The 566,571-nt window shown below is 42.6% G+C and overlaps 30 protein-coding genes across 89 annotated transcripts in view; 15 read left to right on the top strand and 15 right to left on the bottom strand.

The window, feature by feature from the left end:
- Positions 1 to 3,771, bottom strand: part of LOC110976810 (uncharacterized) — a 4,388-nt gene extending 617 nt beyond the window's left edge. The window contains exons 1-6 of one of the 2 annotated variants that reach the window (XM_022230422.2): positions 3,552 to 3,771; positions 2,341 to 2,656; positions 1,735 to 1,937; positions 1,191 to 1,287; positions 861 to 997; positions 1 to 737 (exon numbers count right to left, since the gene is read on the bottom strand). The exon at positions 1 to 737 is cut by the window's left edge and continues 617 nt beyond it. In XM_022230422.2, the coding sequence (XP_022086114.2) occupies positions 297 to 737; positions 861 to 997; positions 1,191 to 1,287; positions 1,735 to 1,937; positions 2,341 to 2,644 (1,182 nt within the window). In that variant the 5' untranslated portion in view covers positions 2,645 to 2,656; positions 3,552 to 3,771 and the 3' untranslated portion in view covers positions 1 to 296. The remainder of the gene's footprint in view (positions 738 to 860; positions 998 to 1,190; positions 1,288 to 1,734; positions 1,938 to 2,340; positions 2,657 to 3,551) is intronic. The other variant, XM_087147851.1, reaches the window with a different exon arrangement.
- Positions 3,772 to 4,626: 855 nt separating this feature from the next.
- Positions 4,627 to 32,880, top strand: LOC110975177 (ATP-dependent translocase ABCB1-like). Of its 4 annotated transcripts, none has more exons than XM_022227407.2 (29): positions 4,627 to 5,068; positions 12,310 to 12,464; positions 12,920 to 13,107; positions 13,534 to 13,703; positions 14,273 to 14,497; positions 14,974 to 15,148; positions 15,634 to 15,758; positions 16,436 to 16,552; positions 16,714 to 16,768; positions 16,891 to 17,004; positions 17,420 to 17,530; positions 17,792 to 17,917; positions 18,279 to 18,482; positions 18,679 to 18,849; positions 19,262 to 19,511; positions 20,905 to 20,940; positions 22,073 to 22,215; positions 23,650 to 23,805; positions 24,302 to 24,403; positions 25,307 to 25,384; positions 25,921 to 26,004; positions 26,422 to 26,625; positions 27,142 to 27,242; positions 27,535 to 27,675; positions 27,978 to 28,134; positions 28,477 to 28,674; positions 29,088 to 29,294; positions 29,924 to 30,070; positions 30,550 to 32,880. In XM_022227407.2, the coding sequence occupies exons 2-29, from the start codon at positions 12,374 to 12,376 to the stop codon at positions 30,748 to 30,750; spliced, it is 4,077 nt and encodes a 1,358-aa protein (XP_022083099.2). In that variant the 5' UTR covers positions 4,627 to 5,068; positions 12,310 to 12,373; the 3' UTR covers positions 30,751 to 32,880. The 4 variants fall into 4 exon arrangements, with proteins under 4 accessions (XP_022083099.2, XP_022083108.2, XP_087003975.1 ...); XM_087147849.1 differs by lacking the exon at positions 4,627 to 5,068 and adding an exon at positions 7,921 to 7,939; XM_087147848.1 differs by lacking the exon at positions 4,627 to 5,068 and adding an exon at positions 8,471 to 8,489.
- A 1,289-nt stretch (positions 32,881 to 34,169) lies between these two features.
- Positions 34,170 to 42,635, bottom strand: LOC110975191 (mitogen-activated protein kinase kinase kinase 14-like). The gene is made up of 8 exons (XM_022227428.2): positions 41,937 to 42,635; positions 37,767 to 38,220; positions 37,156 to 37,290; positions 36,572 to 36,845; positions 35,953 to 36,033; positions 35,528 to 35,637; positions 35,308 to 35,428; positions 34,170 to 34,616 (listed from the first exon to the last, which is right to left on the bottom strand). Exons 1-8 carry the CDS (start codon positions 41,987 to 41,989, stop codon positions 34,537 to 34,539), a joined length of 1,308 nt encoding a protein of 435 aa, XP_022083120.1. The 5' UTR covers positions 41,990 to 42,635; the 3' UTR covers positions 34,170 to 34,536.
- Positions 42,636 to 42,719: 84 nt separating this feature from the next.
- LOC110975065 (uncharacterized) lies at positions 42,720 to 56,989 on the top strand. Of its 5 annotated transcripts, XM_022227203.2 has the most exons (13): positions 42,720 to 42,875; positions 43,626 to 43,671; positions 47,680 to 47,740; positions 48,566 to 48,708; positions 49,031 to 49,158; positions 49,577 to 49,822; positions 50,317 to 50,625; positions 51,413 to 51,547; positions 51,931 to 52,189; positions 52,613 to 52,711; positions 52,963 to 53,033; positions 53,875 to 53,988; positions 54,514 to 56,989. In XM_022227203.2, exons 3-12 carry the CDS (start codon positions 47,724 to 47,726, stop codon positions 53,917 to 53,919), a joined length of 1,452 nt encoding a protein of 483 aa, XP_022082895.2. In that variant the 5' UTR covers positions 42,720 to 42,875; positions 43,626 to 43,671; positions 47,680 to 47,723; the 3' UTR covers positions 53,920 to 53,988; positions 54,514 to 56,989. The 5 variants fall into 5 exon arrangements, with proteins under 5 accessions (XP_022082895.2, XP_022082928.2, XP_022082876.2 ...); XM_022227184.2 differs by lacking the exon at positions 42,720 to 42,875 and having other exon boundaries at positions 43,444 to 43,671; XM_022227193.2 differs by lacking the exons at positions 42,720 to 42,875; positions 43,626 to 43,671 and adding an exon at positions 43,697 to 43,966.
- A 3,439-nt stretch (positions 56,990 to 60,428) lies between these two features.
- On the bottom strand, positions 60,429 to 67,486 carry LOC110990842 (calcium-dependent protein kinase 1-like). 2 transcript variants are annotated; one of them, XM_087148284.1, is made up of 10 exons: positions 67,207 to 67,486; positions 66,960 to 67,002; positions 66,194 to 66,314; positions 65,564 to 66,047; positions 64,697 to 64,828; positions 64,120 to 64,390; positions 63,863 to 63,949; positions 63,504 to 63,607; positions 62,757 to 62,874; positions 60,429 to 61,767 (listed from the first exon to the last, which is right to left on the bottom strand). In XM_087148284.1, exons 3-10 carry the CDS (start codon positions 66,274 to 66,276, stop codon positions 61,688 to 61,690), a joined length of 1,359 nt encoding a protein of 452 aa, XP_087004410.1. In that variant the 5' UTR covers positions 66,277 to 66,314; positions 66,960 to 67,002; positions 67,207 to 67,486; the 3' UTR covers positions 60,429 to 61,687. The 2 variants fall into 2 exon arrangements, with proteins under 2 accessions (XP_087004410.1, XP_022111623.2); XM_022255931.2 differs by lacking the exon at positions 67,207 to 67,486 and having other exon boundaries at positions 66,960 to 67,068.
- Positions 67,487 to 72,617: 5,131 nt separating this feature from the next.
- Positions 72,618 to 117,211, bottom strand: LOC110975433 (integrin alpha-8-like). The gene is made up of 29 exons (XM_022227933.2): positions 116,598 to 117,211; positions 106,928 to 107,058; positions 105,154 to 105,251; positions 104,464 to 104,599; positions 93,722 to 93,786; positions 91,463 to 91,505; positions 88,758 to 88,844; positions 86,049 to 86,137; positions 85,157 to 85,263; positions 83,513 to 83,615; positions 82,741 to 82,843; positions 82,462 to 82,559; positions 81,904 to 81,997; positions 81,226 to 81,271; positions 80,802 to 80,906; positions 80,629 to 80,684; positions 80,075 to 80,229; positions 79,719 to 79,853; positions 79,139 to 79,203; positions 78,826 to 78,973; positions 78,525 to 78,608; positions 78,183 to 78,262; positions 77,871 to 77,963; positions 77,403 to 77,505; positions 77,121 to 77,282; positions 76,401 to 76,628; positions 75,887 to 75,988; positions 75,318 to 75,437; positions 72,618 to 75,138 (listed from the first exon to the last, which is right to left on the bottom strand). The coding sequence occupies exons 1-29, from the start codon at positions 116,765 to 116,767 to the stop codon at positions 75,073 to 75,075; spliced, it is 3,072 nt and encodes a 1,023-aa protein (XP_022083625.2). The 5' UTR covers positions 116,768 to 117,211; the 3' UTR covers positions 72,618 to 75,072.
- Positions 117,212 to 118,615: 1,404 nt separating this feature from the next.
- On the top strand, positions 118,616 to 124,923 carry LOC110976521 (tRNA endonuclease ANKZF1-like). Of its 3 annotated transcripts, XM_022229857.2 has the most exons (15): positions 118,616 to 118,774; positions 119,205 to 119,440; positions 119,596 to 119,672; positions 119,816 to 119,912; positions 120,061 to 120,269; positions 120,375 to 120,490; positions 120,608 to 120,712; positions 120,891 to 121,162; positions 121,298 to 121,432; positions 121,643 to 121,804; positions 122,516 to 123,107; positions 123,385 to 123,496; positions 123,695 to 123,793; positions 123,930 to 124,120; positions 124,352 to 124,923. In XM_022229857.2, the coding sequence occupies exons 2-15, from the start codon at positions 119,209 to 119,211 to the stop codon at positions 124,473 to 124,475; spliced, it is 2,523 nt and encodes an 840-aa protein (XP_022085549.2). In that variant the 5' UTR covers positions 118,616 to 118,774; positions 119,205 to 119,208; the 3' UTR covers positions 124,476 to 124,923. The 3 variants fall into 3 exon arrangements, with proteins under 3 accessions (XP_022085549.2, XP_087004106.1, XP_022085556.2); XM_087147980.1 differs by lacking the exons at positions 118,616 to 118,774; positions 119,596 to 119,672 and having other exon boundaries at positions 119,299 to 119,440; XM_022229864.2 differs by lacking the exons at positions 118,616 to 118,774; positions 119,205 to 119,440; positions 119,596 to 119,672 and having other exon boundaries at positions 119,816 to 119,926.
- Positions 124,523 to 129,799, bottom strand: LOC110976532 (isopentenyl-diphosphate Delta-isomerase 1-like). The gene is made up of 6 exons (XM_022229879.2): positions 129,456 to 129,799; positions 129,027 to 129,166; positions 128,797 to 128,889; positions 128,101 to 128,231; positions 125,590 to 125,724; positions 124,523 to 125,421 (listed from the first exon to the last, which is right to left on the bottom strand). The coding sequence occupies exons 1-6, from the start codon at positions 129,671 to 129,673 to the stop codon at positions 125,239 to 125,241; spliced, it is 900 nt and encodes a 299-aa protein (XP_022085571.2). The 5' UTR covers positions 129,674 to 129,799; the 3' UTR covers positions 124,523 to 125,238.
- A 269-nt stretch (positions 129,800 to 130,068) lies between these two features.
- LOC110975477 (vesicle-trafficking protein SEC22a-like) lies at positions 130,069 to 133,656 on the bottom strand. 2 transcript variants are annotated; one of them, XM_022228021.2, is made up of 6 exons: positions 133,519 to 133,656; positions 132,584 to 132,876; positions 132,281 to 132,444; positions 131,763 to 131,963; positions 131,526 to 131,653; positions 130,069 to 131,436 (listed from the first exon to the last, which is right to left on the bottom strand). In XM_022228021.2, the coding sequence occupies exons 2-6, from the start codon at positions 132,757 to 132,759 to the stop codon at positions 131,161 to 131,163; spliced, it is 945 nt and encodes a 314-aa protein (XP_022083713.2). In that variant the 5' UTR covers positions 132,760 to 132,876; positions 133,519 to 133,656; the 3' UTR covers positions 130,069 to 131,160. The 2 variants fall into 2 exon arrangements, with proteins under 2 accessions (XP_022083713.2, XP_022083706.2); XM_022228014.2 differs by having other exon boundaries at positions 133,391 to 133,612.
- Positions 133,657 to 133,712: 56 nt separating this feature from the next.
- Positions 133,713 to 142,295, top strand: LOC110975438 (uncharacterized). Of its 4 annotated transcripts, none has more exons than XM_022227972.2 (7): positions 133,713 to 133,878; positions 135,836 to 135,995; positions 136,177 to 136,557; positions 136,881 to 136,998; positions 138,333 to 138,447; positions 138,661 to 138,756; positions 139,144 to 142,295. In XM_022227972.2, exons 2-7 carry the CDS (start codon positions 135,851 to 135,853, stop codon positions 140,467 to 140,469), a joined length of 2,181 nt encoding a protein of 726 aa, XP_022083664.2. In that variant the 5' UTR covers positions 133,713 to 133,878; positions 135,836 to 135,850; the 3' UTR covers positions 140,470 to 142,295. The 4 variants fall into 4 exon arrangements, with proteins under 4 accessions (XP_022083664.2, XP_022083656.2, XP_022083648.2 ...); XM_022227964.2 differs by having other exon boundaries at positions 135,816 to 135,995; XM_022227956.2 differs by having other exon boundaries at positions 135,770 to 135,995.
- A 1-nt stretch (position 142,296) lies between these two features.
- Positions 142,297 to 146,769, bottom strand: LOC110975460 (tRNA N(3)-cytidine methyltransferase METTL2-like). Of its 2 annotated transcripts, XM_022227993.2 has the most exons (9): positions 146,631 to 146,753; positions 145,899 to 146,060; positions 145,474 to 145,565; positions 144,645 to 145,236; positions 144,445 to 144,505; positions 144,010 to 144,149; positions 143,700 to 143,806; positions 143,427 to 143,492; positions 142,297 to 142,895 (listed from the first exon to the last, which is right to left on the bottom strand). In XM_022227993.2, exons 2-9 carry the CDS (start codon positions 146,024 to 146,026, stop codon positions 142,714 to 142,716), a joined length of 1,368 nt encoding a protein of 455 aa, XP_022083685.2. In that variant the 5' UTR covers positions 146,027 to 146,060; positions 146,631 to 146,753; the 3' UTR covers positions 142,297 to 142,713. The 2 variants fall into 2 exon arrangements, with proteins under 2 accessions (XP_022083685.2, XP_022083694.2); XM_022228002.2 differs by lacking the exon at positions 145,899 to 146,060 and having other exon boundaries at positions 146,631 to 146,769.
- A 145-nt stretch (positions 146,770 to 146,914) lies between these two features.
- rbm45 (RNA binding motif protein 45) lies at positions 146,915 to 153,397 on the top strand. Its single transcript, XM_022231661.2, has 11 exons — positions 146,915 to 147,218; positions 147,695 to 147,911; positions 148,469 to 148,595; positions 148,925 to 149,050; positions 149,175 to 149,372; positions 149,493 to 149,636; positions 149,747 to 149,882; positions 150,012 to 150,113; positions 150,335 to 150,477; positions 150,768 to 150,913; positions 151,382 to 153,397. Exons 1-10 carry the CDS (start codon positions 147,040 to 147,042, stop codon positions 150,890 to 150,892), a joined length of 1,497 nt encoding a protein of 498 aa, XP_022087353.1. The 5' UTR covers positions 146,915 to 147,039; the 3' UTR covers positions 150,893 to 150,913; positions 151,382 to 153,397.
- On the bottom strand, positions 153,398 to 221,144 carry LOC110977423 (histone deacetylase 4-like). 18 transcript variants are annotated; one of them, XM_087147972.1, is made up of 28 exons: positions 221,016 to 221,144; positions 198,159 to 198,362; positions 184,732 to 184,824; positions 183,975 to 184,010; positions 181,579 to 181,647; positions 180,477 to 180,682; positions 179,092 to 179,245; positions 176,337 to 176,588; positions 174,360 to 174,485; positions 173,859 to 173,959; positions 169,860 to 170,000; positions 168,156 to 168,258; positions 167,462 to 167,573; positions 165,666 to 165,807; positions 164,948 to 165,100; positions 164,017 to 164,074; positions 162,429 to 162,620; positions 161,672 to 161,805; positions 161,445 to 161,494; positions 161,234 to 161,301; positions 160,906 to 161,009; positions 160,341 to 160,538; positions 159,827 to 159,946; positions 159,610 to 159,707; positions 159,141 to 159,259; positions 158,615 to 158,833; positions 157,872 to 158,013; positions 153,398 to 157,585 (listed from the first exon to the last, which is right to left on the bottom strand). In XM_087147972.1, exons 2-28 carry the CDS (start codon positions 198,172 to 198,174, stop codon positions 157,546 to 157,548), a joined length of 3,246 nt encoding a protein of 1,081 aa, XP_087004098.1. In that variant the 5' UTR covers positions 198,175 to 198,362; positions 221,016 to 221,144; the 3' UTR covers positions 153,398 to 157,545. The 18 variants fall into 18 exon arrangements, with proteins under 18 accessions (XP_087004098.1, XP_022087255.2, XP_022087264.2 ...); XM_022231563.2 differs by lacking the exon at positions 221,016 to 221,144 and adding an exon at positions 219,272 to 219,567 and having other exon boundaries at positions 165,666 to 165,795; XM_022231572.2 differs by lacking the exon at positions 221,016 to 221,144 and adding an exon at positions 219,272 to 219,566 and having other exon boundaries at positions 179,092 to 179,218.
- A 29,829-nt stretch (positions 221,145 to 250,973) lies between these two features.
- On the top strand, positions 250,974 to 257,015 carry LOC110977311 (pancreas transcription factor 1 subunit alpha-like). Its single transcript, XM_022231302.2, has 2 exons — positions 250,974 to 251,686; positions 254,875 to 257,015. Exons 1-2 carry the CDS (start codon positions 251,224 to 251,226, stop codon positions 255,084 to 255,086), a joined length of 675 nt encoding a protein of 224 aa, XP_022086994.1. The 5' UTR covers positions 250,974 to 251,223; the 3' UTR covers positions 255,087 to 257,015.
- Positions 257,016 to 268,539: 11,524 nt separating this feature from the next.
- Positions 268,540 to 274,351, top strand: LOC110977021 (lanC-like protein 2). 2 transcript variants are annotated; one of them, XM_022230782.2, is made up of 8 exons: positions 268,540 to 268,752; positions 269,638 to 269,755; positions 270,074 to 270,281; positions 270,987 to 271,269; positions 271,519 to 271,701; positions 272,565 to 272,741; positions 272,870 to 272,942; positions 273,294 to 274,351. In XM_022230782.2, the coding sequence occupies exons 1-8, from the start codon at positions 268,654 to 268,656 to the stop codon at positions 273,368 to 273,370; spliced, it is 1,218 nt and encodes a 405-aa protein (XP_022086474.2). In that variant the 5' UTR covers positions 268,540 to 268,653; the 3' UTR covers positions 273,371 to 274,351. The 2 variants fall into 2 exon arrangements, with proteins under 2 accessions (XP_022086474.2, XP_022086481.2); XM_022230789.2 differs by having other exon boundaries at positions 268,559 to 268,742.
- LOC110977036 (EGF-like repeat and discoidin I-like domain-containing protein 3) lies at positions 274,081 to 278,343 on the bottom strand. Its single transcript, XM_022230802.2, has 6 exons — positions 278,206 to 278,343; positions 277,205 to 277,357; positions 276,676 to 276,857; positions 275,696 to 275,842; positions 275,240 to 275,375; positions 274,081 to 274,866 (listed from the first exon to the last, which is right to left on the bottom strand). Exons 2-6 carry the CDS (start codon positions 277,293 to 277,295, stop codon positions 274,841 to 274,843), a joined length of 582 nt encoding a protein of 193 aa, XP_022086494.1. The 5' UTR covers positions 277,296 to 277,357; positions 278,206 to 278,343; the 3' UTR covers positions 274,081 to 274,840.
- Positions 278,344 to 279,271: 928 nt separating this feature from the next.
- Positions 279,272 to 339,708, top strand: LOC110974625 (formin-like protein 2). 4 transcript variants are annotated; one of them, XM_087148095.1, is made up of 27 exons: positions 279,272 to 279,490; positions 281,049 to 281,572; positions 322,682 to 322,765; positions 323,321 to 323,401; positions 323,550 to 323,629; positions 323,969 to 324,052; positions 325,969 to 326,131; positions 326,263 to 326,339; positions 326,787 to 326,880; positions 327,331 to 327,408; positions 327,871 to 327,981; positions 328,833 to 328,982; positions 329,205 to 329,306; positions 329,665 to 329,917; positions 330,273 to 330,428; positions 330,907 to 331,031; positions 331,151 to 331,353; positions 331,842 to 331,989; positions 332,173 to 332,259; positions 332,569 to 332,718; positions 332,977 to 333,106; positions 333,768 to 333,931; positions 334,171 to 334,272; positions 334,867 to 334,905; positions 335,105 to 335,185; positions 335,634 to 335,727; positions 336,167 to 339,708. In XM_087148095.1, the coding sequence occupies exons 2-27, from the start codon at positions 281,453 to 281,455 to the stop codon at positions 336,274 to 336,276; spliced, it is 3,066 nt and encodes a 1,021-aa protein (XP_087004221.1). In that variant the 5' UTR covers positions 279,272 to 279,490; positions 281,049 to 281,452; the 3' UTR covers positions 336,277 to 339,708. The 4 variants fall into 4 exon arrangements, with proteins under 4 accessions (XP_087004221.1, XP_087004219.1, XP_087004218.1 ...); XM_087148093.1 differs by lacking the exons at positions 279,272 to 279,490; positions 281,049 to 281,572 and adding exons at positions 306,217 to 306,350; positions 311,357 to 312,274; XM_087148092.1 differs by lacking the exons at positions 279,272 to 279,490; positions 281,049 to 281,572 and adding exons at positions 308,419 to 310,441; positions 311,357 to 312,274.
- An 850-nt stretch (positions 339,709 to 340,558) lies between these two features.
- LOC110977514 (polypeptide N-acetylgalactosaminyltransferase 1-like) lies at positions 340,559 to 360,744 on the top strand. 2 transcript variants are annotated; one of them, XM_087147684.1, is made up of 12 exons: positions 340,559 to 340,716; positions 342,145 to 342,594; positions 345,461 to 345,632; positions 350,109 to 350,275; positions 351,361 to 351,568; positions 352,260 to 352,430; positions 352,874 to 352,991; positions 353,526 to 353,843; positions 354,585 to 354,683; positions 355,782 to 355,808; positions 356,389 to 356,520; positions 357,285 to 360,744. In XM_087147684.1, exons 2-12 carry the CDS (start codon positions 342,381 to 342,383, stop codon positions 357,417 to 357,419), a joined length of 1,761 nt encoding a protein of 586 aa, XP_087003810.1. In that variant the 5' UTR covers positions 340,559 to 340,716; positions 342,145 to 342,380; the 3' UTR covers positions 357,420 to 360,744. The 2 variants fall into 2 exon arrangements, with proteins under 2 accessions (XP_087003810.1, XP_022087434.2); XM_022231742.2 differs by lacking the exon at positions 355,782 to 355,808.
- Positions 360,745 to 360,969: 225 nt separating this feature from the next.
- On the top strand, positions 360,970 to 390,777 carry nek10 (NIMA related kinase 10). 7 transcript variants are annotated; one of them, XM_022231720.2, is made up of 34 exons: positions 360,970 to 361,214; positions 364,058 to 364,180; positions 372,680 to 372,842; positions 374,338 to 374,398; positions 374,563 to 374,702; positions 375,224 to 375,284; positions 376,685 to 376,722; positions 377,550 to 377,634; positions 378,642 to 378,683; positions 378,995 to 379,073; positions 379,195 to 379,262; positions 379,560 to 379,639; positions 379,835 to 379,921; positions 380,060 to 380,189; positions 380,499 to 380,590; positions 380,726 to 380,822; positions 381,033 to 381,072; positions 381,206 to 381,267; positions 381,403 to 381,489; positions 381,647 to 381,814; positions 382,218 to 382,346; positions 382,457 to 382,640; positions 382,836 to 383,060; positions 383,261 to 383,339; positions 383,627 to 383,827; positions 384,124 to 384,273; positions 384,458 to 384,592; positions 384,734 to 384,843; positions 385,171 to 385,245; positions 385,631 to 385,747; positions 386,264 to 386,416; positions 386,710 to 386,927; positions 387,313 to 387,551; positions 388,088 to 390,777. In XM_022231720.2, exons 3-34 carry the CDS (start codon positions 372,799 to 372,801, stop codon positions 388,170 to 388,172), a joined length of 3,561 nt encoding a protein of 1,186 aa, XP_022087412.2. In that variant the 5' UTR covers positions 360,970 to 361,214; positions 364,058 to 364,180; positions 372,680 to 372,798; the 3' UTR covers positions 388,173 to 390,777. The 7 variants fall into 7 exon arrangements, with proteins under 7 accessions (XP_022087412.2, XP_022087385.2, XP_022087403.2 ...); XM_022231693.2 differs by having other exon boundaries at positions 372,668 to 372,842; XM_022231711.2 differs by lacking the exon at positions 364,058 to 364,180.
- Positions 390,778 to 391,197: 420 nt separating this feature from the next.
- Positions 391,198 to 407,613, top strand: LOC110975501 (hydroxylysine kinase-like). 4 transcript variants are annotated; one of them, XM_087147686.1, is made up of 5 exons: positions 391,198 to 391,216; positions 402,095 to 402,476; positions 402,898 to 403,049; positions 403,302 to 403,488; positions 404,470 to 407,613. In XM_087147686.1, exons 2-5 carry the CDS (start codon positions 402,104 to 402,106, stop codon positions 404,949 to 404,951), a joined length of 1,194 nt encoding a protein of 397 aa, XP_087003812.1. In that variant the 5' UTR covers positions 391,198 to 391,216; positions 402,095 to 402,103; the 3' UTR covers positions 404,952 to 407,613. The 4 variants fall into 4 exon arrangements, with proteins under 4 accessions (XP_087003812.1, XP_022083737.2, XP_022083745.2 ...); XM_022228045.2 differs by lacking the exon at positions 391,198 to 391,216 and adding an exon at positions 401,004 to 401,197; XM_022228053.2 differs by lacking the exon at positions 391,198 to 391,216 and adding an exon at positions 401,004 to 401,197 and having other exon boundaries at positions 402,092 to 402,476.
- LOC110975493 (uncharacterized) lies at positions 391,461 to 400,654 on the bottom strand. Its single transcript, XM_022228031.2, has 16 exons — positions 400,477 to 400,654; positions 399,860 to 399,930; positions 399,423 to 399,583; positions 399,180 to 399,291; positions 398,722 to 398,872; positions 398,421 to 398,616; positions 398,056 to 398,201; positions 397,528 to 397,748; positions 397,206 to 397,353; positions 396,934 to 397,018; positions 396,683 to 396,715; positions 396,239 to 396,526; positions 395,760 to 395,963; positions 395,305 to 395,384; positions 394,895 to 395,069; positions 391,461 to 394,468 (listed from the first exon to the last, which is right to left on the bottom strand). Exons 1-16 carry the CDS (start codon positions 400,572 to 400,574, stop codon positions 394,406 to 394,408), a joined length of 2,232 nt encoding a protein of 743 aa, XP_022083723.2. The 5' UTR covers positions 400,575 to 400,654; the 3' UTR covers positions 391,461 to 394,405.
- Positions 407,614 to 408,741: 1,128 nt separating the features above from the next.
- Positions 408,742 to 413,709, top strand: LOC110974803 (hydroxylysine kinase-like). Its single transcript, XM_022226687.2, has 5 exons — positions 408,742 to 409,015; positions 409,758 to 410,125; positions 410,689 to 410,840; positions 411,454 to 411,640; positions 411,972 to 413,709. Exons 2-5 carry the CDS (start codon positions 409,765 to 409,767, stop codon positions 412,436 to 412,438), a joined length of 1,167 nt encoding a protein of 388 aa, XP_022082379.2. The 5' UTR covers positions 408,742 to 409,015; positions 409,758 to 409,764; the 3' UTR covers positions 412,439 to 413,709.
- A 148-nt stretch (positions 413,710 to 413,857) lies between these two features.
- LOC110974775 (uncharacterized) lies at positions 413,858 to 496,076 on the top strand. Of its 4 annotated transcripts, none has more exons than XM_087147953.1 (46): positions 413,858 to 414,327; positions 415,540 to 415,773; positions 430,192 to 430,230; positions 437,010 to 437,222; positions 441,694 to 441,756; positions 446,159 to 446,326; positions 447,349 to 451,431; positions 456,462 to 456,734; positions 457,444 to 457,678; positions 465,314 to 465,393; positions 465,954 to 466,161; positions 466,478 to 469,090; positions 469,765 to 469,844; positions 471,955 to 472,094; positions 473,237 to 473,460; positions 473,910 to 474,080; positions 474,372 to 474,602; positions 475,217 to 475,429; positions 478,243 to 478,496; positions 478,823 to 478,945; positions 479,177 to 479,470; positions 479,938 to 480,096; positions 480,341 to 480,514; positions 480,930 to 481,160; positions 481,284 to 481,445; positions 481,604 to 481,771; positions 481,986 to 482,372; positions 482,883 to 483,192; positions 483,965 to 484,140; positions 484,415 to 484,627; positions 484,948 to 485,118; positions 485,212 to 485,407; positions 485,714 to 485,936; positions 486,738 to 486,758; positions 488,547 to 488,697; positions 489,084 to 489,305; positions 489,645 to 489,929; positions 490,107 to 490,316; positions 490,441 to 490,620; positions 491,227 to 491,484; positions 491,859 to 492,044; positions 492,234 to 492,449; positions 492,814 to 493,052; positions 493,165 to 493,458; positions 493,763 to 493,956; positions 494,131 to 496,076. In XM_087147953.1, the coding sequence occupies exons 1-46, from the start codon at positions 414,280 to 414,282 to the stop codon at positions 494,172 to 494,174; spliced, it is 15,057 nt and encodes a 5,018-aa protein (XP_087004079.1). In that variant the 5' UTR covers positions 413,858 to 414,279; the 3' UTR covers positions 494,175 to 496,076. The 4 variants fall into 4 exon arrangements, with proteins under 4 accessions (XP_087004079.1, XP_022082354.2, XP_022082369.2 ...); XM_022226662.2 differs by having other exon boundaries at positions 491,224 to 491,484; XM_022226677.2 differs by lacking the exon at positions 486,738 to 486,758.
- A 5,530-nt stretch (positions 496,077 to 501,606) lies between these two features.
- Positions 501,607 to 513,642, bottom strand: lss (lanosterol synthase). Of its 2 annotated transcripts, none has more exons than XM_022227483.2 (19): positions 513,478 to 513,642; positions 512,285 to 512,474; positions 510,140 to 510,278; positions 509,738 to 509,846; positions 509,034 to 509,155; positions 508,486 to 508,582; positions 508,026 to 508,161; positions 507,422 to 507,530; positions 507,197 to 507,315; positions 506,554 to 506,651; positions 506,268 to 506,295; positions 505,655 to 505,834; positions 505,148 to 505,297; positions 504,896 to 504,992; positions 504,398 to 504,569; positions 504,126 to 504,206; positions 503,864 to 504,034; positions 503,514 to 503,592; positions 501,607 to 503,363 (listed from the first exon to the last, which is right to left on the bottom strand). In XM_022227483.2, exons 2-19 carry the CDS (start codon positions 512,456 to 512,458, stop codon positions 503,247 to 503,249), a joined length of 2,178 nt encoding a protein of 725 aa, XP_022083175.2. In that variant the 5' UTR covers positions 512,459 to 512,474; positions 513,478 to 513,642; the 3' UTR covers positions 501,607 to 503,246. The 2 variants fall into 2 exon arrangements, with proteins under 2 accessions (XP_022083175.2, XP_022083185.2); XM_022227493.2 differs by having other exon boundaries at positions 512,285 to 512,470; positions 513,478 to 513,640.
- A 368-nt stretch (positions 513,643 to 514,010) lies between these two features.
- On the top strand, positions 514,011 to 520,599 carry cyp51a1 (cytochrome P450 family 51 subfamily A member 1). Its single transcript, XM_022227506.2, has 12 exons — positions 514,011 to 514,326; positions 515,091 to 515,192; positions 515,454 to 515,630; positions 516,345 to 516,474; positions 516,697 to 516,753; positions 517,134 to 517,297; positions 517,592 to 517,665; positions 517,996 to 518,125; positions 518,285 to 518,353; positions 518,587 to 518,682; positions 518,985 to 519,097; positions 519,406 to 520,599. Exons 1-12 carry the CDS (start codon positions 514,171 to 514,173, stop codon positions 519,638 to 519,640), a joined length of 1,503 nt encoding a protein of 500 aa, XP_022083198.1. The 5' UTR covers positions 514,011 to 514,170; the 3' UTR covers positions 519,641 to 520,599.
- Positions 520,496 to 527,498, bottom strand: LOC110975233 (SAP domain-containing ribonucleoprotein-like). 3 transcript variants are annotated; one of them, XM_087147956.1, is made up of 11 exons: positions 527,370 to 527,498; positions 526,268 to 526,367; positions 525,640 to 525,702; positions 524,571 to 524,627; positions 524,407 to 524,432; positions 523,699 to 523,893; positions 523,272 to 523,345; positions 522,894 to 522,969; positions 522,583 to 522,654; positions 522,293 to 522,424; positions 520,496 to 522,065 (listed from the first exon to the last, which is right to left on the bottom strand). In XM_087147956.1, exons 1-11 carry the CDS (start codon positions 527,451 to 527,453, stop codon positions 522,024 to 522,026), a joined length of 921 nt encoding a protein of 306 aa, XP_087004082.1. In that variant the 5' UTR covers positions 527,454 to 527,498; the 3' UTR covers positions 520,496 to 522,023. The 3 variants fall into 3 exon arrangements, with proteins under 3 accessions (XP_087004082.1, XP_022083225.2, XP_022083236.2); XM_022227533.2 differs by lacking the exon at positions 525,640 to 525,702; XM_022227544.2 differs by lacking the exons at positions 524,571 to 524,627; positions 525,640 to 525,702.
- A 205-nt stretch (positions 527,499 to 527,703) lies between these two features.
- On the bottom strand, positions 527,704 to 531,644 carry LOC110975226 (uncharacterized). The gene is made up of 6 exons (XM_022227520.2): positions 531,323 to 531,644; positions 530,923 to 531,078; positions 530,618 to 530,760; positions 530,002 to 530,202; positions 529,612 to 529,764; positions 527,704 to 528,534 (listed from the first exon to the last, which is right to left on the bottom strand). Exons 1-6 carry the CDS (start codon positions 531,480 to 531,482, stop codon positions 528,295 to 528,297), a joined length of 1,053 nt encoding a protein of 350 aa, XP_022083212.2. The 5' UTR covers positions 531,483 to 531,644; the 3' UTR covers positions 527,704 to 528,294.
- Positions 531,645 to 532,102: 458 nt separating this feature from the next.
- Positions 532,103 to 538,445, top strand: LOC110975289 (nuclease EXOG, mitochondrial-like). 2 transcript variants are annotated; one of them, XM_022227664.2, is made up of 5 exons: positions 532,103 to 532,547; positions 533,851 to 533,991; positions 535,490 to 535,629; positions 536,528 to 536,719; positions 536,885 to 538,445. In XM_022227664.2, the coding sequence occupies exons 1-5, from the start codon at positions 532,418 to 532,420 to the stop codon at positions 537,371 to 537,373; spliced, it is 1,092 nt and encodes a 363-aa protein (XP_022083356.2). In that variant the 5' UTR covers positions 532,103 to 532,417; the 3' UTR covers positions 537,374 to 538,445. The 2 variants fall into 2 exon arrangements, with proteins under 2 accessions (XP_022083356.2, XP_022083337.2); XM_022227645.2 differs by having other exon boundaries at positions 532,116 to 532,547; positions 533,833 to 533,991.
- Positions 538,444 to 541,308, bottom strand: LOC110975299 (uncharacterized). The gene is made up of 3 exons (XM_022227677.2): positions 540,928 to 541,308; positions 539,909 to 539,977; positions 538,444 to 539,581 (listed from the first exon to the last, which is right to left on the bottom strand). The coding sequence occupies exons 1-3, from the start codon at positions 541,138 to 541,140 to the stop codon at positions 539,540 to 539,542; spliced, it is 324 nt and encodes a 107-aa protein (XP_022083369.2). The 5' UTR covers positions 541,141 to 541,308; the 3' UTR covers positions 538,444 to 539,539.
- A 2,480-nt stretch (positions 541,309 to 543,788) lies between these two features.
- LOC110975264 (integrin beta-1-like) lies at positions 543,789 to 565,790 on the bottom strand. Of its 6 annotated transcripts, none has more exons than XM_022227597.2 (24): positions 565,106 to 565,790; positions 554,637 to 554,754; positions 553,878 to 553,984; positions 553,328 to 553,438; positions 552,898 to 552,985; positions 551,909 to 552,040; positions 551,196 to 551,292; positions 550,936 to 551,020; positions 550,606 to 550,692; positions 550,367 to 550,450; positions 549,936 to 550,016; positions 549,672 to 549,767; positions 549,395 to 549,484; positions 549,020 to 549,207; positions 548,734 to 548,818; positions 548,445 to 548,605; positions 548,241 to 548,322; positions 547,976 to 548,057; positions 547,699 to 547,826; positions 547,122 to 547,208; positions 546,706 to 546,832; positions 546,483 to 546,608; positions 546,051 to 546,277; positions 543,789 to 545,910 (listed from the first exon to the last, which is right to left on the bottom strand). In XM_022227597.2, the coding sequence occupies exons 2-24, from the start codon at positions 554,716 to 554,718 to the stop codon at positions 545,848 to 545,850; spliced, it is 2,496 nt and encodes an 831-aa protein (XP_022083289.2). In that variant the 5' UTR covers positions 554,719 to 554,754; positions 565,106 to 565,790; the 3' UTR covers positions 543,789 to 545,847. The 6 variants fall into 6 exon arrangements, with proteins under 6 accessions (XP_022083289.2, XP_022083308.2, XP_022083314.2 ...); XM_022227616.2 differs by lacking the exon at positions 565,106 to 565,790 and adding an exon at positions 562,895 to 563,417; XM_022227622.2 differs by lacking the exon at positions 565,106 to 565,790 and adding an exon at positions 560,380 to 560,833.
- Between the last annotated feature and the right edge of the window lie 781 nt (positions 565,791 to 566,571).

Below are 566,571 nucleotides of genomic sequence, written 5' to 3'. Positions count from 1 at the left end.
ACACAATCAATGTCACTCCCAATTTCGTTAAGCAAGGCAACAGAAATTACAAGCCAGAACCTTCACAAATACAGCTGACTCATGCACAACTCATTCAGAGCTATATTATAAGCTGTGGAGCTGATCATTGTGAAGTTCTAAAAATAGTCTTGGGCATGCTCCTTGAAGCAGAACTGAAGACCTGTTTGTTTGCTCAAGTTTCACTGAAGCCTCTATTGTTTTAAACCCTGTTTTGCTCACACACATTTCAAGCCAGGAGATTTTGCAAGTGAATCCAGCAGTTCTGTGCATCTCTATCAAGAGACATCCATGCTGTGTTCATTGGCTGAGCTTGGGATACTCTGACTGTGAGCACCCTCATCTCGGTATCTGTCGGCGTCGCTTCCTCCGTCGCCAAGACTACCCATCCTAGCTGCGCTGCCTCGATGACTTCCCCCGCTGCTGGCCAGTTGGCTGTGCCTCTGTCCACTCATCTCTCTGTCCATCCAGCCTCCGGTCTGTCCACCAGCGTCGCCTCCCTCCCAGGGGGAGTGCACTGTGGAGGCTGAGTCCACCTGCAGCCTGGCAGCCAGTTGCCTAGCAACCTCGTCCCTGAATTGCTTCTCCCTCTTATCTCTCTCCATCTCTGTCTGGATGCGTTCCCGTTCCTCCTCCTCCTGCTTCCACCTTGCATCCAAAGTGCCTTCAATCTGGTCCAGGAGGACAGTGTGAGGGGACCTGTTCTTCCTCCGGAAACGCTGTCAGTAAGAAAAAATATTTGTTTTCATCTCCATAGCAACCGAACCAAAGTAGAAGTGAGCATGTACAAAAAAAAAAGACAGCTTTTTTCTCTCTTCGTGAGAATTTTCTTTGGGACTCACCGAGAATTCACCAGATGTTGTCGGCCATTTCAGAGGAGGCATGATGAGCTCGGGTTGGTAGCGGGGTTGAGGGGTCATCGCTTGACCCATCTGGCGACCTTGTGACCTCTCCGATCTTGGCTCAGGAAGCCCAAAAACTGAGACAAAGAGACGTTTACGTGGGTTACAACAGTGATCTTTTGAAGAATGTTTTTTTACTGATGTGACGTTAAAAGAATGTCACTCTCATTGCGTTTGGGAATTTTCTCAGAAACAAATAACGTCCCCCTTGCTGTAGAAAAAAAAAACTTTCATCGTTTGGTCATTTGTAAATCTCCTCATGTGACTTACTCATGTCTCTGTTTCTTGACTTGAAGTGGATGTTGTATGGATCATGCTCTGAGGCTGTGACAAACTCAGGCAAGCCAAGAGGACCCAATGGTGGATACTGGAAGAAAATGCAGAAACAATTATGGAGAATCCTGGAATTATTGAGGGAACGTCAGAGGACTTACATCAGAGATTTTGTCACTATATTAATTTGATGTCTCTTTTCCAGATAAAATGGGACAAGCATATTTATTTGCACAATTTTGGAGGTTGTTGAATGTACAAGTAACATGGGTCACTTTGTCTTGCAATTTCTGAATTTTGTTATACAAATAATTTGAATCTCTCGGATAAAAAAATTGGTAAGAGGTCCAGGGTCCAAGAACTTTCCCCTCAAATACAGCAGATATTTCTGACAGCCATAGACGGTACTTAGGGTGAGTTATAGCCCAATTTGTCCACTAAAATCGGCCAAAGAAAGAAAACATCCCCTCCCAATAAACGAAGAGGGCGAGAAGTATTGTTTTTAAAAACAGCTCTTGCCACCCAGACTCCACCATCTTACCCCCCTGAAGTCGTGCAGTTTCGGCGTCTGATATTTCTCCTTGGGGTACATGCCCTCTTTCACAAATTTGACTCTGGCCTCATGGGGGTCATCAATCCTGAATCGGGTCACCAGCTGGCTGCTGCGCGGCTGGACAGGTTGAAGGATCTTGGGCAACTCTACTGCCTTCTTTCCTTTGGCTTTCCCCACTGCTTTCTTCTGGCCTGTGTGAGAAACGGGGGAACAGAAAAACCAGTGTGTTAGACAGCAATTGGTAAACCCATCCAAAACTGTGATTGCAAGTTGAATAACCTTAAACAAATGTGCCAATTGTACCGAACAATTAAAAAACCTTAAAATGATTATATCTTTCCAGCCATGAGAGTTTGATACAAAATCAGTGGGGTCCAAAAAGTAACAAAAACAATTGGATAATATTTGTAAAGAGTTTTTCTCTGAATTTAACAGTTGCTGGGAAGTGCTGTCAATGAAAAGGAAAAAAGATTATATTGAGTAACAAGGCTTCCATATAAACAGACAACTTGAAATCTCTGTCATAATCGTGTCATCCTGTCTGTTGAGATAAAAATGGTTTGACTGAAGTGATGGTGCGGAACTGAAAACTACCTGGAAAAGTCCCATATTTCCAGGGCTGCATGCTCTCTCGGGAGTTCCGCTTGGGTGGCTTGGGAAGATACTGCTGGGGGCGGAAGTCTGGAGGAGGCCGGTCCCAGATGCTGTACTCCTTGGGCGGCTTGTGAATGACGTAGCTGTCGCTCCGCGTCAGCACCAGGTCCCGGCCTGCGTTGAAGCGGCTCTGGGTGGCAAAGGAGAACTCGCGGATGTTCAGGCTCTGGGCGGCCGAGGGCTGGCGGGTGGGATGAGAGGCGTGATGACCTCTGGCATCATGCGAGGCCACCATGGTTGCCATTGACTTCAAAGTCTAGCAATAAAAAAAAAATTACGAAAACAGCTGCATGAAACACTGCACTTGATAAGCCACCAACATTGTGGATACAAATACATTAGGTGTAACTGCTTCAATCAACAGCAAACAACTATTTTGGGTCAGTCAGAACAAGAACAGCGTCAATACTCAACGTTGGTTGGTATATTCATACTCTGATGGGCACTGAAATTATTCCCTCACCACAGGTAAAAAAAATTGTCCAAAAGCAATAAAGAAAAAATAATCACAAGCAGAGTCTGTGAACGATCCCAGCTCCTTTCCCGCAGCAAGGGATTGGATGGCGTCTGGTATGTGCGACGCTGTGACAAATTACTCCTAAAGCTATTTATGCACCTTTACCCAGTCTGATATCGATTACATGGGCCCCCGGGATTAAGTAACACAGCTGCATGGCTACTGTTTGTGTAGAACTGTGAAAAAAAAGACCCAGGCAGGTGTTTCTGGCATCATAGGTAATCCCAAATCTTCATAAATGCAGAAAAATTATGTTAATGTGACACCCTGGTTTGCCAACTTGGCCTGAGTCCAATAATTCTTTGAAAGTGAGGCCATAGTGGATTGTGATTTATTTCTAAATCCGTTTTCCTACTTTTTTTCATACTGTTTTGTACTTGTACATGCATTATCACTTTATTGCTTGTTTTTTTTATGTGTGTGTGTTCTTTTTTTTAAGAATAGAAAGTTTCAGAGCCCGTAGAAGTTCAATAATATGCATAAGAAACTCAAACAACTGTGATGCAACAAAAACTCTGCAATTACAAGAAAACAGACACATAGAGAAAAAGTTGACCTTTCGAGCTTGTGAATAACCCTTAACTCAGAACTGAGACTAAAATGGAATCACAACAAACACCTGTACCCAACTTACTTCTTTTAACAGGCCTAGCTTCGTCCAGAAATGACGATCAAAAGAAATCTTTCATCGTTTTTGTCTTCCACACGTCCAGACAGAGTGTACTTCATGAGCAGATTCAACTCCTTCGAATCTAACCCAGAATATTTCGACAATATATTTATTTTTATTGATCGCTGCATTAAGACTTCGTAACCTCCATACCGGCCCACATGCACCTGTTGCAGAATGCCGATACCCGTGCACCCGCTTGAGGTGTACACATTTCGGTTGATATAGCAACTGGGACTGATCCAACTGTTAGTAGGGGTGGTTCAATCAATTGATCGGCTTTCCCCTTGTAAAAATAGCTTTTTTACATTTGAATAGAAACTAACCATTCGCCTCATACATATTTTTATCATCACAATAGTAAGTGCACAGAGTCAGCCAAATCTGAACGTCTGTATAAGTTGAAAATAATGAGAAATTTGGAATGAAAACAATATTCCGCCCACGTTAATATATGGACAATCCTATCACGTCTCTTCTAAAAAGTTGGAACTGGGACCCTGTTGTTGGGACAAAAACGACGCCCTCTTGTGGAGTAAATGGACATTGAGAAAAGAACGGGGGGGCTTGAGGGGTATATTATGTAATAAGCACAAAATTCAAGCTGTGCAGTTCATCAAATTTGAGGGAAGGGCAGGCACTCTTTCATGAGAAAGAATTTTGGTTCCGAATTTTTCATGCTTTCAAGAAGACATGAAAAGTTTTGATCCGCTCATGTTTCAAGTATGGGGAAACCTTGTAACCTTGTTTTTCCAACTACCGTCAATGCAGCGTTACGGTACATGTATTTTAATTAAGAAATATTAAAAGTAAATCATTCCAATCCTGGCCTACTCTTATTCAAAGCTGATTTACTAATATCCTTTATTAACATTAATTAAAAAACAGTTTCTCCACAGAGAAATTAAATCTAACAAAAACCTGCATGTATACAGGTACATGTACAGTACATGTTAATGAAAAGTTGCACCTTACAAGGTGCAGCAGACGACAGTGCCTAGCTGTCCATCACGCGCTACACTGCCGTCGAGGTCGCGCGGTATATTATGCATGTAAGCGAAAGTTACGCATGTAACGCGCAGAGTGGTTGCGCTATACAATTAATCTTATGACACATAGTGATCGAGTACCGGTAAGAATGCACGCACGTTTGGGGAATACCTTGAAATAAAGGACATATTTCATCATTTCGGAGGGCTGTTGTGTAACCAGATCTCATCCGTTAGTTTACGACTGGCCACAGGCATTTGGAAAAGCAATGCTGTCCGGGGAAGCTGCCTTAATTCTCATGCCGACAGCGTGCAAGTACCCGCTGAATGACTAAGCTCTTTATACGGCGACCGGCCAGGGATAGCGTGATTTTAATTCCAGCTCATGCAAATGGTCGGTGCACTGGCCGCCTGAACATCAAAGCGAGATCGACTTTGTAGCTAGCGCTGAGGAAGGCAGCAGTTATCCTCTGTTGATCAAAATATTAAATTGTAAGTTGCTGTTTCTTCTATTCTGTTTCCCCAAAAATTGTTGGCGAATTTATTATTCCACATTTCCCACAAAAAAATGGAAAAGATTGTTGTGTTCTGCCACCACATTTTTTCATTGGTTACAATCTCGATGAAGCCGGGTTGGTCATTGCTAAAAAGTGATGGAAGGACACGAATCTACGACTAGAAATGTTCAAGTTTTCGAATCTTAGAAAATACAAATACACATGTACTTTGAAAATGCAGTGAGCTCTCCACCATATGAGTCAGGATGTTGCACATGTAGGCTAATTAACTGACCACCTTGCGGACTTTCCAATTTCCACCATGTCCGTCGTGTCCGTAGGGCTGATACATCTAGGTATAGGGCCTTCCTCGTTTTCCACCTGCAGCTTATCATAGGCCTAATTGGTCTTAAATTATTTCTGATAACACTTGAACAATGTCCAACGATTCCTTAAATTTTAAGTCAAAAGTATCCCAGGCACTAGCTTGCAAGCCTTAAGAGACCTGTCTGTGGAGAAGAGACAATAGATCATGTATGCAGTTTGTGAGAATGTAACTGTTACTCCCTGACTATAGCATCAGTCCCAACTATAGTTGGGCCCATTCCAACTATACTGTAGTTTGATGGCTGTTTTAACATTTTAAGGGAGTATCAGTGTGGTATGGAACTCTTGCCCTATATTTTTCAAGTTCTAGTTCAGATGAGACTGCAACAGATAGAATTCCATCATGGACCCCATTTGACACCCTTTGCAGAAGCCCTTTCAGACTGGCCTGAAAAAGAATTTTTTTAAGCGAATACTTTAATATTTACACCGCTAGATAAGACTTCTTGAGGACGTGTTCTTGCTTTTAGATGCCTAGTAGGTCACCTCAGGGAAAAATGAGTGATGTTCGTGAGTGGAATTCTTTCCCAGTCAAATCTGCATCACTACCAGAAAAATACAGCAAAGCTAACAGAGGAAACTGCATAACAAGTTATTTCCCAATACACTTAACTTAAGAGACTTTTCTAGAAAGTTTCAACATATGCAACCTATGTTTTTTGTCGTTTCGAAACTGTTTGGTTGATTGATAAATGGGGGGGGTACCTTGAATGGTTATGTGATCATTCTGTGTGGAAAATAAAAATGCCTGTTCATGTATCCAGATGTAAAGTAAGATTGGCACATGTCAAAAGGCTTCCCAGAATACACTGCAAGATTGTATAGTAGTTGCATCATATTTGGTCCACAGCAGCCTCATGAAAGAAATTTCTGGAATAGTTCCATACAGGTGTCTGTGCAAGTTGTGTACATTACAAATGAGGTCCTGAAAGCCAGATAATTGAAATGCGCTTGGAAGGACTGAGAATGAAAACGAATATGTAATATCATTCTTCCTTTTACCCAAATACCTGTACATGTATACAATGTGTAGCAGGTCGGATGCCCCTCATGCATGCAACGTGGAGCCCAAGGCTGAAGGCCGAATGCAGAAGTGCTATATTTAGGACAAACGTACATGTACATTGTATATATATGTAAAAGGTGAGGCTTTGTCTCGCTTGTAGGATGTGAGACAAGGAAATTCACCGAGTTTAATGGAGTGTGTTGGGTAATAGGCAGTTCCTGTGGCCTATTATACGTTTATGAAGAATTAATATTGATGAAATATCGACACCCCCCCCTTCACCAACATGTTTAAGCAGGGGAGGTTCATTCAACCCTTCTGAACCCCGCTGCTTTGTCTAAAAGTTCACAGTACAACCCCCTGCTCAATGCAACTTGATTTCATGACGTCCTTATGCAAGGCAGGATTTTTCAATAGCAACATCTGTTTTGCGTGCGAAAATGACAGATATAGGCAAAAGTTCACTGGGGCAAGGTTTTTCACCATTTGTCATCCTGCAAACAAACTGCATTTTAAACTTGCTTCCAAAAGTGTTCTGCTCCAGTGCACGGGTATAGACCTGGCTGTCTTTATATAAAATTTGGGTCATAGAACGAGTGTCCTTGGGCCAACTTGCTGGCTAATCTCTCCGTGTACCAACTCTAGACGAGCCTACAATTCCTCTGGGCAAGTTTGCATTTGACGGCTTTTGGGGGGCAAGGATTGTATTGAATGACATAATGGCAGTAAATGCAATGAAGGGGACCGGTCATTTTCAGAAGTGTTTTCCCTGCATGTATCACTTTCTTCAAGTAGTTCATTTATAATGCTTATGATTGAGTTAGCATGTACATGCAGGCTGTTGTTTGCATGAAATGGTCAAGGCGTTCCTTTTGCAGTCAAAAATATGTACACTGTGGTTGAAACAAAATATTGACATTAAAATGGACATGGCTTTTGAGGTCAATTCAGTTATCACTGTGAACATCTAACAAAAGAAACGCGGTGTAACAACAACGGAAGCTCATTTTGACATTAGAATGGACACGGCTTTTGAGGTCAATCCAGTTATCACTGTGAACATCTGACAAAAGAAACGCGGTGTAACAACAACGGAAGCTCATTTTGACATTAGCATGGACATGGCTTTTGAGGTCAATCCAGTTATCACTGTGAACATCTAACAAAAGAAACGCGGTGTAACAACAACGGAAGCTCATTTTGACATTAGCATGGACATGGCTTTTGAGGTCAATCCAGTTATCACTGTGAACATCTGACAAAAGAAACACGGTGTAATAACAATGGATGCTCATGGTCAGTGCACATGTTTCTTTTGTTAGATGTTCATAGTGTCCCTGCTGGTTCAGACTGCAAGAAAAAAAAAAGCTCAACAGATCCATAGCAAAAATGTACCCGGCGTCAGGGACGGAACCACTGTGAATGAGACGGACAGATGGTATTTTCTGACCGCTGTTATTGCTCAATCTACCGGTAGTTATGACACTCAGCACAGTCTTTTTTTACAGTTGTATTTTTTCATACAGTACTGACTGGAGAGACTTTATTTATGTACTTGATTTAGTTCTTGAAATGATATTTAATGGTAGGGCCTACTCAAATGACTCTCAGTACCAGTGTTCTGTTCATGTGTGTCAGTGAATGCACAGGCATTGAGTGGAATTATGTACATAAATGTGTGACGTATTTTTGAGTTTTGACTGAATGTGCACAACTTCAATTTTTGTCCCCAAGTAGAGATGTGTGCTGTACGCCAGTATGCATGTACACATGTGCATGTGTTTGTATAGGTTCCATCTTTGTTGTTGCCTGTCCACGCAGCCCTATATCTGTTTGACCTTGTCAATACAAAACTGCCTCCTCTCAGCTAGTCTGAATCCTGATCCGTTATTGCATGGAGCTTTAGAGTAGAGACTGTAAATTCTGGCTGGAGGTCTTTTGTTGACACTGAGCAGTCTTTTGTTGATATAGTGGATATCTGCATGAAAGCTGCCAATGAAGGCACTTGTAACGAGTCAAACAGGTATTTTTGTCCTCTTTTATTTCTATTCTGTCTCACCTTTTGTCCAGAAGACAGGCTAAAACAAATTTGTACACTGCAGTTTATGGTCAGCCGAAATTTACAACCCCCCCATGGTGTACAACCTTTTTTTTAGTTGGTGAACACACATGTACTAGTAAGTCTCCACATTTCCTTCCTAAATGCTGCTTGAGGGTGGAAATATGATCCCATAGGGCACCAAGGGGTGTCAGTTTCAAAAACTTTCCTGGGTCAGACAGTTTTTAAGGTTGGCCAGGAAGGGACAGCCAGGCACTACAATCCTAGATGAAACCCTGCTGTCCCTCAATAAGTAAATTTTTGGTCGGGTTTAAACCCTTAGATAAACATGTAGGTTTTATCGCTGTGATCTTATGGCACCACTCCCTTCAGGTGTTACTTAAAAGTCTGCACTGTTTTGACTGCATATTCATAAATTCCTCAGAAAGTCTCCCTGTTCAAAAACCTGCAACTTGACCATGTATTAACATTTAATAATACTCAGTACGTAAATCATGCACGGGCGCCTTGATAAGAAACAGTTTAATCTATTCGGGTTGGTCAAAGAGTTTGTGTGCACGCTGCTTGCCATGCCCATGAAAAGTCCAATAAGGAGATTCTTTTGGACAACCATAAAATAAAATGGACAGGGGTGTTCCGGAAATTGAAAGTAAAATTTTAGAACCACGTCATTGGAAATCCGTCACATATTGACTTCCTTGGCCTCTGTGACTAAGAAGGTATTTATGAGTGGGAATAAATACTAGTACGTGATTGGCCAGTCTTAGGCCGTGTCCGAAACGGGCTTCCAGAGCTACGGCTAGGTCTATTGTCTGCACGTCTCCACGTACTTTCAATGGGATGAAGACCTAGACCTAGCTCTAGACAACAGATTCGGATGCAGTCTTAAACTAACGTTTACGACCGGCTAAGGAGGCTGAACACTGACAATGCCCTCGGCTGCGGCTCGGGCATTAGTCGCGTCCATTCCCCTCAGCCAGTCTTAAACGCACATCTAAGACCGACCAAGCACATATGTATTCCCTCATTTGATGGCAGTGAAGTAAATAAATTGTATTTACAACCCCGTCAGTATCTTATGTCATAGTATGCCCTGCTGCAGCTGCTATAACAGTAATCCCCTTGCACTTTCAGCTGATTCAGAGAAAGATTGTAAATTACTGATACAAGTGATTTACATGTAGGTTTGCAGAAGCCTTGTAATATTGAACCCTCCATGATTCCACGGGCTTGTGAACGGAACGATACGTGATAAGGAAGGGGTCTCTTTCAACACGTGCCTCAGCCTCTCTCATCCGGGGATTTTATTTCTCATCTCTTTGTTCACTCCCGTGATTAATATTCTCATGGATGGTGCGGTGCACAGTTTGAGCCTGGAATCAAGGAAGATCACTGGCATAGACTGGCTCACTGCAAAGCTTGAGTTGACACAACTTTCAGCCTAGGCTTAAATTGCCAAAATATACAGCCTCATAAGCTACAGTAACCCTGAGCTACAGTGTTCATGTACATATCTGGGCACTGTTATTAAACTGCAAAGCCTTTGACATATACTGTACACATGTGTGCACACTTTGCATGCAGCAACGTCCTCCATCCTTTACAACGCGGGTTGGATTATGGCATTGTGGTACTGTGTTTGCACAGTACATGGGCTACTCTGTTGGTAAATTCCTTGAGAGGAGAGAGAATGGTGCAAGAATGAACAATATGGAGACAATCATGAGGTTGATCTGTTTGCACTTTACTGCCATTAACTTAGTCTTGGCCCAAGACACCAGTAATCCATAGCTGAGTTGACATTTGTTTGCCCAGTTTTTTTTTTAATTACATTAGCTTCATGTGGTTTGAGATTTTTAACCGTCTCTATGTATCCTATTTTTGAGTTGTGTACATGTGCATTTTATGAATATTGGAAAATGTTTTCACCCGGTGGCTTAAGTTGAAAATGCTTTCCGCTGTGTCCCTTTTTTCTTGAATATAAAAATGGTACAGCATTTTTGTTATAAATGCTGGGCTTGTTGTGGATGATTTATATTTAAAAAAAAAAAGAACTTGTCATTTTGGAGAGATCTTTTACCGCAGTGATTTCACCTCATCAGAAGAAATTGTCCCCTGCAAATGTTTCCTGTCTCCTGTAAATCTGCATGAGCAGGATTGTGGTCATGCTATACTGCCCATCCTGTCAGTAATCAGTCACTTGTAGAGTACATGTACATGTATAAGTGGTGTGCATACAACTTACAAGGACGAGTGCATGCATCGGTTAATTATTGACCCCAATCAATGGAACCTTCCCGTTGTTTTCCATTGTTAATGGATCGACTGGGACGAAGAGGTTTTTTTCTTTTTTTGCTGTGTCGGTTCTGTTATCATTGCACTGTCCGTGGAGGCTCTTGCAAGAATAGAACAGAGGCAAGTTGGTGAAGAAATCTTGATGTTATTTCACACTTGACTGATTTAAAAAAAAAAAAAAGAAATCATCTGTGTATAGCAGCGTGCAAGTCAGTGCCAGGTTGTGCCAATAACAGGTAGAATCTGACTGTTGTTTTTATTTCATTTATTGATAATTTTGAGGGGGAGACTTTTTGTTCATTGCTGAAGAGAATCATAACTGATTATAAAGATGAACAAAGAAATTGACTGGAGAAACAAGAAAAGTAAGATTTGAAGCTTTGCGTGGTGGAAGAGACATGAGAAATAGGTTTGCGGTTACACCATGGAATCATTCTTAAAAGAACCGGTGAGTGTTAACTCGACGTTTTGGCCAGTGTGCTCTGGCCTTCCTCGGGAAAGTGTGCCGGACTGGAGTGGGCTGTAGTGCTAGTAGTGGACGCCAGATGTCGCTGAGCTTGAAACCGATGTCTTGGGGTATGGTGGTGTGCCGGAAAATCTCTATGGCCTCTCGAATTGTTCTTGGGAGCCAGTTCTGGATGGTGGCGATGAGTTCTGCTTTGTCCCATTCGATGCAGTGGAGTGGACATGTTTGATGATGGCCGACTTGTCGTATTCTCCTCGTCGGCCGTGCGAGCGGTGCTCTTTGAGTCTGGTGGGGAAATTGACTGGAGCGGGATTAGAACCTGCGACCTTCAGAACACCGTACTGGTTGCCCTACCAACTGAGCTATCCAACCCTATATTGGTGTCGCTCTGCTCCAGTCAATTTCTTTATTCATCTTTAGAAGCATTTATAAGCATCTAGTCAGTTTCCTATATGCATTTAATTTGTTTCATGACAATCATAACTCTTAATAATAGTAAATACACGTATACATCAATACTCAACTTGTTGGAGTCACCCAAGGCTTCAAATGGCAAAAATATATCGGGTTCAGGTTTTGGTTTATTTTTCTGGTTACTATAAATTAATTGAATAAACGTAGGGCAGAAAAACATAGTGGAACTTAGTGATGACATTACGGGGAGGTCAGACAGGAAGCCATGCAGGCTTGTGCTGGGTCTGTCCCGTCACAAGGACAAGGACATATGTGACCCGGTACGTCGCAATCAGAAATAAATTGCTGAGGCCGTTTTACGTAATGGCCGAGTAAAGTGGGGAAGTGGGTAAATGTTGAAATAATTGATGTGGCGGTTTCTGTGTATTTTGAAAGTGTATGTATGAAAGGTTACCATCAACACACTTGTAATGTGTACCATTTGAAGGCTTATGTAATTCTTTTTCTGACCATGTACCCATCTCAAAAAGTACATTTGTGACTTATTCCTGATTTTAATGTACCATGTCACATATAGTTTACACAATCACTTAACATGTATTTCCACAGAAATCTGAAAGAGCTTCCCTAGAACTACATAATCATTGGACGTCATCTGCCTTGAGATTTGACGATGGCTATCGATGATGAAGACCCCACCCCAAATGGTGCCATCAATGGCCACGGTGAAGATGAAAAGGGCTTTATAGAAATGCAGGATAAAGGTATTTTTTTAAGGTACTTTGTTAAGGTTACAATAATTTTATTTTTTCGAGGTGTAAATTGCAATGGACGTGTTTTTGCAATGTTTTTATTATGTGTGTATTATAATGGTCATTGGTTAGGTTTTGACGGTTATCTTTTTATGTGTAAACTGTAATGGTTATTGTTGCCAAATATTTTTATGATTTGGTATTAATTTATAATTATCATTAAATCCTGTAAGACTGTTTTTAACTGCAAAAATGGATAAAAATTAACCAATATAATAATAATAATAAATTTTGTTTAGAAATCTCCATTTGACATCAGATAGCTATGTATATATATTCTTGGCCATATTCTGTCTTTTTTGGGCAGTAACTTACCTAGCTGTGATATCCATTACTGATTGTATAGTTGAACCCCCCCCCTTCGTGATTGTGGAATAACCTTATCTGTTGTTACGTTTGGTGGACAGGCCTTCCTCAGCCAGAATATGGCGGAGTGCCCACAGCCGGCGACCAGAATGAAAATGAGGTCGATGATGCCGATGTTGCTAAGGAGATAGAAATTAAGATGAAGGATGCGGAAGACGGAGACGGAGAGACTGAGGGAAAGGAGGAGGAGGTTGAAGTGAAGACCAGACAAGTCAGTACGCTTCAGCTGGTGAGTGGCAAAGCTCGGTCCATGCCCCCTGTAGCATTTCATGTGACCGGCTGCAGACGGCGCCGCAGTTAAACAGAACCATATAGACGGAGTTGTGACACAAAGTCATGTATGGCATGGTGTGTGATGCCATTTCGTGGCCAAAATGATTGGGTCTTGTGCATTGTATTGTTGTAAAAACTAATTGAATGGAAAAATGGCCGGGGTGTATTTATATTGCTGATTGCTCTGCTGATAATTAATGTACACATACCGTTGAAACTAAAATGGCTTCTAATCTGAAGTTGTCACAACTGTCTTTGTGTACAACTCTATTACCTCCCTTAAAAACATAGGGAAAATTGCAAATTCCCCAGCTTTTCTTGATATTCTTTGTTGTTTCTTTATCTTACTTGAGTAATCCGCCCCCCCTCCTTTTTTTTGTAGTTCCGATTTGCTGGTCCCTTTGAGGTCTTTCTCATCATCCTCGCCACCATCTTGGCTTTTAGCCAAGGCATATCGCTCCCCATGGTGCTATTCTTCTTTGGTCGGGTGACGGACGCGTTCATTGATTTTGGCCGAGAGTACATGAACTTGAACGAAACTGAACAAATGGAGTGAGTTATGTCGTGTTTTCTTTTCTTAGGCAGTATTCCTCATTTGAAATTACTCTGTTTGGTTTAAATACATCTAGTTTCACTCCCTCAGACAGGAAAGGGGGGGGGTTTAATGAGTGGAAAGGGGTGATTGTGCCGTTACATCATTTGAGCTGTTTTTGCACTATTAACCCCAAACTCCAAATGGCACTATGTATATATAGCTGTAGCACTAGACTGGATTATATACACACCTCCCAATATTTGGCACTGGACTGGATTCCATACACCTGTCAGTTGTTTGATTGTTTGGACAGGTTGCTGTTACTGCCCAAAAAAGGTTGATACCATATACTGCAGTTGCCGGGTGGTCATTTCCCTGACATGCATTTTCCTACTTTTATCTGTTGAATATCCGAGTACCGAGGAGCAGCACGAGCCAGGTCGGCAAAGTCCCATCGTAAAGTCAACTGTCCCTCCCGTGCAACTTTTGCAAGCACTGCTTGTAGCACAGGGGTCGACAAAAGACAAAACCCCAATATGTTAAATCATTCTTCCCTCCTCTTGCTCCCCTCCCCCCGCCATGGTAGCTGCCCGCCTATCAGCGTCGACATCATCATCGACTTCTCTGGCTACTATGCCATCTTAGGCGGCATCATCATGGTCGTAGCCTACCTGAACAACATGCTGTGGAACATGGCGGCAGAGCGTCAGATCCACCAGATCCGTCTCCGGTTCTACCGGGCCATCGTCCGTCAGGAGATCGCCTGGTTTGACACCCACAAAGCGGGCGAGCTCACCAACCGGTTGGCAGAGTACGTCTTACTGCAACAATTAAACAGTTTTCAAAAAATGTGCTGTTCCTCCTTCGTTGAATTTTTTTACAATGACAATTTTGAGAGAGATTTCACATTTCTCGAAGCTTTCCTCAGGAGACATTCAACACTGCCCAATATTGGAAACTGCAAATTCAATTTTGTCTTAAATGGCACAAACTGAACTGGTTTTCTTATTAACGCTGAATGTGAAGGGAGTTTTGACAGAAATGTTGAGACCAACAGCTTCTAAAGAAATCGACTGCTGAAGAACAGGGAGTTGGAGGTGCTCTTTTAAAAACTCAGTCTTTGGCTCTCCAACTCACTGGAGCCAGTCAAACTATTAAAACATGTTGGGTACCTTAGTATTTACATCAAAAATCAGAAGTCCACATCTCGTTTTGGATCTAAAACCTTTTGTCAGGTGAGCTGTCATGTGAGCAAATATTTTTTGGATGCTCGTCTCGTTTCCCCAGAGACATAGACAAAATCCGGAAGGGGTTTGGAGACAACCTGGGCCTTCTCCTGCAGTACTTGGGTACCTGCATCGGAGGCATCGCCCTAGGGTTCACCAAATCCTGGAAGCTGACCCTCGTTATTCTGGCCGTCGCCATGATCATCATGGTGCCTTCCATCACTCTGGGTGTCAGAGTATGTAGATGGTCTTTTTTCTTGTTTTCCTCTGTTGCTCTGAATCCGTCAATTTCAGTATAAGTTTTCACATCTTCACTGTTTTAGTTTTTGCCTGAGAATGTCTCTCGGGGTACGCTTTCTCTAAAACATCCCTAAAAACTCCCAACCTGTCTCATGCAGTTTGCAGTAAAAAAAGGAGGGTAGTTACATCAAAAACTTTAAGCTTGCCAGATTTAACATTAGAAACCAGTTTAAAGCCAGGAGAAAATAGCCCTTTCATTGGCCCTGCTTTGGTTTGCCGTGTCAGTATACTTTTTCATGTAAGCACAAGAAACGGGTATGCACTTTCTTTTTTCAAAAGAGTTAAGTTCTTTGTTTTTCTTAAGTAGATAGTTGTTTGTAGATTGGAATCTCCAGTCGTTTTGTTCTCCAGTTTATGTCTGGACATGGAATATTTCTAACAGTTCAGTGTTTACGATTTTTTTAAAATAAATTTTTTGCAGCTGATTCGAAAGATGGCCCAGAATGCTTTAAATGCGTACGCCAAGGCGGGGGCCATCGCTGAAGAGATACTTTCCTCCATCAGGACGGTGGCTGCATTTGGAGGAGAAAAAAAGAGTCTGGAAAGGTAAAAAGAAAAAAGTTGAACTACACGTTGAAAAGTAACAGAATAGCCTGGACAAGAATGGAAAACTGAGACAAATTGAAAAGTTGCAAGCTTCTGAAAGGGTTGAAGAACTTTGTCAAGAAATAAAAATCTGTTAAAAATGTTTATTATTTTTTAAGAGAACCCACAGTCTCCAATCAGAACAAAAAAGTTTTGGAAATACTGGAAGAACCGTAAAGAAAAAGCAAATTTTAAAGAATTCAGTCTCTGAAAGGACAAGAAATATCTTCCTGAGATCGGGAGGCTGTGACCTTATGAATTTAAAACAATTCAAAAAATGGTTCTTTCAGCAGTAATCGGAAACAGTTTGAAAAAGTAAACAAAGCTTAAGGTTTTGGAAAAACCAAATGATAGCAGTGAGTAAGCACCCATAATCTGAACTTGAAGAAATACCTGAGTGCCCTGAAATTAATGGAGAAGGTAATCCATGATAGAATTGACATGGAACCAAGTGGGAAAAACAAAGAGAAAAAAAAAGAAACAAGAGCATAAAAGTCACTGGATTAACAAGAGACAAAAAATTTGTCAGCCTCTGCTCCACTCTGTGCACTCAGTGAAAAATGACCGCTAAGTTCCTGGGGTATCAATCGGAGACCGTTTGACTTAACGAAATCGTGTCTGGACAAAATCATTTGCAGATACACAGAAAAACTCAACGGAGCCAAGAAGCAGTCTATTAAGAAGGACACATTGCAGGCGGGCTTGGTCGGCGTCTTCTTCTTCAATTTCTATGCGACATACGCTCTAGCTTTCTGGTATGTCACCTCTACATGATATAATGTGTCCCTAACCGTGTTTGATATCCACATGGAACCACTCTTGAAACCTTTTTCTGCAGAGTTCCAATAGAATGTCTTTACTTGTGAAGATTTCCTTTCTGTAAATGATCAATTATATTGAACTGTTTTCTGGACAGGTATGGATCAACACTTTTCATCAACGAAGGACTTCCTGCCGGGGACATCATTGTGGTATGTGTGAAATAGACCTGTCAGCCTGAGAGATATCATTGCAGCGTGTGTGGAATAGACCCGTTTGCACGTGTCATTGAATATTGCCACTGACGCTTGGCGTTTGTTTCTCTTGTCTGTAGTGCTTCTTAGGGATTCTGTTTGGGGCCTTCTCACTGGGTCAGGGGACCCCCTACATCACCGACTTCATCACTGCCAGGGGTGCGGCGAGCACCATCTGGGAAATTATCGATCAGGTATGCCAAAAACCTTGAACCATTTTCCACTGGAGAAGAGAACAGAATGTTACCCAACCCTTAAATCCAACATGATGAACACAATACAAACATGCTAAAGCCCCCCGCATGACAAAACTGTCAGATGTAGGAGAAAAACCACCAAAATCAAATAATTCTAAAAACATATCTCAAATTGTTCAAAGTTTCTTAAGGAAAAGTATATTCTCTCAATGCATTATACTTTCCATTATATATCAGCTATATATACAATCCTCCAGAGTATATTCCCCTTGACTATATCACCCAGTTGGAGATATTACCATGTTAGGATGCCTGTTGATGCTCCTTCTTAAGGCTGTGTCGCCACACTATCGCCCTACTCTCATATGTTGCCCTGTATTACTTCCCCTTTTGAATATTTTCCCTCTTGAAGGTACCGGATATTGACAATGCCTCTGATCTGGGTCTGAAACCAGACACACTGACTGGGGACATCACATTTAAGAATGTGCACTTCTGCTACCCCTCGAGACCGGACACTCGGGTAGGACTGCATTTCAAGTCGTTTTACTAAAGCTCTGTAATTGTTGTAACGCAGTATTTTAATTTTGTGAAACTCTCTTGAATTCACAAAAACTCCAGTGAACTAAGGGCACATTTTTGAGACTAGTCTGTAAACGGCTGTAAACCTGTCCAAATCCTTTAATTACTTAGCGTGGGTTTCCATGGAGTCGAGGAGCATTGAGCATCGAAGTGAAAAGATGTCCGAGTGGTTAATTTTGTGTTGTTTTTCCGCCGGGGGCAGGTGCTGAATGGCTTGAACCTGGAGGTCAAACGGGGCCAAACAGTGGCCTTGGTAGGCAGCAGCGGGTGCGGCAAGAGCACCACTGTGCAACTCATCCAACGATTCTATGACCCGTTGTCTGGATGTGTAAGTCTTGTCTAAAAATCCATCATGCGCCCTCTCCCTCCCCCCAAAATTCCACGGTACCCTTCCTTGAACCACAGAGAACCTCAGAAATGAGAATTGTCCAACTCAGTTTGGTTCTAAACCGTTAATATTACCTGAAATCAGCTAAATCACAAAGTTAAAAAATCAGTAAAATTCGAGACTGCAAAAAAACACAAGGCTTGATATGCAAGTTGGTAGAGAACGGGTAGAAAATTGCAAAGTTTGGAAACTGGCATCCGAAGTCCATCTATTCATGTTGTTTGAGTAATCAGTGGCATGTAGCTCATCTTCACAGTTAGGCGTTAGGTATTTTATGCTTCCATGACAACTGTCTACTCAGGTCGAACTTGACGGCAACGATCTCCGCGACCTCAACGTCCGGTGGTTACGGGAACACATTGGTGTGGTCAGCCAGGAGCCGGTACTCTTTGCCACGACCATCGCTGAAAACATCCGCTATGGTCGGACGGATGCCACCGACGAGGACATCAAAGCGGCTGCGATTGAGGCTAATGCTCACAACTTCATCTCTGCACTCCCTGACGTAAGATTTTTGACAATAAAAATTGAAGTAAAGCACCTTGCTCAGGAACACGAGTACAAATCCAAGGCTGGATTTTGAATCGTGTTTGAAATATTGTGCCATTTGACCATTAGTCTGACATAGAACCCTTGTGACAATATTGATTACTTTATTCATTTTTTGCGTTGTCATTTTTCTTGTTTCCTTTTTTTTTCAGGGATATCAGACGTTGGTTGGCGATCGGGGAGCCCAGCTGTCCGGGGGCCAGAAGCAGCGCGTAGCCATCGCGAGGGCGCTGGTCCGCAATCCTAAGATCCTCCTGCTGGACGAGGCCACCTCAGCCCTGGACACGGAGAGCGAGGCTACAGTTCAAGCAGCGCTGGACAAGGTAAACCTTGCACTAGCTCCCCAACACCCTGAGCACAATTAAGGTAGGGACTCACATGGCTATGCTTGCAATAATGTGCACGTCTGTGAGAAATGGCAGCAGCCACTAGACCAGTGGTCTCTGTTAAAGTGTGTGGTGTTGACAGCCGTAGTCAATTCAATTCAGTCACGGCTCACTGCCAGGTCCATGAAGTTATTGGCTCTTGCGGAAACCATTAAGAGTTCCTTGTCCTGCAAACTATAACACCGGGAATCTTATTGGATGCTACAAATAGTTACTTTTGACAAGAACAGGGGTTGTTCACTTTAACAACCACGCTTTCTGAAATGGTTGTCATTGATTCTGTGATGAAACGGGGGAGGAGGTTGGGAACAGACAAAGAAAGACTAAAGAATAAACGATTTCTCCCAAGGTCCAAGCCGGCCGCACCACCATCGTCATAGCCCACCGCCTCTCCACCATCCAGAACGCCGACGTCATCTGCGCCTTCAAGGGGGGCGTTATCGTGGAGCAGGGCTCCCACGAGGCCCTGATGCAAGACAAGGAGGGGCTATACGCCCAGCTGGTGCAGCTGCAGTCCCGCAGGGAGCAGAAGGCGGAGGAAGAAGGAGACAAGAAACAGGAGGAAGCGGATGAGGAGGAGGATGATGAGGATGAGAAAGGTGAGAGAGGGGGAATCGAACCGCCCACCACCGGTTTTCTTGAGCAGTGTTCTCATGAACCATCAGAACTTCATTTAAAGGGAAGGGATTCGAACCAGTGCACTAACACTTGAGCTAAGCTGCCCTGTGTTGTCCACAGTCTGCCAAGCTGTCACAGACAGGAAAACGCCATGGGGAATCGAACCTGTGACCCTCAGAATGCAGCTCCAGTGCTCCACCCACTGTGGCATAAAAAAACAGTAGGGGTACCAAACTCATGACCTTTGGCATAAAGCTTAAGCCTTGCTGCCTTTTGGGCCCTTGCTGATGTTTTAGTTTTGGGGCTCAACGTTCAAACTTAGCATCTTTTCAGCATTTAGTGGAGAGGCAAGAATAAATCATTACGAAAAGACAGCTCAAGGCAGTAATTACAAACACAACGACTGCAGTTTTCAGGTTTAGCCTTTATTTGATTTAGTTTAATTTTATTCAGAAATTAATCAACTTAGTAACAATTGTACATATACATAGAGAAGCCAAGAGACGGTTGATTCATTCTGGGATAACACAAGAGAGCCAATTACTCAGGCTTATTTCCATTCGGGTCCCTTAAGTTTGGCAAATTTACACTTGTACAAAACAAACAAAACATGAAAACAAGTAAATTACCAACCGTTTACCCATCACTCATTAATTAATTACTAATTAAAATCACCTTCCAATCTCCATGCATTTAAAATTATTTAACTTTTTATTTATTAATTGGCTTTTTGTGATAGATATGACTTTACTTGTTTTTTTTTTTTTAATACGGGAGGACTGGAGTTGATTTTTTTTTTTAAGATTCGATCTATTACCCTGGATATCTGCCTGACACCAATAATAATCCATCTTGCCTGCTGTTTTCCGCATATTTCGGGAAATATTTCTGCCCGGGAAAATGCTAGTTTTGTCAAAGCAAGAGCTCCAGAATCCATCCACAGATCTTCAGGTTGAAACAGCATCTCTTCATGGTATGGTGTTTGTGTACCACTTTTGGGGTGAACTTGATGCTTTCCATGCCGTGACTCAAAGAGAACTTTCAAATCTTGTCACACTCTTGTTGCAGTGGAGTTTGGAAAATTGCTGTATCCTAAGACCCTGTCGTCTAAACCAAGTCTCTCACTGTGGACGTGACTGTGATTGTAGCCTTAAAATGTGGACACAAAATGGTTGTTGCGTGTATTACCACATGGCACTCTTAAACATTCATATTCAAATTCCCGACCACCATATTGTGCCCAAATGAAAGACACCAGTTGTCATGGACTCTCTCGTAGGTCTGTGGTCTGTGCATTTACACCGACTGTTTGCATTCTTTTGACTAACCTTTCTCTTAATATTTCTGACAATTCTAACCCTTTTCTCTAACAAGACCGCCTAAGTGAGGAGGAATTTGACCCAATACCAGGTAGGGTGTGGCGCAGCCCTCCTTTGCAGTCATGCAGCGCACCGAATGTCGCATGCCAGCTGATTTTATTTCCGTCCTGCTTTTTGTTGTCAGTTTATGTAGTCGTTAAATTGTGCGTTTTGTTTTTGTCACGGTTTGTTCGGTGAGCATTTCAAAACTAGGAATGCTGGAAAGTTCCTTGGGAGTTGATGATTCTAATTGGCCCATGTACTGATGACATCACACTTTGTTTATGCGTGCACCTTCCTATGGAACCAGTGGGTGTCCATGAACCATCAAGCACCATAGGAAAGCACACGCGTAAACAGACTGTGGCTTCATTAGTACAGAGGTCAGTTGGGAATGCATGTTGCTTCCATTTGGAACAGCGTGAAGGAACACCAGATACTCCCATTTTGGAACGCTTGCCCAAGTGATTACTCTCCTCTCGAGAACAACCATTTCACCTTGGGGCATACTGGGACCACTCTTCACACGTAGTTTGGGACATTGCCATGGTTTCTTGTAGTTTTCTTTTCAATTTTTGTTGTGGAGTGACTTTCTGTTTTTGTAGTTTGTTTATTGAATGAGTTAATGAGTTACTTAGCAACAGCTCTGTGGTTTGAAATGGCCGTGGCTTAAAAATTACACACAACTCTATGGAAAGAGGCTGCAGCCGCTACCATAGACCTACAATTGCAAGCCACAGCCAAGTAATTCAAACAAGTCCCAAGTAGGAGACTAGGCTTAGAACATTTTATTTGCTAAGCAAAAAGTACCAGAGTACCAGTTTGAAGAAGCATTCACTGCAAGATGTTCTTGCTGGTCATCAGTTACGCTTAGAACATTTTATTTGCTAAGCACAAAGTTCCAGAGTACCAGTTTGAAGAAGCATTTACTGCAAGATGTTCTTGCTGGTCATCAGTTTTTTTTACACAGTGAATATTTTCCATGCTTGCCATGAAATCGGTTCCAAGGCTGTAGGTGAGGAATTTTCTGCATACTTTTTCTGTAATATATTTAGCAAAATTGCTCCCAATTGGCTGTATAGTAGTACCATACCACTTGCCTTCAGTATTCAGATGACATTGGTATATCAACAGAAGTGAGCCCGTTACATTTTTTTGCGATATATTGTCATTTGTTCGGTCAGGTACTAAGGAAGCCCGTAGTGCTGAGAAAGAGCCACTGTCCAGTGCCCGCCAACGGAAACTCTCCAGCTCAAGCGAAAAAGGCCCTGAGTTGAACCGCATGGTGTCGGCCATGTCCACATCTTCAGATACACCCGAGTCAAAGGTCGGTGATGGTGATCAGCAGAATACGCCAGCGGTGGCATTTTTACCGATTTACCATTTGTGCTTTTTTGACGTGCTAAGGTGCAGTGTCGACAATTTTGTTTTGTCAAGCTCATGAGAAAAGGTTGCTAGGCAGTTTTCAACTTTAAAGGAACCATGTAATAGAAATATTTTATGAAATTTCAATAACTACCCTTGTAATTGCCCCTTTGTGTTTCAGTGAACCTTGTTGTAAATTGTTGTTTTACTATTTTAACCCAGATTTTGGAGCTTTTCTGTTTGTATGCTAATGCACATTTGCATATTCATGAGCAAAACTGTGATATCATCCCAGGCACTGAACCTCAATGTTACACTGATTTGTACATAATGAATGTCTAGATTTTTGACCACACTGCTATCGTAGATTTCATTTTCTTTGGCAATTTATTGTTGCGTACGTTGAAGGCAATGAAGCCAGTGAGCAAGCTTTTCCAAAAGTGTTTTCGCATAGCAAATTTCAAGTTCACAATTTGAACATGAAAACATGCAAACTGAGCAGTGTCTTCCTGGATTTACCTCAAGGCAAAAGTGCCCTCACTTGTCCGCATATGCTTGATCAATTTTGGATGCTTTGATAATCCACTTTTCAGTTCTCGTAACTCAAAAAAGATTCCATGCAGTCTTCATACGTTGAGGAAGAGTGAAGACATACACTAAAAAGATTTCACGAAAAAATTATTGCCTGGTTCCTTTAAACTTGCGCAGTGGCAAGCTCACATTATAGTCAGGAGTGCATACTTAGCGCATGGGTTTCTTGGTTTAAGGAGTACCCCATCTAGCAGACGAAGATCTTGATGATTTCTGCCGTTCACACAGTAACCAATAGGTTTCTTTCAATCAGGTTCAGTAATTAACACAAATTGTCCGTGCCACTTTTGAACACTAGTTAACTAATTAACCCCTTGACGATGGGAACTTTTTTCTGAAAGCCGAGAATTCCAGCCTCGCTTGGCCACAAAGGCCACCTGCCAAACTGCAAATTCTCTGTTTGTGGCCCTGCGTGCTCTACAAGCTTTGAATTACACAGTGAAAAGGCTCATTATTCGTTGGCATGCGGCTCTACTCACGCTTGCACATTCCCGTTTCCTCTTTTCAAAGTGGGGACTATTGTGAAGCTGGTGATTATGATGCAAATTCGGTCTTTTCATTTCTGGGCTACACACAAAGGCCAATCACCATATATACAAGAGCCAGGGTGTGCCTTCTTTCACCGTGTTCGCTCGAGTGTCGGCCGAGAATAATAGCTGAAAAGCGGGCTGAGGATCTCAACTTTTACGGCGGCTTTTACCGTCATCCGTCGCGAAGGGGTTAACAGACGTACGTGTATGCTGCATTGTGCATATTATGAACATTCAAAGTGCAATTCAGATAAGTTATGCTTTTTTCTTTACAGGAAGAAGACGAGGACGTTCTGAAGAGTTTCAGTTTCTTCCGAGTAATGAAGCTGAACTCTCCAGAGTTGGCCTTCATCATCGTGGGCGTGATATGCTCCGCCTTCAATGGGGGAGTGCAGCCGGCATTTGCTGTCATTTTCAGTCGTATTCTCCAGGTATTCAGAGAAAGAAAGAAGATCTTAGATGTTGTGTTTACTGCGTTGCATTGTGGGATCTTATGAGTCGTATGGTCCAGGGTTGTCCAGTCCAGCTTGCACTTTTTTTTCCCTCTGTCACATGACTCTGTATGGATGTCCATTTTTTCAGTTCATGAATATTTCTAACTGAGCAAAAGCAATGATGCCACTTTGTTGAGAAATGAACAGAAACGTCCTGGAGCTCAGTTTTGTGACTTAGCTGAAAAGAGAAGCAGTTACATCGAGCAAGGAACGACAGGTCACCGGCCAAGAATGCCATGCGATATATGGGATTTGTGACTGGTCCCCGCCTCATTGGCGCTCAGCAGGGACAGTTACATGTAACTGAGCAGTTGTTTTCCTACATAAGAAGCAGCATGCGACATTGGGGTTTGCACTGGTTGTATGAACGACTCACACCTTGGCATGCATATTAACTTTCATGGAATGGTTTTCATGTCTTGCTTTTTTGTAGACCTTTGCTCTCCCAGTTGACCAAGTCCGTGCTTCGGTCGTAATCTACTGTATTCTTCTCTTTAGCATTGCCGTCCTGGCTCTGATCACCAATTTTATAGGGGTGAGCTCATCTTTCAATTGACCCTCCTATGAGTGACCCTCCCCCATCCATTTTGTTGATGCCTGTCACAGTGTTGCATTCGAGTCCAGTCACAAGTCCCTTCACAAGGCCAGTCATAAGTAACAGGGTGAACACTGAGAGAAAAATTCTTTTGTTGCAGCTTATTTAAATTGGCGTAAGACTGAAGGACTTGTGATGGACTTATAGAGACTTGCAAGGACTTGTGATGGACTTATAGAGACTTGCAAGGGCTTGGATGGATTTATAGGGACTTGCAAGGACTTGGATGGATTTATAGGGACTTGCAAGGACTTGTGATGGACTTGAATACAATACTGAGCTGTCAGTATCCCAGAGATCATCCAGGCTGCCTACAGTGTGACAGTGTCTACATCACAAAAACACACTGCTCCATGGTCATGCTCGCCCACATGAGTCGTTCGCTGCGCAGTTGTGATTGTGCCCTCTTGTGTTGGCCACCCCTGACCCCGTTCTCATTTTCGTTTTGCTCAATTTCCCTGTTTTGCCCATGTGCATTAAACCTCCTCTATATCCGACAAGGCAGTTTCACATTTGCAGTTCTTGTGTGTCCAAGGAACCTCTTTCCTATAACTGGCTCTGTGTCTTTGAATAAAGAACCTGAAAAAAAAACCTTCAAAATACACAACAGAGAGCATTAACCCACAGTCGGTCGACACTGTGGGTTCGTGACTCTCCACATACATCTGTCATGACTAGAATACTCGACTGTCACAGTTTTCTAACAGTCAAAGCCAAACAGTCGGAAAGCCTCTCCAAGATTCCTGGTTCCAGCTGTAAAGGTTCCAGAGCCTCAATATCTACCCAGATGATATCACCAACTAGTCATGGGCTGATTGGTCTGTTCACATCTTCTGTTTACAGGGCGCGGTGTTGGGCAAGTCAGGTGGGGAGCTGACAATGAGACTGAGAGGGATGATGTTCAAGGCTATGCTGCGACAGGTAGGATCGGCATCCCAGAAAACTGATTAAACTTGTTTTTCATTTTGGCTCAAATGATCTAAAAATGCACAGAAGTTTTTGTGTGTTTACGCATGGGCGAGGAGGCCAAACCAGGGCGTGACTGGAGATAGTTTAATCCGGAACCATTGTTGCCATAACATTGCTGAAACCCTCATCAAAAGAACTTGGGTTGCTTGACAATCGGACTAGTCTTGGCAACCATTCAGGTCGGTCGGAGACTGAAAGCCTGACCAATTGTCCGTTGTTGCCCACGATGCACAGTGCAGGGAAAAGCGGAGATCACAGATTTCTCTTGATAGTGTTGCACTGCCAAAATGGATCAAATTATCCAACATCTCGATTGTTTCTGTCTCATTGTTGGATGTGGGTTTTAGACGAGACTTCAGGGCTGCTGCCTGTCCACTGTGAATCGGCACACAGGTCCCTTAAACACCCAGTGAAACTTTCGTGAAATAAAGTCACGTAAGATGCGTCTAGTTTCCCCATTTCTTCATCTGCCTGTATGTCTCTCACAGGATATCGGCTGGTTTGACGATCATAAGAACAGTAGTGGGGCACTGACCACCAGGCTCTCCTCTCAGGTCTCGCTGATTCAGGGGGTGAGTCAAGTACCTTTCCACTCTTCCTCCAGTAAAGATGCAAAATGGTCCAAGATTTTTGACGCAATCACCCCAAAAATTATGCCAGAATTTTTCGCTTTTGATGACTTTGTGTGCAACAACATTGCACATTGACTTTCAATTTAGGGATCAAAGCTCCAAGCAAACTAATCGTGGGTAGACTCTAACTTCCTCAATCCTTCTAAATCCCTTGAAATGTGGATAGATTTTGAAGGATAAGGGAGGATTAAGCGTGGCAAATTCCATTAAGTCTCTTCTCTAGCCGCTTCCCACCTAACAGTGTCACAGTGTCCTGGCTGCATTTACCTTGTGCAATGCAGTGAACTGGTACAGATCATGAAGCCACTCGAGTGATGGCATTAAAGGTGACTGTTGGTACCTTCTTACCCTTTAAAGGTGACTGGTGACCGATTTGGCTTCATAACCCAAGCTTTCTTCAATATTGGCGTGGCCATCATCATCGCGTTCATCTTCGGCTGGCAGTTGACGTTACTCGTGCTGGCCTTCCTCCCCCTGATTATGTTCGCAGGCCTCATCCAGACCAAGTTCCAGAGGGGCATGGCCGCCACCAAGAAATCCAGCAACGAGAACATTGGCAAGGTTAGGGCTGTCCAAAATTGCCCTTGTGCGTGGCATGCATGTGAGGACAGTGAGTGTCCTCAGAGCTTACCTGTGATCCACTTGTGAGGACCTTCAATGTACTAAAAACTCACACATTACCCCTACATGAGGATATAGGCAATGTCCTCAGATCTTTGCATGGAAACTGCATATGAGGACAGGCAGTGTCCTCATATGCAGTGTGCAGTGTGATATGCAGTGTGATCTGAGGTCACAGTATCTGTGCTGATGCATTATAGTCAGTTGACCCCATGTCAGAGGTCATCAACACAACAATGCATTGGCTGGTCCCCATGTTTGAGATATTTGAGCAGTGCGTGGTCCGGGTCAGAATGATTTTGAAGGGCCAACCACAGTGTTTCCTTGTTGATAATATTTCATTGAACTAGGTGAATTAGGTGGTCACGTAGTCACGTAGTCCTATTTTCTCACAGCCAGCAGCAGTCTCTGTAAATAATGTTCCATTGCTCCCTCTTTTTTTTTTCGTTTGTTCAGATCGTAACAGAAACCATCGAGAACGTTCGCACGGTTGCCAGTCTGACCATTGAACCGGCTTTCATACAGAAATATATACGGCTAATGGCCAAGCCTTACAGGTAGTTTACCCCACCCACTGCCCCAAAAAATGTTTATGAGTTCCAAAACAGAATTAGTTAAAAATGAATGCCTTTGAGGACAGAGTTTGGTTCCACTGAATACATGGAAACACCCACTCATCCCCTCACAGTTTTTTGGACTTTTGCACTGGCCAGAATTTGACGGGTTATTCCATTGCCTCATGCCATTTTATAAGGATATGAACTTCCAACAAGGGGTAAGAGAGAAATTACTTCGTTTTAACCCTTCACTTTTAACTTCCATGACTTTTGTCTCTTCAAACAACTTCAGGGATAGCAAACGGGATGCTCATCTGTCTGGCATCGCGTACTCCATTTCGCAGTGTGTGATTTTCTTTGCCTATGCTGCGGCGTTTCGTTTTGGGGGCTGGCTGGTGCAGAATTGCTACATGGAATTCCAAAACGTCTTCTTGTGAGTACTTTGGTCCCTGATGGGCAAGCCTTTGTTTCTCATCGGCTGAAAAATCTTCCTGAAGTCAAGCACTGAGTGTTGTTCGACGTTACCCGTTTTCCGGCATTCTGCAACCTTCAAATCATCCGAAACATGGTGTTTGATTTCATAGGACATCGGATTTCTGTAACATAGAAATCCAGTCACCACAAGTCAGTCATGAGGCAGTCTAAAGTCAAGTGTCAAACTGTATAGATGAAATTTGATGACATGTTTTTGTCATCGTTCTTCATCCACTGACCTTAACTTGTGTTCATTGGTAGGGTGTTCTCGGCCATTATTTTTGGCGGGTTTGGTCTGGGTCGGGCCATGGCCTCAGCACCAGACTACAACAAAGCTAAGTTTGCAGCGGCGTACATGTTCCACCTACTGGACAGAGTCCCACCTGTCGACAGCTACAGTGACAAAGGCCTGAAACCGGTGAGATGTTTAAAAAATTTACTTCGTAGTGTTTTAGAAAAATTTTTTTGAAGTGTTTTGTATGCAGTTTAGATTCTATAAAAATGAATAATTTTCCTCCAAAGTTATTTTTCCACCATCTTTTAAGATTATTTATTAAATTTATTTTTAGCTCAAGATGAATTCGCACAGTAATAAAAGTATACAATTTCTGTGAAGTCGCAAGCTTGAAAAATCTCATGTGTAAGTCAGTCTGTGTTCCATTCAGAGTAGAAAACTTTTATGATTTCCTCTCGACTACAATTCCTGCGATGGCATTTTCACGACTTGTCCATAATCCGTTTTGGTGGCATGGTTTGACAGGAGGAGTTTCAGCCGGAGATATCCTTTGACAAGGTGCGCTTCCGATACCCGACCCGCCCAGACGTGCCCGTCCTGCGCGGCCTGACCGTCTCGGTCAAGCCGGGAGAGACCCTGGCCCTGGTGGGCAGCAGCGGCTGCGGGAAGAGCACCACAGTGTCTCTATTCGAGCGCTTCTACTCTCCGACTGCTGGACTAGTGGTGAGCCCCATGATTTTGATCGCATTTCTCAGTGTCTTCTCAAGAGGAGAGGAGGAACGTAAGCAGGGTCAGCAGCCATTTGTAAACCGCTGGTTGGTTTTGCCCGGTAACCCATTCATAACATATTAAAAAAGTGGAGGGCTTGTGTCATAAAAATAACAGGGTAAATGTTGTAATGAAAACTTGAGAGAGTGGCGTAAGTCGAAAGTCGTGTAGCAGAAAAATTAAGCTGGACGGCAGAGCATCAAAGCACGATGGCGCTCCACCAGAAACCTCTCTAGGGGCATGCTAACTTCTGTTTCTTGTTTCATCTTGAGAAGTCTTGTCAAAACCTTGTGAATGTTGAAGGGTCTAGGAATGTTACAGGTTTAAGAACCCTTTGTTTGGATTTTGCTCCTTGCCGTCTTTGACAGAGCTTGGATAGTAACGACATCAAGGTCCTGAACACAGGCTGGCTGCGTTCTCAGATTGGCCTGGTGTCCCAGGAGCCTGTGCTCTTTGACCTTAGCGTGGCTGAAAACATCGCCTACGGGGACAACTCCCGGGTGGTTCCCATGTTGGAGGTCATTGAAGCGGCCAGGAAGGCCAACATCCATGACTTTATCGCCTCCTTGCCTGAGGTGAGTTGAATCATGGCCGATTTTATCGCCTACTAGTGCTCAGTGACATAATGTGTTTGCCATTGACGTCTTTGGTCTGCCATCTTGATGCTAAGCCCTGGTCAAAATGAGGTTTGTTGTCTGCGACTTCAATCTGCATCCTGCGTAAACAGGGGAAAAAAGCCCTCGGTGGAAGGTGTAGATATGGGCACTGTCTCAAGGCAGAGAGTGAAAGCTTGAAAATGGATCTATTGGTCTTGCGCATAAATGCTAGAGGGCGCTGTGGAGTTTAATAATGGAAGTCGAGAGCATGTCTGAATCAACTGGCTAAGGCTGCCAGTAACACATACCCCTATGGGCAGTGACCGCAGCCAGTAGCTAGAGGCTTCCATAAAGTGCATGTTGTATTGAGGCGCAGCCATAACATGTTGATGCAGACTTGGGCTGTGGCTGTATCAGGTGCATCTGTGGGAGGTAGCTGCAGCCACTGTCTAAAGATTGGAACACAGCCCTTGAGAGGCTGGTGCCATGACTTTTCTTTCTATTCCCTCCTGGCTTTAAAAGGAAGGGAGGTGAGAACCAGTCTCTCTGAGAGCCTTTTCTGCGTCCAAGCTCAACAACCATTTTTAAGTGTCTATTTTTTCTTCCAGGGGTATGAGACGCGAGTCGGGGACAAGGGCACCCAACTCTCTGGAGGCCAGAAGCAGCGTGTGGCCATCGCGAGGGCGCTGGTCCGTAATCCCAAGATCCTTCTGCTGGACGAGGCCACGTCAGCCCTGGACATGGAAAGCGAACGGGTGGGTTGGGATCCTTCGGTTCTTTTCCGTTTTCTTTACAGTTTTATATTCAAGAGCTTAAAAGTTTTGTTATCTTTGGAAAAAGAAATGTAGCGCAAAAAAATGGAGGAATTGAGCTGGTGCCTTTTACACGCGTTATTTGCATGTTCCATAACCCGTACCAGCTGCCTGGATCCAGGCTGGGACATTTTTAAATCTTGACACTTTTCCCCTCAACCTGAAAAGAGGTTTGTTGTTTAGATGTATTTCGGAGGATTTTACACGTCCTCCGAGTTGGCTCAGTGCTAATTCACATTACAGAGGTTTTGACTGCATTCGGGTTGCACCCTTTTTTTATGGAAGTCACCCAACACAAGGCCCCAAGAGGCCGCTCAAGGTGAAAGAAGAGAAGTAAAAGCCTAAGACATTTAGAACCGCAACTGTTAGTTGCAAAGGTTGGAATACAGTGGTCACTCGGGGGTGGATTTGTTTGGCCGCAGGTGGTGCAAGCGGCCTTGGACGAGGCCAAGAAGGGGCGGACCTGCATCACCATCGCCCACCGGCTCTCCACCATCCACGACGCCGAGAAGATCGTTGTCATCCGTCACGGCAAAGTGGCCGAGATGGGTCGCCACGAGGATCTGATGCAGCTGCAGGGCCAGTACTACAGCCTCTACACAGCCCAGGACATGCAGAGTTGAGCTTTATATGTCTTACAGGGCTCCGGTTTCACTTAGCAGAAATATATCACTTAGCAGATTTGTGCACTGAACATAAGCTGGCAACCAGTCACGTGCAGTGCATATTGGTTGATACTTACATGAGCTGCTTTCGAAGCAAATAAGGCCATGCCTGAATTTATTGTCTGCAGCTTAGACTCAAACGGAATTTCAAGCCGCAGCTGAGTAATGCAGATATGCCCTCTCTTCTGTGCAAAGCAAATTTTTGCGCTTACCAGGTCGGTGACATTGGCCTTTGGAGGTCAGATTTCTCAGGTTTCCCAACCAGCAGTGCGTGTATTAGGAGTCTAGAAACTAGACCATAGAGTGTGTGTACTGTAAAACTAGAACTTAGGCTGTGTCCAGTTTATCTGGCTGCGACTTGGAATAATACACGACTCTATGAGAATTCGCTGCCGCCTCATACCATAGGTTCCTGTGTAATTTTAAGCCACAACCAATTAAGTTGGACATGGCCTTACATACTCTTGTTGTAGAGAAATTTTCAGACGAGTGGTGATGTGAATGTGCAAACTCTTTAAATGGGTAAGAAAGGTGAAAAGAAACTATCATTGATCAAGCAGAAATTTTTACAAAATACTACTGAAAATGTGGACATTTTAGTACATATGCAGTGATTTGTTGAACGTGAGAAATATTGTAATCTTTGTCCTCAGCAGCAGAATGGTTTTAAAAGCGGGGGGGAGGGAGCCCTGCCCATGAGACTGAAAAGAATACATTATGAAGTTGCAATGTACCTCCAATGGCTGGTAGGCCTATAAAGTGGGGGGAAAATAACTACCTCTGGCAATGGCCCCGTGGTTCTGCCACCGTTGTTTTGTATATGTATGCTTGTGGTAATGGAATATTTTTCAGTCAATTAAAAATTGTAAGCGCAAGAGTATGTCGCAGAAAGCGTGTACTCATGTTATTCTAATTCTGTCAATGCATTCACTTGGGTAATGTTTATATTTCTACCTCTAAAACTGTAAGAATCTGTACTTTTGGTACTTTTTTGCAGTTTGCTCAAGTGTGTATTTTCATTTTAACCTCTTGCTGCATATGTGGTTACATTTCATGTTGGAATTGAGTCCTTTGCCGGGTACACTGCTCCTGGTGTCTGCTCCTTGTGCATGTTCAGATGAAAGCCAGTTTTGTAACTATTTGTGCACATTCAGATGAAAAACAGTGACTGGTATGCATTAAGTCATATTAGTGCAAATAAGGCATCACTGCATTTTGAGTATGTAAACCATGCCATTGACTGTATACAGAATTGCACAAGTGTAAACTTTCAATGCACTGTATACCAATTTTAGGGCTTTACTTTCTTTGTTCCAGGTGCATAAATGTCAGGATGTTATATTTAGTTAAAAGTGTAGAAAATATTCCTTGTATGACGATCTTGTAGTGCAAAATCTGCATATATTGTTGGCAAAAGAGAGTGTATATAAAACATGACTGTATCTTTTCAGTTACAGGTACTGTAAGATCGAGGGGAAGTGAGTATAATTTTGGGTATTGGATCTTAAACTTTCTTCTGAAGCCAGTGCTTCTCGTTCTACGCACTTAAAATTGCTCATTCACAAAGGTTTCATGACTGACAAGTCTGATTTTTTTCCATGGACTGATTTATATGAAGATGAATGAGAACATCATTGTCATTTGCAGTATTCCTTTGTAAAGTGAGCACTGATTGATCCACATTCCACAATTTTACCCAGCAAAGTTTTTAAACAGGTGTGTAGAAGCTCAAACTGTACGTAACTTTTATTGTAACTTGCTGCTCTTTGGGGTATTTGCAGTTTTGTGGTCACCTATCATTTGCCTCTATTCTTGGTTCATACTTTGCAGCTTATTTGAGAAGGAAATATAAATGTGATTTTCTGAAAGGAGACCTCCGTTTAGTTTAGGGTCATTCCTCCGTTTGTTAACTACTGAAACACTGCACCCCCAGCAAAGTAAATTTGTAAAAAAAAAACATTTCCCATTTGATCAATTTTTACGAGTCTGTATTTTGGTTCCATAAGTTTTACCCTGAAAAGAAATTTTTTCATGAAAATCATGACGTTGAAGTAAAAAGACAACTTCCAACTGTCTTTGTCACATGTATGTTCACATTGTATGTACACATGGTTTTGTTTGTATTTGTCTGCCAGCGTATGCTATCATGCAGCAGCCTCTTTTTCTTGGAGAGGGGCGATCTGTCAAACAGCAATGAAAAGTGACACTGAAACCGGCCTGATGTACAATATGTTACAAAGAGGTCTTTATGTACCGTCAAAAAGAGATACTGTGACTTGGTCAAATGCCGACATGGCTTAAAAATTAGAGATGGAATCAAGTCGGACCACAAATCAGTTCATAAGTCGGACCATAAATCAGTTCAGAACTAACGAGGGAAACAATGAGTAGGGAATGAGTTGACTAAAGGGCTGAATGACTCGTACCTGACTTGTGATGACTGGATTCCATCTATTCAAAATTATGGAAGATCATCAGAAAGACTGAGGGCTGTGTGGCCCGGTCTCCAGTAACTTCGAGTTAGGTCAACATTGCATGACTGTCAACACTCTCAAATTGGCCATGTGAAGTAAGTCCTGATCTTTACTACTGACCATTTTACAGGAGAGGACATGTAAAAATGGTCTAGCTACAAGACACGTGAGCATGACTGACAGGGTAAGCACCTCCATTTTCACTGATTATTAGAAATGCATTTCCAAAGTTCAAATTTTTAAGGATCACATTTTTAAGTCATCATTTCAGAATATGGCGCTGCGTTAAAACTGTATTTACAAGCTTAACCACTTCGGACCGGGGCATTTTTCAACGTTGAGGATGCTGGGCCGGCATGACTATCATTTTTTCTGTTTTCAAAATCCTTCAACAATTCATCATTCCATTTAACAGTCGTTTATAGCCGAACGGAGTAATCTTCAGGCACTACTCTAAGTTGACAGGTGACCTTCATTGACACCCGAATATTTCAGCCAGGCCTGCAGCCTTGTAAACAGAGCCCAGATTGTGCGGTGTCACACAGCTGTCTTTTGTTCACGAACCTGGCTCAGTGCACTGCTGACCTCTTTTCAATAGGGGCCAGATTAGCATGCAGCGGTGCTGTGTGGCTCATCGCTGCGGTGGTGGAGAGCTTTTGTCCCCGGTGGTAATCCGCTTGCTCTAAATACCCCAAACCCTGGTATACGGTTTCAAAATAATGCTGGATTATCACCACTTTTGAGAGCGAAAAATTCCGGTCATGCCCAGCAGCCTGGTCTTTTGTTCGGAGTACGGTCTTTTGTTACAGGGCCCTGTTTCCTTTGTCCGAGTTCGGAGACCCCGGCCACACATATAAACCATACGGCTCCGATCCCGGAGTCCCCGGCTGGTAGTGGTTAATAGTTTTCGAATACAAATGAATTATTTACAAATCAGATTTTGCTCAAAATATATCAACCCCAACTCCTTGGGGTGTGTGTGTCAAATTGTAGAGGACTGAAAACATAATTCTAACTTCTACGTAAGTCAATCTACAAAAACTAGTTAGTTTTATCTTCCCTTTATGTGTCAACAGGCTTCAAGCCCACACACTAACTGGTGGCCGTCTGACATCTGCTTAATATTTACTGATGGTATCACGTGTGTTGGGGGCAGACGTCAATCAACTGACTTTTTATGGCCGCAGCATTTTCGGGGGAACTTGCAAACCCAGGTCGTGTTCTAAATGGGAAAGGCATTTGAAACGAGAGTGCAGGGGTCGGATATCCTTCACAGACCATCCCCCATATCTGGAGGCACGTAGTCATCTGTTGGTGGGCCTGTCACGTAAACAGAGTACAGCTCCCTCCCTACATCAAAGCAGAAATGAACCCAAAAAAATAATGTCAGTGGCATGCAGTAATAGGCCACACCACGGTGTAGCCAAAGGCAAAATCGGCCAGTGATCTTGGGTAACCATTCCGGATTTCGTGAGCAAAAGCAGGAAACAGAAGTTGCAGGAACAAAACATGTCGCCATGACAACCCAAAGGCGAAAACAGTTCACCCAACAAACGAGGAGTAGCTTTTTGTCAAGAGAGCTAATTGACCGCTAAAGACACTGTTCTTGTGAGTTCCATTCCAAGATGGACATTTGTTGAAAATCACGGTGGGCGATGTGACGGCATTGCCATGTGTCGTTAACTGACACTTGTGAAAAAATCGTAGTGCAAAGCTGACAACCTGTATGACTACACAGTTTGATTAGGGACCGTGACCCATTATTTTCTGATCTGTAAGACTGCAGTTTGATTAGGGACCGTGACCCATCATTTTCTGATCTGAAAGCCTGTATGACTGCAGTTTGATTAGGGACCGTGACCCATTATTTTCTGATCTGTAAGACTGCAGTTTGATTAGGGACCGTGACCCATCATTTTCTGATCTGAAAGCCTGTATGACTGCAGTTTGATTAGGGACCGTGACCCATCATTTTCAAATCTGCGTATTCAGGGACTTTATCCAGCAGACTCAAATATGAGTAAGTGTAATGGTCACTCACCAATCTTTCCTATAAGGTCCACAACTTCAAATGCTTTGAGTCGCCTGTTGATGACATGCTGGATGAAGTGACGCAGCCTTTCGTCAATGTTGGAAGGCAACTTCACTTGCTGAGAATTTGTCTAAAAGGGAAAAAAGATGTACATGTAAGAGCCGAATTCGTAAATACGTTTTTCTCCTCATAACGATGACATAAATGAGAAAAAAGCAGTTGTGTTTACCCTGCTTTCATAGTCCAGTGAGGAAGTGCATCCCCCAAGAAGGCGAATGTATACAAATATAGCGCACCACACATCGTAATACTCGTCATCACGAACATCTTGTTCTCTGCCTGATGAACAACACAAAAGCAAAAATATGGTACTAAGTGTGCGACAATCAAAACGCATATGTCAGAACCAACAAGATTGTCATAAATGAAGTGGTATTTCCAAGGATTCCGCTATAAAGAGCCAAAGTCAGAAAAAAAAGAAGAGTGGACAACAAAAGAAAAAGACAACTGTGAATGCAGATGGGACACAGCCTCGGTAACGTTAGATGTGACAGGCGAAGAATTCCTCCACCCTCAAAAAAAAAAAAAAAAAAGAACTTTGATATCACTTTGTGCCATCAGGAAAAAATTCACCAAAAGTGTATCTTATCTTACCCGTGATCCTCTTGGATTCGCCAAAATCGATCAACCTGAGGCGTACCCTGTCCAGGCTCGGGCTAACCAAGATGTTGTTGCCTGCAAGAAGTTAAACATTGCACCACTTCAAGTAAAATACGGTCAAATATGCTACCGTTTCCAATAGATCTGGGTCTGCAGGTGACCAAGTGCTTAGGGCTTGTGACTCCTGCTCAGTAGGTCGGCGGTTCGAATCTAGCTGCTGGCCAGAAGTTGTGACCGTCAGTGAGCCACTTAAATAAGCCCTACTTGTACTTGCCCATCTTTACCCAGGAATATAAATGAGTATCAGCATTAGCTTAGGAGCAACCTGCAATGGACAGACATCCCATCAAGGGGGACAGGGGGTTGGGGAATGCGAGGGAGGCTGGAATACAAATATTCTGTCGTATCAAGCCAAGGAAGCCAGGGATAAACATTGGCGTGATGAGCCTCACGGCTTGAAACAGACTTGCTAATAGGGGAAGCATGAACACTACATGTTAATTGTGTTGAATTCTAAGAACTTGTTGAAGCCTGTTCCGTATCGCCATGTTAGAAGAGATTGAAGTCCAATTATAAAAACTGAAAGAATGAACTGACAAGATGAGAGGTTTACCGTGAATGTCTTTGTGTATAATCTTCAGGCCATGCATGTAAGCCAATGCTTGAAAAAGCTGGTCCATCAAACCCAGCGCCTGCATCTGGTCAATGCGGAAGTTGCGTCCTTCCCTGAAACTCTCCAGCGTCCGGAAGCCAGGATTGTACTCCGAGAGGAACATGATAGTGACGTCCGTCCGGATGAGGCCCAGGAAGCGCACGATAAAAGGAGAGCGGTCGGTCAAATGGCACCAATTCACTGCCTCGTTGACTTGAAAATCTTTAAGTTTGATCTGTAAACGAACAGTTGCAAAAGTGAGGGCTTTTCGTGCTCTCCGTCTTGGCGTACATCAGCATGCATGCTCGGCTTTGTACAATGCACCCAGAGTATGCGCCATCTTCAATTAGTTATAAGTGGGATGTAACAAGGAGAAACGACATGTAAAAGGGGAAGTCTATGGTTCGAGAGTAGAAATGATGATCTCTAGTTGATACTTTGAGTTTTGATGATTATGTTAGAGCTACTGGTGGAAACTATTCGCAAATGACAGGCCTGTGATTTGAATGCTTTGCCATGAATAACAACTTGTTGCATGTACTTACGTATTTGGCCACGGCGTCCTGTTTGGTCCTCTTGTCTCTGATGATGCTAACCTCACCATATGACCCTTCCCCTAGTGGTGGGACCAATTTGTCGAACTCTGCGTTTTCCCGATAGTTGTTGTTGTTGATATGCAACTGTTAAACGTACAGAGTTAAAGGAAATACCTGAGAAGTGTATTTTTTTAACAGCAGCAAATAACATCTCACAAAGAATTCGTCCCAATGATATCCCAATTTGTAAAATGAGGCTGCTAAGCAGGCAGTCTCAATAAAGTACATGTACATGTATATGGCAAAGTGCACCATAAACACACACTCAATTATGAAAGGAGGGCCCCCAGAATGCTACACAAAAGGCAGGCTGATGACTTGGTAAAGAAATTTGACCAAGAGAAACAGCTGAAATCAAATGTACATGTAACTGCTAGCTTCGCATTCCAGCCACTGCGAAAAATAATCTAAAAATGAAGGGGCACTAATTCAGAAATGAAAAATGTTGAAGTTTTTCATCAAAATTCTTTGCCTTTTTTCAGACACTGACCATAGACTTTGTGCGCAAGGTGAGATGGTTGTCGCATATGAACTCTTTCTAAAAAGGTGCAAGTACCAACCTTTTCGCCTTTCAACAATATTCCATCCTGTCCTGGAAGTGTCAATCCCTGCTTTCTTATCTCATCTTGCTTTTCAGCAAAATTTTTCAAATCGGCCAGACTGCCATAGTTCACCCCTCCACGCAGCGGATCTCTGGCAAGGTCAGGCTGGACTGCTATGTTGTCCAAGGTTTGCTGAATATTAGGCTGGTCCCGGAGATAAGTAGCGGCCGGTGTGTTAGATATGGAATCCCCTGCTGCATCCAAGTGAACCTGGGCCCCACTTGGGCTGCCATGCTCGGGCAAAACAGGCAGCTCGACTCCGGAATCAATGGAAGCGACGCCTCCTTGGGGCTCGTCCTGATTGGCCTGGCTGTTACCGGCTGCATCTATGCAACTTGGGTCCTGTCGTCTCTGAATTAGCTGTCCAATGCCTTGGTGGTCTCCAGCTTGGACTTCTGATGGGTTACCAACCCTGTCAAACAGGTTTAACAGACTCAACACTTTCTGATTTGCATAAACAGTCACAATAATCATTCAAATCAATATTCTGTGATTCTTAACTGGTGCCCAAAACTGCAGGAAAGAGTTCCGTATGAGGATTACACTAATTTTCCCTTAGAACGTTTTAACAGCTTTCAGAAAGTGATAACGTGTCCTAAAAAGTGAAACTTAGCAAAAAAAATTCTGAAGCATTTACTTGAAAAACATATAGCTTTTTCAGACAAGTACGTTTTTGCACAGCGGCATCAAATGTTTTCTGTTTATGAAACTCTTTCCAAACTGTATCTCCAGCCACGACAGACTTTTGTTTGACCGGAACTGATCCAAATATGCTTTTGTTGTTGCCATATTCTCGTGGTCAGAGGCTGTTCCATTTATTGCACTCACGTCTGGGCAAAGGGGCAACTCTCCGTTCACTTTGTACAGGGATTGCATGTTTTCCTCCTTTTTTGCTGCAACATGATACAAGTAACTGAAACCTTTTTGGCACGGTGTGGGAGATACAGTGCATATATAATAAATTTCAGGCATATTTGATGAAAAGGTTAGGAGTTTAGTCATGTCCATGAATGGAACTCTCTCCCTCATGGATTTCCCCCTGCAATGGTTCACCTGCCATTAGAAAGCGACACGCCTTCAACAACATAAAAAGCCAAAGACGGCAGGGAAACTACGGAAGGGGAAGAATTCCACATACAGACGCCAATTATTATTCCCTGCAGTGACCTATTAACCTTCAGAAAGCAAAACATGTCCAGAAAAGTTAAATTTAGGAGCGAAAAAGCCAGGTCGTTTACTTAGAAAAACAGAATATTTCAGACCAGTCCCATGGGGTGTCAAGTGGCATCTGTTTAGATGGAACTGTGACTGATGTGAAGTTAGGTCCTTGTTCCTCGTTCAACATTCAATATTGAACAAGTAACTGATATTCCAGCGAAACTGTTGGACATTCAGGGTGCATACCCCTAAAATTGATGGAGTGCAAAATGAGAAAAGTTAAAACACACTCCCCCACCATGCACATCCTTCCAATGTACTCAGTTTACATTGTACGTGCCAGATCACAGTGATGCATACACAAACAACTTTCTTCCACAGAGGGAATCAAGGGCAACAGGTTTTCGGGGTCAAACAAGTCCTGAACTGTTGGCGACGTTTTTTTACTGCAGTTTCATTATTAAAGGGAAAAATGGTTGTTTAAATACATGTACTTTTTAAATACCATTTCATTGAAACTATTCCAATCCATCGAAATAATATGCATCAATCCCATGCCCGTTGAATCCATTTCAACCTGGGCAAGGCACTATTTTCCACTTTCGAAACCGCTTTGACTAAAGTCTCATCCACGGGGCACGTATGTTTCAGAGGGAAATTATTAACTGTGCATGTCCCATTTTTAGGGTCATTTGCATGCGTAATAAGGCCATGGGAATTCATGTCAGGTAAACAGCTGCTTCGTTTCATGAAATTTACATCTTATTTTCACTTTTTGGAAATAAAAATTCCTGCCCCAAATATTTTCACGGTAAGCTAAGGCCTTTTCCTAACGTGTTATGTGAAAGTAAAATTGAGAAATAGTACCAGAGTAGTCAAAACTAGTGATTGTTGTGAAAAGCTCTTTTCGTAAGCGGTAGCGTGTTTACGTTTTGATGCGATTTTTGAAGGCTCTAAACAAAGAATTGGAAGTCTTCCTAAAGTTTTCAAAAGTGGACTGTGGTGGAGGTGTGAAGGTTTTAGATTTGCTGATGGTTTTCCGTTTCCGTTCGTCCCACATAATCTTACAGCCTTGTGAGCGTAAGAATTTAGTGACTCGGGGACGAAAGATGAACACAAAAGTATAATAAGTTTACTATTGAAGCCGAGGTCAATCTGTCATTATGAAATTGCCAGGAAAATGTTGAAATTTAACGTATATATTGCCAGTTTTACATGTACTATCCATGCATGAACCACATGAACATGTACACCGGCTCCGTCGAAAATTTCCATGTACATGTACGCCGCAGTACGCATGTACAACGTAACAGGCCGCAGTATACCGTGCATGATACGTGGCTGGATTGGTTTTGTGCATGTAAAACACGTATAGATCGCGCTGCGCAGAAGTATAAAATATAACTCATGAAAGTTAACCAAAACAAATCTACATGTAGCTACATAGAACTGATTGTACCATGTCGTATGCAGTGTCTCACTGTTCTGGGAAACTTCTAAAATTGAGAAATTTAGTGGAAAAAAGACCAAGTGATCGATTGAAAATGGAAATAATTTATCATCTTAGCAACCACTTTGAGGCTAAATTTCATATTTATGTAGCATTTCTTTTCCTGATTCAGTCGTATTTTTTCTCCGATTTAAGCCTTCTGGAGCACATACAAAGAGTTTCAATGTGATCGTTCGTTAACTTTGTGCAAACCATAGACCTGGAGGAGAAAAATACAATGGACTGCCAACTCCTGCGCTGCGACCGTCACGTGTCACTGCGCACGTAATTTTGCCTTGGAATTCTTTATTTTTCATGTTTTTCGGGGATAAAATAAAAACTCAACCCCCTATTTGTATCTTTAAGCGCTGCTTCCAACAACTGCACAATTATTACCTGGAAAATTATGCCATTTCGAGTATTTCTGTGTTACGCATTGTGCTGCATGCACAATTTAACATACAGAGACCAGCAAAATGGAAGCTGTCGGTAACTTTGACACTTCCAATTGACACAAGATCGATGTGCACCCGCTGGAATTGGCAGTCCATTGTATTTTCTCCTCCAGGTCTATGTGCAAACAAAGTCTTCAAAAATGAGAAGGCTCAACAGAGGATTGGCAAGTTGCTAAGGACATTTTCATATGGTTCAGAGGGTCCAGTCAAGTAACCGCCGCGCAGTCGAAGTAATAAGTTCCACATGCCGAATGGGAGTGAAACCGGGGAAAGTGAATATGTCACACCACACTTTTCAGAAAAAACGTTGCATCCTGTCTCCACTTTTTCTCATCATATATCATCTCAATAAAAGTCGGACATTACAGAAATGCTGGAAAGACACGAATTCTGGACCGACAAACATTTACGGATGTTGTTGGGAAATACTTCGAAAAGTTTCTTCACTCCCCATAGACTTTGTACACAACTGCGGAAGTGGAGTCATGAGGTCAGCATGCAACATTTTTCCCCACTTCTCTCAAATCGAAATAAAATATCCATACCCTATGCCCTGCCTAGAGATCAGGCTAACTTGAATCTGATCTCATTGTTCATGCAGTGACGACTTGTAAGTTGTAGCAACCCGGGGCCTGCGGTGTTTTTCGGGGTCACACAAGCCCTATTATAATGTATTTGGCGCAGTTTGTTTCTTGTCCCCTTTGCACTTTACCGCTTTTAGGTTTTTTTTTCATGAATTCTTATTCAACGTTGAACGTCCAACGTCAAACCAAACTTGGGAATAAGTAGGGCCTAGGTCCTAGGCCTAACTAACTTCACACCATCATGGATTCTGAGTTTCCATTTTACAAGTTTTAAGACATAGCTACGCTAGTAACAGTTATCCCCTGACACCTGTAGCTACGTACAGCAGCAAAAGTTCACAAATTTGAAAAGTTTTGATCGACCAAACTTCATAATCATATAGTGATAGGCATGGACATGAATTCAGATGTTTTGTGTGGGTCTAGGCTCAACGTTACTTACTGAACCGATGAGGCAAAATCGGCAGCCATTCTTTCTTCCCCGATTTGATCCATGGTTCCTTAAATAAGGCGGCTTATTACGCGGCCGTTAAATCCCGGCAGAGATCCAGGTTGTGCGCACACAAACCACGGCAAACAAGCTGCCACCCTTGTTGTATGTAGTAGATGTAGGCTACTTGGTAGCACAGTACAACGCCGAACCTCAGATCCCTGTGCACAGACCTATGAAAGCTATCCGGCCGGGGTTGTCAAAATCAACGCTATGGCTCCTTGAGATGTGTAGGCCGAAAAGCCTATGTCCTAACTGGCACTTACGATCGCCGGCTTTTAATCTTTAAAAAGCAATAACTTGATTAAGTTCTAGCCTAGCTCTTGTGCCATCACGAATTAACTGGTTAAAGGCAGGCCTTTCTTACGCAGCATATACATGTACATGTAGTGCATGTAATGATGTAGGCCTACGTGGGGTTGAGGTCGACGGTCATGGCAGTGTTCGTGTTGTTGTAGATTAATTGCACCATATGGCAGACTAGCGCCACAAGCAGTATAGTCAGCGTCACTCGTAGGTTGTTTGGGTATTCATCGCACATTATGTAAAAATGCACAAAGGAGAGAGAAAAAAATATGGCCCGGTGTTGATCGTGCGACAAGCCTCCCTCTTTCATTTTTTCCCGCGTCTTGGAATTCCCCGACATACTGTTTGCGGTGTTCTGATTGGCTTGCTGCATTGGGCTATATATGTAAGCCAATCCTAAAGCACCACCTTGGCCTTCCTGACCCTGGAAATGGTAGTCACGTGAGTCATGCGACTCCGTCACAATTCGCGCTTTTTGGCGGGAAAATCGGCGCCTTAATCAGTTTTGTTTTGTTAGGGTAAATCTTCTACCTGGTTTCTGAAGTCAACCACAAATAAACGCACGGAAAAGGCGATTGTGGAAAGGTAGACCTTTGTTAAACTTTTTTTAATTGCTTAACTTCTTTAAAGTGTTACGCCAGCAACTCCTTCTGTTGAGCTGCATTTTGCCCTTCCAAGTGTTCTGCATAGTGTGGGCGCGCGCTGGATGACGAGAGAACGTCTTTTACGCCTCAAGCACCCACATTCCGGCTGTATGTATGATTGGGGCTGCGCCGCTGCGGCTTGAGTGCGGCCGTGTGACTTATACTTCGCTGTGGCCTGAAATTACGCACGAGCTACTCAGGCATCTTAATGGGCGGCCGTAGACATTTCCCACAGCGTTGTGTGTAATTTCAAGCCATAGCCAAGTTATTCGGATGCAGCCTACAAGCAGCCATTTTATAAGCTGGTGGCATGGCTTCCCAGTACAGGCACACATCACGCGCACACAGCCATTCGTTTCCACCGTACCACAGACGCAGCAGTGTACATGTACATTGCGTACCCAGGTACGGTATGCCCGGCGATGACTCATGGTGGGAAGTCGCTCCTGAGGCTTCGGCTTATTTCCGAGCCGGCTCTGGCCATGGCACGTGTTCAACTGGTAGCTTGCGCTTTTTGGCGGGAAAAGTCAGTGTATCTTTTTGTGTCATTGGAATTGCATCATCGCATCAGTTTTATTTTCTGCCAGTGAATTTTCTGGTTTCTGAAGTCAACCACGAATAAACACAAGCTTACTGGCAGGACTGTCAGGACTTTTTACTGAAAGAAATTTCACTATATTTTGAAATTCAGACAGAAGAACACCCAGAAGTTGAATTAGGACGACAATGACGACAAGGTAGGCCGCTAGTATCAGGCAGCCATCTTGGTCATATTGGTAGGGTGTTGATCAGCCAATTTGGCATTAGGCTGTACAGAGTCATTTATGCTGTCCGTAACACGGTTTTCCGCAGAAACGTTACAGGCAGTCTTCTCTTTTGTTGACTCGACGTTTTCGACCTTGCTACAATGCAAGTATACGTGTTATTTGAAACAGTTCAGTATCAAGGCTACGCCCTTCGGCTGCTGTAACCTAGCAGATCCAACTTCGTCGTTGCAAAGTCTCGAAGCCAGGCAAAAAGGTGGACAAATCTGTGAGTACTGTGGGATTATAAGCCAAGACCTTTGTACGGATGGGCCCATCAGATACCAGGGCTAGTTCAAATATACCATATTGTCAACATTAATCGAGGATGGTGCAAAATGGATATTTTATATTGGAAATGAATGGCTGCCCATTTTTCATTTATAGACCTATGGATGATCTCTTTCCCAATACACTACTGTAGGGTGTGTGTAGAATCTTATTAAAATTGGAGGATGAAGGAAGTTTGGTGCCAGGGAGTGAAAGCAGTGGGCCCTATGCTGTGTGATTTACAATTATTTTTACCTCTGTTGATCGAAGTTATTGTGTCACTTGTGGATGTGTACATGATTGTGCATGCATGTGTAATGCATATCAAGTGGTATAACCTCTTGGGCAGGTACAGGTGCCTTCATCATCTTGCAAATTGTGCCTTGTATTTGCGGCCAAATTGGCTATAGTACACGCACAGTAAGCACCCATTACAAGTACATCAGGTGGACTTGGTAACTTAACCTAGGCATAACAAAGGAATGCCTACTGTAGCACCAACAGTTATCAGCCAGTCCTTGGTGTCGTTATATCATCAGGACAGCTCATTTGTGAAACACACAGTCTTAGTGCAATACCGGAATGAAATGCCTTGCTCTTTTTCAAAAGGTAGTGGTACCTTTGTCCAGTACAGCATGACTTTGTCTATTTCAAGTTTATAAGAAGTCCCGTAGGGTGATATGGTAGTTTAGGATTCAGTGTCCTATGGTCCTCGGACACTAGTGTTTTGGTGGCCCTGTAGGCCTACTTAGTCAAACGCAGAGCTGGTGAGTGCTGGAGGCTCACCTTTCATGTTAATGCTAACATGAAGCAGCGCCAGGCACTTGCCAGGTTTGAAGTTGTTCAAAAGCATGAAGCATGCTCTGAAATCTGAGTCATTGACCAATTTTTGTACTTGCTCATTTACTGTGCCTGTCCAATTAGCCATTTACATGTTACATTTGAATAAAGTCTGGTACACTGTGTTATCTGATTGCTCATAAATGTAACAATTTGAATTCCTCAGACTAAAGGCACTGTTACTATACCTCATGATTTGGGGCGAGCTTTTGTATAGCGACCACCATCTCTGAAATGACTAGTTCCTCTGTGCCCTTCTTATCCATTAACCCTAACCCTCCTCAATCCTCCAACAGGTGAAGGATTGAGGAGGGTTAGGGTTAAGAACAGTGTATTGGTTCAAGGCATGTCTTGTGTAACTGAGCAAACGAATCACGAGATATAGTGTGGCGAATTCAAATTGTTATGTTCACGTGAATTTAAAGAACTATAAAAAGTGTACCAGAGTTTATTAAAATTTAACTTGCAAATGGCTTATTGGAAACTATCGCATTTAATATCTTTCACTGTACAGAATTCTGATACCTTTCATTTGTGCCAAAGGGCCCTTAATCTGTTTTCTTGCAGATTTGCCCAGCAAAGAAAAACTTTCTCATGGCCTCTTTTGATCAAAGTACAGTCATGGCTGTTTAAATTTAAAGTAATCTTCACCCTATTTATGGCACGGTGTCATGGTGCCCAGCTAAAAACCCAAATAATTGCTGTCATCCAAACCTTAAAATCCCTTTTTAAGAGAGAGCAAAAATAGAGCCAGTTATCAGCTCATGAAAAGTTGGATTTTCATATTTCCTTTTGGTTTCCTTTCAAACAACAAGGGACTGATATGCTAGATATTGTGATGTAGTATACAGTGTCTCAGGTTGTCAGACCCATACTATACTGCCAAGTTTCATGTATCTAGCCATTAAATCATGAGATAAAACTGTATATGTCTATACTAGGTTGAGGGGAAACAGTAATTTGCTAACTCTTGTAGTAGCAGTGATAAGAAGATGAACAGAACTTATACAGCACCAATTCCTTAGGTTTCAAGGCACTAAAAAAAAAGACAATACCACAAATGACAATGAAAATTCCCCCCCAACTCTGCCAAGCCCAGACTGTGGCAGTCATCAGACAGAGGTAAATTATTTTGGATGTTATGCTGGAGACATGCAGGTCGCTCTGAATTAGACAGTCCTTACATACTTGGAAAAGCACATGGCAGGGCTGATGGAATACCATTCATATGCAAATTATGTAGTGTATGTTATGTTTGAAGCATACAGGTGGCTTTTTGCAAGAAGAAAAAAATTGTTCTGCTTCCTGTGACAAGTAGAACCTGAAAACTGGGTAGGTAGCTGTACATCATCTGAGCAAAATAATTAAAAACAGCCAGAATTGTGTGACACTTGCTTCAAGTGAAACAAACAGATTACACTTCAGTTGAAGCTTTTTCCACCACATTCAAATTATAATAATAGACAATCTTTCCCTTTCTTTATTTCCAATCACACATTTTCCCAAATTTTGCTCTGAAAAAAATCTAGGGCCGCACCATAAATTGAGGCCAAGTTAGGAACCCGGAAGCAGAACTATTTTTTATTTTAGCTTGTGTTCGTCTAAAAATAGAAATGGAATTTCCCAGTTCGCCATTTTGTGATATCTCACAGACGGCGATGGCAGATCCATGATACAGGAATACAAAGGAAAAGTTGGCTGTGTCTCCACTTTTACATTATATTCCCACAGTTTAACAAATCTGCTTTGGTCCGTGGTCAAAATGTATGCTTAGTGCCTCGTATGTTCACTGCAGTGAATATGTTCCGATTCATGTGCAACGTTCGTGTTTATTCAGTGAAGTGCATCTAAACTAGATAGCTTCCTACAATAAACACAAATCCCATGGAGTTCAACCCTTAACCCCTTGTGCTGTTGATAGTGAACAACATGAGATTTGCAAATGAAACGGCCAGGGAATTTTAAGACAGAAATAAATACTGATAGAAGGGAAATCAGAAGGGTGAATGGATTAAAAATTGAAATTGGGAATGGCAAAGATTAATTATAGAGACAAAACACAAAGATGGTGCAAAGAGTTTGATAAACAGTCACCAACAAGTTAAAGTAGACTTTAATTTTACAGATTCAGAAGTGTGCTGGCGGGGCGTAGCCAAGTGGGGATGTACCCCCCACCCACCAATTCCCGGTGCGCGCCCCTCAGGTGCCCCTTCCCCACTAAAAAACAGGTAAATGGATATTGAACAAGCCTCACAAAAGATTGCCCCAAAAAACCACACCACGGAAAGCTGATGTCTCCCACAAGATGCTGGTGCCCCCCCCCACAAGGAAATCCTAACTATGCCACTGGAGGTGTTGGCAAAAAACTGACAGGTGCAGCCATATTGAACATCATGCCAGATTTACGAGACATTTTTCTCCTTTAGAGAAGAAAATTAACACCCAGTTAAATATGGCTTTGAGATCTTTGTTTACTTTTTTTTGAAAAAGCTGCTGACTTCTTTTGGAATCAAAAATGAGGTTCGCACAGTTTCAATTGCAATCTTAATGTATTTCCAGTGTCCTTTTTTGTTCAGCACTACCACGTCCATATTACATGATACATTTAGTGCCATTCACTAACATGTCTACTTTTTTCCACAAAGTAGTACATGTAATTTAGTTGAACCCTTGACCCCTGACAGTAACCCCAGTCCCAGATACAGCATCTGGTTTTTGTCATTTGGTAGCCATGGTATCCATGGTATACTAATATCACTTTCCCCATTAATAAAAATCCTTGAAGCACTAAATAAACCAGTCTCTTTCCTTTGGTTGTGTGTGGATGTGCAGGATGATTGTAGAAGAAATCCTGGCCACACTGGATATATCATAGAATGAGTACTTCTGTGAGGTAAAAATTCCTTTTTCCCAACTTTAATGCAGAATTAATGCTATCATTAACCCTCTCCCCTTAAATGTGCGTGACAATTTTTATTTAAAAATGGAGTGTTTGTGACTGCTTGGGCGATATATGGTCACCGTTTTCACGATGAGCCATACATGTCAAATTGGCATTTTTTTCTTGATTTGATTGCACTTGTGATGTAAGGGGAAAATTTTTGAATACTGCATTTTGCATTTTCGCAAAGAGACACAAATCTGACTACCCCTCGTTCATGTATGGAAAGTATTGACTGGAAAGGCCAAAAAGTAGGTCAACTAAGATTATCATATTCACAAAGAGGCACACATCTTAGTTACATTCCCACTGGCCCCTCTATGGAAAAAATACATTGGACATGCAGAAGGGCCAGAAAGTAGAAAAAAAGTGTATTTTTATTTCACGAACAGACACGCATCTTTTGATTTATTTCAGCTAATTAGCCACTATGGTCATTTTAATGACTTGATTTGGATGAACATTTTTCTCTCAAAGAATCATTTCAGGCTTTTCACTGGATAAACTTGTTAAAGGCCTCCCAAAAATGTCATCTTTATCTCATTATTAACCCTAACCCCTTAGGTGTATGTAAAATCGTATTGATATTGGAGGATTTGGGACTGTTAATAAAAACATTGGTTCCATTTTTTTTTTTGAGGGAGAGGGGTTGGGAACATGGCCTCTATTGGCAACCCCCCCCCCATCTGCATACCCTCGTTCTCGGCTCCACTTTCCTATCCCTAGAGAGGAACAGTTTTATGCATACCACAACACAATTGTGTTGTTTATCTGCAGATACAAGGAGCCCAGTCAGCCTGCAGACACTGGCACGGACAGCAATGGAGCTAGTTGCTTGGTGACTGCGTCCAGTGAAAAGCAATTTAGGGAGCTGTTGAAGCGTGTGCTACTTGTGATGGATGGAGCATTGTCTGACCTATGTATAAACTTTTATAAGTATCACAATTGAAACATTTTGTAATCTGACAGTGTAATTCGGACATTCTGTAATTGGCACAGTTGTCAAATACAGTTAACTGGCCAGTTAGCAAGTATCAAAGACATCCTAAAACAGATACATAGGAGACTAAGTTTTGGAATTCTAGTAGTTGGAGCAAGTACTTGACTCCCCCTTTTTTCAAACTTCACTTTCAAATTCTATATCCAATTACTGAATTCTCCATTTTCAAGATTTCAATGTACAAGCAAAAATAGAAAAATACTAATGAGATCAGGGCTCTTCCCTATCCTGTACTGTTTCAGTGCCGGCATGTCGTCTTTGGGATCACAATTTGGAAGTTTTCAGTGCAAAAGATAATGAAAGTGGAAGTCATGGTAGCGGCAAGGAGTTCAGTTCAGCCAACAAAGGCAGCAGGGGACAGGACTGCCAGGTGATTTTTCATAATCAAGTTTTTTCAATATTGTTCTTGCTAATGGGGGGATGGCAACTGCTTGCCAAGGGGCACGGTTCCTCCAGCATCCCTGCCTCCTTAGCAATGAGCCCATTCCACAGTCAAAAATATTCACTCAAGACGGTGCATGCCAGTAGGCTTAATGCTGTCATATTGTCTGCATATTCAAAGCCACTGTTACATTTGTACGTGATGAGTGTACCGATCCTGTCTCATCTTATGAAAGGTCGTGTGCTTGTGATCGCTGAACAATGGGATAGTGGACTTCTTTGTCCTGCAGTAGCTTCAAATGTTGCATTTTACAACTTGCAAAAGTTACAGGGGCAGACAGTGTCTCCCTCAGAACTACTTTTTATTTCATACGGATTTTTCTGGTTTTTTTTCTGTCCTTTTGGAGACTCCGAGATCAGGTCAGACCAGTCCTCCAACGCAAGTGCCCAAATCCTCCGGTGGAGGCGGTGACGATGGAGATGGAAGTCGGTGCCCTCCGTCTGGTGCGGACAAGAAGAAGCTGGACTGTGATAGGCCTTCTGAAAATAAGACGAAAAAGAAGACTGCAGAAGAGGGAGAAAGTGACTCTGCAGAAGCCGAGCTTGGGTCAGGGGATGAAGCAGCTGGCCAACCGACTGAAAACGGCATGCAGGTGATGATGCTCTTTTTATTATTTTCTGCCATGAATTGTGCTATTTTTTTCAACACCAATCTAGATTTTGATCTGCCGTGCATGTAGTGGGTGATCAGTTTGCTTTTCCATTCAAGTAGGGGGAAGAGATGACAATTTTTTAAAACGATGGATTTCATGTGTGTAATATTGATTCAGATTTTCGGCCATAGTTTCAATTTTAATTACCTCATGTTTCCCAATTGCTAAAAGATTTGAGTGATGTTGGGTGAACACTGTTAACAGCTATAACTTTGAGTCTCCTGGGTGTTAGATTGTGCTCCGCGGTTTGAAGGGAGGGGAGGTCTGTGATTATGTGGAGAATTACTGTTAAATTAATCAACTTAACTTAAAGTCTCAAAGGTATTTAATATCATCTCATTCTTAAACAGATCAGATTATTGCAGCTCAACTGTTATAATTGTCAGTGCTATCATGTAAACCAATTTGTGAAAATAAACTCATTTTCTTGGCAGGCTCCAAACATGGTCGGAGCAGCGCTTGAAGAAGAATTTGAGCCCTCTCCAGAATTGGACCAGGGTCGAAATTTTCAGGGGGCACGGAACCCCCCATTTCAGAGCTTCCTGGAAGATCAGAACCCCCCTTTGCCATTGGAGTCATGGTTGCCCGAAGGTGGAGTGGTCAGACCTGACCGGTCAGCAGCTGTAGGTGTGATGCAGGGAGATTGTGGGCAGCTGAATGAAGCTGCCAGGCGGATTGATCACGAGAGAGACCTAGATCCTGCAATTCTGGCAGAGGTGCAGGACGGAGTGTTGATGGATGAGGTAAGTTTTTATCCTTAGCTTTGTAGCGCCCCTTTGTGGCATAGCCCCGTCAGAGGAAGATTTTTATAAAAGCACCCCCATAAAAATTGGACTTGGCCAAAGACAGGAAGGTGGTCACATGTGATTGTGCCTGATCACTTTCACATATTTTGGTAGTCTGAGAAAGTTGGACTCTACAAATCGCCCTTTTTAATATTTGGACATGGTAAGGCAATAGTAGACTCCAAGTGGGCTATCCATCCCATTGATTCATGCAACTCAAAATAGATTTGAACTGTATGGCAAAATGATCACAGAGTACCCATTCAATGTGATCTTCTCCATTCTTTGCCCTTTAGGTTCCTTTATTTCTGTTTTTTGGAAAGTCCTGTAAAAGTTTAAGTACATAGGGTGAAAATTCATACTGTAAGTCTCATAACTCAGAATTTATTCATTTCTTGAATTCAGATCAGTTATGTTTTATTAATAGACCATATTTGCAGGGGACCCAATGGGGGTGGGGGGGGTAGAAGTATGTGTGAATTTTTCATGGCTTTTCTGAGGGATGAGGTTCAGTTTTGGGGCTTTTCCACTCATCTGGCAGGGAAAGAGATGAAAGACCCCCCACCCCCCAAAATTATCTTTGTGTCATGATATCTAAAAAAAAAAATTGCCCCTTTTGGGGGACCATGTAGCCACCTTTACTACCCTACCCCCTTTGATCTGCCAAGGGCTCTATCAATTAAAGTGAATTGATTGACTTGTATTGTAATTGACAGTCTTCATTTACCCTTAAATTTGGCTGTAGGGCTTGATTGCCGAGAATGGGCATTACATAGAGGATGACCAGTTCCTGAAGTTGGAACAGATTGGCGAAGGAGCATTTTCAAAAGTCTTCCTCATTGAAGACAATCAGTCAAAGAAACATTACGCTGTGAAGTGTGTAAGTGAAAAATACAATTACTGATAATGTTTTCAAGGCAATTCAAGCATGCGAATGGGCCATGTGTACCATTTTTGAGAAAAATCCAACTATATATTTGCATGCTTCTAGTATGGGAGACTTGGGCATACACGGGGCAAGTTGAGCCATATCTTGGAATAAGTTGATGGGACTGCTTAAGCAACTGATATTAAATAACTGTCAATATGCAACACAATATCATTTTTACAACTCCAACACAGTTATGTGAGGCTTGAATTTTAGGCTTTAAAGGATGGCAAAAGAGGAGAGTCACGTGTAGCACTTTATCTCTAGATGCAGCTATGACATTCAGATGTGGCCCAACTCAGGAGTGAATGCGAATTGTTGGCCCATTTCTCCAGGTTCCCTTGGAGCATTTTTTCCTATACGAGGTTCTGCTGTGGTCTGATTTGGAGCACAACAACATTGGGCACCTTCGTGGCGTGGTTCGGACAGGCAGTGAGGTCCTGTTAATCTCCAAATACATCCCTGGCCAGACTCTGGAGCAAATGGTAACTCATAGGGTCCTAAGCCAGGGAGAGGCCTTGAAGATGGTGCGGCCCCTGAGCTGTGGTGTCTGTTACCTGCATGCCAAAGACGTCGTCCACAACGATATCAAGTGTAAATATGTGGTGGCGTTTTTTTTTTATTTAAGCATCATCCGATAAGGTACATTTCTGTATGTGAGGTAGGGGGCCTGTACGGGCACTGTAGGCACATTTCTACACTCTTGAAAACAACCTGCAGGAGGGGTGTGTGTGGTGTATTGTTTGTAGCTGCAACTTGTACACGCATTGATAATGTACTTGTAATTATACGAAGATGACGTCATGCCATATGACCATAATAAATCACTCTCTACAATATGGCAGCTCCCAGTGGCACAGTGACCATCATTTTCCCAAATAATAACCCCGCAAATACATCACATGGGTGGTTTGTGATTTTCACCTGATCTGAAATTGAATTCACTTGAAGGCCGGTGGCGACATACCGTCACCAACACACTTGATGGATTGTTTGTTTTTTGCTTTGTTTCAACAGTGGACAATATCATTGGGGAGCCCTGCAGAAATAGCCTGGTAAACCCAGTTCTTGTTGATTTTGGATGTGCCATGAGGAGAGTGCGTGTGGACTTGGAGGGTAAGATTCACCAGCATTCCAGTATGCCATCGTAATATTTAGTGTGGGCATTTGACAATGCTAGTATTTCTTCAAGGTACACTGTTGGTATCATCTTTAAGAACTCAACAAAAACATGATACCATTAAAGCCATTTATGTATTCCATTCAGAATCTTCAGCCTGGCCAACTTGCCCAAGAGGTGATTTTCCTGAAAGTATGTATTAAAATGTATTTTTAGTAAAGCTGTTGTTCTGCTTTTCATTCAACAGGAGTGAATCAACTTGCTCCGGATGTGGACGGCGTTATGCATGCATTGATTTCTATCCTGCAGGGGCCTAAGGTAAAGATCTGTTGTTGTCACAATGGTGGAATAACTATGCCCCTCTCCCACCTTTGAAATCTTGAAATGCACATGGCCTGTGTATAAACGACAGTTCCCTTGAACCAAAGTTGTGCACCCTCACAGTACCCCTTCAGAAACTTCACCCCAGTTATGCCACTGTTGCAACAACTTGTGGGTGCTCTTTTGGACAGAACACTGAGGAGGATGGAAGAGGCAAAAGAAGTTGAGAAATTCTCATTATGGTATTTTTTATGCATGTCTCGATGCAAGTGACAGGTCAATTTTGATATGAAATAAGCTGAAGAAAAGGCCACACTGCTTTCATGGATGGTCTTTCTGTGATGCACAAACTTTAAAATGAGAAACCTGTGCTCTCCCTCTCATTGGAAAATTCCCGTTCTTTTATGGACCATTCTATTTTTTACAGCCTTGGAACTGTACAAACTCAGGGGAACCCCCCCTTTTTCCCTAACGAACTTCAGTTGTTTTCCTTGTACATGTACAGTCTTACGTTCTGTATTTTCCACAAATCGTCTGTGTCTCTGATGTGTTTGATAAACTCAGGGGAAACCCCTTTTTCCTCCGCTGAAAAGTTCACCACCCTTCATTGCCCATTTGGATTTGTGTGAAATCCAACTGAAGGATTTTCTGTATGGATTATAGCTTCCAACAAGCCTGTTGCTGCTCATGACTGTGGACATCTGCATTGAAAAAACAGACAGGCCAAGGACACCCTGAAAAATAGCAAGACAAAGACTGAAGTGGTATTGCCTGTATTTTCAGCTGGTGCACTGCAATTCCTTTTTTTTAACACTGCTGCATGGGTTCCTTTTTTCAGCGTACACCCAGGGCGAGGATACCGCCAAAACACATGAAAGACTAAAACAATTCATTGAGGGTGTTTTGGAGGATCCTGAGAGGTCGGCAGCTAAGACCTTGGAGAATTACCTCGGTAAGTGACCAACAACGTGGCCGGGGCTGGGGGATGCATGTACCCCCATAAACAAACTTTGGCCCCACTGCCCAACTGAAATATGGTTCTTTTAGGGAACATAACTTATTGGATATCTTAAAAGATTCTTATCGTGCCGGTTGCTATAAAAACAGGTGTTTTGATATCAGAAATTTGGCTGTCCAAACTGTAAAGTCCAGTGGCCACGTTGTGCTCTCTGGTCTCAGCAAATGACCAATTACCGATCATTCAACACTTTATAGCAGGTATCAGTTATTTGAAAATTAGGCATCTTTTTTTGTGTTATATCTAACTCATAATACAACAAATTAGTGAAATGAAGTGAAAATTTCCTCCGAAGTGAAGTGAAATTTGGAAGTAAGTCCCTCACTTCAGAATGTCAGCTCAGTTGTCAGTTAGCCATGTGGGGACTTCTTGTTTGTCAAAAGTTCTCATGAGTGAATTCAAACGAGTCATACCCGTTGAGAATGACGGCCTTTTTTTGGTTTTGTTTTCTTCGCACAGAGAAGGAACTGGACAGTGTCCCAGCCGTCATGGACGACGAGGGTCTGGATGAGGCCTCTATTGGAGTGCAGACACTGCCAGATGAGAACCCCAGGCCCTGCGAACCACCCAGGGCAGAGTGGGACGACACTGATATGTCTGGGTTTTTCGATTCAGAGTGACTGGTTGGTGAATAGGCCCCCATCCTATCACAGCCGTGAAAACAAATTTTATGAAACATGCTGATAACTGAATCCATACTTCCACATTACCAGAAATTTGTAAAGTCTGCATTTGCACATGCGCAAACTCATGACAGCAGGGTTCTGTATAGTTTGTTCAGAGCTTAACAATTATAAGGTCATATTCTTGTATGCATCAATAGGAAGTAAATTGCAAAAGAAAGAACAACTCATGAATTTTTATTTGCCAAAGTTTGGTGAGAAATGTTGACAAACACCAATGGTACATACTGCCTCCGAAAATGTTGCTACCGGAGCCATGATATGCTCATCTCAAGACACTGAAGCTGAACAACCCACTGAGTTTCAGGGCCAGTTTTCGTTGCGAGCTGTAATTTGCAAATAGTGTCGATTGAGGGCGGTGTTTCAAAGTCTACATAGAGCTGAAAGATTTGCAGATTGCAACAGAGTATACAGTGTACATCCATGGGTCAAACTTGTTGCATCGGGATTTGGCAATGTACGCAACGTTGACTGTGTTGGCAGACTCTGCGTATAGGCCTTGTGTACATGTGTGTGAGAGTCACACATTGTTTACGACATTGTTCAGAGGGCTGGGGTTTTGTATATGGTTTGTGTAGCTTTGAACCTTCTAAATTCACTTGACCTGCTTGACTTTAATGTTATGTTGCTACTACACAGTCGGGTAAGCAGGGGCATGTTTGTAATGTACTATGCATGGGCGTTAATCGGGGGGGGGGGGATATGTCTCCCCGGATACAAATCTAAATGAAAATATATAGATTACGAAAGCATTTGTTAAAAAAATGGCCAAAGTAGCCAAAAATGTTGTCACATCATTTTATATTTCAAAATATATTTTGAAAGATCTAGGAGGAAGTACTGTCACACATGCTCACCGATGCTCCAACACTTTATAGACTGAGTGCCATCTTTGATCCTGCAAACACACATGGCGGATCCATTGAAGCATAATCCAGAAAAGCCTGGTTGGTCTAGGTTTGGGATCACTGATCCCATCCCTGCATCTGTGTGAAATAAATGTCACAGGCCTCTTGTTTGTGATTCATGGATCCAGTTTGCAAGTTGTTGGGTGGGGGAGGTTGCTATTACCTTTGCCTCAAATTCAGAGGTGAGTGAGGGAGTGGATAGGTATGGGTTGGTTTGAACACTAGAAAATGCTGTTTATTGGTGTTGGAGTTGCAACCTCTGCAGACAATCACAAGACCCCACAAGACCATTACAAAACCAATGTATATGCTACTTCTATATGGGGGGTGTAGCCATGCCCCTGTCAACTCAGAGGGAAATTTTGTGGGTATTTTTAAGACACAAAAAGTTGGCAAAGTTTGTGAGCCATTTCATTTTCTGCTGTCCCGTAAGTAAAACCATGAAAAGTATTTGATGAAAGTGTCATGTTTTTGGCCCCACCTCAGTAACATTGCGACTCCTCAGAAAATTTGATTCTCGATGTTTCCGTGAATAGCAAAAATTGTTTGCAGTGCTCAAGACATTCCTTGAATAGAAATGTACACTCTGCATTGGCTGTCAGCATCTTGATTATTGCACCTTCTCTTTAAACAAAATTGGGGGTGGGAGTTATGCATGGTCCCTGTCTTTTCAAAACATAGGGTGCTTCACTGATCTCCTCCTTTGCTCTTGAGATGATTAACTGTTAATAGTCTTGGCCTAGGATAAGAAGCCAACAGTGCCACAGCTATGGGTGGAGAAAGTGCAAGTTTATTTATGAAGTATCTAATTCCTAATTCGTAGTGGCAGTTGGATTCCGTGGCTTGGCAGGGCAATGTGTAATCTTCCAAGGTAAAAAGTAAATCTTAAAGAAATTCTTATTAACTTTGTTATATGTATATTTGTTATAGTTTAAATTGAAATGTAATTTTAAAACAAAGCTACACTTTGTTGAAAAATAGATTTTACTACATTTGTATTAACTCTCAAATCATCTCAATACAATTATAGTACGTATAGTACATATCAGGAAAGTTGAAATTATGTATATCTAGTTGTCAAAATAAACAGAATTATAAATCAGTCATGTCTTCAACAGCAAGGCTTGATTGACATCAAAGCTAAAACTTCTATGTAACATCTTAACATGTGAATTTACATTTAAATGATTATAATGAAATCATGATCTGAAGAAATCTGAATGACTGCATTTGGATTACATGTATTTTGTGTCTAGTCTTGGGTGATAGCCTTTATTTTAAGGGATATGTTGGCCTGAATCGATAAAACGATAAAAAATGAAATATTATATTAAATGACTGGTGTATTACTCTGCTATTATGGTGAATCTTTGCCCTTTTTGTTGAAGGGGTGGCTTTCTGACAGCCGCCTCCCGCCAATGGGGTCATTCCAGCGGCTGCTCCCTTCCTCTGGGAGCCATGTTATAGGTTTTGTGTCTATGCGTTTTCGACATTCAAAGCTTGAGTAAGTGTTGATTAGCAAACCGTCGTCATGTACTTCGTAAATTTTTGAAACGTTTTTAGACACCTGTCAGTCAGTGTATATACTGCTCGTGGGCACCTGCCGCGCAAGAGGGTGCACCCCTAAAAATAAAATCTCATAGACAGCAGTGATATAATCCCCATACGTGACAAATATTTTAAAAATACTCACAACTCTCACAGGTGTTCAGGCTGCACAGAAAAATGATGTTCCACATGTCCTCTTTCATTTTCCTTTAAATTCTAAATGGGTTGACCAATGAATTTTTGAGAAATTCTCACCCAAAGCAAACCACCCCTAAAATGAAGGAAATTTCACTGCCCGGGAAAGTAGCCAATTTGAAAATGCATCCCCCGTCTGCAAAATGGCTCAAATAGTGCCATTCTGAGTCGCACCCGATTGCATCTAAATTGCTCAGAATTGGAAGCCCTGAGTCCCGGACCAGGGGTTCAGTGTCAAATTTCTTCAATTCCCTCAGTTCCATGCCCTCAGGGCCCTCTAATATAAAATATTTTGAGTCTATAACTTTTATTAATGAGCTAGGCGGACATAATACTGGCCTTAATACGAGGGTGCACCCAGACGTCCGGGTCTGTGGCTTTCCTGTGACTCAATAGCGATGAGGGGCCTACTGTCTCAGGGAATGTGGTGACAGTCACACAGTGGATGGACCAAATGTCTTTCAAAGTTAAGGTTCCCCCTTCCCTTTCTGTTTTCTGCGACGTTAGTAGGTTTCTTCAAGACGCGAAGAAAATATTGTTCTGTGAGAACCCGTCCCAATCGAATCATCAGCGACCCTCGTCCGGCAGTCGACGGACTCCTCTGGAACGCGTTAAAACGAATGAGGCCTGAAGACTATACACCGTACATAGGAGTCGGGAACCATGTGGCGCACCTTGCGCAAGTATGAATCGTCATTTTTTTCGCGGGCATGGAGACCTGGCAGGATAGCCGGCTTGTTCCTGCAATCGAAGGTGAGTTTGCTACGGTAGGCTATAACCGAGTCATTTTGGTCTTGGCGAGGCACTTTAATATCACTCGTTGCTTTTCTACAAATTAAGTAAGTCCAACATTATACGAGTTCCTATTTTTCCTATACGATCATTGGCTGAATAAATCAAGATTGTGGTTGATTTTAGGTGCTTTGCGCCGAAATGGTTGCATCAAACAGCAGTATGATTCTAGGCTGATTACCCAGAGTAATGAGGTGGTATTTGGAATGTTTCAGAGTCATTTTAGCGGGTAATAATAATGGGAAATCGTAGTGAATAGCACTATGATAACTGTTACCAAATGATTAAGGTCAGGGTCACTTAGGCTAAAGAGAAACTTTGTCATGGCAGGAAATACTTTCTTTGCATAAGAACTTCAAATGTACATATTTTTGGCAATCCAAACAAGCCGTACTGTATTTGAGCCTGACAGGTGAAGGGTAAAGGTCGGTGGCTAAAACAAGACAAATCTTGATTATGGTCCAAATTAAAGGTGTGGATTTGGGCATGGGTTTGGCAGAGCATTACTGTTTGTTAATTACAAATCATTCTTGTTCCTTCAACAGGTAATTTGACACCAAGACTGAAGCAAGCAAGAAATCAGGGACAATTAGCATGTCATGTTCACTCAAGGTAAACTAACCCTCTCTTTCAGCCGTGAGCTATGCTAAAATTGTGCCAGTGAATGCAAGACTCAAGAACCCAAGTCACGGGAACAGTATTTGCAAGCGGAACCACTCGATGAATTGGTCAGAGTAAGTCAAACCAGTGGCTTATCAATCTCATTTTTGTATGGTAACTGTCCTGGACCTTTCCCTCATCAAAAGCAGCTTTAGAGGCATTTTGGGATCAGGGTTATGCAGAGGAATAGTCCAGGAAATCATCATTACAACTCCAGCTCCAAGGAGTTATCTTGGGGGAGAGAAAGGAGCATTTTGTGTAAGTTTTCTTAACCACAGGAGAACTCAGGGATGTCCACACTACGCATGTGAAACTAATGTGTGTGTGTGCCGAGGCCAGATCCCTCTGTGGAGTGGGGGGCACAACAAGCACGCAGCGTCCCCGGTACAATTTGCGTTAACTGGTAACACCAGTTGCAATTAGGAAGCTGCTCATCAGAAACAGTTTCGGGAACAAAACAGCTCTGCCCACACAAAACAACTTCCATTTAAATCACTTAATATCTCCACTCGGATTGATTTTTAAAAAAACCTCATCTTTTTTGGGAGGGGGGGCATTGCCCCATTGCCCCCACCGGATCCACCATTGGGTATGTTTTCAACATATTTTTCCACTATTATGACACAAATGAATATTTCAAGGCAAAAATTTGACTCGACCCAAATTTAAGTTTTCAAAATTTAATACAAATCAAGTTGTTGAAATTTGTTTCTGCTTGTTCAAAAATAAAGTTATTACTATGTTCAGATGTTTTCCCATACTGCTGTAAGTGAAGAAATAAAAAAAGACTGAATTGCTTCGAAACGTATGTGCCAAGAACTTTTGCAGAAAAGTTACAATACTTCTTCTTATCATTAAGTCTTGATTGCAAGTAATGATTTTTTTTTTTCAATCATTGGTCAAACTTCTGTCGTGTTGTGTGGGCGGGTGGCACAGTCAGTCCAGAGGCCATTAGCTGGAATCGAGCATGCCATTGGCTCGAATTGGGCATGTCCTTTACAGGGGTTTGGGGATCACCTATACTCGATGTCCACAAGATCAAGATTGATGATGATATCCCTTATATTCCTTGATCCCTGGCCAAATACCAGCAAGACGATGGGATATGGTGGTGGAACAGGGCAAGGGGGCCAGTTGACAGTTTCCCCCCTCAAATTTTTCAACTGGGGGGTATGGCCCCTCACTTTTTTGCAGGTCCTACAAGGGGGTGGAGCTTGGTGGATCAGCCTCACAACTCAGATCTCACAACTGCCCCTCCCTCCCCCCACTTTAAAAATTGTTCTGCCAACACTGGCTGTATCCCTACCTCTATCCAGAGCAACTAGTTTATCAAGTGTACCGGGCACAGATGTGTTCTTCCGGGAGGACTTTTTGTTTTTGTGGAATGGTTTTTCTCCTTTAATTATTTAAAACAGTGTAAAACAAATACTCCCACATTTTACAAAATGGGCATTTAAGAACACCCAGTCTCTTCTTTTCATGGACAGTACAGAGAACAAACAGTTATAAGGGGGGAGGGTTAGATGATTAACTTTTCATGTTAATACTTCAGGTTCTGTGTAATAAATCTTTAAAACACAAATGAACATTCAGTTACACTTGGAGAAAATATTTATTTTCGCATGTGCCAGTTGCTTATACTGAAGTTAAAAAATAGAAGTTAAAAACTTTAAGGCTAAGTACTTCGGCCAGCATGCACTGAACCACATGGGACATGAAGCATGCTGACCAGCACATCATTTTATTCGCATCTTTAAAGCAGTCGTAGACTTGGCAAAATAGATGGGATGTAGGAAACTGTCCTTGATGTAATGCATCCCGTGTACATTAAAAGGCATTCAAAATCACTTGACATGAGTTCATAAAACCTGTAACACTAAAACTCATTTTAAAATCTTTGCATACATAATGGAATGCTCATCCATATAAAATTAAGGCACAGAATATGGCGACCTTTGTGACCTATCCAACAAAATGATGGGTCCCGTATTGAAAACAAACTTGAAAGTTCATGATAGAATTATAGTTAGGTTTGGCAGCGCCAAGGATTGAATTTTTGTGATAGTTAGTTTGGCAGCGCCAAGGATTGAATTTTTGTGATGGTACAACCTTTCAAGGACATTTATCCCATGCAGGCACACTTAAAGGCAGTGGAAATAAAATTTTCTCAGATACAGTTTTTCTACAACTTCATACTTTTCTTGACTGACATTCATTTGACATCCCTTTAATAGTTTAAATGTATTGAAAACTACACTTTTTTAAAAACATCAAATATTGCCCTGTACTCCTGAACAACTGAAGGCACTGTTGCTGTGAAGTCATCCAGGGAAGACAAGATTCCATGCATAGGATTTTTGTTCAAATTGTGAACCCACAGTTTGTGCACCGAAAACATTTCTAGAAAGATATGCTTGCTTGGTTTTCGTTATATATTTACTCAACAATAATCACCACAGAAAAGATAAGGTACTGTAGGCTTGCATAAATCTTAAACAATTAGGCAGTCTTTGTCAGTGGCAGAGCTATACTCTTCTGGGAAGGGGGTACCACAGAGTTTTCATGATGGATGGCTCTTTCAAGAGCTCTTTGTTCACACTAAATTAATGCCTATCAATACACTACAGTTTTTTGGGGGGAGGGGGGGAAGAGTTCCCATGGGGGGGAATCTTCCCCTGATATGCCATCGGTTCTTTTGTGCAAACCGATGTAGTACATGTACTGGAAGCCACACGGATGATGTCATAAATATTGAGTTTAGGCTTTCATACAAACCAACAGTCGGTTTTCTTGACAGAGGACTGAAGATGCAGGTGCCATATCATGGTATAACCTCCTGTAAATCTTTCACACACCATTTACGTTTACGGATGGTTCATAGTTTCCCCCTGGCGGCCCCGTCACAGGAACAGAGTAGAGCTCACTCTCTGAATGACCAAAAAACAAAAGGGGAAAGAAATCTGTCGCAAGTGTTAGGCAACAGCGGAGCAGCATCAAACTTTGCAAGGAACTCTTTGCTAATTATTTCCAGAGAAAGGCATGAGAACATCCCTAAAAGAAGCTTTTCCCTAAAAGAATTTCTCAGGAGGGGGTCCTCTCAGAATAAATCTTTATGAAACTTGGTACGCATGTGGAGATGTCCATAACACATGCATCTGTGAAGATTCGTCGGGTATTCAGAATTATCGGGTCTGGTATCCAGACTTTATAGAACGAACTATAACCAATGCGCGTGTGTGTGGAAGAGTGTATGTTTTCTGTATTGTAACTGTATCACGTTGTACTATGTACGTACTGCACTCTTGGGTCACGATGTGATATGCAACTTTGCAAGTGGCTTGCCGTCCTTGCTTCGTCCTTAGGGGCACATGACCAATCATTGAGTTGGCAGGATAATAATTGAGAATGAATTTGCTGAGATCGACCATGGAGGTAGAAATAAACCAGGGTAAATCAACGCCATTGAATTAGTGCAAGGAATCATAATGTGCATAGGCAATACATTACATGTGTACATGTAAGTCAGCAAAATGACGACTTACAGCACAAGTCAGCATTTGTGTAAGTCGTCATAATTTCTTGAGTCCTGAGAGTGCCGACTTAGCCGGAGTTTGCTTTATTTGTCTATTATGCGCATGTTCAGGTCAGAGACAGCAGAGACAGAAAATCTGTTGGAACTCGTTTTCGATATCATGGATTATTGAGCTGCATGCACAAACCTTTTCAAAGATGCCACGTGTTCTTCACTGGAATGCATGAACTGATCCTAGCTCACAGCTTAAAAACTTCATGATTTTTTAACTGTCAACTGAAAATCCTCATTACATAATCTAAGCTGCCACACTAAAACATCTTTTTTGGTATGGACTTGCGAAAAAAAATTGAAAAATGATTTAAAGATTGACCGGTCACTCACCAAGCTCTTCCATACTGCTCAGAACTTCCTCTGCTTTGGGTCGACTGTTGATGACCCAGTGACTGAACTTAAGTATTCTCTCATCAGTTTTGGGTGGTAGCCTCACTTCTTGAGAAATCTTTAAAAAATAAGAGAAATGACTTCCACGTGTGCATTTTCAGTTTGTCCTGAGTTTGTGTAAGATAAGGGGAGTGCTTATGGAAATTGTACAGATGTGAATTACAATAAATGGTTGTAAATATGGAACAGAAAAAAATGGTTTTAAAGAGGTGGGCTTACTCAGAAATGTCTTTCCCCCCACTTTGATTAGTGAAACACAGAGAAGTGGGTTGAAGGCAGTTATGAGTAAGACAGGCCATCGGTGAAAGGGGGAGGGTTAAGATTTGAAGGTTTGCACGGTGGAGAAGCTACTAAGTTTGGGCAGCTGCACTGGAACCAATGATCTGGGGAGCCATGAAGGATGGAACCATGCAATAGAGGATTTTCATTCACATGATTTTTACGGTCAGCATTCAATCCTCACAGATATGCACATGTCTTTGATGTCTCTCAATATTCTGACGTACATGAAACTGCCAAATGAAATACACGGGTTTGAAAATGTACGGGCCTCCACAGACATGGTACATCTCCTGAAATGCCTTTGCCCGTCATTTTACGTCACATGTAAAACCTCTCTCTGAGCATAGATTTTTTTTTGGGGGGGGATAAAAACCTCATGTATAAATGTAATTATGTTGACTTTACCCTTCTTTCATAATCCAGTGATGATGGATGCCCCCCAAGCATGCGAATGAAGATGTGAATGGCACACCACACATCGTAATGTTCGTCAACATCATCTTGAATGTCTGATTAAAAAAAAAAGAGAAAATAAGTTGCGACGACCTGCATTCTCAACTTTGGGGAAAGCAAAAATTCATCGGGGATCAAAAGCAAGATCTTGCTTCATAAAGGAACTGGAATTCTTGATATAGATTCTGCCTGTGAAATAAAGTGGGCAAAATCATGAAGATACAAGGGTAAACCGTGCTGAGTGGAGGCATAATCGGTGACTTTGCCATAGGACTCATTTCACCGAAGGCCTGACTCACTGCACATTTTACCTTCAAATTTCTTGGATTCACCAAAATCGATCACCTTCATCTTGAGGAATATGTGGTCAAGGCTTTGGCTAACCAGGATGTTGTTTTCTGAAAAATACATGACAAAAAAGAAAAGAAACTGAACTCTGTGTCCAATAATCCAGGGATATCACAATAGCTGTTGTAAATGGTTGTTACACTGTGTAAATGGTTTGGCATTCTGAGAACAAGGTCGACCCACATCACTAAAAGCTGAACAGACAAAAACACCAACTTACCATGTATATCCTTGTGCACAATCTTATTCTCATGTAAACACACTAAAGCTCGAAATAGCTCCATGGTCAGAACCATCACTTGTCTTGGCTCTTTACGGAAGTATTCAATTATTGCCTCCAGATCCCTCAAGCCAGGAGTGTATTCTGAAAATAACATCACCGTCATCTCATTCCGGACCAGACCGAGCAGTGGCACTATGAAAGGTGAGTTGACTGTAGTGAGGTTGCACCAATTCTCTGCCTCGCTAGGTGCAAAATTTTCGAGTTTGACCTGAAAATGGATGGTCGTACGGTTAATGCATTTTGCAAAGTACATGTACTTAACAGTAGCAGACTGAGAACCATCAATTTTGGAGGGGAATTTCAATTTTCCTCAGGGATATCATACAGCTGTTTACTGAGATTGATTAAAATGGTCTTAAAAGGGAAACACATGTACTCTAGTTTACGCAATGCCTACTTGTAGTTCCTTATTGGAATTCAGTAAGGTTATGGAAGGCCGATACTCCTACTGAGCCAATTCCAACAACTCAATGATTTTGGATATTTTGCTGGTAAAAAAACCCTCAATACTGACACATTTGGCCACAGCATCCTTCTTGGTCATTTTGTCTCTGATGATGTTGACGTTGCCATACGTCCCTTCCCCTAGTGGGTCCAGTTTATCATACTCCTTGTCTTCTCTATAACTATCCTTATTGATGTGAAACTATGACACAAGAGAGAAAAGCATGATGTTTTTACAATCAACGGATATTAATGAGCTCACGCTCCGATTGTCATGCAGGGCTCCATTTACCCGGTGCAGGCACGCACCAGTGCATGTAGATTTTTGCTAGTGCACGTAGCTTTTTTACTCACTTTTAACCAGCAAAATACTCATTTTCTGCATATATTTACCAATATGTGAAAATAAGCATAAAGTTTGTTGAATTCTTGTTATTTCTTTCTTCCATTCCTCACAGCAGATTTATAATCCTTAAATTGCTGTATACAGGATTATGCGTTACTGATATTTGCAAAATTAGGGTGCATGTAGGTTTTCCTGGTGCATGTAGGTTTTTTGGTCAACATGCACTAGTGCATGCCACTTTTTTTTTTAGTAAATCGAGCCATTTTGTCATGACAAGGTCACTTTAATTTAAGTAAGACTGCCTATAGGCATGCAAGTAGCAGTGCGTGAGTGGAACAAATGAAATAAGTTTGTATGTATACATCATCATGATTAAAGTATTCATTAAATACTAAAACAGCAAACACAACATAATTATAAATGCCCCTCTTTGGAATGTATCAACATACATATTCATGAACATGAACCAAAGAATCCATGAGTGTGCTGCTTGTTAATTGTGAGCTGATTACCAGTTTGGACTTTATACAAATGAAATACAAATGAACTTCATACAAATGAAATACAAACCACAATCAGGGGGTTAGATACCTTATTCTGGTCCAGTAGGACACCATCCTGCCCAGAAGTATTTCTTTTATTCAGACTTTTGGCACAAGCAATCAGATCACTTGGTCCGCCATACCTCACCCCTTGTGGTGAAGGTAGCTGATCTCTTTCAAGGTCAGGTTGAATCACCTCAGGCGAGTTGGTGAGCTCAGTGCTGGGCTCGTCTTGTAGGAAGTTGGCTAACTGGGTGTCTTCTTGGGACTTGTCACCTGAGCTGGTCTGGTCAGGAAAAGACCCCCGCATGTCAACCAAGGAGGAATCCCTGGCTGGCTGGCTGGCTCTGTGGAGCTCACTATCATGGACCACTCCAGAGCCCCCTACTTGGTTGTCTCTTGAGTTGGTGTCAAGTTGGTCAGCACTTTGGATGGAATCAAAAGTTGGTAGGGAGTCTGCACTGGTGTCCACTGTGGTGTCAAATCCAGAGTCAAAATGGCTTCCTCCATGGTCACCTGATGAACTGTCAACTCTGCCAAACAAAACATAGACTCTTCAACTGTTAAAGTGTTCTCAGCTAAAGCAACAGTTTGAAAGTGACCAATATATTTGAGGCTGTACAAACCCCGGAAAGACTATCACTAAATATTTTCATGGGTCTAAATAACAACATCTTACTGGACTAAAGACTCAAATTGAGCGGCCATTTGTCTCATCTCTGATGACATGTTGGGTTGGTTGTGATTTTCTTGCCCTTCCATTTCAGCTGAGATTGCCTCTCTGATCTGTTAAAAACAAACTAACAAACAAATATTTATAATCATTGAGCCCAACCCAGTAAAGAAAGACCAGATGCCTAACAAGGGAAGTCCTCAACTTTGACTGTACACAAACATGGAGGCCATGTTCCCATGACCTGCAATTAGCCTGTAGAGGCCTTCCTAAACATTCTGACATTAAAACCACTGTAGTCTACAGTGTTTAAACCGAAGCCGAAACACGTAGCTATTAAATAATACCCAGCAGCATATGTCACGTATATGTTTACAGTCCAAACAATTTGGATCCTATTTTATTACTTTTTCAAAATATCAATTTGGACATGTCCTGGCGATTGTAGGGTCCACGAAAATTCACAGTAGCAACTTTTAATTAACAGACCAACAACGATGTCAGATTTTACCCTCAAACCAGTCTCTGAAATACTAAATACGCGAAAAGATATTGCCGTTTTGAGGGTGACATCTAACGTTTTTGTTGGGCCGTTAAATATCCACATACTAACTATTGCCAAATGAGTCTGTAACTTGTAAGTGCCAAAGACTCCATGAATGTCATGAGAATTTTTACTCCTTTTATTTGGGCTTCAGCTACTCAATCTAGTGTTTATTAGATATATACCTGGATATATATCTGGAATGAAATCCGAGAAAATGAGACTTACCTCGTTGATAGACTGCTGGTGATCACTAGCCCTCTTCCTTGCTCTGTGGATAAGAAGCGCAAACACCGACCTGCTGATGAGTGAGTTTCAGCAGGTATGGAAGAAACTATTCCCCAGCAGGGGGAAGTTTAAATGTGTAGTTTTTTCAGCTGTTTCGAAAAAATACAAGTAAGCCTGATTTACATTTTTTAAATATGAGACACACCGGTAAATAAAATTTTAGATATAAGGAACAGATAACGCTTACGTATTGCTTGGTAGATGAAACTAATTATACCGACAACCCCCATCCGTTCAGCCGTTGTTTTCTGGGTTCACGGTACTGCGCTGCAGCTTCTGTCGGTTTGCGCTGGAAAACGGAACACTTTCGGATGATTCCACGAGGCTAATGACTGTATTTCTCTAAGTGGTCAATATTCATATTGTATCAAATGATCTTCATTAGTTTTTCTCTTTCAACCGTGATTTGAAATGCGGGAAAAGTGAAAAAAAAAGGCTGTTTACTGGAGCTTGGTTGAAAAAGAAACCGTAGGGAATTCCCCACTGTGTTCTCGTGGGCGGAGCTGAAGGGCGGTTTGATTGACTGTGCGTACACCCAGTCATGTACATGTACGTTATGCATGGGGCTGCTCCGATCCGTACCGTGCCAAGTGCTTTTAGTATCAAAGATCGCGTTTTGGTTGTGTTCTTAATCTTATGCCTCCATAATGGCGGACGAAAGGTGGCCATCTGCTTTTCTGCTCTCAGAGTAGTAGAAAAACAGATTTTATGTTCTGGTAACATGCAGTTTCGACTTTTCTGCCAGAACGAACATTGTTTATTTATGCATTTTTCTGCTTCCAAAAAGGCAGATTTTACTTTTTCTTTGTTCGCTGACGGCCCAAAAGCGGCCATCTGCTTTTCTTTTTTCGAACAGGCAGAAATGATGATCGAACGTTTGACAACAACCGTGAATTCTACTTTTTGCTTGTTTTGATGCTGGAGGAGCAATTTTACATAGGCGGCCGAAAAGTGGCCATCTGCTTTTCTGCCTTCCAAGGGTCGTGAACGGGGTCGTGAACCTCAGGTTCAAGTTATGACCATTTCTTTTCTTGGGGATTGAAGACGTATAAACCAATAATTACAGTCCACCCTATCTTTTATAATGAAAGATTCACATTTTTTCCTTGGACCAAGTAAGCTTGTGTATCTATTGGATGATACTGCCGTGTGGGATTGGTCCCCAGAAAACATGATTAAGCATTGGTTTCTATACGTCTTCACTCCCCCCCCCGAACGGAAATGGTGGTAACCTACAGGTCCGTGACCCCATTCACGGCCCATTGAGGACAGAAAGCAGATGGCCACTTTTCGGCCACCTGTGTAAAATCTGCTTCTCCGGTATCACAAAAGCAGAAAAATTGAATTCACGGTTGTTGTCAAAACGTTCAATCCACTTTCCTGCTCACGTTAAAATACAGATGGCCACTTTTCGGCCACCAACAAAAAGAGGAAAGTTAAGTGGAAAAATGCATTACAATAAAATGATCATTCTGCTCTTGAGGTAGCAGAAAAGTCAACAATTGCTTGTTACAAAAACGTAAAACCAGCTTTTCTATTATTCTGATAGCAGAGAAGCAGATGGCCGCTTTTCGCTCTCCATACTCCATGCATGGAGTAAGTCTTCCGTACACACATGGTGAGCGGCCATGGTGTCAAAAAAGGAGTCTGTGAGGTTGGTGTCGAGTCAGATTTATCTTCAGAGTGCAGATTTGTCCCACCGCTTTTGAGAAGGTCCATAAATGCTGTACCGGGTAGGTTTTTGAAAGGTTGTTTTTTGTGGTATGGATACATCATACCGTTGATGACAGACGGGAACCAGTTTGAAGTTAAGATTTAACCCTCACGTGGCAGGTTCAGAACTTTATTTGTGACATTGCGGGTTTGGTACTTGCGTGTAGAGAGGCCCAACGTCGAATGCAGAGGTGAAAAGGTAAGTATTTTTTTTTAGTTTTACTCATCTCCAGAGAAAAATTGTCTTAAAACCTTAGAGATGGGTAATCGTACTTTTACCATGCCAGGCTTTTAGTCAGAGGACACATTCTTTATATAACTCATTTATAAAGAACCCTCAGATTGGAATGCATTCATTGCCGCGATATTTGCCTGAAGCTAATTCTGAAGCCACAGAGACAGGGGTAAAGGCTAAATTTAAGCTTATAACGGGAAGGCCTACAATCTCATCCTAAATCTTAGTTATGTACACTCATAATGCTTGAATGAATACAGAGGGAAACTGCCCAGAAGATGGGTCTAACATAGACCGGTAAACAGGGCCCAACGAAAACTCCGTCGATCGTTTACTAAAGAGGAGTATTCGTCTGGCTCTGTTTATGGGTCTAGGTCTAACGTTGATTTGTTTAGTTCTCCGCAGCTTTCCTGAAAAAAAGTGGGAGAAACAACCTGCGTAAGGCCTCTAGATCTTAGGAGATTTATGCATCAATGATGGTTGCTCAGTCTAAGCCAGTGACGCACCTGGAATTTTTTTGTTGGGGGGGGGCTGAGACCAGCATTTACCCTCTGAAAATAGCACATGATGGGGAGGGGAGGCAAGTGGCGAATTAAAAAAAAAATTACGGCAAACATTTTCAATTCCGAAATATTGTTATCAAATTTTTGGCAGGGGCATGAAAAAAACGTACAGGTGAAAAACATGTTAACTGTAGTGTGAAAGTACTTTCGGACCCGAACCTGGATACGTCATTGTCAAAACTTGTAGATCAGAGGAGTTTCTAGAAGTGACTGGAGTACATGTTACAAAACTATCGTAGTACAGCTCAAAGGTTGGTGGGAGAAGATAATATTGCAAAATATAGTCAAAATGCAAGGCTTACCCCTTGTAAATTTATTCAATTTGGGGAAAAAATGACAAAACTGAGATTTGTGGGAAATTTGAAGTTTGGGCCATTTTTAGTCAAAATGCAAGGCTTACCCCTTGCAGATTTATTGAATTTGGGGAAAAAATGAAAAAAATGAGATTTGGGGGAAATTTGAATTTTGGGCTATTTTTAGTCAAAATGCAAGGCTAACCCCTTGTAGATTTATTCAATTTGGGGAAAAAATGAAAAAAAACTGGGATTTGGGGTAAATTTGAATTTTGGGCCATTTTTAGTCAAAATGCAAGGCTTACCCCTTGTAGATTTATTCAATTTGGGGAAAAAATGACAAAACTGGGATTTGGGGGAAATTTGAATTTTGGGCCATTTTCAGTCAAAATGCAAGGCTTACCCCTTGCAGATTTATTCAATTTTGGGAAAAAATGACAAAACTGAGATTTGGGATAAATTTGAATTTTGGGCCATTTTCAGTCAAAATGCAAAGCTAACCCCTTGCAGATTTATTGAATTTTGGGAAAAAATGACAAAACTGGGATTTGGGGTAAATTTGAATTTTGGGCTATTTTCAGTCAAAATGCAAGGCTAACCCCTTGCAGATTTATTCAATTTTGGGAAAAAATGAAAAAACTGGGATTTGTGGGAAATTTGAATTTTGGGCCATTTTCAGTCAAAATGCAAGGCTTACCCCTTGTAGATTTATTCAATTTTGGGAAAAAATGAAAAAACTGGGATTTAGGGGAAATTTGAATTTTGGGCCATTTTTAGTCAAAATGCAAGGCTTACCCCTTGTAGATTTATTCAATTTGGGGAAAAAATGACAAAACTGAGATCTGTGGGAAATTTGAAGTTTGGGCCATTTTCAGTCAAAATGCAAGGCTTACCCCTTGCAGATTTATTCATATTTGGGAAAAAAATGACAAAACTGAGGTTTGGGGGAAATTTGAATTTTGGGCCATTTTTAGTCAAAATGCAAGGCTTACCCCTTGTAGATTTATTCAATTTTGGGAAAAAATGACAAAACTGGGATTTGGGGGAAATTTGAATTTTGGGCCATTTTTAGTCAAAATGCAAGGCTTACCCCGTGCAGATTTATTGAATTTTGGGAAAAAATGACAAAACTGGGATTTGGGGTAAATTTGAATTTTGGGCCATTTTTAGTCAAAATGCAAGGCTTACCCCTTGTAGATTTATTCAATTTTGGGGAAAAAAATGAAAAAACTGGGATTTAAGGGGAAATATGAATTTTGGGCCATTTTCAGTCAAAATGCAAGGCTTACCCCTTGTAGATTTATTCAATTTTGGGAAAAAATGACAAAACTGGGATTTGGGGGAAATATGAATTTTGGTCCATTTTCAGTCAAAATGCAAGGCTAACCCCTTGCAGATTTACTCAATTTGGGGAAAAAATGAGAAAACTGAGATTTGGGGGAAATTTGAATTTTGGGCCATTTTTAGTCAAAATGCAAGGTTAACCCCTTGCAGATTTATTCAATTTGGGGAAAAAATGACAAAACTGAGATTTGGGGTAAATTTGAATTTTGTTCCATTTTCAGTCAAAATGCAAGGCTTACCCCTTGCAGATTTATTCAATTTTGGGAAAAAATGACAAAACTGAGATTTGGGGGAAATTTGAATTTTGGGCCATTTTTAGTCAAAATGCAAGGCTTACCCCTTGCAGATTTATTCAGTTTTGGGAAAAAATGAAAAAACTGGGATTTGGGGGAAATTTGAATTTTGGGCCATTTTTAGTCAAAATGCAAGGCTTACCCCTTGCAGATTTATTCAATTTTGGGAAAAAATGAAAAAACTGGGATTTAAGGGGAAATATGAAGTTTGGGCCATTTTCAGTCAAAATGCAAGGCTTACCCCTTGCAGATTTATTCAATTTTGGGAAAAAATGACAAAACTGGGATTTAAGGGGAAATATGAAGTTTGGGCCATTTTCAGTCAAAATGCAAGGCTTACCCCTTGCAGATTTATTCAATTTTGGGAAAAAATGACAAAACTGGGATTTAAGGGGAAATATGAAATTTGGGCCATTTTCAGTCAAAATGCAAGGCTTACCCCTTGCAGATTTATTGAATTTTGGGAAAAAAATGACAAAACTGGGATTTGGGGGAAATTTGATTTTTGGGCCATTTTCAGTCAAAATGCAAGGCTACCCCTTGCAGATTTATTCAATTTTGGGAAAAAAATGACAAAACTGAGATCTGTGGCAAATTTGAATTTTGGGCCATTTTTAGTCAAAATGCAAGGCTTACCCCTTGCAGATTTATTCAATTTTGGGAAAAAATGAAAAAACTGGGATTTGGGGGAAATATGAATTTTGGGCCATTTTCAGTCAAAATGCAAGGCTTACCCCTTGCAGATTTATTCAATTTTGGGAAAAAATGACAAAACTGGGATTTGGGGGAAATTTGAATTTTGGGCCATTTTTAGTCAAAATGCAAGGCTTACCCCTTGTAGATTTATTCAATTTTGGGAAAAAATCGAAAAAACTGGGATTTAAGGGGAAATATGAATTTTGGGCCATTTTAGTCAAAATTAAAGCTTACCCCTTGAAATTTATGCAAGTTTGGTATTACTAAGTCCTATTTTCAGTAAAAATTTGAAGTTCTTAAGGACCAAATGTAAGTAGTTTTTTAAAAGCTGTGGTTTTGCTGTTTAAAAATTAACTAGAATGTAGCTTTACTTTGAAGTTATATTTAAAGATGTACAGAAGGGAGATACATGTACATGGATAAAATGTTAACTTTTAGGACAAACACTGGCAAAAACGATCTCGTCTAAATGAAAGAATAGTCTTTATTTTCCTGTTATTTCGCTTTTCTTTTTAATCTATAATAAACCTGATCATTTGCAATAACTTTAGTATAAAAAGTTTCTTGGAAAGACATTTACAATGGATTGCATTTATTTATTTTTACGCTTACAAAAATGTAACATTTCTCTACCAAAATACTCAGTTGTAAGATTAGCATTTTTCCTAATTCACAATTCTGAATTACAGCTAATAAATGTACAATGCACTTGGTTCTTGAGGTTCTTTGCTATTCAGGTATTTCAAACCAATGAGCGATAACAATTCCAGCAATTATTTAACCAGACAAGTTTTTTTTCAGAGAAAGGAGGGACGTTCCTTATGACTCCCAGCTTCATCACCTGCCATATACCGGGGCTACCCACTAAAAAAAAAAAAAAAAGCCTGCAACTTTGAACAGTGAATGCTGGGGGGAAACACTTGTACAGCTCCCCTCGTTTCTTGGATGTGACAGTCTGCAGGAGAATTCAGTATGAACAGAGACTGGATACCAGACAGTCACAGTCTCCTGGAAGAAGATTTCTTGTCTCTCTCAGCTTCCAAGTATCCATCAGCCTGGCATTTTCTTCTTTTATGTTTTCACAACCCCGTTTTTCGACATGTCATGACTCACATGTGTCGTGCAGCTTAATAACTACAAATGGTACAAACTTCAACCTTTGAATAGAAGCCCTGATAAATGAAATGACCTGATTAGAGCTTGAAATATACATTGCCACGAAACAAAAAAAATGAGCTAAGTGAAAACAGTATATGCGACTACTCGGGAATATAACAATTGTTTTGAATATTAATAGAAATCACAACTTATTAATAACTACCCACAAATGCACACCATGAAATGCGAGTTACAATTAGAAGTACTTACAAAAACAAAACACACTCCAAAATGTTGAGTACAAACATATGAGCACATTTCTGGTCTATCAGCACGTCTCCTAAAGCAATTTATACTCTGTCATTTTGAGTCAAAGCCCCCAAAAAATAGGACTGCTAGATCTGCAAATAAGCATTGACACTCCTCTGGCCAGACATGCCTGCGTGTGCACGCTGCAGATGGTTTTGGCCATTGTGCTTGTAGGCAATGTTTATGATTGCAGAGGTAAGGGCAATTTTCACGATTTGACAAATGGAATGTTCCATTCCATGCTTAAAGTCCGGTGGAATGGAACTGTCTACACTGAAAGAGGAACACCATGAAATAAAGCAAAAAATCTGCGTTGGGAAAGCTTCCTAATTTGCATGGGGAGTAAGGGAGTTAGCCTTCTAGTTACCACAGCTCTACGGATCATACCCAGCTATTTTGTCAGAATACGGCATAACCCCCCCCCCCCCAAAAAAAACCTGTAAATGCAGTTCTATACAGAAATGAAGCAATTTTTTACATCCAATACAAACAATAAAACACCTGGCTAAAAATGAACCTTTGAAAGTGAAATAACAGTGAGCACTTAAGAGAAATTGAGAACAAATATCTAATGTGTGCTAACTTCACACATACAAAACTGATGGTATACAAAATATAACAAACGTTTCTCCCGTCATTTTCACTCATCTCTCACCCCATTTGTCACGCAGTTCGTCACACGGTATCTCTCTCTCTCTCTCTCACCCACACTCACACTAACATAAGTTTTCCCCTCCTAAAGCTAGCTCGCACACTTTTGGAACTGAATACAATGGGCAAAATCTTTACAGCACTTTTTGAGGCCAAGAGTTAGGCAAAGTGCTCAAAGCTAACCAAAAACCGCTCTCTTAGAAACCTCAACACCATGTTCCCAAAGGAATTCTGCAGTACTGACAAGGAAGTAAAACCGTGCAAGTGGAAGACCCTTTTTTTTTCCGTAAAGGCAAATTACATTAAAAGACGGATTTTGAAAACTTCTGACAAACACGAACGGCAAATGTGACACAGACTAGAACAGCGAAAAGTACAAAATTCACAAGGATGCCGTAAAACTCAGAGGTCACCCAAAGTTATCACTGTTTGCACGGAAGTGAAGCTGCGAGCCTGAAAAGTAGGCACTGCCAGTGTTGTCTGATGGCTTATGGCTCTTTGCCACATCATACCAATATCATACAAGTTAAAGCCACAGACACAAAAGACCCTGTTGGACACGGCTCAACTTTAGACGGTATATCAAAGAACCGTCAAGATGTTTTGCACTTCAAAAACTGTCCTCTACAAACACAAACAGTATTTCCTTCAGGCTAAAGGAAGTGTTCACTCACAGGGTCACAAAAGAAAGAAAGAAAGAAAAACAAGCTAACTGCACCCAATGTCAGAATTTGGAAAAAGCTTGTTGAGACAACTTACATAAGGCATGCGTGAAAATGTGTACTTTTTTGGTTTTATAAATGCATCAAAATTCAGAAAATAGAGTTGTCTAAGCCCTTCCTAGTCCACTCAGCCTCATCATAAATCAGCTCTCTTCTCGTCACTGTCCACTGGGCTGTACTTTTTCCTTTTGAAGAAGCCGCACTAGAGAAGAAATTGAAAGGAACGTCACAGCGTGCTGTTTGTATTAAACTGAACATCATGGTACATCGTTTGTTTTAAAATGTCCATTGAGCTTTGCGTTGTTGCAGAGGAAATGCTGGAGTCCACACGTCCAACTGTTGACAGCATTTCCTGACCTACCCATAATGCAGCCAACTTACCTTCCAGAGAATCAGGATGACCAGCAATAGGAGCAGGAGGCCCCCTAGCACCGCGAGAATGATTATCCAGCTGGGAACCCTCTTCACGACCGGCTCATCTGGGCTCGCTACGGTGGAGACCTGAATGCAACAGAAAACCCCAGAAATTTGCTGAAGCTCAGAGCGGCATCGCTTGTGATGCAGGGCACCAGTCAAAACGTGCACGGATGCCCAATGCCTGTGGCTGGCATACGAGTACTTTTTACAGAGTGCGTTATGTTCTGATTTGATGCCAAACTGTTGCTGTATGGGCTTGCTTTCAGTAACTGACGGGTTGTGTCCAAATTATGGCTATGGCTGGAAATAACACTGCCACCTACAGGAGAGCCACCGGCTGGTGGCTGACTCCATTTCCCATAGACTTGTACATTATCACGAGCCGTAGCCGGCTAAGGATTCTTCTGACTGACAACACCATTACTACTTCAAATGTCAAGGCAAGATCCCTCTATCAAATGCCCCTCCCCTTCTCATGTCGTCCCCGAGAGTCTCTCTGATGACAAGCGGAGCTAACAGACCAACAGTCCTACCTCCATCATGACTTGGGGGAGCTCTGGTGGGGGTATGGCGTAGGGAAGGTCCAGCACTCTGGCAACACCACGGGAGGAAATCTCAAACCGGTCATAGTCCGTCTGAGAAGGTTACAAGGTGGGAACGGCAAGTCAACAAAATGGCGGTGAAGAAGTTTGGAGCAAGACCGAGAAAAACTCACAACTGCAATATCTGGAAACATCCCGACTGCAACGTGTGTTCTTGGTCACCGTGACATTTATTGGCAGAGGTTTACTAGACCCTGCATTTGTCTCAGACTGTGGCTTTACGGATCTAGAAATCAACCAATGCAAGCCTTGGTTCCAACCAAACTGGCGGGAGAATTCAAGCAAATGTTGCCAAGACCGAGACCTGGATATGTGTCAAGTCGATGGCCCCCCTTCATTGGAGAGGGGGGGGCTTGAAAGCTACATCCAGCCGTGGCCGGCAGAGGCAGCTGGAGCCCAGGCTCAGTGCAACCGACAACGCATGACCGAGACCTCCAAGACTCACCTCGATCAGGGTGTTGTTCCACAGCCGGGCCACAAACTTGATGACCTCGCTCTCCCCGCTCTTCAGCTCCTGGATGGAGCAGCTGATGGACAGGCAGTTGCCCGTGGAGCAGTCCGCCTTACCTATTTGCTGCTCCGGCTGCTCTGCCTGGCGTCGCTTCCGGTCTGCCTCCACGTCACGGGTGCTGCTTACACTCTCGTTACCACCAGCTTGGGTGTCTTCTTCGATCTGAATTCATTTGGGGGGAAAAGGAGGACTACATGCTTTTTTTCAGGGAAGCCTGGGTCCAATTTTTCAATTACCTTCAAGCACAACTGCTGAGAGTGGAACAAGCCCCAAATACCAACCCCAGTTTTTAAAAATGCTTTCAAAGATGCACACTGCTTTACCTTCCTGGTTCTTGCTATTAAAACACATCAATGTGGTAAGCGATATTCTGCATGGTGGTTCTATGAACTAGGGTCCAACTAGCACTCATTCTTAAAGCTCAGTTTTGCTTCAGGTTTCAGTTCCATACAACACAACAGGCTATGGATCTTTGCGGGCTTAAACACTTTCTGTAGCACATTTTACATAACGCCCTATCTGTTAACAGAGCAATATTTAACGCCTCTTTTTTCCAGCCAAACTGATGACGACACGTTTTGGGAGTCCCGGGTGAAGCTGAAAGAGGAAATGACAGCCAGGTTTAGGAAACAAACAACCGAAGCTGAGGCTTACCGTGAGGTTCAGCGGGTTGACGGCCCCCTGGACATTGCAGCGACTGCCTAAGCTGGGCTCCACCCGGATCAGATACAGCAAGAAGTCGCCGTCCTCGTCCCGCATCGGCCAGGAGACATCGAAGGAAGTCCGGCCGGCATTGCTGGGTCCTGTGTTGCTTACCTGAGGATGAGTACAAGCCGTAAATCCTGTAGATTTGTGGGCATCAGGAAAACTTAGGGACTGTGTCTAAATGGTAGAACGGCCAAAACAAAATGCTTGAAAAACATTACTGCCGCGCACCTCATAGACGTGAACGACGAGAGGACCTGCTTCGCTATCCTTGATGATCTCGGGATTGTCGATGCCGTCGGGCGTGAAGGCCACCTGCGCTGGTATGGAGCGCCTGAAATCATTGATGGAATCAATAAATGAGCTGGTAATCCAGAACGGATGAAAAAAAAAAAGAGCAAACTGTACTTAAGTCATGACAAAATGTCAGAATTTCATTTCCTCATCGTTAAAAAAATGCAGGAACCCCCGATGTAGGATCTCCTCGGCCAGCAGCCCTCCCTCCCCGGATATTAAATCCTGTGACTGTAGTAGAGTACCTTGCTGAGGGACATGGCTTGACTAGTCCCAAACACCCAACAAACTTTTGTCAGTAAAATCTGTTTTTCTTTGAGTCCACGCGTTCCAACCTCCGCCACAAAACCTTCCGTCAGACACTGTTACAATTCTATTTGATTCGAAATGACCAGACTAACTTACCCCAGTAGCACCACATCTACTTTTGCTTTGACTCCCACCGTGATGTTCAGGTAGTTGTTGATCAACTTATCTGGGGATGCCTCCAAGTTTTCACTGAACACAAAACATGCAGAAACGTTGTGAAATGGACGGCAGCCACAAAGGAAGGCCTAACGTTAGTTTTTTTCACGTTACGTTTCCACAAGCAATCGAAGCGAACATGACCAGTGGACAAAAACGGGCTCCTTTCAATCTGCACCTCGTACCTAAGTTGAGATTTTTTTTTTTTGGCACAACACTTGGGTTCAAATGTGAGACGATGGTCCCCCTTACCTCATGGCCGACAGAGCAAACGTGACGGATGACGTGTCCCCGATCAGTTGGAAGCTGGAGAACTTGAGACCAAAATCGGCCTGCAAGATGCAACAAAATGGAGATATTTGAGGTAAAGAACTTGGATTCAGTCATATCTTGGCATTCGGACGAAGTAAATTAAGGGTGAATTGTGGGTTCATGACGGAACTAGGAAACCTTCCCACTGAACCACGTCCCCCCGGGATGACATCACAGCTACGCTGCCCTCGGCGGTCCAGGAAAAGCACGGCTAATTTTAAACGTTTAAAATGTGCATTTTTTTCGATGCATCTACCCTATGCATCCAGGATTCCTACTCACCTTGGTCCCGCCGATGAGTGGGTTACCAACATCGCAGATGATGGTATCCACTTCTGTATCATCGCTGCAAGTGATCGAAAAATCCTGCGCCACAAAAAAAAGGGTTTTTCCCATGGGAAGATATGATTAATTATATCTAAGATGTATGTTGGAACAATGTTTAGATGTAATCACCAAGCCAAGCGGTTACGAAGGCAACATTTCGCTACTCTTCTAAAAAAACATACGAATGAGAATGAAAAGCAAAAACCATATACTTAAATTGAAAAACAATTCAGATTTGATTGGTTGGCCGACTCACGCTTTCCTTTCGTTCGACGCGCACAAACTGCAACCCTGTCGGCACGACGACCCTCAAGGTTGCTAGGAAGGCATCCTCTCCCCGGTTCAGTATTTCGATGTCCAGGATGATGGAGTCGCTACTGCCAATCACCAAATCACTGGTAGACCTGCATGTACCATTATTGGGGGAAATAAAAATGGTAACCACCCAACTGTTAGGGAGAAACAAAAAAAAATCGTGAAAAACCCGGCTGGCTGGCTTGCCCCGAGCTGAAAAGTCTCATTTCGTAACGCTGAGAAATTGTGGTTGGTCTGGTTCACATTTTACTCACGTGGATGCTTTCACGTCCAAGTCGGGGACACAAATGTTGTCCTCGCAGTTGTTGTTGATGTACACCTGAAAAGACGCCCAAGAAAGTTAGGACGCGAGTATTCAATTCACTTGGAGAGCGGGAAAAGAAGGACCTTTGGAAATTATCAACCTTGCTATTATACACGTCGACAAACAGAAAAATGCCCTCCTGACACACAAACCAAACATGTACTTCAAAAGTCTGGGAATGCATTTCAAAAAATCTAATTGGATCAGGGGCGCGAGTGGCCACTGAAATGCAAAAAGTTCCCATACTTTTGTACAGACCAGGTGTACAAAAAAGCTGAAATTCAGGGTCAACATCTAAACCCCAAAAAAGCTAAAATCGGCTAAAAAGCTGAACTCTCACACCCCTGTTGGATGGAAACTAGAATGAGAAATTATTTTGACAGTACAGACACGGGCGTGGATGAGAAACTAAATATGACAGTTTACTGGGCGTCAGCCCTGGGCGATTTCAGGACCCAGTCAGTGTTCAACTCTTGGAACAGTTCCCATCCAAGAACCGGGATCCAATCGGGACAGTTTCCTCTCTGTACCTGCTCCATGGTGACAGAGGAGGATTCCGCACTCAGGAAAGGCTGCAGCTCATAGGGAGCGAAGACGGCATCCTCGTCGTTCAAGCTGTACTCCAGGTTGATAGAGATTGGACGAAGTTTATCCCTGATGCCCGCCTAGGTCAGAAAAAGAATATCAAACACATTTGAAAAAAAAAAAAAAAAATTTCACACAGAAACTTTTTGACGTCAACCCTCCCCAAAATAGGTTTACTGAAGTTGTGGTACAATCGAACTTGGAGTGAAAAAAATGTGTAGCTTTCATTATCACAGTTGTTTTCTCATTACTTGTGGTAACATATCTTGCTTATGGACACACATGCAAGCAGGAACTGTACCTTGACATATGCTAGGTTTTCTCTACACCATTCGGTGTTCTTGGTCAGCTCCATTTTGGTGATGTCCTGGTTGGTTCCCGGGGCTGAGCCATCAGCAAAGAGCGCCCTCGGGTTGACCATCTTCAAGGAGTCCAGGGACAGCTTGTACTGTATTTCTGCGACAGGCCGACAACACAGCAAACAAAATCAAAACAAACAAAATCTCACAGCCAGGGCCAAAGTGGGAAGCAGTTGAGGAGAAAGACGGCTGAGGACAAACCCTGACCACAATCGAAATCTCGGTTCATCTTTTGGAGTAACCCAGCACACCCTGGTTGCCGTTACCGGGCCAGCCTGGCAGCGCTGCGGTTTCAGGGAGGAGCCAAACTTCGTCAGCAAATTCTCTGCAGCTTTGGCTCCCTACAGGCAATCAAGCCTTGTGCGCCGGGAAAAAAAATGGCCACACTAGGAATTCCTCAATCTTGACAAAAATCTCAAAAAAAAAAAAACCTGGTGAATTCTGAAGAGTCTCGGAGGATTTGAGGCATGATGTCGAATGGAATGGAACTACTCACGTGCAGTGTCTGGAATGTGTTTGCCTTTGTACGTTAAACAGGATGTAATCTCAAAACTGCAAAGAAGGTAACAACGAAAAGAGAAAAGATTTAATGTGATGAAACTGAATACTAGTGATTTGATTTATGTATTATTTTTCTAGATTGTCATCAGAGTTTTTTCTAATAATGACCTTGTTGCTAGACTCCCATCAGGCAGTAAGTGAGTCTTGTTCTCCAAGTTGATTCCCTCCGGTGAAACAGAGAGAAAAGCTTTTAACAAAATAACTGGACGAGATCTGAAAAAAAAGAAGAAAACCAGTTAATCCAAATAATTGAGAATATACAACAAATGATTGAATACTAACCTAACAAAGGTTTGGCTTTTTAATTTTTTTCCACACAATAACAAACTTTCACACAATAACGAACACTTTTAAAATATTTACGTGAAATTAAAAATATCCCATGTTCCAGTCAATTTCTAGCAAGGGAATTTTCCCTCGAGACTTATTAAAAAACTAGTTCCTTTCTCAAGCTCAAAGAATAAAGTAAAAGTGATTCCCTTGTTTAATCAAAATGGATGATGGAAGTCTTGATTGCATCATCTGTCCTTACCGTACGAGTACTGCTAAATCTGAGTTCTGGGCTCCAATTAACAGATCTGCGAGACAGAGGAGAATATGGTAAGACGGTTGATGAATCGGGAAAGAAATGAATAGAACCTGACAGAGTCCACACAATGAATACTAGAAACGATTGGAACCTTTGAGTATTAAAGTGCTCACATGCTTTAAGAATGAAATTGTGTGGATGAAGGGTAACGCAGCACCTCAACCGCAGTGACACTTTGCCAGCACTCCAAAGCCTAAGACTACAGCTTGTAGGTAAAGGCCGGTTCATACTTGGGAGTGAAAGCGAACACAAATGCGAATTTGTGACGTCAAATCAAATATTCACGTTGCAAATTTGTAAAAGGTCGAGCACAGTTCAACTCGAGTGAAATTTCCCTGCAAAGGTGTGACATCAAGTTTGCTTCGCTTTTGTATTCGCCTGAAGTATGAACTGGCCTTTAGGCAGTCTTCATACATCCTGACTGTGGCTAGAGAAAGCACGCCCGTCCACAGAAGACACTGGCTAGAGGCTACGGCCTCTTCCCATAAACATGTGCATTATTTGAAGCCACAACCACAACGTTTGGGACACGGCCCAAGAATGGTGGCACGTTTTTCAACAGAATTCTTCACCTTTTTGTTGCATTCAGTTCTCGGGCGAGGCATAACTGGCACTGCCTACCTGGGTACTTATTTTTGTCCATGTCCAGCCCTCCAGACAAAGCGTAGCCAAATGTTGTCACATTCTGAAGGTTGAAATCAGCTGCTCTCAAAACCTGACGTAAAATACAAAAGAACACCTATTCTTCCAATCCAAACAAGTGGCGACCAGGCAAACAGAAACAATCAGGCACGTACATGGCGACTGAAATATTTTTGTCTCACTAGGAACTACAATAAGAAAGAAAGTGGTCAACAGTATTACAACTCAGTTTACTTGAAAACTGGACGCTGAACTCAAAATCAGTTCCTGGCAACACGAGATGCACGTTTTAGCATCAGACTGGTTTGCTTTCAGTACACATGATTACTAGAGACACACTGGCTGTCGTAGTCAGACAGGGCCCGATGTTTAAATCCTGTCCAACCGACTGGGCTGACCAACAACCCAGGGCTATGTACAAGGTTTAGTTGATTAGTACTGCAGTGGCAAGCTGTTCCCGTGGTCTAAAGTCCGACGCCCCCTATCGTCAGTCTTCTTTGTTCAGCCCACAACCAACTGGACAGTGCGTTCACCTACCTGCGTGCTCCTGAGCCGCAGTCCGTCTGGTGTCCCAAGGTGGATGAATACCACACCTTCCTGGTTGTCACCCTGGTACGGTGCCCCGATGGCCACGTCTGTCATAAACGATGATTTGAACACGGTCTTAGTCTGTTTCTGTTCAAAAGCCATGGCTGTGGCTAAAAATAGCACATCTACCACCGGGGAGCCACTGGCTTGCTGTGTCTGACCACAGACCAATGAAATGGGAGGAATGCTCATAAATATGTATGAAGTGTAATCAAAGCCAATTCTTACCATTGTAACTGTCCTGGTTGACATCTCCTAACGACGTGATGGATGACCCCAGCCGTGACCTTATCATCTCACCGGTGATAGTACTTGGTTCAGAAAAACTATGCTGTAATCCCCCAAAAAACCAAAATCCAAAAGTCAAACCATTTTTGTGAGGGTTTATGCAATGTATTTTTTTAAACACAAACCTCTTGTAAAATACACCTTTGTTTCTCCATTAACCTTGCTGTCAATTTTTTTTCACAATTTCAAAGAGTCTTTTGGTTCCCTTATTGCTTGTATGCTAATGAGTATTTCCATATTCATGAGCAAAACTGTGATGCCACTTTGGGAAGCAATCCTCAATGTTCCATTGGTTTCTCCACAAACAACTGCTGATTGTTTTTTTTTTACAAATGTTAGTTTTTCTAATTGTGTCCAAAAAAGTCTCCGCCACTACACTTCAAGTCATGGCTAAGATTGTTTTTGAAACAAGACACATTGCTTGCATCAGCATTTCTCTGATCCCTAATGATATTTTACAAAGCTCCAAAAATCTTGACGCAAACCCTCACCGTGTTAAAGCTAACACACCGAAAGCTCCTTAAAAAGAGGATTTTGCACAACTAAGGACAGTACACCCTTCCAACGTTACCTAACATGGGGTACAATCCTAGAAAGAGCCACTGGTCTAGTGTAAGAGGTTTTGTCAGGATTCAGGAAGATTCAAGACGGCCTCGGATTAAAGGGAAACTTTTCAATTAACGTTTACGAAAAATGGAACTGAAGGACTCACATCTGCATTTTGGTAGTAAATGTACACCCTCCCTGCCTCCCATTTCTCAACCGTTGTCCGCCTGTCAGAGAACATGGGTGCTCCAACGATGACATCATCCAACCTGCAATGAGTATAAACCCAGGCAACAGCTTAAACAGAATTCATGTCACTAAATTCAGACTTTTTTTTAAGGTGACTCTCTGAGTCACTGTCTCAGCTTCCTTGTCAAGCAAAGCTCTTCAGATGACTCCCCGTTGCCAAGGTAACAAATGATATCTCATCCTGAGGGAACAGGTCAATAAGATGGAGTGGTCGTCATGCCAACATGGTTACGTTACAGCACAGCCTTTTCAACTTTACAAACTCCAACTTGACAAAAACATCTAAATATGCTTGTCGCCCCGAAGAAGAATTTTTGCGCCAGTTGCCATGACAACTGTAAAATTCACTTTGGGGCAAACTCAATTGATGCCCACCTCCTCGCCAGTGCTAGGATTATATTTACTCCTGGACCAGGTTTGACTGGGGGTTGGCCGAAAGTCTAATGCAGCTGACTCCAGAGGGGATGTACACTAATGCACAGATGATGGCATTTCTGGATACGGCCACTGTTCGCAAATTCCCTTTTTGCCCTTCCCAAAGTAATCATTATTTACACGGCAAACTGAGTTCTCTCGCGAGAGCTTACAGCGGGGTAAAAAAAAAGGAGCTCTACACCCACGCTTTGTTGCTTTCCAACTAGTGAAGCCAATCCAGTGAAAATCCTGCCGTCTCACCTCTGACCATCTGACAGAGCTCTTGTCCCCGAAGGTTCTAATGGAGGTGTACGGGGCGAGAGCGGCAGTGAGCCAACTCAAATAGCCAAAAGAACACCAAAAATAACAAACATCACTACAACTATCAGGGAGGTGAAACCGGCGAGCGTCAATCCTAGCAACACAGGCAATGTAAACGTTGACAAATGGCCACAAGGACAACAAACGCTCCCAACCGAGAGCCTCGCGTCGACGAGGCATGTTGACAGCAAAGTGCTGGACTAACACATCTGGGACTGCTCCGGTTGGCCACTCTAAGAAGTCTGAACCCATCCAGCACTCCACAAATGCATATCACTTGTTCAGTCAATTTCCCCCGTGAAACTAGCTTCCTCCCATCAAAGTCATCGGGATGAATCGATGACCAAACAAAATATTGACCGACGCAACGTGCTGTCAGCTCCATGCAGAGAGAAGAACACACGTTGAATACTGAATACGATCCCACATGCTTTTTTTTTTTTCTAGAAACACAGCTCTTCTGGTCCAGCACAAAATGCAGAGTTGTGGCTTCACGTTAAACTATGAAAAGAAAATACTTGTATAATGGAGGTTGTTCCTCCTGTAAAAACAAACAAAACAACTGTATGGGAAATTTATAAATTTGAAGAGAAGTTTAGGACCCCTATTTTTCCACATTTTGTAAAATGAACATGGGAAACTAAATTCACAACATTTTACAGTAACCAAGCAAAGGTCTGGGAAAGTACCTTAACCACCAAACTACAATTCAGGCACAAATCCTCCGTGAGGGAGCACAAAGGGAAGGTCAGTTTCAATGAATCAACGCCCCCTTTGCTGTCATGCGTAAGGGAATTTTCGTTCTCTGCTATCGTAGCATGCCTACCCGTCATTATTGACGTCTTCGGCGACCACTGCATAGCCAAAGTATGAGGCAATCTGCTCCCCTTGCAATTCTGCAAGGGGTTGCAAGTCCTTGTCAAAGATGGTGACCTGAATGGCAAAGGAAACATCGATAGTGAGTTAGCTTAACTTTGCAATATTTGGGTTCATTCAAAGTAGGGCCCTAGCAATTTTCTAGGAGGGAGCAGCTGGCCTTCCCAAAACTTGTTCTCAGTACCTTGGGATAGTGATGTGAGAGGTTCCAACAAAATGTCTGTGCTTTTTATGGGGAGCAGCGGGGTTAGAATATGTATCTACAGGAGGGCATATTTTTTGAAGACTGAACTTGGGGGGCATTTTAGGAGATGAAAACATTTTTTGGAACATGTTTCTCAAATATATCATTTCCTTGAAAGGTCCTGAACTTTATGGAAGGCTTTGAAGGAGGGGGGGTCAAAAACGAAGGCTTGCTTGACTTGTACGTGACTCCAAACGGGAACAGCACTAAATGCTGGTTGTTATGGAATGATTGACAATATTGCTCTTATTTCAGAAACAAAAGCTGAGTATAAACTGAACAAGTGTTCCTTAACAATTGACAAACTCTTCTTCTTGTAATCAAACTATCCCTATGTTGATTTGTGAAAAGCCAATCTTCACCGTGTGAAGTGATTACAGAATAAACCCCCCTTACAAGGAAGAAAATCCACAATTGTGCTACAACAACAACAATGAACGGAATTGACGGGATAAGGCTTCAGGGGGGGGGGAATTTCCACCTTCAAAACAAAGACCACCAAACAAACACTCCTCAATCTAAAAAAAGGAAAACAAACAAGCTGGGTCACTTTCCCTTTCCACTGAAGGCCCGATCGTTTCCCTGCTGTGTTACTCACTTTGCCTGTCAGATAATTTCCCCTCGGTGCTCCCACGACATACTCGGGTTGGCCGTCACCGGTGAAATCACCCAGTGCCACAGCAAAGCCTGAAACCAAAACACAAAACCCCAATGAAAAATAAGTCATGACTTGCTCCATCTGGTCCATGACTTTTATCCGTGATCCACGTGGCTACAGAGAAGAATACGTCTGTATTTCTGCTTCAGAAAGGGGTTGAGAGAGACATCAGTATCAATAACATGCTGTGGGATCTTTTTTTTTTTAAAGGTGGAATCTCTTTTTAAAATTAAAGGCACCGGACAGTTTGAAGTATTTTGTAGTTCAGCTCCCCCCAAAGAGACATTGATCTTGAAAGTTTCCCTCAAGCTTGAGAAATGTTACAAACTGATCATCCCTTCAGCCTTGCTTGCCGATTTCTCTGAAACATGGCGAGATTTTCAGAGAAGGTCGACACCCAGAGATTTCTGGCAACCCTCTGGGTGTTTAGCACAGAGTCAATTAGGTCGTGATTACACGCACGCGTCGGGAGCGTGAAAATAAAACCAGAGGTGGTGAAAGTGAAAGGTGATCTTCAGACAAATAAACCAACTTCCTCATGAGAGACAGGTGGCCAAGGAAAGTCTCAACTCACACAGCCAAGTGACTCGCGATGCTACTTCTGAGGACACAATTCCCAACACAGAATGAATAAAAATCTTACCCCCTTCTGCTCATCATGCTCCCGCGAGTTTGGGAGCGTAAGAAATAACTCTAACATCGTACCAGAGATTGTGACCTTACAGGAAACAAATAGACCTTGTCATGTTTTCAAATTCCTTAATTTTCAGGAAAATAAAAGCTAGACACGGGCCCCTCTTTGCATGTTCCTAGATGTACGGTTCTCCATCGGCATTATGGGCTTGTACATTGTTAGTGAGCACATTCGATGCGAACAATGAATTATTCAGTTGACAATAGAGCTGCAGCACCCTCGCTAGCATCTGTGGACTAATGATCCACCTGCGTCCTCTTTTGTAAGCGCAATGCTGGCGATAAATCACCCAGAGCTTCCGTAGCATGGCAACTAATGCCGCTTTGCCCGACGACAGCGCTTTTTAATCGGCGTCTCGGTAATGGCCCGCACAGATACAGTTTTACAGAGTTCCATTCCGAGTGATTCAAAACTTGCATTGAGTTGGTCCTAAACGGCCTTTGATGATGTCGAGTTCAGGGGGGGGGGAGGAACGGTAGGGGCAGTTAAAATTTTTAACAAAATTTTTCTTAATAAGTTCTCACATTATTTAAAATATTATTTCCATTTTTGAAAAGATATTAGAGCTCACTGACCAGACACCTTGAGGGAATCAACCCTTGCATAATAGCATTACTTGTGAGGTAGATCACTACTGAAATTCAAGACAACTAAATTGACAACGACAACAATCCACAGAGTTTAAATGACTAAACATCAGTGACATCAAATAACTGATTTCTATAGTTTAGCCCAGGTTTGCCGTTGCATAAACTGCAGGGCCCAGGCACCTAGCACATTGAATCTCGGTCTTGAAACGAGACTATACCATCCTCAATGATGACCGTCTGGAGAGAAGCCTACAATGTGGCCTTGTCCAAGGTGAGAGCCATAGTAATTGATTGCCTCTCCACAGTTAAGGCAGCGGGCCAAGGCTTTTTCTCCTCCCCATATTTGCTGGTACATTTTTAGGAGTGGCCGAAGACCACGGGGTCAGCAAGGCAGACAGGTGGTCATTTCAACAGAGACTACCACAGGCTCAGTAAAAGGATCATGTTTTATTGCTCCAAATATTTGAGAAGCAGGGCAATAAAGTTATACTGCACATGTGTCTGAGTAATCCCAGTCATACGCAAACAAAGCACTCAACATTCTCTCCAATAAGTGCTGTGGTAATGTTTCGTTATTCAGGGGTCGGTTTCAGGGGTCGGTTTACACCAGCTCCGATCATCTCCTGTTTACCGTGAAATCAATACACTTTTAATTTCTGATTAAATGTCTGGCCTTGACCGCACATATATCCTGGAACGGTTTCTCTGTGAACTGACGAGAGGAAATTCTGCAGAAATATTGGCCAGAAAGCACTGCTTTGTGGAAAAAAACCCCCCAGATTTTCAAAGAACATTTTTTACTGGGAAAGGGGCCGGGAATTGGCAGTTTGAGCTGTGAATGTTAGTCTAATCCCATGCATCAACCCAACGTACCGATAAACTCGTCAGCAAATTTTTTTTTTTCTGGCACTGTTACGAAACAAATGGTTTCTGTTACCACCTTGTCAACCTTTCTTTTCTGTGATACTACTTCCTCTGCCTCTGCTATATTTATTCTCAAATATAAACATCGAACGGATCTCACTGGGATTTTTTCCCAGGGGGTTAAATCTCCCCTTTTTTCCGAGGGAGGGGGCAAAGCGCTCATCAGTTACAAACTGGTAAAAATGACCAGTGTGAAGGGGGCATTTTCGAGCTGTCTCCCACGGGAGACAGGTTCCTCCCTTTCCTCTTCAGTTACCATGACACCCATGCATGCCAATATCAATTTCAATCCAATTTCCATTACAATCAATCAACATCTGAATGCCCGTAGGTTTTTTTTTGTTTTGTCTTCCTCTGTTCTTTTTCTTTTAGCTTATTCTTATTCACTTCACAATCGAGAGAGTGAACCGATTACATTTTCCATGGACAAAAACGCCTCACCGCTGTAGCTGTCATCAAACTTCGGGTCCAACTCCGGTGTGGCCAACGGCGCAGCATTCGACGTGAGGTTCTGGACGTAAATTTGACCTGCAATAAGGAAAAAAAGTAGAAAAACAAAAGGAGAAGAGGCAAAAATAAAAGTAGGTCAGCTGCCTCATGTTGACCCAGGATAAATATTCCCGTCAAACCCCGTGACAACAGCACAAACCACTGGAGGGGATATTGACATTTTTGCTGTTATTAAATTTCCTAACATTTGCGAGTGATTACCCGTAGGGAGCCCCCACACGAGATGATGACGAATGAGCATCATGATGAAGTTTGTACAAGTACGGGTTTGGCTGCCGACTTGTCCTGGTTGGACCGACAAGGTCAGGGAAGGGTCACAGTTGGATGAAGTCTATTCTTTTTTAACAAAGACAAGTTCTATTGTTTCGGCCTTGCCGTGAGAATGACCTGCAAAGGACATCTCCTCAACAGTCTGGATGAAAGCTGTCTGTACTGGAGGACTACCTTTGTACTGAAGAGCCCTTTGCACACTGGTAAACACACGCACACTCACCTTACATACCTACTGTGGACATTCCTGTCTTTTCGCGCAGTTAAGGAAACTCAGTGAAAATACTCATTTTTCTTGAACTGGGAACACAATTTTCAGCTGGCTTTTTGTACAAGGTTTCCTTGCCTATTCCTCTTTCTTTTACGACAGATGACCCCTACCCCAAAATGCCTCTAAACTTCTTTTTCAGAGAAGGGGAAACGTCCTGTGGACGTGTGTAAGTCCACAGAACGTCTTCCTTTCCTGCATAGTGTGGACATCTTTTGTTCACAAGTCCACACTAGGTATGTAAGGTTAGTGCTAATTGTGTAAACTGTGGACAGTGTGTGCTTGCAAACAAACTGTCCTTTCAATAGATAACAAGGTGTGCTCCAAAGATCATATGGTGCCGCAAAGTGGCGCAAGATGGTGAACTTCACCATGAATACACGTAAAACATTGTAATCGCATCCGCGCCAATTGAGCAAGCGATACGCCTGCCCAATGCACATTAATGCACAGGTGCAGGTGCCGTAGCAGGCGCCTGCACCTGGTGAGCCTGCGCTCAAGCATTACCGTGAACTGCGCAGGCCTATCGTTTGCTAGAATGGCACCCATGGTAATTACACCCTTTGGGCAGAGTTATCCATCTTGCGCCATAGGTGCTATACCATCTCTGGTGCTCTCTACTGTCATTGTGCAGAACCTGTTGAGCCTGCGAGTTCTGTGATTGTGACGCAGGTACAAAGCACTAGCATTTGCTAAACAGCATTTTTGAGTCTCCTCACAGTAAGTTTTAAGACACATTATCTTAACATGTGCTGAAGTGGTCACAAATATCAATCACTGAAATATTTTTTTTGAAAGAGGCAGCAGAGCAGTAGTCACGGGTGTGTGACCTAATGATCCTCAATCCTCCTATGGGCCCCCCCCCAGCAGGACAAAAGAGAGGGCGTGATTTTCTTGGCAAGGGATGCTCCTTTGGCAGGAATTTCATTTCGCTGACTATGAAATGCACACCTTATGGGCGTGTTGCCGCCAACAAAACAGACACTCCTGACCAGCCCGGGTTAGACTGGATGAGGCGGGTGCTTCTGCTCAAGGCAGATCATTGAAAGATTGACAACTGTGAGGGTTAAGCTTCATGGAAGCCCTCCGTAAGTGTGAATACGAGGCCCAGTTCCCGCAAGGACAAGGGTCAAGATTTAAGAGAGACTCTCAGTTTAAACCCTGTACATTTGGATATCAGTCCTTTCCCTTTAACAGCAAATCTCCGTCAACTCGGTGTCACGCCCTATAGATCCGACCCTGAATGACACATGACCTTTCATATCGCTACTTATTATGGATGGCCATAACTACCTTCAAAAAAAAAAGATTCTGTTTTTTTTTTTATCTCTCCTTCCCACACACCTGCGGATATCTGTCACTCCACAAAAGGTCACCCGGCTGATCGATATCACAACATCGGGGTGAGGGCGTTATGCCTTGGCACTGCCGTGCAGAAGGGGGAGGGGCAGTGGTGTGGCAAGGGAAGGGGGAAAGGGGAATGGCAAGGGGCCAAGGGGAGGGGACAAAGCAAGGAGGGGAGGGGTGCAGATGAAGAACACTGTCTGGAAATCTCTCCTTCCATGACCGGAAAAATAAAGTTAAGAAAATTGTTTTCTTTGTTTGATAAATTTGCAATAATTTTTACAAGTTGGATTTCGATAACAGTGCTTCCAGGATTTCTCCCCAAGCGGTTTTGGTAACCTGGGGAAAGGAAAGGTGTACATGTACAAAGGTGGGCGGGGCCCGCGGACCCCACCCATGACAGAGCTGTGATACACTCCAACTGCGCTAACACCAGGCACATCAAGCAAACCAGAGGAAGCATTTTCAATTTAGCAAATAATACGTAGGTGTGGATTTCCCGTCATCTGTTCTTTGAGGAAGTGATTTAGGGGAAGCACCATGCTGTACCATTGCTGAACTATGTATAAATGTTTACCGGGAAATTGTGGGTTGGGCGTGACAGGCACTGGAAGGCTTCAAACCACAAAAAAAGTGCCTCCACCTTTGTTTTGTGGAATGAACAGCAGACAAAGATCTCAAATGCAGAAAGAAAAATCAGACAGTCCCGTCTTCTCTCTCTCTCTCTCTTTAAAGCCTTTTAACTCACTCTTACCTTGTAAATAGAAACTTCCAGCAGCTCCCATAACGAGAGTATCCTGAAAAAAACCCAAATGTTACCAATTTATTAACTGTTAGAAATTTTCCTGGAAACAGAGATTTTGATAATAGGTGAAATGAGAACCTGTATCTTTGCACGCCATTTCCAAGTAAATATGCAAAGAGATGAGCAAAAGTCAAATCACCAAATGTCATTGACGTCAGAAATACTCAGCACGATCGGCACCAGTATATTTTAGTGAGTAACATCAAGGATGGACTGATATTCCAATCACAGCCCAAGATTCCCTGTCTGCTTCCGGTCAAAGATTCTACCGAGTTCAGGTCTTTCCCAACTTCTCCTCCATGTCATTCCAGTTGGAAGCAGTTTAAATCAGTCCCTTCTTCCTAGCATCAAACCAACCATCAAGAGTTCTGTCCTTTGCTACTTTTAACACAGAGCTTGATAAGGCCAGTATTTTCTCTCTCTTTTTTTGGTCCCTTATTGTGAGCATCATCTTTAATGAATGCGGGCGTACATGCGCGTATGCAAATGGAGCTCGCTGTAACCGACTCCAGACTTGATGGCTTTGAAGAAGCGCGACTAACGACCCATGTGCCTCGGCTCAAGTTTTTCATATGGCATCAGATGATAGACATCTAATCGTTATTTTGCACACAAAAAAAACACAGAAAAACATACGAGGTGAAAATGTCAGAGGTGGTGCGGTGAGGCCTCCAACACTGCCATTTAAGAGTTTTCCTGATGCCCAAGCTAATCCGATGTTAAGTCATAAATTTTGAAGAATGTCAGCTGAAAGAAATTATAAGGGGGGAGGGAGGGTAGGTACATGCGCTCCGAAGGGAAAAAAAAAATTGTAAGCAGATGGTGAGAGATATACTTTGTTGTAGCATTTCTGTGGTGTCTTTACATGCATCCAAATTCAATTTAGCACCCTCTTTGATAAGCACCGGACTTGGTGAAGTCATTTTGGCTCCCTCATCCCGAATTGACCAATATGTTCCAAACAAAGCAAAGACAAACTGCGAGCAGCAACTGCTGAAATTCAGTGAAGCATTTTAGGAAATGCAACTACATGCACTTCAAAATCTGAATCTAATCTCTGAAAATAAAACGGCATTAACGTAATTCATTCGCGGCATTTACATGATTCAACAAACAATTTTTTTTTCTCCCAAGGAAGAATCCTTCACTCGCAAATGTCAGATGTGAATTGATTTCCATCTCAGATGAGACAAGGCTAAAAACGGTTTAAGAAGCCGGAGCTAATTCTGACATTTCCGGGCATTGCCATGGTAACGCACAGGGGTTTCTTTGCAACGCTTTTCATTAGAAAGAAAGCACCCACTCTCTCTCTCTCACTCTCTCTCTCTCACACACACACGCAGACACAAAGGGTGAAGCGAGGCCAGGGACTAACAAGGACTAGTCCCAACACACAGTTCACAGTGGCCATCGTGGGTGGTGATGATGTTACGCATCATCACCGCCGGGTCCCCATCTGCTGCGGGCTTGCCGACGTTGCAGTGCGCCCGACGCATGAAACCCGATTGTCACTGGGAAAGCGTTGCCGAGGTGCGAATACCCGTTTGCGGTGGGAGGTGAAGCATAAAAAACTGATGCATTTACGCGTGTACAATCGGCATGTTTAATTCAAGTGACCAGAGTGATGTTTTTTGGCCGCCTAGACGCAGGTGTCGTAATAAAGGCAAACCTCGAGGGAACACAAGGTGTGAAACGCCAGTGCAACCAATGTTGTTTGAGGGACAGAATCGGTATTTTTAAACATATGAATCAAAGCGAAATGATTTTAAAAGCGAGTCATAACAAAGACAAACATTACAAAATCTTGCTAAAATGGTCTTCATTCACTTCCTGTGGAAACACACGTCTTCGAGGGGCCAAATGTAAAAGTGTAAATCGCTCTGCATTTCAACATTTAATTTCAAAGTAAGGAAAATCATTTTCAGAGGCAAACTCTACAGGATTTGAAAGACCTCTCCCCATCCAAATGATCTGCCATATTCTGTTTTGATGCATACTCATATCTTGATTTGTTTTCATCACGTGTGTGCATGTAATGATCAACCATTGGCACAGGCAACTTACTGATATGGCAAGTAATTGAGCATAGATATTGTGCACAAACACCCATCTGTTGTGTTCAATCGAGCTTTCAGATCTGAACAAGAAATCAAACCAGCACTAAATGCTATTTCTCTAATTTGAGAGAAGGCGGTCATGGTTACTTACTTTGGTAATTTCAGCACTGAAGCCTGCTTGACAATGCGTCACACCTTTGAATCCCCAGAGTTTAACTGAAATGAACAACAGAATAACACACTGCAAAGTGAACCAAGAAGTTGGGCATTTACATTTCCTCTGGGTGGTTCAGATGCCTTGTGGCATGATTACCTTCGGATTCTCCCCCTCTAGAAACTTAAAACGGGCAGAAAGCAGTTCCAATTGCCCAGCCACACCGCTGACGTGTTTGCCTGAAAACAGTCAGGGATGTTTGGAGAAGTCGACTGCACTACTGCAGGATGTTGTTGTATTTGAATAACCCGATCAGATCTTGGCTCAGAGCGCCGAAGTAACAAGAAGCATGTACTCTATTCTGGTCTTCCCATCACCCCATCCCACCCCTCCCCCAGCCCTCCCAGGCATACGGAAGAGCCACTTCATCTGTGACTGCTGTTACGCTTTTGTCCGCATGAGAACAGAAATACCGAGATGGACTTCCACCAACACTCTGGCAGAAGATTTCAGCACTGAACCTTCCCTGCTGATACCGGATTCCCCCCCCCCACACACACACACAACTCCCCCTCAAGCCACCCCTCTCCCTGCTAAAAACCTCATTTCGGTCCATTAGGCGTTCCGTGCGTCGCGTGCACCGGGCAGCAGAGGGTGACCCCCTCCCAACCCCCCTTTTTTCTCTCTGCTGAGCCCGGCTGAGTGGCTTCGCCTAGGGGGCAAATCAAGACCCGCACTTCCGTCCCACTGCGCTGTGTATTGATTGAAACGGGGGGATCCATAAACTCAAACCGACCGACTTGGAGCAGGGACGAAGCTCGACTCGACCAGGGGAAGTTATCGCTGATTGATTGGAGTCCCCACTCTTCCACACATGTCCCCTTCTCTTCTCCTCGTTGTTTGTTGGTTGAAAGGTGACTGATTTTGTTGTCTTTTCTTGGCCCCTTGCAAATTGTTCCATCCACTTGTTATTGTTAGGCCCCCGGACATGCAAAGTGTATGAAAAAATACACCGCTGGAGAGATGAACAGCATGAACGAGGATACATCAGGTGAAACGGCAGTGCAATGGCTCAGTTCATGAATAAGTGGAGAACGGAGCAGACAATCAAATGAATAAATCCACGCATTATTATGAAAATGCCTTCCGCTAGTGAACATCTGTGAGATATCAGTTTATCTGTCACATAATCACTGTGTAACCCCCCCCCCAAAAAAAGAAATACACAGACACGCACAAAAAGGAGAGACAAACCTAGGCTAAACAACGACGACTTCTGTAAACCAGAATTTTTACATTGACTACAGCATAGTAAAATACCAGAGACACAATGCTTCTATGTGGCTAATGACTCTGTATTCCTCCGTCAAATCCCCAAATGAGATTCATTTTTCGACAGAATTGAAACATTTGTTTTTCATTCGATAGCGCTTCAAATTTCTGAGATTTTTCTCTCTCAAAGCAGCACTACCATGAAACATCACTACGACGTAAATCCTGTTTCCTGAAACAGTCAAGTGGACGCTTTGAAGGTGTGTAGTATCCAAACGACGACATTTACTTTCAGCGACAAGTTCCAGAACCTTAATTCCCCTTAATAAGCAAACTGAGACAAAAACCAGCAGCCAGTCATACAGACTTGAGGACTGTGATATCATTCATCTGCAGTCTGGTATGCAAGTCATGGCATGTTACCAGAATCAGCTTTATGGAAATGTCACAGCGTTTCACACTTCCATGCCCAGATTGCACATGACAGGGCAGAACACTACTCCAAGCGTGTACAGGTAGGAATTCTAAACTGATGTCGAGTTGGGCATGGTCAACAATTCCATAACATCAAGTCAACGTAAACTGCTTTTTTTTTCTGTTAAGAAAAAATACAGCATTGCCAAAATACTTCCTGATGCACAACAAGGATGTTGCAATGTCCACAAATAACGTGTGGGGATTCTTAAATTCAGAATGGAATATATTTTGGTGACGTGCATTCTGCATTCGTGTCTTGAATAAACGCTGAAGCTGAATTTGTCCTTAATCCAAACCACGCAAATTCCATTTACACATGTCCCACGCCGTCCGGGAAAGCTGTAACTGGTCCTGAAATTGAATTGCGAGTCTACGACTCTACGACTCTCCCCTCTCTACTGAGAGTTGCCCCTTGACGTCATGGAGCAATAGAGGATCTCTCCGGGGTCGATGACAGCATGCATAAAAAACCCCGAGCTGGAGACCGGGTGTGCAAGATCACACGTTTTGTTTACAAGGGGGTACTGACTGCTGGCTTAATGCGTTGATGCACCGGACGGATGTGGATGGGCACTCGAGGGAAAGGACAGGAGGGGCTAGGGGGGGGCCCTTCGAGGGGAGGAGAAGGGGGGAAGGGAGGGAACGGGGGAGGGGAGTAGGTCAGGATGGGGAAGGTTTTATCATGACGGCAAAAAAATGTACCAGAAAATGAGCCCCAGAGGATGACACAGCCATTCTTCTATTTTTAACGACACGATTTTTGACCTGGATGGAAAGAAGAAAAAGCTCTCTGCAGACCCCTGGAAATGTCATGACCACAGTACAAAATGTTGAAAACGGATCAAATAACGGAAATGACAGAAGATTCTTAAAAATCTGAAATACTACTAGAACAAGAAAAATATCACGCCTGATTTAATTCAGACAAGGGCATGACACCAACATTACAAAAATGTCCTTGATGACTGAATTTAGGAGCTCTGTAACCATCAATACTATAGTTTATCTCTGTAGTTCTCAGTTTTGTCCTCGGTGATGGCTTCATGTTTTTATTTCCTAGACCTGTGTCTTGAAGAATCTGGCTGAAGGAAGGTCCCTTTTTTCTTCAGAAATATCAAATTCTTCAGCTGACATTTCTGTAGATTTTTAATGTCTTTCGTACCCCTCTATGATCCTTAAACATCCACCAGGTGGTTCGGGGAGAAATTATTTTGAGATTTAATAGGGAATTACATCTAGATCCCTGTCAGAAGTACTTCATAGGGGGCTTGATGCCATACCAAACGTACAATGAGTGTCCTGGGTAGCAGATTATTTCAGGAAGGATTCGGGAGGGTTTGAAACGGAATACCAAGGGTAAAAGATCCCTCGACTGGCTGTGGACACAAAGATGAAACCAAAGCCTGAGAGGGCATCATAGTTTGGAGACAGACTTCATCTGGCCTTCTTCCACCTGCACAATCTCCTTCATCTCCTCTCCTATAACCTTTCATTCCCTGAGCCATAAAACAGGGAAGAAGAAACAGCAATGTCATTAAAGTAGCTTTGCAATGCAGGCCGTTACAGACCTTGCGCAGCAAAAAAAAAATCTGTTCTCCAAATACTTGTTAAATCTGATTTCTTAATCTCTGCCTTCGTCGGTGCATTTAGGAAACACTCAGGGTGAACTATGGCAGACCTGTGTGGCTCTGTGATTGCCGTAGAATGGTACGTCAGGTCCGAGATACTAGTCGCCGTGTGTGGGGGGAGAAACAAGGCCATTCTGGAGGAATACATTGCTAATGCGTAGAGCAAACATGTACTACAAGGGTGTCAAACACTCCATCAAGATGGCCCTCTCAGGCAGAGGACAGGCTCTCCCTCTCTCGACAGTCGATGCAACCAGCTGCAGATCCTCAAGTTTGACAACTTCCGATGTGCCGCTCCTGGCTTTTCACTCACCCAAAATACGGCGATCTCGACGATCTTTTAGCAAAAGCTACGCATTGGAGAAGAAACTCATCCAGGGGCTGCTATGCAAGACGTACTGAGAAACAGCCCCCCCTCCCCCCCTCCCCAACAGCCACACTCTCCACCCCCGGCGGCAATTTTTCAATCTTAGACGAGATTGGCAAGTCGACATAAGGAGACAGCTCCCTCGGGCACCGATGGAGGTGTCCAATTACACATCATCTCTATCACTCTGCCAATGACTGCTACATGCTTCGATTGCCAAGCGATATTGCTCATATTTCTCAACTTACCTTCACTGTGACTTTTTAAAGGCAAACTGTCAGATATCTCTTTCCAGGGACCTTAAAATTTTCACCCTTTTTCCTTTGTCCACTTTCAAAGAGCTGAATTTTAACAACTGCAGTTTGCTATCTTCCTGCTCGATGTTTTTTTCTACTTTTATGTTTTATACGACAAATGGAGGATTCTCCCTGAAGCAACTGACAGGAATACTTATTGAAATTCTATTTTTGCACCGGTGAAAAGCCAGTGAGGGAGTAAGAAATTCCTCAGGCTTTTGATGGGGCATGAACCTGTGACCTCGCTGGCTTTTGTGGAAATCTGGCGCAAGCAAAAAATTGCCCCCGTCTGCCTAAGTGATTCTGCTCCTGACTGCCCGTCTCTCAACAACTTACATGTTAGTGCTGGGTCTGTGATGTACATACATGTACATGTAATTACATATTCACATGTCTCTCTGATCAACGCACCAAAAGGGAGATGACAGTGGTTTTCCTACACAGAAACAAAAACGTTATGCATTTGCGAATCCTAAAAGAGCAGCTTCCCGTGCAAACCAAGATCCACATGTTCTGCATCAGTTTTAATCTCTTCTACAGCTACTACAAGGTAGGTGTGCATGTGACATGTACAAAAAAATTTGCTTACGCTGATTTATAATTAACATTCATAAATCAGCGTAAGCAAATTTTTACAAAATTATTTACAATATTTACAAAAGATTAACATTATACCCCATATCATGTTAATCTTTTTCACTGCATAGCAGATTTTGACAGGCAATTTCAATCACAGATTTTTTTTGGGGGGGGGTTTCAAATCAAGAGAACCTGTGTATAGAAGACACCATGCTTATGTCCAAGTTTTGGACAGCTGTTAACCATTGATGGTTAGAGCTGTGGTGTATTCTAGCTGCATCTTTGTTGCCAACAGGGTCCAAACAACATGACATTTCACGCAAGACCTTTCCCGGCATTTCTGACGTTATCGGCCTTTGAGACGAAGAGGAAAGTAAAAAAACAAAAAGAAGTACACGGATGAACCCTTCCACCCCCCCCCCCAGCCTCGGGGAATTTTTTTTGAGGAGGCCATGGCTTGGCGAGCATCTTCGCACTTGATCACTCAAGCGGTCAAGGATATGCCTCAATGGGGGGGGGGAGTAGACAGTGAGAGAAATACCCTTCTCATAAGCCTCGGCCGATCTCCCCTGACACAAAACACATGGTTTGGTGATTGCAAAGACTAATAATGTCCCCCTCCCCTGCTCCAGGAAACGGAGGGAAAAAAGAAGTCGCCGATGCGGAGCGTTATTGCTCAGGAAAACACATCTGGGGCGATGCATTGCAAAAAAGGGGAAGCCGTTATTAAGTCGCTGTCCGAAGGGCCCCCTCAGTCCAGCGCGACTTGTGAGCACTCTCTGCATATCATGCTCTGAATGTATAATGACAAACACGCTTCCTTAACCCCCCCCAAAAAAAAACCAAAAAAAATGAAGTCTCTCAGTAGAAGAAAAAACAGAGCATAGTTTCTAATCATTCCTGATTCAGTTCACAGCACTCTCTTGACAACCCAGCTACACTTGCAGAGTGCATTTACAGAATAACAGGCTTCAAGGTTGGCAAGAAAAGCTTTAAGCAGATTATATAAAGAAGCGAATATTGCACAGTGAAGGTACTACAATTGCCTTTGTAAACTGCTCCTGGTTTTTAAATACAAAACAAGCATGACATCAATTGAATATACACTGTGTGTGCATATAAAATGAACGAGCCAAGACCATCTGTAAGAAAAAGGACTCTGACAAATGTCCAGAAATAAACAAACAATTGAAGACAATTTATAAATACTCCACTATTGTAAAATAGCTCCGCAGTGTAATGGCGCCTAATACACCACACATTATACACCTGCTGTTTGGGTGCTGATGGTTCAAGTATGAGAACTACTTGCGACATCTGTAGAATTCAGGTGAATTTCTCTTAGGGTTTGCAGTCGGAATTGGTGTCATTTTTTTCATTGAAAGTGTGAGTGCATCCACATCACTGTCCGGCGGCCCCGCGGTGAAACTTAGTACACAGAATGCCAAGCCAGCATGCAATGCACACGCATGCACGGCCCGGCTGCTGTCAACCGCAAACTGGACACTATATCCCATCTGACAGGCTTCTGAAGTGTCTTGTTTTCCCATTTTAATCATTCATGAAGAGGGCCAAATTCAGCCCCCCCCCCACTAAAAAAAGAAAAACCACAGAGAGAAGAGAGAAAAACAGAATTCAGGAATCTGTTCGGTGCAGCTTTCCGCCCACCCACCTTTCTTCAAAAACAGCCACTGTACATGCAAAGGCCGCTTTCTTTTTTTTCTTCCTTCGGAGCAAAGCATGATCGTTGACCCACCCTTGTGGATCACTTGTTTTTAGAGCGTACTAGAATTGCGGTGTCGTTTAGAAGTGGTTCTCAACTGTGTTTCATACATCACGTCAGAATTTAGCCGTCCCCCATTTGCATGTGCACAGCATGCAAATCATTTGGTTTTTTAGTACTACTGCACGGGGGAACTTCAAAATATTTTCAAACGCTAATCACTCAGAGGCAGGAATAAATACCAAACCTAGTCTGATTTGTGGCTCCTTCCACACACATGAAGAGACTTGTTCTCAACGCTGATTCATCTCAGTGTGTTTGTTGCAATTAAGCACCGTTGCAATTTGTTATCGTAGTTTTGGGGAAAGAAAACATTTCATATCCAATCATATCTGCTTCTGATCTTGGAGACTTTGACAGGACAGTGGGAAAGACCATCCTCTTAATTTTGGGGACCTTTTGTGACACGTTTGAGAGCCCCACAAATGTAAACTGATACTTGATCTCTTTGAAATCAGCATTTTGGGATCGATATAGGGGCAAACGAAACAACGGAAACAAATGTTCAAACTCAGAGGACTGATGACAGCGAACGCAGTCCAACTTCCCACAGGAGAGTCCAATAAGCTGTCTCATCACTTCCTAATATAGGCAGGCAAAGAAAAGCTCCTCAAAAATTCCAGCTAAAAAGTCGCTGGGCTGTGGTGGTGGTGGTGTGTTTTTGCAATTATCTGCCGGGTGATGCATACATGTAGAACATGTCTTGGTGACAAGTGAAGACACTGAAGATGGACGACGTTAAGCAGTTTAAGCCCATGGGGATTTCGTTTTTTGGAGATCACGGTGTTCTGCTGGTTGGAACCATCTGTGTTAGTACTAGGGATCCTCTTTATAGTATGCTCAAAATTAATTTCCATACAGAACTCCATACTTTGGATTTCCCTGCGTAGTGCCACATCTCCATTATCCAAAGTGCAATCTATGACTTCATCAATTTGGAATTCTGTATGAAGGTTCCGTACTTGAGAACATACGGAACCTTTAAATTTATAGACCATGCATTATGAATATTTAAATATTTTCACTGGGCAAATTCGTCATGTCTAACAAAAGGACTATGTACACAATAAGAGTGATCTACCATTTGTGCAGGCAACACACAACCTACAGGGTACATGTACCATCAGAAAAATCTCACTTTCTCGTTCAAATAGCGTCAGAGGTGTACCTTGCTGTTTAATGTTACAGGCGGAGTATAGCCTATGCAGAAATTTAGCAAAACTCTCAACCCTGGAGGAAAACATAAACATCATAAATTTGCGGCACGCATCAGCGGATTGTATGAAGCGGTTCTGGAGTGATAAATGGATGGGTCTGCAAAACCCATTAGGATGCATGACACTCTATGTTAATCAGCATACGTGCAGTCTGGCAAATAGCTCTCATTTCAGAAATGTGAGGTCTTCTTTTTCTTTGGTAGGATGCGGGTATGCCTGTCCACTCAGATTACCAAAAACTGCAGAACATATGCACCCACCCCCCCCATCGAGAGTGTTTTGACAAAATTGATTGCTAATTTGGAATTTCTTTGTGGATTTTCAAAGCCAACGGTGAGATTGCTTGTATTGAATGTACACTGAAGCTCAACACACTTGATGGCTTTCCCAGCCCTTTTCCCCTCCCCCAACTTTCCTAACTTAGAAAGAACAAAGCAATCTAGTGGAGGAGTTTGCTGGGTGAGTCACACTGAAAATAATCACAAATTTTAATCAAGCCGCGCCAGCCTTGCGTTGCGCCGTGCGTGACGCCGTGTGACGAAAACCGTTGATTTGAAACTCTGTCCGGTGATTCAGGAGTCTTAAATCATGAAACAATCCCCCGCGTCCCCCCTTTTTTTTTTCCGGCCGGGTCTGAAGAAGTCTCCCTGAAAAACAGGGAGACAAACTGCTGAAAGAAGCGAGAGTCTGTAAGGCGCCGCAGGCTCATTGGTTCCAGGGAGTCAGATTTCAAGGAAAAAAAAAATCCTCGCTTTCTGAGTCAGCGGGACTGTGACCAACACACTTCGGGCCAGCAAGCTCCATCCTTCATGAGTACATATCAGTGCTCCGAGAGAATTGATTCAATAAGTTTCCTCTCCATCTTGTCCACAACTCTTTGTGCTTCAATTTATCAATCAATAAATAAGGGACCTTTTTCTTCCCCAAGGAGGTTAAGGACGCAGGATGTACAAGAACTTGTGTCAGTATCAAACAAAAATATTTTTGGGGGGATGCGGAAGAAATTGTCATTCTGGCCTACAGTGGCCTGTTCACATGCACGCTTGTGCGCAGTTACACCGGCTTTGAAGTTGGTACAATGTCAGCTGCTACATGCTACTTCTCGCTGCTCGCACTGTAAATTGAAAAAAATCAATTAACGGAGGCCTCTGTGCACAGCCAGTGTGTGCACCAGACGGGCCAGCCCTGTCAGATGCCCGGCAATGTCACTTTCATCAAGTAATTACCGGCTTTAGATGCGGGGACGTTTTGGTAATCAGACGAGATGCCAGCGACGGGCTATAAACAAAGGCACTCTTAGTCAATCTCTGGGGCGAGCTGCGGTTTGTTCGGCGGGGATCAGTGGATGAAAGATGCACGGAGACTGGTGGACAAGGAAAAAGTAAATAACTGGGAGGGATTCATAAAGAAGTCCCCCCCCCAAAAAAAATAACACAAGATGTAAGAATCCTTCTGGTAAAAATTAGCTCATTTATCATGGCGTTTATGAAAAAAAAATGATGCATGACAATGCACTTTCTGCCGGCCTGTTGGAAATGAACAGAATGTAATACACATTTTACGTTCCTCTTTTGTCAGTGCTTAGGTTTTGCATCTGTTTACCATCAATAACGAAACCTGACCAGGAACTTTGGCAGCTGCTTTTGGAGGCTTTTTCTTCTTTCAGTTTTGATTTCATTGCTTGCATCTGACAGCGTGCAGAGTTTTGTATATTTAAGATGTACATCATGTTTGTTTGTTTGTTTTTTCGCCACTGTCATCCGAGCGATTGTTTGTCGAGGTAACACAGCATATTCTATTGCTGATCTGTTCTTCAAGTCTGACATTGATTCCTGAGGCGTTGTTTGTAAAGCACCTTCTGGAATCCTTTGAACTCAGGAATCTCATGTCAAAGTCCTTGTACTTCAACATCCAATGCACCATCCTACCAATCCTCCAAAACCTCTCGGTAGATTTGGAAATGTGGAAGGGTTTCAGGAGAAAAAAAACCAACACACAAAAAAAAAGTGGATCACAGAACTTTGTTGGTTCGCTGCTTGGGCTACCAGATTCCATTACAAATCCACACACTGCTGTTGTGGGATTTTGTTGGACTCTGCGAATTGCTACAATCAAATCAGAATGGGGTTGGGGTCAACACCTTTCTAGCAGAGAAGTTGCGGGCAAGGTTTGACAAGCGCTCACTATAAATTTCCCCCCGTCCTCTTATTTGTATCGCACGCTCTGAAAGGAGCCACCAACTGCACTTTTCAACTTCCCTTTCAGGCGTACGCCAGCACCATCAGGTTACCCAAAGGCATCATGACACAATCTCAAAAGGGGAGAACCTACGCAGGAGGATTTTCCTGATTAGGAGTGAGTTGTGAAATCACTGGCCTTCAGAACGTAACGGCTACCGCACGAAATCCCCCTGTGTCTTACGGCATGCACGCACCTTGGGCATTGGTGTCTGAGTAATGGGGAATTTCCAACTACAATTCCCCGAGTGTGATCGCGAAAAGGTAAACAGATGGGGGTCAACACATAACAAACGGAACAGAAACTGTCCTGGCAAAAATAACTTCTCTAAAGCTGACTGACAAGGTCAAAGAAGTGCACTCTTCTGTACAAACTTTTTAAAAATGGAGCATTTCCAAATGCTGAAGGTTTCTTAATATCACAGAAACCTTCAAAAAACAGGCAGTAAAACTATACTGCCCACTATATCAGCTTCCTAAACCAATAAATCTTTCAGCAAACTGACACACAGTGTTCTGTCAGCATTTTTTTTATGTGACAGCTTGACTTTTGGTAATTCCGAAAGTAGTGGCCTTATCCCACTGGAATCTGGACAGAGTTTGACATGCGGAGTCAGTTTTGACAAACTGTACTGCATGGGGACAATTTCACCGACAAGCACCCTAAGGATCAAGCTTTTTCCAAGCTTTCTGAGGACGATACTGTCTGATCTCTACTGACCTTTCCCCCGTTGCTTACATGTATGAGAAGATTGCACTGTCAAACTCTTAACCACAGGATTTTCTTGAAGCATAAAGCTTTCGTACTCCGGCTAGAATTGCATTGATCACATACTTAAACAGATCCAAAAATCGGAAATGGCCACGGGGGATTTACACTTACTGTCATTTGTCTCACACGGCGAGAAATCAACGATGTTGGAGAAATGGCCGTCGCTGACGTAGCAGTGGCCGACCGGTTCCCGCTCGTCATCCTTCATATCTGCAGTGTAGAACCACGTGTACCGGGGAGCACAAGCCTGAAGTTTACATGCGCCGAGTCAACCAATGGGAGGGGAGGGATTGGAAATTAAATAAAAACTGGTTAATTATCACAGCCGACGGTGGGGATTTGGGCGGGAAAAGCGGGGAAATTGGAACAAATGGCATGAGGTAATTGGAAATTGACTGAAACACCGAACAGGAGGAACAAATCACGGATGGCGATAATTCTCACAGCAGCTAATGGTACATCTAGAAAAATGGAGGTTGGCAGTTATTTCACTCAGTGGTCAGATCTGGAACCAATTTCCTCCCCTCCCCCCCCAAAAAACCCCCAGATTAATCACCTTCACATGGACGCAAGTGCCTAAAATTCAAAGCAACTTGCCGGGGAGACAACGTTACCTTTTTGTCAGATTTGCACGTTAGGCAAAACATCAGCTGCATAAATCCTAGTGCCCAAACCCAATCACGGAAGAAATGGGTACGGTCCAATTAATAGTCAGCTAAAAGTGGAAGGTGTTGGCAAATTTGTGTGTACCGGTAATCAGGCTTGGGAAACTGATCCAGAAAAGAAAATAAACTAACTCACCACTACCCGGCCATCCGGGCCGGCGCTTTTCAGCGATGCGCCAAACCACTGGTGCGATTTGTCAGCAATCTGTCCTCCTCTGTCATCGACAGTGTGACCTGCATACAAAGTGAAAATGCTTTCACCTTGAAAGTTTGCTCACATTTGGAATCTGTGTATTTTTTTGGGTTTTTTTTTTGCGTTTTGAGGAAATCTAACATCTAAATGTACTATACAGGACATCCAGTCATGCCACCCTTTGTAAGTGAACAAGTAAAGCAGAGTGCACAGCCTATTCAAATAATAAGGGAATAAATATGTGCTTAGCCGGTCTTGAACGTGCATTTGAGACCGGCTCAGGAGAATGGATGCGACTAATGCCTAAGCTGCACGTATTTATGCCCCCATTCATAAATACCTTTTTATTCAGAGAGTCAAAAGAAGTCAACATGTGATGGATTTCCAATGATTTTGTTCAAAAATTTACTTTCATTTTCTCCTACACCCCAGTCCATTTTATGGTACATTCCTTTTGAAAGTTGCCCAATAGAATCCCCTTCAAATGAACTTGGCACGTGTGTTGCACGTCGATCATGCATCACGTGTACACAGACTCCTGACCAATCAGACCCGATTAAACTGTCTCGTATCCATGTTCTAGCTCATGATTTACCCAACGGACATTATCACTTTTAAGAGGGCATAATCAAATGTTAAATAATACACGGTCACGTGACATGTTTCGACCAATAGGAATAAAAAAAAATGTCCAAGGTATTTATAAATACACATTAAATGTGCCTTATAAGCTCATGAACAGGTGTCCACAAAAGCAAAATTACTTGAGTTTATAGATGGTCCTACCGTGAATTTCAGTATAGTTTTATTCCCAGAACATTTTCTTTCAAGTATTTAAATGCAAATCAACGGCATTAAAAAATTAAGGTCAAATCTTGAAACTGTGTCTTCACGTGCCCGCCTCACACCCAAACACAATCAAACCCTGGCAGCACAGGACGGGTTGTGCAAATTCTAGCGCCGCCTGATTTGGTTTGGCTGCGACCCGGCAATGCCAAATGTTTTTTCAGGGATCAAACCTTGCCGGAAGCACCTCTGTCTGACCCACTTTTGACTGAAGAATTGGACGGCTCTCTCAATTTCCCCCAAAAAGCCTGCCTGGCACGCATGGCACGAGGCCTTGCAAATATTCTCTATTGTGAAGTCAACAAGAGCGACAACAGAAAACCCAAAAGCCCAAGGTCTCACTGCTGAGGTCACAGAAATTGCTTGTTCGCTGATGCTCGGAAATCAGATGATCTGATTTGTACTCATCAATGGGAGTTCATCTTTAACTGATTTACCAGTGCAAAAAACCAGAAATGAGCCACACGGTTTACTTACAAATATCACAATAATGAATGTTACCTGAGAATATAAAATTTACACGTAGTTTCAAAATATCATGATTCCTGTATTCTTAAGTCCATTTCTCCGAGCCCATCACTTTTATAGGAGGAAGATTTTTAAAAACAACACAGGGGCAATGGGAATTTGAGAAGAAAAAACCCCACATTTCCTGACCTAGTTATCAGAAACTTAAAAACTTTACAACTTAAAAAAAAACTCTCTAAAGCCTTGCTGAAATGGGTAAAATAAGCTATGTACCATTTTGGGGAGGATACCACATCTTTTGTTTTTTTTTAGTAGGGGTGTATTAACTTTTTTGAGTGAGGGGAAGCCAACTTCCTCTTGAATCACATTTCAAATATAAAACAACATCTTTGAAATCCCTTACCTGTTAAGTCAAAGGGTATTTGTTCACAATTCCCAGGACTACTTGGTGGATGGACGGGGCATTTATAGACGGCACCCCCTTCGACGACATCAGGTTGTGGAGTCTGTGCTTTGGGTGCGCCCACGAGCAGCCTACGGAAAGATCAATAAGCGAGAATAACTATATTTTGGGGAAAAAAAAACACCAACTGCACAGGTTACAGGCCGCGTTGAATCAGGAAGTACTACCCCAAATCAGTTTTGGTGGAAGCCACAAATGAAATTTAGCGACCTTATCCCAACACAAAGTGTCTGTCGCTTTCCTATTTGGAGTTTGTTCAAGCAGCTAGAAAGAGCCTGCCAGTTTGTGGGAGTTTGTATTAACAAAATTTACGGAGTGAGTTGGGGATAAATTTGAAAAATTCTTTGACAAACTTCAAAAAATAGTCCTTACTACAGCTACGCGTACGTGGGCCCATACTTGAAAACAAATTCAAATATAAAAACATTATAAACAAATTAACAAACAAATAAATAGGGGGGGGACAAAATTTTAAGTTGAAAGGAAAGAACTGCTGAATAGGATTTATCTTCTCAAATCCTTTATTTACCACACACCTTGGCCATGAAAAAAAAAACACCCACATATCTTATTTTAGAATTCACTCCCTCCCAAAATTAGTCAGCAAGCTTTCATAAACACTAAGTCAACACTCCAAAATATCACCACCACAATCTCAGAACTTTGCCAACGGAAGTGACCCGGTATTTTGTCATGGCATTCGGTTACCGGTTAAAATATTTGCACTGTAGGTGCTCTCATCCTGTTTCCCGGTATCACAAAGCTCCACTTCTTTTACGGGTGACAACCCCCATGTACCTGATGTGTACAAACATAACAACTATGAGAATGTTCACCGACAGGACAACGATTTAAGTGGGAACCAGGTGCCCGGTAACCGCTATACAACCACCATGTCACACAACGATAAAACAAAGTTTACGTGTACACACCTAGTACTGCACTGTTGTTTTGGGAAGATTCCAATTTTGGGGTTACTACGCGAAGTTTGCTTATCGATAAATGTGGATGGTAGTTGATAGAAGAGGTCGGTGTGCTTGCCTGTACAACACTGACAATGTACAGTATGTGTCATCAGTAATCAGGGGTGTGAGGGGACCACTTAAAATTGAAGCTGAAAACAGCTAGCAAAAATCTGAAATGTAAAAAAGGTTCCCATACTTCTGTATGGACCAGGTGTACAAAAAAGCTGAAATTCAGGGTCAACATCTAATCAAAAGAAGCTGAAATCCGCTATCAAGCTGAATTCCCACATCCGAGTGGTGGCCAAATTGGGTCATGTCTCCCCATGACAGGTGCATGAAGGAATAAAGGAATACTCTTTGTTTCTGGTTGTTGGATCTCACTGGTTCTCATGGCGGTCAGGTATCACTTGGTTGCATGATTTTCTTTCCAAAACAAACCAACCTGGAAGAATAGCACGCTACCCAAGTGAGTTTGTTTTTACCAACTGCCCTCTTCCACACTACCGCGGAAGGCTCTCTATCCAAGTTGCTGTATTACCCGCTACTAACCGTCTACAAAAAAATTCCAAACTGAAAATTACGAGTCCCTCTCTACAAAGTGGGTCTTGGACAATGTGTCAATTGTAGGACTATGAGCTTTCCAATAAACACAGAACCACATCCCTGCCAATTTGTGACAGGAATGGGATATACCTGTGTGCCCTGCACGGTATCTCCCATGCCTAGCCTAAGGGTACAGTACACCCCCCCAAATGAGACTTTTTTCTTTCCGGGCACATATGCCATACACACCCTGAAGTGCCCCCCTGAGGTACTGCACACCACCCGCCTGCACACAGCTCAGGATTGGTTAAGCCCCATTGATCTGAGCACATTGATCTTCGTACAGGTGTAACCACCATGTGAATACATGTACAGTACATGGCACATGCCCAGCGCAGAATAATACATTACGGACCTGTTAATAACACTGTGCAGTCCATGTATAAAACGGTACAACTGCAAATTTATTAGATTTAGGCAGAGCAATCAGCGGAATAAATCAATGTATCTTTTCTTTTTCTTTAGTCAATGCAGTCAGGGGATCGGCACAGGTAAAATTTTAAGCAGTTAAGGAGGCATTCTGTACCTTTGAATCAAGTCTTTTGTGATCATAAAATGTCAAGGTCGGGTCTTGAAAAGCATACTGGGGGCCTGCGTTCCTGTACTAGCTTGTGGGTTTGTACATGTACATTACAGTCCATGCCACTCCTGTGTATCTACACTACTTAGGCACATACATGTAATCTTATACATCCTAGATTTGATGCACTGAAAAATGTCCGTGCGAGGAATAATTCAGTAAATTTCTGACTGTAAGACTAATCACCCATTGCACATTTTGTTCAGTGCTCAAGTCAGCCACCAAGAAACAAAAAAAAAATCAGGAACCACAAAATATTCCCCCTAATAGTTTGTTAATTACTCATATTTTGAGGTTAGGGCTAGACAACAAAAAGCCCCACTGTAGGGTGGAGGCCAAAATGGTTAGGAATTGACAGGGGCAGGAAGTCGCAGACAATACAAGGATTCATTTCATGTGCGCCCGCCTCTCCCTTCGGACTCTACAAAATAACTCACCCCTCATTCACTGGTGAGAAAAATGTGAAGTACCAGCTGCTTGGCACAGTGCTGGTGTTGCTATCGATCCCTGTCAATTTGCTGGAGGGAGATTTAATATGAATAGCTTATGGGGGGCTCTTTGTGCTGTTTATAAGAAGTATGAGTGTGCCGACCGCAGAGGTCTCTTGTTGCACTTGTGGCCTCTTGGACAGTTCAATCACGCACCTCGTGCAATAAAGAAGGGTTTACATGTAATGTACATGTACATAGCACATGCCCTGTCCGCAAGTATGGAACATATTTTCATGGACACCTTGTGGACACTTTGTAGGCCTATGGGTGGCTGTCTGACGGAAAGCAGAGAGAAACATTAACATGCGCATGTGGTTCGGCTTGGGCTAAATTTCGACAGAATGTGCACAAAGTGGTGTCAAGTTTGCAAACAGGAGAATTACACCGGAGCGCATTATACATCCACTTCCTTCAGTGTTACAGGAACGTGTTTGCATTTTTATGGCGCACACGCTGCATGTAGAAGGCCATTCCCCAAATCTTTATTGGGCAACTCGATGGAAGCCTATGTCAGCATGCACGTCCGCATCACTCATGTCCAAGAGTGCAATGCTGGATTACACCTGTCACATGCTGGGCTATCGTACTTTCCTTTCATAATCAATGCTAATTGTATATAACATCCTCTCCCTTTCCACACCCATCTCCCCCCCCCAGGGATAGGCAGGTCAAGCAGGGATGTCAGACAGGCCCTTGCAGTGAACCAGGTGTCTGTACATTTAATCAAATGCTTCAACACTCTCTCGTATGTATATTCTTCGACAATGAAAACATGTTGGAACACACAGGCTCAGACTCTCTGGCAGTGAAGTCAGTAACATTTGCATTTCTCAATGCCAGGACCGAGCTCCACAAGTGCATTAGCGTATGTAGAGTTTGCCGTGGATACATTTCAAGATCTCAGGACTACATGTGCTCTGCAAAGGTATCTCCATCCCTGATTATCTTATCTGCAGTCAAGCCGCATAATCATAATGCACGCTTTGAAATCGTGCAGATTCAACTGCTTTGAAAAGAAAAAAATGCATTTTTGGAGACACAACTTCTTGAACATTTTTTTCTGAAATCATCGATGCGTGTGGTACACCATAAAATATAACATTTTGAGGTCTCCAAATGAGAATTTTTAATTCAAAAAAAGTACCCCAGATTAGATTGCTCCTTCAAAGGAAAATGTGTTTAAGAATGAGTTCTTTATTCGTATTTCTTCTTTTAAAGTAAAGCGAGCAGAGTGTCCAAAGTATTACCAAGGCCCAAAGCAGCTAGGCTGTATGCTCTGAGGCAACACTGAAGTTCGAAGTTGACTGCAGAAAAAAAAAATCCCAGTCACGAGAAGAGACAAAGCTTGCATTCCCATCACGTTTGTCCTTCGCCCCTGCTGTTGACTCTTTCATCACAAGTCAACTTTTCCAGCGCAGGTCAGGCTGCCTGTGTAGCACTTTTGGCATGCATGTGTATCTTTAATATCCAACCGTACTGCGGTATTTGACATTCCTCTTTCTCTTTTATGTGCGATACTTTTGCGGTGGCAGACTGTCATGTTTGTTTCGTGGCACCTCTGCGCGAAGCACAATTACAAAGAGTTTTAATCGGATTTTTCAATTTTTCGCCTCGCCTGACCAAACATTGATGAAAAGAGAACCTTCGCTTGGTGATGAGATTCTTTTGACTCTTTGTGACTGAAAAAAATTATATCATTCCAAGAAACATTTTTCTCTTATAGCTCTTTTGAGTTTTATGTGACAGCTGTTTCACAGGTTTGCTAAAGCATGCAACATCAACGGCATCCCGATTTAGGGTTGTAAATTCCTCGCGAAGTCTGGGGTCGAGATTAGAAAAAAATGAAATCATCGTCAGAAGTTTTGAGAGGCCATACAGCAACACAGAGTCTACAGAATACATTGGTGTTTGCCTGAAGGTACCCCTTGAAATACCCATTATTGATTTTTCTGAATCAAGTCTTATACCGAGAAACACCTTCATGATAATCTCAGGATTTTCCAGGTGTTAAACTCAGGATGAAAAATCCGGGAATCAGGAAAATTCCAAAGAAATTGAAACAAATCCTGAAATCGGGACAATTCCTGACACATCTCTCCCTTCAGCTACAAAGCATGCAAAGACCTCCTCAGTTTGTCACAAGCATACCTAGACATGTCAGAACACTGACAAAATACATGTACCAAATGATAAGAAACCAATCAACATACAATAAAACTGAGCAACCTGCTGTCTCTTGATCCAGGGGTTACGGGGGTCAAACTCTGTTCAGTCACTTTTCCCCTGGTCTAATACACACTTGTAATTCAGCAAACGCTGATCCAATTAATTTGAACTTCTCTCCCTGGCACCTTCAGTCAACATGCACCAATGAATAGAGGTGGGGCTGTCAACACGCACCAATGAAGAGAGGTGGGGCTGTGGGGAGCCTGGTAATGCAGAGACACTGACTATTAACAAAAGCCTACACATTAATTAACCCTACCCCCTAAGGGTTGCTGGCCCTAACCTTCCCCATTCACACAACGTTAAACACCCATATGGGACTTTGTGCACAGAGGCTGTTGGACTTTGTTTCTCTGAGGTATGCCAAACCCAATGCGAAAGCCAGCTGTTATGGGCCTACCAGACCTATCCCCATGGAATTAAACACTTTACTACTGTTTAATTCTGTGCGGTCTGGGAAGGTTAGGGTTAACACTATTCTATTTGCAAATTCAAACAGCGCTAATCGGCACCTCACAGGTGTTGCTGTGTTCACAGCAAGCAGCTGAACGACAGAATACTTTCGCCTTAGCAGGATTCCTCTGGGCTCCACTAATACACAAATTGGCAATTTTCTCGCCATTTATAATCAACCGTGAAATGGGCAAGCACCAATTTGCTCAGTGTTACACGCGAACTGTCCGTCCGAATTACTCTGCAATTCACGATCTTTGTGGCATTTGTACGGTCTTCAGAATTTACTCACTACTGGCCCCACACTTGGGGGAAAAGGAAAGTAGGACTCAGATACACAGAAGGAAACTGGACAGAATTGTGTGCACGTATCAGTAAATCACTTGCTATTTGCAGTAAAAACCAAACCAATCCCCCCCAAACCCCCCCCCCCCAATACCAGAGTACACAAATAGTCCGACTAAAACAGGTCTACAGCAGTGACACAGCAAAGAAACAACCACGGGATAACGTAGTTTGAGAGCCTTTTTTTTTTTTTGGGACAAGTCATCCTGCAAAAGGCTGATTCCTTCCTCAGTGGATGAATGGAGGAAGGAAAACCGACCAAAACAAAAACCACAGAGTTACGATCGGGCGACCATGACATTGGCACTTGCGTAATACTCCATAAAAAAACGTCAATGATGCAAGGTTTTTTTTTATTAATGACCCAGAACTAAAACCGAAAGCCTTAATTTCTACGGAAGTCACATGCAGTACCCTGAAATGATCAAAGGACAGTCACTCAGACGCTGTGCCAACGTACGTGCATACATATCATATACATCCACAGCGCATGATTATTTACGACCGAGTAGGAAATCTAAATTGACCATTTTTTTAGAGGTCCACTCACAGAGAAGAAAGATCAAATCGAACACGACACGTGATGTGCATGTACATACACAAGTATACATGTACAACATCGTGCTCTTTCCCTCTCTTGAAAAATGTAATTTCCAATGCAAAGTAATCCCAGTGGCTTTGTGTTCATGACTGACACTTAGGCAGAAATGCTATATTTCACTTAATAACTGAGTAAGGTTTCTGAGAAGAGCGTTTTTTTTCCCCTCCTGCCTGTGCAAGTCCAATTAGCGACAGCACTGCAGGAGAGCTGGCATGGCTCACAAAGCCGGAGGCACACAGCAGAGCATGTCCAGAGAATGCATGCCAGGGGTCTCATCACACCGCCAGGCTGGCTAAATTGGAAAATATGTTGGCTATTTGCCGGGATTGGATTTTCGGAGACAATCATCCTATTGACTTAATTGCAGGAAGCAATTCTGACTACTTCAGATTTCTCAAGGGCAATTTGTTTCATGGTCAATAGAGCCATCCACTTTACACTCATTGGGATTAGTGCACTTTTCTTTCTCTGAACTGCCATTTGAACAGATTCAACATTTCAATGCAAGCAGATAAATAAAAAAAAAAGGAGGAAACTTTAATCACATAAACAATACCTACAACCAAAACCCTCCCAGATTTTTCAAAATTCATCAGGGCAGTTTTGGAAGACTCTTCAAGATGCAGACGAAAAAAAGGTGGCATGCTTGGAGGGTTGGTACCCTGTAATTGTGCCACTGGTCCCCTTCCCCTCGAATGCGTTCACACACACAATGTGGTGCACACATAGTCGGAAGAAAGGGGAACAAGACAAAATGGCTATAAAATAACGACGTATGTCGTCCTCCTCACTAAAAGAAGAAATTTTCTTCAGCTCTTCTCCCTCATTTGTGCAACCCGCAATCGAGGGCCTTCCCCAAGTCGACAGATTTAGAGCACTTTTTAAACTATCAGTAAAGTCTTTCTCTCTGGAGAGACAGACAAGCCAATAAGAACACTTCCTTGTTTACTCGGTAAAACTTTAATACATTCAACGACACCCTTGGAAGGCACTGATACTTAATTCAACTCTCTCTGCCGCTCGCTCATTGCAGCTGACACTTTCCCTCTCCCCCCCCCTCTTCAATGTTCTACACTTTCACTAAAAATGTCAATAACTTCGGCCGGCCCTAAGTGATACCCAAGGTGTTGTACGTGCAGAGATTAATCATTCCAACTGGAGATCTTCTCCCTACTGATTCAGTGTCCTGATGGCGTAACGCGAGCTTTACTTTTGGAGGATTTCTCTCTGGTGAAAATTCTAGAAAAAAATAATAAACTGAAAGGGTACGCACTTTACAAATATGGCCTAACTGATTTCCTTCCAAGAAAAGTGATGACTGAAATTATGCCACACTAAAAATATGATTTTCTTTTAGCAAGTTCAAAATACACTTGTACTTCACCTTGAATGAACAACCAACAACAGTCCCCAACGCAAGTTACGTAAATAGGGCCTACTGGATCTCATTTATTGAGAAATTAACAACATAATAAAACACTGTACTTGTGTAATTCTGTATCAATCAATCAATTCGTACGTCAGACTTATTTTTCCAGGCAAAAGACAGAGATCAAAAGGCAGTCTTTCAACAGAAATCTCTGAGGCAAATGCCCAGTTAATCCTGTGTTCATTTCACTTGGATATTTACACTGACCTCAAGCAGGAGGAAATAATCCAGCGATACTTGACAAACAATCTGTGCCTACGAGCCACTTCCTTTCACAGGGAATCTCTCCTGCTCTCCCCTGTCTTTTGCATTTTGATATAGTCCGCTACTGTGGCCAAAATAATGTCCTGCATGCCCGAGGGGGCGAAAGGGGGGGGGGAGACGGATGTACATGTACGCGTTTGAACTAAATCCACAAATCGATGCGTCGGTATGAGACCGGCGTTTGGACGTTGAGTGTGCGTCAGCGCTAAGGATGTTTGTGCGGGGTATTATTGACGTTTTTCTTCTTCACTTCAAGTTTATTATGTTTCAGAGGTTACTTATGGCCAATGCCTTTTTCTCCTTTTTGACTTTTTTTTCCCAAGCGGTATTTTGTTACATTCAATCCTTTAACTTAATGGTCATTCTTTTCCTCTGTTCTGAACTTGAGTCATATGTGGTTTTTTGGTTGTTTTGGGGGCAAAAACTGAGCTCTGTGGGCTCCTGAGTAATACAATGTCTTTGTGCTGGATGAATAGGTTTTGAGTCACTTTTAATTTCTAGAGGGACCAAATGCACCTGTAGATGAGGTGACAAGCAGGAGACAGTTGGATAAATTCATCCATCGCCCAAACCCAGAAAAACAGCCAAAAGCAAACTGACGAAACACACACCAAAAATGAAAACAAAAGCCCTTGAAACTGAACCTACATGTACATGTACAGCACTTAAAATATTCAGAAAGAGTTCTATATCCTGCCTCTGCCTCAGGCCCCAAGCACAAAGCCTATAGCCAATGCTTTTAAAGTCTGCTTTAAGTAAGGTTTACTTTCAGAGGGAACTTAGAACCTTTTCTCTCTCTTAAATTTGTGTTTCTCCATCAAGTTCACGATTTTTGGTAATTTCCAAGTCATAGTAAGAAAAATATTATCTTTTCAATATGGCTTGAAAGTTGTTGGCCAGATACAAAACTTCATTAGATGACTTTGGCAGCATCATTAACTATTTGACAGTCATAAAAATCAACATTATAACTACTGGACATGATATCTGAATGATGTCACCAACTTGCTCAATAACCCGTTTAAATATTCAATTTTTTTTTCAGCTTTAAACATAAAAAACACACGGAAACAGACACTGAAACATCCTTCCCCTGACACAATCATGTCATACATGCTATCCTCATGATGAAGAGGGCAAACTGGCTTTTCCACTCTTGAATCAAAATTGGGACAGAGTTCCGTATCGAGACATCACTTGATACCCTGTGCACAAGCCCCATACGAGTACGAGACCGGTCTGAAGAATCGCGTTTCTAAGGCCTCAAGGCTCGACATATTCCGGGCTAGATTTGACTTGTCATGACAATGCTTTCTAATGGTTGACATCTGCACTTCAGAGAAGAAGGTGCAGGGAAAAATCTGTGACGTATGGAATACTTACCCCGAAGTTCTCTCCAATAAACATTATAAAACTTCAGAAAAGAGTTCCATTAACAGATGTAACTAATTTTGCCCTAAGTTTAAGGAAGTTAGCCATGAGAGAGCAGTAAAATGTCCTAAAAGTCAAATTTAGTAGGAAAAATGTACTTAGTAAATACACCATGGGTTAGTGCACAAAGTGTCAAGTGACGTCTGTCATGTCTGTGCATCAAACTCGTCCTGAACTTTAAAATAGTTTCAAATCTGAATTTTCAGAAAAACTCCAACCTACCAGTCGGTGTCACCGTCCCTGTGCAACTCCACAGTGTAGCCGAACATGCTCCTTTCTGGCCCCGTGTGAATGACCGGCCACTGGGTGTCCAGGTTCTGTCCCCACGCCAACGCCAGCACAGCGGCCAACACTGGCACCTGCCGCAAGAGATTTCTCACCGAGCGCCCCATGACCAACTCGTCAACGCACGCTGAGTTACGCTCAACCGCCGTACGTGTTAATGTTACCAACGTGGGGAACACTTTAAGACAGCTCCCGAAGTTCGCACGGAAATTAGGCCAAACAAGATGCTTCCTCCACAGGTATGGCAGTCAGAAAAGGATGAAAGTCAGCGATTAGAGGGACGAGCACACGAACTACACATCCAAGAAGCTCTCCACTCGACGAAACGCTGGTGAAAAACCCCAAAAGTTTAACTAAAAACCTTGAAAACTGAACACAAAGTGAAACACTTCAGAAAGGCTGGGTCCAGTCCACTCAACTTTGCCATGCACTTTACCTGAACGTCTGTTAATATATTACCACACGTATTGCGCGCACGCGTAGGTGGCATACACCTGCCTTCGTGTATGGCACTGGCGGTTCACCTGTGCACAATTTTCTATTTATATTCAAATTACCCAGCGCGCGAGGAATGTCAAGCGTACGCCCGTGCTCTACCGACGCCAGTTATTATCATAGCGCAGAGTCAGTCAAGCGTTTAGTTGTAAACAGTACTTGATGATGCGTGGAAGGGTACCGTTGGTGGCGCACATTCTACTTCTCCGATGGCTGGTTTATTATCAGTGTTTTCCACCGTTTCAGATTTCAATTTTTGTAGCTGGCATCAAGGAGAAAAGGGGGCGCTGTACACGAAAAACTATCAAACCTTTTGCTCCACTTGAGTATCTTCGAACTCATTTTCTGTATGTGGACATTATCCCCCAAAGATTGTATGATTTGACTAAAATGTACTTTTTAAAAATTTTTATCAGTGGGAGTTAAAATTGTTTTCAGCTAAATTAAACTCCTGTTTAATTTAAACAAAAAGTTAAATTTAAAACATGGAGACACATGATAAAAAGGCTTGCATACTGAAAGAATTACTAATTCCAACAAACCAACCATAGACCTGGAGCAGAATAAAACCAGACCTCTAATGGGCTCCATCATGGGGATATGTGATGTGTTTGGGACACCGTCAATTAACTCTTTTCGTAGGCAGGTCTGTGCTCTGACACAAATCAGTTCTTAATTTACCGGTTTAGTTTGCAATTTGTTGAATTTAATATTACCGTAATTTGAATGTTCTTGTTTTTGTTTGTTTCTTGTTTGTGTGTCCTCAGTCCCCCTAGTACATGTACGTTTGTTTACCCAGATGTTCAGGTGTCTGTCTATTTTGTGTTGTATTTGATGTTTGTTTATATTTTTGTCTGCGGTTTATTGTTTGTCTTTGATTCAATAGTTACTTCATCTGTACTCCCCTGGGTTGTGATCTCCCTCCGATCCACTTTTACATCATCTTATTTCCTGGATTACTGTCATTCTCCATTATAGTTTTGTTTTGTCTTGTTTTCTCGTTAAATGATTTATTTATGTGTAATTTCTATTTATTTATATATGCACATACATATCCGTTATTTTTATCTAGTGTTTGTTTAGCAATTCTATATGTCACAATTTAAATTACATTTTTTTTAATTTGAGTTTATTTGTTTCCATTCCTGTAATTGGCGGTATTTCTGCTGTTGGGTGTGGCTAATAAATAACTAAATAATAAATAAAACGACAAACCAACAAATTAAAGGGGGGAGCTGAGGGGCTGAGGTGTTGCGCTTCCTCGCTCTCAGAGTTGTACGCACCCTTTAACGGGTATTCAAGGGAAAAGGGAATTTTGAGCGTACGGGATCGTCCCCGAGCCGGCAGAGGAGTTTGCTTACCCTGGCATTTACTTGTCTAGCACCTGAACTTTTTACGTGTTATTGTTATAAGTAATATCATGATCATAGTTAGGGCTACATACGATATGTACCTATCTTGCACAATCATACGGATTTCCTTCTCGTTGCATGCGATGTGCCGAAGAGGGTTGGTAGTGCTGCCAGAAATTAATCAGATCAGATCAAGCCACACAGTCGGATACAATCGCAGCGAGTCTCTTGATCACATCATAGAGTAAGGACACATCACACGGAGTGGTGAGCAATTTTTCATTTGAACGGCTTTTTTAAAAAACCAATTGCCATGATCAGCTCAGACATATGTCACATTGTCAGATGATCACCACCATCATGACCGTGTCATTGTTGTCTTCACGGTCATGTCTCATAATCGTGATAATATGCACAGCTAACACAGTGTATGTACTTGTTATTCAGCAAGATAGATGTAGATTATTCTGTTTGGCGCGATCGGTCGGTCAGTATTTGCTACCTCCATGGTATTTGGGATCTGCACGATTGGTTGATCAGTCAATCTTGTAAGTTGTAGGAAATCTCACACTTAATTCCGGGTAAATTCCTCCTTTCAAACAACAATGCCCAGAAATCGATTGATTGCGTAGTGATCACCCATGTCAACCAGTCATGACGATCATCATAATGATCGAAGTTTTTCTTTTTATTACAGCAAAATGGCTGATGCAATTGTTGAACTGTCAGAGGGTGTGATTTCAGCCAATCCAGATGAAACAAACATGAGCTTCAATGACGATACAAAGAAAGGGCAGGTCACGACCTTTCACCTCTATGACCCCATCATATCAGCATCTGTTCTGAAAGGGCTCATGCTATCGCCATGCCAGCTGAACTCAGAAGTTGATGACATGGTGGAGCTGTCCAGTGACAGTCCAGTGAGAAGACCAGGTTGGTTTGTCCGTGATCTGAGTTTGCTGATGGAATATGGCATTGCTCTGGTCTTATAGCAGGAGTAAAATGAAGACGCTTAAAAACTGTAAACATGCTGTTTATGGAAAATGGTTTGTGCATATTTTCTCTCTTTTTTGGGATATTTTTACTAGAGACTGAGGTTTATACCATCTCTACCAAAAAGACTTGTTTGCTGTGTAGCTGTCATTTCACTTCAAGACAACAACAGGTAAACACCGCAATTTGATGTTTTATTGGGAAGTCACTCTCTTCCCCAATCAAAAAAAACTATTTATTTTTCTGTTAATAGTTTACAAACATGTTATTTAGTTCTGTGATGTATCTGTATGTGGGTTTCCTTTGGATAAACAGATAGATCACTACAAACTGGATTGGCACCGATTCAACTTGAAGCAAAGGATGATGGGAGCTTCACCTGTGACTGAAGAACACTTTGAGAGTATTTCAGGTTGGTTTCAATAGGTAAATACATTAGCCAATCTGAACCCTGAATTGTTGTTTTTGCAAAACCTTCAGCAATTTGTGTAAAGTTTGTCTTAAATTTGACAAAAAGTGATGTCTTTTTCTTCTGATCTTTTATGAAAAAAATGTTTCAGGTGATGTGTCTAGTATATCTGGGAGTGATTCTTCTACCGATGACAACGACAGCGCTAATGACAGTGATCGCATGAAGTCTGGTTCCTGCACTTCTGACTCACCAGAACCACACCATCATGTCTTGGGTCGTAGGCATCCCAAAGTGTTCTTTAGGAGTGGTGAGGGGCGGCTCGTGTCAGTGCAGCGATGTGTTTTGCATGGTAAAAAGGTGAATTTTACTTTTTAAATTTCACAAGATGTTCTTTTGCTTGTGTACCGACAAATAGCTTCAAACAGATTCCGTTGCCAATCTTCATTTTTATTTTTACCTCAGGATATTCCGACCACACAGCAAGAACTTATTGCCATGGCAACTCGGCTTCCGGTGAGAATGAAATGGCTGATTCTCATGATTGGTGGCGGCCACTTTGCAGGTGCCATCTTTGATGGGTAAGAATATTGGTCAGATTACCTCCTGGCAGTGGGTCCAGATTTCAGAAAGTCCCAACTTTGTGTCAAGATTGGTCAAGCTTCAACGCTGATTGACATGATTTTTAAAAATTTCAGCAAGGAGGTTGTTGTTCACAAGACGTTCCACCGCTACACTGTCCGAGCAAAGCGCGGCACCGCCCAGGGTATGAGAGATTCACAACAAGGCGGGAACCAACCAAAGTGAGTACCAACAAAAACAACACATCAAAACATCCTCTGAACACATGTAAAATATTCTGGCTTTGTGTCACTGTATAATTTTGCATCTGTTCTGTTAACAAATAAAGTATTTCTGACAAGGCTATTGAACTTTATGGAGTTTTTGTAATTCTCTTCTTTCATTTTTGAAAAATGCCAGATCTGCAGGAGCCTCGTTGAGACGCTACAACGAAGCGGCCCTTGTCGATGATATCCATGCACTCCTCGCAAGCTGGGACGACCAGATCAAGGTCTGCCATCGCATCTTCATGAGGGCGCCCAGCTACAACAAGAACGTATTTTTCGGAGGGAAGAGCCCACCGCTGGATCGGCATGACCAGAGAATCGTCACTATCCCTTTTGCCACGCGGCGGCCGACCTATAAGGAGATCCAGCGGGTTCATGATTTGCTGTCAACCATAGAGTGTTATGGTAAATGAAACCCATCCCTCCAATACCTCATATGATCTGCATGGCTGTTATTCTACGGGCCAGCTTAAGTTCATCTTCGACATTCTTCACAATCATTCTCGATTTTTTGATCATTGCACCTGGTTTGGCTTTCAGGAGATGCAATCGAAGCAGAGAGGCGAATCGTTGATGCACACTCGCCCAAGGCAAAACAGCCAAAGAACAGTGCAAAGACAAAACGGACTGGTGAAAATACCGAGAATTCTACAGCAGACATGGAGAGCAACAAAGGTATCATACCGTCAGGTGGACACTCCAACCCCAATTGGTCTTTTCTCCTGCAGAAAGACTGAAACATTGCACGGAATGTTACAGGTCGTCCTGCCAGTGGAATTCCTTACCTCTTGATAAACTACCACACAGAAAAGATCAACAAATATGGATAGGATTTAGACTTTGTGTAGAACATTCAACCTTTGTTTTGTGTTTTTCTTTTTGTAGAGAAACCGTCAGCTGATCCTGGTGAGAGCGAAGCTGAGATTGACTTGGTGTTAGTGGAAGAAGAGATATCGACTCTGGAACTTCAGGAGTTTGAGACTAATGTCAAGAAATCTCAACGGCCAAAGAAGAAGAAAAAGCCAAAAAAGAAACTGGAAAACAGTGGTATGAGTAAATTTTGGATCACGTATGTTTGGGTCGGGCTTAACCATATACTGCCGGGGAGCCCGGTTTTGGGCACATAGGCTTCATTCACGAAATCGGGGAGCCCGAAACCGGACAAAAGACCGTACTCGGAACAAAAGACTGAGCTGCTGGGAATTGCTAACATTTTTTCAGTTGTCAATAGAGGAGGAAATCCGTCATTGTTTTGAAAGGTTATACCACTGTTTGCGGCATTCAGTGCGAGCAGATTACCTCTGGGGACAAAAGTGCTCCAGTGATGGGCGATACAATACCGCTGCACGCTAATCTGGCCCGTATTGAAAAGACACCAGTGGGCACTGTGCCAGTATCCAGAACCAAACAAAGTTACAGAACACTGCACAATCTGGGCTCTTTTTACAAGGTGGCAGGCCTGGCTGAAGTACTCTGGCATCAATAGATGTTGTTTTTTAGATTAGAGTAGCACCAGACAGTCAATCGTGTGGGTGTAAACGTCCAGTAAATGAACTTATGATTTTTTGAAGAATTTTGAAAACGGAAAATCTTGAAAATCTCGTCACATCGTGCAACTTCAAATTCCACCCAGCGGCAAGTGGTTAATAATCTTGGTCAGATTTGAGAACCCAAATCCAGCCAAAAATTTCAGCAGAAATACTTTGCATATTTCAATAGTCATGATGTAAACTTCGTTATTGGGTCTGTGTTTCATAGAGCAAGATGAATCCAACAAGCAGATGGATGCCCTATGTGAAGCATGCAGGACAGGCGATTGGGACCAGCTAAAGTCTTTGATGATAGCACACACAAATGGAGAGGGTACCAATACAGGAGTATCAACAACAGAGGAGAAAAGTAAATCTGGTGATGAGGGCGCTGATCAAAGTGAACACACGATAAAGCAAGATATTCATCCTCACGACCTTGGAAATAAGACTTCAGATGGTGAACCTGAAAAGAAAACTGTACTGAGAGAGGACGGGAACAAGGTTGCCGCCACTGGGAAGGATGTTGTTTCTGGAGTACCTCACTTAAGCCTGGGATCTGAGGACAATGTGGGAGTCAAAAGAGACCAAAGGAAACATGGCCAGGGTGCAGTGATGGTGGACAGTGCAGGGTTGGCAGGGGCGGAGCAGGGCATGCTGGGTAATGGACAAAGCATGATGGGTAGCAGAGAGGATATGGCAGACATAGTGAACCGTCCTGTCGATGAGCTGGGCAACACCTTGTTGCATGTGGCGGTTCAGGCAGAAAGGGCGGTGATGGTGTGGAAGTTGATGGAAATTGGAGCCGATCCTGCCATTAAGTAAGTGAAGTGTAGATGAGCTAAAATCCTACAAAATCCAGCATTAGGGTAGTCCTGTCAGATCTTGTTCCAAGCAGTGAACGAGATTGTTTGCACCAGTAGCTTGATTCCTTGGGAAATTTTATGTGGTTTTGTGGGATTTCATTAGATTCTGTTTAGTGTCAAGAAACACTTGTCAGATTTTCTTCAATTTTTGAAGTTTTTAAAACTTCATTGAAACCGTTCAGTCAGCGTTGTGGGCTTGACTTGCTCATGTTACTCGGATTTGTATTTTCAGAAATAGCAAACGTCAACTCCCTTATGTCCTGTGCAATGGCAAAGGTCTCAGGAAAGAATTCCGCAGGTTTATGGCAGCACATCCAGGGAAGTACGACTACGAGAGAGCTCAGGTATTGACTGAATCAGAACATTTCATAGATAATACCATTGGTTGGAGATAAAAACGGTGGGAAGTTATGAGTGTCGGTGAAACAGAGACCATCCGAGGAGTGACTACAGGAATTGAACTAGAGTCTCTAGCTATAGATGATGAATGTCGTGACTTTCCTAACTTTTTAGCCAGTTGCTTCCTGCTGTTTTGTGCGCAGGTCCCAAGCCCGTTGACTTCCGACAGGGAGGAGATGAGAGCCGCAAAAGCAGCCGAGAAGAAGAAATTGCAGAAAAAGAACAAGAGGATCCGAGAAAAGGTGATTATCTTTGAAAATCTATCAGCTTTTTGGAAGATTTTGTGAGATTAAGGAAGGTCGAGCCTGGCCTCTAGATCTTTTCGTGTCTTACAGTGTTCTATTATTCTACACACCCACTTTACATTTTATTTCTTAGGAGCAAAAAGAGGAGCTGAAGAGACAAGAGGAGGAAAGGAAGATGCGAGAAGCGGAGGAAGAAGAGAAGCGGAGGTTTGCGGCGCTGAGTGACCGGGAGAAGAGAGCTCTGGCGGCGGAGAGGCGATTTCAGGCTCAGCTCACGGCTCAGGGGGCTATGACAACGGACACGGTCATCCTCAATAACACTAAGTAAGATTTCTGTTTGCCTCTTGAGTAATATTTATTCCAAGGGGCGTAGGTTTTTGGTCAAAGGAAAACTTGGGAGGACAAGAAAACAAAAATAAAAAGGCTGGAGGCACAGATGGTGGTCTGGACGTAGAGCCAAAAACAAACCCAATTCTTCCACACCCACACTATCACATAAAGATTGGAGTGACACAAGGTGATCACTGGTTCCCATCCCATTTCCCCATTTTGCAGGCGTTGCTGGATGTGTGGAACCAGCCTTGTGGGCAAGGTTCCCTTTGAGTACCTGGACTACAAGTTTTGTACTATTCAGTGCGTCAAGCAGCACAAACAGCAACAAAAGACACCAACTACGTGATGAGAGACAACATCAGCTACACGACATGACTCTTGTCAAACTCCAAATTGAAATTAAGAGTAATGATCAGCATTACCCAAAGTCATTTATTTTCAGTCAGTGAACTGATTAAAACTTATGGACTCTGGTAAATCCTTAGTCAGATTACAATGTGAGGATTTTGGAATAAAAAAATTTATCAATACATGTATCAGAAGGAGGTCAGTGAAAATCTTGCACTTAGGTTTTGAACAACTGATAACTATTAGCACAGAGATAACGTGTTTTATCTCAACGAAACTAACCCAATCTGATCAACTATCAAGAAATGGTTAGTGTCCAACTCTCAGTTACAGCATGTAATAATGAAAGCCAACCGCTTGGAAATTTAAATTTTCCACCTGCCAAATCCTCTTTAAAATAATTGATTTATGTCATACAATAAAGAATCTTCAAAACAAAATTGTAACTGCCTTGATGTACCTGTAAGATGTTTTTGGTTGGTGAATTTATCACCAAGGACTATCTGTACTAGTGTGGTTTTATGTTGAATTTGGTGGATTTCAAAAGACGTAACATACACTTGCCTTGCAGTGAACTGAATTGGACTTTCTTGACTTCCCAAAATCCACTGCAAAAAATGACCTGTGCCCAATCCCATAATTCTCACAACGTCCTCTCCAGACTGTAACTTGATACTTTGTGTCACGTGATTCAGTAAATTAATATTCCAGTCGGCTGCTTCAGTGTCTCTGAATGCACACATGCTGACCCATCATGCCCTTCACATCCTGTGGATCGTCCCATGATCCTCTAGGCTCTTTACATTGTCCAAGTGTTTCCACCAATCAGGGAGGAGTGTCTGTGCGATCAGTTTGAACCATGGGCTGATCTTAGTTCCTTTGGTCTCGGAACTTTTGAGGAATCCTTCCAATTCGTTCGGACTAATGTAACGCACATTTTGTACCTACAAGAGCAAACATCAAACTTGATTAAATCTGTTTATATTTACTTCCCTTTTGGGGGTGGGGCCATTTCCTTCACTGAAATTTCATTTCAAGAATACTTGAAACTGTCAAGTCAAAAACAGGGTTTTTTTTTTTTTTTGTTGAAAGAGTCATTGAAACATTCTTACCTCATTTGGTTCTGGTTTAGCGTCTACTTCCTTCTGAATAAAGAGGATATAATCAATTTCATGTTCTCCCCACTTGCCGTCTGACTTGGCTTGGTATTGGATGCGCGTCAGATAGTTGAAATCATTCAACGGCACCTAAAAGTATTCGCAGAATATATTTCAGTGTCAACAACAGAACAAAAAGTGCTCTTTTCACACCTTAAGAAAAAACTGCCCTCTGTTGGACAAAACAGGCACTGTGTTGCCCTCTACAGGATGTCATGAAACAGTTTAATGATAGACTGGTTCCCGTCCCGCATGAAGTCACGGACGTATATAAAAAAAACCTGGACTTGCAACGCCTTTGTATGAAAAAGAAGCCAACCAGCGGCCATTTTACCGAGCCGAATACAAAGGCGTGGGTTGGCTCCCTACTATTGACGTCAGGAAGAACAAAGGCGGGCATTACCAGGAAAGCTTTGTATTCGGCTCGGTAAAATGGCTGCGAGTGGATTCAATGACTCTATAAGCTGATTAAGGGCATTGCGAGTCCAGATTTTATTATACACGTCCATGCATGAAGTCTCCAAATGTCTTACAGACGTCCTCCAAATGTAGGGACCGGTAGCAAGTAATGAATCCAGCAGAAAATCCTGCCAAGTGTATGTAAATGAGGAAACGATGCCCGCTCAATGCACAAGACAAGCAGGAGCTGAGAGCATGTTTTGCGTTTTCTTCTTCATGAATGAAAAAAACTCCACCATAAATTGTTCGTTTAGCTAAAATTTAACACAATAACCACTGATTTAGAGTAAATAGCCGTAAAATGATTTGTAGATGAAAATCATTGAAAAAAAATATTACCTTACTGAGATCGACAGCAATGTAACAAAGATAGGCCTTACTTGTGTTTTGTTCGCTTCTTGCTTCAATTTATGCTAATTGGTCCGACAAAAATTTAAATATTCAGCATCCGAATTGACAGGGCTAATAATAGCACACGTTAAACAGGAGCTAGCTACCAGTCCCTATATAATAGGGACAGGGACCAGTCTAAGTTTAATAAATGACTGGCCAACGCTGCCCCCAGGGCAAAACAAAAAATTCATGGCACATGTACCAAGAAACACTGCCCTCGATTGGAAAATATGTACTGCCCTCTATTGAGCAAATTACACAATTCTGGAAATGATCTATGTAAACACTGCCCTCCATTGGGCAATATAATTGTTTGAAATAATGCAATGCTGCCCTCTTTGGGGAAAAATTGCCAGTCATGTTGTGATTTGAATAACTACTGCCCTCTACTGGGCAAAAAGGTACCACTGTATATACAACATAATACATCACCCTCAAGTGGCTGAAGCATGTCAGTGTGCTCAAATGAAGTTAACGCTGCCCTCTATAGTTTAAAATGTTTGAGGGTGACAAACCAGCAGCATGGCTGAGTTTGGGAGGCTTGTTCTCGTATTTTCACGAAAAGCTTGATTTCCTCTTCGTGGGTTGGCCGCTGGAATGTTGGGAACATACAACCAGTTATTGCTGGTAGTTAGTGGCAAGCAACATTCAACATGGTAGCGTCCATGTACGCTCTTTGAGGTTTGACCAATTGCCTCTGGGGTTTCCAGAACCGGGCACCTTAGATTTGTATGCATAGCCGGGGTAACCGAAATTGGACAAAAGAGCTTGGCCTCGTAACAAAAGACTGTACTTGGAACAAAAGACCCAGCTGCTGGGATTTGCCATCATTTTTCAGTTGTCAATAGAGGAGGTAATCCGTCGTCATTTTGAGATATTGTATACCACCTTTTGTGGCATTCAGCAGGGACAAAAGTGCTCCAGTGTCCAGCAATGAGGGGTACATTATCGCTGCACGCTAATCCGGCCGCATTTGAAAAGACGCCACTGGCATTTTTGAAAATGGAAAATCTTGAAGATCCTCCGAGAACTCATCCCGCACATGCAAATTCCACCTGGCAGGAAGTGGTTAATGTTCGGATAACTGAACTGAATTCTTTTCTATTAAAGGACGATTCGTTTCTGTTTGGAAAAATTATTAATGTTAATTGTGCAAAACTTCCCCCGTCTCCAGCTTTGTAAGCCATCTCACTATTTTATTTGTGGTTGTTCAAAAATAAAAATCTCAAGAGTTTTTCCGTGTACTCCTCTTAAACCCTGACAAGGACATGGTTTGTGATTCTGTTCCAAAGACAGTGTTCTTGAGTCATGTTCCTTCCGTTCGAGCGCGAGAACAAGAAACCTGCGTCAAGAACACGCCGCCCAAACTCGACCTATGTTAACACTGATCTTATGTGATGGATTTCAACGGAATGCTCGTTTGGAAAGGGTCGACAAATTTCGTGCATTATGATTGGCCAACGCATTGCAAACTCTTGGTGGCGCACTACAGTGAATCGCCCATATTGGGCGGTGGGGTGACGATTTGGAGTAATCTCAGGGGACTTCATAGGACAAGAAGGGCACCAAAGGTTCCCCATTACAGGGGGATCTTCCAGGGGAATTCTTCCCAACCTGTTCCGGCTCGATGCCCAGCTCGTGTTTGAGTTTCCTTTGCGCTGCTCGCCGCACACCGAGATTCTCCGCTTCCTCCAACTCTTCGGGAAAACTCAGCGGATGACTGCAGCACGTATTGGCCCAATATCCTGGATGCAAACAACGATAAAGGAAAAAATCACACAAATATTGTTTCATTCCTTATAAAAAGTTATTTTTTGATGTATGTCTAAAGGTAAGGAACACTTTTGAGAATTTCGACTTAAACAGTTGGGAGGTCAAACGTCCAATTTGAAATTCCTAAGCCATAATCTGACCTATACGACGCACAATTCAAATGGAAAAAAAGGATGACTATTGTTTCCATGGCAACCATACCATCACTGGACTTTGCCCAATTAAGTTTGGTTATGGTTGACCTTTGAAATCTGATATTCATGTTCATGCTTAAAATGGATCAGTAGCTGACCCAAATCTAAATATAGTTAACAAATGTTGACCCTGCTATCTGCTTGTGTCGGTAAATAACTTCAACGTTCTTTGACGTACACAAATTTCCAGCAAGAAATTTCCATAAATAAAAGCGATACATCCATGCAATCTAAGACTTGTTATATGACATGCACACATGTACGACTCCATTTTCAGGATACTTGGCAGAGTCGCTGAAGGAAGAAAATGACATTTGACCAAATTTTTTAATTACAGTTTTACCTGGGAATGTGATTTTGGCGTCAGATCTTTGTTGAAGCAATAACTGTCCTTTCTGATTGAACAGAAACACACTGAACGCTCGATGCAGTAAACCTGCAAAACCCAAACATTAAAAACAAAAAATCACCCAAAATTAAAACGTGAAGTGCAGTGTGAAATCAAGTTATAGGCCTATCTTTATTTTGGACCTTTCTGTCAACCCTAAATCCAAAGACCCGATGTCCAGCTACCTTTTTCTATATTCTCATTTAGATGACAGTCTTTCTTGGAAGCTGAACCGATGACCTTGTCGTCTTGGTCCACCACGATGCACTCCTCAGCCAATAGTTTGACTTGCGTCTCGTCAAGGCTATCGATGCTTGCCATGCCTCTGAAATTAAGAAACCGTTTAAAAACCTGTCGAAGTCTTCTCCATACAGGAAGATCCTTTTTCATAGCTTGGTAAAAATTGGTGTTAAATTCGTCCATTTTCTTTACAAATTACCTTACCGTCTAAACATTGACAAATAATTCTTTTAGTGCACCGCCTGGCATGCAAGGCAGTCCGGCCCAACGACACGCCCCCCCCCCAGGCCGGGGCAAGGCATGAACCAGTATCACTAACGAAATCAAAAGCAACGTTTTCAAAATGTACTTGATTTGCCCAAATAAGTGCCCACCTTATCTGTACTTCCTGCGTTTGTTTCTGACTGCAATTATGGCGAATGGGCAAGCTTATCCCTCGAGATGGTGGCGAAAGTCGAGTAAGGAACGGACAAGGCCTTACGTCAGTTGTCGAAAACAAGGCGCGAGTCTGAAAAAAACTCTTCAAAATGACGATATTTTTGAGAGATCTGCCCGCTTGGCCAGTCACGGTGGAGAAGAACAGTACCAGCATTATTCACACGAAACAGTGTGTGATAAAAAAGCACCATTTATGCATCACAGATCAGGCTTAAAATAGACAATCTGTGCGGGTAGTGTCGGGGCCGGGGTACAACTTCCAAGCTCGTACGTACGAACGAAGTTGGATCACGTTTTTCGTTTGCCGCCCTCTATAGAGGCAAGACGTCCAGCTCAGCTACAATACAAGTTCAGAAGTTGGTGTGATACTCCATTTTGTCACTGCATAAAAAATTGAACAGAACTCATCATTTTGGGACAAATTTCCTCGAAAATTAAAACTTGGGGGGGGGCACTGCTGTTTAAGATAAACACCGACATGAGTCGACACTTTTCAATGGATGTGACTAACCACAAACAGCTAACAAGATGGACAAACACACAGCAAACTGTCAGTTGATATTAAGACAAAAATATATCTTCACTTTATTGATGATTTAATAAATACAAACATGGTTAACATGTTAGTAAGATAAAAGACAACCTTAGTAATCTTAATCAAAGTTGTCAAAATCTGACATGAAACATGTACCTAGCATTTCAATGTTCTTTACTAAAACGACAACTTGGACAAATACATATATTCCGATAGTTAATTGTGTTGATAACGAGAGACCTTAATTAAAATACAATGCTATTAGACTCAACTGTTTAATTCAACAATACCCCTTACTTTAAAAAGGCTTAGCACCATTAACACTTGTACAAAATTTAGACGATTAGTTGGATTTTAATGTCCTCTTGTCAACTGTTTTTGTTCAAGCACACCAACTAGTTCACACGAAGTGAAGCCTACTACATCAACAGAAAGTTAAGTCTGGTACGTCAGAATATGAAACATCACTTTTTAGTACAAATAATAAATGAATGTAACACTAAAAAAATTAATCTTTACCAATCTGCTCTCCGAATAAATTCTGTTTTTAAGTTCATTTTTCTTTTGGGAGCAAATGACAAAGATGATCTGATTGTTAATTAGCATATTTACAATTTGTGCAAAATGGTCGAGGCATCTACGTACAAATACATGTATGAGCATCTTGGACCAGTGACTGGCAAAAACGGGGCGGAGCAAAGATAAATGCCCCACCCCTCCCCAATGAAAGTCAAAGGAAATGCTAGTAACAATCTGAATGTCACTGGATGTTGTGTAAGACAGCATCATTATTTTGCATGGTTGCTAGGTAATGTTGCCAGGCAACAGATCCAGGCCAGTCAAAGTCTGGACAATACTGACCAACAGCAGTGTGGTATCACTCAAACTTAAAAAACCCAAAAAAACAACCAAACCAGTTCAAAACGTATGTTGCTACATCACTCACAAAAGGAGTTAAGAGCCAACTCCTAATTGTGCAGTACAACATATCCACTCTGTTCGTTGATGGCACAAACAGATTGAAGTAACTCCGAAAGTTGTCACCCAGTTTGATGGTGCTTTATCTCATCCTTGGAGGTTTTTCTGATGCTTGTTTGAAGATTTCATCATACGGTGTAGTCTGGTAACTTGGGCGGAATGCTCCTTGTTTGGATCCTCCAAGCTGCCAGCAGAGCAGCCAAGATGGTGAATGCCGATGTCAGACCGTAGCGGTAGGCGTGCAAGTAGAGGTGTCCCTCCACCGAGGCGAGGCAGAGAAGGGCCGTGATATTCTTAGAGGTCCTCCAAGACGTGCGATAGACCAGGAGGTAACATTGGAAGAGGCCCAGAAGGCTGGATACCAGGAAGAAACCAACTGATGTGGACGTAAAATGGATATCATCCTACGAGGGAAAATAAACAATTTCGAATTAAAGTCAATTTGTGGTTTTCTCTTGTGGGGAAGCCAATAAGATTTGGTTTTGTAACTTACATCTATTATCATGGGTCCTGCGCGGAGAATTCTTCCAATTCGTATGAGGTTCAGCAAACAGCAGAGAAGACACAGAGACAAGGCCAGTTTGTCCACCCAGTTCAAGGGGACAAACTGCTCGCGATTGGCTGCAAAACAACAAGAATAACCAAGATGAGTTTTATTCCTGTTTGCTGTTTTGGTTCACGAGTGATCAATGCGATGACCCCAAAGTGGTTCAAGTGGCATGGGATGTACCAGCAGGAGGTCGATACGCGCGGGCCGCGACGCCGTTCCTCTCCTGCGCTGAGCTATCGCCAGGTATCGGGCCCAACTCTTCGATGGTGATGCGGTGAGGAGGCCGGAGTTTCACCTCCTGTGACATGTTGGTCAGGTTGATCTTGGTTTGCAAGGTCCTGGTGTTGTTGAAACGTTGCTTCGTCTTTTTAATCACAGTGTCTGGATTTGCGACAAAAAAAGTACGAAAATAATGGAACAATGATTGTTCAAATATTACTCTGTCTCTTCATAATGGAGGTTGCAAAAAAGGTGCTTCAAGTCCTGGAGTTTGAACATGATGCCCTTTCAAAACCAAGGCAAGGCATTCTAATCAATAATTGTCTGGAATTATAATCTGACTTGAAACTTTAATAAAGGAGGTGTGAATCTCTTCAAACATGTAACCAGGGTGCAGGATGGCTCTTTGTATAGCAATTTCTTTTGTCAAAAAGATTTATTGATGTGTTGTTCACGAGGCATATTGGGTCTGCATTTACCAAATTCAATGAGAGCGTATGGCCGCCTGCAGTTTTCAACTCGCTTGCCGTCGTACGTCGAGATGAAGGCTCGCTGGATCTCGTCCAGGAAACAGAACGCCAAGACGGTTGGGTAGTTCTCCTCACACATCATGATGAAGCAGACGCCAAGGGATGAAATAAGGCTAAACAAGGATAGATGAGTGTTTCTTGAAGTAAGTACAGTTACTTGGGAAAAGATGAAGAAAAGAGAACGTGAAAATTTCAAAGGATGGGAAAGTTGGAAACCGTGAGGATGCTTGACAAAACTTTAGACGTACTTACTGTAACCAGTGGCTGCCCGTGAATAAGGAGCATCTGTCAGGGAAACGAGATGCTTTCTTTGAAATAAGCTTGGCATACTTTTTGCTGGTTAGGATGGCCTCGCTTGGCTCATGGTCTGTGGTTGCTGAAAGTGGGAGACCGTCCCTCAGACGCGTTATCATGGCAAACTGAACCATGGCTGAGCTGATCAGTTGGCAGTCAGGGGGGAGGGGTTAAGAGCAGCAAGGTGTGGCTTGTTGCTTCACCCCTTGTCAGCTGGAATTAAGTTGGCTTTCTTGGCATGGTGATCGCGCCTTTAAAGGAAAAAAAAGATTAATGTAAACTGACATGAAAGGACAAATCCTTGTGGAAAAGAAATTATCACTCTAGTATGCCAGTGGCCCATCAGCCTCTTAAGTTATAGTAGTAGGCCTACAGTACATCATGACGAATATGACCAAGCACTGAACCAGCATACGGTACCCCCAGAACTTTGGGGTTCGACGTCTGCCGTGTGGGAGCAGGGCGGACGTCGGACCCCCAGTTCTGGGGTAAGCGGGGCGGAAACAGCACTACAGTGTCTAATTTAATCATGTAACTGGGAGTGGGAATGTTAAAAAAAAACAAGAAAAAAAAAGGCCCAAACCAATTCAAAATAAAACAAGAGCGCCCTCTCATGCCTCTTGTGATAAGCATGGAAGTTTGACATGCAAATCCAGTACTCAGTACCGACAGTAGTGCTAAGCCCATGGCTATAATATAAAAAGGAACCACAGCCTAAGGCTATTGATGAAAAAGAAAAAAAAAACTAAACCAAGCTTCAGTCACCTTAAAATTATCATTCACAGTGCAGTGGCAGTGGTGAGCATATGTTTAATTACCAAACAAACTTCATCGTGTGATAAGACTGTAATTGTACACGTAAACTCCGTGAAAATAGGCCTGCTAAACCGTACCGCTAAACCGTATGGATCTTTTGCGTTGAATGGACACGTCACGAAGCAAGCTCAAAGATCACACGTTGGAACGGTCGTGCTGTGCTATTTGACGTGCGAAAATAGCAGTCTGGTCCCCTCTCTCCCCATGTCATGATAAACAAACCTGGCGCTGACTGAGAGAGAACCAGCCGAAAAGGCCCAACTGAGAATTCCGTCCCATATTAGAGTACGGAAATCGCGCGCAGGCGGCTGGTGCGATGGTAGGCCCAGTGGGAGAATTCTGAATTCTGCATTTTATAAACTTCATGGTGGTGGTGTACATTTCATTGCGGTAACAAGAAGCATGATATTGAAAAAAACGAATTTCCAGTGATACAGGTGAAAACTGACTCATGTTTATGTGCTGTATTATTTTCAATATTCTATCTTTGTAGTTATTTCGTTTCCCTGCCGCGCCTTGTCATGGTCATCGTCGTATTTGGGGAATCCCCGCTTTTGTTGCGATTTAAGTTGGCAAAACACCCCCTCCCTATTGTTTCTAGAGAGGATAGGGTTACGATTACCTGGCAACGATTCCTTGCCACTCATCACCGCCAACTTACGTCTGGGCAATGACCCACAAATGATGAAAAGAATTCCACATTTTGATGCCGCGTGCCTATATCCCTGTTTACTCGTGAAGCTTTTCAGTGTGGGATGACTGAGAGGCCCAGATTAACTTGGTCGAGAATAGCATGACCCTCTGTAATGTTTCCTTTTTTATGAGTGATGTAAACTTTGTTAATAAGTATACATATTTGAATAACAAAGGCAGGTAAAGGTTGAAACACAGTGAACTGATCAATGCATTCAACGATGAGTGTTTTCACTGTAAATTTATATCATAGTTTTATCCTTCCTTCTCTTTTCCCCTTAAAACCCCAGAATAAGTGATTACCTTTTTTCCAGGTGAAGTTTCACACCCGGGTAATTCCAGAAATTAGGGGTCCAGAAATTGAGTGTGACATTTTTGGGTCCCCGTTACATCTGGCCTTTGTTAAATATCACCGGAGTTGATTTCAAACTATTACTATTTGTTTGGCAGGTAATTTGCATTAATTCGTCACTCTTGGAAATTAGAAAATGTGTTCTGAACTTACAAAATCATATGTCAGATGTGACAGGGACATAAAAAAAATGGCCCCCTAATTTCTGGAATTACCCACCTACCAGTAGTTGAAATTTGCCGTTCTGTGAAGGAATAATTCATACCGGAGGCAATGTTGGGTGATATTTAGTGGCTTCTAAAATTGTTGACTGACACTAAGTCAAAGTTAACCCCCAAAAAAACTGCACACATCAGAAATAGCTTGATGTATTCAAAATTGTCAGAGGAAAAATCTTAAGCATAATTATCTACTTAAGCTTACATCTGTGTGCATGTTTTGTTTCGTAACAAAATTAACAATAATAATGGAAATAAGCTATTTCTAGTTTTTTTTATGTAGTTCTTTTTATTTTGTTTGAGTTAATTCAGTTGTTTGTGTGTGATCATTTGTAATCTGTATGGGTGTTGTCAAATAAAAACAAACAAACAAACAAACAAATAGAGTTTGAAAGCCCAAATTGCTACGCTTAGTGTTGATAAAGTTGCATTTTCTTCTGGCTTTCATTCATAACCATGTGCCCTGGGGGGTTGGTAGCATAAGCTCCACCCATCAAAAGGATGGGATGAATCAAGAAGCTGGTCACGTCATGAAGCTTGGCTAAGCGTTGAAAAAGAAATATAACTTTGATATCAGAATATACGTGTACAAGAGATGCTGGTATGATGTTTGATTCTCACAGAGATAATGATTTTCTGCCACAAAGTTGGTAAATAATTGAAAGGTCCGTCATTTTTTCCGAAATCCAATTTCAGGTCACATGTACGAACATGAAACTGGGTGTAAATTGCCAGTAAACATTTGTTTTGATGCAGATTATCGATGCAATAGAATCAGAAACAAAATTGGTAAGTGTTGAGGGAAAATAGAGGCTTTGCGCGGTAGCCATTTTGCAGGGCAGTTCTTTTGTTCCACAGGGAAGCCTCCTTTGTGCATACCCTGTGGAACAAACGCAGTTCCTAACAGAACTGAGGCATTGTCCCTTTGAACTTACAAACTTTAGGCTTTGGTATAAAAAAAAAATGATGTTGTTTGTGGTATTGCTATTTAACTGTAGGTATGAGCCGTTTCATTCATGGTTTGTACAAAATGAATGAAATTGTAGTTTTTTCATGTGTCTGCAGATCACATGTAGTTTAAGGAGACTTGACCAGGATTTTGTATCAACAGACACAATGGATTTGTATCAGGCAGCTGATGATGAAATGGAGACAGACGGGTCAACCGATCCGGATCAGACTGGTTTAGTCCAGCATGATGGGAATGGATCCAGTTTGGACCAGCTGAAGAGCGAGCAGGCCCGACTGTTGCAACATCTTCACAGCTCCGACAGTTTCACATCTCTTGGAGGTAGGGATTAGGTGTTGCCCAAAACACCAAATCTTTTTCAAGTTTGTTTGCTCGTAATCCATGCATCCATCGTCAGTCGTGATATTAAGATGTAAACGTGTAGTTCAAAGTTGTTTGTGTGTTGCAACACAGGAGGGTGTTCCGTCTGATGATGTAATTTTTCATGTTTATCCTGATTAAGGAGGGACTGGCCACGTGGCAAATCCAGAACCGAATGGTGCTGTGGGAGGTGGTGCATCACCTGAAGAGCAGCAGGCCACAAGTCAGGCGGCTGCTCTCAGTGAGACCACCGTGGTCTCCCCGACAGGGCTATCGATGCCTGGGCTGCAGCCGTTCCCTCCGGCCAAGAACCAGCTGCCCAGCAGCTGGAGTGACTGCACGCTGTCGCCCGACGTGCCCTTCTGCCTGGTCATGCTCAACAAGCAGAGCTGGGAGTTCCAGAGCATCCTGGCCGAGTTCACCGCCGCCGACCTGACGGTGAAGAAGATCGAGCGGGTGGAGAACCGCGACCTCTGGGACAAGTTCCAGTTTGAGCGGTCGCGGATGCTGAAGAACCGAGCAGGTGGGCGTGGCTGTGAGGACGGGGGAAGTGGATAGGAGGAAGAGAAACGATGACGGAAATGGGAGAACAGAGAAGAAAGATGGGGTGGGAAAAGGGACCGCAAACAGGTGGATAGAAGACTCACAAAGATCTAAACAAGTGGGTGTGGCTGCATGGTTAGGGAAAGAACAGTGATTAAGATAGAAAGAGAGAAATACGAAAAAAAGATATGGTGTTAAAGAGGACCTGGGAAACTCAAAGGCAGAGGGACAAAGTAAAAAACCGAAAGCAGAGAACCAGGTTGCCACCTCACATTAAATCACAGTTCCATCTTGTATTGATAGAGGTAAATGAGGTGTACCTATTCCATGGAACGACGGCCGACAAGGAGCAGATCTGTCATGAGGGGCTGGACCAGCGACTGAGCAGGATCGGGTACTTTGGACGAGGCATCTACTTCAGGTGAGCACATTGCCGAGGTGTTGGGAAGCCGTCGTTCCCATTCATGCCATTCAATCAGCACAAAAAATTGCTCCCCAAAACAGAAAAATTTTCTGACCTACTGACCGAACCGATTGTGTCATCGGAAGCACAACTATTTTTGTGGCCAAATAAAAGACTGCATGCATGCAGAAGGCTTAAGTTAAATAACCATAATAATTGGGGATTCCGAGAAATCTTGGGCAAGTGTTGATCCGATTCGGGAAAACAAATTTATGGCATGGCCTGCCCGATCGGGCAAGCTAAAAAAAATTCAGCGTGGCCCAAGTCCGGTTGAGTGTAGGCCGGCGAACACGTACGGTAGCCTTGAACATGAATAGTACGCTTAGTCTCAGCATAATTGCTTGCATAATGCTTGCGTTATATAAAATGGTGCAACCTCAAACCTGACACACTGGATGCCTTGATGAGGGTTGCTGCGGAAGGTCCTCCAAGAAGTGTGTTTGATTTCCATCGGGCATTCAAACTGTGGTCTGGTGAAAAACCCAGAATTCTTCTTGGTACATGTATCTGAATCATTCATACATGTATGTGTATGTATTCTTCACATGTGCTTACCTTGGAAATAATTTCCAGCAAAATGTATGAAATATGAGATGTATTCCAACAAATGTTTGAAATCTGAGATGTACAGGATGTGGTTTTTACTAAATGTTAGTCGTTTACAATAATCGATCCATTTGAAAAGGAGTTCACAAAAACTGGAAGGAATCAGAGTGAATGACATGTTTTTTTGGGTTTGTCTTTATTTCCAAACAACTTTGGCCCCCAAAATACATAATGTTGGCTCATAAATTTGTAGGATGGCTATAAAAATCAAACATTTGGCGACAACTTTGGCTATTAATTGAAGTTTTCCAGCTGAAACCCTAGACAGGGAGAGAGACTGCCAGACAACCCAGGTGGTGTCCTCCACTTCCGGTGACCGTGTCACCCTGGTTGGAATCCTGCTTAGTGAAAGATACGCGCGGCATTGTTTAGTTCAGTCTTGGTCGTGATGGGGTTATCGTCAGAACGACATGTTTCAAATTTCTCCTGCCATGCTTAGACTGACGATATCATAAGTATATGTGCTTGTCCAATGGAACACTGCTCTCCCTCCCGAGACAGTGTCCAAATCGACTGGTTGTGGCTAGCAGCAGCACAGGCATCTATGGGATGTGGCTTCAGTTGCAGCCACTAGCCAAAACACCCACACAGTGGCTGCATCATGCTCCCACAGCGCCCGGGCAGAACATTTCAGCCCCTGTGACAAAGTTTATGTATTTTCTCTCTTTTCTTTTCTTTTCTTTCAGCAATGACCCCAGGAAGTGTGTGTCGTACACCCAGGGTGACAAGGGCAGTGGACAGCCCTTACTGCAGATGACCTGCACCATCTACAAATGCCGAGCCTTGATGGGAAACATGAAGGTTGGTTGCACTGGTGATTTTGTCCAGCTCAGAACAAACCAAAACAGTGTCCAACATTGTTCGAAATTGTTTCGAATTTCTCACCCCAAAAATGCACCTTTTCAAAAACAGAAAAGTAGAAAAGCCTTTTAGTGTTGATCTTCCCTGTCTGTGGAGAGATTGTGTTCTCTTGATGCCCCTTGACTTTTGGGGCTTTTTTCTCTGTTTTGCAAGGTCTATCCTAATGGACAGCACGCCAAGGATCTCAAGAGAGAACCAGAAGTGGAAAATCCTGAGCCAGGGGGCCCAAAGTACTATGATTCAGTCAAGGTAACGTGCAACTTTTTTTCTTTATGCCTTGGGGGAAATGTGTCAGACCGCCATCCAGGTTAAGTTTCAAATTGAATTTTTTTGTTGAGAGGAGTAAAGTTAGCTAGAGAATTAGTTTTCTTCGGAAAACTTCAGTGTTCAGGTGGCTTTAAAATTTTTTTAGAAAGGTTTTGCTAATTGTCAATGAAATTCTCAGAAAGTACTGCTCAGTTTAAAAGACTTTGTTTCAAGACTGCTGGGGTTGACAAATTTTTGTATTCATTCTGTAATGATGATTGAGAATCAAAACCTACAACAGTAGAGAAATAAGACTTTTAGTTTTAGGAAAGATATAAAAACCCAACGTATTTGGAACACGCCATTATATAAACATTGATTTTCTTGTAGGGTCACGTCAAGGAGTACGATGAATTCATTTTGTACAAGAGTGAGCGGGTAATGCCAGAGTATGTCATCTCCTGCTTCATGCCGATGACGTCTTCCAGCCAAGGTTCTGTGACTCTGCCTTCAGTCACCCCACTGACGAATCACGGGGGTGGAGCCAATATGGTTTTGTACGGAGGCTTGGACCAGGAGGAGGTGAACGCTGAACTTGCCGCGGGAGTGTTGAGTACACATTCCAATAAGGGACTGTCCAAAGGAACCGACGATGGGGAAATCAGTGCTGAACTTGCTGCCGGTGCACTGGGACCGCCGAAAGGGACTGTCGCAAGGCAGACAGAAAAGAAGGCGGAAGATGACGATGTCAGCTTGGAACTGAGAGCTGAGGCGTCGGAGAGGCCTCGGGCAGAAGAGGTTATGGAAGACAGCCATCCCGAGCTGGAGGGAGAAGGACGGAAGGCAGACAGCCATCTGGAGCTGAGGGAGGATGGAGATGTGTACGAGCAGCTGCATCAAAGGGAGATCCTGGATGCCATCAGAGCACGGGAGAGACGAGAGAAGGAGCAGCTGGAGAGGTTCCTGGAGTTTGAGAGGCAAAAGGGACCAAGGGATGCGGGACGGAAGGAGTGGGCCAGAGAGGAACCCCACAGCATCACCATAAACCAATTACAGGATGAGGAAGTCTCAGCAGAATTGTCAGTGGGAGGGACAGACACCACCGATGCCGAGCGCGAACAGAAGCAGCCTGCCCTGCAGAGGCCCACACAACTTTTGAAATCCAGTGAGCCGATTATCACAGTGAACCCGTTGGAAGAGGAGCCCCGGAGGTACAAGAAGGAGACCATCGCCCCCGAGTTCCTCCACACGGTCTTGGAGGTGCGGGAGCGGGTGCAGAAGGCACGGCTCAAGGAGAAAGAGATGGAGGGCAAGACGAAACAGACCCAAGGCGCCTCCACCACCTCAGAGCGCAAGACGCCACGCTGGGTCCATGAGAGAGAGGCCTCGGCCTGGACCCCGCGGGAGTATGCAGAGCAACAGAAACTGATCGGCAAGGTCAGGGAGAAAGTCCGGGCGGACCGCAAGGCCGAGGAACAGGAAAGGGAGCGACAGAGGAGGTCCGGAAAGGAGGGGAGGTCCCAGAAGACGACGGACAACTCGTTGTCACCTCAGTGGAAGGGACAGGAGGATGATGGAGTTGGAGAAGTCATGGACGTTCTCATTGTGCAGTTCATGGAAGTGACAGCGTGCGACGATATCACAGAGGCCAGGGAATTCATCCAGAAGGCAAACATGGACGTCAATACAGCCATCATCAGTTACCTCAGTGGCTGAGCAGTCCATCTGGAGCTGATTTCACAGACCTGCTAAGTACAGCAAACTGCTAAGCAAATAACTTGCATGTATTTGCTCAGCAAAGCTGGTTACTAACAAGCAAAAATGCAATGTATTGTGTATGCCACAACACTAGTTCCCTGCAGATTTTGCTTACAAGAATTGAAAGTCACCTGCTGTCAGCAACTCTGTCAAAATGGGTTACAAAATAAAACACTCTTGGGGGAAATAAATGTAGAAATGAATGACTCATTACAAATGAATTTTTTCACAAAGTGGTAAATTCCTATTGATGAAATTCAAGCTCTGTCCAGTGAAATTTCTGGTGTTAAAAATGGACAAAATAATTTATATGGCCAACACAGATGAAAGTAATTCTTTACTTGGCAAACATGACTTGCATATCAGTAAATTTTTATGAATAAAAAATGTAGTTACCATAAAACCCAAGAATGCAAAACGGAGAGGCGTGTTCATCTGTGTTTCTTGACAATGGCATCATTCCTCGTTAAAAGATGTTTTAAGACAAGGCAAATCACAGTCCTATAGCCAGCTTGGGAAAGATGTGTGAGCAGTCAAGGAGCTGTGAAGCAGAAACAGAACAGAATGGGGTTTGGGAAGGCATTATGTACAGGCCTGTTTCATGTTAATGCTGTTGTAAACTCCAGTTTGTCGAGATTAGGACGCTTTTCGTGGTGGAGGTAGCAAGTAAACTAGATAAGTTTGTGGTAGCAATATGGATATATCTCTTTCTTTGAGTATGTGGTGTTCTGAAAAGAACCGGTGGTACTCAACATTTTGGACAGTATGCTTTCTCTCACTTGGATCCAGAATTGGCATCCTCTCTACACCTCACTGCCCTCTACACACCATAGAAGCTGCCTGATCACTGAACCCTCTGCAGTCTCCTGGCGACGGACAGAGCACACTGTCCGAAACGTTGAGTACCACCAGTTCTTCTCAGAACCCCACATACTAAAAAAAGAAATACATCCACGGTGCTACCGCAAACCTATCTAGTTTACAAACTCCAGTTTATTGGGGAAGATTGTTCTAGATTTGTCACTAATACTGACCCCAACGCCTGTCTTCATCCCCCCAGCAGTGACAAGTGTTGTACTAAACTACCACTGATCTCTGTAAACGTTATTCACGTACAGGAAGATATTTACAGAAATCCGTGGGATCCAATTTTTGTATAGCAACTACCCACTGTAATTTCCATTTATGTGTAACAAAAAAGCACAAATCATTTTATTGTTGACTTAGAAGATTGATGATGTATTGTGCCATGGGTCTAGCCATTCAGCCAGTGTGCCATTGTATCAAGACACGTCTAGTGACATGCATCTCTTTACAAGTAAAAAGCATGCTGAAAATCCTAAAGGAACTTGTAGAGAGAACTTGATAACTTCCCAAGGTGCTGGTATGAACCAAACTCGTCGCTTTTCCAGGAAGCGACACCAACAATTTTACAGAAAATGTCCATTCTGCAAGATATCTGTACAGCTGTACTTTTGCATATATCTGTTTCCTGAGAGGCAGTGCTACTCAAAACAATAAGTACTTCGTGCCCCTCCAAATCCCTTGATGATTTTTGTTCATTCTGCATCTAATGTTGCCCCGCTGTTCTTTTAAAAATGTTTATGGTGATAAACAAAATCGTGTAATGCATTGTATTTTAATTTCTGCATGTTAGGACTTGCCTCCACAGTTATGTTGATATGTACGGGGCTGTTGGACTGCTCTTATTTTAAAATTCTTTAACAATGTACACTGATTGATAAATGATGACAAATTAAATGATAAATGATTGTAGTTCTGCAGTTGTATTTGTCTTGCCTGCATGCTTTTTTTTATTCCCCATAAAACTTGATTTTGTAAAATACATCGATTAACTAAAAATGCCGTCTGCATGATATAATTGGTGATTGTAAAATGGCACTGAAGACAGTTAAAAAGGAATCGACGGTGTCAACGTGCTGTCATTAAAATATCAGCAGTGCCAGCAGAGTTGGCCATTCCCCCTGTGTATGCAACAAACCGAAAAGAGTAGTGTGTGTGTATTGTGTAGCATTGCGTAAAGTTTTGGTTAAGCAAGAACTGTCATGTGTTAACCCCATGGAATGTTGTTGCTCGGTCACAAAAAGTGCCCTCTCTTGTTTAGCACATTAAGTCCACAGTTGCATCAATGTTCTGAAGTGGCACAACTTTCCAAACAACTGCCACGTATTTCCAGATGACTCATTCTGTTCCCTTGTCCTGGCTGTCTGTCTGTCTGTCGGCCTGCGTCGGCTTTCTGTACTTGCACTGCATCCAGACTCGGTACATTGTCAGCTGACGCCCGCGATTCACTTGCAGTCGGTGGTCCACAATGTTCTGCTCCTCCACCAGACCGGCTCCGGTGAAAAGAGTCCGTAACTCGTCTGATTCAGACAGGATAAAGACAAGATGATTCTGAGCTTAGTGATAGCAGCAATTCTCAGCTGAATAGGCTTTTGTAAATGCCTAACAGTGGCGCTATTAGGAAAGATAAGGCACTATTTCAAAATTCCTGTCGGGTAGGTGTCGGACAGAACGGTCTGACCGATACATTTTTTATTGGTTGGCTATCTCACGTGGCCAATTCTAACTGATAAATGCCTTTTTATTGCATTACTCCCAAGCCTATGTGGTTTCAGTGGAGCAAAACCCCCTCCGTTATTCACTCGACACAAGTCACTGTTATCGGTCGGATGGCCCCGTCCTATAGTCAACCGATAGCAATTTTGAAATGATGCCAAAGATAGCTCTTGATAAAGTTGTCAGTGACGACTGGGGGACTGAATTCCGCTGGCAACATCAAGACATTGCTAATCTTAGTTCTGCAGAAACTGCACACAGGACAGTATCGAACAGGAACATCGCTGGCTTTACAGAACGGGATCTTTGAGAAGTCTGCGCCTACATGTACTCACCTTGTGTGAAGAAATATACAAGGGTGCCGTCACCCCTGGCATAGAAGTGGTCTGACAAGCATCGCCCTGCATGTAAAGAAGTCATTAGCTTCAGCTAGGGGGTTAAACGGAACGGACGGCTGAGGATGATTTGGAGGGCATGTCTGAAATGGCAGCATAACAACCATGTTTGCACAAAACTTCCAAAGTTGTAAATTTGAGTCGAGTTTGGAGGAATGATTTTTATAAAAGCAACGCAAGAACAAATAAGAGTACTCTCGTTTATTTACAAACCTTTCTTGAAGCGTAACTGGGCCATGTCATACCGCCCGTAGTCTCTCAGCAAGACAAGCCCTCCTGGCTTGAGGTACCTGGCGAGTCTACTCACTGACTCCTGCATTCTGAAAATAGAATTTTAGAGCAAGTTTTCGATTTCTTCTTCTCCAAAACCAATCCTTCTAAATAATTTTCAAAAGGGCAATGTATCGATCAACTGACACTTAGCAGGTTCTACAAGCTTATGTAAGTTCTTATTTTGAAATGGCCTCCCTCAAGCCGGGGAACCCCCACAAGATGTCACCCCTCCAAAAGATGCAGCTCTTACTTTTCTGGGTGGATGGCAGACAGCACAAAAATGAGAATAATGATATCTAAACTTCGCTGTGGAAAGGGCATGGCAGCGCTGTCATCGGTGATGTCATAGACAAAGGCATGGCAGCGTTGTGGATTGTATTCGTGGTGTTGCTAGGAAAACAGACATAGTGTTGCTGCTGTTATTTTGGAATGTTTAAATGTTCAAAGAGATATTTTCTTTAACCCTAACCGTCCTCAATCCTTCACCTGTTGGAGGACTGAGGAGTGTTAGGGTTAAATCAGTTCTAATAACTGATAGAAACATCATTGAATTTTTTTTATTTTAATCTTCAAATTTTTTCCTCTCCAAACTGTTTCATCTTATTACTTTAAGTCTGAACACATTTTCATGAAATGATGATTTTTATAAAATCTCCCGGTAAAAGGCTTTTTTCTTAAATTTTACCTTCACAATATCGATAGCCACACTGGAGAAGTCACAGCCGTAAACAAACAAACCTGGATCACTGTCGAAGAAAGGGGAAACAAAAAAAAAAGGTTAGTTGCATTTTCCCAGAAAAATTACTGCGTTTTCCAACACATGTTAGCCAATACGAACTGATGCACATGGTCGAACTGAACTACACACAAGCACAGGGTACTCACACATTGGTCTGAAGTACCGGAAAAATTGTATTTCCGACTCCACAACCAACTTCAAGAATCCTGGTCTCTGAATCCCAACCTGGAAACTTTTCCTCAAGTAGTTGGTCTTGTGGCTTAGTCAAACCACTGCTAGGTCTCTCTTCCGCAGTGTCTTTGATGGGATTTGAGCCTCCGGCTTGGTCTCCGCGATCTTGTGCTGATGATTTCTCAGCAGTGCTGATGGAAACCCGGTCGCTGCGTGGTAAGCCTGGTAAATCTTCTTCAACATCACCCCCGTCCGGCTGACCATCAAGTGTTGCAGTGACGTTACTGGGTTCACTTGCAGGCATTAACGTTGACAGGTTTTCCTTGCTTTCCAAGTGCTCAGTTTGTTGGAAATCTGTGGGCAAATTTGGCAGGTCCAGTTCAGTTCCGGGGCCGACTCGTTCTTTCGTGGCTACTGAGCTGTCCTGCTGAGTGGGTCTTGAGGAAGGTGAAGACGTGGCAAGCTCTGGGAACTCAGTGAACAGCCAGTGGCGATCTTTGAAGAAACGATTCTGATGTTGAGAGTAGAACCCATCCCACTGACTGCCAGCCTCCCTTTCTAATTTTTCTAGAGGTGTCAAATATAGAGGCAATTGAAAAATATCATGTTGATATTGACTTTTGTTAATATTTTTGCTTACAAGTCCTAATATACAGGCATTAAGTTTTGGCTTTTGTCACAGAAAAGGACAGTTCTCTGAGAAATGTCTGTAAGCAACCATTTTGATAATATACCATTACGAGGGTTGAGGAACTTAGTTCTTTGTAACGGTTAGTCTGGTTAGAGGATATTTAGTCCATGTACCTCCAATATCTGGGCTCATATACTCGCTAGAATTGACTTCCACTTTCTTCTGCGCTTCACGCATCTGGGCTTCACTCCAAATGACATTATCCCTTAAAACAAAACAAATATAAACTGCTTGAAACATAACACGACCATATTAACATTGCAAGGGAAAACTTTGACCACACACACTTGTTAGAGACTAAATGGCTGAGCTACACAACTAGAAATGAAATGGAACTCTGATTGTAAAGAAGATCAAACAAACATGAATTAAGGAGCGCCTTGCGTATTGCACCATTGTTTTTAAGTAAAAAGAAAACAAAAGACCAACAACCACATGTGCGCTACATGCACTTTGGGACTGAATTCTGGCTTACCAGCAAATAGCTTTATATAGATAGCAACTGGTTCCCAGCCACTGCAGTAATGCTCAGACTTACCAAAGTTTGTGGTGCACTGACACGCTGTCTGAGCGTCTGCAGGGGAAGGGAACCAGTGAACCCCTTTGAATCCAAGTCATGCTGCAGTGAAAATTCAGCAGCTGGCGCAATTTAGAAATCCGATTCATGAGCACTGGATGACTACCTAATTTGTGCGCATTTCTGTTGGAAAAAACTTTGAAAATATATTCGAAGTCAATTACATGCAGGCCTATAACAATTATTATAACGTGTTGGTGTTGTGGTGCAAGGTAAGTTATATCATGGAGGAATTCCTACCCCCATGGTTATATACACTGCATACAGGGACACACAAGACCACATTAGGGCCTATACATGATGTGTGGCAAGTGTAAATTTACATGACAACTGATGACAACATCTTGACAATAAATGCTAACTTGATTCTACCTCCATGGTTGAAACTTGGTTGGGACTTATGCTATAGTTGGGGTGTAACAACGTTACTGCTTTAAGATGGATAATAGGTAACTGCTGGGAAAAATTATTTCCTTGCAATTAGATAAACAAGACTAACGACTGCGATCAGGTATGTCAGGTGGCGATAGACACTGTAATTTGATGCAACTGCAATGTCATTTGAAAAAAATGAGGACACTAACTTACGTCATAATTGACACTAAATGACAGACTTGACATGTCATGTTTGAGAATGCTGTAAGAGTGATTACGTGGAAATGGGGTCAGCGAAGATTTGAAGGCGGATCTTACCAAGCATTGTGTTGAAAGACTTTGTCGGCATCAGTGAGAAATCTGTTGCCAAACTGCGGCCTCTTGTCATTTTCTGCTGCACACGTGTGGGACATCTTCCGATCTTGGAAAATTTCACCAATTACATGTATATATATTGAAGCGCGCCCTCTTTTGTTTATCGTGGCAGAATAAGTACGCGCCTTTTTGGGCGTGAAATTAAGCTATTCATTATTCCTGTAAAAGATAACATTATGGCGCTGCCGATTTTTTTATTCTTTGATGTTTTGTGAATTTTTTGGGCGAACTCTGTAGCCCAACAGGTCTCCATTGTATTTTTCTGTGGAAACATTCGAGGAGGAAAATTTTCTTGCAATCAAAGAACGAAATACAACTAATTTTCTGTGATTTTGTTGAAGTCGACGAGAGCATGTCGTCACGAAGCGAGTCGTACTACGGCGGAGGCTGGTCGGACCAGTCCGGTCCAGCTGGGGATCGGGACGATGACCGCGATCGTGGGGGAAGGTTCGGGTTTGCCGGGCGTGATCGGGACCGCGGTGAAAGGTCTGGGTCCGGCCGAGTCGATATGGACAAGCCTCCAAACAGCAGGTAGGCATAGGCCTAAGGCCACGGGTTGGACTAGCTAAAGCTTTTATGCCTGTTTCCCCCGGTTTATTAATGTACTTGTTGCTTACATTTGAGAGTGGAATTAAGCTTTAAGTTTTTAAAGTTTTATGATTGAAAAAAAAAAAAAGAAAGTTGCTGCCTGCCTCCCTCCAGAACACCCCCCCAAAAAAACCCTCTTTATTATAGGCCTAGGCTTAGTTTAATGGACATTTTAACAACATTAACAAGATTTTATTTCTTAAAAAAAAGGAAATAAAATTCATTGGTAAATGTGCAAGATTTTTTAAAATCATCAATTCTCTGAACAAAATCCACGACCTGCACCACTACACCAACATGCAGGACCAACACATTGTAATAGGCCGAGGCCTACCCATTCATTTGCACCTGTTGCCTGGTTCGTAGTTGATTTGTGAATTTGTGTGGTTCAGTTTGCTGTGAATGTCTTGAAATTTCAGACTCTTCATCGTCTGTGGGAGGAACCACACAGAGGCCGAGCTTAAGGAGCACTTTGAACGTTTTGGCACCATTGACGATGTCTGGCTGGTCAAGAACAGATCTACCAATGAGAGTAAGGGTGTGGCCTACATTAAGTACACCAAGGCGTCCGAGGCCGCCATCGCCATGGAGGAAACAGACAACAAATGTATCGGGTCCGACCCCAAGCCCCTCAAGGTAACTATTAAATCTCAACTTGGCAAGCGGTCAGTTTCTCTCATCTGATAATTACACCTAGAAGATGACTAAGGAAGTTGTTATGCTGAGCAGAAAGTCACAGAGAACCAGTCAATAGTCATATATGACTCTCATATCAGTCGATAGTCATGTGACTATTTATCAGTCAATAGTCATATACCAGTCAATAGTCAATATATTGAATAGCCATCACATTTTGGAAGGCACCTCGTGCTTACTAAGAAAAATTTAAGCAACTCTGTACTTAAAGACAACATTAGCTCTAGAAACAAATTGACAACAGAAGTGTGACGTCGTTTTGAACCAGGAAGTGTAGTGCACAGGAAAAAGAGTACACATGGGTGTTGGTTCACCCGCTAGTTTTCACGATAACGCCTTTTACACATTATCGTGAATGTGACATAGTCACTTTGGTACTCTATATTGTTGTAGGATCACATTTGAAATTCTGATTCAGTTATTAGTTGAGTGCTTGCCCAGAAGAGAAATGTACTTAGCTCTTTTTTGGCTTAGCAATTTTTTTCTTAATTGTCTAGGTCTTGATTGCAAACTCACGGCGCTCAGGAAGCAAGCAAGACATTGACGGACAAAAGGAACTGATGCGTATCTTCATCATGGTCCCCAAGAGCTACACAGAGGACGACGTCCGAGAGAAATTCCAAGGTTAAAAAAGAAATTAGAAATATTTCCTTCCGATATCTGTATCTGGCTCTAACACCCCCAGATTCTGAATAATCTGGTTTTCTGAATAATAAAGGTTTAAGGAGGATTTTGCAGGGTTGAGGAAGGTCGAGCTCAGCCACCGTTACTTTACACGGGGCTTGATGCCCCTTGAAAGTCTAAGTACAAAGAATGTGCAGTTGCTTTCCTGGAAATTGGAGGATTTTAGGAGAATTCGGGAAAATGCCTCGCCCCAAAAATGGGAGAGTTATAGTCAAACGGTCAGATAATGGTCTGAGGTATAAGTTGTATCTGATATTGTTATTCCACAGTTTACGGAGAGATTGACCACATCAACCTACTCAAGGACAGGCGCTCTGGGGAGAACAAAGGGTTTGCCTATGTCAAGTTCCGCAAGGTTTCCAGCGCTGCTGTTGCTATTGAAAGCTCTGACCGAGGTTTGTCCCCTGTGAATCTTTCAAACAGGATGGAAAGTTGTTAGACTTGACGTTTGAGTTATTTAAAGACTTCAAATAGAGGAGTATATCGTTGTACATTTTTTTTGTTCCATTTTTTGGCCAGGTTTCAAGGCCATTCTGGCCGAGCCAAAAGGTCACCGGAACCGTGACGAGCCCATGCCGACACAGATACACGAATCGACTTTTGCCGGAGGGGGTTTCCGGCCTGACTCTGCCTTTGATCCCCGGTCCAGCTTTGCCTCGCCCGTCGGCGGGGGGTTCCACACCTATGAGCCCAACTCATACCACCACCCAGCTGCAGGTAAGGATAGATGTGGGCGGGGCATGAAAATTGGGAGTGGGCAGGGGCAGAGCAGAGAACGAGGAATCTAATCTAGATCATAACAAATAACACGTGTTTTTGCTTTCATTTTTGAACTAGTGACAGATCCACAAATTTCACCCAAGCTGTACGTGGTCGTCAATGGCAGCGTTACAGAGAATCAACTGAGGGCGCTGTTTGATCTGGTGCCTGGACTTGAATACTGTGACCTGAGACAGGAGCGGGGTGATTTTGGAGTCAAGGGTAAAAAAAAAAGTCTTCAAATACAGTCTCAAAATCATGACTGTTTAAAAGCCCTGAAAAAAGTGTTTTAAGATGAAACGAAGATGACATACTTCTTGTTTCACGCACAGGAATTGCTTATGTGCGCTACAGCACAGCTGTCTCAGCGGTTTACGCCAAGCAAAAGTTGGACCGTTTTGAGTACCCACCCAGCTGTCCGCTGTCGGTGAAGTTTGTTGAGGAGCCGGGATCGCCAACGGACACCGTGTAAGTTCTACATCCATTCCTGTTCATGAAAAACAAAATCAAAGACAAATTAGCGTGAAAAAAAGTACCAATATGAGAACCTGGAAGTCATTTTCAGAGATAATTTCAATCTTGTCTCACCTGTTTCAGGCGAGCTCAATTACAGCAGGGGCAAGCTCAGCTCCCCAGTTACATCATGGATCCCACCATGCTACGACTTCCTGCCCAACAGCCGCTGGTCCACATCGACTCGTAAGAATGCTCATCAATATTCAAAATCAAGTTTTTCAGCCACTTTTTTTTCCCAATTTGGAGAAATTTGGTCTTGGCAGTTGAATAGAACAACAGAACTGAACATCTGGACTGGAATTTATGATTGAGTTAGTTATTTTATCGGCTGATACATAATGTAGACTAATTACTTTCTTGCCAAAATATCTTGGTATCATTTAAATTTTTGCTTCTGTCTTCAGCGAGTGCATGGAGAGGCTGTTCATCGTTTGCAATCCCGTGGCCCCACCTCCTGCAGTCCTCACAGACATCTTCTGTCGCTTTGGCAACCTGATTGAGTGCTACATGCTCAACAACCGTAACTTTGGCTATGCCAAGTATGCCGGTGAGAACGGATTGCAGGGGCGTTTTTTTTTCAGCTTGTTTTTTTTCCAGTCACCGTTTAAGGCTTGTTGGCAAACTTATTACCCCCGACCATCATGCCAATACTACCTACAGCCTAAAGCCAGCTTTGTTGAACAAAAAGTCTAGCAGCTGACCTGACTGCCAGCATGAGCTCATGGAAAGAGGAGTCCGTCTCCAGACTAGTCACAGTATTCAGTTATTACAATGTTCATGTAAAAAACGTAGCCACACGGCGTAGATGGAGACCTGTGCCGCTTTTTTTTTCCGCAGACAAGAGCAGTGCCCTCAAAGCTATTGATATGATCCATGGCCAGGAGGTTTCTGGGATACGCTTTAAAGTCATGGTGGCCGATCCGCAGACCAACGACACTCGCAAACGACCGCGCACCACCTAGACCTACCTCGTCGGGTGTAAGGTAAGTTTACGTACCTGCTCTAACTACACGTGAAAACCTGGCGTGGGGTACATGTTTGCTCAGGTATTGTGCCAATAAAATTGTAAACGTTTCAAAGTGACATTGTGCAATAACGATCCTCTCTCCGCAGCAGCCGACAAAGTGTCTGAATTAATTTGTAAAAGTAACTTCTTTTTTGTGACGCAAACATGTCGGACCCTTGTGTAGAGCACTGTAAGAAGTGAACGTGTCAGATGAGTGAAAACATTTACCAACACTGACTTATTTCAATATGAGACAGAACAGAAATAAAAAGGAGTGCTTATACTTTGACTATGAGACAAAGCAGTGTACAGGTTTGGGAATTTATTTCTCACAGACGGATAACGCACTTGGATTTTATTTTTAAAATTTTTGGTGTATGTCTGGTGCCCACTGTTGTTCCATTGTGACTCCTTGTACTGACCTGTTCTATTCCTTTCCTCACAGACAAGGAGACTGACTCTTATAAACAAAACCAACCAAACCAACCCCAAAACATCTGACCCCCCTCACCTTTGACCTTCGCTTTTGACCTGCCAGTGATTGACCCATGTGATCAGACAGTCGCATTTGACCCTTGACCTTGAAATAACCTCTGGAGACACAGAGACGCAAGTGCTGGATGACACAAGACGGGTTGTGTGGGAAAACGCCACCCCATCTGGAGGATTTAAGACAATACAAAATAGCAGGAACTGGTAAACCATGACCACTCCACAAAGCCCGACGACGCTGACCTGGACAGAAAAGAGAAGTCCGTCAAAAGCAGAGCTGGTACGAAACAGACGCACAACGTTACGGCTATGTGGACACGAACCAGTCGATGGCCATCACCAACAAAGGACCTCAGCGACAGAGGACGGAGCGCGACCTAACGGGCGCAAGAAGAGACTCTGAGATACCCTTGCTTGATTTGACCACTGACCAGATCTGTCATGCTGACGACCCCCACGTGTAAGCCGGTTCAGCAGGACAACTCCACCATTTGGAAATGTCACGACCTGATGACGAAATCCCTACATACAACCAAACTCTAACTTCCGTCTTTGACCTTTGACCCGACCTGCCACGAGACAAGAAGGATGGGACGAGGAGGTGGTATTTCTGACATGCAGACTGCAAGAAAGACACATAAATTTGCCATTGATGACAACAACCTTATGAAACCTAAGTCGTGTGCCAAGACCCGTGTTTCTACTCTGCTGGAGTGGATTTTTTCCGACTCTAACCAGACGCAGAAGACTCACTATGCACAGGAAACAAATGGCTTTACAGAGGACGACAAGATGCGCTGCAAACAGCAGGAACAATTTGACCCTGTCGCTATTAAACATGCGAATTAGACCTCAAACTTTGACCTTCCATGTGACCTTTTGACTCACTAAACTGTACATACGGCAGTCATTTACCACACTAAATGTACACACAGAAATGTTGACTTCTTTTCTCCTGTTGCTAGATATTGTGAACTTTTGTCTCTTTTTGTCTGTCTAAAAAATTGTTTGACTTTGGATGAGCAAAAATGACTTACCTGACCCATGAAAACATACTTTTAACCAGCTGGTTAAATTTTTGTGCCAGACCGAAATGGATTCTGCATTCATGCAGTGGTTACCATGACAACCATTTTTGGGCCTTCGTCAGATCAGGTTTAAGAAAATCATAATCCTGTGCAGTTGGGGATTTGACCCAACTGGAGTCAATTTTAGTTGAATTCCCAAGTCAAAAATCCTGAATGTTAATTCAAAGAACCAAAAAAGGAAGAACTACATTAAAGATGAATTCAGAATTAATTTGAACAGTTTGTCAGCAAAGCGAGGTGCCAAGTAGTATTTTGAAATTGAGCGTTATTCCAAAATTAAACTCCCGTTTTCCAACTGGCATTTGAAATCGTTGCAAGAGCTACACGTGTTGCATATCAAGTTCTCACTGGAAATCCATTCATCTTCTCAACACCTGATTCATTATCCCACAATCTGTCTGAAGGAAAAAACATGTGGAGCAAGTGTGTAAGTGGTAAGAATTTTTAAAGGGGGGATGTTCTCCGTACGAAAGATTTTCTTTGTTTCAAAGCAAGTGTGTACATTGTACATGAAGTGGTTATGTCATGTTATGTAATTAAAAATAACAGAAAAGGTCTTGTGTGTCTTTAATTTTGTTCAAGGTTTGATGTTCCACACTCGGTTGTACATTTGAAGTTAACGTCACTGTGGTTTTCATGTCTGAGAAACTCGTTTAACTCTTGGCTGTGTGATACAAACGGGCAATATAATGCACAAGTTACCCCTCCCCAGCAGCCGGGATTCGAACCCCCAAAGCCGTCGATACGGGGTCCAGCACCCAGTCTGAGAAAAACCCTCACAGCCTTTCCAAGTAACCAAAGTTCACAGTTAGAATGATCACAACAGAACCACAACAGAATCACTTCTGTGAATAAACAGCACGGCGTGATACAATCCCAAATGCTTTTGGTGTCCATTTTTTTTCCCCCAATGGTTTTAATTTGTACATTTTCAGCCACAGTAAGTGATGTACAAAATAGCTGCCAACATCGTACATTTCTTGACACGAGTACATTGACATAAAAGCGGGCCCCCGTCTCCAGAGCTCAAAGAACAGGAACATGTCAAAACAACCAATGCATATACATACACACACTCACGCACACCTCACAAGAAAAAATTGTTATACCTACAATTTCAATCAAGAGTAAACATTAATGCTTACATTATGATGCAATGTATTATTCAACATACTCTATGGGCAATTTTTTTTTTCCGTTTCACATTATAGAAGAGCCTTTGTATCTACAATAAATTTCTGTACATAAACACAGCAATTAGCTATTTCGTTAGATTTTTTTTGGTTGACGGTAATGTTTATGTGAAAGGTGTTTAATATTCATACGGGGCTGTTGGAGGGAAAAAAACGCAAAATCCTCCGTGAATCCATCTGCAATAGCGAAGGAATATGGAGACACGGCTTTCCAGTAGAAATAATGGTCTCCATTCACAACCAGTCCTCTTGGCCCCCCTCACAATATTCATCAGGACTCCTCCCACCCCACCCCAAATCAAAATAAGAACTGGCTATGAATGGAATCTATGGCCAAGTCCGCATCACTTGGCTGTGGCTGGAAATGAAGCACGAGTCTGGCAGTGGCTGCGGCCAGTTCGCATCGAGTCGTGTGTGAATTCTGGCGTAGCCAAGTGATACGGACACGGCCCGTCTCGCAGGAAAATTTCTTGTACCTGCTCAAGCATGTCTGTCAAAAAGTCTCATCTGTATGTGGCTTTTTGGCAAAAAAAAAACCACACAATGGAAGAACCTGCTGTTTATACCACTGAATGCATAGCACAAACCAGGTACGGTATATTGGCAGGTTCTTGCCAAGTCCACGTAGTTCCATTTTTTTTGTTTCTAACACCACTTCAGAGGTAACCTTTGTCATTATTAGAGGATGTAACAACTTCTGGGTTGCTGTTTGGTTTGTCATAGACGTTACATGTCGGCTTGGTTACATGTCGGTTTGGAGATTTGGAAATGAATTTGTCTCTTACGTAAACGACCAGATATGTCTTCCTGTGGTGATTGTTACTAGTAGCCCTGTGTGTGAGCACATCACACGGTAATGCGTTACTTTGGTTTTCACCAACTGATATCAGTACTGTGTGTTTGCACTCTGTCATTTTGTTTTCCTTCCCTGGATGCCATTCGAAGGTCATATTGCGTGGCTAGGACTGCCAATAATACACACATTTATAGAGGCCTTCAGCCAATGGCTTCCTGGATTTCCCATGGGCACGTGCATAATTTCTAACCTGTGGCCAGGTGCTTGCGGATGCAGCCTGAATTCCACAGGTTCAGGGTTTTCACGGAAATTATTCTGCACAGATGGGTCATTGTGTCAAACCTTCATCACAGGCATTTCCTCAAATCTTCCGCCACTTGCTTGCATGTCAGTTTGTGAAACCCAAAGACCTTTTAACGCATTTATAACAACAGCAGGTCATAAAAACTGTCAAATTTGAAATCAACCTCTATTTTGCTTCAAACACAATCAGTAAATTGTCTTTTTTTTTCCTGAAGCAAACAATAAAACTAGTGAAGAAAACCTGACAGACTTGTCAAATGGGAAGATTTCCTGCAGCTGATTGATGACCCTGTTTTTTCCATAATGCCGTCTTGATGTACCTCTTCATAACGTAAACCATTATACACCGTTTCTTAGGGGATGAATTTTACAATGAAGGAAAATAGAACACTTGCTTCAAGAAGGAAATAAGAAGTTCCCTTGAGGAACAAACCAAGACTGAAGAAAAATAATCAAAGTTTGAGAAGCATCAGTAATTCAACCAAAACAATTTACCTTTCGGTCACAGAGTGCGAGTAAATTTGAACACTATGACAGACTGTGAAGTTTGACAATGTTGACATCATATGTCTCCCGTTGTACACTTGCATTTTGAATGCCTCGGTTAATCTGTTTGTGCATGGTCAACTCACATGGTTTCTCATCTCACACTGGGTGCGAATTTCTGGTTTGCTCTTCAGTGAGACTGTCATGGTGGCACATTCATTCTCTGACACTGGTGCCCTGGTTCCAATCCTACTCAAACCATGGACTGACTGGGGGGGAGGGGGATTGGAAATCGGTTCATACTTCAGGCAAACACGAAGAGACCCGGGTGTCAAAGGACCCGTCCGAATTTACAGCCACAGTACTTGCCACAACATTACAAGTTCTAAGTGGCCTTCCTCTCAAGTCGAGTACCAATCGAAATTCACCCCTCAGTTCCATGAGTGCCCGAGAGACTTTTTTTCCAAATCTGGTTGTGATCCATCTCTATAAGCTTGCTTCATCTCCATAGTTCCACTGACTACTTTGTGGTTGTTCTTCCAGTCTCACTTTAAAAGACAACTGATCAACCGTCCTCAGTGTTTCGACAAGGTCAGCCCTATATTACAGATACGGTGCCTTTTTACACCAGCAGTTGCTTTGGAAATATTGTACATCGGCAGACAGCAGAAAAACACTCAGCTCATGCAAAACACCGTGAGCACCAACCAAAACCAACTTTAGCTTGCTCACTTTTAAGAGATGCAAATATTTTTTTTTCCGTCGGAGCCCACATCTGGCCAAACTTTTCGGATGGAACCTGCTGCTCGCAGTTTTTGTGTCAAAAATTTTAGTACTTTTGTTTTTTCGGTAAAGCTTTGTTTTCTTCCAGCAGCACAAAGTTCTCTTATCAAAAGTACGGCCTTCATAAGACGTATGTACAACCTTATTTACAGTCTTCTTAATCTGTTCAAAATATCAGAAAAATAGTTCGAAGAGAAAAAACAGCCTACCCCGGAATTTGTACATCGGGGTGACATCACAGCATTTTGATAGAGGAAAAAATATAGATGGAGATATCTGTACAGTAAGGTTTTAAAGTCCAACCTGGGTCTGGTGGCCTTTTGAATGAGCCCTGGTAGATTAGTGGCCAATGCCAACTGATGGCCAAAGTGGCCCTGAGTCATGTGACCGGTCATGGTCCACTGGCTGACAGTGTAATGAGGGCTGGAAGATCTGGACATCAGAGTCTTGTCTGCAGTGGTCATGAGCCTTGACGGTCTGCTAATGGGAAACATGAAATGGTCAGGTTACCAACCGAGTGGCCAACTGCACAAATGAACGTCTACTGGTCAACAAAAATCTCACGGTAGCCTGTTGGAAACGATGGCAAGTGAGTTTCACTTGAATTCTTTGGACAAAGCACGGGCCACAACGGTCAACTAGCCTCAAACTTCCACTGGCCACCTTCACAGGTTGGACTGAAGATAGAGTTTAGCACTGGATCATGTCCATTTATACATTACATACACATGAGCAAATCACTGTTTCGTATCGTACACCACCTTCACACCCCAGGATGGGAAAATGAAGAAAAAATTAGACAAAAATTGTGAACCCTTGGGCACAGAAATTTTACAGCACATACAGGCAGACACACCGAAAAAATATCAGCATATATTTATAACCACTAAAAACGGAAGAAACAAGTATATATGTAATACTTCGTAATACTATTTTCTCTCTTTTATGACAATTATTTGATACGGCACGTGTTTAAACATGATTCGTAATTTTTTGTTTGTACAATGACATCTCACAAGAATAAAACTTATAACTGGTATATAACAGGTCAACGGCACAGAGGTCACTAACTGTTTACATTAGACATATTTCAAAAAATACTTTACTTTTAAAACGAGGGTGGTTTTCCCCGATTCACAGCAAAAACAATTGGTCCCCACAACAAAATAAATAACACGCTATCAATGTTAACCGACACAAGATCTCTCTTCTGGTGTTTCCGAGCCACTTCCTGAAGAAGATACCCAATGGTCAACCCATTCCACGGCCGTTTTGTGTTGGGGGGTTTCATGACAGTGCCAGGCATGAAACGGCTGTTGATAACCAACGACACAGACATTCACGGCAGTAGAGGTACTCGCACTTTTCCCTCCCACAGTTCCAACGGGTCTGGCACTGCAGACCGCAGAGCCTACTAAGCTGACTGGATACCACCCGGTGGCAGATTTTCATCTGTGACACCGATCCACTATGACTCGTCTTTATAATCTTCCTCCATTGGTTCTGACCTTCAAGGCAAAGACACAAATAACCTTGAATATTTCAAACTTAAAAAGTTTTCATTGAATGCTATGATACTTGTTTCTTTAAGGAAACACTGCTGTTAATACTCTACTATGAGTCCCAATTTTAGTACCCCACTGATAGTGCCCCACTGATAGTGCCCCACTGATAGTACTCCACTGATAGTACTCCACTGATAGTACCCCACTGATAGTACTCCACTGATAGTGCCCCACTGATAGTACCCCACTGATAGTACTCCACTGGTAAGTACTGCCTTCATTGACCTACCTAGCTTTTTGTCTGACTGAGAGTAGAGCCATGGCAGTGACAGTCTCTGCTTCATCCTTCTCTCGTTGGAGGAGCTGGTTGGATTCCTGGGCTGAACATGTGACCAGGGGGCCCATGGCTCGCACACTGGTCCAGTACTCAGCTGAGAAATGTGAGGAGATCACACCAATTTTTGTAAACGGAAGTCGAGTGATAAACACATAGCTATTTCTCGGACGAGAGCCTGATTTCAGGCAGTTTCATTTAAATGCAGAGCTGGTAACGGGCCTTGAAGGGTACGCGAAGCATGACTTTCTTTGACAATTCATTGCTGTGTAAGAATACAGTAAAAAGTCAGTGAGCAACCTTTCCCCAGAAATGTTTTACAAAGAGCAAATTTAGGGTGAACTGATTGACCTCCCTGATTTTCATCACAGCACCAGTGCCCTCACCCGAACAGAAAACCTTCAATATTTGGATTTCAAACAGTTTTCACAACACTGGAGAAGAGTAGGGAGATGCACAAAGATTGCGGAGCAAAATTAATTGAACAGATTCTTTAAGAAGTTGTATCTAGGCTTCTCTGGCCCTATATGCAAGCTCTGGGCAATGAAATGACCGGCACACCTGACGTAGGTGTGAACACCCATCTCACCATTTTCACAGTGTTCAGTGGTGGCGCTGCGTAAGAAGCTCAAGTAGTAAAAGAAAAAATTAGGTTTCCCCAAGAACCTAAGGCGGAACCCAAGACCACAGCAACTTACATTGGACTTGGATAGCACGCTGCAGACACTCCACTGCTTTCTCGTTGGGGATCGACGTCATGGCGCGCTCGCTCAGCTGTGGGCCCTCATCCCCGAGCAGCACCTGCGCGCAGACCTCCGAGGAGTCGCAGATGGCTGGCAGGTCATAGCCGCCTTCCAAGGCCAGGACCACGCGACCCCCGGCCAGGGTCATCAGCTGCTTGGTCATGTAGCCAAAACCTAAACCGGCCAGAAGGATCTGGGGTCATTTACGGGTTCGTTGAGAAATTCTAAGAGAACAGATACCGGCTCTGGCAGATATCTTCTCATGCAGGTCAACTTTTTGATGGAAGGCTTTGTCCGTTTCCAAAACAAAAGAAAGCAATCATTCACTGAGAAATTCTTTTCAATAAAATTCCAGCTTTTTTCTCCCTTTACAGTCTAGGATCTTTCCAAACATAAGTACTTAGAATTTTTCTTTTGTTACATTTGAAATGGTTTTGTATCCACAATGATTTGATAAGCCACTATGGAATGTTCCACTTACAAGCGGGGGTGACTTGGTAGCCTCCGAGGGGATTGGCGTGTCCCTCAGCGGCATCAAAACCAGCAGAGACCAAGACCACGTCGGGGGAAAATTCCCGTGCAATGGGCAGCACCACAGACCTACAGAGAGATCAGATATATTGAATCCATCATCTGGAACTCTCAGTTCCAATCTCACTTCAGAACAATGAAAGCACATACACAAAATACAAGTGCAGTAAGGCCCACCACATTAGATTAATTTTTAACTAACATCTGGCCGTCTTTGAAAAAAAAAAAAGACGCTGTTTGATTTCTGAAAACCGTCGGCCAAATAAGTTACAGTTGTTTGGTTCTGCATCTGTGTCCCTATCAAAATTTGCCATCAACTCCTGCCCTGATTTTTCTTCCTTCAATTTTACATTTGAATCTCTAACCTTTGGTCTCATGAACCAATCAAATCACTTCAGCCTCATCCTGAGTAAGCTTACCTGAAGGCAGCCAAGTATTCCGTGTCGCCCATCGGTGGGTCCAGGTTGCCGTGGAAGGCAATGTTGACATTGTAGCCAAGACCAGCACCGCATCCGCACTGCCCACAAAGAGGGAGGAAAATAACAAATGCACGAATGGACAATCTAAGATTCAATCACTCACGGCAGATAAAATGTTTTGGTTTACAAGACGCCGAATCAAGTGCGTCGTTCATACCTCATCTGGTGCACCAGTGCCAGGAAAGAAGTTGCCCTCGTCGTGACGATGCAGGGAGATGTAAAGAACGTGGGGATCCTCATAGAAGATCTTCTGGGTGGAGTTGCCATGGTGAACATCCTATTGTGATGCAAATATCAAAATTGAAATCCAAATCATTGCTTTGTGTATTTTATCTGGAATCACGGGAAATACGGCACGGGCTGAGCCAACAATACAATAGATATTTTCTGATTGGAAAACTGAGCTGACCCTTTCAAACCCAATCAATCAATCCATTGCATCGTGACTGCTGTCACTTTGATCAATCAACAGTTGAAACGTGAGTGCCATGGTCGGTGGTATAAAATCAAGAATTTCAGCCATGTGGATGATTCTTCCTGAAAATCAGAATTTGGACCACTTGATCAATTACAACCAATCAACAATAAAAAAAAACAACAGTGAACCACATGACTACCAGCCAAGGCACTATTGGTGACAAGGATTCTCTGATCACATGGCGAGGCCTTACCCAATCAATGATAAGGATCTTGTTGAGCTTGAGTTTGAGGCGCAGCTGCTTGGCGGCCACGGCCACCGAGTTGAAGAAGCAGAAGCCCATGGCCTGGGAGGTCTCGGCGTGGTGGCCCGGCGGCCGCACCACGGCAAAGCCGTTTTTCAGCTCACCAGCGGCCACTTTGAAGGCCAGCTCGATGACGGAACCAGAGGCCTAGGAGGAACGGAAAACAAACATTTACGGGAATGCCTACACTTAAGGAAAAAAAAATCTCCACCATAAGCTGTCAGAGTCTCTGAATCTTTGCATGTCCCCAATCTTTCACAAATACTCCTCTCAGAACACGGAGCCTTCCTTGTAGGACAAGTAGAGTTCCCAAACAGTCTTAGGATAAACTTTGCACAGTTTGTGACGACCCACAAAATCTGTGGCCTGATACAGCCAACTGCACACACAGTTACTCTGTGTCGTTGAACAGAATCGCTGGACCAAACCCAGCCTCAAACCAGGCTCCTTGATTCTTGAATCTCCAATGACACTTTCTCTTGCTGGGGGGGGGGAGAGGGAAGGGGCAGCTTACGATTCTGGCAGCACTTGGGGAGTGTAAGTCATTCCAGACGGTGTCGTTGTCCACCCCCAGACCGCCGCAGGGCAACCAGGTGAAGTTCAGTTTAGGAATACAGGCTGGAGAAAGAAACATCCCATTCAGACGTTTAACCACTGCTGACTCTCAAGGATACCTAATCGTGCTGTGAAAAATGCTGGCACAAGAATGGAAAGCGCCCTCGGACAGGTGGGCGGGAAAGTCTGTCCACCTCTAATTTTGTGCACACTACCCACCCCATGTAATGTTCTTATAAATGGTTGCACATCTAGAATTTCCAATCTGAAAAGCTCCATTTACTGACCTAATTTCTTGCTGTCTAGCTTGGGTCTGTTCGGTTGGCTGGTTCCGTAGAATAAAACATACCCCTCACTGAGAGAGAGAAAAAAGGGAACCAACTTTGTGAATACAGGTACATAAAAAGAAAGGTGACTTGTGTGGTCGTGATGATGCCTATTTGTAAAAACAGGTAGAGAATGTGTTTATGCATTTTTCGTTAAGAGACTTTTACCAACCTATGGCAAGACTGTAGCTCTTCTAAGGTAGCTTTTCTGGTCCGGATGCGCTGCAAAGAGAAAAGAAAAGGTGATGAGCTGAAATTCCTTAAAGTTTTGACACCTCTAATGCCAGCCTTGGTTTTCCCAACACTGGAGGATTTTGCAGGCTTCAGGGCTCCTTGCAAGAGTACCTTGGGGTTGGGGTTAAACTAACTGAGCAACTGCATAAATTTCTTGTGACTGACCTCGCATTGGTTGGCGATGCCCGTCTCCTGAAGACGCGCCCAGATGCTCTGTAACCGGCCCGGATGCTCAGGATGTGCGGCGTTGTTACCACACGTACACTGATGCTTCAGCATCAGTGTATCGTAGGCAAGACCTGCCAGTGGCAAAGAGAGCCGAGAACTCATTTTTATCGATGACTTAAGTCAGAACAGGGAATCGAGGGTCCAAATCTAATAACATCCTCAGGTAAATAGAGTGAAGTTGCTTCAAAAAATGTGAACACAAAAATTGTAAGAAATAAATGGACAGTACGGACGATGGGCGGCTCATCTCTGAGTTGAATAAAAAAAAAGCTGACAGAGGGCGGTGGTAACAGGTTGAGGTCTGCATACTAAGTTGGAAATTCTTCAGAAGCAGCCTTTTAGTGGTAGAGGAAGCTGCTTTCAATGGTTAATCTTTCACATAGGAAACCGAAGATTATTAGTACCAAAGAAGACCCAAATGTCAAGCAAATTAAAGTACAAAGCACGATAACATTTCAAAAGTGGTTATTTTCAAGAAAGATCCAATTCTCATCGTTCAGAAACAACAAAACAAAATCACGACCAAGTGATCCAAACACAAGAGAGCAGTACAGGGCAATCGACACTCATAGTCACGGTGCAGGGCGTTGGACTGAACTGCATTCAAAGAAACCGCACCATAGGGCACACATCAAGAAAACCAAGGGGGGGGGGTGGAGCAAAGAAACGAGGGGAGTGGGGGGAGGGTCCGTACCTGTGGTGAACAAATGTTTGATTTGGTGGTGATGGTGGGGGAGGTTGTGGTGATGATGGTGGTGGTGTAGATGGTGGTGGTGATCCGTGCCGGCTCCGAGCATGCCCGGACGGCTGGCCGCGGCGGGGGAGCTCTGGGCTCGGGAAAGGGGGCGATGCCCGCTACTACTGGGCCGGTTACCCGGTAACGTGTCTGTGGAGGAGGGGGGGGGAATGCACAGGTGTCATCGGACATCTAATCCTGTCGGTAAATTTCAGTTTCCTTAAGAAAAGGAGAATGGCATTTTGCGTTCTAACGACAATTGTGGTGAATCAAGTGTGGAAAACGTTTGGACATCCTACCACCCAAACACCAGTCAACCTCTTTTGTTTGCAAATTGGTGCCAAAAATGATCTGAATTATTGGACCAAGCTGTGAAAAGAAGGCTGAAAGGCTAGGAGGGTAAACTGGCTACAGGGTTGGTACACACTCTGGGAGATACTTCGGCTCAGGGAGATCCAAATGAGAGCTTCAACACATACAACAGCGACTGGATGTGAGTTTGGGGGAGTTTGCTTCTGCCTTCTCGATGTTACAAACTGAACAGAATTTTCCCAAGGAATACTAAAATCTGGGGGTTCATCTGTCAGGGAAAATGTTCTCATGAGGGTATTCAAAGGGGAATATGAAAAGGTAAGGAATGGGAAAGGGGGTAGTTACAGCCCAAAAAAACACACCAAAACTGACAATGACACTAAATGACTTTCTCAGAGGTTGGGTGTACTGGGATTAACAGCCTTCAACCAAGATATGACCAAGGGTGCTCTAACATGGTAGATCAAGTGAGTTTTACTCATCTGTAACCTCACGTGAACAGTGTGTACAACTCGAAATACATGTGCGCGACACGTGAAGCCCCAACTGGCAGGGGCACACCACGTGATCCACAGTTAGAGCGCCCTCAAGGCTTCTACGAACACCATCCAAGGAGAGAGGAGGGAGTCCAGAGTCGAGCATTTGTTACAATTCGCACAGAGTGAAGGGTTGCAAGCAAGGGGGCGGATCCAGAATAGCCAAAAGGGGAGGCACTCCAAAAAAAGGACAAAATGACACAAGCGGTGTATTCAACTGAAAAAAAAAAAAAAAACTACCTTCTGCACTTGTTTTTCCTCGCATTGTGTTTTTATTTCATAAAATTCGGGGTGCAACTCCCCATATGTATTCTAGGATCCACCAAGGGTTACCATATAAGACTATGTCCAAATCACCTGGCTATGGCTTGGAGTAACACATGTCTATGGGAAGTGGCTGCAGCCACTACCAAGTGGCTTCCATAGGCGCGTGCTATTGCAAGCCACAGCCACAACTTTTGGAAGGAGTGTAACTTTCAATCCATGGCCTCTCCCATTCGCCCTTTGTCAGGTGACCCGAGGCCATCAGTATATAGTTCAAATAACGCTGGGCAGCATTTTGTCAGGATAGGCTGCCCATAGGTGCACTCACCTCTGACCTCAGGTCACGCGCTACAACAAGGACAACGGGGCCAACCAGTGACAGGCAAGACTACACACCACACAAGGCAAGGATCACGCATCACCGGTGTACTTACCTGTTCCAGTCAAGCGGAGGCATCCCAGTGATTGTTGACGCATGAGCTCCTCTTGCTCCTGAACAAACAGAATGTCAGTAAACGAAGGCCTTCAGTCTTCATATTTAACCCCTTCATGCCGGGATTATTTATGCCGGGATTCTTTTGACCGTGACTGCTGGGCTGTGGTATGCCCAGTATGCAAATCTTTGTCCAGCGGCAGGCCCCAGTGAACCAGCAGCTGCCCAGTGAATAGACTGTATGTGTGGTATGCACTAATCCCTAATACAACGGTGCGGCCTTTGCAGTCCAACATCGCAAAGGGGTTAACTCTCACAACTCAATGCTGCATGGTGTGCCCCAAAAATTACAACATCAGTTTCAAGCAATGCATTTCTTCTCCAGTGCAGACTTTATAACGTTTGACTTATTGCTAAGATAATTTTTGCGCTCCGGCTAACTTTGGGTATGAGCACAACTTTTGAGTGGCCGAGCTGAGTTCCAAGATACCTGGGAATGGCGATGCAGACTCAAGATACATCTAATCTGGTGCCTAAAAGTACCGAGGACTGAAAGCGTGAGTTCGATCTACTCGATGCCCAGGTACCCCTCACAAAAAAAGAGACAGGCTGGTTCGGGGACTGTTTCAATCTTGCACACACATCCCTTATAGAGGTTTCACGTGGCTGCCATCTTGCGGGCCACTGCTTTTTTTCCCATAGGGTTTGCACAAAGGAGGTTTCCCCGCTGAACAACAGAACTGCCCTACAAGGTGGCTTCCATTGCAAAGCCTCTATTCCTTAACTGAGCTCTGTTTCTCGGTGATGGAGAACCCATCCAAAACGCAGACAGTGCGCAGCCCCCGACAAGGCATCGCCTCGACATTAAAACACCCCGTCTCCCCTTCACGCACCGAGCCTACTGCTCTGTGATTCTGGCATTGACCTCTGACCTGTTGGAGCTGCAAGCGTTCCTCCTCTTCCTCGTCCTCTTCCTCAATGTCGATGGGCTCCTGCTTGATCTCGGTGATGTTCTTCAGCGGCAGGCTCTGCACCTGCTTGTGCTCTGCCTCCTCTGCCTCCTTCTCAGCGACTGCATCTTCCTGCTGTAAGAAGATCTTTATGGTGAATGCACATGCATTCATGGACAAGCTGACAAATTCAATTATTAAGCAAGCTTTCTGCAAATGCATTTTAATCACTCGATTCTGCAACATAAAAAATTAATATTAAAATGTAGGCCCCCCAAAAACAATTCCTTGCATCTTGCATGTATGAATGATCTCCAGTTAGGTCTTACTGAGATAAAGTATGCATTAGACTTCTCAGTTGTACGAATCTGCATGAACATTAATTAAAAAAAACTTTATATGGAACTGCCAATTGTTCTAAGATCAAGTTGAGCTCCTGGGAGGAGCTGAATGAATGAACATAAATGTTAACGGTTTTATCGTGAATTCCTACTAAGTACCATTAAGCAGTGACTATGCAGCATAACAATAGGTCAACAGAGGCTAAGGTGGGAGAAATATTTGAGGAGATAAAATGTGACCTCAAAAATTAGTCCATAAAAACCAAGCACTCCACGTGTACTTGAGACCTACAGTGCCACTTCCTGAAAACTAAACTGAAAGCCGGCCAACATGTCAACTTGCCACTGACTACACTTACCTGTCGTTGCTGCAGCGCCATCAGCTGCTGCTGCTGTTGGTGCAAGAACTGCTGGTGCTGCTGGTGCTGCTGCATGAGAATCTGCTGCTGGCTGGTGGGCAAGGGGGCAGACTGGGTCCTGGCCAGGGGCCTGTGGATAGGTCTGGAGGTGTTGAGTAAAAACAGAGGAGGGAGAGAAGGGGAGAGGGTGACGGCCACGTGGTACCAGACCCAGATGGGCGGAGCGCGGTTGTAAAAGGGGAGGGGGGAGAGATAGGAAGCGCGACTGCTACAACAAAAAAGAGGCTTATTATGTTTCTTTTCTGCGAGGACAAGTACCTTTGTGAGAAATTGCTGGGTGTGTCGAAGTTTACCAATGTCTCTACAAGGCCTTAGATTTTTCTTTTTCAAGAAAAAGTGAAAGACTGCAAAGGTTTGTAACAGCCACAGCAGAGTCATGACATCAGACTTGAATTGAGTCTAACCATGCCAATTGCAAAGATAATGATAGGCACAAAGCATTGCTGACGTCAATGTGCGATAGCCTCCGCTTCACCTCGAGATCACCTCAGACGATTAAATTCATGTTATACAACAGTTGGGCGACAAGCGACCATCTTTATCAAAACCTTGAGGTACGCCAATGGGGTTGTTTTGAAACACGTTCCTTTCTGATCTTCAAAAAGTGATACATCATTCTTGCTTTGTCTGTTCAGCGGTTCTAACATTTTTATCTTTTCGTTTCCAAATATATTTACCAGAAATTTGAAATTGATGGCTTAGAGATACGTCCAAACATTCCTTCTTTATCAGTGGGGTTTGGCTTTTAATATGAGCTGGTTGAATAATTCCATCATATTTCCATTTCCAAAACTAAAATGATGGGAAAGCAGGTGTCTTTTTCCCGGGGGATACACACAAAAGAGAGATGGGTACTTATGTAAAGCCAGATTTGTCCTGATTTATGTAACAATTATGCGTAAGCAGGTGTTACACAAGCGGCATAATAATCCCACGCTAATACTGCTACTCGCACAGTGCAGGTTGCGTCCGAGCCGACTGGCTGAGGCTGGAAATGACAGGTGATCCTATGAAAAGCCACTACCGTGTGGCTGCTGCCACTTTCCATTGACACATGTGCAACTGTTAGCCACAGCCAGTTGGCTCGGACACCGTCTTTCAAACCCTACAATGAAGGCTCAGAAACAGCTTACACGAGTAATACAATAATAACAAATGGACTGATACGGATGATGTGATTGGGGAGCTGCCTCGAGGGAACTGCTCAAACATTGCCAGAAAAGACGCAAAGCGACGACGCAAGCTAATCCTAAACAGCATTTCTAACAAATCTTCTAGAATGCTAGAGAGGGAACTCAACAAATTGAGAGCGATATTTCTACGTGGCTTCACAAACGGTCAATGAACTGAACAAAGTCTGCAGAGCGAAAACAGCAGCAGACCGAAAGCGTGAAACAAAAGACAGATAAAACGCACAATAAAACGGCGTGAAGATACACCGAATTAAAACTACAGGAAAAGTGGCAGGGGTACGAGAAAGGTAAGTAACGGGTATGCTTGTGGTAAAGACGGGGGGAGGGGGTAAAGGGAGTGGGTAAGAGCAAGATCAAGGGTGGGGGGGGGACAGGTGCAAGCAAAGGTAGAATGGGGAAAAGGGGTCGGGGAATGTTGGGGTCAGGATAGGGCTGGCTGTTTGAGACGGAGCCAAGACAAAAGTCACGGTGGGTTAGGGGTTGGGTAAGGGACGGGTTGCAGGAAGCGGGTGTGGCAAGGGAGGGTGGAGCAGGTCAACTAACCTCATTAGTCTCTGTGCGACGGCACCGCCTCCCAACAGGCTCATGGAGTTGGCCTCGTGGAGGGGCATGCCGCCCATCATGGGTGGGGGCACACCGGCGGGCATGATGGTTCCTGGGATTCGGGGGAGGGGGAAGGAACGGCGGGAGGTAAGAATCAAACAAGATAACACCCACAACCTCTAAGTAGATAATGAAACTTAACCACGTGGCGGTTGGAGACACTCTGGAGTCAAAAAGTAGAAAATCTGGAACAGCACCCCTTACTGATTTGCAACTGAATGAGCACAGAAGTGAAATTGCTGTACTTTAGTTAAATCCCTGACTAGTCCATCACAAATTCATCACAATTCATCCAATGGCAAAGTCACAAGCCTATTCAAGTGAAATGCGCCACTGATATTCTTAAATCATTGTTCATTCCCACCCTCTTGTGACAAGACTTAAGATATGACTGGTGATTTGGCTTCTGTTTTGACATAAACCTACTTTCGCAGTACTATGAAACTGTAGCATGAACCAGTTAGATATTTAAGAGGAATGTCCATGACTGTGAATGCCAGAATGAAAAACAGCATCCTCCGTAAACCTTGATTGCTTCAGATTTCCAGTCATGATTACTCTGCAAGAGCTTACAGAGCTGTGGCTAACTCCTTTCTAACCACCATCCACCCCCCCCCCCCCGACAGAAGCCTACCTGGCTGCGCAGCGGGTATGAAGGCAGGGGCTATGACCGGTCCCCCGGGCAGGGGGTTCTTCATACGCATCGCGTCGTTCATCGGTGGCTTGCTCGCAGTTTGCTGCAACGAGAAGGGGAGGGGAGAGAAAAACGCACTTAAGACTAGGGGGGACTTTCCCACACAGTCAGGATTCCTGATTGGTCCAGGGGATTACTGCAGGTCCTGGGCACTTTCAGGGCGAGGTGAATTTACCAACAAGAGCAAATCCCTAGGCTTCAGAAACCGACTGGTTTTGCTTGGCACCTTGGACAAAAACTGAGGCTGGGCACCTTCATTTGGTTGTGGAATGCCAATCGTGCATTTAATTCTCAGCTTTGATCCAGATAATGACACTCACTGAATATTTCAAATGGGACAAATCTTGGATCTGAAGACTTCCATAATGTAAGGTTACTGGACTTAAACCTCATCAACACTGCTGAAAACTCAGGCTTCTTGGAGTCGGGGTAACAGACTACAATGACCTTCAAACTCAAATGCAATACAAGATGCCATGCAGATTGAAAAGATACATGCCACAAGCTTTCCGGGGGGGGGGAGGTGTGTTAACCATGCAAGAATACCAAGGGATCCACAAGGCGGACAAGCCGTAGGCTCATGCATATCACCAGAACAGGAGGTTTTGTACTTGTTCACTGATGTCTTCGAATCGAGACATGGCACCAAGGGATCGGCAGGACCGCACCCTATAACGCCGACACTGGGCACGCAGGATTTTCTTCTACACGAGACAGAAGGACAGTCACTATGAATGAAGGGGCAAATGGGAAGGGGGGGAGGGGGGAAGTCGGGTGAGGATGAAGACCAAGATGGAACCAAAGGGAGTAACTGCTCTAGATCAGGTTAAAGATTGATGCTCAGAATGTACAGCAAGGGAAGCAAAATCAACTGACCGTTGAACAATGTTTAAAATACGAACTCAACATGAAAAACCATTTAGTCCACACGAACATTAAGTACTTGCCCAAGCATTACAGCAATGGACTAGCACAGAAGGACTTGGTTGGGTTTTGTTAACAAAAGTACAGCGGTACAAAGTCAGAAATAAAGGTTAAAGGATTCCAAAACACAACTGCTACTTGACCAATACACTTAAACCGTGACCTCATGCACCCATCACTTACTCGTAGAGTCAACCGGACTAAAATTTGGCCCAAGCGGTGGCTTCCAATCACGGGCAAGTTCCAGGAAGGACTATAGTTTGACTAACAACGCCCCAACCATGGATGGCTGGGACTATCTAGTTGACCAATTTGGACAAGGCCCTAGGGCATGGCTGCACTGCTGGTTATCAATAGCCTATTTCATAAATCATTACAGAGGGAACCATTCACATGATAAAACATTGTATGACATTTTAATGACCACGTGCACTGCAAGAATCACAGCGAACAGTGAAATGCGAGTAAAGATAGTAAAGACGAGATTTTAAAAAAGGCCGACGAGGGTCGTTCGAGTGTGACTGACTTGCACCTGGGCATTGTTAAAAAGCAACTGACTACCGGTCGAACTATAGTTCGTGCCCAAACTTGCCTCACTGGTCCAGGCTAAGCCTAGACTATCCAGGACAAAGAAAGTTTGCAGAGGGGGGGTGGGGGAAGGGAGGGGAGGGTTGGGGTTAGACCCGTGATTCAGGGGGTTCCCCCGACGACAACACCTACCATCTGCGGTGAGTGCTGGGAGGAGCCAGCAGGCGGCGGCAGGCCCAGGGAGATGTTGGGCAGGGACGGTGAGGTGTAGAGGTTGACATCGCTGCTGCTGCTACTGTACATGCGCTTCAGCAAAAGGTAGCTGTTCACGTCCTGAGGTGCAAGGGGTAACAGAGAGAGAGGGGAAAAAGACCGGTCAGACAAGCGCGGCTCCTCCAACGACCATGCGTTCACGGACACCTCTCCCCCATTGAGGTCCTTGGCAAATCTCAAACCTGGGCAATCGGTTTGCGCCCAGACCAAATTTTTTATATGACTGCTAAGCAGGAAACACAGCTAAGCACGTTTGTACGCTGTGAACATGTCAAGCAATGGCTTATTACGCGATGTTCCGCTCAGCAACATATTCACTTGCTTTGGCTTAACAGTTCCTCATCCTCATCAAGATCTTACTTGGACTAGGGACCGAGGCCGTTTTCCAATACTCAATTTGGGCTCCGTCTCAGGCTTCAACTGTTTTTTACTTCCTGACTTTGAGGTTGTAAGCGCAACAGTAACTCTGATAGTGCCACAGAACATCAAGTCAGATGCGAAAGAGCCAAACATTACAGTACGTCAATTTAAGTTAGATGCTTCAGACCCACAATCAGGGATTGGCTTCCTACACGTAGCCTGAGATGGAGACGAAGTTGAGTATTGGAAAACGGCTTAAGTTGCTTAATACAGAAAATAGCTACATGTACTCGTTGTGACAGGTTACCGGCTAGAATATTGCACAATGCACATTACTCATGACTGGTTCTCATATGATGATGATCTAAGGCATAGTTCCATGTTTAACAACCTCACAAGAATAGGCCGAGAGCCAGATGAATCGGCCAAAAAAACCCACGCAATTTTGGCCTTGTGACAAACACTTACACAGCAGAAAAATTTAATCTGCAACCTCCTTTTATGAACCCTAGCCCTGCCTTTACCAACTAGAAAAATAAAGCAGTCACAGTATTTGTTCCAAGATACAAATGAAAATAGAACCCCCCTCAGCTAACACTAGGCTGAGTTGTTTTTCCAACCAAATGGCACTCTGAGAAATCCATGCTTGAACAGTTAGGGCACGTACTATGTACTTAGTTCAAAAAAAAAACTGGCCCACCAGTGCACCTACATGTACTTAACCTGTTTCACACTTCAGACACAACATCTCCGTTTGGGAAGGTCACTTTCATTTATTTTCTACAAATTTTTATTTTTTTTAATTTCCTCTCATTACTTTTTACACATAGATTCCAAACAATCCAAAGTACAACGCATGCCGACCAGGTGCAATCAACCATTTTTTTCCATTCTCAAGACACATCTGACGATGCTCACAAACAGTGCACCACATTCCATTCACATGTCCCGGCAAAAAAAACAAAAAAAAACAACACCCCACCTGGGGGGGCCCACAACTGAAATGCAAAGCAGTTGTTTGTGCATCACTGCTCAACAGGTCCATGTGCAGCCGCTGTGTGTCTACAAGCACAGGGTGTGGTCATAAGACTTGTTTTTGAAGCCCTACAATGTGAAATCCTTCAGCATATCTTACAGATAATGACGAAGCTTCATGCTGGGGAAGCCTGTCCAAGTGACTCAATTCCACCCGCGTGCATCGCGCGCTTCGGAAAACAAAGGGGGGAGGGGATAGGCAGGTGAAAGCCACACCAAGATGCTCTCCTTGTTTTCGATTCTTCCAAGATTTCAGGCCAGGCTGACAATTGATTCCAGCCCATCAGCACGATACCATCCAAATTCCTCATAAATCCCCCCTCTTCCACTCCCAGAGGAGGTCCTGTGACATGCTGTGACCAATCTCGGCAGCTCTATGAGGCCCTAGTAAGTCGGTGCTCTTACAGGAAGCCGGTCTAATGAGGAAACCAGCAAATTATGTGTTGTACATATCACAGGATGCGCAGTAGCCGGTGAGCCTAGCAGGGAATGCCCAATCTGGTCTACCAGATAGCTACACGTTGATTTTTTTCCAGAGCTCCGTGACCATTTTTTATACCATGCAGCTCATTTTCTTCCGGCAATTTTTCCCAGAAGAAAATTGACCGCTTCCAATGCCTTGCACACTACAAACTTAAGATACAAATTAATGAAAAGGTGTCAGCAGAGACCAAAAAAATGACAGTAAAATAGCCTGTCAAAAGAATACTTTCTATTGGTACAACGTTTGTAGAGCTATAAAACTAAACATGCTGTTATCTTTTTGAAACAGAACAGAGACAGTGGTAGACCCTTTGGCCAACTAATCCCCAACGGAGAGGAGGACAATAATATTGTGACATGGAAATTGGCCAAAAAACTGTCACCTTCAATAAGACTCATATTACACATTTGGCTGACAACCAAAGCAGAAATTGTATTTTGAATCCCTTTGTGTGGGGGGGGGGACCAGTGCACCTGTTTGTTGTTTTTTCCTTCTCTACATGACAAATTGTTTTTCCCTTCAACTTGTACACACGCACGTTTCCTTCAATATTTCCATGTATGCTTGAGGGACTTTTATGCGAGTAAGCCTTTCTGGGAAGGCTTGGCTCAGTTCCAAAAAAGCTATCACCCAAAACTGGAAACAACAAACTCCAACTTAACAATTGGGCCTGGGAGGCCCAATGAACCAGGCCATCAGGTTAAACAAGAAAAGGGCAAAGTAAAGTCTCGATGGGTCAGAGTTCAAGTCCTTTATCCCCATGCAGAGAGACATGCATGCAATCAAAGGTCACGTGCTCAATACTGCATCATGCGTGCACCAGATTCAATGCAAAATTTGAATTTTTTGTGCAAAATGTGACGGGCTCAAACAAACAAGTCGCTAACATGCCACTGCTGTCCCACAAATGAGTCACTCAATATCACAATCCACAAAGTACAGGAGTCGACAATCAAGTTTGCTTGGACCAAAATCGCAGCCTTTTCAGGTAAGGTTAGGTTAGGTTAGGTCAGATGTCCCGTCTCCCTTTCACAGAAACCCTTTTATCTTACACGGTCTGGTATTTCTGAGAATAAGATTGATTTGGTGTCTCCCCACCAACCCTCCAGGCGACTAAGATCCTCCGACTCTTCACTGCTTGTTGTTCCCAAAACACATCCTTCTTGGGGGATCGATCTTTCTCCCACACAGGTCCACAACTTTGGAATGAGCTCCCCATTGACATTCCTGCCCTTTCAGGCGTTACCGATTTTAAAGTGGCTCTCAATCCCCACCACTTTCAGTATGCATATTTTTGATAAATATTTTCCTGAATTATCATTTTGTTCTTTGTACTGCATCACGAGCGTCAGTTTTTGGCGGATACCGACGCATTCTAAGTGTTCTGCATTATTATTATTATTAATTTTCCAATTTTGCATGATCTCTACAACGATGACTGAATTAACCCTCCAATGGTTTTACAGCACAAATGTGCACGAGTGCCCACTGTCACTCTCTTGCATGTGTTTTCTATATGGAACACAAACATGCACAGGTTCAGTGTGTACACAGTTGGTGGCCAGCACAAAATGACCCAGGGTCTTTTGTGCAGTCCTCTTCACTGCATTTGGTTTACTGCACAATGATGCACATGAAACAGTGAAGCAAAGTTATTGGGCAGCACAAAAGTGCAATCTGATATTCCTGTGAGGGACTGTTGGTGCAGTGCACAACACGACACAGCTGTGCTTCATTGAGGTGTTTACCAAGTGACCTAAAGAGGGACTTCCACATAGGAGGGTTTTAATGGTGCATGCGAACTGCTGCCTTCTCAGTAGTGGCAATAGCGGACACAACATCGAAGAGAAAACAGCTTTGAAGGTAAGCACAGACTACTGAAACAGGGCCAAAAAAAGGTAAAAATTCAGTTTAACTACACTCAATATGTTCCTAGTACCTACGTCCTGCTTTTCCATCCAGGGTTTTCTCAATTGTAACTTGCGACAGTGGTGAGAATAGACTGATGGCCAAAATGTTAGGACTTTGAGGGACCTTACCTCCGGCATGGCAGCCGCAGCCAATCCGTTAGCTCCATCTCCTGCACTGAGGGGAGAGCTGGGACCTGATCCGGGAGTACTACTTGAGGGTGAGGTGTCCACTGTGGGCACAAGGGGAAATTTAGTGGCCACATTGGTATGGTTCCCTGAAGACAAGACACAAACTTGCTCTTTCGAGACAGTGAAGAACCAGCTTGGTCATTAAGCCACAAAAAGCATTTTTGTCAATGGCTCTGGTTTCTTTAATTTCTTATTCACTGTTAACAGCACAGAGCCATGGTCATTATTTTCCAAATTTGGACTCCTACCAAAGAAAAAAGAATTTTCTTCAATGTGACTACCGCTAAAGGCTTTCGTCAAAATAGTTTGCCTCTTTTAAAGTGTAGGTAATAAGCATTTATTTTACTACATTGCTAATCTCTGCACAGCTTCAAGACTGTTCCATAGAAAGAGCTCTTCATTTTTCTCATTTTTTCCCTCGACAACAAACCCGCAGCGGACCTGTTAATGGCTTCCTCTTGAGGCTTCCGGGCCCGTCTCGTCTTCGTGGGAGGGGGCTGCCGTGACTCCGCCTCTCTGTCACTTTCTCCTTCAGGCGAGAGCGCACCTTCAGGTTGGAGTCCGAGGCTAGGCACAAACAGGAAGACGGAGATGGAAAAAAACCGTCCAATTTTTACTTTGGTGATTGGTCAGCGGCTCCATGGATGAAACCAGGGAAAGCTGCTGTCAATAGGGTTTTTCCCCCAAAGCTGGCTTTTTTTCTCGTATCTTAAGGCCTAAATTTCATACGTTTAGTCTCTAGAGTTTAACCCCTGCGGCCGCTCCATTTTCTTGCGCAAAAAAATTTCAGATGTCTAGCATGAGGTCAAGCGTCAGAGAAATTTCCACTTGGTTCCAACGGTAAACAGAACCTGAGATGAAGCTGAATCTTGAAGAAGAGCAACGACGCAGAAAAGGACAAGGAAAGCCACTTTCCAGATAACTACCGGTAGTTCGTGCAATGACTCTTCATGTGCAATAACAGTGCACGTGAACCAAGCGAAGCATATGTACAAACTCTCTCCGAGATGGACTTGTTCCCATTTCGTTCCTTCTAAAACCCAGAATACCCATGTAATGGAGGGAACAGGAACTAGTCTGTTTACTGGATCTTGTTTAGCAAAACATTCCCTGCACAGATGTCTCCTTCTCCCCCCTCCCCCCCGGGAAATGGGCAGAGAGGGGTTGGGGTGGTAATAAATGCCACTTGCAGTTACTATTGTGTAGTCCGTGCCAAATGTGAACAAATGAGCACGCACACAGCAAAGGCAGTTTGTCACCCTGGGGGAGAGATTTACTGCTCGGTACAAAAACCTCCCTTTCTTGTTAACAAAGCCTTTGCCCAAGTGTACCGATTCTACAGTGTCACTGAACAACTGAAAGGCACTCCAATTTGTTAACGTCACATTTCCTTCCTAAAGCTCCCATTGTTAACATGGGTTGATAACGTATTGGGTTTTTTCGGGCCGCTCAACCGCAAACTCTGAACTGGAGAGTATCAGAATTTCCATTTCTGCTTTTCAGGCGGTAAGGCTGTGACTGCCAAACCACTCTCTGTATTTGATTTAAAAGGTTACGCGCCACAAATGATGTCACCGACATCAAGAGTAACATCCTGGATTCTTTGGGTCAACGCCCGTAGGCACACTTGCCTTCAAATAGTTCATGACAGCCCTGCGCACCTACAGCTCAGTCGGGCGAGACCGAAACACCATTCACCTACCTCCACTGAACTTAAAATTCTGCAATCGCCACATTAGTTACAACTAGTTACTGCGTAACTAATTGCTGTTCTGGCACTTGCCAAAAAAAATTCTATGGTATCGCTCTGGTAGTCAACGCTTACAGCACTGTTCAAAGTCCAATGGAAAAATGGGTGGGTGCAGTCACCATGACCGATTGTTGACCCCTTTCTGGCGCCCATGTTTCTAAAAATAGACCCTCCACCTCTTCAGCAATGAATAGGGAGGAACTGACTTGTATGAAGCAGCACTTATGTAGATGAAAAAACTGCAATTACATTCGGATCCTGATAAAATGGATTAAAAAGAATTGGGGGGGGGAAGTAAGTATTCTGGATAGGATGCATTGGAAAGTAGCAGCAGTGTGGTTGCGACAAGTGTCGGGATACTCCATGTGACCACAAGAGATGGCACCTGCTTCTTCTTTTTTTCTCTCTCTCGCTCAATTTCTATCGCCAAAAAGTCTCCTTGAAAATCCCAAAACCCTCAGTACTGGAGAGAATGGGCCATTTCCCGAGCGGCGACCCCCCCCCCCAAAATACAGACAATGTTATTTCTGCTCCATGAGACAACTTCACTTTGCCGAGAAATCCGACTGCGACAAAATTCTTCTCCGTCTCTTTCTGTTTGTCAACAGAGACGGCGAGGGCGCAGATGCAGGAGCGTGTGGGGTGGGGCAATACTCGGGCCAACTCACCAGTCTTTCGTAGCGGGAAGTTACTGTCGTACTGGCCAAACATGGGCTGGTAGTGGGCGGAGATGTTGTGGGGCGGGGAGTGGTGGTCCACGGAGCCGTGGGGGCTGCGGTTGGCCATGGACCACTGGCGGTAGGCCTGGGGTGGGGAGTGGTTGTGGCTGGCCCCCCCGCTGGCCGCCAGCTCGCTGCGCTGCTTGCGGTCCAATAGGAACTTGTGCAGCTTCTCCTTCACCTCCTCGGAAGGGTTTGCACCTTCGGAGATGAGATTCATAAAAAACAGTTTAAAGAAGTTGACACTATGGTACTTAACTCGAAAATAACCTGAAGATTGCTGCCTGAAAACGAGCAAGCTTTGATAAGACTCAAACATGTTCTAGCCATGTAATACAACTTTTGGGGGAGACTTTTTGCTGTTATATTATCTGGAGGACAACTGACACATGACCCGACGATTCCTTTATTTATAGCCCACTACAATCAGCTCATAAGAACAACACTGATGTTAGACACTGTGTACTGATTCGGGGGGGGTTATTAACACCAACCCCCTCGGGTGTATGTAAAATTCACATTGAAATTGGAGGATTTGGGACTGTTAGGGCTGTAAGAAAAATTGTCTTCCTGAAAGTGGATACTGCCAGAATTTGACACCAGTAATTCAATTATTTCTTGATATCAAGTCCCTTGTGAGGTTGCGGGGTTGCAGTCAACAGTAACACCATGCAAAACCGGATTGTACATTTTTGAGAAGTCCGCAAGCTCAGTAAGAACGCATCATTCCACAGAGCGGCGGAGAGAAATTGGAACAATTTACCCACAATAGAAATAGTGACTTAAACCTGCTCAAAAAATTGTTCCGACTAAGATGCGTCAAGGAACGATGAGCAGGGCGGAATTAAGTCACCTTTTCAAAATACAACCCTACCCTTCCAGAAAGCCTATTGCCCGTTGAGTCAACAACTCGCGCTTGAATGTCACAATTCGTATTCAGAGAATAATGATATGTAGATCTTCTTTGCGAAGAACCTCTTGTCTGAATTGGTAAACATGTTGGGCAAGCAGCTACATACCTGTACACGGGTCAAATTAAGCAATGACATCTTCTCTGCCGTGCAAGAGAACATGTTCCATTGATGTGTAAATGTTCCATGCACCCAATTACAATACTTCAAGCTTAACAACACAAAACATCTATTGCTGAAGTAAAGAGCCATTCGCAGAGGCCTTTTTAATATTTCCGACCAAGAAGAAAAAAAAAAACCACCTGCATCGACACAAATAAAGCTACTTTTCTCTGAACTTATTTCATAAGAGCAATCACGTATGACCTGCAAGAAAAAAAAAAGAGCTGTTTTTCTGCAGGCGGACAATTGTTGGAAAAACATCTAACCTCCTACTTCCCTAAACGGAAGCTGACCAGCAGCAAGTTTCAGAAACTAATCAAAGATTCTTTTTCTTTCTTTCATTCACAATAATCAGCTCTAAACTTAGCCACCAGTCGGGGGTAATTACAGCTTTCCTGTGATTAGTGCAAGGCTGCGGCTGGCAGAATATAAACCTTATTCCACTGAGAGAGAAAAAAAAAGACGGGATTAACAAGAAAAAAAAAAGGTCCCAAAAATAAAACTGCTGATGATAGCATCCAACTTTGCCGAGGGGAAAACATAATGAGGGCGTCAGATATACGGAAGGGATCTAAATATACGCACAAGCAGGATGGAATTAAAAAAGGAAAGGGAAAAAAGAAGAAATGGGTCTCAAAGGACTAAAGGACAACGCTGATGGAAGACGGTCTGATTTAGGTAAATGGAGAAGGGAGTACATGATTTTACTCGCTCTGAGCACTTAGAGCCAATCAGTTTTACGTGGGTGGAATAAGACGAGCCGCGAGCGGCAAAAATCAATGCCGAAATTGGAGCCAAGGTTAGTTTGACATTCAAGAGAAGTGAAATAGTTACGGCTGTAAGGAGCAAAAACAACCCCCAAGGAATGAGGCAAGACTAAAACGAGCTCCTTGCTCCTTGTAAGTAGGAAAAACTCTAAACTAAGGCATACCGTCTGTGACACATCAAGATGTCTGAGGTGAAACTAAACCCACTCCAAATACACAAGTGACTACGGAAACAAAGCATCTGGCTCTGACCTTTTCTTCAAAGTGTATTGCCGGAAGCAACTTTTCACTTACACGTGGTGATAATTTACATCCTCGCTATGTTCTTGTTCTGTTGCAAATGAATCCATGTCAACACAGTATCTCATCGTGCAACACAATTTCGGGTTTGACGGCACGGCATTAGCATGTTAGATAGAAATATATGTATTTGACCAGTGCTTTGTGGCAAAGCACAAGGACGGACTAAGGTATAACTCTTGACCCAAACACTGAGGGCAATCTTCGCTCGTTACACAAGCGGGGGTAAAAACTAATTGGTGCGAAAATAACAGCACCAGGGTTTTAAGGTGCTGAATGGAATTTGCATTAAAAAAAAACAAAAAAAACTACGTGCCAATTTGTGGAATTGTTTGGCACAGAAAAAAATTTGCTCAGCACAGATCATGCATGCTTAGCACCAGTTACGAGCTAAAATGTCATGTGAGATACACTGGCCTGTGCCTGGCTCCCTGCCGATTTTGGCCAAGCGCCTACATTCCCCAAGTAACATTTTCTCCTAGGCAGGTCTGAGGAACCCGGCCCTAAGTGGCATTTGCCAGATACTGCGCGCGTTTCTCAACTGAAAAGGGGAAGCGAACTTACTGGGCTTGTCCTTCTTGGCCAGCAGCTGTTTCAGGTGCTGCTGTTTCTGCTTCTGCGCCTCCAACTGCTGCTGCTGCTGCTGTTGCTGCTGCTGCGCCAGGATCATGCGGTCGTGCTGGATTTGCTGCTGTGGTGCAAATTGGACAAGGGGAAACTGTAAGACATAAACGTGTCAGAGGGGAAGGTTAAAGAGGAGATCAAGAGGAGGAAGGCACAAGAAAAGGTTAGAAACGGAAGATTTCATTAGTCGCGGGCAAATGTCTGTGGCTGTACGCTGCTGGTTTGTGGACATGGAGATGTAGATGGAAGTAACAATCCTACTGCCTCGTCTGTTCACTAAATACAAGCCTCTAACCACTGAGGGTTCCATTCTTCCAAACAGTGGTGGCAAAAGTGATAAAATAAAGGCTAACTAATCCGAGTAAGGACTCCAGCTGACAAATTTTTAAGTCAAAGTTTCAGGTAACTGTACTTTTCTCAAACTGCGGTGATAAATACGAATTTTTACAGTTTGCCAAAATGGTGACCAAAGATTGTATAGCGCCGCGTAGCAGCGCAACATAGTGAACTCGGCCAAAAATGTGTTATCACCATGGGCGCCATTCGAGTGTGAACGTTAATCCATAGGCGCAGGCATACCAAGTGTGCGTGCCTGTCGCGGTGCCTGCACCTGTTGTGTTAACGGACCGAATGTTTTGGAAACGAGTGGATTCGGCTTAGACTTTGGTTTTGCTGGTTCCAGCCATTTTGAAGCAGCATTTGAAACCACATGGTAAAGCTCTGATAGGAACCAGCGAAAAGGAAGTCTAAGCCGAATCCACTCTTTTTGAAAACGTTCACAGCGTATTCCTACCCAATGGCGCCCATTCGATAACGTTTTATGCATATTCACGATGAAGTTCTCCATCTTGCACTGCTATGCGGTGCTATACGATCTTTGATGGTGACAATGGTGACCGATGGTTGGAACCTACAAAGTTGTATATTTGGAAACAAGGTGATAAGCTAAGAATGAGGAAGGGGTTGAAACTGAAAAAAGGCACATGGGACAGTTTAGGTTGAAGCGTTGGGTTGAGGTGGTGGGTTGAGGGGCTGGGTTGAGGTGGTGGGTTAAGGGGCTGGGTTGAAGTGGTGGGTTGAGGTGGTGGGGTTGAGGTGGTGGGTTGAGGTGCAAGGTTGAAGTGTAAGGCTGAGGTGCTGGGTTGAGGTGCAAGGTTGAAGCGTTGGGTTGAGGTGGTGGGTTAAGGGGCTGGGTTGAGGTGGTGGGTTAAGGGGCTGGGTTGAGGTGGTGGGTTGAGGTGGTGGGGTTGAGGTGCAAGGTTGAAGTGTAAGGTTGAGGTGCTGGGTTGAGGTGCAAGGTTGAAGCGTTGGGTTGAGGCACTTACCCGGATCAGCTCTTGCTGCTGCTGTTGATGCTGCTTGGCCAGCTGCTCCTGTTGCTGCTTGAACTGACTGATGAGGACCTGCTGCTGCCACTGCTGCTGCTGCTTGAGCTCCAGTAGCTCATTCTGCAGCTGGCGGGCCGCCTCGGGGTTGAGCCGGGTCGGCAGGTCACCAGGACCAACGGGCACCTGGCTGCTGGCCACATCTTCTGTTCCCACAGGCAAGGGGGAAAAAAGGAAAGAGAATGTCCAATCAGCTCATCTGTCCTACCATCTTTGGTGGATTTCAGCCATCCAATGATCTCGGACCTGTAGAACCCCAAGTATTTGGGTTTCGTGTTTTTCTTGTAAAACTTCACACTTGTCACAATCTGTCTTCTGGTTGGTCAGCTGGTATCATCCAAGTGGACGTTGACTGTCAACATTTCAGAACTTTCCCACCATCAGACCCATTCTTTTGACGTTTTCTCTCAAGTTAGGTGGCCCTTCTAATTTAAAATTCTGAGCCTTCTAACCTGCCCTCATTTTTCACACCTTCCAAAATTTACGAGAGCGATACGGTATACACATTAAAGGAGTAGAAACATACTGCAGTGAGGACTGACAATCTCAGCCTGGATTAAGTACGGAAAAAGAACAAATTCATCATTTCATTGTTTTGTACACTGAGGCAGAGACAGATTTCAATCTCTCTGCGTACAGTATCAGTTGATTGAAAACTTGCACTGACTACCCAAGAAAACTTCAAAGTTCAACCATTAAACTTGTCTGTTGCAACTATTCCGAGAAGCCACTTGAAACTACTGACTGTCAGTTGGGGAAAACAAATTCCACTTTACAAAGGGCAATCTGATATTTATGAGTCCGGGCAATGTCGCTTTATCAAATTCCACAGACATTTGAGGAGAGGCAAAATCACTGGCTACAAATGTTCCAGAGTCGTATTCCAGGTTATTCAACTGGGAATTAAAAAAAAAAAAAAAAAGGAAGCAAATGTGACCCACTGGGAAATGTTAAACAGGATATCTTGCGATCCAAGGGTAAGATATTTCCGGGAATTTTATCGACCTCAACCCCGGGATGGGACCCTTTGTCATACATGTACCTTTCAGGTGCATACTGTTGAAGTGGGTCTCAATGTTCACGCTTTCGTGGCCTCCTCCAACGGTAGATTCTGCAGACATGAGGAAGAAAAACAAATTACATGAATCGTAAAGTAATGTTTAACTATCGGCCGCGACGGCTTGATTAGTGGTGCGGATGTCTTGGTCACACAACTCCACAGAGTGGCCCAGTTGGTGGGTGGAATCGGCCATGGGTACTGGATAGGTGCATGGTTAAACCAATGGCTCTGTATGGGGTGAAAGGTCCGGTGTTCAATTCCACACAAACTTGCCCGCAGATTACAGCCGCTCCTTGCAAGAGCATGTCTCGCTATCAACACTAACCAGCGTTGGTATCTCGGGAGTTGAACCTCTGACCTCTGCCATGCAATTCCAGTTGCTCTACCTAACGACCCTACATGGGCTCCACATGGGCAGCCTTCAAATCACACAATGTTTTCTCACGAGGGAGTTGCTGATCAATCCTAATCAATCACAATTGATCTCGGCGGCATTGCCCAGCAACACAACTCACTTGTCGTTCATGGGTAACATTGTTAGCACACAATGAAGCTAACCAGTGTAACATCAACTGCACTCGAGTACAAACGGTGGAGTAAAAAAAAAACATATATAATCTCATTGAAAATCCAGCCTTATCATTCAAGAAAGAAATCACCTCCACAAAAGGAGGTTGCTTGTGTGGAATAAGAACCTCTCGGCAACCAAAGCTAGATTAGAAACTGCGCTGTCCTCTAAAAATAACAGCACCCTCATGATAGTGGCCGACAAAAAAAAGGATTTGGGATAAGGAGGGAATAAGATAGGCGGCTGTTGTTGCAACTGTGAATATAGAGCGGTGCTCAGTCATTGCAAAACAGTCTATGAATAGACCAGGCCAAGGGTATGAATGACTGGCCACTGTCTGTTTGAAGGACATCAGATATAAAAACAGCTCACTTGTACCAGGACTGCCATGTAAATACATTCAGTGCACAATACATGTACAGTACAGGAACAGTTTAGAATTCGAAATACCATACACAACTATACAAAGGCTGAGGAATTTCAACCTATCTACATGGAACTTGCGTTTAGAAAATTGACAGACTTTTCAGACAGACAGCTGTACGTGTTCAACATCTAGGCTTGGAGCTACAGAGACATACATGTACATGTACATGAGCAAAGCTTGTTACAGCATTTCCAAAGATGGTGTACTGACCAATAATTCAACGAAAACATGTGTCATGAAAAAAAAAAAGGCCTTAGCCATAAATAAGTAAACAGATCTTTGCAGTTATTTTGATAATGTGATCTGTGTTACATGCACAACAACTATATTTAAATGCACACAGGCACAAAAGAGGCAGGCACCTGAAAGTCGTCATGTCAAGATTTCTTAGCAAAACAAAACTCCCCAAATAATATCCCACGTGCCGCTGCAAACAACACCACCAAAAGACGCAAACCTGTAGTATCTTGTTTGTCGTGGCGAGCAATTTTTAGACTCATCCTTAAGTGGGCACAACTACGTGCGTCAAGCTTGCCGGGCCAAGCATAAATTCGATACAAGCGATTTGCCCGATGGCTTGTCATCCGACAATATCACAGCGGCGAAGTGGGTCTATTTATAGAGCTTTTGATTTCTCTCTTTCCGAGCGTGTGTGTGTAGTGTGTGTGAGCGTCAACAAGGGACAAGCCCTGGATGCAGCAACAGCACAGAGTGGGGCATGTGTGTAATGAAGGACCCACTGTTTTTGCCGGCGTGCATAGGTTGCGGCGAAAGGTCGGTGAAGTTTTGGATGAACATGGAGTGTTTGTGTCAATGAACTGGGCGAGTCTGGGGTGAGAGCCCAGTTGCTGTGGGGATGTATGTCCGTGTGTTAATTTAACATGGTCAGATGGTAGCATGATCTGCCGTCGTAACTGAAATCACTGGGTTTGTTGTTTGTGTTCCTGTTGGCGTGCCCGGGGGATGAAACTCTGAAGTTGTTTTGAAGTCTGAACAATTACTCTTCTGAAGTGTTCATGATTAACGTACACCAACATGGACGTTGGTCCGAGCCAACTTGGCAATTCTCCAGTTTCTAAACCACTTATAACCAGTTATTGACATTTAGCCTTTGTGTATCGAGCTTTATCAATGATTTCCTACGCATTCACAATCACACAATAACCTTTACCCGCCTTTTACGGGCATCATACAAGTCATCTCACCGATCATTTATGCATCTCTCTTTGGGAGGATCTTTGGAGATTGGCTCATGAGGAATATTCACACTGCTTTCCAAAGGCGAGTGTTGAGGCATTTGCCACAATGAATTGGAAATGATCTCTGTTGTCAGTGGAATGGTTGCAAGTCATGGGCAAATCTATCCAAATTTATCCATCTTACCGCTGATGATGGGCAATGTTCTTGCTCTCATTTTCCCTGAATACACAATCAGTAAAAACGTTCCCTCCGGTGAGTTTATTTTCCATGTCAGAGAATCAGAAAACAAATGTACATGTAGTTTTGGATTATGTGATAATGGCCTTTCTGAAGTGACACACTAGTCCATGTACATATGTGACGGTTGAAAAAAAAAGGACACCCCATACACCTGTTACCATCCATCTTTAAAATATGATTCTGAGATGAAGCTTGGGGTGCTGTTTGCAAAGTGTGAGTCAGGGATCCGAAACCAGCTACTTGTCATGTTGTGTGTCCTTGAGCAACGCACTCTATCTGCATCTTCTCAATTGTTCTCTGATTATGAGCCCCGAGAACAACCAAGAGAGGGCGCAATTTTCCGAGCAACCGAGCTCTTTTTGTAGGAACTGCACTTTGCCGGTTTAGAAACAATGAAATGCATGCATTACGTTGCATAGCTATCAACAAAATGAGCACTCTCGACCAACATGGCTGTCTTTCAACTTATGAGGGGGTGCTTCTGCTCAAGGCAGATAATGCAATATGCTGTATTCTCCAGCACCAATTTTGAGACTTTTTTTTGCCAAGTGGAACGATCACACAAAACATCAACCATAAACTGGTTTCTTTTCTTCCTGGAAAGTTATCCTCTTAAACTACTGTCACAGTGTGTAAATGATTGGATGTTGAGTTGTTGAGTGGTGAACTGAAGTGGATTAAGAATAGAAGTTGATCTTACCCCTAATGATGGGCAGCGTTCTCGCCTCGGGCATAGACCGCGCCCTCGGCCTGTCATCATCACAGTACGGAGCGACGGACAACATTGCAGAATCTAAAAACATATTGATTTCCGACAAAAAAAAAATTTCCACACAGTTTTTAAGTCCTGACAAAACTGGGCCTTCTTAATCCAAGAAAACTCCCATGCAGAAGTCAAACAGGCAGATCTGCAGAAGGCAAAAACGATCCCGCACAGTGAACACAAACTTGGTCTTTGCAAAACTTGTCAAAACACTCAGTGAAGTTGATGTCTCTGATCCCGCAAAGGCAAGCACCGAGTTGAAGGACTCAACCCCCAAGCCCAAAATCCACACGGGGAAGTTGTCTGGTGTCGGGACTGCACTGAAACACAGTGCATCACAGCTGGTCGGGTGACACACAGAGAAACCAGATCCCAACACAGCTTCCAGTGCACGGTACAGGACATGCATGTGTGATTCTGCAGGTACTGTAGCCGTGATGTATACAAGTACCAGCCTGGTATTCACGAGTCTAGTTGTCAGTGTGGCCGACTCGCAGTATCGAGTGCACTATATCTGAAGCAGATCAACAATCAAGAGGCCAGGGTGAACTTTGGAATCACCAACAAAGTTCCGGGGGACCAATAGGAACGAGCGGTTACAGCCATTGTCAGGTTGCTGATTGTAGAGTGTTTCCCTTTATGGCAAATGGCAGAGAATGGGTTTTCTGTGATAGCAACAACCATACCGGGGATTAAAAAAAAAAGTGGCCCCGCTCTTGTTCACCTCTTGGTGAGGTCAGGGTGTCAGGCTTTCCTGCAAGGAGTGTCTTGCAATCAGTAGAAATGCAAAATCTAAAAAAAAAAAAAAAAAGAGGGGAGGGTGTTGTCACATGAGAAACAGGATGTGAGTTGCCATGGGAATTGGACAGTTCCACGAACACAGGCTTCTGATTCCAACGGGCGTATTCTGGTTCTCTCTGGAGAGTGAGGTCTTGTATCTGTATTACTCTTGAGCTGCAATTTCCCACCAGCAGTTACTGCAGTTACTATTAATCTCTCTCTCAAACAATTTCAGAGGTTTTTTTGTTTGTAAAAAAAAAACCAAAAAAAAAACCCAACAAAACAAAGTCTTTTTATGAGTTGGCTGGTTGCAACAGAATCCAACAATGGGACAACGTGCAGCCTGCCAAATGGACTTTCAAATAAAAGAACTTTTTTGGTCTGTTGCTCAGAGAAAACGTCCCACTTCTGCAGCTTACTTGACCAGGGTAAGGATGCGATGCGTTGGCCTTCCGTGCCAAATGTGGGAGCAGGATAAATTTAAAAAAAAAATTCCAACACTATGCTGGTACCAAAAATATATTATTGTCACACTTTCAGCTGCTGCCTCCTTCAAAATTCTGATATTTTTGCCTGTACTAAAGATCTGTCGACAGGTCAGATTAACTTAAAAAATTAAACCTGGAAGACACTAAACACATTTGTAAGGAATGTTCTAACAAGAATTCAATTTAAACAAATTAATCGATGCTGCTCTGAAGCACAAAGATTTTCTTTCCTCTGTGGTCCTCAGTCTTAAAATAGCCCAGCATTTTTTACTTCACAAGAGACCCTTCACACCAAAATACTGAGCCCAAAGTAAACAGCAAAGACAAACCCTCCTGCTAGTTTCTCTTCTTTTGTTTTAAATGCTGGCTAAAAGGGTCATGCCGACACTGGAGTATGTGGTGTTTACTTGGCGTCCCTGGACTTTGGGACGGGTAATCTTCCACGGTAAACATTACTTGACTAAACTGGAAATCACTTGAGGCACCCGACGCCAACTTTGAACTCCAGAGCAGAGGGAGAACAAACGGTATCAGAGGGAACGTGGGGTTCACGAAAAATCACACATACCGGTATCACAAGTAGTCTGTGTCACACACAAACACCCCCACCCACACCCCCAACCCTTACTTGTGCACACGAATATCTTGTAATCGTGTTGTCTGGTTGCTCTCTTTCCTCGGTTTCTGCATGAATTTGTCTTTGTCAACACATTCTGTTTGTGGAGAAGTCGTGAGAAGATCAATTAATCAAAAAACAAAGAGCTGTGAATTTCAGACAAAACAAATCTCAGACCAAAATAAACGACTGGACACCACAGAGCGTACAAGATCTCTCGCCCCTTGGACCAGTGCGTAGTTCTCTACACAAGACACCCAGGTCTCTTCACTGGTGGCCTCCTTCAACACTGCAGAAACACCCTATCACCGATCTTGGACAATCACGGCTGGTCTACTGCTGTGGATATTGCAGCTCTGTACCCAATAACAGGATTTTCAACTCTGGGATCAAAGCATCAACCCGTCCTCGCTGGTACCATTTAATGAAGTTTTTATTACTAGTACGTGGTGTCATTGATCTGATAATCACCTGCCGTGTAAAACACCACTGTCCACTTGCTGTCCACTTGTCCTTGGCTATTTTAAGCCAGTGTATTCATCTGTGCCCTTCTTTTTTTAAGGCGGTATCATAAAACGTGTCCGTGTAGGTCAACTGCACAGGACACTCACCTACAGTACAAATTCTGGGTCACGGGTCAACGGCCATGACACACTAATGACAGAATCCCTGATGCTACCAAGTCAGCTATACTGTTGAAGAAGAGATGGGTGTGCATGCATCTCTGAGTACAAAGCTTCTCTGTGCTGGTACTTGAAAACTGGACTAGGTCTGGAACCAAGACCACAAGAATACAATACCGGCACACCGTCCGAAACGAGTCAGAGACGGGAACACTCATTTTCTGAGCCCATAGCAAGCAAGCCGCCATGCAGGAGAAGCTATTTCCACGTACAAACATGAACGTGTACGAACGGGTATACATGTTAAAACTACCATTTGACAAAGATAAATAGCGAAACCTTTTTCACACATATCGGAATATGTACATGCAGGGGCCTCTTTTGCTGGGACTTTTTCATTTAGTTATCTTCCCCCTTCATGGAAATCAGAATGTTAGACTTTTCGGAATTTGAAAACTCGACATTCAGAACAGTTCCGATTAAATTGGAACAGCAGTTGGCAGGTACGTACCAGTGTTCCACCAGCGATCATTTACATGGACACCCTCCAACACACAGGTCCATGTGTACCATGTACACGTAACGTCCCGATATATCAATTATCATTATGCCGCCTCAGTGGATATTAAAAAACTGCAAAGTAATACACATGAACCTGGAGTGCCTTTAACTGACTGTGCATGTACACTCACAATAACCCACCAAGCACGCTGCGGACATTTTTAAAGTGAAGAGAAGACAATTTATGTGCTATAGCATTAATCCAATTCCATAGACATTTCTGTCAAGGAACCGTCCAGATTCCCCACAAAATCTTCTGCCTGCGGTAAACCAAGACTGGAGTACATTCTCTGTACTAACACTGATCAAGCAGCCTGAAGCCCCCACTCACAGTAAACAGTGGCTGGGCTCTACCTTCCTCAATCCAGCCAAATCCTCCCAAAACCCTTCAGGAAGATTTGGAAAAGATCTCCGAGGGTTGGAAGTCAAAATTGCAACATGCTTAAAACGAATTCCAAGCAAACTTCACTTCAAACACGGGATAATTCATCAAACTAAGTACATTCCGACAAAAGGATACCTTGTCACTGTACTGTGTCACCAAGTCCCCCCCCCAAAAAAAATATAAAAAAAATATAGATGTCTTCTGTCAAATTAGTTCTGATCTCACAGTGTGCTTATCCCCACCAGCCAAGCAAAGCTCTGCACGTGCGCCAGCGTGAATAGAATTCTTCAAGCGTCAACACTTATGAAGCGGCATGCTCCGCATCGCCCAAGACCAACCGGGGCCTTCTAGCAATCTCGAAATGCAAGATGAGAGCATAGCGACAGTCTCTGCAAGGAGGAGGGGGGGTTGCTGTGATCCATTAATATCCTTGAAACGACTCGGGTCTATTTTGGTCACGGTAATGCAGGAAGTCTCGCTATTATTATCACAATCGTCCAAGGGCTGGAGACAAGGGGAGGAAGTGAGGTGATTACAACAGCCGTCTGTGACAAGACTAGCCTGGTTCTTCTCGCAGCTGGCATTTTGGAGGGGGGAAGGTATTGTGCCGAGAGTTCAAGCGACTGGTCAGCGATGGGCCAGGCTTGGGAACTGGAATTTGGTGCGAGGGGGGCTTATTACACTGGTTTATTTTTAACACCTGGGCTTAAGGAACTTTCATGAATAGGTTCCTGTAATGCAGGAAGGCTAGTTTTGAAAGGAATAGTTGACCATGGTGTTATTTTAAAAGTTAGTTTCGGGAGTAACTTTCGTACATGTTCCAGTTTGGCCACAGAGACTGATATACTCCAACCTATTTGGAGAACTTCTCCAAAATCATCAACGCGTCAGTTAAGCCTGGTTTGAAACACTCAAACTGAAATCACCGGAGAGGTGCATGTACATGAAGTAGGCATTTGTCTTACAAATAAATTAAGTTTTGGGTCACACAAGACAGTCACAGCCATCACTGTGAACAGTACAGAGCAACAAACTGGCATGCAGATATAAATGCTTACATCACATGTGGTTTTTTTATGAAAGACAAACACACTTCATGACACGTTTGTACGTTTCACGTCAAAATTGATTCTCAAAATAAGTGAGCCTTGCTCTTTTTTTTCCCCACATTGTCCGAAGACATCTTGAAAATTCTCGTCGTGGAAACAGTAACTGGGAGGACTCTTGGGGGGGACTGAAAGGCCGGGCTCCACCAAGCTGGGAGCGCCGCATTGGCTCATTAATCTCCAAGTCTGCATCTTCCCCTTACAGCGAGGCATTCTGGGACAACTCATTAAAGTAACGACGGGGTGCTAAAAATACTACACCTAATGAGCTTAAATATCACCAGAGAGCAAGGGAAAGAAAAGAAAACTTCCCCCCCCCCCGGCTGTGCTCATTCGGAACAAAACAAATTGATCAGTCATTCTCGTGCACCAGGATCACATTAATGAACCCTGATGGGAAACATCTGGGTGGAGAGACACTCACACGCCAGCCACTACCCGCATCTCGATAATTAATCCTCATGAGCTCTCCGGCCGGGGACATGTCGCTAATTTCCAAATATATCCTCCTCCAATCAGGAAAGCCAAATTTCCTATTTTTTTGGACAATTTTTTTAGACACTGGTAGTGAATAATTTCATTCAGGGAAGAGGCATGACGAGTTGGTTTTTCACTCTTAACTTTTTTTTATTATGTGTTTCTTCTTTGAGGATGGGAACTAACAAGAAGAGCTGGGGGGGGTAAACAATGTCTGTTTTTGTTTCAATAAATTGTTCATACAGTGAAAGTTTCAGCAACTTTTTGAAATAGATGATGCTTAACGTTTAGGCTAAACAGGGGATCTGGAGACCTATTTGAAGGCTTCTTGTTTTGTACAATTCTGGAGCATCTGCGTTTGTCCTTCAATCTAGTGGATTTTTACCAGCAAGTCGAGCCCCTGCTGCCGGTACCTACACAATGCTAAAGACCTGTTGTGGAAAACTCACTGCAAAAAGCGCAAGGACTGTGGATGGATGAACGTGCACCGACATCAATATCAGCTCTCCCGACCAATTGTGACGGTGCATGCCCACGGTGCCAACAATGTCGACCAATCGTGGCTACTCCTTCACACTAGGTGCGCAAGCATCTTCACACGCTGCCCAAGTAGCGTCCCAACTTGATAGCGCATAATTTACATGGACACAGCATTTATAGTACATGTACCTGTACGTTTGAATCACAAGATGTGCTTATCATGTGAGAAATTTGGGGTGACTAACCCACTAAAATTCCACGTTCACAAATCACTGATTGATTTCCTTCCCGGAAATTTGAATCCATCATTTCACCTGAATTACATGCGACACCAAGTTTTCAAGATACATGCAGATCCAAATCCACTTGTCTACTAGCAATGCCCCCCCTCCCCCTGACTGTAACGATGTATTTCCAGCACTGTTACGTAAAGCTGTGACTGCATGACTCATGGAATGACTTCCTGTGTGTCCACAGATCAGCATCATTCACCATGCACCAAACACAACTCTTTAAACACGAGCGCTTGAGACCAATTAATGCAATGTCCGCACGGAAGGCCGGACATTGAACTTCAGGCACACAAATACCCCACGACCAGAACAGATTTAGATTCTTTTCTTTCCAAATCAGTGCCCCGCCCTGCCTCTTTCAGGACAAAAGTCTTCCCTTCCCCTCCCTTCAAAAAAACCACGGATGGAAACCTGCCAAGTGGGCAGACAAAGATCCATAAACAGACACGCAGGCAGTGCCTCCTGAGTCACTTCTCTCTAATCGCTGTCAACATACACGTATCGAGAAATCCTGATCCCTTGTAGCTACGCAAACACTGATGTCATTCTCTATGATAATCGTTCCTCGAGATAGAACTAATTTCCTGTTATTTTTGTATCGGAGTCAATAAGATGATCAAACACTTCTACCCTCTGCAGGTGTTTTTTTTATGCGCCACCAAGACAAACAAGGATGACACGTCGTTCCTTTGTAATCGGCGTGTTAATACCAGGGCTATTCTGAGCAAACACGTACTTGTACACAATTTCACAGAGTGCAGAATTAAAATTTCATCACTTTTGAAGTGCAAAAAGTTCTAAAAAAAAATTGTGTACTTCATCTTGTTCACTTGCTCACAGAATACAATGGTGCCAATGTAACAGACTTAAATTAATGTATATAATAAAACCAGACCAGTGGCAGCAAACAGTAAACAAAATCAGTTGAGGGATTTGTTTGAAATACAGGGAGAGAAAATAAACCATTTTGAAACAAAGCATGTAAATCATGTAAATGTAAACTGTAAAAAAACAAAGGTTTACTCGATAAAAATCATGACAGAACTTAGCGTGAAAGAATTATCATGACAGAGAATGTACAATATGTCAAAACATACCTCTGTGACTTGTAAATCCAATAAGTCAGTTCTGTCGCCCAAAAAACCAGTGGAATACACTGACTACAACTAGCCAGGAAATAGCCAGAATTTACTCAACAGGAGAAAAACTGGGCTCGAGTGGATGGAAGTTGACGAGTTCTCAAGTACCAAATTGAGTCAGAGACAGGAGTCCGACGGCAACTGATGACGAGAGAGAGAGAGAGTGAAGCCGGCGCGACAAAAATGAACAAAAAAAACCAACCTGACACGGGGGCTCAGGTCACAACAAACGGCCGATCAATGTGCCTTGCGTGCCACCAATCACAGAGCTCAAATTGGTTGTTTGCGTCGGCTGGGGCACAGGTACAAACTGAAGACGTGCCAGTCAGCTACAAGAGAGAAACCCGAGCCAGGCAGAAGATGCGGGGGGGGGGGGTTAAGGAAGCTCCAGCAAGGCTTGCCCACGTCACGCACTCAAGATAATCAAGCTTCGGCAATGGAGAAGGGCTATATTTAGTCCAAGCACTGCGTTTACTGGCCCCGGGCTAGGGATAAAAATAGCCATGATTCGCTCGCTTCCCCCATTCTCTCCGCTCGGCTCAGTTTGGGTGACGTGGGAGCGTGCAGAGCAGAATGGAACGAGTCAGTGCAGGGGACCGGGCTGTGGAGGATGCGGGCAGTGCGAGAGCGGTGCAATGCTGGATGTTGTTTATGCAAGCCAGTGGGAAAGGGGAAGGGGATTTCTACGCAGCTCTTGAACAATGCGATGGCCGTTTGCTCTTCTAATTGAGTGACTCAGCACAGGGGAAACTATGGCTTAACGAAACACCACCCTCAGTGGTTATTTTTAACAACACTGACAATGGTGTTGACCCCAGGATGAAAATACATCCTTCACATTTTGGTTTTTGGTTTTTTTCTTCCCACAGATTACACAAAGCGGAACATACTGAAAATGTGATAACAGGAAAATTCAGTTTTTTGGGGGGGTTGACAGGCTAGCAACATTCATCTCACAGATCTTGGTAAATGTGTTTCATCCAAGAGTGTGCACTTTCCTGTGAACTAAAGCATGATTAAAAACGATTAGAAAAACAGAATTTTCAACCGACTTAGTCACCACGTGGGCCTAAACTGGCATGTAGATGACAGGTTTCTTTCCTGAAGAAACCCACAACCAAAACATCCCTAAAATTCATTCGGTGGGATAGAGCAAGCGTGCAGTTGGGTAGCTGATAGCTACATATACATATACATGTAATTTCCTCTCTAGAAGTAAACAAATTACTCAAAAGCCGGCTGATCAATAAAACCACAGTGTAGAGTGCTAACCTTCTTGATGAAAAAAAAAAACTGCTACTAATTTTCCCTGTCGTTCTTGAGCTTGTCTAAATATAGCTCCAGCAACTCAAGACTGACAATAACATTCTCAATGGGCGATAATTTCAGTGTCTATTTCCAGAGCTGGGACTCCGCCACGAGGGGCATAAACAATCTCCAGCGAGATCCCCAAATAAACTGAAATTAAGGAAGGATATATTTGGGAGGGCTTGGAAGTTATCCACTTCAATGAGTCCCCGGGGACAAGTGGAGTGGGGGAGGGGGGTTGGGGAGGGGATGCGGCGACTGAGTGAAGACTTCCTCGTCCTAAAGCTGTTTGGCGCACTCCATTTGCGCACAGACGGTGAGGTTGGCTGAGGGGACTTCCTAATCAAATAAGGATTTCTGATGCATTGCAAAATGTTGAGGTGTGCCACGCAGGGTCTCGACAAAGAAGTGCCACCTTCAGATCACTCGGGACAGAAAAAAAAAACTGCATCGACAGTTACTTTTGGTGTGTGTGTGGGGGAGGAGGTGGATTGCTGAACTTGGAGAATTCTCTGAGACTTTCTTTCCAGATGTATCAGTGTGTGTGGTACAGAGAATTATTCAACACTGTGCCGTTTCTGTTCAGAGCCTAGGCCAGATCTTCTCATTAGCTAAAGAACCTAATATTACAAATTTATCAGTGAGGTAATGACAGGTTTACACACATGTACAGTGAGAAGGCACTGCCTATTGGTACAATAAAATAAATCTGAAATCTTTTCTATGTGTATTGGTGCATTCCAATGCAGTTCAGAAAGTTTTAAGTCCTGTCTTAGGGTATTCAAACCTAGGGTGAAATTCCATTTTTCAAGATCTACATGTACCTGTGCTTTGGGCCAAAAAAAAAAGATTAGAAATTCACAAATTCAGCTTCACAGATTCATATGCATCTTGTGAAACTCGGCATGTAAAATTGTTTGTACATGTACATTACAAGTATTATGTGTACATTAGTGTGCATTTTTGCAAGGTGTAATGTTCCGGTAACAGGTGTAATGAATAACATACATGAACATGTATGCTGTTGGATTTTTGAGGAGGACAATTTTCTGGCAAGCAGCAACCCATCTGTCAGTTTGTCGAGGCACACACTGAACCCCCTTGGCCCTTATGTTTTTAACAAAGGGCTGTTTTGGTACAGCTGAACCCACCAAGGACTGTGCACAGGACCATTAGGAACACTGCCCCCAACACTCAGGGGACCAGTGGGTTAAGTGTACATATAGTCACCAGGCCGGGCAATTCCCCCTGGCTGAATTGTTGGTCGGTTTCAATCCTGACAGCTGTTCCTGGAATCTGGCCCCATATCTATCTTGCACATTCATGAGCATTACCATGAGCAAATCTGCGCACAGGGAGGATACCGCTGCCCACATGAGCACGTAGGACGAGTGTCACAAATACAGGGACTTCAGCCTCACAGTACACATTATACCTCAATACAGAAAACAACAATTCTAAGAACGGAAAGAGTATCACGTAACCTAAATCCCCAGTATTTATTACGATTTCTAAAACTCAGGGAAGGCTTTTAAATTTTTATTACACAGAAATACAATCTGCATGCAAATCGGTGAACTCCATCCCGTCCTGCGCTCCAATTTTTCATGACAAGCATAGAGCTTCACAATGTACATGTACAAAGGTGTACAATGCCCATATCGTTATGTACATGTACATAATTTGGGTGGGAATTCACTTGCAGGTTTAAATTTCTGGGGTCGATATGCTGAGCAAAACCCTAACACGCTGTCAATCCCCCGATACGCAATCGAAACGTTAACCTTGTGATGATGAGAATACGGTTGGGACGGTGGCAACATATTCTTTCTGACAAAAGTTTTAGAACCCAGCGAGAAAGCACAAATAATGATAGGTGATGTTCATTTTAAGTAGGCACTCCTGTAATAATTATGCTTGTTGAGTTAAAACCCAAACTATTCTGATTGAAGTTTTTTTAAATAAAGTGACAACTGTATTATAACTACAAGTCGTTATATTTCTCTGATGCACATCAAAACAAACTTCATACCACGGAGCTTCTCAAACAAGAACAAGCGCACGTAAAATACAGTTGAACAGTAATGAAACATGGATCATATATCACACTGTTTATCAGACGCGTGCTCCTTCCCTAACAAAAGCACAACAAAACACAAATGAGCCCCCCTCCCCAGAAAATGTGGAGAAAAGAGTAGAAGTCGGTCTCGCCCTGATGATTTTCCTTTTTACAACGACTGACAGAATATTTAATGAAATAAATGTTAAGCGGCGCCCTCGGGTGTCAAATAATGTCCAGTCAACAACTCCCCTCCATCCAGCATATTGGCGGATGCCCCTATCCTTTTAATTTTGTCCTGGCCAGAACCCTGCACATGAACCGGTTCACTGACAAGTTTGCTGTAATTGTGGCGAAGTTCTACTAATGAGCACATGTGCATGTAAATGTATACCAATAATGCACATACATACACCCGTTGTTAATCCAAATTTACTAATCTGTAATTGGTAAATTTATGTACTTTTAATATCAACCGATTAACCTCTCACTTTAGCACTGACAAATGAGGTGAATAAACTTTGGATCCCATGTTGTTGCTACACCGTAAGCACTCAATGAAGTGTTAAAAATAAATCAAGACTTTCCTCTTAATATCTCTCCTTTATCTTGTTCAGAAATCATCCATATACACTGTAAGTTTCCCTCCTTGAAACACCGGGTTAGGAAGAATGGGGAACACAATACATGCGCATATTCTGGTGGAGTTTCAGCTCACCTCTTCAGTATGACTACGAAGATTGTACAAACACTGGCATTTGCATTCCGAAGGTGGTTAATTTCTTAGACTGGCTTTTTTACCCATGCTGCCTTACAGACAAAATGTTATACAAGACTTGCCTTTGCAATAAATTTCATTCAAATGAGTATATAGCACTGATGTTATGCACCACTGTAAAAACATGTTAAGTAATCATTCGATGAGACAATATGTAATGCAGTCCCAGTGACAGAAATACCAATAAAATTTCTGGTGGTCTTAAACTTTGGCAAATGACCGTACATACCGGTACACTGTTATCACACGACCATGAGTGGAATAGACAATGATGCTGTGCCTCTGTGTCCCGTACACCGTGGGGAGTACTACATTATTCCATGTTCCAGAGCGTGAGTATGATAACAAATTTATCTCCAGGCGAACCTCAGGCGCAGTAATGAGCGGGAAGGAGAAAATGTACGACATACCATCAACACACAAGTAGAAGCATAGGCATTTAAGAGTGCCCGTCATTCCTCAGTACTGTTGGCAGTTCACAGCTGTAAGGGCCGGCAGCTGTCAAACCCAACGACCTTTCTTTTTTTTTTCTTTTTTAAACTTTCCAATTTTTTTCGTCAGTGATACCACAGCTGCAAATAAACCTTTGAAGTATGACGTTCACTTGATCGAGGTACCGGTAAATAAGATGCCTAGATTTGTACGCTGTGCGTGGCATGCAGATTACATAATTTACACATTTAGAAAATGCTATCTTTGGGTAGAGAGCGGTAGGCTCAGGCATAGTTTCTTAGGGTCAACAGAGGGCGCCAAACATATAAAAGCAATAAGAACCCTCCAAGAGCATGTTTCTTGATTTTATTGTCGAGGACAATTTTTGGGGGGGGGAGCTTCATGATTTTGTTTTTCCTCCCTAACAGATCACACACTGACAAGGAAAAGCAGATAGATAACTGAGAAGACAGAAACAAGAGAGAAATTTTCAACTCAACAAGACTCAGTAAAGTCGCGGTTACAGTGTTTTTCATGTAACATGCGTATTGCTGTTCCTGCACATGTACATGTACTGATCATGGAGATGGCAGATTGAAGGAAATTGAAATATCCACAAAATAATCAACAATGGGATTGATCACGGCCCACAGCACTCTAAGGTGACAAAGGTCTATGTTTGCTTAAAGACGTCCCTTAAAGGACCAATTTCTTGTGTTCGATATCAACTGTTGCATGTTAATAAAACACCGTAAGATCAATCAGGAGTTTCCCAGATTGTGAAATAGACTTAAATCCTCAAATCAAAAAAAAAAACATGGTGAAAATAAATCCTGAAATCAGGAAAACATCCGGACAAATCTCACCCCTGACTGGGAAGTGGTAACACATTAGGAAAGTAGCTGATTGGAGGAAAAGATGAATACCATGGCAACAAGACGACTAGAAAGACAAAGAGAGCTGACAGTTTAGGTCCAACTGGGGCGTACTCTTCCCCCATTTCCAGATGTAATCCAACAGGTCTCACACGACACTGAAAGAGCGCCCACCTGGTTACGAACAGTGATGGGAAGAAAAGGTCGGGCAACCAACGCAAATGCAAAGACCTTGGCAGTCAAATCACCGGGCTGTTCTGTGAATCCTGTTCACCTCGTCCATCACAATTTGTAAATTTAGACATTCAACAAGGGAGAAAGAAATGGTGGGGGGGGGGAGGAAGGGGAGTCTTGTCAGAAAATGCGAGGGAGATACCTTCGACGGTGACGTCTTTAATGCCCCTGCCTTTGTCTGCAAAAAAAATGCTCTAGGCAGGACAGGTGCAACTGAAAAAAACAATGGACAAACACTGTTCCTTAGATTGATGCAGGCCTACAGTACTTCCGCATTCTTGGATTGAAAATACTGGGTTGACTTGTTCAGCCACAGTGAATACCGAACCATTAATTCAACTTGAATGCATAATTCCATGACACACGTACATGTGAGGTTTAGTTTTTCCAGGACAGAGAATCCATCACGCGGTTGACCAAAATGGAGGAAACCAGCAACTCGAATCGTCCACCCCGGTCCCATCCAGGTTTTCTTTCCCAAGCAGTGTTTGCGAACATATCCATTTCCTGAATTTCATTATTGTAGGCCTATGTGCTTTACAATCTCAATGGGCCAGCCATGGAAATCTTGGCACTCGGCACATCAGAAATGTACGTGTAGAGCACCTTCAAACCTTGATATAAATTACGTGTACATTTCCCAATGTACAACAGTTCATTTCTCATCATTAGTGTCGGCGGCTAATCAAACAAGTCAGAAATAAAAATCAGAGAAAAAAAGTGCTCTTACCTCTGGGTTGGGACATCCTGGTATTAATGGGAGTATCTGATGTCTGACCCCAGAAAAACTGGACGAAGGCAGGAGGCAAATCCTTCCAGGTTCTTGTTTCAGCGTTTCCCCTTGGAGAGGCGTTTCACGTCGTCGTCGTGGACAGAATCACTTGTGATCTACTGCAGACAACCCCGCCATGCCCTTATTACCATGATGCAATTGCTACCAAAAAAAAAAACAAAATTGGGAAAGGAGATTAAGTATCATCCAATAAAACACATGTACATGACAATGCTGCCTGCAAACTGGGCTAACAAGGCTCTATATAGTAACCAATGGAGATGAGAGGGGGCGCATACCGGTACATGTACATGTACTTTGGCTAAATGGCATCCTTTGGGGGATAACCACACATGCACATGGACTGGTAGCAGTCAAGGTTTCAGTCGTGCCTCAATTTGGCTATGGCTGACAATTACTGCACACCTCTATGGGACATACATGTAGCTTCAGCCGCAAGCCAGTACAGCATGTACATGTATCCACACAATTCCTACGGGTGAACACCTAAGCCTAGCTGTAGACAACAGATTCAGCTGCAGCCTTACATGTACATGCACATGTACATCTACCGGTACATGTAGTTAGTTCTCAGCTTGTAACTAATTCAAACAACAGCGCGCTACACAGACGCACGGCAAATGCAGGCTGGCTTCCTGCCTGTTCACCGTATTCCAGATTCTGCATATTGAGGACAGGAACCAGAGTGGAAAGTAAACTTTTGTTTCCCTATTTGTGTTTGCTATGATCACACACAAACCTGTAGACATGTGTATGTAAGCATTCGACCTTCCTGAATCCTACCAAATCCTCCAGAATGACTCATTGTGTGTAATCAAACCATTTTACCGGTGCCAACATGGATGACAACATTCGGCAAGAGTAGGGTTTCTTACTCTTGAGAAGATAGAGAAATAAAAAATTTGTGGAACCCCCCCCAAAAAAACAAGGCAGAGGAATGCGTGAATCCATAGTGGCCGAGATTGATTTCACAGCTGTGTGACTGGGATAATCCCCCCCATGTGGACTGATAACCTTGGCCTTCCTTCCTCGGTGGAAATCGCGGTTGAGGGGCGTGTCAAATTGTTCGGCTGGGGACCAAAAAAGTGAACAAAGAAACACATAGCCGGGGTTCCTGGAAAGGAACATGGCGGGGTCTTTATCAACCAGGATGGGGACCCTGACACAATTTTTCAACTTCCTTTTGTTGATGCGGTTGGAAAAACCACTTCCACCGATGAACCCTCCTGCAAGAAGATGTCCCACTCAGCCATCCAGACACGTGTGACCAACCCCGGGTGCTCACCAAGTTGGTGCCCCTCACTTGCCAGAACAATGATGTACGCACTGCAGCTGGCCACATTTATGTCTTCAACACACATCGTACATGGAACACTTGGTCGTAATGATCTACGTGTATGCTCACTTTCATGTGATTCATTCAGGTGTATCAAATGTAGACTGTGGTGATATATTTTTGTGTCGATCAGAGGAGCGGCAAAAACCTTACTAATAACCAGCGTCTGATCTTGTATTTTTCAAAGGTACAACTTTCTTTCTGGACAATCAAAGCAGTCGCTCAGCAGGGCCAAAATCCACATGTACCGGTCCATGCCTGTATGTTATCCTTTAATCGATTCTCCCGTGTGAAGGGATTTCAACTGCAAAACAAAGGAGAAACATGACCATGTGTGTGTTGAATTGCTACTTCGGCACAAGTGGCTCATTTCAGGAACATAAATTTGTTAAAAAGGCTGCTTGACAAATGATCAGGGTATCCCTCTCTGCAATCTGCTGCAAGCAAGCAGGGGGAGAGGGGGAACATGAAAACAGAGACGCTTCAGACGGACTTGCTTTTCAGGATTCTATCTAAAGGAATCCAAGAGTCCTAGACAATGAGAGCTAAACTAAATTTCACGTGAATGGGGCACGCCGCAGTCTCGTCCATTGTCTCAGTGCCTCCCTGGGATCTATTACGCGACGGCTGACACGCGACCAGGGTGCCAAGCGTGTCAAGCGACGGGAAATTTGAGACGCCGAGTAGCGTTAAGACAGGAAGTGGGGCCTCGGACTGTTTTCGCCAGTCCCGTGTCATCGTCCTTAAAGCCTTTTTTTTCCCCACAGTGATTACAGATAGCAGCGCACAAACACAAAATGCTGAAGACAGCTAGAAAACACTCCAGACCCGTGAGTTATGAAATCTGTTTGGTAACAAAATATAAAGTGGCAGGTTGACACAATGTACGGTACAGTATATGTCTTTCTAATGATAACAATAACAAACATCTGACTGTGGTAAGGTGACTTTTGGATGACTAATGATATGTCTTTTTAAATTTTCGAGGCTTTTTCCTGACTTTCCATGATTTTTGTAATAATAAGTACACATATGCATGTACATGTATGTGGCCCGTCCTGAATTGTGGATTTTCCAATATTTCTTCGAATTCCTGTTTTTTCTGTAGTGATACCTGGGTATCTCCTGGAAACTTCAAAGGAATACCAGATTTTCAAGGATTTTGTGAGATGTGAAAGATCAGGTACTGCCTGATCTCTCCGTACCGGTACATAAAGCCAGATGTCCCTTGACACAAAGACTCATGTCACTTGTTTCCTGCAGACGGACAGATTTGAAAGGGTTCAGGCAGGTTCCCTGCACAGTGTAGTGCATGCTGAGCCACATTGAACTTGTGTTGGCATGGCAACGGCCTGAAGAAAACCAAACAGCCTTCTGAAGTTGTCCAGCACACAAGTGGAGAAAAGGTGAAAGCTACCAGGATGAAACCGACATGAAGCTGCGATTCCTCAGAAAAATACACTGTCCAACAATCTGTGGGTTAGTATTATCAGGGCTTGGTGAAAAACATCTCCAAGAGTATGGCCCACTGCGCCAGGCTTCTGTAGGACATGTGTACATGTACACTACTAGTACATGCACACGTGTACATATACACGTAAAGGGGTATGTTAATTGTTCCCCACCAACAATCATTCGAACATGTACTGTACTCGTACCCGATACCCTCCTCACCTGGGACGTGTTACGAGAACGAAGTCAGGCCGGCGGCACGCTAAATTTAGCCACTGACATTTCAGCAAGACCCAGATCGGTGGAGAGGGGGAGAGAGAAGAGAGGATAGGAAAGGTCGTGTGATGACATGAATGAATGGGCTGGCCAGATGTTGAGGTGTGGGGGCCTTATGGTGTGCATTCAAGTACCTGTACGTCAGTCGTCGGAGTGAGCTGTTTGTTTGACATTTGGATTCTGTACCATCTCCAGCCATGATGCACATGTAAACTAAGAAACAAGGCACCGATGAAAACAGACGAACATCACCTTTTCTTGTTTGGACATACCGAGAACCATACTAGAAAAACCAATCTTCTGATGGCAAGCTACGTTACCAATACATGTACATGTACATGGAGCAGCCTGCCAACACCAGGCTATCAGCATCAGGGCAGATAAGCCACAAACTCCCATCCTACAGGAAATTGGAATATAAACATAAATGGGAGCAAGAAGGATGGGGGAATTCCACGAAATCATCAAACCACATGCCCATTCCTGGTGCTACCCAGTACCTTTTACGCGTATCCTCTACACGTAGAAAGACTCAAGCAGACCCTTTGACAAGCCTACTCGTAATAAATACATTTCGGCTTTTCCCAGTGAGGACATCACAGTTATGTATGCACGGCTACAGCTGCTGCCTTCCAGCACAGGAAATCCAGTCTTAAATTTCAACTAAATTTTAAACAGCAACCTTGAACTACCTGTTCCTGTGTCAGACACGGACAGACATAACCAGATACAGCAATCCTATGGGTCAGGGCTCTGTTTATTTTCCCATGAAATATAAATGCAGCACTAACACATGTATATATCTGACGGCTTATTCCAGATTTTTAAATGTCTTTACAGACATAATTTTTTACAAGCACTGAGCGCAGGACTTGTAAAATTATACTGTCACTGGCACAAACTCGCAATTAAAATTAATGATTGAAAAATATACTTCAATATACCCAATCAAGCATACAGAATTTAGACAAAATACATGTACACTGTATTGTAGATAAAGGTTTAGTCCATCCTTAGCAGTTATCCAAAACACTCTCTGTGAAAATATTCTTTCCGGCAAGCTGTCATTTGAGAGTAAATAATGAAAGGAGGAAATTTCCAACAATGCATCCACAGACACATTTTGGAGAATTGCCTTTCGAAGCGCACAAAAGACAGCACGACACACACGAGCAAGCGGCCTACTGTAATTCATCAGTTCAGTGTGGGACATCTGCGTAACTGCACGTGATGATATGTCCCCGACACTGAACTCAGGTGCGATTCAAAACAAGACTCGGCAACATTTGATCTGAAATTAAACTCCTAGAATATTTTCTCGGAATAGACAGCGTACATACTCTGCAAGTTAAAAAACTATTCCCACCCATGCATCTCTTCTCTGCGGGGCTCAATGTCATGGTGCTGCTTAGCACACAATTTCATGCTAACAGAGGCTCTGGGTATTTCATGGAGACCATAAGCAGTAAGCACAGCCAAAGGCGTGCTAACCTCGGAGAAGAAAATTCCTTGAACTTGGTAGAAATTTCTGCGCACTCGCAACAATTGGCAGAACCACACCCGGCACCGTCATCAAGTAGGGCTTAAGGTTAGCAGATTTTTCTGCTAACTGTTAAGCAGCTCCATGAAATTGGGCCCAGGTGGGGGTGTACATGTACTTCTCGGCAGATCCAATTGTTTCCATGCAAACCTTCAGGTCTTATCGAACAACTTTTTTTCTCATGCGGCGCACACTATGAAGTGATGTGTTGTACGTAACCACACAAGATATCAAATGTCAACTAAATATAAAATGTTCCACCAACATACCGGTACTATACTCGTATTATGTATGCCGGTTCATACACCAGGGGAATACAAAAAGCAAAGCGAATTTTGCATTAAAAAGCATCCGCAACAAAATTCGTTTCAATATCGATTGTTCAACCAATGGATATTTGATCTGACATTGCAAAGTTGCATTCGTGTTCGCTTTCACGTCGAGTATGAACCCGCATTAAAGACACATGTACCAGAACCGTTTCAATGAAAAGTCTGTATACAGTATACAAAATGTACAGTGCGTGTGCATACTGTGCGCACAAGTGGCTGTCTACTGTCAATACAAACACCCCACAGATGAGCACATGAGCTGTCTCACTCCGAGTCCGATTTCCTGCCTGCTGAAGTGCTAAGTATTCCTATAAAAAAGGCCTACAAAACGCCAACTTCACAAAGCAATCACATCAAGGTGGAAGGAATCCATGATTAAATTAAACCATTATGCTTCGACAGACAAGGCCCTAGACTACAGCCCACTCCATAAACCGGTAATCTACATGCACATCCTGCAGAGACAAAAACAGCCGGGCGCCGTGAAGTACCAACGCGCAAAACAACACTTGGGTTAATATTAAATTATTCATCAGGTTTCTAAATTTAGCTCGGGCTTGTTTCCCTCGAAGTCAACTCACTGGCTCGCTGTGCATATCATAATGATAAGAAGCCACAGAGAGAGGAAGTACTGTTTAATACAGTACAACAAGTGCATTCTTGCTGCATTGTAATGTGAATTCAACACACTGGTATACATGTGACCCGCTCTGCAAAAAAGGGTAATAAGTCGCGCTACGCCAAAATATGTTATGGCCTGTTCTATTTGGAGAGGGCGAATTTTCTTCAAAACGTGATTTTGTGTTTTTTTCCTTTAATAGCTTTCTACAACATTTCTATTTTCAGAATTTGTGACAACAAACACGGATACTGATGAATAAAGATGAAAAATGGATCAGTCAGTAAGAAATCCTGCACAGCATTGTGCTTCCAAGAGTTACACTTCCTGAGCTTTTTCTCGAAAAGTGCTTTTATTGAATCCCAAATGTGGATATACAAATGTCCATTTATCTCCCGAATGCAGTGCACTACAGGGGGTCATTCATGTATCAAATTGTAGCTTGTGATGTACAGAGTCCAGCCATATCAACAACTCATAACCTGAATCTGGCGACTTATTACCCATTTTTCTAGAGCAGGTCACATATGTGCACATTATGTCCAGAGTATACATGTAGATCTACATGTACATGTACCAGCAAATGCACATGAACTTGTGTATATCGGAACTGATACCGTACTGGGACTGGCAGGTGGATTTATTCAATACAGGTCTTGAAATCAAAGGGGATCCCTAAATCTCCACAATGCTCTGTAAGCAAGCACTGCATGTCACAGTGCCCTGGCTTCTGGCGCTACTGGTGAAAAATTCCTGGTCACTTTCTGACAAGATCTGGCAACAAATACCAGTAGACTCTTTTTGGGCACAAGAGTTGTTGGCTATACTGTGATTCGACAACCAGAATTAAAAGCCATGACGGAGGTGGTGCGACGCTCGTGGACAGGTGGTACGCGCACGTTCCACGCTCTTTTGACCAATAGGATGTCGTGATTTGCCAAATGCACGCTCACGTCAAGCTGAAAAATGTGCGTGTGAGTGTGGCGCCACCGCAGTTATGGCGCGAATCGGATTAGTCTACACTCTTACGCTCATTTCATACATGTACATCAGTCACTCCTTCAGAGCTGCAAATTTCTTATTAGGCACCAGACTGGAAGTATCGATGTGGGAAGTGTCGTGGTTAAGCCCCATTTCGATCCCTGACCTCAACAGAGAAGGGTTTGTTTCACTTGTGGCAAACATTTGATCGAAGATTGTCTGGATGTCATGTGGAGATACGAACATGTAGCTTGCATGCACAGGACAACAGACTGTATTCGTGTCTCGGCCATCTTGAATTGCCAGTGAGGCACAACCTTTTCATTTCAGGAACCTGAGAGTAAAAATCATGGCGGCAAAATAATAGTTCACACAAATTCATGCCAGTTTTTGTTTTGAATAATGTCAAGTTTGTGGTAAATTAGATCTGAATGTTTTAAGCCGCTTTAAAAAAGAAAAAACGAAAATGAGATTTGGAACCCAAAGTAGTCTGGCACCATCCCACTGAACAGGTTACGTTGAATACTGGTAGGATACATGTAGATCAAGAGAACAAGATAAAAATAACTTCTCTCTGAATAAGGTCTGCTTTAATAATACGCAAAATGAAATAGCAAGACGTGTAAACTGTAGCACATGCCCACGAAACAAAAATTACGTTTCAGTGCTAAAAACCTTTTTTATTCAATCTATCTGTAACAAATTTCAAGTGAACACGTGTGATCCATGAACCAAACAGAAGAGCCATGCCGGTACTTGTAAGCTATCTCACTACAGACCCGTAAATTTCATAAGAAAGGTAATCCTATAAACAAAAGCCAGAAATCACGACCACGGCACCGGCATTCCTAGAACTAGATAGATGGACTTACATACATGTACATGTAAATCTGCACCATCAACCCAGAGATACAGCTGACGGTAACAAGGATGGCCATGACAAAACAAGAGAAAAAAAAAGAAAAAGCCATGTTTACATACTTGGCTGGTATCCGCTTTCCACTCGGACCTCTGTATACCAGGGCAGTGGGACGGGGGATAGCCATTTCCTGGCACTCAAAACTGCCTGGTTTCCCCACTCGGCTGACCTGGAGTGAGCCTGGAGTGAGCCGAACACCAGTGCCCTGGATGGGACATGCAAGCTGCTTAATCAGTCTAAAAATAGCTTGCTGCCGCTATATTTGTCCTGCTCTGTCTATTTGGCCTTTACCAATATCCGAGCCTCATGTCAGAGAACGCATACGCGTATGTTTGTCGCCATGTGTAGATTTGCCATGGCGCACTGAATCTTTTCTTTCTTCGATCTCTGGCCACATTTGTACAGTCTCAGTAATTTGGCAGATTGTAATTGTGAAAGACAAAAGTTCCTCTGGACTGTGAATCAAATAATCATGAGTACGGGTGGAAATTCTGTTGCTTTAAGTAGCATGTTGCTCGAATGCATATCTGGTAATACAAGAAACTGCATTCCTTGACAGGATGATCAAATGCAGTGCAACTTGGTGTTGAGCTTGTCAGCACCAAGACAAAAAATCAGGGACTCCTTCCTGCAAACACACAGAAATGCCAGGAAGATTATAAAAGCTATGTTTGCCTCTGTCCAAAAAACAACTCAGGGTGTAGGCTTTCCTCTGTTTTTTTTCTTTTTTTCATATTCACCTTGACACTTTAACCTCTACGTGGCTCCTGGCCAAGGGCTCGTTTGGAACCCTACAGTAACTCCGGGCACTTCCTGATTGGCCGCAATTCAAGGGTAATATCAATTTCTCCCCTTATCCCACTGAGAGCCAGCCTGTGCCTCCTAGCAGTTGGCCTGGGGACACCCCCCCATCCCACATATTCCCCAGCATATCTCAGATCAGGCTCTGAAGGTGTGGAACATACATGTACATGATGTACATGTACATGTACATGTACAGTTTAAAACCAGATTCTATCCTGACAAAGTATGGAGTTACATGTACATGTACATTATAAGCAATATACCGGTATCACCCATTGTTTTCTGAAAGCTGGTGAGACAAACTTTAGTTTTTAATCAGCGAAAAACTTGACACCTCCAACCTCCATGCATCCGTTGACCCATTGCCATCAGCAAGTTGGCCACGCCCCTTAGACAACCCTATGGAATTTTGTACGTTGAGTTTGGTTGCTCTCACATTTGGTACATCCCACGTCCATTTTGTATAACTGGACGATACCTCACAAGCTGTGTTGACGTGATTCAACCATAACAGAGGCGCTTAGCATGGTAGCCATCTTTCAGGGCAGTTTTTTGTTCCACAGGGATGCATCTTTTGTGCCTGCCCTGTAGAACAAAAGCACTGGCCTGCAAAGATGGCAGCTATGCAAACCCTGTACAGATAAAGTTGGGGTCGACAGCAGGTTCACTGACAAAGACGCTAGCGCTGGAAGTCATGAATGTGGAATCAAAATTTGTCTCACCCCAGTAATCTTATGAAGTCGTCACCTCATGAACATACATCAGTGCAGCTCACAGAAAGCACATGGTGTACGTTTCTTCACCTTACATTAATAAGGGGGACAGTTCAGCACTACATTTACTGCGTTCAACGTTCCATCCAACAAGTCATGTCGCACCCATCCTACATGTCAGGGAATACATGAAAACATCGGTGAACTTTTGAAGAAAAAAAAAAAATTGCATTCAAAGTGTCTCACCTGGTGTACATGGACACGTGCATACAACACGAAAAACAACCTGTCCATGGCCGTAATACCGTCTCATTTTGACTGGTGTTACTTTTCACACAGACCTTAATGACACTAAAGCGAGCATCACTACTTCTCATATTACACCGCACTTCCGTGCAACACAACACCAACCGTCACCTTGTTTTTTTAGAGTTTAAAAAAAAAACAATTAAGGGGGGAGTCTTTTTTTCTTCTGAACTGTGACGACGATTCCACCAAAGGGGTTTGCGCGTGATGTGCGTACAACAGCCTGTAAGCCTATTCCATTTATTAAAAGGGGGTGCTCATGAGGAACTGTTTCATTTAAAGCTACAATCTCCAGCTTTTCCATTATCTAAAAGGATTATTGAGGCACTCGGTCTATTTTCAAAATGTACATGTACACCAGCCTTTTGTTTCATGGAGATTCTAGACAAGGATTCCCATTTCAGCTTCGCAATCCCCCTTTGGATCCTGCATGTGAACACGCTTACAATGCACACCTTGCGTCCTGATCACTTCAAGTTAACACCCCCCAAGTTCCATGCATAACAGTGATCTAATCTGTACAACTCCCACCTTCATCATCAATTTTTTTTTCATAAAATATATGTGTAAAGGCCTCAACTTCAGACAGCAATGGTTTAAAGGAAATCCTTCCCTTCAACATGACCGTTTTTCCACACTGTTATAAAAAACGAGTGATGCATCCCATTCAAATTTTGTCCATTGCTTTTGGGTACACGTGTAAGTAAAAAAATTCTTCATGTTGGATCAGAACGCACAACTGACCGTCGCCACAGAAACTCGGGCAACAAAGTTGGCACAGCACAGTCAAAAAGGAGTTGCGGCTATTTATCCTAAAGACAATTTTCATCTCGAAAATTACCTTTCCTGATATCACACGGGTTTGAACACTCGGAGTCACAGTTGAAATTATCAATCGCAGTTTCGAAGACTCATCACGGTCTATCTAAGAAACAAAAGATGTGCACGCCATCGGCACATAATACCGAATGAGAAGAATTTGAACGTAGGGGGCACTTGTCACACAACAACCTTCTGTCCCCCCCCCACTAGACAGAATCAGCATGTGCGGACATCAGGGAAGATGTACAGATTGTAGGTAATGTACACTGAACATTCTACATGTACGGAAGCCAAAGTAAACATGTTTTTGTCAGTGTATCACGACTGGGCTAAAAATACACCTCGGCTGGCCTTAGTGATAATCAATAGTCCATGACAACAATACATTGCTCGTAATAACAAGAGGAACGAGAGCTTTTTTTTTATCTCCAATGCCCATTCTCTCTCTCTTCCATTTCAGCTTTTTTTTTTTTCAAGTTCTCCTTTCGCTGTTGATATGCCTACGCATTACACACCAGGGTATAACAAAAAAGCCTGCCTGGACCTGCATGTGTGTGCGTGCCTGGACGGAGAATTCAAGCTTATTTACTCTAAAAATAAGTGAGTGTTACTATTTTTGGCAGGCAGGCCGAATCTCTATTACTGATGACAGGAGCACGCTGTGAATTCAAGCAGGGGACTGCGCCTCGTGTCCAACTGTTAATATCAATTGCTCTGTGTAGAGTTGATGATTTCAATGGTTTTTAGTTCTTTTAGTGGCTGGTGGGAACATAATCAGAGATAAGACGGCCATTGACACGTTAATATTTCAGCTCTTCATTAGGCCATTTATACATGTATACATGCACCTGTACAGTCACTCTGCACATGTGCATTTATGTGTGCATATAGTACATGAACAATGCGCTGAAATGTCAACAAAGCGTGGGCGTCCACGTCAATCTGTGTATATGTACTCCGTGAACTCTTTCATGCGTACTTATCAGTACATGTGTATACTGTACATCTGCATGTATGTCGCATGTACAGTTTGTGTACATACATCCCATTTGAGCATGTGATACCTACACGTGTACATGTGTATACTGTACATCTGCATGTATGTCACATGTACAGTTTGTGTACATACATCCCATTTGAGCATGTGATACCTACACGTGTACATGTGAAACACAACCGTTACACTTTCCCACAGCGTCAGTTGTATGCCTTGTACATGTAGTGCATGTAAATGTACACACATGCATACGACGTTTGTACCACTGAACCAAAAGCAGCACATTCCATTCATGTGGTATGACTTGGAGAGTTTCATTGTCCAGTTGTACTTGGCACATGCAAGCATCCACACAGACCACACCAGTACATGTACATATTGTGTACGTAAAATGTCAGTGATAGGAATAAATCCACTGACCAAAACGGCTCCAAAAGGAAGAATCTGCCAGGTCAAACCCAACTTAGACATATTGTAAAAATGACCAGTTTCTTTGTGCACAGACGTAGCTGTTGAAATTTGGCCCATTTACCACACGTGTACCGTGTACAGGTATGGATGAGATCACATGTACACTGTACATGTACACCAATGCGTGTACTAGGAAATACAGACACACCAATGAATGATACATACATGTACATGTACATCATGTGGACCTTCTGTACATGTTCAATGTACATTGCACTGTACATGTACATGTCTATGCCCACATCAGTCATTTCCTCTGGTCTTAGCATTGAGCTTTGCGACCGTGGAGTCTCCAGTTCAAAGTGGGTTCCTTTTTTTTTCTTCTGCTAAGGGCTGTCAACCCAGGTTCATCTATACAATGATGCTGAAGTTGTGGAATCTTTCCATTTCAAACATCGACTGCTGGCCTTGTTCCTAGGGCAGGAAGTGGAGGTTCCTGGAGCCTCGTCTCAAAAACAAGACCAGGGTTTAAGAAAAGGGCACGCGGACGAGGCCGCGATCAACGTGAACGTGCCATGGGCTTTCACTGCATCGTTCACATGCAGCCAATCACATGTACCGGTACCTTCAGCAAGACAACAGGAACTCGGCACATCCCTTGAAATGTGCACAAACTGATAATGAGACTACGATTAGTCCAATAATCCATAATTTCCTTTGATCCCAATGGCAGCAGCTGCTCTTCACGCTCAATGGTCGAAGACCCTCTGCGCTTTAATTGCAATACAAACAGAAATACAAAAATTAAAAAAACTTACTAGATGCTGTTAATGGCTGTTTGAGATCACAGGGTATTTTTCTTTCAGTTTCACCGGGAATTTATAAATTGCACGCAATCTTTGTTAATATAACTTTGAAATAACGCAGCGAAATATCTGTACAATGTGTACGCTCAATGCTGGCTTTTTTTTAAGTTAACGGGAGACAACATTTGAAAGTCGGTTACGGTAAGTAAAGAAATGCATTCAACAAAACCATCCGCGTTCTTTGTCCCCATATAGAGAGAAACAGCACACAAATGTGTTGGTATCACTTGGAAATCAGTTCAGTAGACTCATTTTAACACTTTATTTTTCTTTGAAAGGGAAAAGAATGTGGTCCAATAAATGGCGATGCTTGGAAATCAACTGTTCTGTGAAACAGCATCTTCCAAGCTTGGAAATTCTCTCAGTTTGCATGGTGGCCAAGCTACGTGGCTCTGAATTTTGGCCTCGCTGACTTGTCTCTTTCTGATTTTTGTTTATCTGGCAGCTTCACCCGACCTGGATCTTCCCAGTTCCAGACTGGCATTTGCCAATGTCTGCCATGTGCAAACAAGCATAGCGATAGCGGCAGGGAAACGAGGGGGGGGCGTCTCTTGCCAAGTCAACCAACAGGTTGAAAGGTTCATGTGTGCATTGAATGCAGGGCCCAATTCACTTGCATGAAAATGAAAACTCCCACACAACCTCAAACTTCAAAAAGACCATTTCATGTACATAAGTTAAGTACCTCCCCCCTTCCCACATTTTCATTTGGCACGGAAAAATGGTATGTGAGACTTACTGTATAAAGGGATATTTTAGGTTACAAACAGAAATGGTCAAACCAGTTTGCCCAGTGTGTCATGAACTACTGCGCTTCTTCAGAATCCTTGCTCAAAAAGTTCACAGCAGAAACACAAAAGGCAGCAGCTAAAGGGAACACTTTACGATCCCTGAGGTTTCATTTGTCCTGTGCTGAATTATTCAACTGGCGTAAACAACTCCTTTCGTCCGCAAGGGGCCCGTTTCATCCAGGGGATTACAGAATCAATGGACAAAGACAAGGCTGGCCTGAGATGCCCTAACCTGCTTCTCGTCTGGGGTCACCCTCTGCCGATGATGAGGATGACTTTGCAAGAGGGACATAGCGAACAGAGGCAGAGAGACAGGGGAGTCAATGCGGATTGTCTGGAAGCATGATGTTACAATCGGGGTATCTTTGTTTTCTATTGATCAAAAATCAATAGAGATTTCCAGCCCCCCCCCCTTCTTGACTAAATACTGCACAAGGACAACGGGGGGGGGCATACATGTAAGCAGCTTTTGTTTGAAGACAGGTTCTTTCAACCCAAGGATAGTAACGGCTAGCATTTTTCCGAGAATGGAAAAACTAAGCTGGACATCTATCATTGAAGATCACAAGTAAACGAGCATGTACTTGACTCGAGTGCATTTCTCTTACGACACATACTGTACATGTACCTGTTGTGAAATGTCAGGTTTCCAACACTGCACAACTCATTCTTTGCACCGTATCATGTAGCGCCAGCCTCAGACACACAGAAATGATTTAATTTCATAATATTACAATAATGTGATGTAAAACCAAATAAAGAGCGTTGGACAGGAGGATTTTGAACCAGTAGAATTCCAGGAAGGTTCCAGCCTCCCACCCTAAAATTTAGGAATTATGTGCAGTGTTGTCTTATGTACAAGATTAATTGAAACAGATGACTTGTTAACATTTGACTTGACAGAGCTAAATATCATGTTTGGCGGTAGAGATATCAATAAGTCTGATCACGCAAGGCAGGGAAAGTCTTGGGGAAAAATGACCTCAGGAAGCCGCGATGTGATCTCCAATATGTCAAAATAAGCTTGGCATTTGCAGGAATCTGGGATGGTCTATCTTTTTTCCCCTTTTCTCTCCCTTGAAAACAGGCAATGCGATCCGGGCCAAATCAATGCTGCTCTTTTTTTTCTGACTTGTGCAACCCGACACCCAGCGCAAACACCAGGGCTGCAGACGGATGTGAAGACCTGGCTTGTGGAGCCTCTCTCGTCTCTCCTCTTGTTTTTTTTTTCCTGGTGAATTACATTTTTTTTCCTTCAAACTAACTGACCACCGTGTCAACATGAAGTGAGCCAAGCAACAGGCATAACAGAACAGTACTTCATTTTTAATAATGGCAAATGTAAAATGAATGAGCCATGTGTTATGAATCAAATCATAATTTAATACGGTTATACCAGAACTACGGGACACGGAACCACCTATCAAGTTGAAGTCCAGGCATTGAACATGATACATGCGTGTACAACACAATACAACAAACATAATACTGCTCTCCCTATTAAATTACAAGTTCTTGTTTCAGGGCCGTTTATGACCTCTCTGATCTTATCAATCTAGAGCAACCCCCTCTCCCCAAAAGAGACAAACTCAGTAATCAGTTATTAGCTGGGGCTACTAAATCCAATCTATCACTTATTCTAACCAAACACTAGGTGCTGGTAAATTCTCCTTCAATCCCGGTTTTTTTTATACTTTCATCCCAACAAGTTTCAGTTTCTGGTTGGAGCCAGGAGCAACAATGAGTGGGCTAAATATAACCACTGCTTTTGGGGGGCTCTGATATGGCTTTCACTTTGGGGTATCGGAGATTTCCATCACAGGCAGCGAACACCGGGCAAAAGAATACCACATTGAAACGCGATAGGGAAAAAAAAAAAAGAAATGGACAAGTTGCACAATCACCATTCCAATTTGATTACAGCGCCGACTATATTGTTGAACGAGGATATTTACACCAACCGCAGAAGTTCACGAGATCACAGGGACTGGTCAATTCTCCTTACTATGAGCAACCCCCACACGTTCAGTATTTGTCTTGAGAACCCAGTGGACAGTTGGGGGGTTCAAAGTTCAACACCAAGAACCTTGTGATTTTCTCCCCTGTAGCAGCATGCTGTATTTGCCAGAAGGAATTCGACGAAATGAAGCCATGCGAGGTCACCTGTACCCAACAGAATCAACCAGAAACCAGCACGGATTATCGGGATCTCTCTGACCCACTTTCAATCATTTCAACCATTCCAATCATTTCTGTCCATGGCATCTGAATTCACATTCATGGTCAAACATTTCTTTTCAAAATGGACCTACAATGGGCCGTGTCAAAGTTCCATATTTCCTTCAAATTTCTTTCAATCTTTTTCAGGTGTTGGTGGTTTCATATGAAAATTCATTGCTTCTACAAAGATGGCACGGGATAATAGATGGTGTAAGCTTGTGCAAAACTCTGGCAACTCATATTGATGGCAAACGTCTTGTAAACGGATGAGTTTGTAAAAATTCTAAAATTACATGTACTTCGTAGGGGAGAAGTTTTTTTATGATTTTTTGGCTGGAAAAAAATTCCAGATCTCTTTTTTGATCATGGTTGATGCACTTAAGCTTTTCTTTCCATTGTTTTCTTTTTGTTTGGGGGTCTTATTTGGACTATTTGGTTGGGTGGTTGTTGGATTTTCAAGGTTCAGTTGCCAGGTTTCAGATTCAGGGTTTACAGGTTTTGGGTGCTAGGTTTCGGTTTTCTCTTTTGAGGTTTCCAGGTATTTGGGCATTGGGTTTTTGAGTTTAGGGGTTTCAGGGTTTGGGTTTTTTTTTACTTTGTGTGTAATTTTTTTAGGCAGGGAGGGTTGGCTTTGAGTTTTTGAGAATGGATGTTCATTAAAAAAATCGTATAGGGCAGGATATCTGTTATGCAATATTTAAATTTATGGGCCATATTCACACCGATAAAGTAGAACTTCAGCAACATTTCGACACATGGGATTTCCATTCAGAGTGCAAACAACATATCCCTGGCTTCTAGGGGTTCTTGGAGGACTCTAGGAAAATGCCGTTTAAATGAAAAAAAATCACAAAAATCGATACACGACAGAGATTAAATTTGGTTTTAAAGCAAGGGCAAGGTTTGTCAGTTTAAAAAAAACACACACACACACATCCGCATAACTTCCTCTTGTGAAACCACCACTAACTAAAAGCAATCTGGAAACTTGGCAAGGTCAGCACAGGTGGAAATCTGTTCATGTCTTTGTCTATTTCTTCAATACGAGTGACCTTGCTTTTGCCAGTGCATGTGAATTTAGAAGTCAGGGACACAGATGAATTGAATGGCTGTGTTGAAAATGGATTTTTTTTCTCTACCCCCCCCTTCAAAAGTGGGTCGCAGGGATCCTAGATTCCTAGCGTTAAATAGAATGGCTTTGGGCTAAAAGGATAACTGAATGCAAACGCACTTTGTTATTGATGCTATTTTTAGTTTCGACATCCGTAGGGGAGCAGAATTATGTACATAAACAAGATATTTTCAAATACACGATTTCGTTTCCGAATTCGTACGCAGCACATGCATTAGCATTGTTGGATGTCACTCTTGAATGAATTGCGTCTTGGGAGGTGATTCAAAATTTTCAGGAACTCTGTTCAACTGAAATGATATTTTCAAGGAAATGTTACATCTGTAGTAAGTTTGAGCTTTTTTACTGGTTCAAAGGTTGTTTTGTCTCTTCGATTTGGGGCTCATTTTTGGGAGGGTGCCAAGTGGAGTGACTTGTGACCCCTGAAAAACATTTGGAGGTACAGGACCTTTCTCATCTACAATGTACATCTGCTGCATGTACATGTAGAAAAGTGGAAAATGCACCTGCAAATAATCACAGATCCGTAACAGCACTGTCCCAACTATAGTTGGGACAGTCCCAATTGTAGTGCTGCAGTTGGGCTGGCCCAACTATTGTTGACCAATGTCTGTGGAAAATGTCTCAACATTATCCAAGTCAATGTGTCTCACACGTGACACAATTCATATAAAATGTGGCACTTCATCTGTTCATCTATTCCTATGACCAATGACATGACATTTGTAAACAATATGACTTTGGCACATGCTGGTCACATCATGCATACTGGACCCCTCTGCTGTAGTTGGGCCGGCCCAACTGTAGCACTATAGTTGGGACGGGCCCAACTATAGTTGGGACGGGCCCAACTATAGTTGGGACTGATGCTATAGTTGGGGTGTAACAGCACCACTCTGATTACCATGCAGACTTGCAGAAATACTGCTTTGGTGTTCTACAAACCACATACCATACATGTACATGTATGTACATATAGCATACATCAATAAAGGATTAGCTGCGAGAGGTCCTCGATCCATGAAAACAGTAGCAAACCACACCTGGCCCTGGGTTAAGAAGACTTGAAGAAGTTGGGGATCAAAGTAATACAGTCCTCTTAAACACTTTACAATATGCATGGATACAGTCATAAAAAATGCTGATTCGGTACGAGAATAAAACCTGACAAACAGGCCTCACTCCTCCAATTTCAATATCATTTGTCACAATTTAATGGACAAGCGATAAAGACCGCATATTTGGTTGAAGGGCAAATCTACCGGTACACCTCCCTCAATAGATTACTTAAAAGAAAGGGGTCATACGTGTCACCATGCAACCAAACAATTTTCATTTTGGGAGAAAACATGTCATATTTCGGTTTTTAGAGTTTCAAGCAGACAAACCTAATTCCTACAGGTAGATATACTCTTTTGATCTAACAGTCTGTCAGAGTCTCCGTGGATTTCATAGTTTTGGAAATTTCCCAAATAAAGCTATTTCTACTTCTGTGGGGGGATTTTTTTTTAAATACCCGGCAGATGTTTCTCAGTTTCTGCTTCCGCACTTGCCCGAGAGTTTGTCTCCCTTTGGTGAAAGCACTCCCCCTCCTTCCGAAGAGAAAGTGAAACGTTATAAGTCTAATATTATTTTCCTGTATAAGGAGACTTCTGACCAACTATTCCACAGGGCTGAAAATGCTTAACAACTGCTTCCCGCAGACTCCTTCACCGACCGCTAGCAAACTGACTACCAGAACCCTAACTAAACACGAATAAACGGTGTAAAGGGAGTCAGGGGTCAGACATGTATAACTCAGTCTGGAGAGTCCCCACCCTTAACAAGTTATACAAGTTGCTAGATTTCCTCCCTAACAGGTACATGTAATGCAGGGTTCTCACTCGCTACGTTTTTTTTTTTTTTGTTCATGGTGTGCCAAACAGTTGGTAGTAGAGTTCATCAGGGTACCAGACCCCGGGGGAGATTGCTCAGATTGGGCAGTGCCTGCAGGGCTAAAATTAATATCGGAACGGATGACCTCATTCACGCAGAGACTTTCAACTCCCGATAAAAGGTTATGACAGAACGCATAACAATCCCGAATTAAGAGGAGAGAGGGTTACATGCCCAAAATTACACTGCACTTTATTCACAAATAACAACTGTTCGGCACACGCTAGTAGCACCTGACAGCCCTTAGTCAGACTGTCCACACTGTTTGGAAATAAATTTTCCTGCAGCCTCTTAAGTTGTTGGGTCTGTTCTATTTACATCACAGTCGTGTTTTTCCTACAAGTGGCTGCTAAAAAAAAGTCTGCCCGTCAGTACAAAATTTAAGGAATAATTCATACATTGTCAAATATCCCACACAGCTATTAGACCACTAGATAATAATACACCTACTACTGAACGCTTAATGAAAATACAAACCTCTTTAAAATTAATGGCACAATGTGTACAGTTTGAAGGAATCTGAGGTTAAATAACAAAAAAAAAAGAAAAAAACAAAGGATGATTTCCCTGCAAACTTTGGCCACCTGCACAAATTACAGGCAAAATGAGAGGGGTCTATTCAAAAAGTGCACGAGCTGAGGAGTTTTTGTTACTTCTTGTTTTGTGCATGTATTTTCAACGTTAGAAAAGGCATCCAGGTTTTTCTTCAGCATCACAGGCACTGTACGGAAAAGAAACAATCCTTACTGATGAAAATACGTGAAAACAGACATTACGTAACTTGTGATATATACATGTACTTCCAATTTTCCAGTTAAACAGTAATGCATGCAAAATAAATTGCTACTTCTAAAGAAATTGGGAAAATTAAACTCCTAATTACAATGAAATTATAAGTTTAAATGGTTATGAAACAGACATCTGTACCTTTCCTACTGAGTTCAGAATACCACAACACAAAAAGGTTACAACTCAGTAATTTGACTGCAAGTTCGATGACACTTTCACAGACTTTATATAGCGATTAACTATTTGTATGAGTATAAGTAACTTTGATAAAAGGAATTTAAATGATACCACAGAGCAAAAGGTGTTTGATCTCTTGTATAAATTCGCTTTGAAGACAGACAATATCCACTTTTGTCTGCGTACCCGTATCAGTTGTTTTATATCTAGTGCTGACTCGCATTTAAGCAGAACGTCATTCTAGTTGTAAGACCGTTTTGAAGGCATTCTAAATTACATTTTGGTCACGATTGTTGGATTTGCAGAATTGGTTGACTGTGCTGTTTGTGTGATTGGTTGATTGCGCAAGAAATCTGAAACACAAGACTCCAACGTCAACCGATGAAAAGGATTTGTAAGACAACAAAAGGGTACACATTCATGCCACAAAATACAGAGTACCTACAAGCACAAATGTACCTGTTGGTTACAGCATGCCAACGCGATGTACGGTACAGGCCGGCAAACTTCTCGGGCAATGTCAGCTTTAGACAATCCAGGCATGATTTGCAACATTTTTAGCCTACAAGAATTATGATTATGTTCTTAGTTTTATTTGGGACAAATAATACTTGAGAACAAAATGATCCATGCTTTCTTCTGATGCCTGAGCAGAGACAGAGGTACATAGCCATTTTAACAAGTTCAAGGATAAAACTGCAAAATTCATTTCGCAAAGAACGCCATACACGGATGCCACTATTTATTTTCCCTACTATTACCTACCGGTACTTCCTGAACAGGTAGGCCTTACTGATTTCCGAGGTTTGATGGTTCCGTGTGCACGAGTGTCATCTACATTATTGGCAAAAAAAGAGCTTTTTCCTTCCATCCTGACCTTTATATAAATCCCTCGACGATCCGCACAAATAGGGGAAGATTTGATCAACAAAGCGCAAACGGAAGTTTTCTCCAGTACGACTGCAGGGCAATTTTCAAAATGCCCTTGCGTATGGAACCATCAAACATCAGTAATCAGTAAGGCCTTCAGAGTAGTGCTTTCCTGTTCTGGAAGTAACCGTTACCTATCTGAAGGCAATAAACATCACCTAACATGCCTAAAAAGTCAAATTTAACAGGGAAAACCTTCAGGTGGGCCTATTCACGTAGAAATCACTTTGAATTTTTCAGGCCATTCTCCTAGGGTTTGTGCACATGCACACGCACACAGGGTGTCAAGTGTCATACAGGGTGTCATACAATTGAATTGAGTCCTCCTTCATGACATAAACATCCACTTCAAAATGGTGAGCAACTGAGCTGAGCTGACATGCTCAAAGAACTTTTCAGAGAGCACCAGGCCTAACGTTACATCTTATCATGACTTAACACACCACAACAGCAACACAGATTAAAATGTACTGGCCTGCACACGGCACGCATCACACACACAACATAACGTCAACACGGCCTATGGACATGATGGAGTGCTACACATAACTCAACAAGACCGTAAGTTATACACCAACACAGCTAACCGTACAACTAGGCTACGCCAGACACCACTCGCGTCTCCATTCTTTCTCGACGATTTCCAAAGTAACAAGCAGCCAGCAGGCGACATTAGACAGCACATCTTACGCTTAGACTTACCTTAAAAAAGGAAACGGGCTCGTTAAACCTGGGCACCAAACGTACAAAATATTGCGATGAAAACTTTCCCCTTTCCCGACGGGCCGCTCAGTGATGAACTCTACACGCCATCTTGAACCCTGATATTTCTCACTTATTTACCAGCATGTAGTATGTGATTAAAGACTGATTTAAATAAGGGAAACTTGCACATAATATAGGAACAGATCTTGGACAAACAGATTTTGGGTAATCCTGCCAAGAGTAACTGTGATCAGGGTATTTTTACATGGGAAATATCAAATCATATTGTAATGTCACCGTCTGCACGTTGGTATACATAAACGACATTTCTAAGAGATGACATCACGTGATCAATTGATCCAATCAGGTAAAGTTTTGCGGTCTATTTTTAGCCACACACACTTCCCCTGGGGCACGGTCAAAATGTTCGTGTTGTTATGTTGGCGCTTGGCTCGGATAAATACTTTCATTTATTGCACGCTCAGTCCACCAAAGTGTTGCAGGAACCACCTGATGTAAGCGGGTTAGGACTGAAAACAGAAAAATAAAACATGCCACGGGGGAGATATTATTGTGCGAAAGTAAAAATAGAACCTGAAGGCCTTGTAAAATAGACAGGAAACAAGAATGAATACGGAAGTAGATTGTATACCAAAATAGAAAATCAGCTCTGATCCGGGAATTTTTGCTGACAGGCCATGCTTGGCTATGTGTAAATAAGTAAGCTTGTCAGTTTTGGGAACTAAATTATACCAATTAGACCCCCAGTGAATATCCTGAATTGTTGGAGGGTCTCATATCAGGTCATGTCTGTAGTAGAATCGCACGGCATTCAGACAGGACTGTTTTGAACTGATTTGGGGTTTTTTGGAGGGGTATGGTAAATTAATTTCTTTTACCTTGACTTTACAAGGGCCACAAAGGGCTTACGTGCGTGTACTTAATGAATAGACTTCAGTGTTCACTTTATCGAATTCGCTCATAGTTTTTTTTATTATTATTATTACTATTCAAACGCTCGTTCAACTTCAAACATCTTCCAATACAAAGCGTTGTTCGAATTAATGTTTTTACCGGGGACTTGCTGTGTTCAACATGCGTCTAAAACAAATCCTCCCCAAAATGCAACACCATCGCACAAGTTTGGGTATAAAAAAAAGGTTCTCTGTATTATTAGTCATTCTTACTAGCTTTCCAAAATCTGGCATTAGACAAACCCGCAGTGGCGTACATTTGTACCGGAAATGGGGGAATGAGGGAGGGTGGGGTAACTTGCCTGGCCATGAAAATTTAAGAGAGGGATGGGGGTGACACCATAGTATGACTCTGTACAGAAGTCGATTTTTATGATACTGATTTACATCTGTAAAGTAATTCAAAAGGTAAATTCAAAATGGCAAATTTATGGCTTTTATTTTTTTTAAATCACTTTTTTTTTAGTAATACTGGCTGCCTTTTCGTCGTTGGAAGACTGAAAAATTCTTTAATTTGTTGCTCACCACAAAAAATGAGGGGATGATTCAATAGCCCATCCAACCCCCCTAAACAGAGGGGATTTATGCCCGCGCAGTCCCGCAGATTTTACAAATCTCCGGGCATCTAAATTTATCATGTAGCCTGCCTATATAGAAAGGTTCAACGAGTGACATTAATTCACTGTTAGGATGTTCCAACATCATACATGTATTACAGTTAACGGTCAGGGTTTTTCCACTCAGATCTTCTTAAGTTTATACGTTACCAAGAGGTGTAGCCACTCGGTATATCTGGACTACAGTCGGTCGCTCGGTCGGTCGATAGTTTACCGAAACGGATTTTCGCTCTACCATTTCTTCTTGTTAGAAATCATACTGAAGTTCGTTCATGTCATTGCCTATGACAAAGCCAAGATGAGCAGATTAAACGAATAATTATTGCTGAACGAAAGACTAAAATTAGTTTGTTTACGGTCACACGGTCACAAGTACCTCTTTGACAATTTCTTCGCACAAACAATATCCATGCATGCTTGTCAGAGGGTATTACATTGGTTAATGCAATCGAAGGCATAATTCTTGGTCATATGACATTTTGTAGTCCGCTGTGGGCTGTGAGCCTCAAAATGTCTCAGGGAAAACAAGGTGTGTCTTGCACGACAAACTTGTTATTTAGAAGTCAGCCTTTTCGAATCTTCACCTCTGCGTGAATTAAACAAAAAAACAATGTTGTGTCATTCGTGTGCCAAGCCGCTATCAATTGCCCATTTCTATATTTCGTTACTCAATAATCCATGTTTACCGGACCTGTTGTTTGCCGTGCCCGGGCGGTTGCCATGGTAGTGACGTCAATGTCCAAATTGCGTCACCGACCACAGTGGAAAAATATCCAGGCCGTTGCTATGGAAAACCACTAATAAATTGGCAGCTGATAAGCCCAGGCCAGTCATTACTAGTTTCATGTTAACGTTGTGCCATACCCATTTCGGGATTTCCACCCACCGCCAAGGTTTTGGAGCCTTGGAGGCGAGGCAACACTGTGACAGTTTGGCGTACTCTTCACAGTTGGGTTTGTGTTTTCGCAAGTTTGATAGTGTGCGGCTTTCATTTTTTGGTTCCCATGGTAATGCATCATTAGTTTTCAGCTCGGCCTAAGCAAAAGTGATCATTCTTTTTCTCGAACATATGCTTGAACTGCCCCTGTTTAATATAAATCATATATATTATAAATTTTTCAAAATTTGGTCTTTTCGAAATTCTGTAAAACTGGAAAGGAATTCAAAATGAAGGCATCCATGCGTTTGGCCTCCACGCAGCAGTGTGTCACTGTCTTTACATAACTCCGACATCTTCAACTACGAGCACGCTAAAACGTCTTCTTGATGGGGTATAAACCACAAGGTGACCAGTGTAAGTAATTTGCCCCAAAGTGGTAGAAACGCACAGTCGTCGCTTAATTCCTCGTGGTTTCTGTTCGGAGCTTAATCCGTCCCTTATAATTTGCGTCGGTGGACCTTTTTACGACGCCCGTAAAACAGCCACTCAATGTATATGTATGTAATTTTTTATGTCATGGGCACGAGATATATCTTCACGTGGAACAATGATCTCTTGTGCACCAAATACTTCAGCGCGTGAGATACCTGTACCCACAAGGTAATTATTTCAAGGCCACGAGACATGCACGAAATTATAATGTTTACACAAATGGAATCTGCGCCTTTTTGACTAAAAAAGATCGTTGAGAACATGTTATTTCGACACAAACCAATACTGTGTAATACCTCCTAGCTCTAAATTATAAGTTCTGTAACCCTGGTTCTTGAGGTAAACGTAGAGCTAGCGATGATCAGTATTACTCGATTTCGTAATCAATACAGACACAGCATTTTGGCATTTAACCAAATGGGGGCGCCCTACACATTCGCCGACTTCCACTACACCAAATTCGCGCCCATAGAAAACAGTGCAAAATCAGACCGAAATAGCGCCGCCTGTCGATTCTCAGGAAGAGGTTGGCCTCCTTTCGCTGGAAATTCAAATTATGGCCAGAAGATCACTTTTCGTTTAAATTTTATGGAGGTTAGCCACGATTTATTTTTATTCCTCTATCCCAGAAGATATCCCCAAAATAGTAGTAAAACTGTGCGCTCAGCTCTGAACGTAGCCGCCCGCCTCTATCCAAAATAGGCCCGCAATTTGGGGATTTTTGTGAAAGAAATACCCCAAACTGGAAACTATCAGTCTCAAAGTCGGGATTTATAGAAATATTTCTATAATCCATCTTGATTATGGCATACATTATTGTATAAACCCCGTGGGATCACAAGATATTAACGAGAAATAGGACCATTTGGTGGAATGCACCCTTAATTAAATAACTTTAGAAAAAAATTATTGTACGAGTATGAACAATTCTCACTTAGTAAGAGAGGGCGCCAGATCAGTTTAAAGGATCCATGGAATGAATTTTTCTTAGAATCACTTTTTGTGTATCTCTGTACTCTTCTTCAGTGTATGAAGACTTCTTGACATCTGTTTTGAGCTACGTGAACTGAAAAGTACACTTTTTTAAACATTAAAGCTTGACAGAGCATTTCTGGACAAGTGAGGGCGCTTTTGCTTTGATGTAAATCCAGGAAGACATGGTTCAGGTTGCAAGTCTTTATGTTCAAATTGTTAACTCCAAATTTGCTATCTGAAACCATTTCATCGAAACGGTTGCTTGCTTGCTTATTGTCATATACTTACACAACAATAAATTGTCAAAGGAAATGAAATCTACAATAGCAGTGTTCAGAAAAATCCAGGAATTTCCTGCGTACAAATCAGTGCAACATTGAGGCTTAGTGCCTTGGATAACGTCACAGTTTTGCTCATGAATATGCAAATGTTATCAGCATAAAACCAAAAAAGCTCCACGATATGGGTTAAAATATTAGAAAACAAAAATTGTAAATGAGGTAAATTGAAACCTAAAGGTGCAATTTCAAGGTACTTAGTAAACGATTTCTATTTCATGGTCCCTTTGACGTTTGCATATACTTACCGACCGTGTGAGGGGCGGAAACGAGGGGAAATTTACCGATGAATGAGTTCGTTTTCCGGCCGTTACCGGATGCCCTCGTTTGGCTAACATTTGCATGTTTCATTAAGGGAGACTCTTGTTCATGAGTTGGAGGGAGACTTCTCCCAGTCAGAATGCGGAAGGGTTTTGTTGGTCTATTTGTAATTGCTCCACTCCCCATTCTAAGCGTGCTCCACCTCAGTCTAGTGATGCTTCATTCCTCACTCTGAGCGTGTTCAACCTCGGACTTGTGTTGCTCCACTCCTCATTCTAAATGTGCTCGACCTCTGTCTAGAGTTGCTTCACTCCTCGAGCGTGCTCCACCTCGGTCTGGTAATGTTCCACTCCTCGCTCTGAGTGTGCCTTACACCCCAGTCTTTTGTTGCTTCAATCCTCATTCTGAGCGTGCTCAGCCTTGGTCTGGTGATGTTCTACTCCTCATTCTGAGCGAGTTAGCCTCGGTCTGGTGATGTTCTACTCCTCATTCTAAGCGTGTTCAGACTCGGTCTGGTGATGTTCTACTCCTCATTCTGAGCGTGTTCCACCTCGGTCCAGTGTTGCTACAGTCTTCGTTCGAGCGAGCTCCTTCGGTCAGCCTGCGCTGCAAAAGTGGGTACTAGGCATGGCACCGCCCAAACCTTGCAATCAACTTGAACACTTCTTTACCTGTGTAAAGGTCTCGCTGTTAATTTTTTGTTGCTGTTTTAATCTGTTAAAGTTCCGATCTTACAATTTCGTATGCACGTGCACCGTTCCACACGGTCGTAAAGTTTGAAGTCCGAGTTGTTGAAACAATACTGAGGCCTACAGCGGTGCATTTTTGGTGAACCATAAAGATAACCACTTTGTCGCTTACAAATGAACAAAACATTGTTTTCCGATCATTCTCAGGCAAAGATGGTCGGCGTCCACCTCTTGGGTTTCTCACGTGTCGTTTACAACGCATTCACAAAACAGCTCCCAATTCCATGCAGTCTCTTCTGTTCGGCGTCAATCGCTTTAAATTAGTTAAACTTTGAATTAGGTTAACTTTACCTTTCGTTGCTCGCGTCACCCAATCTAAAGACACAGAAATACCTCAGCAAGGAATGCAAGGGCTGAATGAATATGCACAGCACTGCAGTCGATGTCGCTCAAACATTATTGTATATTGTGCAGTCGATTTTTGAAGCTGTGTTTTTAAAAGTCACATCAGAAAAGCTGTCATAATATTTAATATTTAATAAGAAAAATGCAGCTTGATTCTTTAGGGGCCAAAAATTGCATATAAATTGAGCTTTAAGTCGCATTTCAGAGATGTACATTTCGGCTCTTCAAGTGGCCGAAACAAACAGAATCCTTGGTCTAAACGAGCTGCCGGCTCCGTCCCAATCGGCCGGTGTGTTTGCTCATCAAACAACAGCGGAGGGTTGAGCGTAGAAACGCGGGTTAGATTTATTCAGCGGCACTTTCACCCGCGGAGCGCGGAACGGGCCAGGGTTGAGCGAGAGAGCGGTGCTCGTATGAGGCCTGGGACGGCTCGCTCCTGCCCCGCGGTAGCGCTGAAGTCGTTCTTTTAAAAAAAACTATCAATCCCTCATTAGCGGTGCCTGGCAGCTGCATGCTGCATGTTTTTTAAACGGTGCAGCGAGGTCCAGGGGTGTGGAAGTATTATACGGAGTGTTCGAGATGCAAGCCCCGATGTTTTTTAACCGTGCCGTTCTCGCAGTTTTTGCTCGTTCAGCCTGTCGCTAATTCAGTTCTCAGTATTTTCCAGTGGAGGATGGGCCCTCGCTTCAATGGCTCGGTCAACTCGCGTTCCCGGAAGGTATAGAAAAGCAGCCCGGCCCATGAGGGGCGGAAGAAAGTGTCCAATTACTGATCAAATATCGGCCGGCGAAGCTTTAGCGGGAGAAACAATGAGGCGCTAAAAAAACAACATAGGCGATGATGCAGATGGGCCGCCTCCACGCGCTAGTATCGAGCCCAAAGTAGGAGAAGTATGGACGGCCGAAATGCTGCATCTCAAAATCGTCCTGGCTTTGCATACACCCCCTCCCGCAAAGGGCTGTTCAGCATTATACTTTCATTCATGTGCCATGTATTTCCGACGCTCTCTCCGGCTATGACGCGTCGCTAGTTTGTCTTGAGCTGAACTTCAAAAGAATACCTTACGTCTTGCTCAAAATACGTTTGACAGCTGAGCGAGGCATCAGGAGACATGTGGTCCCACTGCATCTGTGAAACCCAAAAGGCTTCTAATTCATTTCTCTTTCTAATTATAGGAGGCTATTTCCAAGATTACTACCGCAGTTTTCTTTATAGATTTGACAATAAGTTGAATATTCCAACCAACTTTTGAAGTTTGTAATTAAGATCCAGTCAGCGCTCCATAACACTCGAAATTCCTGGAGGGCGGCAGCTTCCTCGCTACCGAACGGAAAAGCAATATATCCGTCGTTCCTTCAGCAAGACTCCAACTTGAACATGAAAAGAGCGCGAGTTGACACGAGTCAAGCTGTAATCGACCTATTTTAACTGAAGGGTGCCGTGTTTTCGTAAGCGCAGCCATGATGGTCAAGTTTTCGTCGGCGTGGCGCAACAAGTGCCTACCCGCCGTCCTCGTGAGTGTTGGATAAGCCCAGTGTCCTGACATTAAAATGTGCGATTATACTTCAAAGGAGGGACGCCGATGCCATACAGATTTTGACAAGGTAGGTTGGTTCCAAACGTAAGCGATAGTTGAAATGCCATGCGGAAACACAGTGGGAAAAAATGGAAATGAAAAATGAATTGAAAATCAACGAATAATCGGGGTTTTTTTGTAGCTGAATGAAGAGGATGCGCATGTGTGGATCTGTCTGCGCATGATAGTAAGATAAACGTCAGGTCTGATTTCCGATGTCCCTGAGCTGAAGCAAGTTTAGAGAAATTATAAATTGGGACGGATTTGTTTGACCCTCCTTCTGCTGTAGCAGTCACAGTCAAAAATTTTCTCCACTTGATTTGCCCCAGTGCACGGACACATAGGGCTGTTTTAACTGGTTTTGAATGATAGAATGACTTTGCCACAGGAGGGTTAACACGTGGCCAAAAATTTTTTTGGGGGGGGATTTCTTTAATACTCGCTGCAAATTTGTAGATTAAATAACTTACCGTCCTATCTCAAACAATTCCTAAATACAGTGGGAATGAAAACAAACTCAACGTGTAAAACAGAGCATAGCGGCTGGGCTTCCTTTATCTCCGAAAGCTGTCAACAGACGACGGAAAAAGAAAAGCTACTGCCTTTTGTTCTGGTCAACCCGGGGCGTCTGGTTCGACACCCAACTCGGAGAGCTACCCTTGTTAATCTCTTTTATCTTATTACGCCGGAACTGCATCTAACATTGTTGTCGCCTACCGTGCGCAAACAAGGCTTAAGTGCGCTTGTGGGGAGAGCATGCGATAAGGCAGGGAGGGGTCAAGCAGCGGTTTTTTTTGGGGGGGGGGGGAGAGTTCAAGTGCTTCGAAGGCTCGACCCGGCTACCACCAGCCTACTTCCAATTTTCGTGAAGGGCGCCACCAAACTGCTGGCTTTTCCAGTCCACAGCATGCGATGATTATTTTGCTCATGATAAACTTCGATTTCTGCCGACAGAATATTCAATACTTACTTCTGTAGCTAATACGACAAGAACTCTTAAAATGTTCGCATCGTATTTATCCAGGGGTAGGCTTTTCTCCAATTAATTATTCGGTTTTGTTTTCATTGTCGTAGTTTCATTATTGTCAAAACTTTTGTATAGGCTACTTACGCAATTTGGCTATCTGAGCCATCGTTTGCCCGTGTATTTCGTGCAAATGAAATTGTGTCAGTATGGTAGAATATATAAAATGGATTTCTAAAAAAAGATCGACTGATATTTTTTATGAGTGGAAACAATGAAGTGTGAGTCACCCGATCGGACTTTCATTTTCAGTAAAAAAAACAACCCAGTCACAAAAAATATATATATCAAGGCCAACACAAGACCAACTGGGTTTCTCAAAAAACCTACTTATAATTTGACCCTTAGAGAAGGGATGACTTGATAATGGCGTTCAGAGAAATTGAGCTGCTTCGTGAAAGGAAAAAAAAGGAGAAAATACCCCGTATTGTAGCATGGACGCAATGAAGTTAAAACCAGACAGCGTTTTATTTTTTATTTGTTATTATCATTTTAAGCTCTTTTTTCATTCCGCCTTCTTGGTTCAGTTCTGCTAGTGATACCATCCGGATCGCATCGCTGCTGGCCCCTCGTCGCCTTGAAAACAAACACCCAGCGCGCGCCACGCGACCCAACAGAGGGCTGGCCACGCAAAGTTGACGCAAGCCCCGCACGGGCCTTTCATACGCTAAAGAGCGTGGATAGGCCGCCGAGTGGAACGAGGTCTACCCCTTATTATGTCTTTCCCTCTCCTGACACCCCCCCCACCACCACCACCACACGCACACCCACCCACACACCGTCCAAGTGGGCTTACACGCGTGGCTGGATGCAACTCGCGAGGCACCCGCGTGCAGGAGCCCGTGTTATCCGTCCTTATTGGGCTCGTAACGAGGTCGATTTTTTTTGGGGGGGGGCGGCAAAACCCCACCCCGTTCCTCGATGAGACGATTTTGGAATGGCTGCGTAAAATGGCTGTGTAGAACTGCAATAACGGGGCCGAGTGCATATTACGGACTACCCGGGGGGTGTCGCAAGGGAGCGTGTAATAATTAATCCTGTTCATCTCACGTGCCATGTTTCACTTACCCCGGAGCTGTGAAACAGGATTTTTTAGTTGCTCGCTGATGCATTGACGTAGGCAACATTATTTCTTTGTTGAGTGTCCGAATTTAAACTACTCCTCAAGGGAAATGCAAGTATGGTTAGGACCTATACGTCATGGGGGGGGAGCACATTGTTAGCAGTGAGATTGTACCGTGAATAAACACTGTAAAGTCCGGACCTTCATGCGTCAAACAATGAAGACACTGAAGTCGCATTATTTCTAGCCGTTGTAACTTGTACTTTCCTCAAGAGGGCGTACATCAAATCTTGCCCGGTCGTGTTTAAAAAACAAACGAAAAACGAAAACAACACGCTTGAGTAATCAGCCTTGAATGAAGACTATAATCGTGGCTCTGGGGGATTTTATTTTCAAAGGTGCGACATCTCAACAGGGGAAAGAGCTTCCACGAAGCCTGATGACTACAGCTTCCTCTTAAGACTGACAACTGAACCATTTCTCATAGGAAAGTACTTGGCGTATGCTCTGACTGTATACGAGGCAAGATATGGGACGGAGGGGTACCCCCCTGTCCAATCCCTATACACACTCTGGACTATAGTTACCTAACACATCCCCCGAAGTCTGTAAAGAATTCCTGAGATTCCGATCAAACAATGACTAACACGAAGGCGGGGGGGGGTTCTCTCCGTGCCATATCTTGCTTCAAATGCCCGACTGTTTTGTAATAAACAAGAAAGAAAGAATTGCTGTCCGGTCAGAGTACACTTGGCGACTACTTCCATCTTGTGATGTTACTATCGCTGTGATTCTCGGAGAAAAATTCGATTATGTACGAATTCGCTGTATGGTTTTCTATACTTGTAAATGGATGAATGAATTACCAGTATTTTCAATGTCTTTTGTAACATCCAAATTTTACAAAGAGTCAAACACATCTTTAAAGGCCCAGGAATTCAACCAAAACGTGTGGAATTTAATCGCTCTGAAAGGTTAATCTCTATTTTAGAAATATTGTTGAGTCGTATTCACTATGCCTTGACCTTTTTTCTCCAGCCGGCCATCTTGCCTCATCGCTGATTATCTGTCGTTTTGTTAATTAATGCGGTTAATCGCTTTTACGCCGTGCCTGCTTATCTTACCTATTCTGTTTGTTTTCCGCACGCCGAGCCATCATCGGTGCCAAAATCTTCTGTCGTAAATTGCGGGATTGTTGGCTCCCGCAAACCGCTATCAAAAAAAGGCACACAGGTCGAAATGACACAGCTTTAAGATAATGAAATAGGTGCTTAGGGACGACATTATGAGGTTTGTTTACCAGATATCGCTGGTTTCGTTTATTGGACGTTTTTGTCCACCGTCGTGTCGCGTAGTTAGGGCTCTAGCCGTCGCGTGCCCGGCACGCGAGTAATTGAAGTCAGTCACTGTTTCAAACTCAGAGGTTTTCTTTTTCGTGACACGGGAATTGTGGTCGGGCGTAGTGGTCACGCACTCAAGTTTTAGATAACAGTAATGAACGCATATCGATAAACGGGAAATGCGTCCGTCGTGCGCAGCACGTTGGCACAAAGGAGTTCAAAAATCAGGGGACGGGATCACAACCTACTCGCCAAGTTGGCCAGAGTGTAGTGACCACTTTTGGATGGGGTAGGGGGACAGTGGTTCAAACTGACGCAGAGAACGCATAAAGAGGCATTAATGTAGGCACCTTCAGCTTGCCAGTGTCAAGTCACAGTTGGTTTTTATCCTATACAAGAGACTGCTAAAACTATGGCTGGCCTTTAGTACAAAAGTAAAAGAAAACGCACAGTGTGTACAACATCCCAAGCAGCTATCAGAAAACCCGAATATACAGGTACTACTAAATACCACATAAAAATACAACCCTCGTGAAAATTAATTTGAACAAAATTGTGGTAAAAATTGAACATTAAGCAAAAGGGTGATTTTTCTGCAAACTTTGACCGTCCAAAAATTGCAGCCTAGGCAAAACGAGAGTGGTCTATAACATACAGAACAAGCCGTTTGACTGTGGGAGCGTACGCACGTGTCAGTGTAGGGTTCACATCCAATTATTATGCGCAGGAAACTGAGGCACAAGTATATTCTCCTCAGTTGTGTCGCTCTTCCGTGGGCGGATCAAAAAAGGTTGGCGTCTAGAGGCAAATTTGCCTTGATGGTAGGGCGCGGTGTGAAAGACGGTAAGGTAAAAGGATGTGGAGAGGCATATCTACCAATAAGTATAAACTGAATGCAACGTTGAATGGGCACAGGTGCACAGGTGTCATGATGCAGACAAATAATTAAATAAGCATGACAATCAAAATTCGCGATGGAAATGACCAAAACCATAAAAGAAATGACACTCAGCGGTAGAAACATATTCACTGGGCGCTATGTATGGCGTTTGCATGGACAACGCCGTTGAGGCTTGTAGCCTGGTCGTTAGGGTTTGTAGCTTCTTATCATAGGGTCAGGGGTTCGAGTCCAGCTGGTGGCAGCATGCTGTGACCTTTGGGTAAGTCACTTTACGCCTTTGTGCTCCACCCAGGAGCAAATAGGCAAGTATGGTTATTATACTTAGCTGTTTGCGCCTGATAGGGCAGCAATCGGGCTAGTAGACTCTCCATGGAGCTGATACGGTTTCAGGAATATTCAGATGTTGTGCACGAGTCCAAATTGTGCGGGAACAATGGTAATAAATCAGCACCTTTGAATTACAGATATTGTTAGATACTGTGTGGGAGTGTGTGCCTTATAAATGCTTTGATATTAAACTGCAGTTGAGTTTTACAACTGTTTTTACAGAAACAGAAACAAAAACTGTTCTTACAGAAAGGGAGGGCCATGGAATCAAAATGAAGAATAAGACGAGGGATTAAATGGTCATGAATTAAAATTTATTGATAAAGGCCACCCGGCCCGCAGAAAAATTACCATGAATAAAAATAGAATAGATATCTATATGTAAATCATTATCACGCATGCCCTCCGGGGTTTGGCTTTGTTAACTGGCAACACATTAAGAAACAGCACCTGCCCGCACAGAGAGACCACAAGTCGACCGCACGTAATAAAAAGGCCGTACGGGTCTCGACAAACTTCAAAAATGTGGGCACTGCGCGTTGAATGCATAACAGTGTTGATTCAGTGGTGATTATTGTCTTGGAAGTTGGCCCTCCCTATCAGCATCTTGTTCAGGTGCCATCCCCCCGGGGGGTGGGGTGGGTGGGGTGACGTCAGACCTCAAACCGCCACGCGACCGTTCGAATGGAATCAGATCATCTCAACGTTTATTGCCACTAATCCCGTGTCATGTTATTGCCCGGGCCCGTCAGAAGCAGCAGCGAGATGCACGGCCGCGCACAAGGCTCCTCCCTCCCGATGACTTCCACCGCCTCGGCCTCGCTAGTATCGAACCGCTATTGCAGTCCAGCCGCCCCGTCAAAGAATAAAAAAAACGAAGCCAAAGAAAGATATTAATACATTGTCTGAGGAGGAAATATTAATTACAGGGAGGCAGGGAGAATGAGCAGTGTTGGTCTAGGGTGATGCGCAAACATCACTGGCAGATAAAAGGGGGAAAATTCAACAAAACAGAGGCCTGGGCGGGTCGGTGCACGTGCAGTGTCATTTCTATTCTCGTCCATTGATCGGTGGTAGGCCTAATTACCGAGCAAATAATTATATCGCATCGCTAGTTAGGATTCGGGAGCCGCGTTCGTTTTGACGGGCACTGCTCCATCGCCGCGCCAGGCAGACAAGCGGTGCCGTGTGACGGTCAGTCTACTGGGGCGCACACATCCCTCGAACTCGTGGAGTTTACATTTGCCTCATTCTTCGACAGCAGTCTTTTTTATCATCTTTTGGTTGTTTATTAAACTCTTACACAGTGTATAAGCCCCTTCCGTGTCGTTTCGCAGGCCTCCTCGCAAAGCAAGACCACGATCCCTGGCCTATTGTTCAAAGCCCGCTCACTATCATAGACACTCGTGATTAACAAGCCGCAATTAATCCTCGAATTATGGAGTTAACCTCATTGTCCGAGAACAGGCAGCCCTCTTGTCGTACGTTTTTTTCTCCCTGTGCAAATGAACCGGTTGTATGCCTACCTCCGGAAGAATTTCCACCCAGCAGGGTTATTGTTTTGGAGCACCAAGACAGAAAATTGGACATGCGCGGCCACTTCCCTTCCCGCTCCCTTTCAACTTGCCCCTTTGCTCGTGCCTAGCCTCCTCTGTTTATGCCGCTTGGCGTGTACGACGGGTCAGCAATTAAGGCTTCAGAATTATTAATAATCAACGATGGTCGGTGGACGGAAAAATACGGGGGAGGCCGCAGGCCCGGCCACAAAGCAGCACCTAAGTATCCAAGGCAATTTGGCCCACGTGCAGGCCATTTTGTTTTCAATCATTGAGCGGTAATAAATTCGCGCGCGGAAATAAATTTGCCTTCAAAAGTCAGTCGTCTGCCCCGCGTCGGGCGCGCGGCAGGGCTATATAATTCAATGGATCCCCGACCAATAATCAATACTGAGCTAGTGACGAGCTCGCCTCGTTCCTTGTGCTAGGGCAGATCTAAGGGGAGGAGGATTCGAGCGAGGGAACTCTTAAAATATTAAAACCAGAAACATATTGACATGAGTCTCCTGGCCTTTTTTTCGGGGGGGGGGGTGTTTTCACAGTGTCGGGGTATGTGCGGCGTGCGTGCTTGATGCTGTATACCGACGGTCTTTGTAATAGCGAAGGGTAACTTCCTTCGATACCGTCCTCATTGTTCCGAGCCACACTTTGTTTTAACATCAATTTCTTTGTCGCTCCCCGAAACTTGAATTGATTAATTAGACAGTCCGGTCGTCATCTTCGTCTCCAAAACGGGAAGGCCCTGTAGGTGATCCCACAAACAAACAATTAATTTTTCTCTGAACGAGGGCACATACGGTACCATATTCAGAATAACGGGCTGGGTTGGGTTAGGAATGAACTTGGCAAACATTTATATCAAGTTTCAATCGCTGCTCTTTAGTGGTAGTGAATTCTTACCACAAATGACTCGTATTTTCATTTAATTGTTTCCAGCTCATGCATGGAATTCATGTCTTACAAACAAAACAATCCCGTATTCGCGTCTACTGTGGTTACCACAGTCGAACTCACTACTTTTGCCCGGATAAAGCCAAAAAACCCCTCACTTTCCTATCATTTCGTTGCAAGGCCCTACCCATTCCAATAAAGAACAAGAAAACAGCCTGCGGTATAATTCCGAGCACAAAATGGACCAACTTGCCGAATCATAGATAACAATAGTGACCTCGGGGCAACATAGTATAGAAACAGTCTGTTAAACCTGTGTGGGTTATGCCAGCCGGCCTAGTCAAAAACGATTAATTGATTCCAGAAAAAGAAATCCGTATTACATGTACTTTCCTAGAACAGGACTGGGAGAGGGGTTAGCCCTAAAAAGCACAATGCCCATACTGTCAGTGCAGGTTATCCGGAATTAATTTCTGTATAACATTCAACAATTGTCCCTGGAGTTGAATCCGGCCATTACTAACACTGTGCCAACTTTGTAAAGAATAATTTATATTACACATCCGTACTTTGCCATAATGATGAGTCCTCTGTATCAGAAATATACAATTAGGAAATCCGGGTACGTATACGGACCAAAACGACGCTGATATTCAAATTTCTTTCCTGTGGGCTTTATTAATTCAATTTGGTAAAGTCATGTACAATATAGACGTTGACAGGACACCTGTTTTTTTTCCTTTCAAAGATTCGAATGAGATTCAAATGATATATTCCAGACTCTACGTGGCGGCGAGCACGTATGCGTGTCCGCCCTGCTCATGCACATCTGTGGAAAATACACGGAATTTTTTTTTTAATCATTTACAAACCGGAATATTCAGAAAAACAGAAAAACAGAGTCGGAATTATCGGAATCGATATTGCCACGCATGAGAGAGGAGAAAATGTTTGCGGGAGGGGAATTGTTATTGATTGGATAGTGGAGAGCGGTAAACGGTCGACAGGACTCAAAGAACCTCGCAGATGTTGGAGTTCTGGGGCTGATTTGGGGATTCTTTTGTATGTATTTTATTCAAAATCTCCAACTGACGCATGTTGACGACATTTCGTTTATTTGACGTACTTAATTTTTTAAAAGGCCGCCCCACATTTTGGAACAGATGATATACTTTGGCAATACGTTAGGGCGGATCCAGAACCACTCTTGGGGGGGGGCTCTGTGGGGGCAATTTAGATTTTTTTTCATGTACCCCTTTATGGCCATTCTTAGGGGTGAGGCTACATTTTTCAAAACGTTTTTTTTAAATGGTAGGATGTCCCAGCTCCACCCTTGCCAAAAAAGTTGCTATATTTATTACCAACACCAGACGTGACATTGGGCAAAGAATTTCAAGACGAACATTCAAGAATGAAACACCGAAAAAAAGGGCAAAAATACGAACCATCAAGAAGATGATGTTGAGTTCTCAGGTATTCGCATTGGTAAATGATCATCATCCCTATGCTTCCGACTAAACTTTACAATTGGAGCAGTGGAACCATTGTTGACACACTCAACATCTGCTCAGCATTTTTGGTTAATTAACTTAACGAAATGCCTGTATTAAACCTTTAACACAATTTTAACGAACAAGTGGCCCCCTTGTGTTACAGGAGCACAGTGTGGGTCTGGAATGCCCTGAATATCTTCAATGCGACAGAAGGTGGCGCTATACCGGAGGCTTTAGACAATCGATCGTCCGTACCGTGTGTGTATATTTCAGCGATGCACAAAGATCCGTATGGATAAAGACACATTTTTTTAAATCCAACCACGCTAAGAGGAAGGCAGTCATTAGATCTGCCTTCGATTCGCAGATCCTCGCAGAAAGTTGCAGGGGGTGGGGTTGGTTGATCGGCAGGACCGGCCGACGTTTCCTCCAATGAGGATGTGATGAAAAAGTACGTTCGAGTGCACAGCCAGAACCTTCGGACGTACTGCCATGCATGGCTAGCTAGCTGGCAGTAATCCACGCGCCTGTGGGAAAGACACTCCTGGGATTTGCAATATATAGGCCTTCCACAGACTGCCATAGCCGGAGCCACGACCTTCGGACGAAGCCATAACTTCTGACAAAATGAAGAGACGAGGTTGCTCTCTCTGGTGTATTGCAAAGCAAAACGTCACGTGAGATCCGGCCACACATTCACCCAGGCCAGTCCTCATCAGAGCATCACCTTCATAGAAGTGATCCCAGACGAATAAATATGTTAAGTTTGTTCACTTCTGATGGAGCATGGGCACATGGCACAATCGCAGCTATCCGCTATATAGACCCAATACAGATCCATCTAAATAAAAAAAATCAGGACCACTGGTTTATCAGTCGCTAATCGTGAGTTCCCTTTTCGAACCTCTCATTTAAAATTTTTTTTACTGCGATGCGTGTAACAGCTCTGTGAAATCGTCTGTTCGCATCCTTCCTCTAATATCAAGGGCCTTAGAGCACGGTAATGACGGCAAAACGCCAGCATCTTTTTTTCTACCCAAGCAACTTCGCTTATCCTATAAGCGAAGGTAATCCGATTGAGCTCTGTTTTTCCTTTCAGCAAGAAGCGTCGACGGTAATCATATTCGGCCGCGGAGATGATCACGGATTAGCGGGCGCTGACTCTAAAGGTGGGCCGAGGATAGCGGCGGGAAGACGGCGTGCTTCCTGACTGCCGCACGCTGCGTCGGTGTTTTGTACTTGTGCATCCCTGCCGCGGTGGTTAAACCCCTATTGTGTCTTTCCGTGTGGTTGTGTGTAATGCTTGTAAATATTGGGTAATCTCTTTGCGTAGGGTAACTCCAATTACTATGAGTCACCGTTGGCGAATACCGGATTCCTGTATCCTCAGCGGGAGAAGTGAGAAGGAACGAAATAATTCTATACTCGTTTTGGACCAATGAAAGCTTTGCTAGGGGGGGGGGTCTAGCTGGCGTCATGGATATTTCCTCGCTTTCCACCTAGTACCTCTGCGGTTTGGGTTCGATTCCCGACTTGGTCCATGTGGATTGAGTTTTCAGTCCCTGCTTGATTCCGTGGGTTTTACCCAGAATATTCCTTTGCGGTTTTCCTCCCACCTCAAAAACTGTAACTGCTTTTCATTGTCTCCTCTCTACAGGTGTCTTCAGGCTTGCGAGCTACAGCGCCTAAGGGGCTTTTGAGGAATCCTTGATGTTATTACCAGAAATGGTTAATAATTAAAAAAGAAAGAATCTTCACATCTAAGTGCACTCTTGCCAACTTTCTGAAGTTGCGCTGCGCAAGTAACCTGAAGTCATTGTATCATAGTCATCAGATCATAATTGCAAACTCACATGTCGTACAACTGGAAAGTGGCTGACATCTTCTGCACTGTACCGCACACTAAAACGCCAGCTCTATTTTTGTCTTGGCGGGGGAGCGGGAGATACAATGTCTTTAATCTTGAAGAGATTTCGTTGGATTTTCATTGTCTTTCGGCTATATTTATAGATCGTGCCGGTCCTCAGCTTTCGGGAGAACCATAGGTATGCCGCGATACAAGTGAGAAAGTTCTCTGGCTGCAATTCTCACACTCCCCGGACAAAAAAGGGAAGCATTTGGCTGGACCGATTACACGCTCATATCTCACATGACGCAAATTCATATCACTAACCAAATACTTGATGAAGATATCGCCACTCTAAATCAAGTAATGATTTGAGCAAATACCCTGGTGTTCATGATTATTATTATTATTATTGTTGTCAACACGACGACGGACAAAACACTCGAGATTTGACAATCGGGTTAAGTGTCTGTCGAAGGGCTGTGAGGTAATTTTAACCGCATAATCCCTCTGTGAATAAACCGATAATCATTTTTAATTGACAGCTTATCATATTCGAGTGGGATACTCGTGCACAGGACAAATTATAAATGCCCAGGCATGTTTAAAACAGGTCGAAAAACTCAATTGCTCTTGTTCAATTTACCCTGCGTACGCCAACAGAAATTAATAGAACCCCATCGTTGAGGTGGGGATTTATGAACAAATGACAGGGGGGTTGAACATTCCAACAGTCCTTTCTTCTACACAAAAACATTTGCATCTTGCAATACAACGAAATACACAATGAATTTTGTAAGTGGAAGAATATATGGGCGTTTCACAATAGTGCGCCACCAAGAGTTTGCAACGTGTTGGTCAGTCAAAATACGTGAAATCTGTCGACCCTTTCCAAACGCGCACTGGGTCGACAGATTTTGCATAATTGTGATTGGCCAACGCGTTGCAAACTCTTGGCGGCGCACTGTTGTGAATTGCCCGTATTCGCCACGTCACATAGAGCCTGAGAGTAAAAGGTCACGCAGCAAGCTTCCGGAACCCTCGCGCGATCTGCCTATGGGGATTTTACACTGGGCCGTCCTATCACGTTCGATAACTTTTTGAAGAATAATTCCTAACCGAAACCATCACTCCCATGTTTGAATTTTACCTCTGTCTTCCTCAACTAATATTCAGGAAAGTCACCTGAAGATGGGTAAAAAAACGAATTTCACCAACGACCGTTCACGTACGGTGCTATCATACCCAGGTCTCCTTGTTCATGCACGTTTGTTCGACTCCCCGTGCTTACGTGAAAACGAGGTTGAAAACCGTTGCAAAGATTTACCTACCTGTAGTCGATGTGTTTCATGTTCCGTTGATTTGACATAACGCAGTTGTTGTCTACAAAGGTAAAATAAAATATTGAAATCTTTCGAAAAAGTAGCTTATTGCTCAAAAATAAAACAGTTTGTGAAATATTTTGATCTGTTTTTGTTTCGGCTTTTACCGACAGAATACCAGAAAATTTCAAACCGTAAATGTTCATTCTGCGTATACGAGACTGCCGCATTGGACTGTTGTTCATGTATTTTAGACTTTCGGAAGTGATGGGTTAATTTTTGGCAGGATATTTCTCTTTTATTTCTCAAATCTTTGCACGTTATTTTTCCTATCCAAGGTTCCGGAAGCGCGCCGTTAGGGGTCAACTTTCAGGCTCTATTGTAAAGTGCGTCGAAGGCACACAACTTTCCTTTCGTTCATTTGTTAATATTATGTCTATGACTTACCATAAATAATACACTCGAAATCTTATTTCTTGGAAAGTTCGGTTTGAAACAAGCGTGCCCGTATTGGCTTGGATGGCGCGGTTCAAAAAAAGGGGGGCTAACGATTTAAGCTGTTACAGCTAAAGAGGACTAGGCCCTTTCTGAAATATGAAGCTGCCTTTTCTGAGCTTTGTTCCTGAGAGAATCTTCTCTTCGATGCATTACTCCTGTCCGAGGAGTCTTCTTTCAAAGGTCAAAGGGAACTGAGGGGTATAGGTTTGGGAAAATGGATTTACGAGTCCCGAAAGAAAAGCCATTTTATGGGTCTTAGCCGACATTGAGGTGTTGCGGCCGAGGATAATCTCCGTGAGCTGATGTTGGCGACAATGGCGGCCGGCCTATCCCAGACGAAGTTTAAGAAAACGTTTAGCCACAAAAGCCGTTAAGTAGTCTCTTCTTGGCTTCCATGACTACGCCCCCACCAAAAAAAAGTGACCTCCCATCGATCCCGTACAAAGCGTATGAACATGCCTGCACCGCTTGCTGAGGATCAATGGGCGAATCGCTAACATAGGAGCTTATGATAGCTAGCTGTGATCCTAGGCCGTTTGGGGAGCTCGCTTTGCCCTAGGGTGCAGATCCGCACCCCGGTTAGGGTTTAGCCTGGGGCTTTTTGAAGTAAGGGAATTACTTTATTTAAGAACTTGCGGAATGAGGGTTCAATTTCAACCTGGGCTTTGTGCTTTAGGTAAAGCCGGATGCGAAGGAAACCGAATGAGATCAAGCAACATGAATGGCATGGGATTTCCATCGGACGCACAAAGAACAGGAAGACAAGCGCCAAACACAGAGCCATTTTTTCAGCGTTGGATTCCAAAGAAATGCACAACAGATCCACGCACAAAAATGCAAAGCCGGTTTGGAGATCAAAAATCCATTATCTGTGTCTTCAATACCACTCACACTAATTCAGAAAAAGTGCCTTAACATCGATTCCAGAAAATTTTAACACAAAACACTACGATTTGGGGCTCCGGGACATATTGTGGGGACTCATGCAATGAACAACTGGTGGGAACATATTCGTTACATAACATGCACCCTCCTTCATTGATGGTGCAGTGTGGAGAGAAAAGGAAAGTAAAAAGACCTAGCACTTTCTTATTAAAAGAAAGAAAGACTTTGATAAACATCAAGCGACAGACCTTAGCCGAGGAACGAACAAAGACCACGGCCTTTCCGGAAAAAGTGAAATACGTCCAATCTTGTTCTCCTGTCATTCTTATAAAGGAGACACTTGGTTGAGATACCGGTACCCGCCTTTATGCACGCTCCACGCAGATATTGCGAGAAAATTCAACCGATTTCAGGAAATCAATGCCATCTTGACTCGGCCAAAGCTCTATCTCCCTGGCCAATAAACATGGGCGCGGACAAAGGTCTCCTTTTATTAAACCACACGGGCCCTTCAATATCCAACAACTTCGTTTACAACCGACCGAGCCACTCGAGACCCGTCAAGTGGCCATCCTTACGACCATTAAAAACCCGCTCGGCCCATCGTGCGCTCTCCGGACAAGAAGTCTTTGACGCGATTGTCCGCATGCTTGGTCGCGCTTTGGAGGACCGTGGCCGTAGCTGCTGGTAGCATCCCTTTCAGCACACCCTGGCCCGCAGTCAAGGGGCAGTGGATGGCAATTAACCGTGGATTGGTCAGGGATCTTTCAGCGAAGAACACTCGAGATCCTGTCCCGGTCTCTCATTGCAAAACGCAGTGATTAACAATTACCTTCGTAAGCATTGTTGCATCTTAGTATCCAACTTTTGAGATTAGGACCGTTTTGCAAAAGTGCTAAAAGCACTGTAATACTGGGGACAGGAACTTATTATCGAGCACTGTGCTTTATCATCGAGCGTTATTGATAAAAATCTATCAATCAGGTGCGTCAATGTTTGTAAATATGAGAGATAAGAGACTTAAAGGAAGGAGGAGGCGAAACTTGCTGGAAAGCAAGGGCTTCTGTTGAGAGGTATATGCAGAGCATATTCGCCTTTATTTTACATTATGACTTGATGCATCTTGAAAGTTGACAGAAAAATAACGTGTGAACAGACTAACATTTTGACGACGAGAATAAGAAACCAATACTGCACGGCCATACTTTTAGCAAGCGGGTGCTCCACGCGCGCAAGACTTGCGCGTGAGACGGTGCTCGATGGCCCCGCAAGAACGGTGCCTCCTCGGCTTTGTCTGTATATTTTCTGTTGTGGATTTGAAGAGATGGAGGGTGGGGATACCTGGGTGAGATGCCGGAGGAGCCGGAGGCTAAAGGTGTGGTGCGCACGGCAATTCTTTCCACGGAATGCTGGGGAGTGAATTTGTCGCTCGGTGAGTCTTGGCCATGGACACGAGAGGACGCACCGCTGCCCATCAACGGCAGGCGATCGGGACTGGACGCGTCCTTTCACTGCGCTCAGACTGTCTCGAAAGGCAGATTCACAGTCGGCCACAGTGAACAGCGGAACAAGGCGGATTGTAACCAGCTTGTTTTCCATCTCTGTTTTCTTAGCAGGGGTGGGGGTGGGGTGGGTCGGGGGTACGGGGACACTGGCCGTAGCCCGTGCTCCCTTAGTTTAATTTTACACCAATGACTACGCTCTGAGCCGTGGGCATGACCAGGATTTTCCTGGGGGGACAGGCAAATTATTTGGGGGAGGGGACAATCAATAACCCATGGCGTCATTAATGTCGTCAAGGGCCATTAACTACACTTTGTGTTCATGGGCCGTCGACGGTTGTTCAAAAACTGGCGCTTGTTGCGCAAATAATCATAATCATTTCTTTGCCCAATGGAGCATGTGCCCTGACAGCTGGCTTCATTACAGCGCAACGCTGTTGTATTATTAACCATGGAGGAAGGATTAACGACTCTAATTCAAAGTGCTCGATGACCATCACCGCCCGGTCAGACGAACAACAGTAGACATTCCAAAAATGCCCGATTTACTGCCTGCATCTTATCCGCACAAGTATCCGCACTAGCAATAATTGTGGTGTTTTGTTTGCAATTAACTACAACTTATCGCCATGACAAGGAAGTAGAGAGCGAAAAATCTCTAAAATTTAGATCTACTTTTGCCACCGTGAATAAACTTTTTCAAGGATGGGATTTGCGGCGGGGAGATGAAATTAATTTTTGGCTTTTTTTTGCCCTACCCGAGTTGTATTTTTAACACTGTATGCTCAGTGTATGCCCAGAGGGCTTGTGAAAAAGCCACAAACGTACTCGGAGTGGGACTCGAACCCACGGCCTCGTGCTTACTAATGCAGACGTCTTAACCACTCGACCACCGAGCTTGCCGGTGACGGCTGGCTGGTTCGAATCAGATGTAACAGTGGGTACCGCGAACGATATTTGCCCGGCCCGACGTGTATTTAACACTGTATACTCGGTCGGGCAGGGCAAAAAAATCAAAAATTAATTTCTTCTCACCGGCGCAAATCCATCTTTGAAATAGTTGTTTGCGGTACCCGCTGCTGCATTTGATTCGAACCAGCCAACCGACACCGGCAAGTTCGGTGGTCGAGTGGTTAAGACGTCTGCATTAGTAAGCACGAGGTCCAAAATTAAGTGAATAAACTTGTTTTATTTTGATACACTGTTCCATTGTTCCACTGTCATAAAATACCTTTTGTATAAATGCCGTAATAAAAATGATTCAAATAAAACACAAAATCTTCTAATAAACAACTTGGCTATTTATTCCCAAAATAACTCCAATTGAAAGCGTTCGATACGGGCAATAACTGCACATGAACACTTCGGGAACACAGCCTAGTTTGATGTTATCAGATCATACCAAACACCAACGATGGCATGAATATTCAACTTCGTATACTGCGAGTTTTAAGGATGCAGATTACCAGCGAGAAATTGCGGCGATGATCATTGGGTACAAAGGGGGCTTATGGTTGCGAAACAGGTGGTGAGTAGCAAGCACTCGCTGCGCTCTGGCTATGGACGTACCAGGCATGCCAGAAAGCGGTAATTGGCCGAGTTATAGCCCGGGCAGTTCAAACTCCTTTTGCGTCTTTCCTCCATGTTGTGACAAAAAGCCAAGAACAGTGCCCTCCAACCAAACATGTTTAGTAAGGAGATCTCAAAAGTTGGTATCCAAATACTTATTTTGTTCACAATTGCTTTATTTCATTAATGGTAAAAATGCAACTTGGCTATCAAGCTACTAGATCTATAAAGAAATTGTCATCGGTCAAACATCTCGACCTGTACTGCATCAGTTCCATAAGGATTAATTCTAGGACCGACCCCTCTTTTTGGTCAACATAGATGATGCTGACAAAAGATTGTCCTAAACCGCCCTACTTGCTTCTACACGTGCTGATTTTCCTATTTACTGTCTTCGAGGCGAAGAGAATGTCACTGTGTCTCTAAGAGAAAATCTGCAGGTTTCTGAAATGGGAGGAAAAGTGCAAAGTGATGTGCCTCGGCAGACGGCCACCTGGCCTTCCAGAGTTATTCTTGGATGGCAAGGCACTGCAGAAAAGGTGATCATACTTGGTGTTCGGTTCTGCAAGAGCTTGGACTTAATGTATCCCCCCATTTGAGAGCTCCATCAAGATATAGGCCAAGTGCCTCGCTTATGAAAGATTTGACTTGGAAAGTTTGCCTTACAGGGTCAGTTCAGTGGGACAGAAAATGGTCACTGGTAACTCGCGCAGTGTGATCTTTCTTCACGCCACTTCCAGCTTTTGGAATTTTTGATTCCTGTTTGAAATGGTTTACTGGATGTCATTGCCTTGTTGGTCAACCCACGACAGCAGGAAACAAAACCCTCTCTCAAGAGCACAAACTTTGTCTTAAGAATTGTTAGTCTGATATTTTCTGTTTTATAGTTTCCCCTATTACCTTTTAAAAATACAATTTATTCCTCTTAAAGGGGCCTTTCCCTGTGCGCGTCAGCACTTGCGCCAAGCGTTGCGTATCCGTCAAAATCGCTTTCGGGGCAATTTTGACGGCCGAAAGCAACGCACACGTGTTTTTTGTTAATGGGGTCGATTTTTGTGTCCGTGGAAGTGAAACGCATGAACGCATCGTGTACGCAACGCAACCCAAAAACGTACATAATGGAAAGGCGCCTTAATGCTGCACTTTGCTATCTTAATGGTACAAGTGTGGGCACTGATTTTCAGTGTTTAAATTATTCGCAAAAACCTGGGTAACAAATTACCGAAAAAGAAAAGGCGCTTAGACAAGTTCACATTGAACCAGTCCAGTGCATTCACCTTCTCTAAATTGAAAGCACCCAAAGGCGTCAAAAGTAAAATGTTGCCATTTTGCTGAGTTTAGGTTTTTTTTGGGGGGGGGGGAGTGGGGCACTCATTGGGTCTGATAGAAATTGTAATTAATACAAAGTTCTTTTTTATCCCTCCTAATAACATTATGGGGGGGGGGAATAAAGCATAGGCCTTGAGTACGAGGCCTATGGCCCGTGCCCTATCCCCTGGTGACCCTGCTGAAAGGGACTGATGCACAGAGATGCTAACATTATAATGAATAGAATACACGCAGACAATTAGCCCGTGAAATCTTAACCAAAAAAAAAAACCAAAAAAAAACCAGACCTTGGTCTCGGTCGCGCATTGCACTACAGAACAATACCATTCGAAAATCATAACCTTAAAAAAACGACCTTGGAGTAACACCACCCCCATTATGCGCTAAACTGATACGCATTTTCCCACGTCCGGTTCACAAAAACGGGAACGCTCGGCGTAAAAGGGCCGTTTACACGGGCTGACGGACCGGCGTGGTGTCGGGTACAACGGGGCCGCCGGTCAGCGGGGCGGTTAGACGCGCGTGGGGGCCGGCCAAGGTGCCGTCGGAAGGCCGTATATGCCGGGTCTCTGGATTTAGGTCTGTCTGGGAGCCCTCATCTATACCGAACCACCTGGGCCATCTTGTTCACGGATTTGTTGAAGGAGGGCGCGTCTCACGATAATTTCGTCAGTACCTCGTTGTGGCACAGAAACCGAAATTAGGCCTACATCTTGAAATATAATATTAATTTCGAGTCCTTGTATTAAGTCCTTTTTGGATTAGGAAATCTTAACGATGGCCGGCGTGACCCTTTGATATACTTGCGAGATATGATCATCTAAAATTCATGCTCACAAAAGGCAATTTCGATCCCTTGAAACTTATTTCGATAACATTCAGTATCTGAGGAGTTCATTATCGCACGTAAAAGTTGTTGGACAATGTCATCTTTAATTATGGAACTTTTTCAGAGCTAAATATACAAGACCCTGGTAAAACCCTGGATGTTTCTCAGGGTCGTGACCCTGGAGAAGGAACGGCGACCATGCAAGAAAGAAACCGTTACACCAGTGCCTCTGTCAAACAAGAGTTTGCAAAACCGCAAGTCCGAGACTTGTTAGGAAAGGCCTCGCAGATCGATCGACCGGGCACCGCAAAATCCGCGCCGGCCCTCGGCCAACAGAAGGCCCCGTTGTGCACGCTGGATCGATGGTATCGATTACGGGTCTCGCGGTGTTCGATCGCACCTCACTTGAGCCCAGCTCCCGCGGGAGGGATAGGCCCAGAGGGAATGGCGAAAAAACTTAAGGGTCTTTGGGAGGGGGGAATTTGAGCCTATTTCTACAGATTGTTAGGAATTGTACTGTGACAGGATTACCTTGGGATAGAAAGGGACAAAGTTTCGTGGGAAAAAAAGAGTTTGAGGATTTGAAGGGATTTGGTCCTTTTAAATTATTTGGCGGGAGGCCAAAATCGGTAATCAAGCGGATTTTTATCATTAGTGTGTAAGACGGTAATCAATTTTTGTCGAGGAAAGGGGTTTTTTTTGTCAGCGTGACACGATAAAACTGCAGTGCCTTCTAATCAGCCGAAGTTAGGGGACGCTCTGCAACTTCGTGTCAAGTACCAAACCACTCGAAGCTGAACTTGATCCGAATCAAATAGAGAGCTGAATGAGACTTTGCCGAACCAAATCAGTCGAACCAACCCCGGCCACGCCCAGTAGGAGAAACTAAACCAAACTGAGCCCAAATCGGACTGATCCGACCCAAAGACACGAGCAAAATCTGTTCCGACTATAATTAATATCGACTGAATGCGGTGAATCCGTCGAACCATTGCTTTGCCAGGAGAAGCAGATTTTTTGTTTCCCACAATAAAAATTTTCCTCCACTGCTTGCAATGCCAGGGATATTAAGCCGCCAGTCTGCAGCAAACAATTGCTTACGATGTACGACGGAGGGATAAAAAGGAATTACATATGTACTAATGGCTTTTAATCCTGGAAAAAAACCAATTTCAACGAATTCAGACTGCTTTAAGAATTGTTTTTTAATTTGGTATATATGCAAGCTACAAAAATGCATAACAATGGCCTCACTTTGTTGATTTCGATGAAGCAACAAAAGTGTTGCAGCTCGCTACAACTTCGCCCGAAGACAATTTTGGCAGCGGAATGGTGCATCAATGGACTTTTTGTATCACTAGTGTGTCTGATGTCGTAGGTGTTTGCAATCGGAACCATTTCCGATTTTCGAGATATTGGGTCGGCCCCTCTGGACTTTCGAATCAATCTAGCGGTGGGGTTGGGGTTGCACGGGGGGACGTGGGACACCCTTGTCCTCATCGTGTCCTCGGTGAGAACATGCCTGCTGTCTCGCACATGGTCTTTCCCACTCAAAAACATATCGCCGGTCCGACTTTTCCCATTCCTCATCCATGCCCCAGATAGAGAGACAAGAGAAAGGAGAGAGAAAGAAAGAAAGAAAGGAAAGAAAGAAAAAATCTCTCAAAACTGAGGCTTCGAAAATATTGATCCAAATCTGTTCGTGTGTAGTACGTGTATTGTGTGTGACATCGCAAACTGTTCGGTCTCACACGATCGGGACCGGCATATGGATTTTACGCGGGCGGATCTCACATTTATAAATAATTTAACAGGTGTGTGTGGCAGTTAAGGGGGAAAGAACAGGACGGCTCAGGGTGAATGTTTGTGTGAATGGACAGGGTAAAATCGAGGTGACCGTTATAGACAAAAAATCCCCGACCGTTAGAATCGGCGGGGCGAGCCACGGAAGATCGCCGAGCAAGTCCGGTCCATCATGGCAAGGGAATTCAGAGAGAGTTTGAAATAAAACGATGAAGGCCAGCGTCGGCTTTCATAACCAAGGATTAGTGGTCAAATGGCGTTATTTTGTGAAATTCACTTCAAAGGAACGCGTGCACGCTGACAATTTCAAGGTCAGCATTTCTCGCCAAGTTCTGCACGGACGCCAACGCAGAATAGATTTTTTTTCACAGCAGCAATAGACATTGTTTACCGACCATCGGGGAATCTCTGACGAATTGCCATGGAATATAAGGGCAAATGAATCATTTGAAATGCAGCTTAGAAATTGCAGTGTAAACCAATTATGGTAATTGTCTCAGGTCTGTGGTTTCAGACACATTAAGTGCGTTCCTCTTTTTTCCCCTAAAAACTTCAAACATCTGTTTAATTAAAATGGTAATATTTCGGAAAAATACAGTCAGTACAGTTTATGTTGTGATCAACGACAGAGTATGTGACCTTTTAGTAATTCCCCCTTCCAATTGACATTTGTTTGTTTTTTTCTGGGACACGGTATAATTATTTATGAATTCTTAATTCTCACGGAGTTTGTTCTCACTTTGAAAATAAAACTGGATTTATAATTTTTGTTTCAATATACTTTGTGATTTTGTTCTGAAGAAATGCTGCATGAACCGTCCCCTCCCTTGTAAAATCATATTGAATTCAGATGATTTGGGAATGTTAGGGACAGCGTATTTTGGCTGAATTGCTTAAGTTTACAGTCACGTACAAACTAAATAATAAATATAGCGGAATTAATTTGGAACCCCAGTCCATACTGTCCACCCGCGGGCTCACACAAAGACAGAATTCCGCCGAATAATATCCCCGAAATTTGTTCTCGATCTGAAGTAATCAATCTAGGCGTGCCGCGAGGGATCTGCGGGAAAAAACAACAACACAACAACGAAACATTCCTCGTTGGTTTAAACCAGTTCGCGTGGAAAACATAATCAAAGTACGCGAAATTAAAATTGATTAGTCTACGGTTGCTGGCACTCGTTCAACGCCGACGCCAAAAAAAATATTGAAGCTACTGCTGTCCCAGATGCCAAGAATATCGATTATCTATTTGGGCTTGATCGTCCGTCGGCTTGCTTCAGCAAGTTTTAAAAATTTTTTAAAAACAAAACAAGGCATTCATGCATAGGAAGGGTAGGGTATAAGATTGGATGTTCAGTACTATAGATGGTTTGTGTGGTAGCCATATTGCAGGGCAGTTGTTTTCTTCCACAGGGAAACCTCCCTTGTGCCTACACTGTGGAACAAAACACTGGCCTGCAAGATGGCAGCCATGCAAACCCTCCACATCACTTGCAAAGTGAAGAAAAGGAGTCTTTATAACACCAGCTTCGAATAAAAGTCGTTCGAATAGCGCTACCGAAATTCGTGGCGGAAAAGACAACACAAAAAAGAAAAGTTGACACGGGACGTGGGCTTAAGAAGTGGGGTACTATACATTTTAGATAACCGCCACACAGCATTTAAACTGCATATCGGCTGCTTTGATAAAACAACGTGATGCATGACGTAGCTACCCATTTCACTGATGAAATTACAAGTCAAGACGGCACGCTCGAAGGAACAATAACTAACAGACTGTATTCGCGGGGGGCTCACTTTCAGTCAGATTCCCCAACGCTGCGCAGTGTATTCATTTGAAAACGTTAAAATAACCAGGCTCTACCTCTTGTCCTTTGCTCTTGTATTGTTTTGTTACATATGAAACCTAAAAGAACTAGGGATTGGAATCCGCTCCGCTCAACTTTTTCCTGTTATCGTTGCCGTGCATTGTTTTTCACGCTCTGAACCTTCGAGATTTCTTTAGTAACTTCTTGTGGTCATTTTGATACCAATTTGGATAAAATCGGACATCTCATTGTCTCAAGGCGCCCGTTTTTCTGAGAGGGGTTAATAAATGTATGTTTTCCCACTGACAAGCTTATTAATGCACGTGGGCGCGGGCTGACAGGAATGTGGCTGTGAATTTTAAAATGACCGCAAACAACAAACCATATGTTGGAGCAGTTGACACTTCATATTTCATATTGATATGCGTTTTGATATGCATGCTCTTTGAAACAGGAAAAAATCGGACTTGGGACAGCCGAGTTTTCAAAGGTGAAATCCAGCCCGGCTGTGAGATGGTCGAAAATAATTCGCCTCTTTTAGGGTTAATTGGGTTTTACTTTAGTTTTGTTTCTAGTTCTCCAGTATTAATTTGGAAATCGTTATTGCAGAGCCCCAAAGGAAAGCCAGCTTTCGCGGTTTGGGTCTATCCTGGATAAAATTAAGGAACGAATAAATTATAAAAATCTAAGCATGTTTGTTGTGGGAAGGAGTTTAAGAAAAAAACTACAGCTCACTGCAATTGGTTAAATTTATTGACAGGTTGAAAAAAAAATTGCTTTTCCTTTCACGAAGTTTTAGGTTTGCTTTTGATTTCAAAAGGCAAACACCAATCAAGTGCGCGTGGCGATTTCTTCGGGCCTTGTCCAGTTTCGAAAGTGGAAGATATAGGTCAAAATGAATTAATAATATTTCACGGCTTACCAGCACGCGCCAGGTAGTCTGCGACCGACGGCTTCAATGAACCATGCTGAAAAATGACAGCGCCCCCTGCCGTCCCTCGCGAACAGGCTTTCAGACGTCACGGGTAAAAAAAATACATGTATATGATAAAAGTAATATTGGTTTTTTTTTTGCACAAGAGCACTAATGCGAACGGTTTTCCACATATGTCAGTTATGCCTGGACAATTTTTGTGTACGAAGTGACTGTTATTGGGCGCTGGCCAAACAAACCGACCGCCGTACCACTTCAGTGAGACAAAAGCGATTTCTAATGTCCGGGTCAACCTACGGATGTGGACATCTGACGAGGTGTGAAATGAGAGGGGAAGAGGTCTCAAGGGAGGATGAATTTGTTAACGATTGGACCTAAATTTACACTGAGTTTTTGTGTGTGTGTGTTTTTTTTTTCAACTACACAGCTTCAAATATCCGATTGGAAATTTGCCTTTTGTTTGTTCCAAGATAGAGGAATGACATCGTAAACTAACCCTCGTTGCTAAACAGTGCGTTCATTCTATTTAATATCCTGATTTCTTTCATTAAAGAATAGGAACCAGACAAAGGAATGTTCATGGTGGCCACCTTCCTGGGGGAATACTCACGCTTAAGTCAAAAGGCGTTGGTTCAACTTAGCAATGATGATTTGAGTCCAGCTACCTACATATGCTGCAGGAGTAACAGGGAATGTTGCTGGCTCTGAATACGGTTTAATTTTGTCTTAATTTTCAGGTCACTTCAATCTATAAATGGACCTTTTGTTTATTATATCCGGATAATATTAATTAATGATTGTTTAAAAAAGATGATGACGATTTAAACAAAAAAAAATGATGATGTTCCAAAGCAGCACGAATGACTATTTTTTCGAAAACTTCATTTGAAATCTTTCCTGTTACTTTCACATGGCCAGTTATGTCGATCACTTCTCGTCTTTGGACACTTTTTTCATTTTCACGATTTCCACAAAAATTCACGTCTTCGTTAACTTCTCCTGGCGATACCTAATTCAAATGAGAGTGATACTCCTGGGTTGTGTATGTACACTTTAGTTCCGGTCTGTTTAGTTCTGGTGGCTTCTAATCTAAACCATCTAAAACCATAATGCGTTCATTTTTGTTATATAAATGCTGAATGACTCCACCAGCGAATCTGATTTTTTTTTCAGAAAGTACAAGCCTGCCTGATTTTTTTTTTCAGAAAGTACAAGCCTGCCTAATTTTGTGGCCAATTCATGTTGGACGAATTTCTTATTAATGTGAGCCGGTCTTTCAAAAATTCGAAGCCAGAAAAAATCACTTGAGTAATTGATAGCAAAATATGGCTGCAGTTACTCTGTACTTTCTTTCCGACTGTATATTCAACTTTTGTACACAACATCATCAACGACGGAGATGAAATAAATGGTCACTCGCTCACCATCTCCAACAGAATCACCCCCGATCATTGGTCGCTGGGTGCATTAATTATGCTAATAACAAACGATGGGCGTGTCCGGCCAGCGACTCGTAGACCGCACGAACGTTGGTCCAATCGATGGAAGTATAGGCACTTTGTATATAACTTTCCGCGCGTGTCCAACACAAGTCCACTAACCACTCTAAACTCTTGTGAGAAAGGAGGCGTCAGTGCGCTGCAACACTCTAACAACTTCTCCCCTTTTTTCTCTCTCTGCCTCTCTCTCGGCCGAGCCACTCATGTCCCTGAGAAAAAAAAAGTGAAGTAGCTTAACTATCGAATGCTGAGGTAATTGGTGCAGGAACAATCACAAAACGCAGGCACACGCATTACCAAAGAGAGAGAGAACAAAAATGTTTTGGGACGCAAACATGGAACACATTCCGCTTGAAAACCGGCCGCCCTCGTCCTTGTTCGGCGGCTACGAGCGAGCGCCGTTCGGTGATGTCATACCGGTGCATCATCAGCAGTACGGGCGGCGAGTCTCCCACGAGCACCACCACCAGCCCCACCACGACGGCGTGAAGAGGCGGCGAAGGAAGGCCAAGTGCCCCGTGCAGCAGATCCATCAGAGGCAGGCGGCCAATCTGCGGGAGCGGAAGAGAATGCAGTCCATCAACGACGCCTTCGAGGGCCTGCGGGAGCACATACCCACCCTGCCCTACGAGAAGAGGCTGTCAAAGGTGGACACCCTGAAGCTGGCTATTGGATACATCAACTTCCTGGCTGAAATGGTCACGTCGGACGTCAACAGTTCGGACGGATCGCAGAACGGCGGCCAAGACCACCAGAAGAAAGTCATCATTTGCCACAGAGGTAGGTCCCACAATTTCATGTCGATACACGCAAGACAACCATTGTAAAGATGGTAAGATACCCAGGTCTCTTAATTAATTAAAATGCAAGAATTGTGAACGTGACAAGGCAGTTAAGAGACGCCCTGGAATGTTTTATCTTGGTTGGTATCTTGTGTACATGACACTGTTCAGGTCAGGTCGACACCTTTGTGGTCAAAGGTGTCGACCTTTGTTCAAAACTTTTAAATGAAGATCGTTATGTAAGAGGAAAATCAATATTTTTCTCTTTAAGTTTACATTTCGGAACCCTTGCAGCACGATTTGCACAGTCGTTTGACAATCTGACTGTTCCAGAATCACAAATTATCTTGGCGGTGACACATTCATGTCGGAAACTTGAAGTGGTACCGAAAGATGCTTTCCAGCTCGAGATTAAGTTTGGCCCCTGACGTCTGACCATTCAAAGCTTTATCTGTTCAATTATTTTTTCCCTTCATTGCGAGTAACTGCCTAACTGCAGCGTCTTCATTAGAACTGCGAAAACCTACTAATATGCACACAAACTCAACACTATAGGGCTTTTGGTACTGTATTTTGAGCGCTGACTTTTTTCTCACGTTGTTACTGCCATCCACAAAATATTTTCCTTACTGTTCTACTCTAAATAAGCAACCTCCGTAGCTTACAAATGGCAATTACAAAGAAAGTTGTAACTTTCTGCTTACAAAACAGGGTCTTAATACTTGAATAGTTCAAGCTATCATCAGTTTTCCTCCTCGATCAAATGACGAGGGGCTAATCTACCAACAGGACGAAAGACGACAAGACGAACAACCATCTCAAGATGAAGTAGTTAGTCGCTTAATCATGACTTATTTAGGGCTACAACATCTTCGGTCATACAGACCCGAGCGTACCTGTCGTACCCTATTATGCGTCCCTAAGCGGACTACCAAAGCCATTAATACCCAAACACCGGCCAAACATCCACACAATACCAGCACCCTCTCCCCTGACATCGCCGGGCCCCTCTCCCCTTTTTGTTGCCCAGTCACCCCCCCCCCTTTTGATGTCAGCATGGGCCCTGTTAATCCCCCTCTCGCTGTTCACATCAGGTGCTTCATGTTTTGGCAATAGTCTCCCCCTTAAGCAGGTCCCAATCGCAGGAGCCCGGGTGCTCGTCTGGGGTTCATGGGGGAGGGGTGCAAAGGAGCTTAACCCTCTCCGCCCAAACCCGACTCGCCAAACGCGGTGATGAGAATGGTTGGCTGGATGTACGTGAAAGACCCCATTAATCGGCATTAGTGAATTTTGAGGGGGGGTTCTTAAGCAGTGTGACGCACAGGCAGGAACTGCTGCAATGCTCTAAGTCGCATGTAGTACAACCATTGGAGTGAATGGCTTTTTTAGAGCCAGCCGAGGGATTTACATGAATCTTTAGATGTGACAAATCGAGAGTGAATTCGTGGTCAAGCGGGATTCACAACTGGACATTCGTTTGTGGATTTTGTTTATTGTGTCCCGGACGCCGACAATACCGGATATTGGTGTGGGCTCATGCACGCGCAAAATAAACAGACAAACGGTGGGGAGGGAAGTGTAATATGGTTTCTGTAGTTTATCCTGTTAAAACGCCATTTTTCCAATAAAAGTACAACTTCGCTTGATGTCATTTCGAGATTCTCTACATAAATGTGTTTCCCTACAAGCGACTTTAAATATTACACACACAAAAAGATTCGAACCTGAAGCCTTTATTTACGCAAGTCATGCGCCTCATTAGTGATTTTGTAGATGCTTATCTTTCGAGATTTCCAATCACTAATCTACCGGTCTGTCGCATGACAACACGGTGCAGCACCCATCTTTGCCAAATTGCAGGTTATTAAAACGTGCTGGTTGTCCAAGAGTTTTTCAAGTACCCCGCCAAATTGACCTTTCTATTTATCAAAGTCCTTACGAGTTTAACTTAAGCAAAGCCGAGGCCTTACGCGTACACGTGGCCACAGCGGTGTGTGTGACAGACCTCGTCAAATACACAAGTATAGTGCCCCCGAGTCAAGCGCAATCGGGTCGGCGTGGTCAGCGAGCCGCACACGGGCACCATGGTGGGTACTCGTGGCTCGAGAGCCCCGGGCCAGCCGCCAGAGCCAACCCGCTAAAGCCGGCCGACTGGGACCCATACCACGCCCCGCCAATTCCTCCGTGGGCTATTTTTCCTTAAGTGGTTGGAGTCATTTTTGATTAGTAATAACTATTAGGTTGCAGGTGGACCCTTGGGTATTAGTGTCCGAACCCTTGGATTGTGTACACGCCAATAATAACAATAATATACCAGTAACAAAACAAGATGAAGTTTATAACACGCTCGGGGCATGTAAATCTTTTCTTATTAATTTACACGTCCCGTATGGGATACGGTAGTCAATTCGTATTGTAAATTTCAAGTGAAAAACAGAGTATCCACTTCGACATTTTAGGACAAAGATTTTGTCACACAGGGGGCTTTTCCTGGCGAGAACACATATTGTTTTCAATAAAATGTTTAAGATAACATTGAACACTTTATGACACCAATTGGTTAGGTTTGGGAACCGACATTTACCAGTCCAACATGCGATGGCTTTGGGCGGTTATTAATTGCCATTTATCCCAGTGTGAGTAACGCACGCCTTAATTACACCGTACATTTTTTGCTGTTCAAAGTACATCACGGTTGATGGCATTTTTTAATTAATTACTTATGCCATTCGATTTGACGGATCTTGTGCCACGTAACGATTATTTTTCCTTTAGAACTAGGCAGCAACATTGGTTAAGGTTGGTGGGTCTAAAAAATGTATATGTACATATCTGCGCCAACGAAGTAGTTTACATTGGTGTGTTACATTTCTTAGATTTATCGTTGAGGGCGGTCTCAGTACACCTGAATTCAATGCACGCTTTCCCACAAACAGTGCTTTTAAAAAAATGCTTGTCCCTTTAAAAAAATTGGAAGTTGAATGAATTTACTTGGAAGCCACTTGATCAAATATGACCGAGCCACACAGCTGTATGTCACTGTGACACGAATAGAAAATTTATCATATACTTTTATCTTTCAAAAACAGAATTAATCAGTCAAGAAAATCGACAAGAAGTGCACAGAATAAAATAAAGACATGGATAATTTAAAAAAAAAATGATTTACCTGTTTTGTTGCTTCAGGTTCGCCATCACCGTCAGAAATGGGTGGCCTTCAGCCACTGGCCGGACACTCCCTCTCCTGGGGTAGCGAGAAGAAGACTTCCCCTGGGCCCAACAACACGATGACGGCTAAGGTCTGGACACCCGAAGACCCACGGCAAGTCAAGTTCACGTCCCTGGACGCTGAAACGTCACTGGACAGTCACCTGGGCTCGCCACCCCTGGTGCTATAGCAGAAATTGTCATTGTCTTCTCTAAGGTCTTCGAAGTCTTGCAATAACACAACAGTGGTCCAAGAATCATCCCTGGCATCGAAAGGCAAAGCGCATTACAGTGCGTCAAACGTTGCCGCCATCTTGGATTACTTTTGCGAATCTCCCCTGAAACACTGTCCTTTTGAATTTGGAAATAAAGGCACTCACCACCAGAAATCATCCACTGGTGGGGAATATCCAGCCACAATCAAGGCTTAAAGTTTGACATTGCCACTATTTTTGGGCGGACAGTGTACCCAAATTTAAATTATTCATGTACCTTTGAACTGAGTAAAAGCGCATGCTTGCTAGCATCAAGGTTTGTTGCGGTTTGCACCTGCTTGTGGAGGACATGAATTTCAAAAATGTTCGCCCAAACTGCGTCAGTGTGTCTGCAATGTAGGATCTGGCATTATTCGAAAGTGAAACAGTGCATGTGACTTTACACAGTCATTCTCTCTGGGGCCTGTTTGAGTTAGGTCCCATTAACAGAATTAGTTCTTCAGCCTTGGACACCTTTCATTGCTTAAAAAATGCCATCACCGCCAACAGTATTACGTCGGGGGCCGTATCCATGGTTACCATTGTAAATTTCATGATTGAACTGCTGAAATCAACAATGTACAGATAAGGAAGTCGGTAGCTGTAAAAGGTCAAGATCGAAGACAGATTTCTTTTGTATAAAAAAAAGATGGTGTTCACCGCCGTGCCATAATTATTTTAGAAAGAAAACTGCCAAAATTCAAGTGTTAAATTGTACACTGGACATTTAAACTTAGCGTCAGGTTACGGTTAAAAAAATCGACAGATGTAACAGTATGTCCAAGTTTTAAGACAATTCTTTTGCAGTGTATATAGAACAATTTCATCGCTTTTTTAAAAAATTCAGTTTTCTATGGCACAACATTGTGCAATATCCCTCTGCATACTTTCAAATACAAAAAGCTGAACTCGGTGATTATGTATTTCGCGTGCAGCGGATTTTTAGAATTTACGATCTCTAGAAGAACAATGGCGGTTAAGGGGGCTACTGTCGAAACTATGCCTACAGTATAAAAAAAGAAAAAAGTCCAATAGATCGCGCTATATGAGTTTCATTTCTTCATTTTTCTTTATAATTGTGCATACTTTTGTCATTTTTATTTTTCATGTAAGAATTGTTTGCATGCATACTACGCCTCTGATGGAATGAAATATTTTCGTGATAGTTCACGATCTCATTCGTTTTTAGGTTTCTAGCTGGGGGCCGGACTGGAAGATTAAAATAAAATCCATTACAAGCCGATTCATGATAAGAGAGACGAATATAATGATCATTTAGATGATTAAATTCAGCAAAGACTTTTTGGGGCATGAGAAAACTCCTACACTTGCAGGAACAAGTATGATTAAATGTACTTTTGGCCGACAGATCTTTTAGAGCTAAGAATCTAATTCACCCACTACATGTGTTGCTCGGCTTCGATTTTTGCTTGTCTTAAATATTTAGACAAATCTGAGCTGTTCCTATCGACGAACGTTGTCATTTTTTATTATTCGCCGATTTTTTTGTGTGGATATCAATGTAAAGTAACGGAGCAAATATAATGTAATATATTGGATGAATTACGAGACAGATTATTTTATTTCTTGTACAAAAATTATTTATCTTGTTAATATTGAATCTATTTCACAATTATGTTTTTATGAAATAATTGAAATGCTAGCAAAAAGGTTTTGGCTCGATATCATTGTTTTTGTACTTTGGGGAAATGGTGATAAGGAAATGATTTTTAATAATTAAAAAAGGGAAAATGCGGATCAAATTTTATCTAATGGTTACATAAGTCGATCCTGGTCAGCAATTTGAGGTTCGTCCTCAAGCAAAGCTCGAATTTCGCAATAAAATGATCTCACCACAGAAAAGAAGAGTCGTGGGTTTCATGTCATTATTGATGTGGTGCATGCCTTTTTGCGGTCACGTGACCTTCTGAATAATGAATCACATTTTGTCCTCTACTTTGAAACGGAAAATGGAGACTGGGGAGGGTGGGTAGCTGATGGGCGCGCATCATCTCTGGCCGCGTGTGCTGTGTCAAACAAGCGAGACGGTGGGGACGAGGTTAAACACGAGTTACCTCCTGCAAGGTATTTATCGGATGCACCCATAGTGTTCGTGTTGCTCTTCTCTAGCCCTCACCTCGACCCCTCCCCCCCCCCCACCGTGACGACCGGGAACACGATTCTGGTATGCAAATGGTGGGTGGTGGATTTTAAAAAAAGACAACAAAGTTTACAAAGATCTTAGTTTAATTCGGTTATTACCCCTCTTTTGACGATCAGGCTCTCGCAAATCTACCCTTCTTGGGCCCTCTCTTCTCAGAACTGCAGATCCAGCAAAATATTTAGTGTGAGGAGTCTCACTCACCCATTGCAACTGAAACCAACCCTACATCTACTTATGTTCTGCTAATTCTTCTCCAATAAAGTATATACATTAGCATTGTTTTCAGAGGGAAATACAGCCGAGGCGGCATTTTCGTCCGCTGGGTTGTTAATTTGATCTCAAGGATTGCTGCAGACGTATTGCTAGAATGCCAGAATTTTTCGCGGTCGAGTACGAAGGGCTTTTTATGAAGTGCCGGTGGGCTTGGGCCCCGTGCAAACCGGTGCAGCACTTACACACCACTTCCTTCGACTTGATGGGTAATTAAAGGGCTTAGGTGCCTATAAACACTGACTGGATATCGTCATTTCTTCCTAGCAACGCGGCCCTGTTCTCTTTTTTTTTTTATAAATTCGCCTTGCCAACAGGTGTACAGGCGAGCAAAAATTCCCGCGCTCAGCACAATACGGCAAGAGCCCTTCAGCCACGCGAGCTGTTTGTTTTAGCGATCGAAATATCTGCATAAACTCGTGGGCGAAACCGCTGGGTTGAGATAGCTGTAGAAGAAAAAAAAGGAAAGAGAAAGAGGAAAACAATGAGATAAATTGGCTAATCATTTGTAGAAATCGAGCGTGGATTATGGGAGTTTGCATCCCTGCATGCGTACGGTTGACAGTCAAACATCAAACAAAACGCGCGTGTTTATGTTCGAAATTCAATGGGTATAGGCTGCCATTTTTCATAGTCGCATACCAATACAAAAGCGATTAGGAACTGCCTGCGATGGCTCGCGTTTCCTTCTTGTTTTCTCCTCAGTACCTTAGTTTCTACCGATTTGTTCTCTTGAGGATGATCGATCTTTAAATGTGGGAATGAGCGGCCCATGCTGCCTTCCTTTTTTGCCCTTTCAAACAGAAGATAGGAGACGACTTAACACGCAGAACCTTTAATTGGGCTTATCAGTTCGCAAACACCAAACAGAAAGAATTATCCATTTATCACTCTGTCTATTTCAAATTTAGCCAAGCCCATCTCGTCTCTAGTTCTTCCACTGAAAAACTTTTGTTTCTGCTCTGCTCTGGAACACCAAAAATACGTCACTGTGCTGTTATTTTACGTGAACAAAAAAATGCTTCTTATGTTGCATGGTACTGTGTTGCGTTATGCTGTCCACTACTGTTCTCGGCCCAATTTCATAGAGCTCTTTAAGCACAAAATTTGCTTAAGCGCGAAAAAACCTTACTTGATAAAGTAGGTGACCAGCCAAAACTCCATGTGATGTATATTCTTTGGGACTGTATCTAGCTGTTTTTGGTTAGCATGATTATCAGATAGAGTTTGAGCTGGTAACCTTTGTTTATTAAGCACAGTTTTTTCCTGCTTAAGCAGATTTTGTGCTTAAGCAGCTCTCTGGTTGTTCTGTGCGATGCTGTTGCTCCATACTGCTGCACTGCCCTTGCTATTGTGACGTGCCCTGTTGCGTTACGTTGCGTGTTTTGTTGTGCTATAGAGTACCGGAGCGAATACGTCACACGCACAATTAGTGTGTAAAAGGCATTAGCGCGAGAACCAGCGCGTGAACCAACACGCGCGCGTACTCCATTCGTTTGCACTGCACTTTCTGGTTCACAGTGACGTCACACTTCGGTACTCTATGTTGTCTCGGTTGACTTGTACCGTCGTGTTCCACTATCCTTTCTTTAGATTGTTGTACTGTTTTGTGTGGTTAAGGCAGTGGAACGGGAAGGACACTTATCTTCTTGCCTTTCCTCTTTTTGTGTGTGTAATCAACTGGCCTACATTACATGAATTTGGTATTCAAATAAAGAAACAAATAAATATGTCAAATTAAATGCATGCACGGGCGTTTCACGATAGTGCGCCTCCAAGAGTTTGCAAAGCGTTGGCCAATCACAATGCGCGAAATCTGTCGACCCAGAGCGCGTTTGGAAAGGGTCGACAAATTTCGCGCGTTGTGATTGGCCAACGCGTTGCAAACTCTTGGAGGCGCACTATTGTGAATCGCCCGTATTGTGTTGACATGCTAATTGGGGCAGCATGGGGCACGCCCCCTCCCCCACTCTAGGCCTGTGCCCTCACCCCGCTCAGAATTAGAAAAGGAATAAATCATGATGGCCCGTTTAGGTCAGTGTTTTAACCTGCACCGAACTAGAGCTGTATAAGTTTGCGCCAACTTCACACTTTGGAACCAAAATGGCTGTTCACTATGTGTGCAGTACAGTGTGCAGCTATTGTGTGCTCATTATCCAAGAGCACTGACGAGCAATCCACCATTTTGGTTTCAACAGTTCAGACACTCATGTCGCAACTCTCTTTATACAGCCCTGGACCGAACCTACTGTGCGCCCTCCACAAAAATGTGGGACACACAAGCCCACCCTTCCCTGCAAAATGTACTCAAACTGCTGCACTGCTCCAACATCGTCAGCTTGCTTATGAACGATGTTATTATTTATCTTATTTCAGAAAAAGCGCTCTGTGTAGTATAATGCATATACTATGCACCTACCCAGGGGTACAAGTGGTCAAGCGATTACGGCTTGTGACTGCTGGTTAGAGGATTGGAGGTATGAATCCTACGTTGCCCTAGATACACTCCGACCTGATTAGCCCAAATGTCCCTGAAAATACTCGAATTAAACAATTCCGGCACTGTGTGCTCGAATCCCATCACTGTTGAACATGTAAATAAGGCCAATAACGCATCATTTCTCATGCTGGTTCATTGAAAATATTCTCTGCATTTTCCAGTAGAAATTATGGCAGGACATGAGAGCGCATTGGCCCTTTTAGAATGACGTTCACTGATGATCAGCAGCTCATGGTTTGAGCTTTAGAAAAAAAAAAGTCAGGAGGGGTCAGATTCTTTGTGGGCGGGGCAGGTATAGAAGACAAGAGGTACTGCGTAGGGGATTTTTTTTAGCGAACGACTCTCTCAACAATTTGCACAAAGTTAAAAGCACTTTTCACCAATTCCCCAGCTTTCAGAAAATGCCCAATTTAAGAGGAAAATTTTGCTACCCAAAATCTCTCCTCTACTGTTACCTACAGCTACGCCCCCCTGAAAAACTTTCTTTATAGTTGTGTGTTCTCAAGCTGGAAAATTCTGTGGCTGAATTTTAAAAATCAAACTTCTATTAATTTTTACCTTTCTTTATAAAAACCATCAAAATGTCTTCACCCCTAAAATGTGATGTGGCCTACACATCTTGTCTGAAAAGAGTTTGAAAATGTTGTCCAACGGAAGGGAAAAGCCACTAATACCGGCACCAAAAATTTACATTCCACTTATTTTTTTTTACCGAGTTGCAAAACAAACTGAGTTTGGGAAAGTGAGTTCGTGGCGTCCGGGGAATGACAGATTGCGCTGGAGGTCTGTATCAGGGACAACATCGACCGGCCAATTCAGCCGCACGTGATCAGGACGGCACCAAACGATGGTCCACGGCCCTACATTTCTTCATCTGTCATTCTTTAACGAGAGAAATGAAGACATGAAAACCACGGCGGGTCATACTAAAAGAAAGAAAACGTTGGATTGGGGTTTGGGGCAGGTGACTGTGTAATGAGGGCCCAGAAAAATGTGAGAGTTTGTCTCTAAAATTGGAAATCTTGTGCGCAGATTCGAATTGTTTTTCGAGCGTCCCCTAAAGTGGAACATTTTAGGAACAGAAGTTGACCGCGTCGTTTTTTAAGGGGGGGGGTCTCGATAGTTAAAGCGCGGCAGACTGCAGACGGCTGGTTCATTTCCATCACAATCATCGCACGCGTTGCCGTCGAAACATGTTGTTGCATCGACGTAAACTTTTTTTCCACCGCCCGACGCTCTGCCGCAGTTCAACATGGCGGCGATTTCGTCTGCTAGGGCTCGGCGTCTCGGTTGAGGTAACACGACATAGCCTATCCGGCTCCAATATGCTGGATGATAAGCCTGGACTATGGCGGACGCAGGAGAGTTCAAGAGCAGATTCAGACGAGCGAAGTTAATAAGCCAAAAGAAGACAATTGGCCACAGCAATGACTCTTGGTCTTTCAACTCTTCAACAACAGGTGCCTATGTTACAAGACCATCGAGTGTCAACGCCCCCTTTTAATTCTTTTTTTTTTTCAAACTTGATAATCAGTGAGTCTTTTATGCCTCTGCAGGGGTGTATAGAGGACCAAGAGGAAATAGTCCCCCCCCCTCCCGTTGAGGTGGCGAGTAATGATTATTATAAGGCTTTTACTTGTTGACTGCAGCTGGAGATTGGAGGCCAAGTTTTTTGGGGGTATCTAAACCAGCAGCTGGGGTGAGCCAAGAAGGAGCACAGCCCCGGCTCAAAGACGGTCCCGGGACCGCTCATACAATATCGGAGAATCGTGTCTCGTTCAGACCTTGTCTTTAATGTCCCATTTGTCATTGTTCCTGCACAATGTATGCACAGTTAGAAATGACGTGCCGGATGAAAACACACTTTTCAATTATCTTGCCATAATGTAAGCTGTGCGGCAAACAAACGAGCACTTGGCGGGCATTGTTGGCGGGAGAGGGCCAGCGACTGGGAGCGATCCAGGCCCGACTACGACTGCCGTCTCGGCCACCCGTTCGACGCCTTCGCTGGGGCTTTGTTAGGCGCGCTTGACACACTCAGATTCAAAGAAACCACCGCAGAATATTCTCCTATCACCTGCCACCATGAACACCATTATTAATGCCATCGTCAGGCCGCTCGCTTGCTGAGCTAATTGCGTCGCTTCATTGGCAGACGAACTCCGCCAGCCGAGCTGGGGACAGCCGCCGTTCCGTGCCGCGCACCCGAGCAGGGTAGGTACAATACACACACAAACAAAGACTAGACCATCGCAGTTTTGTGTACTAATCTCAGAGCTTCGCTTTAGCAGATGTTTCGAATTGAAGTGCAAATACACCACGAAAAGTCTTGCCAGTCATGAGAAAAAATAACGAGGAAAATTGTGGAAAGTTTGGCCGAGAAAGGAGAGCGAGACGCCACGAGCAGCGACGGGGCGATTTGCCGAGGGATAGCCGGCAAGTAACGACCCCTTCTCGGCGGGCTCTGTACGGGTTCTGCTACTTCACCGCTAGATTAGATAATTCAGAGAATGCGGGCACGTTGAACATCATTAATCAATCGCGAACAATGCCACACGGACAGGCTCGGCACGCCCAAACTCAGCCGACCGCTCTCGCCGAACTTTCTGAAGGGCGCGTCTAGGGAGCAGTGTCGGTTGAGCGGGCCCTTGGTACCCTTGTCCAGGGGACTCAAGATGGCCATGACACGTCGAAAGGACAAGGTAATATGACGCTTTATTGGGAACGTGCTGCGGTGATTTTTACGCTGTACTTGCGAGTCAAAAAACGGCAAAACGCCGAGTGCCGAAAACTGGCAGCAAAACTTTGGATATTTTCTCATCGTTTTTTGGTGCAGTTTTCAAGTCCAACGTACCCTTAAATACACTTATTATGTAGTGTATTTATCACAAGATATATCCCCACCCTCCCCTGGAATCCCCACCCCCTCGTGACGCCACGAAAAACGCTCAAACAGCGCCGCTGCTGACGCGCGCCAAACTTTGCCCAACTTTGCCAAACTTTTAGCAAATTGAAAAGAAGTTTGGCAAAGTGACTGCGCATGCGTCATTGTGTGGTCGTGTACAAGTCCATTCAAGCATAACAAAAGTGCTGCACTGCACAATGTAATGCGGTCACATGGACGTATGGCTTGTGTGGACGGGAACTCGCCCGGGTTCTGACGCGGTTTTCGTGCAGGCTCCTGCCCGCCAAATCACGCCTTGCGTTTGGGCCGCGAATAATTCCCAAAAAGTGAAAATTTCAGCCAATTTTCGGCGGAAAAGCGTGGGGATTTGGAGAATGAGGCTGTTCCCGGCAAGCCGGTGTTTTGGAAGGGTTGAATTCGCGAGGGGAGGCGCGGTATCTACCCCTCGCGCACAGGGAGAAGGGTAAAAACTAGGCTCTTCCTGCGTCATACATTATCTGCAAATGGATCTGACGCAAATATCTAATATTTATTCTCCTTTGTTTTATCATATTTTGAACAGGAAACTTTATTTTTTTTCCAGTGTCTCTTAAGGTCAACATTTTCCCTTCAAATTGGACGGCTTTTAATAATGACCCGCACTGGATAACTTAAGTGACCTTTCCTTTGACCCTAGATAGTGATATGGAGTAGACCGTACATTGACAACCAAACATTCACTTCTACGTGAAAAAATGTTCGCAAGAGACAATAAAAGCATGTAACTTTTTCTGAGAACATTGTTTTAAATTTTCTGCCTCTTCCACGTCGAGAGAGCAAGTGGTTTACCGTACATCGTTTTCGGGACACAACCTTTTTTTGAAAACTGCCCTCGATTTGGCACGAGGACTGAGGCATCGATACCACGCATAGAAATGCCCGTCGATTGAGCCGTTTCGCGTTTGTGGCGAAAATAACTATGCCTCCAATTTGCACTGTTTAAGCCGGATTTTAAAAGCGCAAAGTATAATCTTTCGTATTATATTTCACTGTAGAAAATCCCTTCCTTACATCAACCTCTCCTCATTTTACATAAAGCCACGGCAAGTGCAAGAAGTATTCCAGTTGGGTCTAGCCAGATGAAATTTTAGACTCGGGAAATGCGAAAACCAGCTTGTTTGCAATTCCACCACTATTTTAAAGCGATTTTTATTAATTTTTGTCTTCTCTGTTGTACCACATCTCGGTGGATCTTCGTACGAGAATAACATCTTATTAAATAATATTCCTTTTCAACAATTTTGACCAACATTTTGGATTTAAAAAAAATCCACATTTAATGAAGATAGAACTCAGAATCGACATCTTTGATGGTGATGGGTGGATCAAGTTTCCTTTTCTGGATATGGCCTGACAAATTGTGTCCAAGTTTGTGTAATTTAGGGGGATTTTTTTTTGAGCAAACTGCAAACGGGACTTTTTTGTTGCTTAGAATGATCTCTCCTTTTTCTTGATAAGGGCTGCGGCATCATGGCCCGGTGCACGTTATGTGTCTGAGCATTGCCTCCGTGTCCGCCCCCATTTGTAATGCAAACCAACCACAGAGCTTTGCCTGCGTTGTACGAAATGTCTTTTAAAATTATGATTAGGCCTATGGGCTTTTTTCCCTTCTCATATCTCTACTTGCGGGTCTGTTGAGGTCCAAAGGCCGGTAGGTTACAGGGCTCAAGGAACAAGGGTATGCATGTGTGACGTCTGGGAGAAATATAATTAATGACATATGATTGTCCTAGTTTGGAGGGGGAAACTATTGTTTCGTGGGGGCACGGCTGGCATGAAAAAAAAAAAGTCGGCACCGTTTAGCAGCACATTGTGAAATGACCGCGTATACAAAGGCGATATGTGACTGGATAATGTGGCATGATTCGTTGCAGACGGCACGGGTACGCATAGAGACCACGATCAGCCGGCGGCGCACCAAACACAACAATTAACACATCCACCGCCAAATGTAATGGCCATTTTGAATGAGTAATGTGGTATCTCGAAAAGGAAAAATCCATTCTAAAATTAAATTCATTTTAAAATGTAGTGGTATACCGAGTAAGTGTTTCATGATTTTTCCGATTGTTATCATTGCTCTTATGTTTCGACTCCTACAGCAAAAGCAATTCTGACTGATTCACTTGATTTGTTATCGGCTCAATGATAAAGATATTTGTCATTTATCAAATGCATTTTTAATCTAGTTATTTTAATGATGCATGCATAATTGAAGAGACATGACAATCATTACCTCAAAATTTCATTCAGTGTTGCTCTCATGAAGTGGACTTTAATTGCTCAATATTTTTTCTTACAGACTTTCTTGTACAAACAACATAATCCAGAATTTCAGTTTGTATTTAAGCATTATTCAAATTTATTCTATAAGAGAGTAATGCGTTATAGCCATCTCTAGACGTCTTCATAAAGCTAAAATTATTTTGGTTGTAATAACTACCACAAACGAGGAAAGAATAAGTGAGTTAGGATGCAAGGTATCACCAGATATTTAATGACAACGGTTATGCTTATTGTCCCTGCGAAGGAAAAAAAATCGAATCTTCAATTTAAACAAAAATATAGAATTCCCAGCCCGCTTCTGTGTACATCAGGTGACCGACAACACATGGCTCAAAGTGTGAAGTGCACCACGTTCTATGTGTGCTTGCTTCTATTGCAGCCTTTGTTTGCGCTCATTCATACAGTCGTCGCATTTGAAGAACACAGAACTGACAAAGCGTTGATGCTTTTGACCGTCGTCTATCTGAAAATTCCCCAAACGGGAAAAAGGCATTCGACAAAGCACAGTTAAATGTTAAATTGAAACTTTTCAGACATCTGACTTTGTCTACTGACAGTCCCTAAGGATTAGGCCAACCTACACTGAACTGTCATAAAGGTCACTCCGGCAGAACTTTTTACTGTGAATTAGCTTTAAATTGAAACAAGTTTGAGTTGATTACAAATCAGGTCAAATCAAATCCTATCAAATACTGCAGAAGCTTCTAAACTCATAATTGCCATTTAAAAGATGTTTTTCGTCATGAGCCGATACTTTCCAATAAGGTTTTTGTACGCGTTACAGACACCCAACGACGTGTGGCCGCCGTGGAACTAATACCCTACTTTTTACGAATGCCTCTCGTCAAAACTGATTTAATTGTGTTCTTTTTGCATTCGCTACACGTAAGAACAAATGAAGTGCACAATACTCAATTTCGAGGTTCATTTGAGCTTTTGCGGTTCAGTCTGCTAGCTGCACGAACATCGGATGGATCTACAACCTCGTATTAAAGTAATGAAGAAAGCCCTGATTTTTGGTCAGTGGTAACGGTATTTCTGCACAAGCTGGTCATTGGGGGCCGGGAACGAGTTCACATCACGCTGCCCGACGGAAGTGACGACTACTAGTCTCGCACAAATTTGTGGAAAGACACGCAAGGCATTGTGGGCATAATGATCTCGAGCGTGTCGGGGAAATGCCGATTCCATCCCTCTCTCTAACACAACAGTTGTCCAGTGACAGCACAAAGAAATCGGTGGTCACCAACGCCCTTTAGCTCTTGAAGGAAATAGGCAGAATATCGACAGAGGGCGTTCTGTGCAGAGCTCTCCAAAAAGGCGGGGCGGCATTCTCACAGCAAAATGCCATATTACCGCCTTGTTTGTTATAGGATTTGGCGCAGCTTAGGTATGAATTTCAGTTAAAGCCACCCCAAACCCGCCCCGGTATTTTGCGATTGTGTTTATGTAAACAGTTCTGGGCTGAAATTACTCATGTTACCAAAGACAAAGCGGCGAATGTAAAATGTTCCCGGAATTTTCAAGTTGCATAAATGTTCTCTTCTTCTGAGGGCGCTCGACAATTAGTTTATTATACAACATTGTGTACATTGAATATCAAATAGGGCAATGTCAAATATGGACATTTTGTATCCCGGCGAAGAAGCAAACGTGATCGTGGGTGTATGTATTATGTATAATCTACGCATGGCAGGAACAAATCAAACATATAGTAAACTGAATCTGCTTGCCCCGACGAAGGTACCCAGTTACCGAAAGCTCAGCTAAAAGATAATTCAGAGCACGAATGGTATAATTAAATTTTTGTCAATAAACATATAGTGATTTGATTTACCTGCCCTGAGAGACATATTTATGACAGTTTGATGATTATTTAACCGCGTGTTCTTCATAGCCCGTTATAAAAAAAATAATGTTGTGTTAATGAACTTTAAAAATCGTGGGACACACAGCACATGTTTTTTTTCTTATGTGCCTAGTGCTCAGTGGTGCGTGTCCGCCGACAATTCCTTTTCAAACTGAACTCAAGCCAGCCGCCTTTCAACATTACACCAAAAAAAAAATCGACAAATCAGAAAAATGCATCTGGGACAGGAACAAGGGGGAATTTGTTGCAACAGGCTTAAAAAATGGTTCACGGAGGGGATAACTTTTGTAGCGCGACCCTTTGCCTTACAATTAGGTCAGTAGAAAAAGGAGACGCAGAGTTCAACCACGGGTTCAGTGCCGATCGGCGGGCGACGCGACAGAGCCAAACCCTGTTTTGTTCGCCAATTTGTTCGGAGGGGTCGTTGTAAACGGGGGAATCTTTGTTGGCGTCATGTCCCCGTTTTACGGTCCGCCCCTATTATTTAATGGATGTTCTGTCTGCACTATTGAAACTATCTCTGTTGGTTTCATGTGTACTTTCTGTATACGGTCCTTTTCTTTTGGTCCTACCCACTCACCCCCCCCCGTAATTCATACGCGCAATCTATGACCGATTTCTTTCCTTTTCTTTCCTTTTGATGGATTTTTAATTTTCTATATATTTATTTTTGGGGAGGAGAATTATCCCCTTGTTGAGAAAATCACTTTCAGAGATTGGCTTTGCCATATTTTATCTTATATGTTTTTAGGGGCTTTGTTTTATTTATAGTTAATGCAGTCATTTTTTATTTCTTTAGATAATAAAATACCAAAAACACTTGAACACAAATTCCAGGTCCTAGTTGCCATGCAAGAACTTTCCTTCAACTGTTTCAGAAAATATCCTAAGTATCAGGTCCTGAAGGAAATTCTGAAATAAGTTGAGGCCCAACCGATTTGAAGTTCCCTCTGCCAATTTGCACGACACGACCTTTTAAATACAGTGTTGCCAGTATGTTCAAAGAGATGGAAGGATGAATAAATTTTATTCTAAAATAAAATCTGGCTACTGCCTTTGAAACCAAGTTTACCTCAGTACAATGGTCATCTTTGATTAATCAAAGGTATCTTTGGATTCGTGAATCAGGATTCAGTTGAACAATAAAGACTAACTATAGGGCGGTAACACCTATAAAACATGCATGAGTCCCCTACCCTTAATCTCCCCAGGAAGAATTCTGCAGGAAAGTAGCGGAAACAATTTTCATTACTAAGTTTATTCCTTTCTTGAAGTGTGCACCACAGACATAAATAACCCATAATTATGGAGGGCACACGCTTTGCCGAATAGCGCCCTCGTCTTGCTGGAACGAAATAAATAATAAAAGGAGTTTCAAAATGGCGGCGCCCGGGGTTTGGGATTTCGGTCGTCTGCATTGTTGTTGTAAACGCTTTCAAGGATAATCCTTGAAACCGAGTCTGCAAAACAATGAGTAAACGAAAACGCCAGGAAGGAGAGATGGAGCCCAGGGAATTTGCAAATAATTTCAGTCCTTTTAGTGGAGAAATATCGGAAAGGTGGCAACAGGTTTGATTTCCGGCCAATTTTGCAGCCCAAGTTGGCATGGTTGGACCTTGGTTGGACGTCGTCTATAGTCAGTCTTATTGTAAACGAAGACAATGTCCAACCTGGGCTAGCAAGTTTGTTAGCTAACCACATGAACCAGTGAAATAAGCTATTTTTTCAATTGTTAGTTCAGGCCTGGGGCAGGTCTACGTAATGGTGTTTAACCAATGATATGACTAACGTTTAGGAATGTTTTCCCTGTAAAAAATTGAAAAGTTGACTCTCTAAAACATTTCAAGTAAAGAGTTCCATAGGCCTATAATGATATAGGCCTAGGGACAAGACAAATTTTCCCTTAAAATGTTATAACAACCGTCGGAAAGTGAAAATGTCCTAATATGTGAAATTTAGCCAGGAACATTCTGAAGCATTTACTAAGTAAACGCAGGTTTTTAAGACAGGTCTCATAGGTTTGTGCACAGGGGCATCAAGTGTTGTCTGTATATGGAACTCTTTCCCATTTGATGATGTGCTTTAGGACATGTTATTGCTCTCTGATGGCTGATATTAATTGGAACTCTTGCTGACATCATGGAGGAGCTCATATTGTGCAACATTGCAAAGAAAAGTGTCAGTGATGTCCCATGAAATTCTTTTTGTCACTGGAAATGCATAAGTTGGTCAAATTTACGCCACATAGTTTAGGCTTAAAAAAGTCAAAATAGTCCTGACTACTATGTCCAAAGTGACTCAACAAGGAGCCCATGGATAACGCTCGACCCTAGGCATGTGTAGCCCTAACATTGCTGACAGATGAAATAGGCTGACTAACTAGCATTACCAATAAAATTCTTGAGAATCAATTTTCAAATCCCAAACTTGATCTTTCTCGATTTTCCCAACCAGATTCCTGAGGAGTTTGTAGGCAAACTGAAAACAGGCATATCCCACCTCTTGCCCCGCATGGTGGAAGGATTGAGGCGCGAAGACGACCACGATGACTCCATTTACACTGGAAGAACTGGTGAGTCCTTTCAGGAGAACTTTCGGTTTACCGAAAAAAGTTGAAGAGGAAATATTGCTCATATCTTCTCATGCTGCATAAGCAGCTCACGGTGCACGTCGCTTTTACACTTTCCTGGTAATCTGCTTTCAAAGAGAATTAGGTCTACTTCTGGTGCAAAGGCCATCTGAAAACATTTCTTATAAGGCTTTCTTACTCAAATTTTTCTAAGATTTCAGACTTTTCAAGATGAGATGTGAAGATGGTAGATGGCTTCTTCCATTTTCCTAATAAATGATGCCGGCAAAGGGCATATGAAATATGACTTGATATCGGCAGGTATAGCTCTTCTGTACCTCCACCTTCAAACCACCTTCCCGCAAGGTGATGACTTGGTGACGGCTTACCAACATCTCAAGGCTCCGCTCCAGAGGTTGCGAGGCCGTCGCCACACCTTCCTCTGTGGAGATGCAGGACCCTTGGCTGTCGGCGCTGTGGTGCTCAGCAAGTTGGGCCGAACGTCCGAGAGCCAAGCTTGCATTGCCAAGTGAGAACCTTCGATTAATTGCAAGTTGTGCGAGAAGAAACTTTTTTGTGTTTAACGTTTGAATTTCCAAGCTGTACATTCAAGGTTTAGAAATGAAAAAGAATTTGGTCAAAATTTCCGATCGGAGAATTGAAATTATGATGGCATACAGAAAAGTGGATCTGATCCTTGAGTAGTCGAGTGCCTTGAATTGGAACTGTTACAAGAAATGCCAAGAGAATTAGAAATTTACCAAAACTCAGGAGAAAAGGGGGCCCTTCAAATTTCTGATTCACTTTGAAAGGTCCTCAAAAAAATAGTGGAACATTCAACATTTCGAGGGAGTCCACGAGAAGGTTTTATGTTTTGGAACTGTTCCTGTTTCTAGAAAAAGTCCTGAAAAAGTCACTGAGCAGTTCTAGTTTCCAAATTTCCAAGCTTGATGAAAAGAAGTCAGGTTGGCATCGTGGTTCTTTCCTTCCCTTCCACCTCTGCGGTCCCGGGTTCGATTCCCGGCTCTGTCCGCATGTGGACTGTTTTTTCAATCCCTCCTGATTCTGTGGGTTTTACCCAGGATATTCCTCTGGGGTTTTCCTCCCACCACTAAAACTGTAACTGCTTCTCACTGTCTCCTTTCTACAAATGTGGGCTGTTTGGCAGCTGCCTGGAGTGCCCTTGTTGCAAATAAACTTGTCACTGATCATTTTCCATCTGATTTGGGTTAAGGTTACACGACCTTCACAGGGCATCCCTCGATCCAGGCCTACCGGATGAACTCCTGTACGGCCGTGCCGGATACCTCTACGCCCTCCTCTTTCTCCAATCCCGCCTCCCAGAGGCAGCCATTGACGGGGCAGTGGTGGAGCGGGTCTACCGCTGCATGATCCACTCTGGGGAATCTCTCTCCAAACGGGAGGGGTCCAAGTCGCCCCTCATGTACGCCTGGCATGAAAAGAAGTACATTGGTGCGGCCCACGGACTGAGCGGCATTCTCTGCTTGCTGATGCAGGTGGGAATTCAAATCAAGCACACAACTAATGTAGATAGGTGATCAGATTCGACTCGAATCTGATCAAAATCAAATTTTGATTTGATGTCAATATGAGTGGATCACACTCTGGCTTGCCAACATAGGAAGGCATTGACATTGAGTACACAGGTTGGCATGACAACAAGATCCTATCTGATTTTGATTTCACATTGGCTTGACTCATCTCCAGTTTACTGACCGCTCTCGTTTTCTCCCCTACTTTTTCAGGTAACAACCCCGTATGCCCAGGAGCACCTCCATTCCCACATCAAGCCCAGCGTCGACTACGTCCTGCAGCTTGCCTTCCCATCGGGCAATTTCCCCTCATCGCTGGGCAACAACTCCGACCGGCTAGTTCACTGGTGCCACGGCGCGCCGGGTGCCATCCACATGCTTCTGCAGGCCCATAAGGTACCCGTTTCACAGTTCCATCAGATCGTTAGAACAAATTCGACAGCAAAACCACAGAAGATACAAACGGTTGTGATGAGCTGACTAGCCATGGGGTTTATCCACTCTGAGCTGAAGTGCGCCCTCACTGGTGAAAGAAAACAGAGGGTACTAAGTTTTCCAACCGGGTTCTTTCTTGCACGCGTTTTGCGTGCATGCAAAGACCAGTGTGCTCCGCGTCAAATGCGCTTAAACATACGCGCCTATGTGTTGAGTGCATACCGAATGACCGTCACCTTCATTGAAAACACACCCTCGATTGTGCCCGCTTGGAGCAGATAAGCATTATGCATCCTGTACCCACATGAAAACCCCATAGATTTGGATGTTTTCTTAGCGTCTTAGCTTCAGCGTCTCAGCTTCAATGGGCAAGATGAGTGGCAACCATAAGTCAATTTTTCCCGGTACCCAGGATGTATTTTGTGCACTGGGTACTGGGGAAAATCAACCAGTGGTCGGCAAATGGTCACTGCTCAAACGTGACTACCGATGCCATTGCTAGGCAACAGAGCGCCCTCTCTTGTTCATGATGTGCGCAGTCCATCAAGAATAGATTCAGGAGGGGCCAAATCGAGGCCGCGATCCCCGCTCAAAACGGAGCTGAAAAATTTGTTGGAAAAAGGAATATTTTCCATCCAAATGCATGCAAAAACCCCAATATGTAGGCTCGCCCCTCAGAAAAGCCATAAAATATTACGTGGGAAAAGTCTCACAAGTTTGGTTCCCCCAAAGTTTATCTCTTCCCCCCTCCCAGAAATTTGCTTCTTAATCCACCCCTGCAGTTCATTGAGAAACAGTTGTTCCTCTTTTTTTGACCCCAACAGGTGTTTGGGGAGAACAAGTACCTTGAGGCAGCGCGGAGATGCGGGGACGTGATCTGGGAGCGAGGCTTGCTGAGGAAGGGGTACGGTCTTTGCCATGGCACGGCTGGCAATGCCTACGCCTTGCTGGCGCTCCATCAGACGACCAAGGACAGCAAGTACCTGTACCAAGCTTTCAAGGTGAGGCGGGATTTGCTTTTGGTGTTTGGACTCTTGTTGCATATCAGGTGTTTGCCTTTAGGTTAAATTGAGTTTGGAATGGGATTGAAATATTTGGCTTTTGTTGTTTTAAAAATCTTTGTCGGTAGTTTGCCGAGTGGTGTATGGACTACGGAAAACACGGTTGCCGCACCCCTGATCGGCCGTTCTCTCTCTTTGAAGGTAAGCAGCTGGGGAAACATAAGGTAGAGGGAATGAGACTGTCAACCATGCATGCCCTAGTGGCCGTGCGCACTACCAGTTGAGGGCGCTATTTTGTTTCTGACAACTGATGGCACGAAATGATTAAGATCTTTTCAGATTGTCAAGCTCATAAGATCACTGGTGAAAGAATTCAAGTCATAGTCCTGATTATGAAAAGACATTGTTCCAATTAACTTGACCCTAACTGCATTGGCATTTCCTCGTCTCAAGAGGGCAGTGTGTAACCAAACAAAATGCCAAATATTAAAATAAGTGTACCAAGTCACATACCGACCAGCCTAAGAAAAATCAATTTGCCATTGCCAACAGGAATGGCGGGCACCATCTACTTCCTCGCTGACCTGCTCAATCCAGACACTGCCAGATTCCCTGCCTTGTACATCTGAGCTTAATCATCAGAAACCGACAGTCACAGCGCTCTCTTTAAGCAAAGAAGATCTACTTAGCGGACAGGTTTGGTAAGCTGGATGTAGCAGACTACCAGCCAAATGGATGTGGCATCATTGTATTTTTGTCAGTAACCAGTGCAGTAGTGACCAACTTGTTTATCAAGTTTTTCATTATCACATAGCTACTGCGCAACACCTTTTGCCAATCAAAGTAAAACCAACATCAGTGAAGTTTCTACAGTTGCAAAAGAACTTAGCTCTTTAACCAGGTCAGTTTGGAAACATATTAAGTGTGAATCTGTTGTTTTGCTCAGCTATTTTTCAGCTAAGAACTTCTGCAGTTTTACGTGGAGAGTTGTTTCTAATTACAGTGCCTTTACTATTACCGTTGAAAGTGATCTAGCATTGTTTTCGAGTGATAAACGGCTTTATGCATGACCTGCAGAGGGCGCTTCAAAGCTCATTTGAGCGTGGCCAGGACCTGTATGTTAGTAATCCAATGCCAGGCGTATCACTTCATACTTAACACGAAAAAAATTGCTTTTCCAGCAAATTGTTTATCGGACTGGCTGTGGCTAAGTAGGGGGAGGGGCAAATGACTTTCAGAAATGGGCGGGGCTTGGGATTCCCATTTACTTTCAGGTATGTTCGTTGTTGCTCATTTTTTAAATACTCTGACGACAAAAAAAGAAACAGTCCGCCAACCCTTTCTTTCCAAAGCTTGTCATATTTTCCCTGAGCAATCAGGCTTTATTTCCTGCAGAAGAATTTAAGAATTTAACATACTTGGTGTCCGCAGAGAAAAGTTGGAATATCCCTATAGCCCATGTCGAGTTATTTCCTAAAATGAGTTACAAAAATAATCGTCATTTACTGACACTATGATTGGGATTCGAAAAGACTATCTAATGTCCACATTGTTTTGGACCAGTTCTTGCCAAGAAATAAAAGAAGCAGCCATTTAACCTGTCAGACAAACCTATTTTGACTTTGGATCTTCATTTGAGCTGCTTGGTTCAGGCATGAAATGTCAAAATTATGTGCAAATAGTAATTATGATGCCTGACTTATCCTAAAGAAAAACCCAATTGACACAAAAACCTGATTACCCAATTGTCTTCCTCTCCTATCCCCCAAACCTAAGTTGACCTTCGCCGCCCATCCATCAGAATTCCTTTCACTACAGGAAGAAGTACGTTGATTCAAAGTATAAATGTATTGGCAGAGCGTGCCAGCAAATGTCATAACTTTGAAAATGAGAAAAAAATTTGTAGTTTGCTTGAAAGAACGAATTTGCCTTCATTGATGTTTTAATTCACTTGCTGCTTATTTACCTATTTCATGTACATTTATCTTTACTGCAAAAAGGAGAAATACCTCACTCAAGATACCTGCATAAATTACTAGTCTTAAGATAATATTTTTGAAAGATATTCTTTCCTGCCAGCAAGATCTTTCCCTTGCTTTTTACTTCTGCCAGCACTCTTCACAACCTGTGAATGAATCAGAAATTGGATTAGTGTTCTGTGGCAGGTTGGTTGAAGTGACAAAGAACGTTTATGGCATTCTTGACTTTGATGTGAACCAGGGCAAACTTTGTGGGAGGTCACATGTTAAAACAAACTGAGTTTCATGTCTGCTGGGATGTACAAGTGCGGGTTGTACATAGTTTGGACTTGAACAGAGTCTAACCAATAAGGTTCATGTAAATGAATACTGGAAAGAACCAATTCGGAGTTCAGTAACTTGGACAGACATTGAATCAGAACACAAAGTTATAAGTTGCTGGATTTGCTGAAACTAAAGGAGTTAATTTTAGGGCTTGGTCTGGACTCGAATCCCAGATGATCAAATTCGCATCTTTACCTCCTCCAAATATCTCTAGCCTCATAGCAATAACTCCTTGCCATTTGACAGGGAGAATGCGGATGTAATCAGCCAAAACTGCTGGGCGGAAGTCATTAATCTTTGGGGTAGAGTTGTCAATGTTACCATCGAAGATCTTGAAAAAGAAAATCATGAAAGTAACTGCAAATGACCAGTCTTCCATAAACTGTCATGATATCTTTATTCACGTACATTAGTTTCAAAAAGAAAAAAGCTGACAGTTAAAAACTTTGTTTTATTTGGCAATGATTTTGTTTTCTGAGAGCTCTATTTGATTGGTCAAAACGTTTGACCAATGAGCAACTAAGATATACTGGAATCATTGTGTGCATTTTGTGCACCCTGCTCATTGGTCAAATTGTCTCTTTATATTAAATGTTCGTTGACCAATCACATAGCCACTCGGCGACCCCGCTGTATGTACCCGATACCAACCTTTGGCTGGCTGTGCATATCCAGAATACACGACCAGTGCTCGCCCTCCGGTTTGTACTTAACCTTGTACTCAGTCACGTAGTATTCGTTGTCGGCACTGCCCTGCGTGAGAACCCCGGTGACGTATATTGTCCATGGCAGACGAACCTTGAGAAAGGACGAAAAGTGGTGAAGGAAAAACCAACAGTTAAATTGTTAAAGTGCATCGGGCAAAGAATTTTTCTTCGATACATTTTTTCCGGCAACTTTTTACTCATCTTCAATGTGTGAAGTTTCCTTTGCATTCATGTTTGGTTAAATGCTTTGAAAAGTGCACTTTTTGAAACTTTTAAAATCATCCGCGCTTTCCTGGACTTACTGAAAGTATTGATGCTTCCTCATTGCTTTGCACATAAACAACAAGGAATCAGCAAAGAAGACAACATTTAGTCCAGCAAAATCTACAAAAAATGCAATACTTTCTTGTGTACAAACCAATGTAACCATGGGTGTAACATATACACTTTCTTCCTAGGATCACATCAGAGTTTTGCTCATGAATATGGACACACTCATAAGCATAAAACAAAAAAGGCAGTAAAATAACCTTTGAAATAGTGAAAGTTGAAATTCAAACTTTGGTATTCAAACTCAGTGTAATATAAAAAAAGAAGCCAAAACTGCATAAAGACAACGTTAAATGTATTGGACTGCAAGGAGTTCCTGGTTTCATCTTGTGCTCATACCTCCTACAAACTGAGGTCAGCTGAACCAGATTTATTTGGTTTGACCATGAATTTGCTGCATTCAACCTGATTGAGTAGCCTACACTACGTTGTCACTATACCGACATCGTTCAGGTAAACTGGTTTGATGTGGTTTGTATACGATAATGATTAGTTTAACTACGTTGATTTGTGGACCTATGTAAACTCATCCTGTTTCAGCAGGTTGGGCAAAGGTAGTTTTTGTCAGTTAAACCGGTTTGAACTGGCTAGTACCTGTATCCACTGGTCGATGTCGCTCACCTCAGCTACCCAGCCTCCTAGGCCAGCGTTGAATCGGGCCATGCGAGGCTCGTACCCTGACAGGTAGCCGGAAGCTCTGAAATTCTCATCAGATATCTCGCTACCGAGAGCATGGCCGCATACGTCACCGTAGATCTTGGACAAATCAGTAAACTCTTGGAAGACAGGATGGAGAAAATATGAAGTTTTAGCTTTTTGTTACGAAAGATGTCAGTTGAATATATTTACATTTTTCTGTACAATTGTCTCTTTTAATGGTCCTGTCGATAGGTATGGAATGTTTTGATAAATTTCGATAGATAACCGTTTCACGGAAATATCTGTTGAAGTTATCTGAAGTTGCATTTTTCTGTAAGACCCGGTACCAAACTGAATTGTTAGGTAATTTGAATGAAAAGTGTTGGCATCAACAGACAAAAAATGATCAGGATAACGAACAGAAAAAAAAATTAACTGGCACCACATTATTCACATCAAATTCCACTTAATGTTATCTTTATACCGGGACTGAGACTCCGGGAGGCACATCCCGAGAACCCGACAAATAGCAGCAGGAAAGGGCCGACCCGTGCCGTGAGCACCGGCAACATCATTGATGGTCCCCGCTAGCAGTTTTTACTTTTCCTGTTGAACCTCCAGCCCTTTTGGAATCTTCCTGAGTTAATGATGGACCAAACATTTATGCAGTTTGAGTTTTAATTAAACAACCAAATGTTTATATACCTAGCAGTCTTTTTCTTATATCGTGTTGTTTGGTGTTCATACTTTGGTATAAATGCAAATCTAAAATTTCTGTAGGTTAAGAAGAAAAAGTTGATGTTGGGTACCATCTTTTCCCGATTCATCGTCTCGTGGTTTTTACCATTTGAAATATATTGCACATCAAATTTGTATCAAAAGTTCCCGAGCTGCTAGCAGTACGCATACGGCCCATGTCATTTTCAGCTTGCCCGGAACGGAGACACTTCGGTAAGAATGAGGGGACAACTTTCCCTCACAGCAAGATTTGGCCGTTTCTGAGGAAAAACAACTTGAAGAAGCTACAGCATGGTGCAGTTCCCCGAGGACTTTGCTTGAACTTCGTTTAAAATTTCACGGTTCATTAGAGAACCCAATGTAGGCATCACTGCGTGCTATAAGAGTTCCTACAAGAACTGCCGGAGAAACTTGCCTGCAAAAAACATGTTTAATGTGACGTTGAGACCTTCCAAGCGTTTTAAAATGTTCGCCTAGAAGCCTGCCTATAAATGTTTGGCATTTTGGACCCTGCCTATACGCCCTCATCGGTACAGGTATCTCTTCCTCGGGTAATTTTTTTCACGTCTGGTGGAAATTCTCCCATTTGTCTTGAACATGCATAGTTGAAGATTTACCATCCACATCGCCTTTAACACACTTATAGGGACGACTGTTAATTTGGGTGCAATTTCAAACTAAGGTGGAGATGGTTAAAAATAAACCCTTTCATTTGAAGAGACTGAAAAATAATTTTGAAGAACCTACCAGAATCGTTGATTCCCTGGATAAACTCAATCCTCGTTAATGCTAACCACTTAGTACAACTGATTTTTTTTTGCATATGTTGATATTTTTGATAAATCTCTGCACGTATTTTTATTCCGCACGAGCCCTTTGATCGATAGTATCAGGAAAAGTTGACATCTGGCGTGGTTATAATGATCGATAGTTTGTGTATACAGAACCATAACATTCATATCCAGGTATCGATTTTTTTTTACTCAGCAGGGAAGTTTTCAAAGGCATATTTAGATATTCAAAGCGCGCTCGTGATGTCACTGTGGAGCTAGTATTACGGTCAGAATGGGCGGAGCATGCAGGGATAGGAGGGGGTACTTTTCACATCTTAATTCAGAGTTCAGAGTCTAACTTTAGTGCATTTCGCTTAAACCTATCATGGTGCCTGAGTTTAGTTAGCGACAAATGTTTTGATATAGAAATAAAATAGAAATAAAAGGAACTTCGGACCATGGAGGTCCTCTATGTTCGGACAAAGATAAGTGCCAAATTAAAAAATATGAGTCATTTAGCTCGTGATGGCCGCGTCTAAACACAGCTGCAAATAAGAGATATCCCTAGGAAAAGCGTGAAGCCGTTATCCAATGATCTTTGGGGATACTACCAATTTCATTGATAATTATTTAAATTAATGAGCCATTGATGAACGTGTCATACTCTCAGCCAATCACTGGACGGAACGCCGACTACCGACAACTAGCTGTGCCGTAATTTTTCCCTGCGCTCGCGGAACAAAAGATTTACTTTTTGATATTTTATCGATAATGTGTTGGGAACTCCCTCCTTTCATTCATTCATTTCAGATATTTTCCACGTAACTGATGATTTTAAGATACTTTGATAACAGCACAGTAAAATGTACTCATATCCATCAGCAATTTAGATTTTTCTCGTAAAAAATGTGCGAACGAGTTGTTTTCGGCTTGAAAACGTTTCGCAAAGACATCGCTTGAGGGCTCTCTACAGACCACCGACAGCGATCCGGCCCATGTCCGAATGTACTTCCGGTATGCACAATGCATACGCATATCGCTAGATCAGCACATCAAATCGTATGACACCAACGGTGCGGTGACAGCTCGCTTCCCGGGTATTGTCGCACTCACTTTCGTGTGGCAAGTTTGTCCCCAAATTTTGTTGGCATTTTTAGACCCTTTAAATGAAATGTTACTCACAATTCCTAGCCAGTGGTGGACGGTAGTCCTTGGATTTAACTCAGTATCGCTATCATGGATTATCACGGTCAGAAAAGGTAAGTTTCTTTTCGATAAAAATGTCAACTTTGAAACCCGTGTGAGAGTCACCATGACGTGCGCGCACTGGCTGAACGTGCCGCGGCGTGGCAGCACCCGCCCATCTAATCGACGAAGACTCGGTCACGTCACACCGAAGCGCTGACCGGTATAACACATCGAGGGACGAGAGGACTTTGGTTGTAGTTTGTTTAGTGTTTAATGACACCGTAAACACTTATTTGCTGATGGTCAGATGGTAAAGTGTTGAAAATAGCAACCACTGCCAGTGCAAGTATCTAGGTGGTGTAGATTAATTGACATTGTCATTAGGACTAGATTTAGACCGTGATATATATTCTGTAATCTTTCTCTTTTTTCCCCGGAAGTCAACGAGTATGTATTTACAATTAACTCAAATGTTGGGAAAGAGTTCCATATTCGGACTACACTTGATGCCCCTGTGCACACACCTTTGAGGATTGTCTGGGAAAACAAACGCACTTTTTCTGAGTAAATGCTTCAGAATGTTCGTAGCTAAATTTCACAGTTTAGGACATGTTATCACTTTCTGATGGCTGTTATAAATATTTGAAGGAAAATTAGTGTTGTCCGTATGTGGAACTTTTCCAAATGTTGATTATCGTCCTCAGGACTTTCAAAAAGTAACCTTCCCACTCTGCTTTCTGAGTAGTTGATGTAATGACATGGATGAAAAAGTGTGTTAACCTGATGCACCCAGCGGTGCTTACCACTCTATACCAGTATGTTTAGAGAACCTGAATGTCATCATCAAATTCATTTGGTAATTTCACACTTGGCTTCGCCAAATTGGCTTTAAATGGAGTCGTTGAACATGTTTGAAGTGGACACATCATGAACAGCAAGCTGAATGTAAATTGTATTTTTGTACTTTGGATCCATAAAAATTCCTCTCGATATGGATGCGAGTGCTTGTAAAATGTTGATACCGAGTGTTGATCTTCAGCAACATTGTTTTAAAAAGTACACTACACTACTGTCATTATGTAGGGAAGAACAACGAACTGGCAAGGTTGCTCCAAAAAGGCCAGCTATCGTTAGTTTGTTAAAACAGTTGTATCAAAAAGAAACCAGATTAATACATTGGAAATAATCTGTACAAAATAGGCTGAACTTTGCCAACTTGTTAATTCCCTTTTGTACCAGAGTAAGCGATAGGCCTACTGATGAGTTCAATGTTCATGTATGTACCGTATTTATAATATTGTATTATAAATCCTCATGAGTCCAACTTTTTGATAGGATGACTATGTACATAGCCTGGTGGCGTGACTATGGAGAGAATGTGTACAAATTAAGATGTGGGACCAGACATTTCTTTTGCCTCACAAATTTACTCACACTGTTATAGACAGTGTTGAGAGTGCCAAAGACTGTTGTTTATGTACCTTCACTGTTGGTGGGACTGGATAGGCATAAAAATGCAGATTATAAGCCTGAAGCATGATGGCCCCCTGCCCTACACCTCAATTCACCTCTGAGTTGAACAATGAAATTTTTCTGCGCATGTTAACTGTTGCCTGGTTTCTCTCTCAGGCTCACCCTAGGCTCAGCAGAGTAGGAGATCGTCAACAGGAGTAGACGGGAAAACATCCGTTAGGAAGCAAACAATTTATCTGCTGAGATTGCTATATCCCCGCCGGAAGATTACGGAATCAACCTGCTTACATGGGCTATTGACACTGTGGGACGCTGCCTCAATTACGTCGAACTTCAGAGTTGAAAAAAGCCTGCAAATTTTGTGGGAGGAAGGCCCACATTACACGAACACATCAGGTCCGAGAAAACTACAGAATTAATCCGATTATCGAAAGAGATTACCCTCTTGGCTTATCGTGCGTTGAGGGGAGGATTAACGGGTTTTTCCGGCATTGACACTGAGGATTATTAGTGCTTCCGGGTGAAGGCCTGGAGAAATAGGGGGTTAGAAGGCTGCCAGGATGGGAAACGATCAGAGCACGGGGAAGCTACAGCGTCGGCACAGCTATCCCATGGTTAATAAGACCAAGATGCCGATTCCACCGCAAGCCGAGTTGGAGGATCGCTTCCAGCGAATTCTGGTAAGTCCATCAATTGTTTCCCCTCCTGCCTCCTCCCCCCTCCCATTTTTTCAAGTCTTCCCTCCCAACTGTGACAGTGTCATATGTTAGAAGTAAAAATTGGTGTAACCTTCGGGTTACATGCACATGTAGGTCAAATCATCAAGGTGATTGGTTGCAGCACAGATCCTCTGGTCACAGCACCCACAAAACTTCCCAGCCTGCGTGTTATTGCCCTTTTCTCGCCCCAAACTGTTGATGGATTTCGGCAGTGAATGCAGCAAGGAAAAAAAATTGTCAGAAAGGAATTTATCTCTGATTAGAGGATTTATTATTCAGTACCTGTACATGGAGACTGTTCTTTTGGGGGGTGGAATAACTGAAAAAAATGTGTCTCCCTTCTGTAGGATTCTATGGTAGTGTGTATCATAAATATGCTCTATGTACTGTCCGAGTACATGTGGTTAACTTCAGACATTTATGTCCGGCTCTAGACAAAAGTTTACATTTCTTACAATTACAATAGTTACAGACTAGGATTTGTCTATCAGGAAATTAGACCATTTTTGTTTTGTCATTAAAAAAGTAAGTCCATTATGAGAACATGAAAGCTTTCTGATGTTTTCTCAACACTAGACACATTTTCAAAATACACTGAATGCTGTATCCAGGGGAATTTGAATTCCAGCCATAGAGGTAATGTGATACCAGCCATGCTCTTTGGAATCTAGTACCTTTGTGTTAAAAGTGAGAAGTTGAAGAATTCCCCAGGGCATGCTGGTGGAGGCGATAACAGTAGGCCATGGCATTTGACAGGGTTCGCCCTCTGCTTCAGTTTACAAGTTTATTTTGAACACCTGCAAAAGTTCAGCCTCACTGGATTTTTCTTAACATCTGAACTACGATGTCTAGCTCTGGTGAGATGTAGTTACTAGAAATGTTGAAGTGCCTTTTCTGAAACTTTTGTCCTGTTTAATTACAAACGGTTGGCCATTTTGGCATTGTACCCCGAAACTGAATCAAGTTTGAACAGTATATCCAAGCGGCCTTTGATTAACGGGTAGGGCCACCACATGTGCTTTTCTGTGTCCTGGCGATCATCGATCATCGTAGGAACATTGATGGAGGTTGTGGAGATGTACAAGGTCAAATTTGGGGGAAGCCATGCTGACAGGAAGTGTGACAGAAACCACACAATCAACCCACTCTTGAACAAATGTACAATGCAAACACTAGAGGTACTGATCATTTTTTTTTTTCAAGGTCTGTCTGTGCGTGTGAGTGACTGAAGGTTGTGGCTTGTACGAGGCAGAAAATATTCTCTGGTTTAGGGCTTACATTCTCTTCAAAGCCATAGAAATGCAACGCATTGTAAATATCAAATCAGATCTAGTCCGACAGGTAGTGTACAGACTGTACACCGAGCATGGAACATATTACTTACTAATACTTTGTCACTGTGGCTTATCAGTGAATTAGAACAAAAAATATGCCCTTGAAATGGTTGGATTTGGACTGTCGGACAGGGTCCGTCCTGTCATTGTCACATGAGTTGTGATAGGAGCCGTAGATTGGCAAAAATAACTATGATTCATAATAAACTTGAGCCAAATAGACACGTTGGGTTCAGTAAGAGGAAGTATGTGACATAAAACACCCTTGGGAAAAAGAGCGCCGTTTTCTCTGTTTGCAATATTTGTCCATGAACTGGTGTACATGTACATATCCACGCACATACAGTGTAGATGTTAGCCAATAGCCATGGTATGCTATTTGGTAGTGCCAGGTACCGGAACTTCGCACTTCCTTTAGAAGCCGAAATATGTAACTCTGTAGTAAGGTGTCAGTGGAATTGCCTAGAGATTTCTGTGAAACCTGCATGTATGTGATTTACGGGTAACTCTACCAAGTGTCATGAACTCCATGATTTGTTGGGACAGTTTTCTGTTTACCCGACATTACACAAGGGGATCTGTGTAACTAGCCTCAGTTGAAGTTCTGAGGCAAGGTGTGGAGTTCTGTTCACATATCTTCAGGTTTATTTTTTCCTAAGTGCATGTACTGTACACAGATTTTTCCCTGTACGTATATGTACACTGCTACATAAACAAGTAGGCCTGTATTTCGGCAGGGAATCAATTGTAAAAGTTATCGAGATATGAATGTGTGCACATTTACTGTACCTGTATGCCCCTGACCTCTTATCAAAATGTCATTTTGTGTCTAGCCTTGCATTCACGATAACAGGGTTTGCAAAACCCAACAGTTTATTGCAGTAATTGTCGGACCGTGAAATTCCATGCCCACTCAATGCAAGGGTGTTTGTGAACTTCAAAAAGAGGAATCATTTCCATTGCATTCAGGCCTTGCTGTCTGGAAAAATGGAATAAGGAAAGAGAAAGAGAAATTTGGCAGAGCCCTGTCTGTGACTCAGTATTCATGTATTGCATTGTCAAAGCAATGCAGCAAGCCATCGGTTAATTTGGTTTAGAAATTACGGGAGGTGCTCGGTTGAGTTTATGCAGAGCAAAAGAAAGGGATTAACAGCTCCTGGACTGCGTTAGGAATGCAAGACCTGCATTAACCCAAAGTGTGATAGAAAGGAACATGAGGAAGTTGCCAGAATATTGGGCATTGTGCTGAGAAAGGAAATTGCTGCTTCTAAAAATGGTTTTTGGAAGAATTGCTAAGCCAAGTCAAAACAAGCTTCATGTACATGTAGTTAGAGCTTGAGATAATGCCTGACTTTCAGTGAAAATCCCAGAAGAATTAGGGAATCGTCATGGAGGAGGCCATTGTAACGGTACTTGAAATGGACTGGTACATGTACATCTATCCCGCACCGTATAAATTAATTGGTGGCATTGTTTACTAACTTGTTGTCTTTTGTTTATTATTCCTTCATTTATCATCCCTTGTCATAATCAAAACATGTCTGTTGTTTTGAAAGCATGATAACCTGCAAACAGTTTTTGGATAGTGCATGTCCTAGTACCAGTATGTCTCGGGCTGGTCAGTGCACTTGTCATCCCGAAAGCCTCTTGTTCGAGAACTAAATTCTTCACCTAGCCTTCTTCCACTGAACTCGATATCTTCTCTACACCCAGCGACTCTTGTCTGGAAGGGGATTTTTCTGTTGCATCTCTTCCCTCCTTTTTGTTCAGTCTTGTCAGGCTTCATTTATACCGCAAGTATGTAAACAACGACCCCTGGTGGGAGGGGGGTCCAAGAATACCTTCCAGAAGCCCCATTGGCTGGAGTTCTGGAGGGCACAGCTGACAGCTTGGTATTCTGCTGCATACTCAGGCAGTGACATCTTCACTTCTACCGGAACAGTATCCTTCTGCCCCCCCCCCCAAACATACGTAATCAGATCTGCCTCAGAATTTACAGCTTGGAATCTTACTGTCCTAGAATGTGACAGCAAGCTATAAATTACCAGTGGTTGTGCAGACAAGCAGCAGCTCTGAAAGGTCTCAAACAAGACCAGCAAATTTATCACTACTGTGTGAAAGGTTTCAGTATTACACTGTACTGTACATGTACATTTTTAACGATTTAGAAGATGGCCTTTAGCCGAAAGCATTTCCACTTCTTTTTTTTTCTTATTCAGATGAGAAAAGTGGTATTTAAAATATCTCACAGATCCATTCATTCTCCTGTGATATGATGAAAAATGTGATATGGAAAAGGCAGTGTGTGTGAAAACAATGTTGACAATCTCAATGGGCTTACATGACCATTTCAGTTTTGTTCTAAAGCTTGTGCGTGTGAATCGTGGTTGGGAAGTACATGTGCCGGTATGACGAAAGGCATTTTCTTCAACTTCAAGTTCATTGAACTGAAGGAATCCCTTTGAGCTTTGAGCCCTCTGTAGTTGAATTTCTGACCATTGGATTTCCTGCTTCACAGACCTCATCTGAGCTACCATAACACCCGTCCCGCCCCAACCCATCCCTGTCTCCACCTCACCACACCCCCAGACCTGTCCCACCCTACCACCTCACCCCTGTCGTATAGTACCCTCACATCCCACCATGACCCCATTCAAACCCTCAGCTCCACCCATCTCTACTCCATTCAACCAGACCCCCGTCTCACCCCACCCCATCCCTGTCTCCACCTCACCACATCCCCAGACCTCTTCCTTTTCTGTCTCACCCTACCACCTCACCCCTGTCGTATAGTACCCTCACATCCCACCATGACCCCATTCAAACCCTCAGCTCCACCCATCTCTACTCCATTCAACCAGACCCCCGTCCCGCCCCAACCCATCCCTGTCTCCACCTCACCACACCCCCATTTACTCCACCCCTGCACAAGGACCACACCCATGCAAAACTAACATCCTCTGCCTTAAATTCTACCAGTGTAATTGATATACCAATAGACTTTGAAATACCTAGGCTGACATATGCTTGCTGGCCCATTGCCAGTACATTTAACAATTATGATAATAGAATTTCCTGCAAAGTACACTGACCCAAGATATACCAAGTCCCCAAATATGAATAATTGCCGAATCTTTAGAGAGGAGTAGCTATGTGCGAAGCATGCCAGTCAAGTGTCTACAAAATGGATTTTGCCGAGTCGGCACGCGCCGATCTCTCTAAAGTTGCAAAAGCCCCGTCTTGAGAATACGCCTGATGTGAGGATGTCCGAAGAAATGATCTGACAGCTGGGATACTAGCATCTGCTCTTGGATTGGAAGGAGATGGTTCATTGCCTTCGGTGAGGAATTTTTTCTCCTCATGTTTGATTGATTGCAGAACCATTAGCCTGATTTTTGACTACACGTACCAGTAACTGTGGTGACTACATTGTAGACCATCAGTTTCTGGTACATGTTGTATTACCGGTGCATGCAAACACCAGACATAGAAAATCATTTCTCAGTCGGGATCTTGCGGCTCAAGTGCAGAAATGACAAAAACAGTTCAGCTGCGCACCATCGAGCAAATCAGTGAAAAATGCTGAAAACAAGAAGTGACTGAAATCCTTCAAAAACCATATGGTATTATACATGCACATGTTAGCCATTTCCCCACCACCGATGATTTTCAATTGTTCACTTCACCAGAATACCACTACATGTAGTTGCCCCCCCCCCCAGTGTACAATTACTGCCCAAGGAAACTCAAATTCATCTCCATAATTCCAAGGTCTATTTTGCTCGGGTCTCAATTTCTTCCCCGTCATTGTTAATCGTCGTCCCCCCCCTTTTTTTTTCATCAGCAGTACGATACGTAGCTCTCCCATTACTAGATAATCCAGCCGTGCATGTATACCAAGTGACTCATAGCGATCTTCCTTGTACATCTGCAAAAAAGATTATTCTGCAATTTCGATGCAGAGGATTCAGACCTCTCTGATGGATTGATGCATATTAATTTGGGGGAGATGTTGGTTTTTTTTTTTTCCTTCTTTGTAAATGCAGCTTGGATTGAAGAATATCTTGACTGTCAGTTGACCCTGAGTGTGTGTGTTTCAAGAGGCTTGTTTTCATTGAGGGACTGGTAACTATTTTGGTGTGAGGCCATATGCGAGGGGTGAATTAGCCTTTGATCAAGGCGCCCGCTTTTGATCAAGGAATTGAATATCACTTCCAAGTTGACGACTTACTGGTACTCCTCAGTGTATTTCAGGGTTTAAAAAATTGACCTTTGAAACATGTCAATTTGTGGCTGTGTTTACCTGGATCGCTGGTCAGGAACTGATCTTGAAACTGGGCTGGGTCGAAGGTCAAGGGAAATAATTTTGACAAATGGTGAAGAATAGCTCTGGGTAGAATAGAAGAATTGATGGGAATTCCAGTGAGCATTCCAATTTGAATACAAGCCCAAGTATTTGCCAGTAGGCCTCTTGTCCTGTGAATGCAGTGAATGGATCTATTTCGTTGATCCATACGGTAGTTGAGTCTTTGCAAAAGGTTCTGCGGATGACCATCATCTCACAAATGTCTGAATTTCCTATTCAAAAGTTTCCTTTTTGACCGTCATTTCCAATTTTTTGTAAAGTGTTTTTCATGTTTGTTTGGTAGAAGGAAATGAGTGCACGTTACATAGCCTGTCTGCGTCCATACATGTTATTTAATGTACGTACATGTATACATGTACGTACATGTATGTATAAGAACGATTGTCTGAATAGGGTGTACTCTGGTTTTTCAGCGTCATCGGTGCCAAGGCCAAACTTGTGTTTAGATACCCCACTGAATTATTTTTGCTACATACATACTGAATTATTAATACATACAGGGATGTCTGCCACTGCTACACAAGGTACCAGCTGGTGCTACATGTATGTTACATGGAGGGGTGTATTTATGGTCATGTTTTGGGTAACTGACAGGTACTGGTGTACATTCAAGGGGAAACCCAACAACTGAGAGTTGTGGTGGTGTTGTTTTGAAGTGGAACCATTGTGGGTCAGGGTTAGGCAATTAGGACCACGGCTTGGTAATTAATTCAGCTTTTTTTTTTCAGTGGAACTGTTGTGGGACATTAATTTTCAGGAAATTTGCAGGAATCAGGCGTGCAAGTCTTCTTGGGATCAGCTGATTTCCTTGTTTTTCACTTCACGCTCATGCCATTGAAAATTGCAAACGCTGTAACGAGTCTTGTTTAGATTGCAATTTCCTTTTTTTTTGGGTTAAAAAGTCCAAGGTGCATGCCGGAGGAATTCAGATTTTTTTTTTAATTTTCTGTTGGAATCTTGAGGGGGGATTCTGTTCTCAGAAAAAAAATCAGTGTTTTTTTATCTGATTGACCTTTTTGTTAGGGGGGGGTGTTCTTTGAAGATAGTCCACAGTGGTGCAAGGTTTGAAACATAAAATGAAACAGTAAACAGGAACGATATTAAAGATAGCGCCTACTACTGGTACAGTGGTAGGCAGTGGTTGCATTACATGAAAAAATTCTCTTTGCTCTTTGCTTTCAAATGTACTGTTTACCGTACGCATCCACCATGATACTGTTTGCAAAATTGTGTACAGACGAGACTGCATTCATTGTAGGCCCTATACCCTCCTTAATTTCTATTTTGTATCATTCTCTGGGTAGGTCGCACACTGTAAACAACACGTACATGTTCGGCTGTACGTTAAGAAAGGGTAACATGACTGACTGCTCTTTGTAACGAGCTGGCTCATTCTCTGCATAAGTACTGGTACATGTACATGTGCACACATATCCCTGTATTTCATAAGACACTGTCCTTGTGAAAGAGAAATAGAAACCAGGCAGTGCAGTGTGTGGGGTGTTTATTTTAAAACGGGCTTAGCGCTTTTGCTGTTGATATTACTGGCCATGGTTGTGTTGCCTTTAGAGGTTAGAGCGCGTTTACATTTACATGTATGTGCACCCTTCAACGTTTTTGTTGTTTATATTGCCATGAAGGATGTTGGAATCTTCCAATTAAATAAAGGTGCTTCACCATTTTTGAATAGGGTTTTCAGGCTTCCATCACGTTTATCTATCTCGCAGTGGTGTTCGTTAGTTTTACAACCCTTGGTCCAAGCACTAAAACCCTTATTACTTAGTCTCACAAGTCGTGCGTTGCAAGTGCTACAACGCTTGATTTCAAGCACTACAGCCCTAGTTTTAAGCACTACATGTACAACCATGATTATAAGCACTACAGCCATGATTATAAGCAGTTTTAAGCCCTTGGTTGTAAGCTCTACAACCCTTAGTCTGAAAGAGTCGAACTGCCCTCTGAATTGTGAGAACTGTAACCCCTGATTTTTTGGAGGATGATGTAGATTTATAACAACAGGTTTAGATGAGTCATACAGAGTTTAAAGGCACAGACTTGGCTGTAGTTTTGGGGTGCAGTCAGTGCCGAGAACGTGCCCTGTTGTTTTGCGCAGGAGGTCAGAAAAATGGTTACCAAGCAGCAGAACCACCGTCAGGATTTGGAATGCCAGCAAGGGAATTTCTATTTTAGGAAAGCTTCCAGATCAGAACTAAAATAGCATTGGCATTTTACCAAAAAATGGAAAGATTTGGTAATGGCTGTTGCTGTATATACATTTATGATCTGTTTAATAGGGCTCAAATAATGAAATCAATCTTTTCCTTGTTGTACATGTATTGTAAATAATATGGCACACAAGGGCTCACTCTGGTCATAAACACATAGGGGCCTGTGCTGCACAGAAATTTACAAAATATACGTTCTACATGGTGGCATAAATGCATATTTGCTTTCAGTTTGTGTTTTAAATTTTCTAACTGGTTTTTTTTTCCGTGTTTGGATAAAGTGACATGTGCTAATGGGTTGGAAAAAAGTGACCCGTCACAACTTCTAACTTTAAAGTTTGTGTCAGTTTGTGTGTACTGCTACCAGTATTCTGGTTCCCACAGGTTGAGACTGAGAGTGAAGTTTGGAATGCTGTGCTATGAACATTGTAGTCTCAAAGATGTGTTCGTGTCCAAATCAAATTGATTTGTACTGTTATGCAACACTATCGCATGAGTGCGGCGCACAGGGGATCGGGAGAGGATGATAACGCATTTATCTCGCACGCAAATGCACTACCGGTACCTTTGACTATGTTACACGCTTGTTTCATGTGAATTGGGCTTATTGGGGTGAGTTCAACCTGGAAATGAGCACAAACAGTTTTCAACCCGGGTTGAAAATCTCAACCCAGGTCTGGAGAAGGGTGGAGTTCATCCCTATCCCGGGTTGAAGTCAATCTCGGGGTTGACGCAGGGTTGAAAACTTTCAAGTGTGAATCGCCGCCAGTTTTCAACCCTGCTTCAACCCAGCGTCATCCTCGAGATTTGCCTACTGCGAAAAGGCCATTAGTTACACGGGGTCTGACATGGTATGAACCCTGCTGTACAGTCATAATCACATCGTTTGCTTGCCATGGATCAACCAATCAGAATAAAGAATTCAAGTTTGCTTGAAGATAACTTGAAATGTTGGACGGTTACAATACCAGTACATGTACCGTACATGTGTGCTTCTCGGACTGTTAACTACCAGTGCTCGACGCATTGAACAAGTTTACAATACTTTTGTACAGGTATGTCTGGATCAGGGATGCCTTTGTGAACATAATGCCAGTGTACAGTGTAGTTTAATCCAGTTAAGCTTGGAAACACCCTTATTGTATTACAGTGCGTGGGTCAGTGGGAACCATCCATGCATCATAATAGACCTGCCACTTATCGGAAAGGTGGGGCACCGGTGCCAGGAAACTATTCCCAGACGGAGCCTAGTGCAATTGGGACCAGCTAGAGTGGACTGCTTTTGGGTCATGGATCGGATGATCACATGTACATGTGCATGTACCGGTACATGGACCTGGTCAGTCGTAATTAATGTTTGTCATTTTAATTCGAAAATTAAAAAAAAAACACACACACAAAAAAACATTTACAGCAAACCTCCAAAATCCAAAGGAGATGTAGAGTTACACGTACCGGTACTTGTTCTGCCAGCTTCACTCTCAACTAATTCAGTGTACATATCCTTGCCTTCATTTGGTGATCTCCTATTGTCTTCACCGAAGTGGAGGGTCGATAGCCTCCAATCTAACCAAAAACTGATTCAATTTTTGTCCATAATCATTTCCTGTATTTATTCTGTTACTGATGACCTTTTTACATGAAGTACTGGATTACATCAATTGTTCCATTCTTAATGTGCGTGCGGTGTCTCTACCCAATATTTTTGGTGGCTTTTTTTTCTACGGTACCTTTACTCATTTCCTGAGCCACGAGATTGCGAACAGGCGGACGTTCGGGTGGGTTCCTTTCTTTCAGGCTTCCTGTATGCCCAAGGTCTCCGGTATATACTGCACAAGAAGTAAACTGAACATGAGTTAATAAGGCCAAACAATTGTAGAATTCTCACAATCACATGCAGAAGTCATTTCTCTTCTGTTTGAAACCTGTCCTGATTTGTGAGTTCCAAGAAATGGTCTTGATGACGAAATCTTGTAACTTAAAAAGCAGAAGATTGGAACCTGAAGCCTTAATCTCAAGTGCTGTTTGGAACCTGAAGTCTTAATCTCAAGTGCTGTTTGGAACCTGAAGTCTTAATCTCAAGTGCTGTTTATTGGTGTGAATGTGGGTCTTTTTCAGTAGTGCTTACACTTGAGAGTGTGTGCTTTTGACGTCTGTGTCGTAGTTGACGTTTCCTCCTTGTCTCTCCATTGCTGTTGTGTTTTATCAATATGAGGAAATGTTTTTTCAGCGAGAACAACGTCTGTTTCCTTGGATTTGGTATTTATCAGTGTCCCAATGGCTGCTTAGAAAGATTCATCCTTAACTTGAAATTAATCACTGATGACATTGTCGTGTGGAGAATTGTTGGTGATGCACGACCTCTGCATAATTGTGACGTCTTTGAGCATGACGACAGCAAAGGTCAGTGCCACGCGATACTACCAAACGACCAAACCTTAAACCTGCATTAGTCCATCTGGTTACAGGATGTCCCAGTAGACATGAAAAAAAAAAAACGGAATGGGTCAAGTCCCATGATGACAAATCTGGTTCAAGTAAACACAGTCTCTGATCACTCAGTAGTGGATGAGTGAACAGAGAGTCTGAAGTCCATGGGGTCTAGAATGAGCACTGCAGGGGTGCATAGACTCTGTTAGGTTGTAGATTGAAGGTGGTAAATGCAGAAGGATGGTGGGCAGGACTTGAAGGAAGAGTGGGCGTAGGAATTATAACAATGTGTCGTCACTATATTGGGAGCATTAGAGAATACATTTATTGTCAGTTGCTTCAGTGAGTGAAAGTTTCAGTAAGTGAGCATCAGTAAGTGAAAAAATTGAGGATGGCTAGGGTTAAATAAACACTTGTTTAATTTTTAACCCTAACCTTCCCCAACCACACAGAATTAAACAGTAGTAAAGTGTTTAATTCTGGTGGGGATAGGCCTGGTAAGCCCATAACAGCTGGCTTTTGCATTGGGTTTGGTATACCTCAGAAAAACAAAGTCCAACAGCCTCTGTGCACAAAGTCCCATATGGATGTTTAAGTTTGTGTGAATGGGGAAGGTTAGGACCAGCAACCCTTGGGGGGTTAGGGTTAAAGCATACATAACATGTCATGCTGTATGAATTGACAGCAGATACATTTTTATTAACACAAATGTGCTGACCTTACATACTGGCACCTCGTGTGGGCTTGTGAACAAAAGATGTGCACAGGATGCAGGAAGGGAACACGTTCTGTGGACTCACCCACTCACGTCTGTGGGACGGTTCCCCTTCTCTGAGGAAGAAGTTTAGAGGCATATTGGGGTAGGGGTCATCCATCATAAATGCAAGCGGAACAGTCAAGGAAATCTTTTACAGAAATCCAGCTGGGAATGGTGTTTCAAGTCCAAGAAAAATTTGTATTTTCACTGAGTTTTCTTAAATGCACGAAAACAAAGGAATGTCCTTTCCGGGTATGTGATGGAAGTATTTTTGTACCGTCATGTGTTCTTTGTACTTAAACGTGTCAGAAAATACGTGTATCTGACAGCATACGGGGCCTGCTGGTTTTGCACAAAACATCTGGATTAGTGGTCCCAATGCTGGTTGGTTCCATCCATGAAGCGGGTTCTTGTGACGACAGTGAACCAACAACAGATCTGTGATCAAGACTTGGATCTGTGCGAAACAAACAGGCCCACGGTCATTGTGGCTTGTTTTCCTGTGAAGCTGGAAGTGGCATAGGTTAGAACTGACCACACCCACTCCATTAAATTTGCCGTTCGATCAAGTTGTTAGATTTCCCCGAAAAGTAAAAATGATCCCTTTTTTCGTGGACATTTGGTGATGTACGCTTGTAGTCTTTCCATGAATTTTATTTATGGTGGGAATTTTGTTTTATATTGAGAACGCGCCCATTTGGTAAGAATCTGAAGTACCAGTCTTGGCATATGCTGCCCCACAGGTGCTGGGCTCCAGGGAGACTGGGAACTAGACATCCACCTCCACACTTGACCTTTTGACAACCTGGCACATTCCATTTAGTGTCTCTGTGTAAGAGTCTGGTCATGTGACCATTTGACCCAGACAGATGATTCTGCCTGCATCAGGGACCATCTTCCAGTCACACAAAATACCAGTTCTTTGGATTTGATTAATTTGCATCAAAACACAGACATCTACAGGTACAGTCCTGACTGTGACATGTGTACGTGTACAATATTCATACTCCTTGTATAGGTTCATAAGGTTTGACATAAGTTCTCAGTCGTTCCTCAGCTTCACACCGAAACCCTGATTTTTCTGAATCAATAAAGGGAAAGTCTGGTGCCAAGCAATGTTGTGTCACTTCACCAACTTCTTTTCTGGTGTCATTGAGAAAGTGGTGTACGTGACCTCCCAAACAAAGCAAACCCTTAAGTGTCATGCCCAGTACCCCTACAGCACTGTTTTTGTAGGGGTACGCTCTATCATGACACACCATAACCTGAGTATCAGCATGCCCGGTGGCCTTGAGACAGATTTTTTATCCTTTCTGTGTGGTTTATTTATATCTCTCCTGAGCTGTCCCCAATGCACTGATTAGGAAAGCTAAAACTAGGTTGGTATTTAGCAGGATTGCACCATTATGGTCTCCGGGGAATTAAGCTGCAAATCACCAATACCATATTGCTGTGATATTTAGCGGCCTTCATTTTATGACATTTTGTGACCAATGACTAATGCCATGTTCCTTCTTGTAAAGATACTTTCCATTTTGAGTCGGAGATCTGTTAATTGTTGAATAACCAGGCTCTATATTTTTTCTCTTGCCAGTTTGAGAATATCAAATGTTTTGAACATGGTAGTGATTCTGGTATTGTAACAGGGTATTGTATTGAGGCATTTTTTTTTGTTTCTTATGTGTACACTGTAGTTATATTGGGAAATTTACATTTACAATTATGTTTGATTGGTTGACATGTGAGTCTATGATAGAACACTCCAAAGTCAACATGACTTGTTCCATATTTTCTAAACAGAGACTTATACACAATTTGCTCTTGCCTTCTGAAACAAAATTCTCCTGAATATGGAACAGACTTTTCTCCAAAAATCTGTCCACCCCTGTCCGCAAGACCCTTTCAAGTTTGTGGCGGAATCCATGATCATATAACCACAGCTCATATAACCACAAGAAAAGGTCTCAAAATTATGACTCTCCTGTAGGTGTATGCCTGTGTATCTACACTTAAAACATTGTATTTCCTAGATCAATCAATTTTCCCTTGTTAATAAAGAGTAAAAAAGGAGATCCATGAAGATAAGGAAGGATTCCGAAACTGCCCTGAGCAGAGCTGGACTGGACCCTGGCTAAAACCCCTCTAGGATTATATAATCAATCACCTGGGATCCCACACTGGGAGGTAGGTATGAGCAGAGGTATGAACAGAGCCAGAGCGACTCTCTGCTGGGAGCGACCTAGAAAAACCCAAGAAAGTCTCTCACTTATTTCTGCGCTGTGGGTTGCAGTGTTTGGTGTTCATCACCGATGTACCATAATGTACCATTCTGTACATGCACAGTCGATCTGCTTCATGCAGTGAATGGACCTTTGATCTCACAAATTTATCTTCAATCAGATTCAGGTCGTGTTGGCCTGTTTAAATCTGTGTTGTCTGCAAAATCTAGCAGGATTCAACAGGGCCAACAGAAGATGTTCTGTTCACTTGTCACTGTTATGACTACCAAGATTCCGGTTGAAATTTGGATTCAGGGAGGCCGGTATGCATGGCCATGTCTGAAACCTTTAGCCATGGCAAGGAAAGACACAGGGCCTCTGTGGAATCCCCGGCTAGGGGCTGCCGCTGCGGCTGCTCCCCATAGATGTGTGTGATAGCCAGCCTTAGCCAAATCATGTTGCCGCTTTAATTTGTGAGGTAAGTTTTGGATGGTGAAATATCATGAAGAAGTGTCACCAAAAGAAACAAACAAAGAAGATAAAAAAAACCTGGATGTTCCTTCGAATCTGAAAGCAAATACTCTATAAATACTATCGCAAGGAAGTTACCGTGATTTGTTTGTTTCATGTGACGGAGCACTCGGGCCTCGTAACATTCATTTCTGTATTACAGAAACTGTTGTAAACAATTCGCTGACGGTTGTACAGCGAACGGAAATATGCAAATCAACAAAATTAGAGGGCCAATCCTAGCACAATCTTCTTGGAGAAAGAATCTGCTTGGATCGAAACGTCTTTGGGAAAGATCTGACGAGGATCGAAACTTCAGGCCCTCTGACTTGTTGGCTTTTCTGTTGATTGAACAGTGACATGCGACCTTGTTTGGCTTGCAGAAAAGATTAATTCAAGTGGCATACAAGTACATGTACATCATGGAGAATTTTCCCAGCTGTGTCTTAAGATGCAAGAACTGCATCTTTAAGAGCCGAAGACCTCTCATGAATTGATAGCGTGTTTACAGGTGGTGTTGACGATGTACCGATAGTGATTATTTATTGATAAAAGATTATTACTTCAATAACAAGGTGGAAAATGGCACTAAGAACGATCATGTTTATAGCATCGATGATAATGATGGTGATTTGAAAATGCTGATGATGCTGAAGATGTGACTGGTTATAACAAATCGATATGAATAAGTACTTTTATGCAAATGACCAGTCTGTAAAATTTCCAGCCGTCAATTCATTCATCCTAGTCAGTCTCTCAATTAATCTCGGTCACCCTGTGGAGCGCCCAATCAGAGCCCGGCAGGGCACAAATCAGAAGCAACCCAGCTCCAAGCTTATCAAACATCCCAGAACATGACTAAAGTGCTCAACAAGGCCACTGTCGTGTGTCCAGGGGCAAGATGATGGCTCATCTTTGAAGCTTTTTGTATTGCTATCTCTGTTTGAATGAGTTACGGTGCATGCAAAAACTCTTGGCTGAAGAGAAAGTGAATTTTTGCAAACAAGACTAATTGATTCTCTTCAAAATGAAAAGCTTGATTCATTTTTCATTCTTGCTAATCAGTGCTGAATGCTGAGTTTGTTGTTCAGTGAAAATGTCTATGCATGTGGTCTTTTCAATTTCCAGAAGTTCAATAACGTGGATTTTTGTGAAAAAAAAAAGCAAATGTGAACAAGTACAGTATTTGTTTTGCAGGAAATTGTTTAGGGCTGCGGTGTGAAATGAGGGCAAACCCCATTACATGAATCATCAAGATTAAATGGACTGATTTCTGTCGAATGTTTGAATGGCAAGGTTTCTACGAAAAAGGAGCAATATTTGTTTTATGAATCAACACCCCCTAGGACCTAACACCTCTGCACACAGGGGGGCTTCAAGCTTAGTCATCTTAAAGTGATGTCAGCAGAGGGCGGTATGCCGTGGAGCCATCTGGCTTTTGCAAAGGGGGCAGTGAGAAGAGCAAGTGAGCCCTCTTGTGGTCAGCTACTGCAAGTGACCCTACGTAGACAATGACAATTAAAATGTTGAGGTGCAGACAGGATGTGTTTCAGGTTTCCTTTGCTGGAAATGTGCGAGTACTTTTCAAAGAATTGTCAACCACGTGATAAACGGGGAACATGTTTGTGCTCCACAGTTTTGTCTGTTTTTTTGGCTGCCACAAACCGCAAAACGCACAAATTCATGCAAGTTACTGTGCATGGAAATGTTTGGCTGAAACCCCAAGCATCACATGGAAAAAAGTACCCAAGGAGGACATGACAGGAAGGGGGTGGAGCAAAACTATTTGGGGAGGGAAGACAGACAATATAAGGAGGGGTGAGATTTCTCAGCTTTTCCGCTGACTTCAGTTTTTTTTGTTTGGGATTTCAGCTTTTTTTCCTCTCTGGCAGTGTACAAAAGTACAGGAGATTTTCACAGTTCAGCTTCCTAATCCTGTTTATGCCTTTTTCAGCTGTTTTTATCATTGGTCAATCCCATCCCGATAAGAAAGTACATACCAGTATGCTGTATTTGTATAGACCTGTATAAAATGGCTGTACTGCTGTGGCAGATGCTAAGTTACTGTACAAGTGAGAGGTCATTCAGAAGGTCAGAGTTTGGGAAGGTGTGTAGTAGAAAAAGAAGGGGAACTCATGAAACCCAGATGATTTGAGCAAGTCGAGAGGGGGGTAGGTTGAGGGGAAATCCCTGTCTAGACTGATTTTGCGGTCAGATGTGTTGGTTTCTATTTTCCCACACGTGAACCTGAGTAGAAAGGTCACATCTTCATCACCAGTTTCCCTCCTTTCATAGGCTTGACACTGTGATAATGTTGCAGTTAAATACCGGCATCTGGGACCTTTGACCTTCTTTGTCATACATGTACTTCAGCAATCCTAGAGCATTTTCGGATGGCGTGGAATGTTGGCCACTTCCATCATACTGTGCAGCAGCTTTGTTTCCAAACACGTGGATCTTTCATTGGCATCATTCCATGAGTCTGGCTTTCACATCCTGACCAAACACTGTTTACCTTTGCCTTTGATCTCTCACACATCAAAAGGAATTTGAAAAATCAACACCATCTGATGGTGAGGCAGAGTTGATCTAGCGTGCAGTATGATGCACTGCATGAGTTGCTCCGAGACGAGCCAGTTTTGTTTTATTTTGATGACCATTTGCATTTGATGAAAATTCCATCAAATTTATCCTTTCTGTGCCCATGGATAATAATAATTACAACATTTGTAATGTGCTTTCCACAACGTTTCACAGCGCCATTATTACCCCTGCACATTGGGCTCACACATCATAATTCTGAACATTCCTGAAACCATCTCAGCTCCCTGGGGAGTATACGAGCCCAGAGCTGCCATTTGGTCGCAAACGGCTAAACATAACCGTGTCTGCCCTCACAGGTACCCATTCACTCCTGGGTGGAGAGAGGCACTTGAGGTAAAGTGACTTACCCAAGATCACAACATGCTGCCACCAGCTGGATTCGAACCCCTGATCCTGTGATCAGAAGTTACAAACCCCTAACCACTAGGCCACAAGCCTCCTACAAATGGCTGAGCTTTAGTGTTTCCCTTTTCAGTCTTCATTCTATCCCCCCGTATTTATGGGGAAAAAATGGACATTCAAGTATCTAAATGGCTTCCAAGCTGCAAAAATAAAAACTTTTTTCACTACAAGCAATGGAGATCCGCGCTAACCCATCTATTGAGAGACAGGAATTCTGCCTTAAGTTGAAAGTCACTTTGTGTTTTGTTTTTTATTAAATTAAAGATTAGAGTATGCACCGTTAATAAAAGCTGATTCGGCACCATGTTTAGTGTGGTGGACTTTCCTCTTGACTTGGAGCAGGATACAGCGATGCTACTAATTTTAGAATTAGTTCGGTTTGGTTGGGACCCAGAACTAACCACATTACCGCCACTGCAAAGAGTGGGATGACATCGCATTTTCTTGCCTTGAGGGGAGGATCCAGGTGATGAACTATGATGAATCCAAAGCGAATCAGCTCTATGAGGAAAACTTTGACCCTCAAGATTCTCTTGAGGATGAAGGAAGGTAGAGCCCAGCCACTGTTGTTTTTACATCTAGACATGATGCCACCGAACAAATAAATGACAAAGACAGTGCCATTGGTTTTCTGTACAGTGCAAGATTTTGGAGCAATCGGGAAGATTTTGACCAGCAATTGCCAAGAGATGAGGATTAATCTACCATAATAGTTGATACCGTATTTTGTGAGTTGGGCCAAGACGTTTTTTCTTTGTGGTTTGTATCAGGTTGGTAGAGGTATGAAATTGCCTTTGGTTTTGGGTCATTTGGGCTTCGTCCTTTATGGTGGTTCGGGTCACTCCCTGACCAAATAGCCTGAGGAGGTTTACTCCCTCAAAATTCCACATTTTGACAGATTAATTGCAGAGGTCAAGTCTCAAGAATTAGTGCTTTGGGCGGAGTAAAACATCAAACCTCCAGTCTTTGACACACTGAAGCAACAACATGCTCCTTGTTCAAGCAACTTCTTTTCTTTGAAGACCAGGCTTAAGGGATTACGTGTACGTTGGGAAGTTGGCAAGTACTGCAGAAGTTGGAAAGATAGTGCAGATAGGAGACTGCTCATGCTACACTGCCATCTTGTCCACTTGAATGCATTCAGAGGACAATCTTACGTCTTAGGTTGCTTCTGGCTAGATATAGTTGTCTTGGCATTGCAGGCATGTGTAACTAAACAGTCTAGTGAACGATTTCTGAGAGAGCTTAAATCAGTTTCATTGTTGCAGCCCTCCAGAGTTCCTTGAGATCTTTTTTTTTTAGCATACTTCAAGAAGACCACTCATTTTGTAGTTTCCCTCGCTTGGTCATGAGCAAATGACCTTGGCATAGACTGATTACTGAAGTAGATCCAAAGTACATGTATGGCACCCTGGGACTGTACTTTACTTTAAAGTATCGTCGTTCCCAAGGGGACCATCCATCTTGTGCAGATTTTCCAAAAACAGGAACTGGGAGGTTTTTTGAGTTATGGAATTTCATCCTAAAAGGTTGACTGCAAATTTCACACCGTGACGCTTGGTTCTAATTTTACAAAACCCACATAATTTGTGTTTTCCTTCGAAATACTTCGGGGATTTTGCAACGTGGAGATATGATCGATGGGAACCAGGAATCTGGGTCCCAAAACATGCCAGCGGTTGCAACATGATGCAGTGCTCTTCCTTTCTGTGGGCAGACATGATCCCGGACCAAGCACATGTTCAGCATCTATTGCTTCACAGCTTATCAGCTGATATGTATACATTTCAGTGTATTTCTGTTGGCTAATAAAATACGCTTGCGGGATATTTTTGGAATTCGGTTTTTGGAAAGAAATGGGTTTATCCCAGCCCAACTCCAAGTGCTAAATGCCCTCGTGATCAGTGGCGTTTTTATCTACATTCCCTCCCCCGCAGAAAGTTGAAATTACCCTTAAGTGGGCGCCGACGCCTTTTGTCCGGAACAAAAGTAACAGTGAGCGTAATCCAGGGAGAAATTCGCTGGGGGGTGGTTTCAGTTTTTGTGGGAAGTTGAGTCAAGAAATTCAATACAGCAATAATTCTTGAGTTGGGCTTTCAGTCGGGGTATACTGGTCTTTGAGGAATGCCCTCACAAAAGTAGCGTCAAGGGAACTTGATCTTTGGGAAGTTTCTCTTTGCCAGACACACATAGTCCGGGGAAAAAAAGTGGGAAACTAATACTGTGCTATTATATTGAATACCGCACTGCACACAGCATTGCTGCCTTTGGTAATATATTTTGGAATGTGAAAAAAATAAATGGGTTAGCTTTATAGTGTTTCGTTGTAAATTATCTACAAATTATCTACCAGTAGTCACGGTTACAGTTAGAGTTAGGAGTTAATACAGTGATAAGGATTTTGCAGAGAATTTCCCATTCCAACAAAGATCATTAATAACATCTAATTTTTTCAGGGAAATGAGAGACATGGTTTTCAGTACCAACCTGAAAGGAATTAATTTTTTTCCATCACAAGATATAAGCGAGCTGGTAATAGCTATCGCCTCCACATCTGGAAATGAAATCACCTCGGAAACAATGTCCCCCGTCCACAAGGGAGAGACAGAGCAGTATACATTACAGCCCTTCTGTAAGGGGAGACTTTCTCTGGGATTATCAGGGCCTGGAGCAGGCTCTTCAAGCCAGGTCCTCAGGGGGTGAAAGGGATGAGCTAACACAGAACTAGCTGTTTGCCAGGGGCTCTTAATTTTTCTGTCATGTTGAGTGCATGCGTTCAGAGTGGAACCAAGTCATATACACTGTACCTGTATACTCATGTGTTTGCGTGTAGTAGGACTAGAAAGGGAACATTTATGTATTCACTGTAACGCAACTCCCGTAATTGTTACCCATTGCACATGTTATGGGTCACTTGCGTTGTGAAGGCAAGTTTACATGTCCCGGTAGGTGTCATATGGTCTGGCAATTTTTTTTTGGACTGTTCCTTTACATGTATCATGAATATTTAATGAGAGCGCACGAGTGGATTTATGGGAAATATTCTGCAGTGCCAGGGGAAAAAAGGCAGATGTAACTTGTGCATCAGAAGTCCTGCTTGTGAAATCAGGTCTGATGTCAGTTCTACAGACATTCTGCAAAAAGAACAAAGAAAAACCGGTGCCCTGTAAGATTATGGTGCAGTTTACTATTGGATGAAGCCTTAATTGATGCTAATTCCTCGTGCCCATCTTTCAAAACTGTGGGTGGTCATTAAAGATCTTGCCCTGTGCACAGTTCATGTATTTCATCCAGGCTTTGTCCACTGTGTAACTTCTGTGTCACATACATGTACATGTGTGCATGGGATTTGTTACTCATGACAAAAAGTTGCGTGTTCAGGACGAAAACATGGCCGAGTGTTGGGAGAATAATTGGAAAAGGAAGTGACTTAATTTCATTCTTCTTGGTCCGGAAGGGAGTCTACTTCTTGGCCATCAGCTCCAAAAGTTTTGTTCTCTACCGACATGGCTGAAAATTAATGGCCACAAGCCCCATTTGTTTTATAAATTCCAAGAGGCAACTTGCTTAATTTTGCTCATGAATCTGTCAGCTCAGCTGTCAATCAAGCAAATCGAAGGGACCAGAATCTTTATATTTAAAGTACATGTGCATGAAGTATAGTTATTTTTTGTAGCTTACATGTACTTCATCAAACATTTTTAAGTGTTGGAACAAAATACATACAGGCTTACATGAACATGTAACATGTCCATTTCTTTGAAGAAAAGGGAAGCTTGAAGCATAAGGGAGAAACAGTTTTTTTTTCTTTTCAGGCAGCAACTGTGCCCCATCATCACTTCACACTTTCCCATCTACAAACAATTCTGAATGGACAGCCGGGAACCACCCTGGGGCTATTGAGACAATTCCTTTACTCTATCCTGAGGGAAAAAAAAACACCAGAAAATGATAATTTTCCAGTGGAGGGGGGGATAAAAGAGATCCCCCCCAAACTTCTGCAGCAGTAACATGACCATGTATAGCTATGCCAGGGTGTCTTTGTTCTAGGTATGTTGATAGAGTGTACATGTACGTGCCTGCAGGTTGAGACCTTTAATGCTGTGCACCCCGGGGGTTGAGCATGGAAAACAGGGCCTGGATTTTGCCAAGGAGTACATGTACACTTTCTTTGTTGTTGAGTCATATGCAGGGGCCCAATGTGGCTGTTCAGTGCCACAATGAAGGGTCTTTGTTTGCCGCAGTCCCTGTGGTGTCTGTGCTGTTTTGATGTGAATTGGGTCCACGTGTGTTGTACTAAGTACATTGATAGATGCCTGTCCTAACCTTTATTTTGTGCACAGCATGGTTGGTACCCTGCCCATCAAGGGTAATCCTTTAATTGTCCAGTGTGCCAGACCAAACAACAACATCATTGTGTGAAGTGACCGTGGCCATTAGAAGGGCGTTGGGAGAGAGCCATAAAGGATTACATTGTCCACTGTTGTTTCTCCAGGAGAACTTTACCTTTTAATCTGACAGCTGATTGGCAGGTAATGGCCATCGTCCCCCTGGGGGTTTGTGTATCAAGTTCACCTCCATTGACCAGGGTAGACCCAGCAGAGTTGTGGGGGCAGCACTTTGGGGTGGTAACTCTTGATTTTTGGATCCCTTGTGGAGGAGCTGATCTGAAGTGAGAAGTTGATTGTTACGCACCATGTTTGGATTTACAAGGATCACCAGCCGCAGCTTTTGATGGAGCCAGAAATTCTGCCTGATCACTTTCTTGTAACAATTCACCAACAAGAAGACTTTTTTTCTGGCAACAGCGATCTGTTTGGGAATTCTGGTCCTCGTTCTTTTCTTCAAGAGGGGATGCCAGCACTCGTCAAGTTTGTGATTGCTCTTGTTGTTTTTGAGATGTTTTGTTTTTAGATTTTGTCATTTAGGAAATGACTCATTCTAGTGTTGCATCAATCTATCCTTTTGATCAGGAACTGAGGGCTTTTTTTGGGTCAACTGCTCATAAATTTAGTAGCAGTGGTAATCTCTCGAACAAAGTTTCCAGAAACACATCCAAAAGCACACGATCCTCACTTTCAGTTTGCTTGAGGTTGTACCCAACTCTTCCTGGGCATGAGCTGAGAACTTTGCATGACTGATTTGTTTGAATTGACACCTTTTAATTTCAAAGACAGAAGGATCCTAGATAAACTGTTTGCTGTGCTTCATTTTTAAGTATACCTTTGAGCAACTTTACCAGTCTTCAAAAGGCTAGCCTTCTGGAACTGATTTTCTTCTGTTGCGCACGTACATGTATGTACGCTCTCCTTTTTCACATCAAGGCAGGTGTGCGCTTTGCCCAGGTGCCAGCAATATTTCTTATTGTAAAAGATTCAATTCATGGATTTACTGCAAAGCAGAACACCTTTTTATTGTTGCCACTGGGAAAGAGAAAAAAAGATTTGTTATGATCGCCCGAGGGTGAAATACTACTTGTAGGGGGACATGCATGCCTAGGCTTTGCAGAACTTCTGAAGAGTTGGAATGAGTTGGCTGAACTTTTGTGGTTGTTTTATGTTTGGAAAAACATGTCAAACATTTATCAGTTGTTCCTGAGTAGCTGGCTTGAAGAGATGCTTTTGTTCAATAGCCATTTCATAATCGAAGCCCTTCCTTTCTGTGCCAGAAAAGGGAAAAAAAATGTGGCATTCGCTCAGGTGAGGTGTTACAATGGAGGACCGAATCATGAACAGTTGTGGATTAGAGCATGGAGGAAGGAGAATGGTTAAAGCAATGAAGGCTTACGTTGGCTTTGTTATGGACTGGCTTTCTTTCCATTGGTCGGGTTTTGCCAGCACTTCTCTGTGGCTAGTGGTTACATTCCAGCGGTTTTTCTTGTTCTCTCTTGTCCACAGAAGCTTTTTCTCTTCAAAGAAAGTTTTCTAAGTTCCCACATTAATTAAGTCAAGTGCTCTTGGCTAAGAGCTTCGAAGATCCAGAGATGCGTTTGTTAATAAATTGATTTGGAAGTGTGCAGAAAACTTCAGAAGAACTGTTGCTCACAGTGTTACCCTAAACTTTTTCAGTTTCTGTCAGAAAAAGGGAACGGAGAGTAAAAGATTTGCCTTGAATAAGAAGCAAACCTGGACAGAAGTATATCTGAGGGTCAGCCAGTCAAATCCAAAGCTTTCATGCAGGCAGTTGGCCCAGTTCCATCTCATCACACCCCATTCATAAAAGTCTTCTTTCCTCCCCCCCTGGTAATCTACACTTCCTTCCATCAGTGTATTAATAGTCCATCAGAATTTGGAAATGGACCAGGCTTGGAAATATCACTTACAGCATCCAGCTCTCGGCATCCAGACAACTTTGTTAACTGATAAGGCTTCTGTTTACAAGCACTTCAACATTTTTTATTGTCAACGGGTCAACAAACACTGCTTTTTGTCTGGCTAAAACACCTGTCCACAGTATACCTACTTTCAACCCCCATAGAACCAACAGGTCGGACAAAGGATAAAAAGTGGCAGGGGGGTCTAGTCTCAGGGAGATTTAATCCTTTGGAATACAACAGAGCCTTGTCATATCTGGAGCACAGAATTGGACAGTTATTGGCCATTTAATTACTTCTGATTACCAATGTGTGCTTGGCTGGTGCCCATAAGATCATGCCAGTGTGAAGGACGTTTGTGTGAATTACCGCAATCATTCTCTGAAGCATTTTTCTCCCTCGGGTCCAGTGGGATTCTGGTTTGGAAGAATTCTTCAGGGAAGTACCAGTGATTAGCGATACCACAGGAGCTGCTGGTAGATCCGTGGATGTCTTGTTTCCCTGGGCAACCAGAGCGATCTCTTGGTGGGAAGCCCTCTAAGCTTACAATCTGTAAGAGGATTACACATAGCAGGGATTAAAATGGCCAGTAATCTTCAAATAGATGCTTATCGGCTTTGCAGAGGTGTGTGACTGCTCCTGGAAAGAGCGTTCCTGAAGGAAGGCAAGAAGAGGGCTAACATATTTGGTTGGTATCGACATCTGGTTTCCACTCAAATGTGGGAAGGAGCTCAGTTTTATGTTGAACGAATTAGAGGTCCTAAGAAAAGTTAGGGATGCCGTGTTCTCAAAACTAGTAACTCGTTGAAGGCAACATGGAAATAAGTTTGCACTGAAATGCTGCCTCTGATCCTCAGTCCAAATTACTGGTGGATTGCACCAACTCTGATATTTCAGTCCCAGCTCTGGAATCATTCCCCTTGACAGCTTAATTCAACTTGTGGCATGGGGGGGGGGTTGTTGCAGCCCCTGGTCCCATTCTGGCCACGAATTGGTGTGGTATTCAGCATTGACTGCGCCTCCACCTACCTCCAATGCTCCACTTTTCTCCCTCCCCAGTTAAACTTTGACCCCCACATGCCTTTTCCAGACCTGAAAGTTGACAACTGGAAGTGAAGGGGGGGGGCAGGGTTTACCCTGTGCATCCTATGCCCAGCATCCTCTTCCGTCCTGGTGGCCTCTCTACAGGTACTCCCATTTTTATATGCAAGCCACGCTCCCATCAACTTTCAACAACCCCCATCTCTGCAGAGTGTCAATTTGTCAAGCCTACGCCCCCCCACACACACAATGCACCTGTTCTCTTCCTGGCAGATTGGTCCTGCCGGCAGCATCATTCCGCCCGCTGCACTCACTGACCCATTAAACGCAGTGCACTGCATCACCGTCAGAGAGCCGGACAGGAGGTTAACCTAGTACACACTGTCAGACTTGTCACTGTACCAGACACTTTGTGATTTGTTCGGGTATGCACAACTTGTCAAGGATTTCCCAACAGTTGCCGGTGCGGGAATTCACCAACTCTTCCGATTGCTCAACAGTGAAGGAACTCACTCATGGATTTCACTCGTACATTAGGGTTTGTATTTTCAACACTGTTATCTTGTCCTTGCTGTGGATTCTGAAATTTTCGCCAACGGTGCTTCTCTGAAATATTGAAGGAAATCTCTCTCAGACATGTTAGATTGAGAACATTGTCCTGTTCAGGCCTGCACACTTGCTTGACCGAATTTCACAAAGCCAGTCTGTCAAGACCTTGCTGTGTGTTCTGACATTTTCAACGAATTTTCTGAACTGTTTATGTTTCGGCTTAGTGGGAACTCACCCGAGGATCGTCAAATTGTGCCATTTGGAAATGATGAAGGACCAGCTTCCCCACAGATGCAATTTGTATGTTTCTTTGCCACTGGATGTTTATTAATGGGTCTCGCAAGAATACAGACGACTTGAAGTTATGACAACCAATGGAGTCTTGGGATCTTTCCACTAAAATGCCTGCAGTGTGGAGTTGATTTTTTTTTTTTTGCGGTGGAGGGTTGAGAAAATTGTAATCGTCGAATTCCACAGGTTATTTCATCTGTAATTTTTTTTTTGCTGTCGAGAATATCGCCACAGAAAGTGGTCGTAGTCATCAGTCATATTTTTGGTTGGGAAGTTTGTTTACATTTCGAACCGCATGTATGTTAAATATGTTTCATTGTTTGTGATGAGGGGTAGGCCTGTCTGTGGGGTTGGTTCACATCAAGTAGCACGTTGGTAGTCTTGCTGAGAGATGTCTCAATAAGAAAAAAAGTTGAAAACCTGTTTTGTACAGGTTACTACAGCAGTCAAGCGCTGAAATGGTATCTCGCTCACTAATTTTCATGTCTGGTGTGTGCATGTACTCATTTTTCAGTGCATTTTGTTTCTGTCTGGTGGGCCAGGAATGGCCTGCACAGGGATCAGCCTAATTGGATCTCAATTTGTAGCAGAGATTTCTTTTTTTTTGTCTTGCTGTTTGAGGCCAGTCCACAGGAGAGGAGCCCCAAAAGGGATAATCTTATTTTTATTTGGTGATAGACATTGGGAATAACTGTGGAGGGTATGCTGTATGCGGCTACACTCGATGGGGGTGTGTCCAAGTGATGGAGGGGTAACGGTCTTGCAGTGGCTTGGAGAGACAAAGCCTAGACTGGGTTATTAACCCTAACAGTCCTCAGTCCTTCACCTGTTGGAGGACTGAGGACTATTAGGGTTAAGTTAACCTGGGCTGCACTCTGTCAGCGTTACTTCGCCCTTCAGTGCTGGAATGTTGCAAGTGAAAAGGGAGCAAAACAAAAAGAAGGTCTTTGATAGTTTGACTGTTTGTGCCCACTTGTTAATTGGTTGTTTACTTAGGCTGCCTTGAGTAAGAACTGTCAATCTAACTTTATAATTGGCATCTCCTCTGTAGGTTGTCTCATGTTTCAGTGGTCTTGAGAGACCATTGCTGAGAACTGAGATGTCCCTTTAAAGGATGTCTCAGTGGTGCGTGCAGACCCCCTGCCCCCCATGCAGTTAATGGTGCAGTGAATGACTCAAAATGTTAAATACATGTATTGCCCTTGTTAAAGGGGCCCTCACTGGAATTTCAAAAATGGCACAAAGGAACTTTGGACTATCTGCAGTTAAGCAGTTTCTGTGATAATGTACATGCACATGTATGTGGGTTATTCCTTCTTCCACGGTTCTTAGTATTAGGCGTTGGTGTCTCAGATATGAAACTGTGTTCGTGTGTGTGATTCTGCATTGCACTCAAGTGTGATTGAAGAGAATTATATTTTGCTTTGCCAAACAGTTTTTTTTTTAATTCAAAGCTAAAATCCACAGTGCCTTAAACAGTAAGGTTCATTTGTTTCTGTGAATTCTGTGCCATCTGTGACTAATGCTTCTCGAACAAAAAGAACAAATTAACATTTTTGGACAACTGCCTGGCTTTCATAAAATGAGTCACTCATCGATGACAATGGTATGTACATGTATATATTATAGTTTTCTAGACTTCCCAGGAACTGGAGTTATTCAAGGTCACTGTGAAGGAGCACGAGAAGGCAGGTTTACTTTTAAAGGTCCGCGTCCCGGCTGTGGCATGTCCGTGCATGGTTACAGTGAAGTGTTTTGATCATCACGCCGTGCCCTTTAAGGTTAACCATCTAAGCTACAAGTACACTGTGGGGTGGTTCCTTGTGGAGTGTGCCGACAATAGAGAAACCTGTTCAAAGGAGCATGGGGGACACTGAATGGGTTTCCTTGTGTAGAGTGAATTAGCTCGGGTATGGGGTATAGCCTATAGGGGCATGAAGCGGTACTTGGACTATTGAGTCCTTGACCATAATTATAGGATCCCTTGTTGGAGATTGGCCCGCTGCAGTGTTAAAGCTTTCGGTGGACTGACAGTCTGAGATGTGAGCACCTGGGTACTCTTGTGATTGAACGGGCACGGATTTCTTGAGAACTGAACACTTCATGTTGCTTGTACTTGATACGCTTAAATCTCACAAGCGCAGGGACCTGGCTTTTGAGGGCAGAGAGTTTCAGCTGTATGTCAGTTAGTAAACAACACTCACTGGCTGGGCACCCTTGTGGAGGTCATGTTTGCTGAGAATGTTTTGGAGTACAGGAGTCGTTGCCCATTTGCTGGTCTCTGCATTCCTCCGAGCCCTGTGTAAAGATTTTCTTGAGGACTTCAACGGCACTCGAGGATCTGCAGACAAAAGATTGGAAAGTTTATACTTTACCGTCTCTCGGAGTGGAGTGCTTTAGTACTGTTCAACACATGCACAGCTGGGCGATCGGGAAGCCTGGATGTGAAAAAAATCCAGTCAGCAAACTGAAAAGGAAGGGAGATATTTCTCAAGCAGCTGTGAAAATTTGTGAAGTTGACTCATGGGCCTTCATAGATTTGTCTTTGGAAAGGGAATATATTGCCACCTGGACATTCTCCAAGCAACTGTAACAATTTTGCAGGAGTTTTGAGTCATTCTTGACTGGCCATGTTGGATGCGCAAGCTCTGTCTATGCATGAGAGCTGACGAGAAGATAGTGAAAAATTCATGCACGAACACATTTTGGATTCTTCCGGATATTATTTTTAAATTCAGCCACCGATATCCAAATATGAAGTATTCTTAAACTGGCAGCAAGACACACTCTCCCAAATCAAATGCTGCAACTTGTTTAAAACGTTGCCAAAAAAAGGTCACAACCTGTGGAATGTCATTGACACATGGCACTATTTTGTGCCCATCTCAGAGAGGATTATGCCTGGATTTACCATATGTTTGGTTTGGAGACTTTGTCTTGCATTTGCCTGTGAAGTCAATTCTCGTGTGACAAATTTAAAGGTACGTTGTTTACTTTCCCTGCTGGCTGACCCATTCACAGTTCTATTTGCTTAACCGAGTTTCAAGTTATTTTCCCTGTGCCCCTTTAGTCCCAAAACAAGCGATACAACACAGGACGGGTTTGGAGTCATTACAGTTGAACAGCAGACGAGAATGAGGGAAGCCTACAGACTGCAAAATCGGAGGATTTCTCGAGCGTTCAAGCAGAGAACTCCCTCCCATTCAGGCGTTTCCAAAAATAAACCGTGTTAGCCCTTTGGCACTTTTTAATTGAGCCCTGGCCCCGCGGGCGGATTCGGCGGAATAGCTGGTGTGCATGTCAGCGACGCCCGCTTGGAAACAAAGCCGTTGGAGAACAAAGGAATGCCCTTGTAGTCGGGGAGAAAAACTGAAGCCTCTGGCAGAAATGAAACTGTACTGTTGCTATAAATAAACCAGGACAGCGTGTGCTGAGCCGAGTCTTGTGTGCTGAGTGCGACGTGTTGAAATCTCAACGCACTGGAAAGGATAGACCACGAACGAGCACACTGGAGCTGACTCTACTGAAAGATCGGCAGAGCCAGGCTGGAATGCTGTCTGGAGGAGGTGTGGTTAATGGGAGGAAATCATCGCTTTTCTTAAAATGCCCATCTTTGGGAATCTGACACCCAAGGGGAGGCTATAGAACCCCTGAGGTCAGTCATTGAACTCTTAGGTTTTTTGATTGCTGGTGGATTAGTTACTCCCCTCAACAGATGACCCTTGTTGGAATGGAATTGGATTTCTGCGGTTGAAACTGATGTCAGAAGTTTCATTTGAGGGGATTTTTGTAAGTGTCTCGCAACTTGACCATTTGAAAAGGGCTTGTGGGGATATCTTCCCCGTAGTGGATTACTGTTTTGGGACTAATTTTGAAGAAAAATGCAGGTACATGTGTCTGTATGCTGTGGCAGAGGTTATGGATTTCTTTGTGGTCATAACTGCTGTGAACAGTGCTCATCTTGTATGTCTGTAAATACCGTAATGCATTTAGACCTGATTTACAGAAGGGAAATTTCTCTGGACAGATGGAAGGCTGGCACCAAAATTGGATGAAAATCAAGAATTTATGAGGCGTTGCAAGGCTAGGGCTTTTTATAAATAGGGTCCCAGTCACTGGGGAATTTGTTAAGTGGACAGTAGTGTTCGTGAGTTGTAGGTGAAAAGTGCATCCCCTTTTTTCTTTTAAACTCAAGTGTGCATTTTAAACGTTTGTAATTCAACCAAATTTCACCCTCCAGTGGATGGGGTTTATCAGACTGAATGTTTGAGACCCAGATTGGATGAAGTAAGAGGCTTTTTTCTCTCTTTCATTGATCGTCATAGCCCTCCAGACTGACTTCTTTTACTAATAGCATTACCAGCTGTCTTTTTCATCTCTGGTCTGAATCTCTCATCTGTAGACAGTATAAAATTTGTGCTAATTTTATCCCCCACTTGTATAAATGAAGCCAAATTTGTGAATGAGTCAGATCATATGGTCAGACGCACCCTGCGTGTGGCTGTTGAAATTGCAATTACCATTAAAACTCTTGGTCCATGTTTTGACATGCCAACATGTGAGCACTAAAATTAGACAAAAAATCCTCTTTTATTTTTGCATAACTAATTTTGCCCCCATTTCTATAAAAGGGATCTGTCAGCATCTGTAAAGCTTTAAACTTGTAGCAAGTTCCTGAACTGTACGTGCATGCTCATTCTCCAGGAAATAATATTGCCCGTGTTACATGTGCATTTCGGTGGGGAAGCTTCGCCCAGCTGTGTGTACGTGTGGGCAAAATGCTGTTTGCAGCCGACCGACCTACACCGTGTGAAACCAAGAGGAAGCCGGCAATCAAGTTGGAAGGAATCATTTTATCCCTCGACCTAGAGTTCAGCGGTTGTTGCTGAGTTGTCTTTTTAGCCGGTTGGCTATTTTTGCAAAATTTATGCTCAGGTTTGATGAAAAATCCGTCATGGGCTCATGCCTGAGGGGAGCTGCGTAGCTTCAGATGTAAAAGTTAGTGTCGCTCTCTGCCACATGCAGTGAAAGGTGGACTTGACCTGATGTTTTGACGGAGTTTTGGACGCACACATGGCTGCAACAATGTGCAGGTCATGACAGTACGTGTGTGTGTACTTCGGGGCTTGATTGTGACTCATCATTTGAGGAAGGGAAACAGTTTTCTTCTATCCCCCTTCTCCAGCGACAGGAAGCCACAAAATGTGAATGAGCCCTAGCAATATGGGGGTTTTGGAAACCTCACAGCAGCTAAACCTGATTGTGCAGCTGGATGAATCTGTAAGTTAACCTCTGCAGAGTCCTGCCGAAACCTGGAATATCTATAATAAACCTGTACTTTCTGGAACACCGATACCTTTTTTTTGGTCGGGGTCGTTTACTGCAACCCTCTGAACAATGGGGCAGTCTCTGTCGGATCTGCAGGGTTCTAACGGTGTGGCGGGCCGGCAGCCAGCCAGGCGGACCCAGTCCCTGCGCGGCTCGGTCCAATACCGCAACCGGCGGTCCAGCCGGTCCCGCCAAGCCGAGCAGGAGAAACACCACAGCGTGCATATCATCGAGAGCATCCCCACCGAGATGTTTCTAAGCAGACAGAGGCAGTACAGGGCGTGGCAGCAATATGTAAGTTTTTCTGATCCATTCACCGTAACTTTTATCGTTGTCAGATCATTATTAAATAGGATTTTAGCATCAGTAACAACACCGGTGTGATGCCGAAACTGAATTTTTTCCAGTATAAGCAGAGATTTTGTAGCAACTAATAAGTTACCCATAGGTGTACAGGTGTATGTTAAATTTGAGCACCGTTAAATATGTTAGTGTACATGTACAGTGTACATGTGCTTATTGGCTCAATGCATGCACTGCAGAGAGTGCTGTTTAGCCAGGTGACAAGAAGAATGTATCAGGTTAAGCCGAGTTCCAAATCATTTGGCTGTGGCTAGCAGCAATATGTTTGTCTGTGGAAGCCCACTGGCTTGCAGGTAAAGCCAGTTCCCGTAGGTTCGTGTGTTATCGTCAGCGGTAGCCAAGTAAATGACAAATGGTGGAAAAGTATGAAAGCCATGTCTGAAACTGAAAGTTGTGGCTGTGGCCATAAACATAGGTTGCACTATGTCCATCAGTGGCTAGTGGCTGCAGCCACTGTCTGTATATGTGTGTGTGTTACTCTTAGCTACAGTCGGTTGATTTGAACAGGACTTGACAGTAACGGCTAGCTTCGTCACCAAGGAAGGGGACACTTGTCTGCAGACGACACCTAAGGGTCATGTACAAACAAATACATATTCTGTGAACAGACATGGATGACGTACAAGTAATTTCTGATGTTTATGAATAAATACTTGAAGAGGTACAGGTGTAGGGAAAAGAAAATCTTCTTTCCCCAATTGCATTAAACGAGAGGTGACGACCATATTCCAAAATTAACACTAAAAATGGAACAGTTTCCTATTTATGATCGAAAAAATATTTTTAAAAATGTGCTCTCACAAGTCCCTTTTTCGTCGATTTTAGAAACCCCCATTATGTATTTATGATGTGCCGGTGACCGCAAAATGGTCACAGGGAGATACGTCTGTAAACACAGTGCATCTTCAGACACAAGTCTCGTACCATAGTAGAGGCATGTTCAAAATGCAACGTTCTTGCGCGGTTCTTTTCCACTACATTGATTGTTCCATACACCAAGTTTAAGTGCATGATTTGTTGTATTTTTGTCACAAAATAAAACATAACCCTGGTCTTGTGCCGTTCGGACAGGAGTCTCTCACGTTGAGACTTGGTCTCAGGGTTTCCTTGCGATAACAGGTAGAGTCGATCGTTCCCGGACAACGCATTAAAGGTTTTTTACCTTTCCAGTTGTCGCAGATAAGTAATGTGCCATGAATTTTTGGAGTACTGCTTTGACAAAAATGTAGTCTCTGCAAAAGCACTCCGAATTTAGAAAAGTGACACATAAGCCTCGCCGACTGCTTGTGTTATGTTGCAGCTGCCGGTGTACGATGCTGTGCTGCTGGACCATGGACAGGTTTGTTTTGGGGACCACCACCGCAGCCCCGCAGCACTGACAGGTTCCACGCCACCCTCATTCATTGACGAGTAGATCATACATGCACAGGAATTGAATCCACTCGCTTTCACAAGAAGAATCCCATATGTTTTCATCTCTTTTTCTTTGACTCATTGAAAATTGTAGACTCTGCAAACAAGCACGCGCATGGGTTGGGGTCTTTTTTATGAGACGCTTCACATGTACACATAACTATACAAGGTAGACCTCGATTCAGCCTAAGATTCAGGTCTGACCGCGTTGCTCTTCATGGCATCTGAGATTCATGCACCTTAGAGATTAATGTACGTGTATAATGTTGTACATTTTCTGCACATCATGAAAACTCCTCGTTTGAATGCATCTGGGCCGCAACGATACCAGCTGACAAATACGGTAGCTTCATGCGTACGTCATGCATGCCTGTTGTGCCACAAAATTTGACATTGCGTGTTTCCAAAATCGCGGCCCAGTTGGTTGTGGACAGAAGTTGCCTCTTATTTCTCTCGTGTTGATTTTCAGAAGGTAAATTCAATTTAGTGTATACCAGTTTCTGGGTGGCCAATCTACCTCCAAAACTCTAGCCGTCATAATATTTGAAGACTTTTCCCTACCTCCTAAATATTACCCCCAAATATTACACATCCCCCTTGTAAAGGTTGAACTGCCATGAGACTGTTCGAGTCATACAGGATATGTTTACAATTTCACCCCAAATTGTACTTGGCACGCCTGCCAAGATGAGATTAAGAAATTGAAATGGCAAACACCAAATTGATTGGAAATTTGAACGTCGTGAAGGTAAGTGCAAAGAATAAAGCAGCTTACACTGTAGTGAGTGAAATTGTGCATGTAAGTGTGTTAGCACTGGCATATATTGTGCATCTTTTATGAAGTGAGACAATTCATCAAGCGAAAAAGCAATTAATCAATTTTTTGAGAGAGACGTGTGGTTCATTCATATTTGAAAGTGCAGCAGATGTGTTGACTTTGATCATTACATGTACAGTGTCATTGTGAAATTTCATGTCATGCTGTGCCAAGCCAAACTTGTTTCACTTCAAAATCATCATTTTAAGATGTAAACAACAATGACTTTACAGACAAAAGCACCTCGAAAGTAGAACAAAGACTACCTTTAATTCAGTTGAACGATCCTTACGCCAGACAGACACTATGAAGGGCAAGACATTTATGAAAACACAGCCTTTGGCGCAAGTCCAAAAACCTGAACTCCTGCATGTTTCACAATGCACAGGTTTTCCACTGAAAAAAAGGAGAGCTTTAAAAACAGGAAAGAGTTCATACAAAAACAAGTCAGAGCTAATTTCCGCCCGTAATTTGTCACTTGCGTTTTCACCAGTTCATGCACATGTACAATGCATACCCTTGTGACCAGACTTGATCATGTACTGGCATACATGTTATGCGGTACCCTCAGGAAGCACACGTGTAGGACATGTGAACATGAATGTTTGACGGATTCGTTCCTGTGCAGTGCATGCATGAGAGTGTTCTCAACTTCTCTGTGTGTTGTGGAGTGGCTGTTTTGAAATCAATGAGCCCAGGGTTCCAATATTTTCAAGCCAAACCAAATTCACAATCTCTGTATCAACTCAGTTAGAAAATCTGCCAATGAAAACAAGGTTTGGTTGAAAAAATAAATTCGAAGAGTTTATGTCCACCCTAAAAATCTTTGGTTGCTTAAAGGCCTATACATCACGTGCTATATTCTGTCATTCCTTACTGGCAATAATTGCATTTTTAAGGTAATTTTAAAGAGACAAACATTTCATTCAGAAATTCATGGGCATGTTCAACTCTGTCAGCATGAAACATACATTTTTTTCATGGCTACTGTGAGTAATCCTAACCTTATGATAAAAATAAATGTCTTATTGCTAACTGTCACGACCTTCAACCTGCACTTTTCTGCCCAGCCTTGGCAAACCCACAACTGCCAGTCTCTTGATTGGAAACAAATTCAAAGGTAACTTGTAGATATATAACTAGAGTGCTCAAAAAAGCCACGAAGTCTGGTCCCTTATGGGACGGTTGGAATAATGGCAAAAAGGTAACGGCACCATGCTGTATACAGTTGAGTCACGGGCCATCAACTCCTGAATATAATGCTGAAGGTCCTTACATGCACGTTACGAATTGCGGCTTTTCACGCTTACGCATGCTTCCAATTTGATTGCTCTTCAATTTGGACATTCATCACTGAGGGTAGCGTTAGATTGGACATTCAGAGCAGCAGTGTGGTGTGAAGTGGTGATTTACATGTAAATAATGCTTCAAAAAGGAGAATACTTTTTATAAAAAGTACAAGTGCACCATTCTGAAAAACAATAAAATTGGTATATCCTTCATATTTTTTTCATCTTGCAGGTATCTGTTACTGAGCTGCCTGCACAGAGCTGAGAAAGTTTACTTTTTTTAACCAAATATGTTACAAATTTTGTGGGTCAAACCCAGATTTCTGATACTATGAGTCACATGAGTAGTTGCGTTGTTAAGACCAATAACTGGATTCTAGGTTTGAAGACCCCAAGTAGCAGTGTGTGGGAGGGGGGGAGACATTCCACGCTGAACACAGCCCTGTGCTTTTGTTAGCTTTTAAGTGTAGTTGGTTTTTCTGGCCTGTCAAATTGTCCCAGCGGTGCCCCCTGTTTGGGAACTCCACCATTCAGACTGGCTCCAGGGTGCCACAGTAGTCCATCCCTGCTCATTGAACACCACAGATTCATTGACAACTGTTAATCACCAATTGCCATCAACTCCTGTAGACACCAGTAGTTAGAATTTCTGTGATGACACGGAACCAGGATTTTGGCTTTCTTTGGCCGGGTCCTAAAGCGTTGAACCAGGAGGAGGCCATCACGCCCGTCGCCATGGACAAACAAAGTTGTTAAGCTTTTGTCGGTCGGTGCAAGGAGTTTTTCAGTTACCGGCAGAATTGCAGATCATTTGGAGCAATTAAGGATGATAAGCAAGGATCAGAGAAATCGCTGCAGTACTGGGAAATGATGTAGGTTTACTGGTGTTTTTTGGAAAGCAGTGCTCCATGTCTTACACCGCCATGTGGGTCACTATGAAAATGTGTAGAGTACACGTACATTGGCCCTTCACAGGTGCATACATGGACATGTGCTCATTATTGGAAAGTGCCCGGATGTCATTTACTGTACATGTACAGGGTGTAAACTGTATGAGTGCACGTGTGCAGTGCAGGAAAGCAAACGCTTGAATTGAACATGTGCTCTACCTTATGACCGATTTTTTTTGGGGGGGGGCGTGCCGTGGCCTGGCAATCCTGGAAATGTCATCAGGTTTCTCTGTAGACGCAAAGGCGTTTTCCAGAACGTGGGAAATTCACAAACAGGAGATTTGCAGGCACACTGAGCAGAAAACTGACATCGTACAATGCATTTGTATAGCAACAGATTGTTTGGGTCTCTAACAAATTACCATTAAACATGTTCATGTAGGTACAGCGTGCTCAGCGTACCAACGGATTCTTGCTTTGTATTGCAGATGCATTGTCTTAATCCCACTTGCTGAATGCAACATTTGTGATCTAATCCATGAAAACCCTTCACACGGTGAGCTTTATCATTTTGGTGCATATCAACTTCCAATTGATCTGGACGCTGCCCTGTTTTCAAAAACTGTTTCATTTGTGATTCGAGACAACCTAGATTCATGTTGTGGACAATATAGAATCATGACAAATGGAATACATCTGAAAACAAGAGGGTGTCCATATTAATTGGAAGTTCATATGCACCCAAATGACAAAGCTCACCATGTGAAGGGTTTTGGCAGGTAGCATTGCATTTCTGTTGCATCGTCTCAATCTAAGCAGCTTCTTAATCTACTGAGGTACATACAGCTAAAGTCAAAAAGCACTAGTTCTTGGTATATACGTGTACACTGAGACACGTTTTGCTTTGTGTGGGCAGTCTTGCTGCTTGGTGAGAGATTTCAGTCAGCCCTACAATACAAAATAATTGGACTTAACTTTGCCTCTTATAGAAATGACTCGTGTCTTTCCTCACCACCATATATGGAATTTTTGGGGCATGGAATGCCTTGTTTTGAAGAAGTCATTGGAAATGAATTTGGTTGTGCTGTGACATTGGCCGTAAATTCTGAAAAATGTAAACAGCGTGAAAAACTTACATTGTAGGTTCATAATTGCCTCAAAGTCAAAGCAAGAAAAACAACACTTTTATGATTTCACTGTTTACATGATGAAGGGAGAATTTTCAGCAACAAACATATTTGTTTTTTCCGGAGTGTGTTCGTAAGTGCTGGACTTGTTAAAAGTAACCCTGACTTGTTGAATTAGAGTTTTGGTCAAATGTTTGCTTAAATATTCAACTGTCAAATTATGTGACTCTATAAAGGCTGTATTGAAGAAGATAATGTAATGAGAAATACAGATTTGTTTGTATTCAAGAAAAATGCTAAATACCACATTTGCACCTTTTTCAGTCGCATGTTTACAAAACTTTTCACCGGCCATAGAAATCACTGTTAAATTTGAACCCATGGATTCTTCAGTTGTAGCCCGCGTAAGTAGCTGGAAATATTATTCACCCAGCTCCACCGTAGGAAATGCTCCAGAACCAGAATTTTCCATGTCTTGGGAGGTGGTCTGGTGTGAAATACATGTTCTTAACCTGTGGGTAGTGTCGTTTACATGCTTGCCCCTTTATACACCCACACTTGACTGGGCACTAAACCTGTTTATGGGCCCATGTGGGAATATTGTCAAGTGTTGAAAGTGTAGCTTGCTGACACTAAAAACCATTTGCGGACAGCCCCAGTGTGTCAGCCTTGGCAATAAGGGGTAAATTTGCTTGGAGGACTGTGGTTTTTGTGGGGCAGGAGTTGCTCATTTTTTGTTACTGAGGTGAGAAGTGTGGTGACAAGAAGGTGCCAGTGTTTTCTCCCCTTCTTTTAGACAATGTCAACAGGAAGTCATTAGGCTCTTGTTGGGAAGGATTTTGGGGCTCTGAAAGTTGCCCATTATCCACAAAGTAAACAAATAATTCTGAGAATGGCCCTGTTTTTCTTTGGGATCGTTTTGCAAGGAGAGCTAAAGTGAGGGTGTACACGTATTTGTTGTTCTATCTTGTGACTGCATTAGTTTGTCGGTAAAGAGCTCTCCTATGGGTTTAGTCTCATGTTGGAATGAATATATCTCAGAGTTGCACCGTGGAGTTGGTGGTTGCACAGATGTAATCATCTGTGAGATCTGTACCGAAGAACTTGAAATGCGCAGTGAAGCCACAAACATGCATGTGATTTCCAGTCGTCATGTTGTGGTGTTCCCAGTGCGTGACCATAATATTCTCCTTTTCCAGTGGGTAGGGTACTCTGCAGATGTTTATGACTTATTTGTGATGCTCTTTGAAAGAATTTAACAATTTCCTGTGGTGAACATATTTCCTGTCCTCACAATCACCATTTTGTTTGAAAGAAAATGAATGATTTATGTTCGGCCAGACACTGAGGATCATAGGGCGGTTATAGGCCTATTCCCAAACAGGTGGTCAGTGATTAAAAATTAGGCACCCAATCAATCAAAAGCCTTGACTTATTGTAATTGAAGTGGGTAACAACAGGGGTGGAGTCAAATCAAGGGAGGACGAAATACATCAGAAGGAAACGAACATTACACTCGCAGGCATCTTTCATTTTTCAAGTTTTTCAATTTTTTTGTGCAGTTTTGTTCATCCTTTAGTCTTCCCAGTGAAGCCTGTGGTGCATGTTTACTGTGCTGATTAACCATTTGTAAATGTACAGTAATATCTTCATTGGCCTAACTCTTGCTGTCTTTAAGCCACAACAATATACATGTACCCCAGTAGTTCAAACAGGTGCATATCGGCAACTACAGGTACAAGGAACTGTAAAAGAATTGTGGGTTACTTCAAAAAAAAGATCCACCCAATTTTTGCCTTTAAACATTGGTTGCTCGTTCTCTTCGTCTTACCCTCGTGTCTTTGTAGTAGTAGAAAGTTCTTTTCCTGCCCTGTGACAGGAAATATTTATGAATGTTTTTGTACAGTGACTGGAATAGTAATGAGGAATCGGGGATGAGTAATAATCATAATAATTGAAGGCAGTGACAGTAATGTCATCGATTTCAATAGGGTAGACAGTGACATGAAGACGACCTTGGCACGCCATGCTTCATCAGCCGGACAGGTGGGCCTTTAAAGGGGTAGCCAGACTAGACTTGACCAAGTCATCACTTCTCTCAAATGAAAATATGTACTGGCACTTGTCAAAAAGCTGTATTAAATTACACCATTGACAAATAACATGTAGGGTCTATCGGTAGTGATCTGCGGCACATACGTGCAGGGGATTGCATCTTTTACAGTGAGTTAACCTAAACGCTCATCCGTGGAATGTGTACTTAATTTTTGGCAGGGTGTTCATCAGCTTTGTTGAAATATTGTTTTTAGAATTCACACACAGAGACCGGGGTACGCATAAAGCCGTACAAAAAAAGTCGTTCCAAAATTTCAAGTTTTCCACAGGTTTGGACTTACGTCAAGACGAATGCACCCTGATGGCTTCATTTTGTACGGGGAGGTTGCGCTCCAGTTCATAACCATGATTCACAGGTCAACATATTGGTACGGGGTGCCATAGGATCAACACAAAATGTTAAGTATCTGTGATTTAATAGACGTAGGTGGTTGGTCGTCTTACTGGAGTGGTTCACCGATGAATATCCACCTGTGCTGTGCAATACCCAACTCCAACTCCCAAAATATTCCTTGACTGACTTGGTCAAGTCTATTGTGCCACCGCAAAGTGCTGACAGATGGACTAGTGTATTATTGATATCTGGCCAATTCCACTCAATAATCTCAATACGGATGGCCCAGGTAATGGAACAGAATGGCCTAGGTAATTAATTAGTTTTGTCCAGTTTGGGGGTTGAAGATACTCAGTTAATTAAGGACAATGATTGAATTAAAGGGGCTATCTCTTTGGCTCAATGTGTAGTTCTGGAACAGCTGTAGATAAGGCTAGTTACTTTTGAGAGTCCCTAGCCCCTAAAATATCCTTAAGATTGAGAATTAATTGCTAATTGCTTCCAGATTTTTGCTCGGTCCTAAGTGACTTCAGTTTCCCCCAAGATATTCTGATAGCCCCATTATGAGTTTGTGTTCTGATGTACATGTACAATCATCCAATTGTGTTGGATGGTATTCATTCAACAACGTGGGTGCTAAAATATTTCATCTGCTTTGTGGGCCAATTGAAATTCCGCAGGATTCACTCAAGCAGCAGGGGCTGTGTTACATCAGCTCTCTGGTTACAATTACAGCTCAAATGCTTACTTTATAGATGAGCGATCACTGTAATTTGCAGTCTGCCTCAGTGATGTTACTTGACCCAATTGTGCTCTTTGTATTGTGCTAATTAACTACTGTGATAGGTAGCTTCATTGAATGGATACCGGCCACAGTGCTTATGGGTCTCACTGCTAGACTGTAGGTGGTATATTTACACAGGCAGTATACACTGAGGGTCATCGACCCTGTTTTGTATACTTAAAAATGTACATACCGTTAAGAAATATTTTATAGCTACCGGTACATGTACTGTATGTTATTGAAACCATCGTTGTTTGGGTGTGGTTCACTACTGTGGCCAATAGAGGATGGAGCTGGAGGATTCTAATTGGTTGAGAGGTGGTCATGTGAGACTGTTGAAATCATGCATTAAACATTGACTTCTTTGTACAAATTGAGTACGCACGTTTGTTTGTGTTCCTTTCTTTATTTTGTTGTTCGTCATAAGAGTGTGGGACAAAAACCTTGTTGAGCCATGGAGGAAGGACCATGGAGGTAGAATAAGGACACATGGCTGAGCAGAAACTTAACTGCAGATTAACAATTTCAGAAAACCTGTGTTAAAGTGCATGCATGTTGTACATCACGGGACCTATATATGGCAAGGTATTTTTGCTCAATCTTGTCTGTGCTTGGCAACCTGTAATACCTTGGAGCTGTGTTTTAATATCTCCATGGTAATACTCTTCAAACAGGTCCATGATACTGGCCTGATCATTGATATGACCACAGTCACATGAGCAGTCATGTGATTACATCAGCAGGCACGTCTTCAAGGACTGCACTAAGCTTTTTGTTTCCTCTGACAGTTGTCAGGGAAAAGGAACACTTACACAAGTCTAACCTCAGATTAAGAGTTGCTCAAGCGGAAATCCTACCCTAATTTATAATCTGGCTGGCCCACAATGAGGAACAGACCAGCTTTGTTTCTCTTTATGTGGTAATTAGACCGTGAACCAAGGAAGAGGCTAATAATAGCTGTAGATAAGGACCAGTCCAGGCGCCAGACTGGCGGAATGAGTTGTTTACAGTGCATGTTGCTTTTAATGACATAGTTGAAACAATGGATATACAGGGAAAAAAGCAACAAAGTGAAACTATTAGAACACACATGTACATGAAAATGGTGAATGTTTTATGTATAGGTACATGTACATGTATCATACATGTGTTCACATTTCCTAATATTCAGTCTCCAAAAATATGTGTAAAATGGAAATCAATCATTTATTGCTTATTGGGATTTTTCCTGGTGTTTCCTGTAATATTAATCTTTTGTGAGATGGATTTTTAATTCAGTTTCCAATTCTGACCTTTTCCCTTCTTGAGTTATGAGAAATATCTGGGGATGTGTCGGCAGTTATGATGTCTTACATGGTGTATTTTCAGGTTTTTTGTTATATTGCTAGACAATAAGACCTGTTTTACTGGCCCAATTATACTCGGGTACATGTATATTATATTTTGCAAATGTGCTTCCAAATTTGTTGGCCTTTAAAACTCAGCTTGGTGGTCAGTTTCTGTTTCTTTAACTAAGATCATTTTCACCGAAGTTAAACCTTTCTTTGTTTTTTCTCTTTTTGATCTCAGGCTCAGATGGACCTGCCTCCTGAAAAGGCACGGCTCCTTCGCCAGTATGACGATGATAAGAAATGGGATCTCATCTGTGACCAGGTGAGGAGGAGAAGCATCTCCTGGGCTGTTTGTTTGTCTGTCTGTCCATTTCTCCACGTACTAGTGTCTTCCCTCTGTCGGTTTAGTTTTGTACGACATCAGTGCCATCTCTTGGGCTGTTTGTTTGCCTGTCTGTGTCTTTGCGTCACTGTCTTTGTTCAGTGTTCCTTTATTATTGTGAATGACCAACTGAGGATGAGAAGCATCTTGTAGGCTGTTTGTCCGTTTCTTCATGTGTTTTGTCTTCTTATCAGTCAGCTCGGTTTTACAACAGATCGATTTAAAAAATGATTGCTGTTTGTTTGGCCGTCTGTGTCCCTGTGTCAGTGTCTTTGTTCAGGGATCTGTTCAGTATTGTGAATGACCAGTTGAGGGTGCTACTGTTTGCCTGTCTGTCCATCCTGTTCTCTCTATTACTGTCTTCTCTCAGAGACTGTTCTGTCACGTCGCAGTTAGTGTCTCTTCATCAAATGTGATCAGGCAAGAAACTTAGAAAGGCAGCAATGGTTGTTTTGGTTGGCCATGGACATTTTATTTTCAAATATTTTGTTGCAGGAGAAAGTGTCTGCAAAAGATCCGCCCCACACTTACATCCTGCGAATCAAAAGGGTGATGGAACCAGGAAACACATCAAAGGTGAGACCAATTGATCCAAGTCTTTTGCTTTTTAATAGTAGAAATTCTCCAAAATAGTTCTTGATATTTCTTCTAGTTTACCTTAGGTCTTGGTTCTCAGACTTGCTGACAAAATTAACAAAATCATGTTTCATGTATCTGCTTTCAGCGCCAAAGAAAGAAAATATTCGACACATCGACACAGAACTTGAGAGATTTGGAAATTTCACTACGAACGAACAGTATACAGTGAGTATGGCCCTACAACCCCACCTCGTGACGACTTTGACCGCACCCATGCCCATCCGAAATAGCCCTGCCCCTGTCTCCGCAACCCTACCCCTATGTTTATTTGCCTCCCTGGTCACCTAATGGCTTTGCCACCTTTGTTTCCCCACCCTAGTCCCTGCCCATCCTCAGCTGGCTCCACCTAGCCCCATCCCCTCCAACCTGGCCCCGCCCAACCCTACCCCGCCCAACCCTACCCCGCCCAACCCTACCCCGCCCAACCCATTTTTGTGTCTCCACTTCTGGTATGGTTAATTTCATTGCAGCATTTAGCAACAATATTTTTATTCCAAACTACAGATGGGTACGAGAGTTTTTGAATGACGAGAATAACGGCCTGGATGTTTTGGTTGAGTATCTGCAGTGGCTCAACAAAGCAATGACGTGAGTAGTTCACAGATAGAGACGTGTCACGCATTGATGGTCGCTGTAATGGAGACCGAGTGCAGAAAAGATTTAGACAAGAACCTACATGTACGAACGCAGTGAACTTTGAAGGCATTCCTTTGTCATTGTTCGCAGAACTTATGATTTGATCTGTGGTGGATTCGGTGACAGCTCAATGTTGTGTTGAGTATGACCCACCTATGTGATCATGTGATTCGTTACAAATGATTATGAAGATGAACAAAGAAATTGACTGGAGCGGGATTTGAACCTGCGGCCTCCAGAACACCGTACTGGTGCTCTACCAACTGAGCTATCCTGCCCTACGTTGGTGGCTCTTCATTTGGACTAGTACAATGCACAAACCTTGGAGACTTCCAAGGAAAATTGTGCACAAGGCATGTGCAGTATTGTGTATGTCATAGCCCCAGTAAAATTGTTTCAGTTATATTCTGAAGCTTTTAAGTTGGGATCTGTCTTTAGCTCGTTCTTATGTAATTATAATTTTTATGTTTCAGTGTTTGATGAAGTCTTTGCTGTTGTCTTGACACATTTTCAAATCTTGCTTTCTGAAGTAATTTTTGTTGTACTCGTCTTTCTTTGTAATGCGCATTCAATCGTTGGTATGTAGACAGCGCAAATTTAATACAAATACAAATTTAATTAATTGTTATGTGGTTTGGTTGGTACTCCGCAGCTCTGAGAAGAACTACACGTTGTGCCTTTCTAAAATTCTAAATTGCCCAATGGCACAGTGTGCCGCCATTTCCACCAGGCTGCAGTAACCTTCACTTCCAAATTATTATGACCTGATTTTTGCTCCGGGAAATTCCAGAAACATTCCCCTCCCCTGCTGTCTGAAACTAAATTGACTTAAACCCGAAGACCAAAAATACAGAGTGAAAGTTCAGCCAAATCTGTCCACTCGCATTTGTTTCAACCCAGAAGATAATAAAGTAAAAGTTCTTTCACTTAGGGAAGTTCTGTAAGTGATACTTTTTGAAAACAAAAGTGAAAAGGGGAACATGACCTGATTTAATTTGAAGTTGAATGTATATTTTAATGTGAATATAAATATACCAGCAACACGACACCGCGAGTCATCGATTATCTTTTTACTGTATTTAATATAAATATATTCGCAAGCAGTCGAAGAACTGATGTAGTTTCCTGCATGATGTCACTGCTGAGCGGAACCAGCGTGTTTGTTTAGAGGGAAGCGGATGTTTACTGAGTGACATTGAGAGCGTGTATTTAAGAACATGACTTCTGTGTTTGCATAAGGAACCAGACTTAATGATTACAGGCCGTGTTTGTGACACTGAATGACTTCATCTTTTGGATTGCTCCAGATTTTGACTGTGGTAGACTACCGCCATGCTTGTCATGCAAACCTTGTTTCTCCATTGCAGAGTTTCTGAAAACTGCTGCGCTTTGAAAGGGATGAAGTCACAGAAAATGCATCTCCAGTTATAAACAATATTTATGTTTACAATACATGTATATTATATGATAAGTGTACAATGTTGATATTGATACAGTACACACACATTATTTGTGTTCAAATGTTAGCAGTTTCATCAGTCTGTGGAGAATAAGTCTTTGGAGGGACTCTCGTAGGTTGTGACCCCTGACCTCTGGCTCAGTAGTGTAGATATCTCAAATGCTCAACCACCTAGGTAGCTGCAGGGTGCCTAGCAACAGTCTGTCAAGGCAAGAAGCACTGTAGTTGTACAAAGTCCGTTACCAGTCTCTAGTCAAATCACAAGTCTTTTACAGGGGCATTTCTTTGTTGTTAGCTCCCTGCCTAACAGTGGCTGGACTTGCGCATTCACACATGGCAGACTTTTAAATGGACTTGAAAGTCTCCAGTGCTACCCGTTCCTATGACATGTTGTTTCTTGACTTCTCAGGTTTGAGGAGCAGCAGGAGACCCTCCCCAAGACCGTCTCGTCGCGCAGCGTGCGAAGCACCCGGCGCGGTTCCAAGCCTGGTGGGTCACCCAACCACCTGGCCATCACGCGGGACGATGTCCACGTCTGCATCATGTGCTGCAGGGCAATCATGAACTTTCAGGTAAACAGACAGAAAAACAAACCAACCCTCACCTCCCTTTGCCATGCAACATCCCTCGTGTTTCCCCTGTCATGGATCCCAGAACCTTCTGTCTACTACAAACAACGCATCTTCACCCTCTTATTTTACAGTACGGCTTCAATCTTGTGATAAACCACAACGAATGTATCAATGCAATAGCACTCAGCCTCAATCACAAGAGCCCAAGGTAAGAAAAAAAGTTTTCTGAAATATACCCAATCAGAAAATGACAAAATTTTCTGACAAAAGGCCCTCCTAAATGTGCACCGCTATATGTGGACAAGCGTGTTATTTCTTGTGTTGAACTGAGAACATAAGATGTCCACACAACGTAGGTAGTGGAGACGTCTTGACTTGCCTGGGTCCATGCCACGTTTTCCCCTCGCTGAAAAACAGGTTCAGAGGGCATTTGGGAATAAGTTTTACCCGTAGCAGAAGAAAGAGGACCAGTCAAGGAAACCAACAAATATCTGGTCTAAGATATTATTCACAGTACAAGAAAAGTAGTATTTTCACCAAGTTTCTTAACTGCATGAGGAACAGGTGTGCATTGCTAACACTTGTGCACTTACAAACACATGAGAACCGGGCCTCAATCACATTCTAGACAACAATCTTCTTTATCCAACCCCAGAACCAAAGCCTTGGTCTTGGAGCTCCTTGCGGCCGTCTGCCTGGTCAAGGGAGGACATGAGATAATCCTCCATGCCTTCGACAACTTCAAGTTGGTGAGTGATGACCGCAAGACCAGCCGACTTCAATATTATGACAGTCCAAGGAGAGAAAATTAATTTGAAGGTTTTATTGGGATTAAGGCTACGATAAGCAATGCTGGCCAGAGAGTTTATATTCATATCAGAATGGAAAATGAAATATTTGTCATAGGATTGAATCATTCAAGCTGTCAAAATAAACAGGACAGACCAGGGGTTCGTACGTTGGAACTTCCATCCATTTTTTTTTTCCCCATCGAAAAATTTCTGACTTTGGCAGCGACATATTACTCACTCGATCAGATAAACAGTGTAGAGAAATGTTAAGCCTAGCTTGATCTGATGAGCCAAGAAAAATCCAGACCAAATTAATTGGTTGCACACCTACCCCAAAACAAAGAGGTGACTGTTGAGCATCAAGATCTCTCCATAGACTTGGTAGTTTTCCTTTGTCGTTCCTTCCAGGAGTGCGGCGAGAGGTATAGGTTTGAGAATCTGTTTCAGTACTTCCAGAAATATGAAGACACAAATATAGACTTCATGGTAAGTTTGGGTGACAAAACCTCACAATTTCCCATTGTTTTTTCAACCCCACTTATACATGCAATTGCCCGCCTTTAAAATCTTATGCGTAGAAAGGACATCGAGCATTAAAAGGTTTTCTCTGAGTCGTAAACAGTAAAATGTTAGTTAAGCTCTTAGCAAAGGAATCCTTGGAACAAATTTTGAGCCACTGAAAAATCATCTCAATTGCACATTGCAAGCCTTCTGAGAGACATTTCATAATATATCACATCTATTTCAGATTGTATTTGAAAAAGATTATAAATAAAACTTGCCAATCATTTCTCAAAATGGAGATATTAAAGGCGATTATTGAAGTTTGTTGTTGCTGTCGACTTTGCACCCAAGAAAGGCAAGTTACTCTCACATTCCTGCCGAACCAAGTTGGGAACTTTTCTGTCGTCTAGTAAGATTTCAGTGTGTACTTTTCTCTTTGGATAGGTTGCATGCATGCAGTTCATTAACATAGTTGTACACTCAGTGGAGGACATGAACTTCCGAGCGTATCTACAGTTTGAGTTCACCAAGTTAGGACTGGACAAATACTTGGAGGTGAGAAGGTTCTTGTAGTTTCTGCTTTCCAAGGGCAGAGCCGCAGCCCAATTTTTTGGAGGGGTGGGGGATTTGTTTGGGGAACCCCAAAATTTGGAAATTTTCCGTGTAAGGCTACTTTGGTGGCTTTTTGCACACTTGTGGGAAGAAATGGAACGAGAGGAAAAAATCACCTACCTCTCATTTTGTTTTTTGGGGGAGGGAAGGGGTCCTTTTAGCCACCCTTAATCTGCCCTTGCTACTTTTGTGTCCAAAGTTACTGTATAACACACACCTGGTTCCCAGTTGAGGTATGAACTAAAAAAAGCCACATAATTGTTGTGCACTGGTCCTAGTACTAGTTCTAATGATCAGTTGGATTGGATTTCCTGCCTGATGCCAAGTCAAGTCCTAGTTCTTGTTCAACCCTTAAGTTTTATCCCACATTTCATCCCAAGTCCAGTCTTAGTTCTTGTTCAACCCTTAAGTTTTATCCCACATTTCATCCCAAGTCAAGTCCTAGTTCTTGTTCAACCCTTAAGTTTTATCCCACATTTCATCCCAAGTCAAGTCCTAGTTCTTGTTCAACCCTTAAGTTTTATCCCACATTTCATCCCAAGTTGAGTCTTAGTTCTGCTTCAGCACCTAACTTTTATCTGAAGTCTAATAACAAGTTAAGTTGTAATTCTGATGCAGTCCCTCAACCTCTGTCTCAAAACTGATACCAAGTCCCTAGTTTTTGAGTCCCTAACCTTTATCCTATATCCAATCCTAGCTTGACTCTTAGCTCTGTTTCAACTGAGCTTATCTCATATCATACTAAGTTGAGCCACATTTCTTGTGTCTAACCTCGTGCCTTCTGCAATTCACAGAAACTGAAGAACACAGAGAGCGACCGCCTCCACACGCAGATCCAGGCCTACTTGGACAACATGTTTGACGTTGGCCAGTTAATGGAAGACTCAGACACCAAGAACCTGGCACTTGAGAGAGTCGGACATTTGGAAGAGAACCTCTATCAAGTAAGGCTAATATCCAACATATAAGGTTCCCTTACTTTTAGTATTTACCTTTGAGACTAAGTTTCTTGGCTTCTAGTTAGTACTTTTTTAAAAATACCTGTTACGAAAACCTGTCATGCATTTAGGGATATCTGCTTAGAAATGATGTCTAGCGAGCCTTTTAAAAAATTTTTCCGTGGTTTTTTTTAACATTAAACATTTTTTTGTTTTCTGTCTCTGTAGACAAACGAGCAGTTGCGACAGGTGGAAGATGCATCTCTTGCTAGAATAGCAGAGCTTCAGTTGGAACTAGCCTCAGCTACCAAAGACCTGGACACCCTCAGGGTAAGGTCGTCGGACCAGTGAGATCCACGCAGTTCCTTGAGCAGGGTTTTTTGTATCAAGTCTTGGGTGCAGTCTGAACACTGCTCAGTCTCTTGAATCTTCCACAAGCCATCTGGAGATGTTACAGGGTTTTGTAGGATCGAGGAAGGTAGAGCCCAGACTCTATTCATTCATTTACACTGGGGCTTAATACCCCTTTGAAAGTTTGGGTTAGGTTTCATGTAGGTTAATGTATGAGAAATGTGTTCATGAACAGTGGTGGATTTCTAAGGCTTCGGGAAGATTTGTAGTAAGATTTTCGGTAGTCTTCCTCCAGGAAAGATCAATGTTTTTGTTTCTGTTGAACTATCACATTAAGGTCCAGAAGAAGGAGGCCGATGTCGCGATCGAGACGTTAAAACGAAATTCAGTTGCCCGAGGACCAGGGAGTGGTGGAGGGGGTGGAGCTGGGGGCGGTGGCCCAGGGGGCTTTGGCCCCGGTGGTGGTGGTCCTGGAGGACCTGGTGGCCCAGGCGGTGGCGGACCTGGCGGTGGCGGACCTGGCGGTGGCGGACCTGGTGGTGGAGGAGGCTCCGGACCTGGTGGAGGATTCCCCCCACCCCCAGATGACTGTAAGTAGATGCAGACAGTAGATAATATACCAAATATTTTCTTTAAAATTGAGGAACGTGACTTTGAATAGGCAGAGGTGACTTATGGATTGGCTCAATTTTAGTGTGGTGGAGCGAAGTTCAGGTCTTGAAAATGAAGCATATAATGTGGAAATAAGACACTTCTCCCTTAAGGTAGCGTATGTCTGTACCTGCATTTCTAAATGATAAATAGATCAAAGCTTCGAAAGTAATTTCTCAATCAGCAAGAACTTTAAAAGAGAGGGTGATAATTCACACCAATTGGAGACACATGTAGAAATCTTAAAGACCGAGCAAGCAATAACAGCCCTTTTTTCTCATTTTTCTTCTGCAGTACCTCCACCGCCCCCACCCCCCCCCCCCCCCCCTCCCCGTGCAACTCCCCCGCCCCCTCCCCCACCCCCATCATTTGGTGGTGGACCTCCACCCCCTCCCCCGCCGGGACCTCCCCCTCTCCCTGGCGGTATCCTTGGAGCAGCCCCAGATGGATGTAAGTGGACGCTTCAGACTGCTATGTAGTTTGTCATTGGATGACCCTTAATATCAGTGGTGTTTCTGTCTGAAAGTTCCATGTATTTTTGCACTTGCTGTCCATTCGAATTGGCTCTGATCTAACCTGATTCCATTGGTATTTTTCAGTTTATTCCAGTGATATGCTTTGTGCAGTTTGGTTGGGCAATATTCGGGTTTGACTTTTCAAGTCCATTTATATGGCCTTGCTAAGTTGAACTTTTGCATTGCAGTTTAAATTGGAGTCAGTTTATTCTAAGTTGAATTGATTTGAAAATGATTGAAGATTTGAGAATTTAGATTTGATTTGTGTCATTTTGAATCTAGTGATTCAGTTTATTGGGTTGATTTGAATGATTTGATGTCAGTCAAGTGATTTCATTTGTTTGCTTAATCAATACATAAGTTTCTTTGTGTCCATACACTTTTTTTAATGATTTTGCCTTTTGGATATACAGCTGTGACCATAAAAGGCAAGATCCATACCAAATACCGTCTGCCCCTCCTCAACTGGAGTCCCTTCATGCCCAATCAAATCGGTGGCACCGTGTTCAGCGAACTTGACGACACCAAAGTCATGAAGGTGGGCGAGAGACAATGACTCATTCCTCATTTCACAATACCCCTGTCAGGAGAGTTCCTTATTCCGTTGGACAGGTATTTCAATCCTTTAATGCTTTTCCGCCACCCCTTTCCCTGCAGGACATCAACTTTGAGAACTTTGAGGAGATGTTTAAGACCCAGAACCAGTCCACGGGCAACTTTACGGCCAAGGATGGGCCCAAAAAGTCCCCCTCCAAGAAGAAGCAGCAGTCGCTGCTGGACGCCAACCGGCTGCAGAACATCTCCATCATGCGGCGGAAGATCGAGCTGTCGGCCAAGCAAATCACAGAGGCAATCAGAAGGTAAGGCTGCTTTTTTTTTTTGCCTGGCATCTCACAGGACCCCCCTCAAAAACAAATGTTCCAAACTCTGTCCCATTGTGTTTTCGGTGCAGAAATAAATTGGACGTGTTTCTATTCCCTCTAGATCGAATGCTAGTGTGGCATGTAGGTTGAATTTTTCGAAGCAAATGCTTGAATCCTTAGTGCACTCGGATCAATTTCAAGGAGCTATGAAGTACAGAAATTTGTTCGAAGTTTATTTTCTACCTGGCTGCTGTGGCTGGTGTGGAAAGAGGCAAATTGGGATAAAGTACCTTGCCTAAGAACACAACGCATGTTTAGGTTCTGGCAGCTTTGACTTCCAGTTGTGGGTCACCAGTGCTGACCTGACCCATTTTTTTTTCCAGCATAAAGCAAACTATCTCCTGGAAATGGTTGGAGGAGAAAATTTTTGACTTGAACAATCTTTGTGTGGGACAGTTATTGGAAACTTTTTTAATCTTCTCCAGGATGGATCTGAGCCTGTTGGAACTGGACACGGTGGAGCAGCTGCAACGATTTGTACCCAACGAGCAGGAAGTGAAAGCCTTCAAACAGTACGAGAAAGATAAGAAACCCATCGAGCAACTGACAGAAGAAGACAGACTCATGATCAGCGTAAGTTGACAGAACAAAAACAATCAGTTCCAAGCTGAAGCAGATTACTATTCAAAACCCGTTTTATTTGTGACTAGTTTTCCACACAGCTGTGACTTTTAAATCTTTAGATATCCTCCAATTGTTCATTTTGTCTTCTTCGGTAGACTTTCAAGACTTGCTCTTTTTTTTTGGTCCCAATAGTTGTCCAAAGTGGAGAGACTGGCAGACCGTTTGTCCGTCATGAGCTTCATGGGTAACTTTGCCGACACAATCAAGGCGATCAAGCCGGTGGGTGGTAGATGTGACACGATACTTTACATCTCAAATCTGAGACTCGTTTCACGTGAAAAAATTCCTGGTGCATGGTTGTGGAGCTGATCTTGTAGAGGAAAGAATCCAATCAAAGACTGGTTTATATTAAAATCTTTCAGTATAATCGAGTGGAAAGTTTTGTCTGCTTTTAAATCAGTGGAAAATAATTTTCTCATCGAAGCCTGTTTATTTACAACTTGTGATTTCTGAAGGTTAAAAAAGATTATAAAATGTACGAGGAATTCCACAAAAATTTACTGAGCTTTCTTAATATTTTTATTTTAGCAATTGAATGCCATTACATCAGCATCTCTCACCATCAAGACCTCGGCTCGTCTCAAGAAGATCTTGGAGATCGTCCTGGCCTTTGGGAATTACTTGAACAGTGCCAAGAGAGGGGCAGCATACGGCTTCAAGTTGCAGAGTCTGGACACGGTAAGAAAAAACTACTAGCCAGCTCGTGTCCATGAGCAAGCTATTTTATCCTGATATTTTCAGATATGCATCTATGCGTATTCCTTGCTATGGGCTTTTTAGCCTTTCCTGTATCATTATGAATTTCATGTTTTTCCTCGTGTGTATGCATTTTGCTTTATGGAAATTTTCTGTCCGTTTCTTCCTCATTGGCTTTCTCGTTGTGTGCTTTTTTCTTGACACCCATATTTGTATTATTTGCTTTCTTTTTTGTTTTAGTTACTGGACACCAAGTCGACAGACCGGTCCATGACGCTGCTGCACTACATTGTGGAGACAGTGCAACGCAAGTTTCCCGGTGCAGCCGATTTCTGCTCTGATCTTCAATACGTCGAAAAGGCATCTGCAGGTGAGAGCATATTTTGAGGGTTTTTGTTCCTGTATTTGTGAGTTTTTCTAATTTCAGTTAATTGTTGACCGGTTTATTTTGTGGCTCAAATCTCATTGGACATAAGGGATGTGCCGAATATTCGATCGATTGTTGAATATTCGAATATTATTTTTTTGAATTTGAATATTCAAATACAAAGGTCATGAAAGGATGGACAAATTTTCTTTTGTTTTAAATGCACTGTGGAGGCTTGTTTGAAGCAGATTCAAATGAAAAGCGTCGGAAATCTTACAATGATTTAAAAAGTAAATTATTCATCAAACAATTTAAAAGAAATAGAAATTTTCAACAGGGCAAGAAGTCTTGTTCATCTCTTTAATCTTGCTATATCATGGCTGGAAATACTCCTAGATGTGAGAAGCTATTGTATTGATCATAATGTACAGTTAAGTGTATCATCACAACTGATTTTGTATATGGTTAGTTCATCAACAATCTGCCGGTCCCTGCAACTGAATACTCAGATATTCGATCAAATTGAAGGTCGACTATTCAAATAGTGAATTATTTGAATTGACTCAGGCCTATTGGACATTTTTGGGCTGTCTTTTTATTTCTTGACAATACATGATGCCGGATAGAAGTTAATGAATAAATGTCTTTGTTGAACCATCTCCAGTTTCTATAGAGAACCTGACGTTAGACATCAGGCATTTGACGGCAGGAATCCAGCTTTGCAAGAGGGAGTTTGCCCAGCAGCACGAGAACTCTATCTTGAGAGATTTCCTCCTGTCCAATGAAGACAAGGTCAAAAAAGTTGACAGTGACATGAAGAAAGCCCAGGTAATAAGCACAGACACTTCTTTCAAGTCACCAAAATTTGCAATTTGAGTGAATCCAACTTCCACGAGTGGGTTATGAATTAAATCTGACTATAATAGCCAAATTTATGAAAGTTGCCCATGAAGTTGTCGCTGACCCCGTAAAAAATTGATTTGTAATGAAGGAAATGAAATATGCTGGTTTTAATATGAAACTTCTTGATTGGTTCTTTGCATCTGCTGCCCTGTTCTTGTTGCTAGGAAGCGTACAATGATGCTGTTGGTTACTATGGCGAGAACCCCAAGATGTGCCCACCCAGCACGTTCTTTGCCCTCTTCCACCGCTTTGTCAACTCTTACAAGGTAGCTCATCATTTCTTCATCAGTGAATTGCCGTTGTTGAAAAGAACAGTGAATGTGGGCATAAAGTATGCATTTGTAAACGGTATGGGAGCTTTGCAGCAAGCATTAACCCCTTTGCGCAGGACGCGGGTAGAGCCGTCGTAAAAATTGAGATCCTCAGCCCGCTTTTCAGCGATTATTCTCGGCCCACGCTCGAGCGAACACGGTGAAAGAAGGCAGACCCTGGCTCTTGTATATATGGTAATTGGTCCTTGTGCGTAGCCCAGAAATGAAAAGATTGATTTTGCATCATAATCACCAGCTTCACAATAGTCCCCACTTTGAAAAGAGGCAACGGGAATGTGGAAGGGTGAGTAGAGCCGCATGCCACCAAACAATCAGCCTTTTCACCGTGTAATTCAAAGCGCGCAGAGCATGCAGGGCCACAAACCGAGAATTTGCGGTTTGGCAGGTGGCCTTTGTGGCCAAGCGAGGCTGGAATTCTTGGAGTCGGCTTGCAGGAAGAAATTCCCGTTGTCAAGGGGTTGAAGAATATATGCCACATTCTGTTGGATGTTGATGATTAATTTTTATGCTTTGGTGGTTTAATTTCAGAAAGCTGAAGCTGACAATGAACAGCGAAGAAAACAGAAGGTAATGTTTCCGTCCGCCTGACCCTTCCCGCAGAACAGGAAAACTGTGTTTAAATGTTTTGGTTTTATTTCTGGTGTAGCGTACTTGGTTAAATTTTTTGCGTGAGTTTCTGAAAAAATACTCTGCAGTTGTCCTTTTTATAGGACATTTCATGTACATTGTATTCAGAGAAGGTTTTCTATTTTTCCCTGTAATGCAGGAAGCGGCCCTAGAGACTGCAGCAAACATTGCGGCTGCTCAGAAGGCACGCAAACACAAAGATCAGAACAAGATCAATCAGGTATGTGCCTTGCCAATAGAGGGCGCTGTTTGTTCCTACCCCTTCATATATGGGAGTGTATGTCTGAAAACCAGCATTGTCAGCAACTGCATCATTATAACCACATATTTTGAGAGGATTCTTATGGTGAGGTAAAGTGGTTTTCACTACAAGAAGTATGCTCTAGCAATTTGATGTCAGGCCAGTGATCTTGTGCACTGTGTAAAAGGTCGCTTTGAAACATATATCGGCAAGTTCCATTGATGACCAATTGTTAACCTGTGGTTAATTTTCCCTGGTAACCTGTGCACAAAACATCCTGGGTACCGGGCAAAATAGTTGACAAACGGTTCTTGCTCAAACTGCCTCTGAGGTGCTGAGAGTTACTGAGTAACAATGCCACTGTCAACTCAGCTTGAATCACTTTGGTTGCGTCTCATCTGGGATTTTTTTTGGTTCTTCCCGGCAGGACGCCATGGTGCTTGAGCTACAGAAGAAGCACAGGAACCATCAGGACAAGAGGCGAGAAGCCTCCGACGGAGCCATCGAAAATATTATCTCAGGTACGGACAGCGTTTTTTAAAATTGCTGAACGAAGGCTTCTGTATTCTTTGATTCTTTTCTTTACTTTGAAGGAGTGTAAGGATGCTTTGAAGGTATATACATACCCTCAAGGGTCCACCCTTTTATTACCCCTGATAACCGTGCATAGAAATCATTCCTGTACACTGTAACTCCTTGGTGAGTACAGTAGGATTGCACTGAGCTGAATGATCGCACATTTATTATGAGTATGCTGCCGTCATGGCTACCCTGCTGTAGCCATTTTGCTTAATTGGAATGAAGTTCTTGGCTCACAAGGACATAGATACCACGTGCTGGGTTGAACCCAAGACCATCGATGCGTGCATGTCAATTTTCATGTTTTCTGTTTTTATTAACGCCTGGTGCGAGACATGCCAGGTCTAAGTAATGAGGATTTTTTCACTGTTTCATTCGCAGATCTGAAAAATGAGCCTTACCGACGAGCAGATGGAATCCGACGCAGCCTACGGCGGAAACAGCAAGAAAACCTTCGACCCACAATCCTCTCCAATGAAATGGTGATCTAAATCAGTCCCCAAAATAACACCTCTCAGGAGAAAACCTTTGATACAACAGCTGATGGTGTCAGCGTTCACAGGTCAGAGTTGACATTCTCTGAGAGAGAAAAAGTCAAGTTGCCTCCCTTGCCAAGATGGTTCAAATGTTCTCTGCTGGCTATAACTTGGCTCTTTGCATTGAACTGGAATATTTCAAGTTCCGTTTGTAAATATGAGGGGCACCCCCAACATGTTACCACTCTGCTAACAGATAAATGACTGGTATTTAAAAAGAACAGGATTAATTTAATCTCAACTGTATATATGTGGAGCTCCCCTCTCATAAAGTGCCATATTAAAATCTAAGCATTTTCCTTGTACATAGCAAGTTGTTAATGACATTACATTTTTTTTATAAGACTTAATAGGGCTGTGCTCCCCCTGTGTGGGGTGTGCCCTGAAATTGCTGGTAAATTTGTATTTAGTCAGCAAAGCCTTAGCACTGAACAGAGTCATCCTCAAATATTGCCCAAGAAAAAATAGGAAGACCATTAGACTTTTGTATAAAAGTTACCATTAGTGTAAAGATGATGATCTTTTTTAAGTTACAATTTTGAAAGGAAAATGGAGTGAGATTTGATGGATTCCCCCATATCTTTTTTTTTTTAAATGGAAGCTCCAATCTTTGCCAAATGTATGCCAAAGTTTTATGACAGAGGTAGTGATATAATCGGAGGAGAGTTAGACTCTTTGTAGAGCTTTCTAGATGTTTGAATCGACGAGACACGGGCGCCAGGAGTCAATCCTTCCACCGTTCTTTCTGGAGACAAAACATCTCTTCCATGTAAAGGTTGCAGAATGATGCCAATATCTTCCCTAAGTTGGTCAAAATCTCAGTGAGTTTGTTATTGGTCAGGAAAGCACCAGCTGCAGCAAATGTAACTTAAATGAAGTCCCTGTCAACTCTTCATCATTTCCTTCTTGTGGTAGTGGCGCATGTGTGTAGATCTTTTCCACCCACATGACTGGTTTGCGCTAAACGTAAACAATACCACCACGTGTGGGCCACCGTGGCCACGGTCATCGCATATATTGTTATGGGCAGCTTCAACCACGGACAAACGCAAATGTGAATGCTGCATGCTTGACTAATTTATCTTGAATAAGTAGATTACCATCTCAACACTATCCACTCATTACCATCACAACAGATCGTGGTGCAGCACGATTGTGACATCACAGGAAAAAGGTCTGTAACAAAAATTTATTTGAAATATCGACAAGATGTAGGACAAAATTACGAATGAGAATTGTCAGGTGATCAATGTTCTTTTCGCTTGTAATGGACAACCATTGTATGTGAACAACCCACGGGCATTGTATAGATACTTTAGTATGTTTTATATTGTAAAGTATTTTTTAAAATACAATTAGTTTTTTTGGCAAATTAAAGAGTTCAGTCTGTACGATTTTAAAATTTTGAAGCATTTCTAAATTTTGTTTCGTACGTTGGATTTTGAAATGAACCATATGGATCTATCCGGAATGAGCTTCCTTCTCAATTTTGCAGTTTTCTCTAATGATGTGATGATGATGGCCTGTTTTTAAAACCAATTAGAATCTACCTTTTTTGACACTTTCAGAGAAGCCAATCGTATTGCCTGTTCCAAAGCTTTAGATTGTGCAGACATTTTGTCCACTAATAAGAACAGTAGTCAGGATCACATGGCGACAGTGTAACCAATCAGCTGTGATGTTTTAACAGTGCTTTTAGAAGAGAAGCAAACAAGGATTTTGAACCAGAATGTCTGTTGCCACAAAAGGAATATTCTTAATAGACAAAAACCAATTGAAATTGGTACCGATATGCAAAGAGTGAAATACATTGTAAATGGAATGTGAGTGTATATTTTTTATGGAAATTTCAAACTTTAGTGTATTTTACTTGTGCACTCTAGCAATGCTTATGTAATCTTAGGTTAACAACCACAAGAGATGATTTTGTTTTAATTGATGGAAGATTTTTGCCACTTTTTCGTTCCTACTTCGACGCCTCTGCTCTGTTCTTTTCCTCATACCTTTAGTGTAATTTCGTTAACAGTACTGGGTTCGAATGCTAATTAGTGGGGCAGCGTGGACATCGCAAAAATACGGGTAGCAACCACACCGCGCCGATGAAAACAACTGCAACGAGCGCGCGGCGCGGACGTACAGATCAAGGAAAGATTGTATAACCCGATCCTCGGATCGGACCGGTTGGTGCGTGCGTACGTCGCCAAGGTCGCTGTTTCCACCGGCGCAGTACCTGTCATTTTGCGAGAATCCTGGATGTCCGCGCTGCCCCATAGGGATCATAAACATTTGACATTTTTAAAAATAAATTAAAGCAAATAGTGCACATTTCTCTTTTTGTCACAACAATGCGACGTAGCCCTGACAATAAAAATAAAAACATTTCCACGGATGAGGGCGTGATGAAATTGCCCATGAAGGAAGTATCCAGTCATTGTTCGTAGTGCCCTCTGTTGACGTCAATGGTTAGAAAAACTGTCATTTTTTCTATATATTTTGAATACGGGCGATTCACAATAGTGCGTCACCAAGAGTTTGCAATACATTGGCCAATCATAACGCGCGAAATTTGTCGACCCTTTCCAAACGCATTGAAAACTCTTGGTGGCACACTATTGTGAAATGGCCGTCTTGGCCAATATTAATGTCATTTCTCAAGATACAAAATGTCTCACGAAATTTATATTTTGGATTCCAATATTTTGCCCAGATTCTAGCATGAACCATGAAACAATCCTCTAGCTTCAAGACGACTTGTTTCATGAACTTATGTCATAAAAATCCAATTTTTTTTTAATCTAGAGGGCGCCTTGCACACTTGTTATTTTGAGATGGTCCACGTTTGAGTTGTACCGTTTCTAGTCTCCTTTTGCATTTTAAATAAAGGGAATTTTGCCCATTGGAAGATTCTGTGTATTGAGGCATGGTTTGGGTACAAGTATTTCACGGAGAGAGAATGCAGTTCGATATTTTGAAACGGCTCACTGACGGTAATTTGTCTACATTGGCTTCTGTAGGTGGAAATATGGACACACTATAAATACAAAAAATGTATTACATTGAAGAACCAGAATGGCTGGTTTTCCTGTTTGAAGGGAAAATATTTGATGCATAACCGGCTTTAAATAGCATTTTGTGAAGGTCACAAAAGATACCGACGCAGTGCACAAACCTGAAATTCCGGAAGATTGCAAGGTTTGTGTTGAGTTAAATCATGAAGTTCGGGCGTATTTTGTCACTTTTCCTGTGAAAAACTGTACGCCGTCCCGTTTTCTCTTAATTTTAGACGAAGGTGTTCACATATGCATGCAAAGCATTGTGAATTGATGGCAGGAAACATGTTTCCAAAGGTATTTTATGAAATAAAACATTGCGATGAATATGTTACAAGCGAGTTGTCTCTTCTGTATCGTTCTTATCGTTACAAGTTCTTTCTGTTTTCATTTGAATCTGAGACAAGTCATGCCTCTCCCCCCCACCGTTGTGTTCCCCAACAGTTTGCCCCTCCCCCCGACGTCTTATGCGCGTTGACGTCGCTGCGCGTCGACCCAGTAAGCTCCGCCCACTGTAAACGTAACTCTAATTATAGAGCACGGACCCTTGCTCTTAACAGGTGCGCCCCTTTACCCAATGCCACCCTACACCTATTGCCTCCCATGCGCGGCTGCACGATCGGGCGTTTGTGCTTGCATAATGTAGGACAAACTCATGGCTATGGTTGGTCAGAACACAACGGGGCGGGGCGTAATGGATCTGTCTCTTGAAAAAGTAAACGTTCGCCAAAAACTCAAGAAAAAAAGTAGGAGATTTTGGTTAAGGAACTATTTATCCTATCTAGTTATTAGATATTGTGACCTGAGAAACAGATCTCTCTTTTTTATCTGTTAATAAAGTGTTGGCGTAATTCACATAGGGGAAAAAACTTTGACTCGTACCAACGCTGACAGTCAAAAGGTAAATGTACAATACATGTTCACGACTGCACATTGTGTTGACGAGTCCACATAAAATAAAACTTCTGTGTCGAATCTCTATGCTCTAAATGTGTGGGGAAAACGACTACAGACTCAAATATAGAAAAAAAGTCACATTCGAGTTTTGGTGCAATCCTTCCATAGTCTTCATTTTTAAATCATATTAAAATCAATCAGATATGAAAACATGGGTGAACTTTAATCATGTGTGACGCAAAGCGCCAATGCAATGTAGATTTTGGTCTTACTTTTAGAGAACTGATTCCTACGCCTCTTGCGGTTCGAGAGGAGGCACGATTGTCGTGCAAACCCAATTTTGTGTCAAATCAAAATGGCGACCAGCACTGGCGCAGAGGATCGTTTGCTGCCAACGCGGCCGCGCCGCAATGTCTATGCCTAGGAAGAGTCGTCATCGCCGCTCTTTGTAAGTTCTGTTCAGTTTATCTATTTTCTTCAGAACATGAAATTATTATGATCTTTGCAGTGATGTCTGTGCCACTTTTAAGTCATGTCGACAGCTGTGGATCTTTTCACCAACGACTTGATCATGTTGAACCGGAAAGAAAGTTAAAACGCATGGATTGGACGTTACACGAAGGCATGGGTGGGCCTATTTATGCTAACGTTACACGTCGCTGGAAATTTAATATTCTTATTTATTGATGTGTTTGTTTGCGTTTGCCAGTTGTGTCCCCATTAATGTTCCATCATCTTCCATCATGTGCAGTTTTTACGTTGAAATGGGGTTTGTTTGGTATATGTCTGTTTGCAGTACAAGTTTCGATTAAGAAGAGTTTATTTGCCAAGTTTGTGTTGAGGTGTTCATATGTCCTGGGCAGACGGTTTAAATTAACACAAAAAAGGATGAGAGTTTACTTTTACAAGTTTAGGAAGAGGGAAAAACAGGTGTTCATAACCTTTAGAACCCTGTTCCTATGATAAAGGAACAAATTCTACTTTTTCAAAACAACTTCAAGAAAAGGGTTGGTGATGTCCTCTTTCATATCAGTAAGAAAAGGGAACAGGGATTTTGGTTTTGAGGGAAATTTGGGGGTAAAATGGCAATGTACATGACCGCCCTGAAGAGATATGAATGATGACAAATTAACGAATGTAGTCTGGTTCTTTGACCTGGATGGAGATTTTTTTTGATGAATCCAAAATGCCTGAGTTCGGGTAACCAGATGAGAAACAAAATGGCAGGATTCTGTGATTTGACAGAGCAGTTATCTTTTGCCAAACTGAGGTTAGAAATTTGTGGTTTTTCTTGAATAAATATTGTAAAAATTTACCTAACCTAGGCTTTTCAGGATTAAGTAATGGTTTCTTAAGGTCAAAATGTTAGTCTGAGAAAGTGGACTTTGGTTTCCTTATCATAGGAACAGGGTGCTAAAGGAAATGAACGCCAAAAAAACAAGTGAGGTAGTGGGAGAGAGTGGTATACAAATTACCAGACAGATGAGGCTCTCCATAACTTCAGTAACAAATGCTGATGATTATGATTTTGTAAACTAGGCCTACCCCCAGAACTGTGGGGTTTGGCGTCCGCTGTTGGGAGTGTGGTAGAAGTCGAAACCCACAGTTCTTGGGGGATATTTGTCAACATGGTTAATACCCCTAGGGAGAACTTAACTGGATGAAGGAAATTTATTAAGTCTATCAGCATCATCTATACACCTGTACATTCATAATGACCCTTTTACCCCCTCTAGGCCTAAACATTTCTGAATACTCTTCCATTGGTTCCTCTTGTGAATTTATACGGTTCGATGTTTTGCAAGCCTAATTCCTCCAAGGTGAATCAATTTTGACGGACAGTGGCATCGCTTTGGTTTCTGCATGTTTTTTCCAGGAAGTGAACTGAGCCACACCCCTACCTCAAAGCTCAGCACTCGGAGCAACTGGAGCCAACCCCCACAAGGCAGAAGAGAAGCGAGAATTGGACTCCTCATGCACATCCTCTGTCAGTAATTTTGACGGGCCATCACAATATAACTCCGCTTGTGTCTTGGGAGCGCAGGTTTTTCTACCGATTCCTACTTACTTTTTTATTTTAGCAGCTGCAATCTTGGAACTTTTGTCGACAACATGTTGCCCAAACGCCGGCAGTGTAAAATCATCATCGCGACATCCCTAGTATGGATTCTTATTGACTTTGGACTGTTGTTATACTACACCGCGCCTTGCATCGGGCCCAGCTGTGCTAAGCAAGATAACGAGAATAAACAGGGGCCGTTTCAACGGATCATAGAGAGGGCGAACGATTTCATGAAACGCAGGCCTGAAGAAAGAAAACAAATAGGTAGGTGGTTGACTCGTACAGCGCTAATTTAATCCCCGATTGGTGCTGCAAAGTGCCCATTACTCCAGTTTAAAGCCCGATCAGGGAATTTGGGTAAGGAGTTTCTTGCAGATTTCTGAAAGTTAAAACCCAGCCATGTTTACTTGCTTGCAACATGTGAGCCATGTACCCCAAGAAGAAAAACGCAAACACCACGATATCCTGCTGAATGGACAATTTTTACAGGAGTCAGGAAGCTTCTCAGGAAAAAAAAATGCCCAGAGGGTATTTACTTGGTGGGATTATATCTAGGATCAATATAGTAGACCCTACATACATGTGTAAGAACAACTTCCTGCATTGGTTTCCCTTTGCTGGTCTTCATTTATATTTTGCAAAAACGCAAGCGTGTGTGGTTTTCTTATTTTATGTAGATTTTCTAAAGATCTGTAATTTGAAACACGACAAATGACTCTAATTTCTGCCCCTGGCAACATGGCTTCTGTGAGTCCCATTTGGTAGACAAATAGTTGTGTCAAACGGAAAGGAATGGGTTGGATTTTTTTTTCAAAGTGTCGGATTTCTTGCAGTGCTGACCATGAATTATGGAAATCCATATCCTGGTCCCGTTCAATCCGATACATTCGTGCATGAATTGGGGTCGCTGAATATTAGTTTCCTCAACTGCTGCCATGCATCGTCAGGGTTTTTTATTAGTATTCTGGAGTTACTCAGTGCTGGCTGAGACGAGTCATTTAAGATGCAAAAATTCAGGTGGTTAACACGTGTCAGGAATTCCTCGGAATATTCCTACCGTCAATATAAAAATTCTCCTTGCAGTCATGCGTGTGTCAAGATGCGCATTAAACATTTACAATTACAATTCATACAGGTGACAGAGCCTTCGGCAAAAATCAACACTTTGGAGATGCTGTTTGTTTCAGTTTTTCTTTTCATTTATTCACGTACATACAGAAGTGTCGATGTACGGTGCAGGGAAGCAGAGAATACTAATAATACTCAATAAAATTTGGAATATTTTGAAGTCGCAGAAAGCCTCAGTGAACAGCTTTGTATTTAACCCCTGGTACCACCTTATCTGTTTTCCAAGCCTCAAAAGAAAAAAAAAAAAGAAGAAGTACAGATTGTTTTTGCCAGCAGTGCATCTCAAAATCTTGTTGGTCGTTGGTCACACTAGGCAAAAACTTCAGGTTTGTCCCAATGTTTTCCTTTTAGTCAAATTCTCCCAGTTTGTCCCGAGTGTATTAATTGTGCAAAATTACTAAGTTGAGATTTGTTTGAAGCTCAGCCTCTATTCTAAGTCTGAATATTGGCCAGCAGTGATGTGGCAGAAAGCTTAGCCTCAGAAAGTATAACCCCGGTGGTCAGGAAACTCACAAAGAACCATTTTTTTCATAATTGATTATCGGGTCAGCAACTGTATGCTTACACGTACCCAATTGGGCCAATTTGTTTATTTCTGCAAGTGAGGGCGGAGGTCCGATTCTTTCTGTACATAAATGCCAAATGTAAACATTTCATGCCAAAGGATGGATTGTATTGGTTTGGTGGATCTGCATGGGAGTAGAGCTTTTAAAGGCGGAGACAGATTTATGATGTGCCATATGAGGGGGGGTGTCATTGAATTTGCCAGACAATGTTGCCACAGGTTGGCACAAAGAATGGAAACATTTGTCATGAAAGACCAATTTGCTGTGGTACAAGTGTTTATAACACAGGGAAGTTGATTTGAAACTGGGAAAGTAAATAAGGCTGCCTAAAATATTTCCATCAGTGCATCGTTAAAAGTGAACTTCTCTGTGTAGGTCTGAAGAAAGTAGAAAAATATGTCAACAGTTCTAGTAAAACCCAAGACTTGGGGCAAAATTTCAGACAAACTTTCCCTTGACGTGTATTTGAAGAAGTTCGGATAAAATCTGACCAAGATCTGGATCTTGAAATTCCAATTGAAATGGAGAAAAATGACCTTTAACAGTCAACAAACCAATTTAATGATTTGTAGAAAATTGTTCCCATGAAAACTGCATTGTTGGCCAAAGGGGGTTTGAACTTGAAACTTCACACATCTCATTGATGGTGAAATTTCCCATTTGTTCCCTGATGCAATGTTTTAAATTTTGTAGAACCACACTGTGTCATGGGAAATAGTAAGCGTCGGGTTTTGTCAGGACCGGTCACATATATCTGAAAAAATGAGTCTTTATTTGAGTCCACTAGACGTACACGTACATTCCAATACAACCTCCGATTATTTGGGTCATGTGGGTGGGGTCCAATATTGGTATGAAGTCACTTGGCAAGTGAACAAACTCCTGTGCTGTGGGGCCGGTTTCCGGACACCCAATGCAGTAAACTGTGTTGAAATGCCCAGTAGTCTGTCACCAGCACAGTCACGGGATATTTGATGTATGGTACGAGATGCAACTTGGATTACATTTGAATGAAGGGCCCACCACCATACCCTGTACATGTCTTACGTGGTTGTGTGGCACAGTAACTTCCAGTGTGCCACAGCACCTGACCCCGCTGCAAGTAACAACTTGTGGAGAAGTGTGATATGGAGGTCTTGGCCTATAAATTGTTGAATTATTGTTGAGTTCTTGGGATCCAATCATGTCATGTGTAGTTTTAGAACATGGTAACCCTCCCCTCCCAAATGGTGATACAGAATCAAGATAAGGTTAGGGATGATTTGGCATTGAAATGGAGGGCATATTATTACACGGATTTAGAAGACAAATTGGTTCATGTGAACGGACAGTGGAAATCAACATCTATTTTTGAAAACTTATATTATGAAAGGAATAGAACTTAAACCAGAATCATCTCCTTGACACCATTATCAATTCGTCTCTCAAACCAACAGAGGTGCCTCGGCAGTTTAACTCAGACGGTCCAGGGGAGATGGGCAAGCCAGTCATCATTGAGCCGGAGAACAAGGCCGAGGCAGAGAGGCTATTCAGAATCAACGAGTTCAACCTCATGGCCAGCGATAGAGTATCGGTTAACCGGTCACTCCCAGACGTCCGTCCCCGCGGGTAAGAATTCGATACCATTTCCCCCCCCCCAAAAAAAAAAACCACAATTTGTGTCAACTTTAACCCTCTCAGATTTGTCCCAAATTCACAGGAGATTTGGAAGGATTATGAATGGCAGATCCCAGCCACTATGACCCCAAAGTACAAAGGATGTGCCGTTGGTTTCCTGCACTGTAGAGGATTTAGCAGGATTGTAGACATTTTGCGGACAAAAAAAGAGTTAATAAGTTGATGACTTACCGAGGCCTGGTTGATGGATTTGCAGCTGACACATGTAAAATAAGATGAGGCACCAGAGCGGCAGCAAAGAATCTGTTGAATTATTTACAAATGGTTTGGAGACTGACATAGTGTATAATTTGCTGTGTAGTATTCCACTGATGACAAACAATTGTTATTCTCCAAAATGATAAGCTAACTAGTTCTCCTCTGAGCGACACAGAACTCTATAAACTGTCTGTCCTCTTCAAGTAGGCCCCATCTTTATTCTGAAAGTCTGATTGGGCACATTTTCACACAAAATTTGAAAGTTTTACTAATATATGCCTACATCATAAGGACAAAGAAAGATTAGCTGTGTTTCCGGTTACCCGACCCAACCTACAAAATCACACAGAACCTATATCGTTTTATTTGACAAATCAATAAAGTATAAAAACTTCTGGGGCCTTGCCCCGAGCCAAATTTTGTGCACATGGTCCTGTACATTGTATTATTTTAATTTGTTTTTTCATGAGATGGACGGCTCTTGTGTGCTTGTATTTCAACAACCAGCTGCTTTACTGCTCAATCACAGAGCTGATACGTAATATTGACAAGCACATGTACAGTGTTAATCTGACACTGACTTAGTACCTGTTACAAATATACACACCCCCCAAAGAAAGACCGTCATCCGACCCTAATTTTTTGGGCTATAAAAATTAAAGAGTAAAAAAAGCCCATTTTACCCTCGACCAACCACTTTAATTTATTTTTCGGTGTAATAGGAAACAACTATTTTTTTGTTTGGCCCGACCACAGTCCCACAAAATGGGAGGTAAGTTCTACAAAAATATTTTTTTGAGACTGAAATTATAAACGGCACTTCCTTGGGGCCGCTGTTAATTCTTTTGATGGTGGGTCTTAATTAAAATGCCAGGAGTAATGCAGCAGTTGTAGTGAGATCAGATTAGGGAATCAAATCTAAAAATGGAGTTACTTTCAACTTTAACCGACTGACTGGGGCTCTGTGGGATCATCAAGTCATGTGAGCCAGATTGAGAGCCCCTGTTTTGCCTCAGGGCTTGCTGAGGTGAAGCAACTATGGAAGTGCTTGTCAGCTGAGGACAGGTCCTTCAAATGGAGTCCTTCTGAATGCCACAGGTCATCCATGTCACAGGGACATGGTTGTATTGGTTCCATCACAGGTTGGGACATGCAGGATGCAGGCTTATCAGTGTACATTGTCAGTCTCCCCTTGCTACTCTAGAGATCCATAACCCGACTACAGGGAGTTGTAATGACTTGGCCTGGAGTCAGATCTTTTCTATGTTAATAACCAAAGGCCACTAGAGTAATGAAGGAAATAAAACCCACTTCAGTGTTGGTTTTAAGCTTTGGTAGGGGTGGGTGGGAAATAGGACCATACCCCCCCCAGAAAGGAATATCCCTGGGGGAAGGGATTGAGAGAACAGTACTTCTTTTGGGAGATCTATTTAATTCTTCCTTCTTTTAAAAGCATGTAAAGTTATTGCCTCACCCCTTTAATTTTAAAGACCATACATGGTCAGTAAAAATGTTTTGAAAATATTCCCCTCTCCCCAACAAAATCCTAGAAATGGGCTTTTTGTTTTTACTGGGCAGATATTCAGCAGATGCAAAAATAAACTTTCGATCCGACAAGAAGAAAGGGTGAAATTTTGATAGTTATTCCCCCATCAAATCTTGCCATTTGTCTCATTTGAAAGCTTGCAACTGAAAAAAATATCAGATCCCAAAATGTCTGAGAACTTGTGAGAGTTTATCTCAGCAAGAAGAAATGGCCGAATCCCAAATGTGGGACTGTGCATGTGCATGGTCAAAATCTATCTGTATCCTGTTTGGTTCCATCACAGAGGAGGGAACACAAGGTTCCATGGAATGTCCATTTACTTCATAAGCCAATTAAGCGGCTCTCTTTTGGCTCCACTGACCCCTTCAGCATAAACATCCTTTCCTGTGCCAAACTCATTGCATAACACTTCCCCCAACTAAGAATGCTGTTCTTCCACAGTTATAAAAACCCTGATGGGGTTCCCTCGACCCCCCACAACATTCTTCACAGCCCACTCACATAGCTATTATCCTTGTAAACCCTCTGGGGATTTTGCCCTCTGCCTCTTCCAAAACAAGTTTTAAAGGAAAAGTCCCTCTGTTCCATCTGCAAGTAATCTGTTCAGTCCTGGATGACACATACACCTAAACTGTGACATCTGATAAAGTGATTTGTCCTGTCCAGAAAAATGTGGTCATATCCAGCGGTGCATATAGAAGAGATCATCAAGATTTATCAAGCCTGTGCTTGGAATGCTAAGTATTCTTATTAACACATAAGTACATGCCTTATTTTTGTATACATCTGTCCATAATTTTATGATTTTTCTCAATTAAAAAATCAAAATCACACTGCTAGTTTGTCATGTTAAATACTACGTGAATTGTGTATGTTAAAAAAATTGAAACTCCCTTAGAACTGAATTATTTTTGGTCAGTACCAGATCTGAAGAAATAAAATCTGAAAGATGCCCACAATATTCTCTATTTAAACAAAGCATATCAAACTAACGAAAATAAAACTGTTCTTTTTTAACCTAGCAAGACAACCCCTCTCCCCACCAGCCTCTCCTTTAAAAATAAACATCTCTGTCAATTTATTTTCCGGAACTGAACTTGCCCTTGCTCAGTCTCGAACAGGATACCCTCATTTTCTGGTTATTCTGAGCCCCAGATTCTCGGGGCCTGCCCTAATTTTTCTCCTCATCGAGGAAGCCACGATGATAGACCGCCGCTTTAAATGACATTCTTCTCCCCCATTGTCTTCAGCCACTGGTTTAAAGACAGCTGTAGAGGTTGCTGTGTCTGACCCCAGCATGATCGGCACATTCCTGGGTAACATAAACAATGAGGGATTGGTTCTCACCCTACATGCCCCAGCCAGAACATCTCGACTTAATCACGGCTGAAACTAAGGACAAAAGGACAAAGCCCTCTCTCTTGGCAATGTTGTGAGAATTAGCATCGTTGAAAATGCCGATTTTTGTCTAAGCGTGGTCTAGTCTAAGGAGGGTTGAACGGGTGAATTAATTTAAAAAAGATAGAATGCCTGACATTTCAACCCTAGCTGAATCTTTCTGAAAGGCGAGTGGAATTGTAGTCATTTTTATTTAGCTTTTATGTTGGCAGAAGTTTGGAGTGCTCGTGCGACTGAATCGTCTGAGGTCGGATTTATGCATTAGCTTCAGAGTCTTCAAGAATGTTTGATTCCTGCCAGATTACTTGTTTTCTCACAATTTCCTGTTCTCTTTCTGGTTAGGGTCGATGTTTTCCTCCTTTCCCTGATGTAACTATCCACGTTTACAGATTACGGGAAACGTACAATGTATGTCTCCCCAATTGGAAGGAAAATCCTTTGGATTTTATTCCACACAAACACTGTCAGGCAGAAAAAAACCAACTTGTGATGTGGCACATTAGTGTGTATTTAAACCAGGGGGTGATGCCACATCTGACTTGACACGTGGTCGGTCCCCACCCCCAGAGTAACATGTGCAGTCTATTGATTATTGAAATCCTGCCTTTGTTGTCCCACTATAGAACGGAAAAAAAGCAAACTTCAGGGATAATGCCAGCATTAGGCGCTGAGCTGTTTCAATAAACGTCGTGTAAACACCGGTTTGTAATATGCATGGGTCGATTCAATTTTTCAGGGGAACATGTTTGTATGACTGGCAGCATTTCTATGAACGGATTGTGACTTGGTTTTACTTTTTTTTTTTAAATACAGGATAATGTAACTGAAAAGGGCAAAGGGGACGGTGATTTTTTTATCTAGTGGTTAAGTGTGAAGATTTTGAGTTGTGGAAGTTGACGGCACAAAAATTGGTTACTTGTTGCTATGTTAGTGAAATCCTGTTGCTGTGGTGAAAATGACATTTAAAAAAGATGCCTTCCCATCTCCAGAAAAATTCTATGTAAGGACCACTTCCGGTGATTATTCCTAAAGCCCATCTTACTGGCAAGTTGCCATAATCCTCAATAGACCAATGGTACATTCTTCATACTTCAGTAAAAGGGTGTTGAAGAGCACTGTCTACCATAACATCCTGACTGTACCATAATGCTGAAAATTTGGTGTCGGTTTGAAAATTTAATATGTATAGGTAGGATGGTAAGAGTTCATAGATACAAAAACTTGTCTGGAGGTACTCTAGTTCTAATTTTCGTTTATCTCTGCAGGTGCGCCAATAAAGTTTACCCCAAAAATCTACCCACGACCAGCGTGATTCTGGTGTATCACAACGAGGCGTGGAGCACGTTATTACGCAATGTTCACAGTATTATCAACCGGTCGCCGCCGGATCTGCTGGCCGAAATCATTCTGGTGGACGATGCCAGCGATCAAGGTAACGGTCGCTCATTGGCTGTGCGTATGACCCATAGGGGGCGCTGTTCACTGATTGGCTTCCGTGTTCTGCAAGAAATTCTACAAGTTTGAAATTTCTGTCACAGAATGCTACCTGAAACTCTTCCTTTGCCTCTCAAAGCAAATCTTGATCAAAAGAGTTACCTTGATATTTGCCAAAGATTTGAAAAACAAAGTATTCCCTCAAAATGGCCATAAACCTGAAAATTATATGTAGACTTGAATTATACCAAGTAGTACTTTATTTAAAAAAAGACTTCACTCAGTTAATCAATTACTGCTCGAGTGCTTGTTATTTTTTTTAATCTTTCAAATAGTCTCTGTTTTTGAAGTACAGTAATCAAGGGATAGTTCTTAGTAGGAAGGAAATTAAGAAGGAAATTTCAGTGCATCCGTGTCAGGCTTCGGCAGACACTGCATGGTTTTAACATCAGTACAGGGTCCTTTTTATTGTTCATGCATGATTAACAGTTTGTATCTATGGTTTCCACCCCCTGAAGCTGGTCAAGTGTAATAAATGATGAATTTGATTCCACGTTGCAGCCAGCTTCCAGCTTTATTGTGCATGCTCAGTCATGCATGATTCATATTAAAATCATTACTAAAGATGAACAGATAAGTCAGTACTTGGGATGGAACTTCCAAGAATTAGAATTTGTTTTCATTTCTTTTCAGGGTGCAGTAAAAAATTTGTTGCTATCATTTTCTTCTTTTTAGTAATTTTTGTCTGAGTTAATAAAATTTCCAGTCTACACTGACATAAAAAAGGCAGACTGGTGCCAAAAAAAAGTTTCAACTTGGTGCGCAGTGCTCATTAAGAACTGCATTTCAACAAAAAAGAAATCAGCTAGGCGTACTCTTCACATCCTGTGCCAAACATCTGTGATCACACACGGTGATTTTCACGCGCTACTAGGGGATGTCACTCTTGAATAGAAATGTGTAACTTTTTTGTTCCTATACGGTTCGTATAAGGATTTTTGACAGGTTCCCCTCCAAAAAAACAAAATTCGTTAAGTAACTCATTTGATGAAAAATGATTGTGATTTTGACGTCTCTCCACAGAGCATTTAGGTAAAAAACTAGATGACTACGTAGGCAAGCTGCCCACATCAGTACGCATTGTACGCATGCCAGAGCGATCGGGGCTAATACGTGCCCGCATGACGGGGGCGGGGGTTGCCAAGGGAGATGTGCTGACATTCCTGGACTCCCACTGCGAGGCGACGGAGGGCTGGCTGGAGCCTCTACTGGCGCGAATAGCCGCTGACAGGTACGTCTGGTGGGACAGGTGGCCGGAAGATTTCTTGAATTGCTCGTTGGAGCCAAACTAGGTTGATTAAGGGGTGATGACACTGCTCATCAGTTGGACGGTGAATTTGAATCAAAGAGAATAGTGGAGGTAAACTGAAGAAACTTTCATGTAGACGATGCAGTTGTCATGGGTTGGATGAGGTTGCCATGGAGATGCTGCATGACTGTGATGGTAAGAGAGGCCAGTTCTGGGATGCTTGGATAAATGGCATGTTACTTACTTAAGGTTCCTTGGGGGGCAAATTCCTTGGTGCCCGTTGATGTTAATTGAGATTGCTGACAAGAAAAGGAGCAGCACTGAAACGTATGGCAGGAGTGCACCAGATTATGGTGGTCTGGTCACTGCCTCTCTGTCCGTTCAATATTTGTCAAAGATTAGCAAGCACCAAAGTGCTCTTCCAATTTTTACATTTTTTTCCCCTCTTTTACAAGTAGCTTTGGCATCTTGCAACTACTCGATGCTTCCTTTGAAATTTGGCCTCTCAGATCAGAGTAGAATTGTCAAGCTTTGTGTCAACCACAAAAGCTCTCCAGAAAAAACCAAACCCATGTTATCTGAGTTGTCCTTGTGTACTCCCGTTTTTAACCCCCATTTCAAAAGGTGTAATTCTCTGGTTTTAAAAAGTGACAGTTTTATTACACTTCTCTAGGAAAACATCAGTGTGCCCTGTTATTGATGTCATCAGCGACGAGAACTTTGGATACCAACATGGGAACGATCCGCAGATGGGAGGCTTTGGCTGGTCACTCTTTTTCAAATGGTATCCCATCCCCCACAGGGAGCGGGAACGCAGGCGAGGGGACATTACAGAACCAGTCCAGTAAGTTGGAAAGAGATTTTAGTAGTTGGATGTTGTCCTGTTAATTCTCAATTTGGCAGATTTGGAGCTGGGGCATCTTCTAGTGGATTTAATTGGGCATTATCTGCAAATGGGCAGTTAAGTATGGAACTTGCTGAAATATGAGCAACCTCACGATCCAGTGTGACTGGATCAGACCACAGTGTAGGTCTTCGCGTGAACCATGCATAAATTCTTGCTATCCTTACCGAGTTTGAACAAGCCTGTTCAATTCTCTGCTGTTGCTAACAGCTTTACCGCTTCTGTTGATGCCTTCATTAAAACCTCATTTCTAAACATGAAAACACTGAAATGAACAGAAGTGAAAGGGAAACTAAATTGTGTAATTGGGTATCTATAATCCAGCTTACTGAAGACCAGTACACAGTTGCGTTCACAACATGCCGTTTGTTATTATTCTTCAGATCGCCTACAATGGCAGGCGGATTGTTTGCCATCGATAAGAGCTATTTCGAGGAGCTTGGTATGTACGATCCCGGCTTCAACATCTGGGGTGGGGAGAACCTAGAGCTCTCCTTCAAGGTAAGATAATGCTTGTCCTTATGGAGTTGTGTTTATGTTCTTATGTTGTATGCTGAGGGTTTGCATGACTCCTGTGTGGTAGCCATATTGGTGGTCAATGGTGACAGTGCATGCTTTTTACAGAATGGCACAAATGACTTAATTGGATGCACAGGCTATTCACATACACCCTATGTGCTCATGTTCATCTTTCTATTGTTTGAATGTGTTTGGCGCCCTCTGTTGAGAATATAATACAATGCTAGCTCATTGTAAAAAAAAACTGTGATATTATATTGTGGTAATTTACTGCTAATTGTGGACTGATGACAACTGGGATGAAACATTGACCAAAATAAAAGTGACGGGTTTGTGACACATCTTACGGCGTTATTTCATGGCAGAACGAGAGTTTGAAAAGCTTGAAATTTCCTCTTTCAAAATTGTACTCCTAATAAGAAGAGTTAATATAACAGAATTAGCCCTGAAGCAAAATTTGTGAAATTGTTGAAAATCCTAGAGTTGTTGGATTCCTCCCCACCACTTTCTTTGTAGTTATGGATGTGCGGCGGCAAGCTTGAGTTCGTCCCCTGCTCCCACGTGGGCCATGTCTTCCGCAAGAAGTCGCCTTACCACTTCCCGCCGGGCACCAACTACGTCAACCGCAACAACAAGCGGCTGGCCGAGGTCTGGCTGGACGACTACAAGAACTTCTACTACCGCATCTCGCCTGTGGTGGCCAAGACAGACCCAGGGGACTTGACGGAGCGACTGGACCTGAGGAAACGGCTGAACTGCAAGAGCTTCAAGTGGTACCTGGAGAACATCTACCCGGAGTCTTCCTGGCCGGTGGATTACAAGTCCATGGGAGAGGTAGGTGGCCGGTGATGCTGATAAGATGTGATTCGGTTAGGATTCGAACCCACAGTGTCTCTGTTACAGCCTTGAGTCATTCTAACCAGAGGATTGCAAATCCATAGGAAAGGTAGGTGGACAGTGATGCTGATAAGACGGGACTTGAGTTGGATTCGAACCGACAATGTCTCTGTGACAGCCTTGAATCATTCTAACCAGAGGATTACAAATCCATAGGAAAGGTAGGTGGCCAGTGATGCCGATAAGACGGGACTTGAGTTGGATTCGAACCCACAGTGTCTCTGTTACAGCATGGAGTCCTTCTGGCCAGTGGATTACAAATTCTTGAGGGAGATAGTTGGTTAATTATGGTAATAATAATTAACTTAGGTGGGATTTGAATCCACATTTTGCTGATACTGCCTGGAGTCACCCTAGACTTTGAATTACAAGCTTTCTTACCCAAATAAAAGAAAATGCGACTAACATAGAAGGGATTCGACCTCTTACTTGTTCTTACTTGTGCAGCCTTACCATGCAGTCATTAAACTTCAAGCACTTTGTAAAACATTTTACAGCCAAAACACAATGTTTTCATTTAAATAGGGAATTCGGATTAACACGGCGTCCTGTGAGAAGTTTGTTTCTTCACGTCAGCAAGAGCGTTGAGTCTGTGGAAATCTACGTGCTCAGCTCAAAACTGTCCTCCACCCCGGCGTATTTTTGTTACTGTTGCACTTTTTGTTTGTCTCTTTACAGATTCGAAACATGCAAAACAACAAATGCCTGGACACCATGATGAAGGAAAGCGGCCACAAAGTGGGCCTGTTCGGTTGCCATGGACAGGGAGGAAACCAGGTAAGCCCCGGCGGAAAAAAAAGGAGGATAGAGTAAATATTCACCCATAATGCCTTGCACTTTCTCAAGCCAAGCAAACCACGTTGCGCAGTTTCCATCACCAGAACCCAATTTCACGGCGCTGCTAAGCAGTCGTTTTGATGTTTACAGAGGCTCCGTGGATTTCAAGGAGGCAGTAAGCACTGCTAAAGGCATGCTTACCTTGGAGGAAATAATTGCCTATTTTAGTGATGTTACAAAGGAAGTCTCCATGCTCATGCATGCAGTTTTTGTTCTGAGCGTAGCAACTTTCACGGCGCTGCTAAGCAGACGTTTTGACGCTTACAGAGGCACCGTGGATTTCAAGGAGGCAGTAAGCACTGCTAAAGGCACGCTTACCCTGGAGGAAATGATTGCCTAATTTAGTGATGTTACAAAGGAAGTCTCCATGCACATGCATGCAGTTTTTGTTCTGAGCGTAGCAACCGTGTAATGTTCACTGGGAAATATGCTAATTGCTAAGCAAATTTTTGGTGCTACGGTTAGCAAGTTAAATAATGCGTAGTATACATTTGTTTTCACTGTGTGTGAGAGTAGCCGAAATAATTTACTGCTAGATGTATGAAATGATTGATTATAGCAAACTTCTTTTATTATTATTCACCTGTGAGTTTGACCACATGTGTAACGAACAGTCCTATGTGTCTTCCAAACTGATTTTACATCTTTAAATATTTGCCAAACCAAAACTGTACTGGGCCCAATTTCATGGCGCTGCTTACAGCAAGCGAAAAATCGGCGCTCAGCGTAGCAGAAAATTCTGTGCCTATGGCGAACGTATCTCACTGGTTAACGAGGAATATTGGCTGGTACGCATGCATTAATCCCGTAACTAAGGATTCTGTGCTCAAAAGTTGAGCTCCAAATTTTTCTGCTAGTGTGGTTTGCGCAGAATTGAGATCATAAGTGCGGAATTCTGCAGTAAGCAGCGCCATGAAATTGGACCCTGGGTAGACAGCATGTCAAATTTTAAAAGTGCCAATACCTTTTGAAATGTATGATTTCAAATTCTTTTATCTTTACGCCTCTTCACCTAAACCCAAACTCCAAACAAACAAGCGTTACTCATACAGGTTACGATACCAGGTGGGTCGAAAATCACAAGTCCAACATACAATATTTAAACATTATTTGGGGTAAACGTTCAGTGACACCAAATTTCACCCCGGGTGTGTAGAAAAGTTTGGTTATCCTTCCATTAGGTCAAGACTTTGTCTTTGTCAGCCATTTCCTTTGCTAGCTGCATGTAAAGAGTAAACACTGCTTCATTCATTCACTCTGCCACTCTTAGATTGTACCATTCAGCGATTTCCTTCTTTAGTCATACTTGGGCTCAGGTTGACGTGATTATGAGATTTCGCCACCTTTCGTAGTCCACCTTTTGAATTGTTTCCCTTATGCAAGCATTGGTCATGGTACTCCAAAACCCTGCATGTTACAGCAATTGACATGATGTGGGTGGAGCAAAATTTTGTGGAAGATTAGATTGAGGTGGTGAGAACGATGGGGCTTATCAAGCAGAGGTGTGCGCTCGAACATACAATGCAGTTAGCAACACCAGGCTGTCAGATTGGTTGCATTGGGAAAGCTAGTGCTGTTTACAAGTCGACAATTAGAACATTCCGTGAAACTGGGGTTTTTTTTGTCTCGCATTCCCTCTGAGCAGATCTGGGCTATGACTAGGCTGCAGGAGCTGCGGCATGACGACGTCTGTCTGGACGTGGCCAGAGGCGGTCCCATCATGATGCTGAGCTGTCACTCACAGGGCGGTAACCAGCAGTGGGCGTACAACGCAGAGGTGAGTGGAACAACACAAGCTAATTCACAGTTCCGGGCATGGTCCCTGTCATTTTGCGGGGCGAGACAGGAAATGCGTTCGATAGAGACAGAGCCGTATTCCTGAAGATTTTCGATGAAGATGAAAATGTACTCTAGTGTTGACTTGCAAAAACTAAGCAATGTCAGATAGTTTACATGACCCATTGCAAAGTGTGTTCAAAGCCTACATTTTGGATTGCTCATATTTATGTTAACCCTTTCACGCCGGGACGCGTTCAGACACGCTGTAAAAATTGAGATCCTCAGCCCGCTTTTCAGCTATTATTCTCGGCCCATGCTCGAGCTAACACGGTGAAAGAAGGCAGACCCTGGCTCTTGTGTATGTGGTAATTGGTCTTTGTGTGTAGCCCAGAAATGAAAAGACCGAATTTGCATCATAATAACTAGCTTCACAATAGTCCCCACTTTGTAAAGAGGCAACAGGAATGTGGAAGCTTGAGTAGAGTCGCATGCCACCGAACAATCAGCCTTTTCACCGGTTAATTCATGCTGCGGTTTGGCAGGTGGCCTTCGTGGCCAAGCGAGGTTGGAATTCTTGGAGTTTGCTTTCGGAAAGAAATTCCCGCCGAGAAGGGGTTAATGAAATACAGAAAGCTGTTGATGAGTAGAGTTCAGTTGCGACTTTCTGATTGGATTGAAATTAGCTAAACACCTGTTAGTTAGACTCAAATTTGTCTGGACAACTGCTGTCTAACCTCAAAAATTGTTGTTTTTTTTCAACAGACGAAGGAACTGAAGCACAGCAACGGATTATGCATGGATCTGTCAGACAAGTCTCAGGATGAACCGGCTATGAAGCCATGCAACGGGCACCCCTCCCAGAGATGGCAAATGACCAGCTGGAATTGGAACGAGTAGGCTTAATGGAATGGGAAAAAAAGCCAGATCCTTTGTCACGGGATGCCTGGGACTTTGCCACAGAAGTCATTTCAGGAAGTTCCTATGGAAGTTTTGTTGGCACGGAAGTTCTTGGGAAATGCCTTGGGAGTTGTTGGAGGGGGAAAGGGAAGTCAGGCATTTCGCTGGAGTTTCCTTGAAAAATGAATTTATTATCACTGGGGAAAAAGTCTGAAGGGGATCAGTGAAATCCCAGAGATGCTAAATCGCAGCTGGAAAATCTGGCAATGGTTATGGGAATTTCCATGGAGTTGAGAAGGGTTATGGACTAGAAAAATACCCAGAATGAGATCAAGCACTGATGGAAGTCCTGGGAATTTCCTTGAAAATCAGTGATGGAAAATCCTGCAGTTCTGAAGGAAGTTCCTGTAAGGTTTCTGTAAAGATTAACATACGAAAGTTAAATATTTGCCTAATGGAGTTTCTTTGTGACCATGAAGATTCTCCAGTAATTCATATGACTTCAGCAAACCTTCCAGAGAAGTTGTGTTCAGTGATCTCTCTGATTTGTGAAAAGCATAACAGGAATTGCTTTTATGGATGCGAGAAGACCAATAAATGTGGCGGCAGTTGAATATTAATCCAAGGTCACAGGTTAATCTCAGAGTGAAAAGTTAAAACCAAAAGTTTTTAAAATCAGTAAGCCAATATAGTCGAACATTCACGGGGGAATTTACTGAATTTATGTCCAAAGTAATGTTGCAAGATGCCTGTTTAATACAACTGGTGTATTTTTTATCCGTACGTGCGTTCGCATAACTGACCGCAGAAGTTCATGTTTTTGGGATTGAAAAAACACAACACTCTTCATGAAAGCACATGTGGTTCTGGAAAGGAGCTGGTAAATGTAAAACGTAGAAGTGAACACCATTCTCCACAGTTGCCTAAAAATAGCTGGTAAATCAAAGTGTCAAGATCCGAACGCAGTAACTGTCATTCCATTCCGCACTGGCGTCTCAGTCATGAACTGTGGACTGTGATGTAATGTCAGGAAATTGAGTTTGGTTGGGTCAAGTTCCACGACTAGACGCAGAATACCATGGTTGCCTTTATACTCCCAAGCAGAATGTTCCCTTTTGTTGATTTCGTATCGTTTTATTTTTTTATGGACGATACTACCAGCCCCATCGCCAGTTTCAGGTATTAAGGGGGAGGAGGGGGGGTCTCAGCTAGGGGGGCCACATCGCAGGAACAAAATATAGTTGTCATGCTTATGCTTTTTACTGATGGGAGGGGGCAGCTTCCCGCCAGGGGGGCCTAGGCCCCTCAGCACTGGGTACTACCTTTGGACAGCAATTTGACTTAATTTGTGCTGCCAGAGGACACACTGCCCAAAATATCGAGAAAAAAAAATTTACTTTGTGTTTATTGTCTACTTTTTGGTGCAACTCCTTTCCTTAGAACTAATTTATGAAGAATGTTTCAATAGAGTTACATTTCCAACTCCATCTCCAACTCCTAATGTACATTTTTTTTTCTTATTTGATTTTCGGGAGTGTTATCACTGGTCATGTATTAAATGTTTGTCTTTCATTGGCTTAACTAGTGAGGCACGAAGCTGTTTTAATGTAGATAATGTACCATCTTCGCAAATGTAGGGTTATTTTAAAGTGTCTTAAAAAGTCTGTTTGTTGTTAATAGCATATACTTGCAGTGTCTTGCTTCACTGATTGGTCCCCTCAAAGCATGTTGCTTTAATCTTGGTACATTGGTCTGAATATGAGTTTGTTGGCTGTTATCTTAGGCGTTTGCTTCTTGGACCAAATTCACGGGAGACAGAAGTCACACAGTGCACTGGCAGAAATGTTTTGCAGCATTTAAAGTTTGTCTTTTCCTCGAAACAACCACAGTTTAATTGAATGACACTGATCTAATTTTTAAACTTGTTCATTTGCACGACATCGTTGCGCGGAATGTTCTATTATGGCTCACACATCGTGTCATTGATTAAACTAAGATCAAAATGCTGTTTTCTTCTGCTTGGAATGGTGTGCAGTTTGCTCAAACTCTAGTGCATGCCAGGTACAATTTGTGGATGATGGCATTTATGGAAGGTGGGCAACTTATCCCTTTAACTGTTTCAAGAAAATGAGGCATCATTTTTTGGGGGGGGGGTTGAAATAGAGCATGACGATCTTGTCTCTGTTCTTGTAGATTTGTACAGTGTTTTCTATCTGGTAGGTGCAAAAAACCAGAGGATAATTATAATAACAATCAAAGTGTGTGTTTATAATGCAAATTTCATTAATTAACCTTGATGAACTGGCTAATTTAGAAACTAATATATATGAATACAGACATTATTTTTCCAGGAATTGATATCAATATGGCAAAAGCAGAGCTCTGTGTAAATAACCCTTTTTTGGAAGGGTTTGTCAAACTTTTGTTTATGCACATATCTAAACAATGCCTGCTCAAGCCTCAAATAATAATACTAATTGTTGCCAAAAGATTAGTGTAAAAAGAACTTCATTTAACACTGCCCTCTGTTGGCCGCATTGATCATCGCTTTTATTCAAATTTTATACAAATTATCACTGTGGCCTTTTTTGTGCAACGGGAAAAAAAAAACTTAGTCGAGCCCATGTTCGTTTTCATCTCATGTACTCAGATACCATTCTGTTTGGAGTGTGAGCTGATTGATGTGACAGTCTCCCTCTAATCTGATCGAAATTTGATGGATTTTTTTTTTGGGGGGGGAGGTAATTGCTTGCAGGAAGGTTCAAAAACAGAAGTGTTTTCCTAATCATCAATTTAAGATCTGTCCCATCATCATTTCAGTGCAGAACTTGTCACAGAGTTCGAATTATTCCAATAACAGACATCAGCCAAATTTTGTACAAAGTTAGACGTGATGCTTTGGACAGGTTGGAAGACAGCAAGGAGAAAATAATGGTTTCTGTTGGATAGTTTGGAGATAAAGAGTTAGACTTCAACAATAGAAGACAATCAAATTTGTACCAACGTAAATGCATAGTTACTGTGATACACAAGTGCCTTTAATTGTATTGTTAAAATTAATTTTAGGAGAAATGTTGTGATGCATTGTGTTTCTATTTTCCCTTTGTATTTAATTTCAAAGCATGCAGCAGTGACATTTTGTCATTTCCCCTATTTTATTTTTGGAGTCATTTCATAGTGACCGACATCAAACAGTAATGTGATTGGTTGATGTCACTCGCATGACTTGCTAGTTTAGGTTAGTTTTCTTTTACTTTAATGGAAATGTCAAGCAATATTTTATCTTATATGTGTACAAAAATAAATAAGAGAAATGTGCTTAAAATTTCCTTTGGCATCAAGCGTTCTGGTTGCTTGGTTATTTGTTTTTCATCTCAAATTTGGAGATGGTATTTTAAATTGTAATTCAATCACTAATTTCTTGTACAGATATGAGCAGACGACATTTTCCTTCAAAGTTGGTGTGAGCCCTCTATCGTCTCGTTTGCGTTGTCCAGCGTCTGGTATCCGACCCTACCCAGTGGCTCGTGATATACCAGGCTACCTTGACAGGTGGAATTTGCATTAGAATAGGCACTCGTACCGTGCGCTGGTTTTCTCATTTCGACGACCCTCATCGACAATATCGGTTTTCAAGCAGAATTCGAGTGGTTTTGCTACAACTGTATCTGTAGATAGTGGTCAAGATACTTCTTGTACTCTTTAGAAGAACTCAGCACTGTTGACACTGAGTTTGAACCCAGGTGTGAGCTTTTTTTGGCGAGGTAGCGGAAGAGCCGAGAAGCATTTTTGAAGGTATGTGTAGAAAGCAATGGGTTGCAAGGGACGCCATTTCCACGGCTCAGTGAACATGCAAGATGAGACCGGCACCTTTCCGCCCACTGGCGAAGTTTGCCGAACGTCGCTGCTAGCCGTATTTTCAAGTAGCTCTAGGCCTACTTTTTACTGTCAATTTAGGACGCTTAGACCTACCTGAAAAGTCGGATTATTTTTGATCGCCATCTTCAAATATTCATTTTCTTTTTTCCTCAGCGGTGCCATGACATGTCATGCACATGACATACGTCACATAATAAATTTTACACCTTCAATTTATGTTTTTGGGAAAGCATCAGGCTCGGCAGAATGACAAGTCTGGTAGACAAGTCTCCATGCTATTTATTGCCTATAGGTGTCTTGAATATTGTATTTTCTGACCTGGGCCTACTTGAAAATGGTTAAATGGTTTCTTTGAAATTTATATAAATTTCTTCAAACATTTTGGACAGTATCTATCCGTATCCTACTTGTGAAAGAGAAGTATTTCTGTAGGCCTACAGGTTTTACCTTTTCAAATGCATTTTCTTTGGCTGAGTACCGTGGAAGAGAGATGTATAGAAAGATTTTGCTTTTGAACCCACACCTGCATTGGTCTGAAACATTTGTATCTTTGAAAATAACTTTCCAGCTGTTTTCAGAATAAAGGCTTGGCAGAATCTGTCATTTCCAGATTTTATTTCAGTAAAACTTGTGAACAGTTGGGCAGAAAGTAGGCTTACCGTTGAACACTTTGAGTCACCATAATGCCAAGAACATCAAACATAGAAAACAGGAACTTTCTTCCCCTTTACTGCATGAAAATTTCCTGATGAAAGTCTTAAAATTGAAAGTTGCGCCAAGCATTTAACACATGGGTAGTTATTTTAGAAGATTTTGCTGTTCCAAACTGTTTTTGGTACATGTATTAAAGTAAAATCTTTCCAGATGTACACGTATGTACGTTATGGCCTGTGACTGTGCAAGGTATATTTTAAGTATATTGTCTTTGCAGACGGAGCATAGAATTTGGAATTATTTTATACGTGGGATTTGAAAAGAAGAAAAAAAGCTGTAATGCCAGGCTTACTGCTGGGCACTCTACGATCCCCAAAATCAATACACGTTGACGGAGTCTGTTCCTAGTGGGGCAATTTGTAAAGAAAGACCCTCAAGCTATTGACCAACTGACTTCTTGTCTTTTTAGTGTTGTAGAGTGTGAGTGTTGCTTTTCAACTGTTATATTATAATTAATTCATATGTGGAGGCGACGCTTTGGTATTCTGTGTTGAGGGAGTACATCATTATGTTCAATGCATAGGCTGTTTGAATAGGTAAAATCTGAGAAAACGTAATTTACTTTAGAGTTGCTCTTTAAGTGAACAAATTTATACACTTACTGTGTAGCCAAAAGGGGAAGGGAAGGGAGATATCAAAAGTAACATTAAATTATTGGTAAATATATCATTGGTCAACTGGTATTAATTTTGATGTCTTTTTGCCCAGCCCGACGTGTATTACAACATTGTGTACTCAATGTTTGCCCCTGAAGGCTTGTTATAAAAACCCATAAGCCTACTCGGGTTGTACTTCATAAAGATATGCATATACATAATTGTAGAGTACAAATTGGACTTGTCTGCATTTAAGCATTCTTGCTTCAAGCATGGAAATTATGAAACAGAAGATGCGGTATTGTTGGTTGAAACTCTTCTCTTGCATTCCATTGACTGCATCGGCATTTGTGATCCTTTCCTATCTAGAATGCCATACAAATAGACACAGGTCCATGAACGTAATAAAAAAAATAAATCTGCCATTGACTGTAAATGTACATCTGCATACAGTGGATTTTTCCATTTAGATTACAAAACCACACAGGTCCAAAGCTCGAGGACTTGCTGTGTGATTAACAGAAATACGCCAATCTATCTGTGCATTTCATTGAAAACAGGTAGTTCGTCGGAGCTGGTGTTTGCATTGTATAATTGTGAGACATGTTGAGTAATGCTGGGAGAAGCACGCGTAGCTTGAAGTGCTTTTGTGCTGCAAGCAACTCTGTTAGTATTTGGGAATCAGGAATGCCATTACATTTGGGAGGCAGATCCAAATGAAACATTTGTACTTGTACGTGCACCTGCTTTTATAAAAGGAATTTGTGACATTGTATATTGACAGTTGCTGCATGGGGATGTATTGAAATGTTTGAAAAGGATTCACATAATGCAGTGATTCAAAATACAGGTAATGGACAGTCTGCCTTTGAAGTGTACCCCCAGGCGGCAAAAGAAAGACAGATTGTTGTAAGTTTCCCAAGCGGGTTCTTGCACACATTCTGCGTGTATGCAAAGAGCATATATTAAGGAATAAATTCGTTACACGTACTCTGTGTGCTTTGTGTCAAACCTGCCACTGATCTCCATCATAGACGCATGCCTATGCGGTGAGTACCAAAAAAGCACGCCCTCTTTTGTTCGGCTTGGAGCGGATAACATCTTCCTGCACCATTTGCGCGTAACTGAACTCTTGAGGTCAAAACTACACATCAAGAGTACATACATGTATGTCCGACTACATTTGTTGGCCACAGTGATCTTATTCATGTACAGTTCTGAACTTAAAGTTTCCAGTGTCCGCACAGTGTTTTCAGAGTAACAAGATCTAAGAATTCTAAAAAATCGTTACAAATGTTTGATAGTGTCACAGGCACGGAGACATTGGCCTTACTCTACTGAAAAGTGATTTTGATTGCACAGAAATGTTTCACAAAATACCTCAAAAGCATTAGATTGTCACAGTTATCCTAAGCACTGAAGCAGGTTTTTTTTATTACCTGCTCACAGTACCGTCCCCCTGATGACAGAGTGCCCTTTTCAGTTCAAAACAAGCCAGTGGTATTGTCTGAGACTTCTACCTCCCGCTGCGCGAGGAGCCAACCATTTACCATTCTGCACCCTTGGAGTCAGGTGTGTACAATGCAGTCAACCCCCCCACCCCATGCCACACAGAGTTGAGCAAAGTTCATAAGCCAACCGCTGGAATTTTTTCTTTTGCGGTTTAAATGCACAGCTAGGCATGAGTTATTGTATTCCACCCCTGTGCATGATAACCCAGAGACGTTGCTTAAAGGTGCAGTGTGTGGGTTTACATAATTACTTTTGGCCCAGAAAGAACCAAACTGTGACAAATTTATACGTGCAAACTCATCCGTTTGTTTCTAACAATTTATGTAGCATAACTTCCTCTACATTGCATTGGCTGGCCTCTTTATACGTTTTTTTCAACTGAAGCTGTAAAAACACAGTACCTGGACCAGACTTTTGTTGAACTCTTAACAAAATGTGAGCATTTTTCTCCCGAGAAATCAATGTGTATTCTATGGTGATGATGAGAAAACACATAGCAGTGGTTTATTGTGTTGTCATTTTGCACAAGAAATGTGCCCGAGTTTCTCAGTTCACTTGTGTCCAAAGTTTAAAATTATGCATCCTGCTTTATTGTTTTCATCACGGTTCACTGTTTCATCAAGTTTGCACTGTTTCTGGATATTTATGATGTGCCTTAGGTAGAACAAAGAAGTTCCTTTTTCATAGAATGTGGCGTCGTCGTCTCAAGTCCATTTAACATTTGGACGTTTTTCTAACCGTTGACCCTCTTCAATTTTCGTCTACTCTAGGTCATCATCTGGCCCACTTTTTTTTGGGGGGGGGAGTTATATAAACTGTCACTAATTTTTGGCTGTATTGTCATATTTTGTTAGTCACACAAGTTGAGGATGAGGGTATATTCCACGCTTTGCTGAACATTAAAATTAAAACCTTTTACATCCAAAGTCGTTTATTGTAATGGGTATGGCACGTCTTTTAAGAGGTAACAGAAAATCATCACCGTGACCAGAGTTTACGATAGTATTATTATTAAGGTCATCCATAAACCTGTGTACACACAATAGATTTTTTTTGCCAACTGTCTGTACCTGTGTAAACTCCATGACTCAACAATCTGCTATCTGCAGTACGGGTATTCTACTAAATTTTTTCTACAGGTACATGCCATTGTAGTTTTTCTCATTATAACTGAATTCAAACGGCCTAACATACATGTAGTCAAGTAATTTTTGTCGGTCTGTCTGGAAAAGATTGGTTTCATTGACTGCATTAATGGAAAAAGTGTTTTGAATGCGATACATATCTTATACTTCTAAATACGACCAGTTTGCAACTGATTGTCGCATATATTGAGCTCATTTGAAGGATTTCAAACCCGTGTACACACATGTGTGCATCATGGAGTTTTATGTTCAATATGTTTTGAGACTAAAAATATACACCCAAATGTTGGCGCTTGATCACAGAGTTGCATGAAGCTACTCTTGTGGAAGTGGGAAAAAAGCTTTTTGAATGATTCAAACAAGAAAAGGCTCTTGAAGGACAGCATGCGTAATTGAAAAACACGCTCTACTGTTCCAAGAAAATCCATGGCCATTTAATTATTGAGCGTAGTCAGGAAATGGTGCCCACCCAGTCTGTCCGTACAGTGCTTTACAGGGACTCATTGATTAAGTGATATTGGATACAGACTGCCAGCTGCAGTCACTTGTCTGTGCTGGCTTCACAATTCTCGGTTGATGCAGTTGATTATATGAAGAATGCAGGCTGATTCTCAACAAATGTGGGGAAAAAAATATTTGGATGGTCTGAGTTGATACCGCTGCATAACATTTAAAATGCTGGCATTCAGTCACTCTTGTCAGCATCCTTGGCAGCTTATCATACCCCAGTACCCGGAAATGTTTCTTAACATCTGTTGAAATGAAAATTTGCTCAGAGTTACATGTAGAATGGACTTTTTTTTTTGATTGGTATGATCGCGGTATGCTTATAGTCTCATTTAAATACATGTACTCATCTGCTACGCAAGTATGTTCATGTACATGTATGGCCTTCAAACGGTCAAGGAGAATTTAGAGGACACCAGTGAAACTTGAACAGGATGACTCCATGTATTGCAGGCCTACTTTATGGATTACACATATGATAAAGTTCAAAATATGACTGACCAAGTACTTCCTGGATAATGTGAGAGTTCATGGTATTTGACACATGATAAGATGATGGCATACTTCTCATGTGATGATGGCATACCATTCATCTCTGACAGGAGTAAGGACTACATAGTCTTTTGATCCTGACTTCTAGAAAAGATCCTTTTATTTTGTTCTATCTGTGAGACTTGAAGTAGGATGCGTATCTGTTACTAAGAATGCAAAAGGGAGAGATTTTCTTGGAGCACACTGTCCAGAAAATGGCCCTGAGGTGGGAGTTAATATTTGTGGTGTGTTTTAAAATTAAAGGCATTTGTTAACCCTACATGTACACTGTACCTCTCTTAAGACTCCTGAACACTGGCCAGGCAGCTTTAGTCTGATTTTGAAGGTTTGAGTGAAGTACATGTACACCTCAGCTCCATCACTGTTATAGTGTGGTACTTAGGGGCCCCTTGATAGCTGAAAAAGGAAGAGGTTCAGAAGAATATGTCATTGGTTTCCTGCACTGTGTTAGGTTCTGATAGATTATGGTTCCAAGTAGATGAGTTAACATGCAGGGTTAAACAAGTTTCATTCAGGTCTAAGTTGATAATTGACAATGTTAAGGTTATTCACTGCTAAATGACTCCTTGTACGCTGTGCACACATACGTTGCAAAACTACCATAACCCATGAATGACAATATATGTGAACACCTCATATCTTGCAAAGACATAATAAAATTTGTGCCCCTGGGAAATGAAATTGGTGTTAATTCACACACCCTTCCCTTTAAAACTGCATTTTTTTTTCCTGTTGCAATTGCAAGCCCAGGCCTCCTTCATTAATCACCTCCAACATGCCTGTCATGAAAACAGACACCCTGGCAGGGATAAATTGGGGAAATTAATTCGCTGCAGACCGTTTTTCATGCTGTCCTTAGTAGACAATCTCAGGGGTGAGGTGTCCAACAGTATCCAGGAGATTTGTCGCTTGGTGTGTAGGTCGGGCTGTGAGTTGATGAAGCAGTGATTGCATATCTCAGATAGAGAGAGAAAGAGAGACTGATTTTGGAGGTGTGTCCTGGGTAACTTATGACATGCATTTTTTTCCCCACCATGGTGATGAGCGGCTGTCAGGGTTCGTCTCTTGGGTGTAAGAAGCAGGATGGAAATGGGAACTGTGTTCCTTGCATGTGTCTTGCAATAAAATACACAACTGCTGTGGTCATAGATTTCATGTATGTAAAAGGTTTATGGTTGGTAGTCAGTAACAAGGGGAGACTGGACTGGACCATAATTTTTTGTTCATCAGAATAGGATTATTAAGCTTTCATGAATAAAACAAGCTCAGGATCAAGGTACCAAAGTTTTTGAACAGAATTCTTTTTCAGCTTGAACTGATATCCAACGATCTTTTAATTTCAAGATCAAAGATGTACTGCTTTATAATACCCCGGTACCTGTACATGCCCGTGATAATTTGAGACCTTTCAGGGCAAATCATTTGAATAGAATGGTAATTTCCTGGGGTAGAAATGGGAATTTCCCCGTTTTCAGTCCCATAACGTCACAAAGGATACAAAATTGCATAACCATGATATCAACTGAAAAACAAACGATTGTTTTTCTGTACGTTAAATTTGCTGTTGCAGCTTCTTTTTTTTACTGCACATTCTGTGCAGGGTCGTGGTATTGTGTCTGTTCCATGGTTCAACAAGGTACATGTAGCATGTTATTACAAAGCAGGTATGCCAAGGTTCATGCACCCCACACACAGCAAAAGAAAGAAAGGAAAAGTTTTCAAAGGAGACCTGGTATTCAAGCCCAGGGTAACTGGTCTTTCAATAGATACCATGGCAACTATAACAAAAGACATAAACGAATGGAGGCTACAGCAGAATTTTTTTTTTCTCTGAATAGTTTTGTTTTCCTTGGTACTCTGCTTTGATGAGCTGGCGTACGTGCAGTTTGCCTCGTGCCTTTGCCATCCCTCCCCCGTCAAAAAAAATTCAAATTGTACAAATTCTTGCAAGTTTACAGAAATACTGACAGAAGTGGTACTAACAGTGAAAGCCCGATATTAATTTTGATGATTTTGAAGAGGAGTAGCAGTGGGTTGGTTAAGTCCTTGCTCTATGGTGAAGTGGGGCACACTTCTCAAGATTAACCAAAAGCCTGTAGATTCTCAATGATACATACATGTGCACATATTGTACTGCACATATTGTATCAGTTGCGCTACTTGATGTGAATTTGTATGATGCGTGTAGCCATCTGTTAAAGGCTGTGTGATCACTGTATGGTAAAGTGATTTGTTACTACGTGTATTAGCTTAATCATTTTATGAGGGTTTCCATGGAAATAAATGGACTGGTCTCTTTATATTTTATTAGTATTGTAGTTCAAAGACGCAAAGGTGTCCTGTATCTTGATTAATTGATTGGTTTCACTGGTACATGTGCACTGAATTGCTTTTTCACACACGTATTTGCTGTAAGGCAACTCAGCATTTTTTGTGGGAAAAGACAGTGTTGTGTTCTGGTTTTGTTTTCACCTCAGTCTCTTGCGTAGTTTAGGTACCTGGGAGTTACACATATTTTCTTCTCAAGAAAATTCCAGGATTATGAAGTAAGCATATTTTGTGTACCATGTACATGTAGCTTTATGTTGGATTTAAAGCTCCATTATTGTCACTGATTTGACGTCACTCCAGCATAACAGTCACTTTCCCCAAGTGACTTCCACAGTTCTGCACGGGTCCCTACCCTTGCAGTCATCCACAGTCATGCCCTGGTATACTTTTCCTCCCTTTACATTCATAACTCTTTTATTACATTCATAACTCTTTAATGTCAGAGTAACTGAGTACTTGCCCTAATTCCTGTATTTTATTCTGGTAGTGACACTAAACCCCCTTTATTGTATTGGAGTCTACTAGGCAACACAGTCTATTATTTACATATCAATCTCACACAGTAGTCTGTCTCTGGAGGTGATCTTCCCTTGCATTGTTGGGCAAATTTTTGTACCCCTCATCAGCTCAGTGCACCCCTTCAGGTACCCCTTCATGGCCACTTGTGTGCCCCTTGCATTGCACGCTTGGCTACCTGCCTTTTTTTCACAAGCCCTTCCACAATACTCCATTGACTGACAATGGGTGTACAGTCATCACCAACCACCAGTGCTGAAAACACCTCCCGGGTGGGTAATAGGGTCTTTTAGGTCTCTGTCATCTTTTCACAGAAGGCAGGATGCTGTCTTGTCTGTGAATGGAGTTCATTGGGAATGCTCATTCATCCATTTGTCCATGCTTGAAGCTAGGTGATCTTGGCTCTGTAACTAATCTGAATCCGTCCACAGAGGAATGAGGATTTCTGTCCAACATTTCCTGTAATGTGTGCTATTTTTTGTTGATTATTTTCTCTCAGGATTCTACGACAAGTTGTTGGTAAGTTCGTTTGTTTTCAGGTCCCAAGTATTTCTTGCTCTCAGGTTGAGGTCATTAGAGCATTTAGAGTTAATTCTATGGTTCGCATTTCTGACTGACTCTTTTTTGGCTCCAGTCATGTTCCAACTGAGGAAAAAAACCCTGTTTTTAAGCACTAACCCAGTCTTGGAATGCCAAGCAAGAAAAAAAAAGGAGAAAAAGGGATAATCTTAAGAATTTTGGGGGACACTCCGGCATAACAGCCACCAGCAAAAATCTCTTTTACCCTCTCTTTTCGTCCTACTGGGCAACCTTCCCTCAAGGTAAAAAGATACGAGAACCATAGAATTAACTATGAATGCCTTTATCTGAAGTAAGTTGACCAGAGTGGATTCCTTCCCCACATCAGAAGTGTTGGGATGGGCAACAGTGTCAGTAAAGCCGCTGGCGAACATGCCGCGTATCTAGAAGGATAGTCGTTGGAAGTTGGAAAGGTTTTGCTAAAAATGTGGATGTGTTTGCTAGTTTTTGTGTAAGTGCTGTGTGTGTGACAAGTTCCCCGAATTGAAAAGAAGTGAAACTCATCTGAACAGCTTTCACCATACATGGATATGTGTAACTCGACTGTAGACTTGTTACCATCCTGTGAAATATACCGGTATGTACAGGCATACTCTGAAAAGTGAAGACTGATTATTGAAATAAGTCTGTTTGCAGCTGACTGCAGAGTTTAAACTGTCCAGTGATATACAGGCTCCATATTAAAAAATAGCTGGACAGTTGCATGTCTTGTGTACTTAAGTTCAGGTGATAAAACAGTGATGTCCCTCATGTTTGCACTGCTGCTGTTGACATAGTTTCAGCTGGAGATAGAAGTCCGACCTGCAGTGGTTGAGTCATTGGCGCTGGCAGTGAATACGTACACTATTTTGTGAATGTAGTTCTTCACAACATTTGTGGCCATGCGCATGAATTCTTTTGAGAAAAGGTCTTATGTTGGCATCTTACTTTGCACTTCAAAGTTTTTTTTGGGGGGGGGTTCTTGCCACGGTGGGAGGAAGCTGCACTGATTGAACAGGTAGTTGTATGCTCAGGTGTTGGCAGTCATCAGTATCCGCTTGTTAGCCTGCTGTGCTGTCAGTGACCCAACCTCCCACTGATAGCGACAGCCCAGGTATGGCAGTCACCACATTCCAGCGTTGTGGGAGGCGGCTGGCACCCATCACATGTTGTGGTTGGTTAGGACAGTGGACATGCTCTGTTATTAAAGGGATTGTACAGTGGACTTAGCCTATGAGAATACCGATATTGTAATATTTTCATTCTATTTAGAGTGTTTTTTTATAATGAGGGATTCCAGCTCTCTGTTCATCAGGCTCTAGTGGAGACAGATTTTAAGCTTTCTTGTAAATTTTGGAAATTTTATTTATGCATGTAAGGCAAATATAAAAAGCAGAAATGGACACGTGTTGATAAAACCTCTCCTCAAACCAGACAGCTTTGCCTGCTTTAAGTCAGGAAATATATTCACTGAAACATCCTGGAGTCCTCCACACAATCAGGACTGATGATTGGTTTTGGTTGGCGACCCTGGTACACCAAAGTTTCCCCTCACCAGAGCAGCATTCCACCTAGTGCACACTGCTAGTGCATAACCCCAGGCTGTAGCTCTGGCTTGATATATTTTGAAGGATCATTGGGCTGGATAAAACCTGACACCTGACCATGCCCTCTAAACAGCTTGAATGGCCCTGAATGGCTTGATCGGTTTACAAGGTTTATTATGCTTATGGCTGTGAACTTGTGTCAGGGTGGTTTTAATGAGGAGACCGAGGCGTGACTGAACATATTGGAGCCCCTGAGGGTTAAGACCAGCAGTTACTCTTGATTCAAGCAGAGAGTAGGACTTAAAGCCCTTGCTGAAAAAGAAGTTGCAATTTCACCCCCAAAAGACAACTGTATCACTGAGACTTAATCTTTTTGAATCCGGACTGAACAGATGAAAGCTCTTCACCAGTGTACATGTACATGGAATTTAAACTTTAAATTGTTGGTTACTTTTAGATATTTGTGCCGAAAGTTGATCTGTAAAGTTGCTTTCACCTCTTCTGCTGTAAATGTTTTGATCGAGCAATCTAAGGGCTAAAATAAATCATCAAGAACCTTTTCAAAGAATCCATCTCACCTTGAAATTAGTCATTTCCATAATAAATATTTCACCAACTTTACTTCATGTACTTACATGCGTGTTCAGATCTGCCTTGTGATAAAATTAAGCAGGTGTAAAACACACACTTGTTCTTAAGTGTACATGTACATGTCTGCAGATAAGTCTCAAGGGTGTTTTTCTGAGTTCATATTACCACACTAATCTGTTTGGCTTGGGTTTTGTCCCCATTCAGTCATGCAGACAGATGGAACAATAGAACCCTGTCTACACTGACCAGTGTAAAGACCCACGGTCATCTGGTCATCAGTGGTCAAGTTAGTAATGAGCCTGAGTCGATGACCTCCAGGTGCTTACAAATCAATACAGGGGATCACACAATTGGAACCCAGTGGTCCAAACTAACCAAAAGACTCTCAGTGTTCAAGTGAATCCACCTCAGCTCGGCTTTGTAAATTACAGTGAATGAAGTTGCTGATGGGTTTTGAATGACAAAAAAAAAAAAGGAACCCAGCGAAACTCTTGTTTTCATTAGGAATCCAGAGCGAATTCCTCTTACATGTAGTTGGTATGACAGGTCAGTTAAAGAGAGACTTTTTAGACCATGTTGTCCTCACATTGTTAGGGCTGTTGTATTTTGGTTCACTCTCCCGACCCTTTTGAAAAAAATCGTAACTGTTATCACTAAACTGACAAATATATACATGTACATGTGTAGTCTTAATTATATATAGTTATATGGATATGAATTAAAATCTTAACTTAAATTTCAGTTCCCTGCGTATAAAATATCAGATTTTAATTTTCTTGTTTTTTGTTGTTTACTGACAGCCTGACTTGAAGACTCGCCATGAGGACCAACTCGAGATACGAGAGACGTTGATGCTAACGATCAAACACCAAAGATCTTGCAATGAGTACCGGTGCACATTGATTGGACAGTGCGTCCTTAGACTGCCATTATGCCGAGCGAAGACAAGAAAGCCAGGCAGTCGGAACTAACCAAGTAAGTCCTCAAATGATGGGATCAACAGAAAAGTGTGTTGAAATGCATTGAATATACCTTTTGAAAGCAAAATTGCTACTAAAGTGGGTTCTACATGTGTACATGTATATCCAACTGTATGCTGAACTGTGTTGATATCCCAACATCCATGTACATGTAGTATGGCACATGAGATATTCCTGACTCCAAGTTACTGGCTGGCAGCGATCTTTCATCAGGATTCCAGATTGTACATTCTCAACCACATTCCTTGGCAACTGCCTTCAGGCTGGCAAAATATTTTCAGAGGTTCAGCTTGTAAGGGGCCGCATTACGGAAGCAAGGGACGGGAAGGAAAGCGGAGACAAAGATCCTGTAGCCCTGGTAGGGGATCAGTTGGTCGGGGATATCGGAGAGGGAGAAGGGGATTTGCTTTTGTAAGCACAGTTCGGGAAAGTGGAAGCTGATCTCACTGTGTGTTCATCTTTGTTGTACCAATAGCCTTCAAAACCTAAAACTATTAATAACATGACACAAAGAGAGTAGTGGAGGAGTTCTCTTGAATGTTGATGTGAGGAGGGAACAGAAAGATCTTTATTGTTCTAGCTTCGCACCTTCGTGTACATGGTGTTGAATTCTACTTTGTTCAGTGGGTAAAATTGATTATGTGTATTCCCCCGCTTCCCACTTACAATGTAGAAAAAATTTCTAAGCATTTCAGGATTAGAAAGTGAACAGATGTCAACTACCTCACAGCTGAGTGAAACAGATTTTTAAGTTTGAATGTGATTTTTGGTGTGTGTTTTATCAGGTTTGAAATTTTGTGAGCAGTTTCTTACTTGCCCACTGGAATATTAAAAGCTGCAGTTGGTTTTGGATTTTCTAATCCATGTATACCCAGGTGTCTTAAGTGTTGGTACCTAGCAGCAATAAGACAAACATGTATACCTTACCGGAGCACCCGATTATGAATTACTTTGATGGACATGATGAGAACCTTGGTTTTAGTTAAGAGCTATTGAGCTATTGTCACTGGGTGAGCCAACATTCAGGCACAACAGCCAATTAATTGCCAATTTATTTTTAATTACCACCATTTAGTAGCTTCTGAGTACATCAATAAAAGGTGTAGAAATGTGTTCCAGCGGTCGCTAAACAAAATGGACCATCCCTATAGCATTTTGTCATTCATTAACCCTGACACTCCTCAATCCTTCACCTGCTGGAGGATTGAGGACTGTTAGGGTTAATGGTTGGTATTACTCAACTGTGCATTCTGTACCTCGCAGTATGCTGGTAACTGCTAATGACCTGGTCCATACTGGAGGAGTAAATCCATCTTTGTAACAACTGAGAGTGGACAGGAATGCCATTTTTAGGGTGGGAAGAGAAATTGAATGCTGTTTTCTTCCAGAGAGGTAAAGAGGTGGCAAATGAAGTCAGCCCAGAACAGTCTGAAACGCGGACTGTTTTTCTTTTGTTCTTGAAAATTTAATTTAAGGATTTTTTTTTTCAGAGAAACCAAAGAATTGACAAGACTTCTTGAGCTACTGAAGACCCCAACAAGTAAACAGCAGGTAACTTTTTTTTCTTCCTGAACTTTGTAATTGTCAGATTGCTGTTCCTAAACTTGATCTGACATAATATGGCATTATTTTCTAATTAGTATTTTATTCAGTAAACTTCTTACACTATTTCGGTTTTGTTTGGATGTAATTTTGTTGTTTGTTTGCTGTTCCAGTTGCCATCACTTGATTATGACCCTGCCAACATCAATAACAACAACAATGTCTTGAAATCAGGGAACGGGGCCCAGCGACCTGCCAAATCAGGGTCATGTCAGCACCAAAGCTCAGAGGCAGTGGCTTTAGAAAATTTCAGGTAAATTTACAAATTTGTCACCAATTTGGGGACAAAAAAAACCCGAGCATGCATGGCCCATTTGGTTGGATTAGGTGTTGATCTTTGTATCAGACTGAAGCTGGAATAGACTTCGGAGTTTCTGAGTCACCTTATTGAGTTGAACTTGAGTTTGAGTTGTGACTATTTCTCGAGTTGGTCTCTTGAGTTACATGTTATACATGTAGGATGAGTTACACATTCCACCTCACAAACTCTGCTGCGAGAGTGTGACTGTGAGTCATAGTGAGCCACTTGCTTTCAGGTTTGTTTGGTTTCAAGCCTCATAGATGAGGTTTGACTTAAGCCCAAACCTTACCGGTAGATTCTGGCAAATTCAAGTTGCAATTCTGAAATTCATTGTACCTCTAAGTTTAGCATTAAATTCATTTTGCTGAAACCAGCGGCACTTGTTTCAAAGTGTAATATTTCAAACTTTGGGTAATTAATTAATCCTAGAAGTTCCAAAGTTGAGCATTCAATGTTCTTTTTTTTTACCACAGCACAAAATATCAAAATGAAAGAAATTTTGGCAGTCACAAACACCAGGAGCTTTTTGATAAGGTATGTTGTTATTTATTAAAAATATTTAATGTAATGTAATCTTTGAAAGCTCATTTCTTATGAAAGGTTAAGTCTCCCACAGTATCAATGACAATAAATAAGTGTGGGAAATATAATGTTAAATCGTCAAACGAAACCCACACAGACTTTATGTCAAGGTTTGGGTATACAGTTTACCTGTCCATGGATTATAAATTCACTAGTTACTATTTTGATAACACAAGTGTTTACTAAAATTAGATTTGGAAGGACATTTCTAGATTTCTAAAGTAGACATGTCCATTGAATTCTTTTTGTTGGCTGCACTGCTCATCATAAATTTGTTCTGCGGTAACCAGTTGCTATGGTAACCAGGCTTTTGTCTGTAATTTGCATGGAGGTCGGTTTCCGTACTGTAATGATGTCATTGGCTTGTCGCATTATTAGCGCTTGTGTAATTGTGCATGCCGCACCTGATGGGAGCTTGTGTAGCTGTCTGTCTAGGATGTAATAGCAGGTATTGTGTGCATCACGTCATCTTTGCAACCACACGTAGACCTTTCAGTGGCATTTTCGTGTGACACTACGAAGGGTTTTTGTTTCAGTTGAATGGAAGGACGTGTTGTTGTGGCTGGGTACAACGTTCAAACACGTTTGGCTCAATAAATTACGTCCAGCAGTCGACGTGTTTCGCACAGTGCTGCAAGCACACAAAAAAAATGGGTTCTGACTGAAAATATGCCCAGTTGTTTTAAGTTATTGTAACTTTCTTGTGCTTCACATAATAATGGAATTGGAAAAAAAAATGGAGTCAGATTTTTTAGTTAAATGGTTCATCAAAGGATTGTGTGTTAAATATTTTACCTCTGGTCACCTATGAATTCTAAAATGAGAGACACAAAGCCTCACTCTGTCCTGATACTACCTTAATCAATATCTTCAGACTCTGCTGAGGGTAAAATTTTTAGAAATAAAACTGTTTATACATGAGTATTGTGTTACCCTTGGTTTCCATCTCAATTTCTGTTCATAAAGCTGCCTGGTGGACCAGGAGCTGGGCATTTCCTGAGGACTTGCCAAGATAGAAATTGATATTGTTTGACTTTGTTGCTGGTTGTTGAAATGGTAGTCTTTGACCTTGTTTCCACATGAGATGAAATCAATATTTCACGAACAAGGTGTACATTCTTTGGGAGGTTTAGAAATTCAAGAGACTAGGGTATCAAATTGTGAGTCCGTTTGGCTACTTGTGAATTGAATGTCTTACAAAATATGCCTTTGTTTCTAGGTGAAGCAAGCATTTGAATTACACTTGAAAAAATCCCAATGTGTAGTTTACGATAGGCCACAATTTCAACCTTTATAACTGATTCAGAAGTCTCAATTTTTCTTATTTTTGTTATTCTTTTCCTCACTTTCAGATCTTCTCAGCCCTTGTCAAAAGTAGATTATGCCAAATGTAAGTGTTACCGCTTTTCCCCCCCTAAACCTTTTCTTATACATGTTCCAGTACTTCAAGATTTTCCTGTGAAATATCGTTCAAACCACAGTTTATATATGAGACACTCGCCTCTCAGTCCCAAGTACAAAACAGCTTCTTCAGCTAAAGGACCATAATTCAATACCATTCAGCGACGGTTTTCCTCATCTATAATTCCCATTGACATCTTTCTCAAAGAGTCACTTGAGTCACAGACCGGCTGGCCAAGGAAGTGATACACCCGGCCTCTTTTCGTTCATTTCTTCCCCGCATCAATAAGATGCTCTGCATACAGACTGCTCACAGAGCAAACAGTAAATTATGGATTTTCGTATAGTCAGCCTTGACATCAAGTTAATGGAAGGGGAGGAGGGTAGGGCATTGGAGGCCCATCCATAATTTATTTTCCGTTTGTGATAACGTGTCGAGTCCTTAAGTGATTGTAAATCATGAGACCGTTTTTATATACATGTATTAGAAACAGGTTGCAAGCCATGCAGGAAAAACTGTGTTGGACCATATCAATAAGTGTGAAATGGGAACATATGTTCATGTCTCATGCTCGAGATCGTAGCTGTTTGGGCTGGAATTCTGGGGGAAAAAAGTGGAAAACAAAAATCACATCTGTCTCTTGTAAAACAATCATTTGATCAGATGCACAACTTTTGTACAGCTCATTTTTGGCATGCGAAATCTTAGATTTCTGAACTCTATAGTGACTGATGAAACTTAACCATATTTTCAGGAAGTCATGCACGTTAAAAGATAGTTAATTTGATTTTGTGATTCCCTCTCTCTTTTCTCAGAGAATGGTCGGAGAGAGCACCCCCAGAAAACATTGTCAGGGTTTTACTGTGCCTTCGAATGTTATTGAGAGACCAAGCCTACCAGGTAAACCTCTCCCCTTTGGAAATGTCTCCTAGATTGTTTTAGACAGCCCCTTCTTCTTTAAAAGTCTTGGCTCCCGTGTCATTTCACCTTTCAAAATTCATTACTTAAGTCTCTGTCTCTGTTCTCTTAAGGTGCCCTGGGTGGGACACCTTAAAAATCTATACCTTCAATCAATACTGCATTCACCCATGACTGATTTTATTATTTTTTGTTAATGTACCCCGTGACTGTACACTATCAAATACCATTATGAAATCCCCTAGCCTTACATGAAGTTTTCCTGGCAGAATGACCTTGTCGCAGAAAATAAATTAGGTTAAGTCCATGAGTCATGCTGCGAGCATTCTTTTCTATTTTCCCCGTCTGAAAATTTAATGGATAAAGTCTGGGAACAGAGACTATATCCAATATGTGTGTGGAAGCTGTTCCAGAAATTAAAACTAACAATGTGAAACCAGTCCTGTTTTAGAGACCGTAAACAATATTGACGCTCATTCGTCTCTTGTCTATAATGATAATAATAATAATGATAATAACATTTATAAAGCTCATTTTTCCAAAGGTTACAATGCGCTGGGAAAAAAGCAACTGCAGGAAAGTAAACCAGGTGCTAAGACAAAATTAGTGGGAGCAGATGACCAAAACCTAGAGTGGAAACAGATGAGATTTAAGTTTACATTTGAACTGTTGTAGGGAGTTGCAGTTACAAATACTAAGAGGTAATGAGTTCCAGCATCTGGGTCCAGCAACAGAAAAAGCCCCGTCTCCTACTTTTTTGAATGTACGTGGTATTTTTAGGTTGATGCAGTCCGAACCATCTCTCCCTGGCTTGCGCAACTTCATTAGTAACAAACATGGGATTTTTACCTTTCAGCAGTGTAAAGATAATGATCCAGACTGTTGTAAGCTCACAAAGGACAGGATACTGTCCCATAAGCCTCAGTGGCCTCATTATTGAAGTGTTCTGCTTTTAATCATGATCTGTTTATCTTTGTTTTTATCGCTAGAAAATTCTGTTCAAGTCGGAGGGTGTGAAAGTACTGTCTGAGGTAAAATCATCAAATTGTTATTTAATTTGAAGCCAGCGGCTTGACTTTGAAAAGTAACTTTAGTTTTGATTTGATGTCGTTCGTTAGTTGGCTATTTTCACAAGTGGATTGAGGTATGCTCGGTGGTCATTTTGCCCAAATGATGTGGATTTTTCTGTGTCTCTTTTTCATCTTGGTTTTTCTTTTTTTGTTTTCTTTTTTCTTTTAATTGCATCAATATTCAAAAGTGTTTTAGAAGTGCAAGTTGTAAATGTATAATGATGTGTTCAGTTGTTGAAATATTATTGTAATTTCATTTGACGTCACCCCAGAAACTGCATATAGCAACAGAGAGCTACCTCAGGAATGGACAACAACCGTTTATGGTGGATATCCTCAAGGAAATGACCAGTGAGTTCAACATTCTCCACTATTCCTTAAATTATAGTAATCATTTAAACTATTCATTGAGCCATTGGTTTATATTGTTAGACTTTGCATATATTATTATCTTTGTCTTTTCTTCTTTCAGACATTTTCCAGAAATTGGCAAGTGATGAGAAACAGCGAGAGCTGCTCATTGCGTACGGAGCACACAAGGTTTGTTTTATCATTTGCATAATCTTCATTGTTCAAACCATTTTGAACTCTACAAAACTAAGCTCATGGCTTTTTTTCTTTCATCGTGGTTTAAAAAAAAATCTATTGTTGCCTGTGAGGATTTTTCTTCAGAACTCTGACTGAACATAGATGTAAGGCCATGTCCGAAACGCACTTCCAGAGCTACGGCTAGGGCTATTGTCTACGCATTTCCAATGGAGCGAAGACCTAGGCCTAGCTCTAGACAAGAGATTCGGATGCAGCCTAAATCTTGTTTGCATTTGTTTCTTTTCACAGCCACTAGTGTTACTACTATCAGCCAGTGATGTACTGGTGCTGCACTGTTCACTTTATGCACTCATTAGTATAGCGCAGAGGTGAGTTACCCACTTAAACCCCTGCCCTCCCCAATCATTTTAACTATCAATTTCCTTCAGAAAAATCTATGAAGTTAAGTAGAGGAAGAGTACCTTTTTTTAATGAATTTCAAATTCCTTAAAGGGTTTATCGGCGCTGTGTAAGCGAAAGACTAATGCGGGTTGTGTTTTTGTGTGCGTGTCTGTCTTTGCCAGCCCCGAGCCGAGAGCTGTGATTGGGGAGTTGGACTGCATTGAGACCCTACTCAGAATCATCCAGGAATATGACATGCTGTCCAAAAAGTAAGTGGCCAATGACAAGCGAAAATGAAGTCGGATTTAGCAGCTGAGTCTGTCTTCTGGACCATACTCTTCTCACCGTTACTCTAGCAATCACAGCTTTCTTTGGATTCCTTTGTCTGTCTGTTTACCTGTGCACAGGTTGGCGGCAGTCTTACTGAGGACCCTGTGCCTGGAGAGTCAAGTCAAGGAACAAGTCAAGATTTGTGATGGCGTCCCAGTCCTACTCAGTGTCTTACACTGTGACAACATCAAACTGCTCTTAGATGTGGTAAGTTCATAAATGAACGCACTAACCTGGTTACACTATCATGGTTATTCTCAAACTCTGTAGGCATCGGTGTGCATATTTATTTAGTGAATTTTTTCCAAATCCTACACTGGAACTTCTGCCATCCTGATTGATCTTGAGGGATCTAGGAGTTAATTAAATTTGTGCTTAAAGCCTGGGTAATTGGATAGGTTTTGATTTGTAAAATTTCTCTCTGTTTGAAATCAATGATACTGGTGATCTTTGTAAGGTTACCACTCCATACTCAGCATAGAGTGTAACGTATAGAGCCAATTCTTGTCTTTTCAGGTGTGGTGTATAGTCTTGCTTTCTGGAGACTTGGACACAAGCAACGATGTCCGAATCATGGGTGGTATTCCTCTGCTGTTGTCGTTACTTCAGTAAGTCGACATTCAACGTTCTCGGCGACTTAATGATCGATCGATGGAGTAGGTCGTACATGTATATCAATAAGTATCAAGAATTTCACAAATAAATATTTGATTCTGATTGAATTCGTTTGGTTTCTTTGCCAGGGGTAAACATTTTACGACAGACCGTATGGCAACAAGCAGCCTGCCCAGTGCCAGCTCGTCTGGACGAATACATTCCTTGAATTTTCCTGAAGAAACGGTTAGTTCTCAAAGTTGTGGGAAAATGTTGACCAGTTTCTCCCACTAGCTCAAGATGGTTGCCATTCCTCGATTTATTTCCTGACAGTGCCAGTCATCTCAACAGTTAGGTACTTGAGGATCAGTTTGGAGTAAACAGAATCCACAGGGTTCCCAAATTTTTGTCCCAGAGTTTGAAGCTGAGAATTTTTGTTTGTTTGTTATATCGCAGGAAGAAGTGCAGCTGTCAGATATATTTACTCTACAGTCAGGTAAGACCATTTTCCCCCGTCAAGCCAACCTTTAAAATCTTGAAAGCTGCTCACAAATTTCGTCACGTCTGAAGTTAACGATGTAGTCTCAACAGAATTATGAGAAACACCATGCTTTTATCTGTCCTTGCAGCTTGCTGTTCAGCCTTAACAGAACTTGTACTGAATGACACCAACGGCCAGCAAATTGTACAGGTAGATTGATTGCTTGTCCATCGATCCTGATGATTATTGCCTTTTATTTGGGTGAAAAAATAAGACGGAAACATTCCGAGGTTTGAGATTGTTTGCACTTTGTTTTCTAGTTGCAGTTTTGTTGTTTCTCTGCAGAACAATGGTATTTATTGCCTTGGGATGTTGATATTTCCAAGAGCAACTACAAGCTCAAGGGAAGCCGAAGCAATGACCAATTTACAGGTTTGTAAACTTGGACTTTAAGACTCTACAAATGACAGATTTAAATGATTATATTATATATCAAGATCACTTGTCAATGTGTGAGCTCTTGTCAGTAAGCTAAAAATTCAAAGACGAATGCCGTTTGAAGGATTAAGTTTTGGGGGATCATTTGCAGAAAAATGCATTCCGGACGCTGCGTTTCCTGTTCAGCATGGAGAGGAATAGACAGATGTTCAAGCGGCTCTTCCCTCCGGACCTCTTTGAGACGTTCATTGATGTGGGGCACTACGTGAAGGACATCAATGCGTACAATTCTTTGGTGACACTGGTCAACAGCCTGGCTGTAAGTTATCTTGTCTTAAAGAAAAGCAGGAGGTTTACTTCCGTCTGATAAAGTTTGGATGCTTGCGATGTTCGGGGAGATCTGGTGTACAGTTTCAATTCATGTCGAGTCAACAAGACCGTTTGAAAAGTAATTTATTCTCTGCTTGCATTTACAAGGTACAATTGAAAACTGATTGTAAAAGGGGATAGCCATTCCACCTCAGACCTATTTTCCATTTAAATGATTCAGAGAGAAGTGCCCACCAAGCTGTTTTCAGAAATTCAAAATTCTCCCTCTCTGTTCTCTTGAGCATTTTTTGATCTGTCACGAACGAAGACATTTTTTATACAAGTGTTAACGTGATCAGCTCTTGTGAACAAACATGTTCATCATTGGTAATAGAAAAGGTTCTTTCCAACAGGATGAAAAGGTTCAAGAGATCCAACTGACATTTCAGGAAGTCAATCAGAACAAGGAACCTTCGAAGTTAATCTCAGGCTACCTGGTCTATGAACATCTCGGCACAGGAGCATTCGGCAGTGTCTACAAGGTACAGCTATGAACCTCTTACTTCCCCTACTTCGCGTTATGCATGTGTGTTGTGTATCTTAAGATTCTCTGTCAATCAACCCTTCATCAATTTGATCCTGGTGATAACAGGTGAAGAAGAACACAGGGGAGAATTTCCTGGCCCTGAAGGAGATTCGCTACAACAACCCAGCCGTTGGGAAGACGGTCAAGGAGAAGGATAAGAGCATTGATAGCATCGTCAGTGAGCTGTCTATCATCAAGGAGCACCTGCGACATCCTAACGTTGTTCGTTACTACAGGACATTCAAAGAGAGTGAGTAGAAGACGTCGGTTTACCAGTTTTGGGGCTGAAATCCCTCGGATAATGAACTGAGCGAGCTGCAAGCAAACGTTACAAGTAAAAATTAATCCCAGCGGAGGATGTTGAGATTTTGAGATAAAGGAGCTCTTTCTAAACAACTGGGCTGATTTAAGATAAATCGCACTTTGATATCTGTCATCATCCCAGACGAGAATCTGTACATCGTGATGGAGCTGATAGAGGGCGCCCCACTCTACGAACACTTCAACTCTCTCAAGGAGAAAGGGGAGCAGTTCTCGGAGGAGCGCATCTGGCACATCTTCCTGCAGATCGTCCTAGCGCTGCGGTACCTGCACAAGGAGAAGAAGATTGTCCACCGAGACTTGACACCCAACAACATCATGCTGGGGGAGAACGACAAAGTCACAATCAGTGAGTAGAATGGGTCTAGACCTTTCACAACGGAAGCCAAAATCACCTGTTGGCCTCTTTTATATCTTATTACCGGACTTTCTCTCACTCCAGAGTGTTTTAAATAGGAAGCCCTCTTTTGAAAATCTTGTCAGTCTCTGAAAACTGCTTTGTTAAAATTCCACGATATGCATGTGACTCTTCTTTGATTTTTTTTATAGCTGACTTTGGCCTTGCGCGACAGAAGCAACCAGATGCCAGCAAGATGACGTCAGTGGTTGGGACCATCCTGTACAACTGGTAAGCAATCAAGTTGTTATTTTTAAAAAATGACTGGTATTCACTGTGAAGTGTATTCCTGTCACAGGAAATTTACTGCTTATATCATTTTGAGGAGGGTGGTATTTTTAAGTCTCGCTGACTTTAATGTTCAAGTAAACAGTTTCCTTAGAATTCCCAGATTTTTTCTCAAATGAGAGAATCGGAGTGCAGATTTAACTGCCAAATCAGACTTCTACTATTGCATGGGCAAGTCAAAAAGACAGTTTGAATACCAAGTGACCTCTCTGCCAATCTTTGACCTTAAGCCCCGAGATCATCCAGAATCAACCCTACGGCGAGAAGGCTGATGTCTGGGCAGCTGGCTGCATCCTGTACCAGATGTGCATGCTGAAGCCTCCCTTCTACAGCTCCAACATGCTGGCGTTGGCGAGCAAGATCGTGGAGGCCGACTACGAGCCCATACCCACAGACAAGTACTCCCCACTCATGATATCCGCCATCAGACAGTAAGAATCGTTGTTAGAACTTCCCGAATTCGGTGCTTCAGTTGGTATTTGTGGCAATGAGGGTTGACGATTTGCAAGAGAAGAGAGTCAGATTTCCAAGTATTTTTGCAAGTTGCTTGAAAAGCATAAATATTTATGTTGAGTTATCATGCTTTTACTCTATATTGCACTTTGTGAAGAGGTCTACTTGACATTTGGCAATAAAATCTGCTTTCTTTGGAATTCAGTCGTCTGCCTAGTGCAAAGGGGTGTTTTTTCCAGGTTGTCTTGAGGTTTGTTGAACCGTATTTGCCCAGGTGTTTGACAGCTGATCCAGACAAGAGGCCGGACATCGTCCAGGTGGGTGGCCTGATAGCCGACATCATGATGCAAAACATGGACGCGCTCAGAACTAACCAGATCAGCTTGGAGAAGAAACTAGACCGGGAAAGGAAGAGGACGCAGAGGTGAGATGGACGTGTAGATCTGGGATGTCTAGTTTTATTGGCACCTATGTTATCTGCAACTTGAGAAAGTGACCAGCAGTTGATTTGATGTCACTAAGAATTCTAGTAGTCAAAACTTGATGTCCGTGTGCCATTTGGTAACCAGAATGTCGGGTGACCATTGAATTTGTCTTTTTCTCCCAAGACACCACAACGAGGCCACCAAGAACATGCAGAACTACCACCGTCTCTTCTTGGCATCGCAGGAGAGGTACGACAAGCTGGCAAACCTGGCCGGCAGCGGTGGGGCGTCCAGCATCAAGAGTGACTCTGACTCAAAGTAAGAAGACGTCTAGAATCTCCCTGATTTTCAACCTGTCTCCAAAACGTTACAGGCGTAGAATTAATGTATGCCTGGGCTCTTGTCCAACTCGACGAGAAAATGCACAGTAGCATAAATCTGATTTGTTTTCAATCACAGCGACGTCTTTGAATCCAGCGACGAGCAGCCCCCGCCAAACCGACCCCACCACATCGGACTGAACGGCAGCAGGTCACGGTACGGTCTTCACGACACAGACAAGAGCGTGGGTGAGTATTTGGCCGTACAGTTTGAATCCCTCCCCCCCATCAAACAAAGAATCAGTGAGACTGAGTCAAAGTTGTCATGCCTGTGCTTAGCCTGTTGGTGTTTTTTACTCACGTACTCTCTGTATTCAGTTGGATATCAGATTCAGCTACATATGAGTATGATTATTTAAAAACCTGGTTTGCGCTGCCCTGGGTAATGGAAACTAACTTTGAAACTCCATCAGTTGGACTCTGTCCCATTGGTTTTCTTTCAGGAGTCATAGTCGGCGGACCATTTACTCACACCATGCCTTTTAATGTCTTTGTTCTTTGCTTTGTTTTAATCAGAGAGTGGTATTGAGGAAGATGATTCCTGCCTCGGCTGTGATAGCCTGGACTCCAGTGGTAGCAGCTCCGTCCTTGGTAGGTTGTTGTCATACATTTCCATTGCTACTTCATCATCTCCTCATGCTGTCTACCTGTGTCTGGATATGACTAGTCATTAGTCAAACTGGAAAACTGACCATTTCTTTAGTGTGCGTCTTCTGGAAGTGTTTTTGTTTGGCGCCGCATCAGAGACGTGCCATGGTTTCAAGCTAGTCACATGCGATGAACTGTCTTTTTTTGTCATGCACTCTTACGCTCGAACACCCAACACGCAGTGAAAGTTTCTGCTGTAGAATAGCAGATTGAGAAATGCCGGCATGATTTGCGTTTGCTGTGTTCTCACCACTTTTGCCATCTGACCTTTTAACCACCACCCCCCTCAACTCTGCCCCACTCTGCCCCTTTCAACCCCCTACATCAGGTTCCAGCCTCAACCTCAGTTCCAGTCAGAATCGGGGCACGTTTGCTGTGCCCCGCCCGCCGACAGTTGCCAAGAGCAGTAACGGTGGGATGCGATCCCTCACGGTTGATGTGCAAGGTGTGTGCTAGTCGTGTCACTGATACAGTCTTCCTTGCCTCGTACTTTTCTCAATTAATAGTTGTCTCACCATTTCTCATCTCAAGTTTGATAGCAGTTTGAAAGTTCAAGTTGGTTTTATCACATCTATTATGCCTCACAGATATGTGCATGCGTCCAGTATTTCTCACATGCCAGAGTGTTTAGATTAATTGCTCAAGTAATGTTTAAGGCTCATAGCACAGGATGGCACATTGCTTTCTATTGTCTCGTGTTATGCACCTGCCACCATCAAAACCTGTTATTAATTGAAGAGGAAATGATCTCGTTTCACCAACATCGTAATTGGCATCACCTGCTTGAGTGTAATTTGCAATAAAAAGGTGTATATTCAGTTAAATACTATGGAACACCATCAAGAAGTTTTAAAAAAGTAAGAATAGTGCAGCATCAACCAGTGTGTCGTTATTTGTCATCTATGGTTAAAAAAAAATCAGCGTTAAGCACACCTTGTTTTGTGTGGTTTTTCTCCTTCAGCTGTCAATCGTGCCCTAGCTCAGCAAGGCTTAGCCTCGCCTGCTGACACCGCGACACCAGTGACGGACCGAGGCCGGCTGCTGAGGTCACAGAGTGGGTCGTTTCTGGAGACGCTGAGACGACAGTCGTCCAATAGTGGGAAGCCTCGGCCACGTAAGTGTTCACTAGACACCATCCAAGGCCAAAGTTTAAGTGAAACACCAAGCAAAGTACAACGCTCAGCCTGTTTTTGGGCCCAGCAGAAATGGGAGACAACCATTCTCACATAATACACTTTTTCACTCCAGCCTGTGACCAGTTTTTGCTCAGCAAATATTTGCTGCTCTTAGCAACTTTCTTATGACAGACCTCACAGCACCCTCTTCAATCCTGCACAAACCTAATAGAATCTCTGTAGCAGCCGTTTCACGTTCGTAATCTCAATTTCCCCCCCTGCCCATTCCCAGCCTCTGCGGCGCCCACCCTGACCATCTCCCCCCGCAAGGTGCGGCAGATCAGCGACCCTGTCCTCAAGATGCTGCACACCATCCACAAGATCATCTTCATCTGCCAGCTGCCGCCGACGCTGTCCCCCAACCCCCGCCGCAAGGTCATTGAGAGGTTCAAGAAGGCCCTCTTTGCCCCCCAGAGCAGCTCGGTCAACTTGAAGAACGAGCTCAAGAAGGTTGGTACACTCCACTCTTGCTCTTCCTCCACGTTTCCCTCTTCCCTTTGTCCTTGGGCTTTGATCTCATGGTTTCTCCTCTGAATTCAAGGTTTGTCTTGGAATAAGTTGATAAATTCCATCAGAATCGTGGCTGACACTTGTGCCCCTAAGCAAGACACCGTACTGCAGTTTCTTTGATCAAGCCATTCTGTTCCTAAGAGGGTTAGTTGCTGTTTAGTCTGTAGTGTATCGGCCTTCGTTGTCTCGGATTGTTTCGGATAGTCTAAGATTGTCACATGAAGGCCTTGGAATGTTACAGATTATTACATTAGCCTTACATTATCTTGGATAATCTGTTGTGGTCCTGGAGGTACCTGATATCTAATTCCCTCCTGGTCCACAGCTGGTTAACGGCTCCAAGGAGCTGATCGATCTCAACCTGTGCACCACCGAGGCCTCGTACCTCCTGAAGCAGGCCAGTCACGAGGAGTCCCACATGCAGGTGTCGGGCGAGAAGCCCTCCACCGCAACCAGTCTTGACCCCAACGACACCGAGATTGGCATCACCTACGAGCAGATGCAGAACTTCATTGAGAGCGTGCTGGTGGAGAGCGGGTACTACGCCATGTCGCCCAACGCAAGGTAAGGGGATTGGCAGTGCTTTAACTACAACGATACAAAGGGAGGCGTGGTGCTAGACTGATAATTGGGGGAGGGGCTTCAAAGATTTTTGGAGGAGGTAAAAAAAAAATTGATATTTTTCGTAATTGAGTAACTTAGTCTCAGACATTTTGAGATATTAAAATCGGGGCAGGGGTTCCCATGAATTGGAAACTTTTATAGAATTTGGTAGGTAGAATTTATGGGGTGTAAAGCTTGGTGAAGATGAGTAACTTGTTGCACGGCTTTTTGTGAAAGCATGACTAGCACTAGTGTACTTGCTCAACAAGTACCAATTTACTTATGGAATCTTATGGAAGCTAAGCTACCCTAAAGTATGTCATCATTGCCTACTTTATTTGCCCACCAAAGTTGGTCGCTAAACCGTGATGATGAATATGCTCGGTTTGTTCTTACGTCTTCATATTCCCCCCTGTGTATTCATAAATCCTGATCCTCGTGTGTACAGCAATAGATGTTTCTGAACTTATGAACCTCTGTTTTTGTGTCACTGACAGGAATCGGAGTATGCCACTGGGTCCAATCATCACCAGCCCACCCACACTTCGACGGAACAGCTCCTATGAGGTAGGATCAACCTAGCCTGGGCTGGGGGACCAAAAGATGGAAGATTTGTATCAAAAGTTTTGGGGCCTGAACCACAAACAGGGAAGCTTCAGCGACGCGTTGCTCATGTACATACCACAAGAAATCTTTCAAATACAAAAAGACGGTTGATATATTGACATTCTGGAAAATATACAGATTAGTAAATCTGGAATTTTGCATGTGATGATTATTTAAGTTGAAGTGGATTTTAATTGACGTCACCACTTTTCAGAAGATGGAAATCTTGGTCAAACTTGTCTGAAGTCAGTATTAGTACTGTAGAGGAATGGGCAAATGGATCAAACGTTCAGAAACATCTGTTTTGCTGAATATGGCATGTACAAAACCAAACTCTATATTGCATAAAGAAAAGACAGATCTATTGGAAAATCTATATGAAACAGAGAATTTATTGTAAATTTGGTAGTTTTGATTGCTGGCGCATGTGGTTGTTAAACTATATATCTCATCTTCCGTCCAATAAAGATGAATATATGATTAAGTTAAGTTATATATATTTTTGATAGGTGCTTTGTATATATTATGTACATAAGTGTGCAGCGTGTGGAGGATATCAATAATTAATTGATATTTCATAATATGATTAATCCGTCCAGTCATTATACACGATACTGCTTAACGATGAATTTGCACTTGATTTGTTGAGAGTGTCATTTCTTTCGCTTGAAATTGGAATATTTTGCAAAGCTGCCTCCTTTGAAATTGTTCTGTCCCTTGCCTCATACCAATCCTTTCGCCAACCGACGATGCCTGGGAATTAATCACGTTGGCCAAATTTTGAAACATTAATGTCATGAGTACAAGTCCATGGTATCGGACAGAAAAGAACATGGGAAAACATTTGGGCATTCAACAGGTCCTTCTTTGTTGAGTTGAACAAACTGTTTTTACATGGGACAAATCTATTAGATGTCACAGTTTTGTTTCTTCAAATTTTCACCTTGTAAAACTTTACATTCCGAACAAGTGAGAAATTCAAAATAACGAATTAAGCGAGAAAATGCAGCTTCTCATAATTGCTCGTGACTGTGTTCTCGTTAACTACATATACAATTTGAATTAAATTTGTGATTGTTTATCACTATAAATTAAGAATGTGTGCCAGTTAAATAACATCCATCCACTTGATTCATAAATTCTTAACTTACTTTGGAAAGTCGGCGATTCTGATTATATCTACAAACATTCATGTCATCTTGAACTTTGTTCTTCCGTCCAGAGGTTTCTGAAATTTATTAGGGGGGGGGGCTGGTCATCAAAAGGAGAATGACTCTGTATCTTGATTGGCCGAGAGCTTGTCACAGGACAAAAACTCAGCCACACTGAAATGACCCTTTTGGATTTGACTTGAATCAATAAACCGTGTGCCTGCACCAAGTTGCACTTAAATAATACAGCACAATGAGTTGTTCACACATTCAACCGTAAGTAGAGGTTTCTACTGTGCCCCCATTCCCCCATTCAATTTCAAGTGTAAATATGTTCTATTATCAAGAGTATTTTGTATATTGAGACACAAGTTTCTTTTTCTGTACATATTGAGATCTTTATGCACGTTGGGCATTTTCAACCCCCCCCCTTTGGGTGGCACTATAAAAATTGTACATTGTTATCTGCACTGAGTGTCTTTTAAATAATGCTTTGGTGACATTTTACATTGTATTACCAATGTTGCTGTGTTTCACATCCAGTTTTTTTTTCTGTCCGCTGAGAGACCATTTCCTTTAGAACTGTAAATTTCTGAAGTTTTAAAACTTTAATCGGCAAGCTGGCCTGGCCTGTATAAATTTTTCACTGTAGGATGTTAATGTTTAGAAAGTAGAACTTGAACAGTTTGAATTGGGATTCAAATCAGTGGTGCACCCAAAATAGTTGTGCCAAGTGCTTTGGGCTTTCCAATTGAGTTTACCTACTCTATGAAGATGTGGCCCTCTAGTGGTTAAAACAAGAAAGTTGCAGTGTTAACTTTCTGCTATTTTCCATCCGATGCCAGTTGGTGTTCAACATGCTACATATTACCCATATGAAACTACAGCCAATCAATCAGTACCCGAGGTGTCACACATCTTGGTTAATCCTACCTACGTTAGTTTTTAGTTATAACTGTGTATAGTTTCATTTGATTTTTGTTGATGCCGTCCAACTGCAGTCAGCTTGTTTAGAATTTGTTTTAATTTGTTGTAATTTCCTTTCAATGAGGAAAAACAGTATGACATTGGATGATGCTTTTACCTTGATGAATTTGTTGTAAATGATTTTACATTGTAGAACAATGTAAGTTTGGTTATCTGTGATTCACAGGTTTTATTTTTGTGATGGGGTTAGTGCTTGTTTGACATGATTGCATTTTAAATTGGTCTTATCTTAAGACACTTCACTGGCATTATCTGATTACTTCAAATTTACCTCTCAAGCCCCCAAACATGTATTGATGTTTATGTGTTTGATTTACTTTCCAGAACATATTAAGAACTAAAACATTCCCTTGTTGAATTTTATTTTTCATTTTTATGATGCACCTTGTGTCTGCCAGTCAGATGAGGCACTTGTTGGAATAAACATCCGAGAGCGACTCACATTGCAAAGTCATCTTTCTTTTCTTCGTGTTTTCAGAAAATGGAAATGAGTGGAATGGGTTCATTTAGTTTTGGGACGATGAGGTGTAGAGAGACGGGGGTGGGGTTTGGCTACGTGATGGGGTGGCTATCTAAAAAGGCCGTGTCCGAAACGCGGTTCCAGAGCTAAGGCTAGGTCTATTGTCTGGGCGTCTCCATGCATTTCCAATGGAGCGAAGACCTTCAGACCTAGCTCTAGACAAGAGATTCAGATGTAGCCTAAGATAACTGAATAGTCTGACTCATTTGGTCTGGAATCCTGTCTGCAATTACACTGAACTCACAATTTCTAGAGGGTGCTCTATCAATATAAATAGGGGTGGAAACTGTGAGAAGTCACTTTCCCTGTTGCTGGCATCTGAGAAGGTTGTTTCCATTGGGAAAACTTGTTTCAACTACAAGGTAAGCTTGCTTTGGTTTTCATTGCCATTTGTATTTGAAAGTAATTTTCTTGTAAACAATTGTCATGCACTTGTAATACACCAGTACACTAGTCTCGGTGTGATTTCAAACAGCTTGGGGGGGTCTATCCCAAGAAATCTGTGAAAATAAGGTCAACTTTGGAAAAGCAACGCTGAACAATTGGTGGTTTGTTGCACCATCACAAGTTAGTATGTTACCCAAACTAGAAAACATAAACATGCGGTTTTCAGTATCAATATACATAAGTATTTAATGACTTTTTAATCGCTGACAAAAAAGACACAAGACTTCGTGACAATAAAACCCACAAGTAAACAATGTTGTGGACAATCTCCCAATTTCAAGTGAGAGATAAAAATTGTACAGTTGGGAATTGGCGCAATGCAAAAGCCTTGAATACCAAACTGTTCATCCAAGGAACCTCTTTAAACCATTTGTTCCTGGAGACGTGGATAGGACCAAATTGCTGACAAATACAAGGCTTGAACGTGCAAACAAATCCCCAACTGCCACACATAACCCACGGCTAGTTTGTGGCAATGGAAGCTTCAGGGCCCTGGTACAATTCTTGGCTAGGTGATTGTTTGGGTTCCTCCATTCTCATGACTGCGTAAGGACAGAGTAATTTCAAACGGTGGTTGTCTTTGGGTCGGATTGGGCATTCACTCACCCAAAACCTTTTGCATAAATCTCCAGGGACCTTGAAGTATCCATTACTTACATAACACAACAATTCTGAATGGGACATAAATTAATGTGAAACAAAACAAAATGTGATCGTCCACAAAACGAAGAGGGCAATTATAACTCAGAAATCAGTTTTTCTCTCGAGGTCAGTTGTAATAGATAGCATCACCAAGGCCCAATTTCACGGCGCATCTTACAGCAAGCGAAAAATCGGCACTTACCATAGCAGAAAATTCTGTGCTCACAGCGAACATATTTCACTGGTTAGCGAGGAATTTTGGCCTGTGCACATGCGTACATTCCGTAACTAGGGATTCTGTGCTTAAAAGGTTAGCGCAAAATTTTTCTGCTAGGGCGGAATTCTGCAATAAGCAGCGCCATGAAATTGGACCTCGCTTTTAAGGTTGGAAGTCAGATTTTAGTTTTTAGATGCTGAAACATCACTTGCAAACATCAACTTTCCATGGTCCTGAAATGCAATGGCGAAGCAACGATTGAATTTTGTCGGTAGTTTTAATCCAAACTGTGTATCTTGATAAGACACTTAACGGCCATGCATGGTGCAGGATTACAGCTATGTAGAGAAGATAACAAGATAGCAAAGTTCCTTCATTCTCATCAATAACCAGTCACTGTGAATGTAGCTTGTGTGGTCACTTTCACATCCGACATCTCTTCAGAAGGCAAGTTACAAAATGTTAATATGCAAAGACAGGACTCCACTCACGAAGATGGTGCCACGGTTGCCAATGATTTCTCTACTAATGTTGGCAAAAGCACTGCAAACGTTTATGGCGATGTTTGCACGAGCGAAACACCAAACACCAACCGTGTGCATCACGGGCAACGTCCTGCAAATTCAAGTCTAAATGACCATCGAATACCGCGGTGAAAAAGTCAGTCTGAAGTTGAAAAGATTTGAAAGGCTGAAAACTACAAACGTCCCTGGCACTGTTGACCACTTCCCTGGTGAGCGATTGTTGATGTGCGATTGCAGGGGATCACTGCATGGGAACCAGTGAGGTAAAAAGCTCTCGTCTGGTTCCCATCACCCCCTTGCAATGTTTAGATGATGGAGGGAGTGGGTATCAAGCCCAACTGTGAACACAAACTGTGCAGGCAGGCTTACATTATTTATGCCGATACAAGTGCTGCACACATCTGGTACACTGAAGAGCGCCCTCACTGGTTCAACCCTCAAGACTACTGCAGACACAAGATACTCTAAAGGGCTGAAAGCTTCAATCTGAAAGAAGTTGGGTCTTAGCAATCATATCCGCTTCCTTTTTTATGAGCAAGTTGGAAGATTTTTTTCCCACATGGCACAATAGTTCAACTTGCCTTTATAAAACAGGTTTTTGCCAATACCCAACGTAAAACACTGTATTCTCAGTGGATGTCCGAGAGCTTGTGAAAAAATTCATAAGTTTACTCGGGTGGGACTCGAACCGACGACCTCCTGCTTACTAGTGCAGACATCTTAACCACTTCCTGCTGGGGCAGTTATCAATGTTGATGATGCTGGGCTGGGATATTTATCATTTTATTCTGTTTTAAAAATTCTTTAAAAATTCTTATCTTCATTTACTGGACACTTACCAACACGTGAAGGACTGTTTGGTGTCTACTCTAGCCTGGCAGAAAAAAAATCTATTGACGCCTGAGCATTTCAGCCAGGCCTGCAGCCTTGTAAACAGAGCCCAGATTGTGCGATGTTATATAACTTTCTTTTGTTCACGAACCTGGCACAGTGCACTGCTAACCTCTGTTCAATAGGGGCCAGATTAGCATGCAGCGGTGCTGTGTGGCTAATCGCTGCGGTGGTGGAATGCTTTTGTCACGGGTGGTAATCCACTCGCTCTAAATGCCCCAAACCGTGGTATACTGTTTCAAAACAAGGCTGGATTATCTCCACTTTTGAGAGTGAAAAAATGTTGGTAATGCCCAGCAGCCTGGTCATAACAAACGTGTCATAAACAAACATAAGTGTCCGGATCGGGAGTCCCCGGCAGGAAGTGGTTAACCACTCGACCACTGGCCGGTCCGAGTCAGGTGAAGCAGCAGGTACCACAAACTATTTTCAAGACACAAAACTACATCTTGAAAATATTTCAACTGGCCCTTTCCTAAATTTGCACTTCTGGAGTTTTCAAAATAACTTTAATGGAACACTTGTTGTCAATTAATCACATTTGATCAAGTGTCTTATACAGCTCTTGTTTGTATGTATTTACATATTTACACTGTCTCGTCGGACAAATTTTAGATGGACAAAAGAAAAGAAAGAAAATGTGGAAAAGTAGCATCTTTGCTTTGGGTCCTTTTCAATTAAAAAAATATGCAGTCGAAATTCACAGGCTAACTTGCGCTTAGCTAAGAAGTGAAATAAATAATGCTTACTTTCCTAGAAAATATCTTGACTGTAAATGACTATTTGATGTAACCTGAAGATTTCTTGTCCCTTGTTCAGCCATTGGTTGTTCAGAGTAGTTTCTTGTGCAGGAGTTCCCAGACCATCCGTTTTCTGAAGTAAGGCATATCGTGCTGGAACGGAATGAAAATTTAGACGGAGAGCTTTAGTCTGCTGCTGTCAGTTTACAAAATGATTAATCCCAATATTCTCCACAGTTTAGCCCGATGCTTTTCTAAATCTTTTGAAATTCTCTTGCTATATAAAAAAAACCTGTGGGTCATTATTTGCATCTTTACTTTCCAAGCCGTCAGTAAATGTCATCTTTTATTTTCACAGATTGTGTAGGGGTCCAGAATCGCCTTTTGATTAATCCCACGAAGTCCTCGAAACATCCTTGTAGATTTTGAAAGGTTTAGAAGTTTTGGCTTAATGTTACGAGCTAGCGAGGCCGCCTGCTTTCATCCCAGCAGAAACTTTCTTGGGGATTAAATAACGCAGGCAGCTTCAAATGAAATGCTGACTCTCCCCCTCTTTCCTTTAATCACCGTCTTGCTCACCTGTGTGAACGTGATCTTCTTATCCCTGCTGATGTAGTCGGCAAACTTGCAGGCAAACATGCCGCAGTCGCTGCCGTTCAGCTGTTGTGGGATGTCCCTCCGGCATGAGCTCCTCCATCCCGTCATGTCGTAGGGTGAGCCCTTCTTGTCCCGATGCTCAGCAATCAAGTAGTCCCTGAACGATTCAGAAACGGTGAAGTGGAGGTTTTCTCCGTTGAAAATGTCTCTTCCGGCAAAACGGAGTCTTGTGGATGGAAGTAAGTGTGCTTTCACATATCTTGTACATGTAGGCCAACCACACCGACCAGTCTTTTCAATTTCTTAGAACACAGTGTTGCTGGTTTTTATAACTGACCCTTTATTTGTGGTGTACCAGAAGGAGGAACTTCATACCAGGCCAATCTACTTACCACAGTGCATTCAAACACTGCTTGTTCTCTCCACCCATTGAATCAAAATATTCAATGCTCTTCTTCCGGAAATCAATGATCTGAAAAAATAGATTGTTTCATGCAATCAGCAACAGGAACACCCATCCTGTTAGATTTTCACGATTATAAGAAAAGACGAGCAGATTCAGATTTGACAATACAAGGACCGTTAATTTCATATTAGGTCCTCGTAAAAAAGCTCTTATAAGAATGACATAGATAAATATGACAAACATAAGATTACAGCTTATCAAAAACATTTTTTTTTGCTTAGGGGTCGTAAAGGTGCATTTGATGTTAGTCCAACCCTACATAGTTCATGCTCAGCATGGCCTTTCTTTAATCACATTTGTGGCTTCCTATACTCAGTGAAGCCCATCAAACAAATTGTGTCCCTCTCTGGTCATGATAGCCCAGGAAGTCAAGTGACTTACAGCCAGGCACCAATGCATCCCTAGATGTATTGGGATCAGGATCATGTTCTTGGCAAAGATGTCTGTCTTCTTGGTCCACCTCCGCAGTCCGGCGTGCCCCTCCTTCAACAGCTTGGGGTAGAAGAAAGTGTTGAAGCAGTGCAGCTTGGTCTGGCCTAGCTCCCCGCCTCTCTCCACCAACATGCTCATGTAGAAGTTGATGATCTGAACCCAAGAGAGAACTCTTCCCATCAGTTTTCCCGTTGAAAAAGGAAAAAACGGAATGGGTCCAGCGAGAATACCAATCGACTTAGAGGTTGGAGTTACGCGGGTTTTGACCAACACCTGCAAACTCTGTGGCGTGTAATGTAGAATATCTTTGAAGTGAAGCCGCGCAAACCCAATTTTATTTCTGCCTGGCTACTGTGGTATGCAATCAAATGGGCCGGCTCCCATAACCACCAGAAAGCTATACCTCAGTGGGATTGTGTTTGTCCTACCTCATCGTTGAGCCAATTCAGGCCGTACAGCGTGTGCATGTCGTTGCGTGTGAGCTGTATCCGGAAGCCCTCCACAAGCACCTGGCTGGACGGCGTTGGCCGGAGGGCATTTTCAATCTCCGCCCTCATGTCGTCGGTGATCTCGGGCAATTCTTCTTCTGCCTCCTCCTCCTCTTCATCTTCGATTTCTTCGATTTCTTCCACGTCTTCCTCTTCCGATACCTCCGGGGTGGGGGGTTCCTCAATGACGGCCACCCTCCGCTCGGCCAATTTCATGTCTTCTGTGATCTACGCAATGGATTCATTTAACCACACTGCTATTCACGTAGGTTACTGACATCAATTTCAACCAAAGCTAAAATCAACATTTCTTTAACAGTTCATCAAATACTTTCATGAGCCAATTCACGTTTTTTTTCAAAGAAGGAAAGTCGGACCACTAACCTTTTTGGACACCCTTGCAGCCTGTTCATCTCTCTGATGAAAATTAAAACACAACATTTTAGCTCTCCACATATTACGGCAAGTTTTGTTCCAATTTTTTTGAATCACCAACTTGTACAAACTGCCCCAGAAAAAAAGTTGTGAACAAATACCGTTGACTTTGATAACCAATATGTTAGCATTTAAAAAACTTTTCAGAAGTGAGCAGCAATGCTCGGACAAAATTTTCAGAGAAACCAAAATTGACGTACTTGCTGTTTGTAAAGACTAAGCGCAGCTTTCTCCCTCTCAATGTTTCTGTGCTGTAACCTAACGCTACTCTCAAAACGCTCTTTCCTGTGGAAGAACAGAGATCAGGAAACTTTAAAACGGCTGATCACTGAAGTGAACTTGTTAAATGGCACAATCCCACTTTAACGTTTGGCAATGTGCATCTTTTGCTGCAGAAATGCCAACTTGTTCTTGAGCTGTTTCCGAATAAGTCAAGTATATGAATTAATTGAACTGGCTAAATGTTACTCACAAATCTCTGACCCAGTCTGTCATTGCACACGGTGTGGCCGTTAGACTCCGCTCAAAGGATGTCATCTGCGACAAGTCGCGTGAGGCGGAGCGCTGCGGGGCAGGCTTAATTGACACTATGATTGGAGACTCCGATCGAACGCTGAAATCTGATTGGTCAAAAAGCAAAAGAAGAAAAATGACAAACAATGAAACATGTGGGTGATATTTCACCAGTCTTCTAAGCAATAACAAATGGGATGTTACAGGCTTAACGGGTACGTGATGTGTACTGACGCTGGTTTGAAGTTGAACTTTGACGAGAATCGTAATTTGCCAAATACCTGGTTGTCCGGGTGTCGCCACTGTATGTCTGCTGGTGTAGGGCGTAGCACTTGGGCTGAGGTCAGTTACAGGGGCATGCAACCGTTGCCTGGCAGCTTCTCGGACCTCTTGTCGGCTCTCGTACTGGTGCGGTAGGACCCTGGTTCTGTGGAGGCTTCTGTTGTCGGGGATTCGCGGTCTCTCTATGACCGAACCCAGCTCTGTCGACTCCTGCTGTGTGCTGTAATGAAAAAGGACAAGGGTGTTCAGAAAGTGATGTCAAATTTGTTGAAGTAAAGACCTTACAAGTAAGCCAGTCACTGAAATTAGGACACACACACTGAAATCCTAGAATTTCTTTCTAATCACATTAAAAGTGCCCTTGAAAGTCTGTATATAACCTTTTGAATAACTTGTATGACAGACAAAAATGATCAACTTCTCTCACCACTTCCAAGCAGTCACTTTTTAAAAAGAATGATTGTAAGGGTGTAACCTGCAGCAGGGATCTCTGGATACACGGTCTTTATTGACCCAAGTTGTCTTACCGTTTAGCCAAGTATCTTGTCGTTTCCCGTGCGCCGCTGTTCCTGACTCGTATGCTGCTGCTTGTGGGGCTGAGCACACTGACATTCGCCGTTGTGAATTGCTGTAATAGCTGCTGGTATTGCTGCAGTTGATCCAAGCGTACACACTGCAAACCCCCCCAAAAAACAAGGTCGCTGTAACAATTAGGGTTGAAAAGTAACGGCGTCATTTTCAATCAAACTCGGCGTCTTAAGCGTCTGCGCTCTATCCTTTATTTACTGCTTCTAATCTCGCAAACCCAAACTTGTGAGTTTAATATGTCTGTATCGTCGGACTCAAACTACGGTAAACTACCACCATATTAAACGTTACCATCTTACAGTACCTCGGTAGCAGTGGAATGGGATCGACTCCCGTCGGATGATACACTGCTTTGTCTGATGGGAGGTCGCGAGAAAAGCTTCTCGTTGACCGAGGTGTAAGATCGGCCGACTGTGGGAGGAGCTATTGTTGATGAGGGGAGGGTGGATGACGGTGCCTGGCTCTGCGACGAATGGTTTGCATGAGTGGATATTGTTTGTCTGTAAAGAAACGACGAGATTGAAATTCTCTCTCGAAAGTCTGGAGGGCCTGACGGAGTATTAACAGACAAAATGGCTTTGGATGAACTTGCTAATTGTGTCTACCTGTCTTTGGCTCTAGATTGGTTCCTTGCTTTGCTTGATGCACTGCTATGACTGGAGAAGGAAGGAGGCGCGTCTGTGAACTGTTGGACTGGCTTAGGGCTGGAGCCACTGTCCCCACCGCGTAGCGAGTGGTTATCTTTCCTCCTAACATCTGACGAGGAGTTAACACAAACAGAAGATTGGATACTGTAACATCTCATACATATTCACAAGTCAGGCTACTTATTTCAATGGTAGGCAATACCACAGGACAGACCATTTTAACTACTTCCAAATCAACCATGGATGTGCATATATATTCCCACACATCAACTGAAAAGCTCTTGCCAGAAACAACATCAAAGCAATGTATCTCCGATAACATTGAATATTGTTCGATCTGGACACTGTGAGGAACTCTTGTCTTTGAAATTGACTCCAAAACGACAATTTCTTAGTATAATTCTCTGGTTCCTCACCTGGGCCATTTGGAAGCTTTTGTCCATCTTCCTGAAGAGTAGTCTTCTCCATGATGGGGTCCTTGGAGGTGGTTGCCATCGGCGATCGCTGTATAGGACGTCGCCTCAGGTCCTAAGAAAACCCAAAATCACACATTCTCTTTACTTTGGCAACAGATTAGTGAGACGCCTTTAGGTTCGATCTTCTCTGATTGCCTTTTTGGGAAGTACAATGTTGGGAGGCGCTCTAAGAATGGGGTTTACCGGTTTGGTGTTGGCCTCTTGAGGTTCGTGGCTTGAATTCACCATGTGGTTGTCGTAGCCATTCTGCATGCCGACAGGACGGAAGAAGTAGTTCTCACCAAATGTTGACGCCTTCTGCTTTATCCAATTGGCCATCTTGCCAATGGGGCTGGTGACATTTTCTGTGCACAGTATAAGGGCGACAAGTCAATAAACGTCAACAGGTTTGTTTATGGTAATATTGAGGCTTTTACCACTTATTTTTGTTTTGCAACTTCAGAAAACATTTTCAATGCACTCAAAGAGTCATAGAATCCTGCAGGTATGAACACAGCAAAGCAAGAATCCTCATGAATCCTACAAAAAATTCACACTGATGTTTTGGCCGTTACTCAGAATTGGAAGACTAGTATAAACTTTATGAAATCAAAGTGAGTTACTATCATAACTAGTCTCACCGTGGTTGTGTTTGATTCGTTTAGGCTCTGGTGTTTCCAGAATATCCTGCTCTGCATGCTGCTTGTTGGTGCTGCAATGGAATTATAAAATACACTGTATATTCATGATTTACTGTACTACAAGCATTCTTCATAACTAGGCCTACAAATAATTATTGATGAAGTTGAAAATTACAAACATGCAGACTGGGGATTTGAGCAATATTTTGCAGGTGCACAGCAGAGTCCACAGGAACAAAATGATCTAAGCAGTTATCTCCATTGGGGCCAACAGACAAACGTTTGCAACATTGATGTGTCTGTAAAAACCTATGCGGATTCTGTACAAAGGGGAAACATCAAATTGATTCAGGCTTAGCCTACATTTTCTCCAACTGCACTATAATTTCCTACTTTGTACAAATGGCATTATTTGTAACAAAGGTCCCTAGGAAACCGTCAGAGTTACTTGGTGGCTCCTTGTTCATCTCCCTGGTGGAGAATTAAGGAGGGATTTCTACCATGTACCGACAAGTGTCGGAAATAGGGGGCGTTTTAATGACCAAAGTGAGAGGCACATTTGTTTTATCGACAAATGCACTCAGCTAACGTCGTCACGGAACTTGCCGGTCACATACCTCGCCCAAGTCCGTTTTCTGGGCACAGGACTCGACTGGGAACCGTCAGAGCCGATCCAAGTCCTAAAGGCAGACGTTAGCTTGGAAACCATCGGCATATCAACGCAAACATTTGAGTGTGCTCAACAAAAATATCTCCCGTCGCAGTTCACGCAATGAACTTCCCGTAATGGCTGGCGACACATGAACTGCGCAAGCGCACATGAAAGTTTGAGCTCAACCTAAACTTGAATCAGTCGACTGGCTACCTGGAATGAAAAAAAATACAGATTAAAAAGAAAAGTGAGTTACGAAAAACCTGAAGAAAGATGACATTTATACTAGCTTATTTCCACTACCTGTTTTCATGCGATCTGAAAGGTCACACTCCTTTATAATTGATATTGTAAAACCTCAGTGCGCGTGTATTAAAGTTGCACAGCAAGCACGTGTTTATGTTACATGGTTCATCTGAATGCATCGCGCGCCTTCATTTATAAATTTGGGTCAATAGTCTGGTTCCCGATCCCCACATCAACCCAGGTGTCGAGACGTTTTTAGGCGGGAACCAGTCTGGTGAGAACGATCGGGGTGCGGTGAGACTAGACGAGGATGCATTCGTCACGCGAGTGTCCGTTATTTTTTCCTGTCATGCCTTGTAAAGTCGATGGAACGGATTCAGACAAATAATTAGGCCTTCAAACTTGTTTGATTTGCTCATCTGGACGTCCTCAAATCACCGGTATTCTTGGTTTTGAAATAGACCTGAGTGATTTTGCGCAATGGTAGAAAGGCATTTATGGGAAGTAAAAAGGATCGATGGAGCAAACATTGCCTTCTTCCTTCCCACAGTACCTTTCTACTTAAATTGTGCAAAATTACCCATGTTGTATTAGCAATAAGGCTTATTCTGAGCTCCATGAAGAATTGCCTCTTTTCATCTTTCGGCAACATCCCCCAAATATTGAAAGAGGCAATTCATAGACTAACATTAGAATGCCACTCAGACTAGGCCCAGCCTCGGCTCGGGCCTAGCAGTAGCAACAAGCATGCCTAGCATTCTGGCGTGGATCACCTAGACTGTCCTACTCATTGAATTTTGTCATGATGTTATCTTTCACCATGCGGTTGCGTACCTCCAGAACTGTGTGGTCTGACATCCGCCCAGCTTGTGGAGATGGGGTGGATGTCTGACCCCACAGTTCTGGGGGTAGCAGTCATGATGTTCACCGATTTAAACCTCACAATGATCACAGTCATGAGAACATGTCGTTATCATGGTTAACAATGTCATGTGGCAAGAAAATTGCTTAATTTAAAAAGATTCATGAAAAAATAGTCATTGTTCTAAACATGCTCAGTGCAAAGTGCAAGAGCTTTGATCCACCATAGTTACATCCCTTCAGAAAATCACCCAGGCAACCCAAGATATTTCTTCATTAATATAACTTAGCAGTTGTTACTTGCTCAGTCGTATGTAAGGCATGAATTGAGGTACTTAATGCAAAAAGTGCAATTAATGAAGCTTCAAGTTTGGTCTCTTTTTTCCACAGCTTTTCTGCCAGGTTACAGTCCATTGGGGTTTGTGCAATACGATGTACATGTACTGTGTTTTCTAAACAAATATTTCACCTAGTAGGTCAAAAGCATGAATGCAGATTTAGGATGCAGCACTGGAATGACACTTCAAAGCTGTAAGCCCGTACTCTGCATTGATGATGTCAAGACTCTACTTTGTCAACGGTATGGCATTGAGACCGCCGACGTGAAAGAGTTCGAGAGCTATGACGATCGGACCTACTACGTGAAGACCAAACCGGGCTGCGGGATAGGCAAGGGATCAGAGTTCATCGCCAAGGTTCTGAACTCCCAGAACACGGCCCTGCAGGGGGTGGTAGCCACACATACAGATGTCATGAGCCATCTAAAGTCCTTCCCAGAGCTGTGCTGCCAGTTTGCTTTGCCCAACTTGGATGGCGACCTGCTCAGCTATGAGATAATACCAAATGACATGCGGGATGGTTGGTACCCAGTTAACACCAGTATGAGTGTATATAAAGGGTTTTCAAGGCTGCCATCTTGCAGGCCATTTCTTTTGCTCCATAGGGTATGCAGTGCATGGACGGGGTTTCCTTTTAAAGCAAAAGAACTGCCCTGCAAGATGGCCACCATGCAAAGCCTCTATAGCACAGTAACACCACCACAGGCCTGTGAGCTGTTGATATCACCCTCTGTTCACATGTGCACACTCCGATGGAACCACTGGGGCCCACGATCCACTTGGCACCATATGAAAGCACACACATACAGAGACCTCTGCCATAACTAAGTTTTCTGCCATTGTCATCTATTTACAAGCCAATGTTAGGCTCGGACTTTTCCATTTCCTCTCCCAGTGCCATCCTAACTGATGACTGAAATTCTCCTTTTTCCCTCTGTTAGGGGATAGGTTAATCGGCAGAGAGGAAGGATTGTCTGCTCTGCGTCTTTTCGACTTTATGCCAGGCAAACCGCTGAATACTTTTTCACCACTGTCGCCGAGATTCTGTTTTGAGGCTGGAGTTCACCTTGGAAAACTGCAGCAAGCTCTCCAGGTACATGCATCAGGAAGCCTGTCAACATTTGTGGCAAACTGGGGGGGTTTGGTCTTCTAGTTGACTTGAGATAAGCCTAGAAATATGTGGTCTCTTGAAAACCTTGTCATCTCCAACTTTAGCGCCAGATTGCAGTTCCATGATCTCACTGCAACTCGGTGTCTTTCCACAGATTGAAACTCCAGACAGAGCTGGGATCAAGATAGCACCATCTTTTTTGCAACTTTGTCACGTCTCGTTTCTTTACTCCAGGAGTACCCTGGGGACACGAAGCCCCTGAAGTTAAAAGCATCGGTGTGGCAGTGGAATGTGTCGCTGCTTCCCAGACTGAGAAATCTTCTACCACTCGTTGTGGATATCCAGAAACGACGGCTGGTGGAGGAGGTTATCGATAAGTTTGAGGCAACCGTGGTGCCCTCCATGGCTGACCTGAGGCAAGGTAGGTTGGAAAACTATGGCAATGGGTCAAGAACGTGATAGCTTTGTCAGCATTCAACCACGTTTCAGAGTTTGGAAATATTGAGCATTCGGTGATATACTCCTTGTATGCCATATTGTCTGTAAGTCACAGTGCACCTCAGTAAATATAGTCCCATAGACATCAGTGATAAATTACTTTGACATTCTTTTAAAAATATTCACAACTCTCACAGGTGTCCAGGCTGCACAGAAATATGATGATTGACATATGTTGTCTTTCAGTTTCCTTTCAGTTTTGCGTAGGTTGACCAATAGATTTGAGAAATTCTCACCCAAAGCAGACCACCCTGAAAAGGAAGGATATTTCCCTGACTGGCAAAGTAGCCATTCTTAAAAGCATCCCTTTGCAAAATGGCTATTATGGTGCATCCAAATTGCTCAGAAATGGAAGCAGTAATTCCAGGCCAGAGGTCCAGTTCTATATTTCTTCAATTCCCGAATTCTAGGACTCTCAGAACTTCATAAAATGGAACATTTTTAGTGTGTAATGTTTATTAATGAGCTCGGTGGATGGATTTTGGTCCTGGTAGCGTGGATGCACCCGTAATGTTGATGACTGCAGCATTAGTAGTGCTTGTAGTCAGGGAACTGGACCACCTGTGAATTTAAGAAGTGCTCTATGACTGCGGTTATGGCTGAATCACTTGGCTGTGGCATGTAAGTACACACGAGTCTATGGCAGTGGCTGCAGCCACTTCCCATTGAGACGTGTGCGACTTCAAGCCGCAGCCAAGTGATCTGGACATGGCCCAAGTCTAGGGCTAGTACTTTGAAAAACATTGGAGAAGTAGCTGGCTGTTTTTACACCGAGGACTATTCGGTCTACAGGTGCATTTGTTGAATATTGTCAAGTGTGTTTATAGGCAACTTGTTGGAATTTAATATTTATGGGGGTAAGTTGCAGGAAACCGTGAATATGATTTGATTGGTTTATACATAGGTATCCTCTACAACGACTTCAACGGGGACAATGTGCTGGTCATTGCTGCAGCTGCGGAGACCGGTGATTGCAGTGGTACCAACTGTTTGATGACCAATAGCATTGTCCGGATATCTGGCGTGATTGACTTCGACGACATCTTACATGCCTACCTTGTTTATGAAATAGCCATCGGCATGATGTACATGATGTTTTGTAGCGATGACCCAGTCGCAGCGGCTGCGTACATGCTCACCGGGTTTGAGACAGTCTCCCCGCTACCTCACAACGAGCGCCAACTGTTGCGAGTTTTGGTCGGCAGTCGCCTCGCTCAGTCACTCTTGATCTCCACGCTACAGACCAAGAACCACCCCGACAACAAATACGTGGCCAGCTCCCTCATCAAGGGGTGGAGCCTGCTGGAGGAATGGTGGGGCAGAACCGAGGCCCAACTGCAGGAATTGTGGGATAGCGTTAGGGTAAGATGCACCGGACAGCTTTAGAACTTCGGAGTTTGGTTCTTTGGAAGGAATGAGCATTCGCGCAAACTTTCCAAAGAAGTGTCCCCCTCATATCACAGCAAAACCTGAAAGTATTTGTGTTTTCTGCTCTGATTTATACAAGGTTTGGGGATTCTCAAAAGTTTGTGGAAAGATAGACAAGAGCACTTGCTTCTACGTGTCTATTTGGGAAACACTTTGAAAACAGTACCTGTACTTCCTAATTTATTAATTTTTAAGGTTCTACTTCACTTACAGGGTTATCCAAAACTTCGCATAAAAACCACAAAACCTCTTGAGAACGAATAGCCAGCAGCAAACGAAATGGGTAAATAGTTACTTGTACATGTAGTTCACTGGGCATTTATGTACGGCGGGTTTCAGCCAATCGTAACTTAGTGCGTTGGAGTTTTGAAAGTGGGGCAAAAGAGACGGGAAGGGGATTCAGTCAAAACTACCTGGAATAACAGTGAGCAGAAGTGGACAACAGATTTGACTCGGGGGGGGGGCCTTTGACTACCTGAGAAATTGCCTTGCAGATGAGGTTTGATGGTCTGTGTAAAAACAGGTGGGCAGAGGCGCACTAGAAGATGAATCCTGTTTAGAATTGCATTCATCACATTGTGTGATATCTTCAGGGATTTAAGCTTCTGCTTTTGAATGTGTAAATGAGCCAACTGCCTTTAGATAATTTTTTTGTTTTGCTTTTTTTTTATTTTAATAAACTCCTCCTGTACAGTCGCCGTGCAGTCACTTCTTCAAAATCTTTGAATCAAAACCGATCTCAACATTTCCATTTTCATTCCTAAGATGTATCACCAAAGACCTAACGTTTAGTCTGCTTTGAGGAAATCTGTCAGTTCAAGTTCAGTGTGACCAATATTTGTTTTGTTTTTGTTACCAAATTTGCAAACTTGATGTTTTTACCCCAACAATACTGTCCTCTGTAGTGTGCTTGGGTGCTTGGTTTAACCAGCACCTGTTAATGCTGCACATAACTAGGAACCAGACAGGTGACAGTGAAGTGATTTGAAGGTTGCCAGAATAGTGCAAATGTGCCTCATTTTTACTTCCAGGAGTTTTCCATATTGGTTCTTTGTATGAATGCCTGAGAAAGCATGTTCATTTCAGGTGAACAAAAACTTGCTATAATGTAACAGAGCTGAGCGTGTCTTTCAGTTTTCTTCCCCTATTTGCCATGAAATACCATTTAGTTTTGTCTGAGTGGAAAACCCTTTCTTGTCGTGTCCCTCAGGGCACAAAACTTGGCCCTATGATATTTTTGGCAGTTATCAATAATGCTGCTGAAGGATATGATTACGTCTCATATGTAGATGCATCTAATTCATGAGGCCTCCAATCTTTGGAAGACAGAAGACATCATCTCTGCTCCCAGTTCACTAATAAATGTATAAAATCCAACAGATATGCAAATGGGTTTCCCCAAAATATCAGTGCCCACAGTATGTCTCTCAGAAATTCCAATAATTACCGGATCCCTCATAACAAAACCAACAGATATGGTGACTGTGCAATACCCTTTCTGTCAAAGCGTCTTAATCAAATTACCTAACAAACTTTTTTATGGATTCTTGTGTAGTTTTGTGTTTTTCTTTTTGTTTTTACTATTTTTCTCATATTTTGTGATTTTTATTTGTAATTTTGTATGAATGTAAAAACCATATAAATGCTGCGAATTGGTTTAATAAATATGAATGTGAATATAAATGATACCTTGGGGTTCTTGGCTTAGCCCAGTGCAGAGTGAATATGATGATGTGAAAGATTTGTAGTGAACTTGTAGCCTAGTTGGAATAATACATTCAGCCTTTATGAATTTGCTGCATTATGTTTGTGTAAAAGTTATGGATTTATGTTTGTAACATTTTATGTAAAATTGAATTCTACCTTTACTCGTATATTTTGTATCAGTTGAGTTCATACTGGTATTTCTAAAATATTCCTCTTTGTTTTTGGTGGTGAAAGACATTTCTATACTTCATTTCCCAGATCTGCTCTATCCTGGCAAAAATGTTTCTGGTTTCCATTTGAATGATTAGACATAACATCCATTGCCTCCTGATATAATTTTTTGATTTAGTTTTGTTACATTCCCAAGAAGTACAAACTAAAACAGTTGTGTGATAATTCAGGATTTGAATTCAGAGCATAAAGTTGGCAATTTTGAAATTGGAGGGGTTTACAAGCAGCATAAAGAGTGACTTTTGGTACAATAAAATGGCGTCACCACTCCATTTTGTTTATTTTCAATAAGCCAACAGTATTGTGTAACTTATTTGTACGTGTATATTGGAACTAGCATTGATTGTTCTAAATAGTTGTCCAAAGGTTATTTGCACGATATGATAGCAGCTGATAATAGTTTATTGAAATTTTGTTTCTTATCTAGCAGCTTCTTACTATATGTATGCCATTTTTTGCCCTTGGGAGTTGCAGCAGAGCCTTACTTTTTTTTCTGTTGCTTCCAATTTATCAAATTGTCAGAGTTTCTCAATTCTGCCACTCAACGTTTCATTTGTCTCTTTGCCACTTTAATTTTGTATACATGTACGTTTCAAATAATTTCTTGCAGCTATAAAAGAAATGTGTGTGACTCTGGAAAGCAATAAAAAAGCTATTTTGACAAAATAATTAAAACAAGAAACCACTTCATTTGCCCCATTTTTATGTATTGTAAGATTATAATCGTTACTGCATACCCTACATTAATGTTCCTTCTGAACACATTCCCCAAATTCTCCAAACTCGCCATCTTGCTATTAGAAAACACTGTTTCTCATTCATCCACTGTTATTTTATCTGTGAACTGCATTTATTTGAAATTTGCCCTCTTCTTCCTGATATTACACACGTTGTGTGTCTCCCAAAATTTCCCGCCTGCAAGGTTGTGTTTTACCTACATTGCACTCTTGAGCAAAGAGGTTGGTTTGGATGCACAAACATAGTTTGTCCCCTCCCCTTTTTGAAAATCATTTCCTTTTGCCTCATGTTGCCCCTCCTAATTTATATCTTGTCTCGCTGTGAGCCACTGCAGACAGTGCTCAAAATTGCAAAAAGTTGCAGAAATAAAAAAGTACAACAAAATCAAAACAAAATATCTTTGCTTTGTCTCGCAGGACTTTATGCATTTTGTCACATTCTCGTTTCTTATCGGCTATAAATATAGTTGATATACAGAGTGCCAAATGTTCAGTGCAAAAATTCACATGACCATTGGGGGAAATGTATTGTGAGGAAACAAGGCTGTGTTTTGGTGGGCCATTTACGTCTGGTTGTTTGCCGCTGCACTGCAGAATGTTCCCCATAAATTTCTTTGGCGGAACAGTTTAATTAAAGATAACATCGCATGTAATTTCACGGATCATTTATGGAACAAGTTTAATTTTGCTTGTATTGTTAGCGATGTCAATTTGCGAATGCGCTCATCCTTCTGGCATGGAGGAATCGAGACCCGTAAACAGAGCCCAACGAATACTCCTTAATCCCGATTAACTAGGGATTTCTTTCGAAAACGGCCAAAAAATACAATATTTTTTTCCTCAAATGAGGAAAGGGCGAGTTTTCTACAATTAACAACCTAGCGGATGGTTTACACCGTAAGTAGTGAACATACCGGTGCAATTTCAGCTCATGAAATCAAGCGGATGTTTAGTTATGCCCCCAGATATCCGGGATAACTTTTTCGAAAGAAATCCCCATGAATCGGGAGAGTGCCCAGGATACGACGGAGGCGTATCGTCGGGCCCTGTGTAAAAGGAGGAACCAAAGAACACAGGTCAAAGCTCAACGGGGACGTTCAAACATGTACATGTAATGATGTACAGTATATATGGTGTTCCATATGTGCCATCTGGTCGCAATGTATATGTTTGTGGTCAGTTGATGACGCTTCGAATTCCATATCTACGAAAGGCCTTGACGAAAGGCTAGTCGTGCACAGGCGCGACCTCCTTGGACATACATGGACATTGTACATTTTGGCCTATTCCAGTCGACAGCTGGAGTTTGCCCAGCAGCTTCTCTCGGATTGTTGGATTCTCAGACAGGTAATGAGAAGCTGTAAAGTTAGTTTAATTAAAAATATGTGTAAAGGGGGATAATCAAGGGGCAGTGAGATTAGAAACTTTTACTCCGGCCATTTCTTTTGTGGCTTGTCACAGTTGTTTTGCTCCCTTGCACCTGAAAGATCATTGCATCCCAGCCAAGACCCTACACCGGAACATTACACGTACCGCATTTCTTGCACGGAGGAAGGAAAGTGCAAGCCGATTCTAAAAGTTGATGGAAGAAACAAGGTTTCTAGTGGGGATTGTAAATTTGTAAACTTTTAAATTCACCCTGGGATTGTTGGCCTAGATCATAGATGACTGTGACGTCATGCTCAATAAGGTTGATGCTGTCAAAAATGGGCAGGGTTGAGGGGAAAGTCTGAATGTTTTAACACAGGACACATATTTCAGAATTTTTCTCTATATTTCTGACTATTCTCCGCACTGCCAGCCTATTGTATTGCAGTCATTATATTGCAGGGGTCTGCACCGTATAAATAATTCTTACTGGTATCCCCCCCTCAAAAAATGCTGCCAAAATTATCCTGTTATATCTAGTTTTGTCTTTTATTTCTGTGACAAAGTTAGTCCCAGATATCTTAATCTTTCAGCAGATTTAGCCACAGAGATATAATTTATATATTTACACCCCCATAATGTATATTACTTTAGTTTTCAGAAAGTCTGTGTACCTTTAAGAGAAATTACATCTTTTGTGACTTTTCAATTGCTGTTGTAGATACAAGATGGACGCTCCTTGCATCTCAGGGACGGTTCCAAAACCTTACGTCACTGAGAAGGAGGTGGAGCAGCTGCTAGCTAGGCTCTACTCCCTCCAAGCTATCCAGATTAAAGAACTGCCCAGTTACGAAGACAGGACATTTTTCGTGAGGACGGTACCCGACAAAGGGCTCAACGGACAGACCCAGTTCATCCTAAAAGTCCTGAACGCTGAGATAACCTCGCAGCTCCCCAGTGCTGTCGCAGTGCAGATGGAGATTTTGGACTACCTAAAGGGATTTCCGCAGCTGAAATGCCAGGTTCCAGTGACGACCATGGAGGGCAAACTGCTAAGTTATGAGATGCTTAGGAATGACTGGAAAAATGGTATCTTCTCTATTTTTCCCCTTTAAACAAAAATCTATTTCATGTTCATGATGAATCCGTGCAGTTGTCAAACAGGAAACTCTGACGAATTCAATAAATATTCCCCGTGACTACAAATGCTGTATTATCATTATTGCGTTGCTATCAAGTTGAAATCTTTTTTTGTATTATTGCTGATATTGGATGTCTGGGAAATATTCAGGAAAAAAATATGTACATGTATGGGCTTTCTAAATCCCCATTTTGCCAAGACCCTTTCATAAATTTAAAGGTTATGTGGGGATAGTTTGATGTTTACAGTCATTCTTGCATGGGTACAAGTATAAAGAATACACTCAAGGGCGACTGCTAGCAAAAAAGGAGAAATTAATGCATTCAAAGATATTTACAAGTAGTATTGTATTTGAGTCCATCACAAGTCCCTGCAAGTCCTGGAACTTGTGACTGGACTTGTGAAGGGTTTTGTGAAAGGACTTGTGTTTATTTACAAGCAAGTTTACAATCAGCTGTATGGATTTGCTTTACAGACTGTATTTTGACTGTGCATTGTGAATTTCTTACAGGGGATGGTGTGGTCAGACGTCAAGATGCCTTGTCAGCAGTGCGAATGTTCTATTATCTTCCAGGACAATCCTTGGACAATCTGGCCCCATTGCCACCCCCATTCTTGTACAAAGTGGGTCAGCACATTGGTCATTTACAGCAGGTGTTACAGGTGACCACGGCGTTAACCTTTTTTAAGGGCAATTCAAAGTCTACAGTGAGCTTACCTTCCTATAGTCTCTGGCATGGAGCTTAGGCTAAGAGCCTTTTATTAAATTTTTTTTCTAGATTCCCCTACTTTCCTTAGCAAGTAATTAGTCTTTAATAAATTTAACAAATCCTAGATGTGCATCATTTTTCTGTACAGTCAGTGAAATTTCATTAGTATTGGTTTCGTTCATCAAGACCATCACAAGTCATGATTCAAGTTATAGAATACCCAAACAAACTGCAAAACAGCATCCCTGTGTTATCTTCACCCTATTTCTTGTGATTGGTCCTGTAGTGGTCTCGACATAAGTTTTGTTCATCATGCTCACAAGAAATGGGAGGGGGTGGGATCTGTTGCCACGCCCATCAGTGTGATCGAGCACGCTGCTGTGGTAATACCATTTGAGGCTGAACTTGTGTTTGTTAAGCTAACTTTTTGAGTTTCAGCTGAGAGATGAAAAATCCCTTCTGGTTCAGCTCATGCCTCTCATCTTGCCCCCCTTTTTTACTCATGCCCCACCCCCCAGAACTCAATTCCATGTTGCTTTGTTCACCTTTCCCTGCTACTTAAACAGACTTTCCCGGGCGATATTGAGCCACTGAAACAGAAAGAGAAAGTGTTCTCGTGGTCGTACAGGAACTTGCTGCATGTCAAACAGCACCTGGGCGTGGTGGAAGATCCTAGGCAGAGGGCGCTGTTGGAAGATGTGCTTGAAGTGTTTCGGAAGAACGTGGTTCCCATACTAGGAGAGTTAAGGAAAGGTTTGTTGTTTATTTCGGATCACAGTCTGTTTTCTCGTTGTCCTGGTCCAGAGGCAACAGGCATGCGACAGATCAACCATAAATTATGCTGACATTTGTAGCTTTTGATGCTGAGTTTTTTTTCTCTAGGTGTATTAAGCTGCAGAGGTGATCTTTAAATTGGTCAGGAGCAAAATTGATTGAGCCTTAGGTTTAGTTGTATGACAGGGTAGCTTTCAATGTTTTAACTGTTGTATTTTCTTTTTTCATTTGGACATTTCAGTTCAAATCTTCTTTCAGTGTAGCTTTTTGTAAGTCTATGACTTCGTTTGTATTTTTTTCCACTTTTCAGGCATCGTGGTTCACGACTGTAACAACTTCAACATATTGACCACAGCATGCGAAGCAGGATGTAACACTGACCAAGCTGAAGAGAGGATGACGCGTGATTTCCAGATCAGTGGCGTCATCGACTTTGATGAAACGATGCACGCGGCGTTGGTTAATGAGATCGCCATCTCTATGATGTATCTGATGCTGTGCTGCGATGAACCACTGGAAGGCGCTGCCCACCTTCTCGCTGGGTTTGAGTCGCGCTCTCCCCTCCCTCAGCGGGAGCGCGGCTTGTTGCGAGTTTTGATCGCCGGAAGATTCGTTCTCTCGTTGGTATACAGTGTGCTATTGGCCAAGCTGCACCCCGAGAATGATTACCTGACTAACACCCAGGGCAAGGGATGGAAATGTCTGGAGCTTCTTTGGAAGCAAGGCGAAGAAGACCTCATGAATTATTGGGATCAGATTAGACAGCTCCATGGATAAAAAAGTGGAAAACCGTCAGTCTCAGTCTCAAGATACCTCAGTAGTCACTAACCTGCGCTGCCACTGCCAAACAATGACTTTAAAAAAGTCACTCACTGGTAAACTGTCCAATTTGAAATATATCTGGTTGGCACATACTCTTAAAAAGGCCATTTCAAAATTAATTTTTAGGTTCACATCACTTAGACTGGAACCAAATCCTTCAGGAGAGGAATTTATATTTATATTCAAATACGGGAGGCGTCATCGTTGTTAATCGGGAGCCGTGACAGCAGTGGCGTGCTATGGGCATGCGTCTCACACCGGTTGCTGGTTTAAAGTTGTGCAATGAGTTGGTGAGAAATGTGTCTAGAAAAAAAGTCATGGTGGTCAGTGATGAGAACAGCAAATTGATTTTAAATGGCCGAAGATGAAGTGGCTTGCCATATAATTTTAGCTGTCCTCCAACACAAAACAATGGAACAGCGCTTCAATGGGCACATCAGCTTGAGGAACGTGTCTATATTTTTACAGTTACAATCTAAACGACTGAAACGTCAGTGTTTTGCAGTTCGTATTCTAAATTTATTGACGGTGTACCATGTGTGAGGGGAGTTCTGGGAACGACCTTCAGATGTGTGTTCTGGAAATAAGGTGGGGTCGGTCTCAAGAATTGATAGGGTCACCGTATTGTAACTTTTGGCGCCATCTACCAATTTGAGACAAGATGCTACTGTCACTCTTTGAGCATTGTGACTTTACTGTGAGCCCAATTTTTTCTCTTTTACCAACTGGTAAAACTTCTTTTTTTATAGACACGCACATCAGTATGTGAACAAAATCCCCCCCCAAAATTATGTACCCCAAAAAAGTACTTATTTTGTAAAAATTAAGTTTCAAGGAGAAAGGTAGGCCTACTCAAAGAGCACTTGGTTGATTCCTTTTTGAGTGTACCTTTTTGTCATAAAAAATTAATTTTTCTTAAAAGGTGATGTGTGAAGTTCATATAATTTTACCTTTTTGAAGTTTCTGCTTGGTCCATTTTTTTTCTGCTAGCTTTGTTTCCTCACCAATTCAATAGTTGGTAGAGAACTTGGTACTTAAAAAGTATTCAACTATAACACAAGGCGTATGCTATGAGATCTCAGGTAGACTCGATGTTTTAGTGCAAATTTTAAACTACACATGTATGCTATGTGCCTGTGTGTGAACCTAACATATATGTGTGTAGCCAGTTGTTAGAAACCTGAGAATGTACGGGTACTGTCAATGTCATAAATTTTAGACTTGTATGTTGGTGCACTTTCTAAAATTTTGTTAGGAAATGCCTCAGAAATTGCGCTTTAGAATTTAGAAAAATGGCATATGAATACTGCAAATCTTTCATACCTTTGTGATCTTCAACAGAGTAAAATTGGCGTAACACCTACAAACGTACAAAGGAAGCCTTCCCAATTCCGACGCCGCGCGGTACATACAATCTTCAGCAGACGACACTGCTCGTACACCCATTCGACATTTACTAAACAGCGCCCTCGTCAAATTCTGCTTGCTGTAGTTGTGTTGATATCAAACGTGCATTTGGCTCTATAACTTAATGAGGTAAATTTGAGGATTTATACGTTTCACGTGGGGCATGTTAAAGATATATAGTCCCTGTGATGATTAGTAATACTGATGAACGTTCTATTATTACTTACACCAGTGAATTATACCAGTTTCAAAACTTGTCCGAATTTGTCATCGAATACATGTTCAAATTACAAAAAGTCCCACAGGATGTCCGCCATTTTTAACTTCCACGTCTCCGCTGCTGAACTCGGACACAGTATGGGACAAATTAATGTGAATTATCTTTGAAAATGGACGACGAAGAAAGAAAAAAGAAACTGCAGGCTGGGCGTGAAAGGGTAAGAAATTCGTTCAGTGTCACTAAAATGTCATTCAGAAGTCTTCTTGTAACTTAAGTTTGAATGACCATTACACTATTGTGAAGACCAGTCACACTGACTCAACATAACTTTCGTGACACAATGCATTTGGAAACTCGATTTTAACTTAACTACAGCGTTTGTTACGTTAATTTAGTATGTGTGTGTGTGAAAGTTTAGGTTATTGAAATTGGTGGTGCAAGGGCAGACATGGCAGAAGGGTTAGCATAAAATAAATAAATAAAATAGGACTGAGGAAGCTAGGCCTACTGACTACTGTAGTACTGGGGCGGTGTGAACATCTTGGACTCTTTCAAAATGGCTTGTAAGTTGTACTGCACCGATGAAAACATTGACGTACGCGTGTGCAAGCCAGTCAGAGGATCGGGTTACACAATTTTCTTTGATCAGCGGTACATGTAGGTGCACATGCGCTCATTGCAGTTGTTTTCATTGGCACAATGCGGTTGCTACATGCACCTGCCATTTTGTGAAACTCCGCGCCACCCAATTTTGTCATTTGCTTTTTGAAAAACAGTCAAAGTGTGAACCACTCATGCCAGTCCCACATTATTACACGGCGTGTTACTCACGCTGAGTTGGATTGATGGGCTTGCCATATACATGTAATGATTAGACTCATGTAACATGCTTCACAGTAAGGGAGCCTATGTTATTAATCCTCCTTTGGTTTTACAGCACAAATGTGCACAAATGCCCACAGTCACTGGTGAGCACGTAGTTTCTATATGGAACTCAAACATGCACAGGTTCAGTGTGTACACAGTAGATTGCCAGCACAAAATGACTTAGGGTCTTTTGTGCAGTCCTCTTCACTGCATTTGGTTTACTGCACAATTATGCACATGAAACAGTGAAGCACAGTTGTTGGGCAGCACAAAAGTGCAATCTGATATTTCTGTGAGGGACTGTTGGTGCAGTGCACAACACAACACAGCTGTGCTTCTTTGAGGTGTTCACCAAATGACCCAAAGAGTGACTTCAACATGGGAGGGTTAATATATATTTATTATTATTATACATTGTAATATATGTTATTGCTGAATTAGTTTTTAAAGGGTCCAGATTTGTAAAGCTACTGCAAACGCGGCAAAGAAAAAAACAGTTAAATTTGTCAAGTTTGACCAGAATGCTTATTTACTAGAATGTTTCCGTCGCTGTCTTCTACAGTTGGCCAGATTCCAAAAGAAAAAAGGGAGTCCCGACAAACGGCGGAAGAAAAAACCAAAGACGACAGACCCACCGACATCTGCTGCTGAAGGAGCCAATGGAAATGGAGGCAGCAAAGGGGCGCAACCCACCATCCACCTCAGTGACGATTCTCTTGATACAGCTGACTCCAGTGTGGCATCGAGCGACGTCTTGGGAACCCACTCTGATCTGATGTCACCCATATCGTTTGAGGTAATGCTGCTCATATATCCTATGGTATAGGGGAGCACCCCTTAATCCTATCCCAAGCAGATTCTTCCAAATCCACATTCAAGGTTTTCCACAGATTTTGGAAGATGGCTACAGTTTCTGACTTTGAAAATTGTGCTGTGGTGTGGCACAGTGACATGGATTTTGGATGAATCAGGACTAGTTCAACATTTCTAACGTTACAAAATTAATCCATGGGGACGAGGACGACATATAATCATTTCGGGGCTTGTGCTACGTGCTCATTATATCATCCAGAATGAAACGATAACGATTTCTTCTCCCATGCCATGATCAGAATCGTGCACAAGCACGAGCACGTGGCCTGCCTGTGGCGTACATGGATGCGTGTACAATGTGCATGTACACGCACCATGCATGTTTTCATCCACTTTGAAGTCGAGTCTTGTACTCAATTCGCTTGCTCTTAGCCAAATTGCCGAAGGAAACATGAATGTAGGAACACTGGGATTTTTTTTATATCATTAGTTATTTTTGTTTGCGTATCACATGAATATACTGAATGCACTGTACTGCAAACAAAAAGGCACAAAAACGTGTGTCAAGTACTGACCTGCATCACAAAGTGCATCATAAAGTGGTTATGAGAAATCTGTTCAAAGGTGTTTGTCATTATTCGCTTCTTTGTTGCAGGGCTGCTTAATTACACTATATAAAACAACAATTGCACACAGTTTGACAGTTTTAGTTTTTTCTAAAAGTTGTTATTTTTTGTTTGAAAAGGCAAAACTCTCATGAAAAAATGTCAGAAATTCATCAGAGACCACCAGAAAGCATCTAATGGTGCATGCTTCAAGTTCGCGCACTAATTTTGGACTCTAACTAGAGCACTTCTTGTGTTTCATTTTGCAATCCCACTTTTCAAATCCTAGCTAAAACACTGCCGACACCCGAGACATTTAATAATGAATCCAAACTTTTTTTGGGCCTTCGTAATCGGAAGCCCCTACAGATTTTCTATTGATATGCTTTGAAAATCATTTAACATTGCTAACAGAATCTTTGCAAAGAATTTTTTTGCTTTTGCTTTTTTGCTGTGTTTCCTTGTTATTAAATCTCAGTCTGTTTTGAATCTCACCAAAAACTGAGATTTCTTGACCTGTTGAACTGTGTTTTTGATCAGAACAGCGCGAGGCAAAGTTATCCTTTGAAATTTCACAACCATGGAAATAGGATACTCAGTCTGACCTGAGTTTGGACGTCCAATCTTCGAGACAGCATTATCTCATCATCCCAGACATATATGACTCATGCCTGTGCCTCAGCTGTGACTCGAAGTTCAGTTGCGAATTCAAACTCTCAATTCTGCCTGATGTGTTCCATCGACCAAAAACATTGATGAATTATTTTGAGATGAAAGAGTTACAGTTGAAGTTGAAACTTCAGACTGGGTAGACCAGTCTCCTTTAAGTTCAGCCCTCCCCTTTAGGTTTGGATTACCTTTTCTGCCAGGAACAACTAGGGACCGGTCTTTTGTCATGTCCATTGTATGTTGCATTCTTTGCTGGTGTCCTGGTCCTCGGCTTTAACATGGTCCCCTGGGTCAAAGGTCCTAGAAGTGCTAATCAACATTGCTGGCTATAGTATGGTCCCTGTGTTCTTATGCTCTCCCTACACACTTGGTATTTTTAATGGCAGTTAACTTGAACTTAGCTCCACTGTTACTCTGGTTGGGAAATTTGTGTTGTAAGTGGATCTATGGGATGAGTCCCTGGAGGTGAAGCTGCACAGCATTAAATCAGGCCATCCTTGCAACAGACCGAAGCCGGAGGTTTCCAGAGATGGGCTGACGGTTGCTGCGGATCGTAGCAAAGCCTTGGCTCCGTTTCAAAACAGGGTGGAGCAGGCACGGGGAGATAGACATCGTTACCGGACCGATTGGTCTGAAGCCATCGCGTTAAGAACATGGAATTACTGATGTTGGCAGTGATTTATTCAAGTTGTAAGTTCTTGGTCCATGTTCTGGCTTTCTTGCTCCATTGTGTTGCCATCAGCAGTCTGTGCAGGAAATCTGTTTGAGATGTACATGAACATTGTATGTATACATACCTGTCACATCCTTTTAAGAAGTACCGTGGTAGTCATTTCAAATTGACAAATTTCGGCAAATTAAAATGCCATCTTGGAGATGTTGCTTGGAAGACTTGGGATCGCTTGGAGTGCATCTTGCAAGTTATTTCTTAAATTGCACTTGCTTTGGCTTGATTATAAAAGCCTTTACCACAGCACACGCAAGCTTAAATCAGCGTGTGTGCTTTCTGCTGTGACTTGGCGTGTCACACAGGGATGACCTCGGAGTTATAAGCAAGCAGTGTCCGTCTGTCCAAGTCATGGGACAAGGCTCTAACTCTGTTGAGTCATTGTAATATTTCTGCTGCAGAAAAAGAGACCCCCTCTCTGTACCTGTCATGACCGTGCCAGCCAGCTCAGCGGAGATATGATCACAGTGTGTAATGCTCTTGCTGTTGTCATGTTTCTGAGGTGCACTTGCCCAAAGATTACGGATAGTGCATGTAAACCAAGTCTGTCTGATTAAAAGTGACTCGTTTCTTGCACCTAGCAAAAAAAAAAATCCCCATTACGTGTTTTGTAAACTTGAGGAGATGATAAATCATCATAAGTCCTTGGCTGTGCACAAGACGTGGTGAAAGATTGTCACAAAGGCAAAAGTAATTGTGAAAAATGAACAGGATGCATAACTTAATATGTATCGTACCTTTCAGTTTGATAAAATCACCATTACATGTAGCTCAGTACCAGTTACGCCTAGAAGTGAAGAGGAAATGGCGCCCCCAATCGCAACTGCTTATAGTCCGATAAGAATGTCTCCCAACATGATTGGCATGACATACAAAGGCCGTGTGCACAGCCCCCCTCCCAACATCCAAACGGCTCAATTGGTACTTCCCTTTGCCCTATGTTTGCAGTAAACCGTTGGTCTGGTTTTGGTCCCATGCGAGTTCACAACATTGTCCTTGGCAAGCGTCAATACCGGGCCAAGTCTAGACGACAAGAGAAGGTGGGGAGTACGTGTAGGATGGGGAGAAAGATCCTAACAATCGCCAGGCAATCATTGTCCCATCCCATTATCCTCAAATCATCTGCACCATTCGGGGGATCGTAGTTCACTCGAATTCAATTTAAATGCGACAAAGAAAGCGCTACAAAATTCCAGATGTTCAGATTGAACGATGGTTATGGATTACGTCAGAAAGTCCCAACTTGACCAAGAAATTGCTTCTTCCATGTAATCAAAAGAACAGTTGTCTAGACTTTCCATAAATTTTAAGAAACAGAAGGTCTTAAAAAACTCAGCTCTTCCTGGAAAGGTTATGCAGACATGCATGCATGTATAAGACATCGAAGAATACCGGTAGTTGAGTGTCATGCCTAAAATGTGGAATAATCAAAACTTAAGGTTTTTGAGGCTGCGTGCCAGTTGCGACAGTCGTATTCAGTACCCTTATGAGTATCGCTCATGTATGTACATGTAGGCTGTAATAATTTGAATTTGTTATTAAGCAAGACACCTGTACAGGTAGATTATATTACAATGTATCTGTCATTCAGCACTTGTACATGTATATTTTTCTCAAGGTTCAATCTTAATCCTCAAAAGTTCTACCAAATCTACCAGGAGCCACGGAGTCTCTTGCGAGTTTGAAAAAGGTACAGGTCTGTTAGAGTTCAGTCATTCTTACGTGTGGTTACTTGTTACATGTGGCAAGATGCTTCCCTGGACACGGAATATGCCATTACTTTTGCAGGATTTTAGAGGAACCCGAGGGGAGGTCAAGATGAAGAACGAAATGCCAGAATGGTCAGGCCCAAGTCAAATCATGACAGCGTTGGAAATGAGAATGTCAGCTTCTAGTGCTTTTCATAGTCCAACCTTCAGCAATGAAAAAAAAAGTGACGTTTTGTGATTTAGACTCCTCAAACATCTCATAAATTTACCTGTCAATTTGGGGAAATATCAATTTCAAGCTGTGGTTTTCGGTCCCTACCCCTGAGTCCCGCTCAACAACATGTCTTGTCTTCAATTACAGCAATTTGGAAGTGACTACATGTGGTGTACACGTACATGTTGGTAGCCTGCATACATGTAAAATTATCTGAGCTTCTTGTGACATGAACATGTACATGTACATGACACCGTACATCCGACCAACACGCCTTCCTGTCAAATATCACAGTTTTAGAGCTTTCCCTTCTACTGTCCCTATCCCCTCTCCACTTTTCCCTGTCTAGACACCACCTGCCCTGGGGTAGACCGTTCACCTGTGTCCTACCTCCTCGGGCCTGTCGGTTGGGTTATATTTAAGTCATCAGAGGCTTTTCTGGCTAATTAGATCAATCGGATGGGTAATCATTGATGTCCGTTTTGCGTGTCTCTAAGAGCATACCTGCTACTGAGCAAGATATCTTCTCTGGGGCATCCGAGCAATCGTTATCCACAGCAATCCAGTAGCGGATTTTGTGTTTGGACTGAGGGGTCAGTTGTCTCACCCTGTGTGACCCATGACCCTTCTCTATTCCCCTGGGCCAGGGGATTGACCTCCTGATGTCTCTTGTGGGCATCACTTGTCCAGGGCAACCAGGAAGCAGGGTAAGCCATCTGTTAAGCAGATAAAGAACTGGACAATTGTCTTGATCTAATGCACACTTACCGGTATCAGCAGTGGACTGTCATTGGTCAGATATTTGGGGTTGGCAGTTGCCAGATTGGAGAAAATCTGAATAAGGACAAACAAAATTTGTCCATGGATGGATGCTTCATGGTTCCGCAGGGTAAGGATTAAGCATTAAACATGATAAAAAAGGTCTTGCAAAATGCATAAAAGTGACGACGGGAACAAAATATAGTGACCATCTCACTATAATACTAAACATGATAAAAAAATGCTAGCAAAATGTATGTCTGTGTGTTCATTTGCAAGTTTCAAAATCGCTGCCTGTCGGTGTAAATTTTTACCTGTGACAATGTGGGGGAAAGTATGCAGGAAATGTGCCAGTCTTTAAACTGAACCAAAATATTGCCAAAGATTACCGACCCTTCCCTTTCTCACTCCTCCCCAGCGTAAATTAAACACGTGATCTTCATAACCGAGGAGGATTTCAAAAAATGTTCCAACAAAAGTGCCTCAGCGGTACCAGTGCACGTAGGGTGGAGAAAGCAATTTCACACACCCATAGCAGTTTGGGTTATTTCTTGAGAGCAGCGTGGAATCCTGGGACTGTTGCGGTTTAATCAGTTCCAAGTTCCAAGACTGAAATTATTTGTTAGTGTACATTAGGCAGATGGTTAATGCTGCTGAGTCATGGGCTAGTAATTTTTTTTTTTAGGAACAGAGGAGAAATGCTCACTTTATTAGCCCTGTCCTGCAGATTGGTCTGGAAATGTCGTTTTGTGGGCCGAGCCAACTGAAAAATGTTTCCTCAGGCAGTGGTCCCCCGTGCTAGGCAGCTTGGGCCCCCACCCCAGTCCCTAGGGTAGAGCTCTCATGTCAAGGCTGTCAAACCAGTCTGCTAGAGTCAGCCATCAAAGTTTCCCCTCTCCTTTTCTCTCCCCAAGTCAGTCGCCGAGTGTCTGGTGCAGTGGTGCAGCGTGCGTGCCGAGTCACCGAATCCAGTCACCAGCGTCACATGCATGCACTGCACACAGTTGGGTCACACTTGAGATCCCCTCGTGCTGCGTTTAAACACGCATGGCTGCAAGTGGGTACAACACATGTGTGGTGCACACAAAGTGACAGTCACAAGTGGGACGCATGAAGCGATCACACGTGTGCTCATTTGCATACCCTGCAATGGTACCTGTTTAAATACATATGCAGATCTGCGGTGGTTCAGGAAATGGCTTTGAGCAGTGAACTTCTTACATGTACATCAACTGCCAGTTTCATCTCTCCGCTCCGATCCGTGGTGTAGCTGGCATGCTTTGTCAACATCCAGCATTGAGACTTCAGTCAACACCCTTGGATGTGGAGGCCAGAGGTGACTTGAATCGTCTCTGTTTACAAGCGACTGTTGGGTAAGCTGTCAGCTGAGTTAGCTCCTGCAGTGAAGACGCACATCCACACCTCGACAGTGCTCGGCTTGAAAGACAAGGGGATTACCCTGTGTCTCATCTTTTTTCTGCCGGGCATATTTAACGAGCGTGACCAACCGAAGGAAATCAAAGAACAGTTTAATGATATTGGCTTCCTGTGCTTGGGAAAACCCTTATAAACTCTAGAAACACAGAAGTTGCATAGAGCGCACAAACAAACAAACTGAATTGACTGCTCAGAAATCCAGAAACTCTTGGCAAGGCCTCGTAACTTCACACACGGTATACAGCGTGTGAAGACTTTTCAGTGATTATATGTTACACCCCGATGGGGACTTTCTCATTATGGATAATCATTGGACAGTGGACGTCATCCAGAGAGAAAAACTTGAACTGAGATGAGTTCGGTGGTCAGCAACGTGGTATCAAAGTGGACCAGTAATTTTGGGGGGGCTTTCATTTGTGTTTGTGGAGTGAGAAGAACTGAACAATCGGCATACATGTAGTTAACATGGAATTAGAGAACGGCAGTATGCCCTGGCTGCAGGAATGGAAGTGGAACGGGTACATCTACAAAAATGTATGTATGCCTACTTTTGTTTGGAATTGTTAAGCATCCTCAATTTTCCCATTATCCTACACAATGCTGCATAAACTCCAGTCGAACATTATTTATGAGATTCCGTAAGCCTCTCCAAAAGTAATTTTTCTTGGTTCCATAATCGTACAGCCGTGAGAATCTATCAAATCTTGTGTTGGATGTTGACGGGGTTTGAAAGGTTGGAGGTACATGTAGTGAGAAACTGGGGGGCAGAGTTCAACTTGACTCTGGGGTGTTCGGGTGTGCGAGTACATGTTCCTGTGCGTTGAGCGTGTTGGCTGGCACGTGAAAGTGTGTCCAGTAGGCATTCAGTAAGTTTTCCAAACTTTGACCAACACGGGAATGGTGCATGAAATTTGAGTAGAGTGGAAATTTCAATCCTATTGTTTCCAAACTATAGATTTTTGGTTTTCCAACTCTACAAAGTTAACAGCTGGTGTATAATGCAGCAAATACTTAAAAATTGCTAGTTTAGCAGGTTTTATATACTGTAGTTAGCAACCAGCCGCTCCCTTATTTTTCACCTAAATGGCTCGTAGGGCGTCTTTTTCCCCCCATTGATCTTATTTGTTCCTTTGCCAGCAGAATTGCGCGTAGGCATTCATAATAACTGTGTTTGTGATTTTTGTCATTTATGGATTTAGAGGCCAAAAAAAAAAAAAAAACAAGCAAAAGAATTTTTTTCCCCAACTCATTCTCCATCAAAGCTGTCAGCCGCAGGCACACAGGCAGACATTAATTTCCAGTGTTTTCCACCGTCCCCCCAGCTGTGACACGGACACAGATTACATGTATTTTTGTGGTATTGGTCGTTTGACCAATTTGATAACCGGATAGGGAAAACTGCAGCCTGAATGCTCGCCGATTTAAACACACTTGTGTTAATACCACAAGTGCGAACTCAAAAGCTGGACAGAGTGTCTGAAAGTTGCGGTTACCCAGTTTGTGTCTGAAATATTAGTAGATTTATCAATTAATTTGAGTCGGTTATTAATACCAATGATGTCATTTGTAGAGCTTTATTCATATAATACAGGTCTGTTGCATTTCAGCATGTGGTCACAAGTTATAGAGACCACTATCAGTTAATTTCCACATGCATCCCGCTACAAGATTGGGTGTCCTTGTAACGAGGATATTCCTCTCAGGGAACCAGTGAGACAGCCTAGTTTTTCCCACAGTTCCTTGGGGCTCCATGGCCGTGTAACACTACTATCAATGATCAGCTTCACACTTCATTCCAACAAGTAACAACACGGCCGTTGGCCTGCGAACGCATGACTTTCTTAACAATGTTAATCCCTGAATAGATGCCACTTACTGATAAAGTATTAGGGACCATTCCCAGGAGGGAGGGATTAGCTAAATGTCATACCATCTTGAACGTGTGAAAGTGTGAAAAATGGGCAAAATCGAAGTTTTTTTTTTTTGGCTGAATAATCACCCAGGGTAGGTTTGTGAGCTGGAATCTACAGTGTACATCCAGCATACATGTACAAACCGTGGCAGGCATCGGAAGCTCTGCATTTACTCATGCGATGTGTTAATTGAAAGTTGCTTAAGTTTGCCGGATTTCGGGAACGAAAACATTATTAAATGGGAACATGTGAAGAGATGTCTTCTTTATCTCTTGTTGACAATCTAGGCCATTAAGGATGTGTCCATTATCTTAGCGTATCGTGGTGTATGCACTGCGGTGTTGAGTAATGGCTCACTTCCATGTACATGAAGCGTGATACTGTACATCAGGTGCATACAGAGCAGTAGTTAATTAATTGTGGATTTTGGCCCTGCCCAACGTGTATTATAAACACTGTACACTCAGTGCTTGCCCCCCGAAGGCTTGTGAAAAAACCACAAGCATACTCGGGTGGGACTCGAACCCACGGCTTGCTGCTTACTAGTGCAGATGTCTTAACCACTTGGCCGCAGAGCTTGCCGGTGTCAGCAGGTTAGTTTGAGTCAGATGTACGTAGCAACCGGTACTGGAAACCACTATTTCCAAGGATGGAGTAGTTTCACGAACAGGTACAAGTTGCCAAATCAGCTTTGAATCCAGGGTAGCTAAAAAGGTGGGGTGAGATGCCCTTTGTAGAAGGAATGTATATATATACAACTTACAAACTGACCCACGGGGAGGGGGGGATGCCCAGGGCAGGATGATGTCAACTACCAGTAGCCTCACCCCCCCGATTGATCAATGAGTGGACAACGCGAACTGCATGTGATCCATATTTCTTTCTTGAAACTTTGGAACGTGTTGTAAATGAAAACTTCTTGTGATGCCTGCAAAACATGTCAAATGCCATTCACTCGCCCTCGTTTATATACGATAGGGTGCCCTCGTCAGGGCAGGCACGGTGCCTTCAGTCGTTGATTGCTGTTTCAGGACAGGTAGTTACATGTTTCTTACATAAAGTGAAACAGGTGTCAGTCCTGAGGTGTCATTACCCAGGGTACGTACAGGTGTAAAACACAAACATGGACATGCATTTGAACATGTAAGAATTTCCCCTGCCCCGCCCCACCCCACTACCTCTGTGATTGAGACAGTGCTCCTACATGTACATGTACAGGATTAGCCAGTGCCTCGGGCGTGATTGTGTGACACCTGGAAGACTTGATCTCCAGTGAACTCACATGTACATGTACACAGCAGGAAGATTTACCATACTGGTACGTGTAGGCCGGAGGGGGGAGGCCTTTATCTGAAGCAAAACTTTCCGGTTTTTATGAAAATTTAAGTAGGGTAAGAAGCTTTTCCCTCCGCAATGTTCAAAGTGGTGTGGTACCAAAAAAACCCTGAATTTTAAGAGTTTCAAGCAATTTCCGAACTGGATAAACTATTTCAAATTCTAGACAGGTGCCCGCAAATTGAGGAGAAAAAAATAGACAGCCTAATTGATGTGGGACCTGCACCCTTCAATTTGTAGTCTGGGGTGTGTCTGGTTGAACAGGACTTGGCTTCTCAAGTTGGAGCAGATAACATTCAATACTGCACAATTGCTCTGTTAGCTAGTCTGTCTAGGACCCTGGATGTTTTCCCAGGACCCTGGACACAATGGTTGGAACGAATTATCTATTTTCCCCACACTAGTCCCATGTCGATATCGTTAATTTGACAAACGGCGACAAAGTAAATTTTTTTTGGTCTTCTGTCTCTCATATTTTCCCTTTTCATACGAAGAGACTTTACCACTCATTTGTGCAGATGATCTTGTAAAAATGATGAATTCTTATCTGCCAAGGGATTTCACCTTAATCATTTGTGGATGCTGAGGGTCGACTGTTGTGGAAGTGTTTTTGTTTGACCGTTCCTGTCTTCAATACAATGGAAACAGATGACAGCTGCGTCTTTGGATCCAACAGAAAGCAGACAGGTTCAGTTGAATCTCTGGTGGCCTGTGGTTGACCATGGGGACATAAAAATAGTGGAATGGACTTTGTCAGTGCTAACAAAGAAGTAGGGAACTCTGTATCTTGTGTGTAAGGGGCCCGAGCTAGACCAAGAGAGGGCGCTGTATCCTCAGCAGCACAGGTTCCTTTGGTAGTAACTGCATCGCTGGTTCACAATAATGACCATGAAATGCAAGTATTGCAGTCGCATCGTTACCACCAAAACACTCCGGACCAACATGGCTCTTTTTAACCCAGTGAGGGTGTGCTTCTGCTCAAGGGGGATAGGCTGAGGGCTTTGACAAAAAAATGGGATGTTCTTACATTGTTGGACCAGTAGCAGTCGTGGTCTGTGCACAGTTTTCCTGTGGGAGCCAGATGCTGTGTTGAGATCGTCACTTGCCGGCGTCTCCCTTTGTTGTTGGTAATTGGAAACTTGTGCAGGGAGGCGACACAAGAGCAGAGTGTCTTTGAGATAGGGGGTAAAAAAGCAATACCAAACCTTAGTATAACGGAGCCTACCCACCAAACAAAATTAACCCTGAAAATCTTAAGGGCAGTCTTCAACACAGATGCCAATGTGACTTCTCCGTGATGGGCAGGTTCCTGGGGAGGGGGCTCAAAGCCACGGCAAGGGAAATATCAACTACGGCGTATCTATTTGTGAGGATTTCAGCTCAGCCTGGGATGTGCATCGCTGTCTCTGGTCGCAAACACTGTACATGTCCTTAATTAATCTTCCACCTGTTCTTAATTGGCAGTCGCCTGCCAGGACGATATCCACCGCTGAGAACAAACCGTCTTTTGTTCCTTGCCGAGATCAACAGGATCCAGTGGCAGTTTCCCACTGTTGGTTTTGGTTGGTGGACAGTGCGGTTAGGGTGTCGCGTTGGGTAGCTCTGCGATCTTGTATGCTATTTAGTTAATGGAGAGATAGCATCATAGCCAGGGGTGTGGTTGTCATGATTTTCAGGATTTCAGGATTTTTCATCACGATTTTCCTGATTTGGGGATTTTTAAACTTTCAGCATCCCTTACAAGTCTCAAGTTTTCCATGAGATGTTTTTACGCATGAAAAGTGATATACAAGACAAGAAATTAGTATATAAGGCATGTAAGGGGTGTCTTGAGGCAAACGCAAATATACGCCACAGACCCTACACTGCGTTGGGGCATTTTTTATCCACAAAACTTTGTAGGTGTTTTATTTCCTCCAATCTCACCTCGGCATAGTAAACTTTTTAGCTCCTGGATATGGAAACCAAGTCAGTCTTGGGTTTAAGAAATGGCAGTCGTCAAAGTTGAAGGAAACATTGTTTTAACAAAGTGGGTCCATCAGACATTGCAAGCATTGAAGCTTTCAGCTGCATTTCTTGCCATTGTTTTCTCAAATTGTACCCCATACTTGGTGTGGATATGAAAATAATGACATCACACCCACTGAGCAGTCTTTCTTACATGTATATCAACTTTATCTAAAAACATTTGAGGCCTTTCCTTTGGAAGATTTCAGCATTTAACTTGAGAGCCATGAGGACGGAAATCATTTGTCAAAAAGTCTGGAAGCGGGGTGAAACCTTCAAACAGAAAGTTGAAAGGAAATCATGCACCATGTACTTGGACGAGTGGGAGATCTGTGTCTCAGTTGAGTAAGGATAGAGACCGTGGTCACCAGAGGTGCGCAAGGAAAGAGTGCCGTTACAGTTTTGCCTGTAAAGTGAACCGCGCCGTTCTTTCACATTTACAAGACTCCCCTGTGATTTCTATCGGCCAGATCCAGCACCTCAGAAAACCAAACCAATTACTGCGGGAAAGTTGCAAATGAACACATCCATGCGCATGCATGCTTCCAGCAAATCCCTTTTAGTCACACATTCACCGCTTCCGATGTCCGCTTGGACCTACATTTACTGAATGTGCGCTTCTATGTACCGGGGTAAGGAGTTGGCGTTCGTCATGCGTCTCATGTTGTTGCAAAGTGACATTTACTCCCTACCTTTCCCTCGGGCCACACAGCGTGCCCTTTTCACCGTATTAATATGAGAAGTGTTGATTAATTACTCATTTAATTTGACTCTCAGTTCAGTGACCTCTCGTTTGTTTAAAGGGTTCCCGATGTCAATTCCACATTCAAACATAGTCCGGAGATATTCTTGGCAGGTGTTAGTTTAGTACAGTTCTCCACAGGGCATTAGTTCCTTGGAAGCAAAATGAATTTGAACAGGGCAGGCTTTCTTCAGCAAAATGATCAAATTCACGACAAATGAACAATTGAAATGCACACGTACGGACACAAGAAGTAACAGGGCACTTGTACTCAAACAGTTGTTGCACTTACACGCCTGAGACGATAGCACTTTTGTGCTCGTACATTCGGAAATCTGAACCAACGTGAACCTGTGCTGAAAACCAGGGGAAAAACCGCAAGTGTGCAATATCTTTATGCTTCCAAGTGTCTTGTGTAGTGTGTACAGTCACTAGATCCGTGCTTCCGGTCATGACAGTGATTCAAGAGATAAACATGATATCCATGTGATGCCCCTTTGCCCATAACTCTCATTTTTTGTGAGGAGGAACCTTGCAAATTGTCAAATCCACTTCTGTGCCGGAACCCATCAGGCTCAGCACACACTCTCTACTCTTTGTGTGTTTTTTTTCCGAATGACATCAAGTAGCCTCATGTGCAGAGCATGGGTTCTCCTTTCCTCAATCCTGCAAAATCCCCCTGACAGACACTCTAATAAGGATCTGCAAGACTCGGGTCTCAACATCATGACTTGCACTCCTCCGCGCCAAAGTTTCCGTGACCTTTGGAACATCCTGACCCGCGTACATGTAACATCTACTTTCTCTCATCAGCCCCAGAAGGGTCCTGTCATCCCCAGTGGGCGTTTAGAAGACACTGCAAAGCCGATAAAGTTCCCCCCAGTTCCACTGGTGGTCCAGTAAATGTATAACATGCAGACATCAGTATTAGGAATCTGCGCCGAAAATGTGCAGGGAAAATCAACGCTCTAGCTGATGGTGCATTTAATTGAAATAACCTTCAGAAATCATCGTCGCTTTGGAGATAGGGGATGCTGAATTTGGCCCGAGAACGTTCCTTGGAAGCTTCTGCTAGTAATATGGGTCGTCTCATTTTGTACGGTAAAGTTAGAGCCTGATAAGTAGTCCTCTTCTAAGTTTATGTACATGTACTGTATGAGGGTACATGAGTGAACTCCAGTCGAATCCGAGAGACTTTGTTGTTGAGCTGGGCCTTGCATGGCTTGGTTGGATACTTGGACATTTTTTGGGAGGTACATGTACAGGTGTAAATGGTACAGTGCGCTTCTCTAATCAATCTTGACAACTTCCAGAAATGTCCTAGGAAATTACGGAAGAGACATGTTTAAATCAAAGTTGCCACTCCCTGTTTGTCCTCATACTAAGAAAATTGAAAGTCATTGCTAGATGCTGGGAGTCCCCGTTAATCTCTGAGGCAAAGCAGTCAGAATTCTAATACTTTCATGTTTGTGTTGAAAGTAAAGTTGCAGTTAGCACCTTAGGTATTCTGTATAATCTACTACTTGTCAAGGGGCGGAAAAATCCACTATCTGCGACACTGTACTTACAATGATCAGCTTGTTTTTTGAGGAAAAGATAATCATTGACATGACAAGCCATGCTCCATCAATTAATGTATGCTGTCTTGGGACTTGCCATAATTGATAAATGTAGCAACAAGGGTCTGTACTCATTAACGTCTGATCCCAAGAACACGTGCTATTCATTAGGGTGATATGGGAGGCAAGATGCTACCAGGAAGCTGGGGGTGAATCTTGAATTATGGAGAAAGAGAGGGAGGGAGGTGTGGACCAGTAAAGGTCACGTCAGTTTGAAGGGGGTTGTACACGTGTGATTGATATTGATGGCAGCCGGAAAGGAATCTACCGTTCTTCCATGAACCTGGCCGACCTCGGTTCATCTTTGAGAATAAACATTTACAACCCGTATTTATTGGAAAAATGGTCTTCTCATGCTAATGCACTGGTACTTTGACCATTTGTGAGTGGATGTGTTGTAGATAGATGTAGGTCATGCATTTTAATTGACATGTTCAGTCTCATTGTCGGTTTGGATGCAATTCACTTTTGGAGTATCTTCTGTCAGGCATAAAAAGCACTGAAACATGGTGTCAGATGTGCGCCCATTTTTGCATATTTTTGAAGTACAGGTATGGTGTTCGATTGGACTCGCACTGTGCGATCCTCGCAGGAAATAGCCCAAGACTACATGCACCTGTGGTTTGATATCATTGATTAGAGCTTTCTTCTCTTTCTCTTTTCAGAGTGATCAGAGATCCGTGGGCACAGATGATCTTTGTGAGGTAAGTGGCAATGACAGTGTCAGAACGGAGACCAGTAATGTGAACTTCATCCCTAAAATCTTTTACTTTTTGCTTAAAATTGAGTTTACACTGGGCCTGGTGTCTTTCGACAAGTTACAAAGAATGGAGCTAACAAAGAGGTAACCAGTGTTTGGTGGATTTGGGAAGATTTCTCCTTAAAAATCCAGACTCCAACAAAGTGACAATTACAGTCTGGAAAGAAGACTGACGGTTCATTAATCGTAGTCTTCATTGTAATGCTCATAGTGGTACTACAGACTCTGTGACTTGCTGACTCCAACAAATTGACAATTACAGTCTGGAAAGAAGACTACCGGTAGATTTATCATAGTCTTTATTGTAATGCTCATAGTGGTGCTACAGACTCTGTGACATGTTGGCACTTCGCCCTCCAAACCTTCAAGTATTATACTACTCATTATTGGATAGGCTGCTGATGTGATAAACTGGGTAATTAAATGATTGAGTGTTATTGTCGTAATAGTACACTGTAATTACCTACAGACGAGTTCGGGAATTTTGTACTCAAACATGTCCTCCTTCCTGCAATCATATCCAAGGATGACGCAGATCTGAAGTGATAATTGTGACCATTTCCTGTGAAACTGACACAGTCAGTGCCCAAATGATCTGAACTGTCAACAACATTATATTTGCTCTGGGGGAAAAAACACCCAAAAAGGAAACTCGTGTGGAGTTTGAGTGATTAAGCTTGCACGAAATATTGTGTTAGCAGATTATCTGGACTGCAGAAGGTTGTCTGATGTTGCACGCTCAGATTGAGAAGATTAATTACCCTGGTGCAAAAATAAATGATGGTGCCAGTATATAATTGGAGAATGAAAGCCGTACCCCCTCGTGGGTATGCATCAGGCCCAGAAATTTGCCATTTGGGGGCAGGGTTATTTTGGCTGTTGATTTATTTGACAGAGGCATCACTGTTAATTTTCCTTTGGCAAATGATTTCACTGAGCTTTTCTTAGATATTAACCCTAACGATGTCTAACCAGTTGAACTTCAACACCAGTATTAAAAAGGTATTTGAATTTGTGGAATTAGGTACTGGGAACTTGCTGTATGGTCTCAGATTTTGAGTAAATAGATACTGTAGGCGTGCACTTAACCTGTTGAATTTTGACTGAATGGGTACTCTCACTTTTTTCCATCAGGAATTTTAAATGAGGGGCGATTATCTGCAATTACCCAAGTACATGTAGTGTATTTTTGAAGATAACGTACCATAATGATAGATAGCTTCCCATTGAAATTATATGTAATATGTAATAATTACCTTAACAAGGACAAAGGCCATTAGCTCACCACAGTGATCCTGGCAGTTGGGGATGGATTATGCTGCGTGATGGTGTATGAGTTTGAATAGGTGCTGCTCTTTGTACTGTGCAGTGGGCCTGCCGTACCCTATCAAACAAAACCACACAGGTAAAGACCTGTTGGAGTTTGTGTGATTGGGTACTGTTGCAGCAAGAGTACTGTTGGAGTCTGTGTGATTGGGTACTGTAAGGTTGGAGTTTGATTTCAAGGTGTTGGAGGTTGTGTGATTAGGGAGGGATACCACTAACAGTGCTAGGGCAGTTAGGGTTAAGTGTAACCTTGGGGGAAAATGTATATCCCATCACAGTTCAATGAATTTTCAAAAATCTGCTTCTCAAAAATGGAGTTCTACTCCCTTCCCAAAGTTTGACTTGTCCCAATTTTCAGACTACTCCTAGGAGTCGGAACAAGCCTTAAATGTGTTCCAGCTTTTGGGAAGTTTTCTACTTGGGTTTTCTTGGTTGGACATGTTCATGTATTACCTACAGCGCCTACCTGTTTCTGACAAAGGAGGAAAAAGATCTGTTTGAAATACCTATTGATCCTATTGGAGTCAGTAGGCTTTGCACTTCGGTAGACAGATTTGAGTGCAGACCACTGCACAGTAAGAAAAATTTATAAATGCCTTTGAGGTTGAAGTCTGTCCTGAGGTCTCAATCTTACTCCTGTTTCATTAACCCTAAGAGTCCTCAGTCCTCCAACAGGTGAAGGATTGAGGACTGTTAGGGTTGATATTCCTGATACATGTTTGAGTGTGCCATGATGTACAGGTAGGCATAGTGTCATTAAACAGACATTCCATTTAAATAGTGTCTTGGTGGATGTGAAGCTACTGGTACCTAGGGTTGTTACGTCCCTGAATGACAGATAGAATACACCATTTTATCAAGGATGTGTCAGTTGGTTGACTGGACATGCAACCAGGTCGATGCTCAAAGTCCAGTTAATGATCGGGGCCAGCAGTCATCAGCGCAATCCTAATTATTGCTCTCTGACAGGGATAATCTTGGTGGAACCGGACACCCCAAAACCCGAACCACTTGATGCTATTCCCAAAACCCACACCACTTTCTCTATCCTCTCTGGCATCGACTGTCCCTTCCCCCGCCCTCCCGAGTGCAAATTGGCCCTTCCTCTACACCCCCAAAGGACCACCGTGCCCCTTCTCCTCGGTCTCCGCTCTTTAATTGCCACTGATAGCCATCGCAGAGAAATGAAAGGGCCAGTCAGATGGACTCTGAATTGATGAATTGCTTTGAACTTTTTCAGTAACTAATTTTCCACCTGTGTATGTTTGGTGCCTTAACATTTATAAATCCCACTTAACTTTTTTGGACAGCTCTGACAAAATAAAATGCAGGAAATTTTCTAATGAATAAACAGATCTTAATAAGAATTTGGAGAAGGAATGAAACTTGGAAAGTTTTATAAACGTCTACGTGCAAACTGCAGAGTGGATTTATATGAACGGAATCGTTGGAACAGTAGACCTGGTTTGACCTGTGACACGTTGGCTCATGATTTCAAATAAGCAAAACATCCCAAGCATCTTTTTGCACGTTTTCTCTACTATCCACAAGTGTTCCCTGACTTTTGTTGATAACTATCACCATGGTGACCATGAGCAATGCTTTGGGTCACATGCTAATCAAATGAACCAGGCGCCCGGTACCTGGTTGCATAACAAGTCTGCAGGTGGAAAAAATACATCCACCTTGATGTCAGTTCAACAGTCATTAACCTACATGTTAAGTACAAGAACCAGACAAACCAATCTAGCTTGTATGTGTCACTAGGCTTAAAGCTTATCTGTTACAAGCAAGCAGTGACTGTGGTTGTTAAAAAGCCACAAGTGTGCTTCAATTTTTTTTTCCAATCCCCTGTGACTGGAATTACTGTTGACAGTCAAGTGGACCAGAGACTGATGCTGTTGGTCAAACCCTCACAAGCCACGATCTTCAACATGCAAAGTTTGTATATGTCTTCGTTAACCACATCCTACCACAAAGGGGGAGGGGAAGGGAGAAGAGGGGGGTGATGGCCCATTTTGGAGGGAATGTATCACTTGCGTCCTGGGCAGAATTCTCATGAGCATTATCACTGAGGATGAAGTACATGTACATGTCCATGTACCTGTTTCCACTTGCTACATCAAAACAAATTAAATTTGCTCTCTGGTGCCAGTAAGAATAATTAGATCACCATTAGAATGCACCATCCAGGCATTCTCTTCACGGAGAGAAACTCTCCCGCCATCTGTTCTGAATCTTCAATGGTTATAGCACGTGTAGAATATCTCTGTCCGCTCCGAGCAGGAACGAAAGAGGGCATGTTTTAACACATTTCCCAAGCGTTGTGTGTATGCGCCCTCGTTTAACACGTACTATACCTTTCACATGTCTGTTTGATGATGCCAGTGTATTCAAATTACATTACAGTAGCCTTTCATTTCCTATGAGTAGACTTGTAGCGACATAATCCAGTACACCTGTTACTACCAGTGGACTCATAGTCGGCAGTTGATGTGTTCAAATGACAATGACAGTCCTTTGGTAGGAATGTGGAGGCGTGTAAGTTAATGGGCATTTGGAGCAGGGCACTCTTGAGAACGTGCAACGAATTTACGCTTGAATGTGTGGTCTTCGCACGCACACCGAATGCGCGCAAGAACCCGGTTGGAAAACGTCTCACCAGCCTGTCTTTGATTTACCGCCGAGGGTGCACTTCAGCTCGGGGTGGATGGGCATGCATAATACAAGTAATGACACAAGTCATGTAGAGCCCTGATTTTCTGCCTCCTTTTGTGGAGTCCAGTTCAGTTAGGTGCAGCTATGACCGTGCTACAGCCCGTACTTGGGAACATTTAGTGGGACATCCACAGATATGGCGTGAGCACAGAAAACAATCTGTGGCACAAGGACACTGTAGGTCTACGAGTGCAAGAGCCCTTAGTTCATAGTCGAGAACATTTGGATGAATGTGTGCACTGAACAGTGTGAGTACAAGCTGTGTTTGAGCTTTATAGATCTATGAATGATAGATCCAGAGATGTGTGGAACCATACATGTAAATGAGCTTGAATACCACGGCCCTCTGCCTTGTTCCTTTGCCTGTGTGTCCAAACAGGCAAGATGCTTCACTTTCTCCATCTTGAGACCGGTTTACACATGTCCGTGTACATGTGCTTCTTTACATGAATGCCTAGGCTGTACATGTGTATGTGATTCTGCCTCATGCCCTACACTCGTCCACTGAGCTAGCACACAGGAATGGGACATGCTTTGGGTATGCACATTTACACGTTGTACTCCTGAATTCTTGGATGGGAGTGATAGAATGTATTGGCAAAGCACCTCTCATTTTTTTAGTACACTGTAGATGCAAGAGCACATCCTGTGATCCCGCACCCTTGGGAAAAAATGAGGTCCAGCAGGTTTACTGTACGTTGTTCACAGCAAGACAAACAGCCGGTGCTTTTTTGTGTGGATGTGGATTAAACGAAGACCCCCCCCATTGCCGGAGCATTGCTGGAGCTCTTGTGCATATATGCTAGCGTTGCTGGTCGTAGACGAGAGTGCATGCTGCTATTTTGGTGGAGCTGTCAGCATATATCGGCAGCATGACTTGGTAAAAAAACATCACGGAGGGGTCCCCCAACGGGCCATGTTAGCCCCACCAAAAATAAATCGCAGCATGTACCCGGGGAATGAAAAGCACCTGGTCAGGTGATGGCTGTCTGGAATTGAGGGGGAACATGTGCCCCAGCTGTCAGACCCAGTTTTGAATTCCTGTCTCTTTGAGAAAGAAAAAGAAAAAAAAAGTTGAGATCACTGCTGAATTGTTGGTCGGTCCAGCAGGACGAATGATGGTTTGGCAGTCACGTATTGTATGGGGTCCGTCGAGATGTGTTACCATGCCAGGGGCATGCAGTATGGATTAACCAATTACGACAGGTTCATGTATGGTGCTTGTAGAACTCAGCCTTGAAAATTCATTGCCAGCAAAGCAGCTGCTTCAGATTTCAAAGATGTTCTCATGTGTGGTCAGTACACTTTGAGATCATCATGTCAAACTTTAACACAGAATGAGTAGTAGCCTTGAATGGTTCACTTCATTACCTCAGGTAAGTTTGATTTTAGGTTGGAAATAGAAAAATGTAAAGGAAACCAAGCGATCGATTGATCGATTGATTGCAGCCAAAGACTGACTAAAAGCAGTGCAACGTTCCACCTCAGAAATCCACAAGGGGAGAAATTCAAGTTGTAGATTTAAAGAGGAGGTTTAGATTAGGACTGTACTTGGTTTACACTTCCTGCGTGGAGGGACCCGGATATGTCATTGAATTAGAGCCGATTTCTGCTGTCCGCCTATAAAATGTGAGCAAGACACACTGATCGGCAAGTTCCAAATTATCCGTTTGCCAGCCAGAAATGCCACATGAGATGAAAAAAGGTCTGTGGGAAATAGTTTAGAATTGAAGTTGTTTTTCTAAAAGGACTATTGTCTGCACAGAATCTGCTCAAAGTTTGTGTATGGAATTGAAATGCACAAGTTAAATATGATTCTTTTGGAACTGGCTATGTGGAAAGTAGGAAAAAAGAAAGAAAAGAAAATTCAACAGATATGGCAATGTCTCTTGTTCCCTGTTCAGATTTCCAAGTCACATTGCAGACTTTCCTATCTGCCCCGAGTTGAAGTGCACCCCCATGTGGGTGGGGAAGCGAGTGGGTTTGATTTGGTTCAACCTGCCCCTGGAGGAGTCCCCTTTAAAATCTCTTTTGTAATGAGTGAGACAATGCCGTGCATCATTCACTGGTTCCCTGCCTCACTTGATGCCTCCAACAGCTGCATTGCGGTCAAAGTGAGCTCACTTTGTAGGACTGTCCCGTGAAAAGTTCCGGAGGTGTTATGTTGGAGACCCTCAGCTAATAACAGAGGATGAGTCAGAGGTTTCATGCCTCGCCATCCAGAAAATGCACAGTACCGCAGCAACTCCGTAATTGGAACAAACAGGTCAATGAGAACTCGGAGGAAGGGAAGGTGTTATCTCCCCTCCCTCCGATTGATAGCAGCTTTAGACCTGAGGACTTATTTTTCTCCTCTAAGCTTATTTTACTTAGCACATCCATGAGTCCTCGAAGAAAGCACCACTTTGCAAGAGCCCAGTGACTCAGTCTTTGTACGAGAACTTTAAGAGTAGTCAAGTCCCATGCCTGTAAATGAATTATTTGTTTATCTTCCGCAATCATTCCAAGTCCCCTTGATTGATTTTTGAAGGATCAGTGGTCGATACTGTAAGGCTGATTCAGCATTCCTCAAAACCTGTCTGCTTTTTGTGAAGTTTGGAAAGTTCCCCTCCTTGCGAAAATCTGTGGATTCTAACCATCCATTGTTCTCTGTATTTTGTCCCTCTTGCATCTGTTCAGGATTCAGACGGTGGTCAGCTAGATGCTGAGGTGGCCCGCATCGAGCTACGAGAGGCCCGTTCCCGTATCCACCAGCTGGAGGAGAACCTGTACGGCAAGCAGGCCGCCCTGGAGCAGGTGCAGCGGGAGATGGAGGAGCTGCGAGCTGGTGCTGCAGCTGCTGCGCTGACCAGCAGTAATGGTCCCAGCAGCAACGGCAGTGGCAAAGCTGAGGTGGGTAGGATGGCGTCGTTGGCCGTGTCCTAAAGTTATGTCTGCGGCTCAAGATAACATGTTCACCTATGTAGGTCAGTGACTAGCAGCTTTTGCCATAGCCTATAGACCTGTGTGTTAGAGCCACAGCCAGTTGCTCTGTGCAAAGCTTTTTCAGTCAGATACGGAACCACAGGTCACATCCAAAACTCATCTCACAACGACACTTTACAGTCGGCTTGCACTGGTGCCCTAGATCCCCGAGTTTATGATGAGATCACTTAGTAAGTCGGCTAGCCGGTCCGAGCAAGCTGAAGAGTTGACTTGCTAAAGCATCCGCATTAGCGGGCATAAGGTTGCAGGTTCCACCCCGGGTTCCACCCAAGTCCCACCCACGTAAACCTTTCCCATGGTCTTTTGGAAAGCACTGAGTGCTGAATGCAGATTTGGGAACCAGCTGCTGTGTTGGTACCAGGCTTTTGGCATGCCTAGGTACATTTATGATGAACTCTATGTTGACACCAGCCTTGGTTTAGCACCCTGCTCACTGAGGTGGGCACCATTTGCTCATTGGTCAGCAATAATAAAATCTGCACTTTTTTGTGACGTGCTCAGCCTGTAAAGTGTAGAATCTACTTCATAGATACAGAGCAGAAATATCCAAGTCATTCATATACTTGGACTTAGCCTTGTTTTCCCCTCCCCTTCCCAGAATGTCTTGCTGCAATATTCCGATTTCCTCTCCCAGTGGAAGAGTCCAAGGACAAGTCGAAGTTGCCGCATAAAGCCCTAATCTTTTAACAATAGTTACCACATTAGCCAATTTCCTGCGTGACCAAGCATTCCTGTGCTAAAGTTACCCCTCCGTCTCACCCCTCTCTCCTCAAGGGCAGATTGCCCTGCTGGTCTATCGGCCCTTTTCATGTCCCCTTGGACACGATGCTTACAAGTGTTCAAATCTAATTAAGAGATTGCTCCACACATGCTTGATATAATTTTCTATTTTGCACCTCCCCTTTGGGGCGGAAGCCAGCTTTGATTTGGTCAATTTCCTGGGAAACAGCAGTGCACCCCTTGGTGTGCCCCTGTAGGACTTCTCCACACTTATTCCCTGAGACGGTGGCACGCATCACCCGTAGATGAGGCCGATTAACATTGACCTTGATGCAAATTCGCTGCACCTTTTTAAACTCAATTAACACCTCCCCGTATACCGAGGTGCGATCTCCCCTTGCATGTCGTAAATTGCGACAGACTGTCTGGAACAACGAGGGTAAAGTCAAAACTGTTGTCTTTCACGAGATTATTCACAGTCCCGTTGGGAGATATCTAAGATGCTGGGGGGGAGGTGGTCCCGGCAGCCTAAGCTGTCGGAGCAAATTGGCCCTAATTGATTTGACATGACACCTGAAGTGTCTGTAATGTGATACACATGATTAGATCATCTTTGGGGATGTGTCAGTGATATCTTAATTCACACTGCCTCTGCAAGGCTCGTGAAATATCCCTTTCAAGTGTCTCTGAAATGACTAGAGTGTTTGTTTCAACCACATCTTTGTCCCGCCTTCAAATCTGTTTTGAGCCCAAATATCATGATGTGAAGTGCCTGTACATCTCTAGCCACTTCTGCCCCTTCAAATAACCCCTTAATCTTGACCTCCCCCATCCCATACTCTGACCTTTCACCACCCACCGTCTGTGCACAGTTAAGACTGGCTTTTCTGTGGGTAGTGACTGTGACTCAACCGGTCACAGCTGTCATACCGGTGGCTGCGTGCTGTGGATGCAGGTTGTTCTACGTGTACTTTAAATAATCAGGTGGCACCGTGCCACTGCGAACAGTACAGATTTGGCCTTAGCATTTTAACAACGTTCATGTGTGTCCCCAGGTGTCGACAGCAATGCAGCTGTAAAAAGCAGCACACGTATAGCTTACTAATATTCTCCTCATGAAACTAATAACATGGCATTAATTTGTACTTGGGTATCAAAAGAGTTCATTCCCTATTGTTACCCTGATAATATGCCAATTAATTAACACTGATCCGTTACAGGTTTGTTGGTCTGTGCAACAATTTTAAGTACTGTGCCTTGTTGAGACAGTTTAAATTTGAATCAAGTCTACCTAGGCTCACATCGTGCACCGTTTGTTAACGAAATATAGTTGTAAAGTACCGTGCTCAGGAACATACGCACTCCCCGATTGTCAAATGTGAAACGCTGCTGGTATCATAACCTTCCTGGTGGCTGGACTGGTTATTTCCAACGTCTCACCTGTCTGGCAGAATTTTTACCCCCTTCCGTAATTGCTTTGGATCGGTCTCTGTTCTTACTGTATTCATGATGCGTGAGAGTGTTATCTCACAAAAGCATCCATTTTGCTAACTCTCGCTGGATTGGGAGTAACCGCTCTTTCACGAAGGCTTGCCACTCCAATTTATGGCACGAACCTCGACAGCGAGACTGCCAATTTGCGGGGTCACGACCGCACGCACCACATAACTTACGAAGCCTGCCGCTATCTACATGTAGCTCCCAGTAATCCATTTGAAGCAAGATATGGGACGAAGAGAACCTCCCCCCTTTGTGTTGGTCATCGTTTGATCGGAATCTCAGGAATTCTTTACAGACTTCTAGGGGGGATGTGTTAGGTAACAATAGTCTAGAGTGTGTATAGGGATTGGACATGTAAGGGGGGGTACCCCTCTGTCCCATATCTTGCCTGGTATACAGTAATCTGTCAGTGAACTGGTATCACCCACCTAGGTTGTAGTGGCCATAGAAAGCCTATTAGCCGTAACCCACTGCAGTACCTGTGTGGACTGGCACACCCAGCTTGCCCTGTACGTGTAGGTGACTCAACGAGCGGTTGTTGAATTGACCAGTGGGACAGATACGCTAGGGGGTTGGTCTGCTAACCGGTGCTTACCGGAGGTCTGTCCACTTGCCCAGGGTGTCTCCTGATGTCACTTGGAGCAGAAATCATGTGATTGGATTGTGTTTGTGTGCATCGGGAAGGCCTGTGATTAGAAGCTGTCTGAGACTGGTTTGCGGTCAGATGCCACATAGGTGCCATTTTGAGTTGGCCCACCGTGACAAATCTGACGAGAAAATTTATCCGAATTGGTGGCTTTTATTCATTGAATTAATCCTGTAAAACTGTTAAAAGGCACCACACGGACCAAAAGCTGAAAGCGGGCAAAGCTCAAAGGGAGGGAGAGGGGGGCAGTTTAGCCGACAGCGTTGCTCTGCTCCGATCAGGAAAACCAGACAAGCGTCTGGTTCACCTACAAGTCAAACTCGGTTTGTTTGAGGTTAGCACCTTGACGTTTTTTGCCCTTTCTCCCCCCCCCGTCTTAATGTGGCGTGCAAAAAGGAAAGAGGAGGGGGGGAAACAGGGGCTAGATTGATTGCACCCTAGGTGTGCTTGACGAGTGATAGCTGGCACATAGCCACCCACCGTCACAGTTCATTGGAAGCAGTTCTCCCACCCACCCCCCTTCTTTAACGAGATTGTCATCTCGGCAGGTTCCGGGAGGTGCAGTGCCAGCCTCCCCACTCAATCTCTCTCGGGTCTGTCTGTTGTTGCTGCCTCTTTTTTTTTTTCTTGTTGGGGAATATTGATAGATTGAGTTTGATGGTGGAAGTTACTGGCTGACCTGGGTAATGTGTTCCCATGTTGCGCAAAGCGTCTTGCCCTCAGACGTACCGAATGCAGCACCGAAGTTGGTTCCCGGGATTTTCAGTACAAAAACATCTCGGCAACTTACGGTACAAGCCAGCTCAAAGTGGGCAGGGAAGCTAACAAGGATGGAGATTTGATTATCAAAACCATTCACCAAAGAATATAACGGTGTTTAACATTTGCTCGATTGCAGCATGACCGTTTGCTGCAACGTCACAAACTGGTAGTCAGGCTTGCTGTTTGCTGTGGGAATAACCATGTAAACTTGACTCCTGCAGCAAAAATGGTACCCTCGATTACAACTCCCGGAGCATTTCAGGCTGTGGGATATACTTATTTGCCGAACTACACCGTGGGTGGCTGTGTTAGTCTAAAACAACACGTAATGGAAATAAAGGTAGCACTTCAAAGACTAACTGAAACAACAGCTGCGTAAGCTTTGCTGAATTAAGTATCAAAGCTTTGTTGGGCAGTACCAGTCCAAAGTGCTTTGCAAGTAGGTTCACTGTAGAAATTTGCTTTGCAATGCTCTTGGGCAGATCCATGATATATGACCCTGGTGCTGCTGGTTTGGACTTGGTGCTACTCCAAAGTGCAAAGGAATCCACAGGGTATAGCATTTAGGATTCCTCAGGGCAGTTCTGAAGCGTACACCAAACCTGTTTGGGAACACCGACTAATCTTGGAAAGTCAGCGGTGGGTTAGTGATTTGTTTTCCTTCAGCTCTCCAGGTTAAGGGTACCCAAAGGGGTAGTTAAAGATTGGATTCTAACTTAATCCAGAACTATTTGTTGTTGTTCTTTGCAGAGCTTAGAGTCTGCCGCTAAGGAGGCTGAATACAGAGCAGCGTTTGAGCAGTACAATCTTAAGGTAAATGTGGCCACCTGCCGTTCAATAGGAACACCACCCTGTCATCTGAATCAATGGGCAGTTTAGATCAAGGACCATAGTTAACCATAGTTAGACTAACTTTGATGGAACGCACACTTAGTCGACGATGGTTAGACTAGTCTAGTCAATTATTTGTGCCAGGCTATCCAGGTTGGTCGCATCGTTGGTTGCCATAGACCAATTTGAAAAGCACAGTGCCGAAATGACCAGTTACAAGAAAAATGCCAGGAAAACAGTATGTCACTAATAAACTACCATTTTTACCTCTATTTTTGTTATTTTGCCCTTCCTGCGGTCACTTTTCCTCCCAGCAAGCTGACAACGGTTGACTAGGGTCGTTTGCACTTCAACTTCACTGCACATGTGTTAAGTACGTCACGAATCAACCACTAGTTAACTCGTGGTCCTTGATCGAACTTGTCCAATAATGCACGTGTCAAATCCTAGTGGCCTTTAGTTTTGCCTTACTTTTGCAAGTTTTTTAATTTTGCAAGTACAGTGTGCACCGTTGCCAAAGAGCTTGTGTTTGGAAAATTGAAGGCTGGCTTGGTCAAGGACTTCATCCACCTACCTCCTGCGGGGACGTCCTTGCCCTTTGACCTGTATAAATGCCCCGATAGCAGGCTGGATTGAATCATGCTCAGCTGTGGGTCCGGTAATAGAAAAAAATTCTGTCAGCACCCGTCAATTTTTTTTTTATCAATCCAACGCTGTTATCACCACGGCATTGAAAATCCTTTTTTTTTTAGTAAATAATGAATTTATTGAGATAACGTGTAATTGAATTCAAATACATGTAATTGTACGCTTCCTCTTTTCCTCCTCTTATACTCTTCTCTCCCCCTTCCCCCTCCCCCCCCGACAAAAACCATTCATCCTGGATGCCGCAAATAGCTGAACTCATTTTTTTTTTGAAGAGTTGGGAAAAATCAGTATGACAGGCTGACGACAGAAGATTTGATTGCCTTCCCGTCAAAACACAGTGATAAAGGCAAGGTCCCCCCAACATACAAACACGGACAGTTTAGCTTGGCTCTGTAACTTGTATTTTGCCAGATCAGCATATTTGCAGTTTCCCGTCTGACCTAGTTTTCCTCGACTCACCTGAACGTTGTCATCTCCCAACCCCCTGAAAAGGAGAAATCTGAACAGTTGCTAATAAGATAGGATCATGTTTACTGAAAGAGATTTGCAGTTTGCAGCCAAAGAAGTTTTGTGTTTTGTGAAGTGTTCTGTTCATAGTCTCTATGAGCTTTCCTTAAAGCCATCTATGTGCAGACATTATAGGCTATCGGCCTTGAGCAAAAGCGCCCCCTCATCAGTTGAAAAGAGCCATGTTGGTATGGAGGGTTCGTTTTTTTGGTAGCGATGTGACTGTGAGGCATGCTTTTCATAGTCTTTGTGAACTGGCAAAGTACAGTTCCCGCCAAAGGAGCCTCCGTTAACGAAGAAAAAATTGTGCCTCTGTTGGTCTCGCTCGGGCTCCATTATGAACTTTCCTTTCCATTTAGTGATTCCCACGCTCAATGTTACTGTGACTGGATCATTTGGAGTAATTGAGCGCAAAGGGAAGTTGAAGGGAGAGGAGCTGGGTGGACAGGCGCTTGTTCTCTGGGCTGGCATCAGCCAGAGGGGACGGGTTGAAACTTCAGTTCATCAATGTCACTGCAGTTATCAGCACAGTGCAGTGATTGTAAATCAACTGCCGGCTGGGGCTTTGTAGCACTGGCCTAGGTCAGGATGACCCTTCGTCTCTGGCCAAGCTTCGACAGTATTTGTTGTGACTCAGCACTGAGGAAAAAGATAAGCTCAGATGGACACCTTAATGCAGCACTGGTTTCCAATATTACTAGGCAGAATTCCCCATCTAGTATTTAAAATCTTCAGTATACCTCCTCTCTCCCCAAAGTGTTTGGCTTTATGTATGAAGTTCTTGTAAATATAAAGATTCTGTTTGTCGTTATTGTTTTTTCCACTTGTTCAAACATACGAATCATTGTTTACAAAGCCATATGCAATCAACAGGCACCATTGCTGCTCCTGTGTACTGAAAGTAAGGGCATTGTTGGTGTGAAATAAAGATATATTCACGTCTTGACCTTGAACCTCATTGGCAGAATGCGGTTTTCCTTTGGTTTTAGTGATTGGCATAAGTGGAAGGCTTTAACTACATCCTGCTGGGGATTCTGGATCCAGACACGTATGCTTTATATGCGTGGCCGGGGTCCCCGAACTTGGACAAAGGGAACAGGGCCTTATAACAAAAGACCGTACTTGGAACAAAAGATCAGGCTGCTGGGAATTACCGACATTTTTTCACTCTCAAAAGTGGAGATAATCCAGCCTTGTTTTGAAACAGTATACCACAGTTTGGGGCATTTAGAGCAAGCGGATTACTACCGGCGACAAAAGTGCTCCACCACTGCAGCGATGAGCCACACAGTACCGCTGCATGCTAATCTGGCCCCTATTGAAAAGAGGTCAGCAGTGCACTGAGCCAGGTTCGTGAACAAAAGAAAGTTATATAACACCGCACAATCTGGGCTCTTTTTACAAGGCTGCAGGCCTGGCTGAAATACTCAGGCGTCAGTAGATTTTGTCTGTCAGGGTAGAGTGGACACCAGACAGTCCTTCACATGTTTGTAAGTGTCCAGAAAATGAAGATTTTTTAAAGAAATTTGAAAACAGAAAAAAAATGACAAATATCCCGCCCTAGCATCATCAACAATGATAACTGCCCCGGCAGGAAGTGGTTAAGGGGGTTTAGAGCAAACAAGGTGGAATGAATACCTTGACTGTGAAATGCTAGGCCAGACATGACCTTGACTGTGTCTCCTTACATCTTCTGGCTGCCAGGCAATTTAAAAGACGCCGAGCTTAGTCACCTGGGCCAGTTGCTGGAAAGATAATATATCATGCATCCCAAAATAGCTGTTGTCGCTGCCTGTAGATGTGCGCAAGATGCCTGTTGTTGTCAACAAGCTTACACGTCGTGTGTATTAAGGAACCTAGATCTAGGTCGTGTGGATCGCTGAGGTAGTGGATATCCTAGGGAAGTCCATCAGGTTGCCATGACGATTTTTACATGGTTCAAAGATGTTACAAATTCTCTGTGAAACTGTGCATAGAAAAAGCTGATTCATTCATACGTTTGCTATGTTGTTAATGACAGTTTTTGACAAATAGAGGTTGGGGTTAACATGCATATTTTCCTCACAATTTCACTTCACCATTTATAATAGTTTCCAGTTTATTTTGTCGTCCTAAATGTGCCAGTGCAAACAAGCTTTCTGTGTCCATTTTATCTCAGAAAGGGATTAAAGTTTGGACTCTTAAAAGAAGTGTGTTAATTGATTCCCAAAGGTCAATCCGCCCCGAGCTGAAGTGCACCCCCAATTGGCGAAAGAAAGACATGTGGTTACAAGTGGGTTCTGCATGCATTCTGCGTATACGCAAAGACCATACATGCCACAATAAATTAGTTACGCGTACTCAGCGTGCTTTGTGCCAAATGCGCATAACGCACATATACTTTCGCGCCTCATGGCGCGCCGGTGCGTTGAGTACCAAGAAAAAAACCACGCCCTCTTTTGTTCCGCTCGGAGCGGATAACGTTTGTGTTGTTGATGTACAACTTGGTCACAGAGAAGGTTTTCAGCTCCTCTCAGGAAAGGAAAAGGGGGCAATCATGCAGAAAGTGAAAGTGACAAGATCTAGATATCTGTTTTTTAAAAAAGCCCCGCATCGCAAAAACAAGTGAGAAATTTTTTAACTGCAAGGTGTCAGGCCCCGATGTCAGATTAAGCCTCCAGGAAAAGAAAATCTGTGTCTCGGACATCGCTAAGCTTTAACTTTCGGAAAAACATATTGATGCCCTCGTTCTTGGGAGTTTAGGTAGAAGTATCATTGTATCAGTCATGAATTCCAAGCAACAAGGTCAGACATTCTGTGACTTTATCGGCCGCGCACCAGCTGCTTCCACAGCGGGACTTGCATCTGTCCCCTGGGTATGGGGGAGGGGGGGTTGATGACTACACTATAAGTCATCCTACTGGATGGCCAATAAAGTCAAGAGCTGTTGGTTGTGCACAGCGCCCTCTGTGGGTCAAACTGTGACAGTGTAATGCACTAGGCAAATACTGTAGTGACCCTGGTGTTTTCTGGGAGCTGCCTGAAGAGATGGGGCTGGTTTCATGCTTTTTGGAAGGGAGGGTGGTGTTTTAGGGGTTAGTAGAAAGTATTACACATGGGCACAGAGATGTATTCATAGCCCAGTAAGAGTAAACAGGGGTGGGTGATAATGTTACACATTCTGGTCTAAAATACTCTTTCAATTTGTGGTAAATATATTTCAGTCTTGTTACTGTCTCTTTTGTCCCAGATCCAGGAATTCCAGCAGGCGCTGCAGCAGCGTGATGATGTGATCCGACACCTGTCCACCAACTTGCAGGGCGCCCTCGCCAGTCGGGATGACATCCAGAGGGAGACGTCTGCGCAGACAGAGGAGCTAGCACGCCAGATACGAACCCTCCAGTCTCAACTTCAGGAGGTAAACTGTGGGATTTTATACTTGGTGCCGAAGTAAGCACAAATATGAATTAAAAAAAATTTGTGCCATGTTTGCTAAAGTTGAATTGCTTTCAGCTTTGGTGAATTGGTAGTGGGCATGCCTGGTGTGGTGTCACAAATTTGTGTTCACTTTTTCTTTTTTGCTGTAAATGATCTCTGGTAAAAATAATGTAAATTACTTGGCAAAGTGATTAAATTTACCTTTTGGGGGACTCTGTTCTTTAGTTAATTATTTTTTTGTGGGGTTTGGAATATTTAAATCTTTAAAACAACTTACACCGGTACACTTGCAATTTTTGCTTATTTTTCATTTGTTTTTTGAAATCTACAGTTTATATCTATCGTTGGGCATTTGGAAATCAAGTGAAAGACACGCTTTCCTTACTCAAACATTTGAACATGAATGGAGAGAATTTTTCAAAATCACAGGTGCAGGTCACAACAACATTCTGAGTAGTCAGTGAGATTAGAAATACCATAAGTGCCTCTACCATTGGCATATGAATTGTCTTGCAATAAATGTTGGTCATTGCGTAGCGTCAGAGTTCTGCACCCAAGCACTTCCTGCAGTAGTGCTCGTACAGAAATATGTACTCGTGTTTGAGAGCAAATTAAACAACCCTGAGGTTGGAGTTGAGTATTCGTGGATTAGTTTTGGTTTCACAGACGTACATCAGCACAGATATTTCAGATGAGGAGCCTCTTAAAGACTTAAGTGCCTCTTTGTAGTGGGGCTCTAAAATATTTGCCAGAATCGATACTGGTATATGTGTAGAGAATGTTTCTTGGTGATTTTTGTCAGCTTTTTAAGTTGTAGTTCTTTGGTCAGTGATGCATTTGATGTTCGTCACGTTGAAACATTGGATCAAAAATTCTTACATGTGTTTTTTTTTTTTTTTAAACTGTATCTGGCGCAAATGATGGAAGGGGTAAAATATATAATTTAGTATAGTTAAATGTATTGATGTTACGTGTAATTACTCCCTTTTTTAATCCATTCAGGCTGGGGATTCACTGAAGGAGCAAAACGGTGGCCACGGCAGTCTAGCTGAGGAGCTAATCCATACCCAGGAGCAGGTGACGGCCCTGAAGCAGACAGTGAGTGACAAGGAAGCTGCCATGCAGACCCTTGCCCAGCGCTATGCCCAGAAGTCCAAGGAGCTGGTGGAGGCCGTTGAGGAGAAGGAAGACCTCCGCAGGCACTCGGCCGAGGAGATCGTCTCCTTGCAGCAGCAGCTGAAGGAGCAAGGTGGAAACCTGAGCCCCGAGTCCCGGGAGCAGTCCCTGGCCCAGCTTCAGGCCGAGCTGGACGAGAGCTTTGGCAACCAGATTGTCATGATCAAGGAGCAACTGCAGGAACGCCACGAGCAGGAGAAGGACCTCCTGCTGCAGAAGTGCAGCGAGCTGGAGAGGACCCTGGACACCCATGCCAAGAACAACAAGCTTTGTGAGGACCTGGAGCATCAGATCGCTGATCTCAAAGACCAGCTGGGGAAGAAAGACTGTGAGAGTCTCTGTGGACAGGAGGAGATTGCCAACCTGAAACAGGAACTGGCTGAGATGGTCGAGGCTTACAAAAACCAGACCGAGAAACTATACACAACTCAGATGATCCTGGATGAGGAATGCTCTAAGAAGGAAAATTTGAGTGCCCAACTGGACGAATCCAATCAAGATCTCTTGCGCTTCCAGGAATCCCAGAACGATGAATTAAATGACTTAAAGAGATCTCTACAGCAGCATATTGCTGAAGCTGACAGGCTTGCCGCAATCAATATCGACTATGAGGACCAGATTGCTAAGCTAAAGGCAGACCACGAAGAGGTTGTTGCTGAGTTGAACACAAAATTAGAAACAACCCTTGATGAGAACAACTCCCTAAAAGATGATCATATGAAGGAAGTGGAATCCTTGAAGGCTGAGTTAGAGAACTTCCAAGAGAAGAGCGGTGATGCACCTGTCAATCTCGAGGAGCTGAAGAGAACAATCAAAGGAGACCTGAGTTTGGACTATGAGGACAAAATAGAAGACTTGAAATACTCCCATGAGGTTGACCTGAAGAGGCTGCAAAGTGAACTGAGAGTCGAGTATCAGGATGAGCTCAAAGACATCCAGAAGAACTTGGAGGAGCAGTACTTGCAGAAGGTTGAGAGCATCCGATCTGAGAAGGACAGGGAGTTTGTTGCCGAGTTGCAGAAGGCCAGGCAGGAACTCCAGGAGAAGTACGAAGCCGAGCTGGCTGAGAAAGTTGAGGTTGAAAGAAAGAGACTCAAGCAGCTTGAGCTCCACCAGACAAGTCTGGATGACACAGTTGACCAGGCCGAGCTGATCACGAGGCTGCAGAATGAGAACCAGGACCTGTCGGAAGCACGGGATGCTCTCCTACAGCAAATTGACTCTAGCCATCACCAGCAGGAGGAGCTCCAAGAGGAACTCCTTAACGTCATTAATGAGAAGGATAGGCTGAATGAAGAAAACGAGAGACTGTTGCTAGATTTAGAGACCTCTCATATCAGATCCACAGCTGTTCAGGGTTTGGAAACACTCCACGATCGTCTCCAAGAGCTAGAAGCAGATCCTCTGTACCAGTCAGAACATTCTGAGGATGAGAAGTCCCAGCTGGCTGATGAACTGGAAAAGCTGCGAGCCGAACTGGAAACTAGCAAGCAGGATAAGGCTGCCTTCCAGGAACAAATGAACAAACTCAACAAAGAATACCGAGCCAAGGTGGAACAGCTTGGTGAGGAGAAATATAAAATCACAAATATCCTGGAGGCAACGAGAGGTGAATTGGAAAGCCATAAATCAGCTGCCGTACAAGGAGATGATGATTTCTGGTCTACAGAGAGAGCCAGACTGCTACAGGAAAAGGAACAGCTTCAACATTTATTGGAGAAAAATGAGAGAGAGTATGAAGCCAAGATCTGTTTTTTGGAAGACGAGAGGAATAGTCGGGTTGAGAAGGTGGCTTTGTTAGAAGCAGAAAAGGTGGCACTCTTCGATCAAGTCCGTTCACTTGAGAAGAACCAGGATGAGTTAAAGCAAGAACTGGATGAGGCAATGACTCATGTGAGAGATCGACAAAATGTTGTCTCAGAGTTAGAAGAGTTGAAACAATCTGTGGATGAGCTGAAGACGAGGCACTCAGAGGAAATTCTCAGTGTTCAGAAGCAGCACAAGGATGATCTAGAACAAATTCAGGAGTTGAACAAAATTATGAATGAGCTGAAGAATATCAACGCCCAACTGAAAGCAGAGTCCAGCATGTATGAAAATGCCAAGGGGCGAATTGAAAGTCTCACTGATGAACTCTCGGTGCTGAAGTCAGAGAATGAGGAGCTGAGAACGGAGGTTGCATCTCAGATATCCAAGAATGCAGAAATTGGGCATGATCTCGCCGTGATGGGTGGCACCAGAGAAGACCAGGACAGGCTGGAGAAGGATTTGGCTGCTGCTATATCTGACAAAGAAATTTTAAAAAGTGAATTGGAGCAGCAGAGGGAAAATTATGAGCGGCAGGTGGCACTGCTGAAAAACATCCATCATGATGACGGCAACTCAGCCTCAGGCAGCAGTGGCAGGAAATCGCCAGAAATGACAGCTGCCGAGAAACAAAACGCCATTCTGCGGGACTCGCTGGAACAAACGGCCGAGGACCGGGCCAGCGTGGCTTCCGATCTGGTGCAATTAAGGCACGAGTTTGATCTCCTGCGGACGAGCATCGACATGAAAGAGGCGGAGATTACGTCACTTCGGGAACAATTGCAGATAGCCGAGGAAGAGCGTAAGCACGGAGTGGCCGAGTGGCAGGAGGCAGAGCAGGAGTTGGGGGTCATCAAAGCGCAGCTGGAACAGGAGAAGAAACAGCGCTGGCAGGTTGAGGAGAGGCTGCCACAGCTGCAGGCTAGGCTGGAGTCCCTGCAACATCTTGAGACAGAGCTGACTCTGGAAAATGAAGGTCTGAAGGAGGAACTCAGCGGCCTCAAGCGAGAGAGAGATATCGACACAGCCAAACAACACAAGATAGAACAGCTGAAACAAGACTTGAATGAAACTGCTGAGATTTACCAAAAGGAAAATGCCCTGCTGAAGGATGCCTTGCAACAGGAGAAAGACACAGCTGCCACCTTGCTGAGGAAGAAAGAGGAAAATTCTAACAAGAAACTTCTCGCCCTGACAGAAGAGGTAGACGAACTTAAGCAGAAAATTGTACGCAAAGAGCAGACAGAACACGAGATCTTGACAGAGAAAACTCGGCAGATTGGCATCCTCCAGGAGAGCAATGCCAGATTAGAGGCAGAGAAGGAAAACCTCCAAACAAAGCTTGAGGACCTCGAGAAGAAGATCAAGACAAATGAATCAGTCTCGGAAGAGGTCCAGGATATTTTTGGCCAGCAGTTGACGGAACTACAGGCTGAGCAAAAATCACTGCAGGCCGAGCTTGAACAGCAGAGAGAAGAGCGGCTTAACCTGTCGGGCATCCTGAATGATTCCAATTCCCGAGGGGAGAGATTGAGCCAGGAAAAGGAGCTGCTCCTCAAGAAGCTCGCCGAGAAGGAAGAAGTCCAGGAGAAGCTGATGCAGGAAAGGTTGGCCCTGCAGAGGCGAATTGAGGAGCAGCAGAAACTGGAAGCCCTTTTGGAGGAGAAGGACCACTTGGAGCAGGAGCTGTCCCGTCAGAAACGGTCACTAGAGTGCGACCTGCGGGACATCGAGCAGCAGCTGCAGCAGCGGGAGCACCAGCTCTTGAGTGAGAAGGCCAGCCTTGAGGCCGAGCTGCGGCACAAGGACGTGGAGGCCCGGCGCTGGCAGACGGGCTTCCGGGAGCAGCGGCTGGAGTTCCAGCACCGTGAGTCCTTCCTGAAGAGGCGCTACGAGGACGAGATGACCTCCTTCCGGGAGGAGGCAGAGAAGGACAAGCTGGCCCGGCTGCAGCGCATGAGACTGGAGAAGGATCGGCAGCATGCCGACGCCGTGGCCAAATTGAAACGGGAGTTGAGGGCGGAGTTTGATGACCTGTCCATGAGGTCCAAGGAGCAACACCTCCATGAGATTTCCCTCCTCAAGACCAGACACCAGTCTCAGGTGCATTGGTATTCTTATTAACCATTTTCATGCCCGCAAATTTATCCATTTAGTCTAAACTAAAAAAAACTAATTAATGCGCAGTGCTCGCAAAGGTGTGGTTGGTCAGTATTGACATTTGCACATTAACACACCTCAGCAAATATGCACAGAAAGACACAACTGCCCTTTTCTGACATACATAGCACTAATCACAAATGAGAAAATACTCGTAGAATTTATAAGCCTAAATGTAAGTACTTCACCCCATGGATTGAAACTTGTTTTATTCTTGGATGAGATCAATATGAGAGAGAAAGGTATGAGTGCTACCGCTCAAGCCTCACCGTACAGTTGTGTTTTGAATTTCAGGTATTAAAGAGTGGCAATTTCTTAACTGTGCATCTCTCTATGCTGAAGGTCTAATGTATATTTTGGCTATTTTAGCACTTTAGCATATTTTAAAGCCAAACATTTCAAATAAGTTGACTTGCATGATTGATCGGTTGTAGACCAGCCGATTAAAGGAGCAATTGACATAAACACTGAGAAGAAACCTTTCCCTAACGTGTAGCTCACGTGTGTGTACTCAGTGCATAGTTTTATTGATATTGACACGGAGTTGAAAGAGTATTTTTTTTTTATTAGGAAAAACATACAACAGAAAATGGTTAAACTGAAATGATTCATGACTAACTACGTTTGTAAAGACACTTTCAAAAAAAAAATCATGCAAGCCCTAAAAACGAAACTACTAACCACATCTAGCAATCACATCTTCATTCCCACATACTTCAGTATTTGGACATCATTGAAGTCTGTCCATCATGGGCCTGTCACAGCTCATTACTTGTACTTTTGCAACAACAAGGGCCTGTCTATTTCTTGCGGATCCGGATTGTGATCAGTGATCTGTCGTTGGTTGACTGACACCAGAACCCGCTGAATGGATAGCACGGACCAGCTCTGGGATCACTGATCGCAATCCTGATGCTTGTGAAACAAACAGGCCCCAAGCCTTGTGCAAAGGGAGATGGGCTGGATCCTACCATGTTGAATCTGTTGGTGTCCCCCTCGGGATTGTCAGCAGGTCTGGTGAAAATTCGCCCTAAATCCACTTCCCCTGGTCTTGTGAATTCTACATGAAAGAATGCAAAACAAATAAGCAAACACCCCAGCAAACGTACCAACAGAAAACAGTCCACTGAATTCAAACCTCAAGCAGTGCCACATGTGCTCAAATAATTTTACTCTGACAGAAATTGTCATGCATTTTCTTCCCCTTCATAAACTGAAGCAGCTGCATTTCCCCCAGATTACCTTAAAGTACGTCATCAGAACACAATGTGATGCAGTGACAAAAAAATCATTTTGAAAAAGGAATAAATATCTCCATAAATGCCTTCAGGAAAGCTAGCTATTTCCTCTCTGTTGAACCATCTGGAGTCTTAACTCCCTGCTGATTTTTTTCCTCCCGTGGATTGAGCAATGGATGCATTGTTTGCTGGTCCTCAGGACGGTTCTTCCCTCAACACGAGCCATCAATCTCTCATTGTGTGTGTTATTTCCTGACCTGTCCGTACTTACGTGAATCTCAGGAAAAGTGATTAAGCTAACTGGTTGATGATTGCTCTTTTCATCAAAGAAGTGGTCAGTCCACACATAATTCTTTCCTTTTTTTGAGGTTTTACAGCACGTTGCAGTTGGGGCATGCATTAGCAGCTGCATAAATTATAATAATTTGAAAATTCATACAAATTCAGTTGTACAAGGCCTAAAGATAAAATGATTGTGCTATTGTAATATGCAGCTGCATCAAACTGTGATAACATCAGATTTCACAACTCACAACGTATTCAAATTAATTAAAAGAATTGAAATGTTTAGTGGGTCAGGTTTTTTCTCTCTGATGGGATCATGGAAATTTGAGTTTTTCTGCATTTTGTTTGCTTCAAAATGCAGGAAAAATGTTAAGAATATTTTGATGGTTGTAACTAAGTAATTTTCGAAGAAGGGTTCACTATTTTTCTAAGTGAGTTAATTTATGCATGACTTTCTGACACCTTGTCCCCAGTTTTGAGTGATTGTTTCCATGACCCTTATTTTCTACTTTTGCCTCAAAAACCTCAGAGCTACTTGTAGGCCAGATGGCATAATGAATATGGATAGCTTATGCATATGCGTATGGATTGTATGGGATTATATATATATGGGATTGTTTCAAAAACTTGACAAAAACAATCGAATATTTTTGAAGTAGTGTAAAGAATTTATTATTTTTTTGAGAAAAACTTGCCAGTTGGGGTTTATTTGTGAGTGAAGGGCAATATTTAGAATTTCTTTTATTTGGAAATTTATCTCGGCTGTTAATTTCCTTGAAATCTTGTAAGTAGGAATGGATTGCAAATTAGCATTCGGTGCTTGAAACCACTCATATTAGTATTATTAAATCAAATCGGAGTAACAAATTATTGAATATTGAGATGAAAATCAAAAAGGTTTATATTATATATTTTGCCTGGTTTAAGAAGCAGTTATGTATAACGTTAAATGTAATCGTGAAACATTTATGCATTGTAACTCCTATGCCACAGTGCCAAATATAAGCATTTTTATGTCTTCCTTTTTCTGTGGGAGGGGATGTTGTATTGGTCTCCAAATCAAATCGGGGTCTTTCCACTCTTCTTCCATTCTGACTTCAATACGACTGCTGCATGTTCTTAAGAGTGACCTGTGGAATGATCATTTCCAGTGACTACAGATGTTGGCAGATGCCTTGCATGAGCCGGTTAAGGGGGTAAAGATGTTTTGTGGGGAGGATGTTTTGCTTGATTGGCTCTGAGCATGATGGTAGAGGGCGTTGTTTATGTCGGTGAAGAGAGCTAGCAGTGGTCACTTCAGTCTCTGATGGTCTGTGCAATACAGTTTCCAGTACGGGCTATTCACAATAGCACCGCCTCCAAGAGTTTGGAGAAATCTGTTGACCCTTTCCAAACACGCATTGGGTTGACAGATTTTGTGCCTTGTGATTGGCCAATGCATTGCAAATGCTTGGAGGCGCGCTGTTTTGAAATGCCCATAATGTGACAGGCATGCAGTGGCGATATATCATTTTCCAGCAAAATGTGCTCCAAACTGCAAATTACAGATGTCACCAGAGTTTTTATGCATGATGGAAAATGTTTTCACCGTACGATTACCGACATTTCACACTAGTAAAAGGCACAATTTTGCATGGAGCTCACAGTCAGGGGAAAAATAGTGAACATGTAATTTACGTTACTGTTGCTTGAATGTCGCCTTGTATGTTGTATGTGAAGCACATGGATTCTGTGAAGTTTATCGCGATGTGTGTACATCAAGGGAGAAATCTCGTTATTTGCAAACAGTTCTGAAAGTGAAACAGCTGAAAATGGTCAAGGTGAAATGCCAGGAATAGGAGTTTTCAGAAATGTGAAAATGTGAAAAATAATCAAAAAATTTTTTTGACAAGAAAAGGAAAAAGAAAAAAAAAAATCACAAATATTTGAAGGAAGCTGCTTCGATGTCTAGTGGAAATTGTTCGGAAACTGTTGATGCAGAGATTTTACTAGCGTGGTCGTAGTCAGTTTTTGGTTTTAATTACATTTTGTTTCAAGAAGCAAGAATTATCTCTTGACCATTGCTGTAAAAATGTCCTCCGTTGAAAGTGTGTTCTTTTTCACTTTTTTTAGTTCTTAAAACAGCTCCTTTGTAAAGGTCTGGGTCAGATATATGCATTAAGGTTGTGAACTTTCCCACTTTTTGGCTTTTACATTCCCCATTCAAGATTGTGCCCCTTTCCTTTCACCACTAGTTCCTTAACCACTCGCACTAACTCATCAAGTGCCCCCCCTCCAGTTCCTGTCAAGCCTTTGTACTAACGAGTGTTCCTAAACCTTGGACTAACACTGCTGTCCAAAGAAAAGAAACAGTGCATCGTTTTCTGCTAGGGATATTACATTTTGGCTGCATTAAACACAAGCTGTAATGCCCATTGAATCCTTTCAATAGCTGTTTTTGAATTTGCCTGTGTTGGTTTGGGAATGCAAAGACAGACATTTTTCATTTTCTTCAAAATTTGAATGCAGTGTTTTGGCAAAAGTCAAAAAATATATTACCTCAGATTTTTTTATCTATGTGCTTTTTTTCCCTTCTAAATTCTCCAAAATAGCCCCCAAAGCAACAACCGAAAAAGTCCTTTAATTTTCTGTTTGTTTTACTTGTTTCATTTATCTCAGCCTATGGTTTTTTATGATTCTCAAATTCATTTCGGGGGGGGGGAAACAGTCTCTGTCAAAGTCTTGTCCTTTGAATTTGGCAATGCATCAACTTTTAAACCAAAACAAAATCTAACCTAATGCCTGTCTTTGACCCATACCTCAAACCAAAGTGGCAAAAATTGTACTTACTAGGAGAAAACACTTTTGGATGGTTCCAGAGAAAGAAAAATAAAGTCAGAAATGAATTGGAAAAGAGAAAACAAGTCAAATGTACAGCTTGTGTTATTGTTGCATTTGTTATTTCGTATTATTCTAAGCTTTGATAATTTTTTCCCTCACTCAATTATTCAATCCAAACAATACCCTTGTCTACAGTATTCTGTCTAGATATACAGAGTGTTTCCCTAATCTTTGCATATCTCCTCAATATCTTCAATTAAACTCTTTAAAATTACCCTCATAAGAATTGCAGTGCTTTGATTAGTTTCCAAAAAAGTTTTCCCTTTTAAGTTTCTTCAATCCCATTTCAGTATCCATCTGTGATAGTAGTCCACAAGTCATACTCATTGACTGTTTGACCTAGACTGTAATGTACCGTTATCTCTTAATTAATATAGACATTGCATCATACTGATTGCAAAATCTTAATACACAGATTTTTTCATATATGTGGGAATTCTTTTTTAAAAAGAACTTAGAGACATAGAGCCCTCTGCCCAGAATACACAGTTTCATTTCAGAAGCGTTAAAGTCTGTTTTTACCATCAAGCAAGTCATCAACCATAAATCAAACGATTTCCACCACCACAGCTGGAGGAACTGCGCAAGTTCTTCGAGGGCAAGCTGCAGGCGCTGCAGGAGGAGCTGGACAACGAACGTAGGCAGCAGCTGGGCACGGCGCGGGACGTCCATGAACGCGAGCGACAGCGGGAGTTGAGTGAGATGCGGGACCGGCACGAGTGGGAGATGGAGGCGCTGAGGGGAGAATTGGACTCCAAGCACTACCGCATCTTTGCCGAGATGCGAGGCCAGTTGGAGCAGGCCTACAGGGAAGAGGTGGAGCAAGTCAGGAAGGAGGCAAAGGTAGGATGTGGGTGGGGCTAGGTACTCCTTAAAAGTGGGAGGTCAATCTAAGACGTGGGTGGGGCTAGGGACTGTTTAATAGTGGGAAGTCAAAGTGAGATGTGGGTGGGGCTAGGGACTCTGTTAATGGTAGAAAGCCAAGGTAAGATGTGGGCAGGGTTAGGGCCAATTTAATTGTGGGAGGGCCTCGGGTAGGATATTGGCGGAGCTATGAACTGCTTTACGGGGGACATAGGGGCAGCTAGAACAGGTGAAGGGGAAGAGATGGAGCTAGTGGGTGGGCCTATGGACTCTTGTCAGAGGGACGATGAGGTGAAGGCAAGATGTGGGTGTGGCTCTGGACACTTGGTGGATGAGTAAAGATTTCAGACACGAAATCTATTCAGACTGGTTGTTTTGAACACATTCTTTGAAACCAGAATTTTAGTATCGGAAGAATTCAGAGTAATATACCTTGAGTCCATGACAAGATCTGATTTATGGGTGTTCAGTTTAAGATTGAAGTCAGTGTTGGTAATTATTTATACAGTGTCTGTACTCCTTGTGTGTTGCAGAGGTTCAAGTTTTATCTCTATGGAGAAGACATTTCAGCTTTTCACAACTTATTCAAATTAACTGAAAAATGCTCAAGCCTGTACCCTCCAAAGTTGAAGCCAGGTCGCATTGAGAGGTATGGTACTTTAAGATTTCCCCCTTCTTTTGTTTTCAGAATGAGCGAGAGTTGGAGCTGGCCGCCATGCGTTTGTCCATGGAGCAGATGTATGCCGGCCAGCTGGATGTGGAGCGAGCCGAGATGCACAGCCAGCAGGCCAGGGCACTGGCCGAGCTGCGGCAGGCACTGATGGTCGAGCACAGGGAGGAGATGGAGTCGATGGAGGAGAGGTGGTCGGCCAGGCTGGGTGCCTTGGAGAGACTGCTGGAAGAGGAGAAGACCAGCAGGCAAGGTGAGTGGTCCAGGTGCTAAGCACCAAAAACTTTGACCTATCAGGAGCATGGTCACCAGTCCCAAATTCAAGTAATGTATGTACATCTGACTGGCTCCCAACCTAAACACGTATACACGCTAAGCGAAAAAGTTCTGCCAAGCAGCCACATTGAATTGGGCTCCTGTCTTTTCTCAGTTGTGGAAAAATCTAAACCGTAGAAGTTTGTGTAGAAGAGTGGGATCGGGAAAGAAGTAATTATAGTGATGCTGATGATGCTTTTTTATACCCAGTGTAGAATGGTATTATTAGCAAGGTGAAGATAGTTACTCTTACACTCCCACATCCTAGCAAACCCATTGATAGGCTTTAATAGAGGATTTTGTAGGACTGAGGAAGATAGAGCCCAGCCAGTGTACGTTGAAACCTAGGTACTGTTGTATTTTCCAGCTTTTTAGAGAATTTTTAAGGATTCCGAGAGGTTCCTTGAAAAACTGCCAAGCAGTTGAGGCTAAAATAAAAGGTATGGATTTGATGAACACTCGAGGCAAGTGAAGGATTGAGGATTTGCACAGTTCTACAGCTATTTTCAGATGGTGAGATTGCTTGGAGAAGTGGAATTTGGAGCTTTAAATGATTTTTTGCCATGGGTTTGAGTTTTTTTTTGGCTTCTTTTTTGGCTCACGAGCTGAGCTTTTAGTAGCTGAGGAAATAGTTCCATTGATAAAGTTATCTCTGCAGAAGGAAATTCTATTTTAACTGTCCACCACTCAGAATCTGATGGTACTTGGCCGGAAACAATGGCCGTCGTTTTCACCTGCCCTGACTGATACTAATGATGCTGGTGGAAAATCTGGCCAATCAAAACTGCTGTACAGGGCCACTGTTCATTCATGAAATAGAAGAATAGCTCCACGACCTTGGGCAAAAGCTTCCACTGCGTATTTTGACAGGGAAGAAATGAGGAGACTGATTATCAAACTCAATCAATTTGGTTTTAGATTTGCCATGAACCCATTGAAATTTGGAATTTCATGAGTGATGTTTTCCCCCTTATTCTTGTTGATGCTTGATATAGCGTGAAAATGGAACTGCCCTAATTGTTGAGATGTTCTAGTTTGATACAGTGATATTTTCACACCCCTCTCGGTGAATGGTCTGGTCTATTTTCCCCTGCCTACTGCCAGCTCATGTCATTTGGGGTCATTACCATAACAAAGCCCTGTCAAGATTTACCTGACAAGAGTTTCTTCAGTGACAAAATGGTGAACAATGCACCTACATGTAGTAGTGGGCTCACTTGATGCTTGCTTTGACACACAATACCCGAGGGGGTGCAAAGGTCAAACCCTGGTCCAGTACACACTTTACCATGCTCACACAGGCAGCACCACACACACACACACACACCGCCAAAATGTAATTATGCCCCCCATTGATGATTATACATGTACGCTGTACATGCGTGGGTCCATTCTGCCTCTGTTGTTCGCTGTCTCTCCCTCGCCTGTAGGAGTGGGGACGCTTGTTTATCATTTTTTACCCGCACTCGATATGATGATCCCTGGCAAGTGGTTGGCATATTTTCCATGTGGGGATGTTGCAATATGTAGCAGATGTGCGGATGGCCTGGTTATTGTTACACCTGCTGGGGGATTTTTTTAAAATAATTTGAACTTTCCTTGAGAGAATTTCTCCCGACCTGTGGTACAGTTACAAACCATGGTAAGCATCTGCAGTACACAGACTATTTTCTGCATTGAGCATGTTGATATGTGGTGTACACACTATTTATTGAAGTGATTACTAGATTAAAGAGTTAATAACTGTAGTGTTATCGGGGCCGGAAAAGGTTGGGCACATTCAGCTTTTTAGGTCAGGATGTGAGAAATCAATTTCATGAAACCTCACAGGCATATCGTACTTGTATGTGATAGACTCTACACCTGTATGCTTTCTACATGAATATGCATTTTTCATATTCATATTTGTGTGTGAAGTGGATGTTGTATTTGAAATTGGTCGAATAAAAACACCTTTTGTTTAGACTCAGCAGAATTTTTGTCAAAGGTGAAATTTGCATGCACACATTGAGAACCAAACTTCACTTCCAAATCAGTGTAAATTTAAAACTTGGGTCACAAAAGGCCTGAGCTCATGATGAAGACTTGTGCTTATCCAGTGTAACATACACTGTAGGTGACAATTCTGTGGCTGAAAGATATCACAAGCTCATCGAAGATTAAGAAATGGCAACAAGGTCTTTGTCTTGGTCAATGATTTTCTCTAACTTGATGTGTACGTTGTTCAGTCCTTGTTTGCTGATTTGAACTGTGAATTGTACACCCTGTAAACGTGTTGTCCGTCTGCGCGGCAGCGTGTTCAGTGCAATAACTTCTGTGTGCTCCAGCGGCAGCAATTAAAAATTCTCGTGACTCGACAGAAATTGCAGCAAACGCGTACATGAGAAATAACACCATTTCCTTTATGCGAGGGGATGAGTCTTCAAGGCCGTCAATATTGCTCTACAGTATTGTAGTGAAGATGACACATTTCATTAGTAAATGTTGCAATAATGAAATATGGATTATTTCATAATTAAAATTCTTGTAAAAGTCAACATGGAGCTTAAATGTCAAATGTTAATGTACCATTTTTTTTCATATGTAATGCAGAATATTTTACATATGTCAGCTATGTTGGCTTCCATCATACATGCGACTGCATTAATCCAGACGTATTTACATGGTTGGCATGCGTTGATGATTTTAGATGAGTGGTAACTTACTCAACATGTTTACTCACTCTCTATATTTCGGCAATGACACAATATCTCCTTTGAGGAACTGAAAACTAGGTAGTGCAGACTGAGTTGTAACGATCTATCTCTTTGAGCTCTCTGAAGATAGACTTAACCCTAACACTCTTCAGTCTTCCAACAAGTGAAGGATTGAGGAGGGTTAGGGTTAATGAAATAAATGCTGACAACTGAAGTTCAAGATTCTTCCTCTATGGGAAAAAAAATAGCTCTTGATTTCACCAATTTAGGTGCAGAGATGTGAGCATTTCAAAAGTACTCCGAATGCTTCTTAACTCTATTCTTGGCTCAATATGCTTAGTTCAGCGCCAGTTTAACATCTTTACGTCATTTTTTATAGTGCATGAACGGGCATCGTGGGCTTTGTACACCTCTTGTACTGTGTGTACTACTGAGGTATTGTAAACGTACATGCACATCAACTCTGTATTCAAATCATCATCTAAGCACTGAATTTCATTGCCAAGTTAGGAATAGTATGACCCATGTGCATTCTTAACTCGGTAGTGACAGAGAATGCAAAGATCAAATGCCGATGAGCCTGGTTACCCACTTGCCGAAATTGTTTGTCCTGACTATGGACAAATCCGAGGAGACGCCATTCCTGTGGGGCATTGAATTCATGCAGTTGTCTTAACTTTGGCGCTTGCGTACACTCTGGCAAGCCTCAACACCCTGTTGGTCGGAGAGGAATGTTAACGCGCGCGAACTACCACCTGCGTGCAAACCGGATGGCCACGTAGGAATAGCTTCCAATTCTTTTCTGCTGGATGGGTGTGTAAGAAGTGTCGCATTGAATTCAAGTACTGTACGCCAGCATTACACTCTACACGTAGGGAGATGGACGGTTTTGTTCAGAGGGCAGACGCTAAATACATGTAAGTTGGTAAGCTGCTAGCTGTTAGTTGCTTAGTTGATCAATGAGTGTGTCAATTTATTATTTTTGTTCTTCTGGCCTTGTGAAACATTGACCAGCTTTGACACACGAAACGGTTTGTTCACATGTTCAGGTAATAAGATGCAGTTGATTGTTTTATATTTAAAACAACGTGTCCCGGCTGAGTTGCAGTGGTGAGTGCCACACAACGCTTAGCACATAAAGTAACTACCCGTAGTAATGACAAAAGGTGTGAATTGTGGCTTTGTGTTGCCGTAGTAACCAGGTCACCCTGGGGTAGGCAGGCTTTTTATTTTGCAGAGTGGGGTTGGATGAAACAGCGCGTGATTGAAATAGCAACAATTGAAATATGCAAGATACTCAACCCCTTTAGGAAAAATCAATTATATACTTACACTAAGGTAATATTTTACTAGAAAATGTGACTTTAGACTAATGGACTTGGACTTTGTATTATTATTTTTAGCACTCTTTTTGGGGTATAGAGGACTCTGGTAGCAAGTGCATGTATTTTAATTTGTTCTGTGAGAGGTATATCCATGTCTTATTACATGGACTATTCATATTCTGGATTGGTTCTTGAAACAAGATGGCAGATGCAGTGCCTTACCATTGAAAGAGAGAGAGTGGTGATTTTTTCTAAGTGGTGATTTGGCATTGACAAGTAGGGAACACAGTCCTGCTAGTATGTACATGTATGTTTGTAGATGGTAATAAAGATTGGCACTTGGCCAAAGTGGGGCCATCACTGGGATGGGGAATTGAAAACAAACGAATGGACCTTATTTTATAATATTAAAGGAGGGAAAACTGAACAGATAAACAGACTTAGAAATTGAACCATATTTCAAACCGAGTTTGCATAGGCCTTTGCATCACCAGGAAAATGTTTAGATGAAACAGGTCCAAAGGTACATTACGTGTAAGCATGCAATAAATTAAGACATTATTTTTCAGTGCAGGTGCTGCTAAAAATTTCATTTCCAGTAAATTGGATTGGCTGATTGAATTCTATTCAATTGAAATGGGATTTTACAAGGCTATTAAATTCGACACTCTGTACAGCTTCAATCCGTGTGCTCTGCCGTGGGCCAGGCACATTAAATGTATGGCCGTGTCCGAAACGGGCTTCCAGAGCTACGGCTAGGGCTATTGTCTGCGCATCTCCGCACATTTCCAATGGAGGGAAGACCTAGACCTAGCTCTAGACAAGAGACTCAGATGCAGCCTATGTTCTTGATATGCAGTGGTCAGCAGTTCTGTTTGGTTTAGACTGGCCACCGATCCTTTCTTTTCCTGTATTGATTTTTTCCCCTTTATTTCCAAACAGCACAAGGGTGCTCATGTTCCATTGCACCTGATGTGCTTATCTGTGTACATACAGGACATGCACAAACATACTGCGTGTACTTCGATTGGTAGTGATCATCTTTAATTATGCAAAGAAGCATGCGTTTATGAATAAAGAGAAATGAACATGTACATGTAGATCTCGGTACATTTGCTGGGAACTTTGGGGTCAATTTTTTTTTTGGTGAGGTGTCTGTTGATGAATTGAAATTCTTCCTGTCCTTTTTTGGGGTTTCGTTTTTCTTAACAACATATAGCATGATCTTTGTACATTATAAACCACAGTATATTTCCACAGGTATATATGCACTTTTGTCATTTCTGGTCGTTGGGCTACATGTACATGTAGTCTGTAGATGAATATTTTTAACCTGAAATTTGAGTTGGGTTTATGCTCCGATTTTTTTCTTTTCTTTTTTTAATTTAAATCTGAAAGAAATTTCGAAATGCTCAAAACCTAAGAAATTTTGCAATTTTTTTTTTTTGAAGATGAAAATATTGTAGTACGTGTACATGTGTATGCTTCTTAGGAATCTTTGCAGACTGCTTTTATTCCTAAACACACACACGCAAAAAACATAGTTATGATCTTTTAGGGATTATTTCCAACAGACCTATCTTTTCACGTTGCATCCCTTCAAAAATCAACATAATAAAAAAGACTTCCAGTTTTGCAACAAACCTCTGATGAAATTGTCTCTTTGAAATGCTGGCAAGTGGATAGCCCACTCGCACCATAATGTCGTCGTTCAGATCTTAACTCTAACAAAACACGAGTGCAGTCACTCCCCTTGCGCCCGAGGCACTTTTCAATATCGGAGCAAATAATGATTGCATCGTGTTGTGTGCGATCCAAATCATGGCGGTCCTCATTTACTCTGAATTGTAAAAAAAAAGGCCATTTTTATTCTGTGTGCTTGCTCGGAGATTGTGATAACTGAAGCCTGGTGATTTGTGTAACTGGATCTTGGTCTTTCTGTCAGAATTGTTGCAAATTAGAAAGGTGTCAACTTGGATTTATTGTATGGTAAACTACCTGTACGTGCACAGTATGTCTGCCTTGTAGGTTGAGAGGACTGGGCTAATTTCTTTGAAATTAGTTGATGTTCTGAAACATGTATTGGAGCCTTTTCAAGTCAATATTCGTGTCTTGACTAAACACTTCTTTAACAGTTTACATAGTTCAGCCTCTTTTGACATTGTGGTTGTGCACTGTTTTTGAAAGTGTATTGTGGAATTCTGAAATCCTAACAATGCATCGTTGAACTTTCTCCTGTCTTCCCTTGCGAAATGTGAAAAAAGGAAGGGATTTGTGCCAGATCTCACAGATTTGCTCATTCAGTTTTTATGCATTGAATCAGCCCTTGAACATTAAAGGAAATGCACAATTAGTCTCCTAAACCTTGCCCAAATGACGTCACTTGGTTGTCACGGTAACGGACTGTCATCAAAGCCGTCCATTAAATGACAATATCATGATGAGGTGCAATAATGCAGACTGTATATCTGTGGCAAAAAGGTTGTGTCAAAGATGTTTGGCAGCTTTTGTAATTATAAATCGCTGTTTGGATGTTCTTGTGACCCAAATTTGTTTGTGGTTTCACCTAAATGTACCCGTTCATGAAGATGGCATTTACTGAAGTGCACTTTTTAGACTAATAACTTTTTAGTCCCCCTAAAAAAAGCAAACAAACCAAGTGCACTCAGTTCATAATATTAATCCCTAACTACCCCAAACCTGCCATACTCCAACAGTAGGTTTTGTGAGGTTTTGGCAGGATTGGTACCGTACCTGATCAACTTCTTAGTTGAATTTTGCTGGACTTGGTATCAAAGGTCCAGCATGATGGTGTTGGATTCTCTGTGAGTTGGGACACACAGGGTTTATTGTGTGCAGTGTCTGGCAAGCTGTACCAAGTGTTGGACTGTGCTTGATTTTGTCAGGTTTGGTACCGCTGCAGAGCAAGTCATCCTATACTGCGTTTATAGACCCATCCGTACCATATCACTCAAACTCCAATGGAGTCATCATGTTGGAATTTATTAGGTTTGATACAGTGACCTGCTTGTACCAGTACACAGACAAGTCCATGAACCTGTTGGATTTTGTGAGGTTCAGTATACTCTCCAGTGCAAGAACCTAGGGGGTTAGGATTAACCAAGGTACATGTATCTGATGCACATGTAATTCATCTGCAGTGAGAGTCTCTGATTCTAGTAGTTACTTGCAGATTCTCAAGTTGACCCACATTGATTGATGTGGGATGTTTTGGAATGAGGCTGTGCTGTTTGTATTGAAAAATAAAGGTTTGTCTTGAAGCAAATACTGATTGCTTGGATTGGCGTGGTCTGGAATAGCCCAGATTAGTCAGGTGATCTCAAGTGTTACGAGGCTCTGGAGATTGAATCATAGATTTACAAGTTGTCAGCTGCAAGACTTGATTTGCTTGAGAGCGACTGCGAAATTTATTATTGAAAGAACGGGGCTTGTACGGTTTCTGTGTTGTGTTAGCAAGGTGATAGCGATATGTACATCTGTGCTGTCAGGCTCAGTGCATATTTAAATGCTTGAGAGGTCTTTCTTTTGCAGATGAGGTCAACAGCAATTCGAAGGAGTTGCTCAGCCGACTGAAACGTCGCCTCAGCGAAGAACATCAGGAGGTCATAGAGGTCAGTCTCAGTCTCTTGTAGAGTTGATAGTGAGTCGTAAATAAAGTTATTTTCTAGGAATTCTTTCTAATTTTGCAAATAACAGGCTTGAAGTCACACTCTTTGTCAACCAAGCAAAAGAAAGCTTGTTACAGAGATCCTGAGTGTATGGAAAATACCACACGTAATCACTAAATGGGGAAATAAAAATACATTTGGGATAAATTTGAAGTTTGAATTTACCACTGGCACAGTTCAAACAGATTTGACAAGAGAGGAGACTTATGGAGGCGAGGATGCATCTCGTAGTAGATCAGTTCCTGGTGCATGTGGAACTGAGTGTGCTTTGTATTTCCTGTGGGATACTGAGATGTCATCCTCAGTCATGATGGTTTCAGTCATCTATCTCTCACAGCAGTGCCAGCTTGCGATATTACGTAGCCTTGTGTGAGATTCATCTGGGTTTGGTGCCTCTTCTTACTCGACCTGTCACATACTCTTGGCATTTATTTCCAGCTTTTCAAAGCCCTTTGTTCATGGAGATTTGTTCATGTCTGGTGCTGGCTGTTTTTTCTCTCCAGAGCCTTGCCCACGAGTGGGACCAGAAGGTCCTGGAGCAATTGAGGCACCTCAGGGAGGAAATGGAAGAGAAGTATAAGGCGGAGCTGGAGGCGGAACGGGAGCTGCTTAGCCGGGGGCTAGAGGGAAAGGAAGAACTGGAGCGAGAGCACAGAGCGGACGTTGACCTGCTGATGAAAGAGAGGGAGGCATTGCTCAACCAGGCTGAAGGTGAGGCTTTATGGGGGTCAAAGGTCATGGATTATGGATAAGTGACTTGAATGGGAACACAGGGCAGATGCTGTGTTGTTTCAAGTGGAAAGAGGCTGTTTAACCAAGGTGGAGGTGAAAGGTCGTGTGGGGCAAAGGTCATAGTTTGCTTGTTAGTCTGAGTTTTACATCATCAAATTAGGCCGCATCAGAAATACAGGCTACAGGTAGAGTTATGAACACCGTGTTAGTTGGAATTAAAGGAAACTTCAATTTTACTCAATGGTGTTTCTGGTATTGGTAGTATCAGAAAGTTTCACATTTACTTGTTTGGCAGAAATGAGACAGAACCTGGAGAAGGTTCATCAACAGGAGTTACAGGACATCCACGCTAAGATGCAGGCAGAGCATGCACAGCTGGCCAAAATGAGGGAAGATTTGGAGGAGCAGCGTAGCCATCTGGACTCTGTTACCTCCCTCAAGAATGAACTCTCACTCCTGCAGACAGCTCATGACCAGCTAAAGGAGAGTTACAAGGCACTGGAGGCCAGGCTAGGGGAAGGAGGGCTTGGAGACTTGAGTCTGGATGAGAGAGAGAAGGCGCTGGGAGAGGAAGCTGTTGAAGCCTACAAGAATGAGATTAGGAAACTCCAAGATGAGTTAACAATGGCCAGGGCTAGGTTCCAAGATGAGCACAGTCTGGAGCTGGAGAAGCTGCGGACATACTTTGAGGAGCGGGTTGTGGAAAATGAGAAGCGTTGGGCCCAGGAGATGGCAGATCTGAAAGAACAGTACGAAGAAGAACGTGAGCGCAGCTTGAAAGAGGATGAAGGAGAGGATGGCAGACCAAAACAACGGAGCTATGCACAGACTATGATGATGATGACGCACCTGTCAGATGTTGAGAGCTCTCCGCCCCAATCTCCGGAGCGCTTCGCGGAGATTGAGGCAGAGGTCAAGCAGCAGCTGAGAAGCGAGCTGAGGAGCATCCTGGAGGAGGAGTATCAAGCCAGGATGGATAACATGAAGGAGGAGCTGCAACACGAGCACCAGATGGAACTGGAGCGGAGGAATCTCCAATCAGAGCTGAAGCTGGAGGCTGAGTTGAATGCTGCCAGGGATGCTGTGTTCATGAAACATGCCTTGGAGCTTGAGAACCTCAAGCAAGGTCACCTGGAGGAGTTGGAAGCACTTCGACAGGAGCTCTCCGAGGAGAACACCAAGGCCACCACAAAGCTCCGGCTGGAGTGTGCTGTCGAGACTGCACGGCAGGTGGAAGAAGAATCACAGCGAATCAAGGAGGAGCTGAAGTTCACCCATGAGGAGGAGCTGTCGCAGTTGAAGGATGACCTGGAGCACAAGCATGCCATTGAGATGGATTCTGTTCAGAGTGAGCTGGAACTGCAGAAGGACATTGAGGGGAAACGGGCCAAGGCAGAGGCCAAGGAAGAATTTGACGGTCAGTTCAGGACTATGCAGGCTGACCTAGAGCAGCAGGCGCAAGAAAAGATAACTGATGAGGTTGCCCGCATCCTGGCCGAAGTCTCCATGGAGAAAGCTCAGGAGATGGAAGTGATGCAGGTGGCCCTTGATCAGCAGAAGGAGCAAATCCAAGAATTGGACAAAAGAAAGAATGACCTTCAAGAACAGCTAGACAGTCGGTTGAGGGAAGAAGACAACCTTGGAGAAAAGTATGCCAACGAGATTGCCAACTTAAGACAGCAGCTGGCGGATACAGAAGACACTCTCCAAGCTCTCCAGGAGGGAATTGAGAGTGGGGAAGCACCAGAGGTTCAGGCCTTGAAGGAGAACCTGGTACGGCAGTATGACAACCAGCTTGAGATGATCAAGGCAACGATGAGTGAGGAGATCGAGTCTCTCACCAAAACCACCCAGCTTCAGTCTGCCAAGGAGCTGGAGGAGATGCAGGTCAACTTCATGAAGGAGCACCAGGCCTTGCTAGATAAGTTTGTGGAGAGCCAGGATGCCGACATACTGGCCCTCAAACAGCAGCATGATAAAGAACTTCAGGAACAGCATGAACGCTTGCAGAACAACTTTGAGCAGGAGTTGATCGATGCCCAAGAAGCTCTGCAAGAGGAACAAGCAAAGGAGCTGGAGGAGCTGCGAAAAACACTTGATGAGGAACATGCCAAAGAGATCAGTGACTTAAAATCACAGCACTTTGAGGAGCTGGAAGCCCTCAAAATTGAACTTGCAGAAACTTTAAATGATGAAAAAGCAAAGTTGGAGGAGAAGATGGAGAAGGAGCGAGCTCACATCTTGAATGCTGAGCAGCTCCTTGAAACTATCAAAGCCAAGCATGAGGAAGAGAAGGCGCAGGTCAAGGAAGACCTCGTCTCTGACCACATGGCTAAGTTCCGGCAGGTCACGGACGAGCTTGAGTCCGAGCACCGCCAGGAGTTGGAGTCCATGAAGGAGATGCTCCGGACCTCAATTGAAAACGAGTTCAGGGAGAAGATTCGCAGCTTGGAGGAGGAAATCCAAGGCCAGCAGGCAGGAACAGAGGCAGTGAGGGAAAAGCATGAGACGGAACTGATGGAGCTGAAGCAGAACCACGAAGAGCAGTTGGCTAAGCTACGAATAAACCACGAAGACCAGCTGGAGGCCATAGCCACGGATTCTGAACGTGAGATTGAAGCTGCCAAGTCAGAGCTGGAGGAGGCCCATCGGAAGGAGGTGCTCCGTCTCCAGAGTGAGCTTGGGGATGAGAAGCAGGCAGCTGTCCTCACTCTCAAAGAAGTCCATGAGAGCGAGATCGGGAGGCTTCAGGAGGAGCATCGGCAGGAGATGGAGGCCTTGAAGGAGGAGCAGGAGGGAAGAGTCAAGGAGGCAGTGGAGGAACTGATGAAGAAGCACCAGGAGGAGATTGAGAAGGCTCTTGAGGAACTGCAAGAGCAGTTGATGCATCAAGCTGAGCAGGAAAAAGGTCAGTCTGTCAACTCACTTTATAGCGTAGTGTACCATGCTACAAAGCATGAAGACATTAGATAAGTGTACAGAATTAGCATGATACATTGTATCTGTGGAAATATTTGTGGGTAATTCTTTAGATTTTGGGTTCAATTTTTCCTGTCCCTGTTACACCTAACAAGTGATATTGTTTAGAACTAAAACGCATTCATGCATTTCCCAAGAGTGATTTGCAAATTACCAGTAAAACAAATAAAAGTAGTTTGAAAGCAGTTTAAGTAATTGGCTTATCCCCTGTCCAATTACCCACCGAGTGTTACAAGGACAGAAAATAAATGGCACACGTTGGACCCCAAGTTTATAGAAAAGTGCAAAGAGGAAAGGTCTGAAATTGTTTTTAATTTCCATCCATGCAAGTTCCCTTTTCTTAATTTTCAAAACCACTCTCAATTTAAGAAGAAATTTATTTCAAGATTTGACTGTTTCCTCTTCAAGCAAGCTCTTGTGTACATATGCAAAAATTACGGCATGCAAGGATTTATGAATTTACTGAGTTTACAGTAGTTGGAGTTGTGATTACCCCCTCTATTGTCCAAACCTGACCTATCCTCTCAAATCATGGCCTTCACCTGAACACAGTGGGAGGAGCTGATCCATGACTCGTCAACAAACCCCCCTTTGTTGTTTCAGGTGAGCTGGATCAGATAATGAAAGAGAAAGAAGAACAACAGAGGGAGGAGGTAGGAAAGCTTCAAGAGCTCTCAAATCAGGTAAAAATGTGCCTCAAAAGGGATTGGCTACTGTTATGTTTCAGCGTGCATGTGTGTGAATCCGTGAGAACGCCAAATTCTGCTACATTACGGGTGGATACACTTCGAATGAGAGCTGTCAACTTTTTTTCCGTCAACTTTCTGTGAATGGTTGTTTACATTAAAAACCTCTCCTTATCATGGATTCTAAACGGATGCGTTATATTTTGCTGGTAAGCTTCTTTTTTTTTTTAAATGGTTCTGAAGCTTTCATTTGTGCAATTTTTTCAATCAGGAAACACCTGTCGTAATTCATGTGCACTAACAGGTTACAAAAGATTGTGTCAAGTCCTAGAGGGGGTTTTTGGACTTCCAGTCAAGGTTACTACAGAAAAAATGTGTAATTGAAAGATGGTAATTTCCCGATGAGAACTGCAGTAGACTTCATACCGTACAGTGTCGGTCGTCAAAAATTCTCCAGATAATGCTGGGAGTTTATATTGAAAAACAAAAAATTCAGAGTAGGTGCCAGATTTCAAAAACTTGAACGTCCTTGTTGATATTATGCGGAAACACAATATAGAAATGATTTTCCTGTTTGACTCGTTTCTTGAAAATTTGGCTCAGCATTTGATTCCTTACACTCATGGGTTGATTTGTATTATAAGCTTTGTTGGCATTTATTTTTTAAGTGGATAGTTTATTTATTTGATTATTTGAAGAAACAAACTTCACTTTTTTGAAGTCAAGAACCGTAATGTCAATTTTTCTAAAAGGGGTTGGACACACCAGCAGCGTTAATTCACCGTAGTATGTCTAATTTGATTCAGTTTTCTAAAATGGGATGGTCACACCAGCAGCGTTAATTCACCGTAGTATGTCTAATTTGATTCAGTTTTCTAAAATGGGATGGTCACACCAGCAGCATTAATTCACCGTAGTACGTCTAATTTGATTCAGTTTTCTAAAATGGGATGGTCACACCAGCAGCGTTAATTCACCGTAGTATGTCTAATTTGATTCAGTTTTCTAAAATGGGATGGTCACACCAGCAGCGTTAATTCACTGTAGTACGTCTAATTTGATCGAAGTGACAATTTTCAGCATTGGTGTTTAAGAGTGAAACCTACAGTGAAAGTGTTGCTGTTCGCTGTCGCCTTCTGAACAAACATCAGTTTCATTCAGTCTGTGCAGACGCCAACACTTCCTTCATGTGCTGAAAATTCCCCACTTCCTGAAAAAGCGTCCCTCCAGGGACTTACCATTTTCACCGAGGGCGGGTTCTCGACGGGTGAACTTTTTAACCCTGGGACTGACTTCAATTTTCCCCGCCGAAATGCCACAGCCAGAGAAAAGTGTTGGCCCTCGCATCGGTTTTATGAATGGAACTAGCTGGTGTTTGTGATCAAGGAAATCAATAATTGTTTCTCATGTTGGGTTGTCACCTCTTGGAAAATGGTACGGTCGACTTCCTGTGTGTCGGGCACACTGTAGGTTGGGACATCCTCTCTGTAATAGACATCAAATGTGTTTGTCCCATCCATAACATTTGCGCTAGTAGTGCCTCAGCTGCAGAAATATCCAGATTACATATTGTTTCGATTTTATTCGGAAATTGTAGAGAAGATGGTGAATCTGATTGATGAGTAGTTGAACTTGGTGACTTGCTCTTCTAAGATCTACTTGTAGGTCTTGTTTTGGTAGAAGTTCTTTATTTGTTGTCAAAATGGCTGCTGCCTTTACATGCATACTCTAATAGTATTTGAGACATCAACTATCAAGTTCTACTGGTCAAGGTAAGTTTAGTTCCCCAAATGATTATTAATAATTATTGTGTATTGTTGAATTGGCTATTAGTCTAAAGCTTGATTGTTTTCTAATCAACCGTGGTTACAGCATATTTCGGCAGTAAAGGATTTCAGGAGTTTGCAATAGCACATGTCTTGGTTTGTGAAAGAACATTTCAACTTTTCAAAATTTTTGTAGCTGAAGAATTTCTCCTTTTGTGAGAGGGAGCATTCTAGGCGGAACATTGTGGCTGTTTGCTTCACAGGCATTATCAGAAGCGGTTGCTCTGGGGACAGTTTTTCATAATGGCCGTTTCATTTCTCTCCCACCCATGTTGCTACAGTTACAGCAAGAGAACATGGCACTGCTGCAGCAGATTGCGCAGTTTGACACTGTGATCAGCCGGCGGGAACGTGAAAACGAGGAAGGTGGGAATTTGCTGAGCATGATGCGAGCCGATGTGGAGCGACTGAACAACGAACGGTAAGTCAGAATGGCAGGGCTGGGTGTTGGCACTGTTGAGATGACTTGTCCTGATATTTCACAGCATTTTGAAAACGACTCTGGCCGGGACGGTCTTTGTTTTTGAGAAAATACATTTCCAATTGTAGGTTTTTCTGTCAGGTGTCTGACTTCAAAGCTGAAAATCATTTTTTTAGACAACATACTTGGACGGCAATATGTGTCATGCTGATTAATTTTTTTATTCAAGTAAAAAGGAATAATCAGGATTTTATTTTTAGGTAAATAAAATAATTGGAGCCACTTTCTGCTTCAGTATGGCCAATTTTTTTAGTGATGCCCACAGAAGCAAATTGAAGACGTAAATTTTATGGTTCAATTTCATGTCACTGAATATAAAGCCATGTACTTGCGCTTTCATGTACACGGCCAGTCTGTCGTACATTCAGTATTGATGTTGAGGTGATTATTGAGCGCTCCCACTTACACCTGTTACACATTGACACGGAAAGTCATCACTATCGTGGAATTGGTTGTGTTTGCCTTCAGGATAAATTTTGATGTCTGACTGGAATTAAAGGTCAAAGGTTAAAGTTCAGATAGAGTGATCACTATTGCATGGCTGGTTGTGGAGAAATGCACCTGCTGAGGGTCTTCTAATGATTCTGTATTCTGAAGAGACAATTGATTGTTCACCCACACTTATTTCCCCACCCAACCCCTTAGCCTCTATTTGACTGAGATACCAAGAAGATTAATTTCCTAGGCAAGTCAACAGGATATGGGTAACAATCAATACAAGAAGTGCTGCATGTTTTGCCAGGTTTGTGCAAAATTACATTGAAATCGGAGAGCTTAGCCCTGCTAGGGTTAAAGCAAATTTTGTTTTGGCTTAGCACATTCTTGTCCTTTGAAGTTCAGTGAAAGTGGTCCATGGTTGCTAGAATGTATTCCTAGAGGGTCAGGACTCTTCAGCCTAGCCACTACATCTACATGTATTACTGTGTGTTGTGTCTCATTTTAAGTACAAAAAATAGGCTGCGTTATTCTCGTGATTTCAGGAAACATTGCAGGAAGAATACAAGTTTATATATCCCTGAAAGAAACCTCAGAGATATTTTTAGATGCTAATCTTGTTGGGGGGGGCAATGCATTGTTCCCAGGGCCTCTGTGCAAGAAGCTAATAATCACCTGCTCTTGGTGCTCACCACGGCGGTCCGAGCTACCATGGCGACAGAGGAAACCATCAACAGGCAGATGGCCAAGCTGGCGGCTGCTACCACTCGGTCAGCGGGGGAAGGCAGATCGGACAGCAGGGAGGGGGAAGGGAGAACAGAGGCTGAAGGGGAGGCGTCGGAGGGCGGGGCCAGCCCGCAACAAGGGGGAGGTAAGGGTCAATAAAGGGTATTCCGAATGGTTGTCATATTCTTTGCTGTGGTTTTTGCATTCGCATCTTAGAAGGGTTTGGAATGATTTGGGGAATTACATGTACATTGTACACTGCCCTGGCACTGTGGTTAGGTGCTGGATTGTTTTTCGATATGAACCACTGCTTTAAATGTTAAATTCAAATTCAGTGTCCAATTTTAAAACTTATTTTCCTGAGGTTTCAATACTACTGCTTCAGTTGAATGGACGTTTAGAAGTTTTTCTGTGATAATGTGGAATAAGTGCTTAGCCTAACTATTTGGTACCGTAATGTCTTTCAAGTTCCAGGTGTAGGTTAATGAGAAAAGCCAAGTTTTTACAGCCTCTTTTAATGACAGAATTCCATCCCTTTATTGGTTGGTATTTTAAGAAGTCCACATATCGAATAGTATCTTTCTGTCCAAACAGCCCAGCCCGCTGCCAGGGATCACCAACCCCACGACGAACCCCCTGACGCTCTGCACGACACCAGTGTGGCATCGTTTTTCAGCGATGAGGGCTTGGAGCTGTCCCAGCAGCTCATGGAGAGCATGTTCAACGGGCCAGATCTGGACGCGGAGGGGGAGGAGCTTGTGACTGGTAAGTGGGAGGCAGATTTGTCAACTGTTTTGTAGATTTTGATTTGGATCTCACAAGAGATGGCTTCTAGGTGCAAAAAATAGCAGTTCTGTAGAGTGTCTTGCCCATGGACACAACGTCAGATTCCACAATTTGAAGATCTATCTACAAGATTCTGAATCCTGCATGCTATACCACAAGGCTTCCGTTCTCCACCATGGCTTAATTTTTTTCTCAGAAGTTTCTCACTCACAGAAATTCAGTCACAACTAACAAAAGAGATCTTAACAGACCCACAACTTGACCCTGCAGGTGCCAACACCCGTCTTCAGAACTCTGTAGAGCGGCTCTTGGAGATGGTCTCGGCCACGACCGACCAGATCCAGCGTGCCCGCAGCTCCCAGGCTGAGCTCTTAAATGCCACCGAGTCCAGCATGGAGGAGGTAAACCAGCTGCGAGCTGACCGGGACAGCTTGATGGCTCAGCTGCAGGAGGTGTCCGAGAAGTGCGAGAAGCTGGGAGTGGAACTACACAGGACTGGAGGTGAGCTGATGGAATTTGATCCTAAATTGTGAAACTGAAGACCAGTCGTATCTTTTCTTTACCCCAACAAGATAACCCTTTGTGTATTTAAACCTTTGTGTCATTTTGAAATTCGTTTGTTTCTTTTGTTGGTAAACATTTATAATGTCACAATGTAGTTAATCTATTAACATTTAAGTATGTTTCATATCCTTTCATGTCTTTTTCTTAATGTTTTAAATCGTAATCTACACTGTTATTGTGTTAACATTCCCTTAATTCATCCCTTTGGCTGTGATTGGAATGTGAAATGAACCATAATAATGATGTATACTTATTATTTACGTTTCACTGCTGAGTTTTGAGTATAGAGCTTTAAGCTCGGCTTGATTTGGCACCTCTGGATGAGGTACTTGGCCTTCTGAGATGCATTTTTTCACAGTTTGAAAAACCTTTGAAGTTGAAAACTAACTTTTCATTTTTTTTAACTGAAACGGACTACCGGGTTTTTATATGCAAAATTACTGTTATTAAGATATGAAATTGGATACCAAAGAAGTGAAATGTGAAAAGATTTGTTTAATGCACAGCAAAATGAGCCCATATTAAAAGTACTCATTCTGGCTAACCATCAGGGCTTATGGATGGTCTGGCTGCCGAAAAGCAAGAACTGGAGGAAACAAACACCAAACTGGAAGCGGACAAACACAACATGGCTGCAGAGCTTGAGGGGCTGCGAGAGAGGCTGGGCAGCATGGAGCACGCTCAGACCTCGCTGCAGCAGGAGAGGGAACGTGTGGAGGAACAGAAGGCGGCGTTTGAGCAGCGGCTTGGACAAGAGGACTTAGGTGAGTCAACGGAAGCTGTGTAATCCAGTCATCTGTGTAATCGAGGCAGGATTTTAAACATGCCATTTTCATGAATTGTAACAGGGCTATAGTTGAGTCAGTCATAAGTCTAGTCCTTTCACAAGTCCAGTCACAAGTTGCAGGATTAACAATGACTGAGGAATGCTTTTGTCACAGTTCATTTGAATAGCTTGCGATTTGCGTTCAGATTGGATGACTTGTCAATGACTCAACAACACCAGACAGGGGTTATATGTAGATCAATGGGTTGCTGATCAATGGTGGTGGGACTTAATCTCCATGGATGGTGTTGGGCACATTGCCATTGCTCCTAAAATGGCCAGCTGCCACCCCCATGATCCCTGACACTTACCCTCCTTCCTCACCAAAATAAAGTTTTAAGCTAACGAAGTTAAACAATGAAAACCAAAGAATTCAAGCAATGATATAAGGAAGAGAAGAACTTAAATACTGAAAAGCAATAACTGAAATGGTTTGCTTGATTAATTTTTCTGCCGGATTTTTCCAACAAAAATATTTTGTGAAATTGAGCTGCATTTCTGGAAAACTGTTCGGTGTCGAAAGTTTGTCCTTGGTTTTTTTCTGTCTGAAATGATACTTTTCATATCCCCATCTTCATTTCCTGTCTTGTAATTATTTTCTGATTAATTTTTAAGCACCCCAGTCGCCTTTTCAATATTCCCTCTTTCATCTTGTGCTTTGTTTTTTTTTTGCATGGCCCCTCCTTCCCCTCCCCTTGGTGTCTTGACCGTTTCCCTTGTGCACGTCTATCACCCCGTTTGTCACCCCACCTGTGACTGCATATGTCTCTGTCTCACCTCTTATCGATGTCAGACCCAAGAGGTGAGTATGACTTGTCATCATTGTGGCTAAGGGGGAATTTGTTTCTGTAAATGTGACTCATTCTATTTTTCTCAAAAGTACAAGTTCACGAAGTAACCCATTTAAAATCTAACCCACTGCGCTAACCAGGCTGAAGTAGATATTTTGAACACACAATCTTCAATATTGTCAATAAAGCTTTGTTTTAGCACTTCAAAAGCACCAATCAACATCACATCTTACCATTTGTGTGCAAAAACGTGGAGGTTGTGCTTAATCATAGTTAACTTTGTGCTAAAATGTTGCTGATAAATACTAAAATCAACTTGAAATTTTTTTCCTGTGGTTTCAGATCAATTTGGGGATAGAGGATCACATTTTAAGTCGACTTTCCTGGGCAAATTCACAAAATGTCAAGTGTCAAAGGTTAAGAAGTTGTTTTCATCGTCACTTCAGTTATCAAGCAAAACCACATGCCATTGCTGGTTTCCAGGAGGTTTCGGTTTGCACCAAAATTTCCCCCCCTACCCGACACTGAATGGACAGTGAGTCTGTTAGTCATGTAGTCTGCGTGCACGTCACACGTCTGCTACCTGTTATAGATCATTATGAGTCACAGAAGTTGTTTGTCTGCGTTCTGAATGTTGTGCATAGAGGCATTACTGCTGTTGCAGTCTTTTGCTTTTCAGTGTTGAATTTGGATCTCATTTTAAGATTATTTATTAAGACATTAATCCCTATTTCTTACCGTAAAGTAAACCTGTAGATGAAGTGCTTCTTTTCTGCAGCTTAACCCTAACTGCTCAAGGGTTGCTGGACCTAACCTTACCCATTCACACAAAATTAAACACCCATATAGGACTTTGTGCACAGAGGCTGTTGGACTTTGTTTTTCTGAGGTATGCCAAATCCAATGCAAAAGCCAGCTGTCTGGGCCTACCAGACCTATCCCCACAGAATTAAACACTTTACCACTGTTTAACCCTGTGTGGTTGGGGAAGGTTAGGGTTAAACTCCCAACTGATTTCCATCGATGCAATCAAGAAACAGACTCACGTTCTCCGTCTTTGTAGCAGATAAAATACAACGGCACCTTTCATGAGTGGGCAAAATTTGAGATGAGAATTTTTAATGGAATTCCAGATAATAACCTATCAACAGGCGGGGTGGTGTCTGGTCTTTAGTCTTGTCCGGGTAAGGTAGGGATTTCTGGACATGAATCAGGGTAACAGATAATGTGTTGTGTCAGAGTTTGACACGTTACACCATGCATTGAGAAACTGTCACACACCCAGGCCTACAACATCCCCTTCAGCAGCTGATTTCCTTTTTTGTTACCAATTTCACTGAAATCTAGAAAGTGAAAAATGCGCTGTTGTGTTTACAGACTGTTTAGTTTTACGCCATAGTGACCTTTGACCTCTGAATGGGGCTTCAGTCAATGCACACATGTGGAATAGATACTGATGGAACAAAAGTGAAAGGGTTGGGAAAGGTTTTGCCATCCAGCGATTTCCTGGTTCATCAGCAGAGTATTAACATTATCAGCACATGCGGTGTGTTACATTGCATCAGATGGCCAGATGTGCAGCACGCCGCTTAGCTTTGCAAAGGCTTCTCGTTCCTGCCCAGAAAATATTAATTTTAGCACTTGATTGTATCTGCCTTGGCAGATGATATGAACACAGCTTGCTCTTGCAACCTTGCTCTTATTTTTCTGATTGGAATTGGGCACCTTATCTTTCTACACTTTAGGGATTCCCGACTTAGATGTTATTTTGCCAGACCAACTCCCATGGGATCAAGCTGATGAGTGTTTCTGCAAAGGCTTTTGGAAAGCAATAAGGCAAAGATAAAGAAGTGCTTAAACTTGCCTGAAGGAATCTGTTTTTACCAAGGCTAAATCGACCTAGTTGAGACAATCCACCTTCTTGACAACATTCTCCTCATGCTTGTCATCCTGCTGCCAGGCATCCTCCAGGAGAACCTCCGCCTGCGGGAGGAAGCGGAGACCGCCCTCCTAGAGCGCCAGGACGCTGAGCGGCAGGCGGCCAAGGACAAGGCGGACCTCCAGGACCAACTGCACCACCTGGAGGCGGCGCTGGAAGAGCAGATCGCCCGGGGAGACACCCTGGCCGAGAAGAGGAAGAAGGAGACGGAGGAGCTGAGGCGAGAACTGGAGGCTCTGGAGAAACAGCTCAAGAAGAACAAGCAATTCCTAGAGGTAAAGCTTCTTGTATTCAGGATTTTTAAGAGAGAACTCAAATATTTCAGAAGGAAAGCTGCTGTGTATACTGAGCATTTGATGGTAGCTAAGTAGTGTCTGCAGTATACTTGTAAAATACTTTTAGAATATCCCAATAATAACTTCAGTATATCTGTAGAATATCTGCGCAATAACTTGGAAATATCTAACCTTTTTTCTTCAGAATGCATTTTAAAATATTTGAAGGTGACCCTTAGGATGCTTGCAAAATATCTGTAAACGCTGAAAGTAACAGAAATTTCTGCAAAATGTATCAGTAAATGTTTTTGAACTTTTTTCCGCAGCAACAAACTATAGAACGAGAACAGGAGCGAGAAGAATTTCAGCGTGAGATAGTCCGACTGGAAGCAGACCAGAGATCAAGAGACAGGTTGCCATCAAACATTGATGAGATCTTCAGAAAAGAGGTAGATCAAAGTAGTTAAAAATACTGCTTGAGAAGTTGACATCATTAAGAATTGTATGCTGTATGAAGCCTTTGTTATTTAAATTGAATAGAATGCAGAGACGTAGAATCTCAAATTTAACTACAGCAATAGAAAACTGAAACAAATAACTGAAGTCAGTGCCAAAAGGTTAACTTCTCCTGCTTCAGAACAGTTAGGATCATGACTTACTGTTAAAATCTTTTCACACAGGCCCAAGAGCTTCGCGAGGAGCTGCGAGAGAAATCAGACCTGGTCAGCCAGGCCCAAGTGAAGGCACAACAGCTGGAGCGCGACCTGCAATTCTCGGAGGAGACGACCCGGGAGCTGAGCAGCCAGCTGAAGGAGGTAGAGCGTCACCTGGATGAGGCTGTCCAATCACGGCAGCAACTGGAGACTAAGACGGACGAGCTGGAGCGCGACCTGGGTGAACAGCGCCACCTCGAGGCAGAGATCATGCACGAGAAGGAGGCGCTGCAGAAACAGCTCTACGACCAGCTGATACAGGTATGCGTGATTTCAAATTTCTGAAATTGATTTTGTGAAGCATTGATGTAAAGTTTGAGAATTTGAAAGTGAAATTTGATTTCACGTTATCAGCAGTTGAGGTTCCGTGTTGACTCCCATCCCATGCTATCAGTTTGTTGTTGGAAGTTTAGACCAATCAATAATAGCATTAAGTAGGTCAGCGGTGCTGTGCGGCACTCTGGAGTGCGCCGAGGCGAGCCGATTGAAATCTTTTTGACATCGTGCCTAAGTTGATTTTGTACTGTCATGGTTTTCTTTTTCAATTTTAAATTGGTTTTTTGTTTATTTGTAATAGATGGGCCATTGTTCTTTACATCATTTTCATTCTAAAAGTGGGTTCGCTATCATCCTTGCCTGAGATTTTCACTCTTGTAAAGTTTCAGGGAAAGAATTTTGAAAGACTCCCAATTTTCACAGATTGACTTGGCTTTCATTCCCCTCCACAGATTTCAGCGTTGCAGTCCAAGTTGGACGCCCTGAAGCATGGGGCAGATGGTGCGGATGGCACGGCCAGCTCAGACTCGGGTGAAGTGGTCGGCACCGAAGGCTCGCTGCTGAAGCAACTGGAAGAAGACAAGGAGGCGCTAGAGAGGAAAGACAAAGAGGTAATGGCTCAGTTCATGAATGCTAGAGGGCACTCTGCCCATTTTGTGTCAGTTTTCAATTGAATGTGCACAATGATGTGACCTAGTTGTGGCCTGTCGAGTGGGAAAATTTGTGTTGAATTGCTTGACTTGTACTAGCATGTCTATTGACGAAGCAACAAACAGTCTACATTTGGTTGTGCCTACAAGTGCTTGAATAGTCCAGTCTCTCTTTTTTTGAAAGTATGGCATTCCTTTGTCTTAGATCGAGAATCTGGTGGAGCAGTTGGAGCAGTTCAGAGAGGATATCCTCAACAAGGATGAGGAGATAGCGCAGCTGAACATGCAGATTGAGGTAGGCACCAGGGAGCAGGACTCGGGACGGGAGGACCTGGAAGGAAAGCTGGCTAAGGCGTTGGAGGAAGTACGACAGCTGGAGGTGAGGAGGAAGGCAGGGTTGGGAGAGGTAGTGTGGGAGGTTGGAGGTAAGGAAGGAAGGTGGAGAAGGCGTTGGAGGAAGTACGACAGCTGGAGGTGAGGAGGAAGGCAGGGTTGGGAGAGGTAGTGTGGGAGGTTGGTGGCAGGGAAGGAAGGTGGATAAGGGTTTTTGGAGCAGCCACTGAGAAGGATAGGTAGAGCTCTGGATGGGTTCGGGAGGGTAAGGATGAGGTTTTGTGAAGTGTGATGTTGGAGGTTCGTAAGTAGGGGAAAGAGATGGAGAGGGGTGTTTCCTGGAAAAATTTGAAACGGGAGAACCTCAGTATTGCCATGTATTGAATGAGGTTCGTGGGTTTTAGGTCAGGTGGAGAGCAGGTTTTGTTGAAGGGGTTTGCATCGTGTTTGCCATCTTCCAGGATCAAGTGACGCTGTCCAGTCAAGACATGGCGGCCTCCATGCCCCGCTTTGCCCAGGAACTCCTTGAAGAGAAGAACCAGGAGATTGACCACCTCAACGAGCAGCTGGCCCAGGTTATGCAAGACCTGGACGAGGCCCAGACAAAGACTGAGCGTCCTCCAGAGCCAGCCTTGGGCCAGTCACAGCGCCCTCCAGAGGCAACTGATGTGAAGGAGTTGGAGAAAGAAGTAGTAAGTCACAACAATAATTAAAGATGAGATAAATTTGCTCAATGAATGGAAATCTCGTGATGTGTTGGCAGTACTTATTCCAAATTTTCTTTCCAACATTGCCTTTTGATGGTCTCTCCACAGGAGAAGTTACAGGGAGAGTTGGACAACAAGCTAAAAACCAAAGAAAGAGAGATAGCCACCTTGAGGCAGTCGCTGGACCAGGAGAGGTCGAGGGATGTACTGTCACATCCCAAGGTGGAAGAAAAACTCAAGACCTTGCAGAAACACAGCATTGCATTAGAGGTAAAGTTGATTCTCTGCTAATCCTACAAATAATTTTTCGGCGTACCTCCGTCCCATGAATTTTGCCAAGGCTACCACGACTTGCAACTGGATTTTTGATGGGCTGGACCTGCATGTCAAGTAAACCAACAAAATTTATCTTTATTTCGTCTCCCCAGACTCGACATGAACAAGAGATGTTGTCTTTGAAGCAGACGTTGGTGGCCCGTCAGAGAGAGGTGGATCACCTGGAGGGACTCTTGGTCCGGCTCCAAGAGCAATCTCCCAGAGGGAGTGAAGCCAAGACCTATAAGAGCCAGATCAAGGCCCTCAATCAGGAAGTGCAGGTATGGATGTGTGATTGTGTGGGTTAGCAAGTTCCATGTGTTCTGTTGGTGCTGGTAGTTCGAGCGTTGATGCACCCCCCTGAGCTTGATCCTGTGAAGTTTGTGTAAAATTGGTTCTAGATTCTCATGTAATCTTGTTAATTGCAGTGTGAGAAGAGTGAATATTGAAGTGATGCAAATTGACCAAATATGCTTTATTTGCTGTCGTTTCTAGGAAAAAGAGACAGAGATCACCCAACTCCGCCTCCAAGTGGATAATCTGGAGGAGCAACTTTTCCAGCTACGGCAACAGCAGCAGCGAGAGTTGGACGAGGAACCTCCTCACCAGCAACAACAGCAGCAGCAGCAGCAGCTGTCCCCCCACGGACCAGCCGACACTAGCTGGCAGCGCCTGCAGCATGACCACGAGCTGCGCATCGTCGAGCTGCAGCGAAAGCATGCCGAGGCACTGGAGGCACTCAAGCAGCGTCACGAGGCGGAGATGAACCAGCTACGGGAGGCTCAAGCCTCGGACGTGGAGAGACTGAAGGAACTGGAGATGGATTATGACCGGAAGATGGCCAGTCTACAGGGACTGTCACCGGGCAAGACCCTGGAGCAGGTCAGGGGTCAATTTGCTAATAAAACTTACTTTGGAGGAAAAATTGCTTTGTTGGAAAGTCTTGATTCCACAAAACATCTTGCTTCGTATGAAAATCTTGCTTAACAGGATAAACTTGCTTAGTGGGAACAACTTTATTGAATAGTAGGATAAAATTGATTAGAAGGAAAATTTTGATTTATACTAGGAGGAAAATCTAACTTAGTAGGAAAATGTAGCTAATCAGCTGGACTTTGCATAGCCAAAAATTCACTATCCAGAATACTCTGTAGTGTGTTTTGTTCAATTCTCAACTCAGTTTCGTGATCCTTTTCAGCCGAACAGAAAATTGATTGAGATGGGATTTTAACCTGGAACTTCCAATGCAGTATATCTGAGGGCTGCAAGGGTGAATCCCATTCAGTCTTTTCCCTCTTCAAATAGGAACTGTTTCTTTTCATGTTGATTTTGTGGAGTGTTGCCCATTCAAGTTTGCAATTTTTGAAAAAAACAGTGTTGTTCATCCGACAGAAACTGCGCGAGATCCGTTCGGAGCTGACACGCCAACACCAGGAGCACGTGGCCGACATCCAGCGCACCATGGAACGCGAGACACAGGTCCTGATGGACCAGCTGCGGGCAGAGTACGCCCAGCACTCCCGGGCCCGGGAGGAGCGGCACCGACACGAGATGGAGGAGGCGGTGCTGCGCGTCAACCGTGACCTGATGGCAGCGCACGCCGAGGAGGTTGCCAAGATACAGGAGGAGCACGGGAGGCAGCTGGAGAGGATACTGGCGGCCACGCCCGTCAACGCCAGCCCCATGAGCAGTGTCATCGCAGGTACTTGGGGATTTCATCTGAACTTTCAAGATGATCTTCCAATTCCCAGGGCACTGCAAACAAGATTGTTTGCAGTGCAGTGATTAGTTTTTGAACAGACAGCCTCTGTCACTTTATTTGGACTTTATAATGTGTTGTCATAGCATGTCCCAATTGCTTTCTGACAAGTAGATCTAAACGGATTTGTTACGCCCCAACTGCAGTGTAATTGGGACCATCCGAACTGTAGTTGAGCCTATCCCAACTAGAGTGGTATAGCTGGGCCGGCCCAACTACAGCAGAGAGGTCCAGTGTGCAAGTGCCCAGCATATGCAAAGGTCATATTGTTTACAATGACATGCCATAGAAGAAGTGCCATATTTTAGATGAATTGTGTCAAGTGTGAGATGCATAAATTTGGATAAGGTTGAGAAAATTTCTACAGAAATTGGTCAACAATAGTTGGGACAGTCCCAACTGTAGTGCTGCAGTTGGGCTGGCCAACTAAAGTTGGGACAGATGCTATAGTTGGGCCGTTACAGATTAAAAATGGCTCCAGACAAACTGGATAAGGGTTTTAACCTGCTACTACCGCACCATTGTGTGAGGATTAGTGCATACCACACATACAGTCTATTCACCATGTAGCTGCTGGTTCAATGGGGCCTGCTGATGGACAAAGCCCTCCATTCAGGGCATACCACAGCCCAGCAGTCGAGGTGAAGGGGTTAAATTGTCATGATGGTGTTCTTGATAAACTTGTACTTTAAGGATGAAGTATTTTTTACATCAGACACAGCCAACAGACTGACCCAAGAGCTGCAAGCCACAGAGAGGCTGGATTCGAGACTAGTAGGCCAGCTCAAGACCAGGCAGGCCGGGGTGGGCAAGGAACGAGGGCCAACAGAGGGCGCTGCTCACAACGGAGAGGGACTCGTTAATGGCGGGGACATCCCACAGAGGTTACAGGCAAGGACAGGAGTTTTTGTATCGTAGAGTTTTGTGGAGTTGAAGATGTTCGCAGTTGTATCCAACATTTGCATCCTTGATGTTGAGCAGTGTTGAGAAACATGGCTTTCTTTGTGGCTACAACTTTAGGCTGCAACATCCTAATGGAAAAGCCAACATTGCAAAGTAACCGATTCAGACACGGCTTGACATCAATGGATTGTGAGAGATTTGATATAAATCAGTCAGGACCTGTTGCAGTTGATGAAAGCTGTTTGTTTTGGGTTTCGTCCAGGCTGTCCTGAACAGACTTCACAACGAGGGACTACAGGTTCTCAGTCTCTCTGATCTGAGGTACCTACGCCAGCAGACGTCCCCGCGCCCCATGGTCCAGGATGGGACGGACATCCTCACTCTGCAGGATGCCTGGGAGAATGAGAAGCAGGCCTTGCTGGATGCCATACAGGCCCTGAAGGACCTCATCAGCCAGGCTACCAAGGCTCATTGGGTAAGACTCAGGCCAGATACCTCTTGACCAGGCCTTCTGAGATGAGCTAACCTAAATAGAGAGATTGACATCTGCCAAAATTGCTGTAAGGACTTACCTCATAGAGCACTAGTAGGGTAACCCGGAGGTGATGGGTTCGAACCCAGCTTTTCTGGAATTGCCAATGAACGGCTTGGTTCCAGTGGTTTGTAAGAGATTTTACATTTGATTACACCTGTGTTTAGAACCAAGTGCAGTCTTGAGATCTCAACTTGAAATTTAAAGTCTCGACAAACACTCTTCTAAGCTTTTGCTGATGTTCAATTATTATTGGCGAACAGACACAGACGTCTTCAGAGTCTGACTGGCGAGGCCGTGTTCTCCGAGCCATCCAGTCAGTCTTTGATCAGGAAAGGGACGCCCTGTTGGCAGAGCTGAGGACTCATGTCACCTCCAGCGGGGACCGTGACTTGTCTGAGGTTCAGCGGCTTGAGAGGAAAATTCGAGAACAGGTGAGCAGGTGGAAAAACAAGATTCTGTCCTATTTACGGAGCACCAAGAATTGCCGGAAAGGAGTCACAATCTCCTCCTCTCTCTTCTGGCAGGAGGCGCACCACAAGTCGGCCCTGGAGCAGATCTACAGTGCCGACCGCTCCTCCCTTCTGGCTGAGATCGAGGACGTGAGGGCGCACTCCAAGATGCTGGCCGGGGAGCTGCAGGAACAACGAGCTAAGCTGACCTCGCAGCTGAACAGTGTGGAGGAGCATGGCACCAGTCGCGAGAGACAGCTCAAGAGGCAACGTAAGATTGGACAGTCTCTCTGCTGCTGTTAACAAATTGTGGTCCTTGAGGAGAAACCTGCAACATTGAGATCTCATCTGAAAAAAAACGTTAGCTAATATCATACCAAAGTGCCACTTGATGTGCATTGCTTTGAACTGGTTTTCCAATCTTTAGTTCATAAAGAAACACATTGCTTCAACTAAGTAATAGTCTTTGCTTAACAGCTTTTTAAAATTTGCTCAAGGACAAATCTGCCAAGATGCACCAGGGGCCGAACTTTTCAAATTGAGAATGGTAAATGTGGTTTTTTTTTTGGCGTACTAGTTGAAATGATGGAGCATAAGTACCGGCAGGAGAGGATTCTTGTGGAGGACCTGCAGACATCTCTGATTGTGGAGAAGGAGAAGGTGGCTCAGCTAGCTGACGCCTTGAACAAAGAGAAGAATCAGGTCCTGGAACTGCAGAACGAGCTGTCGGAGCTGCAGATCAAGCTGGATCGGCTGACCGGTAGCAAGGAGAGGATAGAAGCCAAGCTGGCCGAAGTCACGTAAGAACCCTGTCGTTTCAGTGTTCTGTGTCTGTCTGAAAGATGTCTTCCTTGAGAAATGTTTGCCTGCTTCCAGGATCTGGACCAAGATCTGTTTTTTTGAGGAGGAACTTGTTTTTTTTTTTTGTTTTTTCTTCTTCTTCTTTAAATTGATTTGGGTCTAGAAAGGTTCCAATGCTGCCCCTGATCTTTGCATCATCCCGCCCCCCCTTATTACCTCATCATTGGCATGTCTGAATCCGCATGGGTTGTTGCTGTCTGTAATCTTCATGCTGGACATCCACAAAGCCTTTCAAGTACGGCGTACCTGATGACGTGGACTGTGGTACGAGTGCAGTCATTTCTCATGTAGATTTATTTTGACTCGGTAGTTTTCCAAGGTGTGTTCTTGGAACAAATCATCCCATGTCGCTGTGCACTGTGAACTGTTTTGCTGCTAAGCTTGTATATGAAAAAGTTTGCGGGGTCCAAGTTCGGTGTTAATCCCAAAGAACATTTTTAGAATCTGCAACAGGGGTGAAGGTAATACCCTCTAGGAGATTGTGTTGAGCTGTACACCCAATAGTGATGTTTGTAACATCTCAATCTTCTAATTGGAGCTTTTTGAAACCACAGATTTGTTCACCTGTTCCAATTTGAGTCTCCAAACATCAAGCGTCATTTTCCCCCAAACTAATTCATTCCTCTATGACTGACACATTTCTCAAGCATTTGACCAAGGCTCCTGATATTAATAGCAAGCCATTGTTTCTTCCCCTTCCCTGATTGGTAACCTTTGACCTTTGACCTCAACACCAACAGCGGCATAGCGGAGGGAGTTTTGTAAGTGTGTGCTACAAGTCATTTACACTTCTCACTGGAAGCATGAAAAAAACTAACCCAAAATCTAACAAAACTGCTAATGAAACATGTATTTTTTTCCCCACAAACACATAAAATCATTTTTTTTCCAGAGAAAACTTGGCATGAGAAAAACTAACTATGAGTCATTCAAGGGCTTTCCCTCCCAGTTTGGGATCCTGGGGAATTTCGATGGTTTTTATGTGGATGGACCATTTCATGTGAAAATTGGGTTGTGGGCCTGCATTGTAAGACTAACAGTGGAATTTGCTATTGAGGAACGAAATAAAACTACTTGTCTTGCTTGCTTGCTTGCTCTTTTGAAAACACAAAAATATCCAAATGTCATTTCATCCGCTTGCTTTAAGAAGCAAAAATTAAGCAGATGCAATTTTATGGTCATTGGCAATAAAATAAAAAACAAACTATGATGGCATTTGAGTGAGGCAGACATCGGGGAAACTAGAAAAGAAAAAAAACCTTTATCCCTGGGCACAGCGGCCGTTTTGAAGGCAGTGCCATGTGTGTTTTGTGTCAGTATTGTTCATCTGTTTGTAATTGTGCCAAGGTTGGCAGTAGCCACCAAAATGGCCAACGGTGATGCCACAGGTGTGTTCATGGGATACCTAGTGCTTTGTTGTCATGGCAACAGAATAGCATAGTCTGTTTGCATAGTGTGTGTGTGCATGTGCATGGAAGATCACATCGCTTTGTTTCACAGTGTGCATGAGGCTCAGAACTAGAAATTTCTGTCTCCAGCTCAGGAAATCAGTTCACACCCATTATTGCTTGGAATGGAAATAACATAAGCCCACTTTGTGGGTTATGAAGTGTTTATAGTTTTGAGCCTCATAAAAGGCTTTGTTTTTTCGCCAAAATGAAAGATGGTCAGTTTATGTCATTTTTAGTCTTTTATGATATGCATGCATGGATCGATTGTATTTTATTTTGTAATATTTGGTCGTCTCAATTATTTTCTTAGTATATTTCCAGCTTTCTGAGCATTGGTGTCATTGTGTTTTGCTTCAAGTTCTTCATCTAAATATTCCTTGGTTCAAGATATTTTCCTTGCTTGATTTGTAGCACACAACCAAGTTGCTTTCTTTACTTTCTGCTGCTGTTTTCTGCAGATTTATTCTTCCTTTTTTGTTCTGGTATAAAGGTGGATGTCCTCAGATACCTGATAATTTGCTGTACTTGAACCTTCTAAGACAAAAATGTATTGTTAGGATTAAAAGAATGGACTTTATGAATATTCAGTGACATAGAAAAGTCCCCCTTGCTGTACCTCAGCAGCAAATGATAAATTCACAGCAATTTCTAAGACATATGCTAATGGCTGTAGAGCTTTATTGGGCATTTGCAGGTATCTGATTTGCTTCTTCATGCATCAAGGACAGGTGGATGGGGGAAATCACTCATTTTAATTTAGGAAAGCAATCATTCTTACGATCTCTTGTCAGGGTGTGTACATCCATCAAAATCTGCACAGCTAGTCTCAGGATAAAGATTGCCAACCAAGATTTTTCATTTTTGTGTCCACAGCATTTTCTCTACAACGTCGTCCCCCAATCTCTTTTTTTTCATTCATTTGCATTTTGTTATACTTAAGAACCTGAAATATGTTGAAGCTTTCTAAGCAAAGAATTTTGCCCCTTGCGTCATTGCCTTCAAATTAATCTCTCAGCACTGGCAAAATATCAGCCATGTGATACCATCCCTTCGGTGACGGATTTGATCAAGGTGGCCGTTTGGTCATTCTTATTCCAGAGCCCAGTTAGAGTCAGAGAAGTCCCACTCGCGGAGTCTGCAGGAGGCCCTGGATTCGGAGCAGCAGAGCGTTCACAACCTCCAGCAGACGCTCGAGAGCGAGAGCAGCCGTACGGCCAAGGCCCGGCAGAGAGAGCAGGACTCGGTCAAGGTGAGAGGCAGAACTACAATTGCAGTTGGGATAATGGGCAAAGTTACTGCTCAATATAGAAGTCTCACATACTGAGTAGACCGCCCTCTATAGGAATTGCACAGATCTAATAGGGTCCAGGTTACATCTTGCCTTTTCCAGGGGTAGGGGGGGTGGGATTAAATGGTCTGTAAGGTTCCTTCAATTACCAAAGAAATTTAATTTGAGTTTCTACAAAAAAGCTGGTTCTTCTAATAACATTGTTGTCTTTCAAAAACAATCCCCAAAGGCTCTCATGCCAAAGTAAATGATTCCAGAGAAGGTAAGAGTCATCTGACTGTCGTGTGGAAGGGGTTTGAAGACATGGTTTTCTGAATTTTTGGGGGAACTGTTTTGACTTCACACAGGAGCTGAGGAAAGCCCTGGAGAGCGAACGCAACAAGCTGGTGGAGACCCACAAGGACCTGGAGAAGGCCAAGATCAGAGCCGAAGGGCTGAAGAGAGACTTGGAGGCAGAGAAATCCAGGTCGCTAAGCCTTGCAGACACGGAGCGTGCCAAGATGTCTGACCTGAAGACGGCACTAGATGTTGAGAAGACCAGAAGTCAGGAACTGCACGCAGCTCTGCACGTAAGGAAGTTGTAGAAACAGAAGAGAGAGGCTTGATCTATCACTGGTCCTATTTAAGAGGTTCTGCATGCTGAGTGCTTTATGAAACTTTGTCAGAAAAAAATCTTTGCCACTGTATCAATTAGGACTTGTCAGATGAGGATGTGTTATAGTCTTTGTCGCCAACTGACTGTGAGATTGTGTCTTTGACAGATTATACAATTGCTGGTCTTTGGCTTCCGTTGTTGCATGTGTTATTCTGACCTTGGCAAAGCTTTTCAAATGCAGCGTGAATTAAGAGAACCTATAGATTTTCTAATGTTTCATTCTTGGCTAACTTTAAAACTCTCTTGCTTTCAGCGGGAGCAAGCCTTGAACACCCAGCTGCATGAGTCATTGGACCAAGAGCGCAGCGCCTACGCCGAAAACTCCCACTACGAGAAGTCCACTATTGGTGAGCTCCAGACAGTCTTGGACAACGAGAAGTCGCGCAACCTGGACCTGCGGACCCGAGTCAACCAACTGGAGAATGAGGTGGAAGCGCTTCAGAACATGAACGACCGGGAAAAGAGCCGGAGCTTAGAGGCTTTGGAGGAGGAGAGGGCCGTATGCCGGCAGCTGAAGGCCACCATTGATAGCTTACAGGTACAGACTGGAGGAGTTGTAGAGGCAGAGCATATCATTACCTTCCATGGGTTTGCGTCAGGGAACCAAGCCTGGTCAATTTTGTTCTTAATGCGAGATACAATTTGTTCTTTTTTTGAATGATTATATCTTGAAGAATGATTTTGAGAAATTTCATGAATCTCTTTGTCTGGACAGGTACAGCAAGATGACCTGAATCGCAAACTTGTTGCTGAGCAGGAACGAGTTGCCATGACTCAGCAGGAATGCGATCGACTGAAGAGCGCCCTCTTGAGCCAGAAAGAGGAAGGCCGCGAGAAGGACATTATCCGGGAGAAGGAAAGGCAGATTGAACGACAGCGACACAGGGAGAGGGAAAGGGAGAGAGAGCTGGAGAGGCAGAGACAGGTATGGGGTGCCAGACAGGGTGGGGGAGATAGTGATACACTGGGGGTTAGGGATAGTTAACTTTGGGCTGAAGTGTGGGCGTTTTTGTTACTTCTGGACTTCTCTGGTCGTTTTGTTTTTCCAGAGTGACTTCCAGTTGGAGCGGGAACTGGACAGGCAGAAGATCCAGTCTTTAGAGCATGAGCTAGAGGAGAACAAGACAGCCCACGAGACAACATCCTCCGAGCTCAAGAAGCTCCGTGATGCCCAGCGACACTTTATCCCAAGGGTCACAGAGGAAGATTTGCAACAGGCCCATGAGGAGGTCAGTTTGCCTGAACATGTCAGGCCTACTATTCCTTGGTTTCACAGATCATCGTGTATGTCGTGAAAGATGCATCTTGAAATTTAAGCAAACATCTGGGGTATAATCAGACTTGAGATCTTCCAGTCTTCTACCTGAGACTTGATGTTTTGGCTTTGGGATGTAAAATCTTTCACAGTTTTGCACAGGAAGACATTTGCAGAGCAGACAGTAGAAAGCAGATATGTGGTGGGGACCATTCACAAACTGTGCACATCTCATGGCATTTTGACTGGTAGCCCATGCTTTCTGTACCCGGGGTATTGCTTACTAGTATTGCTTGTTGAAAATTGCAAATGTTCTGAGTGGTAACTTGCCCCTTTATTGAAGTTTATACTAATTTTAACCCCACACGGGAGCTCAATTTGAGAGTGTTGTTGTATACTTAGAGCATGCCATCAATGGCCAATCAGCAACAATTTGTTAACCACAGGTTGAATTAGCTTGACACCTAGTATATATTTCATGCATAGGTTACCAGTCGAAATTGACCACTGGTTGACAAGGTGTCGCTAGTTGAATTTACCCAATGCTTCAGTATCCCCTCAATCCTCCTCTGTTCAGCAGGAGTTGTCGCGAGGCAGTCAGCATCGCAGTCCCCGCCCTACCCCCTTGGCGTCCCGTCTGCAGCTCTACAAGGCCCAGCTGGAGGCGGTCCGGCAGAGATTGCAGCTCCTGGCCGTCCGCCAGCAGGAGGAGATCGCCAAGCTGCTGCGGCTGGGCTTGGAGAGCGACCGGCAGGAGTTGGGCAACCTGCAGCGGGGGCTGACGGAGACGCTGTCGGAGCTCAAGCAACTCCACGCCTCTCTGGCGCTGCACTCAGAGGTAAACGACAATCAAAATGGCCCTGTCGGAAGGAATAAGGGACATATGACTGTTCTTTAGCCCAACAAAGCCATCAGGGCTCGAGGGGGGCTCTTTAAACCAGTGGAGCCTGTGATAAAAATGAATGCCAGTACTGAACCAAAACTCAAAAGCCAACGTCTTTTTACATTGAAGTAGAACAGTTGCATGAAACCTACTTTCAGATCTTATATTATAATCAAGATGGTCTCATTTTCAAGAGAGGTGAATTTGAAAGTCTTGAAGTGGATTTGAGAAACGAATGTCAACACTGATGTGGACAAAATTGTGTTTTGGTTGTCAAGACAAAAACTTGAAAAAATCCGGTAACCATACTTTTTCTGTCATCCCTTCAGTCTGTTCCGTCTATTGTTACCCCAACGACAACCACCCGCCTGAACGACCGCCTGCTATCCCAGAATGCCGAGCTGAGCAACTTTGCCTCTCGGCTGAGCGAGGAGAAGACAGAGATGCGGACGGCCCTGGCCAAGCTGGAGGAAGAGGTCTGGCGGTTTAGGCAGCGAGAGGCACAGCTAGACGAGGTGAGAAATGACAAACAAATAAATCCAATATGGCTTCCTCCCTAGCAACCTGTCAACCTTGTCCTCAGGGGTCATAAGGAGATTGTCACAATACGTTTTCGTGTAGAATGCTTGACAGGATTATCAAAATGGATTGATAACTAAGTTTGTCTGCTGAACGTGTTGTGCTTTGGTTTTTTTAATTCTCAGGCGACTCGTCGTTCTTTAGACAACACCGACACAGCTTTGGCAGAGGAACGTGCCCTGTGGAGCAGGGAGAGACAAGCGGCCCAGAATGCATTGCAGAAGGCTGAGTCCCAGATCGCCCACCTCAAAGCCCAGCTACAGCATGAAGCCAATAGGAGAGATGCAGGAGGCCCTCTGTTGGCAGGAGCAGGAGAGGTCTCTGAGCACCAACAGCTGAAGGTACTTCCTTCTAATGCAGCAATGAAGCCAAAAGCCTTTTACTTTGAAATTCCTTCATTTTTTGCAGCCAAATTGAACACTAACCCCAACAATGCAGTTTAGTTTACAAATGAGACCATTTTATGTGGTTGTCTTACTTTAGAACTTGCTCAAAATATCAAAATGTAGTAAGTTTTTTGAGTCTGAAGATTTTTAAGTCGCAATGGACCAAGCGTTGTAAGTCACTGTATTAGACATGCTTTCAACTATAGGCTGTTTTAATCAGGTGTCTTGTGGCTTTGGCAATGACGGATTGTTCATAGTGGCCGGAGTATAACTCACCGTTGACTGTGATCAGTTTCCCCCCCCCCGTACAATCACTTAGTTGCAGAAGATGTACGGCAAGTACCTGCGGGCAGAGAGCTTCCGCAAGGCCCTGGTGTACCAGAAGCGCTACCTCCTGCTCCTTCTAGGAGGTTTCCAAGACTGCGAGCAAGCGACGCTGCAACTCATTGCCAAAATGGGTGCCTACCCAGCCCCTGAATCTCTGGAGAGGCAGTCCCGACACAGCAAGGCCTTCTCAAGATTCAGAAGTGCCGTGCGAGTAGTCATCGCCGTGTCCAGGTCAGTATTGGAATGAGTAGAAAGGGATGTCAAAAAAACATCTACAAACAAAAGAACCGTACATGTGGAAAAACGTCTTGGAAAAAATGTAATCGTTTTTTCTTGGAAACAGGTTGAAATTCTTGGTCCGGAAATGGCGACGGGCCACACGTGTTGGCACACCCTCCACCACCCCATCCGTCCACCCAGATGTCATGTCCTCTCCACCCCCTCGGGGACTGTCGTCAGCCTCCATCCCTAACATCAGGGTTACTACCCCAGTCAGAAGCTCCCCACCCACGGGGATGCATCTCGTCAATGGTGCGTCACCCCCTGTGCGGGACGTCATCGGTCAGTCGGCGTTGCGGACAGTCTTTCCCAGTGGACACCACAGGGCCAGATCCTCCAGCCCAGTTCTATTCCATGGGTAAGAATTGCATACTTTGGGAATTGAGAGAGTTGTTGAAAGTTTTAACTGGCATTTTTCGGAGTTCTTTCAACTGCTACTTGATATAGATGACAAGAACCAATAGGAACATCACTCAGCTTGGAGGGGGTTGATGTGCCATTGATGAATGCCGTAAGACCTAAAGGGTCCATAGCACCCTTTCCTGAATCTTTTAGGGAGCCCCCCTCCTTTTGGTCGTAGCCACTCCCCTCCTGATGCAATTTTAGTCACTTCACGAATTAATTCAACTTGGTTCTCATTCCCACTTTCTTCGCCCCTTTAGAGCCACCTCTCCGTCCCCACGCCCAGACGGCCGGCCCTTAGGGTACCACTCGGCCTCCCCTCTAGACAGACACTTCAGCAGATCCCTGGATAGACCCCTGGATGCATCGGGGAGCGGGGACCCCGAGGCCTCACTGACCAACTACATCCAGAAGCTGGAGAGTCTTCAGCAGAGGCTGGGAGCTCACATCTCGGGTAAACAAATAAACGTCACCCGTTGATCGATACGGCAAACTTTGCTTTCAGTGATATTTGGCAGTGCTGTAAGGTGCTGCTCTGTACCTCAAATAAATCTATTTTTGATTTTTGCATGAATTCTTCTCCATGTCTCTTTATGAAACTTTTCTTGTCCAATCTTTAAATGTCCAGGAGAGACTAGAACGACCAGCTATTCCACGTTCTCCAAGAGGTAGTAATGGCCTCATGCCGTCAACAGCTCTCATTTCCTTGCCTGCTCTGTTCTTCACCGATTCAAAAACATACAACTCGATTTGTAATGAAATATGAAATCAGGAATTTTTTAGTGGTTTAATAATATTTATGTTGTTGAAAAACTTGCAAGTCGAATCTGTCTTGTGTGAGCCATTTTTAACTCGCCAAGACAAACTGGTGTTGAGTGTCTTCACAACATTAGGCCAATCACACAGTGGAAGCAAACTTAGATGTTTTGCACCCTTTCATTCGATGGAGGGTTGTGGTTTCGTAAAGTCACATTTAAGTGTGCTAAGTTGGATAACATTTTGATTTTCATTGCTCTACATTAAAGCAGTTGCGTTTATTATTAAAAAGCAATAAATGGGCTCATGCGTTGCTTCAAGAAGATGGTTTCAGTCAAGAACCATTTACATAAAGCACAGAACTGGAAAATAGAGGCATATTTGCAGAAAACAAGTCGATTCTTACAAGAAAAAGTAGATACAACCCTAAGCCAAGTTGTTCAGTTGGGCATGAACTGATTGAAATTTTCGTGTGATTTCGCCGCCACCGTTTTTTAAAGTGGATTTTTTAAAAGCAAGTTAAAACTGACAGTGCATTCTGTCTTGTTTTTAACGCATACTTTTTTCAGTTCATTTTAAAGTGATATTTGGAGCAATTATTGACTCAAGATTTTCTTGGTAATAGTTGTTCCTGGATTTGTGTGAGCTTCTTGGTATCATTGGTAATTTTTCTATCTGCCAATATCTCCCTGAGGATACTTTGAATACTCCGGGGGGGGGAATGTAGTCATAAGATCCTTTTAAAATTCTTTCTTGTGTGTTTAGTCAAAAACGTCTATTTCTGAAAGTGGCTGTAAATTTTAGCTTGCCTGTAAAAAGTACAACGGATCCAATGATAAAAAAGTTTGAAAGTGTGTCGGAAATTGCATATAGAAATGTAGCATGTGCATCAACTCAGTATTCCAAGTACATGTAGTGTATGTTGGTGCTATTTTAGCCGGGGTTTATGTTCTCGGTGCCAGCGAAAAAGTAGCCTTGGTAAGGACACTTGACAATTATGCAAGAACACTCGGCAAACATTCCAGATTGAAATGAAATGTTTTATATGACGGCACAAAGTGAGTATTTGTACCATTTGTATAATTGAAAAAAAAAAAGATTAAAGTGCTCGTGTAATCTGAAAAGGTGGCTGGAATCTATGCATGGCACACTACTACAAACAAATGCTATCTTTGAGAGAAGTTATCAATGGCCAACCTCCTATGTTGCTGTGGTAAATGTAACTCCTACTATTTAAAGCAAAGTCTTTACAAGAAAAGCCAAGCCTTTGATGGGAAGGTGTCCTCTTCTTAAAACTGGCCAATTTCATTGACATCTGAGACTGTTGCGCCATTGTCCCAATGCACCTGTGAATGTGCAGTGTGCACACACAGAATCATTGGGAGTCACTGTTAAAATGTCAATCTGTAAACGGCTTGAAAAGATGTCATTCAGGGCCAGCTCTAAGTATCGTTGGTGGGTGCAAGAGAAATTGGCTTATTTTAATAATAATTTTCTTTCTTTGATCATACCATACCAGAATTGTACACTTGCTCATCTTGCATAAAATGCATAACAATTTGCAGTACATGTACAATGTAAAGGTTGGCTTAAATGATTCATGCTTTCAGTTAAGGATCCCAGTAAGAAATTAACCATAAATAGCACGGATTTGAAAATTGTATTTATGTACATAAATATTGCAAGTCATTTTGAAATTTCAAAATTTATACTTGTTTGTTGTGTTGGTTTAAGTTGTACTGACCTGAAAGGGTTTTTCAGTATCTTTTAATCATTTGAATGTGAATAGACAATAATAAAGATTTTTGACAAAATTGAGATTCAGAGGAAATTCAAAGTTTGACCAATTTAAATTAAAATGTAAGGCTAACCCCTTGCAAATTCAGTTATTTTTGGACAAAAAAGGGCCAATTTTTAGATGTGGCAAAATTTAAATTTTTACCTTGTTAAATTAAAATGTATTAGGCTAACCCCTTTTGATTTCTTTTAGTTTTAGCAAAAAACTGACAAAATGGAAAATTAGGAGAAAATTCGCGCCAATTGAAAACAGTGCGAAATAGGACCGAAATAGCGCCACCTGTTGACTCTTGTGAAGAGATTAAGGCCAGAAGATCACTTTTTGTTTCAGTTTCATGGGGGTTAGCCACAAATTTTTTTATTCTCCTTTGAACAAAGACACCCCAAAATAGCAATAAAAACTAAGCGCTCATTTCTGAATGTGGCTGCCCGCCTCTATCCAAAATAAGTCCACAATTTGGGGCTTTTTGTGAAAGAAATACCACAAACTGGAAACTATCAGTCCCAAATTCGCGATTTATAGAAATAATAGATCTAAATCTGTAGATCTGTTGATAATAGTCTGAGCAACTTGAACTCTACAAATTGCTTTTTAAAGATTCAGAGAGGCCACATGGCCACGTAAACACACTGGAAACTCATCAGTCATGTCAGTGTGAAGTCGCCAACTTGGTCTGGAATCAACTCGCTCCGAGTCAACTCCATCTCAGGTCAACTTGGTCCCAAGTCTACTCGGTCTTGTCAACTTTGGGAGGCAGGCACATGGCTTCGGCATGAATAAAAATCTTCCAAGCTAGTTTCGACACACTTTAGCATACCTAAAGTACATGTATTTCCAGAATTCTAAAATAGCACGTGTTGTTCATGTAAATTGACTGTTTCCAGTGGCAGTGGCATCAACATTGGGGGTCAAAGTTCTTGGGGTTCTGCTTCAACCCATTGAGTTAACAACATGTTTGACATGCCACGGCCAAGCCGATCTGCAAAGCGGCTCGCTCGTTTTTCTGAGGGGGACAACATCACTCCAGTCCCGCGGCCTGTCTACAAAACGTCAGCAACACACAGCCCCCGCCAACAGGACTAGGCCAGTTGCTGTTGGTGCACCTGTGGGATCTACTATTATGCCGGCACAGGCGGTGTAACGCCTACTTTTCTGAAAAAAAGTTTGTACATTTGTAATGGAGAGAGGGAAAAAAGAACTGAACACTGATTCACATCACAGCATCCCATGATATAAAACTGAAATTTGAAAATGTAAATCTAGAAAGGTTTGCAAATATATGTAGACCTAAAATATGCTGAAATACATGCGAGGTCCGAATATTTTGCTATTCTGTCTTTTAACATTGAAATTTCTTTTTTTTGTTATTTAAATACATGCAAATGTGTAGTGCTCTTTGACCTTTTTGGAATTGCGCAATCCTAACCTTTAAATATAAGTTCCGAAATCTTATATATCAAGAAGTCTTCGGCCTGGTGGTTAGCGAGCTGGCTGCCAGGCCAGGGGATCCCGGTTCAAATCCCGGGATCCCCGGAAAAGGAGGTTTTTTTTTTTTTTTTTTTTTTTTTACTAAGTTTTTTAACAAAATTGTGCATGCCCACCTGGAATTGAACCCAGGTCCTTGTGCATTGCAGTTAGTGTCCTTAACCGCTATGCCACGGCACTTTCTTGAAGAAATGTGTTCGTTTCTAAATGTTAAACCTTCCATTGTTTGGACTTAGAATATTTTTCAGCCAAACTGTGTACTGGAGATGGGCAAGGGTGGAAGTCCTTGGGGCTGGAAGTCTGAGAGCTGATAGGATGGGTAGAGTGGATGGCTGAGGGCTTGGGACTATCAGTATTAGAGCTCTGAGGATCCCATGGGGTTGAAGGACATAGCTTCTTAATGTTCCATATTGCTATTGGGTTTATTGTAGCCCTTATAAGATTGAGACTAAAAGGCTCCAAGAGGGAACTTTATACAAGGAGCTAGGGAGATGATTAAGACTGGCAGGGCTTTCATGTAGGATGAGACTGTAATGTAAAATCTAAAGATGGAGACAGATGTACCTTAAACTCTGGCAGTGTAAAATGGTCCAGATTAGGAGAAGGGTGAAGTGGCAAAGTACTACAGGTTTACAAATAGATATACGTGTACAAAAAGTTGTTTTGCTAGTTTAAATAAATGAGCATTTATTTCACTTGCAAATGAAAATTAACTGGTTATTGCAATAAATGGTGACTGTTTTAGAAAGCATTTTTGCAAGGTAATATTTTCAAAGGAAACAAATTTTATGTCAGTGCTAAAAGGTCCTTAGAATGCACTAAAAGGTGTTTAGTGAAAAATATTATTTTAGACATTAATTGAAGAAACAGAATTGGTTAAAATTGTTGGCCACAAAAAATAGTTTTATGACTAACAAATAAAACTGTTTAAATGAAATGTTTCTTTCGTGCACAGAGTAAGGCCCTTAGAGTGTTTTCAAAAAAATGTTTGCAGTAATGACCTTTCAGCACTGAGCCAACAATTTACAACTTGAAGTTTGTGATAATTTTAAGTGAAAGACCTTTTTCTGATGCTCTGGCAATGTGGATGTACAACTTGGAAAATACAAAATGCACACAGAACTTTGTCCAAGGAAAAACTTAAAAAGATGAACAAAGAAATTGACTGGAGCGGGATTTGAACCTGCGACCTCTGGAATACCGTACCGGTGCTCTACCAACTGAGCTATCCAGCCCTATGTTGGTGGTTCTTCCCATTTATCAATATCTCTGTTCAAGGGGTAAACTTGTAAAAAATGAGGTTCAGAACAGCCACTGGGTTGATTGAACAGTGCTGGTATTTTGGCTGCCTGAATGGGAACACCCATTTTTAAAAGCATACAATAGTTACAAACTTTTAGGCCTCAAAAGAAGTAGTATCAAAGTGTCTAGAGTCTTTCCCAATGGTCATTATTTGCAAATCTTGAAGTACATGAATAGCATCTTGATAACCTAAATGTAAACATGAATGTTTTTAATTGTGCATTAATATGAGTCAATGCATTACGATGAAAAGAAACAAATTCAAGGCAAACAATAGTCTTTCTTCAAAAGCAAACTGACCAATTGTCTATTCAATTTACAGAGTACCTTTTAAGTCATGAATAATTTGGATGTAAGTACAGTACAATGTCTCTATAACAAATAAGTCGGTAAACGGAACATGCCTCTTGGCTCCCAAATTTTCTTCTCACTTTCACTGAACATCACAAATTTGCTTTAAATTAAAGAAAAAAATTTGGGACTGGTGACAGTGACTCAAAAGTTAAGATGAAAATAACCTCCGAAATTGGAACGGCCATGTTATGAGCCCATAGCAAAACAAGCAGCCGCACAAGAGAATCTGTTTTACATGAACAAGAACACACCTGTATGTATGTGTAACAACTGACATTTCAACATAGGAAATAGCACCTTCTTTTTTCTGCAAATGGCCGCACCCCCTCTCTGTTTTGGCAAATAGCGCCCTCTTTTGCTAGGACTTTTTCCCTTTTTTATGGAAATCAGAACATTTTGATTTTTAGGCCTATGAAAATGTGACAATTGGAACAGTACCAATGAAATTGCAATAGTTGGGGAGGTATGCTACACCAAGCATTGTGTATGGACCCTGCCCTGTTCATTATAGCAGCATTGTGCTGTATACCCGTTTACACTACTCAAAAAAATTAAAGGATCACAGTCACATTTGTCTTTGAAATTTTAGCCAGATGTGCACCTGATTGACTTTACTTATTGTACACTGAAGCCCATGTTCATGCTTGGTTGAGCACCATAGAATGTGAGACAATGCAATTGGTTAGTCCTGTTTCAGAGCCCAATTGCCTGGAAGGGTCAAAAAGCATGGGGCGATGTGTATTGCTTAGGTATTGCACAACTTAAAAATGACCATCTTTCACTCTCTTTGCACATAAATTTAGGATGGGATGACTCTGAGGCAAGGGGGTGAGAGAGTGGGCGTGTCTTGGAGAGTAGGGGGGTACGATGACATGAATGAGACTGGCCAGTACTATGCGATGTGAATACCATTTGTTTAAATTATTAATCACTACGTATGATCCTTTGATCCTTTGAGAAGTGTACAAATGCAAATTGACTTGCTCCATCACTAAAGTAGAAGCAAGGAACTGCATCTCTGAGAAGATTGAGTCCTTTCCTTGCCTTTTTGTGAATCAATGCCTAAGATTCTGATGAGGATCCCTCATGCAATCTTGGGAACTGTTCCTCCTCAGTGATGGAGGCGAGGACTGGCATCTGTCTGAGTTACTTCCTCTCCTTGACATTTTCATGAATCATCTCGGTGAAGTCCCATAGTATCTTGTCCTCCATCTTCCGTCTCTCCAGGTTGAAGGAGGCGAGGGCGCTCTTCTCATCAGCATCATGGTCTGCTTCTCCTGGGGCATACCCACAGCCTTCATATGAGGAGGCCTGGGGAAGAAATTAATCACGAAAGCAACTGAGTTACAGCAGAAATTGAGACATTTCTTCGAAAATTCTAGGATCCTTGTATGCTCCTTATTTTTACATCTTTTATTTCATATCAAAACTGTTAGTTCCTATTGCTTTTCATCCATGTCTGAAAACGAACTATGACAAAAGGATTCCATTGACACTGCTGACCCATTTTTTCTGAAAGCATTTTTGATTTGTACTGTTATTAAAATATTTTTCCAGACACCCCTTTAGGGTTTAGTTTTTTGGTCATGACCCCAATTGGCCCCTCCCCCTTTCCCGGATTCATCCTTACAGAAAGCCAGCAATGATATGAAACACAGGACTCTTACCTGTGCTACTTATGACGTAACCTGCCTCCTCACTTTGGAGATTTCATCGGTCAGTCCACTCGCACCATGATGCTAGCCAGCCTCAACGTTCATGTAGGCAGCCATGGCATTACATTCACCTGGCAATGAGGCCTTCCCAAATCTAAACACAGGGAAAAATGACCCAAAAAAAAGCAGAAAAGGTCACCTAAGGGTTTTCTGTAATAATGTTTCGCCAAATGAGCAAAACCTGTTTATTATATGTAATAATTTGTTTGGTATAATAAATAATATAACATTTCAACCCATCACCACATAGACTCTTATCATGGGTCCCTGTTAAATCCATAAAACCATACAGTGCTGGGGAGTGCAGGGTGTAACAGGCTGGGTGGGGTCAGGGCCCAATTTCATGGGGCTTCTTAAGACAGAAGAAAAATTGTGCTACTTCAGCTGAAAAATGTGCTAACCTTGAGCGCTATTTCATGGCGGTGCTCAGGGTGGTTGTGTTAAGAGTTCCATGTGGATAGAGATTTCTGTTGTTACATCTTTAAGTTTAAGCAAATCTTTCCTCCAAGGTTAGGATGCATTTGGCTGTACTTACTGTTTATGACTTACAAGTGTGGAATAATAAAAGCTAAATCCATTGTACTTACTTCATCAATGCGTCACGTACATGAAGGTATGCCAGCGATTCCTCAAAGACTAATTTCTCGATGATACACAAAGTCACGAACATAAACGGATTCAAATGTTGACGTAATTCAATTAAAATGCAATGCTAACCCCTCGCGATTTCTTTTAATTTCTGCGAAAAATGACAGAGTGAAATAATTCAGAGAAAATTTATTGAAATTTAGCCAATAATGACAAAATGAAGATTCGAAGAAAATCAACAGCTTGACCCATTTCAATTAAAATGTAAGGCTACCCTTGCATATTAATTAAATTTTGGCAAAAAATGGAAAAATTGAGATTAGGGACAATTGAAAGTTTTGTGTACTCTGAATTAAAATGCAAGGCTAATCCCTTGCAAATTTACTGAAATTCAACCGAAAATTTCAGTCCATTTGTTTAATAATTAATTAAAGTTTGGCCACAAAATGAAAAATTTGAGATTTTGCAAAAAATCAAGTTATAGCCAATTTTTATTAAAATGCAAGGCCAACCCCTTGCAAATATTAATTAAATTTTGGCCAATAATGAGAAAAATTGAGATTTGGAGAAAATTAAATGTACAACTCATTTTATTTAAAATGCAAGGCCAACCCCTTGCAAATTTACTTTCAACAAAAAAATGACAAAATTGAAATTTGGTGAAAACTCTAATTTTGACCTATTTTTAATTAAAATGCAAGGCTAACCCCATGCGATTTCTTTTAATTTCTGCAAAAAAAAAGACACACTGAAAATTCAGAGAAAATTCACACTCTGACCAATTTAAATTAAATTGTAAGGCTAACCCCTTGCAAATAAATCAACTTTGGCCAAGGCTGACAGTGAGATTTGATAAATTTAAGGCTAACTTCTTGGAAATGAATTTAATTTTGGCCTAAAAATGATGAAAAGGAAATTTGGCAAAACAAGATTTGGGTCAAATTCTGATTTGGGCCCATTCTTGTGAAATGTGAGGTTAACTCTTTGTACATTTATTTGATTTGGGCAAAATGACGAAATGACATTTGCTTGAAATGTTGAAACGACACTTCTGTGGCTGTACAAGAAAGATCAAATTCTGAAAAATGGGAAATTTTTCCATTTTTATTGAAAATTCATTTTTTCAGGGTGAAAAGACTTTTGCACGGTTTAAATTGATAATGAAGGTTAATCCCTTGCCACTTTCATTTTTTTCTGGAAAATATAAAAAAATTGAAATTTGAATTCCTTGACAACAGGCTGGTGAGGCTTTAGAAAAATAGCATCAAAATGCAAAAGGTTAACCTGAACAAATTGTCTTTTCGTTAAATTCCTTGAAAATGTTTTGGTCATTGTACATCAAACTCTTTCAGACAGTACAAGCTCATACTGTTAGATAGTGAAAACTGATTTATCTGTTTGAAAGAAATTTCAAGTATTTGGAACTATAAAATTTGGGGAAAATGAGTTTAAGTTCTGGAAAGCATAATATCTCCATCGCATTGTCAATCTTTGGTGTTTGAACGCAACCTTTTTTCAACGGATTTATCACCAAGAAATAACAGACCCATTTTAAAAAGCAAATTGGGTCACAAATCTGTTTTCCACATGTAACATCTGGATATTTTACCAGGTCAAAGTCACTGAGTTTGAATTTTTTCACACTGCTCTGGCGGCACGACTCATCCCCACACTTTCTGCTGCAGACTTACAACGGGCACCAGCCTCATAATAGGACAATATCAGACAACTTGGCAAATTGTCCAGCTACATGCTGTTGCCATAGATACGAGCATAGCGGCCCAGGGCCCATATTGGAAAGATGTTGCGGTAACTTGTGTAGCTGATTGCACAGGACTTGTTGAATACACCCTTGATATTTTCCTGCGGTTGGGAAAAACAAGCAACTATTAAAATGAGACAAACATTTCCAATTTTGTCAAATCTTACAATGGGAAATGCTAACTGAATACTACTGCATTTTTGAATGAAAGGTCAAAGGTTACTGGAAACCATGTCAAAGGTAATCATTACCTGCGCCCAATCTCCATTTGGTAGCTGTCGGTCCATAATAACTTTGATGCCTCGATCAATGACATCACGCTCTGGAAATCTGACCGAAAAAGTTTAACATCTCGTTTTTAAAAAACTGATTGGGTAGTAAACTCTTTTAACTGATTTTTAGGCAAACTTCTTTTTGGAAGAGCATAGCAAGGAAAGGATGAACGTGTAAAAGTTTCCTAAGCTTCCAAACTGTCCATTCTTACGGTAAACCTTCATACTCAGCATACTTAGCACAGCAAGACCGAGGGTGCATGTTCTTGTAATGCTCTCTGCTATAGCATAGATTTTCTTCAAATGAAATTTAAGGAAAAAAGTCCTACCTGACTGCCATGAGAGCTAGGACCGCCCAAGCCGTGTTGACGACCTGTGATGTCTTGCTTTGGACGTACCGCCTCTCTTCGCAGGATTCAAACTCTTCCCCCCATCCGCCATCTTCCATCTGCTTGGATTTGAGGAATGTGCACGCCCTCCTGATCTGCATGGTCACCGCCCTAGAGAAGGGTCAAAACTTTTCGTTTTTCGTGTCAACAAAGATGGACAATTAGTGAATAATGGCTGAATAGTTGAGATTGGCGCCCTTACCCTGTTTCATAGCTGTATCCCATGCAGGCAAAGGCTTCCAGACCAAACCAGACGGCGTAGGTAAAGCACACACCCCACGACCTGGTTGGAAGGAAACTAAATGTCCAGTAAACTTACAAAAGACTTTCCTCAATAATCAGTGCATCGTGTACATGTTTCAATTTGGCTCGGGTTTCCAGAAATACAGAAAAGTGAAAAACTCTCTTGATTGAGACCTGTCTGGTTCTTCCAAGAAGTCTAAGGATAATTTTTTTCAGAGCAAACTGACGCACCCTTCCCAGGATCCATCAATCCTTTGCTTCATGGCAATGTACTTCAAGCCCTTGTCCAACGTGGATCTGATGTCCTCCTTGCGATAGTCAGGATACAGGGTGTTGAATTTCTTCAAGGTTTGCATGACAGCTGAGGTCAACTCCACGTAGGTGTAGTCAATCATGATATCACCTGCATGAACAAAAGAATTTTTCAAACCTCTAAAACTATTTTGCTGGTTTAGTTCTGCACTGATGTAATGTATGGCACATCTTTTCCATACATTCTCAGAGTAAGTGCTTTCTAGTGCAGATGTCTGATTGGCCAAGCTTGTTTGGGTGGAGCTGCAGGTACCAGAACATCAACTGCAAATATGCAAAAAATGACTGAAAATTGATGTTTCAAAAAGGTTCTGGTGAAGAAATTTGAGGGAGAAATTCATAATTTGGACTCTAACGGCAGTTTTCTTTTGACTCCTCAGAAAGTCAGAATCTTGCCATTTGTGAAAAAGGCATTACCAAACACTTCAGATGGATTAAGTTTTTCAAGGATCACTCCCCCTCGCATGGTCTCGTAGGTCGCAAATCCTCCATCTTTGTTACGCATATTCAGAATCTGAAAATAATCACACAGGATCAAAATCAATTAGCAAGAACAAAACGGCGTGTCAAATCCGTACCTATGAGATCCTCAGTACACAAAAATGACAGATTAAAAATCTTCTGTTCCTGAGCAGGATATTTTACCACAATGGCGGTGAGATATCTTACCACATCCACAGCTTGACAGTGCCTCTTCTTCTCTATATGGTCTCTGACAGAGGGGCACATTGTCTCCAGCATCAATGCTGCCTTGAGACCTTCCGCCGTACAGTCAGCTACAATCCAGCCACAGTCACGGGTACTGAATGGATAGCCCCCCTGGAAAGAGAATGGCAGTTCAGTTTCTGTTGTCACAAGTGACACCAGAGTTCACTGCTATGAGCAGAAATGTTATGAGTACTGAAGGATATTTGAGGCGCATTAACCAGAGCTTCCAACACTGAAAAGCCAGAAAGTCTTCATCACCTAACCCTTGACCTTTTAAAGCTTTGAACTCATCAAGTTCAATCAATCCATACTAGCCAGAAGGCACAATAAAGAATGGAACAAAATTCCATCTTACTTTTCCTGGGTTCATTTCCTGGGTTCCAAAATCAGTTAAAACTCATAGGGCACCATACAACATAATCTTTTTTCCCGTACAGCAAGAGGTAGCATATTCCTGGAGGGACTGACCTTGTTCATTTGACGATAGTACTTTTGATAGTTGGGTGGATTGTCAGGGATCTGTGTAAGCTTCAGGAAGTCATGGGTGTGTTGCAGGCAATCATGTAGCTCCTTGTTCTTTGCTGCTCCAGCTTCCAAGAAGGCCTGGGCAGCGAAAGCCGTGTCCCAGAGCTGTGACCCATTGGTTCCCTGCAGCCAAGCCAACAACAGTCAGCCGTCAAAGAAGTACACAAAATAATCATCACTCTGGCTCAAAAGCTGGCGAGTTAAACCAGAACATGGGAACTTCCACTTGAAATTAAAAAGTTCTGGAACCTTCTGCTAACTTGACTTAAGAAAATGACTGTTTTTATTGGAATTTTCATCGGAATGTAAGTTGGTATCCTGCAGAAATGTTTGGCAATGTATGAGCATGCATTGAGAAAACAGAACGTTCGTTTGAGAAAAAAAAGTTTGACAGAGGGAAACATTTCACATTTAGGACTTGTTTTTTAGGTCGACAACAGGAAAGACTTCAGAATCAACGAAGCCTCATGGGCCTCTTTCACATTTGAAGAAAACTACAACTAAAAATTTATAAGAGGTTAGATTTTTGTTCAAAGAAAATGATAAACAAAATTACCTGCATTTTCATGCCATCTAAACCAATCCTGAAATGAAAAAACAAAACAAAATATTTAATCATAACAGCCCTTTTTGTTAAAAAGGAAAACTTTCGAAACCAATTACAACTCACCAAGAATCATTCCATAAACCATCAAAACAAGACAAAACTATTCCAAATTGAAGCAGTTGTGTAGTTCCAAAATAATTTAGTGTTACATTTCAACAATGTTGTCAATAGCCAGCATGTGACCTTAGATTAGCAAGTAGACACCTACATAGACAAACTGACAAACAAACTGTACCAGAGGTAATCTGGGATACGTTCCACGTGTTGTTTAAAGACCTGAGAGTCAGGTCCATCCGTCAACCATCTCACCAACATGTTGATGACTTTAGAAATCTGTGAACGAAATCAACCAATCAACTAAATAGCTCACAGCAACTTTCTGTAGAACCTACAAACACAAAAGATGTTGTGCTCAAGATGAAACATTACTACCCTCGATCTCAAGGCCTATAAATCACTTTGAAAAACTTCTTTTTTATTGTTCCAGCTTTTCGAGAGAGAAAAAGCAAATCAGAAGACACAAACTGGATATAAGATAATTGGACTATCAACATTATGACATTACTATGCGTGTTCTTCAGGCCCTGATGAGGTTGATCATCTGAAATATTTTGCAAGAAAGCAATTAGCCAACTCTGCCCTCCCAAAAACTCCTGAAATGGGAGGAGCCTCTTGAGATAGTGTGCCTTGCCCAAGGACACTCATACAGCAAGTCCAACAGAATTAATTCATTGTCTTATATTTGACACATTACACCGCTAAGCTGAAATGCTGAACCTTACAACCATCACGGGTTGCTCCTTTTTCAAATCGTAACCAACTTGTGGCAAACTGTCCTGCTTCTGGACATACACACTATCAAACGGTTACACACTTACAGGCCCAATGCTAATGCACTTGGTGAACTGATCATCAGCTCGAATGTGATCAAGGCACTCATCAAGAGCCATCTGGCGAAAGTAAGTGGAATGATACGGCTCGTAGACGTCAAGGAAACCTGTCATTACAAATATCACATGGAATTCTTTAAAACGCTCAACAGGTATTTGTTCTCTTGTTACAAACAAGCAAAGCAAAGGTAGAGGTTAGTAGAGACCACTTACCAAAAGCTAGATTGTAGAGCCAGCTGTGGGGTGTGTAGAGATCTATCTTAGCGATGTTGTCCCTCTGTGCAGGCCAATCGATGGTATTGTAATCTTGTATGTAGAGTTCCTGAAAGGGAAATGAGAGGAAATGTAGAAATCAGAACAAAAAAGAGGAAAATGTTCAGAGGGAAAACCACTTCCCTCATCCCAAGGGAAATCGCCAACTTTTACACAATAAACAGAAGTGTTGACCACAAAAACAGAACAACTAGCGATGGATGAATGATGGGGGTTGGTGGTTTGAATCCCACCTGAGCTTGTCTTGGTGTTTATTCCTTAACTTCCATAGTTCCCCGATCACATCATTTTCTTTGGCCTCATGCATAATCCCAGAGCAGTAGCTCAAGGAAGGGTGCAGTTATAGAGCATTCTATGACTGGTGGTTCGAATCCCACCTAAGCTTGGTAAGGACATTTTGTTTACGTTTCCCTCTGCTAAAATTAGATTAATCCTTTTTAGCCAGATTTCAATACCACAGCAATAGTTAACAGGAGGAGAGCACATAATATAGTGACTGGTGGTTCGAATCCCACCTGAATACGTCATGGCTATTTCTGCTCACCTTTCGCAGTTCTCTGATCAAATCATCTTCCTCAGCTTGATACTTGACCCCGTAACAGTAGCTCATGGGTAGGTAGACTTGCCGACAATGGCACCAGATGGTGGATGGATGGGCTGGAATCCACGTCGGAAACAGCCTTAATTCAGAACAAAAACAATTTGTTTCATTTTCAAAATTCTCGGCTAATTATTATTGTCATTACTACTTTTGATGATTTTCATTTTTCAAGCCATTTGCTAGTTAGTTTCATGTTCTTTCACCCACATTTTTCATTACTTTGCATTTGTGTTTCAACCTGTGTTAACCATTTTACGAAGCTTTAGTCATTGTTCTGAAGGAGGTTAAGGTGCCATGGGTTTAGGAGTATGATGGACGAGCCTATTGTTACTCTAAAAAAACTAAAACAGCAATGGGACCCTAATGACCCCCCCACTCCAAAAAGACCACTTTGATGACTTGCCAAAGTTCCGGAAAGAGAGTGTGCATTCCCTCCCAGCTATAGACATTAAGGACTGACAGCCAGAACTTGCCCCAAGATGGAATGGCAGCGGCTCCTCCTATAGACAACATACAGCACAGCTTGAATTAGTATTTGAGGCTATGGCTACGACTTTTGCTACTGAGTTGCTTGTGACATTGTGGCTTACATGCTCAGTTTGATAAGGCCAAAGACGCTGTTGTGGTCCAAGGCAAATAAAGAAACAAACAGGGACAGTGTTACAAAATGCTGTCAACTGATATTTTGGAAAACACGAAGATGGTGTAAAGTTACCAGGTTTCTCACAAAAAATGTCAAATCTTTCAACACAACAGCAAAAGTAATGTTATAGCCTTGTAATTATTTCATGATAACGGCAATTTCCTTCTGACTATGGGTTGATTTTAACCAATAAATGCACTCGCAATTTTATAATATTTTCTCAATTTTTGTTCATGCTTTCACATATATACCGATTTACATAAATGCAATCCCATCCCGATGAAAACTGGTCTTTATTTTGCTGGTACCTAATGAATGAAGTAACTTCCGGCATTTGACCAGATCTGGGTCATCAGCAGACACACCGAGCAATCTCATGGCCACGTAGTTAGTGGCACAACCAAAGACTGTAGCTGGGCCTTCGATATGTCTGGCAAAAAATGTACATCAACGTCAATTTATTTGCCGGTATTCTGCAACGTTAACAAAGAATTTCACACAATGCCAAGAGAAAATGAAAACTGTAAAGATAAAGTGTAAAATACCCTAAAAACTGCAACAGACTTAATCAGTTTGAAAATACAGAGCTTCTGGCGCATAAAATGTTGTGGGACGAATACCAAATCCAAAAAGTTTTCAAAAAAGCAACATAACTAATCAAACATACATGTTCACTGCACAAACACTTGGGATGTCCGTCCCATGCACACTAGTGAGTAGGATCTACAAACAGTTCATGCAACACCCGGTTTGAACAGAGTTCATGCAATAAAAGTTGACAGTTGACTCTCTTTGGATGAATTCAACAAAACATGCTGGTAGTGGAAATAAAAAAAGCGACGATTAAAAATTCGCTACTCCGGAAGATACAAGACAGAATGCAGTAAAGAGAAAGGATTATTTGCTGGTACAAAAATGGACACTGCATTTGAGTTTTTTTTGACATTTTGGTTTGTGTGCTTGTTTCATCTCGCGCTTGGCTTAAGGATGCATTGATTGAATTCAGACTTACAATCCCCATCCACCATCAGGGCATTGTACAGAGCGCAGGTACCGGACCATCTCTTTCTTGACTGCATCCTGTAACTCTGTCTTGGTAATGTAGCACACAATCAGGAGTCCTGTCAAGATCAGGGCAGAAAATGTGTTGAAAGTTTTAAAGGTGTAAGATGACAACTGGAAAGTCAGAAAAAGGAAGGAAATTGGAGCTTCAAGAGACTTTGTACAGTGCTTTTTTTTTCTATTTCTTATGGGGTACATGAGGAGTGGAAACAAGGAAAATTACATGATCTAGGGAAAAAGTTGCACGCTTGGAATTTGGACTAACAATGAACCACTTGCTAAAGTGAACCAGGATATAAGAAAGAAGATCTCTCTAGCTTATTTTAGGGGAGGGTCAAAGGTCACAGGTCACCTGGCATGAGGAAGAGAGGGCCACCATAGTCTCCACTCCAGTGGCCATCCTCTGTCTGAAGCTTGGAGTAGAAAAGCATCCCGTTTGTTGCTACCTCTTGGGGCGTGGTAGGCTTAGGGAGGGGTGGAGCCTCTTTGCTCTGAAAGGCGAAAGTGGTTTAGGGTGGGATATGAGCCTAGCTTGTCTCTTAAATTAAAGAAATTGTTTTTAACATTTCATTTTATGGTTTGACTCAAATAAGAGTAACACGTCTTTTCAGATTTGACCTTTCAGATTAAGAAGTCAGAACAAGCTTAAGAATATAACTTTCCAATGGTTTTCTAAAAAATTTTGTTTCATTTTTACAAATACCCTTCAGCCATGTTATGATAAGTTCCTCTCACAAGAACTCAGAAACAATCTCCCTACATGGAAATTAACATGTGGATAGTGTACATTGCGTGAGGTGGCACACAGCCAGCCAACTACAGCACAGCTTTATCAACTATTTAAAACTGGTCATGTGACATGCTCCTGACTATATAGGAATGGCTTAATTGTTTAAGGAATTAATGAAATAAGAATACAACTTTAGTGTCAAAGACTCCTTGGGTTAAATTTTTTAATGAAAATCTCCAGCAGGTAGTTTTTATGCAACCAACAAAATCCACCTAAAAAGGCCCCAGCTGAAAATGACACAAATTTAACAATCTAGCATCTGTCTTAACTCTGTTGGAATCAAATCAGCACTGAAATAAATAAATTTCAAATTTATTTTGATGTCAAAAATCATTGTTGGAAATAAATTGGATCAGTTTACACAAGTTCAAGCTTGACATAAAGTAATTTCCAGATATTGGAATGTCAGAAAACCCAAAATAGATTGTTCTATAAATAGTTGACCCACGTTGCCACCTTCCTCTCTACAAACAATAGATGGTCTCTTGGTAATATCAGTAACTATCAGTGCACACAGTATCAAAATAACCAACGACAATGGCAAGAGATAAATTATTGGATTATTTTTAGAAATTATTCTCTGGGGATATAAATAGGTTCTTCTGCTGATCTGGGTGAAGAATATCTTTCTGAAGAAATGTAGCTCATATAAGATCCAAACTTGTTAAACTATGTCAAAAATCAAACTGCAGGGCTTGGTTTTGAAATGCTTCAAGTGCATTTTAGTTCAAAGAGTTCTTATTTTCCTTATTGATGGTCAATAAGCACACAATGACCATTAGCAAAGTTTTGAAAATGTCCACCTTTTAATAATCACTGTTCACATGCCAAACTGCCAATCAAGATGGTTTAATCAAATTTAATTCATCTTTAAGCCACTTTTTACATGAAAAACAACAATTTGAGTGAAAAAAATTATAATTCTACAGAAGCCCATTAGTGCCAATTTTAACTTGGCAAAAATATATTTTATTGTGAAATAACACAATAAGTTTGCAAAATAACGCACCAGTATGGCAAAATAACCCAATAATTTTTACGAAGTAATCCATTAATGCAAAACAACACGGCAGTTTTGGTGATGTTATGAATGTTGCGCCCTCTTGTGCTTTGCCTCACTGCGCACGCAACGCACGCTAAGGTCACATGTCATACTTCCATTCTGGGTGCTTTCGTGCAGTTCCTCCTGTTAACAGGAGTACGATGCGTGCGCATTAAACTTGGGTCCAGGAACACATCCTCCCTCTAGTGAGAGTATACTCTCGCTGACCTGTGGGTCATACTCCAGCCATTCCAGCGCTCAGGAGTATACTCCTGTTAACATGAGTGACTGGTCCAGTCACTCAACCATTGTAGCTTTCTGAGATTACTCAGTTGAATCTGATGTTTCAGGTCAGGTTTCAGCATATGTCAAATATTAAAACCAAAAGCAAGAATTAAGTCAAACCTGACATGACAGCATGTCAAATATTAAAACCAAAAGCAAGAATTAAGTCAAACCTGACATGACAGCATGTCAAATATTAAAACCAAAAGCAAGAATTAAGTCAAACCTGACATGACAGCATGTCAAATATCAAAACCAAAAGCAAGAATTAAGTCAAACCTGACATGACAGCATGTCAAATATTAAAACCAAAAGCAAGAATTAAGTCAAACTTGACATGACAGCAAAACAAGCAACTAGTGAACTTTTTTATTACTCACGATATCCAGTCCTAAGCTGAACTTTTCCACAAAGTTCTGCTCTCTTTCGATGGGTTGGCCTTCCTCGATGTACCTCCAGCATTGTCGGCCATCGACGTTTGACAGACGCCATCTCGTTAGGTCAGTGACTGGCTGTGTCTTGTGTGGGCCTCCTCTGTTGCGTCGACTACTCATTATGGTAAAATCCTTGCTAGAAGGCATGAAAAAATTCAAAATGAATTAAATTGTTGGTAATAAAACAGATCTGAGCCTTGGAAACCAGCTATCCAAAATGACGAAAAATATAAATAACAAAATTTTGAAAAAATTGTTGGTTCAAGTAACGGACTACCCCCACAACTGTGGGGTCTGACGTCTGCCCCGCTCCCATGGGGCGGAAGTCGGACCCCACAGTTCTGGGGGGGGGGTAGTGACGGACATGACTGTATAGTCACCAGGTCACTTATTGCACGACTTACTGTCAAAAACTAATTAGACTTGACAATAGGTGGTGAAATTAGGGACCTGGGGACTATAAGCCTACCGTCACGCTAGCCCCACTAGTGTGGCACGGACTCTCGCTACCGCTCCATCCTTCGGTAGCGAGAAGAGTCCTTGCCACACTAGTGGGGCTACCATCACGCATGTTATTCACAATTACAGCCATGACAACGTCTACTTTTGTGGTAAAATACTGCACTGCAACAGTATGGTGTCTCCCTGACAATCACATCTGTTACCATGGATACCTCTCATTGATGAATTTAGACTCATACTGCACGACAAAAATGGTTTCAATTTTTGAAAACTAGCAAAGGCGAGCATCTGTACACGATGACGCATGCAGTATTGACAAGTCCAAAAACTGGAAGCAACAGGCAACAATAATGTGGATTCTTCTGCCCTGGAAAATTGAAAAGTCTCTAGAATCCTTGCCATGCTACATGTAGGTGCTGGAAGCCAAGAAGCAGGATAGCCAAATCAAAAAGGACCCTGAAGAAGTCGCTGAGAAAGTGGCCTAGGCCTTACGTTAGGCCTTGTACATACATGTACATGTACAATACATGTACATGTGCGTTGCAAGGCTGCAACCAGCAGCAGGTTTTGGCTTAAGCCCTACTTTGACTTGTCTGCAAGTTGTAAGATACCGACTTTTGAAGTATTGAATGTTCTCACATGTACACTTTAGAAATACATAAATTCTTCATACTCACAGACAGTTTTTCTGCGTTCAGCTCTCGGTAGTAATATTTTTATATTAGAAACTACTGTTAGGTATGCACATGTACATGTATGTGGTGCTAGGCATTGCTAGAGAAAGACCATGGTTCTCAATGACGCGAAGCACAGCCGAAGTCCATGTTCGTCTTGTATCTATTGCCTTTTATTTACACCTTTGAACTCTGATCCCAAATATATAAATAATTTATAACTGTGCTCCGCCTACTCCTTGCGAATACGTGCAATTAGTTTGTTTAATCATTGCAATTGTGCAATACAATAAAAGGCAAACGCATCCTAAGTTTTGCCAGAGAAAAATGCTTTCAATATCAAATATTTTCCTTACGTGAGAATGACTCTTTACTTCAGAATCCTTATTTCAAACAGAATTATTTGTTATTCAGTTATTTATATAAACAAGCTTATTATTCATGACTCACTCTGATTGGTTACTTTTGACCCTAATGACCTAGAAATCCTCGGACCACTGCCGGCACATGTAAATGATTAGCTTTGTACACGGCCGTATCACAGTCTGTTTGTGCATGTAGTGTAGGGTAGGGTAAATAATTGTCTCTCACTCGATCACTGAATCGGCTGATTTCTCATCAATTTGCGCACAATCAACTCAGTTGCCTGCTTCTTCTCTTCCAGAGGGTGTTGTCGGCTTGGATCAGAAATCCATCATGGCATCTTCAGGAGCCGGGAGTTCGCTGGTGGAAGGGGCGATCGGACGATGGCAGGAGACGAGCACATTGACCATGGTGCTTGTCACCACGGCGTTTGTGCTTGTCGTCGGGGCGGTGTTCCGTAAGATGTTGGGAGGGGCAGACAGAAAATCCGTAAGAGCCATGATCGTGATCATGCATTGATAATGTTTCTTTTCACTTATTCTAAAATCGAAAAATGACCATTTTTTATTAATTTTGAATTAATGTCGAGAGTGGCACTTACATGTAAAATATCCTTTTTAAAATAGTTTATTCCCCGGTCCCGCACTTTAGCCCTTACGAGGCCTGAGGCCCTACCTTCCAAGTTCCTCCATCGACTGACATACCTGAACTCATCTTCTAATCAATGCCGTTCTTATGCCGTTCTTGAAAATTACACCTTCAAATTACGCTTCCTTTCTTTCGATTCTTTATTATTTATGGCGCAAAGAGTTCCATACACGGACAACATGAGATGCTCCTGTGTATGCACAAACCTATGAGACTTGTCTGAAAAACCAACATGTTTTCTAAGTAGGGCCTCATTGCTTCAGAATTTTCTTAGCTAAACTTTTCAGGACATTATCACTTCATTGCTGTTACAATATTCAAGGGAAGATTAGTGTTGTCCAAGTATGGAACTCCTTCCTTTATGGCGTGTCTGGAAAAACTGTTATTTACAAATATTACTTCGCAAGTGTAGTTTTCGCCCAATTATATTTTGGGGGGGGGGTTGACGTAAGTCACCAACATCAATATTAGGCTTGTGTATTTGCCCCCGCATCTTTAAAGTTGAGAATGTTGATTAAAAGTGTTCGGTGCTGTTCTTCATCTAATCATTAATCAATGTTTTATTTTTCAACATTGAAGTTCTCCACTTCTCGTTTCTGCTGCAGAACATCAAAGTGCCCCCTTACATTCCCGGTATTCCTTTCCTGGGAAAAGCAGTTGAATTTGGAGCAAACCCCATCAAGTTCCTTGAAGATGCTCACAGAAAGGTGCTGAATTGTAACCACTTTTCATATTTGTGTCCTTACTAAGAAACAGCAAACAAGTCAAGTTCTGTTCATTTTGTGAAAATTTTATAATTGATCATCCATGTGTGTTCTCTATGCAAATTAGTTTATTGATCATTCCATCTTTTTAACTTACAGCTTCAAATTTAGTTACGCTCTTTATGTTTGAAAACCACCAAGTAAACATTTCCAGTGGCTCTAATTATTTTTTGTTTGGGGGTTGGCCTTTTTTTAAAATCCCAGTATGGTGAGATTTTCAGCTTCACGATGGTGGGCCAGACCTTCACTTATCTGATTGGTCCAGAGGCAAGTGCACTCCTCTTCAATAGTAAAAATGAACAGTTGAATGCAGAGGAGGTCTACGGTCGTCTGACCACACCCGTGTTTGGGAAGGGCGTGGCTTATGATGTTCCTAATGCTGTGAGTATCTTTTTTTTGTGGGGGTGATACCTTCCAGCACAGACATTAGGTCGAGTTTTCATATGAGTTTATTTGTGCTTTCAAAATCCTGATGTAGACTTGTTGCTGAACATGGCATATGAAACCTTTATTTGGATGTTTGAACAAAGCAAAATGGACTGATAACAGAGATCAATTTGGTTCAATAAGATTCAAGCTTTGCAATTTGATATTTTTTGAGGCTTGTAGCTGACCTTTGAAACTCAGATATGAACTATTTTTATTGACACTTTGTTTTGTAAGTTTTGTTGTCTTAGATATTCAGTCTATATTTGGATGAATCACTTTGTTGTACCTGAGCCAAAATAATCGTTCACAGATCCATCTTTGAGTTAATGGAGAAAAATGACTCGTAGATACAATTAATTTTGGTTGAATTGATAAAAGTTATCAAAACCTTCTGCCACAGATTTTCAAATGTTGTTACTATGGCAGCAAGAAATCTGACCCATGAAATCTCTCTTGTAATTTCATTCAACCCTGCCATTTGTTTTCCGAAAGTGGAGACAAGTTTTGATTTCAATTTTTTTGCTGGCACCAGCAATATGTTTTGATGGTGTGGTCAGATGGATTATTTGCAGAAGCTAGTTTCTAAGCAGTTTGATGTGAGCCTACTAGCAGATAACAGAGAAAAAGTGCTCTCGAAATGTTCATTTTGCACTTTTTTTCTGGCAGAAATTCTTGGAGCAAAAGAAGATCTTCAAGTTGGGCTTGAACATTGCTCAATTTCGTAAGCATGTGGAACTGGTCCAAGAAGAGACAGGAAACTACCTGACAAGATGGAAGAAAAGCAGTGGCCAAGAAAGTGAGAATTCTTTTGCGCCGGGCGCCCTCAAAAAATCTCACATTTTGTTGCAGTTTTGAATTTTGAAACAGAAGCAGATTTTGTGTCCAGACATTCATTAGCTTGGTTTGATGAGAACCTTACTGGTTGAAGGTTACATCTCTGTTGAAATTGTTAGTTGTGTAATTAGTGAAAAACGTCTTCTTGCAAGCTTGGTTAAATAAAATGATTTTTTTCTTCCAGATCTGTTCGTAGCAATGTCAGAATTGATCATTCTCACTGCTAGCCGCTGTCTACATGGTAATGTATCACATCTTCTTCATTCATAATGCCATTTAGAATTGTCAAAAGGCAAAATTAGCAATAATTTTTAATTTTTATTTATTGTTACACGAGTATAAATTGCTTTAAATTTGAAATCTGTGTAGATTTTAAGAAATGTAAGAATCAATCAATAACATTATGTATATGTAGATTCTGCCAGTACAGATCAAGGCAATTTTGTCCCTGAGCCAGACACATTACCACAATAGCTTTATCTAAAAGTATCAGAACTTCTTCTGCAATGACCTCGTTTACCAGACAAATTACTGTCAGAATTCCCTGTAGAACAAATTGTATAATTCCTAACTTTTCCCGCATGTGACTTTTTACTTCCCAATGTTAATTCCACCAATCAGGGAAAGAGATCCGCTCACAGCTTGATGAGCGTGTGGCTCAGTTGTACATGGACCTAGACGGGGGTTTCAGTCATCTAGCCTGGCTCTTTCCCAGTTGGATACCCTTCCCAAGCTTCCGCAAGCGGGACCGTGCCCACCTGGAGGTCAAGAAGATCTTCTACAAGGTAACCAAAAAAAAAAGAAATCCAGATATGTCTTTCAAATTTTATAATATGGTGTGAAAGAGACTTTAATTTACACTTTCTGGTCACGCTGCAGTCTGCACCCCTCTGCATGAAATGGAAGAATCTCCTAACTGTCACTTCCCTAGTCTTGAATGTATCATCTGTCCACTAATCTTATCAAAAAATGTTTTCATTTTTGACCTAAAATTTTGTTCTGGTCAACGTTTTCATAATGTCGGAGATGTTCAGGAAAAGCGAGAGAAAAGTAACAAGAGTTTTTTTCTTTCTTTCCAGGCTATAAAACAACGCAGGGCTTGTGATAATCCTGATGATGATATGCTTCAGACACTAATCACGACGGCATACAAGTAAGTTTAGTCCCTACGATTTGATCACCAGGCTACCTGTGACAGTTCTAGCACACATGGCTATCTCACCCATAGTCTGGGCTCCATACAGCACTTGAATCCCTATTAATGCTGTGAACTGGGAACAAAGACTGTTTACTTTCACATGGTATGGTGTTCAGGTTATCATTTCCATCTGGGAACCTTCTTGGTAGCCTGGATGCCACCCTGTTTAAGACAATTTTCTAATTGCACACAAGATCTCAGAAGACTTAACTCTTCCTGTATTGTTTTGGCACAAAATAGTCTCTCAGAAATCTTTTCTAACAATGGTCACTTTGACTGTTTCAGGAATGGGGAGTTGATGACGGATGACGAGGTAGCCGGGATGTGCATAGGCTTACTGTTGGCTGGCCAGCATACGTCATCCACCACTAGCTCCTGGCTAGGATTCTTCCTAGCTAAGGACAAGGATCTCCAGGTAGGAATGGGTGTTAGTGCCAGGAGGGGGAGGGGCTTATTGAAAGGATTTAGTAGGCGAGTAACGTATGGAGAATTTATACATTGAAGCATTCTATGTAATATACTAAATATACTAAACTTTTTTACAGTTGTGGTTTTTTTGGTTTTGGTGATTTAGGAACGTTGTTACCAAGAGCAACTGAGGATATGTGGCCCTGATGTGGATGAACCATTAACATATGACCAGGTAAATGTAACATTTTGTAAAAAAATCATATTTTCTTGCTTAGTAATACATTATTTTACAGACAGAACTAGGTAAAACTTGTTTTTTCTTCATCTGATATGTTTGGCAAAATCTAAACAAGGAGACGAAGATATTTACCTAGCTGGAGATGTATTTAGAAATGTAGGTTCTTAAAACAGATTCAAGTCTTTTCCAAGTATTCATGAATTATTTATGTCCCGATTTATGCATAGGTAAAGGACATGACGCTATTGGACCGTTGCCTGAAGGAGACCTTAAGGATACGCCCACCCATCATGACCATGATGAGGATTGCCAAGGTGCCTTTGGTGAGTAGGTGATTTAACCTCAGCTTGCTTAGGCCACTTACTTCATAAAAACGGCTCATTGAAATGTACTTAGACTAGTTTTGCTTTTTGAAGCTGAGGCCGTGTCTGAAACAGGCTTCTAGAGCTACAACGGCTAAGTCTATTGTCAGCACATCTCTGTGTATTTCCAATGGAGCGAAGACCTTGACCTCGCTCTAGACAACAGATATGGATGCAGCCTGAGTGCTTAGAGAGCAGGGAAACTTAATTCTTGTGAAATCAACAAGATGTATTCATGAAACGGCTGTTGTGTCCCCGCGCAGACTTTCAAGGATTACGTCATTCCGCCTGGGCACCAGGTGTGCGTCTCACCAACCGTCAACCAACGCATTGAGGACCAGTGGATGCCCGAACCTTTGACCTTTAACCCTGATCGGTAAGACTTCCTCTTTACACAACTACCACAAGACAAATACCACCATCTTGGCATGTTGCCACATAGCAAAGCATTCTGGGACAGATTGGGGCCAAAAAGAAAGAGAAATTAATCAGTTTATTTTGTGGCTTCAGCTTTGTGGTCATTTTATTGGACACTATTTGTCATCCAATGCTTTTCTTCACATCTTAATATTTTGACTTTAGATGAACACATTTTCTATCATGTCTAACATCTGAAAATGATGTCGTAATTATTCTACCGGCCATTATGAAGCTATTGAAAACCTTTGATTTTACTCACCACAGTTTCATTGACGAGAATGCTTCTAACAGCGACAAGTTCTCCTACGTTCCCTTTGGGGCCGGGCGGCATCGTTGCATCGGGGAGAATTTTGCCTACGTCCAGATCAAGACCATCATGTCGGTCCTCATCCGCAAGTATGAGCTGTCTCTTGTGGACGGTTACTTCCCCACCATCAACTACAGCACCATGATCCACACACCCTACAAGCCCATCATCGCATACAACCTCAGGAAGTAGGACACTCTCTGTAGTCTGAAAGTTACTCGTTCAGAGGGAAAGATTCATAAACTACAGATTTGGAGATAGAGTGTGGTTTTGGTGTGAAACAAAATGGGTCAAGTGCACAGCGGTTTGTGAATTTACATGCACCACTTTTCCTAACATAAGTACATGACCATAAACCATACCGAGATTGGTGAGAAACGGAAACATAAATTATGATTTTTTTTCAAATGGGATTATCATTTAACTGTTAGGTTTTCTTCATTGTCAGCTGATTCTGCCATTGCTGTCTTTGATGGAGGCCTGTTTATGGCCAGGAAGTGGAGATATTAACTTAATAAATTGTACAAAACTTTGTACAAAATAGTTTCGCTGTGAAATAACCATAACAGAAAAAATATCATTGTGTATATTTATTATTTGATGTTCAGTCAAGTGGTGGTAATTTTTTGGGGGTTCTGTGTGCAGATTTTGCCACCAGCCAATTGGATGATGGCTTTGTTAAAAATACACCAGCGCATGTTTAGAAGACAGCCTTTCATTGGTTGACATCAGTACATACATGTAATTGGAAAATATCCCCCGACTGGAATGGTTTAAAGAATGAGAGTGAATCAAGACAAATTAAGATAGCTATTTAATCATGATGCATTACATCGAAGTTGTACAATAATATAGCATTGCAAAACCTTGTATTATCCTAAACAGTAAATGTGGGAATTTAGCACACCATAATTATCCAAATTTAGTTGTACTTTGTCTTCAAATCATTTACAACGTAAGTTTAATGAGCAGGATTTGTAAATCTGTCTTTATTTTCCATTCCGAAGGTTACTGCAGAGAGAAATGAGATTTACAACATTCAGTCCATTCTCCACTGAAAAAGTTTGTAGATTTTATTGCCATTTTGAGCCTTGCAAAAGTCCATGAAAATGTACAAAAGTGTGGCCAGTGAAATACAGTGAATTCAAAGACATTTTGTTCAATTGTGCATAAATTTGCATTGGACCTTAGAGGTGTATCACCGTGTGTTATAAATGCACATGTATCTCCAAAGGACATTAAAAAACAAGTAATCACCCAAGGTTTTGCCCTCCTCAACAGCGATAGTGCAAGTCCTTTTCAGGCTCTCTTGGAGACTGCAAAAACAGGTTCACAAGCAAAATTGGTAGAACTTGAAGCATCTCTTTTCTGGAAGTGTTTGCATTTTCATTTTGCCATGCAAATTAAGTTCTCCCGCAGGCTTTGAGAAAACACAAATACGTGGAAGGTTGTACACTGACCATCGACATGAATTTCCGGAGCACAGCCCTCTACTGTGTTTAGCAGATGCTACTAAACAAGCCTACGAACCTTCAAAAAGTGGCACAGACCAATTCCTCATTGGAAGTACGACAGTGAAATGTCCATACAAAGCAAAGTTTTAAATACTTAATACAAGCAGATACAGCAGTAATTAGACACAAATGGTACATGCTGAAAACAAATGGAAAGCAAAAGCCTTAAACTAAAATAAAAACCAGATAAAATGGCTCAAAACACCCTACCCAATTTTACATTAAAAATACTATTTACACCCGTCTCGCATATCATCCCGTTTCACATCCAAGTTGGAGGCTGCGACGAGTAAAACATCCAGTGAAATAAGTGTTTCAAAGCGCATAATTATTATTGGACGTTCTCACGTTACCATGGAACATATCCTTGGTCCTAGCTCAACGAAGAAAAGGACACAACCTGATCAATATTTGTAGTGTGGAAAACCACCCCTGCAGAGAATGAATCAGGAGAGATTTTTACTTCAGCGAAATACCTACAAACCCCAAAAAAACCTTGGAAAAAAAAAATAACAAAACTCTCAACTACTGTACTTACACAAGCAAAAGAAAAAAAAGAAACTATTGTGTACATTCAGCCACATGTCTGGAACACTGATGCACCCGCCCCTCTAAAAAAAAGAAGAACGCCCAGAAAAGGGACAGAACGAAGTGACAGGAGTGATCACAAAAACTTGGAAGAGTGGCAGGCTGCTGTAACATTAATTCCATAATGTGGAGTCAGGGAACCAGATGATGTTAGAAGAAATTTCTATTAAGGTAAACAGCAAAGTTTCTTGTCTTTCTTACTCAGATAATGTGTAATGGTGATTACAAGGGGATTTCAATCAAAAGTGATATTTGAAGAAAATGTGAAGATTTGTAACAGAAAAAAAGGATCGCTGTTCATATTTCAAGATTCTCCTGCTTTGGAAACCACGCATACACATCTCTTGCGAACAGCGTCAACAACTTCACCGTGACTGTAAAACCCCTGCCACATTTCTGTTGACTTCCAAGGGGATTCCTGGTGAAAAATGTTTGGCAAAAGGTTGCAACCCAAGGAAGCTGCGTTGCTGTAGTTAGGACAGTCCAAACCTTTCAGCACGTTTCTTCTTCTTTGCCTGTAAAAAAAACATTAAATTTTAAAACCTTTTGGGTTTCTGTTCTTTCCCAGTTTTTTCCTCCGAGACACATGGTCCAAAAAAAATGACACCTCCACTGTAGTGCAGTTCTCAACGAGAAAAATGTCTACTACGCGAAATATGAGGATTCAAATTGAAATCTTCAGCAACTGCGAATAGGCCATAGCGCCCTCGGTGGTCAATACCCAGACACATTGAAATCCTACCTCAACATCATCCCCAGCGCCCCCTGTTGATATTCTCCTGGTCCCCGTAGCCTTCACTGCAGCAGCTGTTGTAGTATTGGTGATCACCCCAAAGCGCTGCTTTCGCTTCAAAAGTCGTTCCATCTCATCCGTCTGGCCAGTTACAAAGCCAAAACAAAAATTACAGGCATACTGGATGTTATTACTTTAAACAGAAATTCTCTCCGGTTAGCAAATTTGATTTGATTTTAATCAAAAATTTAATCAAATGCTTCTGTCGGCATATGTCAAACCCTTTTCTGGAAACTGACCTTTTGGACAATGGGGGACACAGCTGTACCAAACCTCTCTGACCGCTTCTTCAACTTCTCCAAAGCGTCTGACTGCATTCAGATAAAAAATAAAATTAAGACCTCAAAAGCTACCACACTCTCTCACTCTTGTCTGAAAAAAAAAAACTGCACAGCACGCCAGTCTGAAATCACAGAAAAACAAACAAATGGAAGCAAATTGAAAAGAATTTACAAAGAATGGAGCAAAAAATATCTGGTGTTCTCAGTTCGGACATATAATCTGTGGTCATCAAAGGTCAACATAGACTACTTCTGCCACGATGGCTTACCGAGACTGCCGATACTTTGCCTTGTGTTTTGGGGACAGCCCCAGCTGATGCCGTCACAGCTTGCTTGCCTCCAAACCTGAGTCAAAGGTATGTCATTGTTTGTCAGGATTAATAATGACATCATACATATTCATGAGTGGGCTTATCAAAATCCTGATCTTGAGAATTCTGTGATATTCTGAAGAGTTTCTTTATGAACTATTGTTAATGAGGCTAATGTTAATCTGAATATTAAGTTGAACCCCGCATCAACGTAACGATAGTACCTGATATTCAATACAGCTTCCATTTGTTTTGGCTTTAAGTTAAGCCAGAGTTATAATATTAAGGACGACAAATTACTGAAATTAACAGAAAGCAATCGAAAATCACACTTACTTTTCTAATCGGGCTTGTTTCCTTGCCTCTTCTGAGAGAGGTGTGTTGAATCTTTGGGCTCGCAAAGCTTTTTTCTGCATAATAAAAAAATGCGCTTCATCAAAACATCTTTTGAAAGTGTCCAATTATATCTACATGTACATCTTTCTTTTAATCAAAGAATAAGCAGTGTTTCAGTTAAGAACCGATTTGTCAGATTTATCCGTCAAAGTGTGGAACTATCAAAGGTTTTATGAATCTGAAGCCAAACATTTTGTACGTTACTAAATTGAAGAAATGATTACCAAGTATATCTTTCAATAGAAATAAAACCTCTCATAAAATCACCTGGTCTCTAGGAAAGTTTAAAGATTAATAACAACAAATCAATACTGAAAAAGAGAATCATAGAAGACAGTTTTGAATTTTGACAGCTCGTTTACTGCACCTCAGCTGGAGTCAGTTCACTGGTGGTGGCAGGGATGGTGGTGATTTTTTGTGCCGCGACGACAGGGGCACTGGGCTTGGCCTGAGAGGCTGTCAGTACGGGTTTCCTTTGTAGGGCAATGGGGGAGGTAACCTTGGCAACGGTTTCCGCGACAGCTGGCTCTTCTTCCTCATCATCCAGAAGATTTGGCTCATCCTGGTGAAACGATATTGGATGTTTTGGGGAATGTATTGAAAAACACTGCAACACTGTTTCCATACATCTTCATCGGAATTCCATGAAGAGTTTTAGTCCTCCATACTTTCGCTTGAGTGTCATTTCTCCTACATGTACTGGTGCTTACGTTCGCCAAAACTATTCTGCAAGACAACTGATCCTAGGTTTGGCCAAGAAGTCGTAAAGATGCTGGGGACTGTTTTCTTCTTGTCCCAAAACTGATTTGATTAATATGATGCCTAGTGATGCTTGATAAGTCTGACAGCGTAAGATCTAATCTGTGTTAAAACAGCTGAACTGCCTTATAACAGCAATGTCACTGTTTAAGTCTTTCAACAATTTATTGGACACTACAAATACCACAATTATTTCGCACTTACGGTCCTCCACTTCGACGTAGACAGAAAGACTCAAAAAGCTTTTACATTTTCTACAGATCGACCTTAAGTTTCAAATCCAGCATAAGTTTTGGGGATGTTAAAGGAATCTTACCTCTTGCGCTAAAAGATCTTCCTCAACTGAAAATAAAGACAAGGAGGAATTGGGTCAAAGTTCATGAAGGCCAATCAAATAATGGTATTCTAACTGAAAATTAAGCAAGTCTGACATCCAGATTTCACCTCATAGCATTCAGTTCAAAATCTGCATGTACCAACCTCCAGATGTTAATATTGCATCTGTGGGCTCTGTGCCGTTGTCAAGGATTGCCTCATCTGTGACATGGACAAAAATACGAGAAATGAAGGAACAAATTTGGAACATCCACGACCATTCTTGAAGGTTTTTGGAGAAAGAGCCTGTGTCCAAATGAAGCATTTTGGCCAACTCTACCTGTTGCTCTGGTAGTAATGAAGCACAAATCCAGTACAGGTACCTGCTGTTAGGCAATGCCTGCCTGCAATGGCTATGGCTAGATTAACATGTGTGCTTATGGAAGTCTCTAGCTAGCGGCTGCAGAGACTTCCCATACACACGTGTGTGACTGCTAGCCCCAGCCAGTTGACTTAGACACAGCCTTTGCTCAGCAAGTCCTCCATAGCCGCTGCACCCAACACCATGCTCAGCTACAAAGCTTATAGAGGTTTTTCGCATGACGTAACATGACGGGCAAAGGCATTTCAGGAAGCATACCATGTCCGTGGAGGCACATGTATTTCAAATCTGTGTATTTCTATCAGTAATTTTGTACACGAGACTGTTGAGAGACTTCCAAGGCGCGTACATTTGAATGCCGACCGTCAAAAATCACGTGACTGAAAATCCTTTATACCCAGGCTCCGCTGCTATCCTCATGGTTTCATTACTAGCCTACACACTGTGCTAAGCAGGACTACAAACTCTGTAAGCACAAATGTGGTCCTAAGCACAAAGGAAAAACCCTCCACTGCAGTGAAGTATAAGATGGCGCAAAATAGCCCTTAACATCGTCCCATGTTTTGCTTTGAACCCTCCAGAATAATCCAAAAGCCACCACTATTTAGGTCATTGTAAAAGTGGGTGGGTTCTACCTTCCTGAATCCTGCAAAATCCTCCAAAACCTCTTGATGGATTTTGAAGGATAGGGGAAGGTTTAAGGCAGATGCTGGCCAATTTGTTCAGAACCTCAATGCTGACAAACCAGACATGACTTTCCCCACATTAACAAAATGGCTCCAGAGTCACAATGCCAAAAAAGAAAAAAAAAGAAATTGGGGACGCGAGGCAGATTTGAGCTTGTTGACAGACCTTCAATTTTCATTACAGGCTCCTCGCCTGTTTTAAGATTTTCCACTGCAAGTAAACTTTCTCCTGACAGCACAGAAAGCAAATGAGAAATTAAAACAAGAAAAACGTCTTTTTATCACTGAAATACAGACTAATTTAGGCCAGTGAAAAATGATCGCAATATCTGTACTTACTGCGAAAACGTAATGGACGGCATTTGTAGTTGAAACTAGCAAAGATTTGGGGATCAGTGTTAACACTGACACATTAGTCAAGGCTGCATTACCACATGAGCATTGCGTGTAAATCAATTTAGGCCTCACTGTTCCCAAGCAAATTATATCATCTGTCGTTAGCTGCAAGTGTTACTCCATTTGCTACATTCAAATGAGCCAGTTGAAACCGGGAACCTCAACAGCCAAGCAGTTGCCCCATCTTAACAAACAGGCAGAGGTAAGTTGACAATATCATGTGGATGATGTGGCCCATGTCTATCATTTTATTCATACAATCTCTTTGATGTCATTAAGCACTTATCACGGGCCAAGCTCTACTCTCAGTGTGGAGGTTTTGTTTTGATAACCTTTGGTGGCAGCAGTCAAGCCAGTCTGACCATGTGCAAAGGTCGGCAACTGGTCAGACATCTTACCGTTTTCCTCCAGATACTGAGACAGCCTGTTGACCAGCTCTTGCTTGTTGCCTTTCAATGCCAACCCACGGGACGTCAACTCCTTCTTCAGCTCAGGAATCTGTTGTGGACAACAATATGCATTTGAAAAACATCCAAGTGACACAATGGAAAGGTGTTATCACAAGACACCTGTCACTAGGCCAGTAAAGCCATTAGGCCTACGTTGGCCTATATTATCCTTGTTCCTGTTGGTAATTCAAGACTTTTTGCAATGATCCTCTTTAACCTCCGGTGATAACTCCACAAGGAGTAATGGGCCTTGAGCAGGACCAAGAGAGGGCACTTTTTCCTCAGCAAGGGAGGCTCCTTTGGTACTAACTGAGCATCGCTGGCTCACGAACGACTAGGAAATGCAAGCATTGCAGTCGCATCGTTACCAACAAAGTGAATACTCCCGACTAATGTGGCTCTTTTCAACCGATGGGGGGGTGCACCTGCTCAAGGTGGACATGGAAGATGGTCAAATTCATTACATAATTGTCATGGTAAGACCATCATAGGTCTTGATGGGTAATTCTCTTAGCTGGAGACTCTCCAACCATGGCACGTGCATCGTGCCCTTGAATTTGTACACAAATTACAAGTTAAAATTAACATTTTTACATTACAACGTGGAAGATATTTTTTACTGCATAAAGCAGTGCAGTGATATGTTGAACATGCTGAATATTAAAATGTGTAGTCTCAGTCTCAGGCTAGTCTCAGGACAGTAACGATTTTCCCCACTGCCCTTAACACTATTCATTCCCTTGACTCCAGAGGGCACAAAAATGACAGCCACCACTGGCCGGGCAGAGTCAAGAAACAAAACCAGTGACCTCATGCCGACCACAGAGACTTCACTACAACAAGTGCAATAGGACATATCATATCTGGTCAATATGAAATCACACATAAAATAATGACCCAAAATCATTTATACAACTATACAGAAAAGCTAGTACGTGCATTAATCTAATGCCACAGACAGCCTAACCTAAAAAGCCATTTATAAAAGATATACAAACTATTTTTATGTAAGGATACAATTAGAAATTGATCATTTTGAACACAACTTTACCTTCAGCTTTTTCAGGTCCATGGTATTTCCCGTCGGTCGATTGTGTTCATTCGACGATGGTATCCTGGCTAAATTCCTACACATTACATTAAAGTTCGCGAGTAGTAGGCTGCGTACCAACGCTATGGTACACGCGTCAAGGAGCGCCCTCTTTTCGTGAAATTAAAGACTGCGGGCGTGGTGATCAATCAGTGGGATGGCTAGGCTTCTCTGAGAAAACTCAAACGTCCGAGTCTGTCCCTTGACGAACAGCAGCACGTAACGACAGTCAAACAATCATTTGACAACTTCTATTTATTTTGGACGTCAGAAATCAGGGCAAAAGACGCAATGGTCATGGTCAGAGAACAAACTTTATTCACACGTAATCATCAGTGACCTTTTCAAAACGAAATTAGTGCGTGCTCCACACATGACTAATCTTTAGGCCTACGTACTTATGCCACTAAAGGTTTCTCAAATATAAGCTTAGGCTGAAACGTTGACTGAACCAACTCATGGCTTGTTTTATAATGCAAGTTAATCGTAGTCTGGATTGGTACACGGTATCTCTGATTATCTTTTCCTTGCTCCATGCTCTAATGAGCCCCGAACGGGTCCAAGAGAGGGAGCAATTTTCCAAGCAGAGGAGGCTCCTGGTGGGCACTGCACTTCACTGGTTTACGAACGATCGTTATGAAACGCACGCCTTACGGTCAGTTGCATTGCTACCAAGGTAACGAACACTCTCACCGATCTCTTTTCAAGGGGGGTGTTTCTGTCTACGATTCACGGAATGACACCAAATTGAAATATCTTCTAGCACCCTATCTATTCAGCTTTTATTCAATTGATGATAGCAGTCCTTCAGCGAAAGGTTCAAGCAAAAAGACGATGTCATTTATATGTGTTCAGTACTCGCAGTAAATGATTTTGCTGTTTCCTGTTACTTCAAGTTCTTCGCGGCTTTTTCTGCATGTTCCCTCCATTTGTACATAAAATAAATCCAGACGAACAAGACGATGATCAACAAGGTGCCAGTCGAGAACCGGCTCATCGTTGAAACTGCCTCCCTCTCTGCCCTCAGCTTGCAGTCGTCGAAGGAGCAGAAATCCCCCACTGGTGCGTTGGCAAGATTAGGAAAGAAATGAAGACCAGCCACTGCTTCCAATTCCACCAGCGGCACCTGCCATGGAGAGCCAAAGACGGTACAAGCAAATTTGTCGAAGGTGTGTTGTTACATGTGTAAAGAGATTGAGGGAAAAGATAAGTTACGCACGATATCTTACACATCCTTAATAGTTATGAGGACAAGACTCGAGTAGACACAAAACTGTGTGAGAGAAACTCTAATAATGGTCTAAAACTTTTCCCGAAATTTCCCCACAACGCAGTCCCAGTCAGGGACGTATTTTCGTCGTGACTTTGAAACAATGATCAGTGTGTCCAATGGTGAAAGACTTGACCCATATGGACCGCACGTGTAAAAACAACAGTAATGGCATACCGCCAGCGATACGGGCGATTCACAATATTGCCCCTCCCGGAGTTTGTAAAGCTTTGACCAATGACAGTGCGCGAACTCTGTCGACCCAATGCGCGTTTGGAAAGAGTCGACAGATTTTGCGCACTCTTGGAGGTACACGATTGTGAAGCGCTCGTATTGTTCAAAATGTCACAACAGCTGAATTATGGTGAGAAATAAAAGCCAGCGCTGCTCCTTGTCTTAAAACTCGAGTTGCTCCAAGCAGCACTCTATGTATAGAGGCTTTGCATGGTAGCCATCTTGCAGGGCAGTTTTTTGGTTCCACGGGGGAAAACTCCTTTATGCATGCTCTCTTTACAAAGCTTTGGCCTGCAAGATGGCAGCTATTCAAACCTTCTATTATATAATCATTGGCAAGGTAGTTCTTTCTTCACTTTCCACATCTGTGGTCCCGGGTTCAATTCCCGGCCCGGTCCACATGTGGATCGGGTTTTCAGTCCCTACCTGACTCCGTGGGTTTTACCCAGACTATTCCTCTGGGGTTTTCTCCCACCTCTAAAAAACTGTAATTGCTTCTTACTGTCCCCTCTTTACTGATGTCGGTGAATGTGGGTCGTTTGGCGACTGCCCAAGGCGCCCTTGTATGCCATTGGCTCAACTATGTTTAAATGTATTCATTGTTCCATGCTTAATGTCTTCATTGTACAGCGCATTTGAACATATCTAGATGAAATTTGCGCTTTATAAATGAATAAATTATTAGTATTATTATTTAACCTTGAAAGTGATTAGAGGCGTGTCGGAGTCAATTTTCTCGTTTGGAAGTAGAAACGCTGCAGCGAAGAGAGTTGTGTTGGATTCGGTTGCATTTTCGATGATGATGACCTTGAAGAAATGAGTCGGCACAGACACGTTGCTTTCACCAATTACCTGTAAGTTATTGATTAAAACTGACAATGATCTATATATCTGATTGTAAAATACTGCAAAGATGGGGATTTTCGTTATGAAGGTGACAGACGGTGGTAATGTTTAGGATAAAGATGAAAATGGTTGAACTTTTAATTGGCAGAAAACAAACAACAAGGATAAATTGTCGGAGGTAACTTTTTTTATTCTTTTTACTAACTTTGTATAGTTCCAAAGCCATTCAGGTCCTAGGCCTACCTCATATTTGACAAACCGACTACTCTGTGTGTCGCCCTCAGACGTTTCGGGCAGGAATAGCGGGCCAGTAATCACCCGGACCTCCTCATACTTCTCGGCCAATTCCCGGCAATACCCCTCGAAATCACGCCAATAGTGCCGATTATGCTGGCTACTCTGAGGTACGACGTTGGTGAGAAAGAATGACTCGCACATGGCGTCCTGTTGAAAGGAGAATGGCCAATGTTGGATTTATTCATAGGACCAGCTAGACTGCGTCAAATCTGTGACTTGACTCAAGTAAAATCTTCGTCCAGACAAGTGGGGTGTTAATATCATGAATGCCGGTGACGTCATGTTGCTTGAACCCACACGTTAGTTAGTGCTTTCTACTTTTTGACCGGAACCCTTTGCAACCGTCTTGGAATCCTGATCCAAGTGGGGATAGCTATCCCTTCTTGTGGGATTTCTCGTGTCTATAATGTTCTGAATCTCCAAAATATCAACACTGCAGATGTAACATTTCCTTAATCAGGCCTGAACAAAAATGAAATGACTTAAACTGACGAAAGTTACCTCTGTCGATGTCACAACAACCGACTTCAGAGTTTGTCAGTGTAGTTAGTGAAACTTTTACCTGGCTGTATTTGTGATTGGCTGCCGGAGACATGTGACCCCTGTCGTAACCGCTTTTGCTGTAGTCATCGAGGGTAGATGAGAACATATCGTCTACCCTGTCTCTGTCTGGTTTGAAGCTACACTTAGTCCTGTCGGCATCACCTTATTAACCAATCACACAAAGAAGGAGTCGGTAAGCTTCAAAACTAGGAAGCTTCCACAATCCTCATTTTGTTAAAACTTTGCACTTAATATCTGAGTGCAAACATGCATTCTTTTCATTGACAAGTTACAATAAAAATGCAGTGTTAGGAAGCCACGTACCTTTTATGTTGTCCTTTGTTATATATTCGGCAACCCACTGTGGGATTTTCTTGGCCCGGTCGTATCCGACCGCGTGGTTTTGATAGTTGAGGGTCTCGGGACCTCTATCTGGTACCCCGTATTTCAGGATTGGCGATGTAGATTGATATTTCTTGTCTGGAAAAAGCAAAATTATTGATCTTAACATTTTCTTTAAAAGATTTTTACAGAGTCGCTGAATTGATTAAATAACAATAATAGAGTGTATAGCATTTTGGCAGCATTGATGAATTAAAGGTGATCCTATAAAAGAAAACACTTCAGTTGAAAATCTCTGCCCTTGCCTCATTGGTAGCTGTTAGACGTTTTCGTCGACTAACATTTTGCCACATATTTTCCAGCAGTTCGTGTTTAATCTTACCTGCAACCTTTGGCGCGATGTACCTGTACACCTCTACGGGAACAACTACGGGGTGTTTTTGATCAGCCACCAGAACTCCCCAATACACGAAACTCAATACCAAGGATACGACAAAACCAACAGAAAAACCGCTCTTGAAACTGAACATTTCCTTGGCCATTTTGCTCTGCAGTTATGACCTTGAACCAGCAATCATAAACTCCAGGAAACTAGGAGAAACTTGCACTGAGGATACTAACACTGTAGAGAGATTGCGCCTTGTATCCGATGTAATTCTGACCATGCAAACCTTTCAAGTTGACAAACCTTTGGTTGTAGAACAATGCGTTGCAGTTTGGATGGGTTCAAAGTATGGGATCAATTGTTCAGTCAACTTGCTTGTTTGTTTAAGTCAGGAGTTCACTGTCTGGGTCGATCAAAACTGCTAAACCAAGTTAACTTTGACATGGAAGCATAATTAAAGAGTTGCGGCAATACTAACACCGCCGATGAACCAGCCAGGCGCATCAGTCGAAAAGTTACTTCCTGGCACTTCCACTACCTTGTCACTTCATGTAGTTTGGAAGGACTCAGTGGCGGGAATAGTTCATGTAAAATTCAAAGGACTCTCGTCGTAAGTTCGTCATTTGCTTTTCTTCCTCAAACCCAATTAAACAAAACAACGAAAAAGACCCTTTAAAACCGCTATCAAGCATGTAATTTTGTACCACTATAAAATCACATATGTAATCAGCGACTCCGGTGATCGAGTTGAATTTAATTTTTGTTGGCCGTATGAAGCTGTCTCGCATCTGTAGCTCATCTGAGACAGAGCTGTCTCAGTGAAAAAAAATAGAAACAAAACAAAACAAAACAAAAACCAAGCAAAATGGAATAGCGCCCTCTTTCGAAAATTTAAAATATTTTCTCAAAGTCACATGTCGTCTGCTCAGACAAATTGCTTTTGTTTAGTAATGCCGCGGCCCGACCGGTAATTATACATTTCCTCTCTCCAATTATCAGTTCGGAAATCAGGATTCGATCACAGTAGAATCGACTCTAGGTTGAGAGCCATTTGAGAGCCACGACAATTTTGTGGCGTAAGGTTGAAAAAATATGGCGGCAAGATTTTTTGGCGGTGGATTTGCTTCAGGTGCAGTGACCTCGGTTGCTTTGTACAGTCTCTATGCTTACGTGCTGAAACCCTTCAACACAGAGCCTCGACTCGAACGAACAACAAAAGAAGGTAGGGAAGGGTGTTGTCTTTCTGAAGGTGTGCTTTTAAAGTTTGTGGGTAAATTTTGTACTAAATGAGTAACGTTTAGAAGTCCGACTTTAACTTGGAGGTTAACTTAAGAATTTTCATTGTTTTCAAAAATAACAGTGATTATGTACTTACAGAGAGATGGGCCTCATCCCCAACCAATTGTATATTAATTTATTTTCACGAGTCACTGCCTAACATTATGCTCACTTATTTCAAAGTTAATTCTTGACACATTTTTTCCCTTTCTCAGGCTATGAGAATAGATTTGCATCCACCACCCACATGTTGCAACGCCACCACGCCCCCAAAAACATTATGTACAAAAATTCATTATTTGTTAGAAAATGATTCAAAATCACAGCTCTGAATTTTATGCTGTAGAAAACAGCACAAGCCCGTTTATGCATTTCATCCATATTTAGCTCAGTTTTGATGGCTTTTGTATGTCCAGATAGGCCTGCCTGAGCTATTGTCGAGGCACGCGTGTCGGATTGACTTCCCACGTTTTCTATGTACATTTTACAACAGGTGTTTTTTGTTGTGATGATTTCCATTTGACCTGATCCATGAATAGACGTTCTGCATGGCATCCATTTTTCTGGTTAGAGCTTTTAGTTCATAGGAATACACATGAGTGGACCTTTTGTGCTATCCCTCCGCAACAAAAGCTGTGACTGGAAAGATAGCTGCCATGCAGAACGTATATTGATGAAGGGTGGCCTACTCGTAGCTCATCCCTCAGCGAGGCTTTTGGTTGTAGTTTGACAGTATTGTGCTTAAAATGTGCCTGTACTTGGAGGTTGGAATCAATTTTAGATTAATGAAAAATGCCATAAGGCCACATAAAAAGAATAATTCGTTTAGTATCAGCACCCGCCTCAAAAATTCTTGCCGCGTGTTTTTTTTTCTGTAAATGTTGTCGTTTCCGATGGCCTTAGCTGTCCCATGTAGTTTCTACAATGCCCACACAACCTCGCGCACGCACAACATTCGACTTGAGCACATTCGCCCAATGTCATGTGCACTTCTGTGCATGAGTCTGAAGTGAACATGGCGCTTTCGTTCTGTGGTTGCAGCAGTCCAGATCAGCATGCATACCAAAGTATTAAAAAAAAAATCTCCTCCCTCCTCGTTTTTTGCAAATACAACTGATCTAAACTATTTTTATTTTAAGTGGCCTAATGCTTTTTTGAAATTGTTAGGATGCAAATCTACACCATCTATTCTCATGGCCTTATCTTGTACCAATTAACTGGTCTTTCAGTTCCTCCTAAACTTGAAGACTCTAAAGATATCTTGAGGTATGGAGCACCAGATAGGGGCCCTGATGTCCGTTACTACAGCAACCATGCACTGTCCTACGACCGGTCCAAGAAAACTCCACTATGGGTTGCAGAGCATATTACTCAGGCAGACTTACAAGGTAAAACTCTTGTTTATTTGCCATTATTAATATTACTGAAGTTCTCAATAAACAGGCAGGATGGAGGATTTTGCAGGATGGAGAAACTGAAGGCATATCCGAGTAACCATTGGGGTTTATGCCCGTATTAAATACATGTACTAAAAGTTGTACCTGTGCTATTGGTTTGTCTACAAAACAGTCTAAATGAATTTGTAGGAAAGATTAGTCAGCAAAACAATGCGTAGGGAGATAGGCTCAGCCACACAGAAAACATACAAATACTAGGCTGATAAAAAATGCACAAGGGCTTGAGTAGTATGATGCAAGGTCATATGATGTATATTCAAAGTATTTTATGAATAATAAACTACAGATATGTTTTATGTATGAGGTCATAAAAAGTGGAAGAATAGTGTTTGAAACATGCATTGATTATGGGAGTTACAATACTGATGTACCATGCATTATTTGCTTTATATGTATGTGGATTAAACTGCACATGTCACTACCCGTAAGGGAAAAACCTGAATTCCATACCCTTGCTTTCGACAGGGTATACTTTTCAGAATACTATCAAAAAATACTGGCAAAATATATATGAATGAAACAAATTATGTCGGGAAACTGACCAGGTGTTTACAAATGATATTAAAGATGAACAAAGAAATTGACTGGAGCGGGATTTGAACCTGTGACCTCTGGAATACCGTACCGGTTGCTCTACCAACTGAGCTATCGAGCCCTATGTCGGTGGCTCTTCCCAAAATATATTTTGGTTAAAAAGGGGGAGATGGAGATTGTATGCGCATTAACCAGGTTCAAATTGGACTGGACCTGGTGTTGTCTAAATCCAAGTTGTCTTTGTGGGTAGGCTTAGTTCAGTCTTCAGTAGGCTAACAGCCAGCAGTGCTGATCTTCAGTGCGAAGGAAACATCCCCGAATTAGTACTATCAGCCCGTATATATATTTATATATATATGCTAGTCTTTACTGACAGGATTGCCAGCCCAAAAATCTACCACTTGAAACCAGAAGGATTATTCTCATGGTGAGTGGGAGTTCTATGAAGTTTATGTTATGCGTTGAATAACTGTTTAGGAAGGGTTTAAGCAGAAAATGTTCAATTTTTTTTAATGTTTAAAACCAAAAATGTACATCATCTGTCTTAGGCAAATTTAGATGTTGTGTTAGCACCCTTAACATTAGTTAATTCTCAGGTGTATGGTGAAAGTATGCATAGTTTAAGAACTTGTCCTCTGAAAAAGAACATTGTTGCTGGCTCAAACGTATAGGACTAGGTTTTAGAAATTTAGTGGGGTGTTTTTAGTATTACAATGCAGCGTAAAGTAATCATGCTTTAATATTTGTTTTAAGAGTAAGAGTATCTATCAGACTCATCCATGGTAATATAATTGATCATTCATATTAATGCTTAAACTGTTTTTAAGTATCTGCAGGTGGTCATTCATATTAATCTAGATTGATCCAAGATGTAGGTTTTTTATTATTTCTCCAGGCCCTGCCCATCGCAAGCACAGCAACTTTGTGATGGACCCAAACATCCAGGCACCATTTGCATCACAGAATAGCGACTACAAGAGGAGTGGATGGTCCAGGGGTCACATGGCACCTGCTGGAGACAATAAGTACAGCCAGGTAGGACTGTTATTGAAAGTTATGGGCTGTTACTTTCAACGAGGGACCAATAGACCTCTATCATGGGGCAGCCATCTTGCTTTTCAATCTGTCAAAGCAGTGTAACCCAACTGAGGCTGGAAGGGAAAAGTGTCTGTTCCCTTTCATCAATATGAGAAATTGTATAGCTTTTGCCAGTAGGTCTACTGGGAATAAGACATACATGGTAGCATCATGAAAATGGAAGCCACTGCCTAGTGGCTGTCGCCGTTTCACATTGATGTATATTACTTGCAGTCCCAGCTGGTTGATATGGACGTAGCCTTTGGCTGCCTTTGATGATGTGGCTAGGGCTGAAAAAAGCAAAGGTATCTATGGAAAGCACTATCTAGCAGCTAGTGCCACTTCCCATAGACTTGTGTGTTTCTCCCAGCTTTTATTTTTAGGGAAATTGTAAGTAGATAGATGAAGGAATTTTTGTCATGAGTGAACCTGAGTGATGTACGTTTTAACAATTTTTACTCCACTTGCCTTTGTGAAATATTAGATAGCTTGAAGCTTGACTTTATGTGCTATAAAAAGTGCCTTCTCTTGTCTCTTGTAATAGAGGTATTTCACGTGACGTCACATGACGGGCAAAGGTAGTCTAGGAAACTTTCCAAGTCTGCAGCGGCATGTCCGTTTTGAATATGAGTCTTTATGTTGGTAGTTTCATGTATGCCAGAATGCTGACCGACTTCGAAGGCGTGCACATTTCCGAGAACATCCGTGGAAATTAAATGCTGACCATTAAAAATCATTTGACTGAAAAACCTCTATACGTCATTCAAGGAGTGTATGATTTCAAACGGCACAGTGAGAAGTACAGAGTTTGGGCGGTGCAGGGACTAAACACTAGTTTTTTATCTCCCAACAAAAGGCTGCCATGGATGAATCCTTCTACCTTTCCAACATCGTCCCCCAGGACGTCAACAATAACGGGAACTTCTGGCACCGTATTGAGATCTACTGCCGCAGCCTAGCAAAGAGGTACAAGGATGTATGGGTCATAACAGGCCCCCTGGCGTTACCCACCTTAGAGGAAGGAGGCAAGAAATATGTCAAGTATGAGGTGAGGGAGGATTGGAGTTAGGCAGATTGGAGTGGGGCAAATGAAATGACAGATTCCAAAAAAAAGAAAGAAATTGCATATTCATATATTCAAAATACTTCATGAATAATTGTATGATTTGATGTTTCCTTCATTCCACCACCTCTTCACTGTGTTATTTCTCAGGTCATTGGAAAGAACAATGTTGCCGTGCCAACGCATCTGTACAAGCTCATCACTGTCGTTCTCCCTCCAGTGGACGGCAACAAAAGTGACACTTCCAGCACTAATGAGACTGTTGCCGTTGGTGCTTTTGTTGTGCCCAATGAACCCATCCCAGTTGAACGTCACCTTAAGGACTTCCAAGTTTCCCTGGAGAACCTCACGGAAAGTGCCGGGCTGCACTTTCTCTCCAACCTCCAGCCGAGCGTCACGGTCCGGAACCTCTGCGATGTAGACTCGTGTAAGCTGATAACACAGCAACAGCTGCAGCTGCACATCATCGGTAGACGTCTGGAGGGTGCAACAACGTTACCAAAGCTGGAGGACAGCTGGAGACAACTTGAGGAGTGGCACCTGGAACCGGATGACAATCTCTGGCAGTTGTATCAAAGAAGGAGGGAGGAACTGGAGGAAACGTCAAAACAGAAACCGAACCGGACCGACTCGATTTGAGATCAAGAGCTTGCACAACTCCCCTCCCTTTGTTTATGATCTTCAATGCACTGGAAACAAACTTAAAACAGTGAAACCCAAACAGAACTTTGGTTGGGGTGGTGTTTTGCATGTGGGAAACCGACCAATTACTGTCGACATATTTGTTCTGGTTGTAGATATTATTTTATTCTGGTATTTCACCAACAAACTCAGTATTCCGTTTCTGATTAAGAACATTACTTAAAAAGACTGTCCTTTAAAGAAAGAGTTCCATACACGGACAACACCTGAGGCCCTGTTCACAAACCTAATAGGACTTATCTTAAAAATCTGAGTGTTTTCTAAGTAAATGCTTTGGAATTTTCTGAGCTAAATTCCACTTTTTAGGACATGTTATCACTTTCTGACGGGTGTTTTAACATTTTAAAGGGAAACTTTGTTGTCCGCATATGGAACTCTTTCCGATTTGAAACCTTAAAAACGAGAGGGTTAAAGGCGAAACAATGTGTTGCACTTTTGACGATTTTTACCAGCTGGCTGCCAACTTACATTGACGAGTGACGATTGGGGAGGGGCACATGCCCCCAGCCCCCCCGGCTACGCCACTGCAAATAACGATTAGAATCTTTGGTTCATGGCTGTTGGCCATCTTCCAGCGCTATGCCATAATAAATAAAGGCACCATCTTCATTTGATAGTTGCTTGCATGATTGCCCAATGCCAGTAAAAGGACGGAGCCCCGTGAATATTTGTCAGAAAAGCTTTTAGAGACGCTAGCACAGCCAGCTTGTCGCTGAGTTCAGCCGCTGCTAACAAAAAGCCAAAATCTTGATGGCATTTGAATTGCATAAATTATTCCTCCCTGCAAATGCACTTCATGTAATTACGTCGAGAAATATACGTGGGGTGAAGAATAGCCTCCATTCTTGTGGCCGTTTTTGGAAAACTTCAGGCCTTTAAAAAAAAATAAACCACATACCCTTGTATTTGTGTGCATAAATTGTAGAATTAGAAACAGTGTAGAGAAAGACATAATTGGCACTATTCTAGACATTGAAAATAAAACATGCAAATAAATTGGAAAGATAAACAGTTTCCTTTTTGACAATTTATTTCGTTATTGAAAAAAATCACAGCAAAAGGAGTGGAAAAAGTTTGATTTGAGGAAAAACTTTCCTTCATTGAACTGTATATCGAGGTACCACTGCGAAAAAAATGACAGATTAACGCTTGTTTAATGCAGACATGACTTAATATTCTGTCTTTGTAAGTGTTCATTGGATTTTTTCCTGGGTAAAGCCGCCGAAACATAATATCTAAACTAATGGATGTAATATTGATGTAAGTGTACATTGATTTTGTCTCAAGATTCGAACTTCACTTAAAACAAACGGTTTCTATTTTAAAACAATTATCGAAAGTAAGCAGCAAAATATTTTTCTTTTCTTTTTTTATCACAATAAAAGTCTATACGGTACAAATGTCAATAATGCATGTTTTTATTTATAAAAACGTTCGTCAGAAATCAGGATTTAGTCAGCTACATTTTATAGGTAGCCGCACAAGGCCTAAATGTATTTTGGTAAGTTGAATAGGGAAATCTGTGTACAGTGTTTAAAAACAGTATTCAGTGACGAGAATTTAATTAAAGAAACTACTCTTCTCAAAGAATTTATCGTCAATGAAAGTGGTTCATGTACAAAATGATGTCAGGCTTCAACGAATTCACTTTCCGGGGCAGAAAGCTAGCGCAAATGAGCCTAGAGCCAGAGATCCGTAGAGATATCAGAAAACTTGTCCACAAGAAAGTCTTGTAACGAAGTAAAGGTAGACAGTCTCCGGATTTGCTGGGTCTTGTTTCTTGAGCTAAGCCTCCTGTCCCCATAGCTTGGGATTACATTTTAGCCATCATTTAGTTGCTACGCTCAGCCCCTCCAAGGCTATGAATCACCCAAGATTCCCGTCGCAACGTTCGGTATCTTAGACTCCTTCACCATAAGTGAAAAAAAAGGCAGTCGAGAAAAGTGCAAAGTTTCAATTGATATTTACATGGCAACAGGAGATCCGGAGCGATATTAAAATCTCGAAAGTTAGAAGGTGACATTTCCATTTAGCTGTCGCGGAGTCTTCCGCGCCGTTTTCAAAGAGAGTTCACTGTTTTAATTGTTGAATAAAAGATGGCGTCTATTCGCGTGCAATCGAAGCACTAGCGGGCCCCTCCCATTCCTGCAAAGGAAGAAAGAGTAAAAAGGGGAAAATCATCAATACATCGTGACATGTACTTGTACAACATACATCACGCATGGGCCCATTCAGAATAGGCTTTGCACGCTCAGTGGATGAAGGGCGATGCTGCGGTAAGATGGAACAGTATGAGCGGAAAAGCGTTGCTAACCTGGCGTGATTTGCCAAAATGTTCACAATGTACGAGTGCAAGAATGCCAATATTCCTTGCATTTTATGAACGGATGCCCTCTCGACCGATTGATTGAATCACTTGTCATGGCGGGGCACGAAGTCCTCTCCAAACTTAATCTGCGATCATCGGCTTACCTGAGCCTCCTGGACAAGTGCACACAACGTGCAGAAGAGAATCATGAGCAGATCGTTTGTGTAGGTTCCCTGGAGAAAAAAAAAGGAAAAGGAAAAATGATTTCAGAGCTAACAGAATACACTTGATTCCAAGCAACTTCTGAATTTCGTGTTTGTGGGCATGTTCGTTTGAGGAATACATGTACCAGTACATGGTTAAATTGGAAGGAGCAACATTGTACTGAGTGAGAAAAAATGGCAGAGTTTTATTATAAATTCTTATCAGGCACCAAATAAAGTCTGCTGATACAAAATGGACATTACGATACGAAGATCGAATATACAGCGGGAAGGGGAAAATTACTGGTTTACTCAAGTACAGATGTACCAAGACAAAGTACAGATCGATATGTTTGGTTTCGTTGTTATTGACCACCCTTGGAAAAACAAGTTGGGAAAAGAACCAAGGAGATGTTGTGTTCAGTGAAAAGAGCTGTTATGTAATCGTTCCCCCAACCGCTCAATATTCAAATTAGATTTTTAGACCCAACGACAACTGTTGACTTTCGACAAGACTGCTTGAGGCTATACTTTCTACACGGGAGGGGTACCGTTTACAAAAGACATAGTGACGGAAAAATACACGAAGAAATCGGTCTGAGCGAAACACTTTGTACAAGGAATGAAGTAAGACATACGGTTCAGGGTAATCGGCTGTATGGCCAAGTTATGGAGTAGCTGTTTGGCCAATTGGAACGCGGGAAATCGTTGTCAGGCGTGACAGTGTTTGGTAAACTTGATCGCATGAACGTTGAAGCTAATTGCAAATGGAACCTTATTTTTAGGAGAGTTTCAATCGCTGTCTTCAAATGAAAGTTCGGTTTAATACATCGATAAGGAGTCTTTTACGTCTCAGTTATTTGAAGGGAAGTTGGTTTGGTTTCACGTCTGTCCGGTCTTGGGAAAGAGACAAACATTAATGTGTAACAAGAAGTAAATTCTTATGAGGGAAGTCAGAAATGTAAGAGAGATGAACTTACGTCGATCCCTTTTGCCGCTCTTGTCTGTCCGCGGATTTTAGTCATGGACCAGAGTCCGACACAGCCCAGAACAGAGAACAGACCGTACAGCAAACAGTCCTCTCCGTTTTTCTCGGCGTTCTTGCCGGCGACGTAACACGGCGCCACGTATGTGATCAGGCATAACCCGATGTTGCTGAAGCAGCCGAAGAGACCGTTGGACCAGTCACCCATCTTTGGACGATATTTTGATCACAACCCGGGAGTGATAATATTTCTTCCACAGAGAAGCTGTGCGCGAGTGATGTTGCTTTACGGCGGACCTGTTGAAAACAGCGCGCGTTTCTAACTCCAACTGAACTGAGCGCGGTCGGTGTTGCTTGGTTTGCGTACCTGCACGCACAGGCCCGGTGACTGAGGCGCACACCTTCAATGAGCGTAGCCATAGCGACGTCCTTTTGGTGTACGCGTTGCCGTTGGTCGCGCTGCTTGGTAATCGAGTCTTGTTGTGGTGATACTTCGCAACAGTTTTGCTGATTGGTCTTGCAGCTTTTGTTATAAATGCAGGGAAAATAATCGCTTGGGTGAGAGTGAATGGAGCATAGAGTACATTTTGAAAGGTCTGCATGAACCCAGGCACGGTCATCGCATACACGCATATATATTTTTAGAACAGTTGATTGGTAACTAGTTTTAAATTGTGACATTGTGTATTGTTCATTGCAGGAAAATTTTAGATGGGAGGGATGTGCAACTCTCTAATTGACGGAAAATTATTGTAGCAGATTCGTAGCATTAAAATTTGGATGAATGTTCTTGTCATAATGCCCTACTTATTCATATTTTGTTGAAAAGACGTTTGCATCTGCATTTTATTATGCCTTTCATGCAAATTAGTTCTCAAACCGGTCAGTTCTGTGCAACTACCGAAAGTTTCGTGAAAAAAACACACGCACAATGACAGTGACTGTTCATGTTTGGGACTGAAATAAAACTTCACCAACACATTTTGGTGCGGTGACTGGCTCGGGTAAAGGACGCAGGAATTGAGAGCAAACTTTCACAAGAATGTCTCAAGCATTTGTGAATTATGTCCAGGGCTTTGTGTAGCGTTTGCATACATCTCTAGTCGATGTCACCTGATCGGTCGAGTCTCATCATCAGTTCGTAAAACACCCTTTGAGTAACGCAAATATTTACTGGACAAAGAACTGTTTTATCTTTCGGTTTACCAGCTAAAAGGTCGTGTGGTTATTGTGCTTCTCACGGGTACTCCTTGTAATTCATCCGATTTGAAAAGCAGTATAACTCCCAATCCTTCTGTAACTATTATCGGTGATGCTTTTCTCTTTCTTGTACCACTTTGTATGCATCTCAGTCCTGCCCGGATGTCTCCACTAGTTGGGTCAACGCAGTGCAAACTTTACTTGATACGTGACCTACACACGAAATTAAATTAACCGTGCAATTTCTACTTGAGTTTCCAAACTAACTTCTCATTGCGATATTGCCTGTTACTATTCCATTACTCTCCAGCCCGTATCAAGCTAAATTCATGTACATGTACATTCCTGATATACATCCATCGTTCCCCCTGTAAAGAGTCTTATTGGCTGGTGTCATTTACGGTGAAAGAACTAGAATGGAGGCTTTTTTCAGGGAGGCCATACCACGAAAACTTGGTTATAGATCCTGGATACCTTCGGTTTACAAAACCAAACGTGTCTCCCTGATCTTCTAGCGTAAAACAGACACATGATGGATGGCAAAGCGCCCACACAGTGTATTTTAATTGTGGGAATCTATCACACAATAGGAGGATTTAGAAATGGGTGAAAGGCCATTTACCACACATAGAGCGCAATTGATGGGCGTTGAAATAGAGTTGGTGTGCTTGGAGATGTCAGAAAAAATTGCCCTGCCTGGTTGAAGAGACAGAAATGTGATTTCTGGCCAAGTGCAATTTTAGATGTCTAAATAGATGGGGAAATATTGGGAAGCTTGCACGACTTGAGAAGTTTGCCCCTTTGTCATGGAGTGCAGTGATCGATTCGTATACATACACATCGTATAAAACATAGGGCAAGTTATCATGGCACACGGCCAGCGGCCTTGACACTTTTTATTTCACTCTATTCAAGCTTTGCGAATGGGCATCGCCAGGATTTCTGGGGGCGGCAACGTCTTTTTCGGGGGATTGATTGGGGAGGGGGACTACGCAGTTATCAGCTACGGTGCAGTTTACAGTTGGAGTGGCCAATTTTGATTTTGTTTTTTATGAAATGTGAACCTGAAATAACTCAAGGAATAAGGTCTAGAAGAGCTGACACAAATGCTTTTCTAGAAAAAAACCTTGTTTCTGCAGGAAAGGATAAGATTGTCTCATCACTAACATGAATAGCAACTTTTGTTACTGAACCGAACAATCAAAGCACTTTTATTGTTTCATTGTTCACTGACTCTTGTCCATGTGTCATCTCAGTAAATTTCCCTAACAAAGCACAGAGCTTTTACACTTGTTTTTAAAATCCTAGGTCATAGACCTCTCGGGCGCCGCAAACCAGGCAGGCTCCTGTCGATGTGGCAGACACGAGAAAATTACAAGATCGACGAGTCATCAAATCAGGTGAGAAAAATAAAAAAAGGGCACCTCGATTTCCTGTAGAAGAGTTATCCAGGGTGTATATTGCAAAGGAGGCAGGCAGATTCATCATCGGTTGTGAATTTGTCTTAGCTAGGGGCGGAGCCTTGGTGGCCGGGAGGGGGAGAAATACACCGATCAAAATGGATGGAGATCAAAATGTTATAAAAGGATTAGTTGATTTTTGTTTAAATTTAATTTTCCTATGAACTTCGGAATCACACACGCAGAAAGCAGCATGTTAATTACAGTTTTAGCCTCTTTAATTATATTGTCGTCTACACAGTACAAAAATCTATAAAATACGAAATGGCAAGTTTTAAATGATCAATTAAAGCTATTTAAACTACTGTAGAATTGTAAAGGATTAGAAATTAAGCATGTGTATTGATAAATATGTACTTATCCAAGTATAAGTTAAAACTCAGCACTAGAAAGTGAATGATACAACAAAATAATCGCCTATCTCAATTTTTGTCTTTTTCGCTTTGCAACTGAAAGCCGCATCTCTTCATCAACGACGACTACTATGCAAATATTTCAATCCAGCTCATCAATTACCATCACGCTTCCTCCATGAGGGTATCTCGTCGCCTTTGTTCGTTTCACACACAAAGTCCACCACTAAAACACAACATTAACCCTCTGTGCAGAACACAAATTATGAACCAATGAAATAGACCCTTTTTAGTCACGTGACTGCAAACGGCTGTCTTTTGGGCATTTACGATTTTGCAGACACATCACTGGCTCATGAAACACTTATCCATTTTTCTGGAAAATCCCTGCATATCACACAAGGCAGCTAATTTCACATAATCAGCCTTTAAACACAAGATCAGAAAGAAAGACAAAAACAGACACTCAGATCAAAGAAACGACAAAACAACCTGCACACACGAGCACATTAAGCTCTCGTCGTTAGAAAGTCCCAACTTTTAAAAGTTTAAAAGCAAGTTTGGCATTTTAATGTCAATTATTTACATCGACACATCGATTCCGTGCCTAGAACTATAGACTATCTTATTCAGCCTTGTGATTCTGACGACATACCGTAGCCGGAACCGACGGAGTGGGTTTAGAAGAGACGTTAAAATCTTCTCCATTTCGCAATTTATGTATATGCGTATCCTCGTTGCCATGTGCCAAAATTTGATCGCCAAGGAGTACGACGAAGGCAATGTTCCCATTCCCTGCCCGCCCGCCCCCAAGGTTCACAAGGAGACTGCACTCCTCGAACTACCAGAGAGTGCAAGATGGTGCATCGCTCACAATGATCACGGCACGTGGCCACATTTAATTCCGGATAATCCGTCTGAAAATACTGACGTCATTATTAGGTGTTCGGTGTAAGAAATTATCATACATCTGCGTTTATCTACACTTGAATTTCATATTCAAAATATATAGCATTCAGCACTTTGGTCGACTCTGTCTAAAGCTATTTACAATCACATGGTGCGTTCGCACGGTTACTCCTGTCAACACAAGTAAGATGCGTGCGCATTACACGTGGGTGCATGAGTGCAAACTCCCTCTCTAACGAAAGAATATACTCTTGCTGACCTGCAGGTCATACTCCAGCCGTTCGAGCGCTCGTGAGTATACTCCTGTTAACACGAGTAGCTCGCTCGAACGCACCACGGCGTCCCCTGCTAATATCACAGTTCTGGCAATTACAAGAACTGATTAATCGAGTTATTTAGTCGGCCGCCTCTCTCCAATCCACTCCAATTATCAGTTATTTTTTTTGTGCACAGCGTTCTTGCTCGGCTTGACAGAGGGCGTCATAACTTAAAAGATGCAATAGCATCTGGAAACAAATACAGCCCAGATCATAGGATTACGTTTACAATGCCTACTGATCGCACGATACATACTACTGCTAAACAAAAGAGGGCGGTATTGATTTAAGAACAACATAAATTGTCATCGAGGTATAGAACACAAGCAAAGGACAAACTGCAGTTTCAAAGTACTGTACGAATGAATTTCGAAAACCAGAGGCAAAAACACTTACTTTAATTTATTGAATAAAATAGTTGTTGGATATTTAGATATCAGTATTACTCGCGCTGTGTCACATGACTTTAATGGATGACCTCACATTGGAAAACGCGCACTAGTTGACAAACTTTGCGTTTTCTCAGGTAGGAAAAGCAGACCCACCAATGAGAGACTTAAAGATGCATTCAGATTGCTTCATCTTACTTGGACACCAAAGGCTTCTAAATAAGCTGAAGTCGAACTCGAGACGAAGCCGATGAGTTTGGAAATGACCATCTCTCCCTTGACTGGTGCTACTTTCCGTAGGTTGGGTTGATGAAGGTCGACGTTGCTTGTTTGTAGATGGGATTTTGCGCCTGAAGAAAACGAAATGAAAAGAATACAGATAGTCCGAGGGGACAGATGCAAACCAAGGAAGCCGTTTGCTTAGACGGATATGTTTATCTTATTTCTAGGAAAGCCTCTAAATTCAGCCACGGGCTTTTTCTCTCCTTACCTGCTCCCAGACGGCGTTTTTTTGCTCCTTCTGGAAGCGATCGTACTCCCTTTTGTCCCGCACGACATTGACGGCTTTGAGAAGAGCCAAGAGAAGAATGCCGATCAAGACAATGACAGCTACGGTACTGACGACGAAGATTAAAATCTCGCTTCCGGAAGCATCTTTCTCTATGATAGGACCTTTGCCATCTGTGCCGCTGCCACCACCGTCACCTCCGGTACACTCTGGCAATGGAAAAAAAAACGAGGGTACAAAACCATTTCTGAACTATTTCCTACAATGCGTTCATTATAAACATGTTGGAATCAAAAGCGAATAAAGAATATACAGGCTATCCGAAGACCTAAACTGTGAGTAATAGCCTACGAAGTGAAAATGCAAAAACTTGTACAATTGTGCGACAGAAAGTTTTTCTCGTCAGATTGTTACCTTTGGGTTCTTCGAAGTGGACAAGTATGGTGCCGTTGTTGAGAGTCTCGTACACGAAGCTGTACGTCAAAGAACAGTTGTTGCTCCCTTCGGGCACAGGAAACACACACGGACTGGACCCGTTTACTGTAGGAGTAGGGACAACACTTTGTTAACACAAACGAGCTCTTCTCTCCATACACCCATAAATATGCCAAATCCTGAACGAGGAACCACGACCTACCCGTTGGTAATTCTTTCTCGATCACCACAGCCACATTGCATTTGCTGCATTCCGCGGGAGAGATGTCCACGCCGTAGACCTGGCACTCAACACAGGGTCGGTAGGACGAGCACTTCCCGATACACGTCTGTAGAAACGATACATACAATACTTCAGTTTCCGTAATCGAGTCTGCATACACTCTCCATCGTCAGTCAACCAGAGAGATGTGTTTCGGAAATGTTGGATAGAATTATCTGCACGAGGGCTGCTCGAGTTGCTTTCATTTTGAAACATAGAAGCTAATGTATGTAACTGAGTAGAAGTAGTTTCCTGTGTTTTGACAATCGGCGTTCTTATGTTCGAAAATGAACGGTGACACTTCATGATGAGACCACCAACACTTAAGATGAGAGAAGACAGACGGGCCCACCCACCTTACACACTTCACACGTATCTCCTTGGAAGGGCGAGTCACATGTACATTCGTTGCAATTGCAACGTCCTCTCCCGTTGCAAATAAGCTGGAAAAAAACAACAGGAGGATCGTAGGCACGAAACCGAGTTGGTTAGGAACAAGACTGGGGCAACTGGAACTCTCATCGAGAAGTCACCTCCACGAATAACTATGGTAACTGAGTAGAAACTTCAAGAAGTTTTACATCCCTGAAGAACATTTCCAGGTTGCATAACCAAATCCAGGCGTATTAAATGACAAAAGATACCAAAAGATGGTAAATATTGCAGTCACAGATCAACTCCAATTTTTGAAAAAAAAACCCCTAAACATGGACTGATCCAAGCCATGTCTTTAGAATTCAGTCATGCAACTACACAACTGGGCCAACAGTCACCAGTCAATCAGTAAGTTGAAGTACTGGTCAATCAGTGCACTAGTCATTCAGAGTACCAGTCTACATGGCACCAATCAACCCTATCAACCAATCAACGAGACCATCAACGAAGTTAGGGTATATTTTGTCGAACACATTGTCTTGCCAGTGAAATACTCACCCCGTTGGACGCCAGACAGGCAGTTGTGGACGTGGAGCAGCCGCAAGCGTTACCAACGTAGCCTGGTCGACACTTGCAGGCACTGCGACGCCTCTTTTCATCGCATACGCACTCACCTCGATCTAGTCCTGTAAAAATTGGCGGGAAATATCAGATGATGAAGACCTACATAATTACAAACACACTGTGCGGGGACCCGTACGTGAAATATGCTAAAGGATGCTTGTGGTAATCTTTGGTAAATAATACTTCACCTTGTGTCGCAAAGCTTACTTACCTCCACATAATTCTGAATTGTGTCTTTCGCATGAAAAATTGTCGCATTCGCAGTGCCGCCCTGAAATGATTTCGTTTGCATTCTGCAAAGAGGAGATATGATAACAGTAACTTGAGTAAGAAATGAACTGAATCCTGTCATTGTGCTCCTATAGCTGGTGAGGGCGTACCATACCAGCTCATATACAGCTGCAAGCTGATGGATTCATAAGAACGAACGATGAAACAGAGCGACAGTCGTTGAAATGGATTGCTATAAAACTTACTTGCCGCTCAAAACAGACACATTCTCCACATATGCACTCCCCTCGGCCCGAGCAGACGACCGAGGAGGTCGCATTGGCGTTCCTGCGAAGAACCAAACGAATGTTCTGAGATAAGAAACAGCCGAAACTGCGACCATGTTTCATATCGCTGAGGCGGTTGTACATAATTATAAAGAACCCATTAAAGCGAAGATATAGCCTTACGCTCTGCACGAGGCGGTGTTTTCGTTCTTATCTCTGAAGAACGTTCCCGCGTCCTCCATGCCACTACACTCGCACAACTTGCCGTAGCGGCCGGCATTGCACGCGCACTGGCCACACGAAAGCGTCCCATTACCGTTGGTACAGTACTCGCTGTTGGGTATCTGTAGACAAGGTAGACAGTTTGAGCTTTGAGTTGTCAGTGATTGGAATTCTACAGACAAACTGCATTATATAAAATCGACTGTGGAAGTTGAAACCGTACTGGGTTCCTGTCTGTTACTTTGCTTACCCCAAATGCCTCACACTCGCAGTTGCATGCAACCTCAACTATAATCTCAACAGATTCGTCGAATCCAATTGGGCGAATGGAGAACCTAATTAGGAATAAATGCGACCAAATGAGAAAATACATGTACATTTTTATTCTAATCTCCTACATACAGTCTGAAAGGTAAAAAAGATATCTTCAAATAAAAAAAGAAAGTGTGTAACAGCAGCACTCGTGACATTTTGATTAAGAATCAATTCTCGACATATTGAGCAGTCCAATAATAAAGATGAAATTTGCGGCGTACTTTTGGATTTCGGTTTCCGGGCAACCCGTGGCCTCCACGCTGACATCAAAGCTAACCGTCTCACCAAGCCGTAGCCCGGTACACACTCTGGAGTCCGGACGTGGTGCCTCGTTCAGACACCGGGAGACGTACCTCACGGCGAGGTTCTCCGGCGCATTGTCCACAATCTCCACTCGCGAGGTGATTGTCTGTGGGGATACATCAGTCATTACCTATTGGTATAAACTTATGCCGCGTTGTATCTTTATGTAGCAGTGGGTGCGAATATTGAGATCTTAACTGAGCTGGTCTGCAGTCCACCATTCCTTAGATTAAAAATCATATTTCTTCCAAATTCCTAGAGATTATGGTCTTATTACTGTTTGTCATTTTTACCGCGTAGTTATCCTTGATCAGGTCGACGACATTTGAAGAATCGACGGCCAGTGTCCCAACTGTGGACCCCTCGATAAAATGAGCCAGATTCTGAGGAATCAAAATGAAAAGAAATATCATTCGAGTGAGCCTGGAAAGTGGAGTCGTTTTTAGTGGAGCCCCAACTTCAGGGCAACTTGTTATTCCACGAAGAATAGATAATAAGAAGATAATCATGTGATTGCGATTTTAGCTGTTTCTAGAAGCGCAAAGGAGATGAGACATCAACGCATCTTACCTGGTATAAATGGACATTAGTGGATGTTACTGCAAAAATCGGGATGACGTTTTGCTCTCGCATCCTGAAGTTGAGATGCCCAATTGAAGGGTAATCCTGCCATATCACAGAAAGGGTGAAACCTTTACATTGTCAGTTACACCCAAATGAATATATTTGATCATAACAAAGCTATATGCTGCCAGAGTGCACGCGTCAAAGTGAGAATCTATTGACCAATGGAAATCGAAAGTTAAATTTACATAATGAAACGTGAGGTCTTACATATTCATTAGCTTTGGTGTTGTAGCCCGTGACTGGATCGAGGTGACACTCCCCGTTGTTTGGTTGGACTACGCCGCCGAGCTGTATCAAGAAGGAGCGAGTTTATGTCAAATTCCACATGTGAAAATCAAAGCTTATACATTTGTGGCAGAATGATTTCATCCGTCATGATTTTTTTCTATCCAGTTAGCTCATCTTGCTTTATCTTAGTATTTTTGTTACTGTATTCGTCCTTTTACTTATTCTTCGGTCTTCTCGGTTGAGCTAGTGCCTTGAATCTAGACTTCTCTTTTCACGGGCTAAAAGTTTTTTTCAGTGGCTTATTAAATTTATCGCATTTCTTTCGATATCCCATGATTCCTAGCAGTGCAACATGGGCTATTTTCTGTGCATGGTCTCAAATCAGTACATGCAGTGTTTTTGCCCCGTACCTTTCCATCACCTGCAAAATGGAAGGCGTCATCGCTGGTGTAGACTACGATATGCCTAGCTCTGGGCAGCCAACCAATCTGATCCTGAGAAGGAAATGACAGCGGATGACGGCATCAGATATGATTTGGTTTAATAGTGCTACTTTGTATTTCAGTTGCTTTTCAATACTATTTCGTTACTGACAATACCAGTACATTGTATATAAACTTTAATTTAGATATTGGTTGACGTCACCTACTTTGCATACTGTGACCTGCATGAGGGCGTCAAGGCCAGCCTCGGGGCGATCCAAGTTACCAGAGACAGATGTCTCGTTGACTTTTACCTGCACAGACAATAAAGAGTGATTGTGAGTGCATGGTCCTTTCTCATTTATTCCTCAAAACTCCAGAAAAATCCTACTTAGCAAATGACATAGTCCCAGCCAAAGGGCTCAAAGTATTAGTACCAAGGTGGTTGAGGCTCTACTAAGAAATATTTCCCTTCCGCATATGAAAATCTTAGCTTTTCCTCGAGCAACTTGCCCGTGAAGACCATACTTTTCGTTTGCCATGGCCAGTTTTCTTACCGAGAATAAGTCCGTGTTCACGTCCAAAGGAAGATGATTTCTGAAGTTATAGGGAGCCTCACATCCAGGACATGGCTGCCGAAGACTGTTTAAATATAAGTATTAAGGAAAGAGAGTTTAGTTTGTTGAGAAAGCTTCACCAGTACGCCACTCTTTGCGACGATTCTCGATTCGATTCTCATCGCATCCGACAATTTTTATCAAACACCCGGCAGACCCATCCATATACTGACTTTGCGGGATCACGTGTTCGTGTTTACCTTTCTGGTGCTGTGTTGATGAAAGGCGCCACCGTTTTCTCGACGAAGGAGCCGAAACCCAGACGAAAATTCCTCGTAATGTTCCCCATTTCTTGCGCTGGAATGTTTCAAATGTTGAAAATAATCAGGGCAGGCTGGTATAACCATTCAACTGTGATTTCATTACTGACATGTTGAAAGGTTACAACCTAACCACAACACTTCATAGCAAAGTGCTATATGCAGCACACCATATTTTGTTAAATAGCTTGAATGCTGATCAACATGTTGACAAATGTTTTTATCATTTGGTATTTGTGTTTCCGTTGTGACATGCACGGGTTTCCTGCATGCATCCCACTCGGCTGCATGTTCACAAGAGTCAAAGTACATGCCATAGGCTAGCAGTGTTTCGCCGGTGTAAATGGCGTGGGGCGTATGAACATTGTTCAACTGAATGCGCACAAACCCGCACTCTTTAGCGTAGTAGGAATTCACATGAGTGCGAGCTCATGATGAAAACGGCAGGAACGTGTCAGTGAATAATGATGTGACCGGATATAATGGTTATGGCCGAATACGACACAGGTGCCTATGACAGTCCCTGCTAGCGGCTGCAGTTAGTTCCCTTAGATGCTGGCGTTACTCCTAGCCGCAGCCGGTTGATTCAGATACAACCCAACAAGATTTCCCAATCTTAACGAGGGCGTAGTAATTATGAACCGAATACCTACCTAAAATTTTGGCCAGGTCTTTCAGGTTATCCAAGTCATCTTGCATAGACCGGCTCAGATCCATGACGTAGTATAGATCCACAGGATAGTCTCGTGCTTGTCGAACAGATACTCTCAGATTGGCTGTTTCCTCTGCAAGAAAAGTCAGAACCGAATACCTGAAACGATCGTAGAGCAGTCGAACACTGCAGGAAAAGTCAGAACCGAATACCTGAAACGATCGTGGAGCAGTCGAACACTGCAAGAAAAGTCAGAACCGAATACCTGAAACGATCGTAGAGCAGTCGAACACTGCAGGAAAAGTCAAAACCGAATACCTGAAACGATCGTAGAGCAGTCGAACACTGCAAGAAAAGTCAGAACCGAATGCCTGAAACGATCATAGAGGAGTCGAACAGTCGAAACATGCGTGTCGGTGTCACAACGTAACTCAATAAAGTTCACACTAAACATTCCAACCTTGAGATTTCAACCATACAGACCTCACATAAATGTAAATCTGACATGATCTCACAGGAATAGTACCGCAAAATAAACGTCACTGATACTTGAAAAAAATTCAAACCAACTAATTGATTTACAGCTGATCCACCCAATGAAAAACATCGAATGAAAATATCACGTCATGAATCAGGTACAGATGGAACGCGTCAGGTGAAACCGTCTTTTATCATGGGCCAAATTTCTGTATGCCCTTCTCCTTCTTTTGCATTTTGTTCTATGCGAAAAGCACACTATGGACATTTAAACTGGGAACCACAAAGCCATACCATGTAGAGAATTTCTCAAATACCCTCTGATAAACAAACAACTCAGCGTTGTATGCCATCTCCTTTTTCCCTCGCTTTAGTACTCCTTTACTCCCGTGAACTGCGATAAAGATTCTGATTGGTTCGTATTCCCTCCTTGGGTGGATTAGATTTAGGCCCCGACTGAAGGTCTATGTCGCGTCAGTTTGCGTCTGTCGGTCGGGGTAGGGCTCAACTTACTCGGTCGTAATTTCAACTTTATCCTCTGGGGCGCTACTTGCACGGCCTCCGTTGACGGACCTTCCCCAGCGTCGCTCAAAGGATCGTTCTACGAGATAAATAAAGGCTACATTGTAGAACAAGAAAACCTATGATTGCTTCGTAAGATAAAGTTTAATCGAAGTCGCCATGCAATTAAACTCTGCGATTGAATAAAAAATGGCGATAAAACAAGCAAACTAAGTAACAAAACAAGTGGTGCTAAATGGAAACATATTTGGCATGTTTATTGTACAATATTAATCACACGATGTTTATTTAAAACCAGGGTTTTGCACCGTTTGTGTGTCGGTAGAAGAGAGGGTTGACCGGGAGAAAGACAGATTCTTGCCCGATGGTCTTATGTCTGGATAGATTTTTGTTGTGTGACCAAAGTCTGTTACACATATACCTGTTCTACCGCTACAGCGGTTTGTGGGAATGCTATATCTTGGCACAGACTGTTGTTCGTCAAGCTGGTGATTAAATCGCACCTCGGATAATTGGTCTCCTCCGCATAGCCCTGAAAAAGAAAACAAGTTACACACGATGAATTCAGACAGAGATTCCCAGTCGTCGCTGATTTATATGACGAGTAGGGACTTTCCCGTCCACTTTTAGATACGAAACAGTCCTGCACACTTCGCGCCACGCGCGTGTGAACCAGTGCGCGCATACGGCAATTTCATGATGTATCGCTTGCGCCACCTACCCGTTCGTGTACAAAATCACCACTCTACCAAAAAGTCACCATACAGTTGGATTCAGTTAACCTTCATGAAAATCTACTAAGTAGTGCGACAGAAACTAAGAATAGAAACCAGGAAAAAAAAAGACTAACCACGCTGCAAAAGCTGGCAGCATAAACACCACGTGGTACAGCTGTATAAACGTCCGAGTGCACAAAATGAAGTTCAATTTTGGTATGAACTTAACACCACGCTAAATAGGCAGTCACACACCTGATCCTCACACCAGGCACACCTTGGATCCAATGAGATGCAGTCGCCGCAACTGCTTGCCTCCGCGCATGGATTGTCATCTAAATTTTGGGCATCTTGGGCAGAGGCTGTATCAGCCGAGAAAAACACCAAAACAGAATCAAAACTAAATCAAAAAAGGACGAAATTAAACTGCCGGGGAAGCATAAAAAATGCTAAGTTTTCCAGTCGTGTTCACCATAATTACAGGCTGTCTGGAATTGTAAGTAAAAAGACACGGGTCGACAGATGAGTCAGAAATACAGTCGAAACATTTTTGGACATAAACCAAATAGGAACTACACTGGATAAATTGAAATTGGTTTTCCGTGTTTTTAAAGCACGTTGACACATAGTGAAAGCTTTAAGCTTGTCTAGAATAAGGAACAATTTTATGGCTTTCGAGAGGAAAACAGGAAATGAAGTGTATGTAAAATGTAATTTGATCTTCGGGGTAAGTCCTTAATGAACTCAAAAATATATCGGACGAATGCAAGATTCTATACCCTTCAAATTCAAACATTACGTATTCCTTGACATGCCCTTTGCAGTGGCAATGCAAAATCGGTAAGATTATACTCTCGCACATGTCCTGTCATACTCCTCGAAATAAGGAGTCAAGTTACAGATAAACTCTTCACAGCACAACATTTTGTTTCAAATCCACACTCTGACACACACCGACCCGGTTTTATTAACCTGAGTGGAAAACAGAAACGCAACCAAATACTGCGATCTCACCTTGCATAGTGCACATCGTTGATAGTAAACTTAGCGTTATCCCTACCCACATCCATTGTCTGTATCTCGTCATCTCGTCCATGTCTACTGCCAGTACAGGCGATATTCTCCCTTTGGCCTGCCGAATAATCACAGGAAAGGTTCACCAATGCCTGCCCAGCTTTACTTCATCTGCTCAGTTAAATAAAGATCCACATACAATGATGAAAGGATTCGGACACTTCTATCGCCATTCCGACCCTTACACTTTGCAGTTTGAAGAACCTAGGAACACTCGGTAAATCATGATTTGTCTGATTGCAGTGAAATGCGATTTCCGTTCAGTCATCCTATTGGGAACTAGGTCGTTTCTTTCTCGATTTCAAGGAGGAAGATGTGACAGCCAATAATGGTTTTTCCACATTGTGTTCTCGTTTAAAAGCCGTTTATCACTGATAAATGGTCCTGTTTTTAACCGACGATTGCACATCAATTTATTTGGAGTGCGTGGACACGATTCCTAAACTCGTAGTAGTAAAACAGGCCACTGCAGACTCGGAATAAAATATATTCAAGTTTTGCTATACAGTTCTGTCCAACTTCAGATATATTTCAAACATATTGAACACTGTCAATCAGTGATGCAGTTTTTTGCTGTCCTTGTGTTTAATTTTGCAGCAGCTATAAATGGCGTGCTCTGTATGGTAAAACTAGTAAATTCTGAAATCACGATACAAATACAGATGTAACGTATTTTGAATGAAGCAAGTTGAAGTCGAAGCATCTTGCGTCAATCACAATGGACAGAGTGATCGAGGCTTTTAAAAGCCGTGTCCAAATTACCTGGCTGCGGCTTGATATTACACACCAATCTATCAGAGTGACTTCAGCCACCTCTCGTAATTTAGTGGTATGTATTTCAATCCACAGCCAAATAATTCGGACACGGCCAACAATTTAGCTTGACAGTTGCAGGCAACATAGGATGTGGAGCAGAGAAGTCACTATAAGGGCGTGGTCTCTCTAAGTCCAGTGCGAAAGCAGGGATTCTGCTCCGTGGATTATCAATGCCAGACATGGAATAGGAAGCCACTACTTACCTTGTTAAACCTTGATTATATTGTATTATAAACAGCTTCAACCGGTGTGCTGTATCATTCACCCTAATAAATCCTCCAATCAAAGAAGCCTTTTTTTTTACCGTTGGCCCTTCCTTATTAAGGTCATGCTTTCTAGCTCTTTTTACCTTACGATGCATCGATGAAATAAAAGTACATGCGTGTTATGATATAAAGATGGTATTCTCTCTTTTAGAAAATAATTCGCCTGTGCTTATAGCAATTCTGCCATATTCATCTGCAAAGGTTTGATTTTGTGTTTGTAATTCACAGCCTGCTATCAGGGTTTGTGAGAACACACGGGAACGTTATTCATACTGAATGAATGATGGTATGAAACACCCCAGTGCAGCACTCTAAATTAGAGCTGTGAAATTAATTAAAATTTGTCTATAAGGTCGGCGTATCTTAAACAGTCTCGTGATTACGCTTCCAAATAAACTATGCAAATGTGCATCTACAATTTTCCAGATGTGCCGCAAGAGCAAACATCGAGAGAGCGGCTTTTCTTGAAGATTTAATCACGACCATCGAGGTCGATTTGAACACTGACCTACCTGCCGATGTCTTCTTTAGTAATGATGCGAAAGACGTGCAGGTACACGCAGTATTGTTTTGGATGTGACAGAGGTCGCAATCTTTTATGAAGACTCGTTCTCTTTGTTGTAAACGTGCGAAACAGAAACCGAGACATATTAGAGCACTGGATTAAAATGTCGGCGTGCTGCACGTCTCGTCTGAATACTTCAGTAGATAAAACCTTTTTCATCATTCTTTTTCCATGGAAAAAAAAGAAAAAAATCCAATGCGAGAAAGGAGGCATTTACCTTTCGCGAGTCGCCGATCCTCAATCGTTGAGTGCAAAATGAGTTAGTCAAGGCAGTATAGAACTCGACACGCGTTCAGCTTTGGTTTTGTGTGACCAAAAACACGGAAGGAAACCTGTAAATTCCGGTGGTGTGAACCACGTCGTGAATAGGCTGCAGTCCCATGTCAAGGACCCCATACAGCGCACCAAAGAGCAAACAGAAGGAACATGGTGACGTTTCCGCAGTGGTTGAAAAAAACATAAAAATGCTGCATGGGCTGTGTTGTCGTGACAAACAATCAGTAAGAATTTAGGTTTAGCTGATTACTTTGGTAAGAATGATCCTTAAGTTTGCCTGGGAGTGATGAAATGCACTTGCATCCACCAATGTGGTCAGCAGACACTCGTGAGATTTCACAAGACAGTGACGTGATCGCGCGAGAATAAACTTCTGTGACCTACACGTACATGACGAATCACTCATTGTAACAGGCTGATGAACTCTGCTCGTGTTGATTCGAAATGTCCATGCATCACAAAGCGCTGTTGGTTGAAACATACACGGACAGTATACCCCACCCATGCATTATTACTTTTTAATCTACAGTCACATTTCCCCCAATTCTGCGAATTTGAATTTGATGGGCATACAGCATTTCGCCACTGACGTCACAGACTACACACATGGCTGCCGATGCTTCATCTTAGAAGTGTAGAGTAAATGCCACGTGAATATTAAACGCGCATCAGTGGTGTTACGTTCCGTGTCAGGCGAAATAACAGTGTACATGCAGCGTGTTACAAAATTATAGATTTATAAAAGGCAAAGTATTCGAAGGAATGAAGAGATTTTTACACAAGCGTACCCCCTGATCATTTTGTGGAAAACGACTTTAGACATTAATCTTTAAAAATCTTGATGAGGTATTTTATCGCTCAGTGTGTGAACAGAAAAAAATATAAAGTAAGATGAAAAATCTTTAAAATCCTTTAGTTTAAAAATATTGTTTACTTTTGTACTCATTTTCTACGGTGAACAAACGTCAGGTCTGAGAATGAAAAAGACACATTTTGAAGCTTTTTTTCTTCCTTACATCAATTTCCTAAACATACACATTGCATTCACATAAAAAACGTTTGAAGTAAAGTTGGCGTTGAACACAGCCAGCTGAAAAATATACGAAGCCATAGGAAAACCTGTTTAGGCAATAGTGACCGCGCAGAAGGGCGGTGAACGATGTTTCCCGACGCGGTTACACCTCGGTCTCTTCTTTTCGTTGAGGCACATCCGTAAGCAAATCTCCCAGTTATTCAACCGCCGTCGAATACCCGAACGAGCGAATCTAAAAATAACTCCTCTTAGCGGTTTCCAACGTCTGTCTCCATTCGTATTCTTTAAGGCCTACCTGTTGTTATGAATGTGCACCTGCCGAAATGCGAGACGGACTGTCATGTCTGTTCCATGCAGCTTGCAATCCACACCGTTCTTTCCGTTACAGTGCTCCTTCCTTATAGGTTTGATTCTATTTTGTGAAAACAGAATCATTCTAGTTTGGGAGGGATATATTTTATGTAACCACTTCATCATCTGTGCCACGTGATGAAAACTAACTAACTCCTATTCAACCAAATAGCGTCAGCGAAACAAAATAGGAAGTGCGATATATTGGTAACGTCAGTTTGCTCATACCGATCAAAACATGGGCAAAAATAAATATGACTTACAGCGAAAATAGAAGCTCTTTCAATCATGAAGTATTCAACCTCTCAAGTAAATAAAATCTATTTTACTATGATTGTCTAAAGCTCGAAATGTGTCTAATTGTAATGATCAGGTATTTATGTTTTTGGGCCTGGTTAAATATTTAGAATTTAGTAAAACGAGATACAATGCCACAAATTTTACGGCTGCTGCTATTGTGCAAGAAAGGTTCAACGTAGCTAAGGTCATTTATTTTCTGAGGTTAAGTCTTTGTGAGGAAATAAAAAAAGGACTAATTATTGGTTGATCTCGACGAGAAAGGAACTATCCATTTATAAGACGACATCCTAGTAATCAAGGGTAGGAAGAAGGTATTTCCCGTTTGAGCTCCTATGGCGACAGAATTGGCTTCTCTGTCACCGCTAGAGATCATTCTGACCCTTCATTCTGTGACAGATGAATCCAAACAACAGTACGTTACGTCCAGCAAGGCTTAGCGATAGGATTATAATGAAATATCTCTGTATTAACGTGGGTTTATTCAATTAGAGACGACTCTTCTTCCAGATGCCTATAAGGCATCAAAGTATAAGAACTACAATAAACATAGCATTGTGTGGATTCTCTATGGAGATATTTTTAAAAATCCTTTTCTTTGCAACAGGTATACACCATTTTGTGTCTACTGTATTAAATTTCTTCTCGTTTTTGTTCGATTGTCCCTTCAAGTGGATTGTTTAAAAATCACTTTTGCGGATTCTGCAAAGAGACTAACCTTGGACGTTTCTGTTAACTCCGTGATAAGCCGGGAAAATAAAAATCTATGTTCACGTGTTTTCCTGGTAGAACTTTAAATCTAATTTGACGATAATATGTATGTTTTATGTTTAGACTCTCGACGAACTAGTTGTTTTATTTTTAGACTCTCGACGAACTAGTTGCATGTCTATAACTTACAAGTCTTATTCCAAGTCTCCGGGTTCTTGGTAAAAATATCCAGTGAAAACTTACACAAATCAAGTTCGTCACAACTTAGCCTTTGGAGTTTCATTTCACGTCGAACCATTATCAATTTATTGATAGCCTCGTCGTCTTTTCTTTTTAAAGGCTGAGGCAAAAGATGAAGAAATTGCACGGTTCGAAGAACAAGACAAGTGTAGCATTGACCTCTTTGTTGGTTGAACGACCGATTCCGCCTGCCCACCCATCCAGGATATACCGAACGACAAGCCGGTTTATCCTGCTTCCGCAAGAAAAAAAAAATCATCGATGCGTTTTATTCACAGAGCACGGTGAGTTGAAACATAACGAAGTCACGAAGCGTAGATCACAATTCATGTTATCGAGTACTTGTTTATCGCGAGTCGTCTGTTTCCTTACATTTCTAGTTACCATTCACTCAGAAGTTAACATCTCGATACAGTATTACTAAGGCCGATGACGAGACAAACTATCAAACATGTCAGTGTTAAAATGTCCAAGACTCGTCAAATTATTTATGCGTTAAAGGGGCTCTCTCTGCGCGTTGTTTAAAAATATCAAAGTTATAAGAATCCAGAGCGGCTTGACTGTACTTTTAATCGCTGCATTTTCGCGTTCCTATTTCACGGGTCAAAGAGCTCAGTGTGAAGTCTCCAAAAAGCCCCCTTCTCATTCATCCACTCCAGGGCCCCTATGATCTAAATGAAGTGCAGAACGCAGTATGAGTAAAAAATCTTGACGAAGATTAACGCCGCTCGCATCTGTTTACAACGTTTCACTACTGCACTTCAGTGAACGCTCTCCATATACCTTACGAAGCATTCCTTAAACGCGTTTATGATAAAACGCCTTGATGCATTCTAGATACCGTCTTCTAGTATTTGACGGCTGAACCGTCTATTGGCAGTATAGGTTCCGCTCAACTGTGGTTTTGCCAAGAACCATAGTTGAGTGGAACCTACTGCCGATAGCCATACGACAAGTAACTACGGCTGACAGGCTGCAGACAAAAATAATCAACATGGATCTAACTACTTTTAGTTGGGGGGGCACTATTAGTGTACACTGGCAACGGCACACTTGCAATAGTATATCCCGTTTGAGGAGTATGTTTGCAGTACTGAGAAGAAAAAGAAGAAGAAAAAACATATTTACCCCTTAGACAGCTTTCCAAAGGATATTCCAAAGGTAAGGTTCACCCCGTCCCAAGACACGATCACCAGAGATCCTGCGCGGTGCCATGTGATGGATTACCGCCGGTTTTCACTTAATGCATTCCCCATCGTGCACGAAACACAGTGTTTACAAAGGTGCCGTCAATGGCATTCCGCCATCTTGAAATGGCGTCAACAGACATGGTCATGCATTTCTCGTTTCAAAGTCATCGATATTACAGCCAGTGTTTAAACGATGCTAAGTCAATTTCCATGGTGTTTGCAACCTTCTTCTTTATCCACGTCCCTTTAAATAGTACCGGCTACGTGTGTCGCAATTCTATTGTAGCAGGCACAAAATATCTTAAAAAGCTATTTTACACAATTTGAAAACACAACTTGCTGCCAACTTGTGCACTGTGGACTTGTTGGCTCTCACGTTTTCCAATTACAAGGATAAGTATCCACCTGCACCTAGTTCAGTCTGTTTTCAAACACACTATAGATTGCTGGTTCACTGAAAACACTAGTAAATCAGGTTCACCGTAAAATATGATCCTAGCCTCTGATCCAAAGGGGAATAAAATTCAGTGTAACATGACTCACAATATTGGAGTAAAAGCATAGGAGGAATTTGTGACCTGCTACATGTATCTCTGTGGTTACCCTTGTCACCAAACACCGTATCTGCGCCTACCAGTTCCGGACACAAATCAACAGTAGGAAAAACAGGAATCATTTCTCGAAAAGGCAGATGATCAACAGGGTAGTTTGGGACTAAGTTCAGGTTTGTTTATCCCACATTCACAATGGGCCTAAAGAGGCCTTCCCAGAAACGGACATAATAAATGTGACGAGTGTGAATGGGTGGCTCTTTATGAGGCAACATCACGTGACCCACTAAATTCCAAAACCAGACTGAAGTCGGTAATTAGAATGTTTTCCTATTCCTCTCCCCTGCCGTTAAAGTTCATATTCTTCAAAATAAACTATATGGGGTTTGCATGCCTGCCATCTTGCAGGCCACTGCCTTTGTTCCTAAGGGTCTGCACAAAGGAGGTTTCCCTGTAGAACAAAGGAACTGCCCTGCAAAATGGCTACCACGCAAAGCCTCTATAGTGCAAATGTTGCCTGCAGAAAGCTTTGGTATATGGCAGTGAAGTCATGGACTGTGCATTGTTCATGTGTGAATACTGGTGTCATTTTTCGGATAACAGCTCTCCAGCCTGCTTGGAATGGAGGGTCATCCAAAGTTGAGCAGCGTGTTCTTGGAAACCACAAGTTAAATTCAAACCTTTCGTTGGCAACGGAAAACTGAAAATCGATAATCCCTTCTACGTAAACCTCCCCATCTAACCGTAGAGAAAGGAAATGACAGCTCCAACTAAAAACATTCATTCGGTTTTTTCTAGAGGTGACAATGCATAGTCACTGTAGCGTGACAGGATTCTTTGTATGAAAGTGAATGGTGATGAAGTTCATAAGTGGAAGCATTTTTTATGGTTCTACTTTGTTGTCAACACTCGAGCAGATCGCAATTCCACATTTTGTTGGCATTTCAGGTTTCCTGAAAGTATTCCAAGTATAATAATCATTGTTTGAACAGATGGTACCATTCAAACAAGCTGCAAACAGCCGATACGGTAGTGGTCGCTGATCATTGCATGATATTCAAGATGCCCAGCAAGAAATATTGCATGGATTGAGATCAAGCGTATTGGACGATTGGATTTTTACAAGCGTATATGCAACACATACAGCCGGTGAAACATTTTAGTTATGGTTCAGAATTAACTTTCATAACCACTATAATCGGTATATTTACATTTCACTTTCTCTTTGAAAGGGATATTGCTGCAAAAGTCATAAGAAACCGACCTAAAATAAAAATGATAATTTACAGAAATGAATTCAAACGCTCGGTTTCCCTGAAAATTCCCCTATTAGTACATGCCTATGTTTTCAAAATGGGATACACGGAACTCTCCAGTTTGGAAAATGAAATAATTCTGTACTTGACCACGGTCATATATGGAGGCAAAATCGTAAATTGTCATCCATTGAATCGATGTCTGCTTGAACGAATGAATACAATCCTTACACGTGTCATTGGAATGTTCTAGACATAATTGGTCATCCACATCCAACCATGTACATTGCGCGCTCATTTCGGTGTCAGTGACATTGAACGTGGCGACAAAACTTCCCTACTTCAAAATTTTTGATATATCAAAAAAAGTAAGCACCCAAGCAACACTTTGTGTACATATGGAATGAGAATACACTGTAGGCCTACACATCATTTATAATACATGGAAGGCGGGTTTGTGGAGACCATGGGAACTAATCTCTGTTTTGAGCTGTATGATTCTTAGAAGAACCAATACCACAACTCAACTCCACAACTACCACAACTCGGTGCTACCGCAAACCTTCCATACGGTGCTCAGGTTCACCCGTGTAAATCTTGAAGTTACACTCAACTTTCTCTGGAAAGGGTTAAAGGGGCTCCATACCTGTAGATGCTTGGATGATGCACGATCAAGATCGAAACCTTGTGGGATGTGCAAGACAAGTTTCAGCGGGCCAACTTCCTTGTTAATCCACACATTCTCAGTGACCAGAGCGGAACAAGCTAGTAGCGTGCTCGGTCAAGAGAGCTCTCTGCGAGACCAGATTGCCGGTATGTGTTACACGCGAGTGCGAAACCCGAGTTCATGGACGTTGATGAAATATCAAATGTTATTTCCGTTGAAAAGAACTTTCTGGGAATTCCAAGCAGAGATGTGCTTCTTTACAGAGCTTTTTTCCAGATGGATGTCGGAATTTTACTGTAGCACTGGCATTTGGCTTGTGTCAGAGTTTGGATATTTCCAGCGAAGTTTGTGACTGAACTTTATAGGCTGAAACACAACAGTGATGGAAATCTCATTTCGACATCACAATGATTATAGAAAATCTTTCTTGATCCGTAACTTGAAGAGGAACAACAGGAAATCGGAAATTCAAATGGACATCTGAAGCGACCATGACATTGACGAGCGATCTGTTCCAGCTTGACGGAACTCCTGCCTTGAAATCGCACGTCCCGTGCGTATAGCTTTATGTACTGTGCACCTCCACGCCCAACTTACATTCTAAGTTCAAGGAACTGACATTTCGGGGCATTCAAGGGCACCTTTTATAAATAAGGTTTGGCGTGAACCATGCAAGAATTTCCTAAGGGGCACCACCACCGACGCATTGTAAGAAAACATCAGCGCTGAATTACCACCATATGGCATTTCATGGTGTATGATGACCATGGCTGTGTCCAAAACTCATGGCTGCGGCTGCATATAACACGTGCGTCAATAGGGGCCACTGGATAGCCACTTCCCGTAGCCGTGCGTGTAAATCCCATTCGCTGCCAGTTGATATGGCCTCTTGCCGAACCAGATCCCAGAGTATCAATTCAACATAGCAGTTGATTCATTTCTACGGTTCATGGCTTGCACACGGGCTATCCCATGGATTATGGTTTCTGATTATCCCATGGATTATGGTTTCTGATTATCCCATGGATTATGATCTGTCGCGCCACATTATAGGCCTAGTAATAGGTGCTCTATGGGTAATTCCAGAAATTAGGGGTCCATTTATTTCGTGTCCCTGTCACATCTGACATGATTTTGATTATGATTTTATAGGTTCAAAACACATTTTCTAATTTTCAAGAGTGATGAATTAATGGAAAATTACCTGCCAAACAAATAGCAACAGTCTGAAATCAATTCCAGTGATATTTCCACGTCAAATATCAAAGGTCAGATGTAACAGGGACAAGAAAATGTCACACATTTGGACCCCTCATTTCTGGAATTACCCTATATGATAATTTTTCAATTTGTTTTTACATTTAAGAATGATGTCACAGTGCCACACTTCCAGATTTCTTACATTGACGAAGTAGCTCAAAATTAAGGCGTTGGAAATCTAGCAGTTTGCAAATTTTATTCGAGCAATTTTTATTGCAGTGTACAATTTGTTTTCAGGAAGTAGGTCCGGCAATCCTGCCATCTCAAGTCATTCGGACCTCCATAAAAATGTGTGAGAATACTAAAAACACGTGCATGCACAGAAAAAGTAATGTGGACATTGTTGCAGTAGTAAACCGCGCGCATCTCTCATCTGCGGATAATTGGGTGGCCCCTTAGGAACCCTCGGGCCGCTGCATTCACTGTACGCAGGACAATACCCCAGTCACAAGAACACCTGCATTACGCATTTAAAGTCGGGGCCTTCAAAGGGCAAACCAGGATTTCACTATACTTCCACGATTCGGTTGGTAAGAGACACCTGATCCAACCAGTGTTATCACCATGCTATAACTATCGACGTATCGGTGTATCCTTGAAAATTTTTTCCGGTGTTTGCTTACTGAATGACAGACAGTCTTAGTCTTGTTCTAAAGGAAACTTATTAAGCTGACCTAAGTCAATCTGTAAGCTCAATTAGGCACTTGCCACAATGGGTGATTATAATGAATTAAAATTTACGCAGTTCTTAATCTCGTATACACATTCACAGGGTACCTGTACTGTACATGTACAATGTTTAAAAGTAAAATATTCTGGGTTAGTACAGTGTACTGTTTTTAAAACAGGGTTCATTGTGCATACACCAAACAATAATACATGTGCAAGTTATTTTGAATATTTAATGAAGGCAACTTGAAAAACGCTCACCGTCGACTGCACTGTCGTGTTGCTGGCGAGGTTGTCTTTCGCCGATGCTGGGAAGTCGGTAATGTCGTATCGTCAAGGGAGTATTTTTACAGCGTGCCCAGCCGTTTATCCCATTCAGGTGAAACGTGCGCTGTCTGAGACGAACGTTTCCAGCCGTTACACAGCGGGCCTCTGAATATGTAATTCATAAACGGTGTGTTCACCAAGAGAATTTTTAGTGTCGAGTTGGCCCCACATGTATAACGCAGCTGCCTCTCACACGCAAGCTAATTGAGCGTCTATCATCAGTTGCTGTATAACCCGTTCCTCATAACACCCCCTTTCCACGAGCGTGCAGAGCTCCTGAGCAGCAGAAGTGGCTTACGGCAACATCCACTTCAACACAGAACGTCCTCTCACTCTCAGAATCCAAATATTGTGGTTCCATTAATTAAGGGAAGCGTAGGTTATCTTTATCAGCGTACTTGCTTTCTTTCTCGGTTACAATGTCAGCCACGTCCGTATTGATATACGTGTATTTACAAAGAAAGACCATTACAAGATGGAACGACTTCCTCCATCCGTTCGTTTCCTGTGCTTCCCCGCACGTTATCTGACCAGCAGCGACTGCTCTCCGCGGGATTGTGATAGCTTATCATGCTTGCATATGCACTGCGTGAACCCTCTGTTATCAGTAATGTACTGCCATAGAGTCGAATGGGAGCCGTGCGTTTGTAGTCGGATTACCCATTTCCTCTGTCGTGCTGTGAGTAGGCAGAGGCGACAGCCACCAGACAATAACATTTCCTTTGTTTCAAAGTGGGATTGGCGTCTGCGGTAGTAAAGATGCACAGCGTTAGACGATCGTAGGACGTCTGTGCCTGTGTTGGGATTATTAATATATGCACGCCATTGTGTAACACTATCCATCCCCGGATTCCCTTTGTTCCTTCGCTTGGCCTCTCCAAGGAGTATAAATTTACCGTTTACAAAAAATAAAAACAACGTGAATAAGAAATTATCATTATATGGATAAAAACACCACTTTCGGAATAGGCTTATTCAACTTTTTTGGGATTTTTGGGATTTGGGATTTTTTTTGTCTGTCAAGCGAAACAAACGATGTCCGATAATTAATATTCGTATTGCAGCGCCCTCTGTCGGCAGTCTATTCATTTCAGCACAAAAAAATCCTTAAGTTAATTTTCCTCAGAGGCTGCTAGTTTAGATTGTTGACGGCAATGAGAACTGCAAGAATTGGCTGATATGAGATGATGCAGGTACACTATAGGGCACAGTCCACTAATTCAAGCCCCATTGAAAACAGTGTAAAATCAGGACCGTTCAGGGCCCAATAGCATGCACGCCAACATCCCTGAGATTTCTGAAACACAAATGAAATGATTGTCTGGTCCCTCGTCTTTCAGTTTCTTTTCAGATTATTTGTTTAACCAATTACATTTTTAAATATTCTCACAAAATGAAAT

The sequence above is a fragment of the Acanthaster planci genome, linkage group LG17, assembly GCF_054643075.1.
Source record: "Acanthaster planci isolate LZ-2023a linkage group LG17, COTS_SCS, whole genome shotgun sequence".
Taxonomy (NCBI): domain Eukaryota; kingdom Metazoa; phylum Echinodermata; class Asteroidea; order Valvatida; family Acanthasteridae; genus Acanthaster; species Acanthaster planci.
This window is presented reverse-complemented; position numbering and strand designations above follow the sequence as displayed.

Excerpts from the sequence above, each read along its gene's own strand:
- LOC110975177 (XM_022227407.2), top strand. The coding sequence starts at position 12,374 with ATGGCTATCGATGATGAAGACCCCACCCCAAATGGTGCCATCAATGGC. Across the intron at positions 17,005-17,419 it reads TCTGGGAAATTATCGATCAG|GTACCGGATATTGACAATGC; the intron begins GTATGCCAAAAA and ends TCCCTCTTGAAG. Across the intron at positions 28,135-28,476 it reads GTGACAAAGGCCTGAAACCG|GAGGAGTTTCAGCCGGAGAT; the intron begins GTGAGATGTTTA and ends ATGGTTTGACAG.
- LOC110975191 (XM_022227428.2), bottom strand. The coding sequence starts at position 41,989 with ATGGATCAAATCGGGGAAGAAAGAATGGCTGCCGATTTTGCCTCATCG. Across the intron at positions 36,034-36,571 it reads TATACACAAAGACATTCACG|GCAACAACATCTTGGTTAGC; the intron begins GTAAACCTCTCA and ends AACTTCTTGCAG. Across the intron at positions 34,617-35,307 it reads GGACCTTATAGGAAAGATTG|GGAGGGAGCTGTACTCTGTT; the intron begins GTGAGTGACCAT and ends GCTTTGATGTAG.
- LOC110975065 (XM_022227203.2), top strand. Across the intron at positions 49,159-49,576 it reads GCAGGGGACAGGACTGCCAG|ACTCCGAGATCAGGTCAGAC; the intron begins GTGATTTTTCAT and ends GTCCTTTTGGAG. Across the intron at positions 50,626-51,412 it reads ACGGAGTGTTGATGGATGAG|GGCTTGATTGCCGAGAATGG; the intron begins GTAAGTTTTTAT and ends ATTTGGCTGTAG.
- LOC110990842 (XM_087148284.1), bottom strand. The coding sequence starts at position 66,276 with ATGGAAGGGCAAGAAAATCACAACCAACCCAACATGTCATCAGAGATG. Across the intron at positions 64,829-65,563 it reads TCCTACTGGACCAGAATAAG|TTTCACATCAATAAGGATAG; the intron begins GTATCTAACCCC and ends CTTGTGTCATAG. Across the intron at positions 64,391-64,696 it reads AGGATGCTGTGGCCAAATGT|GTCAAACTCGAAAATTTTGC; the intron begins GTCAGTATTGAG and ends ATCCATTTTCAG.
- LOC110975433 (XM_022227933.2), bottom strand. The coding sequence starts at position 116,767 with ATGGGGCGCTCGGTGAGAAATCTCTTGCGGCAGGTGCCAGTGTTGGCC. Across the intron at positions 78,974-79,138 it reads TTGGACGTGAAAGCATCCAC|GTCTACCAGTGATTTGGTGA; the intron begins GTGAGTAAAATG and ends TGGTACATGCAG. Across the intron at positions 75,139-75,317 it reads TCATCCTGATTCTCTGGAAG|TGCGGCTTCTTCAAAAGGAA; the intron begins GTAAGTTGGCTG and ends TTTCTTCTCTAG.
- LOC110976521 (XM_022229857.2), top strand. The coding sequence starts at position 119,209 with ATGGCTGATGCAATTGTTGAACTGTCAGAGGGTGTGATTTCAGCCAAT. Across the intron at positions 120,491-120,607 it reads GCAGGTGCCATCTTTGATGG|CAAGGAGGTTGTTGTTCACA; the intron begins GTAAGAATATTG and ends TAAAAATTTCAG. Across the intron at positions 121,163-121,297 it reads GTCAACCATAGAGTGTTATG|GAGATGCAATCGAAGCAGAG; the intron begins GTAAATGAAACC and ends TTTGGCTTTCAG.
- LOC110976532 (XM_022229879.2), bottom strand. The coding sequence starts at position 129,673 with ATGCTGGTACTGTTCTTCTCCACCGTGACTGGCCAAGCGGGCAGATCT. Across the intron at positions 128,890-129,026 it reads AAATGAGAATATAGAAAAAG|GTTTACTGCATCGAGCGTTC; the intron begins GTAGCTGGACAT and ends TGGGTTTTGCAG. Across the intron at positions 128,232-128,796 it reads CGCCAAAATCACATTCCCAG|GATATTGGGCCAATACGTGC; the intron begins GTAAAACTGTAA and ends GTTTGCATCCAG.
- LOC110975477 (XM_022228021.2), bottom strand. The coding sequence starts at position 132,759 with ATGGTTCAGTTTGCCATGATAACGCGTCTGAGGGACGGTCTCCCACTT. Across the intron at positions 132,445-132,583 it reads ACGGGCAGCCACTGGTTACA|CCTTATTTCATCCCTTGGCG; the intron begins GTAAGTACGTCT and ends ATCCTTGTTTAG. Across the intron at positions 131,437-131,525 it reads CAGGACCCATGATAATAGAT|GATGATATCCATTTTACGTC; the intron begins GTAAGTTACAAA and ends TTTCCCTCGTAG.
- LOC110975438 (XM_022227946.2), top strand. The coding sequence starts at position 135,758 with ATGTGTCTGCAGATCACATGTAGTTTAAGGAGACTTGACCAGGATTTT. Across the intron at positions 135,996-136,176 it reads CAGTTTCACATCTCTTGGAG|GAGGGACTGGCCACGTGGCA; the intron begins GTAGGGATTAGG and ends ATCCTGATTAAG. Across the intron at positions 136,558-136,880 it reads GATGCTGAAGAACCGAGCAG|AGGTAAATGAGGTGTACCTA; the intron begins GTGGGCGTGGCT and ends TTGTATTGATAG.
- LOC110975460 (XM_022227993.2), bottom strand. The coding sequence starts at position 146,026 with ATGAATCGGATTTCTAAATTGCGCCAGCTGCTGAATTTTCACTGCAGC. Across the intron at positions 144,150-144,444 it reads TGGCTATCGATATTGTGAAG|CAACACCACGAATACAATCC; the intron begins GTAAAATTTAAG and ends CTGTTTTCCTAG. Across the intron at positions 142,896-143,426 it reads TGTATATTTCTTCACACAAG|ACGAGTTACGGACTCTTTTC; the intron begins GTGAGTACATGT and ends TGTCTGAATCAG.
- rbm45 (XM_022231661.2), top strand. The coding sequence starts at position 147,040 with ATGTCGTCACGAAGCGAGTCGTACTACGGCGGAGGCTGGTCGGACCAG. Across the intron at positions 147,912-148,468 it reads CCGACCCCAAGCCCCTCAAG|GTCTTGATTGCAAACTCACG; the intron begins GTAACTATTAAA and ends TTAATTGTCTAG. Across the intron at positions 148,596-148,924 it reads CGTCCGAGAGAAATTCCAAG|TTTACGGAGAGATTGACCAC; the intron begins GTTAAAAAAGAA and ends GTTATTCCACAG.
- LOC110977423 (XM_087147972.1), bottom strand. Across the intron at positions 161,302-161,444 it reads GAGCTACAGTCTTGCCATAG|TGAGGGGTATGTTTTATTCT; the intron begins GTTGGTAAAAGT and ends TCTCTCTCTCAG. Across the intron at positions 157,586-157,871 it reads TCAGTCAGACAAAAAGCTAG|GTCAGAACCAATGGAGGAAG; the intron begins GTAGGTCAATGA and ends TTTGCCTTGAAG.
- LOC110977311 (XM_022231302.2), top strand. The coding sequence starts at position 251,224 with ATGTTTTGGGACGCAAACATGGAACACATTCCGCTTGAAAACCGGCCG. Across the intron at positions 251,687-254,874 it reads AGTCATCATTTGCCACAGAG|GTTCGCCATCACCGTCAGAA; the intron begins GTAGGTCCCACA and ends TTGTTGCTTCAG.
- LOC110977021 (XM_022230782.2), top strand. The coding sequence starts at position 268,654 with ATGAGTAAACGAAAACGCCAGGAAGGAGAGATGGAGCCCAGGGAATTT. Across the intron at positions 271,270-271,518 it reads TTCTCTGCTTGCTGATGCAG|GTAACAACCCCGTATGCCCA; the intron begins GTGGGAATTCAA and ends CTACTTTTTCAG. Across the intron at positions 272,943-273,293 it reads GCCGTTCTCTCTCTTTGAAG|GAATGGCGGGCACCATCTAC; the intron begins GTAAGCAGCTGG and ends CATTGCCAACAG.
- LOC110977036 (XM_022230802.2), bottom strand. The coding sequence starts at position 277,295 with ATGATGTTGCCGGTGCTCACGGCACGGGTCGGCCCTTTCCTGCTGCTA. Across the intron at positions 275,843-276,675 it reads ACATCGACCAGTGGATACAG|GTTCGTCTGCCATGGACAAT; the intron begins GTACTAGCCAGT and ends TCCTTTCTCAAG. Across the intron at positions 275,376-275,695 it reads ATATGCACAGCCAGCCAAAG|ATCTTCGATGGTAACATTGA; the intron begins GTTGGTATCGGG and ends TTCTTTTTCAAG.
- LOC110974625 (XM_087148093.1), top strand. The coding sequence starts at position 312,050 with ATGGGGCAGTCTCTGTCGGATCTGCAGGGTTCTAACGGTGTGGCGGGC. Across the intron at positions 330,429-330,906 it reads TGGAGCAGCCCCAGATGGAT|CTGTGACCATAAAAGGCAAG; the intron begins GTAAGTGGACGC and ends TTGGATATACAG. Across the intron at positions 331,990-332,172 it reads AAGACAGACTCATGATCAGC|TTGTCCAAAGTGGAGAGACT; the intron begins GTAAGTTGACAG and ends TGGTCCCAATAG.
- LOC110977514 (XM_087147684.1), top strand. The coding sequence starts at position 342,381 with ATGTTGCCCAAACGCCGGCAGTGTAAAATCATCATCGCGACATCCCTA. Across the intron at positions 342,595-345,460 it reads TGAAGAAAGAAAACAAATAG|AGGTGCCTCGGCAGTTTAAC; the intron begins GTAGGTGGTTGA and ends TCAAACCAACAG. Across the intron at positions 352,431-352,873 it reads GACATTACAGAACCAGTCCA|ATCGCCTACAATGGCAGGCG; the intron begins GTAAGTTGGAAA and ends ATTATTCTTCAG.
- nek10 (XM_022231711.2), top strand. The coding sequence starts at position 372,799 with ATGCCGAGCGAAGACAAGAAAGCCAGGCAGTCGGAACTAACCAA. Across the intron at positions 374,703-375,223 it reads GTGGCTTTAGAAAATTTCAG|CACAAAATATCAAAATGAAA; the intron begins GTAAATTTACAA and ends TTTTTACCACAG. Across the intron at positions 381,490-381,646 it reads AAGCAATGACCAATTTACAG|AAAAATGCATTCCGGACGCT; the intron begins GTTTGTAAACTT and ends GATCATTTGCAG.
- LOC110975493 (XM_022228031.2), bottom strand. The coding sequence starts at position 400,574 with ATGCCGATGGTTTCCAAGCTAACGTCTGCCTTTAGGACTTGGATCGGC. Across the intron at positions 399,584-399,859 it reads ACGAATCAAACACAACCACG|AAAATGTCACCAGCCCCATT; the intron begins GTGAGACTAGTT and ends TACTGTGCACAG. Across the intron at positions 398,617-398,721 it reads CAATCTAGAGCCAAAGACAG|ACAAACAATATCCACTCATG; the intron begins GTAGACACAATT and ends GTTTCTTTACAG.
- LOC110975501 (XM_087147686.1), top strand. The coding sequence starts at position 402,104 with ATGAATGCAGATTTAGGATGCAGCACTGGAATGACACTTCAAAGCTGT. Across the intron at positions 402,477-402,897 it reads ACCAAATGACATGCGGGATG|GGGATAGGTTAATCGGCAGA; the intron begins GTTGGTACCCAG and ends TCCCTCTGTTAG. Across the intron at positions 403,050-403,301 it reads AACTGCAGCAAGCTCTCCAG|GAGTACCCTGGGGACACGAA; the intron begins GTACATGCATCA and ends TCTTTACTCCAG.
- LOC110974803 (XM_022226687.2), top strand. The coding sequence starts at position 409,765 with ATGGACGCTCCTTGCATCTCAGGGACGGTTCCAAAACCTTACGTCACT. Across the intron at positions 410,126-410,688 it reads TAGGAATGACTGGAAAAATG|GGGATGGTGTGGTCAGACGT; the intron begins GTATCTTCTCTA and ends AATTTCTTACAG. Across the intron at positions 410,841-411,453 it reads ATTTACAGCAGGTGTTACAG|ACTTTCCCGGGCGATATTGA; the intron begins GTGACCACGGCG and ends CTACTTAAACAG.
- LOC110974775 (XM_022226662.2), top strand. The coding sequence starts at position 414,280 with ATGGACGACGAAGAAAGAAAAAAGAAACTGCAGGCTGGGCGTGAAAGG. Across the intron at positions 466,162-466,477 it reads ATTGCTCAACCAGGCTGAAG|AAATGAGACAGAACCTGGAG; the intron begins GTGAGGCTTTAT and ends CTTGTTTGGCAG. Across the intron at positions 481,446-481,603 it reads AACACAGCATTGCATTAGAG|ACTCGACATGAACAAGAGAT; the intron begins GTAAAGTTGATT and ends TCGTCTCCCCAG.
- lss (XM_022227483.2), bottom strand. The coding sequence starts at position 512,458 with ATGAGTAGTCGACGCAACAGAGGAGGCCCACACAAGACACAGCCAGTC. Across the intron at positions 506,652-507,196 it reads AGTGCATTAGCATTGGGCCT|ATTTCTAAAGTCATCAACAT; the intron begins GTAAGTGTGTAA and ends TTTCGTTCACAG. Across the intron at positions 505,298-505,654 it reads ACTATCGTCAAATGAACAAG|GGGGGCTATCCATTCAGTAC; the intron begins GTCAGTCCCTCC and ends TTCTCTTTCCAG.
- cyp51a1 (XM_022227506.2), top strand. The coding sequence starts at position 514,171 with ATGGCATCTTCAGGAGCCGGGAGTTCGCTGGTGGAAGGGGCGATCGGA. Across the intron at positions 516,475-516,696 it reads GAAAAGCAGTGGCCAAGAAA|ATCTGTTCGTAGCAATGTCA; the intron begins GTGAGAATTCTT and ends TTTTTCTTCCAG. Across the intron at positions 517,298-517,591 it reads TCAAGAAGATCTTCTACAAG|GCTATAAAACAACGCAGGGC; the intron begins GTAACCAAAAAA and ends CTTTCTTTCCAG.
- LOC110975233 (XM_087147956.1), bottom strand. The coding sequence starts at position 527,453 with ATGTGTAGGAATTTAGCCAGGATACCATCGTCGAATGAACACAATCGA. Across the intron at positions 524,433-524,570 it reads TGCAATATTAACATCTGGAG|TTGAGGAAGATCTTTTAGCG; the intron begins GTTGGTACATGC and ends CTTTATTTTCAG. Across the intron at positions 522,425-522,582 it reads TGTCCCCCATTGTCCAAAAG|ACGGATGAGATGGAACGACT; the intron begins GTCAGTTTCCAG and ends GTAACTGGCCAG.
- LOC110975226 (XM_022227520.2), bottom strand. The coding sequence starts at position 531,482 with ATGGCCAAGGAAATGTTCAGTTTCAAGAGCGGTTTTTCTGTTGGTTTT. Across the intron at positions 530,203-530,617 it reads CCAATCACAAATACAGCCAG|GACGCCATGTGCGAGTCATT; the intron begins GTAAAAGTTTCA and ends TCCTTTCAACAG. Across the intron at positions 529,765-530,001 it reads GTCGGTTTGTCAAATATGAG|GTAATTGGTGAAAGCAACGT; the intron begins GTAGGCCTAGGA and ends AATAACTTACAG.
- LOC110975289 (XM_022227645.2), top strand. The coding sequence starts at position 532,418 with ATGGCGGCAAGATTTTTTGGCGGTGGATTTGCTTCAGGTGCAGTGACC. Across the intron at positions 533,992-535,489 it reads TACTCAGGCAGACTTACAAG|GCCCTGCCCATCGCAAGCAC; the intron begins GTAAAACTCTTG and ends TTATTTCTCCAG. Across the intron at positions 536,720-536,884 it reads AGAAATATGTCAAGTATGAG|GTCATTGGAAAGAACAATGT; the intron begins GTGAGGGAGGAT and ends GTTATTTCTCAG.
- LOC110975299 (XM_022227677.2), bottom strand. The coding sequence starts at position 541,140 with ATGGGTGACTGGTCCAACGGTCTCTTCGGCTGCTTCAGCAACATCGGG. Across the intron at positions 539,978-540,927 it reads GAGCGGCAAAAGGGATCGAC|GGAACCTACACAAACGATCT; the intron begins GTAAGTTCATCT and ends TTTTTTCTCCAG. Across the intron at positions 539,582-539,908 it reads CACTTGTCCAGGAGGCTCAG|GAATGGGAGGGGCCCGCTAG; the intron begins GTAAGCCGATGA and ends CTTCCTTTGCAG.
- LOC110975264 (XM_022227597.2), bottom strand. The coding sequence starts at position 554,718 with ATGGACGAGATGACGAGATACAGACAATGGATGTGGGTAGGGATAACG. Across the intron at positions 546,609-546,705 it reads CGAGAAAGAATTACCAACGG|TAAACGGGTCCAGTCCGTGT; the intron begins GTAGGTCGTGGT and ends CTACTCCTACAG. Across the intron at positions 545,911-546,050 it reads AAAACGCCGTCTGGGAGCAG|GCGCAAAATCCCATCTACAA; the intron begins GTAAGGAGAGAA and ends CGTTTTCTTCAG.